The sequence below is a fragment of the Schistocerca serialis genome, chromosome 9 (assembly GCF_023864345.2).
Source record: "Schistocerca serialis cubense isolate TAMUIC-IGC-003099 chromosome 9, iqSchSeri2.2, whole genome shotgun sequence".
In the NCBI taxonomy this organism is placed as follows: domain Eukaryota; kingdom Metazoa; phylum Arthropoda; class Insecta; order Orthoptera; family Acrididae; genus Schistocerca; species Schistocerca serialis.
This window is the reverse complement of record NC_064646.1, coordinates 195,173,984-195,750,699: the sequence shown is the minus strand read 5'-3', so window position 1 is coordinate 195,750,699 and position 576,716 is coordinate 195,173,984.

The window sequence follows — 576,716 nt, the reverse complement described above, 5'->3', positions numbered from 1 at the left end:
GAAAAGATCATGAACGTATATGGATGAAATGAGATATGCTTTACTGTAATATACGCACTGTGAAATGTGCTGTAGGCTGTACGACCATTTTTTGTATGGACTGTAGTTTTGTTACATAGGAATGTTAAAAGTAATAAGGCGGTAGTGAGCAGTTCTGTGTATTTGTACTGAGGCAATAAATTTGAAACTACTAAAAAATTTCAACATGGTAATATTCCATTTGTCAGACAAGTCTGACAATCGAATAATATGACAAAATTATTGTCAATTATGTGAACTAGACAAACCAGAAATATTAACACTGTTCTGGTACATGCTAGAGCTGCTCTTCAAACGGAATAGATGGGTTTCAGACGAAAATGGAAGTAAGACTTCGAGATAACTATCGCATATGTGTGTAGTTTTACCAGAACTGCGGCGTTTTCGAGAGTGAACCAACTCATAGTGACATCGTAAAATTTAAATAATTTTTAACGGTAACCCAAACACCAGTGGCAACGTAGCACTAGAGCGAGGCAACACTTTTACATAGGGAAGCCGTCATTTAACTCGAATTATATCACAATGGGTAACTCCTCTTTTTATTCATTCGCGTAGGGAGATCATACTACACTACCACGATTTTAGGACACTTCAAAGCCGCGAACATTCCCTATAGAGTTAAGAAACGACTGAGAGTGTTTCAGACTAGTAAGCCGACAAGTTGTACCTGAATTTGTGTTCAGTACCACAATATGCAGTGTGATTTGGCGAGATTTTAGCTTAAATTTATCAAGTCTTAATCGTACATTCAACAGTTCAAAGAAATTGTGAAAGTTCATCGAAATGAATAAGATAAAAGATATGACTTCAAGCGTTGTACACCAGTATCGCTGACGTGTGTTTAGTGTCCCAGAATACACTGAAATGTCTATGGCTTATGGGGAGTTTCGCCAGACAATGGGACGATGCTCGGTTATTGGGCTCCAGTTTACCAGAAAGCGATTGCAATAGTTGCGCTTGGCTGACTGGGATTGAATGGCTCAGACGACCCTGTATGCAGGTGGACTGGTCCAAGTACCTGCTCCATATATCTGTCACTAAGAAGGTGCCACACGTGACTGTTTTGAACTACTGTTTGAGAAGAGGAAGCTGGAAGAATGGCTGAGAGAAGAAGGAAAAAAATAAATAAATTTCTGTATGTACGCATCCATTACCGCTTTCTTTGGGTTCTTATAATTTTTGTTCATATATTTCATGACACATGAAAAGTAAATGCACTTCATAGACATCAACATCTGTGCTCCGCAGAACATCATACTGTGTGTGGCGGAGGTTCTATAGTGTGCCAGTATCACTTCCTGCACTAACTATTGAATTCGTGGATGATAGGCAGGAAGAAGAGGTTGTTGGTACTGCCTGCCTTTAGTTGCATCTAAAAGCCGGTTATAGGACGTGATATACACTCCTGGAAATGGAAAAAAGAACACATTGACACCGGTGTGTCAGACCCACCATACTTGCTCCGGACACTGCGAGAGGGCTGTACAAGCAATGATCACACGCACGGCACAGCGGACACACCAGGAACCGCGGTGTTGGCCGTCGAATGGCGCTAGCTGCGCAGCATTTGTGCACCGCCGCCGTCAGTGTCAGCCAGTTTGCCGTGGCATACGGAGCTCCATCGCAGTCTTTAACACTGGTAGCATGCCGCGACAGCGTGGACGTGAACCGTATGTGCAGTTGACGGACTTTGAGCGAGGGCGTATAGTGGGCATGCGGGAAGCCGGGTGGACGTACCGCCGAATTGCTCAACACGTGGGGCGTGAGGTCTCCACAGTACACCCATGTTGTCGCCAGTGGTCGGCGGAAGGTGCACGTGCCCGTCGACCTGGGACCGGACCGCAGCGACGCACGGATGCACGCCAATACCGTAGGATCCTACGCAGTGCCGTAGGGGACCGCACCGCCACTTCCCAGCAAATTAGGGACACTGTTGCTCCTGGGGTATCGGCGAGGACCATTCGCAACCGTCTCCATGAAGCTGGGCTACGGTCCCGCACACCGTTAGGCCGTCTTCCGCTCACGCCCCAACATCGTGCAGCCCGCCTCCAGTGGTGTCGCGACAGGCGTGAATGGAGGGACGAATGGAGACGTGTCGTCTTCAGCGATGAGAGTCGCTTCTGCCTTGGTGCCAATGATGGTCGTATGCGTGTTTGGCGCCGTGCAGGTGAGCGCCACAATCAGGACTGCATACGACCGAGGCACACAGGGCCAACACCCGGCATCATGGTGTGGGGAGCGATCTCCTACACTGGCCGTACACCACTGGTGATCGTCGAGGGGACACTGAATAGTGCACGGTACATCCAAACCGTCATCGAACCCATCGTTCTACCATTCCTAGACCGGCAAGGGAACTTGCTGTTCCAACAGGACAATGCACGTCCGCATGTATCCCGTGCCACCCAACGTGCTCTAGAAGGTGTAAGTCAACTACCCTGGCCAGCAAGATCTCCGGATCTGTCCCCCATTGAGCATGTTTGGGACTGGATGAAGCGTCGTCTCACGCGGTCTGCACGTCCAGCACGAACGCTGGTCCAACTGAGGCGCCAGGTGGAAATGGCATGGCAAGCCGTTCCACAGGACTACATCCAGCATCTCTACGATCGTCTCCATGGGAGAATAGCAGCCTGCATTGCTGCGAAAGGTGGATATACACTGTACTAGTGCCGACATTGTGCATGCTCTGTTGCCTGTGTCTATGTGCCTGTGGTTCTGTCAGCGTGGTCATGCGATGTATCTGACCCCAGGAATGTGTCAATAAAGTTTCCCCTTCCTGGGACAATGAATTCACGGTGTTCTTATTTCAATTTCCAGGAGTGTATTTAATGACTCGCTTAGTGTTGTAGTCTCTGGAAATTTCGTGAGTATGGCTCAATCCTTCGCCTGTTGTTTGTCCAGTGATTCTGTAACACTCACTTCTTGACTAAAGAAGCTTGTACCGAATCGTTTAATTCTTCCACGGATGATTTTACACTTTTATGGACACGTCACTGTTGTCAAATCTGAGCATGCGATCTTGTATATGTTCATACGAGGTGTGATCAATTAGTAACGGTTTTTTTTTATTTTCCCCGTCCTTACACGTCCGCTTTTCTATAGCATTTTTTATTCTTTTTCGTACTGTTTTGTTCATACTGATGTTTGTTTTCGTTTTCAGCTGTTTGGAATATTTAGTTTATTGTTGACAGTCGAAAGAGTTATGCCTGTTTTCCAGTGCTAGATGAAATTTTACTTTCGAAAATTGTGGATCAAACAGTTCACATTAAATTTTGCTTGAAAAAAAAGGAATAAACTGCAGCACAATCGTCTAAATGCTTAATGTGGTTTTTGGAGAATCTGTGAGTAGGACAAGAGATACAAGCTGTATAACTGTTTGAAAGAGGGCAGAGATGACGTAGCAGACGATGACCGCCTGGACGCCATAGTAAATCGATTTCTGACGACATTGTGTAAGAAGTAAAGAAATGGTTCTGGAAAATCACAGGATCATCATCAGAGAGTTTGATGATAATGTCGCCATATCCTTTGGCTCATGTGAAGCAATTCTTTCTGAAATTTTGGGTACAGAAGTGCGGCAGCAAGTTTGTTCTGAAACTGTGGAATTTCTACCAAGTACCACGTCGCGTGGTCATCGCTCAGGAATTGCTGAATTAAGTCGACAACGAAGCCCCCGAGCTTCTAAAGACAGTTGTAACAGGTGACGAAACATGGATATGAAGTCAAAACCAAGGTCCAGTTGTCCTAGAGGAAACTGCCTTAAGAGCCATGACTGAAAAAATTCAAGGAGTTTCGTCACATGCGAAGGTTCTTCTCACTCTTTTTTTCGATTAAAATGGGATAGTGCATCATGAAATCCTCCCTTATGATCTTACGGTCAGTAACGAATAATACATGGAAGTTATAGGGCTTTTACATGAAAATATATCTAAGAAAACAGTCAGAATTGTGGCAAACGCACTGGTGGAAACTGCATCCCAATAATGCCCCCAATCACACCTCAATGCTTGTTCGTGACTTTTTGGCAAGAAACAAATCGTTGTGTGGCCTCAGCCGCCGCATTCGCCGGACTTGATTCCCTACAACTCCTCTCAGTTCCCGAGGCTGGGGAGAATCATGAAAGAACAACGTTTTGCCATCATTGATAAGATAAAGAAAAAATCACTGAAGAAGGTGAACACCGTAACTAAAAGTGAGTTCCAGAAGTGCTTCCAAGAATGGGAAAAGCACTATGTGAATTATATTGAGGGGGAGGGGGGGCGGGGAATTACTGAATGAAGTCGACAACGATACAACGGAACATCTAAGGAAGGTTGTAACAGGTGAAGAAACATGTGTATGAAGTCGAAATCACGGCACAGTTGTCGCAGTGGATTTTTTGTCTTTTAATTCAGTTAGTATATTTTCACTTTATGTAATTACTGTTGTTTTATTTACCTGTTTAGTCCCTCATCTGCAAAGATTCTTTAAGAAAAATTAAAATTCTCTTTATCATTAGATTACCCCTCGTACATTAATTTATCGAGTTGGTAGAATTTTATATATATTTTGAATGAAGAAACATCCAACACTGGAGTAATATTTAATAACGTTTGTTCTTTACAAAGCGGTTTTTCGCTGTTACGCCATCGTCAGGTACAAAAGTACATACTTGGCGTTGTGAACTTCTTGTCGGTTCAAAGATTTTAAAATAGTGCAACTACAGACTATCTCAATTGGATTCTAAGATGATTGTGGTAAAAATGCGATGTAAGATATTTAGGTTAGATAGAATATGTAACTTTTAAATACGGATCTAGATGACAGATTACAACAAGTGACTCCTAAGGAAAAATAAATGCACTATATACAATAAATTTTTTATGAGTTGTTGAAAGTGGATGACTGAACAATATTACCTTTTCTCGCAAAGTCCATTACTACAAATATGTACACTACAACAAGAGGGACTAAACACGTAAATAAAACAGCAGTAATTATATAAAGTGAAACTACAGTAACTCAAATAAAAGACTAAAGAGGGACAAGATACACTGTAGTGGCACTATTTTGAAATATTTGATCCCACAAACATTTCACAGCCACACGTAATTACCTTTGTACAGATAGATGGTGTAAAAGCCAAGAAAGAATTTGTAAAATAATAAATATTGTAAGATATTGCACTAGCCTCTATGTATTTTCATTCATGATTATTTATCACATCAGGATCGTCTAATTAGTTCAAATATTCACACTATCGGTTTAGCGTAATATTGCTATTATAGATGTGATAGTCAATACACAAACAGTTTCGTAATTATGTGTAAACTCTAGTTATATACGTACTGAACATCATGCAAACGATATAAGATGTGTCAATAAAGCACGCATCATAGATGTCATACCGTCATACACTATGTTATCAAAAGTATGCGGACACCACAAAAAAGTACGTTTTTCATATCAGGTGCAGTGTGCTGCCACCTACAGCCAGATACTCCATATCAACGACTCCGGTAGTCATAACACATCGTGAGAGAGCAGAATGGGGCGCTCCGCGGAACTCACGGATTTCGAACATTGCCAGGTAATTGGGTGTCACTTGGGTCATACGTCCATACGGGAAATTTCCACACTCCTAAACATCCCTAGGTCCACTATTTCCGACGTGATAGTGAAGTGGAGACTTGAAGGGACACGTACAGCACAAAAGCGTACAGGCCGATCTCATCTGTTGACTGAGACTGCCGACTATTGAAGAGGGCCGTAATATGTAATAGGCAGATCTATCCACCCCATTGAACTGGAATTACAAACTGCATCAGGATCCGTTCCAGGTACTATGACAGTTAGGTGGGAGATGTGAAAACTTGGATTTCATGGTCGAGCTGCTGCTTATAAGCCACACATCACGCCGGTTAATGCCATACCACGCCTCGCTTGGTGTAAGGAGCGTAAATATTGGACTGTTGAAGAGGGGAAAAACGTTGTATGGAGTGATGAATCACGGCACACAATGTGGCGATCTGATGGCAGGGTGTGAGTGTGGCGAATGCCCGGTGAACGTCTTCTGCCAGCGTGTTTAGTGTCAACAGTAAAATTCGGAGGCGGTGTGGTAATGTTTTTCATGGAGGGGACTTGCACCCCTTGCTGCTTTGCGTGGCACTATCACAGCACAGGCCTATAATGATGTTTTAAGCACCTTCTTGCTTCCCAATGTTGAAGAACAATTCGGGAATGACGATTGCATCTTTCAACACCATCGAGCACCTGTTCATAATGCACAGCCTCTGGCGGAGTGGTTACACGACAATAATAACCATGTAATGGACTGGCCTGCACAGAGTCCTAAACTGAATCGAACAGAACACTTTTGAGATGTTTTGGAACGCCGGCATCGTAAGGAGCCTCACCGACCGACATCGATACCTCTCCTCAGCTCAGCACCCCGTGAAGAATGGGCTGCCAGTCCCCAAGAAACCTTCCAGGACCTGAAACGTTCTGGCAGATTGATTCGGGACCGTTGCCTTCCGCTGGTTAGTGCTCTACCATCTGAGCTACCCAAGCACGACTGACGACCCGTCCCCACAGCTTCAATTCTGCCAGTACCTCGTATCCTACCTTCAAATTTTCACAGAAGCTCTTGTGCGAACCTTGCAGAACTAGCACTGCTGGAAGAAAGGATATTGCTGAGACCTGGCTTAGGGGATGTTTCCAGAATGAGATTGTCACTCTGCAGCTGAGTGTGCGGTGATATGAAAATTCCCGCGAGATTAAAACTGTGTGCCGGATATATATATATATATATATATATATATATATATATATATATATATATATATATATATGGCCATTAAAAATGCTACACCAAGCAAGAAGAAATGCAGATGATAAACGGGTATTCATTGGACAAATATACTGCACCAGAACAGACGTGTAATTACATTTTCATACTATTTGGGTGCATAGATACTGACAAATCAGTACTCAGAACAACCACCTCTGACCGTAATAACGGCCTTGATACACCTGGGCATTGACTCAAACAGAGCTTGGATGGCGTGTACAGGTACAGCTGCCCATGCAGTTTCAACACGATACCACACTTCATCAAGAACAGCGACTGGCATATTGTGACGAGCCAACTGCTCATCCACCATTGACCAGACGTTTCAATTGGTGAGAAATCTGTAGAATGTGCTGGTCAGTGCAGCAGTCGAGCATTTTATGTATCCAGAAAGGCCCGTACAGGACCTGCAACATGCGATCGTGCATTATTCTGCTGAAATGTAGGGTTTCTTAGGGATCGAGTGAAGGGCAGAGCCAGGGGTCGTAACACATCTGAAATGAAACGTCCACTGTTCAGAGTGCCGTCAATGCGAACAAGAAGTGACCCAGACGTGTAACCAATGGCACCCCATATCATCACGCCGGGTGATACGCCAGTACGACGATGACGAATACACACTTTCAGTGTGCGTTCACCGCGATGTCGCCAAACACGGATGCGACCATCATGATGCTGTAAACAGAACCTGGATTCATCCCAAAAGATGGCGTTTTGCCATTCGTGCACCCAGGTTCGTTACGTATTGCCCTCCTGAACCCACCGATTCTATATTCTGCTAACAGTCAATGGATCTCGACCAAAGCGAGCAGCAATGTCGCGATACGATAAACCGCAATCGCGATAGGCTACAATCCGACCTTCATCACAGTCGGAAAGGTGATGGTACGCATTTCTCCTCCTTACATGAGGCATCACAACAACGTTTCACCAGGCAACGCCGATCAACTACTGTTTGTGTATGAGAAATCGGTTGGAAACTTTCCTCATGTCAGCACACGGTAGATGTCGCCACCGGCGTCAACCTTGTGTGAATGCTCTGAAAAGCTAATCATTTGCATATCACAGCATCTTCTTCCTGTCGGTTAAATTTCGCGTCTGTATCAACCACCTTTCGCCACCTTTCAGCCGTCTAGTTTCTATACTCATTTAATCCGTCTAGTTTTCAAACTCATTTTATTTGGCTACCAGTTTCGGTGATTTACTACGCCATCTTCAGGCCCTGACCGAGGCGTAGGAAGATTTCATAACGGTTCTGGTCAAGACAGGAGCCAGCATTCAAATACTGCTATCTATAGATTTCTGCTTGCTTAAGCGATCACTTCACTGTTACACAGTCGGCCGAAAGGTGTTTGATTTGACAACCAGTATCGAACAACTGAGTCCTGCAGCCATCTATGAAAAGATAGAAATACAGAGAATGGGCAAAACTTGTCAACACGTGACTGTGTATGCTGGTGGTGGCTTAATCATGGAGAGGGCTGTGTGGAAAGGACAGTGCTCTTCTGTCCTACTGAACCGATCATGGAATGGAATTGGTTATGCTGGCTTACTTGGAGAACATTTCCTGCCAGTCATGGCCTTGATGTTCAGAAACAACGAAAGAATTTTTATGGATGAGAAAGCGCCATATCATCGGGCCACAACTGTTAGCTACTAGTGGACAACGGGGGTGAATGTTTTAGCCACCCAGATCGACCGACACGAATCCCACTTAACATTTACGGGACCTGATCTAGAGGTCAGTTCGTGAACAAACTTTGGCACTGGCTGAACTTTCCCAATTATAGACGGCTTAAGAGGCAGCATGGTTCAATATATCTGCTGGGGACTTCCAACAACTTGTTAAGTCCATGTTACATCGAGTCACTGCACTACGCTGGGCAAAAGGAGATCAGACACGATATTAGTAGGTCTTCAGAAGTGGCACGCCACTCTCTCACTTTAACAACATCGTTAATCAGATTTATATTTTAGAACATAATCTCAGTTTTCCCTGGCACTACATTAGCTATTGTTGTTAATGACTTTATCTACACCAGGATATTGTGAGCAGAACGTTCTTGTAACAGCATGCGTAACCTTTAGTGAGCTTCTTGCAACTCAGCCCGTAGCCACATCCTCGGCGCTGGCCTATAAACGGCTCAAGCGCCAGCTTAACGGGGTGCTGCACTCGGCGGTACGTGCGCAGTTCGTGGCGCGTAGCGCAAGAAGTACCGAGCTGGACCACAATTGCGCGCGACCCAGTAGTACGGAAACATTCCCACATGACTCTGATGACACGAGACAAGGTTGCAACAGTATTCAGGGTCGCCCACGAAATCTTGGGTGCACTCACCCCACAAGTTAGAGAAAGTCCTGAGGCGCAAAATTATGAGTACGAGGGTTGTCCAGAAAGTAAGCTCCGATCGGTCGCGAAATGGACACCACAGTGAAAACCCAATGAAGCTTTGCACAGATATGTAGAGTACTGACTCTAGTAAGACCGTAGATCGCATCAAGACACTCTGTTCAGTTGTGAGTGCACTGTCAGCGAGTAAAGGTGCCTAGAACAATTATATCTCCCGCCATGTAGGAGAGCCCGCTGAGAGGCTTCGCCTTAATGAATGCAGCCCGCCTAACACAATTGCCACGCACTTCCTTCTTGATGGCAATTCTCAGCTGCACTCATCAGGGGCAGAGAAGACGCTCCTGCAGACTTTTAGAGGGGAAGTGTTCGATCACCCACAACACAGCCCTAATTGACTCGTCCTGAGTATCATCTCTGTTCACATGAAATGCTGGATGTGAAGACAACACCTGGGCGCAGGATACGCGCTATAGACCAGCATAGAGAATTATCAGAAAGCATGGGTGGCTACCTCCTATGACGATAGTGTTGGAAATTTAGTATTACACTCCGACAAATGTCTAAGTTGGAGCGGCGACTATGTAGAGAAGTACCTGGAAAGTGTAGCTAATAAAATGTTTCTGATTTTCACTATGGATTCCATTTAGCGACCGATAGGAACTTACTTTCTGGACAACCCTCGTATTTCAACTTAGAACATTTTCTCTCAACTCAAAATTTTCAGGTTTACAAAGAGAACCACATTTCAGTACATCCCAAGTCATGAATTTCTATATATGATAGGGTACTATCCGAGTCATGGTCACTAGTACACTAACAGTAGTTTCGCTGTGGATACCTGGAAGTTTCAATAGCAGAGCACATGCGAAGCTTTGGAGCCAATTGCCGCAGCTATGGAGATTCAGAAAGGCTTCCCTAAAGTCCTACTGGTCACAGAACACCCAAGAAAGGTTTAAACAGGAGATTATGTTAGAGAAGGATTGCAAAGCGTCTGCGTGCCGCAGTCTGAGAAAGTTTCCGAGACGTTTGTCAACAGGAACTGTTACCTGGACCAACTGTGTAGTGATCAGCAGATAATACAACACTGATACATGAACCTGCCATTGAGGTATCAGGAACTACTTACTGGCAAATGTAATGACACAATACAGTAATTCAAAAGCGCTCGCCATGGGAGGTGGCGTAATAGTTAGCACACTGGACTCGCTTTCGGGAGGACGACGGTTCAAACCCGCCTCTAGCCATCCTGATTTAGGTTTTCTGTGATTTCCCTAAACTCCTTCAGGCGAATACTGGGATGGTTCCTTTGAGGGGGCACGGCCGAGTTCTTTTCCCATCCTTCCCAAATCCGACGGGACCGATGACCTCTCTGTTTTGTCCCTTCCCCCAAATCAACCAACCAAGGAACCATCAAAAGCGCTCTACGAGAGTTAGACTTTTTCAAGGAAGCACAGAACTCGAGCAACCGAAAGAGATAAAATGAACGAAATTCGCAAGGTGCATCAGGTGGAAAAATGACAGGCAAATCACAAATAGAAAGAAGTGTCAATAAATCATTATCAAGCCCATAGATTCAATAATGAGCCGGAGTGGAATGATAGAAGCAAACGGGAGATTTATGGTTGTAATTTTCAAGAAAACAGAAATAGCAACAACACGGAAACGCAAAATTCTAACTCGTTCTTGCAGCCGATCTCCAACTCAGTCCAACGAAGGAATAATGACAGGATTGGTAGGTAAAGTCCTCGAAATGATCACAGAATCAAGTAGTGGAAATCAGACCCCCTAACTCCCCAAACAGAGACCGCAGCAGAAGTCATGTAAACAAAGTCAAATTGCATTGTAAAAGCGATTAATTCAGGGGAGAGTTTGTATAGCTTCCGTCCCAATGTATGCTTTCCCTGTCAAACACCATTCCTTATCTGATTTATGTCTGCCATTTTTGTGCGAGATTTATCAGCTAATTGTAGTTACTAAAGGTTTAATAAAACTTCTCATAATTTTGTAAAATTAAATATATCACTTTCTCATTCCTACACCCTCTACTAATAACTGATTTTACTTTATTGTGGTAGTACATGAGTAGCTTCACCCAGACGTATATTTATGAAACAATCTAGCGATGGCTTGCAGTTTCCTGTGGCTTTTGTCACCTCAGTTATAACTCCTCCAGAAAAAAAATAAACGTGAACGTTTTTGTAGAGCATTTAATGCAGTTAAATGTTTCATCGGAATATGTTTCTGCTAGAGGCCGCAGTTTTCGACTTATTCGGGAAATACATGCAAAAGTGTCCTCCAAATGCACCCCCACTCTCACATGCAGCCCACTCTGTTCAGAATTTCTGGTATGTTTATCACAAGCTCCCTCCTACTATCGTACAAAAATTTGTCACTCCACGGACTATTTCCCACATTCGAGCATTTTTGGCCTTAACTGACTGACTCAGTCAAGCTCTTAAAAATTATAAAGTTATCGCTTGTGTAAATTTTACATAATAATTCTGTGAATTTTAACAGGATAAAACAAAGAATTACACCGTAGTATTCCTAAGGCCTTCTGACAACGAAACTACTGAGCATATAAGAGTTAAATTTAGATCGAAATGCGAACGTAATTAGTATTAGTGTAACGCTTATAAAAGTTGCTTTTTCATTGCCCTCACGGATACCTTTAAATTAATAAAGTTAATAATTAAGACGACAATGCTGGTGGTATAACAGCCCAATCACTATCGACCAAAAAAGGTCGAGTATCAGAAATAGTTCGCGTTGTCGGAAGGTTTTTGTACAGTGGTAGTAGAGAGTACCCCAAACCGCGTAATAAAAGTACTGAGTGGTTAGGGATGAGTGTGGGGGTGTATGTGCGTTTGAAAGTCACTTTAGTAGATATTTCTTGAATAATTCGAAAACCATGGCCTACAGCAAAAACATATCCCAGTAAAAAATATTAACTTCATTAAATTTTCTACAAACAAAGTCCTGTCCATTTTTTCTGTGGGACTAATAGTCTGCGCGTAGCGAGTGAGAGAATACGAAAATCACGCACGTGGTCAGTGAGAGCGAGAGTCTACACTATGGGTTGCAAATAGCGATATCGGTAGGGGTAGATGAATCAGTGTATATTTTACATTCATACACGTGAAACCTTGTGGTAGGTTTTACAATTACATTTACAACGATTTCGATTACTTCTCACAAATGTTCAGTTTGCCTTGTATCGGACGCACGAGTCCACCAGAATGACTGTCAGCCCCGTCGCATACATTTGCTGCTGTGCGTAGAGTCACAGCATTGGCTGCTGCTGCTATGCGCTACTGTAATAAATCCAAAGTTGTAGTTAGGGGAGACACGTAGATGGAGTTTTTCAGAAACTCCAGCAAAGAAATCACATAACGTTAAATCAGGCGGCCGTAGATGCCAATAACGCAATTCGAGATCCTTACGCTCGTTTATGGTAAACCCAATCAAATTCCTTATCATAAATCATTTCGCTGAGGAATGGGATACAATTTCGATTCTACGTAGAGTAAGCGATAGAAGTTTCTCCTCTTCCAGAAGCAGTGTATCGTAGGTCGCTAGAAGACCGGAGTGTTTTCATGACTGGAAAAACCTGTAGATGATTTTCGTTTTCAAGAGTACGCGAAATACAATTGGCCAGTGTCGCTGATGTCATGAAGTATCAGAGGACCAAAAATCCTGCTAGATCTTTAGATCCACGAGCCACAGAATTTAGTAGATACCGGCGCTCAGGTTAATGGTATGCTTCCTGACTACGGGAAGACATTCCAAGCAGCTCTGTACTGTCTTCTAACGGATAAAATACGACTGGATTTATGTGTTCATTGTTAAAAGAACATCGCGTGTCGTAACAGAGAGACTTCTACAGAGGCAGTGGGAACTTCTGCCGTACCAAAATAGAGTGTAATAGGACCATTTGCCGGCCGAAGTGGCCGTGCGGTTAAAGGCGCTGCAGTCTGGAACCGCAAGACCGCTACGGTCGCAGGTTCGAATCCTGCCTCGGGCATGGATGTTTGTGATGTCCTTAGGTTAGTTAGGTTTAACTAGTTCTAAGTTCTAGGGGACTAATGACCTCAGCAGTTGAGTCCCATAGTGCTCAGAGCCATTTGAACCATTTTTAGGACCATTAGGTTTCACACTGCGTAAAAATGACTTAGCTGATAACGTCGGAAATTCCATGAAGCTTATGCGGATGATGCTGGTATACACAGAGAAGTCTAAATCCTGGAATATTGTAGTGAAATGAAATAATTCCTGCAGAGGACCTATGCTTGGCGTAGGAATTAGCAGTTAACTCTCAGTATAAACAAATATAAAGAATAGTGCATAATTAGGCAGAAAGAATCATTAATGCAAGTTTACACGATTATACAACGATCACTGGAAGCAGACACATCCACAAAATAAGCTCTAAGACAATTACAACAAATTTCCATGAAGGAATTATCCGAACGAGACGGAAATCGATAGATGTGATGTACATTTACAGATAAACAAATGATTACCAATTCAGAATAATTGGAAGATACATTCTAGAGAAGGAGTTTCACGAAATAAACAAGTCATTAAAGCGTTGCTTCAAAAAATATATGTGAGTTCCTAAGGGACCAAACTGCTAAGAAAATATTCAAATGTGTGTGAAATCTTATGGTACTTAACTGCTAAGGTCATCAGTCTCTAAGCTTACACACTACTTAACCTAAATTATCCTAAGGACAAACACACAGGGAGGACTCGAACCTCCGCCTGGATCAGCCACACAATCCATGACAGCAGCGCCTAAGACCGCTCGGCTAATCAAGCGAGGCTCAAACTGCTAAGATCATCGGTCCCTAGACTTACACATTACTTAAACAAACTTATTCTAAGAACAACACACACACCCATGCCCGAGGGAGGACTCGAACCTCCGGCAGGAGGGGCCGCGCAATCCGTGACATGGACCCACAAACCGCACGGCCACTCCGCGCGGTAGCGTTGCTTCACCTCTGTCCCTTACGCAAACAGTTATTCGACTTGGAATTCACTGTAAGATTTGTTGGATGTATTCTTCAGAGGTTTCCTGCCAAATTCTGTCCAAATTCTGGCGCATTAGATCGTTGGAATCCCGAGCTGATTGGAGGGCCCTAGCCATAACCCCCAAACGTTCTCAGTTGCGGAGAGATCCGCCGACCTTGCTGACCAATGTACAGTTTTGGAAGCACGAAGACAGCCAACAGAAACTCTCGCCGTTTGTAGGCGTGCCTTATATTGCTGTAATGTAGGCACAGGTTGGCTTGCGATGAAGGGCACTGGAACAGGGACTCAGATATCATCGACGTAACGCTGTACTGTAGGGGTGTCACGGTAGACAACAACTATGAAATGAAATAGCGCTCCAGACGAACACTCATGGTTGTCGGGTCGCACAGCGGACGACTTTCAGCTTAGTATCCACCACTGTCGGGGGCGTCTCTAGAAATGTCTTCGACTTGCAATCTCATTGACTTGAGCAGAGTTGTCTTCAGTGAAGAGTCCCGATTAGAACTGAGGAAATGCTCGGAAAAACGGGCTAACCGACAGTATTAAGATATGGAGACAACGGTGTTTTGTAAATAAGGCTAAAAATATACGGAATTTTTTTATTCTCATTTTGTTAAGTGATATCCATACAGTATGGACCAGTTAATATTTCTGATTTGTCGTATCCTTAATATTGAAACGTAACATGGAAAATAATAATTAATAAAGAAGAATAACAAAATGTGAAAGTTTTTTTATACTTTATCAAATACCCACAACCACTAATTACCATTTAATGCAAAAAGTTCTGTAAAAGGTGAAATTGTGTGTGGTTCATTTAGATCGAGCCAATGGCCACTATCGTAGTCTGATGTCGCAAAACAATGCATCCATTGATGAATGCAATGACCATAACAGAATTATTAGTTTTCGAATATTCTGAGTACGTTTTCATATTTTCGTAGGTAGCACTAACCCGTTAAACATGGAAGTTCGCTTTTGCGTCTAGTTATTCCTTTTTCTGTCCGTTTTTCTCAGGTGTAATCTGCATCTTAAGGTGTCACTACATACACTCCTGGAAATGGAAAAAAGAACACATTGACACCGGTGTGTCAGACCCACCATACTTGCTCCGGACACTGCGAGAGGGCTGTAAAAGCAATGATCACACGCACGGCACAGCGGACACACCAGGAACCGCGGTGTTGGCCGTCGAATGGCGCTAGCTGCGCGGCATTTGTGCACCGCCGCCGTCAGTGTCAGCCAGTTTGCCGTGGCATACGGAGCTCCATCGCAGTCTTTAACACTGGTAGCATGCCGCGACAGCGTGGGCGTGAACCGTATGTGCAGTTGACGGACTTTGAGCGAGGGCGTATAGTGGGTATGCGGGAGGCCGGGTGGACGTACCGCCGAATTGCTCAACACGTGGGGCGTGAGGTCTCCACAGTACATCGATGTCGCCAGTGGTCGGCGGAAGGTGCACGTGCCCGTCGACCTGGGACCGGACCGCAGCGACGCACGGATGCACGCCAAGACCGTAGGATCCTACGCAGTGCCGTAGGGGACCGCACCGCCACTTCCCAGCAAATTAGGGACACTGTTGCTCCTGGGGTATCGGCGAGGACCATTCGCAACCGTCTCCATGAAGCTGGGCTACGGTCCCGCACACCGTTAGGCCGTCCTCCGCTCACGCCCCAACATCGTGCAGCCCGCCTCCAGTGGTGTCGCGACAGGCGTGAATGGAGGGGCAAATGGAGACGTGTCGTCTTCAGCGATGAGAGTCGCTTCTGCCTTGGTGCCAATGATGGTCGTATGCGTGTTTGGCACCGTGCAGGTGAGCGCCACAATCAGGACTGCATACGACCGAGGCACACAGGGCCAACACCCGGCATCATGGCGTGGGAAGCGATCTCCTACGCTGGCCGTACACCACTGGTGATCGTCGACGGGACGCTGAATAGTGCACGGTACATCCAAACCGTCATCGAACCCATCGTTCTACCATTCCTAGACCGGCAAGGGAACTTGCTGTTCCAACAGGACAATGCACGTCCGCATGTATCCCGTGCCACCCAACGTGCTCTAGAAGGTGTAAGTCAACTACCCTGGCCAGCAAGATCTCCGGATCTGTCCCCCATTGAGCATGTTTGGGACTGGATGAAGCGTCGTCTCACGCGGTCTGCACGTCCAGCACGAACGCTGGTCCAACTGAGGCGCCAGGTGGAAATGGCATGGCAAGCCGTTCCACAGGACTACATCCAGCATCTCTACGATCGTCTCCATGGGAGAATAGCAGCCTGCATTGCTGCGAAAGGTGGATATACACTGTACTAGTGCCGACATTGTGCATGCTCTGTTGCCTGTGTCTATGTGCCTGGGGTTCTGTCAGTGTGATCATGTGATGTATCTGACCCCAGGAATGTGTCAATAAAGTTTCCCCTTCCTGGGACAATGAATTCACGGTGTTCTTATTTCAATGTCCAGGAGTGTATTTTTGCAAAGCCTGTATTGAAAAACTGGTAAAATATTTTACAGTACATGCCAAGGCTAAGAGGTTCCTTGCTGCTGTCTTTGCACTCATGTTGATGAAGACTGTACATCTTGCTAATGTTTGGATCTGTACACAAATACGTCAAGTTTGAATTTTTTTCTGTAGTAGCGACTTGAGTGCATTTATACGTGCCAATTCAAATTCCTAGTCCTCCTCGTTGCATTTATTTGGGCGACTGTTACGTCTTCCTCGTTTGTCCATCTTAGATAAAACGTTTAGTTTTTAATGTCTTGTCGCATATAAATCTATCATTGCGAATGTCCGTGTTTTCTTTTTTTATTTCACATGAGATAGAGTCCATTGTTTATATTGACGAATGCTAGACAAGCTTTCTTACAAGTCTGAACGTCTACTTCAGCCTTATAGATGTTTGTGTTTCCCGCCTACTCCTTTCTAATGATCACTTCATAGGATTCCTGTTTACACATACAGATACATAAGAATTTGAATTTCATTGTTACTTACATTCCAGAAATCACGGAAAAACTTTCCTCGTGTACCTGCAGGTGCAAGTACTCACATTTACACGATCAGAACCTTGTCATTTTGCTCTTTTCACTGCACTCTTATGATTACTGTACTCTTATTCACTAAAGTGATTAGTATTACGTATTACACAAGGATTATATGTCGTGTTTAGACTTTCCTTAATTGTAATGTAATCTGCCTCTGCTCTCTAAACCTTTCAAATTACTATTAATGGCTGTGTTCTGACACAAAGCATTAACAGCCTGAAGTGTTGCAATTTCTGCCAGGGCAGAATGATGGAGTTGAGCTGTCGAGTGATTTACGAACAGTAAGTATAGTGCAAACATTTTAATCTGGTTGATTTTTCAATGGGATTGCAGTGTGCAGGGCGAGAGTGTGCCGCAATGGCGAGGAGTAATGCTGGTAAAGCTTGTTTTGTAACAAGTGTCTACCCTCAAAGTGGATAACCAGCTTTCTTACCTGAGAAGGAGTTGTGAGTAGCACTTCACACGCACACACACATACACACACACACACACACACACGCACACACACACACACACCTACACACATTTTAAATATCATTCATTTTTCATCATTTTAAAAATAAAAGTGTTCCAAGAAAGGTCTTTAATTCTACAGCTTTGTTAGGTGCTAAAGTTGGTGATAATATGGGGTGGAGGGTTTGGGCCAGAGACGCTGTCTAGGGAAGGGGTGGACGCCGTGGGTACTAGCGAACGTGTAATTGCGCTCAGAAGTAATGGTCTAAGAAAGATTAGGAACCACTGCCGTAGACACTTCAAAAGGCTAGACGTGGTTCAAAATAGAGTGTGTGTGACAACCACTGACGGCAACGCACGATGTGCAACGTCCCAAACTGGTAATGAGTTCTTGTGGTAGGCAAGGGCGTTCCATTCCTCTACCAGCGCGGTTCACAGCTGCTGGATGGTCGTTAGTGCATGACGATGTACTGCAACACGTCTCTTCAACGCATCCTATACTTTCTCGATGGGATGTAAGTTGCGGAAAGGGCAGGCCAGTCCATTCAGCGTCTCGTTCCAAGAGCTCCTCCAACCGTGCTGTTCGATGGGGTCGCGCTTTTTCACCCGTAAGAATGAAGTTAGGGCATAACTGCACATCAGGAAGGAGTACAATGTTAACATTACGTTGACCGATGAGAGGACCGTGTCCGAAAGTTTGGAGGTCAGTAAGTCCAAGTAAAATTATCCATCCTCACCTCTTTCGACGTGGACTATCAAAACGGCAGTGGTCGAAAATCCTGGTGTGAGGTAGGAAACACGTAATTTACCCAGACACAATGTCGAACATGTTCGTTTTGGTGGTCCAGATGTTACTGTGTACGGATACATGATGTTGCATGAGTGTACCAACATAGAAATCTTTAAACTCGGCACACTCACTAGCAACGTTATAGTGACACTGTACTCGTTCCCCATATGTGTCTATTGACTATTGAGAGGTGCATGATCATAGGTGACGATGTGGGTGGGGGGGGGGGGGGGGGCTGCATCGAACGGCGCAGGTGAAGGAAGAAGGAACTCTTGGAGCAGGAGGACATTCGGCGACTTGCTGACCTGCCTGTTCTCCCGACTTAAGTCCCATTTTGCACGTGTGGGATGCTGGACGTGCTCTTATATAGTGAGAAGTTCACGTAATGCACCCAGGAAACTGTCGAACATCTTCGTTTTGTTGGTCCATATACTATGGTGTATTGCATGGGTGTAGTAACTCCAAGATCTCTGAACTCGGCACACCCGTCGGTCAACGTTAGTGTGGCGCTTTACTCGTTCCCCATTCAGGGGTGCATTTGGCCCTCAATTCGTTATTATGGGTAACAATGAGAAGCCGCATGGAAAAATGCAGATGAAGAAGCTCTTGGGACGAGAGGATGTTCGGTGATTGGCCTGGCCTACCCGTTCACTCGACTTAAATCCCATCGAGCATGTTTGGTATGCGTTGGGGAGACGCACTGCAGTACATCCCCATGCTCCTACGACCATCCAGCAGTTGTCAACCGCGTTGGTGGAGGACTGGAAAACCCAACACAAGAACTTCTTACGAACCATGTGGACAGCAAGGGGATGCGATGTAGAGCATGCATTGCATCCCATGATTATCACCCACCCTTTACATAACAAAATCCTATACATCAGCAAGCCCAGGGGACCACTATAAAACGTTGCTTCAGTGTAATTATTACACATTTATTTCAAAAATTGTTCAAATGGCTCTCAGCACTATGGGACTTAACATCTGAGGACATTAGTCCCCTAGAACTTAGAACTACTTAAACCTAACTAACCTAAGGACATCACACACATCCATGGCCGAGGCAGGATTCGAACATGCGACCGTAGCAGCAGCGCCGTTCCGGACTGAAGCGCCTAGAACCGCTCGGCCGTAGTGGCCGGCTGCACATTTATTTCCTTTGTACTCTGTACAATATTGCAGCAATCCTCTCCGCGCTTGGTGCAAGTTTCATCGAGCTATGTCACGTATCACTGCCATATCATGCGAAAATTACTTTCTTCTTTATGTTTTGCACACCATTGTGTTTCTTTAACCTTAAATTGGGTTATCAAACTTTCATCATCTGCGCGGGTGTGGATGATGTAGGTTCAGTTGCATGCAGTAAGGTCGTGAAACATTTTGTTTTGCCCACCCTATACAACAGACAGCGATAATCATTGTAAATTGTAGCTGTAGTCCTGATTGATGCGACTCTGCAGAGAAGTGCAAACGTGATGGCACAATAGCTCACCGTGTGTCCAAACAACTAATGAGGCTGACAGTGAGACTTTTCCGTCTTTGAGAGTCACGTGGATGGTATATCAGCCAATGGACTTGATCGCCAATCCAGCAGTTGCGCTATCACATAACTACGAAGGACGAATCAGGTGCAATTCAACTCAGAAAGTTTTCAAAGCTCTCGTCGAATTAATAGTATTACATCGCGCACTTCATGAGCAATCACTACAGGTTATCGAAGGAGTTACATGCAATGAATATGAAAAGAACAGTAATTTAAAAATGTTGATGTAAGAGAGGAGCTGTGTCGAATTTAAAGATTTACAAGTTAGTACACATAAGCAACATTAAGCACCCTTGTAGCGTAACATGTGGGCTACAAAAAACGAACATGTTCGACAATGTTCCTGGGTGCATTACTTTATCCCACCTCGCACCATATGACGCTGTGTACAGGATTGTCGAACGTTATCGTTTTGGTTGCCCAGACGGAATAAATACTAAAGTCCACTGTCGCGAACTGAAGTGGTTCCTTTCGTAACAGTTCATTTTCTTTTCAGATTATAAGTGTCGTATAGTTTCAAACAAAAGGATCCACTCCAAAGGAGAGAAAATGGGGGAACTAAAGACCAGTTTCTGCTGGGTTGATCCGTCACCCGTGCTCGAGTGGGAGGAAGCGTGAGAGCACCGTAGGCCGTGAAAGACCACCCAGGGCCGGATATAAGGCCTTCCCAGTTAGTCTGAGAAACAGGTTCCAGGTACTGTCTGTGGCTGACAATGTCCCGCAGCCAGATGCAGTAGCTTGTCAGGTTTCAGAGAAAACCTCTCTGTCAGCAAGATCCGAACAGTCACAGAGGGTGGGATTATTGGTAGCTGGGAGATTCAATGTTAGCGACGTAGGGACATGGCTGCCAAGGAGGGGAATAAATCTATAGCATACGCCGTCTACATACCAGGTGAAGTCATTTCAGACGTGGAACGGGTCCTTCCGGATGTCATGAAGAGCGCAGAGTGCAGCCATTTGCAGGTGGTGGCTCATGTCGGTATCAATGACGTGTATCTTTTTGAACCGGAAGAGAGTCTCTCAGGTTTCTGGCGGCTGTCTCAAGTGGTAAGGACTGCCAGTCTTGTTTGCGACGTGAAAGCAGAACTCACCATTTGCAGCATAGTCGACAGGATCGACTGTGATTCAAATGGTTCTGAGCACTATGGGACTTAACATCTGTGGTCATCAGTCCCCTAGAACTTAGAACTACTTAAACGTAACTAACCTAAGGACATCGCACACATCCATGCCCGAGGCAGGATGCGAACCTGCGACCGTAGCGGTCACGCGGTTCCAGACTGAAGCGCCTAGAACCGCACGGCCACACCGGCCGGCATCGACTGTGGACCTCTAGTACAGAGCCGAGCGCGGGGTCTGAGTCAGAGGCTAGACTTGACTCATAGAGTGGTGGAGTTTCAGGTTTTGCTAAATAGGCCAGGAATCTAATACACGCTGGAAGCAGCTACACCGTTATCACGTTCTGTGTGGCGTGAACTGGGTAGTTTTTTAAGTCAGAGCGCTTCGGGGAAACATAGAAAGGATGCAGGTAGGACAAAGGAAGAACGTAGATATAGGAGCTATCAGTATAACAGCTGGATGAAACTTCCCGGCAGATTAAATCTGTGTGCCGGACCGAGACTCGAACTCGGGACCTTTGTCTTTCGCGGGCAAGTGCTCTACCATCTGAGCTACCCAAGCACGACTCACGCTCCGTCCTCACATCTTTACTTCCACCAGTAGTAAATGGTACAGCACTTGCCCTCGAAAGGCAAAGGTCCCAAGTTCGAGACTCGGTCCGGCACACAGGAATCTGGCAGGAAGTTTCATATCAGCGCACACTCCGCTGCAGAGTGAAAATCTCATTCTGATAACAGATGTAAACTGTAGCAGCTGTGTGAGGAAAGTACTGGAGCTCCAACTGCTAATAGAAAGCACTGATTCTCAAATCTTTATAGGCAGTGAAACGTTGCTAAAGCCGGAGGTAAGTTCAGCCGAAATTTTTGAAAAGGGCCTAACTGTGTTAAGAAACGATAGATTAAATACAGTTCGCAATGTAGTGTTTGTTGCTGTTAGAAGTAGTTTACCTCGTAGCGAATGTGAAGTAGATATTTCCTATGAGTTAGTACAGGCAGAGGTCAATCTTGGCAACCAGAAAAAAATAATAACTGGATCATTTTACTGATGCCCCAGTTCCAATGATACAACTGCTGAAAGATTCAAAGAAAACTTGAATCTGATTTCAAACAAGTACTCGACTCATAGAATTATAGTTGTAGTGACTTCAGTTTACCCTCAATATGTTGGCGAAAATACATGTTGAAATCTGGAAGTACGCATAAAAAATCGTTCGAAATTATGCTAAACGCGTTCTATGAAAATTATTTCGAGCAGTTAGTTCATGAGCCCAATAGAACAGTAAACGGTTGTGAAAAAGCACTTTACTTCTCAGTAAAAAATCCGGATGTAATAACGAGCATCAAAACGGATAAAAGGATGAGTGAACACAGGGTTGCCTTAGCGAGACTCAATACCGTAATTCCCAAAGCCTTCAAAAATAAACGAAAAATATATAACTATTCAAAAAAGTAGATAAAAGTTTGCTTCACACGTTCCCTGAAGACAATCTCCACTCCTTCCGAATTAACAGTGTAGACCAGATCCGGCTTGAATTCGGAAGAAATACTATCGACAGCAGTTAACATAAGTGTTCAGAACACTGTTGAAGAAACAACGAAAAAAACATGCCAGATTTAAACGAACGAAACCCCACACAAGTTTCGAGAAAACAGAAGAGCGAAATTTAGCGCGGACTTCAGTGCGAGATACTTACGATAGTTTCCACAATGAAACTTCGTCTCGAAACCTGCAGAAAGTTCAAAGAGAGTCTGGTCGTAGGTAAAATATGTAATGAAGTCGAAATAAATACTCGAATTCGAATCAAGAAGAGATGCGACGAGGCTATTGTTATCTTTGTTGCGTCTGACATACCACAGGGCTGTGCACCTCTGACTTGAGAATACGCTAGGGAGTTTCTTGAAAATGAGGGATTGGGATTGTGTGCATGTTTTTAGTGCGTAAGCTTGTGTCTGGTGTTTTTTGTGAGCGTTATTGGCCCCTGAAGTGGCATGTAAGGGTTAACTTTGGGCGTTTGTGTGAAGCTTCTGGTGTTCCGTGACCTGCATTTTGAATGAGGATATGGGGTGAAGTTTGTGTTGTTCCGTAAAATTTTGTTGATCAGTCCTGAATAAGTGTGTAAATGGCGGGTTGGCCTAAAACGTCTCTTATGTTGGTGTTGCGGACGTATCTGCCAGCACCTGAGATGACACGGAAAACTTTGGTCTAGAGACGTTGCAGTCGGGTTAGTGATACGTTAGACGCCATAGACCATACCTGCGAGCCATATGAGACTACAGGAAGTATGGGCTGGCGCCCGAGGAGACGGTTGTAGTGAATGGTTAATCCGTCACCTTTCAGCTGGGGATATAACCTACAGAACAGTGCGCAGCCTTTGTTTGCTGCGGTGGTGAAATTTCTGTTCCACGTCAGGCGTCGATCTATTTCAAAGATAAGGTATGTTACTGAATTTCTCCATGTAAGTTCTCAGCCGTCAATGATGAGTTGACGATCAGGAACCTTGACTTTAGGAGTGAAATAGATTGCCTGGCTGTTGGTGGGGTTGGCTTTTATTTGCACGGGTTACACCATTGTGTTTTCTTAGGTGATGCTGTAGGTGACGATGTATGTGGAGGAGGCTGCAACTGCTTGTGTATATGGTGGTTTCATCCGCATAGACAGCAATCTCTCTGCCTACCTGCATCGGAATGTCATTCATGTATATGGTATGGAGAACGGGACCTAAAACCGAACCTTGCGGGACCCCTTCCGCAATCTGCCATGTCAGGCTGGACTAGTCGCCTTTCCTTACGAAGAACAGTTGGCCTGTGAGGAATGACTCAGTGATCCCGATTATGTGAACTGGGCATCCTGCCTGGTCTAACTTACGGATTAGTCCATCATGCCAGACGCGGTCAAATGCTTTTTCTATGTGGAAGAACATTGCTCCTATTGGGTCTCTCCTTGCCCTGGATAGACAAATATGTTCTTCCAAGCGAGCGGAATGTTGGATTGTGGAATGCTCAGGGCGGAACCCAAACTGTTCAGGCATAATGGCATTGTTTTCGGTCAGGAGTTGACGGAGGGGTGAAAGGATTATGAAATTTATGATTTTACTGAGACCAGTTAGGAGAGAGATGGGCCTGTAGCTTTCGGGAAGGTGCAGATTTTTATTAGGTTTTCCACGTTGAGGAGAAGTATGTGAAATTCAGGAAGGCGTCATAAACCCTTGCTAGGTAGAATATGGCGGAAGGCGGAAGGTGCCTTAGGAGTGGGGTAGGGATTCGGTCGGAGCAGGTGGCCTTGTGATTACCCTGACGTGAGTCCGGAATTGTGACTCCAACGATTTTGCCATTATTTCCACCTTTTCTTGCTCGTCGTACGCAAGACTGTTCTCGCCGTGGAATGGCCTGCTTTCTCTAGTGGGAGCTTTCCGCTGACGGGTAATTTTCCAGATTTTGCGTCTGGATAAGTCTGTTTCGGCGGGTCTTAGTTTCTCCTCCCAGCAGCAGCTTCTGTTTTCTAGTCATTTATATCTCACGTGGTCTTCTAGACTCCGCAGCGGACGGGGGCTTTGGGTTTACCCAACGTGTGTATGGAGAAGCGGTTGTCGATGTCAAACCGACACTGAAAAGGGGCGCTGGTTGTTCATTCTTTGGCACCGTCAGGTTTCGCTGAACAGCGCTAGCCCTATCACAGTCTACGTGCGGGTAGCTGGGTAGTACCACGGGCCTTGGGGTATATATTTCCCTATTCTCTGGGGAACAGGGAAAATGCCTTGCGGTAGTTTCTGACCGGGACGCTTTGGTGGCAGATCAGACGGCTAACAACGAAAATAGCCCGACCGCGCTGTCAGTAGACCGGCAGCTGTTACGCCACAAAGGAACCACTTCTAGGGCTTACCACGACAAATTTGCCGCGCACACGCACAGCATGAGCTTTCGTGGCACTACAACTCTGCTGCGCTGTGTACACACAACACACGCGAAAACTTTTGCTTCGCTACGGCAAGCGTATCGCGCACGAACAGCGACCGCCAACACAGCATCCGCCCGCCACATGACTTCGCTCTCGAATTAACAGCTGCCAACATGAGTAACTGAGAAGTAGATATCCTACGAGTAGCGAATCATCTTAAATCACTTAATAAAAGCAAGTCTTCCGGTCCGGATTAGATACCAATTAGGTTCCTTTCAGAGTCCTCGCTCTCGAATTAACAGCTGCCAACATGAGTAAGTCACAAGTAGATATCCTCTGTGTAGCGAATTATCTTAAATCACTTAATAAGAGTAAGTCTTCCGGTCCGGACTGTATACCAGTTAGGTTCCTTTCAGAGTATGCTGAGGCAATAGCCGCATATTTAAGGAAGATTTACAATCGCTCGCTCGACGAAAGATCCGTCTCCAAAGACCGGAAAATTGCACAGGTCTCATCAATATTCAAGAAAGGCAGAAATAATCCACTAAATTACAGGGCCGTATCATTAACGTCGATATGTAGGAGGGTTTTGGAACATGTGTTGTGTTCTAACATTATAAATTACCTCTAGGAGAACGGTCTGTAGACAGTCAACACAGATTTAGAAAACATCGTTCTTGTGAAACACAACTAGCTCTTTACACACACGAAATGTTGAGTGCTATTGACAAAGGATTTCAAATTGATTCCGTATTCCTCGGGTTTCTAGAATGCTTTTGACACCTTACCTCACAGGCGGTCTGTAATCAAATTGCGTACTTATGGAATATCGTCTCCGTTATGAGACTGAATTCGTGATTTCCTGTCAGAGACGACTTAATTCGAAGTAACTGCTGGGCAGTCATCGAGTAAAACAGAAGCGATTTCTGCAGTTCCCCAAGGAAAGGTTATAGGTCCTCCGCTGTTCCTTATCTATATAAACGATTTAGGAGACAATCTGAACGGCCGTCTTAGGTTGTCTTCAGATGATGCTGTCGCTTATCGTTTAGTAGAGTCATCAGGAGATCATAACAAAATGCAAAGCGACTTGTATAAGATATTTGTATAGCACGAAAATTGAGAATTGAGCGTAAATCATGAAAAGTGTGAGCTCGTCCACATGAGTGCTGAAAGGAATCTGTAAACTTCGGTTACAGGACAAATCAGTCAAATATAACGGCCGTTAATTCAACCAAATACCTAGGGATTACCAATACACAGAGCTTAAACTGAAAAGAAAACATATAAAATGTTATGGGGAGAGTGAACCAAAGATTGGGTTTTATTGACAGAACATTTACAGTCACCTCCAAATGTCAGACACTCTTACCGGTACCAAACTTTGTATATCAATAGATTATCAACCAAAACTCCGATTTATTTCGGAGTATGTACTGTCGTCCATTATAATTGGCGTAAATGGTAACGAAAAGTAACACCAGAAGTATGAAGCCCATGAACAGCATAGGTCTGAGTAGCTAACACACGTTGCTTCCGTGGGGAAGTTTGTATGGCGTGAGATCCGAGGACTGTATTACGCGTGAGAGTGTTTGTGGGGACTGGTCCCGGCGGAGTTTCGAGTCCTCCCTCGGACACGGGTGTGTGTGTTTGTCCTTGGGCTAATTTAGGTTAAGTAGTGTGTAAGCTTAGGGACTGACGACCTTAGCAGTTAAGTCCCATAAGATTTCACACACATTTGAACATTTTTTTGGTTATGTGGGACAATGCGTTATGACACGCAAAAGGGCTGTTTTGACTTGGCAGTTTGCTTTCTCTTCGTTTCTCAGAAAGTAGTAAACCTATAGGATACGTATAAGCCGGCCGTGGTGGTCTCGCGGTTCTAAGCGCTCAGTCCGGAACCGCGCGACTGCTACGGTCGCAGGTTCGAATCCTGCCTCGGGCATGGATATGTGTGATGTCCTTAGGTTAGTTAGGCTTAAGTAGTTCTAAGTTCTAGGGGACTGATGACCGCAGATGTTAAGTCCCATAGTGCTCAGAGCCATATGAAACCTTTGATGCGTATGAAGTTTCGCAGAATATACAACAGAGGAGAAAAATAAAGAAACGACTCCATCACACATGCAAAGTAACAGTAATAATGATAAAAGAAACAAAATAATTAGGTCAGTAATAAGTATGCAACAAATAATTGCTGGTGTTATTGATTACATTGTTCTGTATCAGCTCTGACCAGTGTATTTCATTCCAACTTGCATGGCTTCAAGTTCTGAAGTTGACACAAGGGCGTCTGTAGAACATGTGAATCGTCCACTTTTCCTGTATCTTTTCATCGTAGTATGTATCACCTGAAGAATGAGTAGCTTTGAGAGATGAAATAATGAAGGTAGCAGAGTGTAGGGAAGCAGCTTACTCACGCCGTAATAAATTCACATCCGTCTTTCCATTGTGTGCCAGCCAGTCTGCTGTAACTAGCTCTGACGTCATAAATGTTGCGCAATACTTTACAAATAAAGTAAATAACCTGAAACGTTTCTAGCATGTCAGGAGTAATACTAAATCAACATGTGTTGAATGTCAGTTCAATAACTTTAACCATTTTCGAAATTTGGATGTTTTTCTGTAAAAATCATTGGCGCAACAGAAAAGAGCTAGAGACTTAAAAAATTTTATTTAGATTCCTTTTTCATAATAATTTAATAGAAACAGTATTCTGGATCCCAAAAAAATTAAATTTTTGTTGAAATTAATGATTTTCTGGTTTTTGTCTTAAAAATTAAGGAAGCGAGATAGATTAAGTAGGCTAATAAATAAGACTAGGATGTTTAAATTTAAGTAGAATGGAGATCCGCTAAAATCATAAACATGTGAGAAGTTTCAATTAAACAACTATAAAACTATAGCGATAACGTATCTCCAAAGGGCAAGTTCAGAGCTCGTCTACTGCGTGTAGTGTAATTAAATTAATTCTCTCGCCCAAAATATTTGACTTAGCCACGTCAGACTTTTATTATGATTACCTGTGTGCTGAATGCACATTTAAATTGAGAGCTTCATCAGCCATCAGCAAAGGAAGCGATGATTTATTCAATAACTTAAAGTGGTGCATTACTAGCCCAGCGGCTAGTCGGGAGAGCCGATTTGATCAGGCGTTCCCTTAGCCGTCCGCACCGCGGCTTTATATATAAGAACGCTGCACGAGGAAGAAAGGCCGCAGTTCTCTCCAGACGCTGAATATCACACCACCTGTGTCGGGAGTCGCGTCGCGTCGGTATCATTGCTATAAACAGCCTTGGATGCCATATTAAGTTACTCGGGTTACGCGTAACCATGAAATCATTTTCAAGTAAAGTGTTAATTCTGGGATGACTTTAATGCTCTATCCTCAGTTTTCGTATGTCGTATTTTCACGTGCCGTCGCAAGACATACGTTCTACCATTATTTAGCGTGGCGTTTGATGAACATTATCATCAAATTATGGCGAGGATTCACTTAAACCTTTAATTTGAACAGTTATAGTTGCATCAGCGCATTAGACTCTGAACTGCTCTGGTATTTGGATTGTGTGGATTCTATTTTTTTTTTATCTGTGACTTTCAGACTATAGCGAACGTTTTTTCACGATCGTTTTTGGTTATGAATCCCAGACAATCTCCTAATTCCTCAGAGCTATAAGCTGTAGCTATAAGTGCATTTCTCAGATGAAGTGGGAACTAGGAAATCTAATTACAGGCTTCACGTTTTGCTAATTACTTTCTGGTTGCCAAGATTGTAGTTAGAGAGCCAGTATTGAGAACAGCAAAAGACAGCATAAATAATAGGAACATTTATATAGCAATTAATTCCACCTGCCACGCCACATATAGTTAATCGGCCCGGAAATGTATCTCTTCTACATAACATTCTACATATATTTACAGCATATAAAATCCACCAGCCGCCCCACAATTGTTGCATCGGCCGAGAAATGCATCTCTTCTACATAACATTCTATATATATTAACAGCATATAATATCCACCAGCCGCCCCACAATTGGTGCATCGGCTGGGACAGGAAACTGAATGAAAGTGAAAGTGATTTTTAAAAATTCGAGTTCGGGAGTGAAATGCGACACGCAACTGAGTGACTGAACAGTGATAGTGTTACGTGTGCATGTGGACGACGTAATTGGATTAACAATGCATCTGGATTGATGGAGCTGGCACTTGGTCTAGCAGCGCTGCCGGCATCGCAAGAAGCCAGTTTCGCCTCACCGCAGTCGTCCGCCGAAGCAACCGGAGCCGCGCCTGCAGTTGCGTGCCACGCAAACACACAACAGCCGTCGGAGTGCCGTCTGCAGTTCAATGCGCTGCGTCGCATTAGTAATCCTGGTACGCCGTGCCAGCAACGCCATACGTCGTGCAGAAGGAACTAAGTTAAGTGAAAAGCCTTTAAAAATTTTACTAACCTGCACTAAAAGCCTGTCAGAAATGGAACCGCCAGAAGAAACTGAGGTTAAACTTAAATCAGAACCTATGTCTGTTGAGGGAACTGTAAATCCAGACAACGGTTCAAGTGTAAATATGCATGAAAATAGTAATGTTAAAGTGAAACATGAAGTATTGTCTCCTGACAGTAGTGTGGGAAGGGGCAATGATTCAATAATAGAGACCCCTGTAGTAAAGCAGAAATCAGAAATTGTTAATTTATTGGATGATAGTTTATCTGATGAGTTAAAAACGAAACAGCCATCAGAGGTGGTAGAGTTTAAACAGGAGAAGTTAGATATGACTGATCAAACAGAAGTTTCGTTTAGTTTTGATGATTCTGGTGTTGGAGCTAGTTTTTCGTCACCTCAGTGTGATAAGAAACCAGCTAGTGAGCAACCCAAAGGTACTGGGGCTATTGATTTAAATGTTATATTACAAGCAATAGCTACCAGTAATGCTGAATTAAAATCTGATATAATTGAGGTAAATAACAGGATTGTGGCCAGTCAAACTAATTTTAATTAACGATTGGAGGAAATGGACAATACCTTCAAGGCTGGTTGCAATGAGTTGAAAGAGAATCTGGACAGTTTGAATTATAAAACTGATTACAATCATGAGGATATTAAGAAAAAGGTTGCTCAACAATTTTCTGAAATGTATAAAACAGTAAAATGCGAAGTTGATGATGTTCGCAAAGACTTCCAAATGGAAGATGCGAAGCTGGAGCACAAGTTAACAGAAAAGATCGAGGCGGAATCTGAACTGTGCTCAGATGGGTTTAAAGACGTTAATATAAAAGTAAACATATGTCAAGCAGAGGTAGATGCAATCAAAACTGATACTACTCATATTGTGCAAAGAGTAGATAATGTTGAAATGAGAGTAGAAAATATTAGTACTAACATTGCTAACATTGAGAGTAAAGTAGCTTCAGTAACTTCTGGTAATGGTAGTATGCAACAAGTTGTAGCTGCAAACGCCGCTTTTATCGGGTGTCGGCAGTTCTTGCGGTTTGATTCAGATAAAAATATCCACCCGCTAGATTTCTGGAACGATTTTGAAGATGTGATTCCACCAACTTGGTCTGAACGAGAGAAAATCTCATTTATTAGAAGCGATTTAGCAGGTGACGCCATGTGTTGGTCGGCTGATGTTATGTTGAAGTGTAAAACATTAATGGAATTTAAAACAGCTTTCATTAATGAGTATTGGTCTAGCAATAAGCATAATGAAGTGTTGAGAGAATTTTGGAGTGGAAAACGCTTCAATGCAGGCAAGGAATGTATAAAAGAGTTTGCTAGGTCATGGATCTCACGTTTGTCACATTTGGGAGAAAAGCTAAAACCTGAAATGATAGGTCTTGAAGCCAAACTGCCATGGTATTGGCAGACTAGAATTATATCTGCCCCTAGAGACAATCTTGATCGTCTCATTGAGTATTTGGAACGTGTAGACCGTGTTGCTGCCAATGAGGAGCAAGCACGTAATAACAGAAATGCTAATAACACTAGTAGTAATTTTAAGAACGAGCAGAATGGCAATGTAAACATCAGAACAGTAGGTGTTCGCCATCCTAAGAGAGGTAGGAATTGGAGAAATAATTATCAGAACCAGCAATGGCATCCAAATGATAATAATTTTGTTCCAAACAAAATTATGCAGGTAAACAACAGTGCAGAAAGCAATGCTGTGCCAGTTAACTATAATGAAAATAAAGGAAACAGTAGTAGGCCGAGGCAGGAAAACTAGTTTCCGTCTATGAGGACACTGGCGCTTACCAGGCGGTTACTTTTCCTAAGCCGGTAGTTATGGTAATTGGTAAGACAGATCAAAATACTCAAACTGAACATGTGGATGAAGGGTCAGTAGCATCTAAGGATACAGCAGAAATATTAGATCACTCACAGTATTTGATAGATACCGTGTTGGAGACGCTTTCTAAGCGGGAAGAGAAAGAGAAGGCGCAGCAGTGTAACGGTAGGGAAGAGCTACAAAATACTGAATTGTCAGGTGAAGAAGCAGAAGAAATTCATGCTTATATTTACGATGAGGATGATGTGCTCTTATCTAAAGTGCCTGTGCAGGATGTTGATACTGTACTAATAGATTTAGGACAGGAGGTAAGTGAGAATGTAGAGGGTAGCCTGTTGGGGGTCGATGAACCCAGTAGCTGTGACCAGTTGTCACTTGAGAAGGAACCCGACAATAATAATGAAAGTGGTTTAGCTGTAACTAGTGTTATGCCCGGTCTGGAGGCGCAGAATCGCTCAGACTACAGTAATTTGGGTCATGTTCAGGAAACTAAATGTAATGAAGCCGTGCTGTGTTTCGATTTGAAATTAATGGACCGACTGGAAAAGGCAGCTGAAAATGTAATTCAGGAAAACCCTACACACTTTGACCTAAATGTAATGAAGACAGATGTCGATCACTTTAGTTGGAGACTAATACAAAAGGAACTATTGGATGAGTTTGAGGAACCACCTGTACAACCTAGAATAAGCCACCCTATAATAATAGTGAATATGTTGGGTATCAATGTACGTTGTCTCTTAGACAGTGGAAGTGAAGTGAGTGCAATATCTCAGTCCTTCTTTGATGCGTTACCTGGTAAAGACAAGCTTACAGTAATGAGGGTATCAGACCTAAGAATAATTGTTGCTACTGGCAAGGTGTCAAAAACGGTAAAGCAAGAAGCTTTGCTGCCCTTTAACATTAATGGTAATTTAATTGATCATCCACACTTAATTGTAAATGATCTCAGTATTGAGGTTTTAATTGGCATAGATTTCTTGTCGAAATATCAGAGTGTTGTTGACTTTGAAAGAAGCCAGTTAAAAATGGTCTTGCCGATAACCGGAGTAATTACAGTGCCTTTTATTGATAAACATCTAGTAACTAATGATGAAACTTGGGAGCTGCCTATACGAGTTCTGAAAAATAGGAGATATTGGGACGAAGATGTTAATCTTAGTAAATACCAAGGACTTTTCAGGATCATAGGCAAGGCACATGACAATGCATATAGGCTAGAGTACCCTAAGAGTAAAAAGATATTAGGTCCCAGGAACGTGATCGACTTAAAGAAGTTCATAGGTAGTGAATGAATTCTGTACGGAAGAGGTTGTTCTGTAACCTCTACACAGTGTGGCAGCTATGCAGTCCCAGCTGTGTGAGATCTTCTTTCCTTTTCAGGTCTCACTCACACTTCATCTTTTCTATCCACCTAAAATTTCGACCTCTTCTTTCCAACACATTAAATTTTCCGTTATGGTTATCAAGCCAATAATAAACTAATGAATGCTGTAGGAAGGAGGTTTTTCTGTAACCTCTACACAGTGTGGCAGCTGTGCAGTCCCAGCTGTGTGAGATGTTCTTTCCATTTCAGGTCTCACTCATTCTTTATCTTTACCTACTTACACCTAAGTTTCGGCTTCTTCTTTGCAATACAAAAAAACTTTCTGCCATGGCTATCAAGCGATGAGTTCTATAACCATTCTATCCACCGATTAGTGAAGAAAATACCTAATGTGACATAAACAATAGAGAAGTATGATGTAATTATGATACAAATGTATTTGAGTAACAAGTATGTACAGAACACTGGTAATATTGTAAGTATAAAGTGTTGTTTTATTGGAAATGGTCCAACAATAATATTTAAAAAAGATATACAAGTTCGTTTATAAGCAGGAGCTGTAGTGGCAGTGAAACGTATTGTATGCTGTAGAGCTAAGAGATTGCTTAGTGTTAAGAAAAAAAATGCATCTAAATTGTAAGAATAAGCTCACTTTGTGTAGCAAGGAATGGCACGGTAATAGAATTGAACAGTGTTTGTTGTTGAGACGTGAAGGACACATCTTTGAAATGTTTATAAGGTTGGAGCCGGCCGATATTTGGTGTAGTGTGTGACAGGACACACCTACACGTATTGCGGTTATAAGTTGGAGGCGTGAATGCGACCATAGGTACCCTTATGTTAGATGAGACGGAGCAGCTCATGGTGTCCTATAGGTTTAAGGAATTTAGCATTATGCTCGTCCATAATTACTTGATGCACTTTAGTGGTAGGTAGAGAGAGACTACCTGTGGTTTCAGCGTCCAATCGTGTGGAAAAGGATTACCACGTGAGCAAACTGATCAGCTGCAATACACTATAGATATGAAATAAATGTGCTATCCTATGTGTTAAATGTTAAAAGAGTGAGTGTTAAATAAGTACATACACTAGCAACATAATTGAGTAACATAATGACAGACGTGAAACATTATGTATAGCTCGGCATAAATACACTTCGATGAAGTAAGTATATTATTGCAGATGTGGAACTGACACAACAGCAGAGGACCAATAAGTGGATTTAGTAATCAACTAAGTGTAGTGTGTTTTGAACACTCAGAACTGTAATGTTACCACAAGTTACTCACATGTACAAAGACGCTGAGAAGACAACTACTAATCAAATATACTCATACTATCTCTAAGAATAAGGTAATCAAAGATGAGTCAGTTAAGTAAATAAAATACAGATTGGTCAGGAATGTACCGAGCATTGGTTCAGTGTTCCGGTCCAGAAATAATAAATTGAAATTGAATAGGATTTATGATTGCATGCCTTCAGCATAAATTTTCTCTAGTACGTGACTAATGGCATTTTGAGCCATTTGTTTACCGATTTTATGACAGTTAAGTAACCGTGAGAGTAAAATTGAAAAAGTTCTGTTAACTTTGTTCCAGCAACATATTGAAAGATAAAATGTATATATCCCCATTTCATTGTGACCCACCCTTAGATATTAAGTGACCAGAGTCTGAGGCACTTCTTGTGTTTGTTCTACAGGACAAGCCAGATAATGGCAGCCTGGTAGCTGCGTGAAAGCGTGGAGTGACTTGGAAACAACTCACAGTAACCCCTCCCCTTTCCCCATGTAATTTAGAGTGTACGTGAAGCACGCACACCATAGCAACTTCCCCTCTTCTACCCTTGTGAATGGAAGTGTAGAACGCCAGCCAAAGCGGCTACAACCACGTGTGTAAAAATTTTCTGTCATGATTGTGAAATTGTCTTTCAGGTTTACAAAAGACTGCTTAGACATAATCATCTGTTTATATATCATGAATAACTGTGTTATTTTCTTTGAAATTGTGTATGTAAAAATGTATTTAATTGATTTTAGATTTTCATAATTTTACATATTTTATGTGTTTGTTTGTCTAAGGCAATATGTATGCCAAAGTGTTTCATTGATTTTGCTTAAATTTTGAGGGATAATATTGCTTAAGAGGCTGTGAACAAGCTAGCAGTTTAAATAATTGAAGTAGGTAATCAGTTTTATTTTAATATTTTTATATGTTTACATTTAAATTTTTATTTTCCTAGGGAGTTTAGCTGTACCCTTGCTTCCCTTTTTGTAATAAAATTTTTTTTCGTTCATTAACATTAAAAAAAATTTAAGTAGAGGGTGTGTAGGGAATCAGCCTACTCACGCCGTAATAAATTCACATCCGTCTTTCCATTGTGTGCCAGCCAGTCTGCTGTAACTAGCTCTGACGTCATAAATGTTGCGCAATACTTTAAAAATCAAGTAAATAACCTGAAACGTTTCTAGCATGTCAGGAGTAATACTAAATCAATATGTGTTAAATGTCAGTTCAATAACTTTAACCATTTTCGAAATTTGGATGTTTTTCTGTAAAAATCATGGACGCAACAGAAAAGAGCTAGAGACTTAAAAATTTTTATTTAGATTCCTTTTTCATAATAATGTAATACAAACAGTATTCTGGATCCCACAAATTAAAATTTTTGTTGAAATTAATGATTTTCTGGTTTTTGTCTTAAAAATTAAGGAAGCAAGATAGATTAAGTAGGCTAATAAATAAGGCTAGGATGTTTAAATTTAAGTAGAATAGAGATCCGCTAAAATCATAAACATGTGAGAAGTTTCAATTAAACAACTATAAAACTATAGCGATAACGTATCTCCAAAGGGCAGGTTCAGAGCTCGTCTACTGTGTGTAGTGTAATTAAATTAATTCTCTCGCCCAAAATATTTGACTTAGCTACGTCAGACTTTTATTATGATTACTTACCGGTGTGCTGAATGCACATTTAAATTGAGAGCTTCATCGGCCATCAGTAAAGGAAGCGAAGATTTATTCAATAACTGAAAGTGGTGCATTACTATCCCAGCGGCTAGTCGGGAGAGCCGATTTGATCAGGCGTTCCATTAGCTGTCCACACCGCGGCTTTATATATAAGAGCGCTGCGCGAGGAAGATAGGCTGCAGTTCTCTCCAGACGCTGAATATCACACCACCTGTGTCGGGAGTCGCGTCGCGTCGGTATCATTGCTATAAACAGCCTCGGATGCCGTATTAAGTTACTCGGGTTACGCGTAACCATGAAATCATTTTCAAGTGAAGTGTTAATTCTGGGATGACTTTAATGATCTATCTTCAGTTTTCGTATGTCGTATTTTCACGTGCCGTTGCGGGACAAACATTCTACCATTATTTAGCGTGGCGTTTGATGAACATTATCATCAAATTATGGCGAGGATTCACTTAAACCTGTAATTTGAACAGTTATAGTTGCATCAGCGCATTAGACTCTGAACTGCTCTGGTATTTGGATTGTGTGGATTCTATTTTTTTTATTTTATCTGTGACTTTCAGAATATAGCGAACGTTTTTTCACGATCGTTTTTGATTATGAATCCCAGACAATCTCCTAATCCCTCAGAGCTATAAGCTGTAGCTATAAGTGTATTTCTCAGATGAAGTGGGAACTAGGAATTCTAATTACAGGCTTCACGTTTTGCTAATCACTTTCTGGTTGCCAAAATTGTAGTTAAAGAGCCAGTGTTGAGAACGGCAAAAGACAGCATAAATAATAGGAACATTTATATAAAAATTAATTCCACCCGCCGCCCCACATACGGTTAAACGGCCGGGAAATGCATCTTTTCTACGTTACAAACCAAACATTATGTAACTACATTCATTCCACCCGCCGCCCCACAAGAAGATCAAGTAGGTAAAAAGACGAGGGCGAATAGAAATCCTTGGGCAACAGAAGAGATATTGAATGTAATTGATGAAAGGAGAAAATATAAAAATGCAGTAAATGAAGCGGGCAAAAAGGAATACAAACGTCTCAAAAATGAGATTGACAGGAAGTGCAAAATGGCTAAGCAGGGATGGCTAGAGGACAAATGTAAGGATGTAGAGGCGTATATCACTAGAGGTAAGATAGATAGTGCCAACCGGAAAATTAAAGAGACCGTTGGAGAAAAGAGGACCACTTGCATTAATATCAAGAGCTCAGATGGAAACCCAGTTCGAAGCATAGAAGGGAAAGCAGAAAGGCGGAAGGAGTATATAGAGGGTCTATACAAGGGCAATGCTCTCGAGGACAGTATTATAGAAATGGAAGAGAATGTAGATGGAGATGAAATAGGAGATATGATACTGCGTGAAATGTTTGACAGATCACTGAAAGACCTAAGTCGAAGCAAGGCACCGGGAGTAAACGACAACCTATTAGAACTACTGACAGCCTTGGGAGAGCCAGGCCTAACAAAACTCTACCATCTGGTGAGCAAGATGTATGAAACTAGCGAAATACCCTCAGACTTCAAGAAGAATATAATAATTCCAGTTCCAAATAAAGCAGGTGTTGACAGATGTGAAAATTACCGAACTACCAGTTTAATAAGCCACGGCTACAAAATATTAACACGAATTCCTTACAGACGAATGGAAAAATTTGTAGAAGCCAACCTCGGGGAAGATCAGTTTGGATTCCGTAGAAATGTTGGAACACCTGAGGCAATACTGACCCTACGACTTATCTTAGAAAACAGATTAAGGAAAGGCAAACCGACGTTTCTCGCATTTGTAGACTTAGAGAAAGCTTTTGACAATGTTGACTGGAATACTCCCTTTCAAATTTTGCCGGTGGCAGGGGTAAAATACAGGGAGCGAAAGGCTATTTACAGTTTGTATAGAAACCAGATGGCAGTTATAAGAGTTGAGGGGCATGAAAGGGAAGCAGTGGTTGGGAAGAGAGTGATACAGGGTTGCAGTCTATCCCCGATGTTATTCAATCTGTATGCTGAGCAAGCAGTAAAGGAAACAAAAGAAAAATTCGGAGTAGGAATTAAAATCCATGGAGAAGAAATAAAAACTTTGAGGTTCACCGAGGACATTGTAGTTCTGTCAGAGACAGCAAAGGACCTGGAAGAGCAGCTGAACGGAATCGACAGTGTCTTAAAAGGAGGATATAAGATAATCATCAACAAAAGCAAAAAGACGATAATGGACTGTAGTCGAATAAAATGGGGTGATGCTGCGGGAATCAGATTAGGAAATGAGTCACTTAAGGTAGTAAATCAGTTTTGCTATTTGTGGAGCAAAATAACTGATGATGGTCGAAGTAGAGATGATATAGAATGTAGACTGACAGTGGCAAGGAAAGTGTTTCTGAAGAAGAGAAATTTGTTAACATCGAGAATAGATTTAAGAGTCAGGAAGTCGTTCCTGAAAGTATTTGTATGGAGTGTAGCCATGTATGGAAGTGAAACGTGGACGGTCAATAGTTTAGTCAAGAAGACAATAGAAGCTTTCGAAATGTGGTGCTACAGAAGAATGCTGAAGATTAGATGGGTAGATTAGGAGGTATAACTGGAGTGAAGAGAAACTTCTGGCCCATCTTGACTAGAAGAAGGGATCTGTTGGTAGGGCATATTCTGAGGCATCAAGGGATCACCAATTTTGTATTGGAGGGCAGCGTGGAGGGTAAAAATCGTAGAGGGAGACCGAGAGATGAATACACTAAGCAGATTCAGAAGGATGTATGTTGCAGTAAGTACTGGGAGTTGAAGAACCTTGCGCAGGGTAGAGTAGCATGGAGAGCTGCATCAAACCAATCTCTGGACTGAAGACCACAACGACATGTGTCACCTACAGTGGTTGGACAAAAATATGGAAACACCAAGAGAAACGCTCACGTGAACTTAATTGCAGATTCTAACCAAGCCTGCATGTTGCCCTGTTGTATTTGACCACGAACGACACTGTGCAGTGCCGTCAAAGCGTTGCTAGTGTCAGCTGGGTCATAACAGTATTCTGTGGAGTTGTTAGTGCGTTATGTCGAGTCTGAGTGAATTCTAAAGTGGACAAATTGTCGGTGCTCGTATGGTCGGTGCTCGCGTAACCAAGCAAGCCGAAGTGTTTGGTGTTTCTAGAGGCGCCGTACACAGGGAAAGCGGAAAACATCATCCGATAAGTCACAAAACGGGCGAAAATGTGCGTTGAGCGCTCGTGTAAGACGGTTACTGAAGAGATTGTGACAAAACGTACAGGGACGACGACAGCTAAGGTCACTGCAGAACTGAATGTCGTACTTGCGAACCCTGTAACCAATAAAACAACACGAACGGTGCTCTACAGGCAAGGGGTTGAAGGGCGAGTTGCAATTCCAAAACCCCTCATCAGTGTTGCAAACGCCCGTAAGAGGAAAGCGTTGTCCCGTGGCGATATGACTTGGAATACTGAGCAATGGAAGAAGGTAATTTGGTTTGGACGAGTCTTGGTTCTCACTGTCTCAATCTTCTAGCAGAGTTTAGATCCCAGGAGTGAAACATGGTGGGGGTTCAGTGATGATTTGGGAAGCCATATCGTGGTATTCCAGGGACCAACGCTTGCTCTTCAAACAGCATTACTGCAAAGATTATGTGATTAGGTCCATCCCATTGTACCACGTTTGTTTCCTAATGGTGCTGCTGTATCATAGGATGACGGTGCCGCTTCTCACGCAGCATACGTCGTACGTTACTCGTTTTATGAGTACGAGGGTGAATTGTCACACCTTCCCTGGTTACCACACTCACCAGATCTCATTAATACTGAGATTTTCAGCATCGTTATCTGAACATACCACTGATTTGCAGGAAAGATGGTACAGGATTCCCCTGACAATCGTACAGGGCTTGTACTCATCCAACTGGAAGTTGTTTCGAATGTCAACGTGTTTCCTACACCGTTATAGACATAGTAAAGTGCTGTGTTTTTGACGTTTACGTTTTTCTGTCCACATCCCGTATGCCCCTAGTCGTATGCGACCCATCTGTACACAAACGCCATTCACTTATCTTTGCTGCGACAAATCTCGATAATTTGGTACTCATGTTACATTGCAATTTTTTCATTTGTTCGAACGTGAAGACCTATCATTGCATTGCAATAATCCATAGCAAAGCATTAAACCTCAATGAAATGAATACCCTTAGCTGCATACTGGCGTTGATATACGTCAGCGGGGCCGGCCGGTGTGGCCGTGCGGTTAAAGGCGCTTCAGTCTGGAACCGCGTGACCGCTACGGTCGCAGGTTCGAATCCTGCCTCGGGCATGGATGTGTGTGATGTCCTTAGGTTAGTTAGGTTTAATTAGTTCTAAGTTCTAGGCGACTTATGACCTCAGCAGTTGAGTCGCATAGTGCTCAGAGCCATTTGAACCATACGTCAGCGGGGACAGTTGAAAATGTGTACCCCGACCGGGACTCGAACTCGTGATCTCCTGCTTATGTGGCAGACGTTCTATCCCTCTGATCCATCGAGGAAACAGAGGATACTGCAACTGCAGTGACGTATCTCTGGCTCGCCTCCCGTGAGACTCACATTCACAACTTATTTTCCCGCACTATATTCATAGTGTCCCTGCCCATTATGCTCGTTACTCGCGGCTTTACTGCCGATGCTCGTAAGAGTTCGGGCACTGTTTGAGCATCTGCACAGAAGAAGATGGTCCAATGGCCGGTGAACCTTAACTATATATACTGTATATGAAGATGGTAACAGTTGTTTCGGACATGTCCGAAAGAACATATACCATCTTCATATATATATAAGCATTAAATCTGTCAGAACCGTTCACTACAGTCTGTTTTGAAACATCTGCAGGTTTGCTAAGGGGGAAAATATGGAGTTTTTGCGAAGGCAGTATAAGCAGAGAGATTGAAAACAGCACTCGTAGTATTGGAGCACATTCTCTGAACGTTTTGTGTATTGTGTTTGGGGCTTTTAAAACAAAGTATAATAGCCCACTTTGTGTTGTCTTGTATTATCCTATTCACTACACGAGGTTTTGCCACATGCGAAGGATTCTTTTCTTCGAAATGGAAGCCATGAACTTTCAGCTCACTACTCGTAACCGTATCTGTACGTCTATTGTCGACAGCCCACATTATTGTATTGGAGCGTATACTCCCCTATTCCATTAGCGAATTGTGCGCGGCAGGAATGGCTGCATCTATGACATCAGGTTCCACTGGCTTTCTCTTTGTGTTCAATTCGCAACACGCATATGGGGGGGAAGTAATATGGGCCCGGCTCTTCTTCTAACGTACTCTCTGTGAATTTAAACAGCAACCTCCACGTGATGCACAACATATCTCTTGTATCGTCTGCTGCTGGAGTTTTGTTGAACATCTCCGTAACTACCGCCACCTATTAAACGGACCACTGTCGGAACGTGCCGCTCTTCTTTTAATTTTCCCCATCTCCTTCATTAATCCAACGTAGTAATGGCTCACGATGACAACAAATACTCAAGAACTGGACTTAATAGGGTTTTCTGAGCCACTTCTTTCGTGAATGACTTACTTTTACTTACGGTTCTACCAAGGAATCTCAGCTTGACAGGTGGAGTACTCATTACACCATACACACAGCCATCTTTTGACCTAAAAATGTATACTGTAAGCTCTAAAACAGAGACTTCTCGTATCAAAACCAGTCAAGTGACTGAAGGCATATTTTTCAGTATGGATGAATCATCTCTACACACAAAACAACGGGTGGTCACAAACGTTTTTCTTTCGTAGTTTCTTCCCTGCTGATTTAATATCTAAGTCTGCTAAATTTTACAAATTTGATTCTTAATGAACCCCCTTTTTTTGGTAATATAGGTTTTGATTTGTCCTTTTTTGTTGCAGCTTTACATAATTTTACTCTTTTTTATAAAACAGTACTCTTCTTACATTCAAAAATGTTATGAAGAAAGCAGTTAAATGAAAATAAGGTGACGTGGTAACTGCTTTTCTTTAAAGCAATAAAACAAGAATTTCAACATGAAGTAGATAATGAGATATCAAGAAGATAACTGGAAAACTGAGGAGAATACAAAATAGGATCTCTCCCACCAAAAAATTTGTATTTCGCTTAGAACTTGATCACAATAAAATGAAAATGATCCACAAAATAAATGAGTATGTGAACAGAACTATTTTTAAGATAGACACTGTTCACAATTACTGGGTAATGATTCCATTATGTAGCACAAGGTATGAAAGTCAGTGTTTCAGTTCATCACTCGGAGCATGTTACGCTGCACAATAATGACAAAATACACGCACACAGGACACAGGCTTCAGTTCACACCCATTACGGTTTTAATCCCCCGAATATGGAAATCAGTGCAAAAGACTGTAGTCACCAACATACAAATGAAATACCATGACTTCAAGGAATACACAATATTAGCATTCGTTTCGTCTATCGATATGGCCACATCGATGTGTAATATAACAACACAAGATTCCATACCAAACTGTTGTGACGTGCAGATCATTGCTCGTTCTTCAACGTGGCCAGTAGACAATCCACTGCCTGCAGACTTGAGTCTTTCTGCTGCGCGACCATGAAATTGTTGAAACAGGATATTGTTTCCTTTAATAGTGATATACTTCTACGATAAATTAGTAACTTGATCTGATTTTCGCAAATTTTGTGACTCAGAAGTTTTTGATAAGAGACACATTAAGTCCGCAACTGTTGCTCTTTATTCAGTGAATGAACAACAAGACGAAGTTTTGTTACATAGTTTTAAAGTTCTTGTGTCGGTCGTCACACTTAGCCTATTCTTTTCCTCCGTCCTGCTTTCGCTCCCTGCCCTTTCGCCGTTGCTCCCTGTGTTCGGTCCTGACAATACACTGGCAGTGACCCAACAGTCAAAGGAAGATAAAAAGAAGACAAGGGGGAACAACAACAGCAGTGGCAGCAGGGGCAGTGAATCCTCTGTAAGACCACGGACATCACAGACAGCAGCCCGCGACAGGAACAGTAGCTCCGATGTCCGGCTACGAGGCCTCGGTAAAAGGAAGGAAACGGTGGGGAACTCGCAAATCAAACGTCCGCGGAAATGAAGCAAAAAGTGTTTAAAGGAAACGGATGGCGTGGCACGCGGTCCTTTCTGCACGACGCCGTGCTGACTGAGCACCCAATTAAGCAACAGCACGATTGATCTCGGTCCAACGAAAGCTGTTCGCTTTATGTGTCAACACTACAGCATCTCCAGTTAACCAATAAGATTTCCTGGGCCTGCTTAATTCCGTTCTCATCGTGTAGTGATTATTAGAATTTGATTAGCTGCAAGACACAATGTAGATTATTTATAAATATACAGGGCTATACACGAGGAAATGCAAACATTTTAATATTTTATTCTGAAATTAAAGTATAGAAAAAACTTCATATAAAAATAGGTTCGCATCATTATCTAGTTGCGGCTAATAAAAGATTTTGACTGAAATGTAGCAACTTCGCAATTATGAAGCTATCACAAAACTGTACGATGTTAAAGTAGAGCACAGTTTCCTTTTGTTTTGTTGTTGTTGATCTGGTGAGTCTAATGAAACATGTCCCAGACGCATATCTGCAGCAGTTTTACAGAACGTCCAGAGAAGCAAAGAAATACTTTTGTGAAATTTTTAATTTATTAACTAGTTGGCCCAATTTGTTTTTAAATTCCTGACAATTGCACAAAGTTATCAACAGGGGTTCTAGAGAATTCAATTTTGAGAAAATGATGGTAATAACGTTAACTGACATGTATGAATGTGTCAGATAATATGCTTTAATTAATTACATAGCACACGTGAATTCATGGTTAAGCGGAAAAAAACAAAGCTCAGCGTTAGGGAAGCTGTACAGTGTACATAGAATTTCACGATACATTCACAATAAATGTTCTAAAATGTCTCCACTGAGTTCAATGCATTTAGCTGCAATGTATGAACAGATTTTTTAGCTCATTTGAGTTTCATATGGCTGTTCTTAATTTCATCTATTGCATTCATAATGCGAGCAAGTAATGTCTCACCTGTACTGCCTTTGCCCTCATAGACTATGTCTTTCATCCACCCCCATACACAAAAATCCATTGGTGTTAAATCGGGCGATCTGGGTGGTTTCTACATTCTTAATGGAAAGTAAACAAATTTACTTATATAATAATCCTTGCATCTCTGGATGTTCTGGAAAACTACTGCAGATACACGTCTGGGACATGTTTTATTAGATTCACCAGACCAAGAAAGACAAAATAAATGGAGATCTTGTTTTACGTTAATCTCATACAGCTTTTCGATGGCTGCATGTTAGCGAAGTTGCTAAATTTCAGTAAAAAATATTTTATTAGCCGTAACTCCGTAACCAAACATTCGCGGACCAATGTTTATATGAACTTTCTTCTATAGTTTTGCTTATTGAATGACATATTAAAGTATTTGCGTGTCTTCGTGAATCACCCTTTATTTATGCTGATTTCAGCTCGCTTAGCCGTTTCAAGGGGTACTGAATCTTGCGATATTACTGACTTCAAGTGAAATGGCTGGCGAGAGTTGTAAACATGCAGAAACCATAACGTCACAACCCTAGAGGCAGGTCCTGAGGTGTTCATCATCGCATGGCAATCCGCATCATCCACCTTCCCAAATTAGCGAAGTATCAAAACGACAAAGTCACTCAAAGAGCTGTATTTTAGAGGGCATTAAAATTAAATCGCTAAGCAGCCCCAGAGCAAGCATCTGCTCTTCTGAAAATTGTTCAAATGGCTCTGAGCGCTATGGGACTTAACATCTGAGATCATCAGTGCCCTAGATCTTACATCTACTGAAGCGTAACAAACCTAAGGACATCACACACATCCATGCCCGAGGCAGAATTCGAACCTACGACCGCAGCGTCGCGCGGTTCCGGACTGAAGTGCCTAGAACCGCTCGGCCACAGCGGCCGGCTGTAAACTGTTTTTACAATTTTTGCAACATCTTCGAAAGTATTTATCCATAAAATTGGATAAAGACTTAAACTTGTAGCGTTTCCTCATGTAAAATAAGTCAGCACTCAGACGCACGTACACACACATGCGCACAGGCACACACACTAACACACGCACACACACAAACACACACACACACTCACACACACACACACACACACACACACACACACACACACTAACACACGCACACACACAAACACACACACACTCACACACACACACACACACACACACACACACACACCCCTGTGAAATTGGTGCCTAAAACATTATAATGAGACAGAAAGTAAGTGCCCAGTGCTAGTAACGTGACTAAGTAGTTACAAAAAGCATGCTAAACACATCGCTGACATCTCAAATTAGGACTAAAGGAGTGATGCAGTAAAATTAACTTCACCAGGTTATAATTGCAGAAATCACATTATAGCAAAATATTGTCCTAAGCAGGTGAAAACACAAACAAATAGGCAGTCAGCCACTGAAAGAATGTAATTAATTCCATTTTGTAGGACTACTCTAGGAATAAGCACAATGTATCTACAAAATAAATATTTTCAGTCTAAGTTGTTCTGTGATGTTCGTCAAGTGTCACGGTGGTATCCCCTCATCACAAACAGATAAACCGTGCGTTTCAGGCTGAGGATATGTAATCGTTGTTTGGTAGAACGTAGCACTTCAGTTTGGCAAGCACTAGTTCAGGGAGATACAACATCACACTGTACGCGAGAAACGTAATGATATTATCAGGGGCCTGATATTGATTTTTATTTACATTTGAACTATGTATGGTAGTAGTAAATGAACCTTCGAGGAAGGCTTCAATATTTGCAAACTGGAAATATAGTTTACCCTCGTACTACTTATTACAATCTACAGAAGGACTCACGAAGTAGTTGGGCTATAATATTTTATTTCTTTATTGCAACGAAAAGCTCATATTAACATTGAATCAATAACAAAGAACTATTACATATAATCAAACAATAAAAAATCTGTACCTTGTGCGCGCCACCACAGAGTAATGCTATCCTTCACTGTGCGTCTACGGATGTTCCGCTGGCGACTCCCACACAGCCCCCCTCCGACAGAGCGGAGCTCCGGAAATGTAGCGGTATTTATATTTCACCCGACTCCCAGCTCTTGTGTGTACTGAAGGTATTGGTTGAACTTCTTCAGCTTCTGTTGCTGGTAGTGAAGGTACCGCTTCCTCTTGTGGTGGTGAGGCGGTGTCATCCTGGTCCAGTGGTGTGGTTCAAATAGTTCAAATGGCTCTGAGCACTATAGGACTTAACTTCTGAGGTCATCAGTCCGCTAGAACTTAGAACTACTTAAACCTAACTAATCTAAGGACATCACACACATCCATGCCCGAGGCAGGATTCGAAACTGCGACCGTAGCGGTCACGCGGTTCCAAACTGAAGCGCTTAGAACCGCACGGCCGCACCGGCCGGCAGTGGTGTGGAAGCTGGCGCTTGGTGGAGGAGGAGATTAGTGTTTAACGAGGTCATTAGAGACGGAGCGCAAGCTCTGGTGAGAGAAGGATGGGGAAGGAATTCGGCCGTGCCCTTTCAAAGGAACCATCCCGGCATTTGCCTGAAGCGATTTAGGGAAATCACGGAAAACCTAAATCAGGATGGCCGGAGACGGGATTGAACCGTCGTCCTCCCGAATGCGAGTCCAGTGTGCTAACCACTGCGCCACCTCGCTCGGTGTGGCGCTTGGTGCCTGACCTCTGTGTCCTCTTCAGTCGGTAACATATGTGCATATCTGTGCCGTTCCAATGATACCACTTAACTCTTTCCATTTAGATCTATCTGCATGGTATGTTCATCCTGTGAGAGCACTCTGTAAGGTCCAGAATATGAAGGCTGCAGCGGTAACTTGACAGCGTCCGTCCGTATCATCACATGTGTACATGAGCGTAGATCTTTGTGCACGAACGTATTTATCGCTCCATGGCTCGAGACTGGAGATGGGCGAAGTCTGTCCATATGCTCGCGTACCATTTGCAATGTAAACGGCAATTCGGTCTGTCGTGCCCCTTCTTTATCGGTGAAGAATTCTGCAGGCAGTCGTAAGGGTTCACCATAAACCAATTCTGCGGTGGATGCCCCTAAATCCGTTTTCAATGCTGTGCGTAGGCCCAACAAAACTAGTGGTAACGCTGACGACCACGATTGTGCATGGCACATAATACAGCTTTTAATGGTCTATGCCAGCGTTCCACCATCCCATTGCTTGCTGGGTGGTACGCTGTGGTGCGATGATGTTGGAACCCGCAGAGGTTGGCCAATTCTGAGAACAACGTCGATTCAAACTGACCCCCTGGTTTGTGGTGACATGTAAAGGACAGCCGAAACGTGTGATCCAAGATGAAAGAAGTACGCGTGCACCGTTTCTGCTGAAATATCCGATAACGTAATCGCCTCTGCCCATCTGGTGAAGCGGTACACCGCAGTGAGGAGATAACGGTACCCTTCCGACGGCAAAAGTGGTTCCACGATGTCCAGGTGCACATGTGTGAAACGTTGTGTGGTAAGTGGGAAGTTTCCTACCCTCTGAGCACGTCTGGTCCCACATTGGCCCTCTGACAGTTCAGGCACGTTTTTGCCCAATTACGGCAGTCTCTATTTATACCGGACCACACGAATCTGTCTGTCAATAGTTTGACGCTGGCGTTTATTCCCGGATGAGCCAGTCCATGGATGATATCAAATAATTGTCGTCGCAATCTCTCAGATACGAACGGTCTCGGTTTTCCTTGCGATACGTCACACCAATCCCGGAAGTGTTCACCCGTAGGTTGTATTTGTTGCAAGCGTAACCCGGACTTACTATCACTATAGAATTTAGTAAGTTGCTGGTCTGTTTCCTGTGCTGCAGCTATTTCCCTGTAGTCAATAGTATGAGAGATTGTTTCCATCCTAGACAGGAAATCTGCCTCGACTTTCTCAGCTCCTTTTATGTGCTGCAGGTCTGTCGTAAACTGGGCGATAAACTCGAGTTGTCTAAATTGTCGTGGTGAGCAACCATCCTTGTTCTTACTGAAGGCGAAGGTAACTGGCTTGTGGTCTGTGAAAACACCGAATGTCTTGCCTTCTACTTGCGGTGGGAAATGTCTGATGGCTTCATAAATTGCCAGTAGCTCCCTATATAGGCACTCCATTTTACTTGTGATGATGTAATCTTGCGGGAGAAGAAACCTAGGGACTGCCAATTGTTTCCCACCTTCTGGTGTAGAGCTCCACCTATTGCCTGCTGGCTCGCATCCACAACAATTGCCAGTCGAACTTGAGGACCCGGAGGTTCCAACATTATTGCCTGACGTAGACAGGTTTTGATCTTGTCGAATGCCATCTGCATCTCTGATATCCACTGTAAAGGTCGTTTGCCTACTGCATCCTTGCCGACTAGTGCTGAAGTCAAAGGTACTTGAATGGCCGCCGCATTAGGCAGATGTTGTCTGTAGAAGTTAACTGCTCCAAGAAACCGGCGTAGTTGGCGATAGTCTATGTAGCGAGTCATCTCTTAGATAAGGTCGAATTGTACTGCAGTGGGCTGATACCGGCTGCTGTCACTGAGGAGTCCAAGAATGGCACCTGATGTCGTCGAAGTAAACACTTTGATTCATTGACCGAAATGCCATATGCCTCAATATGTTGGTAAACAGTCCTTAGATGTAGTTCGTGCAATTCCTCGGACAACGAAAAAACCAAGATGTCGTCGAGGTACGCGAAGCAACATGGTAAACCTTTGGGGACTTCGTCAATGAAACGCTGCCAAGTTTATGCCGCATGTTTTAACCCGAACGGCGTACGGAGGTATTCGAATAAACCGAATGGTGTCGTGACAGCCGTCTTCGGTATATCAGTAGGTGCGACCGATATCTGGTGATACGCTTTTTAGCTATCAATGACACTAAAAATGGTCGCGCCTGCAAGTGCGTGCGTAAAATCCCTGATATGTTGTATCGGATAACGATCGGGGATGGTACGAGTTATTTAGTGCCCTGTAATATCCGCGTGGTCTCCAAGTCCCATCTTTCTTCTTTACGAGGTGAAGTGGCGATGACCACGGACTGTCGGATCTACGGACGATTCCTGAGCGTAATAATTCTTCGAACGCTGCCTTCGCTGCAGCAAAACGATCCGGAGCTAACCGGCATGGGCGTTGAGACATTGGTCGACCGGGTGTAGTCCTGATGGGATTTACCGTATTGTGCTTTATTGTCTGCCCACCATACATGGATTCGCAGTTTGCTACTTGTCCGCAATCAGACGTGGACATAGGGCTTCGTCCTAGGGTGCCTCTAATGCACTGTGTCCCCCGTCGAATGCTCACTGAGCTAATAGATACCTCAAGTGCATAATGAAACAAGAAATCTGCACCCAATATTGCGTCTGACACATCGGCAATTACGAAAGACCATGGTAAACTTTCATGGAACCCGAGGTCTACCTCTATCTGACGTTTTCCATAAGTCGCTATCGACGTCTGGTTTGCTGCTGTGAGTTTCGACTGAGATGGAGGGAGCTTTACATCACAGTTTCTAACAGACAATGCACTAACGTCCGAACATGAGTCGACTAGATAAGCACGGCCGGACTTAACGTCTGTAACAAACAGCCGATGGGACAGTGAAGGTAAAGATGAAAGGTTACTCACCCGTAGCTGCCCCTCGTCGATCTCACCTCGTAACAGTAGGCGCTGGTGCTCGAACTAGCGACGGGCGGTGCCTAACGCCGGCCGCTGTCGTCATTTGGGTGATTGCAGGGTGACGTGCAGCACGTCGCCTCGCTACCGAATCGTCGATGGTACCAGCAGATACGCTCCTTAGACACGATGTCATCTTCCTTGCTCTTCTTGTTTGTGCCGGTCTTGCCTCCGAGCAACGTCGATATCTGCTGCTTCAATCCGTCAACTTGTTTTCGTAGGTCAACCAGTTGTTGAGAAACGTCCGGCTGTTGGCGTCGTTGTATCGCAGCCGTTTCCTGTGAGTCTGTACTGTTGTGTCCCAAAATCACCGTCGACGTATGCGCTGCGTCTAACGAGGTGTAGACGTCGCCTATTGAGATCAACGACGAGATATCTTGTGCGTCTGAGAGCGCAACAGCCGTTCTAACTGCCTCTGGCAACTGCACACGCCATACATGTTGCAGTGTCTTATCTGGCAACTCGGTGTCGTTGACTAAACTTCGCAGGTGCCGTCAAAATTTCGAAGGTGACTTATCTCCTCGGTTTTCACCGCGCGATACTTGCTGGATACGTTGTTCCACCGGCCGACGTAGTCGCTCAATGAGTAACTGCTTAAAACGCGTATACTTTTGCGTGGCGGGCGGCTGAAGTATTATATCTGCGCTGATCGTTGCTGTTTTATTGTCAAGCGCACTACCGGCGATCATGAATTCTGTCTCTTTGTTTACAATGCCATGATGCTGGAAAGTCAGATCAAGTACTGCAAGCCACAGTTCAGGTTTATCAGGTATGAACTTCGGCGGGCGTAATTTCACCTTGCTACTGTTCTCTGTCGAAGGGCCGTTACTTGATGGCGCAGAAAAATTCAACACAGCGTTTTCTTGTTCTTCAATGTCGCGTCGCAATTCCTCAATGTTCTTTAGCAAAACGTCGCGCCGATCCGTGACACTCTGCGTACCGCGCGGACTCGCCGATCTCCTGGTAGACGAAATTGCACTGGGCTGCATTTGTTTGTCTACAACGAAATTCTTTATACGGGGTCACCACTTTAGCCACGTACTACTTATTATAATCTTCAGAAATACTCACGAAGTAGTTAGGCTATAATATTATATTTTTAAATTTGCAACGAAAAGCTCATATTAACATTGAATCAATAACAAAGAACTATTATATATAATCAAAGAATAAAATATCTGTCCTTTGTGTGCGCCCCACAGAATAATGCTATCCTTCACTTTACGTCTACGGATGTTCTGCTGGGGACTCCTAAAATAGTGTCAAGGTTCTCTAAAGTGAATACATGCTATATTTGCTTTATTTTACTACTGAATAACATCAAAATCTAACAAAAAACAGGAGGTAAAAAGACATTATCAGACAACATATCCAAAAGCCAAACAAACCGGCAGAAAACGATTTTAGGATGCACAGAAGAAAGTGTTCTTAAAGGATTTTTTTTGTTTCGATGTGTAACTTCAAGAATATACCGCACTTCCAAAACACAGAGAGAGAACTTCATCTTTGTTTACATATATCAAAACACTACTAAAGTTGGTACTGGGAGAAGACATAGGCGTAACATTGCCCAATGATAATGGTCCAACAAGACAGAGATGTAATGTGATATATAAAAAATAATATCGTGGTCACCAAGTAAAGTTGTGTCATTATTATCGAGTACAAACCACATTAAGGTTGATTACAGTAGCCTGCATGCTTTCAGATGACTGAAAACTAATGTGTGAAACTACCTCAATTTTTTTACTGATTCCTAAGCTGTTTTCACTTCTTTCCTATCACGTGCAGTTTTGTTGCAACATGACTTGAAGGGTATAGTGTTGTGCCAGCAGGATGTGAGTATTGTTGGAGGGATATTTATCAATACGTCGGCCCTGTATATCTTCAGGCTGTGACACCTGTTGAACGCAATTGTTATTGTGTGAGTTTGAAAGTGTTGTTTATCTCACAGGGTTACATAACCAGTGTGTGACTATTCTGTATATTTAAAACAGATTAATAAATCAGTTTTAGTTACTACAATGTTAACAAGCAAGTGTGTGAACAACTTAAATGTTTTCTGTTACTTTTGTGGAAATTATGCAGTATCTAAGCAGAAAATGATTTAACAGTCTTTGTGAAAAAGGTTATCACGCTTATTTTAGAGCGAAATTTAGTGACCAGGACAAGGTATGGGCAGAAAAGACAGTTCGCCGCTTTTATGCTGAGAGGGACTCAGACAAAAGGAAAGATAACATGCATTCTATTTGCGATTCCAGTCGTGTGGCGTGAGATTAAAAATCACCCTAGTGACAGTTACATCAGTTTAGTTAATATTCAGGGCTGCAATTCGAAAAAAAAGAAACAAATTGTGTATCCGAGCGCCATTACACCAGTTGCACATGGAGATGATATGATTGTTCCTTTTCCTCCAGTTGTTTTGGAGAAGGTGACAGAACATGATAACGAAAATAAAGCTGCTGCAAATACCGAAGATAATAGTGATATCTACCATCTGAATGCGAACTTATTCGACAACTGTTCTCTCGAGAGAACTTGGCGATATTGCGAGATTTGAATTCGTCTATGGAACCTGCGGAATTACATTGCTCCTGGTTAAAAAGTAAGAGTCTTCTGGAAACAGAAACACATTACTCATGGTATAGACTGAGAAAACGTACTAGTTCCTTTATTCTTGTGGAACGAATCCTTGGTCTGCTGCAATAACAACGATTTAAAGCATTTCTGTGGCATTGACTATGATCTTTTCCAGTGGAAGCTTTGTCTAGACATCAAGAGGAACCTGAAAGGCGTGTAACTGCATAATAGGAACATTTATGGGTCTATTCTTGTGGCCCATTTAGTTGAAACAAAAAAGACGTACAAGAACATGCAGATATTCTTAACAAGTATACATTCTGAGGAACAAAAATGGCTTATCTGCAGTGCCTTCAATGTTCTCGGAATACTATTCGGCCAACAAGATGGATTCACAATAATACCTTGCCATCTATATGAATGGGGCAGTAGGGTAAGGCAAAGACATTGGAGGGTAGATGTTTGTCCAGAGCCGAGAAACTTGGTGCCTGGAATTAAAAACATCCCCCATGAACTGTTTGTAGAACCAAAAAAATATTGCTTTCACCACTAAACATAAAATTGGCCTTGATGAAGCAATTTGTAAAAACTCTACCACAAAGTGAGCCCTGTTTCAAGTATATTTCCAAGAAATTCCCCTTAATCACGCAAGACAACTTGAAAACTAGAATTTTTGTTGATTCTCAAATAAGGAAATTGATGAAGGATGAAGATTTAGGTAATACAATGAAGAAGAAACTAAAATACATATGGGCCGCCTTTCGATCAGTAACTGCGAACCTTTCAGGGGATAACAATGATCCTAATTACAAGGCCGTTGTTCGAAAAATATCGAAAAATTTCCATATGATGAGTTGCAACACGAGTGTAAAACTCCACCGTCGATACTCACGTGTCGAACGTTGCTGTTGTTGTGGCCTTCATTCCAAAGACTGATTTGATGCAGCTCTCCATTCTACTTTATCCTGTGCAACACTCTTCATCTCCGACTAACTACTACAACCTACAGCTTTCTGAATCTGCTTACTGTATTCATATTTTGGTCTCCCTCTACCATTTTTATCCTCCCAATATCCCTGCAACAGTAAACTGGTGATTCTTTGATGTTTAAGAATGCGTCCAACCAACCGATCCCTTCTTCTAGTCATGTTGTACCACAAATTCCTCTTCTCCACAATTCTATTCACTACCTCCTCATTAGTTGCACGATCTACCCATCTACTCTTCAGCATTTTTCTGTAGCTCTACATTTCAACCCCCCATGAACCATGGACCTTGCTGTTGGTGGGGAGGCTTGCGTGCCTCAGCGATACAGATAGCCGTACCGTAGGTGCAACCACAACCGAGGGGTATCTGTTGTGAGGCCAGAGAAACGTGTGGTTCCTGAAGAGGGGCAGCAGCCTTTTCAGTAGTTGCAAGGGCAACAGTCTGGATGATTGACTGATCTGGCCTTGTAACAATAACCAAAACGGCCTTGCTGTGCTGGTACTGCGAACGGCTGAAAGCAAGGGGAAACTACAGCCGTAATTTTTCCCGAGGGCATGCAGCTTTACTGTATGATTAAATGATGATGGCGTCCTCTTGGGTAAAATATTCCGGAGGTAAAATAGTCCCCCATTCGGATCTCCGGGCGGGGACTACTCAAGAGGATGTCGTTATCAGGAGAAAGAAAACTGGCGTTCTACGGATCGGAGCGTGGAATGTCAGATCCCTTAATCGGGCAGGTAGGTTAGAAAATTTAAAAAGGGAAATGGATAGGTTGAAGTTAGATATAGTGGGAATTAGTGAAGTTCGGTGGCAGGAGGAACAAGACTTCTGGTCAAGTGAGTACAGGGTTATAAACACAAAATCAAATAGGGGTAATGCAGGAGTAGGTTTAATAATGAATAGGAAAATAGGAATGTGGGTAAGCTACTACAAACAGCATAGTGAACGCATTATTGTGGCCAAGATAGATACGAAGCCCACACCTACTACAGTAGTACAAGTTTATATGCCTACTAGCTCTGCAGACGACGAATAAATTGAAGAAATGTATGATGAAATAAAAGAAATTATTAAGATTGTGAAGGGAGACGAAAATTTAATAGTCATGGGTGACTGGAATTCGAGTGTAGGAAAAAGGGAGAGAAGGAAACATAGTAGGTGAATATGGATTGGGGCTAAGAAATGAAAGAGGAAGCCGCCTGGTACAATTTTGCACAGAGCACAACATAATCATAACTAACACTTGGTTTAAGAATCATTAAAGAAAGTTGTATACATGGAAGAACCCTGGAGGTACTAAAAGGTGTCAGATAGATTATATAATGGTAAGACAGAGATTTAGGAACCAGGTTTTAAATTGTAAGACATTTCCAGGGGCAGATGTGGACTCTGACCACAATCTATTGGTTACGACCTGTAGATTGAAACTGAAGAAACTGCAAAAAGGTGGGAATTTAAGGAGATGGGACCTGGATAAACTGAAAGAACCAGAGGTTGTACAGAGTTTCAGGGAGAGCATAAGGGAACAATTGACAGGAATGGGGGAAAGAAATACAGTAGAAGAAGAATGGGTAGCTTTGAGGGACGAAGTAGCGAAGGCAGCAGAGGATCAAGTAGGTAAAAAGATGAGGGCTAGTAGAAATCCTTGGGTAAGAGAAGATATATTAAATTTAATTGATGAAAGGAGAAAATATAAAAATGCAGTAAATGAAGCAGGCAAAAAGGAATACAAACGTCTCAAAAATGAGATCGACAGGAAGTGCAAAATGGCGAAGCAGGGATGGCTAGAGGACAAATGTAAGGATGTAGAGGCCTATCTCACTAGGGTTAAGATAGATACTGCCTACAGGAAAATTAAAGAGACCCTTGGAGATAAGAGAACGACTTGTATGAATATCAAGAGCTCAGATGGAAACCCAGTTCTAAGCAAAGAAGGGAAAGCAGAAAGGTGGAAGGAGTATATAGAGGGTCTATACAAGGGCGATGTACTTCAGGACAATATTATAGAAATGGAAGAGGATGTAGATGAAGATGAAATGGGAGATATGATACTGCGTGAAGAGTTTGACAGAGCACTGAAAGACCTGAGTCGAAACAAGGCCCCCGGAGTAGACAACATTCCATTGGAACTATTGACGGCCTTGGGAGAGCCAGTCCTGACAAAACTCTACCATCTGGTGAGTTAGATGTATGAAACAGGCGAAATACCCTCAGACTTCAAGAAGAATGTAATAATTCCAATCCCAAAGAAAGCAGGTGTTGACAGATGTGAAAATTACCGAACTATCAGTTTAATAAGTCACAGCTGCAAAATACTAACACGAATTCTTTACAGACGAATGGAAAAACTAGTAAAAGCCAACCTCGGGGAAGATCAGTTTGGATTCCGTAGAAACACTGGGACACGTGAGGCAATACTTACCGTACAACTTATCTTAGAAGAAAGATTAAGGAAAGGCAAACCTACGTTTCTAGCGTTTGTAGACTTAGAGAAAGCTTTTGACAATGTTGACTGAAATACTCTCTTTCAAATTCTAAAGGTAGCAGCGGTAAAATATAGGGAGCGAAAGGCTATTTACAATTTGTACAGAAACCAGATGGCAGTTATAAGAGTCGGGGTACATGAAAGGGAAGCAGTGGTTGGGAAGGGAGTAAGACAGGGTTGCAGCCTCTCCCCAATGTTGTTCAATCTGTATATTGAGCAAGCAGTAAAGGAAACAAAAGAAAAATTCGGAGTAGGTGTTAAAATCCATGGAGAAGAAATAAAAACTTTGAGGTTCGCCGATGACATTGTAATTCTGTCAGAGACAGCAAAGGACTTGGAAGAGCATTTGAATGGAATGGACAGTGTCTTGAAAGGAGGATATGAGATGAACATCAACAAAAGCAAAAAGACGATAATGGAATGTAGTCTAATTAAGTCGGGTGATGCTGCGGGAATTAGATTAGGAAGTAGTAAAGGAGTTTTGCTATTTGGGGAGCAAAATAACTGAAGATGGTCGAAGTAGAGAGGATATAAAATGTAGGCTGGCAATGGCAAAGAAAGCGTTTCTGAAGAAGAGCAATTTTTTAACATCTAGTATTGATTTAAGTGTCAGGAAGTCATTTCTGAAAGTATTTGTACGGAGTGTAGCCATGTATGGAAGTGAAACATGGACGATAAATAGTTTGGACAAGAAGAGAATAGAAGCTTTCGAAATGTGGTGCTACAGAAGAATGCTGAAGATTAGATGGGTAGATCACATAACTAATGAGGAAGTATTGAATAGGATTGGGGAGAAGAGAAGTTTGTGGCACAACTTGACCAGAAGAAGGGATCGGTTCGTAGGACATATTCTGAGGCATCAAGGGATCACCAATTTAGTATTGGAGGGCAGCGTGGAGGGTAAAAATCGTAGAGGGAGACCAAGAGATGAGTACACTAAGCAGTTTCAGAAGGATGTAGGCTGCAGTAGGTACTGGGAGATGAAAAAGCTTGCACAGGATAGAGTAGCATGGAGAGCTGCATCAAACCAGTCTCAGGACTGAAGACCACAACAACATCTACATGTCAAAAGCTTCACTTCTCATCTTGCTCACCAGATGGTCAAGTTTTTCCAGGGCTGGCTCTCCCAAGGCTATCAGCAGTTCTAATGGAATGTTGTCTAGTCAAACGTTCAAATGTGTGTGCAATCATATGGGACTTAACTGCTAAGGTCATCAGTCCGTAAGCGCACACACTACTTAACCTTAATTATCCTAAAGACAAACACACACACCCGTGCCCGAGAGAGATTGTCTAGTCCTGGGACCTAGTTTCGACTTAGGTCTTTCAGTGCTCTGTCAAATTCTTCACGCACTATCATATCTCCCATGTCATCTTCCTCTACGTCATCTTCCATTTCCACAACGTTGCAGTCAATTACATCTTCTATAGACACTCTACATACTCCTTCCACCTTACTGCTTTCCTTTCTTCGCTAAGGACTGGTTTTCAGTCTGTGCTCTTGATATTCATACAGGTGGTTCTCTTTTCTCCAAAGGTCTCTTTGATTTTCCTGTAGGCAGCATCTGTCTTACCCCTTGTGATATACGTTTTCACATCCTTACACCTGTCCTCCAGCCATTCCTGCTTAACTATTTTGGACTTCGTGTCGATCTCATTTTTTAGACGTTTGATTACCCTTTCATCTGCTTCATTTATTGCATTTTTATATTTTCTCCTTTCTTCGATTAAACTGAATATCTCTCCTGTTACCAAAGGATTTCTAGCAGTCCTCCTCTTTGCACCTACCAAGTCCGCTGCTGCTTCACTATTTCATCTCTCGAAGCTACCCATTCTTCTTCTACTATATTCCTTTCGCCTGTTCTTGTCAATCGTTCCCTAATTCTCCCTCTGAAATTCTGTACACCCTCTGGTTATTTCAGTTTATCTAGGTCCAATCTCCTTAAATTCCAGTCTTTTTGCAGTTTCTTCAGTTTTAATTTGCTGTTCATAACAAATAAATTGTGGACGTAGTCCACATCTGCCCCTGGAAATATCTTACACTTAAAACCTGGTTCCTAAATCGCTGTCTTACCATTACATAATCAATCTGAAACCTTCCCTTGTATCCAGCCCTCATCCACGTATACAACCCTCTTTTATGATTCTTAAAGTAATTGTTAGCTATGATTTAATTGTGCTCTGTGCAAAATTCTACCAGGCGGCTACCTCTTCCATTCCTTTCCCCTATCCGTATTCACCTGCTACTTTTCCTTCTCTTCCATTTCCTGCTATCGAATTCCAGTTCCCCATGACTATTAAACTTTCTCCCTTAACTATCTGAATAACTTCTTTTATCTCATCATACGTTTTCTCAATTTCTTCCTCATCTGCGAAGCTGCTTGGCATATAAATTTGTACTACTGTGGTGATTATGGCCTTCGTCTTCATCTTGGCTACAATAACATGTTCACTATGCTGTTTATAGTAGCTTATCCGCGTTCCTATATTTTTTTATTCATTAGTAGATATGCTCCTGCATTACCTCTGTTTCATTTTGATATATAACCCTGTATTCACCTTACCAGAAGTCCTGTTCCCCCTGCTACCAAACTTCATTAATTCCCACTACATTTAACGTTAATCTATGCATTTCCCTTTCTAAATTTCCTAACCTAGCTGCCCGATTAAGGGATCTGACATTCCACGTTCCGATCCGCAGAACGCCAGTTTTGTTCTTCTGATAAAGGCTTTCTCCTGTGTAGTCCCCACCAGGAGAGCCAAATGGTGGACAATTTTACCTCCGGAATATTTTATACAAGACACTACCGTCATCATTCAACCATACAGTGGTGCTGCGTGCCCTAGAGAAAAATTACCGCTGCAGGTTCTCTCTGCGTTCAGCTGTTCAAACTGCCAGCCCAGCAATGACGTTTTGGTACATGTTACATGGGCAGATCAGTCAAGTATCCAGACTGCTGCCCCTGCAACTACCGAAAATGTTGCTGACCCTTTTCAAGGACCAAACGTTTGTCTGGCCTCTCAACAGGTATCCTTCAGTTGTGGTTACATTTATAGTGTATCTCTGAGGAACGCAAGCCTCCCCACCAACAGCAAAGTTCAACTACAATGGATGTTTAAGAGGGACAGTCATCATATAGAAGGATAATCAAGGACGTTAACACTGTTGACTTCTTGTTTCTATACACGTCAGAAATGAAATAAATTACTAAAGTACTGAACTGTATTTTTAAACGTATTTTATTTTTTAAATATATTTTGTTTAAAAATTCACCCTGTGTGAAATGATGTTTGGCTCAGAGGTTAAATCAGTGTAAAACGCTGATACCAGAACAACAACTTTCATCAAACCATCTGACAAAAAGGTTTAAATTGTAGACTAGTGCAATGATAATGCAGAACTATAAGTACAGATCTGATCACAAAAGAAAATTCTAACTAGGCACCAAAATAAAACTGTACTCTTCTTCAAAATATATAAGTCCTTGAGTGTGCCCCTTTGTAATTTAGCTAGTAAATAACCTTTAAAAAATTCACATGGTTTACATATTGGAAATACTGATAAAAGTTGTAGGATATGGGACACTTGTTAACAACCGACGTTGGACTGTTTTAATACACTTTGCTCGTTATGTTTTCCACATTGAAGTTATTTGCCAAACATATTAAAATACACCCATATCACTTACTGGTACCACTGAAATAATGCCACGAAACCGAAATTGTGGTCAATCAAAACCAAGTTTTACCAGCGGTCTGCTGTTTTCAGTCATCATGACCAGCAGCTGCTGTGGATGCCTTCAATTTTTCAGTCTTCTAAATGGTTTGATGCGGTTCGCCACGAATCACCCTCCTGTACCAAACTCTTATCTCAGTGTAGCACTTTCAAACTACGTCCTCAATTATTTGCTGGATATATTCCAATATTTGACTCCCTCTATAATTTTCACCCTCTACAGCACCCGCTGGTGCCATGAAAGATGTCCTATCATCCTCTCCCCTTATCTTGTCAGTGCTTTTGAGGTAAATTCCTTTCCTTGCCGATTTTGCGGAGACCCTCCTTATTCCTTACCTGATTTTCAACATTCTTTAAAGCACCTCATCTCAAATGCTTCTGTTCTGTTCCGGTTTTCTCACAGTCAATGTAACACTGTCATACAATTCTGTGCGCCAAATGTTCATTCTCAGAAGTTTCTTCCTCAAACAAAGGCCTATGTTGTATAGTATTAGACATCTCTTGATCAGGAATGCCCGGTTATCCAGTGCTAGTCAGATTTTTATGTCTTCCTTGCTTAATCAGTTTTGGGTTATTTTGCTGCCTAGGTAGTAGAATTCCGTAACTTCATCTAATCCGTGACCAGAGTTAAGTTTCTCGCTGTTTTCAATTCTGCTGCCTCTTCGATTTTTTTCTCAGTTCACATTCTGTAGTCATTAGCTTGTTCATTCCATTCAGTATATCACATAATTATTCTTCACTTTCACTCAGGATAGCCATGTCATCAGCGTACCTTATCACTGATATCCTTTTACCTTGAATTTTAATCCCACTCTTGAACCTTTCTTTTATACCCGTCACTGCCTCTTCGATGTACAGATTGAACAGCGCGTGCGAAAGATTGCATCCCCGTCTTACATCCCTTTTAAACCGAGATTTTCATTCTTAGTCTTTCAGTCTTACTGTTCCCTCTTTGTTCTTGTTCTTATTCTAGATTACCCATCTTCTCCTGAAAGTTGCCTGCATTTTTATCAGTATTTTGAACATCTTGCATCAATTGAGACTCTTGGACGCCTTTTCTAAGTCAACAAACCCTATTAACGTGTCTTGATTTTTCTTAAGTCTTGTTTCCATTGCAAACCGCACCATCAGAACTGCCTCTCTGGAGCCTTTTCGTTTCCTAAAGCATTAAATTCATCTATATACATAATACATGATTCTGTAACATTACAAAATTTCATATGGGTACTACTGCTGATCTAACTTCTTTTACAACTAAAGTGCACTTGTAGATGAGAATTACCAAAGTAAACAATATTATTACAACGTCTAAATTTATGAAAAACTCATCCATTATCAAATTCGGTCAAAAATTATAGTGAACTATGCTAGGGTATTAACTTCGCCTTGCAGTAAGAAATGCCATCTTCTGCTGTTGCTCTCTGGAAACTTGCAGAAAACTGTACTTCTCATCGCCTCTGCAATATATTGTAAGGATATTGCTTCATTAAAGTAAGCATTACAGCCTTTCATATCTTTTGTAAAACACAGGGTGTCCCAAAAAGAACGACCCGATTTTAACTTGTAATAATGAGAGACAGATGTCCCTAGGTACACATGTAATCGGCATGGTCCTGTGTTCCAGAAAAAAAAAATCGCTACATGTCGCTACGAGCGCTGACATGGAGCGTGCAGCCAGTCTCTCGCAGTATGGCGTCCGCGCAACAGAAGGCGTATTGTGATATTGAATTTAGTCGTACTCAATCAGTGATCGCAGTTCAGTGGGCGTTTCATATTCGATTTCGTGCTAAGCCACCATCTTCAAAGAACATTCGATGGTGGTATAAACAGTTTGAAGAAACAGGGTGCCTCTGTAAAGGCAAAAGTCCTGGCCGGCCAAGCGTTCCTGAAAAAACATTGGAACAAATCCGACGAGCATTTAAGCGGAGCCCCTGCAAGTCTACGCGTCCTGTTAGCCAAAAGCTTGCGTTTCCGCGCATGGCGGTGTGGCGTGTGTTACGGCGTCGTTTAGCCCTCAAACCATACCGATTACAACTGGTACATGCTCTTCGAGATACTGACAAAGTGTAGCGAGTGGACTTTAGCAATGCTATTCTAGAGGACATGCAAGATGACACTTTTATGTCACGGTTAATATTCAGCAATGAGGCAACTTTCCATGTTAGTGGTAAGGTTCACCATCATGATGTGCATATATATGAAACATTTGAACACGAACGTGATTCACCAAAAGTGAATTTTTTTGTGCTGTTTCGCAAAGCAAGGTTTACGGACCCTACTTTCTTGAGGAAGAAACCGTAACAGAACAATCATATCTTGCAATGTTACAGAACTGGTTACTCCCACAACTTGACTCTGACAATTTCATCTATCAGCAAGATGGAGCACCACCGCACTGGCACAACAACGTGCGCAGTTTCCTCAATGCCCGTGTACCTTAATGTTGGATAGGGCGTACAGGACTGCGAACCAGGCTTTATACTCTTGGCCTCCTAGGTCCCCTGACTTAACACCATGTGATTTCTTCCTGTGGGGATATTTTAAACAATGTGTTTACGTTTTTCCCTTACCTCGTGACATTGATGAACTAAAAACCAGAATATAAGCTGCTGTAGCTTCAGTGACAGAAGACACCTTACGCTCAGTTTGGGATGAATTCGGCTGTTGGGCTAGACGTCGTCTGTGCAGCTAGTTCAGGACATATTGAACATTTATGATGGATTTTTATAAACTTCTGTCTTTTCTGAGTAATTTAGTATGCAATTTGTTGGTATTAAGCCCTTCCTCTTAATAAATAATTCTATTTAAAGTGGGGTCATTCTTTTTGAGACACCCTGTATAATAAAGATATGGCCTCATTAAAGTAAGCATTACAGACAGATAGATGGAGAGAAAGATATTAAATTTATACACATACTCAGTAATATCGACAAAATCTGTTCCAAATAATTGTCACTGTCTTCGGTGTGGAAGGACTGGGTTCGATTCCTGATACTTATTCAGATTTTTCTTAACTACCTGCGTCTGGAATGGGATCTCCACTCAGCCACATGGGGCCAAATGCGGAGAATGCAATAGGGACCACAGGCCAACGTATTTACCTCATCCAGAACCTTAAAACTTCTATCACCCTGCACAGATGAACTTAATTTGTGCTGTTTAACAGTAGAAAGTAAATTATGCTTTGATTAAATTACATAATGCACAGTTGTTTTAACTTCGAATTCAGCTTGCATTGCCTGTAATCATTGATGGTTAATGCATTATCTTAAGACCGTTTCATTCACTTCGATCTAAGCAATATGCATGAAGACTTGGTCTCGAGTGCACATATGTTTGCTCAAAGACCGATAAATTCGGTAACAGGTTCAGCATTTATTTCATCTTTCATAAATTGTAACTGTTTTTAGCCACCAGCAGGATATTTCGTTTGTTGTTTGTAGGGTAACCTGAAGTATCAGGTGACTTCTAATACCCTCATAAAGATTTGGAGTTTTAATAAGGTAATTAATTAATGACTTTCTGTGGAACACAGTTTTAGACTACTTACAGCAAACAGGTTTAGTGCATATCATAAATAATGTCTGCAACTAAGTGTAAGCTATTAGGGGTGGTGTCTACAACTGGAGGTAGTGTCAGCTATTCAGGGAAACAGTATTCCCTTTCATTCCATCTGCAAAACATATTGTTGTTGCCTCATTAACGTAAGCGTTATAAAATGACAGACAGCGAAACTCACAGGCAGAGACAGAGGAAACTTACTGTGAAAGAAATTACTGATAAATGAGGGACAGCCGAACAGTTGCGGGATAAAGATTTATTTAAATCCTTGACCACTGTTTCGGTATATATAAGTATACCTTCATCAGAAGCAAAAATACTCTAAAATCACATCCTGCAGTTGAGATGCATAAAACAATCGTTCCAAAGGCGTCCTCAGTGGTTAAGAGATCATCTCCATTTATACAACATAATTATGAAGCTAAGGTCGATGCAAACACGGCATAGCAACAGTACTTCGCCTGTGAAGATATTCAACAGTTGCTGTTTCAGCCATGTTTAAAATCTTCAATAATGAGGTGTTTCCTCCTCCCCCCTCCCTCTCCTCCCTCCCTCTCTCTTTCTATCCATCTCTTTCTCTTTCTCTAATGCTACTCGAGATTTCAGGGATCTTACCGTAGGTGATACAGAACTCTGTTAAGCTCTAGTAGCTGACACCCTCCAGTAGCTGAAGACTCCCAGCAGCTGACACCCACTACACTGTGGAAAAAGTCTTGACTTCGTAAGTCTCAACTTAGTCGGCATTACGATTAGACTAGCTCACATCTGTCCACGCACAGTGCAGCACAGTCCTCCCGTAGCTGTTAGAGATTACTACATAACATCCAATAACTAATATGGACGGCACATACACGTTGTAGCTTCTGGCGATCTAATACTATTTAAAACTAGAAGAACCCGACTTCACTGTAACCTAGTAGTACCATATGGGTCATTTTTGACCCACAGTAGGAAACCACCGCTTTATTCGTATTTGGGTGGTATTTTGAGTGTGACCAAGTTGACAGTACGTTCAGGACGACCCAAAAGTGTATGTAAAAGATAATTTGGTCTCTAACATGAGTAGTACATTGTCAGACATACATTTTCACTAATAAACATTGGTTTACTTTAAATTTTACAAAAGAAATTCCACAGTCTTTTACCAATCATCGTTAAAACGAGGAATTAAAAGCATGTTACAATATATTTCTTTATAAAAAAGTTTAAACGGAGCTAAAACATACTGTTTATATGAATATTAACACTATTATTATTAGACAAATTAGGTAAGTACCCAGTATTTGCGAAAGACTATAAAACACTGCATTTGACTGGAATGCTCTGCATATTTTATTGCTTATTGTGATCAGGGAACTAAAATGTAATAAGTAACAACATTAGTCCATAATTATAAATATTTGAAAACATACAGGAACAAAGAATTGACAGAATTGTCTATATTGGGATGCATTTAACAATTCAGAAATTCGACAAGAGTTTTGCTTGGCAGCTTTTGCACACATACTTGTTGCACTTGAAGCATAAGTTTAATGTTTTTTCGTCTTTTGTTCTTTGTAGGAATTTGACAACCCCTCCTATTTCCCTACTCGCCAGTGCTGCTATCGAATACCTGCAAGAGGAGATTGGCTGTTTCGTAGTTTGTAAGTGCAGCAAGCACAACTGGTACTCTGAGGAAATAGTCTCTATTCTGAGGAAAAAAATCTTCCCAGAGTAACTTATAAACTGAGTGAGCAATGGTCATGGCAAGGTCAAGAACATTGTAAAAGACATGCACAGACCACCTGCCAGCTCGGACACTGTAGGGACTAGCGAACTGGTCATTTATATTGACGCCACCATTAGTTTCATTATTAAATTTCACACTTTCTGGAAGTTTCTTCTCCGCGTTCACATTCACCTGACATCCTCGATCCTTAGTTTCATTATAAAATTTCATACTTTCTGGAAGTTTCTTCTCAGTTTTCTCATTCACCTGACATCCACGATGCATGTTAGAATAAGAACTTGATTTTCTTTTTTCTTTGGTATACTGTGAGAAGATTGTCACATGACTTGTTCCTTTTTTTTTCAGCTCGTACACCAGTTTCACGGAGGTGAAGGAGTTGTCAGTCGTGATTTTACTACCACAGTTGAGGAATGGATGTGTCACCATAATGACATGGTGACCAAGACCCTTGCTTGGATCACGAGATTCTTGTTTGCCCTAGTAAGGGCATCCATTCATGATGTATCACTTGTCAGCATCGTACAGAAGCCGGTATTTTGTCCCATACGTACTACGTTCACTCAGCATTTACTGTATGAATGGGCACCTGTACTTGCAAGGATACAGTTGCTCGTCGACAGTCATGTTCTCGCCTGGCTTGTGGCAAGCAATGCGATTGTCGGATTCCATATTTCTGAAGCAAGGCAAGCTTTATCAGTTACCCTACGTTGACTTCTGTATAATATAGAATGATATCTAAAGTGACTGCCCATTTCTAAAAATCTGTTCCTTGGCACGTAGCTCTGAAAGACAGGTGGTCCTCCAGAAGCCGTTGATGAAATACACTGAGCACCATATGCTACACAATGGCCGAGTAATCTAATGAAAGCATCTTGTTCTTCCAGGCTTAGGCGCCACTCAATATTATCAACTATGGTGTGAGTCATTTCTTCAGTGTACTTTTTTATCAGTTTTAGGATCGTATCACTGACGTATAGCCGCCACGCAGTGAGCGGAGAGTCGTCTACAACATATCGTTTAGCGTGTCCCGTCGGCCTGTGTATCTCACGCAACATGGGAGCTGTGTACAGGCTCAATCCGTATCCACTTGGTGCCAGTGGAACTCTCCACTTCCTCGCCAGGGAGTGGATGCCACGTGGCACTTTCTCTTCCTCATCCACGACGAGCTGCTGCACCACATCTGGCAAGCAATGTAACGCTACCATGTCCACCTCTCGCTGTTCCGTCAACTGCACCGACCGCCAAGCCGTCGCCGCCTTGTGAGTCGTCCATAACACCAGGATCATTGCCCGTGTCAGCGGCAGATTGAAACAGTATCTCAAAATTCTTTGTAACTGGTGAGAGATAGGGAATGACAGCAGAAGACCAGATAGCAGAGAACCTCGGCCTCAGTACGCACACGTTGTCTTGCCTTCAATGACGCGAATTCGCGAAAAGAAACTGCATCCCCACGTCGCTCGAGTCAGAAGTGCCTCATCCCGCTCGGTTTGACCACAGACAAAAATCTTCTGACAGGAAACTTCTTTAAGGGCGAAGCACCTGACTTCTGCTGTGATATAAAAAGAACTGTTAGCAGTGCCCCGGCGGCAGTGTGGGGGACGGGAGGCTTCCCCACTGTACAATATGTTAGTCTGTGACTTCCCAGTGTCACGTCGTAGGTCTGCATGTCACCAGTCTGTAGAAAACAGTAAGCCATGAAGATGTGAAGAATAGCTCGACCTCCAGAATCTTCATCGTAATATTCCCCAACATCTCGTGATTAAGGTTGAGGCTCGCCCAGAAGTATTTAGTGTCTGAAATCTGGTGTTACTGATACCAATTTTGTTAAAATGCATTTTTTTTGTTTTGTCATCAGTCTACTGACTGGTTTGATGCGGCCCGCCACGAATTCCTTTCCTGTGCTAACCTCTTCATCTCAGAGTAGCACTTGCAACCTACGTCCTCAATTACTTGCATGACGTATTCCAATCTCTGTCTTCCTCTACAGTTTTTGCCCTCTACAGCTCCCTCTAGTACCATGGAAGTCATTTCCTCATGTCTTAGCAGATGACCTATCATCCTGTCCCTTCTCCTTATCAGTGTTTTCCACATATTCCTTTCCTCTCCGATTCTGCGTAGAACCTCCTCATTCCTTACCTTATCAGTCCACCTAATTTACAACATTAGTCTATAGCACCCCATCGCAAATTTTTCGATTCTCTTCTGTACCGGTTTTCCCATAGTCCATGTTTCATCACCAAACAATGCTGTACTCCAGACGTACATCCTCAGAAATTTCTTCCTCAAATTAAGGCTAGTATTTGATATTAGTAGTCTTCTCTTGGCCAGAAATGCCTTTTTTGCCATAGCGAGTCTGCTTTTGTGTCCTTCTTGCTCCGTCCGTCATTGGTTATTTTACTGCCTAGCTAGCAGTATTCCTTAACTTCATAGACTTCGTGACCATCAATCCTGATGTTAAGTTTCTTGCTGTTCTCATTTCTACTACTTCACATTACCTTCGTCTTTCTCCGATTTACTCTCAAACCATACTGTGTACTCATTAGACTGTTCATTCCGTTCAGCAGATCATTTAATTCTTCTTCACTTTCACTCAGGATAGCAATGTCATCAGCGAATCGTATCATTGATATCCTTTCACCTTGTATTTTAATTCCACTCCTGAACCTTTCTTTTATTTCCATCATTGCTTCCTCGATGTACAGATTGAAGAGTAGGGGCGAAAGGCTACAGCCTTGTCTTACACCCTTCTTAATACGATCACTTCGTTCTTGATCGTCCATTCTTACTATTCCCTCTTGGTTGTTGTACATATTGTATATGACCCGTCTCTCCCTATAGCTTACCCATACTTTTTTCAGAATCTCGAACAGCTTGCACCATATTATATTGTCGAACGCTTTTTCCAGGTCGACAAATCCTATGAAAGTGTCTTGATTTTTCTTTAGCCTTGCTTCCATTATTAGCCGTAACGTCAGAATTGCCTCTCTCGTCCCTTTACTTTTCCTAATGCCAAACTGATCGTCACCTAGCGCATTCTCAATTTTCTTTTCCATTCTTCTGTATATTATTCTTGTAAGCAGCTTTGATGCATGAGCTGTTAAGCTGATTGTGCGATAATTCTCGCACTTGTCATCTCTTGCCGTCTTCGGAATTGTGTGGATGATGCTTTTCCGAAAGTCAGATGGTATATCGCCAGACTCATATATTCTACACACCAACGTGAATAGTCGTTTTGTTGCCACTTCCCCCAATGATTTTAGATATTCTGATGGAATGTTATCTATCCCTTCTGCCTTATTTGACCGTATGTCCTCCAAAGCTCTTTTAAATTCCGATTCTAATACTGGATCCCCTATCTCTTCTAAATCGACTCCTGTTTCTTCTTCTGTCACATCAGACAAATCTTCACCCTCATAGAAGCTTTCAATGTATTCTTTCCACCTACCTGCTCTCTCCTCTGCATTTAACAGTGAAATTCCCGTTACACTCTTAATGTTACCACCGTTGCTTTTAATGTCACCAAAGGTTGTTTTGACTTTCCTGTATGCTGAGTCTGTCCTTCCGACAATCATATCTTTTTCGATGTCTTCACATTTTTCCTGCAGGCATTTCGTCTTAGCTTCCCTGCACTTCCTATTTATTTCATTCTTCAGCGACTTGTATTTCTGTATTCCTGATTATCCCGGAACATGTTTGTACTTCCTCCTTTCATCAATCAACTGAAGTATTTCTTCAGGTATCCATGGTTTCTTCGCAGCTACCTTCTTTGTACCTATGTCTTCCTTCACAACTTCTGTGGTGGCCCTTTTTAGAGATGTCCATTCCTCTTCAACTGTACTGCCTACTGCGCTATTCCTTATTGCTGTATCTATAGCGTTAGAGAACTTCAAACGTATCTCGACATTCCTTAGTACTTCCGTATCCCACTTCTTTACTTACTGATTCTTCCTGACTAATGTCTTGAACTTCAGCCTACTCTTCATCACTACTATATTGTGATCTGAGTCTATATCTGCTCCTGGGTACGCCTTACAATCCAGTATCCGATTTCGGAATCTCTGTCTGACCATGATGTAATCTAATTCAAATCTTCCCGTATCTCCCGGCGTTTTCCAAGTATACCTCCTCCTCTTGTGATTCTTGAACAGGGTATTCGCTATTACTAGCTGAAACTTGTTACAGAACTCAATTAGTCTTTCTCCTCTTTCATTCCTTGTCCCAAGCCCATATTCTCCTGTAACCTTTTCTTCTACTCCTTCCCCTACAACTGCATTCCAGTCGCCCATGACTATTAGATTTTGGTCCCCCTTTACATTCTGCATTACCCTTTCAATATCCTCATACACTTTCTCTATCTGTTCATCTTCAGCTTGCGACTTCGGCAAGTATACCTGAACTATCGTTGTCGGTGTTAGTCTGCTGTCGATTCTGATTCGAACAACCCGGTCACTGAACTGTTCACAGTAACACACCCTCTGCCCTACCTTCCTATTCATAACGAATCCTACACCTGTTATACCATTTTCGCCTGCTGTTGATATTACCCGATACTCATCTGACCAGAAATCCTCGTCTTCCTTCCACTTCACTTCACTGACCCCTACTATATCTAGATTGAGACTTTGCATTTCCCTTTTCAGATTTTCTAGTTTCCCCTACCACGTTCAAGCTTCTGACATTCCACGCCCTGACTCGTAGAACGTTATCCTTTCGTTGATTATTCAATCTTTTTCTAACGGTAACCTCCCCCTTGGCAGTCCCCTCCCGGAGATCCGAATGCGGGACTATTCCGAAATCTTTTGCCAATGGAGAGATCATCATGACACTTCTTCAAATACAGGCCACATGTCCTGTGGATACACGTTACGTGTCTTTAATGCAGTGGTTTCCATTGCCTTCTGCATCCTCATGTCGTTGATCATTGCTGATTCTTCCGCCTTTAGGGGCAATTTCCCATCCCTAGGACAAGAGAGTGCCCTGAACCTCTATCCGCTCCTCCGCCCTCTTTGACAAGGCATTTGGCAGAATGAGGGAAGTCTTCGTCCGCCAATGCTGGTTATTTATCAAAAATTAAGGCAGTGTCGGGGTTCGAACCCGGAACCGATGACGCTTTGACTATGAATCAAAGACGCTACCCGTTTTTTTTTTTTTTTTTTTTAATATAAAACCTTTATTAAAATAAAACAATGTTACACATTGCAAATACATACTAAGTTATACATACATGAAGTTATTTGAACAAGGCGGTTTGATCATTTCAATTGCGCTGACATTAAGGAAAGACAACAGAAGATTGTGTTACTGACTAAATCACCAGAAAGAATTAAATTAAGCATAAATACTTGAGAATGGCGGAAAGGAGATATATAATAAAGTTGACTAGCCTTCCAACTACACTTACTGGACATTAATTGAATCTAAGTATTTGAAGTGATCAGATTTATATAATCAGTCTTTCACTGCAAAAATGAACAGGGCAATGTGCCAGCCATTGAATATTACATTTATCGGATAGAATCTTATGGTTTTAACCAATCGATAAGGAGATTTCTATAAAAACTGTCTATTTCCAAATTTCTAGTATAATCCAATATGCACCTTTCATGATTTGTGTTTGGGACTATTAGACACACAATCTCAATGTCACATAAGTTCTGTACATTAGCTTATAAATTTCAAAAAACTACTCTCTGAAGTACAGAAAGCACACATCATAAATATACTGTAAAATCTTAAATAGTATCCTTAAGGTAACTACAATACATCACTGTCAACACAGTCTTCTTTTTTATATTAACCAATGCCCATTCTTTCAAATACAATTTTTAGCATATTACCGAACTTTTTCTTGTGATTCGAATAGCTTCTAATTTTGTGGAACTCACACAGCATGTGTACCTTGAACTCTATGATGCTATCGGATCCTAATTTGTTAAGGACGTAGTTAACAAAATTTCCCAGCAACCAGTACACAGCGTTATTTTTTGCTTCTGGGAAATAGCGTGCTTCAGGCCTGTTTATCAATGACAGCGATATATACTCAGGGGATGTTCTTGTAATCAGAGCTATTTGCTCCCGGATCCACTTCCAACTATTCATGTGACCACTGCAAGTATATCGATGAACTACTGTGTCAACTAGATGGCATTGTTGACATAAATTTGTTTCACAGAGTCCGATTGCGTGCAGTCTTTCATTGGTGCTAACTATGTTGTTAACTGTCTTGTACCATGACGTTTTTATATTAGACGTGAGCACATTAGAACTAATGTTTTTCCAAATCTCAGTCCACTCAATGTTTGGAAACTGTCGTTCTATTTTGTTTCTTCCTTCGCTTTTCTTTCGTTCCTGCATTATGGCTCTCGATGTTAAGTGTCGGGACTGCCTGAGTTCGACACTGACATAACTAAACTCAACATAGAAAATCCTCACGTGCTGTAAGCGACTGTTGATATTCTGCACGTCAATCGGGGGAAGCAGGCTTGGAGGTTTAATGATCTCGAAAAGTTGGCTGGTTATGCTTTCTCGCGAGTCTCTTATTAAATTAACTTGCCTTTTGATAAAAAGAGCAGAGGCTTTATCCGTTATATCAGTTAATCCTAGTCCGCCATTTTTAGGCTCTAAAGTGGCTACTTTAGCAGGTACTCTGAACACTTCACCTCTCCACAAAAATTTTGTGATTTTGGACATTATTCTCCTCGCTATCATTCTCGGTATTGGAAACAGCTGGGCAGTATAATAAGCCTTAGCAAGGATGCATGAGTTGATATACTGTGTTCTTTGAACTTGGTTCATATATCGAGTTAAGTTCTCTACAATGGCTCCTTGCACTTTATCTGCTGCAACTTTCCAATTTAAAGCCGTCATTTTCATAGGGCATGCTGTCAGGGTGATCCCAAGTGTTTTATGTTGTCGGACTAATTTTGCCCACTCGACGTTGATATTATCAAAACCTCTGATATTTAACATCTTACTTTTTTTTCCGTTTGCATTGGCTCCAGATGCTCTACAGTACGAATCAATCACTGTTGCTAGCGTGGTTACCTCGTCATTATTCCTTATAATTACCCCTATATCGTCAGCATAGGCTCTTATAACTGTTTTGTTTCCTGATAATGTTAAGCCTTTTAATGTAGCTTGGACATGTCGGAGGAAAGGTTCCAGCGAAATTGCGAAGAGCGACATGGACAGAGGACTTCCTTGAGGAACACCTCGTTGTATTTGCATCGGCCTGGATTGTTGACAATTCACCGCTATTTTAGCATTTATTCCAGTTGCTATGTTCTTAATCAACTGTATAACCCTATCGTTGAAACCTATTTTCTTCAATGTCTGTAGAAGATATTCATGGTTTACTACATCGAACGCCTTATAAAAATCGAAAAACAATAAAGCACACTTTATGTTTGTTACAGAAGTTATTGCAATGATATCCCTGAATTCCGCTAGATTTTGAAAAATGGTTCTGCCTTGCGCACAGTTCTGATGTTGACTAATAATTTTATCTGTAAGGCATGAAATTCTCTTGTTTATTATTCTAGCTATTAATTTATAATCAGAATTCAGCAATGAAATTGGACGAAAGTTATTTAAATCTTTGTTTCCATTATTTTTTGGCACCAGAACAATTTTACTCTCCTTAAACTCAGCCGGAATCATTTTACCCTGAATAACCTCATTTACAATGTCCGTGATTTTCGCACCTACTATTGGCCAGTAACGGACGTAAAATTCTGCTGGCAGACCATCCGGTCCTGGGGATTTTTTTGGTGGCGAGGCGCACAGAGTCTCATACACGTCTTCTTCACTGACAACCTCGAGAAAATTTTCGTTGTCATCTTCTGTCAGCTGTGGGGCTAGGATGTCAAGGAATTCTTCCAAGGAAGCATCACTACTTTGATGTACAGAATATAGCTCGCAATAATAGCGATAGATCTCGTTCATGATATCCTGCTGGGTTCTGAGAATCGTGCCGTGTTTTGTTCGAATTTCTTCAATAAAAGTCCTTCTCCCGTTTTTCGTATGCTTCACTAAATGATATAGGGAAGTAGTTTCATCTGCTGACACCGACTTTGCCTTCGATTTTATTTTCAACCCTTCCATTTGACTTCTCTTGATATTAAGTAACTTGGCTTTGACTTTTTTTATGTCTGCTATCCGAAGTGAGGAACCTGCTGAGACTTGATCATATAGATCTCTCAAAACGGAATAGTAATACTCTATAGTGCATTTCATTTCCCTTGCGCTCTGGGCACTGTATTGAATAAGAACTTTCCTCAACTTTGGCTTTGCCATTTTAACCCACCAGTCAATAGCAGTGGCATATCTACGTAGACCACGGGTGCATACGATGCATATGTGTCAACAATGACCTACATGATATTGTTCGCATAACAGGTAAATTTTTCATACTTCTAGGTGGGCTAGTACGATGGAAGTTTGGTGATAGTGATGAAAAGTCATTGGAGCTTTTGGTTCTGCGACAGTTATGAAGGCGACTAGGGTCTCAGAAAACCGTCGTGAGCCAAAAATGACCCACGTGTTAACTTATAGTGCTAAGATCCAGCAGCTGACACTATCTATCAAGTTTTTTCATTTACTTGCCTCCTTAGTACGTTGTTTTGTTTCAGATTTCTTACTAAAAGTGACATAGGGAAAGAAGAGGGAAAGAAAATTCTCAGGTACGAAAAGCATCAAATTTTGGATGTTGTAGAAGATGGAACGCTTATAACAAGTGCAACTAAACAGTAACAGTGTAAAGTTCCTAGAATGACTCTGACGTATAAAAAATGTGGAAATTATCCAATTCTAAGACATATGGAATCCCCCGGTATAAATTTGAAGCGTGGTTAAGTAAGCAGATCTTGGAGTGTCAAAATAATTGATTCCCTGTTAGTAGAAGTCAGCCAATTGACATCTAGTTGCGCAGATGAAGCTGAATATTACATTCAAAGATGAGAAACCTGGCGTAAAGTAGACAGAATTACTTTTGCAAAGACATCCGGGAATTAGACAATTAATTCCAGAGACAATGATTTCATCAAGATGCAGTGGTACTGAAAACAGTTCGACGAAGGAACAAATTACATATGTTATGACAGAGACGAAGAATCTAGAAGACAAATCAAGACGAAGTAGACGAACCAACTGAACTCATAGAAAATACTGTGTTCACCAAAGCAGAAGGTGAAGATATTGGAGGAGGCAGAGAAGAAGAAGAACAAGATGAGTAGGAGGGGGGGGGGGAGCAGAAGGAGGATTACGAGGAAGAAGAAGAAGAGGAAGTAGAAGAAGAGGAAGATTACAATGAGTAAGATGACGATGATGATAAAGAAGGAGATAAAGAGGATAATTACGATGAGGATGATGACTTTCATGAGTGGAAGATGGTCTCTTGTTGATAAAACTGCACCATCAACATCCCTTGGGCTTCTGGCCTTACAAATAAGCACTAAAATGAGAGATAAGAAGCTACTGTTACCACTTCACCTTTCTTATAAATATAAGCGTAATGACATCAATGTTAATTTTACCAAATGTGGCGATTTCTTCGTATGTATATGGGTGTGTAGGTCTGTGTATCATGTTTGTAAGTATGTATACTTGTGCTGCTAACAATACATAGTAAGATCAAACGAGGCTACATACAGCATATTCACTACAACTTCTTATCACAGGTGACCATTATTATTTTTGATATTGTTAAGATTTTCTGTATTTAAGGGTCCGATAAATAAATGACTTTGGAATGTCTCTATAGGGGTAAAATAAATTAGGAACAGATCGGCTTGAAGCAACTTACTTGTTTCCTTTCAGAAATATCTCAGATGTTATGGAATATCTATTCACATGAATAATAATTTATACTTCATTAGGTTTGCGTGGATAAACACTTTTTGTATGCTACACTTGTAACTGATTCAAAGCTGAGCATTTTCTTAACTGTGATAATCTCGTCACTTGAACGAAAGAAACAGTGAAGTGGCAACCACAGCAGTCTGTCTTCATATCTGGAGGACCCTTTCCAAAATGAATGACATTGACTTTAGTCTGTATATTCAAGACGTTACTTGCAGCCCAGGTTCAAAATGGTTCAAATGGCTCTGAGCACTATGGGACTTAACATCAATGGTCATCAGTCCCCAAGAACTTAGAACTACTTAAACCTAACTAACCTAAGGACAGCACACAACACCCAGTCATCACGAGGAAGAGAAAATCCCTGACCCCGCCGGACATCGAACCCGGGAAGCAGCCCACGTCCTTTTTGCTTTAGCCACCTAATATTAGGGTAATTTAAAAAAGAATCTACCTTCTAGCAAATGGCGGCCTACCACAGTAATGACAAAGTGCTGTACTGTATATTATTAATCTGTGAAAAAAGCGCACAACTATATTTTCACATATGTAGGGAAGTTACCGCTACTGAAATAAGTGGTTTGAATATCTATAACAACAAATATCTACCAGAAGTGCACTACATGATATAGACGCCTCCATCCACGTCTTTCCCATAGGAAGAGTCGAACCAGACTAAAATAATGTGTTTTTGGCACAATACGACCGCGGTATGCAGCCGTCTGGAAATGTCTCCTCACCGTTCTCCAGAAATAACGCGCTTTGTCGGCCCACCAACGCTGTTCTTTTACTGCAGTCGGCGTCCTGTTCCTTTCAACGCAGGTAAAGCTTACCTTATTTCTTTCCGTAGAGCTCGCAAACAAGAGCATAAACTGCTGCCCACCATTTCATCAAAATGTATGAAGTCAATTCGCCGTAGATCGTATCAGAAGTGAGAGTGCCCTGCAGTCTCTCAAAGTTCAATATTCCCCAGGAAGACACTTGTTAACTGCCCCGTTCGGACAAGAATATAAAAAAATGTGGGAGTCTTCAGACAGTTCCCATCGGAGCATTCGCACAATAAATACCAATTTAGTTACCAAATAAGCTATTTGAGTTGTTAGCGATGTTTAAAAAAATTCACATCCTGAGGTTCTTAAAATACAAGTGCAAATACATGTTTCTTAAGAAGTCGTTGTATATGCTTTCATTATGTTGTTATTTGCAGCTCAAGAAGGTCAATGTGTTCTCTTGGAACGAGAAACATTTATTTATGGTTGACATAAGATGTTTAAACGAACTGTTATTCTGTGTGCGATACAGTACACAAAAATATTAATTATCTCACTGTAATGTATATAAACAGCAGGGTCGATAGTTCATGAAAATCTGTGTTTTGTAGTAAAGAGACTGAGAACAATGAAAACAATAGGAACAGATTTTAATAAACATTTTAGTCAGGGTCAACTGTTTTTATGGGAAAGATGAGGAGGCAGATGTATGTACTTTTTAGTGTATTTCTGGTAGATGTTTGTTGGTGATGATAACAAAACCACTTATTTCTGTAGCAGTAGCTTCCCTACATATGCGAAAATATAATTGTGCGTTTTTTTTTCAGAGATTAATAACATGTGGTACAGAGCTTTGCAATTACTATTATAGGTCGCCAATTGCTAGACGGCAAAGACTTTTTCAAATTATCCGGATATTATGTGCCGTAAAGCAAGAATTGGATGAGTTAAAATTAATGTCTTGAAGAAACAGACTCAAGTTAATTTCATTCATTTTGCAAATAGCCGTATAGATATCAAGGCGGGTTCTTGTGGCTTGCGGCTTCACTGCTATTTTTTGTTCAAGAGACTATATTTTCACAGTTAAGAAAGTCGTCAGCTTTGAATCAGTAACAAATATACCAATGCAAAGATGCTCAGCTTTGAATCAGTAACAAGTATACAATGCAAAGAAGTTTCTTCAAGTATAAACTATTATTCATTCCATTCCATTACATCCCTGAGGTATTTCTAAAAGCAAACAATTAATATGCTTCACGCCGATCCGTTCCTAATTTATTTTACGTCCTTACCGACATCCCAAAGTGATTTACCTATTGGGCACCTAAATACGGAAACCCTTATTAATATAAAAAATAATAACAGTCGTCTGTGATGAGAAGTTGTATTGAATATGTTGTATGTAGCCTCATGTGATCTTACTGTGTATTATTAGTAGCACAAGTGTATATACATACACACACGATTCACAGACTTACAAACCCAAACACACACGTAAACATCGCTACATATCCTTTGATATTAGGTAAAACGGTGTAAGAACTCGTAATTTCATTGCCAAAATGTACAATTGAGACACGTGCGAAAGGAGAAATAGACATTTTCTTTTCATTTGTTTCATTGTATCCATCCCTTAAGTCAGCAGCTTATATATTTACTGAGCATGTAATAAAATCTTTAAATAATAAAACATCACCTGTTGGGAACTTCTATGACTTATCAAAGGCATTTATGGTGTCAGTCATTACATTCCATTGAATAAGTTAAGTTTTAATGGCATACTTAGTTCAGCAAATGTCTGGTTTATTTCTTGTATAAGAAACAGAATACGGAAAGTTACCTTGGCCTGTTCATGTAATACAAGAGGGAGCCACATCGTCTGCATGGGCTCCATTGTGTGTGCACTACTGTTCTTTCATTATTTTAAAGATTTTCTATTTTATTTGCATCAGGAGGCACAGTTAGTCCTGTATGCAGATGATACACGCAATATTGTGAAGCCGAGAAAGAAAGCACAAACACAGAAAACAGTAAAAGGTGTTTTTATGAAATTTGCTGAAGTATTTTGCACCTATAGACTAGCTTCAAACACTGAAAAAAAGCAGTTTACACGATTTTGCATTATCAGCAATATGCCATATTTCATTAACCGAGTTTACCGACAAGATACAATAAACAGGGCAGAAAAATGTAGGTTCATTGGTGTGTATATTGAAAAAAAACGTTAACTGGAGCAATCATGTAGTAGGCTTGCTAAAACGTCCAGGTTTCGTTACTTTTTTCACAAGAATAATTGCCAACTTTGGGGTTATGGATCCAGTAAGTTAACATATTATGCATATTTCCATTCACTGACGTTTTACGTGATAATATTCTTGGGCAAAAAGTATTCATTCCGCAAATGGAATTAATTAGAAATACCTGTCACATTTACACATATACATCCTGCAGGTATCTCTTCAAAAATCTTCTAGTGTTAACTTCGCAGTATATTTATTCACTTATGGAATTTGTTATAAACTATCCATCTATGTTTGAGAATACAAGAGGAATCCACAAATACAACACTAGAAGGAAAATTATTTGCATTACCCATTAATGAATCTTACTTTGGCGCAAGTGTGAAATATTTTGTTAGAAAAAAGGCTTTGGATAATCTAGCCATGGAAATGAAATGCATCACAGATAACTGTAATGTTTTCTAGTGTAAAGTGCTTCCTCCTTAACAGCTTTTTTTCTAGCACAGAGGAATACTTGCTTAGAGATAATTAGTCATTTGAAAAGAAAGGAAGCCCTATAGATGGTTGACATGCAGCTATACGAATATTACTTTTTCTTTTATTTAGTTGCGTATATGTGTTAATTGCTTATTTTGCTGACTATGCTCCACATCATAAATGTGTCTATGGAGGAAGTAAAACTAACTAACTAAATCGCCAACAAACTTTCAGCATGTATCGACTGAGTCCCCTGCAATAACCTCAGTGCATTGGATCTTGCTAGCTGTGGTTCACAGGATAATGAGACAAAATCTATAGAAGATGTGTTTCGATTATTGCTTGAAGTTTACAACAGCTGAAGAACATAAAGTGAAAAACTCAGATGGAGAATATTAAGTCCCATATGAGACTATTAAATCTTACTCAGAGAAATGAAGACCTTAGCCATATCCTTGCTATGTTGCTGATTGAATTAAGACTGGGTAAGACAATAAAACTGGGGAAATGTTGACAGGCATGTACTGTTGATATTACGCTTTATATGTCTGACCAGAAATTCTCATCTTGTTTCCTTTCGCTCACTGACAGCCACTATATCTAGATGGAGCCTTTGCATTTGCCTTTTCAGGTTTTATAGCTTTCTTATTTCCCTGAAACTTCTGACATTGCATACATAATGTATCTTTAATTGCCTTCTCCATCATCAAGCCATTGATCATTATTGATTCTTCCACCTTGTTGGATCAGTTTCACCCCAAGAGAAGAGAATGCCCTGAACCTATGTTCCGTCCTGCATACACTTTAAAGAGACCGCTGGCAGAGCGAGGGTAACTTCTTAAGTCAGAAATCTTCCACCATCATTGCTGATGTGGTTTATTCGGAGTTTAGGCAATGACTGGGTGAGAGTCTGAGACCTGGTGCATTTTGAGTAGTAGTGTAAGACGCTGTACCTTGACCACGGGTTCTTGCATAGAAAAACTTTACACTTCCATTAAAAAAAAATCACTGTCAGATTTCGACGGGTACAAATGCACTAAATTTGTAGAAAGCATTAGAAATTCGAAACACCTGCCACTTTAGCCTAACGACAACTTCTTTGTATTAATCGCTTGGTTATATTTTGAGTAGCTTACACTAACTGTCTTGCCCTATATGTGAGAGGAGATACTGTTTGCCTATTCTTCTTGGCAGCTATGGTCTCAGAATATTTCTTTAAACAATTCACTCAAAGTAATACTTCATCCGCCGGCCGAAGTGGCCGTGCGGTTAAAGGCGCTGCAGTCTGGAACCGCAAGACCGCTACGGTCGCAGGTTCGAAACCTGCCTCGGGCATGGATGTTTGTGATGTCCTTAGGTTAGTTCGGTTTAACTGGTTCTAAGTTCTAGGGGACTAATGACCTCAGCAGTTGAGTACCATAGTGCTCAGAGCCATTTGAACCAATACTTCATCAGAAAATCAAGTACAATTTCTTACTTTGCATTCATCAGCTTTTATAAAACCTTTCACGTACTAGGTTTCCCTCATATTTCTTTTCAGCCACCAGTAATATTACGGTAAATTGTGAAACTCATATACTTAGATTTCTTTATTTCAGCCACACGCACATTTGACTTATATAAGTTCTTTGCTATAATAGGCTTTGACAATGACCCCATATATAGAGCTATTATTGATCATACTTGAATCGTGTGGACATTTCTCCATAAAATATCAGTTTTATAGAAAATAGTAGTTTTGTTTTCTGTAACTCAGTTCCTAAATATTATTATCGTTCTTAACTAAATCGCACTATTTTGATTCGGACTTTAGATTAGGCAAATAATCTCTGTTTTACAACTTGTTCGTCAACTTTCCACGAATTACAGATACAGAATACAACGTTTCATCTCAGTCTCGAAAAAGAAATGCTGTAGATTTCGAAATCGCAGGCGTCGTACAGTTTACTAAATCGTGGTATGGAATAGTTCATCAATTCCTCAATGCAACACTTACGACGCTAGGATACGTGATTTCGTCAAGGACGTGCATAGCCTTCCAGGAATAGCGTTCTACGGCACATTTTCGGTTCCCACTGCTGCTGGACTTCTGGTTGTTAGGCAACAGACAGCGTAGTTAGCGCATCTACAAGCCAACATTCCAGAACCCAGCAATTCCTGCGCGGGAGACAGAGAAACTTCCGTCTCCAAGGGCCTCCCCTCTAGCGCCGTAAGCACATACTACACGCCATTCATTCCCTCCCCTCCCTCTCTCCGTCCCTCTCTTTCTCACCGCTTCTGTCGCTTTCTCCGTTCGCCTCCCGCAGTCCTCAGTTTCCGTCTCCCTCGGTCCGCAGTACGTCCCGAGTTAACATCACATTAAGGAGACAAAACGCCCGCCCCGAGCAGTGGCTTCTACCACACAAGCCAGCGCAAGCCGAGCCTTGCCTGCCTGGCGCCAGTGTTACGGGGAGGGGGGCTGGCGACGGCCGCGCTCACCGAAGCAGCGACTCCCCCCACTCCTCCCTCCTGGCTCCCCCTCTCTCAGCAGACGTTTATTTACCCCTGGATCTCGAGCAGCAGGACTGCCACCGACGGGGCTGCCGCACACAGTGTCGTGCAAGGCGTAGGGGGAGGTGCGGTAGGGGTACGGCTCTGAGGCTCGTATTTCAGCCGCAAGGTGCGGCAAACGCGGTTCGCCATCCAGCCGGCTCTTCTGGAGCGAATTGTAAACAAGCAGCGGCGCCGCCGCCACCACAGAGTCGCTCGCTTGTCGGCTGCAAACCGCGCCCGCACAGTGCCGTGGTCTGTGACGTCACATCGGGGCGGCATTACTGCGCATTACGGAGCCATTACGGCGGGCTGTCATATCCCACCGCGAATATTTCCTCACTCGTCGCAGCCATCGGGAACCCGCATCCCAGTTTACGACGGGGGAAATTGTCGCTGTTAAACGGACGTTAGCGTCTACCCGCCGTCTGGGCCCGGTGTGGATTACATTCGACGTTCGTTGTCGCTTCGCCAGTCACCTCTTCGAATGGACGTGTTCGTAGACAGCTCTGAGATAATGTCAACCGGCAGGAAAACTGCGGCGTCGACGAGAATTTGTCGTAACGAATCAAAATTACATCCGGCATCATGCTCAACCATTCTCGCTGTGGGGAATTCAGGAGAGTAACTCTTGTTGAATTCTCGACTATAGCGGTGCAATTTTATGCTTCTTTCTTCCCCGCAGTCTATTGTAGGTGGAAGAATCAGATGTACTACCTACAGCAGTTTAATTTATTCCTCTACGAACCGCTATACACATATCAAAAAAAGTTTTGCATCACCTCGGTTCCGAGAGTTCCGGAACCTGTACAGAAAACTGGTATAGATATGAACATAAACTTTATTTACCCCCTTTTTATTGCACTTGAAAACCACACATTGCATGCTGTAACACCATACAGCGAGACCTACAGAGATGGTGGTCAAATTTTCTGTACACACCGACACCTCTAATACTCAGTAGTACGTCCTCTTGCATTGGTGCATGAATGTATTCGTCGTGGCATACTATCCACAAGTTCTTCAGGGCACTGTTAGTCCAGATTGTCCCACTCCTCAACGGCGATTCAGGTTACGCCGTCCATAAACAGCCCCTTTCAAACTATCCCAGGCTTCTTCGATAGGGTTCATTTCTGGAAAACATGCTGGCCACTCTACTGGCAATCACGTATCGCACAGCCGTTACGGGGCCTTCCATGACCAACAGCGGCGTACGTCGGCCCCACATAATGCCTCCCCAAAACAGCAGAGAATCTCCACCTTGCTGCACTCGTTGGACAGTGTGTCTAAGGCGTTCAGCCTGACTGGGTTGCCTCCAAACAAGCCTGCGACGATTGTCTGGTTGATGGCATATGCGACGCTCATCGGTGAAGAGAACGTGATGCCAATCCTGAGCAGTCCATTCGGCATGTTGTTGGGCCCATCTGTACCGCGCTGTATCGCGTCGTGGTTGCAAAGATGGTACTCGCCATGGACGTCGGGAGTGAAGTTGGGCTTCATGCAGCCTATTGCTACACGAAAAGCATTATTCAACATGGTGGCGTTCCTGTCAGGTTTCCTCCGAGCCATAACCCGTAGGTAGTGATCATGCACTGTAGTAGTAGCCCTTGGGCGGCCTGAGCGAGGCATGTCATCGACAGTTCCTGTCTCTCTGTATCTCTTCCATGTCTCCCATGTCCGATCGCTTTGGTTTACTCCGAGACGCCTGGACACTTCCCCTGTTGAGAGCCCTTCGGTGGTGCAAAGTAACAACGCGGATGTGATCGAACCGCGGTATTCACCGTGTAGGCATGCTTGGACAACAGACAACACGAGCCGTTTACCTCCTTCCTGGTAGAATGGCTGGAACTGATCGACTGTCGGACCCCTTCCGTCTAATAGGCGCTGCTCATGCATGGTTGTTTACATCTTGGGGCTATTTTAGTGAAAACTCTGAATAGTCAAAGGGACCGTGCCTTTGATACAATAGCCACAGTCAACATCTATCTTCAGGAGTTCTGGGAACCGGGTTGATGCAAAACTTTTTCGATGTGTGTACAAGACAATGACACACACACTTACGTATATATAAACAATAGGCCTAAACATTCGACCGCTGCCCATCGCGATGCTGAATGCCGCCTGGCAATTTGCGGGCACAGGACGCGGTAGCGAATGTATCTGGCGGGTCAGACAAGGGGATCACCCTAGCAAAGATACGGGCTGAAAGTGTGAAAATCCATTGAAATAAGCGACTTTCAGAAAGGGCAGTTTATTATTCCGCAGAGTCTGTGAGCGAGCATACCAAAAGCGGCGAAGCTGGTCGTATATTGACGTGCTACTGTTGAGAGCATCAACGGAAACAGGTAGAACGACAATGAGTCTACCACTAAGTATTAAACGCTTGGACATCCATAACTCTTCACAGAACATGGCGTTCGGAAGCCTTTCTGCTCTTTAAAAATCGGTAGATGGTGATCTGCGGCATCTCCGCCGAAAGTGCATAGTGTTGGTGCACGCACAAGTATTTCGGAGCACATCGTTCATTGCACATTGTTGAACATTGCGCTCCGCAGCAGACCACCTCCTACGTATTAACATGTTGACCCAACGACGTCGTCAGTTACGTTTCCAGTGGGCACGGAACCACCGGGATTCGACTGTCGATCAATAGAAACGTGTCAGCTCTTCGGGGAAAATCAAATTTTGGTTACAGTAGGTCGATAGTCGTCTCCACAAGAGCTGTCATGAGGTGAACGTCGCCTCGAAACGTGCACCGCGCCACGAACGCCGGCTGGTGGGAGCTATGGGAGATATTCTCCTAGGTTTGCATTTGACCTGTGGTAGCAGTGGAAGGCACGTTGACAGCTGCTTGATGTCTTCCTCGATTGGGATGTCATCTTCCAGCGGTATAATTGTCTATGTATCGGAGCCAGAACCGTGCTACAGTGGTTTGAGGAGCATTATAGCGAACGATGTCAAAGTTAGCGTAAGGAGGGCTATGCGTGAAGCGTTCATTGAATTCGAAAGTAAAATTCTATGTACCGACTTGACAGAAAATCCTAGGAAGTTCTGGTCTTACGTTAAATCAGTAAGTGGCTCGAAACAGCATATCCAGACACTACGGGATGATGATGGCATTGAAACAGAGGATGACACGCGTAAAGCTGAAATACTAAACACCATTTTCCAAAGCTGTTTCACAGAGGAAGACCGCACTGCAGTTCCTTCTCTAAATCCTCGCACAAACGAAAAAATGGCTGACATCGAAATAAGTGTCCAAGGAATAGAAAAGCAACTGGAATCACTCAATAGAGGAAAGTCCACTGGACCTGACGGGATACCAATTCGATTCTACACAGAGTACGCGAAAGAACTCGCCCCCCTTCTAACAGCCGTGTACCGCAAGTCTCTAGAGGAACGGAGGGTTCCAAATGATTGGAAAGGAGCACAGATAGTCCCAGTCTTCAAGAAGGGTCGTCGAGCAGATGCGCAAAACTATAGACCTATATCTCTGACGTCGATCTCTTGTAGAATTTTAGAACATGTTTTTTGCTCGCTTATCATGTCATTTCTGGAAACCCAGAATCTACTATGTAGGAATCAAAGTGGATTCCGGAAACAGCGATCGTGTGAGACCCAACTCGCTTTATTTGTTCATGAGACCCAGAAAATATTAGATACAGGCTCCCAGGTAGATGCTATTTTTCTTGACTTCCGGAAGGCGTTCGATACAGTTCCGCACTTTCGCCTGATAAACAAAGTAAGAGCCTACGGAATATCAGACCAGCTGTGTGGCTGGATTGAAGAGTTTTTAGCAAACAGAACACAGCATGTTGTTATCAATGGAGAGACGTCTACAGACGTTAAAGTAACCTCTGGCGTGCCACAGGGGAGTGTTATGGGACCATTGCTTTTCACAATATATGTAAATGACCTAGTAGATAGTGTCGGAAGTTCCATGCGGCTTTTCGCGGATGATGCTGTAGTATACAGAGAAGTTGCAGCATTAGAAAATTGTAGCGAAATGCAGGAAGATCTGCAGCGGATAGGCACTTGGTGCAGGGAGTGGCAACTGACCCTTAACATAGACAAATGTAATGTATTGCGAATACATAGAAAGAAGGATCCTTTCTTGTATGATTATATGATAGCGGAACAAACACTGGTAGCAGTTACTTCTGTAAAATATCTGGGAGTATGCGTGCGGAACGATTTGAAGTGGAATGATCATATAAAATTAATTGTTGGTAAGGCGGGTACCAGGTTGAGATTCATTGGGAGAGTGCTTAGAAAATGTAGTCCATCAACAAAGGAGGTGGCTTACAAAACACTCGTTCGACCTATACTTGAGTATTGCTCATCAGTGTGGGATCCGTACCAGATCGGTCTGACGGAGGAGATAGAGAAGATCCAAAGAAGAGCGGCGCGTTTCGTCACAGGGTTATGTGGTAACCGTGATAGCGTTACGGAGATGTTTAATAAACTCAAGTGGCAGACTCTGCAAGAGAGGCGCTCTGCATCGCGGTGTAGCTTGCTCGCCAGGTTTCGAGAGGGTGCGTTTCTGGATGAGGTATCGAATATATTGCTTCCCCCTACTTATACCTCCCGAGGAGATCACGAATGTAAAATTAGAGAGATGAGAGCGCGCACGGAGGCTTTCAGACAGTCGTTCTTCCCGCGAACCATACGCGACAGTGGCACGTAAAGTGCCCTCCGCCACACACCGTTGGGAGTATCAATGTAGATGTAGATGTAGATGTTCCGGCGTCCAAATTCGCCTGACGTTAATCCTATAGAACCCATTTGTGTCGCTATCGGGTGCCATCATGTGTATACATATCAGCTGGCAGAATTAGATGACCTGTGCGGAGAAATCTAATGCCACGTACCTCTACAAGCCTAACCACAAACTGTCGGATCCCTGATACGCAGAATCAGTGATGTATTTCGTTCCAAGATGTTAAGTAGGTGGTCATAATGTTTTAGCTCAGCATTGTATGGGCTATATATATATATATATATATATATATATATATATATATATATATATATACAGGGTGTTACAAAAAGGTACGGCCCAACTTTCAGGAAACATTCCTCACACACAAATAAAGAAAAGATGTCATGTGGACATGTGTCCGGAAACGCTTAATTTCCATGTTAGAGCTCATTTTAGTTTCGTCCACCTACGCTCAATGGAGCACGTTATCATGATTTCATACGGGATACTCTACCTGTGCTGCTAGAACACGTGCCTTTACAAGTACGACACAACATGTGGTTCATGCACGATGGAGCTCCTGCACATTTCAGTCGAAGTGTTCGTACGCTTCTCGACAACAGATTCGGTGACCGATGGATTGGTAGAGGCGGACCAATTCCATGGCCTCCACGCTCTCCTGACCTCAACCCTCTTGACTTTCATTAATGGGAGCTTTTGAGAGCTCTTGTCTACGCAACCCCGGTACCAAATGTGGAGACTCTTCGTGCACGTATTGTGGACGGCTGTGATAGAATACGCCATTCTTCAGGGCTGCATCAGCGCATCACGGATTCCATGCGTCGGAGAGTGGATGCTTGTATCCTCGTTACCGGAGGACATTTTGAACATTTTCTGTAACAAAGTGTTTGAAGTCACGCTGGTACGTTCTGTTGCTGTGTGTTTCCATTCCATGATTAATGTGATTTGAAGAGAAGTAATAAAATGAGCTCTAACATGGAAAGTAAGCGTTTCCGGACACATGTCCACATAACATATTTCCTTTCTTTGTGTGTGAGGAACGTTTCCTGAAAGTTTGGCCCTACCTTTTTGCAACACCCTATATATATATATATATATATATATATATATATATATATATATATATGTGTGTGTGTGTGTGTGTGTGTGTGTGTGTGTGTGGTTCAGCAGCTGTAGAATGTTTCAACAAAGATAATTAATCAGTCGTCAGCTGCACAAAAACCTGTATCTGAATCACGTAACCAGTTTCTGTACTTTGAACTGTCATCTTCAGACGTGAGATAACCTCAGATCATTGGTAGGCCAACGTCAAAATAAGAATCGAACGGTGGCAAGAAATATACAGAGTGCAGAAAAATGCTTCTCACAAAATTTCGTCTTGCGCATATATCCGGCAGTAAATTGCAGTTAAAGATTGACATTCTGGCAACACTGTAATCACATGTATGGTAGCTACCTCTGTCAGCATATGGGAGTAATGTTGTGCAGTTAGTGCAACATTTTGTGTTATGATGCAGGCAATCGAGCTTTCGATTCTGGCTGGAGGCGTATTTATTTTTATTTGCTAAATGTTGTCTGCGTGGCATGGTATCTGGTGTGTTAATCGTCATACAGCTATTCCAGTGCGTCTTCTATAAAAAATTTGCACATAAGTACCACGAACACAGAAATGGAAGTACAATCGTTTTCATTGGTCAGTTTTTAAAGAAGCCTTTTGCACCCCTTGGACGCAAATTGTTTCGCACCACTGCATTTGCAAGATTCTAAACCTGCTTTCTGTGTATCTTCTTTTACTGGTCTTCTTGTGGAACCAGCAACTCCTCCAGATGTTGGCATCTGGCCTGCCACCTGTTTTCCCGGTGTTTCGTTTCATTTTGTGCTGCTGTATCCCGTCGGATGTCCCGGAGTTGTTATACCGGATAAGCATTACAGTTTTTCCACGGGTGTGGCTCTCAGACAACCTGTGATGATACCACATGTTTCGTCCAGAGCAACATCAACTTTCTTAGTATGTGTGGCTCTGCACCATACTGGACAAGCGTACTCAGCTGCAGAGTAGCATAGGGCTAATGCGGGTGCCCGCGCTGTATTTGGCTGTGCTCCCCATGTTGTTCCCGTCAGCTTCCCAACAACATTGTTCCTGACAGCCATGTTTTGCTTTGTTTTTAAGCAGACATGAGAGAAGCCTTTACGAAGGGTGTGTACCGACTACTAATACTACACATCCGGGCGTCCCATGGGCGTCTAGGTATTACCTACATGGCTAATTCTCTCAAATCAGAAGCAAACATGAGTGCAAAGAAACGGTGTTCATGGTTCTCTTGTATCTGTCGAGGTGGCCATGTTGTGAACAGTCTAGAGCTGTATGACCCAGCGGTTTGCGCAATGTTTGAACATGCTCGGGAGTTGCTTCTTTAGCATCTGCGCTGAGAACAACATTTCTTTTGTAGACGTCATGCGGTCACTGATAAGGAAATTATTATTGACACCTGTTGCTAATGTCTTACATCTGAGCAGACGTACTGTATGTAATTAAATGGCTAGTAGATGTTGAGCTATTTAACTATGCAGTTATCTTTAGCATTTGTAGTTACCCCGTCCTACGACAGATAATTTGTTTCAACTGTCTATTTCTATCTTGACTCACCACGTTTTTGCTATGTTCAAAGTTACAAAACACTGTGCTATGTAAATTCCGATTACTTGTGACTTAAGAAGCCATGTATACTACAGTATTACTGGACATGGTAGAATGAAACTGGCGAACGTAAAACGAATACACCTTGACCCAGAATCGAATCTCGATCCCTTGCATGTTAACCCAAATTGCTGTCCACGGCACCAACTACACAGCCCTCCCCAGCTATGCTGACAGACGTAGTTACCGTACATGTGATTACAATGCTGCCAAATTGTCAATCGTTAACAATCATTCTCTGTCGTAAGTTTGCGCAGGACGAAATTTTGTGACAGACATTTTTGTATTGATAGTTTGTGAGGAATCACGCTGCGAAGTCCAACTTGTGACATTACAGCCTTTATCACTGCGATATTTAACATGTAAAAGTTTTTTTTTCTGTATTCGCGTCAGTATGTGCGAACTTTTAACATATACCAATGAATGTTGTAACCAGATATCTTTGCCGCGCTCCTGAAAAGCGCAAAATATCACGATAGCTATAAACTGTGATACGCTGCTATCGATCAGTAAAAAAAAAAAAAAACGATGCACCTATGTTTCAAAATAACAATTGCCAATTTTTACTTTTGCAGGGAGCCGCGCCGCTCTCTAGCTGTTCTTCTGTGAATGTGTTGCGAGTCGGACGCAAAAGTATTGTGCTCCATACTGATATAATCATTTTATTGTAAATTTAAGACTTTAAGTGATTAAAAATATATGTAGCCACAAATAAGCGAGAATGTGTATCATGAAAATTCGCTCCACCGCCACAATGGGTGGCCATGTTAATGTAAGTTTCCGTTTCATAATATAATACTTGAAGCCTTGAAGTTTATTTAATTTCAAAGAAAATCTCTCAACCTTATTTTCATTAATTATACTTGTGATAATCTTTTCTGTTTCAAAGATTTATACAGCTTATGATCCAGCGTGTGTTCTGTCGGAACAGGAGGCTGTCGTGACGACATCGTTATAGAATTTATTCCAAGTTCTTTCAGTTCCGTTTATATGTTCGTACAAATCCAATCAGTTGGTCCCTTAGGTTTCTTTCATGTAACTTCTGTCTGTTTTTTCCGCGCGATCTTCCTCCGAAAAATAAATTTCTGTTCATTTTTCAGTAATTTTCGATATCGCGAATGAGAAAAGACAGCCGCCTCCTGCTCCGAACGGAACACCACGACTTTTCTAACGTCGGAGAGTACCGCACGAATTTTCCGCTAAAAGGTAATAGAATTTGTTAAAGCTGGATCAATTACACATGTTGCTGCTGTTCTCCGACAAATCTGGTGTGATTAATAGTAATTTATTCTGTCACGACAAAAAGAACCAATTTTATTTTTACCAAAGCAACAAAGCTTTCAATTAAAATACTAAAAAAAAAAAAAAAAAAAAAAAATCATACCAGAACTGGCGCCCGAACAGGGACTTGACTAAAATATTGAAAGTGTCACGGTACTAATATATGATTGTCTTATTTCATGTATCGCTCTTAGGAACCCAATGCTGCATAAAATTACAGATGAGCAATAAATATACGCAATATTGAAGGACGCGGTATTTACACAAATATCTTGGGATTTAATAAGACGCAGATTTGCAGTTTTTAAGACAACGCCGAGTGAGTACCAAATTTTCGTTTGCCATAGTTCTGTCTAAAGAGTAGCTCATTTGACCTTCAAATTCGACCTCACTCTATCCTTTCTGTAGCTTAACGTAAGAAACCACTTTTTTTTCTACGTAAATATTTGAACATTTTCTGTAACCTTTTGCTTGACTATTTGTTTTAAACTGTAGTTAGTATTCTCGTGTAAGTTCAAGATGGATGCCATTTCAGTCTTTTCTGTGTAACAGCGTTGGCAATCAATTGTTTCAACGGCGTTGACTCCATCTTGTCTTTTTGCTACAGACGTGTGTCAGTTATTACCCACGTAACATTTGACATTTGACGAACGCGCCGCGACTTTAACTTGCGCGGCAAGAATAATTGACAATCAGAATTTCAGTTGGCAGTACCCATTTTAAGTTGGCAATAGTTGAATTTCATTATGGCGGACGGACAATCGAGCGTGAACTCTGCAGACGAAAGCGACGACACTGTTAACAAACATTACCGACTCCGCTCACGCGGAACGACGTCCGGGACAGACGACAGACAAGAGGTAGCTAACGTGGACGACACTCAGCAGGAAACACCCACCTCCCCGATAACGGTATCAATTGATATTGTCAAAATGTTACAGGAATTGATACTAGACAGACAGGAGAGGGAACAGCGCGAACGTGATCGCGAACAACGTGAGAAAGACAGAGACAAGTTTTTATCAGAGTTGAAAACGGATATGACAACACAGATTGACTCAGTTAGGAATGACGTAAATATCACCATTGATGCGAAAGTAGGTACCCGCACTACGCAAGTAGGCTCTCTCACAGCACAAATAGATTCGGTTAAGGGTGACGTCACGGCGCAAGTAACCACTTTGACAATACAGATAAGCACTCTGAATAACAAAATTGATAACATTGGTCAGAATCTCACAACTCAAATCGAAGCGTGTCGCAAAGAAACCGATTCGGTAAAACTTGCGTATAAAACAGTTGCACGGCAGGTAGACGAGTTAGCGACAGCGGTAGCCACTGTAGAATCAAAAGTAAGTGCAATGGCGAATGACATTTCGGACCGAACTATTGAGGAAAGAGTTAACAGTAGTGTTGCTTCGCACACTAAAGCACTTACCGCACATTACAAAGAATGGATTGATGTACAAGAGAAGCTTGTTGAGGAGAAGGTTACACGTGACTTGAAAGATGTTGTTAAATCCGCAACCTTAGACATATTATCTGCACCCGGCAGTTCAGGAGACACTCTTTGTACTGAACTAGGCCAAATTAGACGAGTGTTTACCCGGGATTTGCCGGAATGGCGGAAGCAAGTAACAGATGAGATATCCGACCTGAAACAGCAAATTCAAACACTACAGTATGATAACCAGAGTGACGGGAAACACTCACTACCTTCTGAGCCAGATGAACATCAACACCAGACAACACAACAACACACCACAGTACATTCCGCGACCGAAAAATGAATTTAACGATTCACATAATAACAACACTGAACAATTGACACTCACAACCCTCATGAAAGAGGAGAGTGTATTGAAACACAGAGTTTTTCAACCATTCCAACCGGAAAAGCGAAATATTCATCCAGTCGTTTTCCTAAAGAACTTTTCAGGAGTCTTTCCAGCTGCCTGGAATGACAAACAGAGAATACAATTCATTACCGGATACATACAAGGAGAAAGTGCTATATGGGGAACCGAGATGGTTGATAACTGCAAAACATTTAGCGAGTTTGAGAAGAACTTTTTAAGCAAATTTTGGACCGCAGGTGTTCAGCAACGCCTACGCAAAGAGGTCTACAACGCCGAACCTTTCCATTCGAACAGTGGCGGACTTCGCCGGTACTTTGAAAGTACTTGAGAAAGATACAATATTGGGACACTCCCATAACAACAAAAGATGTTATTATGATTCTTAAGTCAAAACTACCCATTTCCATACGTGAAAAATTAGTGAACGTGTCAGAGGAAGATCAGGACGCATTTTTATCCGTCCTTGATTCACTCGATCTTATATACGAAGACGCGCGTGCGAATGCTAACCGTAAGAACAACAACGCAGGCACGTATTCGAATGGAAACGGTAGTAATGGAAATGGTTCACACGAAACACAATACGGGAACAAACAGTACAATAACCGCAATAGAGGCCGAAACAATGGTTACCGTAATGGTAAACACAAAAACAAGCATTACGGCAACCAACGGTACTATCCAATATACAACACGCAACAACAGTATTACGGGAATGCCCCATACCAATCAAACAATAACGGTAGTAACTTCTACCAGAATGGGAACAAATACAAGGGTAAACGTTGCAACAATCAAAATTGCGGAGGTCAGCTACCTCCACCACAACCCTATGGGCAGCCACAACACCAGCAACAACAGCAATACACGCCTCAGCAACAACCATTCATGCAACAACAACAGTACACGCCACCACAACAGGACTTTAGATACAATAACAATAAACCAAGAAAACAATACAATCCACCGGTATATTTTACGCAGGCAAGTAATGTACCGATTTTTCAGCCTGGTAACCGAGTGCAGTACCAACAAGGGTTTGATACAAATCAACACACACAATGGGTAAAAAACCAGCGAGTATGGTCAAGTGATGTGACAGAAGAATCAAATCAGTCGCATCACAAGAAAGCGGAAAACTAAAGGCAGCACCTTTTCGCCTCCTTGGGGATGCTGCGGGTCATAATGGGGGCAAACTCGACCTTGAACGACTTAACGTAATACGTTATGATCGCGACACTGACTTGAGAGACGATTTGTTGCAGGAAAATATTGAGACAGACTTGAATGACGTATGGGAAGACGAAGTACAATGAATGACTAAAATTTACATAGCCAATACACCAATAGATGCTATTGTTGATACTGGTGCAAACGTAAATGCTTTATCACTATGTATGTTTAAGAAAGTTTCTGCAGGGATGAAAATTTTAACGTTACCAGTACAAGGTTGTTCAGTAACAGGAGCGGTAGGATCTTTATCACAGCGAGTCAATTTGCAAGCTCAGGTACCGATAAGGATTAATTCTACTTCTTTCATGTGTGTATTTCTAGTAGTTAAGAATTTGTCAGTGTCATGCTTATTAGGAATGGAGTTCCTGAGGAAGAATAAGGCAGTGATTGATATAGAAAAGGGTATCTGTACAATCCGAGTCGGTGAACAGGAGGTAACGCTGCAATTGTTGCGCGGCAAGGTCAAAAGTGACAACACTGAGCACAAAGTTAAGGTACGCAGACTGGTACAGCGAATGTTTTTGAACCAAGCACACATGACAAGACAGGGTAACAGTTGGACGGATTTTGATACTGATGACGGACTTCCGACTAGAGAAGAGATTTTGAATAAAGTAAGCGAATCAAGTGAACTTGATTACATACAAAGGCAAGATTTACTGCACTTACTTATGAGGTATCTTCATGTCTTTTCTTCGAAACCTGGAGTAATATGTGACTACGAATATGACATGAAGGTCGCTCCCCATTCTACTTTTTGCAAGACAACGTACTCTGTCCCGTATGCAAGGCGCGAGGCTGTGAAAAATGAAATACGTAAAATGCTTAAGTGGGAGATCATTGAATCGTCAGACTCACCTTACAGTAGTCCGTTATTGCCAGTTTTGAAGCAGGATGGTAGTGTACGTATAGTTTTGGATGCAAGAAACATAAATAAAATAATTATTCCAGTAAGAACTCGACCTGAGGCTATGGATGAACAATTACAAAGGTTTCATGGAGTAAAATTCCTCACATCGGTAGACTTGAGATCGAGCTACTGGCAGGTCAAGATGACATCACAGTCTCAAAAATATACAGCGCTTATATTTGCAGGTAGATCATACCAATTCAAAGTACTTCCATTTGGTTTGAATGTGAATTCAGGCGTATTCATAGCTGCACTTGATCATGTATTAGGACCTGAACTGTTGGATCGAGTAACAGTGTATGTTGATGACTTACTGATTGCTACGAAATCTTGGGAATAACATTTAGACATAATAAGCAAAGTTTTCCAGAGGTTTGTTGACTATGGAGTCACAGCTAATCTACGTAAGTCTAAATTTGGTAAAAGCGAGATTAAATATTTAGGACATCATGTATCATCACAGGGGATTACCCCAGATCCAGACAAACTAGCAGCTATTAAAAACTTTCCTGTGCCCTCTTCTAAACGCCAGTTGAAAGGCTTCCTCGGAATGACTTCCTTTTTCAGAAAGTTTATTTCGGACCAGTCGATGAACAGTCAAGCATTGCATGATCTTCTAAAGAAAAATACTCACTGGCATTGGACGCCAGAGTGTCAGGCAGATTTTGATCGCATTAAACAAGCACTTCTTAACAGCAATATTTTGTTCCATCCAGACATGGATAAAGAATTCTGTATTTCGTCAGATGCTTCATTTCAGGGGCTTGGTTCTTGTTTGTTTCAAATAGAAGTAATTGATGGAAAAGAAGAGATAAGAGTTATCAGCTTTGCAAGTAGGGTTCTGACAGAATGTGAGAGGTCATACTCGGTGACAGAGTTGGAGGCTCTGGCCATTGTATGGTCCTTTAAGAGGCTCAATTACTACATCCATGGTCGGAAAATTAAGGTCTTTTCTGATCACCAAGCTCTTAGTTTCTTGCTCTCGTGTAAACTTCTTCATCCTCGTCTTACACGATGGAGTCTCTTCTTGCAAGAGCATGATTTCGAAATAGTATACATCAAGGGTAAAAACAACATTATCGCGGATGCTTTGTCACGCATGCCGCAAGGACTTCCCGAGTCCAGCGAACTTATCGAGCAGATGTCTAACTACCGAATTCTTCTAATGAAAGACCCACTACATAGAAAGTATTTCCTTCAGCTCTGCAAGCAGATGCGTATACTCCAAGAAACAGATCCCAAATGGCGTAAGGTCAAACAACTTCTAAAAAAACCCGATCACCACTTGTCCAAATTTTATAAACTACACAACGATGTTTTATTCCATCGAACTTCTCTCTTCTCTGGTAGATGGTGTGTGTGTATACCACACGCATACGTTGAACACCTTATCTGGTACACACATCTTTCTTGGGGTCATTATGGACCTGAAAAATGCAAACAAAAGATTTCTGCGTATTGCTATGTACCAAACTTGCACCATCGAATCCACAAGTTGTTAAGTACATGTCTTATCTGCCAGAAGGCAAAACCCTTCAACCATTCGAACCTAATTCCTCTGAATCCAATTATTACTGAGAGACCAAATCAAGTTCTGGCCCTTGATCTCGCCGGCCCCCTGCCGCAAGGGAGGGGAGGGGTGAAATACCTAGTCGCATTGATGGATCTTTTCACAAAACATGTGAGACTTTATGCAGTGAAATCATCCAGTGCACTTCCGATCATCCGTCGAATCGAACAAGACTATTTTCCTCGATTTGGCAAGCCGGAGGCCATTCTATCAGATAATGCATCGAATTTCACTGGCAGACAATGGAGCAATTTTCTTGCCAGACATGGCATCAAACAAATACTTATATCTCGTTTCAGACCGCAATCTAATCCCACCGAACGTATCTTCAAAGAGTTCAATAGATTCATTCGAACCTACATACCTAATCGACAAAACCCGTTGGAGTGACTTTGTATCTTCATTCGAGCAGATTGTCAACAATCTTCCACACCTCTCAACTGGATTTACACCTGCGGAATTAATGACGAGTCATCGGGAAAGAAATGAATGGTTAGATCAAAAATGGCTCTGAGCACTATGGGACTCAACTGCTGAGGTCATTAGTCCCCTAGAACTTAGAACTAGTTAAACCTAACTAACCTAAGGACATCACAAACATCATTGCCCGAGGCAGGATTCGAACCTGTGACCGTAGCGGTCTTGCGGTTCCAGACTGCAGCGCCTTTAACCGCACGGCCACTTCGGCCGGCGGGTTAGATCCCATACCTAAAATTGTAGAACCAGAATTAGATTTAGATGCAAAACTTGGGCAAGCATTGGTATCCTTAGCTGTACAGGCGAATCTACGCAAGAAGTCTTATGACAAGAAAGTATCTAAGGTTGGTTGGTTGGTTTCGGGGAAGGAGACCAGACAGCGTGGTCATCGGTCTCATCGGATTAGGGAAGGATTGGGAAGGAAGTCGGCCGTGCCCTTTCAGAGGAACCATCCCGGCATTTGCCTGGAGTGATTTAGAGAAATCACGGAAAACCTAAATCAGGATGGCCGGACGCGGGATTGAACCGTCGTCCTCCCGAATGCGAGTCCAGTGTCTAACCACTGCGCCACCCCGCTCGGTGAAAGTATCTAAGGCTCTTACATATGATATTAATGAAAAGGTGCTTTTACGGACACATTTTAAGCCATCGAAGTTGTTGAAAAGAAATTGGAAATGGAGGCTATTGTACGACGCACCATTTGTAGTAATTAGAAAACCACATACAGGATGTTATCTAATAGCGGATCCAGCATCTGGCAGAATTAAAGGATTGTATCACCACCAGGATCTCAAGAAGTATAACGAGGCAAAGTAACAAGCAAAGGAACATTAGCCTAAGGTTTAACCCGTGAAACACTTCGGTATTCAAACACACCAATACGAGTGCTCACACTTTGGCGAAAAACTATGGAGGTAATTGAAGATTTGATTTATTATGGTGTACGAAAAAGAAAGCACATTCCATTTGAGAGGACAGATTCTCAGTTAGTTTTAAGTTAGTCATAGGTGTAAGCAGTCCAAGTTGGCTGTTGGCATTGAGAAATGCCGTTATTGGTGAAAGGAGATACGGAAGGAAGTAGCAGATTGCCACCTTCCAACTCCAATGAATATATATGTATGTGAAATATTAGGTTAAGCCATTTCTTTTTCAGCCCTCAAGATGGAATGTTAGTCTTTAAGTGTACAGAGTACAGCCTATTGCGTGTAAACTGTGCGTTATTGTAACACCGCCATGAACTATACCTTCTGTTAGCGCGATCTTCAGAATTAAGCAGATTTGTGTAGCCAAGTGTTTGAACTGTCAAAAGCAGTAAATGACAGAGAGAGAGAGTATCACGTAGTATTTGATAGTTTTCAGGAGATTCAATCTCAGACTCAAAGTATCATCTACGAACAGTAAGCCTCATAAAGATTTAATAGCTAAGCAACAAAGCATTTCCTTTATTCTGTTTTACAACAGCTGTTAGGTCATGTAGTCGAGAGTGCCACTACATGGAAACATATACGTCGTACTAACAAGCTTGAAGTATTCCTTATGGTAAACGTTTCTTCTTTAAACATGTAAGATGCACTAAAGTAATTAGCTATTTCACAGCCAAGCCCGACAATCGCCCAGAAGGAAGCGTGAGAAACTAGAAAGCTGTCACCAGATATGACTCACATTATAATAATAAAACTAAGATCTGATATTAGATTAAAGAATAGCCACTTGAAGGCACACGTGACGCATGTCATGCATCTAACGTCACAAAAATATCCTAGTGTAGTTGTGCTAGAGTTTGTATATGTATATAGTGTATTTATGTTCATATTTGATCCTCTCCTCTTCCACTTCCCCATTCTATCCCATTAAAAAAAAGTGAGGATTAGAATTTGACAGGCTCATCTGAGTGCTCTTTAGACGGTTGAAGTGGAAACGAAATTTGTGGGAGAGATCCGTTTGCGAAAGTTTTGTTCTAATTGCGTATCGCGAGTAGCAATGTTGAGAGATTATAATACATTCCGCGAGTAGTACTTGCAGCCAGTAACTTTATGAAGTATGAATCTTCCGGAGAGAAATGCGTGAGTATGCTCGACCAGTAAAGACAGAATTTGTTCAATCTGTGCTCTATATAAACAGTGACACTAACTTTTGAAGAGAAACGAAATAACAAGCTGCTTAAAAGATTTGTTTTAAAAAAAAATTTACCTTTGTAAAAGAAGGGAGAGAGAATAACCGAAATAATCGTGCCTTGATGCACAAGTAGTGGTATTCAATACGCTAATCCGGCGTGGCGTGACTGAAAAGGTTAACAGAATTTTGTGACTGTAAGCAAAATTAAGAAATGTATGTATGTATGTATGTATGTATGTAATTTATGGACATTGTTTAATCTTTTTAATGTATTTACCTGTGAGTAACTTGAACTGTGAACTTTGAAATCACAATGTGAGATGGGAGATGTGAATTTGCAGACACTCTAAGACGTTCTAAACAAAATGCGAGAGATAAAGTGTACAAAATACGTGTGCAGTGACATGTGTACACGCAAGTGCAGGTAGTGACAGCGATCACAGCAAAGCATTTTGCAAACTATATGTAAAACGTTGGCTTCACTTACCTGTGTGTCAGCAGCATGGCAGGTCACAGGGACTGTCGTGTGAAATCCTCGAAACAGACGGTGGTATTTTCTACCCAAGTTTTCGATACGCCGATCGACGATGGAGAAAGGACACTAGACGTGTGTTTTCCGCGTGTTCTCATTTTAGCAGAGCGCGAGTGACACACGTTAAACTTCATACGAGCATACACGAGCGCGTGTTGCACTGGACTAGTAACCTGCAACAGCGCGGAGCTGCTGCTTGCAATTGGACTCAACAATTAACATTTGAAACACAACCGACGCGCGCGCTGTGGAGGCGTGTCATTGACCTTAGAATGTTTTCCGTCTCACAACTACGCAAGAGACATTGCTAAAGCTATCACAGTGAAACTTAATTATGAACTTCATTTATTCTGTAAAAAGAGAAGTCTTAGCTTCAAATTAATTTCCATTATATCAGTCACGTCGGATATTTTGCGATAGATAGTTAAATAAAGACAAGGCATTACTGAGCACTGAAACATTAACTGGAAGGGAAGGTTATCAATCCTGTCCAGAATCCTATAAAACCTTTACCTGTAAATCTACATTATAGCACGAACCTAACACAGGTTTCTTTCTGTTTATTTGCATGTAAACGACATGACGCTTGATGCGAGACACTACAGAGGCAACACGAGCGAACACAAAAAAGATGCTACCCAGGGTCGTGACCTCTCGGACGACGCCGCTCACCGAACGAGAATAGACGTTGCAGACTCCGGTTAAGTGAGCGCGTGACAAATAAAAGTGTACAGTGTAGTGTCAAGTGAAACGTCCTGATTAATAACGACATTCTAAAAAAATCTAACAAAACGGATAAAAAACATTACGAGACCAAACAGGTCACAGGCAATTTTAGAGGACTGTTTAAGTAATTATTTCAATGTATCTGTGTATGTTTGTCTACTGACATGTTTTGTTTTCTATATAGAGTATTATTCATTTATCTTTGTGTGTGTTAGACTTAAGATTGTTTTTTGTCATATTTTGTTTCACAGTAACAGCAATTAAGATAACAGTGCAAGGACACCTTACAATGAACTGAGAGAAGTGCCAAAGTGCACAAAAGACACTGAAAGACTATTTGTTTTCATAACTGTACTGGAAGCATAAAATAACTAGATGACAAACTCATTCCAATTGTACGTTAGAACGAAAGTAAACAGATGATAAAACACAGTAATGTCTTGAAACTACATGTGAGTCCTGATGATCCTTCCGGAATCATCATGCCTCACATGGGAGGCATTGCATTGTGACATTACAGCCTTTATCACTGCGATTTTTAACATGTAAAAGTTTTTTTTTCTGTATTCGCGTCAGTATGTGCGAACTTTTAACATATACCAATGAATGTTGTAACCAGATATCTTTGCCGCGCTCCTGAAAAGCGCAAAATATCACGATAGCTATAAACTGTGATACGCTGCTATCGATCAGTAAAAAAAAAAAAACGATGCACCTATGTTTCAAAATAACAATTGCCAATTTTTACTTTTGCAGGGAGCCGCGCCGCTCTCTAGCTGTTCTTCTGTGAATGTGTTGCGAGTCGGACGCAAAAGTATTGTGCTCCATACTGATATAATCATTTTATTGTAAATTTAAGACTTTAAGTGATTAAAAATATATGTAGCCACAAATAAGCGAGAATGTGTATCATGAAAATTCGCTCCACCGCCACAACGGGTGGCCATGTTAATGTAAGTTTCCGTTTCATAATATAATACTTGAAGCCTTGAAGTTTATTTAATTTCAAAGAAAATCTCTCAACCTTATTTTCATTAATTATACTTGTGATAATCTTTTCTGTTTCAAAGATTTATGCAGCTTATGATCCAGCGTGTGTTCTGTCGGAACAGGAGGCTGTCGTGACGACATCGTTATAGAATTTATTCCAAGTTCTTTCAGTTCCGTTTATATGTTCGTACAAATCCAATCAGTTGGTCCCTTAGGTTTCTTTCATGTAACTTCTGTCTGTTTTCTCCGAGCGATCTTCCTCCGAAAAAAAAATTTCTGTTCATTTTTCAGTAATTTTCGATATCGCGAATGAGAAAAGACAGCCGCCTCCTGCTCCGAACGGAACACCACGACTTTTCTCACGTCGGAGAATGCCGCACGAATTTTCCGCTAAAAGGTAATAGAATTTCTTAAAGCTGGATCAATTACACATGTTGCTGCTGTTCTCCGACAAATCTGGTGTGATTAATAGTAATTTATTCTGTCACGACAAAAAGAACCAATTTTATTTTTACCAAAGCAACAAAGCTTTCAATTAAAATACTAAAAAAAAAAAAACATACCAGAAAGTACATGTTGCGTAGAAACGATAAAATGAAATTAAGTAAAATTCTGTAAGCAAGCAAACTTCGAATGTGTGATCTGATACCCCAAGAGTGGAAACTGAGGTAGGTCATTGTAAATCACTTAACAGAGAAGCTGTGCAGTCAGAAAAGTGTATTTCTGGCAATGTGGCTCTATTGATTGATTCCGTGAGGAAGATATATTGTGGTTTTGAAGCTTAACTGTCTCGCATTTGTTTTAACAAACCTTTTTTATTTCTTCTGTTCGAAATTTGTACGTCTGTTTGTAACACATTTGTTTCACATATGTACATGTGACTGCAGAGACTAAGCAGACAAAGGTTTTTTGTGTAGCTAACGACCTGACTTTTATCCTATGTTATCCATCGTTTTCAGGTGAATACCCAACTGGGAATCCCTCAGCCTCGCTACCAGGTTGCTGGGATACTTCGCTGTAATGGACAAACTCTTGCAACAGCCCACTCTGCTCTTACCAGTTGCAAAAAGAAAAGGACACAAAAATGATGTCAGTATCTCGATACAGGTTGTTGTGGTACCACACAGTTGTATAAGGTACGTTCAGAAAGAAACGAGCAGGAGGCTGTAAAATGTTAACCGCTGAAACGATCGCAATTGTATTGCGGAAGAAGGTATGGTCGCAACTAGAGAAGCACAGGAATACACCCATGTGGGACAGATCGAGTATACACAAACACTTCAGCAGTCCACTGCACTCAGTAGTATTGTAAAGGAGAGCAGATGGATGTAGACTCTCATACGTAGTGGTGGTCCAGCCTGTTAACCACTGGAGACTAAGTCGTTTTGACTCGGCTTCGAAATGAAGACACCTTGTGTCGTCTTCAGCGACCACTTGTGATAAGAACTCATTCCATCTCAGCAAAACGCTGCAGAAATGCAAGTGCAAGTCTCATTCGACATGTTTACTGTGACGGTGGAAGACCGTCAGGCACCCACTGGGCGCACGTTTGAGAAATTTCATTCGGGCCTTAATGATGGAGTGAAATTCTCCAACGCTCAATCCGACCACTTGAGGCCATGGTTGCTACCGTAACTCGCCGGTCTTCACTAATGGATGCATCCACTTGCTGGACAATGGCATCGGTAACGCAGCGTGGCGCTCCGCATCACCGGTCGACCACATCCGTCCTGCCCAGAATCGCTAGTAGCACGCCTCGGTCCTTGCTACGGGCTTGCAGCGCTTTCCCTATGCCTGTGATAATCTTCGATGCATTTCTGTTCCCTACACTCCACAAATGTGCTCTTCCTTTGAAGCCACCATTTCACTGTTTTCACAGCTACTGAATACAGCGGATGGTCTATACGTGCGCGTTAACTCGCTCTGTCGCCAGGTGGATGCGCGCACATGTCTCTCCAGCGGGAAACTCAGTGCTCTAATGTGGACCGCATATGTAAGAAATAGAATCACAATGCTTTCAGCGGCTTTCATTTAACAGCCTCCGGTTTCTTTTGTTTTTGACTTGTTTTATAATATCAAATGAAACAGTGGCTGTGGTAGATAAAATGTGAAATTAATTCGTCTAATGTATTTCTCAGCTTCTCATCTTTCGAATTCTTAGTAAGTCATTAGGCGATATGTTTAAAAAAGAGAGAAATTGAGGGAGGTGAAATACTAGGAAACTAAACTACAAGTAAAGAATGTTATTTCTTTAGATAATTATATTCAGTTGAATACATTACAAAGCTGCTCGTCAGTTGAACAGGCGAGGATAACTGCTGACTGTGTGAACCTATCGGCTGCTTAAAAAGACCATCTACTCACTGAGGTCTACTGTGGTCTGTAATTATTGTTGTGGCTGTTCCCTCTTGTAATGATTTGCGGTTCCTGGCCGGCTGAGGAGAGGCTGCTGCACTATGTGATCAAAAGTATCCGGACACCTGGCTGTAAATGACTTACAAGTTCGTCGCACCCTCCATCGGTAATGCTGGAATTCAATATGGTGTTGGCCCACCCTTAGCGTTGATGACAACTCCCTCACTCGCAGACATACGGTCAATCACGTGCTGGAAGTTTTCTTGACGTATGGCAGCCCTTCTTCACGGAGTGCTGCGCTGAGGAGAGGTATCGATGTCGGTTGGTGATGTCTGGCACAAAGTCGGCGTTCAAAAACATGCCAAAGGTCTTCTGTAGGATTCAGATCAGGACTGTGTGCAGGCCAGTCCATTACAAGGATGTTATTCCGCACAGGCCGTGCATTATGAACAGGTGCTCGATCGTGTTGGAAGATGCAGTCGCCATCCCCGAATCGCTCTTCGACAGTGGAAGCAAGCAGGTGCTTAAAACATCAATGTAGGTCTGTGCAGATGATGTTGACCGGGCATTCGCCATACCCACACTCTGCCATCGAATCGCCACATTGTGTACCGTGATTCGTCACTCCACACACCGTTTTTCCATTGTTCAATCGTCCAACGTTTAAGCTCTTTACACCAAGCCAGGCGTCGTTTGGGATTTACCGTCATGATGTGTGGTTATGAGCAGCCGCTCCACCATGAAATCTAAGTTTTCTCACCTCCCGCCTAACTGTCATCGTACTTTCAATGGATCCTGATGCAGTTTTGAATTCCTGTGTGATGTCTGCCTATTACACATTAAGCCCCTCTTCAACTGTCGGCGGTCTCTGTCAGTCAACAGACGAGGCCGACCTGTACGCTTTTGTGCTGTACATGTCCCTTCACGTTTCCACTTCATTATCACATCGGAAACAGTGGACCTAGGGATGTTTAGGAGTGAGGAAATCTCGCATACAGATGTATGACGCTGTGACACCCAGTCACCTGGCCAAGTTTGAAGTCCGTGAGTTTCGCGGAGCGCCATATTCTGCTCTCTCACGATTTCTGAGGTCACTGATATGGAGTACCTGGCTGTATGTGGCAGCAAAATGAACCTAATATGTAAAACGTATGTTTTTGGGGGTATACGGATACTTTTGATCACATGGTGTATGATAGGTGAGTGGCTAGTTCCCTCTCACTACAACACAAAATGCACACGTGGCAAAAACATACTTTATTACAGGAACCAATTGAGTACTTTTCTTCAACGGAGTCGAGTCTGAAGTTCTGTGGTTAACAGAAAGCAAATAACATGTACTAATTCTTAAACTCGTCTGTGTCCATATCACAACTATATACAATCACTAACGTTCCGTCACAGCTAGCTAAGGTGCCAGGAGACGTCTATCACTGCAATGCGAATTGAGTCCCGATGCGGCGCACTGAAGTATAGAGATTAAGACAGTTCGGTCGGCGGCGGCGGCGTATATGCACGCTGCCCAGGGGGTGTTATTGACGCGTAGCCTGGGGGCGTGTCTTGGTCTTCTCTTGTCACAAGCGCGCTTAGTTCAACGCCTGCTGTACAATGTTTTCTAGTGCTGACCGGTGTGCTGGCCAAGGCGTACACCATTACAATAATCGTATGTCAGCGAAAGTTGATAGATATGGTAATGCGTTAATGTGAAACCGATTTACGCTGGAAAGCGCGTAAGTTTGAATTTTTTGCCACCAGATGCAATTCTGGGGGTGTGAATGCGAGTAAAACGTATAAAAATGTTTCCATATGTGATGGATCACGAACAAGACTTGGGCAGAGAAGGTCAGCAAGTGAGAAAGGCATAATATTCGGCCGGAGTGGCCGTGCGGTTATAGGCGCTACAGTCTGGAACCGCGTGACCGCTACGGTCGCAGGTTCGAATCCTGCCTCGGACATGGATGTGTGTGATGTCCCTAGGTTAGTTAGGTTTAAGTAGTTCTAAGTTCTAGGGGACTGATGACCACAGTAGTTAAGTCCCATAGTGCTCAGAGCCATTTGAACCATAATATTAATAACAAAAATCAACGTTATGCCTTTTTCAAAATTTGTTCAATATGAGCACCGGAGAAGTCGACGAGATGCTGCATTCCAAAAACGACGTGATCAACAGTTGCTCGCAACAGATCCAGCGGAATCTGAGCATTGTGTTCTTGTATACTAGCCTTCAGATCAGGTAGAGACCGGGCATGTCCCTGGTAAACACGTTCTTTGAGACAGCCCAAAAGCCCAAAATCACATCGATTCAGATCATGTGATCTTACAGGTATCCATCTGAAAAACCTCTGACGATGACACATTCGTGGAAGGTGGCATTAAGACGAATCGTACCACCAAAATGTCAAAATTTGATGTTTTTACTATTAGCAGATTAAGAAAATGTGTATATTTATGCATAACTTGCTTTTGTTTTTCTGAAATACTCGAGTATTTACTATTTTAAATAAATGTTTGAATATAATTGTGCACTGACATATCTGAGAATTTAGTTTTATATTATTGGTGGAGAGTAACGTTATGATGATTTGTCAATTACAAAACCGGAGTGCATTAATCATGTGCGGAGGAGGATAGGCACGAGACTGCGTAGACTATAAAAGCAGCTGCGAAGTACTAAGTGATCACATGATCTAACTCTAAGGCGTCGACTGATCGATAAACAAACCGATCAGATAACACAATGTTACGGTATGGCTATTAGAAGTAACATGGATAATTTAGAAGATATGAAGAGAGCTGTTTGGGGGGTTTCTATCCACAAGATGTCTACAGATGCTGAACCAATCAACAAGCTGTGTTCCACATCCTGTCCAAATACCTGAAGTCAAAAGAGTAAGATAACTTACACACTTTCTCACTCAAAATTACAATACCAAATGCTGTTGTGCTTGCAATGATACCTGTATTTCACGATCTTGTCCATACAGAGCTGTTGAAGAAATGTCTGAAGAGCAAAACACAAACTACCAATGAATCTTTTTACGATGTTGTATGGTCAAGTATACCAAAACATGTTTTTGTTGGAAGAACAGTCTTCGAACTTGGTCTTTCTCACTCTTCTGTTACTTTTAATGATGGCTATTCCGGGAGACTACAGATTCTAGAGTGTCTTTGAGTTCATGAAGTTTAAAATATTACTAAAAGTCTGGTGGGCTTGAACCAAATTCCGACCATGAAGGCAGCGGTTGCAGCAAACATGTCAAAAGGAACCAGATCGAAAGGCAAGAGGGCAGATGGAAGAACAAGAAGGAGATGAGGACTAACAGCCAGGTGGATACTAACATATTTTATATGTTGGTTATATATTAATTTTTTTTACTCAAAACGCGATTTTTTCAAAATAATATAGTTCAGTATAAACACCTCTTTTCCTCGGAAACGTGTAAATCTACACATACGAAATACGTACCACACAACTTGCATGATACTGTGATGTTGTAGATCTACTTTAGTATCATTTAATCTAGTAGTTAAAATTCAGAAAATTAAAATTCTGAAACTTTACATACAAAATTATGTGTTTAGGGAAAAAAATCATAACTTTTGCAACTAACTGTCGTTTTAAAGTGATTGTAGAGCAACACGTTCACAAAACATGAGAGAACATGTGGTAAAAGTCTATGTAGTCAACAGTTGCTGAGAAGATAGGGCATTTATATAGCCAATTTATCATTCTCAAGATAGGATAGCATGACTCTGTGGAATTGCGTAGATCTTTCACTGGGCAAGTGACATGAGGTGTTGGCCCTATCTAGTATGAAAATGGTTTTTTTCCACACAGGAGAGCTCGTCCAAAGTAGTAACCAAATGCTGTGCAAGGACATTTCTGTAACGCGCAGAAGTCACGGTATACCTGGTAGGCCCACTGCGTGTATTCTCTTCAAAAAAGAGCGGACCGAGAATAAAGATGCTTGTGAATCCACACCACACAATCATATACGGCGTGTGCAATGGCTCTGCGTGCACAACACGCGGTTCAACAGTATCCCAAATTCGGCAATTAAGTGTATTCACTGCGTCCTGTAAAATGTGCCTCGTCACTCCGTAGAATACTGCCCAACGTCATAATATCAATTCGATCCGTGCCTGAAACCGAAGAACAAATTCAGAACATTGCTGGGGATCCTAAGGTTTCAGTTTCTGCACCATCAGATCTTGTACGGTGAGTAGCGTAAAATACACCGCAAAGCTTTCCGTACTGTAGACAATGGGATGGACAATTCTTGCGACACTACACGTGCTCTAGAAGTACCTGGAGCAAGTGCTGCTTGGTCAACTACAGCTACAGCAACCTCGTCAATAACTTCTATCGGGATAGGACACCTCCCTCTTCCAAGTGCCACACCAAGCTCACCCTTGTTTTCGAATTTCACTATCATCTTCTTTAAACCACTTAATGACGTCAGTCCTTGTCCCAGGCTTTTCAGTCGGCGATTCTCTCCAAGTGCAACTAGTGCCGTTCACATAAAACACCTTAATAACAGCACGCGGTCTCTCTTGTCGGAGGCCATACTGTTCATTCACGTTATGGCTTGTCAAATGACAGAGTGGATGACATGCCGTCATAAAAACAGTGTACAACGCCAGATCTGTACCTGCTTTGTTTTTCATTAACGCATTAGCATATCTACCAAATTTCTCCACTATATGATAGTTTCAGTCCACTCAGGACCTCTGTGAGTAGCTGCACTTTAATTATATCCACCCAGTACCCACACTGTGATGGGTGGAACTGTAGGCCACAGTTGACTATGTAATCATATAAAGTTGTTAACGGTTTAGTATCAGATATAGGGTTAAAAACACTCTCAGTAATAAACTGTGACAGGGACCTTTCCCAGTGTGAAGACTAGTAAGGTATTGCGAAACCACGGTTGGAGGTAAGCCAGACGGACACTAGAAGCAGGAGAGATGACTCCGGCCTGCAGACGCTATGTGCGAGTAACGAACAGGTAGATGACGGTCATGGATGCAAGTCCACATAAAACAACGAGAATGAAAGAATTACTTAACCAAGGTGCTGCAAGGCAAGTGCTGCCAACAAGTAAAGAACAAGAACAATTGAACGCAGCCTCTGACAGTAACTATTTAATGCTTTATCAGTTTTCTTTGGTGATCACCGGAGACAGCTTTGAGTTCCTATGGTTATGGTCGCTGGTGGCTCATACCATTTAACACTATAGTACCTTTTCTGTTATTGCGTCAGAGAAAAGGTAAAGTGTGTAATAAAGCAGTCAGCTACTATCTCCTGACCAAATATCATTTTCCAGAAACTGAACTCCAAGGTCAATAAACGGACAGAAACAAAATAAATAAGAAAATACTTTGAAAAGGCTTCATAAGGGAAACTGCCATTACCTTGTCGTCGGGTCTGGTAGTCTAGTGATAAATGACGTGCCTCGAATTCGGAGGGTCGCGCGATTGAATCCCGGCGTATGTATTCCTTTAACCTAGTCTTTACCTCTCAATGATGCGAAGATTTTCCAGGAACACGTGGCTCGTATTTCCACGTTAAACTATAGATGCCCCTTACGCAGTGGGACTACTGATCAATTGAAATGCTAACTATGATGTATCATGTAATAAGATTGATATGCATTAATGTGACAGGACGAGAGAGAGAGAGAAGAATACTCTTTATTACTCTATGGTGTAGTGCGCTTAGATGATTATTTTAGATAGTAAGTTTTTGTTCTTGCAAAGACTTAATTCCATGAGAGAGGAGTCTGTTCTTTATTGTGTAGTACAAGTCGACGCCACTGCGAAATTTTGATGGAAATTTGTGTATACATCTGTACATAAGATAGAGAATCGCTAATTCCATTGTGATAAGAATGTCATTGGCACTAAGGTCAATAAAACTTCGTTCATTTCAAAAAGGTAAGTGTTATTTCCACAAACGACGTATACTCAAGTGTGATCTATTAATGAATACCAGCTCGAGAACAATTCCGACGGGAGAATTCAGTTCTAATTAAATAATTTGATGCTTTCTTCGGAAAAGAAGTGATTTCACGGATCATTTTTGTTTTTGCCACCAATGTTTCTAAGAACTGAAGGCAAATCTGATTACTATGCAACAGAGCCCCGACGAACATTTCTCCGCAGCTTTGATTAACACTTTCAGCTTCAATACAGCATCTGCAGTAGCTGGAGCAGATGGCCATAACAACAGAAGCGTATAGTGTGAAAGCAGTTTCATCCATCACCATGTGTCCCACCAACGGTGTATGTATTCACTACAAGAGAACACACACACTCATACATATAAAGCCACAACTCAGGGTGGTGTGGAAAACATCTCACTATAAAAGGCTCAGTATAGGCAAAATACAAATAACAGTGAATGAAGATAGCTGAGTGATTTTATAAAACACCAAGTTGTTGAGGTACATTTATATATTATTCACATTTTGTTGTGAATAGCCAGCACAAGCTATTTTCATTCTTCTGCAACTAGTTCAGCCATTACCTCGTGACGTGGCGAAACTGCTAAAATTTTGTATGGTGATTACCGCACGACTGCCACTATAATGTGTAATGCACAATTACTTCTCGTTGTGTGTATATGTGAACCCCACCTACGGTGCGACACCGTGACTTTACGATGTCGTAAATACAGTGATTGGTGGAATGGCACCTCGAACCTCTGAGGACTGCATCAAGAGAGGAATGGTGGATATCACTGAAATAATTGGTTTACGGTTACGCTGGGTCTTTTCATCTCCGGTTTAATGTGAGTATCAAAACCGTTCAAAATAACAGTTTTCTGAAATAACCGATTTCGGTTTTTATTGCTATTACTTCCAGGCAATTAATAAATATAGACTCCAAAAGTGTATAAAAATTATTAATAAGCTGAAGGAGTAGCAGATCACGATCAATATGCGACTGAGACTGCGACAGAAATAGATCTGACTGTCTCCAGCAAGAAGGGGAAGGAAAGGGTGGGGCCGCAGCGATAGTGTAATGACCTAGATTTATGACTTTCTTGCATCGTCACTTTTGCATTATATTAGTTTTTCGGCCGAAAGAATTCCCAAATTAAGGGCTCCTTCTATGATGTCGCTAGTTGTGCCTCCTCCAATTTTTAATCTTTTAAAGCACATGGAGTATTGTGCTTCATATTACCGCACTTCGTAAAATACTTTCAAACTTTTGACGGTGCCACTCTGCAGTCCAACTGATGCACCGTCTAATAGGCACGACACATGACGACAGGGACGTCATTGTCTCTGAAATGCATAACCGATTTATACCAAGTGTTTATTGCTATTTTCTAACTCTATGCGTTGTTATTGAAATACTGAATATCGCTTTTCCCAATTCCTATTATAATCTAATTCTTCAAAACGAAGAAAATTTTATGAAAAAATACCTCTCATTTTAAAGAAAGTTTTATTAAAAAGGAAAAATTTTAGCTCTGCTGCTAATGGCAAATTGATATACCGTTTCTTTTTCTGTCTGGTTATTAGTAAAAAGTGAACAAAACATTGTATAACCGAGACCAGACAAATAGCGAAAAACACAATTTTTCATAACTGATATAGTGGATCGGTTTTAACGGGTCGATTTTCCCCATCGCTACATAAAGTTTGCTTATACTCTGTCAGTGTTGGAGGCTGCACAGACCGATATGGTAGTATTAGAATAGCAATAGTTCAATGTACTATCCATACAGGAGGTTTAAATGGTGCACGCCATTAACTGACATGAGAATATACTACTTGTAGACGGCATACATAGTAATATCAACTCGACGAGTATAACTGTCCTCAATTTTCTTTTTTCTAATATATTTATCGGTAAAAATCTCACTATGATATCTTTAAGTCACATGAAACATTAAGAGCCGGGTGCACCACCGTTCAGATATAACTAACTGCATAATTTAGCACAGTAATGAATAGTTTCACATAATATGTAAGATCTTACATAATTATTACGATCGTTTTCAAAGAAACTTTAAATCTCGTCTTCATTTCTCGTACGCATCTCCTGTTCAGGTAACTATATCTCAGTAATAATTAGTAATATAGGCAAAATTCATGTTTTGAAATATTGTTGCTCTTCATTAGTGTTGATTATTCAATTCCACTATTTCAGTCATAGGAATGCAGACTATCAGAATTCCTTTGATATTCTCTGTGGAAGCCTAATAATTATTGTACAGTATTTTAGGAACATGGCATGAGAATGAGCTTGATGCTTGAAACTAACTGATCACAAAGGAGTAACGAGTTGTACATAAGGGGTTTCACACAGCAGAGACAGAATCTGTCGTGTAATAACTGCATGTAAGTGTGGTACGAGAACTGAGATACGACGCATCACAAATTTATCCCACAATTGTCTACTGACTTTCGACGGCTGTTTAAATATCTACTACGGATCCCTACACCATTAATTTCCTAACAGGATAGGGCATGGTCTCCACATTAAGCGAGGACCGCTTTCTGTTTGTCATTTGGTAAAAGAAGGTAGAACTACCTTTCCCAACTTAATGTGTACTGTTCTTCCACAAATAAATTTCAAGAACTATTTCAAGTCTTAGCGATGAATTTAATTTGTCACTCACTAAAGCTCCCTTGCCGTGATAAAACTACCTCATCCACAAGTTACAACAGTGTCCATTTAACGACATGATTGCTACATTCTAGTTACGCAGAGGAGACGTCATTAAGATGAAGGTCTGGAAGCTCGTCTGTAACCATAAATAATGTAACATTAATCGTTTCCTATTCCACTACCCGTCCACACCCACTGTCCTGTTTTGACGAAATGGCGGCTGGATTAAGCGTGACAGCAAAGACGTGTTATTCTTAAGAGACTGAAGGTAGGAATAAATTCAAAGAATTTCACATCTGGTCTCGTATATTTTAATGAAACGCTGTATGGGTACATCGCACTAAATTTAGTGATGAAAACCTTCCTCAAGAAATTAATACCATTTCTTGACATTACGTTCCTGTACACTTATTTTAGTGAAACCAACGTAGACTACAGTAAATATTCGTGTATGTCATTTTTCATTTACCTCAGTAATTGTGTTAACAGTATATTTGTATGTTTACCGTAATGTTCGTCCGCTGTCGATGTATATCGGCCTTTCTGACTGTTATCTTGTATGGCAACATAGCAATCGTAATGAGGGAGAAGTATGTATGTAAAAACTTTCCTGCTACCATTGTTGCATTTTTGTACACCTGGGAAAAGACTAATGTGATTTCGAATCTACAATTATGGTAAGAAATAAAATGAAACTCACTTTACTAAGGAAAGCTGAGCGTAAGACAAAAAAGTAGAAACATGAATCCAAGTCAATTAACTCATTCTGTCTTGATGATAGAAGGTCTGTACGTTTTCCGGTCCTAAACAGAGAAGATGGTTCCCTTTTCACGGAACAAAATAGCCCTCCTGCTACGTGAAACGGCATATTATATGTCTTTCAGGTAATATGTTCGGTTATAAGACTGAATTAATGGACTAGTTTCCAAGCTATGCAGAATCGGTTGAAAAGTTAGCTGCGTGATGTACAGAGCGACGAATATGAAGTATCATAGGTACTCGCAATATCCTTTAGCTGTAATTATGATGTTTTCTTGCAGACACATTCAGATTGGAGCGTTCACAAAGTCGGTTAGAGGTCCATGATTAAGGAATTTATTGCTAGCGCACTCGAGCAGATGTAATTTCGATGGATTGCTCACGCGCTGCGTGCGATATGTAAGCTATAAGAGAATCTCAGACCAAAGAGCAGTGTTGGCTGCAGTAGAAACTGTGTGGCAGTAGCAGTAAGTAGCAGTAGTAGTAGCAGTCTGGTGTATGGAGTTGGCTGCGCCGGTCGTGGGGAGCGATGGCAGTGCCTGAGCGATGTAGTATAAGGTGAAAGCCGCCTCGCGCATATGTACTATTATTATATCAAGTCCCATGTAAATGTTTTTTAAGAAAAATCTCTTAATAATAATCTTTTTTTAAAAATTAACTTTTGCCAATCATTCGTCTCAATTTAAAGAATTTGCTAATTCCTCCTATCCATGGTCATCCCGATTATTGTAAAGAAAAATCAGTTGTTTCTTTTTATACATGATAAATCTATCGGCCAAAATTGTACAGGGCTGTACCAGAAAAATGTATAGGAGCAGATATATATATGCGTTATCTGGTGACTTCATTGGGGTAAGATTTTTCAATTTATTCAGCACGATCTTTCAGGGTCGTGACGCAGCACTGCTGACGTCCGAAATTTGTCAGTTAGATTCACAGTCACATAATTATTGAAAGGTTATATATGAGTCACATTTTTTATTGGGAGGTCACGCTGAATGTGAATGATATACATAAATATTTTTTTATTGTTGGGAGGTTACAAGTTTCAAATAAATGTCGTAGTACCTCCTTAACGTTAGTGTAGGAAATAAACGTATACTGAGGTGTACGTTGCTTGATTGGTTAGCTGATTTGGGGGAGGGTACCAAACACATTATTATGAAAAAGCAACTATTATGAAATTCAGTCCTATGAATGTATCCCCAAGATCTCCTTCTGACATTAAGAACATTAAATATACACCCAAAAATTAAAGTTTATCTGCATTTGATGGCATTTCTGATACAGTACTTAAGATATAAAGAGCCCTGTCTTCAGTGGAATATGTACTACATCACTAACTGGGGACATTTTTCCTGGAAGATTGAAATATGCCGTTGTTGAACCACTTTATAAGGAAGGCGTTAGGAGAAACTTCAACAACTATAGACCTCTTCCACTACTAACCATTTTCAAAATTTGTGAGAAGGTGATGTATTCTGGACTAGTATCATAACTGAGCAACAATAACATCCGTTCTAAAATACAGTCTGGATTTCAGAAGAGTAGCCTTATGAAAACATTTACACGCTGACTCAACAGAATTTACAAATATTACACGACAAAACAGTGCTGGGTGGTATTTTAAGTGACCTATCTAAGGAACAGCAGAGAAGCTGAGGTTGTATGGAATCGATAGTAGACTTTAAGCAAACAATGGATAATGTCGTATCCAACCAAAAGATTTAATTAGTAACTCAACCAGTATAACCAGGGGAGATTCTTCTGGCTGTGGAGAAATCACTTACAGGATCCCCAAGGCCCGGTATTGTTCCCCACATACGAAAATTGTATTCCGCCTCTCAAACAACAAACCAAACTCGTTCTTTTTGCGTATGAGACTAGTACCATAATCAGTTCAAGGTAGCATACAGCAACAGAAGAAACGGTAAACAATATTCTTAAAAGTGTGGTTGACTGGTTTTCTGAGAATAGTCTCTCATTTTAAAAAGGCACAATATCTTCAGTTCTAAACATCTTAATATACTACACCAATGACAAGTGCAACACATAGTGAGGAAATAATAAATAGAGTGGAAATTTCTAAATTATTGGGTGTACATATGTGATGAGAAATTAAACTGGAATTCCTAAAATTGAAATTCCTAAATCAACTTAGTTCAGACAGATTTGCTCTTAGAATCTTGGCAAATCTTGTTGAGGGACAAATCGGCAAGTTGTCACATTATGCACATTTTCGTTGAATAATGTCATATGGAATAATGCTCTGGGATAACTCCTATTTAAGAAGGAAAGTGTACATTGTTCAGAAGCGCACTGTAAGAATAATAGGCGGTGCTCACCCACTATCATGTTGCAGACATCCGTTTAAGGAGCTAGGCATTTTGACTAATGATTCACAGTATATTTATTGCCTCATGAAGTTTGTTGTCGTTAATCCAGAGCAGTTCAGAAGCAACAATGATGTAAACAATTACAACAAGAAAAGGAAAAATTACATTCATTGCCCCACATTAAGGTTTTTTAGCACAAAAACCAAAATAGTTGAGTCGCAGTGTGAATGTAAAATGACTCATTCCATATCATTACGATTTATCGTGCAAATCATCCGTGGCACGAAAAAGTAATGAACTAAATAACCATGTCTTATGCAGTGATGTTTTCGGTGTATGAGGTGCTACATCTTTATGATGTTTTTATTGCAATGTATAAGAACACGTTGCATTGCTAATTAAGCATCGATCTTTGCACAGCGCTATAGTTGGAAATAACCTCTAATTTCGGTGGTCTTGTGGTCGCATTGTGCAGAAATTCACACATATTTAACATCACATTCAGTTTTCTGTGTTCAGTACGTAACGAAATTAGGGAACTATAATCGGTTCATCATAAGAAAAAACCTAATGTAAACATTGCACTATGTATTCTTCCACGTTTGCTGGAACCTCATGGAATTTCCGTTTCACGTGTGACTGCAGCCAAGCTGTCTCGAGTACCGTCAAGTACGATAATAAGGGTACGTTTTGTGCTGTGCGTTACGCGCACATCGACTTAGCGATAATACGGGACAACAGCTTTACCGGCGCATTTAACATGGACAGCACTGGCCGGACAGCAGGTACAGCTAGTGACGCGTCCAGCTGCAGTTCACACTTAGGAAGAGACGAGCAGAAGAGCAATACAGCTTCGAATGTCATTTAAGTTTTAATCAGAATCAAATAATATACTGCAAATCTCCCACATTACGCTCCTTAGACGACTAGACGAAAACCGAACCCGGTATCATTTTTAGCTAACGTACTATTGTAATTAAAAACAAGAATGATCAAAATTATTGACTTAACCACAGGGTAATTTTTCTGCATAAGCTGTGTGTAACGTAACAGAGCATTGAAAGATTTCACCGTCTAGTGAAATATTGAAGCCACTGTATTACTTACAGTCAGTCGTCCAGTAATCTCTTAGCTCCTTCCTTATCCGAATCCGAGACACACATTTCATTTCTGGAAGTGTCACCTGCTACGTTTCTAACTAGCCTATCAATAACAGAATCCACTAAGCCAACCACGCGCAGCGTTTTCTCTTCTTCTTTTATGTCGAGCCGCTCTATATCCCGCCAGTGTTCAGCAGTGATGTGTGAAAAATCTGCATGCGTTAGTTAGGTAATGATGATGAGTTTTATAATTACAATATGTAGCTATTTCAAATTGAACGAGGAAAAAAAATTATGTCGTTGAGATCTCAACCAACGCACGAAAAACTGCAAGTCGTTCACATTCCTACACGCTACCGACTACGCTACTCATCTGTTGTGGGACATTGTATCCTCTGCAATATATATAGCGCTGGATAACTTCAAAGCCGATTATCTCACAAAATTTATGAAAAACATTAAGAATAGCCTATTTTTCAGCACTTTCTAACCGTGTTCCACTCGCGTGTTTCATTACGGAACAGAGAGCAGCCTCAGCTATTTTTATACTGCGCATTAACACAGCGACAATCAGAGCACAACGTTGAAAAGGCTGCGACCGTACACGAATTTTTAAATAAAAACTACGTAGCTAAAGTGTGATTAAGAAAAACGTTGATGGCTGTTAATACATTTGAATATCTTAAAATTTCAATTAACGTAACTTAGTAATAAGATATCCAATACATAAGTAGGGCCTACTTCCAAGAGCGTAACACCACCAGTGTACGTGTGCTAAGGCTTCTGACCAATCACCGCGTTTGTGTTTGTTTACATCAGGTTTATTCTTATGATGAACGGATTATGCATAAACAAATAGTTACAAATATGACGTCTAGTCAATATACCTACAGCGTTTTACATATCGTCAACAGACCTATAGCAGCAATTTTATTGACTACTTGTAAAAAAGCTTTGAAAGCATTTACGTCTGTTTGGTAATTTCGCTGTGTACTGTATACATAAAATTGAGTCTGATGTTTAATATGTATGAGTTTCCGCCAAAGGGGAGCACAAGAAAACCGTAAGTAGAATTTCTTTCCAAATTTCCCCGTAAATTCTGTATGAATTTCGATCATTAATTATGAAATGCGGGTGTTTTATACGTTACAGTAAAGACGACACAACAGTGGAGCACCTGACACACCGAAAACATTACGAATAAGTATCATAGCACATAGGAAACGCACGTGAAGATGGGAATTTTTATCCTAAATGCCTCGTGCAAAATATATGGTAAATAAAAGGTTGCTTCACAAACCACATCACTGTTTTTACAATCGGAGGTTCTCACCAGCCAACTATTTCCAAGGGATCGAATTAAAATATTGTTACTGTAACACAATAAAACTAAATGATTTTAACGTGTTTCACTTTGTTACACAAATAAGACACGCACCTTTGACTTTGTTCCATGTATCAGAGGGATCTGTGGAGAATAACTAATTAAGCGTCTGTTGATGGAGAGTGGTGAATGATGGAGAAAAGAGCAGGCGGATATACGCCTCCGTGCCATATCTGCTTTGAAACTACCGACAGGACGGCGCCACACGTCATCCTTAACCTCTGGCAACGTTTCAGCACGTTCCGGCAGCGTCATGCTCAGGACCATCAGTCAGCGTATCCCCTGGGGGACACACCGGTGACGTCTCTGGAGACGTCGGCCCCTTTCCTCGGCCAAAGAAGCGCAGCCGACTGCCAGCCTGACGACATTAGGACCCCACGCTGTGGCCATCATTCACCAAGCAGCAGGGGGCGGCACATCCGATAAGTGAGTCCCGTACGACTAGCGACTATGACAAGGGGCCAGGTCCACAATGTCTTCTGACATACCTCAGGAGACAAGGAGGTGAACAATAAGCGCACTTAGCCGTCAAAATTGCTCTACAAATAACAAATTCATTGTGAAAGACTGAAAACATTTTTTTGGTAATATGCACAGTGAAAGTCCCTGCAACTGCCTTACTTGTGAGCTTATAGGTAAAATATTTATATGTTAACAAACCAGTAGTAGATACTGTTGGCGTAATATTGATTCTTATGTGTGTAACCTGGTCGAACTTTGCTTGTGGGCGAGTTGTTTGAAATGGGGAATTTCATGAACAACGTGTCGGGGTCGCTTAGGCTTACCATTCTCGTCTGTGGAGCGTTTCGAACAACAGGCATTAGGCAACGTGGAACCAAAACCATCTCGCTATTTGGATAACATATTTATTGTATGGCCATACAACAAGTAAGAGCGACATAAATTCCACGATAATGTGAACTACATTTATCCGATAAGCGGTTTCACCACGGAGACTGAGTTCACCCTCTCGTTCTTATATTCATTGATGTACAGAATCCCTGATAACACTCCAGGAAAGAGGGTATGTAGAGAGCCAATAGGTATTCAGAAGCCGCTTTGCACCACCACATAGCCCAGAAGCAAGCCGCTCTGAACACATTGTTTCCGCCTGCAATCCGCGTCAGTAGCACTTACGGCTTGAGGCCAGAGCTAGATTTCCTTAGCGGAACATTGATGACTAACGGCTGTGATGGCCTATCCATAAATAGGGCTTTCGGACGAATCGTAGATAATAATAATATCAACTAAAAGAACGAGGAACTTACCGCGCATACTGTAAGGTTACTGTTTTTTTACTAGAATAAAGGACAGTTCACGCGGAATCCTTCGAAAGAGCGATATAAGTGCTATATTTTCCAATCAATATAAGATAAAAGGCTTCTTCCGAATAACAACGGACATGCCTGTCCCAATCCATACTACGGTACTCTTTCAGGTGTAACGTCGTTTTGCCAAAGTATAAGAGGATATATCGGCGAAACTGGATCGACAGTTAAAAAACCCGACTGCCACACACTATCAAACTACTGCGATGAAAACTTTTAATTCAAAACTATGTGACTTTTAAATTCGGATTACATTGTCACCCATGTATTCTGACACAAAACAGCCTTTTCTATCCTACTTTTGAACACAAAATTAAATGTGTAAATTACTTTCGATGTGCGTAGTGCCCCTTACTCTAAACTGAACTGACCGTCTGTAAATGAAACTAAATACAAATAATGGCTATCAACAGTACACAGAATACCTTCCTAGTCAAGCAGTCACAAAACTGTTGCGTATTGAAACTGTGCCCTGTTACAAAATGCAGCCCCTGAATTATGTAAAAAATTTGAAAATGTATACTATTTCCGAACTTCAGCTCACAAAGTTTGTTTACACCCTACAATTGATTGCTACCCACAACGGAGCACTTAGCTCTGTTCTGTCGGGTTAGCTGCGTAATAAGAGTTGTGGAACTACGTGTTCCTAAAATAAATCACTGCGCTAGTAGTTGCTTTATCATTTACTTAAAGTGTCTTTGCGAAATGAAAATTTGTTACCTTTCCAAAACTGCAGCTAACTGTCCATGCCATAGTGCCACTAGTGACACTGCAGTAATATTGGGACTTCCATTCAAACATCGAAGATGCACTTAGTGAAATATTTCCTAACGAATGGAAAGGTTGCTTTAAACTGAAATTATATTATGATCCCTATAATGACACCGAAGTTAATCGTAGTAACATGAAACTATGATTTTCCTTTGCGTTATCGTAAACAATGTACACCGATTCTGACAAACAGTGTTAAAGTCAAGAAGTTAACTCCACGATTTCCTTATAAAATACTTTTAGCTGAAAATGAAGGGAGACGAATAGTTAGAATTTTGAACACGTAGCTGATTCTGACACAGTGTTTAAGTTAAGAAGTTTACTCTTCGATTTCCTTATAAAATACTGTTAGCTGAAAATGGAGACGAATAGTTAGAATTCTGAACACGTAGCTTATAATTTGCCCTGGATACTAAACCACTCGTGTTGGTTAACAAACACTTCCAGCAAATAAGAATGTTTTAGTTACCTTCTTCCAGATGTGCCGCTTTCAATAAAACCATCTGAAAATCATGATCTAACATCAGTGATTCCAGAAAGCATTTCAAATAAAATTCATTCTCTATTCAGCGCAACTCAAAGCTCCTCAATGGCCGCTCACTCAACACTCTCTCTCGCAACGGACTCTCTCTGGCATCGTCTACTCTTAACATAAACTCTGGTATCCAGAGAGTAGCCTATTACACATGTGTTCAGGCATCCAAGGACCCTCATAAAGGCAAGCATTCCAAACAGAACTGTCATTTCTCCTGATACATAATGTTTCAGCTATTGAAACAAAATGTAAAATGGACAGTAGCGGAGTAGAAAGCTAAATGAGATCAGATTATGGATTTTAATGACATTCGAGGGATAGACAATCAACTAAAGAGTACGATTTCTATAGTGAGGTCACAGCTGGTGGCTTCCGTTTTCCTGGCTATCCGCAACCAGTGTTAGCGAGGAGAATATATTACTAGAAAACACCCGAAACGGCATCATCATAATAATAATTTGAATTCCTATCAGTAACACCAGGAAGATTTTTCACCTTATAAGTATACTTCTTCGAAGAAAGGGGAGAAATATCTTTTCATGAGTAACAAGACTCTGACTGTCGACACTGTCGGGCCATTCATGTACAGCGGTAGATCCTGTAAAATATTCCAGCAGAGAAATAGAAACGTTTAACAGAGAAGAATCCTGAGGGGGAATAAAACACTGCCTAACGGCTGAGAAATTTCAACAACAATAGTAACATCGCCGAAAGCCTGCAGACTTATGTATAATTGTGGTATTCATATTGTTACGGATAACTGCTTATAACTAGCGTGTAATACAAACGTAACAAAAGGCAGTGAGTTAAAACGGTACCTTCTAGCAGTGTTTGCACCTTTGTTGCGAGCAATGTGTAGTCTATAGACGAAGGATGGCAATTGCAGGGCAGAATCTGGGCCTCATTTTGCGTGGTAGAATATGCGGAGAGCTGCAGATACATTTGATTATCTATCTTGATTACAGAAAAGTAGAGGCTACAGCACTCAGTATGCAGTTGTCATGTGATGTGGACCGGCTAACTGTTTCGGCAGCTGTCCTATCACGGCTATATGCTAAGCATTATCCAAGACGCAGTGCGAATAAAGTTTACCTTTATTTACAGCACAGACTTAAAATGACGTGGCCTTGCGGTAAGACCAGCCTGACATCTGAATTGTAACAAAGTCATTAATTCTGGGCGTTACTGTGAGAGATACGGCTCCATTCCAGCAGAATTATGGCGAGCACGCAGGAGCAAGGGTGCTGGTATGCGATTTCATAATCGAGTCTGTTTACCTGCCACAAGGCAGGCTAGGCTGAGCCACGCAGCCTTGGCTACGTCGGAGAAACTGAGCCGAGGTGAGTATACATGCCATTGGACGATGAAGCTCTCGATATTATGTGTTTGTACCTAGAGACAATGTAAGGGCACAACAGAAGTGCGATTAACCGATGTTAACACCCTCTGATCGTAGCACAGTTATGCGCAGCCTGACAGCACTCTTCCTCACGACAGGGCCAAAGAAGTCGGTATCCCGGTATGCGAGCAGCCGACGCCGGTCTGTGCAGCCGTCTCAGCCGGACCATCCAATTCCGTTAAGTCCACGAGTGTGGACTTGGAGTAGTACAACGGACAACCTATCTCCATGCTCTGTAACAGCTGCCGAACTTCTGCCTCGGCGCACAACAGTTTGCGGACATGGCAGTACCACCACCAACAACCCGCACCTGGGACAGCTTCTTTTCCTGTGGTGGTGGACCCCTACGAGAATCTGGGTGGACGTTCGCATGACTGGCACTCCTCTCTCTCGGCAGCACAGTGCAAGTGGGACATGCACTGCCGAGTGAGCAAACGTTACCACCAAAGCGGGACACGGACGTGAAAGAAATTATATGTGTATTTTACTCAATGGTTTTACTTTCGTAGTTAATGAATCTCGTGTCTACAGGTAGGAGTAATAGAAAGTTAGTTGAGACCCACTCAGGAGAGAGTGCTCAGAGCTCCGTAACTGATAGCGTTTTATTAAATTCCGTTACGTTAGTTAACTGTCTCCTGAGGCGTGTTCTGTTTCCGTAGCTGCATCGATCACTTCATTTGGGAGAAAAACCACTCTATTTGTGGGTTCTCGCACTTTCCCTGAAAAAAAGCTGGCAATATCAGAGAATATGGGTTTTGTAAAGGAAAATAGATCAATAAGTCGTTTTCCTGTAATTGCACGCCGTACTTCCATTGTCACATCCTGTAAAGACTGTTGCGATAACTGATAATGTTCTTCATAATTTACGACGTCGATTTTTGTGAGTTCTCATACCGCAAAAATTACTCGCACGCTTCATCAGAAAAAAAAATTGTTCACTACCGGCGTTGACATAATGCACAGACTGCAATACCAAGTTGCATTACAGACGTTAAGCAACACTGTCAGAAACTACCAGTTGATACACTACTGTTACTTTGTAAGGTTGAAGCCTAAAATTTCTTCTCAGTTCTCTGGGCAAAAGCTATTGATACAGTGGTGGAAACGCTAGACAATGCGACGATGCTCTTGAACTTCTCTCCGAGACTGCTCCTAATTCATATAGTTTGTTTTTCGGCTAAGACAGATCCTCCACCCTCTATGCCGCCTAACCAACTGGTCGGAGTGTCACGCACTGGTGGCGACCTACCTATTACTTGCGAGTAATGACTAAAAGAGCTTATGAATTTTATTTTGTATTATTATCTAAGGCCCTGCTTTCTAATCTAACCTAAACGTAATGCTTGTCTTGTTGATACGCTCATGTATCGTGTATCATAGCAAACGTGTTCGGATTTCGCATGACGAATATCTGTGGAAGGATGCAATCGGGCGAGATATGGGAGAGATATGAAAAGTAGCCGACCTGGCAGAGAGTAACAATTTTTTCATATGTAGTTTTATTTTTAGCAGTTTAATTAAGGTACTAAAATTGTTTGTGCAATATTTATACTATGAGTAGGTTCCTGCATTACCTGCTCATATAGCGTAGCGGGCAGCATGAAAGCTTTCGACGCAGGAAATAGAGCCGGACGTATGTCGAACCCGTGCTGTCTAGTCTAGCCTGCTCCACCCGGGCTAGACTAAGTGTGGTGTTTACGTGGTTTCCCATGTTCGTTTAACCAAATGCTGGACTGGTCACCACTTTCCGCCTTAGACAACACGTTACACAAAAAGTCAAAATACTGTCAGACACAGAACGAAGCGTACGGTGGTTGCAAAAAAGGTCGCACGCGTCTTCCCTGTCAGGTCAGTGAGTGCCACAGCAGAACGAAGGATTTCCGGCCATGATGGTAAATTTAATAATTATAAATAAAAGCAGAGTACAGGGGAGCCATTATCTAAGAAATGATAGAGTCAAAAAAAGGATGGAAAGAAAGTGGATTTTATCAAAGCTTCAACCCTTGGTTGGTTTCACGTTCTCTTGCAACACACTCGCTCAAAAGTGGAAATAGATGTGAGGATGCCACGTCTAGTTGGGATGTAAGAAGTTACACACTGACAGAAATAATTCGTTAACACCAAGAAGGAGTTGTGTGACATGAACGAAATTTGGTAGGCGTCTTTCTACATTTAAAATCTTATGTTTATTCTAATCTCAGGCTAGTCTCATAAAAATAGCGCTAGTAATGCCACTATGAAGATGCAAATATTGTTTGCCTGAAGTACACGCTGTAACGGTCGTGATTCTTAGTTAATTTTGAGGCCGGACATTATGAGTTGGTGTTAATCAAGAGTGCCATTAAAGCAAAAAAGATGCCACTGTCAACATGTCACTGAGTTAGAACGAAGTCGTGTAACAAGAAACTGGATGTTCCTTCTTCTGCAATAAGACTAGGCGGGAATGTAGCCACTGTACATGATTGCTGGCAGCGGTGGTCATCGGAATGGACGGTCGTAACGAGACAGGTCTCCGGGCGACCACGTGGCTCTAAGGAGAGGGAAGACCATCGTGTTCGGCGTATGACTCCAGCACATCGTACTCCATCTGCAGCAGCAGTCTGAGCAGTCTTTGGCATTACAGTGAAACGAAGAAGTATTACAAATCTGTTACCTCAAAGACAGCTCATGGCCAAACTCCCTGTAGAGTGCATTCCACTGACCCAAAACCACCGCCACTTCAGTGCTGTCAAGTGAGAGCTCATTGGAAAGCAGGGCGGAGAATCTGTTATTTTTTCTGATGAAAGCTGATCCTACTTCGGTGGCAGTGATGGCCGTATTTTGATTAGAAGGAGGACAGTTGAGCGCCTGTAACCAACCTGTTCGCTTTCTAGACACGCATGGAGCTTTGGTATGAGGTGCGATTTTGTATGATTCGTATGACAGTTGGAGTACTCTGATTTTTACTCCACGCACCCACACTGCAAATTTGTGCGTCATTCTGGTCATTCGACATGATATGTTGCTTTCCAGTGATAGCCTGCAAGGGGGTGTTTTCCAACAAGATAACGCTCGCCCACATATCGCTGTTGAAACCCAACCTGCTCTACAGAGTGTCGACATGTTGCCTTCGCCTCCTCGAGCACCAGATCTTTCTCCAATCGAGCACTTATGAGACATTATCGAATGACGACTCCAGCGCCATCGACATTAACCGTCCCTGTAATGACCGACCAAGTGCAACAGGCATACCGCAAACTGACTTTCGGCACCTGCACACCATAATTCATGCACGTTTGCATGCTTACATTCAACACTATGGCAGTTAAATGGGTTATTAATGTTAGAGTATCTCACACCTGTAATGTCTTATATCGCTCTTACATTAAAGTGTGGTATTGCAATGCTAATCACTGAAATATGTTACTGAGACAAATATATTCCCAAAATTTCGTATATCTACAGTAATAATTTCTTACTGTAGTTTTTTTTTACCGTCAATGTATAATGGAAGTCCAGCGGTCTTCCTTTGCCATGTCACCACATACTTTGGCAGGTACATATAGTGTGACAAAGTTGTCGATCGCAGTGCTGTCTATGTCAACTGAGACGGCAGGTAAATATTTCTTTTTAAACCACTGAGATCTAGCCGTCAGATCTATCTCATATATTTCCGCTTTAGAGGGTCAATTCTCTTTTGCATTATCATTCTTTACCCGTTTGCGTAGGTGGCACGTTTCTCGGACGGAAGTGCGTCATTTTATGTTCGATATTTACAGCGATATCTGTGTACCTGTGTTCTTGCTTGACCCCATTCCTTGCCAGTGTGTTGAACGACGCAGCACTCAGACTATATCGAAGTACATTTCTTTGCCAATGACTGGGCAAATCTATATTTCAGGAATGGAGTGAATACTTTCATTAGAGGGTAATTTTTCTCCATTTTCGGATTGTGTAATTAAATGAACTTCCCTGGTTTGGGACTTGCTGTAGGTTCAACTAAGATATCTCTTTTGAGCATGTCGTGGGCCTCGTAGTGGTTACCGGTGGTACGGATTACTTTCATTGTTATTTCCTGGAAGGGCGAGTAAGGGTGGTTGTGAGATTCCGTTCTACTCGTAAAGCACTTTTTTTGCAGGAGGGGTGACATATCCCCGTCGTCACTACTACTAGTCAGTGTGGAGATGCTGTTAAATTTAATCGTGTGTAATGTGGGTCCATGCCTATGCATTATGGTGGTAGATGTAGTTTGTTTGTGTGCATTCCAATCATATCAAATATACCTCATGACTAAATAATTCGTGTGGAGAAGCCCAACGCTTATATAATCCGAATATAATCCGAATCCTTAATACATTTACAAGAAAGTTAAATTAATTTCTCATGAGTAAAATTATCTATTATAGACCATACTTCTGAAAGATTGAAATGAAATAAAGTTATCCATTGCATGTTCATAAACAGGGCTTTATTAGGTGCAGATCATGATAAGTGGGCCATAAAATGAAACCGGGAATTTGCAAATTGCAGGATTTAAAGTAGCAGTTAGTTTCATGGCGAGACTGCACATTAGATGCGCTTGTTATCGCGACTCAATGGCAAAATTATATAGAGGATAGTAGAGGGAATAATTTACATAGCTCTTCCAGCCACGTTCTATCCCCATTTTATTACTGTAGGATCCTCTTAACAAAATTTAAGAGACTTTAAACATGATTCGTGAAAGAATTACAAGAGGTTTACTTTTCTATGTGTCATGACGAACGAACCGGGATGGGAGAAACACACCACGTATATTTCACTGGAAGGGGAAAATCTCCGTGCCGGTCATAACAACAAATTTAACCTACTGCCACCGCCCGCGAAAGAGAACGGCGATTTTGTTCTCGTTTCTTAGGACCACTATTACTGTTATTATTCAGATTGGGGCAAATAAAAGTGGTCTGGACGAGTGGATAGGATTGGAAATGAATGTAAACACATAACCACAAACCATGACGCGAATAACACGTGTACGCCCGCGAAGTGATCCACATCGTTTCAGAGTGTAGTTCGGGCTGTGTCAGGCAAAAATCATGCCGGACCACTCACGCACACCAGAAAATGTAGGTGTAGTTCATCAGAAAATCTTTCAGTTCTACCAAATCCACCCGACGCCTGTCGCAAGAGACCGGCATATCACATCGATCAAGCGGACGAATATTCCAGCTGGTCGCAGCCCTAGTAGGCCACCCAGATGTCAGTGGCGTTTGCGTAGAGCTGTCAGTGCTAACAGACAGGCAACACAGCGTGAAATAGCCGTAGAAATCGATGAAGGTCTTAGGACGAGCGTATCCGTAAGGACAATGAAGCGAAATTTTGCGATAACGGGCTATGGTAGGAGACGGCCGACTCGAGTGCCTTTAGTAAGAGCTCCACATCGTCCATAGTACCTCTCCTGGGCTCGTGACCATATCGGTTGGGCCCTAAATGAGCGGAAAATCGTGACCCGCTCAAATGAGTCCTGATTTCAGTTGGTAGGCGCTGATGTTTAGGGTTCGAGTACAGCACAGACACCACGAAGCCATGCACCATTGTCGTCAACAAGGCACTGCGCGAGCTGGCGATGGTTCCATATTGGTGTGGGCCGCGTTTACATGGAATGGACTGGGTCCTCTGGTCCATGTTAATCGATCATTGACTGGAAATGATTATGTTCACCTACTTGGAGACCATTTGCAGTCACTCATGGTCTTTATGTTACAAAGATTAGAATTTTTATGGATGACATTGTGCCATTTCAGGACATTGTGCAAAAATTCAAGTGAATCATTTCGTCAATCACATCGCCCGATTTTAATCCCGTCGATCATTTGTGAGACATAATCGAGAGATCAGTTCGTGCAAAATATCTTGCATTGGTAATCTTTTTTTCAATTATCGGCTGCTATAGACGCAGTATGACATAATATTTCTGCAGGAGACTACCAACGGTTTGTGGAGTCCATGCTCCGTCGAGTTAGTGCACTCCGGCGGGCAAAAGAGGCCCGACAAGATAGAAGGTGGTATCCTATGAAATTTGGCACCTTGGTGTATATAAGTGGAGACGAGATGAACAGGGAATCATTCTAGTCAGCCGGCCGGAGTGGCCAAGCGGTTATAGGCGCTACAGTCTGGAACCGCGCGACCGATACGGTTGCAGGTTCGAATCCTGCCTCGGACATGGATGTGTGTGTTGTTCTTAGGTTAGTTAGGTTTAAGTAGTTATAAATTCTAGGGGACTGATGACCTCAGAAGTTAAGTCCCGTAGTGCTCAGAGCCATTCATTCTAGTCACAATACGAGCAGCTGATGGAAAATATAGTGACATAAGCGACAGCGCCTTTGGAAAAGGAAGGCTTGTTATGACTTGGTGCCTGGGAACAAGTCTCTCGGGCACGGCAAAGCTGGTCGGTTGTTCATTTTCCAGCTACGTGTGTGCTACTGCCGTGGACAACTATGGAAAGTGGGTAACGGACGTTGAAACCATGCGTATGGACCTCCATGACTCATTACAGAATATGTAGGATGGGGGCTTGTCCGTTCTGTAAAGCCAGATAGTTGGCAACTTGTGGCAGATATGACACAATAAAATGCTGGTTTAAATACGTATGTTTTGGAGTACACCTCTGTGTGCACATTGTCGAACAAATGGCACCACTCACCAAACGATCCCCACTTAACCAAACAACATAGCAAACTACATTTTGAATTGGCACTGGGTCATCGAGACTAGACCACTGGTCGATGAAAATTTGTTTCCTCGCTGGATGATTCACATTCTGTGCTACACCGCGTCAAGCTGTCTCGATTCGCCATTCCAGGTGAACGGCACACGACGGTGCGAGGCAGAATTACTCTTTGGGCGGAATCACCTGTGCTTCCATCGAATCTGTAATACGAGGCCTGTTCAGAAAGTAAGCTCCGATTGATTGCCAAATTGAAACCACAGTGAACATCAGAAATGTTTTACTTGTAACAATTAGCTACACCTTTCAGCTACTTCTCTACGTAGTCGCCGTTCTGACTTAGACTTTTGTCATAGCGTTGTACCAGCTTTTCAATAGCCTCATCATAGAAGGCAGCCGCCAGTGCTTTCCGCCAATTCTCCACGCTGGCCTACACCTCGTTGTCTGTGTCAAAATGTTGTCTTCAAAGACAGCGGTTCATGTGACCAGAGATGAAACTCAGGGGGAGACAATTGCGGACTGTATTGTGGGTAATCTCACATTTCCATTTGAAAACGATGCAGGAGCATCTTAATTGCCCCTGCAGAATGCGGCTGAGAATTGTCTTGAAGAAGAAACAGCACGATAGTTATGTAATGTTAGCTGCATAGCTTCAGGCGAAATTTCTCACCAGGCCCTCGTACTTGGTGGCAGACACTATTTTCTAGACATCTTTACGCACTCACTGCGAGCTCAGAAATGAGAAGAGCGACGTGATGCTAACTGGGGTTATACTAGAGACACTACCCAACACATCTGTGCAAAACTTTATCGGATTTTCATAGTCGTTTCCATTTCGCGACCGATCGGAGCTTACTTTCTGAACGCCCCTCGTATTAATCGACGGTAACGCGGCTGCTACGGAATAAATGAATATTATTGAGGGCGAGCTGCATCCGATCATGCTTCTTGTCTTTCCTGATGGCCATGGAATCTTCCGGCAGGATAACTATTCGTGTCTCAAGTGAGGACCAGTAGTTTCGGAAGCATGACAGCGAACTCGATTTGATGCGTTACCCAGCAAATTCGCCTGATGTGAACCCAAAGGAACTCATCCGGAAGGCTGTCAGGCAGCAGCTTCACATGTCTTAAAACCTGCCAAGCGGTTGACAAATGCAAGTCTGCTAGGGCAGTGTTATGCTAAGGGGACACTTACTAGGGCATCAATGGGATCTGTGGTGTTAGCTCGAGATATCGTGACAGCCGTGAACATTAGTCCGAATAGACCACATGCTTTCATGCTTGGTGTTTTGAGGAGCTTGATAGTGAACTCATCTTTATGTCTTGACCATCAAATTTGGTTGACCTGTGCTCGAAGGAAATATCTGTGGAGGTATTGGACGCCAGCTCCGTGGCTGCAATCCACCGGTCCGTTATATGCGAAAACTGCGTGACCTGTGGGCGATCAGGGCGACGTATCTTCAGAAACTAGTCAAGCACATATCGAAACCATGCCACGCGCGATCGCTGCTGCAATTGGTACCGAAGGTGGACCAACACGCTTTTAAGAAGTTGTTCATAACGCTTTGGAACAGTGGAGCACATGTCCAGGCGTGGTAATGACCAGGGACCTCCTTTTTTTTTTCTCACACAGTGAACGATCTTGATGGTCAATCGTCTCTGTCAATTACATGTAAAACATATAGGACAAAACACAAAAATATCGAGAATAATATCACCGCTCAAAGATTTACGGATACTAGGAAAATTACCACCGTAGTGCCTGGGAGAAGGTTCATCGAATCAATCTCACACAAAGTTTTTACGTTCCACTCTCTAACAGCGTGCGGGATAAACGACCACTTAAAACATTCCGTGGGAGTTCTGATTTCTTTTACTTTATTGCAGTGATCATTTCTCTCTAGATAGTTAAGCGTCAACGAAATAGTTTCACATTCGGAGGACAAAGTTGGAGACTAAAATTTCGTTAAAAGATCTCGCTGCAAAGATACACGCCTTTCTTTAGTGATTACCACTCGAACTCGTATAACAACCGTGACATTCTCACCCCTAATTCACTATTTCACGATAATACAAAACGAGCTCCCTTCATTGAACTTTCTCGGTGCCCTCCGGCAGTTACATCTGATAAGGATCCCTTACTGCATAGCACTACTCTAGCAGAGCATGGACGAGCGTTGAGCAAGCAATCTCTTCAGTAGACCTGTTGCATCCTCTGTGTGTTCTGCCAATAATACGCAGTCTCTGGTTTCCATACCCACAACATTATCTAGGGGCTCGTTCCAATTTAAGTTGTTCGTAATTGTAATTCGTAGGTATTTAGTTTAATTGACAGTCTTTAGGTTTGTATGATTTAACATATAAGCGAAATTTAACGTAATCGTTTTAGTACTCTTGTGGAAGACCTCAGACTACTCATTATTGGGAGTTAATTGCGACTTTTCGCAGTATGCAGTTATATTGACTAAAGCATTTTTCAATCGGTTTCGATTTTCTGATGACTTTACTAGACGGTAAATTACAATATCATCTCCAAACAATCTAAGACAGTTTTTGGAATTCCAACATACACCCTGCCACATACAGCGAAATACAGACGCAACTATAGACGTAAAAATGAACAGTCGATTTGTTTATACACTTGCCAAAATTCGAAACTTTTTGACGCTATTCCTAATGACTTGGAGACTTTTCCTCGGTATTTCCCTCGCACAAAGAGAAGCCTTAGCGTCGATTGTGATCAGCGCTGACAAAGAATGAATACTAAAATATTCAGTTAATATAGAATCCAATCTCATTTCATACAGAAGATAAAGTTACAAATCCAATCACAATACTCAGGGGTCGATAGTATGCACATTTATTAAATCGGTACACTTAATGTGCTAATTCTGAGTTCATAAATAATTTTGTTCCGTCTTCTGGCCCAACAGATGTGCTGCTGAAGTACAGGACAAATGAAACGTAAAGTCAAATTAATTTTAATACCCGCCAGTAATATAGTGTTAAGGAAGTCCCAGTAGTGGGTTTGTTTTGGATAGGCTTCGCAGCCACGTTTTCAAGGAGGGAGACCTGTTTTGTTTTTGCAGGACATACACGTGGTTCTCTTTCAGAATGGAGTGAGTTAATGAGTATTTCGCTCTCATTTAAGTAATGGCTGGAAGAGTCAGCCTTCAGGAATTGTGAAACGAACCCTGTCGTCCAGGGACTTGTGCCACAAAGAGCGCACATTCGCCACAAGATGGGGAAATTCGCCGGCCGGAGTGGCCGAGCGGTTCTAGGCGCTTCAGTCTGGAACCGCGCGACCACTACGGTCACAGGTTCGAATCCTGCCTCGCGCATGGATGTCTGTCATGTCTTTAGGCTAGTTAGGTTTAAGTAGTTCTAAGTTCTAGGGGACTGATGACCTCCGATGTTAAGTCCCATAGTGCTCAGAGCCATTTGAATTTGGGGAAATTCACAAGCGTCTGTTGCCCTGAATGAGGCCCAAGCACTGTAGTGTGCGAGTCAAGCAGACGAGAACCTAAGTCACAGGGTAACCCTGTAGAAGCTGTTTGTATCCAGGGAGACGTAACAGTGTAAAATCTGGTGAACCTATGATCGGCCATAAAGAGAAACATTTACAAAAGCTGTTTCATTCTGCACCAATTCAGGGAATGAAGCCATGGTAATATTAATCTACCATCCTTCATAAATTTTCGTGGTGATCTCAATAAAACTTGAATATTGATCATATATATATATATATATATATATATATATATATATATATATATATATATATATATAATAGTTTACGACTTAGTGTTAAAGTGAAATTAACAAGTTTTGTAACAAAGACCTGAATGATAAAATCTGAAAGCTCTGGTCGGTCTTATCGATCGACATTTCATATAGAAGCGCTTCATTAAATGACAAATGTTATAAATATCATCTCTGTCACTTTATTTGTTTGAAAGATATAGTAAATTTAAACTATCAGTATTTTCAGTTAAGCATCGGATCATCATTTCCTCCACACAAAACGCTTTGAACGATGTCAGCATGACACTTTATTGAATCACAAGTTAATAGAATATTTGTTGTAAAGCTTAGTGCAGAATAGCTAATTTTGTTTTTTATTTATTTATCTGAAAGCACATTGGTGCAAGGGTACTGGCCTTTGCATTCAAAGCTATGAAGGAATTGTATTGGTTTTATGTAAAAGAATTTAACATATTTTATGTAATGGATATTATTGTTACTTTATTTAGAACGTGAAATTGGTCAAGCTTTGATTATTTAAATATGTTGAAATGTGAAATAATCTAGAATAAGATGTAGCCAATCAGACCGACTGCTTCAGGAAAGGGAACTGCTCTAGTCAGTTGAGCGAGGATGTTCGGCACACGGGAAATGAAGCCGGGGACGGGCAGAGATACAGTTCTGGTGGAGATGCGAAAGTGGAAAAAAAGTGGTTGAAATGGCTCTGAGCGCTATGGGACTTAACATCTGAGGTCATCAGTCTCCTAGTACTTAGAACAAACCTAAGGACATCACTCACATCCATGCCCGAGACATTATTCTAAACAAATCGCAACTGTGTGACCTACATCATTTATGGGTAGATAATTAAGCTCCCGATATTATTATTGTTGTTGTTGTTATATTAACGTTGTATTGTTTCATGCAACTGCGCAAATTTGTCATCAGCCAGACTGTTTAACCAAAGGATCACAACTGTGTATTTTAGGGCGTGTAATGCGAACCTGCGGTTCAACCCCTACACGAGTCTGAGCCAAGACAATTCGACGAAGAGGAAGCGCATGTGAGCCCGAACATCTTTTGGATGTTAGCTCGTAATGGCCAATGTAAGAGTCAGGGAGCGATCAGCAAAATTACCCGTGAACGCATTCTGCTCTGCTTGCCGAGTAACCTCCAAACACCGATGGTACTTATTTAAGATTTGCGGCACATACCAGCCTTTGCATTCATCCCCTCAACGTTTTTTCGTACACTTTTACTATTTACAGCTCCCGAGGGTCTGTAAGAACCTTTTATTCTCATCTAATATCACAATAAAATATACGTGACTGATTTTGTTTTTGGTAACTGTATAAAAGTCCGTCTCCGTAGTTGAATCGTCAGCCCGGCTGCCATGCAGGGAATCCGTGCTCGAATTCCTTGATGGCAGGACAGGGACGGGGTGCATTTCACCTCTTGATGCCAACGGAGGAGTTGGTTGCTCGAGTAATAGCGGCACCGGCTCTGCTAAGCCGGCAACAACGGCCAGGCGGGCTCTGTGTTGATCCCAGCCGCGTTCACCCGACGCCGTTTGCTGATGGATGACACGGCGGTCGGTCGGTCCGGGTTAGTCTGTGGATATAATGACGATCCTTGTTAGCATTAAATATTATTAAATTCATCATTTGAGATTTACGCTTACACATTCTGAATTTGTCAAATTAAACTGTTCAGACAGCGTAATTTGTTTTCACACACCAGCAATAAAATACTTAATTTCATACTTTACAGCAGTTAAGCTTCACAATTAGCAGATGTGTAATTGTTGTGATCAGTTTTGCATAGTCTTCCGTAAGCAACCAGACATAGAACGTGTTGGTACAAGTTATAACACGAAGACAGAAACTTAAAAAGATTAAATCGATACACTCTTGCATCGCATGATTTTATTTTACAAGGTGAGCAATTAAGAGTGGACCGGGGAACAGAGTTCCAGGGTCAAAGAAACACAGCAGATGAAAGTAAATACAGTACTAAGCTGACTATAGCAGATGTTGAAAGGACCACCACTCATCTCTTGCCAATTTTAGCCGCTGGTGAGCATACTAAAGGTGGATCGAAGCTGGACAGCTGGAGCTGCTGCAGTCTAATTCAAAATATTCTGCTGCAGTTTTTGAAGACTACAGGGGTTGTTGCGATACACCGTAGACTTGAGGGATCCCCACACAAAGTAATCTCACACTGACAGATCAGGTGATCTGGGTGGTCAGCTAGGGCTGCGACCAGACTGCAGGTGCACGTGGAATATTCGTCCGCATGATCGATGAGATATGCCGCTATCTTGCGACAGACTTCGGGTTGATTTGGTAGAACAGAAGGATTTTCTGGTGTACTGCAGCTACATTTTCTGGTGTGCTTGCGTGGTTCGGAATGATGTTTGACTTCTTCCTCCCTGATCGATCGTTAAGTGAAGACTGTTGGCCACCGCGTCTGCCGTGGTGAGAGGAAATGCCTGAAATTTGGTATTCTCGACACGATCTTGACACTGTGGATTTCGGAAAATTGGATTCCCCAACGATATCCTAAACTGAATGTCCCACGTAACTAGCTCTTACTGTCATCCACGTTCAAAGTCGGTTAATTACCGTCGTGCGGCCATAATCAGGTCGGAGACCTTTTCACATGAATCACCCCAGTACAAATGACACATCAGGCAATGCACTGCCCTTTTATATCTTGTGTACGCGATACTGCTGCCATCTGTATGTGTCCTGTCCCATGACTTTTGTCACCTCTGTGTGCTTTCCTAACCGCGTTAATTGCTTGCAAAGCCATCAGGCGACACATAGTTTCGCAGTTGTCTGTGGCCATAATACCCGGCCTGAAGAGTGTGTTTTGTTCGCTGGCGCTTAGGATGTTTAAATGACGCACCAAACACTAGTTATCTCAAAAACTGTCTTATTCTTCTGCTCACAACAATGTGTAGGCTGAATGAGATTTTCGCTCTGCAGCGGAGTGTGCGCTGATACGAAACTTCCTGGCAGATTAAAACTGTGTGCCCGACCGAGACTCGGGACCTTTGCCTTTCGCGGGCAAGTGCTCTACCATCTGAGCTACCGAAGCACGACTCACGCCCGGTGAAGTTTGGAAGGTAGGAGACGAGATACTGGCAGAAGTAAAGCTCTGAGGACCGGGCGTGAGTCGTGATTCGGTAGCTCAGATGGTATTGCCGGCACGGTGGCTCAGCGTGTTAGGTCAGAGGGTTTAGCTACCTTCTGTAATAAAAAAACTGAGTGATTGGATCAACGAACAATCTGAACGGGTGTCATCGGACGTCCGCCACAAACAAATTCAACGAACAATAAAGAACAAAATGGGATCAACAAAAAAAGAGGGTTAGCTGTCCTCTATAATAAAAAAAAAAAAAAAACCCTTGAGTGAACAGATCAACGACGAACTTATATGGGTGTAATGGGACGTCCGCCCCGAGCAAATGCAACGAACAATAACGAATAAAATGAGACAATAAAGAAAATAAAATAAAATGATGGTACAGCACTTGCCCGCGAAAGGCAAAGGTCCCGAGTTCGAGTCTCGGTCGGGCACACAGCTATAATCTGCCAGATCTGCCAGGAAGTTTCAATGTGTAGGCTATTGGACTTCGTTTCAGTTAAGATACGAGGTCGGATTGCATATTATAATATCTGTTTGTGCAAAGTAAAAGCCGCAAAACTCAGCTGTCAGACTCTATTCTCACCGTGTAAAAGTTGTACAGCAGCCTGTCAACAGGCTGTGTAGCAATCTACTCCAGTTTCATTCTCAGCCAGCCTCTTTTCCTCTTTGTCACAACTGCCCATAGCAGATTCAATCACAAGGCAAAACACGCTACAAACATCTCTGAACATAAAGCATTTGGTCAACAACTCTGAAAGGAAACTCTTGACTTATGTATGAAGCTGATTCGGCACATACATGAATGATATGACAAATGAAAGTACCTTATTAATTTTACTACTGAAATAGAACTGAAGGAAATTAATGATTAATGTTAAAGTACAAAGCGTACTGTCCATTGCGATTCTACTTAAATTCATGGAGTCTTATCGAGGAATTATTTTTCCTTTATTAGAGATCTTTTACAGCTCTGTATATTCATTATATTAGACATTGTGTCACTGGCGCGAGGCCACATACCAGTGCTTGTTTCACGAGTTATTCTGTCTTTTGTCATTCTGGCGATCAGCTAGTGAGTAGTACGAATTTTTGCTATTACTGTCATTGTTCTTATTTTGAAAAGAAAAGAATGAATTGTCAATTCAGAACTTGAGCTTGAATACGTTTATGGTATAGAAGACGCAACAGCAAGCCATTATTAAACTAATTTATGGTTAATAAGATACGTCAAGTGGTGCAGAGACAGCTGACGCCGCGAGAGATGGATTGTGTAGTTATTCTCGGCTTTCTACAAAATTAAATCAAACGGACCCGCTGAATTATATTTAAATATGAAGTAACGACAATATTTCTGATTGTTGGTCGTCCTTCTAGATTGATAAAAGAGAATTTGTCTTAATGCTACTTCCAATTGTATTTTACTATCTAGCATATAGAGATATTATACAGGGTCTTTCACAAATCGAGCTACACGCTTCTAGAGGTTGTCGAGGGGACTTAGTAGATCGAGTAATACTTAGGAGACCAGAACCGGAAACGTCAACCAACGACGTCCCAGACAGTCAAAGTTACAGGCGCCGGCGCCTATGAATATATGTGTGCACGGCGTGATTCCGTTATGACTTTACAAACTCTCTAGGATGATGAAGGAGGATATTTTTATCAATTTGAGGTAAAGATACCTGTACCGTAAAAGAACGAGTCGAAATTTATATGCGGAAACAGTCCTGATAACTCTGACAGTAGAATACATGTAATGCCACTGATGTTTCTAAGATTGTAGTTTAGGCAATGTTCAGAGATGATTGTGTGGACCAATATAGGCAAAAAATTTTCAGTAAGCATCGGCTCTAAAATTCCTACCTTAAGAGCTGTAAGCCCTTGTTCAATAGAGGAGATGTGTTTCACAACTAGCGAACATGAACAATTGCTCGTAGCTCTATAGATATGCATTTTAGAGCCTACGTTTACCAGACATTTTTTCCTGTTTAGGTATATACTACAACTTCTGAACGTTGCTTATAACTTTCGACTTTTCCGTTTCCTCCTCCATCATCCTTGACAGTTTCTAACATGATGACGGAATCGCCCTGTATATACACACATTTACAGCCATCGCGTGGTTTCCTAAGTAAAACTTGATCTACTAAGTCGCCTCTACGACTTCTAGAAGGGTGTAACATGAGTAGTGGAACTACCTGTATATTTTATCTAATTACGACACCTCACAAGCCAAAACAGAGACCGAATTTGTTCTGGCGTAACCACAAGCGCCGAAACGATGATGAGAAACGCAAGACCAGTGAAAGCGGTGAAACAACGAAGTCGAATGGTGCGCTGATCAGGAGCGCGCCACGACAGGAGCGACACCTGCAAGAACTGAATGTAAGCACCGCTCCTGCACGCCTCTGCCGGACATTTAGTGCTCATATCGGCTCAGTATATGGACATTAGTGGACAGGATTCGCCGAGCAGTATTAGTGACGTGTGTCAGGAACATTTCATAGCCCAGAATATTACTGTTTGCTTGTCGCCCATCGATTGGGACTTCTCCTTGTAGATCTCCAAGTTAAGTATTGTCAAATCTGCTTTATAGAAATAAAACTATGAATGTTATTTGCTTAACTGTTGTACAGCATTCCGAGAACGCCACATACCTTAGGCACCCTATACGAGACGAGTGGACGAGACCCAACAGAAATAATCAAGGTAAAGGTACTTGACGCAATCGAGTCTATTGTCTTTAGTTATAGTGATCATGTTTCCATGTTAAACTGGAAGTCTACTCACCTGCAATCACTTCACAGCACTGATCTCAGCGAGATGATGCCTGACAGCTCCCAGTCTGCTCTGATACAGTTCTCAGCCAAATTTTTTACGGAAGAAATTTTGTAATGGTCAGAGTCAGTAAAAAAACCTCTCGTTCAAATTTTTGTTGTGAATTGTGTATTCCAAGGAAACATGATAGCGTACGTAAATGCAGTCATGAACCATCACTGTATTCCTAAGATTAGTTAATTAAATGACCTTTTAGCAAGTTTTTCAAGCTACAATGTCGTTTCAGAAGATGTCCCTTACTACTATGTGACGCAGCAAACGGCAGCCATCTGTATTTGCCAGACTAATCCACGCAGGCTAGCTGTTACGAGCTTGGTTACCACGTAATTTTGGATGAAGTCAGTATTTTAATCAGTTCATGGAAACCCCAAATTACACTTTCTTCATGAACTGACGATGAATGTAACAAATTACATTAACTTCTATTTTGGGGAACGTGAATTTTTATGTACTGCATGTATTAAAGCATATTACACGAAAAGAATTTCGTTTTTTGCCTAATGATACCTGTTTTACGATTTATTAACATACTGGTTATTATTCTCTGTTGAATTATTTAGAGGCAGATATAGGTTGTTTCTACAGCGACTTGTGCTTGTCGTACGCTTTAGATTCGTTGATCTATCGATTTTACCTAGAAGCAGTGTTTTAGAGATGAGTGTGCCGGCCAGCGGTGGCCGTGCGGTTCTAGGCGCTTCATTCCGGAACCACGGGACTGCTACCGTCGCAAGTTCGAATCCTGCCTCGGGCATGGATGTGTGTGATGCCCTTAGGTTAGTTAGGTTTAAGTAGTTCTACGTTCTAGGGGACTGATGACCTAAGATGTTAAGTCCCATAGTGCTCAGAGCCATTTTTTTTAGAGATGAGTGACGCTGGCGGATTGGTATAAAGCGGATCTCCGTATTTTGTACGATGGCCAGCCATTTCAGACTGGGTACCTCCCGTGTCACTGAACTTACCGAAAGAGTGTTTTCTAAATGACATTGTTTGTGAAAAGGTACACTTATTTTGGATTCTCCCACCTCCCACCTTCCTTCCCCAAAGTTATATTTTGCAATCTGTCCATAACAGTAAATCTCAGATCTTGACGATATCAGCTAAAGGAAATCGTTTTATTTTTTTTTGTATGTTTTCACACATTATTTACAACATCTGGGATCTTGTACACTCGTCTTCCATGTGACTGTAAGTTAAGAACTGGACAAGTGTATTTAAACTGTGTTTCTTCCCCCCCTCCATACGATACTGGAAAGGGAAGAGACCGTACATTGCTACGTGCCTCTGCAATGGTTCACAGAAAACGTGTGTAGATGTAAATGTAGATATTTTTATTTTAAGGTTTTAAGTTACTATCAGGTTCCGCCATAATGCAGTTGTAGTAATGAGATAAATACAATGGGTGTGGATACAAACCATCGTCACCTGTTCACTATGTAGGTTCCGCGTCGTCCCTAGTTAGAGTATTTCTTTTTTCTTTTTCTTCACAGACTTAACCCTATCAGAAGGGAAAACCTGTTGAAAATGTTATTTGTGTCTTATTCAACTCATGGTAAGGGCATGTACAATGATTCTACGATTGTGCTAATCCACAGACATGCCATAGGTGACGTCCTACTACAAACGTTTTATTAATAAATTTTGGTTTTATATAAGTTTTATTGTTGATTAAAAAGTTTGCTTATTTCTTCGTAAAATGCGATTTTCATTTGAACTATTGACTTCCAAGCTTCGTTTAAAAATACTTTTGAGCCCTGCTGCGGCTCGCGTTGGTGCTGTTTGTAGGTTTCCGTCCGCTGTTGCAGGCCAGACGATATTGTTTAGCTGGCATGGTTGCGGTCGTTTGTCTTCTTCTCACGTTGACTGCCGCCACTCGGTTACGTAGGCGTTGCCTGTCCGCTAGTGGCAGCAGCGGCGGTTATCAATATGTAGTAACTGTTCCCCTATCTTTGGGGCTACGTCGTTGTTTTTCCGTGTAGTGTGAGCGTGCCAGGTCGGTTGGTGGCTCAGGAGGAGCCAGGTCCGTGCAGTGCGCGAACACGCCGGGACGCTGGGGGCACGCGTGGACTGCCAGATGGAAGGGCTGTGGTCACGACAGTGCACGACCTTGTCGTAAACTGGATCCAGCAAGCCTTAAGATGAGTGCACTTCAATCCAAGTAGAGAAACTTCCACCCTTGTGATATCTCACGATTCTCCAGCGACTTGTGTTCATGTTGCCGCTCGTAGTGTCGCCGAGGCGATGAGAAGGGCTGAGTCCTCTACTCCGGTGGTAGTGGTTCCTTTCTTGTTCCGGGAGCTCTAAACATAGTATTCTGGCGAGGTAGTGCAGACTGCCGGTTCCGGCTTTGGCGTATTGTTCTATCGTTGCATTTGGTTTATCGGGCGTCAGTTAGCTTCAGCAAGATTATCATAAGTCATTCGTTAGGCTGCCACTAGTCTCAGTTACCATCTTGTGAAGTGAATGCAACTCTTGACAGCCTGTCTCATCGCTCGCGAAAGTTTTTGTTGCCGGACCTTCTCAGAAGTCGATTCCTGGAGCACCATCTGGATCTGTTGCCTGTTTCTTTAATTAACTTTTGTTATTGTATTTGCTGTTTTACAGCAGGTTTGAAATTTTTCTATATTATTGCAGTTCCTGGCGTGTAAGGCCTTCTGCCCAGATCACAGTGTCTTGCTTTTAAAATATTATCTGATGCATCTGTATTTAATGGTGATTTGCTAAATTGTAACTCACTGAAAACACTATTATTTACACTGTTGTTTATTCCTTCATTAATAACGTGTGATATTTTTTATTTATTGTTGAGTCTGGAATTACTGGTTTAAAATAAATGTCTGTAATTGCAAAAGGCAACCAATAGTAACTGATTACAGACCCGTCCACAATCGTAACTGAATCCTGCCTTCCCTTGAGTACCAGCAGGTTTCAACTTTCATGCTTCAAAATTATGTCACTGTTTATGTCGTTTTAGGTGAAACAAAAACTCAAGAGTCATTCATTAATAATCTTACTTTTCTTAAAACATTATATTTTCCAACATGTATTTCACTCGGAGTATATAATAAAATTTTCTTGTAAATCATCTTTGTAAACTTCACTATTGATCACATACAGTATACAATAAAACTTTCAACCGTAATGAAATGTGGTAGCCTATTTTGAAAGCTGCCATTAATTTGAAATGTAAAACTAGCAGATCGGTACACGAGCATTGGCTGACTCCTTTGGAATCCCACGGCATTTTATGCATTTAAAATAGTATGTTTCTTTCAGTTTTAACAATGTACGGTAATTCAATATCGGTGACAGAGCTGAGTGGAGCGACTTCTTCTCCTGTAGTCTGGTTGTCGGCTGGTAGTTCTCCATTTCAGATCATTCACAATGATATGAGACCATTGTCTCATCCATCCTCATGGGTTGACTCGAAACAGAAAACGTAAACGAATTTACGTAGTTTAAATTACTTCTTTGAACACAAAGTATTCGATACATTGTTTAAAAAGAACAAAAAGTCCCCTAAAGTCGCTCACCGCTTCGGAACATGTGCTCCTGAAAGTTTGACACATAGCGATATACACCGAAGGTATCGTTTACCTCCTTTTTACTTTAGTGCTGTCAAGTAACTAATCACCTGTAGACAAAAATACACTGGTGTGCAAAACTCAATGAAGCATCCCTGCCACTGCAGGTATGTAACTCGATGGGACTCCGACAGTACATAGGAAGAGCTGCTACATTACGGTTCTGAAGCTAAGTGTAAGGTATATGCAATGAGACAAACAGAAATGACACTTTTATACAAAGACAATCTATGACGGCATCACATCATCTTAAAAGACGCGGACAAGGGACGGGGGGAGGGGGCGTGGCTGCCAACAACAGCTCGATGACCGTTGGTGCACTTGGATTCGTTGCAATAAGTCTCAGCACCGGTTCCCACGTGTCCTCAATGGGATCTAAGCCAGGAACGGGTTGGCTAGTCAGTTTGCCGAATATCCTCTCCCTCCAAGAACTCCTGCATCAGCGAATTGTCATCCACAAAAATGAAGTTGGGGCCAAATGCACCACTGAAAATACAAAAATTGGGGAGTACAGTATCACAATATCGTTGGCCCGTGAGTGTGCTGTGATCGTGGATTTGGAGATCAGTACGCTTATGCAACATTATGGCTCCCCACACCAGGTGGACCACCAAAATGTTTATGGGAGCATTACGTATTCCCACCTATCGTCTTAACAGGATACGTCGAGATTCACTACTTAGAGTTATTCTGTTCTAATCCGTGAAGCGCACACGACCCCACGCCTCGTTAGTCCATTCCCTCTATTCTTGGAACCGTGCGAAACACTGACGCCGACTTTCGGGTACCAATGGAACTAACGTGCTGCTCGTCGTGCCACTGTGGAGCGTGATAATGCGTCCCTTGCAGTCCTGTTAAATGTTGTTGGCCGGCCGATGTGGCCGATCGGTTCTTGGCGCTTCAGGATGGAACCGCGTGACCGCTACGGTCGCAAGTTCGAATCCTGCTTCGGGCATGGGTGTGTCTGATGTCCTTAGGTTGGTTAGGTTTAAGTAGTTCTAAGTTCTAGGGGAGTGTTAAGTCCCACAGTGCTCAGAGCCATTTGAACCATTTGAAATGTTGTTGCAAATGCACCCGCTGTTTGACGTGGAATCCTTCTCGCCCGTTGCACAATGTACCGCACATCTCATGCTGTATTTGACCGTGGTCGACCACCTTCTCCCCTTGGGGTAGCAATGCTTGTCCTTAGCAACGCTGCCCATGCGTGTGTAACAATGTTATTAGCAATACCAAACTATTAGGCCGCTCTTGTCACACTTGGCCTTTCTTGCAGTTCTCGTAAGAAGACACCAAGGCATTGTCTCCGTGCCACGTTTTAATGAAAAACACCATCACAATGCACCATAATTGCTAGCTGATTGACACAGACTTTTCATATTGCTTCAATGGCCTCATGTTGAGTGGCCAGCCCCATTTTCTGCTACAGTCAAAGTTGCCCCATGCCATATGCCGACCATCTTTCTGTGGACGACAGGGAGACCCGTCTTTCATCCATTTCCACCGAGTAGTTAATAAATTACGGTACGCTCGTCCTCAAGTTTGACAGAGCAGTGAATTTGGACTAGTAGGGCAACACCCTAGCCGACCAGAAAAAGCATCATTCCACAGAAACATTAGAGGAAAGTGGAATGGTATTAGCACTACATTCGGAAAGCGTTCATTGACATACGTGCTACAACACTACTAGGAAACGCGTACGAAAGGTGGAGTCGTGTCGACATAATTTCTATTATCAACGACCCTTGTGTGACACACAACAAACACTGCGCGTACAGCACTTCAAGCGTCCAAAACTCGTCGGAAGCTTGTGAGTCCGAACTCTGTCGTTGCTAACAATTTGCCGCACGAGCAGCGGGGATTCCGGACAGCAGTCCACGGCGAGCAGCCGCATTGCGGAAGAGCTGGGGGTGAGGGCGAGGCTGAGTCTGAGGGAGGAGGGCTGCAGATCGCCGCCCGACAGCGCAGCCCAGAGCGCCGCCTATTGTTCCGGGCTGGCAGCCGCAGCCGACACTGAGAACTGCCTCCACGCCACGGTATGCCGGCTTCCGAGGAGCGCAGCACCGGCTGCCGCCAGCACTTGCTTACCACGGAACTGGAACCTGCTACGCGATAAGTGCTCTGCTTGTATAGGTCACTTTATATAACTACATTCGCTGTTTCAGTGAGTGGTTTATCTTTCCGATCTCAGGCCATACACCTCTTGCATGGTATTCTAGGATCTCGTTTTCCCTGTGATTTCGTTCAGTACTTTGTGTAGTGACGAGCGTCACACAACCTCCATCCCTCAGAACCAGTGATCAGCCGTGGGGCTGGGAGTGCAGAAAGCTAGTGAGGAACTGCTTAGACTGGATTCCAGACGTCGGTCAGCGGTAGTCCGATATGCACCGAGGCGGCGCACTGAGCCGACAAACCACGGAGCGGCGCTGTTAGGTTGTTACAACAGGGAGCGAAGGACAACGCTATGGCCAGATGCGTCTGCAGAGTGGAATGTTCGCTGCCTGATAAAAGGTATCCAGGCATCCTTACGTAATGTGGAACTGATCGCTAGGTGTCACAAGAGGCGGACTCACAAGTGCAAAAAAGAATGCGGCGATAATTGCGATAACAGTAGAGAAGCAGTAACAACTCGGTCTGTGTCTTGAAACGTGGACTGCTGATAGAAGTCATGTCAGGAATGGATCCGTAAGGAACGCTTCAACCCTTCCAAAGCCGCTGCGTCGAATTTGGTTTTTGTTGTATTCTCCAACAGTTTATTGAACGTAACGTCTACTACAATACAGTAGCTGGCTGTACAATAGATGTAGACGTCCGTCGATCTAGCCGGAGATGTGGTTCCTCTCGATCGCCTGGTACTTCGATCGACGGTGCAGTACAGCGGCTTCGGTGATATCTTCTCGGAGACTCTGCTATAGCGGTTGCCATTAGCAGCGGACGAAGACTGGTCTGCCTTCGACCGGCCGGGCCTACATAGTGAGCTGGAGCCAATATAAACCCGGCGTAGGAATCCGTGGCCGGATATGTCGCGGCGACCTCTGCAAGGAGAGGTTCATCTACATCTACATTGATACTCCGCAAGCCACCCAACGGTGTGTGGCGGAGGGCAAACTTTACAGAAGCTCTCCTGCGAACCTTGCAGAACTAGCACTCCTAAAAGAAAGGATATAGCGGAGACATGGCTTAGCCACAGCCTGGTTCCTATTAATCGACTGGAATCTTCGGCGTGTTTACCTGATGTCTTCGCCTGTTTGGCTGTTGGTCTGTTTCCCTCATAACGCGACTGTTATGCGGTGCCGCCTCCCATGTAGGGGAACCCGATGGCAGACAGTACAGTTATGTGAACCTTCCTGGCAGCTTAAAACTGTGTGCCCGACCGAGACTCGAACTCGGGACCTTTGCCTTTCGCGGGCAAGTGCTCTACCATCTGAGCTACCGAAGCACGACTCACGCCCAGTACCCACAGCTTTACTTCTGCCAGTGTCTCGTCTCCTACCTTCCAAACTTTACAGAAGCTCTCCTGCGAACCTTGTAGAACTAGCACTCCTGAAAGAAAGGATATAGCGGAGACATGGCTTAGCCACAGCCTGGGGGATGTTTCCGGAATGAGATTTTCACTCTGCAGCGGAGTGTGCGCTGATATGAAACTTCCTGGCAGATTAAAACTGTGTGCCCGACCGAGACTCGAGTTCGAGTCTCGGTCGGGCACACAGTTTTAATCTGCCAGGAAGTTTCACGAGTTCGAGTCTCGGTCGGGCACACAGTTTTAATCTGCCAGGAAGTTTCATATCAGCGCACACTCCGCTGCAGAGTGAAAATCTCATTCTGGAGTACAGTTATGTGATTGCGAGCTGGAAATGCCCTGGAAAAATAACCAACCAAAACTAGAAACAGATGGAACGTGTAGCATCGTGGAGGGTGGTTCTACAAAAACGCATGAAATCAGTGGAAGGAGTCACTCCTGAGCTCCACTATGAGTAAGCGGGAGGCAGTTAAGAAGAATGGATTATACTGGTCAAGCAGCTCCACATAATCCACACAGTTCTGTACCCCATGCTAAGCGACGCTTTAGGTGGTGTAGAGAGTGACCCGATTGCGCTGGATAGTGGATGGCTGGAACGAGTGATCTCTAGTGATAATTTGTGCCATACCCTGTGATAGCTACATCATATGGTATTAACAACAAATAACTACAAAGGACTAAGAGGAGAGGTGGAGAGGATCCAACGATGAGCTGTGTTTTTCGTTTAGCCGGGGCGATAGTGTTACTGAGATGCTCAACAAAGAACGCTGGTAGGCGTTCTGCATCACGGAATCGTTTCCTATTGATATTTAGAGAGAGTACTTTTCGGAAAGTGTCCTCGCATACATGTCGCGTAATGACGACGACGAGAAGGCTTACCGCCAATCGTTCTTCTCACGTCCGTTCCGGAGTGGATCAGAGTAGGGGGGGGGGGGGGGAGGGAGGGGGAGGCGGGCGAGGGGGAATCAGTGGCACTAGAAGTACCCTCTGCCAAACTCTATGAAACATGATAAACGTTGAAACTTCGTTGCAGATTAAAACTGTGTGCCGGACCGAGACTTGAACTCGGGACCTTTGCCTTTCGCGGGCAAGTGCTCTACCATCTGAGCTACCCAAGCACGACTCACGCCCCGTCCTCACAGCTTTACTTCTGCCAGTACCACGTCTCCTACCTTCCAAACTTCACAGAGTATGATAAACGTTCTCCATCATGTTTCTTAATGAGGTTTTAAGGTTTATGTCCGCATGTTTTCCCCCAGCCCAACATTTTACTCGTTGACTGCCCTACAGACATTATGATTTTAAATATAAACGTTGGAACCTCTGTACTCTTCACCATGTTGTTTACCATGTTTACATGCATCTGATGGTGTGGCTGTAGGCTACGAAGCCAGTAGTGCCTTAGTAAAATTGGTTCAAAATACAATTGTTTGCCCAGTTATTCTATAAAATATACCACCACAGCCGTGGACGCTATGACCACAGAGTCGTGTGTTCTACAAGTCCGTTTGGAGAGCGTCATCAAGATCGTGAGCTGCTGTCATTCCTCTGGCTAATGAAGCTGTCGCAAATAACCGTTTGCATTCGGATTATTGCACACAAGACTACAATTCCTTGATTGCCCTTGTAACCACGCCACTTTTATGATTGTTCGTTGACCTTGTGAAAGTTGAAGAACGTATGTCTAGCTGCCACTATATGCATGTGAGTACCAAAATATTCAAGTAAACTGGATTTGATCGTAACATATGGGAGGATAAGTTGTTGTAGGAGATGGTGTATCTCAGGTCCTGTGTACGGTAACAAAAAAGCTTGTTCGTGCTTCTTAACGGAGATCATGTGAACCAGGAAGCGCTGCTCCATCCTGCCGACATAGTTAGGCCGTGGTTCGACCTTGCGGACGAATGACTGGTAGTATGGGTCTGCCGTGCGCAACGCCTTGACCATGGTGTCGATTCTGAGGAGACGGTTGGATACCTCCGGTGTTGAGTAGGAAACTTTGGCTACTCTCTCTGCCATGGCAGAATTAGCTCTTAGTATATCCTGGAGCATCAGGAAAATCTTTGTTATCGTATCCATCTTTGTAGTCATATCCACTGTCTCTGCCATTCTGAAAAACAACAACAATCATGGCACAGAGTGAGAGCACACGCAGTTCCTTAAGGGGACTACACCCTGGCTATCTAACCCATGTTAATTTAGACAAGTATTTGACCAATTTCCGAAAAAACTATTTGATGCAGGGCCTTAATATTTTTACTGTATGTTACGTGATGCTAACGGAGTCAACTGCACTAAAATCTACTATATCCATCTTATAGTTTTCAAGAAATACTGAAAGGTGGCTACACTGAGTCACAGCGCCGGAGGTCGCGCCAAAGAGTTTTATTCTGCCGCCTCCACTGGCAGTGCTTGTTCAGAAGTTGTGGTGGTTAGTGCTCTGCTGAGAGGATGTTGATAGCTGTATTATTTGAGGCCATGTCGTGTGCAGTTGTTTTGATGGGCTAGACAGGAGATGTTGTTCGAATGGAGATGTTGTAATGATCAAAGTGTATTTTTAGTCAATGTATATGAAGGTAAATAAACTTTTTTTTATTTTTTTAAATTTCCTAACGAGTTTTGTATATTTTGTAAATGATTACGCGACCGATGAAAAAGGCAAAAATGATGAATAGGGAGAATGACGAAATTGGTAACATGGCGAACTCGCCAACACAGGAGAACAGTATGATGATTAACGAAGTAGAAAACAATTAAATAAGCCGGGAAAATAGTCCGGAACCAGTTCAAAATTTTTTACAATAAAAAAATTTTCAGAATACGAGATTAACGGCAGAAGATTCTGGAATAGTGTCGAACACAGATAGCTTTACAGCTTTGACGGAAGAAGTTGATTTTGCGGGAAATGTTAGGGGCGAAAGGAATTTCGAACAAGTTAACATGGAGCAGTTGATGAGTGCAATATTAAGTTTGGGATCATTGGCAACATGGTTAGAAACTGATATGGGAACAATGGAAACACGGTTAGACTCACTGGGATCACAGTTAGGATCTGAATTAAAAACAGTGGCAACACGGCTAGACTCACAAATAGGAACAATTAAAACAGAGATGGAAACAATGGAAACACGGTTAGACTCACGAATAGGGACATGTTTCAAAAAGATGAAGAATGAATTAAAGAAAGAAATTAAAGAAGAAGTACAACCGATTTTGAATTCTCACAATAATAGATTAATTGCAATAGAAATTAGACAAAAGGAACAGGATAGGGAAGAGGAAGAAAGAGATCGCGTGATAGTACAAACATTTTCAGAGTTAAATTTACAACGTGCACACGTTAAGGAAGAAATATTTGAAAGAATCGAGGAATCCATACGAAATGACAGCATAAATAACCTAACACAACAATATGAACTGTTAACTACTAAATGTGTTAATACTGAAACCCGAGTCGAGACACTTACGGAAGACGTAAATAAACAGAAAGAACAAAAAGGTGACTTATCGGAAAGAGTTGAGGAATCTCAGATAAACTGAGAAGTCTTAGTTTAAATGGGGACAGAGATTCGGATGATATAGCTCCATTGCAATTTGCAGAAACCGGAGAGTACCAGAACATAAATAAACATGTTGAAAAGCAGGGAAAATTTAATGATCCCGTTAAGAGGGAATTTGAGGCGTTACGAAAGCAACTCAAACAAATTGAAAGCGAAATCGTAGGAAGAGACAGCAGAAGAAATTTAGAATCACAGATAGCAGAGGGCTTTGAAGAAAATAATTTATTTCATTTACGAGATGCAAGAAGAGAGCGCCAGGCGCGCGAACTTGACAATTATCGACATTCGGACTGGGACAGACGCGGTAGGTCTTTGTCGCCACGAGGCGAAAACTTTGACTATAAACACTTTTTAACTGTTCGGAAATTTAAGATCTTTCGCAATTCTAAGAATGACATACATCCACGTTTATGGTTAGATCAATTTATGTACGCACTTCCACCAAATTGGCCACTATGTCACAAGCTGGAATTTATGTGTGGATATTTAGAAAACGAACCGGCGACGCGCATGCGCGCACTTATTAGAGATTGTAATAATTTAAATGATTTTTATCATGCATTTCTATGGGCATATTGGTCCGAAAACACGCAAGAGAGAGTCAAACAAAGTCTTATTATGCAGCGTAATTTTAAACAGTCTGAGTTCCGCACGCCAGCAGAATACTTTGAAGACATGATTCGAAAGAATCAGTTCCTTTCCAACCCTCATAGCCCGACTGAATTAATTCGCATTTGTTTAATTAAGCTGCCACAATCGAAAAGACACATTGCTTTAGCTGGAAGATGTAAAAGTCCTCAGGGGATTCACTATGCTAAGTGAATATGTGCTGTAGCGTGCACAGGGCCCCGAGCTGTAGTGGTGCTATTTCCCTTTTAGTTTTCTGCACCGCTGCCTACTCTTCTACTATTCTTTGTATCGATCAAAACAACTCTTCAACTATCAATCTATCTAGAGAGTCGGTAAAGAATAACCGGATATGACTATTTTACCCAAAAGTGATTTCGGAAATTACCATTTGGACTTACTGTATCTTCAGCAGCATTCATTCGTAGTTTAAACGAAATTTTACCTGTTTATCTTTGTGACAATATTACTTCATATGTTGACGATATTCTTATTGCTAAACGTTCTTGGAGTGAGCACAACAAAATTTTGGATTCATTATTACGTATTTTTGCAAGAGTTGGCATTACAGTGAACTTGGAAAAATCTGAATTTGGTCGTTCTCAGCCGAAATTTCTTCGTCATACTATTTCTACAGAAGGTATTGTTCCTGATCCAGAGAAACTAGATGCTATTCGTAATTATGCTGTTCGTACTACAAAACGTGATATTCGTAGTTTCCTTGGTGTCTGTAATTTTCTTAGACGCTCTGGACAATTTGGCCACACTTCGTTTTTTCGAACTATCTGGAAAGTTCTTTTTAAACGAAAATCGGTTGACAACTCTTTTAGATAGTTTTCATTCCTCATGAGTGGGTTAATAAATTGATTTGGTATACACATTTCAGTTATGCACACTTTGGTCCTAGAAAATGCTTTCATAAATTACGAGAAAATTGCTACTTCAGTAATATGGAAAAACGTATTCGATCTGTTCTTGCCAAATGCAAATTATGTCAAAAGGCTAAGCCGCCAACTATTTCTCACAGAGCACCGTTGTTTCCTATCATTCCAGCGAGATTAAAGGAGATGGCTGCAGTCGATTTGTTCGGTCCAGTGGTTCGTTCTACTAATGGTTTTGCGTACATTTTGGTAGCAGTGGAATTGACATCAAAATATGTGTGTTTTACACCTTCACGCAAAGCAACAGCTCGTTCAGTATCTAACGCCTTCATCAAACATTTTCTTAATGAAGTGGGTCATGTTGATTAGGTTATATCAGATAATGGATCACAGTTTCGCTCTAAAATTTGGCTTCGTACTCTACGGCGTCGTAAGATTAAACCAATTTTCATTTCACTTTTTCACCCTCAATCTGATGCTTCAGAGAGATGGATGAAGGAAATCAATAAATTGTGTCGACTTTATTGTCATCAGAATCACAGAACGTGATATCAGTATCTTCATATTTTTCAAAACATTCTGAATGAACTCCCTAATGATTCAACTTCTTTACCGCCTATATTGATATTAAAAAATAAAGCACCGACAAATCGCATTTCTGAAATCGTTCCTTTTCCGCCTTCACGGAAACTGCGGCATTCTGAAGTTGTGAACCTGGCTCTGCAAAATATAGCATCTGCGGCTGCTAGAAGAGAGAAATCAGCTAAACGTCCTGGTCGTTTAAAAACCTTGTCGGTTGGTCAAAAGGTGTTAATTAAGTCTCATCGTTTGTCTCACAAAGGAAAAGGCTTGTGTCGCAAATTTTTTCTGCTTTATAACGGTCCATATAGAGTTCGCAAAATTATTCATGATAACACTGTCGAAGTAGAAACTCTTAAATCTCGGCGCTCTAAGGGAATACATCATATATGGAACGTTAAACTTCTTGCGCAAAGACATACTTTTGAGAAACTAACAGCTACATGTAAACATGCAGAGAATACAAGGATACCGCGCCGTGTTCTGGCGGCGGCACATACTCAAAGCAACAGTCAAGTCTGCGCGCCGCACAAGGCAGTCGTTGACCGCAAACAATTACTTCCTACGTCACGCGTACCTACAGCTGATCGAGCGCTCAGTGTGAATGCACTGACAGCGGTAAACAAATACACAGTCTAATTTCTTCGAATATTGATAAATTATGTTATTAACATTCAGTATTTTCCAGGATACGCTTGTATAAAATATTTAAGACCTTCAGGTAAATTCTGTGTGTGTCCGACGTTAAGAGGACTTGCTATCGAGAAAATTTTCAGGAAGAATGTAATTTCGAAGAAGAAACTAATAAACTAAAAAGGTAACTATTAATTGAGTTTATGTTTCAGGTAACATATTTCCACTTAGGTACGTACTTTAGACGTAATTTGCTGCTCGCGATTACGTGATTCATACTTTGTGCTAAATTTCATGTTCTATGAATTTACTTGTGAAGCGACGTGCTTGCGTACATTAACTGATTTTGACAATGATTGATTAATGAACAGGGTTGTTATTTGTGTATATTATGCATTGCATGGCTGCTATGCTTTTTCACTGATGTCACATTTTTTTATTATGTGCCTGTTGTGCTTATTTATTTAAATTATAATTGTCACCTGATTAATTGTGCTGACTGTGGTTATGTATGTCAGTTATACTTTGTGATTTATCTGCTTGCGCCTTCATGTTTACTTATTAAGATTACGTATGAACATTTATTTGCTTACGCTGATATGATGCTAATGACCTGTTTATTATGTAAGATATATATTTGCTGCTTTGCGAATGGATTGCATATTTACACATTTTTGTTTTGTTGTCATCACTACTCTTTAATTTGGTGTACAGAAATGCTGATATACTGTGTACGAACGTGGAGTTTAGGTCACATTATGGTATTAATTATAGATTGTTCGCTTGGCAGAGCCTCGTTGTAGGAATTGTGCTGCATCCACTTGTTGATATTCTGTTCTCTACTGGTATATTTACTCGTTGTTGCATGTTTTGCTTACGCTCAGTGCCTTGTATTTTAAGATAAGACAATTAACTGCTATAATTCTACGAACGACGTTGGTACAAAAAACTTCATTGAAGTCACATGAGCTGGAGGTTTTATGAAAGCTGTATAAATTCATGCTAATAGAAAGGAAGCTAACGACATGAAATACCAACACTAGCTTTAGACCATTGACAGTTATTACACCGCTTTCTTCGTGAGCAATTGAAATAGCAAGTGACACTTGACACAAGAAATACTCCACATGTTTGCTTCTGTTTTGCCATGATTCTTAAAGTGGTGTACACACTGTGAATTATTTCTATCATTCACACTCTGTACTCGTACTTACTTACTGAGAGTTATTCAAACTAAAGGCTGTTAGAGGTCATGTATGCATTTCTTTTATTTAATGAAGGACAAGGTAACCAAAATGTATTTTATAATTCATAATGAGTAGAAGATTTGGGTCAGATGGATTACACAGAGGTTGTGTGTGGACATTGCGTCTTCCGATTGTATGGGATGATGAATTGAAGTTTGCACTAGGATTTTATCTGTACTTGTTCGAGGAGACTAACTAGAGGAAAGAGTTCTTATTGAAGTGAAATGATATTGGCGATAAGGTTTATATGTGTCGACGTATTGAAGAGGTATTATTGAGGTATTGAGATTGTGTGAAGTTGATGATTATTGGAGTTTTGGTGGATAAGAGGTAAAGTAAGCGAGGAGCATATTTTTGTTTGTTTGTTTATATGGAACAAGGAGGATGAAGATGGCAGACTAGAACACTCAAGTGGAAGGAAGATTGTCTACACACACACTTTGTTAAATCAATAAGCAGTATATACTTTTTTTTTGGAGAGAGGAAGTATTTGCATATCTTGGCACACTGACAGTTGTTCAGCAACTGTACATTTTGATCTGGATTGGCAAACATTGGTTTTGACATGATGACTATGACGTTGACTTAACTATTATTGACTGTTATACACTGTTGCCACTACTACTTGATACACATGTTGAACATCAAATTTTGACGGAATTGCATTTACTCAGTTAACACTATTCAATTACACAGTAGTACTTAAATGTGGATGAAAGATGAGTGAGTGTGTTTTGTGTGTTTTCCCCTCCTAATCCCAAATAATTGGTACCGACCTATCTCCTAACTATTATATTACTTGTTTGTTGTGGCTTGCACTGACACCCATAAATGTTATAGGTTTACTGTTATTTGTGTATTGTAATAGTTAATATGACAATTATCTGATATCATTTGTGTGTTTATTGTAATTTGTATGTTTAGTGTAAGAGCATTGATAATAATTTTGTAAAAGCAATTGTGTGTGCGTTCAAACTGTTGTTCGTGCTTACACGTATTAACATTGGTGGGTTCCACTTGGAAATGTTTAATTACTGCTGATGAACTGTCTAATTAGTGATAGTGAATATTATGGATTGTTACCTGCACTTGTTCGAAATGATGGGTGCCACTTACAAATGTTTAATTTATGCTAATGAACTCTGATGAACTGTCTAATTAGTGATAGTGAATATTATGGACTGGTACCTGCACCTGCTCAACATTGCTGGGTGCCACTGTTGGAAATGCTCAACCAGTGATGAGATGTCACTTGTTACTGTCTGCTCCTGTCAACATTACTGGGTGCCACTGATGGAACTGCTTCTACTGACATGTCACTTGTTGGTGTCTGCATCTGTTCAACATTGCTGGGTGCCACTGTTGGAACTGCTTCTACTGAGATGATGTCACTTGTTGGAGTCTGCACCTACTGAACATTGCTGGGTGCCACTGATGGAACTGTTTCTACTCACATAATGTCACTTGTTGCTGTCTGCACCTGCTCAACATTGCTGGGTGCCACTGATGGAACTGCTTCTACTGAAATAATGTCACTTGTTGGTGTCTGCACCTGCTCAACATTGTTGGGTGCCACTGATGGAACTGCTTCTACTGAAATAATGTCACTTGTTGGTGTCTGCACCTGCTCAACATTGCTGGGTGCCACTGATGGAACTGCTTCTACTGACATGTCACTTGTTGGTGTCTGCACCTGTTCAACATTGCTGGGTGCCACTGTTGGAACTGCTTCTGCTGAAATAATGTCACTTGTTGGTGTCTGCACCTGCTCAACATTGCTGGGTGCCACTGATGGAACTGCTTCTACTGACATGTCACTTGTTGGTGTCTGCACCTGTTCAACATCGCTGGGTGCCAAAGTTGGAACTGCTTCTACTGAAATAATGTCACTTGTTGATGTCTGCACCTGCTCAACATTGCTGGGCGCCACTGATGGAGCTGCTTCTACTGACATAATGTCACTTGTTGGTGTTTGCACCTGTTCAACATTGCTGGGTGCCACTGTTGGAGCTGTTTAAATACTGCTGATGAAATGTTATGAGACTGCTATTTGCACCTGTTGACCATTGCCAGGTGCTACTGCTGAAACTGTGAACTACTCTGAGGATTGCTACTTGTTTATTGAACTATTGAAAGGATTTTATGTGAATATTTGTATAAACTGATTTTTTTGTGTATTTACTGTTTATGAAATGTTATGAGACTCTTACCTACACCTATTCGTCATTGCTGGTGCCATTGATTGAATTATACTTGTGTAAAGTATTATGTAAAATCACATGTATGAAAGCATTTGTATTCCTTACTGTATTTTATATATTAGGTTATTGAAGGGTCAATGAAAAGCCAAAATTTATCTAGTTATGTGATATTTACTTATTAATATTATCTTTTATTTTTGTCTGTATTTTTTTTGACGAATTTGGTGGTATTTTCACCACCAATGCTGGCAAAAATACCATCAAATTCTAGCCCGTGGAGGAAGGGCATATAAAAGGGGGCTACACTGAGTCACAGCGCCAGAGATCGCGCCAAAGAGTTTTATTCCGCCGCCTCCACTGGCAGTGCTTGTTCAGAAGTTGTGGTGGTTAGTGCTTTGCTGAGAGAATGTTGATAGCTGTATTATTTGAGGCCATGTCGTGTGCAGTTGTTTTGATAGGCTAGACAGAATATGTTGTTCGAATGGAGATGTTGTATGATCAGAGTGTATTTTTAGTCAATATATATGAAGGTAAATAAACTACTTTTCTTCTAAATGTGGCTGTCAGGAAATCCGACGCAGAGACGTACGACGTGTTGTCGCTCTGGTGACGTATCAACATGCATCAACAATCACACATTGACGCTCGCTTGCCAATCCACTCATCCTTCCGACCATTACCTGCCATTGTAGCTTGGCTTGTTAATGTTCCCTCTAGCATCGCGTCAGTGTGTTCTAGCCATTTTGCTACGTTATGTTTTATTATTTCGTTGGCACTCTCCAATGTTCAGTGTGTCTCACAAACGTCTTTTGAGTGGTTTGCAGTCCGCTTATTTAGCTGCATGGCCAGCGCGTCTGACTCCGTACAGATTATCCAGGTTCGATTCCCAAACGGGTCGGAGATTGCCTCGGCTTCGGGACTGTGTGTTGTGTTGTCCTCCTCATTATTTCATCATCATCAACACGAATGTCACTCAGTGTGGCGTCAACAGAAAAGCATCTCGACGGGCGAACTTCTCCAAGCTTGGACTCGCGGCTATCAATGCCAAATGATCATTCATTTTCTTTGAGTCGCCTGTATATGCGTTTCCTCTTTCTTACATCTTTTTTCACGACCCTGAGTCGGCAGCTAAAACCGGTTTAACCATTATCTTACATAGTTTTATTGTTGTTTCTTTCGGTGTGCAGTCGTCTAATTTTCCATGTACTGTAGCATAATCATTTGTCATTTCAGTAATTAGGTTCAAGCTGCTACCATATGTCGTAAAGTAAGAATTTAAAATGAGAGCCCCATTCGCCATCTAGCACTGGTCTCTTACGTACTGGGACAAATTTAAAAACGATAATCTGAGTCATTCTGTGAGAAACTTTAAAGCTGTAGTCACCGCATATCTGGACGTCACAATTTATTGCTATAGCAGATCGTTCTGACTCTCAGTTTAAATTATTTGGTCGTCAGTGAACATGATGGTCATTACCAAGTTATCTGGTCCTATTTCAGTGCCTCTGTTGACCTTGGTTTTCATTGCCTCACAACGTTGTCAATACACATACTAAAAATGTGGACGCTTTTCTATAGCGTTGTCTCACAAGTCTGTTGTGGTTCCAGTATTCTGTCTATCCGTGTGTATTATGACTTTTCTTTCCTATTACTGGCTTTTAATAACATGTATTAAGTTATTGGTTAACCATTTTCTTTGTGAATGAAAAATGAAATACCCAACTACTGGTACAAATTATTTTCACCCTTAGACCTTGCATTGGTTTGTGGACTAGCAACGTACTCGTAGACATAGCTAACATTTTACGTGGTCTAGATGGCAAGAGCTCAGTCAGCCTGGGTATTGTGTTGATACTGATTTTTGTTAAATATTTACCATACCTTGGACGTCAAATGTATCATAATAAAATAGAACATATCATATTTTGTGTAACTTTTGGAGAACAGTCACACAATACTAAATGAGAAAAATATTTACGTATATGAACCAGTAATGTATTCAAATGACAAACAATATACTGTAGTGTATAGACATTGTAAGGAAGTAGCTAGACTAACTCTATGTCACTTTCAAGTTTCCAAAAATAAAATATGGTCTTATCCAGAATTTCCGCTAGTATGTCTTACTTCTGCTGAGAAGAGGTAAGTTCATGAGCTCCCTGTTTTTTGTAATCCTTAGTTAATAATAATTCATATTTTGGTGAAACCTGTCTGCAAGTCATTTGTAGGATATTTTAGTTGGTCACAATAATTCTTATGTCAGCTTCTTTATGTTTCAGAGGAACAGGTATCACGATTGTGTATTCATTGTTTGAGAGAAGAACGGCCGAGTGCTATATCACGTTGTGTTTTCCAAATATTGTCTACATACAAAATCGTACCAGCAATTCTTATCTTGGAGTCCGATTCAATAGTTGTAACCACATTACCGCGGGCATAAAAGCTTTCAAGAAGATGTGCAATAGCCGTCATGGTCTGATACACTCCGCGATATCATTGTATTAGTAAGAAGCAACAATACACAACGATGTATGTATGTGGCATACTTTATTCTGATAACTGGATCGTGTCATTGCAGCTGCAACGTAGCTTTTCCTTACCGGCAAAATAAAATTTGGAAAAAATATTTAGATATTACAAAATAGTATGCAGTTCATTAAATAATGGTTTGCCTGGAGAAAAGTACGTCAGTGCGATGGTGTTTGGCTCGGGAAACGTCACGTTACTACTGGTGAAGCGCAACTGCATGAATTGTATGTACAGGCTTCACAAATATTTTTTTTTGTTACATGTGCTATGCTTAATACAACGACTGAGGAAACGAAAATACAAAAGCAAATCTAGAGAGAAAGAGGAAAACCGCAATCTTGTACTATGTCTCCTGAGATAATCATGATCATGCACTGTAGTGATAATTATTTTATGAATAGTTGTCGATGTACACCAAAGAATAAGCAGACGCATTGTGTTGCTATATATTCCACGGACATTCGAGATTATATGACTGATTATTCTTTCCTTTTTGTCTTCTTCTGTTCTTACACTCGATGAGAAAAGAACGATTGTTTGAGGTTCATCTTGCTGTAACAGTGTATGTAAGTAGTAAACGAAACTAAAATATAGTTGTTCATGACTTAAAATGTGTGGACGGTACGTAATTAATTGCAAACCTAAACTTTGCTTGTCCTAATTAGACGTGGCCTTAACGGAACATTGACCATTGTTAGACGCCATACTAGAAAATAATCAGTTATTCTCTTTCAGCTCATCTTCCAGACGTGCCGCCGGTTCGGGTACAAAACTTTCTTTCAGATTCCACGAGCTATGGGGCTTCTAAGAATAATTTAATATATTTCACTTTCAGATTTTCCCCAGGTTACGAGATAACATCCCAGGCAGAAACGCCTAGAAACAGGATTCTATTTCAAGTATAAGATTTCATCTGCAAAAGATTATGCTTGTTATCTTATATTGGTATTCGACACGAAAGAACGATATGGAGTTTGCGGGTTTTATTGCTTCACATTGAACTGACCTACGAAATATAAACTGCTGCTTTAAGCACATGAGCTTTAACTACGCTTTTGACATATGTATTGAGGAATATCTGTGATGATTCAAGAGAGAGACAAATCATTTATCATCCCGTGACCACCCTGAGTACTGAGCTAGTTTGCTGATTCTAATCCGCGTCGGGCTAAATTAAATTTCATTACACTGTTCGTAGTATTATTAGAGTTATTTCTCTTTTGTTTTGATATCACTTTATTAAAAGCTATCAAAGCATATACAAATTAAATTAAATTACATTACACTGGCACCCACCGTGGGGCTAAATTAAATTACATTAAACTGGTGCCGTTAGTAAGTGTTAACTGAATTTTCAAAGATAATCTGTATCACTACAGAGTTGGTTTTCGTGAACACAAGAATTGTTTATGTTTTGCATTTAAACAGCTCGGTTCCAATACGCCAACAGCTGACTGCACTGAACATTTACTCGTGGGGCCGAAATCGAAACTAGAAACCTGAGACCTAATTTCATTGTTGTCATTGATTAAATGTATCTATAAAAGCGTATAGGGAATCGTAATTAATGAATAAAACCTTTACGTTACATGTATTATATTCACAAAATGACTAAGAATCTGGATGAGTGATCGCAGACCCACGCTGTTCCTTACATCCAAGATGGACTGTGAGGTAAGGAATGGAATGCATACGACCATGTTTCTAATTGATGCTAGTCTGTAGTACCTAGGCGCATGAAATTAATAACAAACTTTCCACGTAGTTGCCTTCTATCATTTCGATTGTAACTATTAGTGTAGAAAATGTTGTTTATTTATTGTCTGATTTTTGCATGTGACGCTGTTTACACCAGTTAGCACCATGGTTAGACCGAGTACAAGACGTAACCGTTTGGAACTCGACTATTATGAACTCGAAAATTATGAAATCGACGACCAGGTGAAGAACATTACTGGATCGCTGACAGGAGTGACTGGACTGTAATTAGTGATACTGAACGAACTACGACCCCACCTGACAGTGTAGAATCGCAGACGGATATTTGTTAACAGAATTTGCAATCGCTGCGGGCACAAGAGGCTGTCGGACCCGCGATTGAAACCAGCTGCGAGAGAGCAGCCGAAAGTGAACGAACTCTGGCAGAGCTAGCAAATCCAAGCGATATGCTTGCGTTACTGTTCCAGAAATTGGAAATAATGGAACAACAGAGAAAAAAAGAGAGCGAGGAAGATATTCAACGGCAAAATGAGTTTTTAGGAAAGGTAGAGGCTAACATAATCGCTAAAGTGGACGAGATGTTAGTCAAAGACAAACAAACGTTAGTATAGGAGCTCAATCGTGCTATAGATGACAGGGATATTAGAAAACATTAATAACGAAATAGATAAGATAGAATCAGATGTATCTCAAGTAAACAAAAGTTTGAAAGATTTACCAGACAAAGTAAATAATTTGGCTGGAGAAGTATCCGAGATCAAAGAGGTATAGGAATCTTTCGATTCCAAAGTCAAACAACTAACCATGGGCACCAAGGAGATTTCTTTAAACGTAGAACAAAAAGTAGAAGCTGAACCGATGTTAGTAATGCTTGACTATGTTGGACATAAGAGACATGAAGGAACAGCGTAAACCACGAACCTTTAAGGCCTGAAATTATCGGAGAAACATTGTTTAACTGTGATAATAGAGTCATGAACCATGCCGCAGTTAGTCCAAGGTGGAGTTTCATTTAATGTACAGGAGGGTGGACATAATGTGTCAAATCTGGACACGCACGGAAATTCACCAGCAAATAACGTGACTGTTAGTCCATACGCAGTGAAAGCATGTAGAAATAATCCGATAGGTGTCCGCGATGATTTACCGACTCTTGCAACACTGAAACATGGAGCGTCATTGTTGAAACACAGACAATTTCAGATTTTTTCCGAAGAAAAGAAATGTATTCATCCAGTAATATTCATAAAGTGTTTTAAGAATGTGTTACCTGCATCTTGGCAGGAAAGGCAAAAGATGCAGTTTGTTATCTCATATATTACTGGAGATGCCGCATTATGGGCGTTAGAGGTGGCAGAGAACTGTTATAGTTTTAGCTGGTTGGAGCACAATTTTTTGTGAAGGTTTTGGACAGTTAGTATTCAAGAAAGACTACGGAAAGGGATATATAACCCTGAGATGTACGCTTACAAGCTAGGAACGCTCAGAAAATATTTAGAGAAGTATATCAACAAAACTAGGTGATACAATATCCACAGTCAACATCTATCTTCACGAGTTCTGGGAGCCGGAGTGATACAAAACTTTTTTTTATGTGTGTATGTTCTCGTACAGAGAAAGTAACTGCATGGTATAAAGTTTAGAACCGCGGTATGTAAGAGATGATGCGAACGTAAGCACGAATTCCACACATGCAACTGAGACCTGACTTAAATTTTAAATAGTTAAAAGTGTGGTTCGGTCAGATGTGATTAACAACACACATGTAACTGCCTGAGGATCGGTAGTCTAGATGGCCGAAGGTCTGTTTTCGGCACGAGAGGTTAAGGGAAGTCTATGACATGAAATTTATGCAAATAATATTAAATCCTAATGGGGACTAAATGTTAATGTCATGACTTGTAAAACTGAAAGATGTAACGTCAACGACAAAGACAATATATGTAGCAACATCGTGAATAATGTTTCCATAGGAACAATACGTAAAGCAATTTAATTTGCAAAATCATCAGCGGATTCTACGAAAGTAAAATAAAAGGGGGGAAGTGTAGGAAACGCATAGAGAAGTGAAAGACTGTGTCAATGTGCACATTTGTCAGTTAAAAGTTTAAGGAGAAAATGACTCTGAAATCTGAGTATGAAGGTTGGCATAGTAATTTATTCATGTAAAAATTTGATATTTAGTATATTAATATTACGGCTATGGAGCAATGAGGACTTCACGGAATAATATGAGTATTGATATCATGTGTGTTACAGCTAGCGAACACTGTGAACACTATAGTGAGTGTGGACAAAGGTAAATCTACGATTGGGCACCAACCATAGTCACAGGTAAATAAACCCGGTGAATGTTATGCAAATGCGTACACACGTGTAGTGAACAACGGTACAGAGTTGGAATTTTATGTAAAGTGTCTACATGAGTTTACAGAACACTCTAAGACTGCGAAACTTTGCTAGTCGTGAACCAATAGACAGTGTAATTCTCAAAGGAATTAAACAGAGAATACATCATGTTCCGAAAACTAGACTAAAGGTTGCTCGGAAAATTAAATACATTACATAACACTAAAATAACATTCATGTGCGAATGTCGGATGAATGTACCACTGAAACAAATAAATAAATAAAGGTCGTGTGACTAGGGCCTCGCCGGCCGCGGTGACTGTGCGGTTCTGGCGCTGCAGTCCGAAACCGCGGGACCGCTACGGTCGCAGGTTCGAATCCTGCCTCGGGCATGGGTGTGTGTGATGTCCTTAGGTTAGTTAGGTTTAAGTAGTTCTAAGTTCTAGGGGACTTATGACCTAAGATGATGAGTCCCATAGTGCTCAGAGCCATTTGAACCATTTGAGCTAGGGCCTCCCGTAGGGTAGACCGTTCGCTGGGTGCAAGTCTTTCGATTTGACGCTACTGCGGTGACTTCCACGTCGATGAGGATGAGACGACGATGATTGGGACAACACAACATCCACTCCCTAAGAGGAGAAAATTTCCGGCCCAGCCGGGAAACGAACCCGGGCCCATAGGATTTACATTCTGTAGTGCTGCCCACACAGCTACCGGGAGCCGACAAGGTACCACTAAATAATGATCTTCCCCCACTAACCAGTAACATCTGTTACGTAAATCGTTAAAATTAAAGTGCTAGCCTGGGTTACTTCCGGTTCAGGCGCCTGCCACGGGCACGATGCTGAGGCGGCGAGAGAGCAGAGGCGAATCAGCTGATTGCAGAGCCAACGGCCACCGCCTAACAATCGCCTGTCTGGTATGGGGCGAGGGGGGCGGGGGTAACAGGGAGCTCTGCCACTTGCAGTATCGTCCCACCGAAGTATTCGTCACGGCGTCATAACGGCTGAAAATCAGCGTTCGACGACGTGTCTTACGTGTAATGAGTGCACGTATGTTGTGGTAAGAAGCTTCAGTAGTATCATTCGAAGTGTGTGTTCCACTATAAGTGAAAAATGCTCAACTTATAAGCTACAAGAAGATTTTTTTTGTTTCCATTCATGTGATCAAAATTTCGCTGTTTTCTCATGCTGTACTCTTCGATGTGGCTCACTTGGCGAACGATCGATCAACACGTCCTTGAGTAGAAGTAAAATCTAAACTTGGGTTTCGGGAGACACTGTATGAATGTGGCCATACAGTCCGAAGACCCTTGGCTAGTTTTTAACTCCCGGTTTCCCCATGCCCGCGAACCTAACTAGGGGAGTTAACTCAAGTTATTTTGCGGTGAGACTTGTTTATACCTTTCTGGACTGAAACAATCTGGCACACGGGTAGGCAAGTATTGTAGTTACCCTCCCTTAGAATTAGTCAAAGCACAAATATTAATTACTATTGTGTGCAAATGATATTTGAAAAGGTCATTTAAGAAATATACATATGCAATGTCATGGAATTTGAAACCATAATCGAACAGTACCGTTGTCTGACTGGTACGCATAAATAATTTTGTTCCAGCCATCACAAAGGGCAATTGTACTGTATCTCCTGAGGTGGAGCTGGAGATGTACAACAAAGAATAAGCAGATGCGTTGTGTTGCAATATATTCCATGGACATTCGTGATTCTGTGACTGAACTTCCTTTTTTTTGGTCTTCTTCAGTTCTTGGACTCGAAGAGACAAAAACGATTGTCTGAGGTTCATCTTGCTGTAACAGTCTATGTAAGTTGGTAAACCTAAACTTTGCTTGTCCTGAGTAGACATGGCCTTAACGGAATATTAACCATTTTTAGGAGCCATACTAGAAAATAATTTGTAGTTTTCTTCCAGCTCATCTTCGAGACGACCCGCCAGTTAGGACACTAAACTTTCTTTCAGATTCCACGAGATATGCGGCCGCTACGAATAATTTAATATATTTCACTTTCAGATTTTCCCAAGGCTATGAGATAACGTTCCAGGCAGAATGGCCTGGTCCCAGGATTCTATTTCTAGTATATCATCTGCAAAAGGTTATGCTTGTTATCTTATATTGATATTCGACACGAAACCACGATCTGGAGTTGCGGGTTTTATTACTTCACATTGAATTGACCTACGAAATATTAACTGGTGCTATAAGCACATGAGTTTTAGCTATACTTTTGACATATATATATATATATATATATATATATATACTTTTGACATATATATATATATATATATATATATATATATATATATATATATGTGTGTGTGTCAAAAGTATAGCCATTTTTAGGAGCCATACTAGAAAATAATTAGTAGTTTTCTTCCAGCTCATCTTCGAGACGACCCACCAGTTAGGACACTAAACTTTCTTTCAGATTCCACGAGATATGCGGCCGCTACGAATAATTTAATATATTTCACTTTCAGATTTATATATATATATGTCAAAAGTATAGCTAAAACTAATATATATATATATATATATATATATATATATATATATATAAATTATTTATAATCCCGTAACCAACCTGAGTACTGAGCTAGATTGCCGTCGGGCTAAATTAAATTACATTAAACTGTTCATAGTATTATTAGAGTTAGCCTATTTCTCTTTTGTTTTGACGCCACTTTATTACAAGCTATCAAAGAATATATAAATTAAATTAAATTAAATTGCATACAATCAGTACACATGGAAAACATCAGATATCAAAATAACATAGTGCAGCCGTTGCAAAAATCAGCACAAACAGCAGGTGAGAGCGTCCTCGATCGATCACTGACATTTTAATGTGACGAATCTTGAGATTCTACTGTGGACGTATGATATTCACAACCCATCGGGAATTTTCACATTTCTATTTAGAGTACAAAAAAAGTTCGTAATTACACTAACTGCTGTTTACCAAGGATAGTGGCACTAAGATGGCCGCTTTTGGAACTCGCGTAGTTTGCATATCGGCGTGACTTTGCTTTGTTTTGTAATGTGGCGTGCTTTCGCTGGAAATTTCTATGAGAAATTCCATTATTGGTAACAGTACTGCTCACAAGCAGGCAAACTTTTGTAAAGCAGTTGACACTAAAATTTCAAGTATTCAGTCTTCTTATGATGAATATCGGGAAAATGTAAGAAAGTAGAGACTGTACAGTAAATTCCATTCCAAGAAATCTCGAAAACAGCAACATGGCAGAGTTCAATATCGAAATTATGGACACAGCCACCATTAAGACTGATGTACAAACGCATGCGCCCCATCTGAAAAAATACAACAAGCACCCATTCATGAAGTTGTGTCAGAGATTAGAAAATATGATGGAGAATAATTTTAATCGTATCTCACAAGATCTTGACGCGAAACTGAATGATCGCGACAAGAGACAAACAGAACAGATAAAGGTAACAATGGATGGGACAGCAAATCAATAGGCAGAACAGATTAAGTAAAGTCTCACAGAAATAAACTCTGAAATACGAGGTGTGATTGGAAAGTTTTAAGAATGGGCCGGGTTCGATTCCCGGTGGGGTCAGGGATTTTCTCTGCCTCGTGATGGCTGGGTGTTGTGTGCTGTCCTTAGGTTAGTTACGTTTAAGTAGTTCTAAGTTCTAGGGGACTTATGACCACAATAGTTGAGTCCCATAGTGCTCAGAGCCATTTGAACCATTTAAGAATGGGCTTGTAATTGTACAATGGTGGTACTTACATGCTACTGTCATGCATCTCCTCCAGAATAGTCCCCTTCTGACGGAACACGCCGACTCCAACGGTGTTTCCACTTTTGGAAACATTTCTGGAAATTTTTTTCCTGAAGTGTGTTAAGGTCGCTCTCTGTGTTTGCCTGGATGTCTTCAATCGAGTCAAATCGCTTCCCTTTCAGTGATTATTTCAGTTTAGGAAACAGGCTGAAGTCCGCAGGGGCAAAATCAGTGAACTATGGTGGTTGTGGAAGCACAGGAATTTCGAATTTGGTCAAACATTCAACGATGGAGAAGGCGCGGTAAGCCAGAGCATTGTCATGGTGTAGCACCCAACTCCTGTCTTTCTACAATGCAGGCCGTTTCTTCCAAATCTTCTCGTGCAAACGCTCAAAAAATGGTTCAAATGGCTCTGAGCACTATGGGACATAACTTCTGAGGTCATCAGTCCCCTAGAACTTAGAACTACTTAAACCTAACTAACCTAAGGACATCACACACAATCATGCCCGAGGCAGGATTCGAACCTGTGACCGTAGCGGTCGCGCGGTTCCAGACTGTAGCGCCTAGAACCGCTCGGCCACTCCGGCAGGCCACAAAGGGTCAAGCACACGGTTGTAGTATTCCTGGTTAATTGTCTGTTCTCCAGGGGTAAATTCATGATGCACAGTACTGATAGAATCGAAAAAAACCACCAACATTGTCTTCACCTTCGACCGACTTTGTGTTGTTTTTTCGGTGGTGGTGAACCTGAAGTCTTCCACTGCGAAGACTGCTCTTTGGTTTCAGGATAATGTCCATATACCCACGATTCGTCACCTGTAATTACCCTATTTAACAAATCTGGGACATTTTTAGTCCGACTAATCAGTTCTTGGCACACTTCAAGTTGGTATTGTCTCTGGTCACTTGATTACACTTTCGGAATGAATTTTGTGGACCCTAGATGCTTATTTAGATCTTCAGTTATGATTGACTGAACTGCATAGAAACTTAAATTAAGTTCATCCGCCATATCCCTAATTGTACATCTACGATCAGAGCGCACTAGGTCGCGAACTTTCACAACATTTTCATTCGTTTTTGAGGTGGGAGGACTGCCGGAACGTGGTTCATTTTCAAATGATTCGTGGACATTTTTAAATCTGTTCAACCAGACAAAAATATTTGATTGGCTCATACAATTATCTCCAAAAGCTGTTTTTAATAGTTTGTAAGTCTCAGAAGCTGATTTCCCAGTCTTAAAACAAAATTTCACACAAATTCATTGCTCCGTTTTTAACTCCATTTTCATGCAGACAGAATCTGGCAACAAGACCTAACAGATCCGCACTCAAACAGCTGCCGCCACGAACTGAATAAAGGAAATGCCGTTTCTTGTCAGAGGGTGTTCAAGGACAAGGCAACGACTCGCTCCCCACCCTCCGTTTACCTGCCAGCCAAACCAGTAAGCAGTAGCGGATTCATTCTTACAACTTTCCAATCACACCCCGTAAATGAGCTAAAGAAGGCTGATGAAGGTATACCCAGAACAATCAAGTAATTGTCTGATGAGGTCAATGCAATGAAAACATCTGTACAACTCACATACCAGTTTTGAAATTTAGCACCGGAACAAGAGAGGAATATTAATGAAGGTTTTGATGGACAGCGCCAAGTACTCGAAAATGATTTTTCGTATTTCTTGTACAACCAGGAAACATGCATAACGAATGACTCGGTAGTGAATTACGCGTGGCTGCGGCAAGCTGCAAACCATTAACTCGTCATGAATGCAACGCATCGAACGATGCCGTAAACAGGGAGTTAAGGAAATTTAGACAAGAACTGAAACATGAAATACCACACTGGCACGAGGATTGTCGACAGGTTACTGGTTTTCAATATCTAATCTCATGTAATTAAGAGTTAATACCTTTGTAACCAAGTTAATATCTATGTAACCAAATAGACTATGACGGTCTTCGTGAAACATTGGATTCGGTGACCCTTTTTGAGCAGGTCGAGCACGCTTGTGCTTATACGGTGGATTCCGTTTGTGTTTTGTTTGATCTTTATTTAGGCTCGCTAATCTAGCTGTTATGAAACCATTTGGTATGTTTGGGGATCGAACAAGGATGTTTTACCAGGATTGTACATAACGTAAATAGACGTAAAGATGTATTACTTACATTCACTACAATTTCAAAATAAAGAAAAGAAAACGTGGAAACATAATCAGTAAGTATGAGGCCTATGGCTACATACTGAAGTCAAGAAATGACTGTACAGATGGTAAACTATTGATGTAAATAACAATGTTTAACCGATAAATGCAGAGTATTCCGGAAAATTTTAAAAATTACCGTAAATAAACATGTAAATTTTCGATCCAATGGGGAGTTAAATTACACAGACAGCACGAATAGTACCAAAATCTCATAAAACACTAGTTTTTCAGGAATATAAGAGCAATGTGTCGCAATATGCATGACTGTACAAACGAAGTGTTTGTGTTAGCACACATAGGATAGTTGTGGCCGCTCATGTGACTGATAAACACAAAAGTGTAAAATATAGTGAAGTGATGGCTTACCTCATGGCTTCACGAACAGTGGGCCGATGAGCAAATCTGATTTCAAATGCTGTTAAGAATGGACTCTTGAAGTAAAATGAAGCACTTCGCTGGCATAAACATCGTGCTCACATATGGCCCGTATCGTGCACGATACGGGCACCAGCGACTCTCAACTGTCAGTTTAAAAATTAGGTATATAAACAGTGCATTACGATCTAACTGGGAAATGTCATAAAACCGTCCACACAAGGAGACTGTGCCAAGCGCTTTTTTCTGCTTATTACTGAGTACAGCCGGCCGCGGTGGCCTAGCGGTTCTAGGCGCGCAGTCCGGAACCGCGCGACTGCTACGGTCGCCGGTTCGAATCCTGCCTCGGGCATGGATGTGTGTGATGTCCTTAGGTTAGTTAGGTTTAAGTAGTTCTAAGTTCTAGGGGACTGATGACCACAGTAGTTAAGTCCCATAGTGCTCAGAGCCATTTGAACCATTTTGAACTGAGTACATGGACACTAATAAATAAAAAATGGGACTCCCTGGCCTAACTAACAGATAGTAAAAATAAATAAGAAAGGGCAGTGAATTTCAGTATGTATATTAACGTCCACCAATCGAAATACCATGCTCAGTAACTAACACGTATCGAAAACAATCCTGTTGGAGGAACATTCGCAACTGAGCATTATACCAGAGGCTGAAAATACCGCTTCACTTGTAAATTCAAATTCATAGCACATGCTACTGGCTACCAGCCAAATGATTTTGATGTTCTTCATCAGCAAATGCAACCGAATGCCGCTTCCAACAATCTGTACGGGATTACCACGTCATCTACTAATAATAAGAGCTCTAAATTTTTTTTTTTTTGCAGGATCCCATATGTAGGTGTTACATCTGACAGGATCAGCAAATGACAGAAACGATGGGCTATACCCGCCTTCTACACCCCGCATAAGGTCGGGCCACTATTAAAACACCACGAAACCAGATAAGACAATCGCTACGCACAATCGGGCATCTATCGCATCAAGTGCAGTGACTGCCCTTCGGCAAACATAGGCCAAACTGTGCGCTCCTTTAACATACGGTTCTGAGAGTATCAGTTTCTTAGAAATTCCAGATCCGCTCTCACCAACCACCTGAAAGGTGATAACAATTGTAACCACCCCACAGAAATTATATAAATTAAAATATGAACCAAGTGTAACCTCCCCACAGAAATAGTAATTAAATGAATTTTAATATTGTATCCTCTGAACAAAATTGGTTCCCATTCATAATCTCTGTGCAGAAATGCATTCACATTTAATGTACCCACAAAATTCTTTTACCATTTAATGTTAAGTTCGAAACAGAAAATTTTCTAAACCCAAAAATAATAAAAAATTCAGCAACCTGGTAAATTTTATGACGACAGCAGCGCTGCGCCTCGGCCCTGTACTCTGAATAAAAAAAGCAAAAATTCTTACCTCAATAAAAACTGCGAATATATCTGCTCTTACATAAAAAATTTTCGGCACAGCTCCGTGCAATGCTGGCCTATGCTTTGTGATTCATGAAAGGAAAGATAATCCATTGAATAAAATCTTTAAATTGAAATGAATGCTTTTTTTAAAAAAAAGTTACTTTATATTATAAAAATTATTATTGGGGCATTTTTTAAAAGAAATTGGATGACAATTAACATACATACTAGATATGCGCAAGGCTGCTTCTTTACCTTCTACAATAATACTCATCCTCCAGAGTCCCGACCAGAGCAGACTGCAGACAACCGCAGGCACGCGCAGACTCCTGCCGACTACCGCCGACTCACGCAGACTACAGAAGACTAATGCCGACTAGCGACAAGCAACAACTGACTTCATACTACTCTCTGGTCAGAGACTCTCCTAAGTCTTGCCTGTTGCAGGCAGCGCATACATCGCATACCTCTTACATAAACCTCCACTGATCGCATACCTCTTACATAAACCTCCACTAGGGGGGGGGGGGGGGGGGGGGGGGCAAAAATTTGGCAGCGATGGTGTGTCAATTGGACTTGCCATGAGCTACAAATTTTTCTTAATTAACTAAGTTTACAGTCACAGAATATATACATAAATATAAGTGCAGAACATGAAATAAAATGTAGTGCACATGCACTGAGTACAGAACATATCAAGCAAAGGCAAAATGTATACGCAACGAGTACAAAACATATTAACAAATGACAAAAGTGCACATGCACTGTAGTACAGAACATATCAGGATATCACAAAATGTTTACTGAATGAGTACAAATCATATTAACAAATGACATAAGTGCACACGCACTGTAGTTTAGAATATATCAGCAAATCACAAAATGTATACGCAATGAAAACAAATCATATTAACAAATGACATAAAGTGCACACGCACTGTAGTTCAGAATATATCAGCAAATCACAAAATGTATACGCAATGAGTACAAATCATATGAACAAATGACATAAAGTGCACATGCACTGTAGTTTTTTTTTACTATTTTACAAGAACTAGGATAGGAAAGGGAAGGATTGCATCATGGTTGTAGCACATTAGGTTGCACGCAGCTGCACTGAAGGTCCATATCTTTCTACAGAAGCACAACACCAAGTGAGACAATCTGAAGTTCTTTTCCCTGAAGTATTAATCAGTGTAGCCAAGACACTGAAATGTCGTAGTAATATTCCATGTTATCATTTGGGTACTACATAAGGTACACCAAACAGTGGGACCATAATAACATCTCCATCGCTCAAGGTGGTGGACAGCATGTCGTGTCAACACCACGTTCTTGTAAGGTACACTAACGTAGAATTAGTGCAAAAACCAAATATAGTGCTCCATGAGCATGAGGATAGACAGGACAAACGGATATTGCAGTAATTTCTGGTAATTAGATCAGAAGGTGAAGGATATTAAGCCTTATGCCAGTGATCATTGATAATTACACTAGTCTATCAACTGATTTGAGTAATTCGTGGCACTCATCGCCTAGTTACTGAACATTTCTGTACCATGTATGAAGTATTACAGAAAAAATGTTCATCAGTCATCTTTTTACAGAGAACATTGGCACTCATTGACCAGTTACAAACCATCAGAAGTCATCATTCAAAACAGGAGCTAATGAGTGTTGCATCAAGCTACTGGTATTCATATATATAGCATAAAACTGACATAATACAAATTTAAAATATAAGAAACAGTGGCATTCGTTGCCAGCGAGTATTGAGTATACAAAACATTTTTCATCATTCAACTGAAATATGACATATTTAAAAATAATTATTGGCACTCAGTAGCCAGTTACAAATCTTCAGTATTCATCATTCAAAACAGGAGTTAATGAGTGTAGAGCATGCACGCATTATTACAAAATATCATTCACTATTACTCAGAACTCATCATTCAAGTGACATAAGACATAATTAAAATGTAACACTCTCTAACTATTACTCAAAGTCTGTGATTAGAAAACATCATTCAGTATTACTCGTAACTCTTTTAAATTGGTGGCATTATTTGGGACTGGTAATACATATATTTTGTGCTAGCAATGCATTGCGTTGGGATCGATAATTAATTGCTGGAGCATATTAGTATTTGCATTTGACTTATTGCTGCAAATGAAGATGTGTAACGTCATTCGTCATGAGTCAGCTGTAGCAAGGTTATGAAACAAATAGAGGCTATGTGATCACATTCATGAATGACACAGGTTTAATGACCAACTGCTTATAGCACATTAATTTCATGAATAATTTCTCCTGCAAAATATACAAAATGGATTATTAAACTGAAAGAAGAAACGCATATTATGCTGAAAAGTAGTGAACTTCGAATTAACAGGTAATGAAATGTGTATAACATATATATATTCTCTAGCTGTCCTTTCCAAAACCTTCAGTCATCATACCATGCGACATAAGACACACTGTCAAGACGAATTGCAACAAATACTTAAATAACCACATAGCATAAATACATAAACTTCAACATTATCCTCATCTGCAAAGACAAACTTCATTATCATTACTGTCATCACCTGCAAAGAAAAACTTCATTATCCATATCACTATAATTCCATTATTATCATCACCTGTAAAGAAAACTTCATTATCCATATTAGCATATTCTGCATCATTATTCATCACCATTCATTATCATCTGCAAAAAAGTCACTTCACTAGTCATTATACAACTATTCATAGTATAGAGTTCCTTATTTCTAGCGTATTTCATCACTAAAACTAAGATGTGTAGTTCTGTCTGACAGCCAGCATCAATCGCCTCGTATTCTGAAAGAAAAAATTAGTTAAGACTGCTATCATACGATGTGTATAGTATATTCTTGTTAATGCTTGTTAATTCTGATCCATTTACTCCTCGTGACGAGGTATTGCATCTTCTTTCGTTCATTGCGAAGGAGAAATTCCCATAATTTATTTCTTTTACACGTTATTTCTTTCTGAAAATTATGAACAATGATTAATATCTTGCATTTCAATCATATACTCATTAAATAAAAACTGGTTTCTAGTGATGTAATTAAGCATACAGCATAGCATGATAGAAAACCTAATATGTCAAAAACATAGACAGTGTGCAGGTGCAAAAATGTACACAGAATATCTCAATGCAGCAGCAAAAAAAAAAAAAAAAAAAAAAAAAAATGTAAAAGTAGTCTTGATGTTGAGATATCATAAGGCGAAATGTCAAAGTCAACTGGTGTTTGTTATGTCTTAAATATTTCATAGTGCATACAAATAAAATAGGAAAACAATCACACATACATGAAGAATGAAAAATGTGCACCGTCTGATGTGTAACGACAAGAAAAGCGACCTGCTAACCTTACGTTGCTGGGCACTTGCCAAGAAAAAATACGATAATCATAAGTATGTGTTCATGTGAATATAATTGCATAAGTGGTCACAAAAAAATCTGGAAATGGAATTACAGTGTGATAAATCATAAAGCATGTTCATTCAATAAAGGGTTTGATGTTGGAGATATGGAGATTACCTTTGGTTTTTCTGGTTCTCAGAGTTTCGACGTGTACTACATTGGGGTGAGGAATGCTGCGAATTCGATATGGACCTGCATATAGAAGCTCAAATTTACTACATCTATTTTTTCCACTATTAGATAAATAATGTGTGCGTACTAATATCTTCTGTCCAATGTGAAAGTCACGGCGTGTACTAACCTGTTCATGCTGTCTTCTCCGGCGCTCTGAGGCACGTTTGATGTTGTTCAGCGCAATGTTAGTTATTTCATGGTGTCGTAGTCGACGAGATGTAGGAAAGGATACTAATTCTTTAATTTTGTTACGTGGTTCAACATTTTTCGGTATAACAGACGGAGATAGCATAGTAGATTCATTTGGTATGGAATTAATTACATCCTGGAATGAGAGTATGTGTGTGTCCCAATCAATGTGTTTTTTATGGCAGTATATTCTACACAGTTTACCAATTTCTTTCATTAATCGTTCACAAGGGTTCGAAGAAGCACGGTACCTGGATATATAGATCGGAGAAATGTTTCTAGCTCGTAACATACATGTCCATATAGCAGATCGAAACTGTGATCCATTGTCGGAAATTACTTTCAATACATGCCCTACATGAAATAGAAAATGTTTTACAAATGCTTTCGAAACAGTTTTAGCAGTAGCTTTGCGTAACGGAGTGAAGGTAACAAATTTTGAAGTGAGTTCAACAGCGACAAAGATGTAGCAAAAACATCTATTAGTTCTGGGAATCGGACCAAAAATGTCTACAGCGGCCATGTGTCTCAATTTAACAGGTACAATGGGATGTAATGGAGGAATATGTGAAGTCGTATCTGACTTAGCTTTCTGGCAGATTTTACAAGACGCTAAAACTCGTCGAATACTTTTCTCCATGCTGGTAAAATAGCAGCTCTGTCTCAGTATAAGAAAACATTTTCTGCTTCCGTAATGTGCGTAACTTGAATGAGTATACCAGATTAATTTGTTAACAAGCTCGTCAGGAATGCATAATGACCAATTGTTGCTGTCAGGATGAGAGCGGCGAAACAGAATGTCATTGCGTACAGTGTAATGGTTTCTAATGGTAACATTATTCCTATCTTGCCAAAGGTGTTTAATTTCTTTCCACACGTTGCCTTTACTCTGCTCTTGTGCTATGTCTTGTAATGACGACGAAATGAAATTTTCAAATGCAACTTGTTGAATGTACATGACGCTGAAATTTGCTTTGCAGAAGTTGGTTGCGATGTCTTGCTGATTGTTGCTGGGAGAACGGGATAGTGCGTCGGCTACAATATTTTGTGTACCGGGAATGTGAACAATTGTAAAATTAAATTCCTGTAAATAAATTTTCCATCTACTTAATCTGTTGTGTGTGAATTTTGCGGAAAGTAAAAACTGTATCGCTCTATGATCTGTGTAAACGGTCGTATGTCTTCCATAAAGAAAATGCCGAAATCTCGTGAATGCCCATACAACACATAATGTTTCAAGTTCTGGAACAGAATAATTGCGTTCAGCAGGTGACATAATGCGACTCGCAAAGGCGAAGTTTTTAATTACTGTACAACCATCTTCTTCAATTTCCTGAAAAATGTGTACGCCTAAAGCGGTGTTAGAACTGTCGGTGGCAATGGATAAATTTCTAGTAAGATTTGGATGTGACAAAAGTGGTGCATTCAACAAAGCTCCTTTCAGGTTCACAAATTCAGAATGTGCTTGCCTATCCCAGGACCAAATAGTGTTTTTACCTGTCAATTGACATAATCTAGGGGTGTCTAAAGCAGAGTAATGAATAAATTTACGGAAAAAGTTAATTAAACCCAAAAAGCTGCGTAGTCGTTTCTTCGTCGTAGGAACAGTAATATCACGTAAAGCTTGAAGTTTTTCCGGGTCAGGCGCAATGCCTTCTGCTGAAATTACATGTCCAAGAAATTTTATAGAAGTTTTGCCAAAGTGCGATTTACTGAGATTAACTGTGTGTCCTTGTGCAAGAAAAGTTCGTAACAGTTGTTCAAGAATCAGATTATGTTCAGACCAGTTAGCTTCTGCAATAAGAATGTCGTCTACATACGCTGTGATTCTGTCCTAAAGTTCTGTCGGAAGTATTGTATTCAAACCGCGAATAAATGCTGCTGAAGAAATAGTTAAACCGAACGGTAATTTACAAAATTGATAACAGTCACCAAAACAAAGAAAAGCCGTGTATTTTCTGCAGTCCGGATGGAGCTGAATTTGCCAAAATCCCGATTTAAATCTAATGTGGAATAAATAGCAGTACCATGAAATTTCTGTAGAAGTTCTTCTAGTGTCTGTGGGCGATCTGTTTCATTAATAATAATGTCATTGATGTGCCGCGAATCAAGTACGAGGCGAAGTGAACCATCCTTTTTCTTAACAATATGGAGCTGGTTTATGTACGGACTAACTGCCGGTTCAATAATTCCTTGGTCAAGCATAGCTTGCAATTCTTTCTTAACTTGCTCTCTGTGAATATATGGAATGGGATAAGGTTTGGCTTTAAATGTGTCGTGCTGTTTAACTTAAAATTCATACATAAAACCGGACATAGTACCAGGCACATTGTCAAAAACTGGAGCTTGCTGTAAAAGAATTTTGCGTAGTTGCGTGCGTTCGTCGTCTGTATTTGCACTGCTCTGTTTAACTTTATCAGAAATCATTTGTATAACGTCATAATCGCCTTCGTCTGGATTATTATAGTTGTGTACGTACGTATCTGTTAACAATGTGGAATGACAGTCTATCTTACGTAATGCGGAAATGACCTCTGTACGATTAATTGATTGCTCTTCTGTAGATAAAGAGTGCTGAAATTCTAAAGCCAGTTGTACATTTTCATCCTTTAACATTAAATAGGAATTTTGAAAGTCAATAATTGCGTCGTGTTGTACCAGAAAATTCATACCTAAAATAACGTCTGTCGTCAATAAGGGAACAATCCCAAAAACTGAGTGAAATGTATGAACTGCAATACAAAATGATAAATGCGTCTGTAATTTAACATCTACTCCTTTACTAGATACTGCTCCTTTTACTTTAGTTTTGCCTAATGGTAACGTAGGATACGTATTCTCTTTATTACATTCGTTGAAAGTTTCCTCATTTATGACTGACATAGGAGATCCAGAATCGATTACTGCTGAAATTTTGGATGATCCAATCTTTACTTCGATGACAGGGTGTGAAATGGTTTTTCGAATAACTGGTCTTTCCTGCAAAAGAGTGTCTCGGATGTCGTCAAAAGTAATAACATTTTCGTGAACAAGATTCTCTGTGTCAAAAGTATTGCTTGCGTTACTGGAAGATGCAACCTGTACTGTATCTAGTCAAATTCCATCTGACGTGATATTATTTTCGGGCGGATGCTGTGGCATTTCCACTATTTGAACTTTCTGTTATTTCTTCCTGACGTATTACGTTCGGGATGATATCCACTGTCTGGTTCATTCATGATAATATGTTGTTGCGGATGATTTTGCTGCTGATAAGACCGACTGTTATTAAACGTACGCTGAAAATTATGCTCATTACTTTTACGTCTGTCATGATAGTCATTGCTATATCGCGCATTGCGGTAGGAATTGAAATAGTGTGTTTTCTGTACGTACTGATTCCCTTGTTGCTGTGCATTACTATTTGTTGGAGCTGACGCCATACGTGTAGGCGGCGAAACATTAAAGCTTGGTTGACCTTGTACATTATATTGTTGGTTAGGTATGCTAACCGGTTGGCTCTCATGCTGTTGTTGTGAAAAACCTCTATTGTTACCAAAATGCGTTCGCTGTTGCTGATAATCTTGACGATACTGATAATTAAAATTTTGTCTGTTATTAATGTTCTCATGGTTGTCATTTCTGGAGTGTCTAATGAAAACTGTCACTTTCGGTATAACTTGTCATATCAGGTTTTCTTTACTTATTCTTAATTATAGATAGATCGATAGTTGAAGAGCTGTTCTGACAGATATAAAGGATAGTAGAAGAGAAGGCAGCAGTGCAGAAAACTAAAGATGAAACAGCACTACTACGGCTCGGGGCCCTGTGCACGCTACGGCACATGTTCATCTAAGCGTAATGAATCCCCTGAGGTCAATTATGCGCTGCAAATAAACTTTAGCTTCTGCGTTACAGGCAATGCCGGTGAAAATTCGAAAGAAAATTGTTGTATCCAGGCCAATTATAGTTTCTGCATTACAGGCAATGCTGATGAAAGTACAAAAATAAATCGACGTATCCAGTTCAAAGCGTATACCTGTGCTCTGTCATTATTAACCACTTTAAATTTTCTCACTGATAGAAAATGTTTGTAGTCAAAATTATCGTCCCTGTACGTCTGAACAGGTTCAGGATTGTATGAAAATCTATTTGTCTGTGATTGTTCGGAATTTCTGTCACGTACTCTATGTAAATTTCCTAAATTATACTGGCTGTGTGAGTGTGACAAATGTTCGGAATGTGCCGTATGCTGTGCCGTGTTATTGACTGAAACAATTTTGATCTCTGTCACTTCTTGCTGTAAAGTTGACAATTTTCTACGTAATGTATTATTGGACGAATCTATCTCACTGATCGTCTGCTGTAAATTTTGGAATTCAGGGGTTTGATTAAACGAAATCGGTGAAGTATCGTCTGATTTGATGTCATTATTACTTTCAATAACGTCAATACGACTGGCCAATTCATCATATTTTTCAGTCGGTATTTTTACCTGATCATCGTTTTTAGTGTCACAAGCATTAATTTGTTTTTGTATTTTACGTGTGCTTTCGTTCAATTTTTTAACGTCTACTTTGATGACATCGTAGTCTTGTATTAGTTCTAATTGTTCTAGTCTGTCAGTCACTGTCTGAAAGTCTACTGTGTGTGTATCTGTTTTTGATTTAAGATCGGAAATTTCATCACGCAATTCGGTGTTCAACTGTTTGATAGTATTAATTTCGTCTGATAGTGTAGCAATATTGTTGTCTACGTATATTTTTGCTTTTGTAAACAATTTACGTTTATCTTCCTGTCTCTGTGCAGTAATTGTTCCCATGACTTGTCGTTTTACTTTATTTTGTTCCTGTATGAATTTACGGTAATGCGTTTCACTGTTTTGTAGGTGGTGACTAAAACGTTCATCAATTTGACTGTTCTGTTGGTCAAATTTCGCGGCTACTTTTGCATCTAGTGTGCGTGAAAGTTCTGCTGACATTAATTTAAACTTGTCGTGTAGCTTTGTTGCTTTTTCTGAGCATAGTTTAGCGACTGCACTAATTTCGTCTCTGAGTGATTGTGTTGCAGCTGTTTGCGTATGCCTTAATTCTTGAGCAACAGATCTAATTTCTTCACTACTTTTCCTAGCACATTCCTTAATTTCCTCACGTAATTGTTCTTTAGTATCATGACGTTGCGCGGCAACGGCTGTAATCTGTTCACTAAGTTGTTTGTTCTGTTCACTAAGTTGTTTGAAATTTTCATTAAGGTTGTCTTGTTTTTCATTCAACTGCTTGTAACTGTTGTCTAGTTTTTCATTAAGTTGTTTGTGATTGTTGTCTTGTCTTTCATTCTGTTGTTTGGAATTTTCATTAAGTAGTTGTTTAACATTTTCACCAAATTGTTGTTTGAGATTCTCGTTAAGTTGTATCATTAATGCTATGACTCGATCCATGCCAAAATTAGCTACTGTATTCTCTGTGCTGTGTGATGGTGTATGTGCATTTGTCACGTTTTCTGTAACCATTTGGTCATTCTGTACTTCCTGAAAGGGTTTGCCAAACGGATGTGCACTGTTAGTCACTACCTCGGAATCAAATAAATCTGTCGTACTTTGAGTACACTGTTCATTTTCGTTAAAAAAAATTATCTGTTGACAATTCAAATTTTGCAAATCGGGTGTGTTAAAATGGGCAGCATTCATTGTAACAGAACGTCCCGCGTCATCAATTGTCATTAAATTAACAGAGGACACAATTGAATTTATTTGTTCATCATTAGGATCAAAATCATTACTAGTGGTCGGTACGCACTGATTGTCTACAATTTGGGGATTATCATCATTACACTGAGTGTCGCAAGAATTATCGGTCAAATTATTAGAGTCGGCTGTTTCATTCATTGCACATCGCGATGTACTGTTAACAGTTTTTCGCGGCATTTTTTACAAATAGAAATTAAACACAAATGAAACAAGGACAATGCAAAATGCAACAAACACAATTACAACAAAGGGCAACAAATTGCCGATGATCTGTGAAAGAAAGAGTGACAAATTAGTAAATGCGTTGCGCCAGATGCAAACGACATTTAAATGAATAAGAGCAGATATATGACTACTTCTCAGAAGATTCACAAAGAAATACGATCCTGGCTGGATGTCGCCAAGTGTAACCTCCCCACAGAAATAACATAAATTAAAATATGAACCAAGTGTAACCTCCCCACAGAAATAATTATTAAATGAATATCAAATACTGTACCCTATGAACAAAATTGGTTCCCATTCATAATCTCTGTGCAGAAATGCATTCACATTTAATGTAACCACAAAATTCTTTTCTCATTTAATGTTAGGTTCGTAACAGAAAGATTTCTAAACCCAAAAATAATAAAAAAATTCAGTAACCTGGTAAATTTTATGACGACGGCAGCGCTGCGCCACGGCCCTGTACTCTGAATAAAAAAAGCAAAAATTCTTACCTCAATAAAAACCGCGAATATATCTGCTCTTACCTAAAAAATTTTCGGCACAGCTCCGTGCAATGCTGGCCCATGCTTTGTGATTCATGAAAGGAAAGATAATCCATTCAATAAAATCTTTAAATTGAAATGAATGCTTTTTTTTAAAAAAATTACTTTATATCATAAAAATTATTGTTGGGGCATTTTTTTTAAAGAAATTGGATGACAATTAACATACATACTAGATATGCGCAAGGCTGCTTCTTTACCTTCTACAATAATACTCATCCTCCAGAGTCCCGACCAGAGCAGACTGCAGACAACCGCAGGCACGCGCAGACTCCTCCCGACTACCGCTGACTACTGAAGACTAATGCCGACTAGCGACAAGCAACAACTAACTTCATACTACTCTCTGGTCAGAGACTCTCCTAAGTCTTGCCTGTTGCAGGCAGCGCATACATCGCATACCTCTTACACAATTCGATTTCAAATATAAACACAAATCGCAGCTTTCTCCATATTCAACTTAAGGACCCAGCTCTAAACATTTTAGAAGAAATAGAAATCATCCGCAGGATTAGCCGTGATCCGTCAGGCATTTTGAACAATCAGACTGCGCTTAAGCACACAGTCCTTCTGAATAACATTTCTTTATTGAAGCAGCGTCCTGCCTCATTTCCTTCTCTTTCTGGTTTCTGATTACTGTATGCCACACGTGTAAATTTCTTAATTGGATCAGTGCTTTTTGACATCATTTTTGTGGCCTTCAGTAGGCTCAACGAGTGTACGGCATATGCCCGTTTCCTATAGTGAGGTCCGCAAGGTTCACCCAGTTCATTTTACATAGCTGTAAAATTGTCATCTTTTATTAGAAGTTAGCATGTTTTTCGTTTCATCCTGTGACTATGGCGCATTATTGTGCTGCGTCATTATCTGTGCCCTCAATATTTTAAAATTTGCTTGTCTTTTATGATGTAAAATGCGTCTCAGGTCTCATCTCATTTAAGTCTCGATTAGCTGTCGACTGTTAGTTAGCAGGTTTTAAACTGACCCCACGTTTAAGGTGCCCTTTTAACCCTCCAGCAGGCGCGTCATCTTTCATGACGCCACTAGTCGCGATGTATCTCGTGGATACATGCGACGATTATTGTGGTTTTTTGTTTCTTTACAGGTTCTTTTTCTTTTGTTTTTAATTGCAGGTACTTTTATTGTTTCAGATTTTACAAATACAGAAGTGAACATCAGGCTCATTAAACTTTCAAATTAACAAAAATATTTGACATTTTGTAATGGAGAAGTGCATGAAATTCTTTTAAAAATTGATTTTATTATAGATACAAATAAATTATTGAACTAATCAAAGCATGTCTCTTTTTACCGATTGCCCTCTACAGAAAGACATTGTTCACAAATTATTTTTGCGTGCTTTTGCAAACAAAGATGTGTACCGCATTTTTCACATGTGTACATGCTGAGACAAGTCCTAACTGTCTCCCTGTAGCATGACTGGCACCTTTTTCTTTTCTTGTTTTCTGATTCCAAGGATTGTTCAGCGTTTTGCTCTTTTCCTTTAGGTTTGTACTTTACTAGCATTGACTTTATATCATCAGGTAGAGTCGTAATAAGAGCTCTTCTTTTGCGATGATCTTGCAGTAGAGTCAGAGCCAAAGTTTTGAGGTACTCGCGCCGATTTGAGTATTTATTCTTGTTGCCCAAGAAAATTACTCTTGAGTTGATGCCTGCAATGTTCAACAGGTGGAAAAAAATCACCATAGGCCATCTTCTTGTTGACCTAGCTACATTGTAGGTTGCACAGTGTTTGTCAACTACATCAACTCCAGATTTGGTGTCATTATAGTGTAGAATAATTGCCGGTTTATTCTCTAAACCTTCCGAAACCTCACTTGACGATACATGCATACTCGAAAGGAGGACTACAGTTTTTCGGGACATACGACACAAGGGTTTCATTCTTGCTGTAGCCAAATACGCTATCATATTGCTGTCTACTTTTTGGTGCTACGAAATTCGATGGCAGTTCCTTCTTCTTTTTTTCTAATTGTGCCTACAAACGACAGTCTCCTTTTCTGCAGTTCTCTTACTAATTCCAAACTAATGAACCAGTTATCTGTCGTAATGTTTCTACCCGTCCCATATATTGGTTCGGCAAGTCTCAGAACTACTTCTTTGGCGCAGTTGTTATTCTGAAAGGGTCCTTCTGGTTCTAATCCACAATATATTTCCATGTTGTAAGTATAATAAAGCTCAGCATCACATAGGCAGAAAATTTTAATGCCATATTTAGGTGGTTTGGATGGTATGAACTGGCGAAATCCACACCGGCCTCGAAATGCTGGTAGCTGTTCATCAACTGTAACGTTCTGACCGAGGGAGTAGTGTGTCTTGCAGTTATTCAAACACATGGTGAACATTTCCCTCACGGCTGCTAATTAGTCTGTCTTGCGCCGCTCTTGTCTTGTGGCTCCATCATCAAAACCAACACATCTTATTAGGAACAGGAAACCTTTTTCGGATATGGTCATTCTAAAAATATTCAGACCAAGGTCATCTGCTGTCCAGAAGTCGTGAACATTCTGTCGCCCACCACGGAACACACCAGCAAGGTATAACAAGCCAAGAAAGGCTTCTATTTCGATTGCGTCTGTGTCCTTGCAGTCACTGTTTCCTTTTAGATCAGCTATACGCCTGTTAGTGTTGACCACAATTAGATCTAGGATATCATTTCTGATGAATAGGCTCCAGCAATCAATTTCAGTTACCATTTTCTTTGCGTCTCCAACTGCACCAGGCAGTTTGGTTAGTTTATTATGAGGCCGTGTCTTTGTTGCTTTCCACGGCACTTTCCTCCATTTAGTTCCATCCTTACCTAAAATAAAAAAATAAGTAAATTGCACCATTATTAGATATTGTTATTATTACATCTGAAAGCATATTTATTGTCTTCTCTACTCACCAAAATAGTAATGTTCATCATTCCTGCGCTTCCTTATTTTCCTCTTCATCTAATTCATGATCTGTGTCTGAGTCTACAGATCGTGTTTCGAGTATATCTTCGGTTTCTGAATCAGTTTCTGGAAGATCATCTTCATCTTCAATGGATACCTCGTCGTCGAGAAGAAGGCGATGTACTTCTTCCAAATCCTTAGGATTTTCTAGATCATATTGTTTACTCATTTTGAAAGAGGGTACACGTAGCTACAACGAAACGTTGCTTCATTTAGAAGACAACAACGGAACTACCTACTTGCGTACGCTGCAAACTATGCAACAGCTGCAGTCATTAGCGGCGACAAAGCGTTACCCGAGTAGGCGCGCTGTATCTGAGAGAGACAGGCAGTACACGTTCCCACACCTGACTCATTTATGACCTTGTCAGTATCGAGATAAGACTGAAATTCCTGTGAAGCAATAAGAAAGGTATGACACAAGATGTCGTTGGCCAGCAAACCGTTACCACTGTTCATTGCGGTAATATTAGAGAAAAAATAGGTCATATATGTCACAGATACATGCGCGACTGTCGGAGGGTTAAGTACTATTGCTGCTAGCTATTAATTGGCGTATTACTTTCTGACAGTGTGGACTGTAAGGTTTCACTACTTTCCCTTTTGGTAAGCCACGAGAGTTTGCAAATAGGAGTGGCACGTGTGTATATTCTTTTAACTGTTGACTGTGGCGCGTTGTTCCACGTTGCCACTTATGCATCCTCACTAAATTAAAAACTTGTGTGCCTCTTGTAACGTCTTGAGTCAATACGCAATTGCATTTTATTGCAGTAAGCTATTTTGTAGTACGGGCTCGCAGGTTTGGAGCCGTTGGCGGTGGCAATATACAGCCATTGGTACCTTAGCGTGGCTCACTCGCACCTGTCGCTAGCCTAGCCGTGGCATGCGATACCTGTGTTAGTTCGAGCGACAGAATATTCAAGCCCCTAAGAATCTAAATAAACAGTATTAAATATTATTCTATTTTGCTAAAAGTCAACATACAGCCCTTTGTTGTTAAAAGGAAGTTTGTTTTTTGTTTTAAAATCTCATCTATCTAGCTGAGATACTTTCAGATTTCGAGACAATTACCTAAAACACCAAAAACCGACACTTATAAGAATAAAGTCATTTAGGATTTTGTCTTTTAGTATCATTTGGAATTATTACTGAAGTTCACTAAATGGCAGAACAATTTATTTAGATTTTCTATAATTAAAAACGTTCACTATTTTTCGTTTTTGTAACATAGGATTCAGAAAAAATTAATATTTATTTAATACCTATTTGTTTCGTAGTGTGGATAAATGAGAGTGAGTGAGAGTGTATATGTGGGACATACGTAAGGATTCAACATTATCTGATGTTAAACATTACGTAACTTATGTCATGGGAAAGTGTGAAGAAAGCAGTTGCAATGAAAGCTGTAATTTCCCTACCTTGCTGATGACGTATGTCCAAGGGTACTTAGTTTTGTAAGAAGGCAGCCAGAATAGCCATTCGCAGAGTAATGATTTTATAAAGTCATTTCAAGATTAGTCTTCATTTCGTTTAGTTTTATTGAACATTTTATTAAGACCTGTATGACAAAGTGGACACTGATTGGCGTAGGACAGTTTTGGCGCGAGATATAACTCGAAAGATTTGATTGGCCAGTAATTTTGAACAACCAATCAGAGTTAAGCATTTCCCACGCTCTATCAAGTAGTTATAGGCTCTGAAGGGAACGGCAGGAAATCACTCGTTGGATTGGTATTGGAGGTACAGGTCGTGTTGGACATGTCTGCCTACGTTACGAGTAAAATGATGAAGTTACTGGTATTTTGCGTCCGGGTAGTACTGCCGTAAAGCAGATGCATTTACGGACACATTGTGAAAATTTGAGCTTTGTGAAGTGTTTAGTTGGAAAGATAAATGCGTATGAATTTTCGGCCTTTGTATAATTCCGCATGGCCTGTTTCATATTCATTTATGGAATAGTTAGAAAGCAGTTTCTTTATTAGAAATCGATCAGAAAAAAGGACCGAATGTGAAACTCATACATTGTAGCAGAGCATCGACTGTAGATCACGTAATAATTCGGGTCGGACTTAAGTATATTTCTGGCTGTCTTGTGTGCATACTGGGTTGTATGAACTGTGAGCTGAGGACATTGATATTACTCGTTTAAATACATATGGGCTGATGGCTAATTCTTTAATTTGGAACCTAAAGAACTAAAGAACTTGTTGCGAAATTTTGACATTTTTCCTGAAGAATGAGGCAATCGCCCTCCACCCGAAAATCGTTATAAGATATTACAGGATAGCTTACTACCAGAGTTTACGCGGACTTAGCAAACGTAAGTATTGACGATATTTTTCTTCAATGCTGCTTCTAACATCGTCTGAACAGTATCAACGTATGCAGAGAATCGGGCTGGTGACCAGACGCCGTACTGAGGTAGGTGGAACTTTTTGTAGAGCACAGTACGACGAAAGACAGTGGTCAAACAATTACGCACCGCAACGCAACTTTTAGCCCGCCACGCCGCATACTCATGAAAAGGGAAAGTTTCATTGCGTTTCACGGTTTATATATCATGGCTTCCTCTCAGTTTTACTACAGTTTTGTACTGACCTGTTCAACATGCTCTTTACTTGCATAATGCACTTTTAACTTCTTTCGTGTATTTTTTTTTTTTTTTAGTATTCCTTCATTTTAAATGTAAACCACTAATTCAAACTGTGAACGGCGTGGCTAACGGCCCCGCGTTCTTCTCCTCGTCAACAGACGGCAGCACTTTTGCCACTCTGGTTTATCAGTTTTCTTCCTCCTTCGCATCCGCTACTCCCTGTTCTGCGCTCGTAGGTAGCACACCGCGCCTTGTACACTTCCGTCGCGGCGCTCGGGGGTCACAGCACCAAGTGTAAGTGTCCTGGTATTATTTGTATATTTCTCTACCCAGGCAGTCTTCCGTAGTACTGTCTGGCATCACTTTCGCACTGACATAGGTTTCACAGCACCTAGCCCAACTGGCTGTTTTGAAATTTTTAAAACTTTTTAATTATATTTTTGATTTTTATGTGTATTGCTGTGCGTAAAAGTTATCTCCTGTCTGTTGCTATTTTCAGTACGACACCTGAAGATGGCCTTATAAGAGACCGAAACCGGTCGTGTGATAAGAAAAGAACTTTTCAGCTGAAGCGGTATTTTGAACCTCTGGTAATACTTTTCGAATAAATAAAAGGAAACACTTTGTAAAAAATCGATGTAATGACACTATTGTTCTTTGTGTATGATGAGACAAACTATGAACTGTACAGAACTGATACTTCCTTACAACTGTTGCATGTACTCAACCCAAATGAGCGACTGACTGACCTGGGCTTAGAAAATTAACCGAGCCTTTGCGATGGTGGCGAAACGCGGCTGCGCGGCAGTGACAGCGGTAGCAGACTGCCGATCAAACTTCCTCTCTAACGTCACGGCATGCCACCTAATTGCGGCACTCGTTGCTCAGCAACCTTGCAGCTTTTCAACTCCAGACCGCAATAACATGAAAAATTTTATAGAACAATAAATATATATAAATTACACGAAAACAATTTACGACAACATACTTGTATTAATGCTCAAGTGTGTAGTAAAACTTTGATTGTAAAAATTAAAAAAAAGAGAAGACAAAAGAAAAAAGTGACTGTGTTGAATAAATGTTGGACCATAATAAGATGTGGATATTAAAATACGTCAAAGTGAATCGGTATGTCAAATATGTCGAATGGACGTAAACAAAACACTGTACGATTTTTTCAAACCAAATTTTGGAATCCTCATTTATTTCCAATCAACTAATGATGTATAGGCCTACATACTGTATATCGATTTTACGTAAAATTTTACACATCACTTATTCGGGAACTTTATAATTTTAAATTATTCCAACCAAGGGAGTCTGAACGTTCAGATCGGGGTTTTCGGTCCGTTTTCCTGCGATCCTGCGTCCGAATATGTGAAGAAAAAACAGAAATTTTGTCGGATCGTAGCTAATACAATTCCGGATTTCGTAAGTGACACAATCAACATACAAAACATGAAGTACAAAAAGATATTTCTTTCGATTTGTAAGACAAAGTGGTACCGCAACAAAATAATTGTATTCCTAGGCCCATCCCTGTTGGTTAACTTAAACTAAATTTAGGAAATGAGGTATGTGCGAACCGTAACTTGGAGCAATCAGGGGGCTGGGAAACGTATCATACTAAAATAAACACGTCACAATTGTGTAACGTTTGAAGAAAAGTCAAACAATCTGAACTGAAATGTATCTGAAGGACAAAGAATACACTGTAGTGCTCAGTCATTGTAACAAAGTAGCTGTACGAAACTCCGTGACACTGTAAAATTTGCTAAAACAAAATATGTTCTTATCCAGAATTTCCTCTGGTATGACCTAGTTCTGCTGTTTCCGCCGTAGAGAGAAGAGGTACGTTCATGAGCTCTCTGTGTTTTGTAATCTTCAGCTAATAATAATTCATTTTTTGGTAAAACGTGTATCAAAATCATTCGTAGAATACTTTAGTTGACCACATTAATAGGTATGTCAGCTTCTTTATGTTTCAGTGGAACAGTTATCATTATTGGGTTCTCATTGTTTGATAGCAGGACGGCCGAATGCTATATCACATCGTTTTGGTAAAAAAAAATAAATATTGTTTACATACAAAGTCTAGCTTGCAGCTCTTTTGTCGGAGTCCGAATTAATATTTGAAAACACATTTATTGCTTGGTATGACCGCAGTCGTAAAAGTTTTCGAACAATAAAGATTTGCAATATTTGACATGGTCTGATACATTTCGCAATGTCATTGTATTGGTAAGAAGCAAAAAATACACGGAGATGTATGTATGTTATGTGTATTATTCTGACAGGTGCATTATGCTATCGCACTGGTGACGTACTTTTCCTGAGGCCAACCATTCTTGAATGCACTGCACACGATTTTGTCATATCTATTTTTTTTCAAATTTTACTGTGCTAGTAAGGAAGAATTACGTTAAACACGCTTATTTATTTATACCTATGTGGTCCTCACGTGATCTGGTACCAAATTTTCATGCAGAAAATTAAACGAAAACAATCTTCAGTATGGTACTTAGCTCCACTGATACTAAGTACAAGATAAATATTTTTTAGGTGCTCTAACATTTCTGCAAGCTGAGTATCATAATGGATATATCAGGCTGTAGGAGGATAATACCGAAGACGGTATTATCAACAGCTCACTGAGTTTGAGCGATATCGTGTAATATGGCTGCAAGAAGCTGTTTGTTCCTTCTGCGACCCTACGGAAGAACTAGGCAGGAATGTAGCCACTGTAAATGTTTACTGCCAGCTGCTGATCATAGAAGGTACAATCGTTAGTCGTGTTCGGAGCAGGGCTATGGCGGATCATACTGCCTCTTGTAATAGGACACCCTATTCTAACACTACCTTTTTTATAGAAATAACCGATGCCATTTACGCTATCGATTCTTCAAAAGGTGAACATTATCTCAGTTGTTTAACTAAAAGAATTTCATATTATTTTGTATAGGATGTATTGTATTTCATACTAAAATGTATAAAAAGAAATTAGTTTGTTACATTCTGTATGTACAGTTAAAATTACTCTTCCTTTAAAATATTTGAAATTGTGAAATTTCTGGTATACTTAAAATTCCTATTATTAATTGCACAATTTGTCGATAATTATAAAATTTATTTCTGGACTCATTTACAAAATAATGACATATTTTAGCGAAGATTCTTGTTTTGTCAAGAAATTTCGTAAACTCTTTTGCTTTGTGAACTCTCTGGAATATTGTGAGTACCGCAGAATGTAAGGAGTAGTGGAGAAGCCTCTGATGGAGACAGACGTATTTATATGATCGGCACTAACAATGTAATTTAGAATACTTAGTGGAAATTGCAGAAACGGCGTGATATTTAATAATGCGACAATGAATAAAATTCAAGAAATATACGTACCAGGAACCCACAACGTTCAATCAAAAATTCAGCTGCAAGAATGTAGCCCTAGACGCAAGACTTGGAGCCAATAACAAGAGATAATGAAGACAAGTAAAATGTTTTTCTTTTGTATATCTTACGCCTCTCAAAGCTTTTGAAAATAATGAAGAGTTTAAGAGAAAATTAGTGGTGAGGTATTGGAGGATAAGATTACACTCTGCAGTAGCAATACGAGCAGCAGTTGTCACCACAGTGACGAACTGTTACAAACCGGTTACTTCGAAGATAGCTCCAAGCCAGACGCCACGTAGCGTGGATTCCACCGATCCAAAACCACCACTGTTTCCTATTTCAGTGGTTTCACGCGAGAGTTAATTGGAGGACAGAGTTCTGTTGTGTTTTCTGATGAAAACCTGTTCTGTCTCGGTGCTAGTGATGGCCGTTTATTGGTTAGAAGCAAGTCAAGTGACCGCGTGAAACTAACCTTCTGCAGCTTAGACAAACAGGAGTGAGTTATGATATGCGGCGCCATTTCGTATGACAGCTGGAGCACCCTCGTAGTTGTTCTACGCAACCTTTCCATCAATTTGTACGTCAGTCTGACGGCTCGACCTCTAGTGCAGCCATTCATGAAACACGTTGCAGGGGTTGTTTTCTAACAAGATAAAGGTCGCCCACAGACCACTGTTGTAACCCAACATGCTCTACATACAGTTTACATGTTGTCTTGGCCGGCCGGAGTGGGCGTGCGGCTCTAGGCGCTCCAGTCTGGAACCGCGCAACCGCTACGGTCGCAGGTTCGAATCCTGCCTCGGGCATGGATGTGTGTCATGTCCTTAGGTTAGTTAGGTTTAAGTAGTTCTAAGTTCTAGGCGACTGATGGCCTCAGAAGTTAAGTCCCATAGAGTTCAGAGCCATTTGAACCATTTTATGTTGTATTGGCCTGTTAGATCACCAAAACCGATTTCTGTCCACAGGAGTAACGTTTCGTAGAGTCTGTTCTTTGGGTCTTTCCTGGAAGCCCAGTGTTAGATTCCGATAAACAACAGCAGGTTTACTGTAACCCTTGGACGTTCTCATTGACCATGAAACAAAGAAATTGCATCGGCATTCAACACAAAATTCACAATGCCGATTTCTGTCCATAGGAGTAACGTTTCGTAGAGTCTGTTTTTTGGGTCTTTCCTGGAAGCCCAGTGTTAGATTCCGATAAACAACAGCAGGTTTACTGTAACCCTTGGACGTTCTCATTGACCATGAAACAAAGAAATTGCATCGGCATTCAACACAAAATTCACAATGCCGATTTCTCTCCATAGGAGTAACGTTTCGAAGAGTCTGTTTTTTGGGCCTTTCCAGTCTTGCTCGTATGGTATGGGAAATCATTGGATGACGACAGCGTCATCCACAAACCCAGCGTCATCCACAAACCAACATCCCTGTTCTGACCGACCAAATGACACAGGCATGGAACCCCATTCCACCAACTGACATCAGGCAATTACGTTTGCCTGTACGCATTCAACATTTTGGCCGTTACACTTGTTATTAATGTACCGTAATTCCACATCTGCAATGACTTTTCTCTTTCATTAACCTGTGGTGTAGCAGGGTTAATATGGTACATAGGCAAATATATTCCAGAAATTCCTTTACTCTATATTAACTATTTCTTTATATTGAGATTCTTCTTCCGTCACTGTACAGTAAGGGAAATTACTTCACAGTCAGGTTCCTACTGAAAAGGATTTCGAGAAAGCGGCAGAGCAATGGTATGAGACACAAAGGACTTCGCTCTGAAAGTCATGATGTTCAAAGAAGCGCGTTAAGATTGAGGTGAGATATGAGCGTCAGCGTACGTTAATAAGACAATAAGAGGAGACAGCGTGTATGGAAATCTCTGCAATTGTCTGCACGCAGCCATGATAGCTGTTCATAAGATGGTGAAATATGATCAAAGTTCCTTTTACAGGTGAAAAGGGAAGAGCTTTTTATATATTTTTAGGGCATCAAGAGCTGCTGACGGGGCCTTGCAGTTACGTTTCCCGTCAAATTTTGACTGTCATCTCTTCTTACTCCTACACTCTTTACTGAGGGAGAGAAGATGATATTTTTCCGTTTAGGATTAAAGATGGTAGGAATTCCGGTACTTCGGGCTAATGAGTTTGGACGCCCAACCTTCACTGCTAGCATTTTGGATGCGATGAGCTGTAACGTTATGTTCTGTGCCCATTTTAATAGTGGTCTTAGATCGATATTGAAATTCTCGATAGCTGTTTTTAGGTTTATTGGCATTTCGATACAACTGAAGTTCGTCAGCATACATGTGATATTTGCAATAGGACAAAACTGACGACGTATCATTGGCATACAACGGAAAGAGTACAGGATCTAATACCGAGCCTGATACCACCTGTCTCCATTGTCGCTTCGTGGTGCCACACACGACGCGTGGCTCGTGAGACATCAGGTATGATTGGCACCATTTCACTGTACTTGCCGAGAGATTTAGGCTGCTGAATTTGACAAGTAAAATCTTTTCGACAGTGTCAAAGGCTTTTCTGAAGTCACAGAAGCACGTGATAGTCACCTCTTGTCCATCCATGGAAGCTTCATGTCATCTGTTACCTTTATCACGGTAGATGTTGTGTTGCGATGTATGTAGAAACATGACTGGTGTTTGAATAGTAGACTATTTGTAGTTAAGTAATTTGTCGGTTAGTCATGGGCTATACATCCTAAGACCTTAGTTAGTGCAGGAATAATGCAAATAGGTCGATAATCAGAATGTGCTCTACCTTGAAATAATGATGAAGCATACAGCTTCAAACTGGATTTGACCTTATTTGCAACTCGTGACACACCATGTGGCTGCGATCGGGTCCACTACAGCATGTTTCATCACTTCAGAGAGAGAAGAAAGGAAATCTTTTGTATCCTTTTTGGCTTGATTTGAGCGTTAGGACACTTTACCCCCTCGTAGAGAGATGCAATATTAATTTTGCGTTAAAAATCTGTGACGGGACATACATGCCCAAGTAGTTACTATATTTCTGCCCCCACTTTCTGCATGTGAAGGACCTTCGAGCAGATGGTCAACCGTCTCCATTTATGGATATGAAAATCCTGACAGCTCTTTAATTTGTTTCTGGAGGCATCGCTCCACATTTTGTAAGCTGGCCCTCCTGGAAGCGGCTGTACAGCAGGTATGCGCAGGTATCAACTAACAGAAAAATTTTTAGACATCGAGAATGGCTACTGTTCTACCTGGGGAAACGATAGTTGTTAGCTCCATAACTAGGGCAGTAGAGAACCTCTCCCATCTTTACACGATCTTCCCGCAGCACTGTTTCAAATATCGAGTTGACAGTGCCTCTCTGATCAGTTTCAATAAGAGGCGTTTATCAAGATAGATTTTATAATTGACTCTCTTTGCCATCGACATTAATAGTACGGTATTATCACTTGAAAGTCCTGTCCAGCGTACTTGTGGACGAGCTCTCCGTCTCCCATTTCTCGTCCAACCTACCAGCGTGTAGACCGATTCAGCTACACCAGTCAAAAGGCTGAAGGAACAGTCGGAGAAGAAGCGCGCTCTCAACAAAGAAGATTATGTGGGCCCCTTTTAACCGTTCACGTTCTGTTTTTAACTCTCGAGAGTTAGTAGTAAGGAACACTGTACACAACTTGAATGAATCAGTGAGGTTACTAGGGCTAAGAGTCCTAAATATTGTAAAATATTTTAGCCATTGTTCATAGGTAACAGACCGCACTTCTACGCATTTTATTTACAGAGTCTTCTTGTGGTTTCGGGTTGGTTATGAGAGCATGGAGTTGCACCCTTAGTCTAGTGATTGCACCTTTGATTAATAACGCAAATGTCATCAGACTCGGGCTCGAAACTCGCCACCGTTTAAATTTAGATTAATAATCAGCATTAGCGGTCGAAGACTTCCGGCATAAGAAGTCACCCCTCATTCTGTCAACGGCCTTGTCAAAGAAGATGGAGGAGCGGACAGAGGTTCAGGACACTATCTTGCCTTTGGGGTGAGAAACTAAGGGGCGGGAGAATCACCAGCGATCATCGGCATGAGGCTCCATGAAGCAATAGAAACCACTGCATTAAAGACACCTGATGCGTGTCGACAGGATATGTGGCCTGCAATTGAAAGATTGTCAGGATGATCTCTCCATTGGCAAAAGATTTCGGAATAGTCCTCCACTCCAATCTCTGGTAACGGACTGCCAAGAGGAAGGTAAACATGAGAAAAAGATTGAATAACCAGCGAAAGGATAACGTTCTATGAGTCGGGGCATGAAACATCAGAACCTTGAACGTGGAAGGGAAGCTAGAAAATCTGAAAAGGGAAACATAATCTAGATATAGTAGGGCCCAGTGAAGTGAAATGGATATCTTGCCATATGAGTATAGGATAATATCAACAGCAGCAGAAAATGGTATAACGGGAGTAGGAGTCGTTACGAATAGGAAAGTAGGTCAGAGAGAATAATACTGTGAACAGTTCAGCGATAGGTTCCTTCTTATCAGAATCGACAGCGAATAACACTGACAACGGTAATTTAGGTATACATGCCGACGTCGCAAGGTGAAGATGAAAAGATAGAGAAAGTGTATGAGACTATTGAATGGGTAATCCAATACATGAAAGGAGATGAAAATCTAATGGGGGACTGGAAAGTAGTTGTAGGGGAAGGAGCAGAAGAAAAGGTTAAAGGGGAAAATAAGTTTCGGACAAGGTATGAGAGAGAAGAAAGACTAACTGAGTTCTGTAATAAATTTCAGCTGGTAATAGCGAATACACTGTTCAAGAATCACAAGAGGAGATGGTATAGTCCGCAGCTCGTGGTCGTGCGGTAGCGTCCTCGCTTTCCACGCCCGGGTTCCCGGGTTCGATTCCCGGCGGGGTCAGGGATTTTCTCTGCCTCGTGATGACTGGGTGTTGTGTGATGTCCTTAGGTTAGTTAGGTTTAAGTAGTTCTAAGGTCTAGGGGACTGATGACCATAGATGTTAAGTCCCTTAGTGCTCAGAGCCATTTTTGAGAAGGTACACTTGGAAAAAGCCCAGTGATACGGGAGGATTTCAGTTGGTCATGGTCAGACGGACATTCCGAAATCAAATACTGCATTACAAGGTGTACCCATGAGCAGATATAGGTTCAGATCACAATGTAGTAGTGATGAAGGCTGAAGTTTAAGATATTAGTCAAGACGCCTCAATATGCAAAGAAGTGGGATACGAAATTACTAAGGAATTATGAGATACGCTTGAAGTACTCTGAGGCTATAGACACAGCAGTAAAGTTGAACAGGAATGCACATCTCTAAAAGGGCAATCACAGAAGTTGCGAAGAAAAACGCAGATACAAATGATGTAACTGGAAAGAAATCATGGCTAACAGAAAAATTACTTCAGCTTATCGATGAAAGATGGAAGTACAAAAATGTTCAGGGAGATTCAGAAGTACAGAAATACAAGTCGATGAGGATTGACGTAAATAGGAAGGGCAGAGAAGCTGAGGCGAAATGGATGCATGAAAAATTGAAAAAGAAATGATTGCCGGAAGGACTTACTCAGCGTACGGGAGAGTCAAAACAAGCTTCTGTGAACTTAAAAGCAATGGGAGCAACATTAAGAGTGTAAGGTGAATTCCACAGCTAAATGCAGCGGAGAGAGTGGATAGGTGGAAAGAGTACATTGAAGGCCCCCACGAGGGGGAAGATTTGTCTGAAGTGATAGAACAACAAACAGGAGTCGGTTTATAACACATAGGAGTTTCAGTATTACAATCAGAATTTAAGAGAGCTTTCGACGAATTAAGATCAAACAAGGCGGAAGTGATAGTTTACATCCATCAGTATTTCTAAAATTACTGGGAGAAGTGGCATCAAAACTATTCACATTGGTGTGTAGATGTATGAATCTGACGACACAACATCTGACTTTCTGAAAAGTATCATTCACACAATTCCAAAGACTGCAAGAGCTGACGAGTGCGAGAATTATCGCACTATCAGCTTAACTGCTCATGCATCCAAGTTGTCGACAAAATTAGTATACAGAAGAATGGAAAAGAAAATTGAGGATGTGCTAGATGATAGGAAAAGTAAAGGCACCAGAGAGGCAAATCTGACCTTGCGGTTAATAATGGAAGCGAAACTAAAGAAAAATCAAGACACTTTAATAGGATGCGTCTATCTGGAAAAAGTGTTCGAAATGTAAAATGGTGCAATATGTTTGAAATACTGAGAAAAATAGGGATAAGCTATAGGGAGAGGCGGGTAATATACAATGTGTACAAGAGCCAAGAGGAAATTATAAGACTTTACGTCCAAGAACGAAGTGCTCGGATTAAAAAGAGTGTGAGACAGGACTATAGTGTTACCCCCCCCTCCCCCCCCCCCCCCCCACTGTTCAGTCTGTACACCGAAGAAGAAATGATGAAAATTAAAAAAAAAAGGTTCAGGAGTGGAATTAAAATTCTGGGTGAAAGGATATCAGTCATACGAATCGCTTATTACTTTGCTATCGTGAGTGAAATTTAAGTTGTATTACTTGATCTGTTGAATGGAAAGAACAATTTAGTATGTACAGAATACGGATTGAGATTAAATCGAAGAAAAACGAAAGTAATGAGAAGTAGAAGAAATGAAAATGAGAACAATGAGAACTTGACATCAGGATTGATGACCATGAAGTATATGGAAATAAGGAAAACTGAAACCCAGGCAGCCAAATAAATAATGACGGACGGAGCCAGGAGGACATGAAAAGCAGACTAGCAGTCGTAAAAAGAGTATTCCTGTCCAAGAGAAGTCTACTACATACATAGGCCTTAATTTGAGGAAGACATATCTGAGAATGTACGTTTGGAGCACAGCATTGTATGGATGTGAAACATGGACTGTGGGAAAACCGGAACAAAAGAGAATCGAAGCATTTGAGATGTGATGCTGCAGACGAATGTTGAAAATTTAGTGGAATGAGAAAGTAAGGAATGAGGAGGTTTTTCGCAGAATCGGAGAGGAAAGGAATATGTGGAAAACACCGACAGGGAGAAGGGGAGGGTGATAGGACATCTGTTCAGACGTCAGGGAATGTCTTCCGTGACACTAGAGAGAGCTGTAGAGGGCAAAATATATCCAACAAATGTTTGAGGACGTAGGTTACAAGTGCTATCCTGAGATGAAACGGTTGGTACTTGAGAGGAATTCGTGGCGGACCGCATCAAACTAGCCAGAAGGCCGGTGAATAAAAAATTAAGAAAAAGTGCGTGGCATGTGAGTCTGCAATACCTGTCTATATAGAAATAATGGACGTATTGCACCATGACAGAATTAGGTTGGCCAGCGGTGCCTCTGCACTTTGGTTGGTGAGCCACTACTTAACATGTGGTGACAACTCCTCATAGTGTGAAAAGCTTTTAAGACGGGTGCCGCATATCCGACTGTTGCTGCTCTACCAATGAAATACATGTTTATTCAGTGACAGTGAGTAACGAGGACTAAGATTCATGTGGACTGCCTTTTAGATACATGTATGCCTGATTTTAAAGATCTCAACCCTTGCACCTATATAGGCCCAGAATTACTTCAGATTTTTCAAATTATAGGAAAGGTTTGCACTACGGATTTTTGGTTTATAACATTATAGCCAGGCTTCACGTTTTTAAAACAGCCTATACTACTATGATTCAAAGCAAGGGGACTTCCTATTCATGTCCTCACAATTCTCATTCCCAGGTGATCCACTGTATTCGTCACAGAGCTCTGTGCAGACCTGAAGGTAAGCGAGCAGATGAGCCTTCAGAGTAAAAATCTTCTCGTTTTTCCCTATCCCCTTACTACACTATTAGCACTTCAATAAATGTACACAGTAGAGGAAGAGAAACAAACATTTTATGGTAATCTCCTCCTGCTTCTTGAGGAGTAAGGTATACCAAGGCATGTGGGAGTCTGAGGACGGGAGCATGCGGACCAAGCAACGGAGACCTGAAGGGGACGCACTGTCAATTGTGAGAGGAGGAGTGCTGATCAGTGAGCGTCGACAGACTGCGTCCGGCGAAGTCAGCTATCCAGCAGTGGCGTAACTCTTACGCAATGAAGTAACCCTGAACCGCCTCCGAAAATGGAACTGCTCCTATGACATGATTTCAAACTTCGGTGAGACGATCCGGTAGTCTGTGATGCTTGTGGAGCGCAAATGACCTTAGACGAATTTTAAGTGAGTGCATTATCTACTGTAGATTGCGATCTATTCTTTATTTTAGCTAATGAAGAAACAGGGAAAACTTATAAAGTGTTGTTGGCTACTCATCAGCTTAGGGTATTAGGATGGAGAAGTTAGTGTATCGAAGAATGGTTGACTCGTTCTTTTCATTCCAGTGATCAGCCAGCCACAGCTTCTGCTTGACAGTTATGCTTTCCAATACTCCTGAATCGTTGCGGGATCGATAGCTCGAGCCACGTCTCCAGGAACAGAATCTTTGGCGTGAAAGTGGCGTGGCACGTTTTCCGCGAGTGCTGTTGAGACCGTTAACACGTTAGAGTCAGTGAGTGAAGGAGCACAGACAGCGAGGTATGCGAGGCAGTGGACCAGCTGTTTGTTCTACCGCCCGTGTGACTTCCAAGTTGGTCTCGCTGAACACCTTCCGGACACGAGGGCCGTGAGTCGGAAACGGTGGCGGTGGTGACCAATCTGGTGGGACGTCGTCACCCACACAACTTCAGGAGGCGGCTCTGAGTTTCCCCACCGTTTGCCATTCCACGGTGGTTCGTTGTATCGCCGAGACCACGTGACATTTGTAAACAGAGATCTTCCTCCCCGCTCTGAGCATGACAATTGGGCTGGCTCGCAGTGTGCTGCTCGTATCAAAACACAATAGCTTCCAGTTGGTAATTGTCATACAGTTATAATTTGATTGTATGTCTTTTTATGGTCAGTGTCATTAATAGGAACAGCTGAAGCATTTTTCTTCCCTAGTACTTTTGAAACCTCCCCTTAGAAAAATTTATGAATTACTGTGCTGGTAAACCCCTAACGTTATTTGATTTTCAAACAGCTGAGCAAAACTGAACGTACTCAGACATTTCTCTCTTTACTTATAGTGATCAGCACTAAACTAACACGCAATATTTTCAGCGCAACGCAAACAGACTTTCAATAATCTTTACAAAAGAATGGCCCTGACTAACAAAAACCTATACCTTTCATGAATCACTTACCTAACAAAAATCTTAGTTACTCGAACTACTGCAATACAGCGAGCGCCAATACTGCCAGCTAAATAAAAGATTGTAACTACTGAAGGCACTAACTACTGCTAGGCAAACAAAAGATTTTGTTAGAGAATAAACAATGTATTTGCCTTAATAGTGTTCAAAAGTCATAATATATATATCAGTTCATGACATCCAGTCTTACAAATTTCGCTTTTAGGACGGACACACGGCCAGATCGTCCGCTCTCAAAACTCTGCCATCTCTCTTCCCACATCCACCACTGCTGGCGGCTCACCTCCAACTGCGCAACGCTACGCGCTCTTCACATCCAACTGCCCAACACTACAATAGCAAATATTCCAACAATGCCTATCAGCCACAGACTGCACACAGCACAGCAAGTGATTTTCATACAGAGCGCTGCGTGTCGTTACCAACATAAAAACCTAAACAGTCTACTTACACTTTGTCTGCTAAATTGGCAAGTCGTTAGTTATTTAGAGCCCAGTAGCTCACGCGCCTCACCGGGGCAAATCGTGTTGCTTGTATTTTGATGGGTTATTCTTCCAATCCAAGCTTATGTTTACGGATGTTAGGTTCATCAGCCAAACGATCGCGTCTTCCTTCCATCTATGGTTTTAGTTCCGCGCTACGGTCAAGTATTTACCGTCTCCACCTTGTGGCGTCATTTGAAGCAGCGTCTCGGATGGCCGCTGAACTTCTTTACTATGTGGTGTAAGTGCTTTGGCCAGTTTCCTCACCTTTTAGCGACTTTTCACAAATATTTTGTCTACGCTGCCAGCGTGTAATCTGATGACTTCAGTTTTAATTATTTTACTTAAAAATTATTTCTCCGTTCATTGGGCTACTGTGACATGTTTGTGTCGTGGGGTGTGTTCTCACTAGGTCCTTAGAAAAGGAAAGTGGCGAGCAGTTTCTCCGGCTTACTCTAAGTAAATTCGGGTCCATTCGACTTTACCACGTTGGCCGGCGTGGGGTGGTTTCACATGAAGCAGCTTTAATCGTTTTTGATTTCATATCATGAACTGCTCTTTAGATAAACCTGAATTATTTGTTGTATTTTAGTCAAACTCTTTCGAAAGAGGGTTGTGGCCTACCTATTTGAAGACAGTTTTCGTACAATCTTCGGCAAGATTGTTCTATAAGTTCAACTAATGAAACATTATCTTGCTTCACGTATTAAAATTTGCTTTAAATATTTCAACGATAGTAACTAGTGTAACACCAGATTTCTATATTTTTGGTAAAGGAATAAGATTTGCTTTAAATTTGAATTTTTATTCTTCATATTCCCATGAAAAACGTTTGAGGGGTTGAGAGCAAATATTTGAATTAACACTGTAACCTTTGGTTATCTGGTCGCACATTTTTGATAACATTGTTGATCGATTATCAATAACAGTTCTCAAATAGTCTTATCTAATTGAACAGTTTTGAATAAATACTGTACGTCAAGGTCCTGTTCGTCTAACTGATAAAGTTATTTTGCTGTCAAGTATTAATAAAAATCTTGATACAAAGAATGTTCAGCTCTTATTTGGCCTAGTCCTTCCACTCCCAGGCTACCGTACACAAGTAGTGTTTGTCAACTTCATCCTTTTTCTATTGTTCAAAATATTCAAATGTTTGTGAGTTCCTAAGGGACCAAACTTCTGAGGGCATCGGTCCCAAGACTTACATTTTAATTAAACTAACTTATTCTAAGAACAGCACACACCCCATTCCCGAGGGAGGATTCGAACCCCCGGCGGGAGGGTCCACGCAGTTCGAGACATGACGTCTCAAACCAAGCGGCCACTCCTCGCGGCCTTTTTATTGTAGTTTTAGATGTGACACCATACACAATTTTCAGGTGTCTGTGTGTGTGTGTGTGTGTATTTCACGAACGTCTTAAGGAGTTTTATAATTTTTAATTACCGCTGAAAATTTTTGAAATCTTCTACTTTTAATGCACACCCACCCCACAAAAATTTAGTATGGGCACCAGACGCCTTTCTGTTGTGCTTCCAAAACACATCATTGTCATCATTACCATCGTCGTCGTCATCATCATCAACCACAACAACATCACGGTACTGATAGACTGAAACAAACGATAAATCGTCACCGCCGAACGGAAGCGAAGTAATACCGAGAAATATTAAGCTGAATATAAATTTAAATTACACCTTCACTTTACTTCGTGACAGCACAGTCGTACACACGCGTATGCATACGGTGAGCAGGCTGATAACACAGTATTCATAGTCACATTAATAATAGTTAGTTCATACGCCATTAATTTTGCTGAGTCACTACAGTGCTACCACGGTGGAAATTTCTAACTCAGGTATTGTATGCTACAATGAAACTGGATTACTGGAAGCATCGCAGACCGTAGGTACGCTAGAGTTATTATCATGGTTCATTACAATTACACGACGAATGGTAGCAGCAAACAGAAATAATACTGCGACATTGTGATAGTGTAAGCTCGACACACATGTTGGAAGTCAGTGGAGTATACTGGCTTATCTTCTTTTTTACTCTAGTACAGTTCGTACTATTTTAGACAGCTCTGCGACATATATAAATACTGTAGAGACTACCTTCAGACATTGCCAGTATGTTTTCCATCATCTACCATGCAGTTCTATACCCACCTAGCAATATCACATACTGTTACCGGCTTTTTCTGATATACTTCAGTGAACTACGTCATTCTAAAAAGATCGCTTTGTGGGTCGCGTGGTTGATTCAGATTACGGCATTTCAGTAACGAATAATGGTCTACTTTGATACTCACGCAAATACAGCGTTTTACGTGTTACAATTTTAGGCTTCTGTCATGCTTGACATTCTATCAGAAATCTAATTGCTTCAATGTCATGCAACGGCTGTCTACGAATAATATGACACACTAGTGCAATGCTGTCGCGTTGAAGCTTCACTCAGACTATCAAGCTTCAGGAAGCGTCGGCAGGCGGTAATGCTAGCTCCAAAATGATCACTGCATCACGTACCGAAATGACAATCAATAAAACGAATTGCAGCAGTAGATGTGGATTGCAGTATGTACACATAACCTATTCATGTAAAGTAATTTACCACAAGGAAGTTTCGACAGGTGGGGAAAAAAACACGAGATGTAATGTAAAATGTGAACCAGCCATCTGAAGAAACCGGTAACGGCTCTGTTTAAATAAAGAAATAGCACTGAAAAAAGTGGCTGGAGGCTGTAATTTTCTGTGTAAGAGTCAACCCATACTTTGTACACAGCTACGGGCTCAATATATCAGTTTTTGACAAAATAGGTTTTACCATTCTTGCCACATTCCAGCTTGTTTTCAGCCTCCGTTAAATAAATATCAAATTAGTCCATAGTCATATTCAACAGCTCGGCACGTGATGATTTCTGCGACTTTCTTCCTGTGTCCTTTCACGACCACCACGAACAAAAGCGAGACTCATCGCCGGACTCTGCGCAGTGCCACATAATGTTCCATGAGACGCTGGTTCCACACTAACCTTTGTTGTATGCGGCACTGTGTTACTGGTAAACGAAGCGCGGAAACTCGAGAGCTCAAAGCGGCCTCCAACAACACGTTCCTAACTCTTAACAATCGGATTTCGGCTGCTGTCATCCGTCCGTTCGTCCAAATTAGTAGACCAAACCGACAATCTTCTCCTGGCGAAGTCTTTTCGAATTGACCTGCGCTTAACCTCCTTTCCATTCTGTTACCCTCCGTCCATCTCGTCACCACTGGATATACAATCATTGCACTACTAACTGTGTGTACTACCTGTCGATATGATACACGCATGTCCCTCATGCTAGTGATTCAACATTTCTCAGAATCCGAAAGACGTCATCTAGCTGCATTTGCACGTCTTTTGGGCGTGCTGAGTTGTGAGCTCTGCCTGTATATCACCAGTAACGCCGGATAAATTGAAAAACCATCATGTACGCACCCTATTCTCCACCTGCAGGACTGGCTTCTTACCATGCCGAAAATATAGAAAATGTTCGCATAAGGCTTAATTTTGAACATGTTCCGCATACATTGAAGCAGTAGTGTATCAGTTTGGAGGTGTTAGTTTGAGGTGTTCATAGAGAACTACTTTCGACTTCCCTCGGTGTATAGGTATGTACTCTGGAAGAACCAAACTAAATTCCTGTTCACTTTCGACGACTGCCGCTTTGTCATCAGTAAACTGTATCGTGTTGATGTGCTGACCGTGATAATCCATTAAAATTTTGAATGTTTTAAATGCCGCTCGGTAGCAGTTTTCAATCCAATCTGACTAGTTGAGGCTCTTCTTATTTTTATCCACTGCATAGTAAATTTTAAAGAAACATGCAACAATTATGCTCGCCAATTTTTGTTTGGTTTGTTAGATATGTAGAGTTTTATTTTACTGGTGCGTCCTGTCACCGGTTTACAATGCACCTTTTGGCGGCGGAAGTAAGTTAGTCGTTTAGGTCAGCGACAATTGACGATATTATGTCCACTGACTGTCATCGTCGTTACTAATTTTACCACAAAGGTAGCAAGAAAAGTTATCAAGTTGACTTTGTGGTGCGTTGCTGTATTTAAAACCGATCTTGAATTAACTACATTGCCTGAAAGAGAAAGAGAGAGAGAGAGAGGGTGAGAAGCACCCTGACGGGAAGGAGAAAATGAGATGAAACTTCACGAACTGAGAGGGTATGTCATGTTATTTGAATGATTACAAAATAGAGTCAAATTTACAAAGAACTTGGCAGTCGGAACTCACTTAGTAAGCCGTTGCACACTCTGGCTGGGACGCATGCACTGATTGAAGAAAAAAAAAACAAAGTATCATAAAACCGTTGCGTCCATTCACGAGGCAAGTCCACCCACAATTGTAATTGGACCCTGAAATCCTGAGAACTGACATTGGTACAGAGTTAATGTCCGTGCTTGCCCCACATATGTTCTATTGGGGACATATCTTGTGACCTTGCTGGCTACGGGAATACCTCAATATCGCGAAGACATTTCTTAGAAACACGTGCCATTTGCGGACGAGCTTTGCCCTGTTGAAAAATGTCCCACAGTCCAGTTGCAGGAGACGTAAACATGAGGACGCAGACTGCCCGTGATGTAGCTCTGTGGCATCAGAGTTGCCTCAATCGCCTCCAGCCGCGACCTGAGGTCATACGCACTGGCTTCCCACAACTTGACGCCAGAAGTAGCGCCGCTGAGCTTCTAGAAGACGCTGTAAGAATGAGTCCTCTTCACAGGTCACCTTCAAGCTCGCCAACGATAGTCATTCAGGGTAGTACAGAACCGCATCGTTATCTGAACACAATGCGACGCCGTTCATCAGCAGCACATACTTTCCAGTCGCGACACCATGTGACATGGAACTGGCTGCTGCTAATCTGCGACCAATGGTACGGTATGACACAGAATGTAACGGGGGACCCATTAGCTGTTCTCTGCTGGGAGGCACAGATGTGAAGGAGTTACGATGTAAATGGTGCGCGATAAGGCGATCGTTCCTTGATGTGGTCAAATGTGGTCAAACGGAATCTTGACGACGAGAATGCTTACTCTTACGTTCTCATGCAGTGCGAATTGAGCGGCTGTGATATCCGAATATCCCGCAGATCTGGATAGAGATGATCAATGGCACCCACTGATGTCGACATGAGTGGGTGTTGTCCACAGTTATTGATCCGTGCTATCGTCTCCACCTGTAATCACAGGAGAATGGTCTGAAGACGATCGACATGAGCCGAAACCAGTCACCACTTACGAATAAAAGTGTTGTAATGCGACCAAGATTGTCCTATAAAGCATTTTATTCCAGTTCAATGTGACCGATGCTATGCCCAGTATGTTTACAAAGGTTATCAAAAGTAGAAGTTGTGCTAGGGTAAGAAATGATAAGTCCAACTTATGTAAGGAAACTGTAAATGCTAAAGAAGGCGGACAGATTGAAGAGAATGTAATGGGGAAGACAGAAGTGCCACTTAGGAGCTACACATTGCGCAATTCGACAACTGGTGATCTTTAACTCTTCTCAGTCTAATTGGGGAGGTATTTCTTTCTTCGGCTGCAGAACTCAATGAGGCTACCTCCGAGACGATCACCGCAGTCAAGGAGATGAGGAATAATTTCCATAATGACTTCAGCGCAAGTAAACATTCCAATCAATGTAAGTATAACTTGAACTCACTGTCACTAACCCGTTAGTTTACACCAACTACAGTCAAAATTTCATAGATACTTCTGTAAGTCACCGAAGGCCAATGTTCAATAGTAGTAGACTTGTTTTGGCCAATAATGTCCTCTTCGATAATTCTGTCCTACTTTCGTCGTTCATCACGTGTTATATTGCTTCGAAGACAACGGAATGCCATCTCTTCGTCTACACTGTGGTCTTCAGTTCGGATGCTAGAGTTATCGCCCATACCATTTCTGCTACTTCTTATTACTTCCGTCTATCTATGCCTTACACTCAATACAAACTACATTCACAATACGTTGATCATTCCATTCAACAGATCATGCACTTCCTCCACACTTTCACTGAAGACAACAATGTCAAAAGCAAATCTTGTCATTGTTATTCTCTTTTTCAATCCATCCAAAGAACTATTTCAATTAAAAATTGTGTCCCTTATTGAAATGTTTTCATTGGTGGGGCCAGGAATTCAAGGAAGGGTCAAGCGCCAGATTCAACATCACATGTGGTTGACCACATCTAGTTTTATTTCGTGGGAAAAAATATAATTTATCGTAACAACGGGTTTGGAGAGAGAGAGAGGTGAGAGAAAAGCAACCAATAAGCACATGCCCCAGAAGGGCTTAAAATTTGCTTTGAAATTCATCCTATCTTTTAAAAAAAATTGCAACAGTGTCGAATAACTGAAGATTACATCATATTTGATGGTCCTGTGGTGATGCAATAATGCCTCGACGAACCTTCTATTAGTGCCAGCGCCGTGGTAGGGCCTGGCCTACATTCGCAAGTTGGCGGACATTTCCCCGATAATCGTGTAATTTGTGAAAAAGACGAGTTTCCTGGTCTTTTATCTTCTCCGCGACGTATCTTTCTCGAGTCAGCTCGTGTAGTTCTCTCGTCCTGGCCCGCCTTGGGGCGCCAAGGTTCCACTTGAAACACCTGTTTTGTAGTGGTTCGAAACTGCGTATGTTAGAGTCACATGTAGTTCCCAAGACGTCGAGCCGTACAGCGGGGAGGGATGTACTGTTGCTCTCTAACGTTTTAATTTAGTTGAGGGCTTTCGATTCCTGCTCGTGAAAAACGGCGTGGGTGCCCGGATCATCTTCATAGTATTCAATTTTGTGTGTCGTATCTGTGAGTTAAAAGTCATCCCTTTATCCAGTATCACTCCCAGGTATATCGTCGTCGTAGTCCAGGGAATTGGCTGTCCATTGGTGGCAAGTCCTCAGTTCCGGCCGTTTCTTCGTAAACAGTATGGTTGCAGTTTTCGTAGGATTTACTGCTCTTTGCCCACTGTTCGTTGACGACAAGTTGTCGCTGCATCCTGTTGACAAGTTGTTCGATGTTTCTTCCGGAGGCTAAGAAGGCTTTGTCATCGATGTACAGACTGGCGGTGACGTGTTGAATGGTGGAAATGTCGTTAATATACAAATTAAACAGACATGGTGATATCATCGCTCCCTGTGAGATGCCAGCTGAAAACGTTTCCAGTGATGATTTCTTCCCATCTAGAACCCTGTGTTGCAGAAAACTATCAATTAGCCTGATGTAACAGTCGATTAGATGGGTTTGATCGACTAGTTTGACAATAAGCTTGTCGCGCCACTTCCGATCATATCCCATTTGAATATCTAGGAAAACTCCAACTGTGGGGTTCCGTCTATTATGGTTGAGATGTGTGGACTCTGTGATCCTAAGTAGCTGAAGCTCCGCCGATAACCCTAGCTGGTAGCCAAACTGTTCGTGGCGGATGATGTTATTTTCTTTCGGATAGTCTTTGAGACGCTGTAGCAGCACCCGTTCCAATATTTTGACGAGTGTGGGAAACAGATTAATCGGGCGGTAGCTGTCGGGCAACTTTGTGTTTTTTCCTCTTTTGGGAATGGGGATCGTCTTCACCGTCTACCAGTCTTCAGAGAAGTAGCCGTTGAGTAAGGAACTGTTGATAATTCGTGTTAAGAAAACGATGGCCTTTCTCGGAAGATGCTCAAGATCGGCTTTGGTCACATAGTCCTTGCCAGGCGCCGAGTAGTTCGTCTTCCCGATGAGTTTTGTAACTTCAGTGGGAGTGCTAAGAACTGGCTTCGGTTACGTGACGAGTTCGCGGAAGTCGGCGATTCGCTGTCGGAATGCGTCCTCTGCATCCTGTGAGGGCGAAGCTGTCATGTGATGTTCATATACGTCGGCTTAGAATTCAGCATGGCCAAGAGAGTCGTATATGAGGCCATCGGGGCCGCGTATTTTTCTCTTTGGTGGTCTCGATTGGTATAGTGCACGGACAAATTGCCACTCTTCCCTAGTCTGGAAAAACATTTCGTCCATCTTTGTTTGTCAGAGGTCTTGCCACCATTCTTCAGCTCGGTAGCGTAGCCCCTAGGACCAATGATGCATCAGCCATCTATCTTCTGGATGTCTGCACCGTTGCCATTGTTTTGTGTGAGTATTCCGGTGATGCTAGATTTCGGTGGGATGAGGAGGGAAAGTTTCAAATTGATGTTCGTGACGAAGGATATCAGTCGCTGCGGGTCTTCTTGCCCGTTTTATTTTAGCTGTCAAAATTGCCTGTCAATTTCCGGAATTGTAGAGACTGCTTGGGTCGGTTGGACGTTATTATTAAGGTATGTCGTCGCAAAGAGATCTCAGGTAACAGCTCTGGAGCTTGGAGGTGGTACTGGGAGGCCGCCACCCTCGAGAAGTCAGAGAACTGGTAGATAATCAGAGGACAGGTCCTGGATGGTCGTGAGCGGTAGATTTGTAGCGATATTTGCGGCCAACCGTGGTCCTGACCGCTTTAGCTCAGAGCCTCAACTTCCTCCAGTAGCTGTCCAAACGAAACTCGCACGTTGCGAAAATTCCGCCCTCTGGCCGCTGCGCCGTGGCAGGCAACCGGACGACCTGAGCAGAAACCAAGCAGAGGAAGTCGCCCGGAAGATAAATCGATGCGGGCCGACACGGCCCTCTTAGGTTGTCATGTCGCTACTCATGTAACGAAGTTGCTACGTTTCTGGACTGTTTTGTCACTATTACTACACGTTTGATGTGTAATTGACCACGATTCTTGCTCTGTTTATGGTGTATGCTTTCATATCGAGGTTAGACAGAAAAATCGTGTGATCTTGGTCCACTGTGTTTTTAAATTTTGTTTCTGCCCTTCTGTATATTATTTTGGCCAGGACTTGCTGGTGAGAGTTATCGTCTGATAATTTTCACGTCTAGTTTTGGGAATGAAATGAAATGAAATATCGTGAGACTAGGGGCCTCCCGCCGGGTAGACCGTTCACCTCGTGCAAGTCTTTTGAGTTGACGGCAGGAACGGTGACGCGCCAGGTGGCACGATTATGTGAATCGACTGGGATCTTGCTAGCGATTAATTGTTACCGTCTCATTTCCTCGGGGTTGGAGTCACTAGGTGGCGAGGCGGTTGGGAAAGGAGCCGCCAAGTGATAATACCAGAAAGCGTGTTTGCTGCGCTGTTGCGAGTAGCAATAGACTGTAGGGAGGTGCTGGGTTCGCCCGCCAAGTGAAAACGTGATGTTGTGCTGCCGTAAGACGTTGAGCGTCGCCGTATGTCCTGATGTGCAGAACCGAAATTGTATGAAATCATACGATACGTGAATTTTAGAAAAGTAACACAAAGGTGAATTGACACTAGCACGGGCACTTTTGGTTATGGTCAGCAGTAGATACCACCAAGCGGTGTATTTTTGAGGTACTCTTGAATTAACCAGCTAGAAGGTTCAGACTGGCATTAATCTATTTAGCTTAAACCACAAGTTGAAATGATAACGTGCAAATATTATCAGAACATGTTGTGAAAATTTAAGGTACTCTGGAATGAAGCAGGAAGAAAGTTCATAGTGACATTCCTTTAAATCATTGGAACCGCATATTGAAATCATAATATGTAAATATCATCAAAAGTTCGCTATTAGGATAATCTGGTCCTCCATGGTAACGAGCAGCGCAAAAAGTGACAAGATACTGCTACAGATGCATTTCTGAGAGCAGCTGATCCAGGAACCTAAAACCAAAAACATATAAATTTCTCCAGACCCTAAATCCCGAAGCCCTCGACGTAAAATTAATCAACTGCCAGAGGTGACTGCCGTAAAATAACCAACAACAACATTATTTCACATTACTAAAACATCTATTAACGAATGTTTACTGTTACATATATAAGACACCACTATAACTGACTGTGATTTACTTAACTTACTTATTCTTTAATTGATGAGACGATGCTTCCGGTAGAATTTCGTAATCGTGTCTCTAAATGAGAATATTTCCAAACATGCCACGCGTCCAGTTGGTAAAGAACCAGTCCTTGACTCGTAATACTGAGACCTTCGTCTTGCAAACTCCCTGTTCGAACAGAGCAGATCGAAGAATCAAGCACAAGACATCATATGACGAGTGCTCGGTACGGCACTCAACTACAGCGCGTCACTTGTAACGTCGTTACCAGAGCTTCAGAAACCGTGAAACAGCCCGGCAATACCCTTCCGGACAGTGTTCTGAGAACAAGTGACAACAAGATGCTCATCAGCACAACTCGTATCAGCTTCCGACCAAAACCAAAAGTATCCATGTTAGTGACAATTCACCCTCTTATTTAAAATCTACCTACGATTTCATACAGTTTCGGTTCTGTACCACCGGAACATACGGTGATGCTCAAAATATCACTTAGCGAACTGAAGAGATTCCCTAGATCGACCATTACCTGCCACAGCGGCAGACATGCTTTGTGCTGCTGTCATTCGGCTGCTCTTTAGCCAACTGCCCCGTCGTCTCGCTCCTCCGTCCCTGAGCAAAAAGGCACTAGACACAAATCGATAGCAAAACCCCAGTCGATTCGCAGAATCGTGCCAACTGGCTCAGTGATAATGTTTTTTTTTTTTTTTTATTCTGGATATTTGAAAGAAAGCCGTAATAGTATTATTGTCGGTAGCTTAATTTATCATCAAATCGATCGACACAATGTGTTTGGTGGAGTTTTATATATGTGCGGCGAAAATGATGTTAGTGTAATGTATTGGCTACAGGCAGTCCTGTTTGTGATACAGCTTAACATGGTTCTCTAGGCAGTACTGTATAAAAAATAATGGTTAGAGCAGCTATTAGGAAAGCAGCCACCCTGGGATGCCTTCTAGATCGTTGTCAACGTCCAACCGTTCTCAACGGCTAACGTGGAATTCACCTGGTCGGCTGGACATGGCATCGAGCACGGACGCCCCTCCTCCCCGCCACCGGACTCGGTCCTGATTCACAGCTCGTGGCCTCGGAGGGGGCGGTCGCAGCAGAGGACTACTAAAAGCCGAGACCCGTGCCGACTTACTTCTGCACTTTATGTACAACGAGGAGCGAGCGCCGAGAGGGGGAGAAAGAGCGCGGAGCACTGCGAAAAGGAAAGGCGGAAGAGAAGGGAAAAATATGTTCCCGAGTCGGCGGGCCGCGCCGGCTTCTAGACGTGCTGAAAAGTTTTTTATAGTGCCGCCTCCGTTCCTGCTCGCCCTCAAGGCTAGAGCGAGGATAATTCCACCTAGAGAGGGGGGAGGGTCGGCTACTTACGCTCCGCGCCAGCAAGGTTTGTGTCTGAGCGCACACCTGCTGGCTGCCCGAGTCTTAAAACAGCAGCCGACGCCACCGCCGCCGCCGCCGTCTGCACACAGGAGCTCTCGGAGACCTGGCTGCGCTTATAGAAGTTGCAAGGGTTACAGGTGCACCATCACGAGGATTTTAGCGACTCCACATCACAGACAGAGCACAACAGTTATGGGATATTGCGCTGTACGCTGTACGGCCACTCACGTTTCTCAGAACGGTTGTGAAAACATGTAATCTCCGTTCACACATGTCACACAGCCGCAGTTCACAACGGACCAGGAAGCAGACAGGAAGATTTGACTTAGGTTCACTAGTATGAGAATTATTGTGGAGAAAAAAGAAATACTGTGGCCGAGTGGGTCTAGGCTCTTCAGTCCGGAACCGCGCAGCTGTTATTGTCGCAGGTTCGAATCCTGCCTCGGCATGGGTGTGTGTGACGTCCTTAGGTTAGTTAGGTTTAAGTAGTTCTAACTCTAGGGGACTGATGACCCCAGATGTTAAGTCCCATAGTGCTTCAGCCATTTGAGTTTTAAAGCAAAAGAAAAATAAATAGAGTGAGAGATATCTAACTTATAGCACTTACCAGGTCTTGTTTATTATAGCCTATTCAGTAAGTTAAGAATTATTTAAACAATGACATAATCAAGTGCTAGATGTTTCTTTCTACATGCGATTTAAAGTAGGAAATTATAAGAACAATAAGTAAGCTACACTTAAATTTTTCCAGACCTGAAGGTGGTAGAAATTGCGAATCAGGTTTCCTAATTTGTACCAGTGGCAGCGTAAATTTTACCTTCGTTATATATGACGTCCCTGAACCCAACAAGAGGCACGTTCAGTAACAATTGCAACAAATTTTTCTTGTGATAGCAGGTTTGTTTTATTCAGAATTCAACTACACCATATTATCCCCTAATATTTTGGCTACAAAATCTTATTTTTCAAGATAATCTCCCTTCAGTACAGGGCCCTTTCGCCACTTCTCTAGAACGGCCTGTATGCCCTCAAGGTACCAGTCTGCTGGTTGACTTCAGAGCCATTGCGTTGCTGGATCAATAACCTCCCCATCGTCCACGTACTGCTTCCCGTGAAGTCCATCCTACCTTGGGCCAAACAGATGCAAGTCAGAAAGTGGGCGTAGCGTGGATGAGGAAGCGGTTTTATGAACTCTTCTCGGATGCGCAGACTTGTGTAAGGCCTTGCCTATAACGTAGAAGTTCAATTGCAATATGTTGATCACCTCGAATGAGAGTGTCTATACGTTCCAGTGCTACAGGAGTCATAGTTGTATGCTGCCGGCATATATCGGACAGGTTTGCGCGACCTTGTTGCGATGATGACTGTCACCTTGCCCAACGACTCACCGTGCTTTTATTCACTGCTAGATCCCCATAGACATTCTACAAGCGCCTATGAATATCTGCGATGCTCTGGTTTTCTGTCAAAAGAAACTCAATGACAGCTCTCTGCTTTGAATACACCTCCGTTACAAATACCACTTTGAAGACTACGTAGAGTGCCACCGCCTATCGCAACTTGCCAGCCCGGCTGCCCGCGCGGTCCAATGCGCTGCTTCCCGAACGGGAAGGCGTGCCTGTCCCCGGCATGAATCCACCCGGCCGATTTGTGTCGAGGTCCGCTGTGCAGGCCAGCCTGTGGATGGTTTTTAAGGCGCTTTTCCATCTACCTCGGCGAATGCAGGCTGGTTCCCCCTATGCCGCATTATTCCGTCGGCAATTGCTGTGCATACACCTTTGCACGTACGCGTACACCTTAATTACTCTATCACGCAAACATTTGGGATTACACTCCCTGGAATGAGACGTTTCCATGGGGGTCCACAGGGGGCCGAACCGCACAGTAACCCTGGGCTCCGTGTGGGGCGGCGGTGGGGTGGGTTTGCTGCATTGGTCTGTTTGGCTTGTTGTGGGGTTGTGAACCACTGAGGGCTACGGCGGGACGAAGCCTCTCCGTCGTTTCTAGGTCCCCGGTTTAATACAATAAAATCGTAACTTCATGAAACTATAGGAGCTAGAGAGGGAATATTACACGAGGTACCACAACAAATTCCTTGTTTTTCAATAACCAGATCTTGGAGGGATGTAACATAAAATGCCAGAGGCTCCTAAAACCGTCGGACAAAAACACTGACAGAGGCACCAGAGTGGCGATAGTCGTATATAGCGATAACACTGTAACCTACGAAAACTGAGGTGATATAACTGCTGTCATTGAGTGGGGGATAAAGTGAGGGCACCTATCCTCATGAAGAGCTGATAGCAGGCCCAAGACATGATTTTACATCAAACGCCACCCTCCCTGCACTCAGTCTCCGAAGGATAGTGCACAAATAGAGCCAATGTGATGGTGAATACCCTTAGACAACACGCCATGTCCGGGACTGGCATGCGCCAAGTGGAAAACTGAATAAAATTCTTAAGCTTTGCGTTCCGGCTTATTGCAGAGTAGGAGATTGCTAGTAGTGTCAGAGAGGCAGCCGAAGGAGCAGCGGAGCAGCGCTAAGCAGAGTTATGTGCGGTAGCTGTAGTGCACATGATGGGATCCTCGTCGCTTAGCTATGGACTTCCGTGTGTCACTTTGTGGACTCAGTCAGTACTGACAGATTCACTTGAAATAGACGGAACGGCGCTAGCTTGTGATCATCTCTTGTTAAGACCTAGTCTTTCCATAGGTTAAGTTCCTTTATAGCAAGTGTATCAGGAGTTAATGCTGTTTTCTGAACAACTCAGAAGTTTTAAGCCACAGTGTTCGCCATTTCAGAAATTATTCCAAGCATTGTCTATTGTAATAAGGAAGTTCGACCAACATTGTAAAGTCAGGACTCTTTCTCACTTAGGCCAATCGACTATTACCCTTCTTCGCCCAGTCCCAACACTCACGTCTGGAATACGACAATGTGTACTTGAAAAGCTTGAGGAGATGTCCCATATTTTATTTCTAACATATTTTAGTTCTAACGCAGGAATTGCAATGTAACTTCTTCACTCCTTTCCCGCCCCTGCTTTTTTTATGCCTCCATATTTACATTTCATCCGTTTAATCATTTTTCCCAGTCGACCTCCCTCGAATTATCCGCTATACGATTCGTATGTTTTACGAATTAGTTTCTGCGGTGATTTTCCAGCAGTCTCCAACACAATTCTCTTTCACAGTAGCATCTGCAGCTCTACATTTCTTCTCCCTTCCTTCTATTAGCTTATCTTTACATAATCGCCTCGTCAGCTCACAGGCTCTGTGGTTAGCTTGGATTCCTTGGAAATTTTATTACTTCCCTCAGATTCCGCGATACTTTTTTGATGGGCACATTCATCCCACTTTTTGATTGCCATGGCTTAATCTCCATTGATATTATGAGGCAATACGTTCCGTTCTGTACCGTGTAACGCATGTTCTCTTGCGTCCGTTATGCTTAAACTGAACTTCTTCTCTTCAAATGTAAGACTATGCTCTCCCAGTCCGTTCACGAATTCGTTAAAGAAACGTTTTAGACTGGCAAAAAACTTTGATATCGCAGACAGAATTTTTTTAAATTTTCAGCACGACTGTTAATTGTTGGCCTGGGCTCATTTCGTATTTTGCACTTAAACGAAGTTAAATCCTGCTCCACTTTCCGAAACAGTTTTCTGTTGCCACACTGCAATGCAAAATAATTATTTAACTAATGACTTATGATACAGAACGCATTAGAAAATTCACCACATCATTCTAAACAATACAGGGTGGTCCACTGATCGTGACCGGGCCAAATATCTTACGAGAAAACTATAAAGAACGAAACTTGTCTAGCTTGAAGAGGGAAACCAGATGGCGCTATGATTGGCCCGCTAGATGGCGCTGCCATACGTTGAACGGATATGAATTTTTTTTTTTAATAGGAACCCCCATTTTTTATTACATATTCGTGTAGTACGTGAAGAAATAGGAATGTTTTGGTTGGACCACTTTTTTCGCTTTGTGATAGACGGCGCTGCAATAGTCACAAACATATGGCTCACAATTTTAGACGAACAATTGGTTCAAAAATGGTTCAAAGTGCTCTGAGCACTATGGAACTTATCTTCAGAGGTCATCGGTCCCCTAGAACTTAGAACTACTTAAACCTAACTAACCTAAGGACACCATACACATCTATGCCCGAGGCAGGATTTGAACCTGCGACGAAGCGGTCGCGCGGTTCCAGACTGTAGCGCCTAGAAGCGCTCTGCCCCGGCTGGCGAACAGTTGGCAACAGGTAGGTTTTTTGAATTAAAATACATAAAGTAGGTACGTTTCAACATTTTATTTCGGTTGTTCCAATGTGATACATGTACCTTTGTGAACTTATCATTTCTGAGAACGCACGCTGTTACAGCGTGTTACCTGTAAATACCACATTAATGTAATAAATGCTCAAAATGATGTCCGTCTACCTCAATGCATTTGGCAATACGTGTAACGACATTCCTCTCAACAGCGAGTAGTTCGCCTTCCGTAATGTTCGCACATGCATTGACAATGCGCTGAGGCATGCTGACTGGCGTTGCCGGTGGATCACGATAGCAAATATCCGTCAACTTTCCCCACAGAAAGAAATCCGGGGATGTCAGATCCGGTGAACGTGCGGGCCATGGTATTGTGCTTCGACGACCAAACCACCTGTCATGAAATATGCTATTCAATACCGCTATGTGCAGGACTTATGTCATGTTGGAAGTACATCGCCATTCTGTCATGCAGTGAAACATCTTGTAGTAACATCGGTAGAACATTACGTAGGAAATCACCGTACATCGCACCATTTACATTGCCATCGATAAAATGTTGGCCAATTATCCTTCCTTCCATAATGCCGTACCATACATTAACCAGCCAAAGTCGCTGATGTTCCACTTGTCGCAGATATCGTGGGTTTTCCGTTGCCCAATAGCACATATTATGCCGGTTTACGTTACCGCTGTTGGTGAATGACGCTTCGTCGCTAAAGAGAACGCGTGCAAAAAATCTGTCATCGTCCCGTAATTTCTCCTGTGCCCGGTTGGGGATACCACGTACTTATACGTTTGTGACTATTACAGCGCCATCTATCACAAAGCGAAAAAAGTGGTCCAACTATCTTTACGTACTACACGAATATGTAATAAAAATGGGGGATCCTATTTAAAAAAAAAAACGCAGTTGATATCCGTTTGACCTATAACAGCGCCATCTAGCGGGCCAACCATAGCGCCATCTGATTTCCCCCTTCAAGCTAGACGAGTTACGTTCTTTGTAGTTATTTCGTTTTATGATTATTACGTGAGATATTTGACCAAGTCACTATCAATGGACCACCCTGTATATTGCACCAACGAGACTGAATCCAGTTTTGAAACTCACTATACCAGTCAGCGTTTTAAATGGTCCTTGTACAATATCAGAAAATTATTGTGGTACATTATAAGCAGCCTCGCAATTTTGTCTTCATCAGATTTCCACAAACGTACAACAATGAATATTGATTCATGGCTGCTTGAAAACAGGGTTATTTTAAGAATATGCAAAAATAAATATAATATTACACTATGTGACCAAAAATAGTCGGACACCCCCAAAAACATACGTTTATCATATTAGGTGCACTGTGCTGCCACCTACTGCCAGGTACTTCGTATCAGCTGCCCCAGTAGTCATTAGACATCGTGAGAGAGCAGAATGGGGCGCTCCGAGGAACTCACTGACTTCGAACTTGCTGATGTCATTCGGCGCCACTTGTGTCATACGTCTGTACGCGAGATTTTCACGTTCCTAAACATCCCTAGGTCCACTGTTTCCGAAGTGATATGGAAGTGGGAACGTGATGGGACACGTACAGGACAAAAGCGTACAGGCCGACCTCATCTGTTGACTGGCAGAGACCACCGACAGTTGAAGAGGCTCGTAATGTGTACTACACAGACAAACATCCAGATCATTACACAGGAATTACAAACTGCATCAGGATCCACTGTAAGTACTGCGACAGTTAGGCGGGAGGTGAGAAAACTTACAATGGGAGCCCGCCAATTGTGAAATTCAGATTCGATTCATACTGCGCATAATAAAAGCTCGTGGCCAGAGGTGTAATGTGGCAAAGCACCAAGATGCACTTCTCAGCCGTTGTCGAGAAAATCGACAGTTAAAAGAAACCGTTGCCGTGAAATACTCTCTACGATTAATACTTTCCTGCAGCGTCGTGGCACAGCGGTAAGCGCTTGGATTTGTAATACGAAGGTTGCCGGATCGAATCTCGCACCTTGCAACGTTTCTTTATTATTTTTTTTGTAATTCATATATATATATATATATATATATATATATATATATATATATAATTCCCGCAATCAGTTGCAACAATTATGCATATAATAAGTTGTTGAAAGTCGTTTGTCGTGGAAAAATAATACTTGAAATAAGACACCAAGTGGATACTATATATATATATATATATATATATATATATATATATATATATGTATATATATGTGTGTGTGTGTGTGTGTGTGTGTGTGTGTGTGTGTGTGTGTGTGTATACATTTGAATTGCAAAAAACAAATAATAAAAAAAAAGTTGCATGGCGCGAGTTTCGATCCGGCGACCTTCGGATTACGAACCCGAGCGCTTACCGCTGCGCCACGACGCTGTAGAAAATTAGTAATCGTAGAGAGTATTTCACGGCAACGGCTTCTTTTCACTGTCGATTTTCTCGACAGCGGCTGAGAAGTGCATCTTGGTGCTTTGCCACATTACACCTCTGGCCATGAGCTTTTATTATGCGCAGTATGAATCGAATCTGAATTTCACAATTGGCGGCCTCCCCTTGTTAGATTTAATAATCAGGCGGCTGCTCATATGCCACATATCACACCGGTAAATGCCAAACATCGCCTGGCTTGGTGTAAGGAGCGTAAACATTGGACGATTGAACAGTGGAAAAACGTTGTGTGGTGTGGTGAATCAGGATATAAAAAGCGCCGATCCGAAGGCAAGGTGGGGTTATGACGAATGCCCAGTGAACGTCATCTGCCAAAGTGTGTAGTGCCAACAGTAAAATGCGGAGACAGTGGTGTTATGGTGTGGTCGTGTTTTTCATGGAGGGGGGTTGCACACCACACAGCAGAGGCCTACATTGATGTTTTAAGCACCTTCTTGCTTTCCACTGCTCAAGAGAAATTCGGGGATGGCGACTGCATGTTTCAACACGATCGAGCACCTGTTCATAATGCACGGCCTGTGTCGGAGCGGTTACACAACAATAACATCCCTGTAATAGACTAGCCTTCACAGAGTAGAGACCTGAATCCTATAGAACACCTTTGAGATGTTTTGGAACGTCGACTTCCTGCCAGGCCTCACCTACCGACATCGTTACTTCTCCTCAGTGCAGCACTTCGTGAAGAATGGGCTGCCATTCCCCAGGAAACCTTCCAGCACCTGACTGAAAGTATGCCTGCGAGAGTGGAAACTGTCATCAAGGCTAAGGGTGGGCCAACACCATACTGAATTCCCGCATTACCGATGGAGCGCACCACGAACTTTTAAGTTATTTTCAGTCAGGTGTCCGGATACTTTTGTTCACATAGTGTATGTTGCACTTAACTATAACAAAAGTCAACGCGGTCTTCAGACGATCTTTTACTCGAAAGACAGAACTCGTAGCTGACAAGAGCTCCGAATTACATAACAATGGTGCAAATTAGGAGCCGATACAAATTATGCACTCCTTGATTTGTGACTTAGAACATCCGAAGGCTTATGTGGGTAAGATGGCATATAAAATAAGAGACATGTTTTTATGTTGTGTGCGAATACCTAAGGGACCAAACTGCTGAGGTCATCGGTTCCTAGACTTACACACTACTTAAACTAACTTATGCTAAGAACAACACACCCACCTATGGCCGAGGGAGGACTCGAACCGCCGGCGAGAGGGGCCGCGCAATCGACAACATGGCGCCTCAAACCGCACGGCCACTCCGCGCGGCAGATACGTTTTTAAACTAAGTATGGTTTTAAAACACTGAAAACTGGCCGTTGCGTACGCAGTTTCCTATATTTAATTGACAATACTCAATATTCAGTTATTTAGCGTAGTAGTTTACGCAGGTCTCCTGTAAACATTTTGTTTTGTACCTAGTTTTCAATTGTAAACACGCTAGTCTATTATTGAGTCAGTTTGTGATGTGTTCATTAAGTATTCTTTGAGTTTCTGCTGAGCTGTACAATCAGGTAACATCCTACTCCTGTGCAAATTCTGGGTCGCGTGTATATGGCGACACTCTCGCGTGTTTTGACGATTTAGCGTGATGTCTTATTTAGCAGTCTGATAGAGCGGTCACCCTTGTGTGGTTCTAAAGCGTGGTGTTATGTAATATGATGGTGTGCAGTACGCACATATCTGTATTATGAATTTGTTATTTGTTCACGGAGATCATGCATTTCATGTGTAATTATTTTCTTAGCTAGCGTCTCATTTCATTAAATTGTCATGGCTTAGCATCGCGTGTCCCATGTGGAGATCTGTTCTTTGCGCCTTTGCAAATAGAGTGGGTTCAGATACGTTCCACAGAATTTGTTTCCAGTTCATCCGAATGGTAGAACATTTAATTTCGTCACGATCCATGTAAATGGAGATATGTCAGTATCTTGTGAACTGTACTGATTTTGCTTTGTTTGGTGTTTTCACGTGTTGGAACTCTGTTCAAATGGTTCAAATGGCTCTGAGCACTATGGGACTTAACTGTTGTGGTCATCAGTCCCCTTAGAACTACTTAAAACTAACTAACCTAAGGACATCACACACATCCATGCCCGAGGCAGGATTCGAACCTGCGACCGTAGCGGTCACGCGGTTCCAGACTGTAGCGCCTAGACCGCACGGCCACTCCGGCCGGCTGGAACTCTGTGTGCCGCGTGCTTTCTCAGCATTAATGGTACTTGTGCTATTGTGGTTTAGCTATCTTCGGAGACAATTATATGGCTTTGTACAGAAACGTCATTTCAAATCAGTTTCAACTTGCCAATCACTTTCCTCTTAGGCGATTGTATGCCGCCTCGCACTCAGCAGTCTGCATATGATCTCTTGACGCTAAAACGTGCTACTTACCTCCTACACTCGGTAGAATTTTTGAGTATTTCTCACTGCAATTAATATCCGAACCAAATTACACTTCACGTTTCTAAGAATGACTATTCACCAGTAATGGTAGGTGTTGTAGACGACGAAGCTAGCAGAGTGGCAGACTTCAATTCCATAAACGTGCAGTTAATTGATGTCTTATGTGGGACATGAAGTGTGATTATTTGATGTCCAGTGAATGTGAGATTTAAAATAGACTGTGTCCACAGGTTCGTCTCACTGGTTGCTGCTATACGCCATGTTGCCTTACACATTTTTAACCCATGGCAACATGTTTGTTACGATTGCTGGGGTTCGCGGAAAATCTTTTCTTTGGCTGTGGCGATTGCAAATTATTGTGCATAGTGTTTCCTACTTGGGTTATATTCTTTGCAGACATATCGCTGTACTAGTTTGAGTCACGGGTATAATCATTGTCTATGAGAGAGCATATCTTTCAATTCAGGTCACTACCAGGAACCATACAATAGGGCACTGGAAATTTTTGGTCGCCGTACTACGCATGCTTGCGAAGTACCCCCAACTGATCGCTATCCATAAAACGACATTACGGTATCTTTCGCTTGGATGAATATTTATTTAGGTGCATTTAAAATGGGTCAGCGGACTGAAAATGCCACGGATTGTGAAATACTTGCTGTTACTCGGCCTGAAGATGACCGAAATTTATCGACACGTTTGTGAAGTGTAGGGAGAGAACGATATCAGTGCTAAGAATGTAGGAAATGGGGCAGTTCATTTAAAGATGGTCGCACAAATGTATACCATGAGACATGAAGAGGGTGACCACCCATCATTACTTATAACCTGGTGCAAAAGTGGATAAAAGATCGAGAAGACAGACTTCATTTTCATCATTATCTCATGCCTCTCCTCACTTTTCAAAATGTATTCTGAATGTTGCAATAGCATGTCTGCAGGATCTTAAGTTGTGTACACAATGCATTCGAAAATTGCTGCTATTAAATTTTTGTTTTTCAGTTCATTTTGAAACGGCATTTACTTTAAACACACGTAATTATCTTAGAAATCGGCAAGTTGTTTAAATATTCTTAATCTGAGACAAAGACAGTATTATTTTTAATTATGAGATGTTGACGTAGAACTTTCATAGAATGTGTAAGTAAGCCTTCACTTCGTTCCACATGCAGCAACAGAAGCACAAAAAGAGTAGAGAAATCTTTTAATAATAATACCATTTGGCAAGAAAATACATGAGAAAAATTTGAATGGCCCTATTGACGTGAAAATATGCACCAGAAATATTGTTTTTCTTCGTTCAGTCCCAATCACACTTGGTTTCTAAGATTCAGTAATTTGTTTGTATGATGAAATAGTGATCAGACGTACCAGCTTAGAGGTGTGACGAATGTCTGCTGTGTATAAGGTGCTGAAGTCGTTTTTGACATTTCTTCGGGCTGGAATCTCACTGACGAATAGAATTGTCTTTAGTGATGAAAACCGCTTCAAACTGAGCCCCGATGATCAGCGAAGATGTTACTGGAGACTCCAATGACAGCGGAGGAATATTGACGTGACTGTCGTCCACCAAATGGCCCGACAAAATGAGGTAATCGTCTCGGTTGTCATTTCATTTTGTAATAGGATCTCTTCGGTTGCTATCTGCGGTAAATTTAGAGAAGAGCGGTACATGACGACATTCTACTCTCGGTTTTCTTGCTGTTCATGGTAACAATTCCTGGGGATACGTTTCAGCAAGATAATGCCCGTCATCACATGGCGAGAATCTTCATGATTCATGCCTGCCGAATACTAACCTGGCCTACAAAATCGCTCGATCCCTTCACAACAGAGTTTTGGGACATTATGAACAGAACTCTCTTACCAGCTCGGGATTTCGAGGATCCAACGCATCAATTGGGCAGAATTTGACACGGTATCTATCAGGAGCGTATCCAAGAACTGCATCAATCAATCTGAAGCCAAATAGCTGCTTGCAGAAGAGCCAGGGGTGTACCAACGCGTTGCTGACTTGCACACTTTGTGAATCTTACTCTCTTGAACAAATCATCCATTTGTTTCAAATTGTAGTCATTTGTTCATCTGTACATGTAAATCACATTTACAGATGGCGGTCCCATTGAGAAAAGTTTTTCGTCGTGCGTCTTTTTATTTGCCTTAAAGTGTATTTCGGCACCTTAGAAAATGACCGTCCTCATGTATTCGTTTTTTAGGTCGTTTCATTAGGTTTTTCTTAGCACAGTACAGCGTAAGTTCTCAGCTACAGGCAATTTTTTTCATATGCTGAGTAGGCGTTATTGGTTTCGTCCGTTCTTGGCATTTCTCCAGAAAGGGTGGTAACAGACTAAATGGTCATGCAAGCTAGCTTTCCCTACAACCCTTCGACCTCTAAACAGTCGTACCAGTAATGACGTAGCAGCCCATTTTAACAGTTTCCATCCAGAAACCAGGTGCTACGAAAGTTAAGATATGATCTTGAAGCTAAAAATGTTTCTTGCGTACTGATATGACGTAAAGATTTCAGTTACCAAAGCACATGATTCTCTGAACAAAACTCGAGCGTTTCTCTCTCCAGTATCAATCCACACCAACCACACTCAGGAAGTGAAGTGAAGTGTGTATTTCTGGCAACCGGCAAAGGAATGTCTCCTTAAGCACTGATAAGATGATTGAGTTAATTTGTTCCTTACACAAGATGTTTCGGAATGTATTTTCCATTTTCAAGTACTTTTAGGTGAATCCTATGAATTCATTGCTGACGCCTGTCACCAATGACAATCGACAACTTTGCAATGTTGTCGGTGGTGACATATGGAGGCAATAATTTCACGGAAATAATCTAAATACTCTACCTAAACATCCTTGAAGATAGACTACATCTTCTGAAACATGCAGTGCCAGAACTAAATTAGCTCATGGTTAAACACCGAACATTTCCTATCTGCTTATCCACGTTGCGCGGTTGTCACCATTCCATCTACGGAAATGGAGAAGTGTATAAAGTTCTCGTTATTATCGAAAATAAGTTGGTTAAATTTGTTTCACTGCAGAGTAAAATATTTTTATTGAAGTTAGCATTTTCCTTGATTTTTCATCTCCTGTTCAGATATTCAAGTGTAGTACGCTATCAGTAGGAAGCATTAATTTCACAGTTCAAAGTTTATACCAGTGAAATACACATTAATAGAGTATTTTTTAACTGCTCCTACGAACGGGCTGGAATATTGAGGCCATACCTTGCACTGACCGGCGAGGACTTACTGCAACTCGCACGACGATAGCGTTCTCAGCAGCAAGTACAGACGGCGTACCATCGTCCGCCTTTCCCTTCAAATCTGAGCCAGTCTTCAAAATTGCGAACCCACATTTTGATTTCCTGTAACGAGGAAACTTGATGGGGGGGTCTACTATTGGTGACTAGCGCGCATGGTGTAGCTGTCGTACTATAGCAGTGTGGTATAAAACACAAATGGTAACGGCATCCCTACACTGCACGGTATTACCGAAATGATATAGCAGTATAGCTACGCACCCTCTGGTATTCCGAGTTAAAAAATTTTACAACTAATTATCATCTCTTCATATGAGTTTTATTTCATTTCAGAATATAAAAAAATGGAAATGTCGTGTGGCTAGGGCCTCCCGTCGGGTAGACCGTTCGCCTGGTGCAGGTCTTTCGATTTAACGCCACTTCGGCGGCCTGCGCGTCGATATCGCAAGATCCAATACGACTACAGGTAACAGTTATAGACCCCTGCGAATCGGCAACCTGTTTGACATTAACGCTACACACTCACTCGGAAGTTCCAGGCGCGTTCAGAAGGTGATAATACTACGACACATTTTAGCTTCGAGATCGAGTTACCAGACGCGCTGCTACCCAGTAAATGGACGGATATGCGACAATTCTCCCGGGAGTGTAGAAAAGAAGCGATGATACGTCCTTGCATAATACTGATGGTAATAATGTGGCCTAAATAACACAATCTTTCAGCGCTGACAAGAGCGCTGTTTATATTAGTTGAAGATATTGGCAACATACAGCCCTTATCTATGGACAGTTTTTATTGGAAGCTCCAGTACATACTCATATGTAATGGTTTACATAACATCTTACTGTCCCCAAGCTTTGACTATCTGCATGGCATGTATATGTGTGTCTACAACATTTTATTTTCATTTTGTGCAAGAGACTTGGCATCAGATGGATCTGGATCTTGTGGAAGTAATGAAGATAAGAAGTGGGTAAAGGTGCGAATATATTTTCGTCTCCTACAGTATGGAAACTATAGGAACGTTGTTTTCGTTGCGCAATATATTAAGATTGCGGATTTCTTTTAGCAATTGTACGTTTCAGTAAAGCCCTTAAACGTTCTTCAGATATCAGTTGTATTCTCAAAGCTAGTTCCCAAAACCCTTCTTGCGACCACTATTTGAATACTGGGGTCTGCCTATGGCCACTTAGCATATAGGACAGAGAAATGAAATCTAGTGGTAGCTTCTTTGACAGGAAACCGGAACGTCACGGGTGTCGGTTCAAAGCAGCCACTGGGTACATTTTGAACAAAATAATTAGAATGGAGGCCTAAGACTTCCAGCATAAGAAGTCATGGCCTTGTCAATGAGGGCGGAGGAGTGGACAAAAGTTCAGTGAACTCTGTTTCCCTTGGGATGAGAAACTGTCCCTAAAAGTCGACAGGCTCAGCAATGATCAACTGCATGAGCGTGCAGAAACAAATCGAAATCACTTAATTGAAGACACATAACGTGTATACACAGGACATCCGACACGTAACTGAGAGAAAATCATGTTGATCTCTCCACTGACAAAAGATTCCTGGCTAGGCCCCCATTCGGATCTCTGGGACTACCAAGGTAGGGGACAGTGGGAGGTGCAAATGGCTCTAAGCACTATGTGACTTAACATTTGAGGTCATCAGTCCCCTAGACTTACAACAACTTAAACCTGACTAACCTAAGGACACCACACACATACATGCCAGAGGCAGGATTCGAACCTGCGATGGTAGCAGCCGCATGGTTCTGGACTGAAGGACAGTGGGAGGGGGAGTGACAATGAGAAAAAGAAATTTATAACCAACGAGAGGATAACATTGCACGAGACGATGGGTTGAATGTCACAAATTTGAATGACGTTGGGAAGCAAGGAAACCTGAAAAAGGTAGTGCAAAGGCTCAACCTAGATATAGTAGGGGGTCAGTGAAGCGAAACGAAAAGGCAACATAGATTTCTGGTCAGACCAGTATAGGGTAATATCAACAGCAGCAGAAAATGTTATAACGGGAGTTGGATTCCTTATGAAGAATAAGTAGATAGAACAGAGAATGTTACTGTGAACATTTCACTGACAGAGTTCTTCCCATCAGAATCGACAACAAACCGACACCGACAACAATGGTTCAGATATATATGTCGACGCCGTTAGCAGAGATGAAGAGCTAGATAAAGTATATGAGGATAGTGAACGGGTAATTCGGTACGTAAAGGTAGTTAAAAATCTAATTGTCATGGGCGACAGGAATGCGGTAATAGGGGAAGAAGCAGAAGGAAGGATTTCGGGAGAATATCGTCTTGGTAGTCGGAATGAGAGAAGAGAATGACTAATTTGTTTTGCAATTAACTTCTTCTAATAACAACGAATATCCCATTCAAGAATCACAACAGGAGGAGGCTACCTTGCAAACGGCTGGGAGATGCCTTATGATATCAGTGCGATTAAATCTTGCTCAGGCAGATCCTGAAATTACATACTTGATTGTAAGGCGTAACCAGGAGCCGATATCTACATCTACATCTACATCTATACTCCGCGAGCCACCTTACGGTGTGTGGCGGAGGGTACTTATTGTACCACTATCTGATCCCCCCTTCCCTGTTCCATTCACGAATTGTGCGTGGGAAGAACGACTGCTTGTAAGTCTCCGTATTTGCTCTAATTTCTCGGATCTTTTCGTTGTGATCATTACGCGAGATATATGTGGGCGGTAGTAATATGTTGCCCATCTCTTCCCGGAATGTGCTCTCTCGTAATTTCGATAATAAACCTCTCCGTATTGCGAAACGCCTTTCTTGAAGTGTCCGCTACTGGAGCTTGTTCAGTATCTCCGTAACGCTCTCGCACTGACTAAATGTCCCCATGACGAATCGCGCTGCTTTTCGCTGGATCACGTCTATCTCTTCTATTAATCCAACCTGGTAAGGGTCCCATACTGATGAACAATAATCAAGAATCGGACGAACAAGCGTTTTGTAAGCTACTTCTTTCGTCGATGAGTCACATTTTCTTAGAATTCTTCCTATGAATCTCAACCTGGCGCCTGCTTTTCCCACTATTTGTTTTATGTGATCATTCCACTTCAGATCGCTCCGGATAGTAACTCCTAAGTATTTTACGGTCGTTACCGCTTCCAATGATTTAGCACCTATGGCATAGTCGTACTGGAATGGATTTCTGCCCCTATGTATGCGCATTATATTACATTTATCTACGTTTAGGGAAAGCTGCCAGCTGTCGCACCATGCATTAATCCTCTGCAGGTCCTCCTGGAGTACGTACGAGTCTTCTGATGTTGCTACTTTCTTGTAGACAACCGTGTCATCTGCAAATAACCTCACGGAGCTACCGATGTTGTCAACTAAGTCATTTATGTATATTGTAAACAATAAAGGTCCTATCACGCTTCCCTGCGGTACTCCCGAAATTACCTCTACATCTGCAGATTTTGAACCGTTAAGAATGACATGTTGTGTTCTTTCTTCTAGGAAATCCTGAATCCAATCACAAACCTGGTCCGATATTCCGTAAGCTCGTATTTTTTTCACTAAACGTAAGTGCGGAACCGTATCAAATGCCTTCATGAAGTCCAGGAATACGGCATCAATCTGCTCGCCAGTGTCTACGGCACTGTGAATTTCTTGGGCAAATAGGGCGAGCTGAGTTTCACATGATCTCTGTTTGCGGAATCCATGTTGGTTATGATGAAGGAGATTTGTATTATCTAAGAACGTCATAATACGAGAACACAAAACATGTTCCATTATTCTACAACAGATTGACGTAAGCGAAATAGGCCTATAATTATTCGCATCTGATTTATGACCCTTCTTGAAAATGGGAACGACCTGCGCTTTCTTCCAGTCGCTGGGTACTTTACGTTCTTCCAGCGATCTACGATAAATTGCTGATAGAAAGGGGGCAAGTTCTTTAGCATAATCACTGTAGAATCTTAAGGGTATCTCGTCTGGTCCGGATGCTTTTCCGCTACTAAGTGATAGCAGTTGTTTTTCAATTCCGATATCGTTTATTTCAATATTTTCCATTTTGGCGTCCGTGCGACGGCTGAAGTCAGGGACCGTGTTACGATTTTCCGCAGTGAAACAGTTTCGGAACACTGAATTCAGTATTTCTGCCTTTCTTCGGTCGTCCTCTGTTTCGGTGCCATCGTGGTCAACGAGTGACTGAATATAGACTCAGATCACAATTAGTAATAATAAAAAGTAGACTGCAATTCAAGAGCCTGGTGGGGAACTACCAGTGTGCAAAGAAGTGGGGTACAAAAGTACTAAGGAGTGAAGAGATATGCTTGAAAATCCCTTGGGCTATAGATACTGCGATAATGAATAGCTCAGTTGTTACTTTAGTTGGAGAGTATGGAAATCTCTAAAACTGGTAGTCACTAAAGTCAGAGGCAAGAGCGTAGGTACAAGAGGGACAACAGAAAAGAAAGCAGGGACAATAGGAAGAGTACTTCAGGTACCTACGAAAGGAAGTACAAAAATGCTCAGACAAATTGAGGAATACAGAAATATAAGTCAGGAATGAGATAATTATGAAATTCAGGGAAGCCAAATTTGCAAGGAAAATGAGAAAATATCGAAAAGGAAACGACATCGTGAGCACTGACTCAGCATATAGAAAAACCAAAACAGCCTTCGATGAAATTACAACCAAGGATCATGAGAGTTTCAATGTTAAATGCAGTGGAGAGAGCGGATTGTGGAAATAGTACACTGAAGGCCTCTAAGAGGGAGAAGACTTATCTGATGACGTGATACAAGAAGAAACAAGGGTCGATTAGGAAGATATGGGGGATCCAGAATTACAATGAGAAACTGAAAGAGCTTTGGAAGACTTAAAATCAAATAAGGCAGAAGGGATGCATAGCATTCCATAGGAATTTCCGGAATAATTGGTGCCGGTGGCAACAAAATAACTATTCACATCGGTGTGAAGCTTGTGTGACACTAACGATATTCTAGAACACTTTAGGAAAAACTCCATCCACGCAGCTTCGAAGTTATGTACGTTTAGAGCAAAGCATTGTGCGGTAGTGAAATATGAACAGTGAGGAAACCAGAACAGAACAGAATCGAAGCATTTGGGACGTGGTGCTAAAGAAGAATGTATTAAATTATGTTGGCTGGTAAGGAAAGGAAAGAGGATGTTCTCCGTAGCATCGGTGAGGAAAGGAAAGGAAAGGAATACTTGTAAAAGACTGACAAGAAGGAGGGACAGGATGATAGAACATCTGTTAAGACTTCAGGGCCGGCCGCGGTGGTCTCGTGGTTCTAGGCGCGCAGTCCGGAACCGCGCGACTGCTACGGTCGCAGGTTCGAATCCTGCCTCGGGCATGGATGTGTGTGATGTCCGTAGGTTAGTTAGGTTTAAGTAGTTCTAAGTTCTAGGGGACTGATGACCACAGCTGTTAAGTCCCATAGTGCTCAGAGCCAGCCAGAGCCAAAACTTCAGGGACTGACTTCCACGGTGCTAGAGAAAACTGTATACTCTAAAAACCGTAGAGGAAGACAGAGGTTGAAATAAATTCAGCATTTAGGGCGTACATTGCAAGTGCTACTCTGAAATGAAAAGTTTTGTCCAGGTGAGGAATTCGTAGCGCGACGTACCAATCCCGCAAGAAAACCGATTGCTTGAAAAAAAGAATTGTTTCACAGTCTGCTTTACTCAGCACGAAAACAAGAGGAGGGATGGTTTCTTCTTCGCGTATTTTGCCGCAACACCATGGTGGCGAAGTCAGAGAGTTTCGAGCTTGCACGAAGGCTCACCAACAATTGCTCCTTCCTCACACCATTGGCAGCTTGGACATGAAAGTTGGCAACTGACACTGGTACGCAAAGTACCCTCTATCACACACCATTAGATGACTCACGGGGTATAGACGAAGATTTTAACGTTCTTCAGATTTCATGAAGTTTCTTAAAGGTTTTCACTGTCCTAGAATTTCTTGAAATGATCTCCTAGAATGGTGAAAATTCTGTAACCTTTTCATCCTGTGCCGTGATATCGCAGCACCGGAGAGGTTCTGGTCCGCTCAGCAGGTTGTTTGCGCCGAATCTGCAGGCAGTTTTCCCGCTGCGGGTGAGAGGGCACTGTTGTAGTTCGTTAGTCGTTCTGGAACCCCATAGGATCCCTTTGTGCGTAGCGATCGTCAAAAATACAGACAATGTTGAAAAAACAGCAATCTATCGCGAAATACGTCGATTCATTACAGCAGATCTAGATTTAAACTATTACATAGGCATGTTCAGTACATATAAGAACAGGTGACATTTGTACAAAATGTCACGTAATAAACAAAATTTGTCGCTATAGAGCGTACAGGAGTTTAATATGTGAGATCATGTTAGACTCCTGTATGTTCCACAGGAATCAATATCTATTACATGACGATTTGGACTAAATGCACTGAAAGTGTCTAGATCTGCTGTAATAAGTACACGGATTTTTAGTTGTTACGCTCGCTCGCGTTTGTGTGTGTGTGTGTGTGTGTGTGTGTGTGTGACCATTGATTCCAGCCACTTCACTCCACTCCTGTAATTAGGAAAGTAATGTTTCAGAGAGAAGTCGAACCCCCTCGACTGACCCAATTTTAAGAAACTGGAAGTACTCATCGTTATGCTTCAGAGTTTTCGGTCTGAAAGTGTATGATTTTGCTTGATTGTTTTAATGAGAATAGTAAATATCATACGTTATTAGTTTCTTATGTACAAGCTTGAAGGCTACTTAACTTACACAATATCCGGTGAAAAGCATAAACAGAAAAGACGTCTGGAAAAAATGAAGTAGAAGAAGTATATAAAGACAACTTCCTTCTGCACAGGGCTACGATCAATGAATGACAATGAGTGAAAGTGAGACAAGCAGCGAGAAAATCATATTATTTACTTTTTTTCGCTATTGACACTGAATATCTGTCTGCCGCAGCGTAATAATTCGTTTTAACTGGAGAATTTCTAGGAATTTTCCAGCAAAGAATTTTAAAACTTTAGTGATATTGTGAGCATTTTTACAGTGAAGTAATATCAACGCGTCTGTACAATAGTGTCAGTCAGTCGTTTAATGCTAATATTTCCAATTGCAGTGCTCACTCCAGGCCAGCTCTCGACACACGTACAGAATGCAATTACCGCATCTGTGAGAGACGTAGGTCAATCTATTTACACCAGAGCTCGCTGCAGTCGCACAGGATGCTCTTTGTGGAATTGCCAGACGTAATGGAACCGCACATGATCAGATAAATGGACATTTGCAGAGGAGTGCTAACCTATCGCATGTGACTACTAGACACAACTCGTATCGCCACTGCGCCACCACATTTTCTTGATTGTCTGGTACGAAACGGAAGAAAATTTGAAGAAAAAAAACTGTTTATTTTACGTGAATTATTTAATAAACTGCATACATTTATTTTACGGTAAGAACATACTGACGAACAGAATTATTGCTAGCTTAACCCTAATAGTAAGGGCAGAACTTGCGAATTATTCGGCAGGGTAGAGATTGTCAACTCGTGGAATGAAAAAAACTTTCATTGCAGATTTCTTTGTTTATGGATTATTCCATTAGTTATTGGTAGAATCAACACAAGTCATTAGGTAACCATATCCAATCCAACTGTACCGAGCGTTGTGCACAAAACATTTCTTTACCAAGTATGCAAGTGATGAGTTAAAATTATTAATATTGCTATTATTCTTTGGTTTCAAAATTTGTCACTTTGCTATATTTATGATCTTCTCTACGATTTCAGCACCGAAATATTTAATCCCCATTCGGGCCATAGGATCCTTTACGAAAATAGGGATAACATACTACTCTTCCCTTACTGGTACCCAACAAGCATTCTTGCGTTTAGTGACTGTGGTGTGCAGATTTCGGGCGGGGTGAATGTAATTCCACAGCTTTCTGCTTGAAGTGTATTCACCAGGCTAAATGGAAGCGACTTTGATAAACTCTCATTATCCCATTAGAAGATTATAGAAGCCACTAGCTACGACCCACGGTATTAAAAGCGGATATACAGTTATTTATAAATACATGTTAATGGTGAAGCTCACTACCCACACGAGTGTGCCGTCACGAAGGTTCTTTGGAGGTAATGGAGCGCGAGCGCCTTGCGACCAGGCAAACCACACGACATCGGAAAAACAACAATTTTCGACTTGGCGGAGAAGGTGAGTACATGTTGCCCACAACTCACTCAGTTATTTAAGGGAAAAAATTTTACGCGACCAAGTAACGAATTACAAAAAGTGTCAGGAAAGGGAAAAAAATTATTTCACTCCTGTCTGCGACATGCGTAGCACTGTCTTAGATGGTATATACCATAATCAAATATACTCCCACTACAGCCTATAAGCTCTCTTCCAAGTAAAGGCGTGAAGTGTGTCTGTCGTACAGTACTTAAATGACACCGTCGTTTTGATAGTTCATGTTCCCAGAAGCTGTAAGACACACCTGACGCTCAGCGACTAAAATGCAATGGATTTGTATGGGTTAAGCCCTTTTGAGGGTTGTATATGTATTGTATTCATTATGTTGAGCCGTATTATGCCGGACATATTAAACAATGAAAGCATTTTCACAAATACGAGAAAGTTAAAAAGTTAAAGTGTAAATCAAAGTGGAAATAGCTTCTTCTAAGAGTAATTACTGTTATATTCAACTCAATAACTAACTTGTACTGCACACTTTTAAAAGTAGCCTGTGTGTTAATTCAGGGGATAAACTAATTATATTCCGAATGTCTTCTAAATCAATCTACCCGTGAGCCAGCACCACAGCACAGCTACACGCTATAAGAGGAAAAATGCTTCAAATGGCTCTGAGCACTATGGGACTTAATATCTGAGGTCATCAGTCCCCTAGAACTTAGAACTAATTAAACCTAACTAACCTAAGGACATCACACACAGGATTCGAACCTGCGACCGTAATGGTCGTGCGGTTCCAGACTGAAGCGCTTAGAACCGCTCGGCGACCCCGGCCGGCTATAAGAGGAAACTCAACTAATGATCAAAGTGTCTATTTCATTTACGAACTTACTCGCTTATATCATACATTCACATCTTATGTATACATAATCCAATGACTTTTAGCTGCGCAAAATTTTTGAAACTATGTGCTATTTTAGTGTTTCAACTTATTTGCGAAGGAGATCACGTTACTAAGTTTGTTTGGTGCTTAATGAAATTTACATTCAGCATATCTTAAAAATTTCAGGGCTTGTTTGTCACTCCTTATAACAGTAATTTATATTTTCTCTCTTTCTCTCTCTCTCTCTCTCTCTCTCTCTCTCTCTCTCACACACACACACACACACACACCTCTCCGAATGTGAGATGCTTCGATTAAAACGCCAATCTAACTTCACAAAGGTACAAAGAGCTCTCCTAAACAAGGCTGATCTAAGAACTGAACACAAAATATGTAGAATATCTGATGCGAGAAATAGGTCTTCTAGTAAGTGCAAGAGACCAGTAGAAGTTATGCAAATAAATGCATTTAGTACAGTCTTATTGCCCAATGTTTTTCCTGTCCGCCCCCAGTAGCTGATTGGTCAGCATGACAGAAGGTCATTCCTAAGGCCATGGGTTCGAATCCTGGCTTGGTCGGAGATTTTCTCCTCTCAGGGACTGGGTGTTGTGTTGTCCTAATCATCTTCATTTCATCCCCATCGACGCGCAAGTCACAGAAGTGGCGTCAAATCGAAAGACTTGCACCCGGTGAACGTTCTACGCGACGGGAGGCCCTAGTCACACGACATTTACAAATGGTTCAAATGGCTCTGAGCACTATGCGACTTAACTTCTGAGGTCATCAGTCGCCTAGAACTTAGAACTAATTAAACCTAACTAACCTAAGGACATCACACACATCCATGCCCGAGGCAGGATTCGAACCTGCGACCGTAGCGGTCGCTCGGCTCCAGACTGTAGCGCCTAGAACCGCACGGCCACTCCGGCCGGCCGACATTTACATTCATATTTATCTTTTCCTAAGCATAAGTAGGAGATAGAGGTTAATAGGTGGAATTCCATTTCTCTGGTACTTTGTCACAATTCACCTTTCAAGTCAATGATTTTGTCCAACTGAAAATGTAACACTCTTCGTTTGTTTAATTTTCTGAGCTATCTGTTTACTTCTTCTCATAAATGTAGAGCATTTCATACGCAAAAATCTAATTAATATTTAAAACAGGCACTGGCGCTAAATTTGAGAACGAAAAGTTATCTGTAAGTTGCACAGAAACTAGAGTGCGGCTAGCAGAGTCGAAGGATTGTAAAGCTAAGTAGTTGTTGATAAGGGAGACGGTGTTGTAGCCTATCGCCAATGGCACTGAATCGATACACTGAGCAATCAATGAAGGCAAACAAAGAGAAAGCTTTAAAGGGAGTTAAACTTCCAACAGAAGAAATTAAAGCAAATTTGACGATGTAATTCGGTCAGGGAGGCAAAATTCTTGGAAGAACAGTTGAACGAAATACATAATGTTTTGAAAAGTCGTTGTAAAAAGTTAATAGTAAAACAAGAGTCATGATGTATTTGCTAATTACATCAGGTAACTCTGAATGAACGTGATCAGAAACGAGACACTCTAAGTAGTTGTCTTTTGATCTCTGGGCAGCAATATAACTGATTATGTAGAAAAACTGTAGACTGGCAATAGCAAGGAAAGCAATTCTGAAAAACACGAATTTGTTAACATTTAAAGTGTTAAGGAAGACTTTCTTGATGATGTTTGTACGGAATCAAATAGAAATTTTCGACGTGTGGTGCAGTAGGAGAGCGGTGAAGGTTAGATGGTTAGACAAATAACTATCGAAGAGGTCCGGAACTAAACGTGGGGAAATATTTATGGCACAACTTGACTGTAATAAAGGTGCTGTTTATAGGACACTTCCTGGGGTATCAAACAATGGCTAATTCTCTAGAAGGGGGAAGGCTAAAGGGTAAATTTGGCAAGGCCTTGCGGTGGGGTGGGGTCAGTCGTCTTCGTAGCTCCCTCTCAATCATCGAATGTCCACCTACCTCGATATTCCTTCCTTACTACATCCCTTCACTCTGTAGTAGCAGATATGTGCTAGGTAGTGTAAAGCAGTATTTAGGAAACCACTATCTAATACCTACCACACAGAGGCCGCGTAACTCGAGTTGAAGGTCAGTTACTGGAAGTTCATATCTGAAAAATCGGGCGTTTGGAGGATGCAGTCCACTTACCGAAAGCACTTAAAATTTAGATTGAATCTGCTTTTTATTCATACAGAAACACATAAATGGCTATCAAACCCGTATTTGATATGGTAAACTTTATCCTTCAAAATTCACTGTCTGTACAACACATTTTCACTCGAAAAGCAGCTAGAAGTTTTGCCAGTCCGACCCAACTAATTTTCACGATCTAACAGTAACGCATCCACCACTCTTCGCGAGTTAAACATTCGTCCGTTTCAGTTCTTTTCTTAGAAAGAAGTTGTAACGCCGGAAATGCATATCCTCCTATTTCCATCTATTGTACTATAATTTGTTTTCCTTATTTTAGTTACCTGAATATATGACATTTCTGTGTCTATACATATTGTAATTGTTTTACTATTTGTATATATATATTTATGCATTTATGTCGATGTATAATTGGTTTGTTGTGTAAAGATTATTTGTATTTTTACGCTGGGTCTTGCCTAGGGAAAACTGCTATCGAACGATTACATCGATAGGTCGTGTGAAGAATCAAAGTGTGTAGGATCTTTGGTAGTGTTAACTCTGCCGCGTGGAGCGCGGGCAGAGCAGCAGAAGGGGTCTGGCGGGAGTAGCGAGTGGAGCAGGTGTTGTGTGACGCTCCCGCGAGTTGCCGCGCTTTCGGGGTTTGGCAGCATGTAATTGCGCTCGACTCGCGATGATAGTTTCTGACATGGTGTCGCGGACGGGAAGCATTAGCTGGCGCACATCAAGAGCCCGTTTCGCCTGGTGACCGTGTCGAGAAGAAGGCGCGCCAACATCCAGCTTCTGCAACAGCGACGGCCGACAATGAGTGACTGTCGCCGCCTCCTCGATCGACGGCTTCAAACCTTCAATCAACCAACAAGGAAGACTAAAAGCACGTAAAGTTTCAGAACTGTATGGTAGACCTCAGCTTTTCAAATTGTTCCATTTGTCTCGCAAAATTACAGCAACTTAGCATGAACCTTTGTTGCTCATTGTCCCAATTGCATTGCCAAGCAGGGTCCCTTCCTTTTCCGAAATGAGCCCGAGGGTCGTTGAAATTCAAACGCCAGCATCATTCGATTTCACTGCTTTAATTTCAAAGTTCAGCTGGCTACAATATTTAAATTGCACAAGCACAAATTAAGAGTGCGAGTTTTGTTACCGTATTTTAGTTACCTGTGACTGCAGCTCAGCTTGGTACGTACTAAATTTTACTATTGTTAATAGTTAAGAATCATTTAATTCAAGTTCAAAGTAAAATCTCTTGTTTCTAAATTGCGTAGAGTCAAGTTGCTTTTGAAATGATTGTTGAGGTAGTCCAAGACTAAGCGTATTTTACTGGATTTCGATGTGTCAGAAAGAAAGCTCACTATTAACTTCAGTCACTAAATTAACTTTCGATTTTCCGGTTTTATTAATTCTTTTGCTAAATTAAGTCAGAGTATAGCGAAATTTATTACTTCTGACAAACTTTCAGTTTTCACACTACACGTGTCAACCTTCAGTTGCCACGCTTCTAGTGTTAATTATATGTGTAATAACCTTTCTTTTTCAGTTACTATAGTAATTGTCCTTAGGACTGGCGACCGTGATTTCCCCCAAATCTCAAATATCTAATTACCGCTAGTTAATTGTTAACGTAACGGTCGCACATTTACTTTCTTTATTAACTTTACCCCTTTTCAAAACTAATTTCCACCAGTTTCATTAGCACATTTCCTTTCATTTAGATGTAACCCTTTCCTCCCTCTTTACCGACAGGTTAACTTCGGTGACGATTGCTTTTCCAAAACTCCCATTAGGTACACGCGGTTTCATTTTTCACTGTCATTAAGGTCGGTAAGTGAGGGGGGAGGTTACACGTGGCGACCGTGACAGGACAATCTTCAGATTTGAGGTTGTTCTGGACACGAATTTTGCATTGTGCAAATCTCGTAACAAAGTACTGGTTACGTACAGGCCGTTACGTCAGCGAGAATAAGTAGTGGGAGTAATCCTAATTACATTTGAGATTTGTCATTTATATTGAAAATTATTAAAATGAGTGAAGGCAACAATTACCAAAATTTGGTAGACTTGGATACGGAACAATCGGTCGAACAGTGGGAAACGCGCACGGCGGTTCCCATTGTTCAGGGGCAGGCGGCTAGCATGAAAGACGCGACCGCCGAAACGCAACAAAGAGCAGAAATGGAATTCCAAACTTTACAAAATGTTTCGGAATCGGAAGCGAAAATCAAATCTGTACCCCTTGATGATGAATACGGGGGAACATGTATAGAGGAACCAGCTACGGAAGTAAAACCGGTAGTCTCCGGGAATTTAACTGATTTATTGAATGTTTTGATTAATGAAATCAAGAGTCAATCGGCAGAAATTATAGCTCTGTCTGCCAAGCAAGAAGCTCAGTCTGAAAAGATTGAACGAAAGCTAGACAATCAGAACAAAGCTATTAATGTTGTTAACAACAATGTTGGAGTTGTTAATACAAAAGTTGATAAAATCAAAGAAGATATTGTTGTAATTAATACCGAAATCGGTAATCTTAAACAGGAAATGATAGGCGTTCAGGCGGAAATTGCGAGCATAAATACTCGTTTTGATTCCGAAATTAGCAGAATCGAGAAAAGTGTAGGAGAAGCAGTTGCTCCGATCATCGAGAATAAGGTGACGGAACAAATTCAATTAGTGAAAAAAGAGGATCAACAGAAGGTGGAAACTTTAAAGGCTTTAGTGTCCGAAGTAGACACTAAAGTGAGGGAGCAGGCTAATACCTGCGAAGAGAAAAAGAGGGAAGTGGAAACGCTTGCGACAACCACTTGCCAAGTAATTACGAGAGTGTCGGAATTAGAAAAGAAACTTGACGAAAAACAGAGCTATGTGCCAATCTGTGCACATAGTTCGGAATTGTTGACGAAAGAGGAGCGGTTCGACCCCTTGAAAAAAGGCGGTATACACGCGACGGATTTCATTAAAAATTGTGAGAGAGTTTTACCCAGATCATGGACTAATGAGAGAAAAATTAATGCGGTTATTGATGTGCTGACTGGTGATGCCAAGCGTTGGGGCTTAAACCTCAACATTACGAACCTGACTTTTGACGAGTTTAAAAATTTGTTTCTGGCTGAATACTGGTCAGAGCAAAAACAGCAAAGTGTCTGGCGCGAATTTGTCGTATCGAGGCCTTTCGATGCGAATTCGCGCGGTTCGATGAGGGAGTTTTGTGTGGGCTGGATCCGCAAGCTGGAATATTTGCGTGATCGCCGCACGGAATCCGAAATAGTCTGGGAACTCTACAAGAAGCTTCCAGATGATACAAAACGCTACGTAGGAAGCAATTACAGGACAATCAATGATTTCCTGGAAAGAGTTGAGGACGAGGACAATTGGCGCAATAATCGCGACAGTGGTAGAGGCCGTGGTAACAACAACGGGTACCACCCCAACCATAACAACGATAACCACGGGAATAATGCATACCGCAGCAATAACAATAATGGTTCGGACCGTAATAACAATCGGTACAATGCAAATAATAACAGGAATGACAGAAACCAGTATCATACTAACGTGATACGGGCTTCACAGAATAGTAATAACGCCAGAGGGTGTGATCAGCCGCCTCAGCAGCATCCGGGGAGCGTATCTACTGGGACGAGACAGGGAAACCATTAGCCGCGCCGGTGAGGGGCCGAGCGGGCGTGGAGAAATTTTGGCGGCCCAATAACAAGAGAAAACCCAGGTGTCGTCGTTATGAAAATTCCGTATGGAATAATCAACGGCGGGAGAGTGTGCCAGTGTTAAGAGAAAAGAGTGCGCCCATAAGTAGTAGATCAGCTGTATACACGGCAGTAGAAAATACATTCGCTGTCAGTGAGAACAATTTAAGTAGTGTTCCGGAAATCGATCATATAGTGGCAGCTGTAATACCCACAGCGGAACTGGAGATTGAGTTTAAGAATGATTCGCAATTGTTGAGAGAAGATCAGATGTCGGATAAAACGTCCGTCATTGAGCGAGGGGATGCAGAGAGGGATGAGGTCTGGTTAAGGCAGTTTGGTCGCTTATACGACGAACTAAGAGATTATAGGGGTCTGTATGGGAGAAGTGTTTATGGGGAGCGCGTGCAGGATTTGCCACGTCTCGTCCCGCAAGAAGATAGTGTTTGTGAAATGATAGAAAGTTCTGGCCTTAATCGGCAGACTTTACTAGAAATAGTTGATGTTAAGGGGGAGCACGAGCAAGATTCGTCGTGTCTCGTCCCACAAGAGTTGGATGTTGAAGTAGTAACGGAAAGTTCTGGCCCTAACCGGCAGACCTTACCGAAAGTTTCAGTGGTAGAAGTAGCCGACCCATCCGACGCAAACCTCCAGTTTAAACATTGCGAAAGTATTAAGGAGAAAGATTGCGAAAATTTTAGTGATAGCCGGACACAATTGGTAGAAAAGCACATAGATTTCAGCGTGTATGAGGTTAGAGCTGACGTTGTGCGGTCAGACGGTAGCAGTGTGGGTTGCGCAGATCCAGAGGAAGTAATTTCAGATGCGACTGGGCACATTTCTCCAGGTAGATTGGCGGATGAGATTAATCTGACCAAAGTGGAATCAACGAAGGTGACGATTAGTGAATTGATAGCAAAGCAACACTCACTAGTTGACGAGTTACAGGAAAAGGTTTCGGTATTGGAGGCGAAGCTACAGACTAAGCCTCAGGACAAACGTGTTAAAATTAAAACTGTATGTAAACAGAGGCTGAAAAAGCCGCCAGATAAATCGGATTTAGGATCAAAGCCGAATGGTTTTTTCTGGAATGACCTGGATATAGACGAGGATTTACTGTGGGAAAATAAAGAAACAGTCGAGGACAAGTGTAGACAGATAGTAGTGTCTGTTAATATGCACGACCTACAACTAAACGTGTTGATTGACACCGGTGCAGAATTGAGTGCTGCATCTGGGAAAATATTGTAGTTACTGAAAGACAGACCTGGCATCGTAGTTATGCCAGTAACAGGAGTGAAAATTATCGGTGCTACTGGGAAGGCCAGTAAACCGGTCACAAAACAGATTTTTGTCAACTTCGAGATATGTGGGGCACGATTTGAACAAGAGTTTGTCGTCGTGCCAGACTTAACTACGGAAGTAATTATCGGGTTAGATTGGCTATTAAAGTACCGTGCAGTGATTAACTGCGAAAGCAAAACTTTGACATGTATGTCACTAGATAAAACAATGGTAGTTGGTTTTGACGAGGCAGGAGACGGTGTGCATAGGCAATACCAGCCTATACACATTGTTAACTGGCCGGATGACATTGACGTAGGAATGAGTTTGAACTGCCATAACATGAGGAATTTCGGCATTGACAAAAGTGTAGAAAGTGAATTGGAAGAGATAATCAAATTCCCTCCACGGATTAACATTAGTATTGGTGTGAAAAAAGATCGTTTGCGAGAAGTAATGAAGCTAAAAGCCGATGCTCGCATACGTCGTCATGACGCTAAAGCGCGTTTTGCTAAGTTTGCAATCGGAGACTTAGTACTTGTAAAAGCTCATGACAAATCGAGCGAGATAGACCATGAAAACTCTAAATTTAAGTTTGTTTATAATGGACCATATAAAGTCATTGGTATGCCTCACACAAATGCTTACGGAATATTGTAGACTTGAAATTGTACCAACCTAGGATCGATTAATACCACACAATGGGTAATTTATACAGTATGTAAAATAGAGTGTAAGATTTAACGATTTGCTAGATTGCCATGCTTTTGACTGACCAAGGTCATTAAAGAAGTTGTAATTAATAAGTAATTAATTTTGATTAATCAATTTAATTTTAATCAATTTAATCATGATCTAATCAACTGAAAAATCCAAGCTGCTAGTTTAAGTTTTCAGCTGAGTCACAGTAGATTAAGGAATGTAAATATGATTTTGTAACTAGCTGTAAGATTTCATGAATATGTGTTTTACTAGTCTTAGACGCTGTTTTAAGTTTCAGGCTTGTACATGTGTGATGATGGACAGTGTTGAGTTATCCACTGTGATAGTGTTTATGGACTCCTTGAGATTACTCGGGAGTGAGTTTTTCCGAAAGAATTCAGTGAAACGGACGTTCTGGAAACGCCGTCACAAGGGCGAGTAAGATCAAGCGTGCCGCACACGCGGGCGCAACAATACTGGCGAGGCGAGCCGCTGTCGGCTCTTGTGCCGCTGTTGGCTCTTGGGCCGCTGTCGGCATTCTTTGTACTTGCGAGTACGGGAGGCGGAATTGTTTTTCTTCCTGGACAGCTGAAAGAATTCTACTGTCAATATTTATGTTTTTTTCGATCTGATGTGTGTTATTTTCTTGTTTAGCGTTTAATGGACTCCCATGACGAGAATATTAATTATGAAAGGGTTATGTAAAAATGTGTATTCTATGTAATTAATTATTAATTTGCGTATTTTGATCTACCTGTTTTTATGTCCATGTACTCTGATTAATTTTGTAAATAGTATTCCATTTCATGATAGTGTTACGGATTTTGACGATTTTGGAATAGCTAAACCATTTTCTATATCTTCTATGAATTTTAATATGTTGTCAACCTGTTTTATTTTGTGCAAGATGACAGAGTGGAATAAGATCAGGAGTGTCTCCACTCAATTATTAGGGTCTAAAAATTGATTTATGGTTAATTAGACGAATGCTAAATTTTGTTGATGTTTTGAGCATATGCATATCCGCTGTTTCTTTTTTGGGACATTTTCTGAGTCTGTTTACGTTACACGAACATCCTCAGACAATGTGGGGCACGTGTAACGCCGGAAATGCATATCCTCCTATTTCCATCTATTGTACTATAATTTGTTTTCCTTATTTTAGTTACCTGAATATATGACATTTCTGTGTCTATACATATTGTAATTGTTTTACTATTTGTATATATATATTTATGCATTTATGTCGATGTATAATTGGTTTGTTGTGTAAAGATTATTTGTATTTTTACGCTGGGTCTTGCCTAGGGAAAACTGCTATCGAACGATTACATCGATAGGTCGTGTGAAGAATCAAAGTGTGTAGGATCTTTGGTAGTGTTAACTCTGCCGCGTGGAGCGCGGGCAGAGCAGCAGAAGGGGTCTGGCGGGAGTAGCGAGTGGAGCAGGTGTTGTGTGACGCTCCCGCGAGTTGCCGCGCTTTCGGGGTTTGGCAGCATGTAATTGCGCTCGACTCGCGATGATAGTTTCTGACATGGTGTCGCGGACGGGAAGCATTAGCTGGCGCACATCAAGAGCCCGTTTCGCCTGGTGACCGTGTCGAGAAGAAGGCGCGCCAACATCCAGCTTCTGCAACAGCGACGGCCGACAATGAGTGACTGTCGCCGCCTCCTCGATCGACGGCTTCAAACCTTCAATCAACCAACAAGGAAGACTAAAAGCACGTAAAGTTTCAGAACTGTATGGTAGACCTCAGCTTTTCAAATTGTTCCATTTGTCTCGCAAAATTACAGCAACTTAGCATGAACCTTTGTTGCTCATTGTCCCAATTGCATTGCCAAGCAGGGTCCCTTCCTTTTCCGAAATGAGCCCGAGGGTCGTTGAAATTCAAACGCCAGCATCATTCGATTTCACTGCTTTAATTTCAAAGTTCAGCTGGCTACAATATTTAAATTGCACAAGCACAAATTAAGAGTGCGAGTTTTGTTACCGTATTTTAGTTACCTGTGACTGCAGCTCAGCTTGGTACGTACTAAATTTTACTATTGTTAATAGTTAAGAATCATTTAATTCAAGTTCAAAGTAAAATCTCTTGTTTCTAAATTGCGTAGAGTCAAGTTGCTTTTGAAATGATTGTTGAGGTAGTCCAAGACTAAGCGTATTTTACTGGATTTCGATGTGTCAGAAAGAAAGCTCACTATTAACATCAGTCACTAAATTAACTTTCGATTTTCCGGTTTTATTAATTCTTTTGCTAAATTAAGTCAGAGTATAGCGAAATTTATTACTTCTGACAAACTTTCAGTTTTCACACTACACGCGTCAACCTTCAGTTGCCACGCTTCTAGTGTTAATTATATGTGTAATAACCTTTCTTTTTCAGTTACTATAGTAATTGTCCTTAGGACTGGCGACCGTGATTTCCCCCAAATCTCAAATATCTAATTACCGCTAGTTAATTGTTAACGTAACGGTCGCACATTTACTTTCTTTATTAACTTTACCCCTTTTCAAAACTAATTTCCACCAGTTTCATTAGCACATTTCCTTTCATTTAGATGTAACCCTTTCCTCCCTCTTTACCGACAGGTTAACTTCGGTGACGATTGCTTTTCCAAAACTCCCATTAGGTACACGCGGTTTCATTTTTCACTGTCATTAAGGTCGGTAAGTGAGGGGGGAGGTTACAAAGTGCTCGCCAAAGCATACCATACAGAGCACGAATTATGCCACGCGGGATTGTTAATACGACCAGAAAGTTCACATGCTCATAAATCTCCAACTATTTAATTTAGCAACACCAAACTGTCATTAAAATGTTCGTAAATCCATTCGCTTCAGTCACGACACGTTGTAACCGAAATGAACAGACTAGTTCTTCATTTTACAAACTGTTTTTACGGAGCTATCTAACATGGTAGGCCGGCTAGCAAGCGACTATCTCGAGCTAGTCTACTCTCTGCCCACCTCACTATACTCGCGCGGAAACAGCTTAAATCTGATTGGCTGTTGATCTGAACGACCAATCAGAATGTTCCTTCCAGATCACTCTCGCGGCAAAAGTTGCCTTTTCTAATCACTAGTCTGACAGTAGTTAACGTCATTAAAACTTATATTTCTAGCATATTGTTTAATCAAAATAAGCGAAGTGCAAAATATTCTCTAAATAGGTAAATAAACTTATTCAGCCTCTAACTTTCATTCTGACTGCTTTTATACAAATGCAAGCTCACACTGACATACGTAATCTGAATGATAGTTGCACCATAACTTTCCCACTGTCTATTTGTACAAGGTTTCATGAAAAATAACATATTAAGTTTTAACATATGTCCCACCTACACTCTCTCAATCATTCTCACGCACTCACACAACAAAATATAATCATATAACAATTTTGACCTATTTTTGTATTGCCTAATGTAAAGCAACAAAAGTTTTGAAAAGAAAATTCTAATTAATTCATTTTATGCACTGATAACTTTGCAATGGCTTAAAATGACAATGAAAGTCAATTTGTTGTTGTTTCTAACTGGGTTTTAAACGTAAGCGTCGGTTTTAGGACATTTAGGTAATTTTCATTGCCTCCGGAGCTATAATAAATTAAAATCGGAAATTTTGACAACATCATTCTATTAATAATAAAAGGCTGTGTACTAAATTTGAAGGAAATAGAATAATAATTAATATGAATTATTTAGAGATGAATGTGCCGGCCAGCGGTGGCCGTACGGTTCTAGGCGCTTCAGTCCAGAACCGCGGGATTGCTACGGTCGCAGGTTCGAATCCTGCCTCGGTCATGGATCTGTGTGCTGTCCTTAGGGTAGTTAGGTTTAAGTAGTTCTAAGTTCTAGGGGACTGATGACCTCAGATGTTAAGTCCCATAGTTCTCAGAGCCATTTGAACCATTTTTGAACTCTAAGCAGTTCTCACGGCAAGCAGCGTGAGCTGCGTTGTGAGCAAAGCGAAAAGAAACGTAGCCATCCTGGAGCCACAGTACCAAACGGCTGCGTGACTTACTGCAACGAATGTCATCTCGTAATAACTTGCTACGTTACAGCCTGACGACAATAAGCAGTTACAAGTGGTTGCAGGTTGTAGCAGCTATGAAGATATTAATAGATTTGGAGAGGAGACACTAACGTTTAAAGTGGCATCAAACCAGATTTCAGACTGATTAGCACAACCATAAATTATCATCATTTAACTATAGATTACTATTCATTTATTTCATTTAATGATGATTTCGGCTTGCGCATTCTCAAGTGCAAGTTGAAATGTCTTAAATTATCGATTTGCCTAAATAACCGAATCAAGTTACATACAACTGTAACAACTGATCGGTTAGCAGCGAATACTGCTCTGTTTATATATTTATATAGATTAATTTTTTGAGCACTGCTGTCAATTTATTTTAATATTTAACATCTATTCAGAGAATGTATAAGAATAATTACGTTGACATACACGCACTTACGTAGCGTCTCCGGGTCTGTAACGACAGTACCAGAAACATGACGTGAGGATGAAGGCAATCTGTGAATGGTGATACATTATTAAAACATATTAGATAAATGAATAATAAGCTACAAACTCGCTGTCCATAAACGCAAGTTGCCATGGCCTAATGAATACTGAAATAGCGCTCTTTTTTGTCGCGCGAATATAACAGTAACTCTGCTCTGTGTCCAGTTTTCATTTGACGCAAGACATAAGTTTCCTCATGATCGAGGTGGTACAAAACAGAATAGAACCACTTTGTCTGCGTTGGACGAACTTTGTATATTTGTCGTCTGAATGGTACACTATAGCATTAAACTTATGCCAGATGTCATTCCTCCTCCGAAGGAATACATTTGCAATTGTGCACTTTGCTTCAATTAATTTTCCTCGTAAGCCACCCCCCCCCCCCACTCCCCCACCCGCCACAGTCTCAAATGCCACCTTCGTTGAAGGCCGTCTGATCCTGACAATCGGTCATTTCGACTTCTCGGTGCTAATCTACAACAGGTAACGCGTGCACACATCTTCCGCACAAACAGTAAGTGACGAGTAGCAATACACTCCTGCGTCCTTCAGTGAGAGAGAACGACTCTACGAGTATGAAGCGAGCGCAGCGCCACCGTTGTAGACTTGTCATACTCGCGGAAATATAGCGAGAACGAAGAAAGCCCGTTAGCACTGATGTAGTAGCGGAGCCTTGATTTATAATGTACGAACCCTGAACATTACACTCGTACTTGTTCAGTTTGTGATCTCTGTGTGTAGTCGCTATCCATCGACATCAGCATTGCCACTTTTTTACAGGAAGAATGGTATATGACTCCCCTGAAAACCATACGGAACCTATATCTATCCTCTGCAAGGCGATTGGAAGCTTTTTAGAATGTTAACGGGTTTCCTTGACAGTACTATGCGTGGTAATGCGTTTGATTTGGTGTTTCCATATTTTTATCCAACCCCTGTAGATCGCCGTTACTACTAGGTAGTTCGACGTTGCTTCCCCTCCCCACGTCGCCCACCCCAACGAAAAGAACATTTACAGGGATGCAGAAATCCATTTGCAGTGTTCCCCTTTCTCTGCGTCACCGTGTATTGTAATTCACAGAAAAGGAGAAATACATTGTGAGGAACCGAAAGCACCGATTAACAGGTACATTTCAAAGTCATTAACTAAAAATAAGAGTGATCTGCATTTGTGACTGTTCAAACTTTCCCGGCGGATATGTCGTAAATAGACCTCACGGGTTTGCAGGCGGATGACGTTGTACAAATTCCACAGTAGTTCCTCAGAGCAACTGTCAGAAACCTTCACGTGGTTAAACCCTGTTGACTGCGATGTGTGACTGACGGTATTTCCACGTAGACGCTCCTCTATATAGAACACGCGCGTGAAGAATGACCACGCGCGGAAAGCACACATGCGCAATGATTTGCAGAGCGGCCCTTCTGCATGTTTACTAACAGTGCGGACAGACGTCACTCACTAAAAAAATATTCTAGACCAATGTTATAGCGAGCCTGTTAGCGAAAAAATCTTGACATTCTCGTCGTGATTTAATAGCAGCCAATGCAGGGTTCCAGACTGTACTCAGTTGATATTCCTCAACCCTGTTGATGAGAGTAACAAAATGGTTCAAATGGCTGTGAGTACAATGCGACTTAACATCTGAGGTCATTAGTCCCCTAGACTTACAACTACTTAAACCTGTCTAACCTAAGGACAGTACACACATCCATGCCCGAGGCAGGATTCGAACCTACGACCGTAGCAGCAGCGCGGTTCCGGATTGATGTGCCTACAACTGCTCGGCCACAGCGGCCGGCGATGAGAATAACAAAATGATTCAAATGGGTCTGAACACTATGGGACTTAACATCTAAGGTCATCAGTCACCTAGAACTTAGAACTACTTAAACCTAACTAACCTAAGGACATCACACACATCCATGCCCGAGGCAGGATTCGAACCTGCGACCGTAACGGTCACGCGGTTCCAGACTGAAGCGCCTAGAACCGCACGGCCACATCGGCCGGCGTACTGTGCAAGATGTCTGGCCTATATACGCCGCCCCCAGTGTCAAGGAATCTTGTACACATCACGTTCCTCAGGCCAAGATCATCCTAAACCAACAGGTTCCTCAGTTTTACAGGTCGAAAATCAGACTTACTGTCATATCTTCTGAGGACTCTTCCGATTCTTGAAGACATGGCACCAAAATACGGCAAATATAGGGCGTCTTCGTATCTTCATTCTGCTCCATAGACAGAACTCGCTTGAGCTTGAATGTATTAGGTATCTGTCCCTGAGAATAACCGTTTTATCGGAACTTTGTCTCCAAATGATGTATTTCACACGACAGGCTTTCAGGATCAGATACCACTCGTATGAACTAACGTACGTAATGCACTATCACATTATGCAGGATGATAGCAGCTCCTGGCCTGCAAATAGAGATCTGTATGCGTAGGCTTGCGGTAGACGTCGAGTCCCAACGTTCCATCGTTTCCTTCGTACTAAAACGTCAAGAAAAGGTAAAGTACAATATTTTTTTCACTTCAATTGTGAAATATATACTAGGTCTACAACTTTGCTTCCGCCGTTTTTTCTCGAAGTTCGGGACTTTATTGTGAAAAACTTACAAAAAAATTATGATTCATAGTATTGCCGATCGCTGTCCACTGCATTCTCTCATCTTTTGGATAGCATACGGATCCCGTGGCGGAAGAACTGGGCGTCTTTTTTGGGGATTCATGAATTGATTCAATTTAGCACTTGTTCATATGATCGGAAGCGTTGGTCAGCCAGACTGTATGCCACTGATCGAAAAAGGTGGTAGTCAGAGAGAGCACGTATGGAGAATACGGCGGGAGGGATAGGACTTCTCATTTCAACGTTTCCATGTATATTTTGACGGGTTTTGCGACATGGGGTGGAGCACTGACCTGAAGCAAAATTACTTTTACGTGTCTATCGCTGTGTTGTGGCCGTTTGTGTTTCAGTCCTGTTCTTGAACGCATCAATTGCTTTCGATAATGATGTCCTGTGACTTCGTCTGTTTCTGTAGCTACGGAAACGTTATGTCTTCCACCGCCATGCCGCTCTTTGACATAAAAATGATCGTTCTCATGGCGTTGAAAACATTCTCTGCACGTTCTTCCACTAGTAGTTATCTTACCATTGGTCTTACAGCCGCAGATATCTTCGTGTTAAAACAGAAAGTTAAAACTTCCACCAAACGGCGAGAAATGGGTACGTAAGTTTGTAAGCGTATTGTCATATCGCTGGCTTAGTTGTGGGATATCTTTGCGGGCAGCCGCGTGCGTAGAGTCGAGCGCGGAATACGAAACTGTTATGTTGTGTAGCTCTGCATGTGAGAGGCATTGTTAGTATGAAAGTTGAAGTGTTGTTACAAGTGCTATTACAGTAAAGTGATAAGATAAGCAAATGATTCAGAGGAAAGTGCGTCAAGAAGTCATTTAAAAATGTGCAGTGCTGCTGATAACGTATTTGTGTATCCTCTCGTTACGTGTCGTACCTTACTGTATCAATCATCCGCGCCATGTTTGGTCTCCCAAAATGAACTAATGTGAATCAGTAATTCTATTTACCACACAAGAGAGCATTTAAGTGCCAGTGTCTCGTAGCGAGCGTAAGAACGTGCGCTCGATCATCGCGTTCCGCATAATCAACAATCAACCGCGCCGCGACGGTTACACGCACGCTCAAACAATTGAGGACTGTGAACTGTAAATTTAACTTCGTGAACAGCGTTAAAATTCATTACTAGTGTCAAGGAGGACTGGTACCAAATATCTGTGTATGCATGACGAGCGTAAGAACTTTCGTGCGCTCATTCGCTTCCGCATCATCAACAATCACCCGCGTCGTGTCTGTTACGCGTACGCTCATCCAAGTGATATTGTGGACAGATTATCATCAAGATTGTTAATTTAGATAAACATTTACGATTTAGAGTGTAAACAGTGCAACCTGTGATTTCTGGTCTCAGAATATACACTCCTGGAAATGGAAAAAAGAACACATTGACACCGGTGTGTCAGACCCACCATACTTGCTCCGGACACTGCGAGAGGGCTGTACAAGCAATGATCACACGCACGGCACAGCGGACACACCAGGAACCGCGGTGTTGGCCGTCGAATGGCGCTAGCTGCGCAGCATTTGTGCACCGCCGCCGTCAGTGTCAGCCAGTTTGCCGTGGCATACGGAGCTCCATCGCAGTCTTTAACACTGGTAGCATGCCGCGACAGCGTGGACGTGAACCGTATGCGCAGTTGACGGACTTTGAGCGAGGGCGTATAGTGGGCATGCGGGAGGCCGGGTGGACGTACCGCCGAATTGCTCAACGCGTGGGGCGTGAGGTCTCCACAGTACATCGATGTTGTCGCCAGTGGTCGGCGGAAGGTGCACGTGCCCGTCGACCTGGGACCGGACCGCAGCGACGCACGGATGCACGCCAAGACCGTAGGATCCTACGCAGTGCCGTAGGGGACCGCACCGCCACTTCCCAGCAAATTAGGGACACTGTTGCTCCTGGGATATTGGCGAGGACCATTCGCAACCGTCTCCATGAAGCTGGGCTACGGTCCCGCACACCGTTAGGCCGTCTTCCGCTCACGCCCCAACATCGTGCAGCCCGCCTCCAGTGGTGTCGCGACAGGCGTGAATGGAGGGACGAATGGAGACGTGTCGTCTTCAGCGATGAGAATCGCTTCTGCCTTGGTGCCAATGATGGTCGTATGCGTGTTTGGCGCCGTGCATGTGAGCGCCACAATCAGGACTGCATACGACCGAGGCACACAGGGCCAACATCCGGCATCATGGTGTGGGGAGCGATCTCCTACACTGGCCATACACCACTGGTGATCGTCGAGGGGACACTGAATAGTGCACGGTACATCCAAACCGTCATCGAACCCATCGTTCTACCATTCCTAGACCGGCAAGGGAACTTGGTGTTCCAACAGGACAATGCACGTCCGCATGTATCCCGTGCCACCCAACGTGCTCTAGAAGGTGTAAGTCAACTACCCTGGCCAGCAAGATCTCCGGATCTGTCCCCCATTGAGCGTGTTTGAGACTGGATGAAGCGTCGTCTCACGTGGTCTGCACGTCCAGCACGAACGCTGGTCCAACTGAGGCGCCAGGTGGAAATGGCATGGCAAGCCGTTCCACAGGACTACATCCAGCATCTCTGCGATCGTCTCCATGGGAGAATAGCAGCCTGCATTGCTGCGAAAGGTGGATATACACTGTACTAGTGCCGACATTGTGCATGCTCTGTTGCCTGTGTCTATGTGCCTGTGGTTCTGTCAGTGTGATCATGTGATGTATCTGACCCCAGGAATGTGTCAATAAAGTTTCCCCTTCCTGGGACAATGAATTCACGGTGTTCTTATTTCAATTTCCAGGAGTGTAGTTTTCATACCAGACGTAGAACAGTTTGTGCTTTGACGTTGAGTGGCTCCCCTAACTTGCTTGCATATTACATACATAATATCAGTCAAGCCAACAGCAGTGTGGAGTAGAACAGTACGACCGCCGCGGGATTATCAGGTACGCTGGGTGGACAGGACGCACGGTCGAAACGACAACCAGTATAAGGTACCAACCCACCCAATTGTACTCCCGGGCGTGTTACAAGTTGACGTACTTAATCGAGAATAACCTTATGATGCAATCACAGAAAAAATGGTTCAAACGTCTCTGAGCACTATGGGACTTAACATCTGAGGTCATCAGTCCCCTATAATTTAGAACTACTTAAACTTAACTAACCTAAGGACATCACACACATCCATGCCCGAAGCAGGATTCGAAACTGCGACCGTAGCGGTCGCGCGGGCCCAGACAGAAGCGCCTAGAACCGCTCGGCTACTGCGGCCGGCGATGCAATCACAAATCGACTAATATTTTAATGGTATTATGTTTACAGGTGCCTAAGCTTATTCTATTACACCAATGATGAACCACCTGCACCCGACTTGCCGCTACTGCCGTCTATTGCAAAACGGCGGAAGCAAAGTTGTAGACCTAATATTTGTATGAAGCGAATGTAAATGCTGAAGACGCAGGAAACAGCAGGACTTGAGAGTGGCTGACTGTAGTGCTTTTTCTTCAGAGTCCTCCATAAAATAATTGGCCACCACAGAAAACAGAGGGCTTCCCATGGCGACACCGTTCACTTGTTCAAAATATTGGTCAGTGAAATGCACCTTTTGTAAGGTGATACTTTTTTTTTTTTTTTTTAAGGGAGTTGCTACCTCTGCAAATGTTTCAGCATAGTGGCTCAAGCAAATGAAAAGGTTCCGAGTGACGAACATTGATAATTTGGAAGAAAACAGGTGGATAAAAATTATCCTCTGTCCTACTACGCACGGGAGAATTTCCGTGAAAGCTGAACGCACGAATCGAACTCGGTGCCGCGCGGAGGCGCCCTCCAGGAAGGCACGAGTGGACACTAACGAGTCTGCCGGCAGCGGCCGTGATCCTTCTAATTACGCGGAGCGCCAACGACCCGCCGGCCGCCGTAGCAGCGGCGGGCGCTCTCGCGCTCGCACCCGACGTGACATCCGACGTCGCCGGAGAACGGAATCTCATTACGTCAGCCAAGTTCGCCGGCATCCCCGGCCCGGCGCGGCCAGGTCTTCCTCCTTTTTCATCCTGCTAACGACGCCCCTCCCCAGTATCAATAAATCGCGACGTCGAGAGGTCCGGATGAAAGAGGGACAGTCTCTTCTTTCTTATTAAGGGGGCAGGTTGCTGTTTGTAATGCCGAACCCTTACACTGAGACAAAGGGCGCCACCGAGCAGGGCAGGGGTACGTGCCGTGTATGGAATCCGAGAGCTCGTCAGAAAGCTAAATGCTAACTGAGTCTTCGTTTCCAATCATACTCGCGTTCCATGCCTCTGATTTAAGAACTACGTAGTACAATGAAATCTCGTTTACCCATCTATTACTAATCCAGATCTCCTGCTCATCAGTTTTGAAGAACTATACAACAGTTTTAGTTATAGGATATCTCTTTAGTCACAAAAATAAAAAATTCGGGGTGAAAGGATTTGAGTGATAAGATTCACTGATGGAAATGCTATCCCTAGTGAAACTGAAGAAGAATTACAGACTCTGTTGAATGAAATGAAATGCCTAATGAGCAGAGAATATGTGTTGAGAGTAAACAGGAAAAAGACAAACGTAATGAGAAATAGCAGAAATGACAATATCAACACATTTAACATCAAGATAGGTGATCACAAAGCAGACAAATCTAATTAATTCTGCTACCTTGGATGCAGAATAACGCATGACACACGAAGCAAGGAGGATATAAGAAGCAGGCTAACACAGGCAAAGATGGCATTCCTGGCCAAGAGAAATCTACTTGTGGCTGACTTGCAAGGAGGTCTTAATATGACGAAAAAATGTCCGAGAATGTTCATTTGGAGCACGCCATATTACGATAGAAAGCATGGGCAGTGGAAGAACTAGAAAATGAGAGAATCGAGGCGCTTGAGAAGAATAATGTGGAAAATCTGGTTGACTGTTAACGATTGACGAGGTTGTCCTCACAACCGGTGAAGAAAGGCACACGTGTTAAACACTGATAAAGGAAAAAATGACAGGGCATGTGTTAAAGCATCAAGGAGTAACCTCCATGGTACCAGAGGGATCTGTAGTGGGTAAGAACTAGAGATGAAAGACAGACATTGGAATACATCCTGCGAACATTTGAGGACGCTGGATGCAAGTGACAGGTTTTGGTTGCGGCTCGCATCAAATGTCAGAAAACTGATGACTCGAAAAGAAATGTTTCTAGAGAACTAAATGTATCTGACACTGCCGGTAAACTTTCTCGAGCATCAGCGCATCTCCAAATTTGTTCGGAGTCTTTTGTCATGACTGCTTGATAATGACTCTCGATAACGACTGCGAACTATGTAACATTACTATGGAATTAGTCACACTAGCGCCTTGCGCGCAGTATCCTTTACAAATTACCTGCACGTTGTGAGGTAGCATTCTGAGCTCGATCAAAAGCTGCGCGTGGTGTTGTGTCTGAGAAGTGCGCGAGGCATCTGCTGGCTGTGCCCAGGTGAGAGCTGCGTGTTACGACAGCAACGAGGCCGGCCCTGTTGTGTGCTGACCGGATGTAGGGTCGCTGCGAGAGTTAGCTGCTGCCTCGGACTGCTTGACTTGATTAAGGCGGCTAGCAGATGACAGCTGCACAGTTCGTGACTGGCGGACATCAGAGCACATGACAGGCCATGCTGTCAGGAGGCCAGCAGGTAGCGACCGTCCATCATTGAAAACGTCACTGGCGCCTGAAAAACCCTAGTTCACCCACGGTTAATAGTGCGTGCGGAGGTGAGGCTACCACATGACGAAACGAGACTGCACTATTCACAAAACAAACCTGCGGTGAGATTTTTTCTGGAAATTTGAAACGCGACAGCGTATTTGAAGCATTTATGTTTTTAATGCGAACAACACACCTCTTAAAATGGGAATGGCATGTGAACGTGCATTTTACCTCGTCGCTTATACTCTTTGCCCTGTGCTGAACTTTTGTGACTGTGAGAATGTAAACGGTCAATAAATAACTTTAAACCAAAGAAAAGCTGCATGTATTTACGTAACACAAATACTCAGTCTGACGCAGCACTATTGATTTGAAATTGGTCCTCGTAATAAAACAAAACTTGAGCAATTTGAAAAAATTGTGCCTGTGTTTAATGAATGGCAACGGCCTTGCCGCAGTGGCTACACCGGTTCCCGTGCGATCACCGAAGCTAAGCGCTGTCGGGTGTGGTCGGCACTTGGGCGGGTGACCATCCGGGCCGTCATGCGCTGTTGCCATCTTTCGGGGTGCACTCAGCCTCGTGATGCCTATTGAGGAGCTACTTGACCGAAGAGTAGCGGCTTCGGTCAAGGATACCATCATATCGCCCGGGAGAGCGGTGTGCTGACCCCACGCCCCTCCTATCCGCATCCTCAACTGAGGATGACACGGCGGTCGGATGGTCCCGATGGGCCACTTGTGGCCTGTAGGTGGAGTGGTGGTTTAGTGAATGCTATTCCTCAAATACTAAACTTTTTCCTTTAATCTGCGCAATGGTAAAGTTCTTCATACTGCTCTCTGTTAGTACAGAGGGCAGCAAAAAGATCTGACGGTTTTAAAGTACAAATAACACTAATCTTTAGAGTGATAAAAATGTTTTATTGGTTATTATGGAATGTTGTTGATGGAAACTAAAGAAAATAACATTGGAACAACCGATTTCATCGATTTAAGATTTGAAGATAACGTCCTTCAAAATGCGCCCTTCTGTGATGAATTACTCTTCCAATCTCACACCAAAACTGTCGAAAACCTTCCCTAACAACACAAGAGACAGGATGGCGATGTCTTCAGTTATGGCCTGCTTAAGTTCGTCCAATGTGCGACGCTTGTTTGTGTAGAATCTGGATTTCTATAAACCCCACAAGATAAAATCACAAACGGTTAAATCAGGGGAGCGTGTTGGCCATCCGGTATCCCTTAAACGCGAGATTACTCGTCCAGGAAACTTACTTTTCAAAAGGTCCATCACCTCATTGGCTGTATGGGTAGTTATCCCAACCTTCTAGAACCACATTCCACTGCGCACTAAGCGTTTTCTCCGAAGTTTATGGATAAGGTAGTTTTGTAACTTAAACAGATAATGTTGCGAATTGACCGTAACGGTTTGACCACCATCTTCAAAGAGGCATGGACCAATGTCACATTTTTTCTTTGCACCACACCACACAGTGACCTTAGGATTGTGCAGAGGACGTTCACGCAATTCTTCAGGATTTGTAGCTGACCGATAACGGAACTTCTGTTTGTTTACATAAGCGTCCAGATGAAAATGCGCCTCGTTGCTCATCATGGAAATTTTTTCGTCCGTTATCAAATCAATCATTTGCTCTGAAAACGCTTTTTACTTTACATATTCATTGGACTTTAAGTGCTGAACAATAGCCATTTTGCATGGATGAAAATGCAGATCTAACTGCAAAATTCGTCTTACCGAGCAGTCAGACATATGCAAAGCAGCAGCTTGTTTACGGATCGGCCACCGAGGACTGGCTTCCACAGCTCCTCTTGCTCTATCGATATTCTCTGGCGTCTAGGCTGAGCTTGGGCGGCCTGTCGACTTCCGTTTCAATGCTGAACCGATAGCTCTGAAGCTACTCAACCACAGCACAGTTGCATTACGTGTCTGAGCTTCTCCTCATGGACCTAAATTAAAACGCCTACGAAACTGACGCTGGAAGGCAACAAAGGAATCGCCACTTTTAAACAACGCCGCGACAATAAACGCTCGACGGCTACTAAAAACGGCCACGTGTAGGCTCTGAAACGCGCCCATACACCCCCGCCCCCCAACCCAGCCCACCTACTCGCACAACCACGCGGTGGCGAAAACCGTCACATCATTTTGACGCTCCTTTTACTTAAAATTGTAAAGTTAGCATACAGCTATCGAGCAAGGCTGTTGTTTAGCATACATTTTAATTAAATCGAATATGACTGAGGTCATAACTTCTTGAGCAAAATAGTTAATCAGAAACGACGTGGATCTGGAAACTGGTATTGACTTGTGATGAGTAACAGTATGGTACTAACTTTGAAACTTGTATTTTGACTGATAAGAAATTAATAATTCTCATATTAACACACAATAAACTGATTATACATTCTAGGCGCTGCAGTCTGGAACCGCGAGACCGCTACGGTCGCAGGTTCGAATCCTGCCTCGGGCATGGATGTTTGTGATGCCCTTAGGTTGGTTAGGTTTAACTAGTTCTATGTTCTAGGGGACTAATGACCTCAGCAGTTGAGTCCCATAGTGCTCAGAGCCATTTGAACCATATATCCAGCATACTTCAGATAAAAGACATCATTACACTTGAGAGACCTCCAGCACCTCCATACTTAAAGTTACTCTCTACATCTCTTCTAACTGAAGTTACTCTTACACATTACATCAGTGAATGCTGTTGAGCAGCGACGCTGTTACACAGTCGATCTACATTTCACCATCTCTGTTTCAATACCAAATTTTCTTACACAATTTTACCCTGTCTATATAACCTTCATAGTCTCTGACCACCATTTCATGTTTTATTGATTTAACTTAATTCTGGGTGTAATCAAGTCATCCGTGAGTGCTGATCGTTATATAGTGTCATTTAAATATTCTTAATAGGTATGAGAGAGATACTTGCCTCGGTACCAACATCTTAATTGGCATACAATTCATTTCAATATAGTACTGGATTTTTAGTGTACATTTACTCCTGGTACACTGTCTGGCAAAGGCAAAAACGTCACTGGTCTAGAAAAGTCTTACGTGACCAGAGGACGACGCCCGATTGTCGGATGTACTTTCCCAGTTTCTTTCTCGCTTTTGTTAATATATACCATGACTTTCTGCTCACGGTGACCGCTTCTAAGAACGTGTAGTAGCGCCGCTAAGGCGGCAACGTGATACTGTACACTTGAAGATGCTAGGAGTGGCACAGCACGAGCCCTAAGATTTTCACTTAGGGGGGGGGGGGCAGTCTGTAGTTTCACCGACCACCCTGGAAGCATTGTGAAGAGCAACCGGACGGAGCACAAGGCAAAGTTGCACGAACTGCCTGTAAACATTTAGGCACCTCATGGGAATATTGCAGTTGGCAGAAAGGTATTTCATGTTTCTCAACGCACCTGGCAGTCGCCAATTCTGGTAAGGTTTACCCAGGCCCTGGGATAAAGAGAGTTTGGCACCGTTTGGCTGGCGGTATTAAAATGTCCTGCGGCAGGGCAGGCCATCTGTTTTCCCCTCATTTGTTCATCCGTGTGATATTGCAAAGACGTTATGCAGTGGGTGCCCTTGTATTTTGAGTTACGGTCGTTTGAAGCCTTTACTCGTCTATCGTTATGAATTAGTGTTTAGTTATAACAAGCCCTACCAGGAACAACACGTTTTAGACAAATCTTCAATGTACCGTAGCCTTAAAACGGCATACTTTCTACAACGTGTGAGCTATAATACTAAAATAATTGTAGACGAGTGAGACTTTAGTAATGCTTTGTTAATATTGTTTAACTCTAACAAAATTCCCCCACTGGAGGACAAGTAACTTAGCTTTTGCGAAGAAAGAGGGTAGCGAGCTTTCGAGATGAGATGGAGAAAGGATAGTTGGCATTCTGACGCCGATTGCGATGCTGAGCATTTCATCTGTGGTGAAAGTCCGGATGCTTGCGGAATCCAACCTTCAGCTCTAGTTTTGATTTCCTTCTAGGAGATAGCTTTTAGGATCCGACAGACTTGGAAAGTGCTATACAGACGTACATCACGTTGTACTAACCGCCTCAGGGCTGCCTTGAGTCATGGCATTTCTGCACGCTAATCACTGTTAAGAGTAAAGTGTACCACAGCGCTTGCAGTTCACTTCAATATTCTTTGATTTTGGCTTAGTACAGTTATCCATTCCCTTTCACATGAATTGCATTACAGTAACGCTTGCGATGATTATCAAACTTATTAAGGGATCACGAATTCATGATTTTTTTTTTCGTGTAATGGTAACAGGTCACACCCCCATCTCAACACCTTTGATATTTGTTTTTTCAATCTTGTTACTGCTGGCATAAGTTAGTGTTTCTTATGTATGTGGCACATAATCTGTGAAGGAGGAGAGTGGCACTCAAATTACCTGTTATGCTATTCATTTATCTATCTTTTTATTTTATTTTTTACTGATTCTTAACACCATCTCTAATTAAAAGGCAGTTCCATGTTACTAGTTCACTTTTGTTTAATCATAAAGGTGCATAGAGGCAACCCTCGACCCATTTGTTAGGGTCACCCAATAAGTTATTTCAGTTTCCTTTTCGTACAGTTATAAGAATCACATTAGAGTCAGTCGGAGGGGAAATCATTGAAATTGATTCCTGTCTGTGCACTATCAGCGACCAAGGCCGCATTTGATTAAGTACTTCTTCCACAAATAGCGGATCCTGCCGTAACAATCTCAGAATACGAAAATATTTTATTGACGTCAGTCTACGTAGGAACAAATGGATCATAGTAATAAAATAAGAGAAATCAGACCTCGCACTGAAATATTTCAGTCTCAAGGTGGTTAGACGAGCCCTCGCCAATTAACTGTGAACTACAGAGTGTTTTTGTAGATGTTGGTGTGGACTTCATGTTCCAGCTCACAACTGGGGTTGTACACTGTATACAAAGAAACACCATACCTCCTTCTTGTTTCATCTATAACAAGCGCCGCATGCCATCTAACGAGTGTGTGTGGCGAAACAAGCGCTGTATCATCTGAGAGGTACAGAAGCGAGCGAGTGTGCCGGGACTTACCCCAGTTCACTGCTAGGGGCGGCACGTCACCACACTGTGTCTGTGAATAGCGCGAAAGTATTGCACCATAATTTAAGAATGAAATTAAAAGTTGAAGTTAGTCTTCCAAACTTTGTCAACATGTGCTTTAGTATATTAATGTTTTAACTGTAAAATCTCAGATTGATCAGATGAATATCTTTCCCTAAATACATGTTTTAAGTAAAAAATAAGTAGCACTAAATAATAAAACTAGTAAGCCAAAATTTGGTTATAATATGCACATATTTGTCAAAATTAACTGGTACAAGTCTCAACGTGATTAAAGCAATATTATGGTCAGAATAGACGTTTTTAAGTAAAATTGAAGGGGCTAAATATTAGGTTTAGGAATATGAAAATTAGTATGAAGCTTCAGTTTAACAAAAAAAATAGTAACTACGTGACCCCATGGAGCTACCTCTAATAGTTTTCGAGTAATTTACTGAAAACTAAATTTGGAACAAAAACGTCCTTGTTTGTAGTTGGTTAAGTAGCTGTTATATTAATGCTAGAAAGATCTGATTACAGCACGCGATGAAACCTATTAAATAATAGAGCTATAAGAATTTTCAAGACCTTGATGTTAATAACAATCAAAACAAGGTGTCTTAAAGTTGTAGTTCAGAGGCCATGATCTACTATCAGTTTTGTTCTAAAATTCTTAGACGGCATAGTTTAAATGTACGCGAGCTAAAATATTTTCTGTGATTTTAACCAACTTACCTACATTCATGCAAAAATACGAAGATTCTAAATTGATTCATGACATTGTTATAAAATATTGTGTGTTCGAGAGAGCGGCCGTTTAGAGGCTACTACCGGGCGCATAGAGCGGATGACAGCAGGTATTCCCTTGGCCGACCGCTGCCCCCGTATATAAATACGGCCCGAGAGGCAAGACTTAACTTCACTAAGCACCCAGCTGCCGTACGGTCCACATCATTCAAACGCCGGAGCACGCGCTGCCTCGGATGACGTCAGAGACAGGCTGTTACTAAACGCACGTTTTCAATAAGAATACAAAGTGAACTTGCGAGAACTGTACATCATTCTGGATCATTTAGATTTTTGAAAAGACTTCAGTTCGTACCCAGCTATCATACGATCCACGTCAGTCAAACGCTTGACTACGTGATGCCTCGGATGACGTCACAGCCACACCGCAACTAAACTAAAGCCGGCTCACCGGACCTCGACACAAGTCCACCGGGTGGATTCGTGCCGGGGACCAGGCGCTCCTTCCCAGTCCAGAAAGCCGTGCGTTAGATCGCACGTGTAACCGGGCGGAAATTCTAATGCTTACTTATGATATTTATTATTATTAACCCGCCGCTTCACATGTGGTGGAGGGGATTTCCGTTACCACCAACTGATCTCCCCTCCCCTGTTCCACTCTAAAATGGTGCTTTGGAAGAAGTATTGTTGGTAAACCTCTGGATTGGTTCCAATTTCTCAAATGTTCTCGTCGTGGTCATGTCACGAGATGTACGTGAGAGGAAGGAATGTGTTGTCCGATTCTTCCCCGAAAGTGGTCCCTCGAAATTGCAATAGTAAACTTCAAACGATCCCGTGACGAAACGCTCCGCTCTCTGTTGGACCTTCTCTATCTATTCTTTCAGTCCTACCTGGAAAGGGTCCCAGACTGAAGATCAATACTCAAGAATCGGTCGAACAAGCTCCTTGTAAACCACTTCCTTGGTGGGTGAGTTACTTCTGTGATTCTTCCTATGCATTTCAGTCTTGTATCTGCTTTTCTTACTATGTGTTTTATGTGTTCACTCTGCTTAAGACTGCTCTGATTAGATATTCCTAGATTTTTTACGGTAGATACTGTTTCTAGCAATTTGCGATCAATAGTGCAGTTGTACATTAGTGGCTTCCTTTTCACGTGTATGATCAATGCGTTACTTTTCTTTTACATTCGGGGTCAATTTCCTGATCCTTGACCATTCATTACACCTCTGCACGTCATTTTGCAAATATATACCTCCTCTAACGTTGCAACTTTCTTATGGACGCAGGGTCTGCAGGTCAATCTGTATTTGACAGTTTTAGTGGTAGAGGGTGGCCGGATACCTTCCTTGTTGCCTCCACTTCCTTCCGAGACGAATTTTTCGTCCCCAATATGTCTGCGTCTAGTGTTATCGAGTGTGACAACGAAAAGTGCTAGAACGCTAACGCTTTCGAAATGTTTGCGAATCTTGTAACTGACGGGGTCTTAAGTACCAGCTTGGTGGTCACCCAGCTATATGTCGGAAACCATGTGAGAACCACACCAAGGTTGGTCGGCATATCTGCTCTTGCTGTTAATCCGTCGGGCATCCCCGAGTCCCAAAACGGCGACCTAACGTGCTCGTCTATGTTGGAGGATACGATCTGTGGTGTTGTTCGAAAAGTAGTGTGCACCATACAACAAACCACGCCGGCGTAGCCACGCCTCATACAGCTTTGCTACGCCATCGTAATCGACAGTCTGCAGGCTGCGACGCGGAAATTCGGACAAATGAAACTTATATTTTTTTAAAGTAAATTTATTAAAACAAAATACAAATGAAAATTAAAATCGTTTTTCACGTAAGTAGTGGTATCTTCCAAGAGTAACATTATTCGACCTAACCCCGTTCAGCCGCAATGATCTCCTCCAATCTTGTCCTGAAGCGATCGCACGCACTCTTTAAAACAGGACTGTCCATAGTCGGGAATGCTGCTTCGATAGCGGTGCGTAGAGACCCGATATTAGGCTGCCTCGTCTTATTGGCAACTCTTTCGACTACGCTCCAAACATAGTAGTCGAGGGGGTTCAAATCCGGGCTATTCGGGGGTCAGAACTCCTTTCACCACAGCACGTCAACGTTATCCGAAAGCCAGTTTTGAACTAAATGGCCCATAAGAGATCCTCCTCTGCCAGTCGAAGCATTTTTCGCTCTCTGACGTTCAATACCATCCCCAGTTTCCTCTGCGATTGCTTCGGGTCCTCCGAAATTAGCGACTCAACCTTATCAATGACGGCCGCAGCTCGTGACACGCGTTTCCTCGAATGGGGTTTACTCGCCGCGTTAGCAGAACCTTCCACAGAGGTCTCCAAAGCATTGTATCCGTGGTCCAGAATCGTAAGCAATTGGTCTCGGTTGGAATCGAACTATTTCGGTGGTCGAACGCCCGGCGCGAAGACTTTTGATAATCGCGGCTCTTCGGTGTTACTCCACACTTATCCGTAACATCTTGACCATTTTTAGGTTTTGACTTTACTATATGCTTATGACATTCAAGATACCAATTGTGAACTCCGGCGGAACTACGATATGATACGATGTACCGGGAAATTCAAATTGAAAATTGTCCGGATTCAAGGGCCGCGCACTCTGCACTTACGGCTGAGGAGAGAAACGTACGCCACAGTTCGCTCTCACTATCAAGACGACAGCATCGTTTTATATAGGTTAACAGTGTATTAAATGCGTGAAGCAGATTTTATGTGAAAATCGTGTCCGTTATTCTTCAAGTGAAAAGTCTTGTAAAATTATGCAAGTCGCGTCTGTTCTTTCGGACATGTCTGTGCTTTCGGACGTATCCAAAAGAGCAGACACCACACATATAATGAAGACGATGACGGCCAATAATTGCTTCAGTGCAGATGCACGCCAGGCTCGAAATCTTACGGGGATCGGCGAGGTGCCACGAGTTCAAATGGTTCAAATGGCTCTGAGCACTATGGGACTCAACTGCTGTGGTCATAAGTCCCCTAGAACTTAGAACTACTTAAACCTAACTAACCTAAGGACATCATACACATCCATGCCCGAGGCAGGAGTCGAACCTGCGAACGTAGCGGTCAGGCGGTTCCAAACTGTAGCGCCTAGAACCGCACGGCCACTCCGGCCGGCGTGCCACGAGTAATGAGGCTAATGAACAGGGGCACTACATCAGTAGCCCGTGGTACAAGTTGAAAATTTGGGTCTGACGGGAGGCGTGCTTGTGTGGTCCGTGCAGTTGCTCTCACTACTTTGCCCGGATGGCGTAGTGGTCAACCTATCTGCCAAGTAAGCAGGAGGGTTCGAGGAGATGGGTTCGAATTGTGGTCCGGCGTAAATATTCAACTTTCCCCAATCATATAAATCAATGCCTACCAGAAGCTAATGTCTTTAATTCCTTTGGTTGGTTGATTCGGGGGAAGGGGGTAGGGAGGGATGGAACAAAATAGCGAGGTCATCGGTGCCATCAGATTAAGGATGGATTGGGAAGGTAGTTGACCGTTCCCAAACAACGGAACCAACTGGCCATTTGCCTGATCCGATACAGGGTGATCACGAAAACTTATATCAGGATGGTCAAACGTGGGGTTGAATCATTGTCCTCCTGAATGCGAGTCTAGTAGCTAACCACAGTGACATCTCTTAATATTCAGAGACGATTGTAAGCACTCAGAACATCCCTTTGGATATGTATTGTATAAACTTAAGTAAACTTTCATATATGTATTGTAATAGAGTGAACGAATACTTTACATGATGTAGTTCCACCCCGTCTCCTTCTGGAGGAAATCGAGAACAGGAACGAATTCCATATGACAAACACAAATGTAAACAGCAGACAGTATGTAACACCGAAAATGTAGGATGCATGGCACCTACTACCGATAAATAACTTTTTTCTGAATTGTATGTAAATATTTGTCATTTAAATGCTTTCTTTTAATGAGTAAGGACATTGTTTCACTCTATGTGTAAATTTAGGTAGAAGTCTGTTGACGTTTCATTGTATTTATAGGTGTCTTACTGTGAAAGTTATAAGCTCTGGGAAAAAGACAAAGGAATTGTTATTTGCATCGACTAGCAACGGTAATAGCAGGGCTTGTGCGTGGTAATATCTTTGGCTAGAGAGTTGTTGCGTGGAGCTCCTGGAGAGAGGGAGACGGGTTCCAGCGTTTGCAGTGTGAGGAAGTGTGGTGTTAACGCTCTAGCAGTAGAGAATACCATTTTCGACGGCATCATGTACACGCGCCGGCCAAGTGTCTAGTAGCAGGAGTACGGACAGTGGATGGGCGGCAGAGGCTGTATTAATTACGATTGCCCGTTCCTGTAACTAGCCGTGGCTCCACAAGGTGATACCGTCTTCAACAACATTAACAGTTCCAGCAACACAGTTTCGTCGTCGGCCCCGAGCTTCACAGCAATGTTCAAATTGCTCTGAGCACAATGGGACTTAACATATGAGGTCATCTGTCCCCTAATTAAACCTAACTAACCTAAGGACATCACACACATCCATGCGCGAGACAGGATTCGAACCTGCGACCGTAGCTGTCGCGCGGTTCCAGACTGTATCGCGTAGAACCGCTCGGCCACCCCGATCGGCCTCTAATTACTTTTTATTTTTAGTACATTTTCCATCAGAAAAGTCGGTTGTACACTTTCGTCCTACTTATCGGTATCACTTCTTCGGAAAAGTTAGCCTTATCTAATTAGAAAAACATCCATTGGGCATACACGCGATTCACAGTCATCGCAAGCAGGATAGGACGATTAGTGAGAGGGAGGTTACAAGTATCTGGGCTATCTTTTCCATGGCGCATTAGTTTTAGTGTGAATAAAGGCGCATAGAAATGAACGTTACGCCACTTGCTGAATAAATGAGGTACAGCTCCCTGGTCACCTGCCGACTCATGGTTGCGGAGGTGGCAAAGGCAGAGTGGCCGCGGTCCCAACACGTATAAAAAGCGGGAAACGCGAGCCTTGTCCGCAGTTTAGCGCCGAGGGGAGCGAAGTGGCCGCCCCGAGGACCGCCGCGCGCTGCAAGTGAAACGAGGCTCCGGCCGGCCGCCCGCTGCGGCCGCCGCCGCCGCCGCCAGCGCGCCAGTTTAATCAGGCCGGCGCGGCCCTCGACCCTGATGAGGGTCAGCGCCACTTCATCTGCGAGTGCACCGCGCCGCGCCGGCGGGCCCTCCAGTCTGGCCGGGCCCAGGTGTACAGTGGCGCACAGTGGCGCCGCCCGGGGCGCTGGGCGCGCAGATTAATTCCGGCCGTGACAACAGACTGCCGGCAGGGTGCGGCGTTGGACGGCGACACAGTCTTTGACACTCTGCGGCTCAAGCCGTCGTCAAACGAGACGAATTTCATCTGTCACTACACGGATTTTCTGTGAGATCATTTCCTGACGTTTCACGTTAAGGAAACGCTGAGCCAGTTCGAACACAAATTTTCGTAAAGTTGCCACGTAAAGTCGGACCAGTAACGAAAACTAACGCTCCCTACGTCACAGGGAAAACTTACTAGGCGTTGTAATGTATTTGCCGTGTTTTGTTGAAGGTCATATTTCATGAGATTCATGTTATAACTTCCACTCGGTGAATATACCGGGTGATCAAAAAGTCAGTTTAAATTTGAAAACTTAATAAACCACGGAATAATGTAGATAGAGAGGTAAAACTTGACACACATGCTTGCAATGACATGGGGTTTTATTAGAACCACCCCATGTTGCTAGACGCGTGAAAGATCTCTTTCGCGTGTCGTTTGGTGATGATCGTGTCCTCGGCCGCCACTTTCGTCATGCTTGGCCTCCCAGGTCCCCAGACCTCAGTCTGTGCGATTATAGGCTTTGGGGTTACCTGAAGTCGCAACTGTATCGTGATCGACAGACATCTCTAGGGATGCTGAAAGACAACATCCGACCCCAATGCCTCACCATAACTCTGGACATGCTTTACAGTGCTTTTCACAACATTATTCCTCGACTACAGCTATTGTTGAGGAATGATGGTGGACATATTGAGCATTTCCTGGAAATAACATCATCTTTGCTTTGTCTTACTTTGTTATGCTAATTATTGCTATTCTGATGAGATGAAGCGCCATCTGTCAAACATTTTTTGAACTTTTGTATTTCTTTGCTTCTAATAAAACCCCATGTCGTTCCAAGCATGTGTGTCTATTTGTACTCTGTAAGTAGGCTGTTTAGGGTTTTATATTGGTAACGCCAAGTAGCGCTCTATATGAAAATCACTGGCTGTGCTGTGTGCAGTCTGTGGCTGGTTTGCATTGTTGTTGGCTATTGTAGTGTTGGGCTGTTGGTTGTTAACAGCACATAGCGTTGCGCAGTTGGAGGTGAGCTGCCAGCAGTGGCGGATGTGGGGAAGTGAGATGGCACATTTTTGAGAGCGGATGATCTGGACGTGTGTCCATCAGAAACAGTACATTTCTAAGAATGGATGTCATGAACTGCTGTATACATATTATGATTTTTGAACACTATTGAGGTAAATACATTGTTTGATCTCTATCAAAATCTTTCATTTGCTAACTATGCCTATCAGTAGTTAGTGCCTTCAGTAGTTTCAACCTTTTATTTAGCTGGCAGTAGTGGCGCTCGCTGTATTGCAGTAGTTCGAGTAACGAAGATTTTTGTGAGGTAAGTGATTTGTGAAACGTATAGCTTAATGTTAGTCAGGGCCATTCTTTTGTAGGGATTACTGAAAGTCAGACTGCGTAGCGCCAAAAATATTGTGTGTCAGATTAAGCACAGTCTTGTACAATTTTTCTAAGGGGACATTTCATATGGCGACCCTACCAGGATACCTCACTGGAATCTTCTGATTTTTTCTTGTAGTTTGTGTAATTAGAGTAGCTTTTGTTTATTGCTAGCACGTAATTGTAGAGAGAATCTCCTCTGTAGTTGCAGTGTTTCATTGTTGTACAGTAAAACAGTTGTGGCATGCATGTAGATTTGCACCTAGTAATTTGCAGCTGCACTTGCAATTAACTAGATATTATTTTCAGTGCTATGTTAATGTATTTTCTTATTTTGCTCTTCAAATTGTGCTTTTCTGTGTCGTCGTGTGAAATATTGTGACAATAATGGCATGTGAAAAACGTAATACTAGGCTCCAAAGTAAACTGAGAAATGATAGTGAAGCTGAAAGCAGTGTGTTAGCGCCATTGTGTAATGAATTAACTAATGTTCAAACTAGTAATTTGGTAATTGTGCATAGGGAAATGGAGTGGGTGACAAAAAATGGTGTAGACAATGAAACAAGTAGTGAACAGGGAAGCATTATCGATCGAGCGGTTGCATGGGGGCCTAATTATTTTAAAATGCAAATATTTTTAGTAGCTGTATGTCCGATTACGCAAGTCTCATAAACGGTTGGCCCTGACTAGTATTTGTACGCAATCTGACTGCATAGAATAACAACAAACAATGAAAGAAAATTTTCGTTAACACAATTAATTAATTAAGTCCCCAGCAACTATACACCTACGAAGCCAACAAAGCACAAGTGTAGCTTGTAATATGGGAACACACACCGCGTTTCAAGAATTATACCCTCTTTGCTATTGTTGCTGTTAACAAGGAGATGCGAAACAATCGATATGTACGGGATATACTTCGAGATGTATCGTACACAGAGGAGCAGGCTCAAAAACTCCATACTACGCTCTTTAAAAAACAACAAACCATCATGAATTTTTTGAACAGCATTAACTTTTAATCAATACTATTGGACCAATACATCATTTACAATTAATTTCACATTTTTCTACTATTATAAACAAACGACCAAGTACAGTTCCAAACGTTCAGTAGGGAGACTGTATCTTCGATCACTCAAAACATTTTTATAAACAGATAAGGACCGTTCTGCATCAATTAAGGTAACTGGGCAGTATTTGAATTTGGATGCTATGTTGGCACTAATTGTTCTGGTAAAAGTTCACCAGTCCCATTAATAAAACTATCAATTTGGCACAATGGTTCAAAGCCTATGTTATTGCTTAAAAGGTTTTCAGACTTTTCTTTAAGTTTTCTTGGGAACGCCTCCGGCAATGAGGAGCACACTAGAATGGTTTTATTCATTAACTGAATAGACTCATTCAGCGCAAAACCTTGAATTTCAATACTTGCAGGTATATGGGAAAAACGAGTGCTAATCAGAGAAATGTCTTTTTTAAGACCGGAATCATTGAAAGCTTCCTTGCACTGGCAAACTCCCAAAGCCTCTTCATTATTGAAGTCATCTACTACTTTTCTAATGGCTCAAACGGCTCTGAGCACTATGGGACTTAACTTCTGAGGTCATCAGCCCCCTAGAACTTAAAACTACTTAAACCTAACTAACCTAAGGACATCACACACATCAATGCCCGAGGCAGGATTCGAACCTGCGACCGTAGCGGTCCAGACTGCAGCTCCTTGAACCTCTCGGCCACCTCGGCCGGCGCTTCTAATGGCCTCGAAATGTTCATTGTAAGACAACACAGCTTTGACCCACTTACCCCAAGGAGTTACTACTGGTTCTGGAGTTTCTGACAACCCTACCACAACTAAGCTCACGCTGCTAAATATTGGATTATCGGGCAAAACCTAAGTTATATTATGTGGCAGGTGTCATTAGAGCACAGTTAATAAAGTCATTTCTTGAAATAATGCATGAACTAGGCACTCATCTTTTCGAGGTTCCCACGCTGGTCTCGTTGTGAACTCATGGCTCAATCGTCGAAAATCTAGGTAGTGATGATTCCTAGCTCGGATGCAAAGAGGCCTAGGTGTTATTCCGCGATATTCAGAAGTTTTATAGATGTGTTTCATAAACCATTCTTGAAGATTAAACTTTTGCAAGTTAAGACAATGGCGATGTAAAAAAAGTAATCAGCACTCCGAATTTAAGTTACACTTCTTTTTTATTACTTTTGTTGCAACATCACTTCACAATATAAAACATACTTGAAAATATCTTCCTCACCGTTAAAGTTAACATTTCATAAACTGACTACGGTTTACGTCTTTTCAACATGACAACCAAGACTTGACTCTCTAATAACCGCTTACACGCAGAAAATTCAGAGTTACAAGTACGTCAAAGATCGTAGTGACAAAAGAAAGAATACACATAATAATAACATCATTGCAATATAAACATATCGATGTATGAAAGTACCTCTGCATTTATGAAATCAAAGCTGAATGATGTCACAGAAATATGTTAACTATTTTACAGAAACACGGTAGAATATTCGTGGTATCGAGAGGTTGCGATGAGGTGCCGCAATTGTTACTTAATTCAAGTACCATTAGAAGGTAAAGGCACATTTCGTAGTTTTTCTTTGTAGGTCTCGATACGAGCAGGAGCCTTTAGAAACACTTTCTTTGTGGATGAAATCAGTTTATTTACATTCATAAATGTGGAACGTACTTCTTCAGCAAGGCGATGTACTCCATGAGAAAAGCACGTCTCATGAATCAAGTTGTGATAAAATACTTGGAGGATTTTTACTGCTTTGATCATATAGAGAGCAGCATCTGAAATAAACAGAAACAACCTTTCATCTGCAGGAGATATTGGAAATATTTTTCTAATACCCTCATTCACAAATCTGGCGATTGTGGAATGATTTATTTTTTCGAGTCCTTTGCAGGCCGCTAAATAGGAAGAAGAAGGCTCTTCTTTTAAAACACCAACAACTAAATTTGCAATGTAACGCCGATAAGTGTCTGTAGTTCCGTCAGCTGATATCCAGATACTGCTGTCTTTGAGTTCACTGTGTATTTCATCCAGACGTTTACGTAAATTGTCAGTACATTGTAGTGGTGTCAGACGCTAAATGTATCAGGAATACCAAACGTAGCGGGAAGAGGTAGAAGGCGCTGTATTAAGATTCGTCTGAGCTTTTCAAGTGATTTATTATTTCCAACTACAGTGCTCTCTTTCCTCTTGGTCTGCGTCACAGGGCCCCACAATGTTGAGGAAGCACCCCTGCGGCCCATTCCAACACAATGCTGTGTCGTGCCGGCCATGGACAGCCGCGGAATTGTGACGGCGTCAGGACGCGCCGACAGTTGGCTCAGCGGTCTGCGTCCCTGCTGACTGATCGTCAGCACTGCTCTGTGTGAGCCGCAGGCGGTGAGCTGCTGCTTCCTCTCACCGGCATGGCTGAGATCGTGGCGACGACAAGCGCCCGTGATTGGGCGTCCGAATCTGCGAGCTGTGAAGTGGCAGGCCGTTGGTTGGCTGGCTAAGGACACCGCGTCGGCCTCAACCCGCCGTGGACTGGAACGCTGGCACCCCATCTGCTGCTGTGTATAGCTAGTGGTGTGACACGCCCCGCCGTCCAGGAGAGCTGCCATAGACGGCCATGCTGGCCGAGCGCTTCTGGGCGCTTCAGTCCGGAACCGCGCTGCTGCTACGATCGCAGGTTCGAATCCTGCCTCGGGCATGGATGTGTGTGATGTCCTTAGGTTAGTAAGGTTTAAGTAGTTCTAAGTTCTAGGGGACTGATCACCTCAGATGTTAAGTCCCATAGTGCTCAGAGCCATTTGAACCATTTGAACCAGAGCTGCCACACTTGAATGAATCTTGTTAGAAAATGGCACCTGTTTACATTCGGCTATGCGCCTCTGTTTTGACAAGCAGGCCGCTTCACGTCACATACCCATAATACGGTAGGTTGGCCAGTGGGCCCCTTCTGCATGCGACTTGCAATATGCAAAACAGCTACGCATACTCTTTTAACAATTTGATGGCCCTATGGCCTCTATCCTACTTCGCAACTATTAGTATGCGTAACTCACTGCAATCCGGCCCACACCTGGCTGTAACTTGTGCTCAGAATATCGCACAAAACTAACGTCCCCTATCCTAAACGGTGGTGCCGCTACAACATAATTTTAACACAATGGTGATTCTTGTGGTATATTTTTATTTAAGCAGGAAGTCTTTGAGGATATGGTTTGTAAGTTTCTGAAGAGGAATATTGCTTGCAATGAATACTTCACACAGATCTGCGTTACTTTTGTACAAATCGCTGCTACTGCAACTTGTTGTCAGAAGTTGTTGTTGTGATTCCTTCTTCTGCATTCCTGGGATGTGAAGTCTTGTCTTGACAAGCTGCTCTATCAGAAGCTTTTTTATTTTTGCGCGAAACATTTTTCTCGCAAACTATCCAATATAAAACAATTCCGTCATATGTAAATGTTCCAGGATGGTCAGCTACCCACAAAATGCCATTTCTTTTTTCGGGCGGCATGACGCACAACACGTAACATACTACACACCATAAACACGTTGGACTGTGTACAAGTAAACAGAAAGCTAAAGCGAAACGTGCGATTAAAAGCTTACTTAGTTTAATTGGCTCTAGGCACTATGGGACTTAACATCGGAGGTCATCAGTCCCCTAGACTTAGAACTATTTAAACCTAAGGACATCACACACACCCATACCAGAGGCAGGATTTGAACTTGCGACCGTAGCAGCCGCGCGGTTCCGGACTGAAGCGCCTAGAACCGCTCCGCTACCGCGGTCGGCGCGTAGTTTAATTGTTGGCGACGCGTAAGAAATGACAGCAGACGGGATTAACCGGGAGCGCGGGCGCACGAGCATTGGCTCTGTATGCCTGTTCCTGTTCCTCTTTTGTAATGATTTCGCTACACAGTGGCCGCTCGGTTAGCGATTGCACGCAGTTCTAGGTCGCGGTCGGTCTGTGAGACATCAAAACTAGATCGAGCTACAGACCGCCGGTCTAAATTTTTTAATATTGTAACCATAGAGCGAAAATATGCATCGTCACTAGTTTTTACTTAAAATATGCAATACTTGGTAAGAAGGAGTCAAATATGGGAACGCATATGCAACATGCAAACGTATGTAACCCGGTCTCTATTCATAAACATAGTATGCCTGATGCGGTAATAAAGGTGACAAAACCTGTTTTCAGAGACTTAGCAATACCTGACCTGCTGAATAAGTTTGTTCATGGAAAAACTCAAAACTTGAATGAAAGTGTAAATAGTGTTATATGGTCAAGAATCCCCAAGACTATGTTTCCTGGAATACAACACTTCGTTGTGTATAACACTGTTTCTACTTTCTATGATGGCAACGTTGTAATATGCAAAGTACTCGTATTTCGAAATACGGGAATGAAGATAGGTTTCAACATGGTACGAACAATGCTTTCTGTGGACAAGGAACGTCTTCGGTTTGCTTACAGGCCTGCCAATAGGCTATAAATACAAGCAAGAGTAAACAGGAGGAGGACAAAGAGGAAACTGGACGAGGAGTTGGAAGAAGATGAAGATAATCAATCTTATCGATCTAGAATGCAGTAAAAAGTTAATCGAAACTTTGTCGCTCAGTTCCCAAGTGTTTTATATTTTCATTCACATTACATGTTTCCTCAAGATCTACCAAACCAATTTTCAGGAAATATCTCACAGCCTCTTCTGCGTATCTTAACATAAGGTTTTTTCAAATATGTGGGTATTGTTGAATGTATAGACAAAAAATAGGCAACTGATTTTTAAATTTTTTAAATCTCTATGTTAAGTTGTAGCCATACTCAAATACATAACCAGTAAAAGTTCCAACTTCCTAGCTCAAACACGTTCTGAGAAAACATGCTGTTCATAAGCGCTATTTTATCATTGCATCATTGTAAAGATAGATCTTTCCGGAACCCTTTAAAACAGTGTTAGGGAATGGTAAATGGATAGTTAGATAGAACGCGTTCTGCTGTCTATATACTTCTTCACCTTCGTATTTTCTAAAAGGTTGTGGGACTTCCCTATGAAATTGACAGAAATAATTTCATTAATATTTCAGTTATACGTGAATAAAAGTGTTCTCTCTGTTAGAAGTGAGCTTTTTTCTATTTGGTGCACTTTTATAAGCTGATACCCTTACTGAGTGGCCATGTGACTTTCATTTTCGTTTGAATACGCGTTCATGGATATTGATGTTTTTATTTATCTGTACCACTGAAAGAACAACGTCACTAGCTTATGGTCAAGAGAGGATACGTGCGTTTTAATGGAGCTAACGTATGACTTCCACGTGCGTCAATTTTCGTGAGCAGACTGTAGTGTTTCGGAGCCAATAAAGCCGACAACTGTAACTGGAGAGCGCTGAGAGCGCAACAACACGTTAACCACCTCTCCACGTACCGGCAGCGCAGTGTATCGTGACGTGGGGTATCCCATCTGCATGCACGTCAGTGTTAGCTGCCTCGTTGCGTGTTCCGACAGCTTTAGCACCAGCACACTGAATCTCTCGTGAATACGTCGTTATTGGTAGGATTTGTTGCAAAATGTAAAATTCGTATTTAAAGTAATTCCGTACTCACTTGTTTTCGTATTTTTACTCGGAAGTTGGGGAAAGTACGTGGCTTTAAGGCAATGGCGCGTTGAAGATTTGTCAAAAACGTGTAGCTCCTGGCAGTCTTTGTTTTAACAAAATGTCAATTCATAACGATCCATAGTTAAGGATTCAAACGACTGTGACACAACATGTAAGGACACCCACTGCTTAACTTTAGCGTTTTGTAGTAGGTAGGAGCGCTACGTTATGAAACAGGGGACAGCGGGTTCACTTTCCATTGTATTTGGGTTTCCTTTTATTCACCTTTGCGTTTCTAGAGACTTACGGGACTGCTTCATTAAATTAATAGATGTAACTTCTGCAATATGTGGTGTTATGTAAATACAAGGGCGCTCGTTGTCAGCGGTAAGATGATGTCCATACTGACTGGACTAGTATCTTTCCTCTTAGTCTTATAACACGTTCACGATGCTGAAATTTTTGTTTAAACGCACTACAGACAGAACGACACGAGTAGCTTATAAACAAGGGAGGAATGTGTGTGTTAACAGAGCCTTTGAAGAAATTTTAAGCATTTCCATTATCGTATAGAAGCTGTGTGGTTTATGAGGAAAACAAAGTAGAAAAGTGCTGCCGGAGAGCGGTCAGAGCTCGAAACCACGTTAACCAGCTCATCCCGCATGCCGACGTTGACGTGTCTAGTGACGATGGATTTCCCGACCGCGTCCACGTCAGCGTCAGTTGCCCCGACCCGTGTAACGAAGGCGAGCTGGTCAGCATTAGTCTCGTAGTATGCATTCCTTATAGCGCACTACAAATAGGGCGCCAATGATAATATAAAAGTTGGGTGAGGTCAGTTGTGTAACAATGCTCACGTCTAACTATACAGTTAGGGAGCAGGTGATAAAAGACAATCAGCAATTCTCCTTTCTCTGCGACGTTATGAAAAGAAGAAAATAATATGTATGAACGAAAAGGATGAGCGCTTGGGAGTACACGAGAAGCCTGACACTTCTTTGAAACTAACTTCCAGTGAAGGTCGCATACTCATTTCGATATTAATTGAGGGTGAGGGAGAATTATAAACATCAAGAATTTTCAACGTATGTTGACTGAAATTGTATCTCTACTAATTTGTGGACTTTGAAAAGATTTACTAGTAGTTTTTTTTAAATTTTTGCACTACTGGCCAATGAAAATCGAGAATGCGCTAGGTGACGATCAGTTTGGCTTTAGGAAAAGTAATAATGGAAGCAAGGCTAAAGAAAAATCACGACACTTTCATAGGATTTGTCGACCTGGAAAAAGCGTTCGACAGTATAAAATGGTGCAAGCTCTTCGAGATTCTGAAAAAAGTAGGGGTAAGCTATAGGGAGAGACGGGTCATATACAATATGTACAACAACCAAGAGGGAATAATAAGAGTGGACGATCAAGAACGAAGTGCTCGTAGTAAGAAGGGTGTAAGACACGGCTGTAGCCTTTCGCCCCTACTCTTCAATCTGTACATCGAGGAAGCAATGATGGATATAAAAGAAAGGTTCAGGAGTGGAATTAAAATAGAAGGTGAAAGTATATCAATGATACGATTCGCTGATGACATTGCTATCCTGAGTGAAAGTGAAGAAGAATTAAATGATATGCTGAACGGAATGAACAGTCTAATGAGTACACAGTATGGTTTGAGAGTAAATCGGAGAAAGACGAAGGTAATGAGAAGTAGTAGAAATGAGAACAGCGAGAAACTTAACATCAGGATTGATGGTCACGAAGTCAATGAGGTTAAGGAATTCTGCTACCTAGGCAGTAAAATAACCAATGACGGACGGAGCAAGGAGGACATCGAAAGGAGACTCGCTATGGCAAAAAAGGCATTTCTGGCCAAGAGAAGTCTACTAATATCAAATACCGGCTTAATTTGAGGAAGAAATTTCTGAGGATGTACGTCTGGAGTGCAGCATTGTATGGTAGTGAAACATGGACTGTGGGAAAACCGGAACAGAAGAGAATCGAAGCATTTGAGATGTGGTGCTATAGACGAATGTTGAAAATTAGGTGGACTGATAAGGTAAGGAATGAGGAGGTTCTACGCAGAATCGGAGAGGAAAGGAATATGTGGAAAACACTGATAAGGAGAAGGGACAGGATGATAGGACATCTGCTAAGACATGAGGGAATGACTTCCATGGTACTAGAGGGAGCTGTAGAGGGCAAAAACTGTAGAGGTAGACAGATATTGGAATACGTCAAGCAAATAATTGAGGACGTAGGTTGCAAGTGCTACTCTGAGATGAAGAGGTTAGCACGGGAAAGGAATTCGTGGCGGGCCGCATCAAACCAGTCAGTAGACTGATACACCACGAAGATAACGTGCTACAGACGCGAAATTTAACTGACAGGAAGAGGATGCTGTGCTATGCAAATGATTAGCTTTTCAGAGCATTCACACAACGTTGGCGCCGGTTGCGACACCTACAACATGCTGACATGAGGAAAGTTTCCAACCGATTTCTCATACACAAACAGCAGCTGACCGGCGTTGCCTGGTGAAACGCTGTTGTGATACCTCGTCTAAGGAGGAGACATGCGTACCATCACAGTCTATCCAATCGCGACATTGCTGTTCGCTTTGGTCGAGATCCAATGATTGTTAGCAGAATATGGAATCGGTGGGCTCAGGAGGGTAATATGGAACGTCGTGCTGGATCCCAAAGGCCTCGTATCAGTAGCAGTCGAGATGACAGGCATCTTGTCCGCATGGCTGTAACGGATCGTGCAGCCACGTCTCAATCCTTGAGTCAACAGATTGGGGCGTTTGCAAGACAACAACCATTTGCACGAACAGTTCGACGACGTTTGCAGCAGCATGGACTATCAGCTCAGAGACTGTGGCTGCGATTACCCTTGACGCTGCATCACAGACAGAAGCGCCTGCGATGGTGTACTCAACGACGAACCTGGGTACATGAATGGCAAAACGTCATTTTTTGGGATGAATCCAGGTTCTGTTTACAGCATCATGCTGGTCGTATCCGTGTTTGGCGACATCGCGGTGAACGCACATGCGTGTATTCGTCATCGCCATACTGGTGTATCACCCGGCTTGATGGTATGGGGTGCCATTGGTTACACGTCTCGGTCACCTCTTGTTCGCACTAACGGCACTTTGAACAGTGGACGTTACATTTCAGATGTGTTACGACCCGTGGCTCTACCCTTAATTCGATCCCTGCGAAACCCTACATTTCAGCAGGATAACGCAAGACTGCATGTTGCAGGTCCTGTACGGGCCTTTCTGGATACAGAAAACGTTCGACTGCTGCTCTGTTTGACTCAATGCCCAGGCGTATCAAGGCCGTTATTACGGCCCGATGTGGTTGTTCTGGGTAATGATTTCTCAAGATCTATGCGCCCAAATTGCTTGAAAATGTAATCACATGCCAGTTCTAGTATAATATATTTGTCCAATGAATACCCGTTTATCATCTGCATTTCTTCTTGGTGGAGAAATTTTAATGGCCAGTGGTGTACTTAGCTCTACTTTCGAAAATACACAGTAGTACAATACCAGTTAATTACATTATATCTGTTTGTTATAAAGTGTCTGAATGTTATTTTCTTAAATGAAAACTCGATTTAAACGATGTACGTTTAACTTAGCAACAAAAATATTGGTGAATGGAAAAACATTTCTCAGACGCGGTCCTGGGTTCTTAACAGATGAGGTTGCATTCTTTTTGCTTGTCTGCAATAGTCCTGTTCTGGGACATCTAGAAGCAATGACCAACAGTGGTCTACAAGCACTAAACAGTTGCACCTATCGTTGCGTCTTCGTTCCATTGTCGATACGGTATGTCTCGGCGGAACCGTTCACCACGCTCATAACTCGTTACACAGCAGTTTTCCGGAAAATGTTTCAATGCTATCGGAGAAAGTGCATTTTGAGTTACACGACGCAGCCTAAGCGGTGATACGTGTCCAGCAGGTTGTTCACCAGTCAGCGACACACAACAATTTTGAGAGCTACATAAGCCTCTTCCTCATTGCCCTGATGGGCTGACTCAGAGTTTTGATGCAGTACAAATTTGAGGAATTTCAGGACGAATGAAGACCCCTTCCTTCACTCGCTCAACTTAGCTGTCACTCACTTACGTGAGAGCGTCTTCATCCTTATTCATTCGCTTTACAAAGTTCTTCAGGATAACGAGTTTGATGTGTAAAGGCGGCAGGATAATTTTATTTCGATCTGCCAGAGAGCTGTGCTGGATATCCTTGTGCCCGTGTCGCAGAGTTTTCCTTTGCGGATCCGTGTTTTCTACTGCAGCGTGCAGATGTATCCTACCTGTCTCACTTACATAATAAATAACAGTAATGAGTAATGTGTGTGGACGCCCATCAGTACTGCAATCACCTTCAGGTCGCCTAAGATCTTCCAGTTGTGGTCTTGGTACTTAATTGCTTTCATATTGGCATATTCTTCCTTCATATGGACAGCCTGACCTGCAGGAACTGAAAGCATGCAGTTCCCATCCTGTACCAACACAACTTTGCAAATAAGCTTTGGTGCGTGTATGAATAGACTCCACTAGTCTGGTCCCCGCTCCACGTTCAAAGCTGGCATCAAACCATTTACGCCGCAGCGCCCATTTCGGATATTCTTCTTTCTAAAATACTAAATGAAATATTTCTCTCGTGTCCTGTACATTGATGCATTAGCACGTAGTTTCTGAATATTTCACTCTTTAAGTCTGTAACTCTAGGTCTCTAGTTAAATCATTTATATCACGTTGAATCAGTCGGTGACTCAAACATACAGCTGTGAAATCATGTTCCCGAGATGTTGAAGCAATGGGTATTGGATGGGATGTATTTTCCGCTTAACCTCATCGACATCTATCTCGAGACTGTAATACCCTGGAGGATTAGGTACAGATGATTGATCCCCATCTGCAGCTGACGTGGTGTTGTGGTAAATAATGTTTAGCCTCTTCTGTCTTGAAACGTATTGGCCCCAATACTGTTTTAAACAACCGGCATGTTTCATACCAGCGCACACTGCACGGCAGAGTGAAAATCTTTCTTTCTTTCTTGTATTGAAAGTCTTTTGTGAATAGCACGTACCACGCAGAAACTGCAGATATCTGCACAATGGTCGGATCCATCCAAGTGAGAGGGATGGCAAAGGGCGTTAAACGTCCAGTTTTATAGTTCCATCCAAGTAAATTTACAAAACAGAAATTGCTACTAACTTCAGGGGTTCAGTGTTCACAGTTCACCTTGATCGCCTAACTTAACACTGCAATAATGGTGAGTGCCAAAAATCACATTTCAACATATATAGCAGAACTGGTCAGAATAATTTATGCATTTGCGATGCATTATCGAAATTTAGCTGAGTCTGTTCACAAATTCGGACAGAAAATTTAAAAGGAAATTTTTAGTTTCACTATAGGTGAAATAGGAGCAGACAATTAAATGATAAACGTTATACACTATATGATCAAAAGTATCCTGACACCCGCAAAAACATACGTTTTTTCATATTAGTTGCATTGTGCTGCCACCTACTGCCTGGTATTCCATATCAGCGACCTCACTAGCCCTTAGACGTCTACATCTACACCTACATCCATACTCCTCAAGCCACCTGACGGTGTGCGGCGGAGGGTACCTTGGGTACCTTTATCTGTTCTCCCTTCTATTCCAGTCTCGTATTCTTCGTGGAAAGAAGGATTGCCGGTATGCCTCTGTGTGGGCTCTAATCTCTCTGATTTTATACTCATGGTCTCTTCGCGAGATATACGTAGGAGGGAGCAATATACTGCTTGACTCCTCGTTGGAGGTATGTTCTCGAAACTTCAACAAAAGCCCGTGCCGAGCTACTGAGCGTCTCTCCTGCAGAGTCTACCACTGGAGTTTATCTATCAACTCCGTAACGCTTTCGCGATTACTAAATGATCCTGTAACGAAGCGCGCAGCCCTCAGTGGATCTTCTCTATCTCTTCTATCAACCCTATCTGGTACGGATCCCACACTGCTGAGCAGTATTCAAGCAGTGGGCGAGCAAGCGTACTGTAACCTACTTCCTTTGTTTTCGGATTGCCTTTCCTTAGAATTCTAAGTCTGGCATCTGCTTTACCGACGATCAACTTTATATGATCACTCCATTTTAAATCACTCCTAATGCGTACTCCCAGATAATTTATGGAATTAACTGCCTCCAGTTGCTGACCTGCTATATTGTAGCTAATGATAAGGGATCTTTCATTCTGTGTATACGCAGCACATTACTCTTGTCTCCATTGAGATTCAATTGCCATTCCCTGCACCATGCGTCAATTCGCTGCAGATCCTTCTGCATTTCAGTACAATTTTCCATTGTTGCAATCTCTCGATATACCACAGCATCATCCGAAAAAAGCCTCAGTGAACTTCCGATGTCATTCACAAGGTCATTTATGTATATTGTGAATAGCACACCTGAAATCACTCTTACTTCGGAAGACTTCTCTCCATTGAGAATGACATGCTGCGTTCTGTTATCTAGGAACTCTTCAGTCCAATCACACAATTGGTCTGATAGTCCATATGCTCTTACTTTGTTCATTAAACGACTGTGGGGAACTGTATCGAACGCCTTGCGGAAGTCGAGAAACACGGCATCTACCTGGGAACCCGTGTCTATGGCCCTCTTGACTCACGTGGACGAATAGCGCGAGCTGGGTTTCACATGATCGTCTTTTTCGAAACCCATGCTGATTCCTACAGAGTAGATTTCTAGTCTCCAGAAAAATTATTATACTCGAACATAATACGTGTTCCAAAATTCTACAACTGATAGATGTTAGAGATATAGGTCTATAGTTCTGCACATCTGTTCGACGTCCCTTCTTGAAAACGGGGATGACCTGTGCCCTTTTCCAGTCCTTTGAAGCGCTACGCTCTTCTTGAGACCTACGGTAATCCGCTGCAAGAAGGGGGGCAAGTTTCTTCGCGTACACTGTGTAAAATCGAACTGGTATCCCTTGAGGTCCAGCGGGCTTTCCTCTTTTGAGCGATTTTAATTGTTTCTCTATCCCTCTGTCGTCTATTCCGATATCTACCATTTTGTCATCTGTGCGACAATCTAGAGAAGGAACTACAGTGCAGTCTTCCTCTGTGAAACAGCTTTGGAAAAAGACATTTAGTATTTCGGCCTTTAGTCTGTCATCCTCTGTTTCAGTACCATTTTGGTCACAGAATGTATGGACATTTTGTTTTGATCCTCCTACCGCTTTGACATAAGACCAAAATTTCTTAGGATTTTCTGCCAAGTCAGTACATAGAACTTTACTTTCGAATTCATTGAACGCCTCTCGTATAGCCCTCCTCACACTACATTTCGCTTCGCGTAATTTTTGTTTGTCTGCAAGGCTTTGGCTATGTTTATGTTTGCTGTGAAGTTCCGTTTGCTTCCGCAGCAGTTTTCTAACTCGGTTGTTGTACCACGGTGGCTCTTTTCCATCTCTTACGATCTTGCTTGGCACATACTCATCTAACACATCGTGAGAGAGCAGAATGGGGCGCTCCGCGAAACTCACGAACATTGAACGTGGTCAGGTGATTGGGTTTCACTTGTGTCATATGTATGTACGCGAGATTTCCACACTGCTAAACATCCGTAGGGCCATTGTTTCCGATGTGATAGTGAAGTGGAAACGTAAAGGCAGACATAGAGCAAAAAAGCGTACACGCCGACCTAGTCTCTTGACTGGCAGAGACAGCCGACAATTGAAAAGGATCGTAATGTGTAGTAGGCAGACATCTATCCAGACCATCACACAGGAATTCCAAGCTGCTTCAGGATCCTCTGCAGGTACTATGACAGTTGGGCGCGAGGTGAGAAAACTTGAATATCATGTTCGAGTGGCTGCTCAAAAGCCACACATCACGTCGGCAAATGTCAAACGACGCCTCGCTTGGTGTAAGGACCGCAAACATTGGACGATTGAACAGTGGAGAAACGTTGTGTGGAGTGACGAATCACGGTACACAATGTGGCGATCCATCGGCAGGGTGTGGTTATGGCGAATTCCCGGTGAACGTCATCTGCCAGCGTGTGTAGTGACAACAGTAAAATTCGGAGGCGGTGGTGTTATGGTGTAGTCGTGTTTCGCATGGAGGGGGCTTGCATCCCTTGTTTTTTTGCACGGCACTATCACAGCACGGGCCTACACTGATGTTACAAGTACCTTCTTGCTTCCCACTGTTGAAGAGCAACTCGGAGATGGCAATTGCCTGTTTCAACACGATCGAGCACCTATTCATAATGCACGGCCTGTGGCGGAGTGGTTACACGACAATAACACCCCTGTAATGGACTTGCCTACACAGAGTCCTGACCTGAATCCTATAGAACACGTTTGGGATGTTTCGGAACGCCGACTTCTTGCCAGACCTCACCGACCGACATCGATACCTCTCAGGGCAGGACTCTGTGAAGAATGGGCTGCCATTCCCCGAGGAACCTTCCAGCACCTGATTGAACGTATGCTTGCGAGAGTAGAAGCTGTCATCAAGGCATATTCAATTCCAGCATTACTGATGGAGGGCGCCACGAACTTGTACATCTTTTTCAGCCGGGTGTCTGGATACTTTTGATCACATAGTGTATAGAGTGAACTAAATGAGATTTACATTTGAATTTTAACAAAATGAAGTGTCTCATCCTTAAATATTGTAGAAATACAGTTAAGTACTGCATCTCGCAAATAAGAGTAACGAAGGGTTTTAAATACCATATTCGTATTATTTTTAGCCATAGTGGCTATGTTTGTGAACCGCGAAGGTATGGGATAAACTAGAAACTAGAAATAAATAATCATACTCGTTCTTTGCAGCTTGATACAAATAAGAAATAGCTGTTTTACCTCAGTCACGTTTTCATTATCGACATCTGTTGTCGGGCCGTATCGTACAGTAATTAACCCTGGCTTACTGAACCCTCGTAAATTAACGATTGCCGTAATGTGCTGTGAATACATAGAAAGATGGATCCTTTATCATTTAGCTACAAAACAGCAGGTCAGCAACTGGAAGCAGTTAATTCCATAAATTATCTGGGAGTACGCATTAGGAGTGATTTAAAATGGAATGATCATATAAAGCTGATCGTCGGTAAAGCAGATGCCCGACTGAGATTCATTGGAAGAATCCTAAGGAAATGCAATCCGGAAACAAAGGAAGTAGGTTACAGTACGCTTGTTCGCCCACTGCTTGAATACTGCTCAGCAGTGTGGGATCCGTACCAGATAGGGTTCATAGAAGAGATAGAGAGGATCCAACGGAGAGCAGCGCGCTTCGTTACATAATCATTTAGTAATCGCGAAAGCATTACGGAGATGATAGATAAACTCCAGTGGAAGATTCTGCAGGAGAGACGCTCAGTAGCTCGGTACGGGCTTTTGTTAAAGTTTCGAGAACATACCTTCACCGAAGAGTCAAGCAGTATATTGCTCCCTCCTACGTATATCTCGCGAAGAGACCATGAGGATAAAATCAGAGAGATTAGAGCCCATACAGAAGCATACCGACAATCCTTCTTTCCATGAACAATACGAGACGGGAATAGAAGGGAGAACCGATGGAGGTACACAGGGTACCCTCCGCCACACACCGTCAGGTGGCTTGCGGAGTACGGATGTAGATGTAGATGTAAGGTATAAAACAGGATATTTTGTTTTTAATTTTGTATGTAATACAGCACTGGAGATGTAATAATGGTAATTAACTAATGCATTATCTACAAATTATGACTTTCTTTGCACAAAGTAAGGAGTGGTAAACTTTATTATGATTTAGCAGCAATGTAACATTTTGCCCCCTTTAATGTTCTCCGGTTAATGAAGCAGGAGACCGTGATGTGCTTACCTCCTATATCCCTAACGTTACTCATGTTTGGACGAAGCGAGCGCAGCGCAGCAACCGAACTTCACGGATAACAAGCTGACGGTCAGTTTCGCCGTAGCAATTTCGTTCAGTTCAATCATTCAGTCATTACACCAAACTTCCATCAGGTGCGTATTCTGTTTGTTACAGAATAAATTACAAAACCGTCTTAATCGCTATCGCTTGCTGTGTTAGAACAGCATTCGCAATGATATTTGTCGAAGAAGCAACCGAAACACAAATTCGTAGAGTACCACTCACATTTGACGGAAGCTACTGCTTTGCAGGCGCACGGATTTTTCAGAAGCGATACAGGCAAACGCAGTTAGTTTAAATTGAAAATGATATTTGTTCTAACTTGACTAAATTTGACGCAAACCACGCATATTTGATCATTCCTGAGAAACCAGGCGCATAAATTGATGCAGAATTAAAGAATGTATTCTTTGGCAGTCTTTCCTGGAAGCGATTTCTCTATCTTCCTTTCGAAAAGCCGGAAACGTTTCGAATTTTTTATTGAAAATTTTAACCTGCATGTAAAAAATAAACATTACAGATCTGGGAAAGTGGAGTACATTTGGATGCGATACCTTTTATGGTGTTATTGCATGGTTTCATTTTATCTACAAATATTTGATGGTGAAGTGTCAGCTCATTCTGCCCTTCCCACGAATCAACGATTGAAAAAAACATTTCTTGGCCCCTATATGAAAGAATTGCAGATTTTAAAAACAGATTGTACTGACTTTTGTGAACATCTCTGATTTCACTCATGTTACAACTACATTTTATAATTTATTAGTCAACCCATTCTTTATCAGTCCGATCAAATTACCCGAACAGTTCGTGCATACATAAGAGAATGTAAGGGAATATTTTTCCCGACGCAGTTATACACCGTGTTGTAAAAGAGTGACTGATCTTGTTAACATACATTTTTCTGCACAGGGACGGCTCTCGTTCCTTGTTCTGCGAGGGATATATTGGTCATCGACCGGTGCTGGTACCCGATTTCGTCAGTAATTGCATAATCGAGGACGCAATTAGAGCTGAGTAATTTCGGCTCTTTCTGGAATCCTTCCGCAGTTGTTAATACTTTGTCTGTCGTAGCGAACTTTTTGTTGCGAATTCTTTGTACTGTCCAAATATTTGGAATTTTACGTTGGTGTCTTCGCATGGAAAGCTGCTAGCCAGGTAGTCACAAAACCTCGCTCTGCAACACACCAACGACTCACTAGAATCCGTGGTTAACAGGTCTGGTGGTCCCGTTGTGAGAGTAACGGTGTGTCCGCTTATATCCTGTTCCGCTGATGGATATCCACTTCGGTAATATTTTAGTGACCTGAAGCGGAAGCATAAGTGTGCCCTCAATGGGTCTGACCATGTCTCATGTCTATGTTGCACCTCTCTGGAGGCCTACCTCTCTGTGTATGGCCATGTACCATATCTACTGTCGGACGCAGTAGTCAAAAAACTGTGCGTTTGCTACACAAACAACCTCATTTCCATTGCCAATTGCCATTACTGTTCGAAGCCTCAGTGAAGTGTCAGTACTGTGAATGCCAGATTTTTATTTTCAAGTTCCTCCGCTGTCGACTGCAGCCCACACTCTTTCATTGTACAGAACATTTCTTTTAATATCGTGTCAGATCTGTTGCTGTTGTACTAAAATTTACATACGATACAAAAGTGACACGGCTTCATATAAAATTGACAATAGTCTCGCGTGTTCTTGTCCCCAAGCTGTCATATTTTACCGTATTTCTTCTCGAAATCTCCTTGTCAGCAAACCGCGGGAGTCGTCTGCAGACGTCTTAACCATTTGATGGTTGTTGGTTGTTTTTGGTGAAGGAGGCCAGACATCGTGGTCATCGGTCTCATCGGATTAGGGAAGGAGTGGGAAGGAAGTCGGCCGTGCCCTTTGAAAGGAACCATCCCGGCATTTGCCTGGAGCGATTTAGGGATATCACGGAAAACCTAAATCAGGATGGCCGGAGGTGGGATTGAACCGTCGTCCTCCCGAATGCGAGTCCAGTGTCTAACCACTGCGCCACCTCGCTCGGTAACCATTTGAAGCCACACTACCCAGGAAAAATTAAAATAAATGAGGTATATATTTTACAATGTTTTGAAACTTTGGGAAAACATTCATAGGGGATGTAGTAGCAGGAAATAAAAAAGTTTCCCCATTTAGCTGGTTAGCATTCCCCTTTCCCACTCCTTTCTGTCTTCTTACCTCTTTTCTTTTCAATCTTTAAGTAAAACAGTTCATTCTCGAAAATACGTGTAACGACAAAAAGTATTACTATGTAAATTCTCCCGAATAAAGCTCCTTCACCAGTTTTCGAAACATTCTACCCAAAGATTAAAAATACATTAGCCCATGACTTAGGCTTAATTTTCAACTTCCATTTTAATGAAGTTAAGTCTTTCTTCTTTTTCCACAATTACTTGATTTCAGCACATGTAGAAACATATCTGTAGCATATTAATATTAGTACCAAAATTGGAAGGTTAAAAAAGGCAAAAAGATAACTTCTTTTTAAGACCATCGGTTATTGATTCAGAACAATTCTGCTATACACGTTTTTGTTCAGTATTATGTTCCCTAGTCTTTAAGTTGGAATCAAAATGGTCTTTCATGAGAATTAAGATTTATTGTGGAGGTTTACGATAATGACGGAAACTGAAGAAATGTATTAAAATTTGTGACATGGCCGGGACTAAGACCCCGATCTTGCATACGAGGGAGAAATGTTGACGGTCACACCACCGCGGCACTATGCTCAGCACAGTGCCGCGGTGGTATAATGGTCAGCATTTCTCCCTCGTATGCAACGAGAGTCAGGTTCGAGTCCCGGGTGTAACATATGTTTCAGTTCACTTCTTCAATGTCCATCATTATACTTGATGAAGCTGAGGCCTAAATGTCTCGGGGAAAATTTAATTATATTGTGGAGGTAATCAACAGTTGCTTTCTTCACAAGGTATTTACGGTCAGCATTTGTGCAACATCTATGCCACTAAAAAACTACATCATCTATTGAACAGATTAAGAAGAACACCCACGTAACTAAAATATCACAATATCTGTGGAACAATGAACAAGAAGGTGTTGTTTATAATTATTCGCTGAAAATCATCTTCGAAATCTTCTGTCCAATCACTGCGATTCACGTTAGTGTAGCTTTGTCCTCGACAGCTTTTACATATTATTTCGCAGCGTAAGTCAGACATCACAGACTTGACTTTTCTACCGCAACCTTGAGCGCAGCCAGTGAAATTAGTGGTAATATCTCGTATGGAGCTGGTGGTCGTTTCATGTGAACTGGAGAGAGCAATGAGTGATTCCCTCCAAACCCACTTTCTGGAGTACAAACTGTTCCTCAACCATAGCTGGAGTCATAGATACACGCGGTGGGAGTGGAGACACGCTGCGTCACTAGTGGGTGGCAAACGAGAAATTGTGACAGCATTCCTTCCTTGATCCATAAGCGCATTAAAACAATGATATCTGATGTCATTTAGGGTGTCATCTCAAGGACTCTTCCCTGTTTTTGTTTACAGAGGATGATCGTTTCCTCCTGCTTTTCCAGTGGACACAGGAGCCACAAAATGTCGGAAATGTCTAGTTTCTGTACAAGCTATGTATACAAACTCTTCTTGCTAAGAAACAGCGAGTGAGATTCAATGCAATCTGTCTCATGATTAAAGAATTTTACTTGTGATATCCGCTTCGTCAATAGCCTTGACGTTCAGTACTTTTTGTGCCCATAGAAGTATCGTACTATTCGTCAAATACAACCGCAACACTTTCTTTCTAATATATCTGAATAATGGATATTAAGGTTTCAAAAATGTCACCAAAAGTTCCGTTTTCAGGCGACACAACAAGGTGGTTGAGAAACCTCCATCTACAACAAAGAACTTCGCTTCATTGTTGTCAATATTCCTTTAAAGTACTTGATTGAAAAGACAGAATGGTGGAGATTTGCTTGTTTTCCTCGTGAATCCACTGCTATCAAACAGAGACATAAGTACACTAGACAATTGCAACCTGAAGTAATCTTTTATATCGTCAGGTGAACGAATCGTGCACAGTATTCCCCGCTTTTCGCGGATGATGCTGTAGTATACAGAAAAGTTGCAGCATTAGAAAATTGTAGCGAAATGCAGGAAGATCTGCAGCGGATAGGCACTTGGTGCAGCGAGTGGCAACTGACCTTTAACATAGACAAATGTAAAATATTGCGAATACATAGAAAGAAGGATCCTTTATTGTATGATTATATGATAGCGGAACAAACACTGGTAGCAGTTACTTCTGTAAAATATCTGGGAGTATGCGTGCGGAACGATTTGAAGTGGAACGATCATATAAAATTAATTGTTGGTAAAGCGGGTACCAGGTTGAGATTCATTGGGAGAGTCCTTAGAAAATGTTGTCCATCAGGAAAGGAGGTGGCTTACAAAACACTCGTTCGACCTATACTTGAGTATTGCTCATCAGTGTGGGATCCGTACCAGATCGGGTTGACGGAGGAGATAGAGAAGATCCAAAGAAGAGCGGCGCGTTTTGTCACAGGGTTATTTGGTAACCGTGATAGCGTTACGGAGATGTTTAATAAACTCAAGTGGCAGACTCTGCAAGAGAGGCGCTCTGCATCACGGTGTAGCTTGCTCGCCAGGTTTCGAGAGGGTGCGTTTCTGGATGAGGTATCGAATATATTGCTTCCCCCTACTTATACCTCCCGAGGAGATCACGAATGTAAAATTAGAGAGATTAGAGCGCGCACGGAGGCTTTCAGACAGTCGTTCTTCCCGCGAACCATACGCGACTGGAACAGGAAAGGGAGGTAATGACAGTGGCACGTAAAGTGCCCTCCGCCACACACCGATGGGTGGCTTGCGGAGTATAAATGTAGATGTAGATGTAGAAATAACTGAGTTATATTACCTTCAAGGGCATCTTTGCTAAGACTAACATCCGACGCACACATTGTCGTAGTTAAGCTTCACAGAAACAAATGTTATCGTGTCAGTTCCTATTCACTGAAGAGCATGTTCACCAACGGACACAACCGGCCTGTGTGGCCGAGCGGTTCTAGGCGCTTCAGTCTGGAACCGCGCTACAGCTACGGTCACTGGTTCGAATCCTGCCTCGGGCATGGATGTGTGTGATGTCCTTAGGTTAGTTAGGTTTAAGTAGTTCTAAGTTCTAGGGGACTGGAGACCTCGGATGTTAAGTCCCATTCTGCTCAGAGCCATTTGAACCGACGCACACAAGTTGCAGCTGTTTACGTCCTCAGAGCCAAATAATCCATACACTGCTGCATATGATTGCGCCTTGTACGCAAATGGTGAGTGTTGTTGCAGCCTTAGGTGTAATGTTTTCCGAATTTTATCATAAATTTCTGTCCTCCCACTTCTCAATTCAACCTGGTAACCTGGTGATCACTGGAGACAGAAAGATATTGCAGGACTGTTCCAGTGCTTCAGCTGTGTGATGGGCTATTGCTTTGATTCTCATCTGTTTAGATTATTACTACGATACAATGCTATGATCCAAACTTACATTCCTAGAAATTTCTTCCTTAAATTAAGGTCTATGTTCGATAGAGGTAGAGTTAATTTGGCCACAAATGCTCTTTTTGCTTGTGCTAGTCAGCTTTTCTACCTAGGTAGCAGAATTCCTTAATTTTATCTACTTTGTGACCAACATTCCTGATGTTAATTTTCCCGTTTTTCTCATTTCTGTTACTTCTCATTACTTACATCCTTCTTCGACTTACTCTGAAACCGTATTTTGTACTCATTACTGTTCGTACCATTCAGGACATCAGGTAATTCTTCTTCACTTTCACTCAGGATAACAATGTCATCAGCAAATCGTACCAGTGATATCCTTTGACCCTGAATTTTAATTCCACTCCAGAACCTTCCTCTTATTTCCATCATTGAACAGTAGAGGCGGAAGACTACACCCCTGTCTCACACACTTTCTAATGCGAGCACTTCGTTTTTGGTCGTCCGCTCTTTTCCCTCTTGGCTCTTCTACATATTGTATATTATCCGTATCTCCCTATAACTTACCCCTACTTTTCTCACAATTTCGAACATCTTGCACCATTTTACATTGTTGAACGCTTTTTTCACGTCGACAAATCCTATGAATGTGTCTTCATTTTTTTTTAGTCTTGCTTCCATTATCAGCCGTAATGTCAGAATTTCCTCTCTGGTGCCTTTACCTTTCCTAAGTCCGCCCCAGTAGCTGAGTGGTCAGCGTGACGGATTGCCGTCCTCTGGGCCCGGCTTCGATTCCCGGCTGGGTCGGAGATTTTCTCCGCTCAGGGACTGGGTGTTGTGTTGTGTTCATCATCATTTCATCCCCATCCGGCGTGCAGGTCGCCCAATGTGGCGCCGAATGTAATAAGACCTGCGATATGGCGGCCGGACCTGCCCCGCGAGGGGCCTCCCGGCCAATGACGCCAAACGCTCATTTCCATACCTTTCCTAAAGAAAAACTGAGCTTCATCTAACACATCCTCAATTTCTTTTTCCATTCTTCTGTAAATTATTGTTGTCAGCAATTTGGATGCACGAGCTGTTAAGCTAACTATGCGATAATTTTCGCACTTTCAGTTCTTGCAGTCCTGGGAATTGTGAGGATGATATTTTTCCGAAAATCAGATGGTTTATGTCGCTACACTCATACATTCTACACACCAACGTGAATAGCTTTTTTATTTGTCACTTCTCCCATTGATTTTAGATATTCTAATCGAATTTTATCTATCCATTCTACCTTATTTGATCTTAAGTCCTCCAAAGCTATCCTAAATGCTGATTCTAATACTAGATCCCCTGTATCTTCTAAATCGACTCCTGTTTCTTCTTCTGTCATATCAGACAAATCTTCCCCCCTCATAAAGGCCTTCCATCTATTCTTTCCACCTATCCTCTCTCTCCTCTGCATTTAACAACAGAATTCGCGTTGCAATATTAATGTTGCTTTTAATTTCACCGAAGGTTATTTTGACTTTCCTATGTGCTGAGCCTGTCCTTCCGACAATCATCTCTTTTTCGATTTCTTTATGTTTCTCATGCAGTCATTTTGTGTTTGCTTCCCTGCACTTCCTGTTTATTTCATTCCTCAGCAACTTCATGATTTTCCCAGAACATTATTGTAGTTCCTCCTTTCATTGATAAACTGAAGTATTTCTTCTTTTACCATGGTTTCTCCGCAGTTGCCTTCTTGGTACCTATCTTTTCTTTTCAAATTCTGTGCTTGTCCTTTTTAGACATGTCCATTCCTCTCCAGCTTTGCTGCCTACTGAGCTGTTCCTTATTGCTGTATCTATGACCTTAGAGAACTTCAAGCGTATTTCGTCATTCCTTAGTAGTTCCGTATTCCACTACTTTGCAGAATGAAGGTGGTTTCTTACGCCGGAAGTCTTTAGCCACCAGTACTAATTATTAACCAAATTTAAGAGGTGGCGGGTTTCGAACCCGTAACCGGTGACCTTTTCATTACTAATAAAAAGTCTTTACTGTGTTAGGCAGAGGGATGGACTATATGTGGATGGAGAGATGGAATTTTGGACGATGGAAACGCCGAGCTGGTTGACTGGAAATTTCCACGTATTACACCACTCGTCTAGGACCGGGGCTGGCACGGTTTTCTGCTTATTCAGCCACGACTGCAGCCTCAGACACGAATCAGAGAGAGGGCCGAAACGACGCGTGCGAGGCAGGTGAGTTAGCCAGCTTCTAGCAGCTCCGGCCCGCCGCGCGACCGAGTGACGTCAGGTGGCGCCAGGGGCCGGCGTCACATTTGGAACTGCCACTCCCACCTCCCTGAAAGTGTCAAGCATCCGTCGTTGCTTCCTTTCGATATTCAAAGCCCGCCCACACGCCCTACTAAATGTCTACCCCTGGTCTCTGTTGAAATTGTTGCTATTTATTCTGCTCATAGCCGCTGCTTTTAATACGGAATCCCAATATATTGATGCACGAGTCAAGACTCTCGTGTTTTCAAGCTGTATTTTGTGTACGCTTTGCAGGTAATGCTCAGCTGTTGCCGACCTGTCGAGCTCCCTTTGTTTCGTATGTCCCTTGTGCTTGGTACAACGGTCTGCAACTGTGCTTACTGTTTGACCTATAAAGATGCTGCCGCATTCTCAAAGGATACCATACACCGACGGCATTTTGTGTACAGAGTAGTGACAACCATCAGTGTTCAGCTATAGGTCAGTGTGCGTCTGTTTCCTGTATACTGAATGACCAAGCAGGCCTCCTGGCTTCGGTGACGGTCTTGGTGTCAACTGTGTTTTTGCAGTTAGAAGGTGAAGTCGGGTGAGTTAACATTAAAGGAAAAAGTCACACATAAATGTACTCACGAAAACCAAGGACTCAAAGATTTTCTCTGTCTCGTGATGACTGGGTGTTGTGTGATGTCCTTGTTCTAGGGGACTGATGACCATAGATGTTAAGTCCCATAGTGCTCAGAGCCATTTGAACCAAAATCAAGGACAGAATTATTTAAGCGGTTGTGTGGCGAAGATTATCATTTAACGGAAAAAGGCCAGTAACAATGAATTTGTGTTTCTCAATGCCCGGCTGCAGGTTTTTCAATTGGATGGCTTCTTGGACGATGTGGGTTTCCCTAACGGACCTCAGTTACTCAGCCGGGGAAAGAGGACATAAGGCTTAACGTGGAATCTTAACCGTGTGTCACTCTTGGCGAAACCTGACACCGTTGAGAGGTGAAGACTAGTTTGAAGAGAGTGTGAAAAAACCTTTCGTCCGGCGGGAATTCGATTCCGCGACCTCTTGACTCCCAGGCACGCGGTTTACCGCTAAACCACTAGGATTGTCCTGAAAGTAATGCACTGCATTTTGTTTTCTCAGCCGAAAACAACGTTACGAATGCGAAACGATGTGTGTGTATTATTTGATGTCTCCTGAGTAAGCGCGCCAAGTTTCTGTCACTTCCGACATAGCGCAGCTACAGGACACTTTCAAAATGTCATCTGTAGGTGATGTACGTTACAAGCAATGTGGCGTCATTGAAATCTCACTGCAGAAATAGAAACTGTGCGGAGTATTCAGAACCGCTTGTGAAAAATCTATGGAGCATCTGCTGTCGGCAGAAGTATAGTTATTTGATGGCCGCTGAACGTGAGGTCATCAGAAGGCGGTTCGGTGGAGCTCCACGATTTGCAGCAGTCGGGGAGACCATTCACGGCTGCCACACCCGATACACCTGATCTTCCCGCCACGGACTTCCACTTGTTTGGGCCATTACAAGATGTCTTTTGTCGAAGACATTTTGAAGATGATTAGGAAGTGATTCACATAGTGAAGTACTGTCACCGCCAGCAGGACAGTGATTGGCACCGTCAGGGCATACACGCCCTTGTTTCGCGCTGAAGGAACGGCATACAACGGGTTGGAGATTACATGGAAAAATGGAATGTGTAGATAAAACACTATTCTCTCGTGTGTGTAATTCCCACTTTTATTGTGTGAAGAATTGTTGAAGAAAACAATGCAGTGTATTACTTTCTGGGGAACCCTCGTACCAGGTGCAATCGAAAGGTTAATTAGAAGACTTGAATTGGAGAAATTCTCGAGTTGAACTGAAGTAAATTCACCGGACCAGGTGCCAATTATAGCATTTGTGTAAATACTCACTGTTGGCATAGACACTGAACCGCTGAATAATTTATAAGCAAAATTACAGTTCTTATAATTAGATTTGCACTCAAACAACACAAAAAACTGTGGTTAATGTGGAATAATTGTATTTTGATTTGTAAATTATATTACTGTGAAAAAGAATGACAAACAAGTACTCTATTTTGATTTCTAATTACATCACTGTAAATAAGAACGACAAATAAGAATCCTATTTCTTTGCGTGAACGAAGTATTCTGTTATTTGAAGATTACTGTATCAATTGGATCGACATCGCCTCTTGATGTCAAGGATCATTGTCGTTAGTTCTGAGCGGCAGTTAATGACAGGCAGCTTGCTCGCTGTAGGCGTACGGTTTCATCATTTTCCGAGCACGACGTATTTGTGAGTTCCTTCGAAAGACATGATTTCCTTCAAACTATGTGGACTGTGGTATATCGACAAATAAATGGGAGCTTACAGTTTCCAAAACTATGTGTTATCGGATGATAACATCGGCACAAGGGATGCAGACAAATCCATCCACATATCTATAGGATACAGTGGTACGCAGGTTTGTGGGATACGAGAAAGAGCTTCACTGGCCATACGAACGAGAGCCGCTTCGTCATTTCTATCGCTATGGACCAACAAAGGCGTCTGAAGTACACAAAAGTGTCTATTAACGGATCGAAATGTGCTACCGAATCTCCCGTAGATCTATCTGAAAACAAAAGATATTAGACACATTCCGAAATGTGGAGGGTACTACCATCCTAACTTTGACCGTTACACAGTTTCAGAAAGGAACACATCGATATTGTCATCACCAGGATGAAAACCAGTTAAGACAGCTGAAAGCGAACAAGAAACCATCTGATATAAATAATTTACTTTTTATTTTTTCAAAGAACAGTATAAAAAATCTAATAGCAGTCGTCCATCAGTTTCAAATTCCTTCAAGGACATTCAACGACTTCGGCTCCCTTCAAGGCTTTCTGTTTCAAAGCGGTGTGAAGCACTTGACTACCACTCCGTATTACCTGCAGGGCTCTTTCGCGGAGAGGGTCAATCGTAATCTGAAATCCGCACTGATTATCTTCCATCATAAGACGCCCAGTAAGTGGGATTCTAGTCTCCCTTGGATTAGATTTGCCTTTAATATCGCCAGCCATGAGGCTTTGAAGGCTCCTCCGGTTTCCTTGGTGTTTGCTTATCCTGTTAATTCCCCGCTTTGGAACTTATGTACAATTCAAGATTTAATCCCTGCGTATATTACCCTTCAGATCGTCAAGGAAAATTGGAATCGTGCCAGGCGCAATATTCTCAGGGCCCACAACAAACAAGCTGACCGTTACAACCGTAATCGACGAGTCTTTAGGGGTGAACCAGGAGACCAGGTGTATGTCCGTAATTTTCCCGGGAGGGAGGTGCGTGTTGGAAACTTCGGTAAGTTCACTCCCCGTTTCCTGGGACGCTGTAGTATTATGCGTATTTTACGCCCAGTTAATCTTCTGGTTAAGGACAACCTCACCGGTAAGCAATACCGTGTCCATCTTAAAGAAATTAAGTTTGGTTGGGGCACTTGTTGGGTTACCCCAGGGTTGGTGTTTGAGGGGGCGGGCGGGGGAGGGGGGGGGGGAGGAAGATTGAGCCGCGTGCGGCTCACGTAGGTGACGTTGGTTGGATGGACTCGTGCAGTAGGGATAGTGGTGTGTCGTTTTCTTCTTCTCTTTACTGGCGCCACTACGTTTGTTAGCGTTATCTGTCCACGACTGGCAGCAGCAGAGTTTATCGATATCTAGTACCGTGGTACTATCTTTGGAAGGATGTCAAGTGTTTTCTGGGTCGGGTGTGTCGGTAGTTCGGCTGGGCGGAGCTGGAGTGAGGTCCGGCAGCGCGCGGACGTGACGAGACCACTGGCTTTCAGTCGCCAAATAATTTGAATTTCTGATCAAGAAGGCCTTCAGCCCTGAGTGCAACTTGTTTAAGAATTTTGTTATTAGACATTTTGTCTAAATAGTGAAATGTGATAATGGTTTCTTATTGTCAACCTCATTTGCAATTGGTTTCAAATAAATTGTACGTGATTTAAAAAATAAAAACTGAGCAACCAACGGTAACCCCGTCCACACCAAATCCTGGCTTCCCTAAGCCCCATGTTTCAAAAAGCTACCCTTGAATGTGTTGATACTCGTGAAAGTGGTGAATGTAAACACCGACAAATTATTTGGTTAATTCTTGCTAAAAGTTGAGGTTAAATGATTTTCATTGTTGTTGACGATGGCATCTCAGAGTCATGGAACCGCAGTGTACTTTATTATGTGAAAGATTACAGAATTCTTCAGGCTGCTCCTTGTTGATTTTGGCTCTTCATACAACATACATCTGGAGTGCACGATCGATTGTAAATTTTGTATGACTAATTTATATGAGTAAAGTTCCGCCTGAAGAAGTGTGTAATTTTTCATACAATGACATACATTAGAATATATAATAGCGCGTTTCGTGTGTGTATGTGTGTTTGTGTGTGTGTGTGTGTGTGTGTGTGTGAAATATTTAGCTCCCCTTGCTGTCAGAAATAAATTTCTGATGGTAGTGCTTTTACTTGATATTAACGCTGTACATGATAATGTAATAATTCACCGCCAGATGCTGTGAGTGAGAGCGTTGTTGAAGCCACAGCCAGTCTGTGAGACTTTTCCAGAAGCCATGTAGGGACAGCTTAAGTTGAAGAGTTTTCTTTGTTCTAGGCATTAGTTGCCGTGGATAAGGTCTGACGGGCAGCGCGCCAACAGAGAACTAAGCGCCTGTCGTTCTTAGACCATAATGTTATAAGGATTTAGAGCGTCGAATGGGTGTTGGTTATACATGTAAGGAAGTGGAATGATTTTGTAGCGTTCCATGACATGTAGTAATGTGAAGAAAAGCCACGTGTAATGTATGTTTATGTGAGACTATGTTTATGTGATACTCGCCGACACCGACGCAACGCTTCGCTAAGTCGTCACCAGCCAAAGTTCTGTTTTCCCTATCATTGAAAAAAGAAACATGTGTCAGTACTTGTTGTATATCCTTCTTTTAATATAATGGAAAAATTTAATTTACATGTGTATTCAGACTGTTATGGAAAGATGTTATCTGTGATAGGATCAGCCGGCGGGTATGGCCGTGCGGTTCAAGGTGCTTCAGTCTGGAACCGCGTGACCGCTAGGCTAGCAGATTCGAATCCTGCCTCGGGCATGGATGTGTGTGATGTCCTTAGGTTAGTTAGGTTTAATTAGTTGTAAGTTCTGATGACCTCAGAAGTTAAGTCGCATAGTGCTCAGAGCCATTTGAACCATATTTTTGATATGATCCTGGACCGAATTCTTAAAAAATATTACTGTCTCTTACTTGCTTAACGTCGGGTATTTAACACATTAATTCACTTGTAACGTAATCACACATTTGAAGCTGTTTTATAAGTGGGAGTTCGATTCTTTAATGAATCGAGGATTTAATGGTATTTTCTAAAGAAATCGTTTCAGAGCTTATATTTGCTTAAAGAACATGTAAATACAATTTACCTACTCAGTAAGATTGAAAAATATTTCAAATTAAGCTATTGGGATAGAATTTGTACTTCACAAAAAGTTAACGAATAGTTTGAATATAATTCAATTCTGGCAGTGCTATTCAACTAACAATTAATCTAAGTTTTTCAGTTTTGCTTAGAAATTCGTAGTTTTGTATGTGTGACAAGCGAATTTTCATTTACGTGTAATTTTGCTATTGGGACGTATATGTGATGAAAGTAAATTTGGAAATCTGTGGTAAGATCTTATGGGACCCTACTGCTGAGGTCATCGGTCCCTAAGCATACACACTGCTTAATCTAACTTAAAGTAGCCTACGCTAAGTACAAAACACACACACACACACACACACACACACACACACACACACACATACACACACATGCCCGAGGGAGGATTCGAATCCCCGACAGGGGGAGCCGCACAAACTGTGGCAAGGCACCCTAGACCACGCGGCGATGAAAATAAGCATACAAATTAACTTCCAAAGTAACTTCAGATATTACTATATTCGTATCCATTCAAATTATTTTTGTAATCATTACTGTTACGGAGTGATTTTATTCTTAATTATTATCTCACCATAAAGTGCAAAATCTGTACTATGGTAGAAAGTCTATTCCCTGAAATAATTTTCTCGTGAATTAGGAAGGGAAGATATTTACATACTTACTTAAATTCTAGGTTGCATGTGAGACCATAATATTACCTTGCTGTAACTCGTAACAACAGCATTGTGTGAACCAAGGAAAAATTAAATGCATTTTCTTTGTATACTGATAGTGAAGTGTTTCTGAGACGACTGCTTAAACAAACCAACAGTAACAAGATTACGGTAAAATTTTGGTAAAACTAACGGTAGAGGTAAGTACTAAATTCAGGTGCGTAAGAAGAATTTAGACAGACTTGTGCAAGTCGAAGTATCTGTAGAACGTTTCAATAATTTCTTGGAATCTATGGTGTCGCGGCAATGAGACCGAATAAAATATTGTCAGGCTTATAACTGATACAAGTAATTATCCAATCGCCTGCTTTTCCTCAGTTAACAAAAAATTCAAGCTTCTTACTGTCCTCTTAGATTGGTTTTTGCTTGTAAATAGTTCCTGAAGTTGGTTGAGATACTTGTTGGTAGTTGTAGATACTCTCGTGGAAGACTGTCCTTATGTTGTTGAGTTGTTGAGACAAGTTTGCAGTAGCAGGCCCATAGAACAACGCATGTCCTAGCAAGTGGGGCTGCTGTATACTCAATGCCTGAGACATTCATTTGGTTTTCAGCATATGAGGACGTCATGGATGAGTAGGACACGATCTTACTTTACATGCGCCGCGAACTTGGTATATTCGTGGATTCCATTGGAGTGCTCAAAGAACACTTCACAAGTGCAGGGTTAACTCTCTGTGTACTATAATACTATTTAACCTGCTGTTTCGTCAACACCGGCGACAGAGATGAAGCAAAAGATGTCTTACATCGCATACATTGCAATCGCAGATACGAAACTTTCGAAAATGTATGAAGTTAAGTCACATATTTTCTAAATTTTCTCACATGGGTTAGCGTATGTTCCTCTGATTACCAAAATCTCAATTATGTAAGCACATATACCACTAGGAACAAACGCTTCTAGAGATACCTTTTAAGTTACAAATGGAATTTTACGTTCATCAAAAAAATAGGACAGTACATTTTTTTTAGTTTCGGAATGGAATGCAAGGGAAGGGATTTATGGTTGCAGATAAAGAAAGTGATCAAAGTGATAACAGTTTCGTACTTCTAGAAGAATACAAAAACTCTCCAGACCACTGAGAAAAACTAAAATGCGTATCTGACAACTCATGTCAAGTTGATCTTTTGAATAAAAGAACGTCACGGAGACAGTTTTGGGAGGCTGACGTCAAACGAGAGAAGGTGGGTCTCTGAGCCGAGCTAGCAATAGATTCCGCACTCAACTAGATCCTCGTCGCACTCGTAATAAAAAGGTACAAGAAGTTGTAATGCATACGGAATATATCTTCCTTGAAACGATCCTTCTGGAAGCGCGAATGCGAGAGATAAAATGAAATTGACGCCATGCATCTTACGACAAACGGACGACTGCGATTCGCTATGTATCGATTTAGATGCAAATGCTTTTGAAAGAATGCCGAGGAATAGAATTCAGCGTGGCGTCCATTTCTCCCCCACCCCCCCCCCCCCCCCCCCCCCTCTGCTTGCAACAAAGGAAATTCAAGGTGGAACATACGAGGAACACGTGTTTCGCTACCTGCTATACCTTTCCTGTCATGCTCGGACCTCTGTCGAATAACTGGCCTATCTGTAACAATCATTTAGGTCTCCAGGACGCTGAATAAAGAGAAAAAAAGAGAAGTTAGACTAGCCTGGAAAGGAACTCTTTATCCAGATAGCAATTTAACAGCGATCTAATAATTTCCAGCATTTAAATTGCTTAGTCAAAACGTAACCTGCGGACTGATTATTTCATTCATATCTCTCCGCGACGAGTTTATTTCAAAACGATTAAAAGTTATGCGAGAGGGTAACAGTTACAAATTAGCTCACTTGTTTTGCTTTTCAACATTCACTCCCACACGGAGTAATTGAGTACGACCCAGCAATTATGTGGATTCACCGTTATGAGTCCATTGATCCACAGTACTGAAGTCAAAGGTTTGTTATTGTAAACCTCTTCGCCGGCCGCGGTGGTCTAGCGGTTCAGGCGCTCAGTCCGGAACCGCGGGACTGCTACGGTCGCAGGTTCGAATCCTGCCTCCAGTCCGGAACCGCGGGACTGCTACGGTCGCAGGTTCGAATCCTGCCTCGGGCACGGATGTGTGTGATGTCCTTAGGTTAGTTAGGTTTAAGTAGTTCTAAGTTCTAGGGGACTGATGACCGCAGATGTTAAGTCCCATAGTGCTCAGAGCCATTTGAACCATTTTTTTGTAAACCTCTTCCACTGTTTCATTCTATCGAACTGATCTCTAGATGTGAATGGAAGACAAATAGTGACATCGCTGATTGCCTGAAATTTGATTATGATCGGCGTTCATATGATCTCACCAGATATGCTGTCCTTGTTCTTTGATAACAAGGCAATGGGTGTATTCGAGCACTCCCACAGAATGTTTCGATCAGGTAGAGCTTCCACACTGGCTAACCTGTTCTCGGAGTGCTTAGAGATTGTCACCCAGGAAACGGTTCCCACTTAGGCCAATCGTTTCTACTCATTCAGAGTATGGCCACACAGACGTGTAAAAATCAGAAGAGTCATTCTTTCTATTCATTTCCATGTAAGCGGTAAAACAGAAAACATCAAGTAGCACGTAAGTCCTTCAAATCACCTGCAAGGGGCACTTTCGTGAGAAAAAAAAATTTGCCTTGGAAACGTTTTGAGTCTATTGAATAGGTTATTGCAGATATATCTGAAAATTTTGAGGCCCTCAGATTTAGAGATACATCGATAAATTTAATTGATTAATATATTTCGAATTGAGTGCATTGCCTAAATAGAGCTAGATCGAAAAAAGTGCAATATTTCCCTATAAACGACAGTCTCATCATCTACATGAATTATATTCAAGTTGCTCTCGTATAAAAAATTAGTGTCTGGATCTTTATGATATCTGGCTACGTTCAAAACAATGCAGCGAGAGTTACCCATCACACAGTGGGATGAAGACAATGATATACAAATACCAATCGGACTCCGTATGTTCTTCTTTATGATCAATACATTCACAAGCAACACGTTCATGACACCGGCTTTTTCTACCGTAGCTCTACACTAGGTCGCAAATTCTTTCTTATTTTTTGAACACTTGTGTGTGCACTGCGTCAGGTATTAATCATGCAATCACATACGTAGTTTCAACTTAATGTTATGGGAAAATATTTCATTTTCTATATTTTCGCCTATTTAATTTTAGAGTATTTTATTCAGACATGCAGTGACAGCAAGTACCATTATAATCCTCATAAGACATTTTCTATGATTTATTTACTGATCAGAAAATTTCACAAGGTAGTTTTTAGTAGCACGCTACCATGGAACTGAATTTGTCTACTCTAGCATAGTGCAATGTATCAGTAGTTATTAGCTGGTTTGCCCATGATGTTCCCTTTTTAATATTTTACAATTTTTGTTTTTACTAAAGTGGAAGTCAACTTATAAAATTGCAGTCACGCATGTCGTTCAACAGAATGTGGCAGGTGACTAGATAAAAATACACTGCTGGAAATGGAAAAAAGAACACATTGACACCGGTGTGTCAGACCCACCATACTGGCTCCGGACACTGCGAGAGGGCTGTACAAGCAATGATCACACGCACGGCACAGCGGACACACCAGGAACCGCGGTGTTGGCCGTTGAATGGCGCTAGCTGCGCAGCATTTGTGCACCGCCGCCGTCAGTGTCAGCCAGTTTGCCGTGGCATACGGAGCTCCATCGCAGTCTTTAACACTGGTAGCATACCGCGACAGCGTGGACGTGAACCGTATGTGCAGTTGACGGACTTTGAGCGAGGGCGTATAGTGGGCATGCGGGAGGCCGGGTGGACGTACCGCCGAATTGCTCAACACGTGGGGCGTGAGGTCTCCACAGTACATCGATGTTGTCGCCAGTGGTCGGCGGAAGGTGCACGTGCCCGTCGACCTGGGACCGAACCGCAGCGACGCACGGATGCACGCCAAGACCGTAGGATCCTACGCAGTGCCGTAGGGGACCGCACCGCCACTTCCCAGCAAATTAGGGACACTGTTGCTCCTGGGGTATCGGCGAGGACCATTCGCAACCGTCTCCATGAAGCTGGGCTACGGTCCCGCACACTGTTAGGCCGTCTTCCGCTAACGCCCCAACATCGTGCAGCCCGCCTCCAGTGGTGTCGCGACAGGCGTGAATGGAGGGACGAATGGAGACGTGTCGTCTTCAGCGATGAGAGTCGCTTCTGCCTTGGTGCCAATGATGGTCGTATGCGTGTTTGGCGCCGTGCAGGTGAGCGCCACAATCAGGACTGCATACGACCGAGGCACACAGGGCCAACACCCGGCATCATGGCGTGGGGAGCGATCTCCTACACTGGCCGTACACCACTGGTGATCGTCGAGGGGGCACTGAATAGTGCACGGTACATCCAAACCGTCATCGAACCCATCGTTCTACCATTCCTAGACCGGCAAGGGAACTTGATGTTCCAACAGGACAATGTACGTCCGCATGTATCACGTGCCACCCAAAGTGCTCTAGAAGGTGTAAGTCAACTACCCTGGCCAGCAAGATCTCCGGATCTGTCCCCCATTGAGCATGTTTGGGACTGGATGAAGCGTCGTCTCACGCGGTCTGCACGTCCAGCACGAACGCTGGTCCAACTGAGGCGCCAGGTGGAAATGGCATGGCAAGCCGGTCCACAGGACTACATCCAGCAACTCTACGATCGTCTCCATGGGAGAATAGCAGCCTGCATTGCTGCGAAAGGTGGATATACACTGTACTAGTGCCGACATTGTGCATGCTCTGTTGCCTGTGTCTACGTGCCTGTGGTTCTGTCAGTGTGATCATGTGATGTATCTGACCCAAGGAATGTGTCAATAAAGTTTCCCCTTCCTGGGACAATGAATTCACGGTGTTCTTATTTCAATTTCCAGGAGTGTATGTAATGAAGGTGTGTAAGAAAACCGGTATTCAGTAGTAAAAATTCGCTTAAACTTATTTGGTACGTTAGTATGGGTGAGACGAAGAATTGTGAAAGTTCACTTAAATCATAACTATTAGCGTGAACTTAAATTTTATCCAATATTTACATTTTCGTAAACGCGGCATTAATGGCACGTAACGTGTATCCACAAGACATGTGGCCTGTAATTGGCAAAAGATTCCGTATTACTCCCACATTCGGATCTCCGGGAGGACACTGCAAAAGGGGAGGTTACCGTGAAAAAAAAAGATTGAATAACCAACGAAACGATAACGTTCTACGAGTCGGGGCGTGGAATGTCAGAAGCTTTAACGTGGTAGGGAAACTAGAAAATGTAAAAAGGGAAATGCAAAGGCTCAATCTAGATATAGTAGGGGTCAGTGAAGTGAAGTGGAAAGAAGACAAGGATTTCTGGTCAGATGAGTATAGGGTAGTACCAACAGCAGCAGAAAATGTTATAACGGGAGCAGGATTCGTTATGAATAGGGAGGTAGGGCTGGGAGTATGTTACTGTGAACAGTTCAGTGACAGGGTTGTTCTTATCAGAATCGACATCAAACGAACAACCACAACGTTAGTTATGCCGACGTCGCAAGCTGAGGATGAAGAGATAGAGAAAGTGTATCAGGGTATTGGAAGGGTAATACATGAAAATCTAATAATCATAGGGGACTGGAATGCAGCGGCATGGGAATGAATAGCAAAAAGGTTAGCGGAACATATGGGCTTGGGACAAGAACTGAGAGAGGAGAAAGACTAATTGGGTTCGGTAACAAGTTTCAGCTAGTAACAGGGAATACACTGTTCAATAATCACAAGAGGAGGAGGTATACTTGGAAAAGGCAGAGTGATACGGGAAGATTTCAGTTAGATCACATCATGGTCAGACAGAGATTTCGAAATTGGATACCGGATTGTAAGGTGTACCCAGGATCAGATGTAGACTCAGATCACAATATAGTAGTGATGAAGATTAGGCTGAAGTTTAAGACATTGGTCAGGAAGAATTAAAACACAAAGAAGTGTGATACGGAAGTACCAAGGAATGGCGAGATAAGGTTGAATTTCTTTGAGGCTATAGGTACAGGGATAAGGAGTAGCTCAGTAGGCAGTACAGTTGAAGAGGAATGGACATCTCTAAAAAGGGCCATCACAGAAGTTGGGAAAAAAAACATAAGTACAAAGAAGGTAAAGGCGAAGAAACCATGGGCAGGAAAAGAAATACTTCAATTGATCGATGAAAGGAGAACGTACAACAATGTTCCGAGAAACTCAGAAATACAGAAATACAAGTCGTTGAGGAATGAAATGAATGCGAAGTGCAGGGAAGGTAAGATTAAATGGCTGCAGGAAAAATGTGAAGACATCGAAAACGAAATGATAGTCGGACGGACAGACTCAGCATACAGGACAGTCAAAACAACCTTTGGTGACATTAAAAGCAACGGTGGTAACATTAAGAGTGCAACGGGAATTCGACAGCTAAATGCAGAGGAGAGAGCAGATAGGTGGAAAGAATACATTGAAAGCCTCTATGAGGGTGAAGATTTGTCTGATGTGATAGAAGAAGAAACAGGAGTCGATTTAGAAGAGATAGGGGATCCAGTATTAGAATCGGAATTTAAAAGAGCTTTGGAGGACTTACGGTCAAATAAGGCAGAAGGGATAGATAACATTCCATCACAATCTCTAAAATCATTTGAGGAAGTGGCAACAAAACGACTATTCACGTTGGAGTGTAGGATGTATGAGTCTGGCGACATACCATCTAACTTTCGTAAAAGCATCATCCACACAATTCCAAAGACGGCAAGAGCTGACAAGTGCAAGAATTATCGCACTATCAGCTTAATAGCTCATGCATCCAAGTTGTTTACAGGAATAATATACAGAACAATGGAAAAGAATATTGAGGATGCGCTAAATGACGATCAGTTTGTCTTTAGGAAAGGTAAAGGCACGAGAGAGGCAATTCTGACGTTGCGGTTAATAATGGAAGCAAAAATAAAGGAAATCAAGACGCTTTCATACGATTTGTCGTCCTGGAAAAAGCGTTTGACAATGTAAAATGGTGCAAGTCGTTAGAAATTCTGAAAAAAGTAAGGGTAAGCTACAGGGAGGGACGGATCATATACAATACGTACAGCAGCCAAGAGGCAATAATAAGAGTGGACCACCTAGAATGAAATGCTCGGATTAATAAGGGTGTAAGACAAGGATGTGGCCTGTTCAATCTGTACATCTTGGAAGCAATGACGTAAATAAAAGAAAGGTTCGGGAGTGGAATTAAATTTCAAGGTGAAATGATATCAATGATACGATTCGCTAATGACATTGCTATCTTGAGTGAAAGTGAAGAAGAATTACATGATCTGCTGAATGGAATGAACAGTCTAATGAGTATAGAGTATGACTTGAGAGCAAATCGAAGAAAGTAGAAGGTTACCAGTTGTAGTAGAAGTCAGAACAGCGAGAAACTTAACATCAGTATTGATGGTCACGAAGTACATGAAGTTAAAGAATTCTGATACCTAGTCAGTCAAATAACCAATGACGAACGGAGCAAGGCCGACTAGCAAGAGCAAAAAGGGTATTCCAGGCCAAGAGAAGTCTATTAATATCAAATATCGGCCTTAATTTGAGGAAGAAATTTGTGAGAAAATACGTCTGTAGTACAGCATTGTATGGTAGTGAAACATGGACTGTGAGAAAACTGGAAGAGAAGAGAATCAGATTATTTGAGATGTGGTGCTACAGACGAATGTTGAAAATTAGATGGACTGATAGGGCAAGGAATGAGGACGTCCTGCGCATAATCGGAGTGGGACGAGTCTGTGGAAAACACCGATAAGGAGAAGGGACAGGATGATAGGACATCTCTTAAGACATCAGGGACTGATTTCCATAGTACTACAAGGAGCTGTAGAGGCAAAAACTATAGAGGGAGCCAGATATTGGAATACATCCAGCAAATAATTGAGGACGTAGGTTGCAAGTGCTACTCTGAGATGAAGAGGTTAGCACAGGAGAGGAATTCGTGCGGGCCGCATCAAACCAGTCAGAAGACTGATGACCAAAAAAAAAAAAAATTCCTTATCCACCTTATCATAGCATACGTCAACGTTTTCTGGATCTCTGTTTCTCCTAAATCCTATAAATCCATTGAAATACTGGAAAGATATCGGTACAACAAGTGAGATGATGTTCGTACGGCCATCGTAGCTGCTAGAAGTTATTCGGAAATTGATGTTGAAAATTTCTGCCATATCCTCACACAACGTTCTAAACTGACTTAAAGTTTGTCCTTAGGTGACATTTGCCTTAACAGAAAAAAGGGGATTGTTCAGTTGTTACCTTACTCACTCTTAGTGCATTTATTTTGTTATATACTTTATTTAAAATTTCACCCTGGAAGCGAAAAGGCTTGTAATAAACTGATATGACTAAATTATCAGCGATTTTCTAATTTATCCTTCAGTTTTTCATTTTACCTTGCGAGTGCTACTGTCGCAGGTTCGAATCCTGCCTCGGACATGGATGTGTGTGATGTCCTTAGGTTAGTTAGGTTTAAGTAGTTCTAAGTTCTAGGGGACTGATGACCACAGAAGTTAAGTCCCATAGTGCTCAGAGCCATTTGAACCATTTTTTACCTTGCGCAAAATTTGTGCATTGCTTTATAAAATCTTGCTGCTGTTGCAAACTTTCTCTGGATATTTTTTAGGTGGTACACACCGATTTCGGTCATATGTTCTGTGTGAGATGCGATTTATTGAGAACTAATGGAATCACTCGCGAGACGGATAACGGTGTATTCGCTTCTCGTACTTTGCGGTTGCAGGAGTGCACAATCGTTACTGCAGTCGATTTGATGGCGTCCTCAGTCCATCTAACGACCAGATTGTGTGGGTCCTCTTAGGTCTCCTAGTAACTCCAAATCCATCATCAGAGGAGAGTGTCTGCATTCAACGCGCTTTCCTGTGGCTGACAAGTAGCTGTCCTCTACCATCTTGCGCTTTCGCCGGAAGAAGACGACTCTTTACAGCTTACAGAATAGTAACATTCTCACCAATGTGTTTCCTCTACTGTGGTTGTTTCATACCTTCCAAGTGCAACATTGCTCTTTTACGTAAAAAGCAGAGACATCTGTTCTAATAGTACATGTAAACCATCGGTGTTGAAGAGTTTCTGTTCACTAATGAATATCAGTTGTTTGAATCAGTCTGTCACGGACCCAGATAACCAGCAGTGGACAGCGACAAATGGTGAAGTAACCAAGAAGTAATCTATATCTTTTTAATGAGACAGCTCTGATAGTGAACTTCTATAGGCACTACGTCAGAAACTTAAGAAGTGTCTCACTTGAAAAGGAAAGGCTTGTATAACTCCTTCATTGACCTCTCATTGCCTGGAGTTTAGGCTGAAATCACAGGTAAAATGGACCCATAAGAACTACAGCCGCCAAGACTTGAAAAAAAAATATGTAATCAGTAAGGGACAAAGATGTTTTGTGAATTTAGTTGACGAACATCGTCAAGATTATTCATCTTCCTAAATATTAATACATGATATGGAGATACGAGGCGTGTTTTTTTTAAGTAAGTACCGTTTTGAACTTAAAATAAGACGTGCAAAGATATGTCAATAATTTTATTTTTACATTATAGCCTGTAGCTTAATCTACTTTTCTACATAATTTCCTTCAATATTGAGGCACTCGTCATCACGTCGTACCAATTTTTGAATACCCTCCTCATAGAAGTCTGCCGCCTTACTTGTTAACCACTGCATCACCGCTGGTTTGACTTCGTCATCGTCTTGAAGACGCTGACAGCCCAGGTGTTTGTTCAAGTGCAGGAACAGATGGTAGCCACTGGGCGCAAGATCGGGGCTGTACGGAGGATGATACAGAGTTTCCCGTCGAAAAGATGTCATGAGGTCTTTGGTCTGATTCTCCACATGCGGACCGGCATTGTCTTGCAGCTAAACGATGCCCTTGCTCAACTTCCATGGAGTGTTGCTTTGATTCTGGTGTGAGGCAGGCCACCCACGTTTCAGTGCCCGTAACAATTAGGCTTAAGAAATCATCACCGTCGTTGTGGTACCGCTCAAGGAAAGTCAATACACTGTCTAAACGTTTGGCTTTGTGCACATCCGTCAACATTTTGGGTACCCAACGTAAGCACAATTTTTGGTAATTCAAGTGCTCGGTCACAATGCCATAAAAAACACTACGAGAAACATTATGAAAGTTATCCTGCAAGGAGGAAATCGGAAAGCGTCTGTTTTCTATCACCTTATTGTCCACTTCATGCACCAAACTTTCATTAAAGACCGAAGGACGCCCACTCCGTTGTTCATCATGCACATTTGTGCGGCCAGCTTTAAATGGTCACACCCACTTTCTTCCCATTCCATCACTCATAATGTTTTCTCCGTAAACTGCACAGATCTCAAGATGAATATCGATCGCTTTTAGGCCTTTAGCGCTAAGAAATCTTATAAGAACCCGTATTTCACAGTCGGCGGGACTCAACGATTATCGGAGGCATCTTAAACACTCAGTACACAATGTAAACAAGGAAGAATCAGACTGTAATGGCGTCAGTGCGTAGATTAAGGTACAGGCTTTCATGTAAACGTAAAATTATTGAGATATCTTAGCACGTCTTTTTTTTTATTTCAAAACGGTACTTACTTAAAGAACAGGCCTCGTATGTGGCATCAGAAGACCCACAAAAGTCAGTAATGGACCCAGTACTTCTCTCTTAATACGTTAGTGATACGTGTGCTATTGTCCCCCATTGCAAATATAGCTTATACAGTGACGATCTCCTAAAGAGGAGGTCCAGTAAACCTGTGCACAGCAACCCGCAAGTAAGTGCTAAGTCACTTCCATTATTGTCAGAGTTGGAGCAGAACTTAGGTTTGAAATTTACGCAATCTAAAACACAAACAACCTTAGTAGCTCACAAAAACTTATTATCCCTCAGTTCGGGGAATCTCTTCCACACTTTATCATTAATGGCACAGGAATAAGCTTTTCTTTTTCCCTTTGGAACTTCGAGATAATTCTGGACCACCACTTAGACTGGACTGAACACACAACTGTAGTCTGTAAGAATGTGTCCGCATCACTTCACTCACTACAGCTTAACAAAGAAGTATTCCATTTGGAGCTTAAAAAGAAACTCGCGAAGTCAGTAATATTCCCGATACGTGATTAAGATGATTCTATTCTATTCTCCAAAGAATTTCGTATGAGAGCTCACGGCACCTGTCGATGAACGCTTGCATACTTCATGATGCACACTATTTCTACCATAAAGATACTGCCAAAGGACAGCTGTCACGCCTACGGCTCCGTGTCCTTCCGCTTTCGGAACATCTTTCACTTCTGATAATACTGAGACTTGAGACACATTCAAGGATACGTCAACTCAATAAAGACAAGGCAATAATTACCAATCAATCACAAACTCTGGCTTGTAATTTCCAACAGATTTTGTTTCACAACTACATGATGACAGCAAACTGCTGTTACCCAAGGATAATACACATAAATACCCTAGAATAAGAAACATTACAAAACAGACAAAATGCCTACGGACGTCAAAGTCTACCCCAAACAATAAATTATTTTAAAAGCCTTTTCACATAAATCTTAAGAACCACACAAACAATAAATGTTTTACCGAGAAAAACTTCCACAGAAGCAGGGCACCTTTTAAGATATAACAGCAGAAACAACTCACAGTTTCTTTTTGTGAAAAAGAAATTAAAAACCCAGTACAATGAAAGGTATCTTTCAGATATTGCAAAATTTCAGTGACAAGTAATGGCACATCAGGGATGTGCGGAAAGTACAACTCGGATCGAGCCTGAGTGAAAGCTGAAAGAAACGGTAAAGAAGGAAAGACGGATGCCTCGTCGTCACCAGGAACAAATAATAAAATACTCAACTCAAATTCGCCGAGGAACTGGAGTCTACTGATAAACACAGCGACCGCGGTATCGGTTACAATTCAAACTGGCCGCCGCCAAGGGATGACGCACACTACTGATTAAACCACTGAAACAACAACTCAAAACCACACAGCAAATTGTCACTATCCAGACTAGCACAATCCTTAGAATAATTAGAAAAATTCCAAAACAGCAATACGGTCACAGGGGACCCCCAAGATTTCTTATTTTTCGACTTCGAGAGATTGCAGGGCACTCTCACTTCTGATTAGGTGTAGGGAATACGATCTACTGCAATTAGACTTCCTACATTATGATGAAATGGTGGGCAGTAGTTTACGGTCTTGTTTGCGTGCTCTAGGGAAGGAAATACGGTAAGCTTTACCTGCGTTCAAAGGAAGAGGGTAAAAGATTCTGTAAATATCGGTGGGACAGGGAAACTGACGTCCAGACTCTGTTTCAAAAGATGTTTGTAAGAGCATGAAGCTTTTTTTACGAGTTCTTTACAAACTTTGAAATGGACGCAACAGGGGAGATGACAAGCTGTTTATGGAGGGCTGTGCTTCCACCCTGTATTGTGTTAACAAAAGACACGGCAAACGTGTGGGAAAGAGGCCGGGAAGCTGAATTTTTTTCAGTTTTCTGCCAATTAACTTTAAGTCTCTGATTGGTCAAATCGGTTAGCAGTGCAAAGACCATTCTCTGAGCTTAGAATGCCGGGCGCCAGCTCGTGATTGGCTTGTGTGAAAGTTGGGGAAGTCAAGAAAGAGAAATGTGCTTTTGAAACCGAGCTGAGGAAGAAGTGGTGAGAAACTCTTGTACAAGTTTCGTGTACTGGCGCTTCGCTAGTACAGAACTGCAGGTCTCTCTCTACCTAAACGGCGACACTTGTATCCTTTGCTAGTGTGCGACTTAGAGCCTGTGCCAGTCACCTTCTGAACCGTCAGAGGTACTGCTTATATCATCACAGTCACAACGAGTGATGCGTGGGTGTACTTATTTGTCTTGAGTCGGCTGTATAAACATTTGACGTATTCCGACACGCACAGTCGTGGTACGGAGTCAAATTGGTTTGGCAGACCAGCAAACGGGTACACCTGCGCACTGGAATCCATCAGGGTTTCAGAGGCTCATAGGGAAGCACCTGCGCTCTGAATTAACCGAACGCGATACCCCGTACTTGCATTTTTCGGGAACGCGCAATTAATAACAGATTGCCGCCGTCCATGACTTCAGTAGCCGAACGCATCGTGGTGTGCCACCTCGACCAGCAGGATGGTAAAGTATTCGCTGCTGCGACGTAGGGCTATAATATATATTTCTCAGCACCCTGTTCTTTCGAACCATATTTTTCTTTTTTCTGTATGGTAGAATATTGATGCTTGATGGTGGTGTAGTTTGATGCCATAACCTGGATTGACGTGTATGAAGTCAGATAGAGCGAGTAGTGTTCTGGTTAGTATCGTGTGTCGATCCCCAGGAGATCACTTTGTCCGCCATAGATCCCATGTTACTAAGACGTTTGTTAAATAAAAATGATTGTGTGATGTTCCTTTAATAATTTTGTTGTCTTGTCACGTTTAAGATCAATAAATCAATTGTCAATTAGACTACAGCTTCTCAGTTTCTCCCTGAGTTCTGATTAACAGTTCCTTCCCATTTTATTATGGCAGTCTAGATCTGAAACATAATGAGTAGCGTTTTGACTTGGTGTCCACTGCGTGGATCTTTTACTTCATTAACAATAATCTTCCTTCAACTTAATCCACACTGAAACAGTATATCAGACGCAAAACATTATCACGCAGTGAAGAGTAGACAATCTGTTTCTCACAAACAGCTTACTTTATTCCTGCTCCTCTGCTATCATCTCCATACCATCACCTGCTCATCCCGCACATCCCTGATACTGGCTATGTTCCCAACAAAGTCAATGGAAAGAACTTCCACTTGCTCCAAATTTGATGTCGGCGTGGTACAAGTAGCCAATCTCCAGTCCTCCGCAAATCCACCATACCACACAGGTAACCAAGGTTCAATAAGCTGTGCGCCAGTGGTCAACACGAAACGGATAACATTGGCGGCCAAACAGTGGGAGAGCCGTTAACGTTTGATTCTGTAGCACGTTCGATTGCCGGCTGATACATTCCAAAGCCACTTTCACATGTTCACCTCACTTAGCAGCACAGATGGGTCCATCGTCCTCTCACTAAACACAGTACACACTCGCCGACCGCACGCACGTCTCCGCCCGCGGCCCCATTGCCCACGTGACAGAAAGACAGAAAGAGGCAGAGCATGCGCAAAGAGCGACCGCCGACTGCCAGACAGCACACCGGAGCCCCAACCAACTGACCAAAACCAGCCCTCTCCCCACAGCGTCCTGCGCTTAAAAACGCCGAAAAGCGACCAAAGAGGAAAACCGCGGCCACGTGATACAGAGTCGATTGCAGAGATCTTAAATGAATACAGAGAAGCGACTGGTGCCAACGGCACCACGTACCAAATACTAAACACGATTTCAAATATGACAAACGAATCTTATTCGTTCATAATGTAACTTATTATTATTATTATTATTAACAGTGCTAGTTACTATTATTGTTATTATTACCTATTACAGTGCATGTTTTTGCAACACATTTGATGTTCGTTATTTACAGCTATACGTACTAGAAATAGTAAAATCCGTGGTTATCAACAATTACTTAAAGGAAGACGCGCACAGTAGCTTCGTGTAAGCTGAACAATTGAAGGGATCGCCAGAGCCCGCTAAGAGCTACATTAGAATGTATAGTAAATTGTGGAACTACATTGATCTCTCGTAAAATATTTATGATTACTTTCCTCTTAGGTCAAACTGATAAGGGGAGGCCACAATGTGTGGAACGCGGATTTACCTCAAACTTCGTACACTCGTAGTGCTCCATGAGGACAACAAAATGTGTAAGCAATAGCGCGTACTTCTCAAGCGTTATTGAGAAAATCGCAAGATAATTTCGGTCGTCAAATATATACCTGTGCGTGGTCATTTTTTCCAATGAAGCGGCGGCGCACGAGTGGCTGCCGGTACGGTACCTCAGCGTGTTTAGTCAAAGGGCAAGCTGCCCTCTGTACTAAAAAAACTGAGTTAATGGATCAACAACGAACTGAAACGTGTGTCTTGCGACGTCCGCCTCGAGCAGTTACAACGAAGGTAAACGAACAAAATGGTTTAAAAAAGAAAGAAAAGAGTGGTTAGAGTTCAAGCCCCGTAATCGTTGGGTCACTGGATCGAGTCCCGTTCGTCAGTTTTTTTTTTCATTTTCAGAACAGTCATATTCTTTACTATTTATGTTACAATTGATGTGATGGGAATAATACGTGTAATCGGATGAACTTTTATTAAATTTACAATGTTATTTGACAGTCTACAAATTTTTATTGTCACAAATAATATAATTTACTATCGACTAGTAACTGACCAAACGCATAAAGTGATACTGAAAATATACGTTTGTCCGTGATTCGAGAAATCCCTCATACCTGGAAGGAGCCCGTAGCGACTTGTTACCTCCAAGTTTATGAGCGGCGCAGACGGCTTTGGAAAGGTGTACAATTAACCGTCGCTTTCGACGTTACAAGTTGCAGGATGGTATTTTTCGTAGAAACATGGAAAACATCAAGTTGAACGGCACCAGCTGCATTGAATAAATGCTATGTTTCCGTGTACGGAAGGTCTTTTGAGGTTTTCCGTGAGGGAACAAACCTCGTTAACATTTTCAAAAACCTCTCTTTCAGACGATAATTCGGAAGCAGACCATGCATAACGCAGCATTTCCTTAAATATAGGCGCTACTAATTGGTCATGCAGTATCGACTGTATTTTAATAGTGTCTTCACGAGAAGCAATTTCTCGTTCTCTTTCGATTAAATACGAACAATTTTGAAGACACTGACAAGCATACATTTTCAGTGTCACTTTATGCATTTGGTCGTTTACTAGTCTATAGCAAATTATATTATTTGTGACAATAAAAATTTGTAGACTGCCAAATAACATTGTAAATTTAATAAAAGTTCATCCGATTACACGTATTTTTTCCATTACATCAATTGTAATATAAATAGTAAAGAAAATGAGTGTTGAAAATAAAAATTAAAAGCTGACGAACGGGACTCGATCCAGCGACCCAATGGCTACGAGGCTTGAACGCTAAGCAGTCGGCTACCGCAGGTTGATGATAAAAATGGCCACGCACAGGTATATATTGGACGACCGAAATTATCTTGCGTTTTTCTCAATAACGCTTGAGAAGTACGCGCTACTGCTAACACATTTTGTTGTCGTCATACAGTACTACGATTGTACGAAGTTTGCAGTAAATCCGCGTTCCAAACGTCGTGGCCTCCCCTTGCGAGTCCATCACATGATTGGATGATTAAGCAACGTTAACTGTATCCTTATGGGCTGGGTAGTATGCATCACATAACCTTCGGTCTAGAGAATACGACTGAATATCATCTTGAAAGAGCCGTCTATCTGTGCCCCTCTTTCCAAAGCTGTAAAATTGCTGGAGAATATTTGCAAAACACCGGAACGCTATTGACTGATCTATATTTGTGCCAATAACAGAAAGCAGTTTGAGAGAATGTGTCACCTTTATCATCACACTCTTTTAGACATTTCAGTGTAGGTAGGAGAGTAAGTTCCCAGTGCCTATGGTAATAGATATTTCAGAACTAGGCCTTCCACCACTGTAACTCGTGTATTACTGTCATGCAGCAAACTCCAGCATTGTGTGGAGGATAGTCCTATACCAATCGTCAACGGCTCGTGGTCTCGCGGTAGCGTTCGCGATCGTGGAGTCTCGGGCTTAATTCCCGGCGGCGTAAGGGATTTTCACCTGCCTCAAGATAGCTGGGGAATTGTAGTTTTCCTCATCATTTCATCATCATTCACGAAAGTGGCAAAATTGTACTGAATAAAGGTTGGGAATTAATACGGGCGCTGATAACCGCGTAGTTGAGCGCCCCACAAACCAAGCAGAATTCTGAAAAATATCTATTTACTTGCGTTAAGCTATTGTTTTGAAAAATGATTAGGTTTAATAGGTATTGTTGGCAGTGTGAAGTGATTTCTTATCGTGAACTGATTCCAAAACTGCTAGGATAAATGTACCGACAAACTCAAACGCTACACTGACAAAGAAGTTTCAAATTAAACGTAAACTGGTGTGAGAAGTTCTAATATTACACTTGAAGGTTTGAAGGTAGCGGTTGTGAAGGCAATAGTTATCGTTATTTAGCATAAAACATACAAGAGTGAGGGATTTTATCCGCATCTACGGGTTGCGGAAGCTAAATCCCTATCATCTGCCTCTCTGTGCTCAATCCATCATCCGAAAAAAAACAACAATAACAGCCATGAAATGAAGCCAAATAATCATATCGAAATCCTCCCTTACTTTAAAATCGGCAACACCTTTTGCTCCTTCATATTATCGCCCATTCATCAAAGTGCTGCTTTCCTGCAGTGGTTCCACCGATCGCATCCGCTTCACATCACGCCAGCTGCCTTCCCGTACACTGACTAGTTATGTAAACAAGTTAGAGAGGTATAGTTGCAAGAAACACACGCGGTGTATGATAAAATATGCAAAACTGCTATGAAGAAACAACTTGGATCTTGAAGCCTTTGTCTTAGGAGAGTCTTTGTTTTGTATTATGCAGGTCAAATTCATTGTATCACCAACTGGGTTATTAGTCTTTAACTTTGATTGCGACTTATTAGCGCCCTCTTTTTTCGTGCTAAAAACTACACCCATGCCTATAAATGTTCCTTCTAATTCTAGAATAGAGCTTAGTTTGCACATTTCTCTTAGAATCTGTAAACACTGCGTTCTGCTTAGTTTTAGGCCTTGTACTTGATCTGGTTCCTTTATTGTGCATATCGATGTGGACCACCCAGCGACACTGCCTAAGGTCAGCCCCGGAACTTCAATGGTTTGAGGAGACCAAAATGTAGTTTCATTGTCAGGTTAGATGTTTTTCATAGTGTTCAGTTCAGCCCGTAGGTCAAGAGAAATTATATGCTGTGTGTCGTTGAAAATATTAAAAATTTTACATTAATGTTGGTCTGTGGGCTCTAAGATTTCAAGTATAGCTCGGAAATTGTGGTAAGACCCAAAAACTTTATACCTCATTGGTTGGTTAATGTGTTGCTACAAGCCTTATGTTGTCCAAGAAGGTCCAAATGTTCTACAGTATTTAGCCAGACTATGCATAAAGTAAACAAAAACGCCTTCGTGACCGTCTTAACACTGAGAAACATAATACATGAAGCGGATTTTGTACACTGCACTTACGTTTGAAGTTCAAGATGATTTTATAATCTAGGGCAGCCACCGCTTAAGTAATTATATATAAGTAACAGACGTTTGTATGCACTTGATAAGACTATTAAAATATAAAACTGAGTGAAGAGTCCAATAGTCCACAGTATTTCTTTCTAATAGTTACAATTTCTATATACAAACAGCAATTATACTGTATGAGATGGTCAAAGAATTATGTACATGTGAAGTTTTATATATTCAGAAGATTTTAGAATTTTCAATTACAGTTAGAGAGGGCCACAACATTTATTAATTCAGCGGAATAGCTTTAAATTGGTATTTCTCAAACCTCCATGATTTTCTGGAAATAATGTGTTACAGGACATTGTCGTGATGTAGTGTTTCCTTTCCTCGGGGTTCTGCCGTGAAAATACAAAATAGAAAATCTGATTGGGTTTTAAATTTTGATGGAATAAGTTACGGATAAGGCGGACTTCGGATTACTGATTGAGATAGTGCTGTAATTTGACCGTGAATGCCAGACCGGGTCAGCAACACTACAAAAAGCGACTGTAAGGAAATAGCATCAGAAATAAGTTGAAATTTACCTTATAATTCTGTTAAAAACGTAGTATTTATTATAGTATAATCTTCGTGGCTGCGTCTGGAATACTTCTTAATTTTCTTGTAGGATGTCCTTTTTCTCATTGTTTGCTGGTCCTCCTGCTCTCCGTCTGATGAAAATTTCTTTAAGTTGTCACTGTCAGGATTAATTTATAAATTTGGTGATAACCATTTCGAATCACTACTGAAATAACTTTGTTTCGTAATATAGTTTTAATTTCCACTTAAAAACATATTTCACACAGCGCCGAAAAATACACGTCTTGAACGTATGAAGACAAGAGAGTAACCAATTAGTTGTTAAAAACAAACACCTTCGCAAAAGTAAACAAAAAAGATCAAAATTATTTATAAAAATCGGTCGCTGGCGCAGCGGTCTTCTGCATGCGTGGTCGTATATCATATCTTTGTATTGACGGAGGCGCGGTAGTCAAAGTACCGTTACAATGCCTCCTCTACTGACACGCTCCTCAAGCGAGCGTGGCAGTATAGAAAATTTACATATATATGAGAAAACAAGAATTTTACGTACTACAAAAAATATTTCCGAGCACAATGCTCTTTGCATATCAGTCTTTGTATACAGCAGTCACTTTGGTGTGTATCTTCATTAGGAGTCGTAGAATTAATGTCTTTGAACTGCGGCGTATTATCGTTGCTTATCACAGCGTTTGAATTCAGTATAAATTATTCGTGTTTACAATCGAATTTATTCGAAGAATAAATGATTCTATTATATTGCTCCAATGTCTTTAAACGTAGTATCGGCTTCTGAGTGTGTGTGTACTGCCTGGGTCTCTTGCATGTGACTTGAAGAAAATCCAAAGTTTGTTAATTGTGTCAACACGAAATTGTGATCTACAGCAGTCGAATTTTGGTGGCGTCCACTGGGGTATAAATGCTCAATGAGGGCACATGAAACACCTCACTGCCTACGACAGGTGATGAGCTTTTCCTTTACACCAACCTGGAGACCTGCCGGCTTCCACTACACCATACATTTCAAGGAAGGCATATTGACACTACGTAAATATTTCTTGACCGGTGTTCCATCACGTTGGTTTCTACTTTGCACTTTCAGTTCCATTTATATGAATCATCTGCTACATGCACAAGTCCTTTGCAGTTCATTAACATCTCCTTAAAATACATTTCTTGATATAATAAGTACTTGAATATACAAATATTTACAATTAATCATTACTTGAGATATTTACATTGTTGTCATATTGCATATATACAGAATTAAATGAAAAATATAGTAAATTTTTTTTTACGTTACATTCAATATCATTGTGCTGACATGTGAATTACATTACATTCAGATTGAAATATACGTTTTATTTATTATATTTGCTTGCTCATTCTTTCTCCTTTCCTTTTTTTTTGTTCCTTTCCCTTCTGTTACACTTACAACATTTTAAAATAATGGTGGCAACTCGCTAGAACATTCAACTTAAAATTCATCTTGCATCCTGGAATAAAATTTACGCGTATTTCAAGTTTCAAGACAGCCCTCTGTAGGAGGATAGGTTCATGGGATGGTTGCTAACTACTTCATAGATACTAGTAAAGTCATCTCCTACAGTGGACTACACAAAATGAAATATGATAGACAAAATACATGTTTACTTAATATAATATAAAATTTCCTATACTTAATACCGTTTCTGAGTGTGGTGTCACCACTATTGCTGTTTCTTAAGAGTGGTACCCCTCTATTACCGTTTCTAAGAGTGGTGCCCCTCCAAATATCTTAGGATCCTACAAGTAGGTACATCAGTGTGGTAAGTGTATATATTCCTAGTTCAAGTCAATCATGTTCCTACAAAGTTTGTGTAGTTCACCTCCTTCCTTTCATGAGTATCAAGCCATATAAATAAATGTTTTACTTAATAAATAAATAAATAAATCTTCTTAGTTCTTTTCAGATAATTGCTGCTACGTTCCATGCTGTATATCCACTCTGTACCCACCTTGTGGTACCTGCAAAATTCTATTCATGAATAAATATGTGTGTATGTCTCTCTATACTGTCAGATAATCACAAATTATATAATGTCAAATATTTCATCAACAGGTATAAATTATTCTAAGGGAGGGATGAGAGTGTGAGCCGCAACAGAGGACTGACGTTTAGTTTTCTCCTTATTCTCCTTTTTCTTTTAATGGTGCATTAGTTCAGTACAGTAGATGAGCTTTAATTATACCATTAAATGACTGCTAAATATGTTCTCTAAAATAATTCTTCCAATCTGAAGTGTCAAGCCCCTATAACTCCAAAACTTTCATTACAAGTTCCCATTAGATTAGTGTTAAAGTGTTACAGATTTAAATCTTCTGGTATATTTTCAACAGTGGCTGCTGTAAATCATTCTTTCCACATAAATCTATGCTTTCACCTTTAGTTATAAGAATATATAAGACATCACATAAGTTATTATCTCAGGCATACCAATCTTTCAGTAAATAATACTGCTTCCACTACTTTCATTCTGCATTCCTTGAGTACATGTGATATAGCATTCAAATCTAGTTTCTCTCCTCTCAACATATTCTCAATTACTCAAAACATTCTCACCTATCCATTATTCATTCTTCACAAAATAATATATACTTATTCCTCAGCATTATATATATATATATATATATATATATTCCTCTTATTCACCATCAGTTGCTTTTTTACTTCAACAATAATAACAATACTCTTTTCTCATCTTATATTCCATTTACCTCTCTCCATATTACTATTTTTCCTCTTATGAAACTAAAATTACATTCACTCATCTCATTCAGTCACTCACATCACCCATATCAACATTACTATTATCACATGCCTCCTAAAGAAAATAATTCTGTTCAGTTCTCTGCATCCTCTAATGTGTATATCCCTCAATAGCAACTCCTCTTATAACCAAATATCTAATTAGCTATTGGATGGTTCACATGTCTAAAATATATATATATATTTCTCTTTGCTTTTTAGACGTACCTGCATTCATTAGATTGTCAATATCTGTAAAACTTCAGTGTAGGCTCATCACAACTGTATATCGTATTAATTATCTACTTCTCAGTAGCTAACATTTTACTGTTGTATTTTTTCAAATGTCTGTATGGATGTAGATTACATTAGATTAAATTAATACTAGTTCCATGGATCAAGAATACGATATTTTGTAATGATGTGGAACGAGTCAAATTTTCCAATACATGACATAATTAAGTTAATTTAACAACATAATTAAGTTAATTTAACAACATAATTAAGTTAATATAACAACTTTTTTATTTTATTTTATTTTTAACTTTTTTATAATTTTTTGTTTGGTTTTTTTTTCTTAATTTATATCTAAAAATTCCTCTATGGAATAGAAGGGGTTGTCATTCAGAAATTCTATTAATTTCTTCTTAAATACCTGTTGGTTATCTGTCAGACTTATGATACTATATGGTAAGAGACCAAAGACTTTAGTGGCAGTATAATTCACCTCTTTCTGTGACAAAGTTAGATTTAATCTTGAATAGTGAAGATCATTGTTTCTACTAGTATTGTAGTTATGCACACTGCTATTACTTTTGAATTGGGTTTGGTTGTTAATAACAAATTTCATAGGAGAGTATGTATACTGAGAAGCTACTGTGAACATCCCTAGATCCTTAAATAAATGTCTGCAGGATGATATTGCATGGGCTCCAGCTATTATTCTGATTACACACTTTTGTGCAATAAATACTTTATTCCTCAGTGATGAATTACCCCAAAATATGATGCTATATGCAAGCAATGAGTGAAAATAGGCGTAGTTAGCTAATTTACTAAGATATTTATCACCAGAATTTGCAATGACCTTTATTGCATAAGTAGCTGAACTCAAACGTTTCAGCAGATCATCAATGTGTTTCTTCCTATTTAATCTCTCATCAAAGGACACACCTAAAAATTTTGAGTATTCTACCTTAGCTATATGCTTCTGATTAGGGTCTTAATTTATTAATGGCGTCATACCATTTACTGTACAGAACCGTATGTACTGTGTCTTATCAAAATTCAGTGAGAGTCCGTTTACATGGGCCACGGTCGGCGAGCAGCATCTGCAGTTACATGTTTACGAGTGTGGCTGTAGTGCACTGTTGTGGTTTGGTCTAGCTGTCGCAGAGTCCGCATGTAGCGCTTCCTGCTATTGTTATTCTGCATTCGTCTCCGCACGCAGACCAGCTGTAGTACACCATGTTAACAGACGTCTGTGATAGTGTAGTGTTGTAGGAACTGTGACCATTCGAACTCTGAAAAGGCGGAGATGAACGTCATCTATGGCGAGTGTCGACGAAATGTAGCTGAAGCCTGCAGGGTGTATGCAGAACGGTACGTGGACAGAGAGCATCCAACGCACCGCACATTGCAAAACATCTACCGCCAACTGTATGCAACAGGTATGGTCGTAGCACGCAAACGGGTCCGTAACAGGCCCGTCACAGGAGAAGCAGGTACAGTTGGTGTGTTAGCTGCTGTTGCCATTAACCCAAACATGAGTACACGGGACATTGCGAGAGCCGGTGGACTGAGTCAAAGTTGTGTCTTGCGCATACTGCATCGTCACCGCTTTCACCCGTTTCATGCGTCGCTACATCAGCAATTACATGTTGATGACTTTAATCATCGAGTGCAATTCTGTCAATGGGCACTAACACAGAATTCGTTGCAGTTCTACCTGTTTACCGATGAAGCGGGTTTCACAAACCACAGGGCATTACTGCATTACTGGTCCGTGGACAATCCTCGCTGGCTCAGACAGGTAGAGCGACAGCGACCATGGGCTGTAAATGTATCGTGCGTAATCATTGGCGACCACCTCATTGGTCCTCACTTCATTGCAGGGGCCCAAACAGCTGCAACATACAACGCGTTTCTATAGAATGATCTGTCAACGTTGCTCGAAAATGTCCCACTGGAAACGCGTCGACGTATATGGTATCAGCGTGATGGTGCACCTGCACATTCCTCAATTAACATTAGGCTGACCCTTGACAGGATGTTCGACGGTCGTTTCATAGGACGTGGAGGACGCACAAATTGGCCAGCCCGTTCTGCTGATCTTACACCGCTGGACTTCTTTCTGTGGGATACGTTAAAGGAGAATGTGTACCGTGATGTGCCTACAACCCCAGAGGGTATGAAACAACGTATTGTGGCAGCCTGCGGCGACATGACATCGGATGTACTGCGGCGTGTACGACATTCATTACGCCAGAGATTGGAACTGTGTGCAGCAAATGATGGCCACCACATTGAACATCTATTCGCCTGACATGTCGCGACACACTCTATTCCACTCCGTAATTGAAAACGGAAACCACGTGTATACGTGTACCTCACCCCTCATGGTAATGTACATGTGCGTCAGTGAAAAAGACCAATAAAAAGGTGTTAGCATGTGGACGTAATGTGCTGTTCCAGTCTCTTCTGTACCTAAGGTCCATCACCGTTCCCTTTGCATCCCTACGTAAGTCGGTGCTCTCCGATACATACGATCGAACAGCGGAGGAGTGGTACTCAAGCGTCAACTTTAGGATACAATATCTCCGGATGTAATTAACATTTTACAATGCAACAAACGGCACTGATTACGTATTTGTTTGTATGTTCAGATGTGCTAACAAAACTAACGGGGTTCTATTTTTAAAAAAACGTAGGTTTGTGTTAAAAAACATACTTTCGAGCATTTTTTTATGGTTTGTATTAACCAATTACACTAGCCCCTCTCCTCACTTTCGGTCTGTGGAATCGATTTGTCAGTATTTGACGTGGTTTACGAAATATATCCAGCGGTAATGTTAGGTGACTCACCTTGTAAATTAAGAACAACAAAGGACCCAAGACCGACCCTTGTGGAATCCCATTCTTGATAGTTCCCCAGTTTGAGGAATGTGCTGATCTTTGCATATTATGAGAACTGCTTATTTCAACTTTCTGCACTCTTCCAGTTAGGTATGAATTGAACCATTTGTGCACTGTCCCACTCATGCCACAATACTTGAGCTTGTCTAGCAGAATTTCATGATTTACACAATCAAAAGCCTTTGAGAGATCACAAAAAATCCAAATGGGTGGTGTTCGGTTATTCAGATCATTCAAAATTCGATTGGTGAAAGCATATATGGCATTTTCTGTTGAAAAACCTTTCTGGAAACCAAACTGAAATTTTGTTAGTACTTCATTTATAAAGATGTGTGAAGCTACTCTTGAATACATTAGTTTCTCAAAAATTTTGAATAAAGCTGTTAGAAGGGAGATTGGATGGTAATTGTTGACATCAGATCCATCCCCTTTTTTATGCAAAGGTATAACAATAGCATATTTCAGTCTATCAGGGAAAGTGCCCTGTTCTAGAGAGCTGTTACACAGGTGGCTGAGAATCTTATTTATCTTTTGAGAAGAAGCTTTTAGTATTTTGCTGGAAATGCCATCAATTCCATGTGAGTTTTTGCTTTTAAGCAAGTTTATTATTTTCCTAATTTCAGAGGGAGAAGTGGGTGAGATTTCAGTTGTATCAAATTGCATAGGTATGCCCTCTTCCATTAACAGCCTAGCATCTTCTAATGAACACCTGGATCCTACTATATCCGCAACATTTAGACAATGACCATTAAAAATATTTTCAACTTCAGACTTTTTGTTCGTAAAGTTTTCATTCAATTTGATGGTAATACTATCTTCCTGTGCTCTTGGTTGACCTGTCTCTCTTTTAATAATATTCCAGATTGTTTTGATTTTATTATCAGAGTTGCTGATTTCAGACATGATACACATACTTCTGGATTTTTTAATAACTTTTCTTAATATATCACAGTCGTTTTTATAATATTTGATAGTTTCTGGGTCACTACTCTTTCTTGCTGTCAGATACATTTCCTTTTCCGGTTACAAGATGTTTTTATACCCTTAGCAAGCTATGGTTTGTTACATGGTTTCTTACGAGTACATTTAACTATTTTCTTGTGCAAGCAGTTTTCAAATGCATTTACAAAAGTGTCATGAAATAAATTATATTTTAAATTGGCATCAGGTTCACATCACACAGTAGACCTCTGGGATTATGCGTTAATGGATATTCTAATGAGTAACAGCCAGGGTGTGGAATACTTGCAATTTGGTATGGTCCAGAGTATAAGACTTGCCATTTACTGTTTAAATGTTTCAGTTTTGTGGGTTTAGGATATGTTCTTAGTAAAACTAATTCATCAACTTGAAATGTTTGTGCTTTCCTGACGCCTCTGTCAATTTCTCGTTTCTTAAAAAGTCAATTCCTAATACACAATGCATAACTAATTTGTCTACTACCAGAAAACTGTAATTGAGTGGTATATTTGAAAATGTGAAGTTAATGAGAGCTTGACATTTCACGTTCTTTGATTTGTTATCGGTGGCACTTATAATGTGAAAATCCTGTACTGTCAATATTTGTATGTTCATTATTCGTTTGAGTTCATTATACAAAGACATTGAAGTGACACTTGCTGCTGCTCCGGTATCTAACATTACTTCCACTTCATAACTACCAACCATAACTCGTGTTATAGCCTGAATAATCTTCTTTGTTTTACTGGTACTATTAAAATCTACATCCTGATATATTTTTTTTTTCTATTTTCTTACTGTCATCATATCAGAGAAAAAAATTGTCGCTTCTGTTGCGCTCTGCTCCCTATCGACCGTAACTCGAGCGCTTAGCTCGGTCGTCGTTCGTTTTCCGGCAAATTCGGTTGTTGCTGCGGGTTGGGTTCATTGCCCAACTCATTAATGTTTACATTTCTGTCGCACGTCACCCAAGTATCAGCTGTTTGGTTATTGACACTACCTCGCGTCGCATTGGGAGTTCCGTTAGGTAGGAATTGAGGGTTGCTGTATTGCATGTGTCGTAGCGGTGGTCCATTGTGATTTCCCCATGCATTATTTCGCCCATGACTCTAACTGGTATTGTCATTAGTGTTATTACTGCAATACATGTTTAGATGTTGTTGTATGTTGTTTTGTCTGAAAATATCCTGGATGGTACCTGTTATCTCTATAATTTGGGTTCCTTCTTCTGTTGTTGTTATTTTGAATATAACTGTTATTGTTCTTATTGTAACTACTGATCGGATAACCATTATAGTAATTATTACCGTTTCCTTGTCAATGCTGGGAGCTCTTTCTCCTAATATTGACTAGACTTGTCCCAGTGTAGTGCGAATAGTTTTTTTGAGTGTTTTGTTGTGGTGTCGGAGGCGGATTCCAATGGCCTCTGTCATTTCTGTTGTTGTGCATACTCGAATTGCTTGGATGGATCGGATACAATTGATTGAAATTCCTGATCTCATCTTTGTAAACAACATCTATCTCATCAACATAACTGAAAAAATTCTTTATGTTGTCCTCGGACACTCCTATTAATATATCACGGTAAGGAAATGGTAAGTGGCTTTTAAGTGTATAATTACGTCTGGTAAATCTGCTGGTTTTGTCCAATATAATGTTTTGTCTAGGTAGCGTTCAAAGTATTGACGTAAAGTCTCTTTCTTGGGCTTGTAAATTTCTCGATTGTATATTTCTCGTTTAAAACTTTGCTGTTCTGTGATCGACCAGAATTACTCAAGAAACGCTTGTTCAAACTGTTCAAATGTTAAACATCGTCTATTCATTGCTGCTCCCCTCTTAGCTGCTCTTCCACGTAACAAATTTGTAACATATCGAATTTTATCAAATTCTAACCAATGTCTCGGGAAAATACCGTCAAAAGAGCGGATGAAAACAATCGGATGCACTTTGCCTTTCTCATCACATGAAAATGTCTGAAAGTGTCCATGTCGTACTAATGTTTCATCAGCTACTCCCGATGGTATTATGGGTCCTGCATTTTGTGTCAAACCGTGCATAGTATGTAGTGATGTCTGATAGTAATTTTGATCTTGTGGTAGCATTGAAAATGGTTCATTGGGATTTGTATCTCGCATTGGTAATTCTATTTTCGGATGTGTGCTGGCCCTAGCATTATTCGGATTCTCATTTGTGTTTTGGTTGCCTGTTATGGGTTTTGGTATCACTGACAAACTTGGTATTACATTTTCTTTACGTTTACGTAGCACTTTCTGATTATTATCTGTTTCTCCCTTTACTTGTTCCTTTGTCTTATCTAAAATTATTTGTGTCATTGTCTCAAACTTCTCATATAAATAATCATCACATAATTTGAATTCATGTACAAGTTTCTCTGTCATTCTTTAAAGATGCTACATCTGCTCTGTCTTCAAGTTTTTCTATCTTTTCCTCTAAGGATTTCTGCTCCAATGTTGCATCATTTAATCTGTCTGAAAGGTCTGTAATCGTCAGGCCTAAGTGTTCTTGGTTTGTTTTTACGGAATTGTGTGACTGTCGTAATTCGTCAACTTGGGTACTGGTTTTCTGTTGTTCAAAAACTACTGTTAACAATTTCTCATTACATCGTCGTAAGTCAGTTTTTGTCTCGTCACTGAATTCCACAAATACCTTTTCTTGTCTGGTAACCTTGTCTGATAAGTCAGTAAATTTCCTTCCAAGACTACAGGTGGTTTCTGTCAAGTCGGCAATTTGTCTCGATTGTTTTTCAAAATTTTGTTTTATGTCCCGTGTCAGTTCATCGAATTTAGTGTCAAAATTCCCAATGTCACGTTTTAAATTGTCATTTTTCTCGTCTAAAGCGTCAGATCTTTTGTCTAAGGTGTCAGATTTTCTGTTTTGGTCACTAAGTAACTTCAGAATCTGGTTTACCATGTCAGAGTCCTGTGTCTTAGTTTCCTCATTTTTTCGTGTCTGATTGATGTATGGTTCTGAAGTTGACGTTGTTAATGTCGCATTTTGTCGCGTAGTACTCACTCTCCATTCGCCTGTATATCTGTTTAAATACAGGGGTTGTTGTCCTAATCAATCCGGTAAAATTATGTCTTGAACATCCTCACAATTAAGTTCAATATTCATTTGACTGTCGGACATGTTTTGCAATGTGTCACTTTCACTAAGCTCGTCCGCGGAAGCAATTTCTAGGCGTCTGGCGTCTATCTTGCGATTTTCGCAATTAATTGCAAATAAAATTTTCCAATGGCAAAAAAAATTGAAAATATGATATGTTGAAATCTGAAATTTATCTTATGGAAATGGATATTTCTATATGATTTTCAATTAGAAATTGAATTTAAGTGGTACTGAATTTTCCCTCCCACAAATAAATGACTGTCAATATGCTCTGCACTTATCGTTTTCAATAATAGTAAATCAATTTCAACTACAATTTGGAAAAATAATTTCGAAATAAATGGATCAGAATAAAGGAAGTACAGATGCCTGCTTGAAGGTGGAAAAAATGTAAATTTCTGTACACACCAATTTTTTCTGTTCTTCAGTCTTATATTGCAAATGTAGCGTCAGATATACAGTTTTCTATCCAAAATTTTTCTTTTACGTCTGTGCAAATTATTTTATGGAACGTTATCCAATTTTTTTAACAAATTAATTTCCGCAGCTTAAAAATGAAAATTAACACGAATTAATAACAGTGCAAACAATATTGTTGTAAATTTCATGCATGTAACGTTACAATTGAAATGAATGAGAATTAGTCTAAATTCATTTTCTGATGCTATTAAGCGACTAAAATTAGATAAAATTTATAATAAATGCACATGTATCAAATCCGGAGATTTTAAGTCCTGTCACCAGGACGCCAATTGTAGCATTTCCTTTCCTCGTGGTTCTGTCGTGAAAATACAAAATAGAAAATCTGATTGGGTTTTGAATTTTGATGGAATAAGTTACGGATAAGACGGACTTCGGATTACTGATTGAGATAGTGCTGTAATTTGACCGTGAATGGCAGACTGGGTCGGCAACACTACAAAAAGCTACTGTAAGGAAATAGCATCAGAAATAAGTAGAAATTTACCTTATAATTCTGTTAGAAACGTAGTATTTATTATAATATAGTCTTCGTGGCTGCGTCTGGAATACTTCTTAATTTTCTTGTAGGATGTCCTTTTTCTCATTGTTTGCTGGTCCTCCTGCTCTCCGTCTGATGAAAATTTCTTTAAGTTGTCACTGTCAGGATTAATTTATAAATTTGGCGATAACCATTTCGAATCACTACTGAAATAACTTCGTTTCGTAATATAGTTTTAATTTCCACTTAAAAGCATATTTAACACAGCGCCGAAGAATACAAGTCTTGAACGTATGAAGACAAGAGAGTAATCAATTAGTTCTTAAAAACAAACACCTACGCAAAAGTAAAAAAAAAAGATCAAAATTATTTATAAAAAATCTGTCGCTGGCGCAGCAGTCTTCTGGATGCGCGATCGTAAATCATATCTTTGTATTAACGGAGGCGCGGTAGTCAAAGTACCGTTACAGTGACTGGGTGATGCACGTTGGCTGCCGGACACCCTGTAAGATGATACCATTTTTAATGGCGGTATTTGATGACCAATACATATATACTCAGGTGGAGCTGTTGATGAAAACATGTTTATCACACGGAAATTGTTATGTGTACGTTGAAGATATAAGCACTTTCGTGATGGATAATATGCAGTTTGTTGGATTCTGTCGGATAATGTACATTTTGATGTAAGTCATTTTGGACGTAACGCATTCTGATAGTTTTTAGTAACACAGAAGTGGTCAAAATACGTTTCATTGTTTAAAAATACACATCTTAATATTCAATAAAATATTTTAACCCTAGTATTCAATGGACCAAGAGAAACTAAACTGCTAATTACGTTATGAAAGACCTAAAATTGACTCCTATACCCGTCATCAGGTACGCTCTTTTCCAGTATTCAGTAACACATTGAAAGCACATTTAGGAATCTGTGTCATTATCTTTGATTGTCATGTACATGTCTTATTCTTTATATCACCCATTTACATAACCTGGGTCCGAAGGGCCCTGTGGTGAATGTTGGGGTGTCATTAAATTAAACCGGGTTATAATCAGTTAAATTCTGTTGGAATTCGGAGGATACGTTATTGGCAGACATACGCATTTTAGTGACTCCAGAAAATACATTATTACAACTTGCAACTGTGTTCAGTTATCAGCGTTCTGCTGTGTTGCGTAAGAGAGCGAAATATTGCAGCAGATGGTTGTGAGTGTATGAAGCAGCATTGTAGTGTTGTAGGACTTTTCTATACAGTAGGTTTTTTGATACTCGATACTCATTAGAAAGAAAGGTGAGGGTCATTTGTAACACTACACAATAACATGAACAGCAGTCCACAGATGAAGACAGTACTTTGCCTATTTGTTCATATAATTCTTTTTCACGCAGATTGTCGGAATCTACATCCAAAAAACGAGCAAGATAGCAGTTAGCACACGTTTTTCAAGCCCAAATTTTGAGTCAGTCGTTTCAATCAGGGTTTGTGTACGAAGAAAAATAAACTGCATTGATGTGACTAGAGAACAAATATTCCTCTTCTGGCGAATTTTGATTCATACTGGAGCAGATAAAGGCTGGGAACTTCCAATCAGGGTACCTTTTTGGAAAGTTTTCCAGTCCATCACACATACTTGCAATACCTGTCAGTCGGTTTGCGACCACAAGAAGGTTCATTAGATCAGATGACAGAAGACGAGAAGTTAGGCTACCAACAGATAAATTTTGTACTGTGTCCTCCACATGGAAAATATTTATAGGACAGTGCAGGAAAGTAATTATGCCTAAAATTAACGTTACGGTGGATTAACAACTAGTTCTATTTAGGGACCGTTGTGAATTTGTGCATTATATGTCAAATAAGTCTGGAGAGTATGGAATGAAAATATTTTGAATATGTGAATCTGAAACTGGTTGTGACATTGATGGGACTGTGCATACAGGAAAACAACCAGGTGAGCCAGCCCATAAAAATTTTGGCCTTGTCACTGTGAAGACCCTTGCAGGTATTATCTCAAGTACAGCCAGGAATGTTGATGTAGATAATTACTTGAAAAGTGTACCACTGGCTTAACATGTCTCGAATAAAAACCTGACTGTCATGGAAACAATGAGAATGAATAAAAGAGACACGTAAATTGAAGTCTATTTGCATTAACGAAAGAAATAACACTGGTTTTTTTTTACTGGAGAAAAAAAGCGCATTTTCTTCACAAAGTACCGCGCATCATGACAACTTTGAACCAGAACAATATCCAAAACAATAGCCTGAGATTTTGAAATTCTATAACCAAACGAAATAAGTTGTGGGTTTCATGGGTCAGATACCCGATGGCTCTCTGGTGCAACATAATGGACGCATGCTCTCTAAATTTCTTAATTCCTTAGACAACCAATATCCCACATATCACGAAGAGCTTTTTCCCGAAAGGAGACTTATTATCAAGGAACTTTGAATGGATTTGATCCCATCGTTCATGATCAGAAGATTTTCTAGTCCGTTTCTACAGAAATCCATATACCTGCATCTGCAGAAGTTCATTACTATCCCCCAAATACAAAACAGCAGATACAACATATGGTAATCAGAGGAGATGGTATTCCCTGTGTACTGCCTCAAAGGACAGACAAACAAAGACAGTGCACGAACATGTATACCAGGATCATAGCAGTGTGGTGTGTAACAACTGTAATACGAGTAATAATGGATTGCGTTTTTGTTTACTGATTTCCCTTTTGTCAGCACCAATCATCAATTTGTGAACAGTTTGTGATAAATATTACTTGTGTCTCATGTTTCAGTTTTCATAGTTCAATTTACTCAAAGGAAATAAGTGATGATTAAAAACATACGCTTTTTAACTTAATGTCACTTGTATTACACCGCTACACCTTAAAACAAAATGTTCGTGCAGGCTAATATCCGCAAAACACTTGTTTTAATTGAAAATCTCATAGTATACATAACCGCTCCAATGGACCCAGCGTATGTAAATGTGCGAACGATACAGGTCATGCATAGAAGGCTGAACTCCGGAAGTAGAAATAAAGACGAAAATGTTCTTTTCCAATAATAGTGTTTACAACATTGTTTAAAGAACAGATTCCTCCTGTAAAGGCTCACTAATAGTGTCTTGTGGAGTACTTTCGTCACATGGAAGACTGATATACTTGGTGAAAAAATTAAGTATTTCATCCCGTCTACAATTTTTTCGAGATCTCAGTAGTTCGGTCTGTGGAATCGATTCGTCAGTATTTGATGTGGTTTACGAAATATATCCAGCGGTAATGTTAGGTGACTCACCCTGTATGAGAAAAGTAATGCGACTGACATTTTATCTATCAAAGATTTTAGTTCTTTCAAGCAACAATATGTTCCCTTCGAAGTAATTCTCTTTGGCAGCTATACTTTTGAGGACAAACATTCCGTGTTGGTAGTGGCCACCTGACATGGGGAGTTGTAATGATGCAGCATCCACTTGTCTCCTCGATTCGCCCTTTTTCTGAGCTTTTCAAGGACATCTTAGCACAACACTTTGTTGACAATTTGTCCTGGAGAAACAACCGCACAAGAGCACGCACACACTAGACGTTTTCGTCGATTTTTTAAGATGATCTGACTGAGCGAGGTTTACATTCAATGTGTCCTCGACCTTCCAAATCTGATTTCTGCTAGCGAAAGACGTGCCCTCTTGGTAAGAAATATTCTCCATAGGTGTGTTTCACTTTTTCAAAGGGCCTACCATGGATTCCCCACGTTAACACGAAACTGGATGGCATCACATTACTCTATATTCCACTCCTCCAATCTGGTCACAAGCTACAAAAACACAGCTTCACTGATGGCACCCATAAAAATCACGTGACGGCTGTACGGAGCTAAAAGTCGGTCTGAGCATCTGGAAGAGGTGATGACACCGGTCAAGTAGAAAAACATGGTATTGCCACATCGCTCGTGGTGTAGTCAGTCTCGTTACTTTTCTCACACACCTCGTATGTTACTGTCTGCTGTGGTTTCACAGGCCGGCCGGAGTGGCCGTGCGGTTCTAGGCGCTACAGTCTGCAACCGCGTGACCGCTACGGTCGCAGGTTCGAATCTTGCCTCGGGCATGGATGTGTGTGATGTCCTTAGGTTAGTTAAGTCTAAGTAGTTCTATGTTCTAAGGGACTGATGACCTCAGAAGTTCAGTCCCATAGTGCTCAGAGCCATTTTTTTGGTTTCACAGGCTCTTTCATTCTCGGTCCGTTTTCCTTCTAGGAGAAGACACTCGACTAGCCTGTTAGATGTACAGTGACTTTTGCTCGTTGTAAGGACCTCCTTGCGCAACACATGATTCCATCTTTGGAAGAACGGAGCTGCGTCCATACCACTATTTTCATGCGAGGTGGGGTGACTCCACATGTCGCTTGCCAGGTGAAAGAACACTTTCAGTTTAAGTATAAACACCCGGTATTCTTCCTTCGTGGCTAGCTGTCTCACATTTGTATCTGCTCTTTGATATTATGATATTGACGCTAGGACAGAATTGACGTCCGAGCTGGTCCCAAAGACATTCTATCAGGTACAGAACTGGAGCTCTTGCCAGACACTGTGTGAGGGTGCTGGTGTGTAGTATCTGCAAGTGGGTGTTCTTTTGAGGGCGACAATGCCCAGTGGCGCAGAGAGTCGTAAGCAGAGGCAGTTGTTGAGAGGCTGTGGAAGGTGTAGACTGCGTGAGCCAAAGGCGGTTGCCTAGCGAAGGATTTATCTCTGTGATAAAGGAAATAAATTAAATTTTACCAGTTCTTAATGCGTTTCCATCAGTTAGCACCACACCATTGCATTTGACAATGAACGAAGTCTCGATATACACGCTCAACTACAACAAGAGGATTGTAAGATAATAATCATTTATTAACCCATATAACCTCCAAGGAGACGGGAGCTTATAACTGGAATACCTCATCATGAAGACAGTTCATAGAGACCAGAGCCACGTGTGGGGGAGTTTTGTCTTGTTGAAAAATGGCAATAAGATACTGTTGCCTGAGAGATAACCACGTGAGGACGATGGAACTCCGTGACGCACCACTGTGCAGAGGTCGCTCAATCAACGACGACCTGAAGTCATACAACTTGGGTTTTGGCACCACGATGGTATGTGTAGCACTGGTGCGCCTTCCCAAAACACTGGAGCCCGTTGACAGTGATCATTGTGTTGCGAATCTGAAATTCGCAGCACACGCTTCTCCGCGACAACCCAACCAGCCACGTCAACACTGCTCTCATGCTCCCAGTTTGGGCAGAGGGAGTGGTTGGCGGCATTTACTGTTTCTATAGTGCCATCAGAATATAGTTGGTGTGGAAGTCTGGCATCTGCACTGTTTGCAACTGTCAAAATCTCTTGGAGAACAGCCACAAGGCTGCAGTGGACCAGTCTAGAATCCTAAGGTGCGCTGCAGGTAGTCAGGCCTAGGGTGGTGGCCGAGGTTGTCAGCTGAAGCAGGCTGGGCATCGAGTCAGCTAGACCGGAAGTTGTGATTTTTACTGCTGTAGCCTCCCCCATAAACCACGAAAGCTAGTAGCTGACAACTGACAGGACTGCACAGCCTTTGGTACGGAGTGCAGCCTGCACTTGCTTTGAGAGTGTGTGGCGGGTCCAAGTTGTGGCTCCTCGTTGCTGTTGGAGCAGCTTGTAATCGGATGGTGGCCAGCAAGTGAATCGGAAGTTCAGATGGAACGTGTTGTGCAAGGACCCAAGGTACCTGCGCAGTCAATGCAAAGTGTGGCCAAGCAGTTATGGATATGTCCTATCCGGAGGGTAGGTGTGTCTCTACCCTACGGCCAGAGAAGAGGACAACCACAATTATATTGTCGTGGTATAGTGAACTTTACGAGTGCGCTTTTGTGATGAGCAGCTGACAGTTGACACTGAGATAACTGTGTGTTGGATACTGGTACAGTGAAGATATCCAGTGGCTGGTGTATGTGTTTACAATAGCAGGTGTTCGCAACAAGTTTCGATATTACGTTATGTGCCCTTGGGGCGCTATAGTGTGTTTTTTAGTACTGTGTGTTATCTTCAAGCTGAGGCCGCATCCTACAGTTGTAAAAGAGAGATATCTGTATTCTGTTGTAGTAATGTTGACGATGTTTCCAATAGTTCTACAAAGATATAAGTCTTCTGAATTTTGGGTCGCAGTTGCCGTCAATAGCCTACGTAACAATGACTAGGTAACAATGTATGAGTATGTGGTAATTGATTTGGTTCCGTAAGTTTCATTGTGTTAATTTTAAAAACCAGGCTGTACGGACTCAGTGGCCTGCCGTTATTCGCTATGCCATCGCTGGGAACCCGAGCGCTATTTGCGATTTATTTGTTACACAAATTTCATATATATTTTACATGTGTGTTTTAGAATCTAGATGAAGTGAGCAAAGGTTTGTGATGTACGGCGAGCTCAGGTCAGTTACCATACATTGGCTAATCCACGTTTTTCATCCCCTTTCTTTGTTTTGGACTTGTCCTTGGTCTCTCTAATGAATAACTGCTTGCGCGTTTTGGTTTTATAATGCTGTCTTTTCTTATTATAAAGTCTATTAATCTCCCTATTTTCTAAGTCTTTCTTAATGTTCTTATTGTTTGTGTTGACTTTGGCCTCTGAGGAAATAAATATTGGGCGCTTTTGTTTTGATAAATTTGGGCTGTACGGAAAATAAATATTTCAGAAATGATTATCTTCTTAATTTTCAGCACCTTACCGCCCTCAGAACCAAGCTATTTGCCATTTCAGTTTTGTCATTATATGGCTTCCGTTTTTCATACGCACTAACTCTGGGTGGATTAATTGCCTAGCCTTCTGTTAATGTCATTGTGTGAGGATACCTAATTCGTTAATGCATGCATTGACAAAATGAACCCAGAGCTGCATAGCCCGGAGACCAAACACCACCACATCCAAATCATGCACTATTCCTTTCGTCAGTAGGTCATGTTCCTCGGTCATAGCATTTCTTGTAATGCAGCCGTTCGCGTTGTGTTGTTAATAGCAGTCTACGCATGGGATGGCTTTTCCTTAGTCCAGTGCTGCCAGGTGACACAAAATATTGCAGGGGTCCACTGCTTGCTCTCGGATGGCACATGCAGATGCGACATTATCGGAATATGCTTGGTTCACAATACGGCAGTCCTCCCTCCTGGCGGTCACATCCTAATACGCCACACGTCTGGATACTGCATGATTCTTCCAGCCAGCCAAATTACGAGCCGAACTGAGGCCCAATGTTTCTGAAAAGGAAAGTTCACAACAACGGTAAATTACCTATTATGGGTGTCACACTAAGACATGGACTATTAACGTGAAAAAATTCCAAAAACTTATCGTTATTTAATGGGTACTGGCAATATAGGTGTTCTGACGAGACAGGGCCAAATGGATCAAGGAACACTGTAAAGAGGAAGGTGTAAATACTAAAACTGTGGTTAAAAGTTAAATCGAGGGGTGCAGCACATGTTGGAAAGGCATGGACTGTAGATGGACCAAGGAATTTCTGTGCTGGATTCCAGGAGAAACAGAACAAATAGGATTTAGTGCACAGAGTATTAGAAAGTGGACTTGTGACACTAGAAAGTATGCTGAGAAGATTGTTGCCATATAGCTTATAACTACCCTACACAATAGTATTACAGATAATAATCGACAAAAATTGTAGCAAGTAACTTGACTGACTTAACACTGTTTTACAACATTAAAAGCGTTGTACATTTAAGAGCCAAAGAAACTGGTACAACTGCATAATATAGTGTAGGGCCCCCGCGAGGACGCAGAAGTGCCGAAACAGACCCCACTGAAGTAATGCTCGAGGGCACTGACACCATAAATCCTCCAGGGCTGTCAATAAATCAAAAATGGTTGAAATGGCTCTGAGCACTATGGGACTTAAAATCTGAGGTCATCAGTCCCCTAGAACTTAGAACTACTTAAACCTAACTAACCTAAGGACATCACACGCATCCATGCCCGAGGCAGGATTCGAACCTGCGACCGTAGCGGTCGCGCGGTTCCAGACTGTAGCGCCTAGAACCGCTCTGCCACCAAGGCCGGCTGTCCATAAATCCGTAAGAGTACGAGTGGGTGGAGATCTCTTCTGAACAGCACATTGCATGGCATTCCAGATAGGCTAAATAATGTCCATGGGTGAGGAGTTCGGTGACCAGCGGAAGTATTTAAACTCAGAAGAGTGTTCCTGGAGCCAATCTGGACGTGTGGGGTGTCGCCTTGTCATGATGGCATTGCCCGAGTTCGCCGGAATGCACAATGAACATGAACGGACGCAGGCGATCAGACAGAATGTTTACTTACGTGTTACCTGTCAGAGTCGTATCTAGACTTATCAGCTGTCCCATATCATTCCAACTGCACACGCCCCACATCATTACAGAGCCTCCACCAGCTTGAACACTCCCCTGATGACATGCAGGGTCCATGGATTCATGAGGTTCTTTCCATACCCGTCCATCTCCTCGATACAATTTGAAACGAGACTCATCCGACCAGGAAACATGTTTCAAGTCATCAATAGTCCAACGTCGGTGTTGATGGGCCCAGGAGAGACGTAAAGCTTTGTGTCGTGCATTCCACAAAGGTACATGAGTGGGGCTTCGGCTCCAAAAGTCGATATCGATGGTGTTTCGTTGAATGGTTCGCGCACTGACACTTGTTGATCACTGAGTACTGAAATCTGCAGCAATTTGGGGAAGGGTTGCACTTCTGTCACGTCGAACGATTCTCTTCAGTCGTCGTTGGTCCCGTTCTTGCAGGATCTTTCTCCGGCCGCAGCGATGTCGGAGATTTGATGTTTTACCAGATTCCTGATATTCTTGGTACACTCCAAAAATGGTCGTACGAGGGAAATCCCCACTTCCTCGCTACCTCGGAGATGTTGTGTCCCATCGTTCATGCGCCGACTATAACGCCACGTTCAGTCACTTAAATCTTGACAACCTAACAACAGGACCAAACGCTTGTTATCTTACACAGGCGCTGCCGACCGTAGCGCCGTATTCTGCCTGTTTACATACCTCTGCATTTGAATACGCATCCCTACACCAGTTTCTTTGGCTCTTCAGTGTATACAAAGTAAATCACTAGTTATATTTTGTTTGGCTGCAGTACTCCAGCGGCTGGGATCACTTTTCCAACTTTCTAATATGACGATAGCAGCTTTTCAATTGATTACGACTGAAACAAATTTTCCATTTTTCCTTGACGATATATTGTATTGACTTCTATTCAGAAACATGTAGGAACAAGTATTTAATCACAGACAGACTAATGACAAAAAAAATCTTCATTCTCAAAAACTTTTGACTGAAAGCCGTCAACAGTCTCTGACCCCTCTAACCACAGAAAGCCAACTTCACGTACTACAGATAACTGCCTCTATCGGATGCTGATAACGCTGTCTCATACCCGTACACGGTGTCTCAGTGCCCCTCAGAGTGATCACTCGACATCTGCCGCAGTGCGCGCCCATTATACGCTTTACTGGGCGTGATAACACCACTAAACCACGAACAACACTAATGCACTCCGGTGGCCGCTGTACCTGCCATATTGAGTTACAAACACCCAAGATGATACGTACTACTAAGATCTACATTGACAAGTGATTATGTGTGCTGGGTGCTTCATTCTCTTAATCAGGCAGTGTATGCGTATGTACGTCATGTTATTTATGACAGCTGCATCCATAAATTACCTGGACATTGTCTGTTTGTAACGGTTTTCTCTCGAAAATAATATAAAGTTTTGTAGTTTGTTTATTGATGTAGCCTTGTTTTTGACACGGAACTCATTAATGCGACTTGCAGCATTCTAGAAAGTGTACTGGGCGCTGAGTAGAGAGCAGCTTAAACACCAACAGAGTCTGTTGTCAGATATCCGGATTAAACGTATAATACAAAGTATTTTATTCTGTCGAATCAGTGGGTGATTGTAAAATACTTTGCATGTGATCACCATAAACAGATTGATCGATCGATGGCTCTCTGTTTATCAATCGTCCCATACGTGGTCGTATTTGCAGAATTCGTGATTTCTGTAAAGGAGTGTGATTTATCACCGCATTTATTCGTTATTACTATTTATTATTCCTTTTTATAATGAGGAGAACATTGACATGTTTTTTTGGAAGAATATGAACACTGCAGGAAGCATCATAGTGATACCATTTACGTTGAGTGTAATTAAAAATAAATATTACCATAAACTTCGTAAAGTAAAAATAATTGAATGAAACGAACTATTGTATTAATACAATTTTAGTGGACCTCTTTTCAAAATAGGGAGAATATTTATTTCCATTTGAAATTGAAATATTTATCTACAGTGTAACTTTATCTTTGAAGTCGTGATAGCACCGAAATGGCGTGCAAGTACGGTTTGTTATCTGTCGTACATGAAGTTGGTTTTCTATGGCTCGAGTGGTCAGAGACATTTAATTCAGACTGTTCAGGGTGTCATCAATAGTTTTTGAAAATGAAAGTTTTTGTGATTATTGTGTTTGTGAAGAAATAATTTTTCTGACATGTTTCTGAATGTAAGTCAACACAGTACATCGTCAACGAAAAATTTGCTTTAGTCGTAATTAATTGAAAATCCCGAATCGTCTTATTACAAAGTTAGGATTCGTCATTTCATCCCCAGAAGTACTACAGCTAAACAACAGATAAGTATTCATTTATTTTACGTATAAATGTCACTCAAAGACCTAGTTTTAAGTTGCAAATAGTGCCACTTCACTAAAGTTGCATGCTATAAATTTTGTCTGTATTACCATTGTGTGGGATAGTTACAGGCTATATGGAAACAATCTGCACCGCATAGTTTGTAGAGTCACGTGCTCACCTTCTATTACTCCGTGCACTCAATCCTTTTTGTTCTGCTTTTCCTGACATCCAGCACAGAAATTCCTCGGTCCGTCTACTGTCTACGCAGTTGCAACATGTTCTGCACCTTTCTATTTAACTTTTACCTTGAGTAATAATCATTGCACCTTCCTATGTACAGTGCTCCCTTATTCATTTGACCCTGTCTCGCAAAATATGTCCAATACCTATTGATATGCCTAGCTTAAGCCGCAGGACAGGACAGATAGAATAAATTGTGGAAAGGGGCAAAAAGAAGGGGCTGTCAGTTACACTCGAGCATACAACTTTATTATTTGATCAAAAATTACAAGAGCCCAACAAAATTTTTTAAACACACAGCTTTAATCTTCGGGACTTAATTAACGCCTCTTCAGTTTAAAAACGGCTGAAGGGCAATAATTTAAAACGCAAGCATAATCATAAATTTAAAAGGCAAGCACAGTTCTTTGGTTAGGCTGAAGTAAACAAGGTAAATTCAAATCGGCTGAAGGTCGAAGACTTCAAAATTCTAAAATTTTTTTAAATGCCAAAGGGCTTACGTGAAACAGTACCTTAAACTAGGCTGCATGACTTAAGAGTAAAACAACTCTAATTTAAAACACAAAACCGGCTAGAAGCCATACAAGTACCAACAACAAGAACAAATAAAAAAATAATGCAGTACACAAAATGGCGCCGACATGTTCGAAGGTCGGCCTGTAATTCAAAACTAACGCTTGCTTAGGTGACACAGGCAGTCGGGCCAACCATTCACGATCCGATGACAACCCAACCGACCGACAGTCAGCTGACCCATCGACAAGGTAACTTGCACTACACCCGACCAGGGCACAAGAGTAAGTTCAACGGAACAACGTAGAAGATATTGGCGCCCACAACCAACCATACACGGAGGTGTCAAACTACACACCGTGCTGGACAGCAACAACACGATGAGGAAACTACACCGACTGAAATTTACGTCAACGGCCAGGGCAGGTAACCGGAACGTTAGCGGCCACACGGCAGAAGATTCCGCTGGTGCACTTCAATTCAAATAACCAAATACAGTGAAACTCCATCAGAGGATGGCTAGAATTTTCCAAATTGAAAACCACGTTGTTGCTCGCGGGGATACCCCAACAGCCGACGTGAACTCCAAACGACACAATGTGAACAGTCTTGACTTGCTGGTAGGTTAAATCAAAACTCAACTTTCGTGTCCAGGGTCGGTAGCCACGGATCTCTTTGCAGTGGGAACAGCGCCACACACTCAGCAACCGCGTAGAGACCGCCAGCGGGCCACGGCCAAACTACGCACCACCGGAATTCCTCACAGCTCCACGACTACCGACTGTCTCCTCAGAGCCAGTCCGCCTACAACATTTAAAATTACTTGTCAATCAAAATCGCACAAACTACACACAGTTCCACGAACACTTGCACAAAGAATCAAACAATGCTAACGGCAGTGACTGTACAAAAAGAGGGACGAATCACTAGTCGGCACACAGAGCCAAGCCATAAGCGATCGCCGGCCAAATACACGTCGTCCGGGAAGACGACCGACTGACGACCAACCACAATCGTCGCCACTCCAATTAATGTGTGTCGGCAACCGACGGGCGAGTCATGGCGGTCCGGACCGGACCTCACTGCTGCCGCGCCCCGACTGAACTTGTCCTGCGTGCCAACTCAAACTGTGCCAGGTCCGAACTAACTGCTGGCACGTTCCAACTGACTGGTCGACACACGACGATCCGGGAAGTCATAGCAGTCCAGCAAAGATAATACAGCAGGACTTATATCGATAAGCGCTGCTGCTGCCGCTAACATAAGTAGGTGGTAGTACGGCAAAAACTGGATGTTAAATAAGAGATGGCACGAACACGAGCCACGCACCGCTCACCTATATTGCCAGTGCCCATCAAACAACCATAACATTTTGGAAGTTCTTCACATTAATTGTCCACGTCTTTGTGTTACTGTCCAGAACTGGTAATTCACCATTATTGGAGACTTTCCTTTTCAGAAACATCAGAAGCATTATTTGGTTCAAATGGCTCTGAGCACTATGGGTCTTAACATCTATGGTCATCAGTCCCCTAGAACTTAGAACTACTTAAACCTAACTAACCTAAGGACATCACACAACACCCAGTCATCACGAGGCAGAGAAAATCCCTGACCCCGCCGGGAATCGAACCCGGGAACCCGGGCGTGGGAAGCGAGAACGCTACCACACGACCACGAGCTGCGGATGAAGCATTATTTGGAAACCCCTATTTAGTTTAGTAAAAACACTCCAGGCCATTTTGATCTTCTGTACATCTGTTTAGTAATCAGGAAAACTTATCACCTCATTCTCGTGCTATAGAATCTCCTTGCCTATACCTAGTTCACTTCTGAATTTCTCTCCTTTTGAAGTCTATTGCGGAAGTGTACACCTTCAGCATAATTACACAAACTGAATCAGGTCCTCGTCGTCAAGAATGTTGACTGCAGAACTTACTGAAACTGAGTCACCAAAAGTTTCGAGTTTCTTTGGAATTGTACTAATTTCCCCATGCTATGCTTTCGTTAACGACGTGTGTGTAAGCAATTCACTTGCAAGCCTCTGGTCCTCCATTGGTACACTTAAGTGAGGGCTCACTGTCCTTCTCTAACTTCCACTTCACGATGATGAGACGGAATACAGCCTCTGGCTGGTCGAGACATGCGTCTACTTGCTGCAGTGTCTTTAGGCTACCTGAGGCATCCGCTGTCAACGGATGATCAGCAGTACCCTGCATGGACAAAAGACCTCGAAAGTCCTGTTCCGCATACACAACGTTTATATTGGACTAACTGACCTTTCCGGTCTGCAAAATGCCATTAGATGACCCTCGGAGTGGCAAATGAGTTACAGAACTCGACATTTTAAATTGACTATTCTGACATATCCACTCCTAAAGGTACCTTGTCCTTCGCCTGTTGAAAATCTAATGTTCTCTGTGCAGTTGATGGTAATTTTTGTGAAGATCAACAATGTAGGAAAACCAGATAAAGCCTAGCATATTATAATTTCTCACCCATAGCTGTGATGTCGTCTTTGTCTTGTAACCAGGACATCTTTGGTCCCGAGTTTGAACTCAGGCATTGTTTCAAATTTGGATAAAGTTTCTCAGCAATGGCAACTGAAGACTTAATGCAGCCACCATCGTTATGCAAACTGCCTTGTGAGAATGGGCGGAGAAGCAGATAGATACAGAGAACCTTTGGCCTAGGTTGGGAAAATGCCACTAGAAGGCGGAATATTCAGTAATTGTCAACGACTTGGGTATGCAGAAGGCAATGGAAATCAATGCATTAAGGACAGATAATCTGTTTCCATAGGACATTTGTCCTTTAACTGAAAAAAGTGTCATGACGATCTGTCCATCGGTATCATATTATGGATACAATACGTTAATAACGATATTTTTGGGTGAGCTATACGTTTCTTTCGTCCCATCTTCATTGCTGTTGCAGAAAATCCAGTGTGGTGGGACTAGATTTTTATTCCGCCACGAAAGTACATCATCGAGGCGTAGATGCTGCGAGGTTGTGCCATAGTTATCACCATCAGGTAGAGAAAGTTAATGGTGAGCTCCTGACATGTGTGCAGCGAAATAGCTGAGTTACGCAAGAGGCGAGTGAAGTTACTGGCCTTCGCGAGAGTTTGGTTGTCCGATCGTTTACGTGTTCCTTTCATTCAAACCTAGCGGAGAAGCCTGGCGTTGCCCAGATATTCATGGTTGTCCGGCAAACCCTCAACCACGCAGAGTTTGGCCTTGTGCTAAATATTTAAGACGTCATATCTCCTGAACTATGTGACGTACGATGATATAATTTTGCATTTGCGTTCAGTGGTATGTAACCAAACCCAGAGACTGCAACGTCTGAGCGATTCGCATAAATCATTACTGTAATCGAACCTTTTGAAATTTTTCATAGTAGGCAAAATATTTCTGTTTAACCACGAAATTGCACTTATTATCTAATATGAAAGCTGTGTTTGCACTTTAAATGTTTGACACGTGCAGAATAGTATTTTACACCACTGGAGAAGACTTGATTCGCAGACTTACGACGTTCAGATAATTTCTGGCACTGGCACCATTTCACGGCTACTGCGCTTCTAGCGGGCTCACCCCAACATCTGCGGCTATAACAGCGAGAAACGGCTCCCTTCTGCCAGTGAAACCGAAAGCTTTTACCGCTCATTTGAGCATCGGAATTTATTCTGTTCGTTTCCTACTGACTGACAGGAACTTTAAATATCTGTGACCATGTGCAACCCCACTGAACGTCAATTTAACTTTAAGGTTGCTAAGTTATTACTTACCGCTTAATAAAGCGATATGTGGGTAACGGAACTAGATTTATACTTATTTCGACGCACATCGAAAGGAAACACGCTGTAGAATCGCTACACTTCCTACCTTGCAGTTTCATCTGCACCGCAGCGTTCGGTTGTAGACTGGTTCTTATCTTACCATACGAGAGTCCCCTCTCTAAGAAATATTATTTCTACCAAGATGTGCGGTCGCCAGCTCTGGAAGAGGAATTTAACTTAGCTGTTTCTGAAATTACTTTACTCCAGTATATAATGAATTTAACTATAATGAAATTGATTAGAATTTTCTTACTTGATATTCTGTGAGACTACGACATAACACATTGGCTACCAACTTTAAATACGACTATTATTAAGAATTTGGGTGCATGAAAAATGTGAAGAACCCAAAAAAGAAATTATTGTTGGAAGGACTGACTGAGAATGTACAGCAGGAAAGTCAAAACAATCTTCGTAAAATCAAAAGCAATAATGGTAACACCAAGAGTGCAATGAGAATGCAGAGGACAAAGCAGATAAAATACATTGAAGGCCTCTGTGAGTGGACGACTTATCTGATGACGTGATAGCAGAAGAAATGTAAGTCGATATTGAAGAGATAGGGGATCCAGTTTTACCATCTGAATGTATAAGAGCTTTGGAAGACTTATGATCGAATAAGGCAGAACGATAAATTCCGTCATATTTTCTAAGAGCACTGAGTAAACTTGCAACAAAGTGACTATTCACTTTCGCGTGTAGAATGAATCTGGGGATATACCATCTGACTTTCGGAAAAACATTATCCACACAATTCCGTAAACAGCAATAGCTGACAAAGGCGAGAATTATGGCACAATCAGCCTAATAGCCCAAGCATCCAAATTACTTACAAGAAGAATGTACGCAAGAATGAAAAAGAAAATTGAGAATGTGTTAGATGACGATCAGTTTGGGATTAGGAAAGGTAAGGACACCAGAGAGGCAGTTCTGAATTGCGGCTGTAATGGAAGCAGGACTAAAGAAAAATTAAGACACGTTCACAGGATTTGCTGAGCTGGAGATAGTGGTCGACAACGTGTAATGGTGCAAGATGTTCGGAATTCTGAGAATAGTAGCGGTAACCTACAAGGAACGACTGGTAACATACCATATGTACAAGAGCCAAGGAGAATAATAAGAGTGGAAGACCAAGAACGAAATGCTCGGATTAAAAAGATTGTAACCCAGGGTCGTAGCATTTCGCCCCTAGTGTTCATCCTGTACATTGAAGGACCAATGACGAAAATGAAAGAAAAGTGTAAGAGTGGAATTAAAATTCAAGGTGAAACGATATGAGTGATGAGATACGATGATAACATTGGTGTTTTCAGTGAAAGTGAAGAAGGATGACAGGATGTCCTGAATGGGATGAACTGCCTAATGAGTACAGACTATGGATTCAGAGTAAATCGAAGAAACACGGAAGTAATGAGAAGTAGCAGAAATGAGATGGTCACAAAGTAGATGAAGGTAACGAATTCTGCTGCTAGGTACCAAAATAACCCTTGACTGACGGAGCAAGGAGGACATCAGAAGCAGCGTAGTACTTGAAAAAGGGCATTCTTGGCCCAGAGAAATCTACTACCATCAACAAAATGGAAATGAAGTCCCATGCTTCTTTACAGAGCATAGGGGAACAATGCGGGAGACCCGCACCGCTTTACTAGGCAAGGTCCTAGTGGAGGTTTGCCATTGCCTTCTTCCGACCGTAATGAGGATGAATGAAGATGATAAAGACGACACGACAACACCCAGTCATCTCGAGGCAGGAATCGAACCCGGGACCCGGTGTTCGGGAAGCGAGAACGCTACCGCGAGACCACGAGCAGCGGACACTATTATCAAACACAGGTGTGAATCTGAGGAAGAAATTTCTGAGATTGTTCTTTCGGAGCACTGCACTGTAGTCAGACACGTACTGTAGGAAAACCAGAACGGAAGAGAATCGAAGCGTTTGAAATATGGTGCTGCAGGAGAATGTTGAAAATTAGGTGGACTTTTAACAGACATCAGTGAATGGCTTCCATGATACTAGAGGGAGCTGTAGAGGGTAAAAACTGTAAAGGAAGACAGAGATTTGGAATACATCCAGCGTATGTTGCAAGTGCTACTCTGAGATGAAGAAGTAGGCACAGGTGTTTAATTCATGGCGGGCCGCATAAAACGAATCATAAGTCTGATTGCCCAAAAAATAGAAAAAAGAGAAAGTATTAAAAATTGCAGTGGGAGTGTCGGCGCTAACTTGTTCGTGTTTTGTGTGATTTTACTTCGTTAGTAACTGACTGCTTCTAGGCAAAGCTTTCAGGGCGAGGGATTGGGATTCTTCGTCGGCATAAAATTTCAGTGACTAGAAGTCTGTTTATACTAAGTTGAAATCCATGGAACGGTATAGTGTTTGTTCTGATTGTTCGTAACACTAAAATAAATTTTTGTTATTATATTGTTTAGTTTGAGCTTTAGTGTTTTTAAAGCTTCCTGGATATTAAACTATCTTTCTATTCGCACCTGTAAAGCATTCTATTAAAAACGACCTCTGATACAAGTATTGGCATACCTTTGAATGATGCCTGTGTTAAATTGTATGCTTCAATCCTAGGGGATTAAAATAAATCTTTACCTTAAGTAATATTTCAATTAGTGAAACTTTTAAATACTTTTTTGGGTATTACTCAATCAGATTTTCTATTGGTACCTTTTCCGTAGTAAAAGTATTTGATTTGTTATAGAAAGCTCAATAACCATCTATATTTACTTAACTGAATATGCAAATATACTCAATTTATCAATGTGTGTCTTGTGTAGACTGTTTCTGTTAAATAAAGCTGTGAAGTTTTTTTCCGTTAAGAGTGAACTTACTGCCTCACCATCCACTTACACCCACATAATTTAACATTTCACACTCTTCCGATGTGTGGAAGGGAACTGCCAAAGTGGAGCTACCCACTAGGAAAAACAAATTCTAACATTTTACGAACAGCAGAGTGGGATGTGAGGAGGATGGACGCGCAACGGAAACTAAAAATATCAGAAAAGTTAAATGCAAAGGCTCACTCCCGGTGTAATGGAGGTGAGTGAAGTAAAATGGAAAGATGATATGGGTTTCTGGACAGACAAATATAGAGTGATATCAACAACAGCTGAAAATGATATATGCCGTAGGGTTCGTTACGAATAGGAAGATACGACAAAGAGTGAGTTACTGTGAACAGTTTAGCGATTCGTTTATTCTCTTTAGATTCGGCAGCAAGCCAACATCGACAACAGTATTCCGAGCATTGCGGCCGATGTCGCAAGCAGAAGATGAAGAGACAGAGAAAGTTGATGAGGGTGTTAAACGGATGATTCCGTATGGAGATGGAGATGTAAATCTAATAATCATAGGCAGCTAGAATGCGGTTGTAGGGGGAGGAACAGAAGAACAAGTTACTGCTGAATGTTGGCTTGGTAGCAAGAATGACAGAGGAGAAAGACTAATTGAGTTCAGCAATAAATTTCAGCTAGTAATAGCATATACACTGTTCGAAAATCACAAGAGGAAGGGAAGTACTTGGAAAAGGCCTGGAGATACGCGTAGATTCCAGTTGCCTTACAACAAGATCAGACAGAGATTCCGAAATCAAATATAGGCTTGTAGTGTCTACCCAGGAGCAGATACTAACTCGGATCACAATTTCATAATGACCAGACTGAATTTTAAGAGAATGCTGACGAAATATCAATACGGAAAGAAATGGGATACCGAAGTACGGAGGAAGGATGGCGTACGTTTGAAATTCGCGTAGGCTGCAGATACTGCGTTAGTGAATACCATAATAGGCAGGCCAATTTAATAGGAATTGGCATTTCTAAAAAGGGCAGTTTGAACAGGCGAACATAGGTACAAAAACGCTAACTGCGAAGTTGCCTTGGGTAACACGAACCGAAAGGAAGTAATGAGACAGGAAGACCAAGAAAGGAGTGGGCGTTGATTCCCACACATTTAGCGGTCGAAAGGGACAGTTCGCAATGCGGTGACTAACATGATGACCTTCTTGACAAATTTCGATACTGCCACCCCATGGGCGTTTCAACCGCACTCTAAGAATATCGTGAGGTGGCTTCCCCACTGAACGTGAAGTGACCCGTTTGGAGTGTAGTGCGACCGCAGTCTTTGCTCCGTTACACAGGGTGGAAATTTGAACGGAATCGGAAGGGGATTAGGAGGGTTTTCCTGACTAAGATAATGATGGAAGCTGAAGAAATAAGTTAAAACTCGTGGCAAGGCCGGGACTCGAACCCGGGTCTTCTTGCTTACTAGGGAGAAATGCTAAACATTACAGCACCCTAGCACCATGGTCAACAGTGCTGCACGAAATACGTGAGTCGAAGCCCTCCATAACACAAACTTCACATCTTCAGCTTATTTGGCCCCCTCCAGGGTCATTATTGTTCGAGAGGGATCGAGTCGGGTAGTTCGTGTAGTAAAACTCAGCACAGTGCAGCAGTGGTGTAATGGTTAGCAATTATGCCTGGAATGCAAGAATACCTGGGTTCGAGTCCCGGTAATTGCATTGATTTTAGTTCATTTCTTTAGTCTCCATTATTATCGTAGAAAAATATCAGACTTAAAATCTTCGGAAAAAATTTAATATTAAGATATATGAGGTTTCCGTAACCCTGAGGCGCTAGAGCAGCCCCGAGGGTTCGTTCATTGTGGGCTCTTACCCTCGATGTCCTTAGAGAAGGGATGAATCGTCCGGTGGGGTGTCAGTAGTGTCAAAGGTTGTTAAGAGCGTGGTTCTGCTACTCAGCACACTGCGAACGTCCGCAGTTCGTGGTCTAGCGACTAGCGTTGCTGCCTCTGGATGACAGGTTCTCGGGTTCGATTGCCGGCCGGATGGGGGATTTTCTCTGCCTGGGGACTGGTGTTTGTACTGTCCTCATCATTACATCATCATTATTCGTAACAGTGGCTATACTGGATAGTGAAAAAAGTTGGAACTTTGTACGGGCACTGAGGACCGCCCAATTGAGCGCCCCACAAACCAGACATCATCATCAAACACCGCGAACTGTCGTTTGCGACCGTGAAATGAGTGGCAGTCAGTACCTCAAAGGAAAGTGGTTTATGTCACCCCTAAGGACTTCTGATGTCGAATCTGTGCAGTGGTGTGCGTGAAGCCTTTTCACGGAACACCCATACGAAAACAACGTAATATCAATTCTCGGCGTCACGGTTCTGACCTCTATTGCAGAGGCGTCAAAAGAAGGCGTGAAATGTCTGTAAGAGGCGGGGTTACAATGTCCAGGACAACGATGAGTAGAATTTAGGTGAAATTTGGTGCTAAAATGAGTAACACACATCTCACATAAACATTTGAGCTCCAGTTTTTGGCTTTTCCTTTCGCATGTGTCGTCACCTTACTGTTTGAAGCGCCGCCGAGCCCGAGGGTGACGTTACTGTTGCGCCATAACGGAGTAAGGTGCCAAAATTCAAAATTCTACATCTCAATTGGAGACAATTTAGGCATTTCCATAAAGTGATCTTTAATTATGTTGCATGGTGTATGTCTGTTTGGGCTGTACTGTATTACAGCTAGTCTCTTAAGAAATCTGTAATAATTGTTGGGAAACCAAACAGCATATGCTGTGGGTACAGAGAGTTGTTCAACAGATTCTAAACCGTATTAGGCCACACTAACCTTCGGAGGAGGAATGTATTCTTTTTTTGACTGTCACATGCAGCATGTCACTTCTACGCGGTGGGATATAAACTGAGCGCCAAGGAAACTGGTCTAGGCATTCGCATTCAAATATAGAGGTATGTAAACAGGCAGAATACGGCGGTGCAGTTGGCTACGCCTATATAAGACAACAAGTGCCTCGCGCAGTTTTTAGATCTGTTACTGGAGTTAAAATGGCAGGTTATCAAGATTTAAGTAAATTTGAACGTGGTGTCTCCGAGGTAGCGATGAAGTGCAGATTTTCGCATACGATCAATTCACGAGTGTACCGTGAATATCAGAAATCCGGTAAAACATCAAATCTCCGACGTCGCTGCGCCCGGAAAGAGATCTTGCAAGAATGGGAGTGTGTGTGTGAATTTCTAAGGGACCAAACTGCTGAGGTCATCGGTCCCTAGACTTACGTACTACTTAAACTAACTTATGCTAATAACAACACACACACACACACCCATACCCGAGGGAGGACTCGAACCTCCGGCGGAAGCTCCCGCGCAATTAGTGACATGGCGCCTCTAACCGCGCGGCTTAAAACTGGGACCAACGACGACTGAAGAGAATCGTTCAACGTGACAGAAGTGCAACCTTTCCTCAAATTGCAGCAGATTTCATTGCTGGGCCATCAACAAGCGCCAGCGTGCGGACCATTCAACGAAACGTCATCGACATTTGTGTGCCCTTGATGACTGCACGACACAAAGCCTTACGCCTCGCCTGGGCCCGTCAACGCCGACATTGGACTGCTGATGACTGGAAACATGTTGCCTGGTCGGACAAGTCTTGTTTCAAATTGTATCGAGGGGACGGTCGTATACGGGTATCGAGAGAACCTAATGCATCCGCGGATGCTGCATGTCAGCATGGGGTTTTTCAAGCTGGTGGAGACTCTATAATGATTTGGGGCATGCGCAGTTGAAGTGATATGGGACCTCTGATACGTCTAGATACGACTCTGACGGGTGACACGTACGTAAGCATACTGTCTGATCACATCCATTCGTGTCCATTGTGCAGTCCTACGGACTTGGGTAATTCCAGAAGTACAATGCGACTGCACACATCCAGAATTACTATAAATGCTACAGAGTGGCTCGAGGAACACACTTCTGAGATTGAACACCTCTGCTGGACACCGATCTCCCCAGACATGAACGTTATTGAGGATATCTGGGATGCCTGGGAACATACTGTTCAGAAGAAATCTCCACCCCCTCGTACGCCTACGGATTTGTGGGCAGCCCTGTAGGATTCATGGTGTCAAATATCTTCATCACTACTTCAGACATTCGTCTAATCCATGCCACGTCATGTTGCTGGACTTTTGCGGGCTCGCGGAGACCCTACGCGATATTAGGCACGTGTGCCAGTTTCTTTGGCTCTTCAGTGTAAATAGAGCACTTACAGTTAAGTAGGTTAAAACTGAAATTTATGGTACAAAACCCTGTTCATATAAGCTAGAAATATTATTTTTAACGTAGTACGTTGTACGTGACTAGGCAAGGATGTGTTTTGAAGTTACATTCCTATAAGCACGAAATAATGTGATAGTGAGACCCTGCAAGTAAGAATGTGTACATGTTATGTCGCTTTTTTAATGAGAATGTAATACTGTTACAAAATACCAAGATTATACGGATCGATTCCACCTGTCAACTTGCCTCAGTTGATCGAAGTGGGTAGATAATTGTAGACAGCCATATACAATCTACTACAGTATTTCGTCATTTGGTTCAGTCCAATGAGTTAACACTTCATCACTTAACAAAGTAGCCTGAAAATAGATATTACGATGTCTTTCAAAAAGTAGGATAAATAACATGTTTTCTGTATGCGTGGGCCTGAAGATGTATTGTATCACCAAAACGAGTCGCAAATAAAAAAAAATAATGCGCACAGCTGAAGTTACTACCATCGCTGCACATAAATACCCATCAGAAGACGGATGTACAGAAAGCTTCAAGATTCGTCTTGTTGAAGGCTAGATTTCGCAGTTTATTCCATAATCTTTTAACACTTTCCCACGGAGTTGGATTGTATTGCAATTGTATTCTTTGAGAATTAAATGATCCAGCAGTACTCCATTTTGCCTCATCGTGCTGAACTGATTGTTCGTTTCAGGGATGATTCACAGCAACAGTCTTCTGCGGACAGTCAACAACAAAAAATAAAAGAGAAAAAGTCAATTGTACGACAAGAAGCATAAACCAGACTGAAACATGATGGTGTAGAGAGGATTTCGCGTATAGTGAGATGTCAGCGGTGGCGGCCTGGTGTGTCCTGCAGGCGTTGCCACGTGGCGGGCACGTGACCGGAAAGAGAAAGGCTGGTACTGCACCGCGCTGACAACTGTTTCGCTGTAGGGCCGCTCCGAGGGACAACCGCAGCCGCCGCGCCGCGCCGCGCCGCACACAAAGGGCAATTTTTGCGAAATAAACGGCTGCCGACTGTGGGCGCGGCATTTGCATGCAAATACGGATCAGCGCGAGCACAGGTGGCGGCAGGCCGACTGCGGCCCAAATTTGGTGCTCGAGCCCGTATCCTGTGGAAAGGGGCGCGAGCCGTCTCTGTCCACCGAGTAGACAGTCTGCCAAACAAGGCGTGGATGTGATCTGTGTCGTGGTTCATGACTCCATCTCTGGTCGGACGTCACTGAATTTTTAATTTTATCTTTGACTAAAGGGAAAAAAGGATAATTTGCAAGGGGAATTAAAATTTTGGGAGGAGAAACTAAGACTCCGTGGTTTGACGATTACATTGTAATTCTGGCAGAGGCGACAAAGGATTTGGAAGATCAACTGAACGGAATGCATAGTGTCCTGATATTGTAAAATTAGTGTCTCTGTTTATTTCATTTTTCAGTAAATCTCAGCTGCTTTGAACCCTGCCGAAGTATAATTGCAATCATTCATTTCTTTCCGATTTCATTATCTCACAGTTCATCAAGAATAGGCCATTCATTATCTCATTAGTACATGTCAGACATTACTGGCCAACACTAAAGGCGAAAGTATGCTCTGCATGAAGTTTCACTACCAAGAAATATAGCTCGATGAAACTTCGACCATATGGTAAGTGTAGGAGAATTGGACCACTTTTTTACCTCTGCATAAAATTTGTGTGTTCTGTCTTTGACTTATGGCAGCACAGTCGTTTAGAGCGTCATATAAACTTAAACACAGTAGATTATTGAGGCACTGCCACTTAAAATACAAGAGAAATTTTAAAATAAAATTATACGCGAGTGGTCCATCTCAGCCACAGGTGTATCGGTGACACAGACCAATGTACTAAGACAGGCGGACCATAAAAACATATGGAATTGAACTATTAAATATGTTCAAATGGCTCTGAGCACTATGGGACTTAACATCTGTGGTCATCAGTCCCCTAGAACTTAGAACTACTTAAAGCTAACTAACCTAAGGACATCACACACATCCATGCCCGAGGCAGGATTCGAACCTGCGACCGTAGCAGTCGCGCGGTTCCGGACTGCGCGCCTAGAACCGCTAGACCAACGCGGCCGGCACTAAATATGTCAAATGAAAACAATTTTATCAGTTTATTATAAATCTTGAATCAATATTGGCTTTTCTAAGGACTTGTTGGTGTTGTACAAGCGTTAACCTACTTTCTCTCACCACAGTAATTACACTTACCAAATGCTGAACAACATTCAAGGGACAATCGTGAACAGGAAACACAGACAATCAAACCGCCATTTTCATTATTTTCGTAATAAATTTCACCATATACAACACATTAATTTTCATCCAATTCCCAATTCATCAAAGTTATTTTCGTAATCTTCTACGATGTCATCGATGTTGTAACTTTATTCATCTGATGAACACAGTGAGCCACATGCTGTATTTTTATTTTTTTTTAACTTTTTCCGGTTGTTTTCCTCTTCACTAGTATATGACTTTCGTGATACTTTTTGTGCCTTCACCTGTTTCCTTTCCTGTTTCGAATCCATCTTTTCCTGTGTAGTTTCAATATTTTCAGCAGAGTTTAGCATTTAGGACACAGTTGCTGCTCTTAAAATTCATGGTTTTACCAACTGAAGGAGCAGTTGGTATTTCTTCCAGAACGCTTGTCTGTGTTCGCTTAGGAGTAGTCAGTTTTGGAGTGGTAACTTGATAGTTTTGGACCTAGTAGAAGTTGTGTAAGTGAAAGAATCGCCGACTTGATCAGATAACTTTGCTCTTTTGACGTGCTTTTGATGAACGGGCTTTCTGATTAACTTTTAAGCGGTTGATTGGCCTGTGTGTGAGATCCTGCTTTTCCATTTGTTAGCACAATTGTATCTTCAAAGAAATAAGCATACTCTGGGTCTGCGACCATACGCAATGGGATTGTTCCACCACATACCTTGAATCTAAATTTAAAAGTGGTCATCTCACCCACGTTAAAACACTTAGTCCATCTCTCCCAAAGAACTCTGGGCTGTCTCTCCCAATAGTCTGCAAGGAATTAACCATCCCGACTTCTGTCTACAGTTACAGAACGCGGTGGCCAATTTGGGTTCGTTTCATGCCTACACATCTACCAAATTCGCAGTTAAAAAGCATTGCCTTAATACTAAACATTGCCTTAATACTAAAGTTACGTAACTACACGACAATACTTTGCGTTTTATCAAAACACAGAATGTGGTTTTTCTTCAGAACTAACACGAAATTAACAGCAAAACTTTCGCAAGACATTTATTCATAAAAGAGCTCCCCCATAGGCAGCTGGAGCTGTTCTCCAGCAGCACATTTGTGAAATACGACTGTGGTCCGTCTCATCCAGTTGCCCAGCTCTCCCGCACTTACCATACATCGACAGAACTGCCACGGTATAGTAGAGAAAATAACTGAAAGAAATACGTAATGAGACTAACAGAAGTGACACTTTTGCTCAAAGGCAATAATTACCCTGAAGTTTCTGCAATTTATGTGTGTGTATGTGGGGGGGGGGGGGTGTTCGCGTTATTTGTGTTGTTTGTGTGTTGTCTTTATCATCCCCATCGCTGCGCAAGTCAGCGAAGCGGCGTCAAATAAAAAGACTTGCCCTAGGTGGCCGAACTCCCCAGAAAGAGACTCGGTCAAATGCGACATACATTTTTATGTAGATTTTCTTGACATTAAAAGGCGGGACGAGGACAACACCCCTGAAATGTCACTGCCTAAACTTTGAAATGTCGTAACACCAGACACCAAGCTTCGCTTAAAAACAGTCATAATAGTGTTCGATAAGACAGTTGCATGTTTCAGAACAAGGTGTGACTATACGATAGTAAATTTGTAGGTTCCATGTGCATTGCATCAAATTTGCCAGGAGATAAAATATTCTATGTACCTTTTAGTTATGCTGCTTCAGAAAGCGTTCAAAAAAATGGTTCAAATGGCTCTGAGCACTAAGCGACTTAACTTCTGAGGTCATCAGTCGCCTAGAACTTAGAACTGATTAAACCTAACTAACCTAAGAACATCACACACATCCATGCCCGAGGCAGGAATCGAACCTGCGACCGTAGCGGTCGCTCGGCTTCAGACTGTAGCGCCTAGAACCGTACGATCACTCCGGGCGGCTCAAGAAGTGTTCTGTCTCACAAATGTCTCATGTACTGATGAAAAGAATAGATTTAACGTGGATACTGTTATGGAAATAATTATAAATAGGACCTCGTGGTGCTTAAATATTCATAGAGTTTCTCTGGATAGCGTCCCAAACAGGTGAGTACAATCATCATATGTTGATATTTATGAAATTCTATTAGGAAATATCAACGCCTGAATGACATATTTCCTTCTGTAAAATATTAGGAGAATGAATTTTCAAAAACTAGCTAGGGAGAGACTTTGAGACCAATCGAGAGTGAGAAATAAGTGACGTACATAAGTAATAATTATCTATCCTAATTAAAGACCTCGTTATATTGTGATGTGTTTGCAAGTGACGACAATAAAACGATTCAATATACAGGGTGTTACAAAAAGGTATGGTCAAACTTTCAGGAAACATTCCTCAAACACAAAGAAAGAAAATATGGCATGTGGACATGTGTCCGGAAACGCTCACTTTCCATGTTAGAGTTCATTTTATTGCTTCTCTTCAAATCACATTAATCATGGAATGGAAACACACAGCAACAGAATGTACCAGCGTGACTTCAAACACTTTGTGTTCAAAATGTCCTCCGTTAGCGAGGATACATGCATCCACCCTCCGTCGCATGAAATCCCTGATGCGCTGATGCAGCTCTGGAGAATGGCGTATTGTATCACAGCCGTCCACAATACGATCCCGAAAAGTCTCTACATTTGGTAACGGAGTTACGTAGACAAGAGCTTTCAAATGCCCCCAAAAATGAAAGTCAAGAGGGTTGAGGTCAGGAGGGAGTGGAGGCCATGGAATTGGTCCGCCTCTACCAATCCATCGGTCACTGAATCTGTTGTTGAGAAGCGTACGAACACTTCGACTGAAACGTATGAAATCATGATAACGTGCTCCATTGAGCGTAGGTGGAAGAACATGGGGCCCAATCAAGACATCACCAACAATGCCTGCCCAAACGTTCACAGAAAATCTGTGTTGATGACGTGATTGCACAGTTGCGTGCGGATTCTCGTCAGCCCACACATGTTGATTGTGAAAATTTACAATTTCATCACGTTGGAATGAAGCCTCATCCGTAAAGAGAACATTTGCACTGAAATGAGGATTGACACATTGTTGGATGAACCATTCGCAGAAGTGTACCCGTGGAGGCCAATCAGCTGCTGATACTGCCTGCACACGCAGTACATTGTACGGAAACAATTGGTTCTCCCGTAGCACTCTCCATACAGTGACGTGGTCAACGTTGCCTTGTACAGCACCAACGTCTCTGACGCTGACATTAGGGTTATCGTCAACTGCACGAAGAATTGCCTCGTCCATTGCAGGTGTCCTTGTCGTTCTAGGTCTTCCCCAGTCGCGAGTCATAGGCTGGAATGTCCCGTGCTCCCTAAGACGCCGATCAATTGCTTCGAACGTCTTCCTGTCGGGACGCCATCGTTCTGGAAATCTGTCTCGATACAAACGTACCGCGCCACGGCTATTGTCCCGTGCTAATCCATACATCAAATGCGCATCTGCCAATTCCGCATTTGTAAACATGGCACTGAACTGCAAAACCACGTTCGTGATGAAGGTAGGTAGGTGGTTAGTGTTTAACGTTCCGTCGACAACGAGGTCATTAGAGACGGAGCCCAAGCTCGGGTTAGGGAAGGATTGGGAAGGAAATCGCCCGTGCCCTTTCAAAGGAACCATCCCGACATTTGCCTGAAACGATTTAGGGAAATCCCAGAAAACCTAAATCAGGATGGTTGGAGACGGGACTGAACCGTCGTCCTCCCGAATACGAGTCCAGTGTGCTAACCATTGCGCCACCTCGCTCGGTGGCGTTCGTGATGAACACTAACCTGTTGATGCTACGTACTGATGTGCTTGATGCTAGTACTGTAGAGCAATGAGTCGCATGTCAACACAAGCACCGAAGTCAACATTACCTTCCTTCAATTGGGACAACTGGCGGTGAATCGAGGAAGTACAGTACATACTGACGAAACTAAAATGAGCTCTAACATGGAAATTAAGCGTTTCCGGACACATGTCCACATGACATCTTTTCTTTATTTGTGTGTGAGGAATGTTTCCTGAAAGTTTGGCCGTACCTTTTTGTAACACTCTGTATACTCGATTGTAATCCAAGATATTTTTTTATTAGTGAGTGTTCCATGAAGAAAGTACATGTTCTATGTTGCCGTAGCAGAAAACAAGTATTTTAACACAATTCTGCTTTATAGGTATATTATTTCCACAAAAATGTCGATTCATTTCAGCTTCTAATTGGTGCCTCAGTTTGGTTTTGGAACTCTGGTCATCATTAGGCATTAATTACATTGTTGTATGGCTCTGAGTACTATGGGACTTAACATCTATGGTCATCAGTCCCATAGAACTTAGAACTACTTAAACCTAACTAACCTAAGGACATCACCCAACACCCAGTCACCACGAGGCAGAGAAAATCCCTGACCCCTCCGGGGATCGAATCCGGGAATCCGGGCGCGGGAAGCGAGAACGCTACCGCACGACCATCAGCTGCGGACTTACATTGCTGTAGGTGTAGCACGTGACTAAATGTGTAACGGCAGATTAGGTGTGTGCCCGAAACAGACACTGGTCAAAAGCAGTTACCGTAGTGAGACTGCACGAGTCTATCTATCATCCCGCCAGATCGCTTGCAAGTGGAACCGATGAGAGCGACAAGAGGCTGAATGCAGAATAGCTGCAGTACGCCTGCGCCGAATAATAACCCGAAGCCGATTTAATTAAATCGGAATGCGAGGAAAGAGGGCATCTCTTTCACAGTAATGAGTAGATCGCACTGCTGCCGCAGCAGCAGGGAGCGGATACCTGCTGGCGGAGAAACTCCTCTCGGGCGCTCAGCAGACGTGGCGGACGCACGTCGTACGTTCCGGAGTGCCCTGACAGGTTCCGCTGGGCACAGCGCGGACTGCAGAAGTCGTCGGTTATCGGCGCTGCGCGTCGTGCGGCTGCGTTGCGTGGGTGGAGGGGGTGGAGAAGAAGACGTGCGCCCAATACCCCGCGCGCCCACGGCGGGCGCCCACCGGCTAGGACGGGTGCGCCGCGGCCCGAATACTGATAAGAGTTAATTCAATTTGCAGTTGTCCGCGGACGCAGCTCTTTAAATTCCGCTGCCTTTCCCGGCCAGCGTTCAACCGACCACCTCGCATCCGTAAAGTTTCGGACGGCCGTCGGCGAGCTGTGTTACGCTGGATCACAGCCACGCATAAAAATTTTGTTTCCTCCCTTACTTTTCACTGTGCGGAATTGACGTATAAGGTACACACAACGACAAGTCACCTTACTAGTTGCCTTTACGACACATGGCAAAGTGAGAAGGATTTAAGTGATTAGGGACGTAGACCGTGCGACTTCCTCCTTGACATTAGAGAGCGGTTGAGAGCAAAGCATATTGATCCCAGCCGCGGTATGCATCGATTCGGGACACAGACATTATCCTACGGACTTAACCGCATGTGGCTGAGACAGATACCCACATGCACATATGGAAAGAAGGTTTCCCAGAACACAGTATTTTCTTCTGTAGGCAACACGTTAACAACAGACATTCACTATAGTTAGACTACACAGAAACAGACACACATATACACATAGCAAGAACAGGTAAAGATCAATGGGCACAATTAAATGCATGCATATATATATATATATTTTTTTTTTTTTCTTTTTTTTTTTTTTTTTTTTTTGTCATCATTCTACTGACTGGTTTGATGCGGCCCGCCACGAATTCTGTTCTTGTGCTAACCTCTTCATCTCACTTGTCAGAGTAGCACTTGCTACCTACGTCCTCAATTATTTGCTTGACGTATTCCAATCTCTGTCTTCCTCTACAGTTTTTGCCCTCTACAGCTCCCTCTAGTACCATGGAAGTCATTCCCTCATGTCTTACCAGATGTCCTATCATCCCGTCCCTTCTCCTTATCAGTGTTTTCCACATATTCCGTTCCTCTCCGATTCTGCGTAGAACCTCCTCATTCCTTACCTTATCAGTCCACCTAATTTTCAACATTCGTTCATAGCATCACATCTCAAATGCTTCGGTGCCATCTGTTCCGGTTCTCCCACAGTCCATGTTTCACTACCGTACAATGCTGTACTCCAGACGTACATCCTCAGAAATTTCTTCCTCAAATTAAGGCCGGTATTTGATATTAGTAGACTTCTCTTGGCCAGAAATGCCTTTTCTGCCATAGCGAGTCTGCTTTTGATGTCCTCCTTGCTCCGTGCGTCATTGTTTATTTTACTGCATAGGTAGCAGAATTCCTTAACTTCGTTGACTTCGTGACCATCAATCCTGATGTTAAGTTTCTCGCTGTTCTCATTTATACTACTTCTCATTACCTTCGTCTTTCTCCGATTTACTGTCAAGTCATACTGTGTACTCATTAGACTGTTCACTCATTTCAGCAGATCATTTAATACTTCTTCACTTTCACTCAGGATAGCAATGTCATCAGCGAATCGTATCATTGATATCCTTTCACCTTGTATTTTAATTCCACTCCTGAACCTTTCTTTTATTTCCATCGTTGCTTCCTCGATGTACAGATTGAAGAGTAGGCGCGAAAGGCTACAGCCTTGTCTTACACCCTTCCTCATAAGAGCACTTCGTTCTTGATCGTCCACTCTTATTGTTCCCTCTTGGTTGTTGTACATATTGTATATGACCCGTCTCTCCCTATAGCTTACCCCTACTTTTTTCAGAATGTCAAACAGCTTGCACCATTTTATATTGTCGAACGCTTTTTCCAGGTCGACAAATCCTATGAAAGTGTCTTGATTTTTCTGTACTTCCATTATTGGCCTTAACGTCAGAATTGCCTCTCTCGTCCCTTTACTTTTCCTAAAGCCAAACTGATTGTCACCTAGCGCACTCTCAATTTTCTTTTCCATTCTTCTGTGTATTATTCTTGTAAGCAGCTTCGATGCATGAGCTGTTAAGCTGATTGTGCGATAATACTCGCACTTGTCAGCTCTTGCTGTCTTCGGAATTGTGTGGATGATGCTTTTCCGAAAGTCAGCTAGACTCATATATTCTACACACCAACGTGAATAGTTGTTTTGTTGCCACTTCCCCAAAAGATTTTAGAGATTCTGATGGAATGTTATCTATCCCTTCTGCCTTATTTGATCGTAAGTTCTACAAAGCTCTTTTAAATTCCGATTCTAATACTGGATCCCCTATCTCTTCTAAATCGACTCCTGTTTCTTCTTCTATCACATCAGACAAATCTTCACCCTCATAGAGGCTTTCAATGTATTCTTTCCACCTATCTGCTCTCTCCTCTGCATTTGACGGTGAAATTCCCGTTGCACTCTTAATGTTACCACCGTTGCTTTTAATGTCACCAAAGGTTGTTTTGACTCTCCCGTATGCTGAGTCTGTCCTTCCGACAGTCATATCTTTTTCGATGTCTTCACATTTTTCCTGCAGCCATTTCGTCTTAGCTTCCCTGCACTTCCTATTTATTTCATTCGTCAGCGGCTTGTATTTCTGTATTCCTGATTTTCCCGGAACATGTTTGTACTTCCTCTTAAATATTTCTTCTGTTACCCATGGTTTCTTTGCAGCTACCTTCTTGGTACCTATGTTTTTCTTCCCAACTTCTGTGATGGCCCTTTTTAGAGATGTCCATTCCTCTTCAACTGTAGTGACTACTGCGCTATTCCCTATTGCTGTATCTATTGCATTAGAGAACTTCACACGTATCTCGTCATTCCTTAGTACTTCCGTATCCCACTTCTTTGCGTATTGATTCTTCCTGACTAATGTCTTGAACTTCAGCCTACTCTTCATCACTACTATACTGTGATCTGAGTCTATATCTGCTCCTGGGTACGCCTTACAATCCAGTATCTGATTTAGGAATCTCTGTCTGACCATGATGTAATCTAATTGAAATCTTCCCGTACTTCCCGGCCTTTTCCAAATATACCTCCTCCTCTTGTGATTCTTGAACAGGGTATTCGCTATTACTAGCTGAAACTTGTTACAGAACTCAATTAGTCTTTCTCCTCTTTCATTCCTTGTCCCACGCCCATATTCTCCTGGTACCTTTTCTTCTATTCCTTCCCCTACAACTGCATTCCAGTCGCCCATGACTATTAGATTTTCGTCCCCCTTTACATACTGCATTACCCTTTCAATATCCTCATATACTTTCTCTATCTGTTCATCTTCAGCTTAAGACGTCGGCATGTATACCTGAACTATCGTTGTCGGTGTTGGTCTGCTGTCGATTCTGATTAGAACAACCCGGTCACTGAACTGTTCACAGTAACACACCCTCTGCCCTACCTTCCTATTCATAACGAATCCTACACCTGTTATACCATTTTCTGCTGCTGTTGATATTACCCGATACTCATCTGACCAGAAATCCTTGTCTTCCTTCCACTTCACTTCACTGACCCCTACTGTATCTAGATTGAGCCTTTGCATTTCCCTTTTCAGATTTTCTAGTTTCCCTACCACGTTCAAGATTATGACATTCCACGCCCCGACTCGTAGAACGTTATCCTTTCGTTGATTATTCAATCTTTTGCTCATGGTAACCTCCCCCTTGGCAGTCCCCTCCCGGAGATCCGAATGGGGGACTATTTCGGAATCTTTTGCCAATGGAGAGATCATCATGACACTTCTTCAAATACAGGCCACATGTCCTGTGGATACACGTTACGTCAATACTCTACCCTCTGCTACACTCGCTCTTGTGCATTCTAATGGAGAATATTGCGCTCCTGAGTGGGAAAATAGCAACCACACAACGAAGATAAATGTGCAGCTTAATGAAGTCGCCAGTATTACCACTGCCACTGTCAGATCTACTCCCAGTGTTTGGCTCCCATATTGCTCCACAAGATCGAAGAGGAAAACAGTTAAGATGAACTTGCTCTTAAAGATATCATAAGAACTCTCACTTGTATGATGTTCACTTGTATGACGTTCTACAAGGCCACCAACAACTCGTCTGAAATCACGCAAAACATACTCGGTTGATTTAGAAAATATCGATTCTTTTGACGTGACTTCCAAATGACGCTCACTTGGTACAAAATCCAACAAAGGAGGTCGAGAGATTCGAAATACCACGCCAAATCAGGTCGAGGCTGAACCGCATTAGGACTGATTAAGGAAGTGAGTTTTCCGTCCATCTCCTGACTGCGATTGTGTAGCGGAGGAGCAAACAATAGACCATGTTGTTTAGGAACTTCCACTTGGATCTTTTGACGGTGATATGAGAACTTTACATCAAGTGATCCTAAGATCTCTTGATTGGTTGTCACAGTTGGACATTTTCATTTGACTTTAGATACTTTTGTGTACTTGTAAAACCGTACGATAAGTAAATAATAATGCATTAACAGACAGTATTACAAAAAAAACACGGCAGATTACCTGCGGACACGACGCAACAGCCATGCCTATATGCAACGTAAAAATAGTCTCCAGAGGGTGGGCAGCTACACCCACACTGGAGCCACAACAGTTACACACAAGATGATGAGAACGAGGAGGAAGATTAAATGTAGCAGTAAGTAAGACACCTAGAGCTATGAATCAGACGTAGCATACTAAAATGCACTGACAAAACGTACATATCAGGTAAATAATAGTTAAAGATAACGAATAATATACCAAATGTAGTTTAAAGTACAGGAAATGTAGCCAAGTGAGCACCCAATGACGTACATGGATGAATGTAGACTGTAAACTATTTTGTTGTGAATGGCGGTCAACAGCTCAAAGAAACCATTCCAAGGTATTCACCGCCAGTCACAGTCAGTATTGTCGCTAACAAATCTCTCTTCACTTCTATCACATTTTTCTTAAAAAATTAATTTTTTTATATTTCAACCTCAAATTATTCTAATTTTAAAAAAGTATTGTTATATGTCAAATGTGACAGATAAAAACAACACAAAAATCTACACAAAAGTTGACAACCGAAAACTGTAATATGTACGACCTGCTATAAGTATATCAGGTAAGAGGTCTTTAAATCTGAAACCAACAAATGAATAAATAAATGAAATTAAGTAAACATAAATGATGTCCTTATGGACTCATGGGGGTAAACTTGGCTGAACCGATTCTGCCCAGCTACATTCATCGGTGCTAACAACGTTCTTATTTGCAGATGCTGAAGCAATGAATGAAACTTTCACCAAAAAACATGTTAATCACCCACTTTTCTGAGCACGATGGACGCTTTGGAGTGTTGCTTATGGCGTAGAACTGCTATAAGGTGGCCAGGTGATCCTCCACAGATGGTCAAAAGTATCTGATCAAAGTTATCCGGATGTGGATATTAATATGGAGCGGGTACGTCCTTCAGGTTTTAGAATGTGACGATCAACTATTGACAAAGTTTTTTACACTACAAGTTACAGAAAAGAGACGAGGGTTTATTTAGGAAACCTATCTTACTTTTGTGGATTTTGGAAAAGTATTCGATAACGTGAATAGAGAAATGTTATGGAATATCAGGGATAACGAATTTATGCATCTCACCTCTTAAATGCTATAAAGAGTCTATCCATAAACATAAAGCCAATAAACACCAATACAGAGGTACGACAAGGTGATGAGGGCGTTCTGAAATGTAAGGCCTCTGAAGTTTTTATGCAAAAACTCTTACAGTTTTTTAAATGAAACAAGCATTATTAACTTTGTACATCTTTATTCTTCGTGTTAACATATTTGCAACCCGCTGCCGCTAGAGGGGTCAGAACTGTAGCGTGTAACGTGACGATGTGTAAAATAACTGTCTGTGGGTAAGAAACAGTGTGCTGTAATGAAGTTTGGTATCGAAGTGTTCGTCCACACGTGGAGCACCGTGTCCTTCAGAACCACAATGCCAGGCCACACATGAGCGCTGCTACTTCTACAAAATCCCACGCCTTGGGTTTACTATCATCTGTCATCCTCTGTACGTCCCGACTTTGTACAGTGGCGAAGTCAACAAACTCGTCTCTCGTTGGCAGCCGTGTGTTTGTCGCCGGGAAGACTACATTGAGAAATAAATATGTAGAAATGAAGAATAACTAATGTTAATGACTTTTGTTTTATTTAAAAAGCTTTAAAAATTTTCAGAACTGGAGACACTTCTTTTCACCAAGCTGTAGCAGTTGAAGTTATTAGTATATGGAAAATGTCAAACATAAGAGACTTTTTGATGCTGATGGTATGGTAAATGCAATTTTATATGCTGATGAGGTAGCTCTGATTGCAGAGAATGAAGACGACCATCAGATGAGAGCCTGCACATTGCAGCAGATAGCCTGGGATTACAACCTAGCACGGTCTGTAGATAAACGGAAGTAATAGCGTTTCCCGGAACACAACCAGTACGACTGAAATATTCTTGAACAATAGTATATTGGAACAAGTAGAACATTCTAAATATCTGGGCTACGACATCACTTACGAATTTGACTTCGATGTGGACCAAAAAATTAAATAAATTTACTTCCATAAGAATCATCGTTAAAAGTTTGCATAACAAAGCCAGAAAAGAAACCCCTACCTGCGGAAGCGGAGCTTGTGCGAAAATAAAACACAAAGAAAGTAGACTACAGACTAAGGGAACGAGATTTCTAGGAAGACTGGAAGGGTGTACAAGAGCAGATCAAACAAGAAATGATGATATCAGGAAATATATAGAAATATGTAGCCTACACGAAAAACTAAAGAAAAATCTGAGAAAATGGAAAGAAGATGTTGACTGTATGGGTAGAGAAAGATTCCAGGTAAACGTTCTCAATTATAAACGAACTGGCGGAAGAAATGCGGTAAGACCATACTAGAGATGATGTACCGTATCAAGCAGTTTGCCTAAGACATGAAGTTAAGGAAAGTGAAGAGTTAGCTTGCACTCTATTGGGGACATTTTCTATGAGATGTTTGAATGGCTCTGAGCACTATGGGACTTAACTTCTGGGGTCATCAGTCCCCTAGAACTTAGAACTACTTAAACCTAACTAACCTGAGGACATCACACACATCCATGCCCGAGGCAGGATTCGCACCTGTGACCGTAGTGGTCGCGCGGCTCCAGACTGTAGCGCCTAGAACCGCTCGGCCACTCAGGCTGGGCAGGTGTTTGAATACCAGTGGCCGAACGGCACGCAGTTCTGCCTCAACAGCCACAACCAGAGAATGTAGCGATGCTCGACGTTTTAACTGATTCCAATGATCCATTGGGTTCAGGTCTGGACACTGGACAAGTCAGCAGATTTCAAAAGTGTTATTGTCCACAAACCATTGTCTCACAATAGCTGTTTTATTACAACGCGTATTGTCATCGTCTACGAATATTTCTCCTATCGTTCGTATTACACAATGCTGTAAAATGTGTTCATATGGTTCCACATTTAGCCTTGTAATAAGGTCCGCTTCTGGGGGTGGCGCCGCTGTGGCAATGGCAGCTTTGGTGTCTCCCCTTGTGGGAAACCGGAAAGGTTGCCTGATCACGTGCATTTAAGGGGCGCTATCAGCTCGGCAGTTGGTCAGTCGGAGTGAGGCTAGGTCAGTCTCGCGTCACCAGTTGCTGGTCTGTCTCTCGTTCGCATTTGTGCGGCAGTTAGTGTCTGTCTGTCGTCGGAGTGCGAGTATGTCTGTCGTTTGGATCAAACTTTAAGCCAGAAATTGAGAGTCTTGCCACTCCGCCAGTAACAGAACTCAGCTAGTGGTCGCCCGGTCGGGGCTGAGTTACTGCATCTGAGTCTGCGCGTTAGGCCGCCAGCCTGCTCGATTTGCTCGGGCAACGGTCATTGGCAGTCGGATCGGTCGGTTGGTCGGTCGCGCATTGAGACACGAGATGACTTGTCCGCCTTGAGCGTCGTCACATGTGAGGTCCCCACGTGAGTCCAGTGGGCCGCGCCGTATAGAAAGGGGTAGTGGCTTCGCGGTCGACACGAGAGCAACAGGAGTGAAACCACGACATCGGGCTGGCCGGGGCGAGCTGCGACGCCGTGAGACGGAAGATCGGCGCGCCTTCCTGCGTCCGTTGAAGTGAAGCGGCTGGCAGCGGACGGTTCGGGAGAGTGTTGGGGGTGCTGTGCCAGGTCTTCGGCAGATATCGTAGTTTATTAGAATTTAAGTGATTCGAGATATGTTGTTTCATTTACTTGTTAAATTCTACTTGTTTTCTTGGTGAGGCCACCAGCCGCTTTGTTTTGGGATCGTCCCACCATTCTCCTCCGTTTGGCCACCCGCGGGAATGTGGTTATTTGTGAATTGCGTGGTCCGTTTTTCCCTTGTGGAGTTGGGGAGGGTTAGAGCAATCTGCGGTTCGGGTTGTTCAGCAATCCCTCTGTCAATCTGCCATACGTTAATAGCTGCCTCTGTCACGTTTGTCGGATTCGGTGCTAACGAATTTATAAAATTAAGATGTAAAGGCCGAATTCCTGATATATGTTTTTATCTTGCCTATCATCTTGCGAAGCGGTATATTTGTAATGTAGAGCATGTTGTACATTTCATGTAAGTCTGAATTTCATGGGTTTTATTTAAATACTCATTTTCATAAAGTTGCCACCCTTCCACCGTAAGAGTCCTTTTAAAAACAAGTTGCACTTTCGGTGGCAAATAATTTCTTAGTGTGAGTGTTTGTACCATTTCCTTCCCTCTTACGGGGTGTATAGTTAATGTGTTTGTGTGAGTTATTAAAATTTTTTGTTTAAAGTAATCTGGTGTGTTGCAGATTTGCACCAGTGTAGTCTTTCAGAGGTTGCTGTGAGCGGTCGTGACTACGGCCGTGTTGAAAGGGAGCGGCAAGCTTCTCAGCCTGAAGGCTCATACTGTCAACATTGTTCTTTCTGCCTCTAAATAAAATTGTAACTTTATATTTCGAGGGTGCTTTCCGGCTTATAGATTTTAAGTCTACTTTTGAAAAGACTTTTATGAATAAAATACCCATTTGTTAAAGGTAATTTCATTTTCATCAGTTACTCTCTGGCAACTACTTCCACGCTTAAATGTGTTAGTGTTCTTGATGAATCGCTAGTAAATAAAGTAAATTCTTTAAGAAAAGATTTTGAAAGTAAATTCACGGATCACGCAGTAAGGCGAACGCACAGTAACTGCAAAAAACACCCCATTGCCGTTGCACCACATCCTTCGTGGTTTACTGTTGAAGCTTCACATGATGGCAGGAATCGTTCTCCTCGAAATCGCAAAACCCAGCCCTTCCATCGGATTGCCTAAGGTTATAACGCGACTGACCACTGAAAATCACTAGCTTCCAGTCATCCACTATCCATTGGCGTCACATTTTATACCACGCCAAACGTCGCTTAGCGCCGGCTACAGAAAGGGGACGCTTTTGAGGAGCTCCTCGGCAGCTGCACCATATTCTTTGTAATTCCTTATGCGTAGTCATTATACTATCCGCACTGTCGGTGCCACACTGAAACTCACGAGTAATTCCTTCCGCTAGTTTCATGCAAGTTTTTACAGCCACCCTCGCCGATGCTGCACGGTCCCTCCCTGTCAGTACAAGATGTCTGCGTCATCTTGGTTTAGACGTGGTTGTTCCTTCACATTTCCACTTCGCAATCACATTACCAACAGTAACTCAGGTATATCCTGTGACTAGTCCAGTTCGAAGTGACTTCTCCACTGACAATATTTTCATTCCCTTTTTATACTGGCGCTTCTGCCTTTCGTGCCAATTAGTGGTCAGTTCCATGTTACTAACAAGGGAACATCCCCATCGCACCCCCCTCAGATTTAGTTATAAGTTGGCACAGTGGATAGGCCTTGAAAAACTGAATAGAGATCAATGTAGAAAACAGGAAGAAGTTGTGTGGAACTATCAAAAAATAAGCAAAATATACAAACTGGGTCGTCCATACCTAAGATAGGCAATATTAAGGGCAATGTGGACCGAGGAGCGCCGTGGTCCCGTGATTAGCGTGAACAACTGCGGAACGAGAGGTCTTTAGTTCGAATCTGCCCTCGGCTGAAAATTTTGCTTTCTTTATTTTCGCAAAGTTATGATCTGTCCGTTCGTTCATTGACGTCTCTGTTCACTGTAATAAGTTTAGTGTCTGTGTTTAGCGACAGCACCGCAAAACCGTGCGATTAGTTGACGAAAGGACGTGTCTCTCCAATGGGAACCGAAAACATTTGATCGCAAGGTCATAGGTCAACCGATTCCTCCACAGGAAAACACGTCTGATATATTCTATACGACACTGGTGACAGCATGTACGTCACATGACAGGAATATGTTGTCGACCCACCTAACTAGTACACTTGGCGAATGGGTAAAAAGATTCTTCTACCTTGCCCGATTTAGGTTTTCTTGTGGATGTAATAATCACTCCAAAAAAGTGATGAAAACATAAGGGTTTGTCACATAAACTGAAAATAAAAAGTTAAAATTTTCGGTCGAGGGAAGACTTGAACCAAAGACCTCTGGTTCCGCAACTGTTCACGCTAACCACGGGACCACGCCTCTCCTCGTCTCACACTTCCCTTAATATTGCCTATATTGCACATGGACGACCCAGTTTGTATATTTTGCTTATTTTTTCATAGTTCCACACAACTTCTTCCTGTTTTCTCGATAGATCTGTGTTCAGTTTTTCAAGGCCTATCCACTGTGCCAACTTAGAACTAAATCTGAGGAGGGTGCGATGGGGAGGCTCCCTTGTAAGCAGTGACAGGATACTTTTGATTAGATAGGGTAAATCATGATAGGAAAGTTGTGTACTTGTACCAATCGGTTGCATGGACTCATCGCTATAACATGGTTCAAAAATGGTTCAAATGGCTCTGAGTACTATGGGACTCAACTTCTGAGGTCATTAGTCCCCTAGGACTTAGATTAGGTTAAACATAACTAACCTAAGGGCATCACACACATCCATGCGCGAGGCAGGATTCGAACCTGCGACCGTAGCGGTCTCGCGGTTCCAGACTGCAGCGCCTAGAACCGCACGGCCACCAATAACATGGGTCGACGTAAAGACGCCACAGATGGTCAGGAACGAGATATCGAGTTTCGGGCGTGGCCATGACAGCATCATGAATTACGTTGCCCGCTTTGTTGGTTGATAGACGTATACTGTTCAACGAGTCCCCAAAGTATGTTGTTCCTCCTTTGCTGCTAGAAGATCCTTAACGACAGAGACTGGGACTGGAGCGTCACGAGCTTTCAGTAAAAGACGGTCCCAAAAGCAACTGGAGCTGCCGCTCTTAGTGAATGCAGATCCGTCTTCCCAGTCCCCCTAGCGAACGCTGCGAGGTTAACTGCACGCAGTGTTGTACCGCCGCTCAGTAGGTCGCATAAGGCCTCTGGTCACAGAGGCACATAAGACTGAACAGTCGGTAACTTAGCGCGTTTAAAATTGTTCGTAGAGATGCGATTTTCCCTCATGTGAAATTATCCAGAGTATCGAATGCAGTGGCAGCGGATCAAGCCGATTGACCCGCAGTGTGTAAAAGGAGTATTTTACCTCCGATAAGCCGCTGAAGTGCTGTATGTGTATGCTTTCCGTACCAAAAGTTGGGTCCACTCAATAAGTGTACGGCAAACATTGATTAAGATCTTTTTTCGAAATTTCCGTTGTTGATATGTAGCCGTCACTGCTACTACATCATGCTGAGAATGCTTTGGATATCCTAAGGTTGACTACAACCACATCCACTGGGCTGCACGCACAGTTCCTGATGTGACGAACCCTCAGACATCCTATCGAAGCGCAACTGGCATGCCGAATCGTTCTATAGTAACCCCATGATCTGGAAAATTTAGCAGGAAAGCTTCTGTAAAGTTTGGAAGGTATGAGACGAGATACTGGCAGAAGTAAAGCTGTGAGGACAGGGCCAGCATCGTGCTTCGGTAGCTCAGATGGTAGGGCACTTGCCCTCGAAAGGAAAAGGTCCCGAGTTCGAGTCTCGGTCGGGCACACAGTTTTAATCTGCCGGGAAGTTTCATATTAGCGCACATTCCGCTGCAGATCGAAAATCTCATTCTGGAAACATCCCCCAGGCTCCGGCTATGCCATGTCTCCGCAGTATCCTTTCTTTCAGGAGTGCTAGTTCTGCAAGTTTAGCAGGAGATCTTCTGTAGAGTTTGGAAGGTAGGAGACGAGATACTGGCAGAAGTATAGCTGTGAGGACTGGGCGTGTGTCGTGCCTCGGTAGTTCAGATGGTAGAGCACTTGCCCTCGAAAAGAAAAGGTCCCGAGTTCGAGGCTCGGTCGGGCACACAGTTTTAATCTGCCAGGAAGTTTCTTGTCAGCGCACACTCCGCTGCAGTGTGAAAATCTCATGCCGGAAACATCCCCCAGGCTGTGGCTAAGCCATGTCTCCGCGGTATCCTTTTTTCAATAGTGCCAGTTCTGCAAGTTTAGCAGGAGAGCTTCTGTAAAATTTGGAAAGTAGGAGACGAGATACTGGCAGAAGTAAAGCTGTGAGGACCGGCCGTGAGTCGTGCTTCGGTAGCTCAGATGGTAGAGCACTTGCCCGCGAAAGGAAGAGGTCCCGAGTTCGAGTCTCGGTCGCGCACGCAGTTTTAATCTGCCAGGAAGTTTCATACCAGCGCACACTCCGCTGCAGAGTGAAAATCTCATTCTGGAAACATCCCCTAGGCTGTGGCTAAGCAATGTCCCCGCAGTATCCTTTCTTTCAGGAGTGCTAGTTCTGCAAGTTTATGAGGAGAGCTTCTGTAAAGTTTGAAAGGTAGGAGACGAGATACTGGCATTAGTAAAGCTGTGAGGACCGGGCGTGAGTCCTGCTTCTTTAGCTCAGATGGTAGAGCACTTGCCCGCAAAAGGCAAAGTTCCCGAGATCGAGTCTCGGTCGGGCACACAGTTTTAATCTGCCGGGACGTTTCATATCAGCGCACACTCCGCTGCTGAGTTAAAATCTCGTTCCATTGCTTTACTAATAAAAAGCTAAAAGAAATTTTTAGAAGAAATAAAAATATAAAGTTGCAGTTCAGTGAACTGTGCCCCCAAGTCGGATGTAAAGTTACGTCGTCTAGCGTGAGCAGGCGGGAAGTACTTCTTGTTAAATTCTTCCTCTGAGTTCATGGCTTACATTGAGGCAAACAGTCAAGATTTTAAAGACATTCTTGTGCTTTAAAACAGATGGATGTACTTCGGAATAAATTGATTCCGAAATATTTCACTAGATAAAGAAGTTGTAATCAATAACCATACAATAACCATACTGAAAATGTTACCCTTTTCCGCATGTCGGTCATGTAATACGAGCGTTATCCGGTAAGTAAGGAAGACAGACAGACACGGAAAGTAGTTTTGATACGTTGTAATTTTGTATTACTCTACGTTTGAAACTGCCCTCTATTTTCTAAGGATACCACGAATTGTAATAGATATGAACAGCAAATAATTTACTATTTACGTGCACACACTACTCCAAATCTGTCTGCTCAACATTACGATGGGACTTCAAAAAGTAAATTGCCCTTTGTTATAGCAGGCCAAGTAACTTTTATCGAATACTGCACTTCAAAATGTTATAGATACCTGACACTATTTTCAACAGTCACAATGTCTCTGTAAATAAGCGATCAGGACGTCTTACCAGTCAATTCCCTGACAGAAATCCCCTCCTTGGTCACGGAGACGTTCGAGAGTCCGTGTGATAACATTTCAACTGCTGCGAATCAGGTATTCGATTGCCTGGACGCTGCCGCCTGTGGTCGATATCGAAGGCCCTCCTTCCTGATCAGAACCACCTACATCTCTTCGACCTTGCTCAAATTGAGGTCACCATTTCAAAATGGCTGTAGACGATGTTGAGAACTTCTATTTGGGATTACCTTATCAGTTACCACTCCATTTCGTTCACCAACTGTGATCCACTTGTTGGCGGTATTACAGAAGAAATGTGGCTGCAGGAAACCTGGGGTATAAGTACACTCTTCAGACAATGAGCCACTCTTTTTACGCAATGGTCTTACGGTAGGAGGACATCTGCAACGTACTTTTTGAAGTCGCCTTGTAAATAACTCCTAGATGATTTTAAGCTGAATGCTTTGTGATAAACGGATATCTAGCTTTTACTGTCATAAACAATTTACATCTCTTAACAACAATATCAGCCCGCACTCAGTAACTGTCCAAATGAACTGTTGCCAGTATAAAGGCATGCATTATATCAGCTTCCAATATCGTATTTATTTAATGTTTGTTGTAGATGACAGCTAATGTATGAATTTTCCCTCATACTCTGAAGAGTATCTCTTTAAGAGCTGCCGGCCGGCGGTTCTAGGCGCTTCAGTGCGGAACCGCGAGACCGCTACGGTCGCAGGTTCGAATCCTGCATCGGGCAGTTAGGTTAGTTAGTTAGGTTTAAGTAGTTCTAAGTTCTAGGGGACTGATGACCTCAGCAGTTGAGTCTCATAGTGCTCAGAGGCATTTGAACCATTTTCTTTAAGAGCTCGTATGAGTACAATTCTTTGTCGATAACTTCCGCCAATTCTCTGTTACTTGAACCCGGTTTCTCTGGAATTTTTACCCACGACGATGCCTTTTTTGCAATAAAAAATTTTCTGCGTAGATTAATTCCATAACGTGATCTCAGGGGACGTAGGTAGGGTGCCAACTGACAATACAGCGGAGTGCAACGACGGGAGGTGGAGGAGATGTACATTCCTGGCTCTTGGCATTACTACACATCCAGAATGAGATTGTCACTCTGAAGCGTAGTGTGCGCTTATATGAAACTTCCTGGCAGATTAAAACTGTGTGCCGGTCCGATACTCGAACTCGGGACCTTTGCCTTTCGTGGGAAAGTGCTCTACCAACTGAGCTACCCAAGCACGACTCACGCCCCCTCCTCACAGCTTTACTTCTGCCAAGCAAAGTTCCCGAATTCGAGTATCGGACCGGCACACAGATTTAATTTGCCAGGAAGTTTCATTACTACACATCCTCGCCCAATCGCGTTACAGTTCACTGCTGCAAGACAACAAACTGCACTGGAGTCAAAGATTAGCGGCTGAGTCCGTGTCACGTCGATAAAGGGGTAAAGGCTGAAACTGAGTGCAAGATGTAGAAACATCTGCATACATTTTAATGTCCCTCAAGTGTAGGAGGAATGGTCCATTAACTTAGTCACATGAAGCGATGATAAAAAGATTGCAGATGTTACAGAGGTGTTACAATGTCATTAAAAAAAAACAGAGCATAACAATTGATTTACGTTTAATTAGTCAACACACTAATGTATTACCGCAAGACAGGTAGTTGCAGTGTACTAACATAGTAACATTTTTTTCTCTTGTTACAACTACACGTCTGATCATAAATCCTTATTGCTTTCCATTTCACTGCAATGACGCTCAATGTATATAGAGTAAGGCTCTGCGTTTCCGTTTTCAGATTTTCTAGAGTTTACTTTCGATTCGAGGCGTAAAAGGGTCTTTCACAAACAATTCACTTACGGTAACAATGTCACTATCTAAAATTGCCTTATCGGCATAAGGTAAATTGCGTTACTTATTTGTTTGAATTCAAATACTGATCATCAGCATATAGAAGCACATCGTCTGTTACTACTGACTTCATTGTGTTGCAATTTTCATGATTCTCCTACAGCACCGGGTGGGTGACCTATAGCCTCAGCACGTCAGTGCGGTATGCCATCGATCATAAAAGCGAGGAAATGAGTTGAGGAACACTACTAGAACATTAGGGCGCTTGAAGGTCCGACATTTAGCGTATTTGGAACATCTTCCAGCCAACTTTGACAGATCTCCTTTACCTGTGAGCGGCGAATCAGAATGGGCCCCTTACTGTCTACCGGCCGCAGTGGCCGAGCGGTTCTAGGGGCTTCCGTCTGGAACCGCGCTACCGCTGCGGTCCCAGGTTCGAATCCTGCCTCGGGCATGGATGTGTGTGATGTCCATAGGTTAGTTAGGTTTAAGTAGCTGTAAGTTCCAGGGGACTAATGACTTCAGATGTTAAGTCCCATAGTGCTCAGAGCCATTTCAACCCTTACTCTCTTTAATTCCGAATGACGGTGAGTCCCTGCCCCCTAAAGGCGTAATGGCGTGGTGGGTTGGTAGTGTTTCTTAATTCTCACGAATCTGACAAGGTGAACCAAAATCCGAGCATTCGGCCGCCACAGCGTGAGTCATTTGATACTGACGGTGCATAATGTCTGCAGTAAAATTTCGTCCCGTGCAAATATTTGGTGGAAAAGTCAATTCAACAAGGTCATAAACACATGTCCGTCTAGTAGTTTCATTCATTATCGTGTAGATGTTTTCCCGAGTTAGTGCAGTGGGTAGAGTTTCGCGCTAAAATACTCGCCGACCGGAGTGGCTGAGCGGTTCTAGGATCTACAGTCTGGATGTGTGTGATGTCCTTAGGTTAGTTAGGTTTAAGTAGTTCTAAGTTGTAAGGGACTGATGACCTCAGCTGTTAGGTCTGATAGTGCTCAGAGCCATTTGAACCATTTTTTAAATACTCGAACTCAAGAGTTCTATTCTAGTTCCAGGTGTAACTTTTTTTTTTTTAATTGCGAAGTGCCCAATTATTCTATAGCATACATTGTTTGTTAAATGGTAGATATCCTACAATAGCATATTTTTCTAAGTTGCAAATAAATAAAATTATTGGCCAAACATTTCAGTAATAGAAGGTTCAGTAGTGGAGGCATACATATTGCACTGACTGAGAACTGCCAGTTTTCCTCTTCTTTCTGCATAAGTTAAGCAAATGCCTACTAGGTCCTCTTGCTTCAAACTGTTGACCTTAATGTGATCTTTTTACTTGCTCCTGTCCGCCTATTTTTGTCATGAATGGCGTAGTCTTTCCTAAGAAGTTATACGAGTTTATTCTTTGATTTTATGATGATTGATTATTATTTTGCTTTGAATTGGTTCCTGGCTCTTGATAGCGGTAACTTCTGTTTTCCTTGAAGATACTAGTGGATTAAATAATTTAGCTGTTTAGGATAAACCATAACCATCTCTTTTGCGCTGTCAGCAATCGGGAGTTGATCATCAGCAGAAAGTAATGTCATACAATAATTCCTTTCATAGAAGTTATAAGTATAAAAATTTAATTCACTTGTCCATTGACTCAGCATGTCGTCGGTATAAATACTGTAAAGAATCAGAGAGAAACTACATGTTTGTCCTACTCCTACATTTGTGATCGTCTTCGATTTTCCATTTCATGTTATGTCGATTTCTAATTCGTGGTACACGCTTTCTAGTACCCTTTTATGTGCAAGACCTGCCTTTCCTAAGCTCCGTTTGCTCTTCTTAAGGATATTTTCAACGATTACTGCAAGTCTCAGTGTTACTATTTTCCAATGTATTTTATACTCCGTGGTAAGCTGAGAGATGCCCCTTTAGTTTCCAGAATTAATTCCGTTTCCTATCTTGCAAACAGGTGTTACCGTTGCAATTTTCCGTTCCTCTGGAATGTTTTTATTTTTCCAGTATCTGTTAATAAAGTTGAGAAATCTGGATTTCAAAGTGGGTTCAAAATGGTTCAAATGGCTCTGAGCACTATGGGACTTAACAGCTATGGTCATCAGTCCCCTAGAACTTAGAACTACTTAAACCTAACTAACCTAAGGACAGCACACAATACCCAGTCATCACGAGGCAGAGAATAGCACTGACCCCGCCGGGAATCGAACCCGGGAACCCGGGCGTGGGAAGCGAGAACGCTACAGCACGACCACGAGCTGCGGACTTTCAAAGTGGGGTGTGCGTGTTTAATCACCTCTGTATTAATGGCTTCACTGCCCGGTATTATCCTATTTTACGTTTTTACAGGCTGCTTTATCTAATTCCATTATTTCTATTCTATCAACTGTTTTCTTCTTCCCTCTCTGTATCATTTCCGTCCAGTTATTTATTTTTCCACTTAGGAAGCGAATCTATTTCAGCTAGTTTTAATATTTCAAACATACTATCAGTGACAACATATCTTTCATTTCACTGTCATTTCTATGAAAATATTAAATAAAAGCATGTGTTTTGTGTAAGACCTGCTGTAATTGCTGCACAAAGAATAAGAAGCCGAATACCATATTATGTACTGTTAAATAAGGAAAGAATTCAAGTATTCTAATGCAAAGTGCAATCCCTTGCACCATATTGGTAGAACAGCTACACAGTCTTAAATGAAGAAATTTGCCGGACACTGTCATTACTGTGTTGTCCAGCAGCCTTACTTTAATGTCCATTTTCTACCGAAAATATACACAGGAAGGAATTTTTGTCACAGTCGTCTTTATTGTGTGAAGCCCGAAACCGCGAATTGTTACTAATCAAAGTAATCATTACTATGAATATGATTCCGAAACACCGTATGCTAATACTGAAAGAGGAGGTAGAATAATATTCAATTTTAACCTGAGTTCCTCCTGTTCTGGGACTCGCTAACACCTTAAAACTCGTTGCGAACTGTGGGCAACGCTCGTACCGGACGAGGCAAAGCAAACGAAATATCAAAGCATGCTTTACAGTAAACGAACTGTCAAATTCATGTCGGAGCGTATTCTACACGTTTATAATTACCATATGTCACGTAATCGTTACGAATTAGACAATGATAGTTTATTACATATACAATGTTGACGTTAAATCAGACTAGACGTACGTACGAAAGTGAAATTAAAATTTATTATTATTCACATGGACAACCACCACATGTGCAATTAGTCTCACCTATATTGTCTTCGATGGTTACTTGATAACGGCAGTAGAGCCGAACATGTATCGTAAAGAATATTAATGTTATTGCAACTAGTCTGGACCTTAAGTTTTCAAAACATAGTACTTCACGTGTTAAAAGCTTGCAGAGTAAGAGATCGATATGGCCAAAACTGATGCTGATGATAATCTCGAAAAGTCAGTAAAATGTAGCATTGCGCGTGAAAGGTTTATTTCCTGATGTTAGCTAATGTAATGCTTCTTGTAGATATAGCGATTGACGCCTTGTTGTTAGGCAACCAACCTTTCTCTCCGATGTGCGAAGTTGCCTTCCATTCAGTGGTTGCACGTTCACTGGCACTGTGCCTTCGAATAACTGCAATAGTCGGTAATGCTCTGCATGGGCATTTCAACATCTAAAGGAGACATGTTTTACGTTCCTATCAGGGACGAGACTTACCAACAGCGTCCATAATAGGTAATTCTGTTACACCAACACACAAAATTGTACCTATAATTTGTTTCTTTGGTGGTATAGCTAACATGTATTATGCAGAAGTAACGAAAAAAAGAAACCGTGAAGCCACGGTGACATCTGGTCAAAAAATAAGTCAAAGTATTTTCGATCAATAATGGGTTTTACAAACACCACATCTATGGCCACCACTGCGTTAGTTAACACTAACGGAAAACTGCGGTGAACTACTACCAAAACCTTTTACCTAACACGTACAGCAAAAATGTTGTCCATCTGTTTGTATGGGTCACTAATGCGTTCCCATGCTTTTAGATAGGGAAAGTTTCAAATTCATGTTTAAATGTTTGCATTAAAAATACGTTCATCACCAATTTCACAACATTGATAAATAAAGGCCTTCTCCCGACCTCTCCACTTGTTACAATTTTCAGCGAGGCGGTAATATGACATCTTCTAACGTCGTCTGTTCGGCATCACTGGTCCTCGTTTCGGTCACATATACTATCCTGGAATCCATAAAAGTACTTCCACTGACTGTCTACCATCATATCTACTTGCCACATGTCCCGACCACTCCACGACATTTATATTACAGTTATACTCAAATATACATCTGTCGACACATTTAATTTGTTTCATGCCCCTCCCAATAACTTTCAGCACGCATGCACTCGGACACGTTTGCGTCATCTTGTTGTCGTGATGACAGATGCGTCACCCAAAGACTCACCGTACTTTTGTTCCCTTCCAGCTGTCCGTAGACATTCTGGAAGCGCCTATGAATATCTGCGATGCTCTTGTTTTCCTTAAAAAGAACTAAATGACAGCTCTCTGCTTGGAACGCACCTTCGCAGTAGACACTATTTAAAGCCTATGTTTAGCGCTGACACCTATCGGAAACTCATGAAACTGTAAGGGCTGAAGTGGGAACACTCCACGATGTCCCTCAATAAATTCTGCGTTTTTACAAACGAAATTGGCCGAGAAAAATGATTTATTGCTTACTGAACCCCCTTGTACATACTTCTCTACGGAAAGTATCAGAAGTTCACATTTTATTACTCACAGCATCTGTAATATGTAAAAATAGATTTTGCTCATAAAAGCGTCGTGAGAGTGAACAAAGAAACAGTGAATGTTTTTGAGAAACCTTAAAGCATAATTTAATAATTAGAGTAATTGCGTACGTTACGAGATTTAAACATCAAAGTGATTGTGACATCCTCAGATAAAATTTCAAAGTGTAGCGAATTCGTGTGTGTGTGTGTTTTCTTACGGTTAATCTAGAGTATAAATGGAGATGGGCGAGTCGTAAAAAAGTTTCTCCGTCATTTAGTGCCGCTGTGAAGAGGCCAGATCGCCGCCGACGTTCTGCACAAGGGAGCTCTGGCGCTGACGCAGGCGAACTGGAGGGCCGCGGAGAACGTAAACATTCTGGGGGCGGTGCCGAGTTACTGTGGCGCCAGACTGCGCGCCCCGCTTCTTCGGAGCAGCTGCCGCCAACTTCTGGTAGCAGAAAAAAAGGCGGGGAGGGGGGAAAGACAAATATAAAAAAAGGAACCTTGTCACTGGCCCGGAATTGTAAAACCACAGCCTCACCGCTAGAGCGAGAGGGGTGCCTAGCGGGGAGTAAAAAACTTTTTCTTTCCTCCGCGGTACTGTGTGACTCCTCCTTTTTATTAAAAATGGCAACACATTTCTCTCGGCGCTGCCCCTCGGCGGCGGCTAGAGCCTTCAGAAAATTCAGACATGTGACGCCCCCTAGACCCCTTCCACAGCCCATCCGCCTAGTCCCGCCGTCCGCTCGTGTCGAAGTTTTCGCTGCCGAGGATGGCAAGTTTGTGCCGCCCACGCCGGTAACGCCTCCACGCGGGGAGTCTGTTACAAGTGCCACCCGAGTCGCTGTCGTCTTCAGCTGCCACTACGGCGCGATAAACCGGCTGTAAGGAGAGGCGCCACGGACGACTCGGTAGTCCGGCTTCGGTGTGGAGTTTCTTGTGAGGAAGGGGGCACTGACAGCGCTGCGCCGCTGGAAGGTGCAACGGAGCCCTGTCTGATTGTTTTGGTCCACAATAATGATAAATGAATTTGATTTCTCGGGCAGAAAAAGCTATACTAAAAAGATGATCAGAAGACGTCACAAAAGATCGGAAATAATTATCGCACAGGAACAGTATGTCCTTAGAAGAAGGAAAGGTACACGAGGTGCAACTGGACTGCTGAGAATGATAGATGAGAAATACATTGAAACAGGAAGATAAGTTTATGCTGTTTTCATTGACTTAGGGGAAGACTTTCATAGTACAGTGGAATAAACTAAAGGACGTTATAATGAAGAATGTCGACTGAAGGGATAGAAGGCTGATTGAGAACCTAGATCTGCTACATAAAATACGAGTACAGTTTGGGAATCAGATAACAGAGAAATGTATAATTGTAATGAGAGTGAGGCAAGATCTGTTACCTCTCCCCCGTATTATTTAACATAGATTTGGAGTATATTATTCAGAAGTATTTGCAATGAGAAAGAGTACTCCAGGTTGGTAATAGGAGTAAAGAATGTATTCAATTTGCTGATTATATGGAGTTATTGGCAGAGAACGAAACAAACTATGATTAGAATGTTAAAAGAATTAAATAAAACCTGTGAGGAATTCGGAATGAGGTTTAATAAGATAAAGACAGAAGGCATGGTGATAAGTGCAAGAAAAATAAGAACAACTGTAACGTTAGGACAGTAAGATACAAAACAAATTAGTGTTTATAGATATATGCAAAGCACAATTATGGATGACGTGAGATGTTTTAAGGATGTCAAAACACGTGTAGCAATTGACAAAGAGGCATTTAATAAGAAGAAAAGGCTCTTGTGTGGGTGCACGGACAAGGACATCAGGAACAGACTGGCGAATTGCATTATATGGAGCCTGGCATTATATTGATCTGAGACAGGGATACTGAGGAAAAAAGGAAAAAGAAGAATAGAAACATTTGAGATGCGGATTTAGAAGAGGATGAAAGGAATAAAATGTTTAGTCAAAATGAGAAATGAGGTGGTATTGAGAAGACTGGGGGAGGAGAGAGAAATTTTAAAGGTGATCAGGAATATGAAACACAATTGGCTAGGACGGTAGATAAGAAGAGATTATTTACTGATGGATGCTATGAAAGGAACGGTGGATGGCACAAGAAGAAGAGGACGCAGAAGATACCAGATTGTGAACAGTATTAGGAAAAAATTATAAGAAAACGAAGAGGATAGAAAATAATAAGACTGCATGGGGAGTTTCATGTGATTATCTGCCCTATGGCCGAACACTGATGATGATGATGATGATAGTGCTAGAAATAACGACTATTCTTATAAAAAAAATTTCAGTTAAGTAACATAAAAGTAACAAGGAGACTTTATGGACTGGCCCTTCCCTGTTTTATTCAAAATTATAGGATCTGAAAGCCAGTACCTAGACGTAGACTTCGTAGAGCGTGACGAGAAAAATAATCGCCTTTGACGATTACAATATTTCTGAAAGGAGTTAAGTACATCGAACTTATTGACGTAATAGTCATACATGTCTGGTAATCGTGACGTCACTTTCAATTCTCGTCACCAGCGATTATTTTCTTTTGACTTTTACTTAAATTCTACTTTTATTGTACAACGGAAATTTTAATCAACAAATCAATTAATTAATTCATGGAAATATCTTTCTTTAATTACTGCTCCTACGGCAGTAAATTAAAATTTAGGAGGCGAGAGTGTTGTACTCGAAGGATTGTGTACCTAGGAACACAACGTGTTTCTTGGACGGTGTTTCAGTCTAGTGACCGATTTTAGAATCACGGGAAGGAGAGCACACTAGAAACCGCCACAAGAAATTTCCGGTGTTTTCTAATGGTTTTGTTTGTTGTGAGACTTGAGCCTGCGTTTCTACATCTACATCTAAATCTACACCACGCAGACCTCTTATGATGTGTGGCGGAGCGTACTTTGTGTACCATCATCGTCACTACATTTTCTTATTACAGTCGCGTATGGTTCGTGGGTAGAACGATCGCAGATAAGTCTCTGTGTGGACACGAATCTCTCTAATGTTACCTTGATGGTTATTTCGAGAGACATACCTACGAGGAAGCAGTATATTTGTAGTTTCTTCTAGACACACACGCTCTCAGAACTTTTAACAGTTAACCACGACGTGATGCAGAACACCTCTCTTGCACCTTCTGCCTATGGAGTGAGAAGAGATTTTGGTGAAGCTTTCGCTATCACTAAATGAAACTGTAACGAAACGTACAGTGTACAGCGTTCGTAAATACAACAAGTACCACATATTTACACTAAATATTGTATAATTTGGATCCTATTGTTTATTCTTCAGTAACAGAGTTTTTTTGGTCAGTAAAATTTTGTATGCTTTTAAAACTAATCACATCACATGTCGACGGATAAGTCACCCTTGTCGGTTGCGCGAAATTTTGCTCCTTGAAATGAAATAAGGTCTTCTATCAATCATCAAGTCACATTTATGAATGTACTGAGTTTCTTTAACGTCTTTACAATTGACCTTTCCTTGATAATGGAAATTTTTGTTAGGTACCAATTGCTTATATTTCTAAATGTTTTTAACTTGTAACTGGATTTTGATAATAATTCCTAATTTGATTTAACTTACCGATTGTTATGTAGCGGGGTAATGGTGTAATACAGACTATTATACGAAGGATTAACAAGATCTTTTCGTTTGCAACATTTTTAGATCTGAATAGGATATTTATTGATTCGAAGATGAGCATGATGTTCACTGGAACAGCTTTTCACTTTTGGAATCACCTTACTTTTCTGGAGTAATTTTTATAATTTCAGAAATAGATTGCAGCACACGTAATGTGAATGCCATCATTTCAAAATGAAGTAAGAGTATATAAGAGACAGGGCTGACCAAAGGTGAAAATCTGTAAAGTATCGAACATACAACACTCTCCCTACAGACATCCGCAATGCATTTTGGTTTAATGAAAAAATAAAAAATTTCATCGATGATACTATTCAATCTGTAGAATTAAAAACTTATAATATTTTCGATTTGGAAATCGAAATTACGCATTACGCCAAAAAAGAAATATTAATTCATTGTAAATACTCATATTTTAATGTGATTACTAATTAAAATTAAAACATGTTTTTTAAGGACTGTGTTAAATATTTACCAAATTGATCAGTTAACACTTAGAGGAAGCACTGGATCTTCCTTCATCACCGGAAGAATTTGACTTTGGAACAGTGTGCAACAGTATAGTGAGTCAAAAATGAAACTGCAGAACGCCGTAAGAAGACCGAGTTAACTTTTGGTCGGACCCACAAACTACGAGGAAGCTTTTAATGAGGTTCAATAAAATCTACACGAACAGCTGTTGGGAATAGAGCCATTGATTTAACCTCCGTTAATACTTAAGAATATGGACGTCAATGCTACTGATTGCATTACACTTTATAGCGAAAATAATTGGGAACACGGTTTGAAGCAACACATTTGAACCATGTTCATTGTAATGACACTGCTATTTTTGCCTACAAAGCAGATAATAAACGAAAATAAAGTTTTTCAGACTGTAATAACGTTTGACCAACAGACGAAAATAGTACTTTAACAGTCATGGCACATGTTAGTGAGCATTTGTACTTAAGAAATTTGCGGACAGGGTTTAGATGAATATGAAAGAAATAAACAAAGGAGTGCTTTTGGTAAACTACATAGCGTTTTCGAAACGGAAAAAGAAATTATTCTAAAAAGGAAACCCATCAATGAGTGAGTGCAAACCGTTCAGAAACCCAAGGTTTCCGCGCAGTCATTATGGCTGCTGGGGCGGCAGACGGAGCGACATCCTTGGAAATAAGGTTGTCACTGCACTGACAGTCAGGCTATTGGCTGCCAGTATGGCTGCTGGTGACGGCAGACGGGGTGACATTAGAACCTTGTCGGCTAGCAGGTTCAAGGTCAACATCGATATCGCAATGCAACACCACGAACAGGCAAAGTGTGCCTGCGGCTCTCGTTGTCGTTGTAAACCGAAGATAATGGATCAGCCTGACTTGAGCAGATGTGCAGAATGACTCGCAAACTTAGTGGCATGAGAGAATGTGATGCAGCCATCCGGGAAATTGCTGCTCGTGTGGGACGAAGTGTTTCGGAAGGGCAACGGGTCTGATCAGAATGGTTCACGCAGGGCCGCAGAACACGACGAGATGGGTCTGATCACTTCATCCAGATCACCCCTCTCCCCACCCCACCTCCGACCACTTCTCCTTCGAGAAGATAAACACCTCATCCGAATGGATTTGCAGGACAGATCTGCGTCCTGCTCGGCTCTGGCTCAGCAGTGGAACAGTGTAACACATCCTTCATTATCAGTCTGTCGCCGCTTATTACGGCAAGGGTTAGAACACGTCGTCCCCTTCTTCGCCTACCTTTGACGAATGTGCATAAACTTGCTAGATGGCAGTGGTATATGGAATGACGTCATTGGATACAGGAAAAGCTTCCGATGGTGATTCCAGACGAATCAAGTTTCTGCTTGTTTGAAAATGATGTCCGCGTGGTTCGCCGCAGACGCAGAGAGCGGCACCACAGTGACTGCATCCACACAAGACATACAGTACCAACGTAAGGCCTTATGGAATGAGATTTTCACTCTGCAGCGGAGTGTGCGCTGATATGAAACTTCCTGGCGGATTAAAACTGTGTGTCGGACCGAGACTCCAACACCAGGAAGTTTCATATCAGCGCACACTCCGCTGCAGAGTGAAAATCTCATTCTGGAAACATCCCCCAAGCAGTGGCTAAGCCATGTCTCCGCAATATCCTTTCTTTCAGGAGTGCTTGTTCTGCAAATTTCGCAGGAGAGCTTCTGTAAAGTTTGGAAGATAGGAGACGAAGTACTGGCAGAAGCGAAGCTGCGAGAAGGGGCGTGATCGTGCTTGGGTAGATCAGATGGTAGAGCACTTGGCCACTAAAGGCAAAGGTCCCGAGTTTGAATCTCGGTCCGGCATACAGTTTTAATCTACCAGGAAGTTTCATAAGGTCTTATGGTGTGGGGTGCAATTGGGTACAACCACAAATCACAGTTGGTGCGTGTCGAGGGCACTGTGATCAGTGTGACGTACGTGAATGACGTCTTGCGACCCGTCGCCATACCCTGTCTGAACAACACCCCAGACGCCATTTTTCAGCAAGGAATGCACAATCACATGTTTCTGCACTAACACGTTCCTTGTTGGTGCCACGGGATATCAGCCATTTACGATGACCCGTAAGATCACCAGACTTGTCGCTAATCGAAAATGTGTGGGATATGGTGAAACGATAGGTGATGAATTTTGGAACCAGGCGAATGCAGCGTGGATGGTTATACCGCAGGACGTCATTCGTGCCTTATACGCTTCGATGTCATTACGCATGGAACAAGTTAAAGGGCCCATGGCGGACACTGCGCGTACTAGGCAAAAGGACATGCTCTGAACCGAGATAACTGAAATGCTAATCATGCCTGCAGAACTTACTAATGTACATGTACTGTAAATATGCACATCCTATCCTAGTCGTTCAAGGTGTCCTGTTCCTGCTGAACATTTGTGTAATTGAGGGCGTTGGGGGCAAATACTACTTTGAGGTGATGAGGTGTGCAGATGGGAGGAATTCGTGGCGGGACGCATCAAACCTATTGGAAAGAGAGACGATTGAAGAAAACGAGTATGAGAACATATGTATACCTGGCGACCTGGTGTATGTTTAGAGGTTGGATTTCAAACACTCCACCTTGACCATCACGATAATGAATGAGAAGTCAAAGACGGTAAAGTAAGCAATGTACGAGCGCCCCATATTCGAAGTTACACTGGACTGTTTATTTTTGACATATCAACAGCTGTTAGAGCTAACCATACGGATATCTCACATTTTGAAGCTACACCCTTTTCGGTCAATATACAATGCTCAAGGATCTAAATTGTTCAGAAGTGCAGAATAAAGCAAGTATTGCCATTTCATAATTCGGCTGTAAATTGTTATGATCTTAAATTAGTTCCTCGAGTTGTGGTGCTCGTAAGATGAAGTCAGTCTTTAATTCTTGCGTCCTTCTTAACATCAACTGGTATCACCAAATCTGATATTACTCTTGACCACTGTATTTAATAACTTTATTCTGCTTTACGCCTTTCGATCTTACGCCATTCTCGCAGGCTCAAAATGTATATGAAACATTTGTAAGTAAACTCTAGAATGTTTTACATGTATTGTGATTCTCTGAGGATGGCATAATGCCGAAACGCAAGAGACGGAATGAAATTTATAAATACGTCGTCAAGATTGACCTCAGTTTTCGAGTGCATTAAAATTCGACATATCATCTCATAAAGCGTTCATGCGATTTTCTGTTGAATATTAGTATTTCTTAATCAGTTACACTTATTTCTCTTTCTTTCACAGAGTATGGTAACACCTTATAGTTCATACAACTCCACATCTACATTTAAAGTTATACAACTGTCCTGCAATTCGCAATTACATGATTCGCAGAGGGTTCATCGAAGCAGCTTCAAGCTATTTCTGTACCATTCCGCTCTCGAAAAATGCACGGGGTAAACCAACACTGGAATCTTTCCGTACGAGCTCGTATTTTATTACGATAATAATTTCTCCCTATGTGGGTGGACGCCAACAAAATATTTTCTCATTCAGAGGAGAAAATTGGTGAATGCAATTTCGTGAAAAGATCCTGCTGCAAAGAAAATCGCCTTTGTTTTGATTTGCACCCCAACCCGCTTATTATATCTAAGAAATTTCCTTCCTTATTTCGTGATAGTACAAAACTATCTGTCTTTATTTCAGATTTGGCACTGTCTTCCGTCAATCCTTCCTGATGTGGGTCCCGAACAACACAGTAACGCTCCAGCTAATTTTAATAACCCTGAGGGAGTGTCATTTATTCTGTCTGAACAGTTCGGCCTCATACGTTTGTTGTTCTTTCGATCTGTTATGGCGTTCTCGGTTAAGCACTATGTACTTTAACATCTACCAACTTCTACTGTTCTACAACGTTAATATGCATCTTATCTCTATCGTACAAGATTCCATTTTCATTTTCCACCAAATTTTCATGTCTGTAGCTTCTCAGACATTTACAATCACCACCTCGAGATTTAAATTTTTTTTTCTTTTTTTACTGTCTCAAATTCTTCGAGTAAGTAACGCCATGTTTTCTTACAAGTATGTGTTTTACAATTTTGTTATACGTTTGCCTCATCGACTCTTTGCATTTACTTTTCGTATATCTACCCTTGTGACAGGAGGCTTGAGGTCTTTCGGCCATCCACATATGTAATAAAATGGAACATCTACAGCTGTCTATATGACGTTATTTATTATACAGCTACCAGTTGCGGCTGGCCGGAGTGGCCGAGTGGTTCTAGGCCCTTCAAACTAGAACCGCGAGACCACTACGGTCGCAGGTTCGAATGCTGCCCCGGGCATGGATGTGTGTGATGTCCTTAGGCTAGGTAGGTTTAAGTTGTTCTACTAAGATCTAGGGGACTGATGACCTCAGATTTTAAATACTATTGTGCTCGGAGCCATTTTTTCTGTAGGCCTTAGCTGATGCTGAGGGGCTAACACCACCCGTAATCACGATTCATCAGTGGCCAACACCTACGAACTGGTTTTCGCAGACTACCTTTAACAACTATGTTGCGTCTCCAACCATTAATTCCAACTGGTTGGTAGTTGATGGTTGGGGGGATAACCTCGTTGTGCGAAAACCAGTTCATGGTTGTTGGCCACGCATTAATCGTGTACACGGATGGAGTTAACTCCCTCGGCGCCAGTTAAGGTCTAAAGATGGAGCACTGAAGCACTGAAACTGATAGGCGTATAACAAATGACATCATAAGGACGTCTGTAGGTGTTCCATTTGGTCACTTTTCTTTTACCGCTAAATTTTACTGCGTGATTAAAAAATGAAACTTCACTGTACCTGGTGCTTTTTCACTCATCACGAAGTCGAGTCATGTTTACAAGGACCTTTGTAGTATGATTCTACTTGTCATCATGACGTAGCGTCCCCTCTGGCCTGGACACAGTCACTGATTCGGTTGGAAAGGGTGTCACAGAAGCGTTGTATCCTCTCCTGAGATGGCCTGACCCACAACTGTCGTGACTGTCCCTGATTTCCTGGGTGTCAGCACTGGAACGGAGTAGACGTTCGAGCTGGTTGCACACATTTTGCATCGGGGACGGATCTGGGTATCTAGTTGGACACGGTAGCATCTCAGCATTGCGCAGGCAGTTAAAAGACACGTTACGTGTGTGGACGAGCACTGTCTTTTTGAAAAATAGCATTGCGATACTATCGAATGAGAGGTAACTCATGAGGATACCTGTTGTCCATTATGTACCATTGCGCTGACAGTTGCGATCTGAAGATATTCGCATCAAGGCGCCAGGTATAACATCGCAATGTCTTTCCAAAACATTGGAATAATGGGACTGTTACCCAAATCGCCGCCATACTTCGCCTACGATAATCATCCAGGATAGTGCAGAATGGTCATTAATTACGGAACGCAATGTAATGATTTGCGTCAGCAGTCCACGCTTCCCTATCGTGGTACCACGCCATACGCAGCTGTCTCAATTGTGATGTTAACGGCAGCCTACCCATGGGACGGCCATTCCCTAGGATGGCTGCCGCTAGTCTCCGACTAGTGGTGCGGGGTAACACGAAATTTTGCACGGGCTGGTAAAAACGTTAAACGTAAACAACGCCGACGCATTCTTAGGGCCGTTCTATCTGTTACAGAAAACTGCAACTCTGATCGTTTACATTCTGGTCGATGGTGTGTTACAATGACATCCGTTCATTTCTTCTAGGTTCTGAGGGGTCCACTTGTACGTGGAGCCCGATTTTGTAATATAATTCACGAAAAATGACCTGAAATTATAGTCATATGTGGAAGGGATTGTATTTTTGACACCATTGGACCAAAGATGTTGCCTGACATCTAGAATCGATTGGAAGTAGGGGCGCGAGGAGCGCAGTAACAGTTGCCGTAGCACTCTATTGCGGGTTGGATGTAAGACTTAAAGCTAGACGCTAGCTGTGGTAATTAAGTGATACTGATCGTTAACAATATTGACCATTCTCCATGGCAATTAGAGAAGAGTAATTAATTGATACTGTAACTCAAAGGTACAGCAAGTGGAATACATTTGTAAGGTAATGGAATTTAGTATATTTAGTTTTAAGTATGCAGCAACACAATGTAGATTTCGCTAATTTTTACTGTGTGCGTATGTGTATGTGTATGGAACGAGGGACCTAGAAACGACGGAGAGGCTTCGTCTCCGCCGTAGCCCTCAACAGTGGTTCACAACCCCACAACAGGCTACAGCAATCCACTCTCCCCACCGACGCCCCACGACGAACCCAAGGCTATTGGGCGGTTCGGTTCGGCCGCAGTAGACCTTCCGCCCCCTCCCCCCCCCCTCCAACTAACCCCCCAGGAACATGTCATACGAGACGAGTGTAACGCAAGATGTTTGCGTGGTAGAGTAATAATGGTGTATGCGTACGTGGAGACAGTGTTTACGCAGAAATCGCCGACATAGTGTTTTTTTGTTTTTTTTGGTCATCAGTCTACTAACTGGTTTGATGCGTCCCGCCACGAATTCCTTTCCTGTGCTAACCTCTTCATCTCAGAGTAGCACTTGCAACCTACATCCTCAATTATTTGCTTGACGTATTCCAATCTCTGTCTTCCTCTCCAGTTTTTGCCCTCTACAGCTCCCTCTAGTACCATGGAAGTCATTCATGTCTTAGCAGATGTCCTATCATCCTGTCCCTTCTCCTTATCAGTGTTTTCCACATATTCCTTTCCTCTCCGATTCTGCGGAGAACCTCTTCATTCCTTACCTTATCAGTCCACCTAATTTTCAACATTCGACTATAGCACCACATCTCAAATGATTCGATTCTCTTCTGTTCGGTTTTCCCACAGTCCATGTTTCACTACCATACAATGGTGTACTCCAGACGTACATCCTCAGAAATAGTGTTACTAAGGCGAAGTAAGGGGAACCAGCCAGGATTCGCCGAGGCAGATGGAAAACCGGATTAAAAACCATCCACAAGCTGGCCGGCACACCGAACCTCGACCCTAATCCGCTAGGCGGATTCGAGTCGGGGACCGGCACGCCTTCCCGCTCGGAAAGCAGCGCGTTAGACCGCGCAGCTAGCCTACTTTTACAGTACTTACTCTAGAATGTAGCGACCAAGTTTTTGCCGTGAGACTTAATGTATAGGTTGACCGGGTACAACCAATTTGTAATATTTTGTTTCTTCCTGGTAGATTAAAACTGTGTGCTGGACCGAGACTCGAACTTGGGACCTTTGCCTTTCGCGGGCAAGTGCTCTTTCTCCCAGTGAGAGGTAATTCTGCAACGTATGCAGGAGAGCTTCTGTGAAGTGTGGAGCGTAGGAGACGAGGTAATGGCGGAATTAAAGCTGGGAGGACGGGTCGTTAGTCGTGCTTGGGTAGCTCAGTTGGTCCCGAGTTCGAGTCTCGGTCCGGCACACAGCTTTAATCTGCCAGGAAGTTTCATATCAGCGCATACTCCGCTGCAGAGTTAAAATCTCATTCTGGAATATTTTGTAATCGTGATAAAGAGAAGTTAAATCTTGGAATCTATTTTGACAAATGATGTCAGACTTTTTGTCATGCAACAATCCAGATGTTTTAATTACGACGCTAGGTGAGAATTGTAGAACAGTTGAGAAGTTCAATGCTTTTGAAGTTAATGTAGAATGATTTACATTAGGTTTTGTGAAGGAGAAACTTTATTTTGAATTCAGTTTTCAAACTGAAGCATTTGGTCATAGGATATCCCCTCGTCGTATTCCATGTTGTGTTTATTTAAGTTCAATGAATATTTTTTAAAAGAAATGATTATTCTATCAGAAAAATATTAATGTGCCAGAATCGCAGAAGCATAAATATTTGTAAGAGTTTCAGTGTGGGCAGCACTGCACAGCGCTGAGTCAATATCCAGTATTATCATTTAACATTTGCAAGATTATTCATTTACCAGCTAATCTACTGATATTATTTGTATGAACCAATTTTACAGCCACTGTGCCAAGCCTGAATATTTCCCATGCCTGCTGTGGAGAGAATAGAATACCAAGATTACATTCGTTGCGACTTTAGAGCTAAGGAAAATTTATTTGTTTGTTTATTTCCACAGGGAATTTTGTAAGTTTTTTGTACAGGGTCAAAGAACTTGGTGCTCAAGAGACTGTGTAAATTGCACAGGGATTAATTTAATTATAGGCACTGCATATTAGTTTTCCAGATTAAGTTATTTGCTCAACAACACATCACATAGTCAATTTAGGTAAGAGAAACACGCATTGCATATTCATTGGCAAACAAAAACCAATATCCTCTTAAACGAGTGTTAAAAGGTCCTTTACTTTTTTTGTTAGGCCGAGTATTTTAAAGCCAGATACATCGAAGATTCGTGCCACAAATCTGAATTTGCGACCTGTTATTCATTGTTCTTTTTTTTTTATCTTTCTCATCCGTTGTCTTTCCATAGGCTGTTTCTGTAGTGCTATTAATTAATTTCTTAAAATTTTCTTGTCTTGCACTGAACTATTCTCAACGCCTTTGCGTTGCGCAGCGATTTCTCCCTACGTGAACTTTCATTACGGTTCACTTTTCCCAAAAATTTATATATCTCATTTTCTCGTACGCTTCTTTTTCTTTATTGGTTTGAATTTCAGTAGTATAACACGCAGGACATCATAAAAACCTTATTCTGAAACAGTATTGCAGTAACATCACTTACATTGACGTATCACTCACACAGTCATATGTAATTTACGAATTTGGTGGTTCTGGATTAACTCGTAAGCACGCTATCGATGTATTTAACTAAATGGAGCTGATGGCCGTGCGGCCCACGTTTCAACGAAGTGGCGTACTGGAAAAGCAATTACGGTGAAACGAAGGAGTGTAGTTTTTGCGTGCCACCGCTGGAATTTGTTTACCGTATTTAGTAAGCAGTGTAATGCTAAGTTCAATCAACATACCTCATTGAATTTCATGAAAAGCGGTATTCGTAGAAAGCATACCTGTCTCAAAGTATTCGTTAATTAAGTGACCTATTTACGCAGATTTCCTATGAATTTGAATGCGTTGGGCAATTATTCTTGTACAGCCGAACCAGCGTTTATCAGCAGTTGTAATGAACGTGGGTGGCGATTTAATGGAAACGGATGCTTCGGTAGGTAAGCTTTATGGGAATGTATACAGTTATATGTGTTGATTGTAGCAAAAAGCAGTAGTCCAACTTGCGGAACATATACTGCGCACACAGAATAAATAAAACTGGTTGTATGACCATCGTTCCGGAAACACTATACTCCTACGTCATAACTGTTTTTCCTAAGATCCTTCATTAAAAACAGAAAAGGAATTGGACGTATTAGCATACTATGCGAGGTTCTGCCTTCAAAAGAATCCTAATGCGCTTTTGGTTATGAATGGATAAGTTGTATTTCTTAGAGTAACCACCAGCGTTTCTTGTTTCATTGCGGCAAAGGTTGATACTGTCTTTCGACTCCCGATAATATTTGTGTCGATAGAGAACTCACTTCTTTGCCTTACTTACACGAATCATTAAATGTTCAAGTGATTATTACAGCTTGAGAAGCACGTAACTTCTATTATTGTTCCTTACGTACTCTGTATCCAGTAAAGTGCTGTGGACGTGCAATTGGCAGATGCCCAGGCTAACTCACTGTGTGCTACTCAACGTTTATGCCGGAAAAGACATCCACAACGAGGATTCTCCTTCAAGTGGGCGTTTTAAGGTAATGATCATCGTCTTATGGAGCATGGCACGTTTAAGACTATTACTAGCGGCTGAGGCAGGCCTAGATATTCCAGGACACCGCAGCTGGAGAATATAATTCGTGCAGTAGACTACACCCCGAGTGTAACAGTAAGACAAGAAGCTGTTGCAAGTAATGCTGAACACGGTAACCTGTTGTATCCATATCGTTTACAGCGAGTGCAGGCGCAATCAGTAGCTATATATCCTCCACTTGGACACTTTTGCGAGAGATTCATTCATCAATGTATCAACCTTTTTTACTACAACGGCGCTATTCGCCCATAATGCGTCGTTTCAATAAGGCAAAAATGTAAATTTTCACAATCAACACTTATTCAGTGGGCTGTGCGAAACTGTGGAAGCATATTATCATCAACTACTTCCTGTCAATGTTTGGATGGTCGTTTCGGTGAACATCTGTTAATGCCCTGTATTCTTCCACAAGGTATCTTCTTGGCTACGGGAGTTCCCAACTTTAAACAGACAGTTCACAGAGGAATGTGCCATTTGAAGACGAGCATTGTTTTGTTGAAAAGTGGCATCACAATACTGTCGCATAACAGGTAATACATGAGGATACAGGATGTCCGTGACATACTCTTGTGCTGTCAGAGTTCCCTCAAGCACTACCATCTGTGACCTGAAGATATACGCATGGATTCCCACACAATGACAGCAGAAACAATAAGGATGAATGGAACGTTCCTCCAGATCGTCACCCTTGTTGAGGCTTGCGAAATCGCGATTCATCACTATACATAATGCGAGTGTCATGAAGGCGTTGGGATGTCTTTGAAGTGAAACACGGCGATCCTCCCTTGTGGTCAGACTTCATAGACCAGAACGTTTAAAACATTAGTTCCGACCCTCAGGATCCAGTACAGCCCAACATCGGGCCACTGTTACATGCGAATGCCACATGAATTTCGACACTGCAATAGAGGCGTGGAAGTTTGAACTCGGTAGGAAAACTATAAAATCTGAAAACGGAAGTGCTAAGGCTCAGATTTGGTATGATGGGTCTCTGTGAATTGAAATGGTATAAAGACAAGGACTTCTGGTCCGATGAGTGTAGACAATATCAACAGCAGCAGAAGATAATACAACAAGGTTAGGAGTCCTTATGAATAGGGAGGTAGGGCAGAGAGCGAGTTACTGTGAACTGATCAGAGACAGGGTTATTCTCATGAGAATCGACAGCTAAGCAACACGGACATCGATAGACCACGTATACATGCCGATGACGCCAGATGACGATGAAGAGATAGAAAAAGTGTATGAAGATATTTAATGCGAAATTTAATCCGTAAAAGGGATGAAATCTGATAGCCGTGGGAGACTGAAATGCGGCTGTAGTTGAACGGCACAAGTAAGGATTGTGGCGGAATATGGACTTGGTAATAAGAACGAGAGAGAAGAAAGACTAATTGAGTTCTGCAATAAATACCAGATATAGACAACACTTTGTTCAACAATCACAAAAGGAGGAGAATTTGAAAAGGTCAGGAGACACAGGAAGATATCAATTAGATTACATCATGATCAGGCAGAGCTTCCGTGATCCGATAATGGATTGTAAGACGTACCCACGAGTAGATACAGACTCGGATCGGAATTTAGTAGTGATGAAGAGTAGACAAACTAATTATGAAGAATAAGTTCACGAAGAAGTGGGATACAGACGTACTAAGGAGTGAAGAACTACGCCTGCAGGTCTCTGAGGCTATAGATGCTGCGATAAGGAATACCTCAGAAGGCAATATCATTGAAGAGGAACTGACGTCTGTAAAAAGCGCAATCACGGAAACTGGAAAAAATCATAGGTACAAAGAAGGAGGCTGCGAAGAAACCACGGGAAAGAAATGAAATACATGATATGATTTCTGAAAGAACGAGGTACCAAAATATTCAGGGAAATTCAGGTCTCTTAGAAATGAAATAAGTAGGAATTGCAGGGAAGCTAAGGCGAAATGGTTGCATGAAAAATATGACTAAGTCGAAAGAGGACAGACTCAGTATGTAGAAAAGTCAAAAGAACGTTCGGTGAAATTAAGAGCAAGGGTGGTAACATTAAGAATGCAATCAGAATTCCACTGCTAAATGCAGGGGAGAGATCAGATAGGTGCAAAGAGTACATTGAAGATTTCTATGAGAGAGAAGAGTTGAAGTGATAGAAGAAGAAACAGAAGTCGATATAGAAGAGATAGGGGATCCAGTACTTGAGTTAAAACTTAAAAGAGCTTTGGTGGACTTAATATCGAAAAAGGCAGAAGAAATAGACAACATTCGAACAGTATTTTGAAAATCATTTGGGTGTGTACAACAGAATGGCTGTTCACGTTGATGTGTAGAATGTATACGAACTGACTTTCGGAAAAACCTCACTCACAAACATCAGAAGATTGCAAGAACGTGAAGTGCAAGATTTATCGCACAAGCAGATTAATAGCTCATATATAACGTTGCTCACAAGAATAATATACATATGAATGGAAAAGAAAATTGAGCATCTGCACTTTTAGGAAAGGTAGGGGCTCAAGAAAGACAACATTGACGTTGCAATTGAAAGTGGATGCGAGACTGAAGGAAAAATCAAGACACTTTTACAGGATTTGTCGACCTACAAAAAGCGTTCAACAATGTCCTACGGTGTAATATGTTCGAAATTCTGAGTAAAAGGGGGGTGAATTATAGGGAAATATGGGTAATATACAACATGTAAAAGCACCAAGAGGGAACAATAAGAGTGGAAGACCAAGAACAAAGTGATCGGATTAAAAAGTCTGTCAGACAGGGTTGTAGTGTTCCTCCCCTAGTTTTCAGTCCATACATCGAAGAAGCAATGACGCCTATAACAGAAATATTCAACAGTAGAATTCAAATTCAAGGAGAAAGGATATCAGTGATAAGATTTGCTGATGACATTTCTTTCCTCAGTGAAACTGAAGAAGAAGTACAGGATCTGCTAAACGGAATGAACAGTCTAATGAGCACAGTATATGGACTCAGATCAAACCGAAGAAAAACAAAAGTGAAGAAAAGTAGTGGAAATGAGAACAGCGAGAATCTTAACATCACGTTTGGTGATCACGAAGTTAAGGAGTTCTGCTACCTAGGAAGCACAATGACCGATGACGGATGGAGCAAGGAGGCTATAAAAAGAAGACAAGCAGTGGAAAAAAGGCATTCCTGGTGAAGAGTGGCACTACGAAACAATTTTGAAAATTATTTGGACTGATAACGGAAGGAACGAGGACGTTCTTTGGAGAATCGGTGAGGAAAGGAATATATGGAAGAAAAAGATACAGGATGGATGACATCCGTTAAGGCATCATGGGATAACTCCCATGGTACTAGAGAATCCTGTAGGGATTGAGAACTGTATAGGAATACAGAGATTGGAATACATCTAGAAAGTAATTGAGGACACAAGCCGTAAGTGCTACTTTGAGATGAAGAGGCTGGCACAGAAGAGGATTTCGTGGCTGACATCGTTAAACCAGCCAGAAGACTGACAAAGAAAGAAACTCTCACATGAGAACAATTAAAATCTATTTCCTACACAGCGATAGCTCAATATCTGATACTGTTCACACTCCAGTTGTACTATACCAGGCCTAGTAACAACGCAAATGTATTGTAGTGGATGTCCTGTAATAGAGAATTGGAACTCCAATCATATACATACGTAAGGAACCTCCTGGCAGATTAAAACTGTGTGCCGGACCGAGAGTCGAACTCGGGACCTTTGCCTTTCGCGGCCACGTGCTCTACCAACTGAGGTACCCAAGCACGACTCACAGCTTACATCCTCCAGTACCTCGTCTCCTACCTTCCAAACTACACAGAAGCTCTCCTGCGAAACTTGCAGAATTAGCACTCCTGGAAGGAAGGATATTGCGAAGACATGGCTTTGCCACAGCCTGGGGGATGTTTCCAGAATGAAATTTCACTTGCTCGTGAAAGGCAAAGATCCCGACTTCGAGTCTGGGTACGGCACACACTTTTAATTTTTCAGGAAGTTTCATATCAGCGCACACTCCGCTGCTGGGTGAAAATTTCATTCTGGATATACATACTTGCCGATGATATGTTGAGACGTGTAAGTAAGTCAAAGAACGGTACAAAGTTACATTGACATTCAACTATGTCTACTGGCTCCTTCATTCTTCTTGTTAGGCAGTGTAAGCATCGTTATAGCACTGAGAAAAATGTGCTTCATGCACGATGGAACTCATCCTCATTTCAGTGTTAAGGTCTGTTATATTCTAAAACATGTAGAGTGGGGTTGTAAGAGGCTGAGATATCTCTGGTATTCATATACTGTGGATCAAAAGCCGCTAGAAATCTATTTGCAGAGGCATTAGGAAGCTCTAGCCAATCGAGCTCCAGTACATGTTGTATATAGTATTCATTGCCACGCAGTAGAACACTCTCAAAGCGTGTACGTAATACTAAAGGGTACACAAAACCCACCGAGATTGAATGCAGTGGTAACTTGATGCATATATCAATGCTAACGTACGCCAATCTGAACATGTAAAACTACATTTGTATATTACGGATTGAGAAACTTCTTTGTTTCTAAAACTAAATGGTCACTGGAATATACTCTTTCAGATTCTAATGGCAGAAAAGATAAAACAAAAATGGCTAACGCTGATCTACAACTTCTGCAGAAACTAAATTACAGTTGTACAAGTCAAAGGACCAGAAAAGAGACAACTGGATGATAAATGAGAGAGATACGTTTGCAGCATATTTTTACTATCTTATTCAAACTGTATGGTGACGAAATGGTAAAAGAAATCAAGCACAAATATAGAAAGGGATTTAATGATCATGGAGAAGAAATAAAATCTGTGAGGATTGTGGCATAATACGTAATTATGTGAAAAACGACAAATATGTTAGGAGATCAGTTGAACAACATTTCCAATATCATCAAGACAAATAGAATGAGTGTAACATTATGTACTCGGTGTAATTCAGTGAACACTGTGGGAATTACATCCGAATTTAGGGAGGAAAATAACTGCCACAAAAGAGCACTTGCAATTGCAGGAAAAGCTTTTTAAAAATAAAAAACATAATTATGTCAGTAGCTTATGTATGGGATTTTTGGAACAAAGGGAATTTTTTATAGAAACCGCTGATTTTAGTTTTCCCTATTCAATCAATTATAAATTTACAATTTATTTAATAAATTTGCAATTTATTTAAAAAATAAAAATTAATAAATCTCTCTCTCTGTAAGTAGCTTCTCCAAGATTGTGTTTATCTATATCTCCAATTTAAAGATAAACAAAAGTTGTACTAGGAAGCTGAGCTATTTCAAGACTTGGAAAATTGTTACAAAAGAAAATGTGGAAGTGGTTATATTAATTTAGAAAATTATTGTAAAGAAAAAGATTATTCAAATCTAACTAGACAAAATCTATTACAATTTATTGATTATTATAATTTGAAAGAAAATAATAAGGGAGAACTAAGATACAAAACTGCATGAATTTGTAAAACTGAAATTCAAAGAATTAATAAAGAAAAATTAATTGATCTGATTCTGAATTCTGTAGACAGTATTAACGATAACAATAACGAACTAAATAAGAAATCTTCAGAAGATCTATGTAAAATCTGAACAAAAAATTATTCTATACTTTTTAAACAAAAATTAATTGGTATTATCAAAATATCTTGGAGTAATATTAGTAATTTTGATAATTACTACTATTTGCAAAAGATTGTAGTTGATAAATATCAATATACTAAACAGAAAACCTAAAAGAAAAGTTACTTGGTTCCAATGTCCTAGATGATGATAAATTTTTAAATCACCTGAATGAATGAACTGAAAATCAATTTTTTAATCAAGAATAATCAATACAAAAATAATAACACTGACAATTTATTGAATAATAAGAACTATTTAATCAAAATAAAGAATAAGTATTACCTAAAGTTTATAATATTTCAACACAAAGAAGAGTAATTAAAGCTGATATGAAATTTTATTGCAATTTTTAAAGGAAAGACGAAATACAAAAATTTAATTTTACAACAGGTAATGAAGTTTTAGTTACAACAACTAATTTGGAAGATTACTATCAAAACTTAAAAAAACTATTAACTGAATTGGAAGAAATCCTAAGGAAAAAATGGATGGTCTTTATTTTGTATAAATAGTTTACAATTAAGTGTTAATAGACACAAACTAAATTCTGGTTCTTCTTAAACTGATTTACCAAAAGAAATCAAAGACAAAAATCTGTAATTAGTATTAAAAATCAAGCTCACAAATTTCAAAGTTCAAAAGTTTATTTTATTTGTAAAGAACAATTTATTAAAGGTGAAAAAGTAAGAGATCGTTGTCATTTGATAGTAAGTCTCGAGGAGCTGCACACGAAAATTGTAATATTAATTATTAAAATCCTAATATTATTCCAGTTTATATTAATATTTTAACAAATTATGATGTTCCTTTGCTTATTTAAGAATTGGCAATAGATGATCAAGATACTCACACTATTCCAATTAATGAAGAAAGATACATTCTTTTAGTAAAGTAGTTGAAGATAGACTACCATTAAGATTTCGAGTATGTTTAAATTTATGGCATCAAATAGTGCTAAATTAAAATTCCAATCTTAAGAAAGAAGAATTTAGAAAATAGCAAAATATTTCGATGGTGACAAATTAAATTTAACAATTAAAAAAGGAGTTCACCTGCATGACTATACAGATACAGAGGAAAAATTGAAATATGCCAAACTACCTCACAAAAAATATTTTTCTTGAAGTCTTGATAAATGTGATGTAAAAGCTGAAGTCTATCAACATTCAAACCCAAATTTAAAATATCAGTTTTTAAAATTTATATTAATATACAAGATTATATAGTAAATCTCATTTTTAATGAGAGCAGATATGTTTGAAAACTTAAATATACAAGAATTAAATCTTACAAACTCGATCGTGCTTTGTATATTCCTCCACCTGTATTAGCTTGAGGTTCTATGTAACAAATGACAAAAACTGAGTTATATTCATTAAATGATTATTATATGATTTTATTATATATTATAATCGCAGGGAAAGTTATCTGCACTGTATATAGGGGGGACAAGAACCTCCCATTTAAATTTCTAAATTTCGGCAGGAGTACCACTACTGTATTTGCCATATGAGGCTTAGCATTGTCATGGAGCAAAATGACCCCATGGATGAGATCGCCTGGTCATTTTTAGTTGGTCACATAGCAAGGGTAGTCAAGGTTGCATTAGATTAGATCAGTACTTGTTCCATAGGTCATGGATACAAAACTTCATAATGATGTGGAATGTGTCAGGTTAAAAAAAGGTGTCTATACAAGACATTACATTAGACAAAATATTACATGAGACTCAATAATTTTTTTTGGAAGTTGGGAAATTACCCAATTACTATATCCAAAAATTCATCTAATGAGTAGAAGGAGTTTCCATTAAGAAATTCTTTCAATTTCCTTTTAACTGCTATATGGCTATCTGTCAGACTTTTGATGCTATTAGGTAAGTGCCCAAAGACTTTTGTGGCAGAATAATTTACCTCCTTCTGAGCCAAAGTTAGATTTAACCTTGAGTAGTGAAGATCATCCTTTCTCCTAGTGTTGTAGCCATGTACACTGCTATTACTTTTGAATTCGTTCGGATTGTTAATAACAAATTTCATAAGTGATTATATATATTATGAGGCTACAGTGAAGATTTCTAGCTCTTCAAATAAGTGTCTGCAGGATGATCTCGGATGAGCTCCAGCAATTATTCTGATTACACACTTTTGTGCAATGAACACTCTCTTACTTAATGATGAGTTACCCCAGAATATGATGCCATGCGAAAGCAGAGTATGAAAATAGGCATGGTAAGATAATTTACTCAGACGTATATCACCAAAATTTGCAATGACCCTAATAGCATAAGTAGCTGAACTCAAACATTTCAGCAGATCCTCAGTGTCTTTTTTCCAGTTCAACCCCTCATCAATGCATGCACCTAGAAATTTTGAATATTCTACCTTAGCTTCCAATTTCTGATCGAAGTCTATATTTATTAATGGGGGTCATTCCATTTACTGTGTGGAACTGTAGATACTGTGTTTTGTCAAAGTTTAATGAGAGCCCATTTGCAGAGAACCACTTAATGATTTTCTGAAAAACATTGTTTACAATTTCACCAGTTAATTCTTGTCTGTCAGATGTGATTGCTATACTTGTATCATCGGCAAAAAGTACCAGCTTTGCATCTTCGTGAATATAGAATGGCAAGTCATTAATACATATGAAGAACAGCAGAGGACCCAAGACTGAACCTTGCGGCACCCCATTCTTGATTGTTCCCCAGTTTGAGATATCACCAGTTTTTTTGCATATTATTTGAACTGTTTATTTCAACTTTCTGCACTCTTCCAGTTAGGTATGATTTAAACCATTTGAGTACTGTCCCATTTATACCACAATACTTGAGCTTATCTTGAAGTATTCCATGATTTACACAATGAAAAGCCTTTGATAGAACACAAAAAATTCCAACAGGTGATTTCCAGTTACTCAGAGCATTTAATGTCTAATGCTGGGCATTCGCTGTTGTCCCAAGCTGTAGGAAGTGCATCGGAATGAATGAATTTTTGGTCCACTTAAAAAGGTTCTGAGGGGCAAACAATTCACCTTGGACAACGACATCCAGCTGTACATGCGGTACTGGTTAACATCGCAGCCCAAGGAATTTTATGAAAAGGCCATTCACTGCCTTGTGTCACACTGGGAAAAATGTCTCAACAGCCAGGGGCAGTATTTCTAACACACAGGTACTGGCTTCTGTAATTGTGCCTCTGGCTCATTTCTTTTTGAATGCCCTTTATGTGTAACATTTTGATCCAGAAAAACAATCAAATTGCCTAGCATGTTTAGATGCAGATAATGTACACGACTGGACAAAATTGGTATTTCTACCATACAAAAAGGTCAGGTGGTTAGATCCAGAAAAAATGCAGAAAAAGTAATAATAAAAACAGATGATTATAAATATGGTTATATTTTAGAACTCAATTTAAAATATCCAAAAAAACTTACATGACTTACAAACAGATTTACCATTTGAACAAGAAAGAGGACATAAGTTAGAAGCAACTTTAAATAATAAAGATAAATATATTTTGCATTAAAGAAATCTTAAACAAATTTTCAAGCTTGAAATACAGGTAATGAAAATTCATTGAATGTTATCACTTAAACAATCAGACTGGTTGCAGAAATACAGAAATACTTCGATTTTAAAGCCAAAATGAGAAAAGTACTGCCAATTAATTTGAAAAATATATTTATGATGTATTTTAAAACCAAATTATGGAAATACCACAGCTTTTTCGGAAAATATAGTAGCAGTTTATATGAAAAAAAGCAATCATAAAACACGATAAAGTAATTTAAATTCCAAGGAGTATTCTAGTTATTTCGAAAATAAACATGTACAATTTTCATTGTAAAATATTGAAACCGAAATATGTTGAAAATATTGATTTATGTTTATGTTCTTTTACCTACAGTAAGATATGACATTATAGTTAAATAGATTTGACACAAGTGATAGTGCGAGAGATAATATTTGTAAGATTCCACGAGCAAAATTAAGGATATCTGTATAAAAAGATCAGTAGGAATACATTACACAAATACAGACATTTTATGTAAAGAAAATGAACAAGGAACTTATTTATTGTCGCATGTTTTTCCTCAATGAAATTTTACACCTACTTTTCTTATATTAAATATAAATTATTATAATTCTGACTACTACATAATTCAAACACAATTTCAGAATGTTTAAAAATAAATGAATATTGTCATACACAGATATCCATATTGTTGAGAATTATGTTCCTAATTCAGTAAATTTATTACAAAGATTTTGTTGATGAAATTATTAATATTTTGAATAATTATAAGTTTTAACAATTGTATGAAGGTATAAAGAATCTTACATTGTTTCTTACAAAATAAAACAATTTTCAATTGCTTTTCCACTATTCGAAATTAATACAACATTTTTTACGATTTTGATATTCATCTAACAAAATAAACTATGAAAACTGTTTGTCTCAAATAATTCATATTTAGTATACTCTAACAATTCTGACTTAAGGTTGTTCTTATTAACTTTATTTTAATATCAAACTATACTCATCGTCTTTAATGAAACAATGACTGATGAATATTGTATTCAATATGAAACATGTTTAGATTTTCTATAACTAACTCTACATACACAAAAAATTTATATAGTAATTTATTTTTACATGACAATATTTACTCATCTACTTAATTTAACCTTAAATTCTCTCATAAAATCTATATATAATTTTGATTACAAAAGATTTCAAACTAATCAACTTAATATGGGAATTCTCTACTAAAATCTTCTGACAATTTTTGGTCGATTAAAATTAAATACCAATCTAATTCATCCTGACATTCTTCAATACAATTATCTTCCAATTTTTAGTCCACTACAAAATTCAACCAGTTAACTTTATTTTGAAATTCTCTAATATAAACTTCTATTAATCCTTCAGATAACTCAGTTATATACTTGTATTGTTCTTCATTAAACTGATTTACCCATTATTATAATCAACTATGATAGAACTATACGTTTCATTTTTTGAGAGTAATACAAATAATCAATGATTTAATTTCTATAATATAACTGAAAAAGTCATACAAATTATAATCTTTCAAAATTATAATCAATCAGAGAAATAAGGTTTTCCTTTTTTAAAGACTAGAATAACTTTATATTAGACTGTCCATTTAAATATAAAAACTTTTATAATAGATTTCATTTTTATTAAAACAATTTTTAACAGAACAATTAAACTGTAACTTTTAACATACACTTTCTTATCTTTCTTTTCAAAACTTTTTAAACAAGATAACTATTTGGAAAATTGTTTTCAGTAAATCTCGTTCCCAAAACTTTCCTTTTTTTCATCAGCATTTACATCTTTTAACCATCAACCATCAATAGCAATGAATAACACTTTCAAAATCAATAATTTCTGTTTATCAATTTGTTGTGTTTCTTTTTCGAAAATTCCTTTAAGTGTACTTATTTTTATTTTATTACCATCTTTACCCTTAGCATTACTATGTAACAAATTTGCTACCTAATTTTTTTCAGTAAGTTTTTTCATTTACTTGTTTACATCATTAGGTTTCATTTTTATTGTGGAATGTTGTGTGTTATTATATTCATCAACACGATTTTTAACTAAATCTATCCACTGTCCTATTAAGGCTTTCAACAGCAGTTCTTTTAAATGATTATTATTATATTCTTTTATTAATTCTTCAAAACATTTATTACAAAGTTCTATACCATTAACTGTTTGTAAATTCCTTGGTTTGCTTCTGTTGAATATTTTTTCAAAAGAATCAATTGTAATTTTCACCTGTTTTGTCTGAACTTTAACTGACACAGTGAAGAAAATGTTGAGAAAATGTCAATTATGGTTAATAAATATTAATATCCTTTATTTACTTTTGATATTGCTTTCAATTTTCCAGAATCGATATCTACTTAGCCGTAAGTCAACAATACCAAGAGAAATAACTTTTTTGTTTTAAAATTGTTTCTCATTGTTTTATATGATTCATTAACAATTTCTTCAAACCAGCTACAAATTTTTTTATAAAACTTGCAATTTTAGTTTTACAAAATGAAAAAAGCCTTTCAGTTGTTTGTTTTCAAATTTTTGTTATTTATCTATGAAGATTATACACTTCAGTAAACAACAGTAATGACTATAGTTCTCCATTTATATAGGATAAAAATTTAATAAGATTTAAATTATTTCACCAAACATAATTAACCATACATCAAATGGAACAGTTTTAACAGAATATTTTAATCTTATAGTTAGAAAATTTGTTTTCTGCACTATATGAATTAGGTTAGTGTCACCTTGTCTGAAAATAATTAAAAAATTTAAATTATTGCTAGTGAATTGTTTTGCTATTTTTGAGCTTAATAAGAACAATCTACTACTTTGTAAATTTCCTTTACTTTATGTCTACAGTCATAAACGTTTTGTCAACAGATTACCAGTTTTGGTCTATAATACCTTATGTCCGATTTGGCCTTCAGATTTACAATACACAGAAACTGTGAATAAAGCATAAACTGAAAAGGAAGTATAACAAGTTGGATGGCTCTGAAGTATACAGGATTGGCTTCAGTAACTGTGACAAATATTATATCTGTAAAATGGGTTGCTCTTTTAACTTAAAGTTTAAAAAACAATCATAGCCATGGAGCAAAACTGTTCACGGACTTCATTTTTCTGAAATAGGTAATTCTATAGGGAGCATTGAGAATTGTAGGTGTATTCCCCACACAGTGAAAGAAGGCCATGCTCTTAATTTGTTTGAGGAAATTGAAATTTATAAATCGAAAAAGAGAGAACCAACAAAAATTCTTAATAGGCAGAGCGATTTCATGCCAAATACCTACTTTGCTTTGTTTGACAAGGTTTTACTTTAATCACTGAACGCCTCTGTTATACATAGTTTGTTGATTCTTCACCTAGTATAGAGTGCTTTATATATTTACTTCATTTTCGTACATTGTGTGCATAACTCTAGTATTTTCTTGTTCCTTCTCTGTTTGTATAATATGCTGCATATTATAATCTTGTTCATGCACTGGTAAGAAGTTTTGTCATTGTTTTCTTGCAACGGCTTGCTGCAGGATATGAGGTGTCCTCTGGCACTCACCTCCTTCTAATCCCTTCTTGCCTATGTGTAATTCTGGCAGGAGCTCTATCAGAGAGCGTCGTTTATGTGCAGCAGTATGTTTTCTTTCATTGTGTCTTCTTTAGCTGTTTTTTATAGAATTTATATTATTCTGTGCACTATGAAACCTTTTTATGATTCATGTCATTATCTGTAATATTGGCACTGTCAATTACTGTCTCTTTACTCCTCCTCTTTCCAACAATCTAATTTTTGACATGTTTTATTTCATCGCTTTTTATTGTTGTAATGCCTCTTGGACCTCATAAGCCCATTAACACACTTTACTGATTGTATCCCCCCCATTACTGTACATTGTTAAATCAAACATCTGTATGCTTACAGTAGTGACATAATGTGAACTTACAACACAAACATCTTGTGGCTACTGTACAGAACGTTGTTTTCAACAGTAGCACTGGTGATAAGGAGACTCTTGCATAAGCTGTAACTACTATATGTATTTGATGATGCTGGTGCCACTATGGCTACAGCACATTAGCATATCGTTTTTATAAAACAGGTATGCCTCTTTACTCTTAATCTGCAATGTATATGTAAGTCATTAGCACTTTTCATTGTGGTCTAGTCTATTGTTTTAAGCTGTAGACTACTTGCTAATGTACTTATGTTTTCCCTTATTCTGGTGCAGATCTGAATATCTGTCATTTACATACATAACTTTATTAATATAAATGAGTAGGTTATTCAGTTGAGTGATAATTCATCTGTTCTGGCTAAAATATTTACCAAACCAATAAGAGAAACTTATAACACAGAAACGATAGAAATTCCTGTTAGTCAATATAGTTTCAAAATTTTGGAAAAATTTACTCACTCAAATAAACCTAATGTACACGTTAGAGAACATAAAAATTTAAATAGAGATATTGTTGAAAGTGATGTTACATTATTTATGGATAAAGAATATTGTATTGGCCAAGTTTTAGGATATAATAATCAAAATATTGAAGGTAATGGAATATATATTGTTATGGATGTTCCTAAAATTATTCCATTGGAATTAATAAATTAAAACATTGATTTTGTTGATGGAATGTTTGTTAAACATACTCTTCATTTTCATTGATAAACTAATATTATTTCTGCATTCAAACCAAATGTGGTATTTGAATGACCAATAATTTATGAATCAAATTGGCAAGTAAATATTCCAGTTTCTGATACTATTCAGAATTTGGAAATAACTATAATTAATGAAAATGGTAATTTGATTTACTTCAGGGGTGCCTGCGTAACAGTAAATTTAAAAAAAAGCATACTGGGCTCTATTATTTCAGAAGTGTTCTAATTACTCACATATCTGTGAACTGATACCTTCTGCTAGTACCTTAGTTAAAAGCCTGTAACGGGGCTCCTGGTCGAATGCTTTCTGGAACTATAGAAAAATTGTATCTGACCAATTGCCCTTCATCCATAGTTCACAGAATATCATGCGACAAAAAGGCAAGCTGAAATTCGCACGGGCCTGATTTCCAAAACCATGCTGATTTGTGGACATAAACCTCTCAGTCTCAAAAAAGTTTATTATATTGGAAATGAGAGCATGTACAGCAGCAAACAGAAGGCTATTGGCCTGCTATTTTGCAGGTCAATTCATCTACCCTCTTGTATACTGGAGTCACCTACACTGTCCTCCAGACGCTTGGGACTTTGTATTGGGCGAGAGATTCATGATAAATGCAAATTAGGTAAGAGGCCAATACTGTGGAATACTCTTCGTAAAATCGAACTAGGATCTCAATCGGACTTGGTGATTTATTTACTTTCTAATCTTTCAGTTGTATCTCTACGCCACTGATTCTATTTACAGTGTCGTCCGTACGCGAGTCTTTCCAATAGACGAATCATAGAATGTTTGTACGATTCTCGTGGGAAAATCATCTACTGAATGTGAAATTTCAAACTTCGGCTTTATTTTTGCTATCATCAACTGTCACACCAGACTGGTCAACAAGAAACTGAACAGAAGCCATAGTATCGCTTATTGATTTTACATAAGCCCAGAATTTTTTTGAGTTTTCTGCCACATCTACACCCTCCTAGAATAATTTGAGTGCGAGAACGTCCCTGCAGGGCAGTAAATTCGGGAACTTTATCACGAATACGTCGACAGTTTACTGATAAAATTAAAACAGGGGAAGTGTCTTCATTCTGAACCCCATTTGACTTCCCGTGTTGCATATCGACTGGCGAGTGTTCGTCAGAACACATAAAATTCCTGCCTAGCCTAAAAATCCCTCACGTACACTGGGCAAGTACCCTGCTATACAACTAGCTGCTTCCATTGTGTGGTGCACCGTTGACCTATAGAGTAGGTCCTACAAATCCTCACACGATAACGCAGGTCCAGAAATTTGCAGCCAAGAACATCACAAACTCGACGAGGCCATTGATAGATTAGATTAGATTAGTACTTGTTCCATAGATCATGAATACGACAGTTTGTAATGATGTGGAACGTGTCAGGCTAATAAAAGGTGTCTGTACAAGTTATTACATTGCACAAAATATAACATTATACTTAATATTATCAATTTTTTTTCGTTGGGTGGGGTAATTACTCACTGTATCCAAAAGTTAATCTAGTCAGTAGAAGGAGATGTTTTCGATATACTAAGTGGGCTCCATACCAAAGGACCCTGATCAACTCTGGGAACGATGCTGCAGACTGAGAGCTCTTCTTGCACCCTGCGCACTAGACCAGCAGTCTTTAACACCTCCGGCAACCACCTTTACCAATTCAGGATTGCCCCAGAGCCCATGCAACGTTAGCCTCAACTTGCAGACGAGTGCACCCTCCACACTCGATAGCCACTGGCAAGGCTGCCTCCACATCTCGAATGAGGCTCTCGGTAGACATACCGAGTGCGCATTGGCTAAGGGGTGCCATAAAGCGCCTAACATTAGTGCTCCCAATAGCTGGTAAGCTCTTCTCCCACCCCCACCCCCACCCTCTGTGTTTCCGCTCGGATCCTGCTCAAGGAGTGGCCACCTGTCCACTCACGGAGTGAATGGACGACGGCAGAAGGCCAGCCTGCACATTGATCCTCCGCCTCATGCGACGCGAACGCGTTACCAACCGCCACTCACCCTGCTGGGAAGGCGGATCCAACGTGTCGTGTGCGCTAGGCGGCGTCACGGAAGCAGATCCCGTGGGCAAAACAAGCGACACCTGAGGTGATCCACATGAAGCGCCAGATTCACCGCCACTGCTGCACCTCGAGACAACAGCCTGAAGCACATTCAGCTGTTTGTGAACTGTGGCCAGATCCTGCTGCGTCTGCATACAGCGTGTATACTTCGTACCTATCATAATACGACTAACTGGTGAAGTAGACGATAAAAGCGGACAGTATTCTAGATATGCAAACTGCTACTCTCCTGATGTGTCAACAATGGACGCTGATGCGTTAATGTGCTATGTAGCTGGCTGTTCAGAAAACCACTACTGCGCTACAGACTAAATGAATTTATACTTGCAAAACGAGAGATTAAATCTCTTAAACAGAAAACCAAGCACGGAATTTAATAAAATACTAAGAGAAAAGCTCATAAAAACATAAAAACTTAAGTAACCGGTCTGTACACAAGTACGTTCTTGTCTATCAACTGAGAGCAGGAACCTGACTCGCTTTATTTCTATGTAATGCTGAAAATGTAGCATGTGTCCTGTCGCTGCAATATAAATAATGATGCATGAATTGAAACAAATGACATGTGACTTAGCATATTAAGGAAGGATTTGCATTTCTCTTACCTGATGAGACAATATTTTAATTGTGATTACAGTCACGCTGCAGAAAAATGATGTTCAAATTCCCAATCGTGGACTGCTTCTCACAGCTATAACACAGGAATGAATTACCAGGTGTCCAGCAATCCATGAATAACAACTTTACACAAGTTCATTCTGGTCACAAAAATCAGAAAAGGGATAGTCCTATGATGCGTACTATTGATGTAACGATCGGCACTGATGGGTTAATTGAAACAATTTTCCTTGTGGCGGTCGGACATGGGTGGGGAATGGGTAATAGAGAGAACCCACCTCATATGAAATCTGATAGTACAGTCGAAAATAAAAACGTGTCTTTGCTCCTACTAAAGCACTTCAATTTAAAGTTAAAAATATTACTTTCAAATGGTAACATTTCATATCACTTACATCAATTTTTGAATCCGTAAGTAACACACTTCCTATTAATGATCAGCTGCAGCTGTGCTCTTATTGGCACATAAATTTCACTTTTACTCTGAAGTTTGCCGTTGCTGTATTACTTTCTCAAATTAAACTATGATGCTCTAACTGTTCACGATAGCCGTAGAATTGTCCAAGTACAGTACAGCTCACCCATGGATAATACTGACTAAATATGATGATATTAATCGGTCCACTAATGTAGTTCTTGTTGTTGTTGTGCTGGTGTTCAGTTCGAAGATTGGTTTGATGCAGTTCCCCATGCTGCTCTATTCTGTCCAAGTCTCTTCTCCTCCGAATAAATGTTGTAACCTATACCCTCCTGAATCACTGTTTTCAGCTCTTGGTCTTCCTCTAAGATTTTTACCACCCCCGATTTCCCTCCAGTACTATACTGATGATCCCCTGATGTCTGAGAATGTGGCCTAACAACCAATCCCTTCTTTTAGTCAGGTTGTGGCACAGATATCTCCCCCCCCCCATTTTATTCAGTCCCTTCTGATTAGTGATTTACCCTTCTAGTCTTTAGCATTCTTCTATAGGACCACATTTCAAAAATTTCTATTCTTTTGTTGTCTAAACTGTTTATCATCCATGTTTCACTTCCATACATGGCAATGATACATAAAAATACTTTCAGAAAAGACTTCCTGACACTTAATTCTATGCTCGATGTCAGCAAATATCTTTTCTTCAGAAACATATTTCTTACCATTGCCAGTCTACATTTTATATCATCTCTGCTTCGTCCATGATAAGTTACTTTACTGCCCAAATAGCAAATCTCATCTATTACATTAAGTGTCTCGTTTCCTAATCTAATTCCCTCAGCGTCAGTTGATTTAATTCGACTATATTCCATTATTTCGTTTTGCTTTTGTTGATGTTCGTTTTATATTCTCCTGTCAAGACCCTGTCCATTCCGTTGAAAAGTTCCTTATAAGTCCTTTGCTGACTCAGACAGAATTACTGTGTCATAGGCAAACCACAAAGCTTTTATTTCTTCTCTCTAAAAGTTAATCCGTGCTGCAAATTTTTCTTTGGTTTCCTTTACTGCTTGCTGAATGTACTGACCGAATAACATCAGGTATAGGCTACAAATCTGTCTCTCTCCCTTCTCAACCGCTGCTTGCCTCTCATATCCCTCGACTGTTACATCTGCTGTCTGTGTTTCTGTACAAGTTGTAAATCGCCTTTCGCTCCCTATGTTTTACCGCTACTACTTTGAGAATATCAACGCGAGTATTCCAGTCAATACTATCAACAGCTTTCTCTTAGTCTACAGACGCCATAAACTTAAGTTTGCTTTTCCTTAACCTGTGTTCTAAGAGAAGTCGTAGGTTCACTGTAGCCTCCCGTGTTCCTACATTTCTCCGAAATCAGAACTGATCCTCCTCTTCCGGAGGTAGGCTTCCTCCAGTTTGCCATTCTTCTGTAATGAATTCTTGTTAGTATTTCGCACCCATGATTTACTAAGTTGATAGTTCAGTAATATTCAACGCCTGTCAATACCTGCTTTCTTTGGAATGGAATGATTACGTTCTCTTTGAAGCCTGCGGTTATTCCATCTATCTCGTACATCCTGCACACGAAATAGAAGAGTTTTGTCATGGCTGGTTTTTCCAAAGCTATCAGTAGTTCCCACAGAGTGTCGTCTGGTCCTGCGGCGTTGTTTCGACTTAGGTCTTTCATTGCTCTGTCAAATTCTTCTACGCAGTATCACGTCTCCCATCTCATCTTCATCTAGTCCTTTTGTGTTTTTTTTTTTTTAAGTGGCTGCAGGTTCATTTCCCATGTGTATATCCTCTGCATAGTACTTCCTCCTTTCACCTTTCCCATCTTAGCCTAGTACTGGTAGCTCTTGACGTCCATGCACCTGCTTCTCTTTTTTCCAAACGCCTCTTTAATTTTCCTGTGGACGGTATCTACCTTTGCCCTAATGAAATATGTTTCTAAATCTTACATGTGTCCTCTAGCCATTCCTGCTTAGACATTCAGGACTTCCTTTGTCTTTCGGCTGTTTCATTTACCGTATTGTTATATTTTCTCCTTTTATCAATTAAATTCAATCTCTCCTGTGTTATCGAAGGATTTCTTCTTGGTCTTGGCTTTTTCATACCTGGAAGCTACCCATTCGTCTTCCGTTGCATTTCTTTTACTTGTTCTTGTCAACTGTTGCCTAATGCTCCTTCTGAAACTCTCAACAACCTCCTATTGTCTCAACTTATCCAAATCCTATCTCCTTAATTTCCTACTTTTTTGCAATTTCATTAGTTTTAAGATACAGTTCATAGCCAACAAATTGTGGTCAGTCGACATATCCCACTGGAAACATCGTAAAATTTAAAACCTTTTTATTCAATCTCTGACTTAAATACATTTACTCAGTCTGTTCAACATCTGCGGAGCTACTTGGCATATAAACTTGTACAACTATGGTGCGTTGGAAATTCATGTCTATCTTGGCTACAATAATGCGTTGACTATACTGTTGATAGTAGCTTAAACGCATTCCTATTTTTTTGCTTATTATTAAATCTACTCCTGCAATACCCCTATTGGATTTTGTGTTTATAACCTTGTGTTCTCCTGACCAGAACTCCTGTTCCATCAGCCACCGAACATCGCAATTTCCACTACATCCAACTGCTACGTATCATTTCCCTTTTTAAATTTTTTAACCTACCTGCCCAATTAAGTGATCTAACAATCCACTCTCCAATCGCTAGAGCAATAGTTTTGTTTCTCCTGATAACGACATATTTCTGAGTACTCCCCGTTCGGAGATCCGAATAGGGGACTATTTTACCTGTGGTATATTTAACCCAAGAGGATGCCATCATCATTTAACCATATAGTAGAACTGCATGCCCTCGGGTAGCTTCCCTTTGCTTTCAGCCGTGCGCACTACTAGCACAGCAAGGCCGTTTTGGTTGGTGTTACTTGGCCATATCAGTCTATCATCCAGACTGTTGCCCCTCCAACTACTGAAAAGGCTGCTGCGCCTCTTCAGGAACTACACGTTTTTCTATCGTGACACAAAAAATTGAAACACCTACAGCCGTCCTTATGATTTGATTTTATTTTGTCGCTACCAGTTTCAACGCTTCATTGCGTCATCCTCTGACTTTTTTGATACGGTACAGGTTGATACGACCCCCTGCATAACCCATCACTTACCAGCATTACAGGATTCGCAGGTAAACTGAAACTCTCCACGACTAAACATATTAGTCACTCACTGTGTCCCTACTCTGAGACGGAAACTTCTCCATGTTCGTATTTTGTCAATATCTTCACACTATCAATAAATTTTTTGTGCGACTGAATACGACCGTTCCACCCAAAAATTATACGACTGCCATAGCATGACGAAAGGCACGTGAACGATTACCCATTGGGCATTTTTGAATGAAACACAAAAGTGTCTCTTGCCTTAAAATGCGCGCTCAGATTCAAACGTTTCTGAGGATCACCGTTACGCTTGGATACTATTGACTACGATTTACCGCTATCTGTAGTAGTACCCCTTACAACCTACGCTCCTCGGACATTGTTCCCCTACTCTTGCATTCCTGCAAAGAGTGCCGCTGTTAGAAAATCATCCCTTTAATTTTTCCTCGCTCCAGGTATTTGCTAATGATTGTTCCATGTTTCTGTTTCTCTGTCTTTTAAGACGAATCTTCATCTCCTTAGCTCCCTACGACAAATATCCTAATTAACTGGACTGCACAGCATAACGCACAGCGCCAGAACTTAAGAGACAGGGATTAACGATTGTTTGTCTGGTAAGTTGGCCAAACTAAGATTGCTTTTTAGGCAGTTTCACATGCCGATGCTAGATCGGTCCTCAATCTCTGCCTCAGACAACACGACACACAAACAATTAAAATACGATAACACACGGAACAAATGTTAAACGATTCATAAACAGATCTCGAGCATTAATCCCATTTCTTAGTTCAACTGACGATCCAATAATTGTTAGAGCTTCCTGCCACAAAGTTAAATGAGAGTAAAAATTCGCCTAATTATGACAGCAGGCCTTGTATGACTGAATAAACACTACGAAAAGAGATACACTAAATACTGTAGCGTTTATGCAGTTTTTTTTTGACATCAGTGACTTACGCTTGTCGAATTAATCAGATCAGCCAGAACGTTATGAGCATCTACCTAATGGCACGAAGGTCCACTTCTGGCACGGATAACAGTGGCGATGAGTCGGGACATGGAAGCAAACAGGGTCTCGTAGGTCGGTGGAGGGAGTTGACACCACATCCGTGCACAGAAGCCTTCTAATGAGTGGTGGTCCTAGGTATACATTCTTGGTGTTCACAAATTTTTAAATTCGGATAAAAATCAGAGTGCAAAATTAATAACATCTGCTGCATGACAGTTATTATTATCAAAATATTTATACAACTTCAGTGGCTGCTAATAATAATAATAATAATAATAATAATGATAACAGTAATAATATACGAGACTTGTCTGGAAAAGGAAGAATTGTTTTGTGGAATTTTGTTGTTTTGTACATAATTAAGTACAGCTTATGGCATGAACATAATAATGTTTAAGCTTTCGCTACTCTCCGTTGCACATTTGTTTGTACGTGGGAGCTTTTGTCCTTTTTTTTATTTTTTCGGACGAATGCCGAATCTGAATATCCGTTCCCAAAGGCATTGCCTCGTCTCACAGAGCTAACGAGAGAGCTCCAGCACAGCGAAGAGTGCACGCTACCTGTTCTTCGCCACTCTGCACCCAGTACAGAGTTTTTAAAATCGCTTTTCTATTAAACCTGTCAGCGGGACTACATTTTGCTATATACAGTTCTGCCTTGAACTGGGACTAGGAATCGCAATTGTATCTGACCACTTAATAGTCCACAATCATTGTCCAACAAAAAGTGATAAAATATTAAAATCCAGCCAAGGCCTACAACAAAGACTTACCGTTGAGGACAATTTCGATGTACACAGGGCATTACAAGGAGGAAAAGAGAATGAAAATGACACCACTGCACAATTTAAAAACACACTGTTTGTCACATTAAAGGAACGATACAAAAAATGAAAACACACACACCACGTGTGCATGCAGAGAGTGAGAAAGAGAGAGCAGTTGGGTAAACAAACTAAGGAACAAGTTCAGTAGACTCTCAAGAACAAGAAGCAAGAAAAACTGTCGAAATGAACTAGGGTCAAACATTGTGATGCCGAAGTTCAACGGTTTAACTTGCTACTGCATATCATTAAGAGAATACAGTGTGTGCAGTCTTACTGTGCTGATCTCTGCAAGAGAGGAATGTTAGCAAGGACGAGGCAAACGGCAGGATATCTATAAAATACTGTCGCGAGAAATTAAAAAGTCAAATGATGGAAGTGCTTTTACTCGCTTGACATCAACTTTCAAAAATTGATCTTGTTTGCTTGTTGCAAATGAAAAGCCATCCATCAGCTTAATGAAGTCGCTGTAAAGCATTAGACACTAAGGTAATCATTACAATAGGCAGGCACAAGTTTTCAGACCATATATCCTACTCAACAATTATCGTGTAAAACGTTTTGAATTTTACACTTCTCAGTAAAACATGGGCAACTGATGGAAGCACTAATATGCTGAAAGATGTTTAGGCAGCGAAGTTTTGTGTTTTATTCAATCTGGTGGAGCCCACTTCCTATATTTCTGTAGGAGTAAATTTAGAAGCTAGCGATACATATTAATTACATTCTATGAAGTCGTCAACTGTCTTAGGGCCTACTGTATAAAATTTTAAAATGGAGAAATAGTAGGTCATTTGTACTGTGAGGGCAGAGAGAAGAAAAGAAGCAAGTCAGAGGACTAATAAGAACCACTGTGGTAGCTGTGCCAGTAGATATAATCACTCCCAATACAAGTAGCATCGCGCACCACGTTCGTTATCACAAGGTTCCTCAGCAATGTGTTTAGGTATCATTATCTTAATCATACGTTCCTTCTTTCCTTACTCCATCCTGTTCTACTTGCTCCGTTTCTTCTCATCAACAACAGTCAGCTTGCTGCTTGAGGTGACAGCAGAGCCCGTAACTCCTTAGGCAGATGAGTACCAAGTCTGGAAGCGCTGTTGACAATGTGGACCTTGCTGTTGGTCCAACGCTCCAAGTTCTGTCCGCAGCGAAGTGGCGGCAAGTTGGCGGCCCTGCTGTTGACGTTGCGCTGGAGTACCAGCCGCACTTGCCAACATTCCGGCGAGGGATGAATTTCCAGCTCCCTAAATTCATCACTAAGAGGCGTGTACTGGTCAGTATCCTGCTTTAACTGCTACCATACCTTCCCACCACCACCACCTTTTTTCCGTTTCATCTTCAGTTTTTATCTTTCCCAGTGATGTGGTTCAGTAACATCTAATGTACCTCCATCGCCTTCGTTGGTTGTTTCTCACGTTTCATGTGTGTAAGCTGTTCCTCATTCAAAGAAAATCATTTTTGTGTAACATCAAGAACTGTTTATAAAGCCGTCTATTTGCTAACAGTTTGTCCAAACGATAATCAACATTAAATTACATGTGTCACATATTTCAGTATCACAGCACACGCAAAAGAACCACCTAACCCATTTCGAAACTAATGACATTTGTTCAACTGTTTGCCAGAAATTATTTGAATGTTTAGTGAACGGCGTTAATACGTACTAAATATCAAGTGTATATTGGTCACGTTACTGGAAGTGATTTTAAATTTGGACAAGTTTTATGAAATCTTACTTGTAGGGGAGAGTCCGGTAGCATCGGACTGCGGATTGTATCGTACAAGAGATTTTTCTAAACACTAGCGCCAGTGACAGCATGTGTTGTGTCACTGCATTGTGAATTATGGAGAAACGTGACAGCTCACATCCTTTTGTTTCAACACGATACACTGAGGTAGGTCACGGAATACCGATACGCACATACACAGACGACGATATCATCGCGTACACAGAGTATAAAAGCGTAGTGCATGGGCGGAGCTGTCATTTATTCTCAGATGATCGATGTGAAAATGTTTCCTACGTGATTATGGCTGCACGACGGGAATTAATAAATTCTGAAAACTTGGAATGGTAGTTGGAGATAGACGCATGGGACATTCCATTTTCGAAATCGTTAGGGTTCGTGCACAAAATTCTGCACCAGTAACACTTTCGCAGCTAGGAACGGTTTTAGGAGCAGCATCGCTCAGTATTTCTGCAGGAAACTTCCAGCGACTTGTCGAGTTAATGACACATCGAGTTACTGCACTACGCCGGGATAAAGTAGGTCCGACACGATATTAGGAGGAATCCCTTGACGTTTGTTACCTCAATGTAGTTCGGAGTCGTAACATGTTATCTGTTGTTAGTGAATTGATCGGTGCCCGAACCTAACTCTGGAATGTGTTGTTATGTTTACAAGTAAGTATATAAATTACATTTTATACTGTCTCTAGATACATCTGATGCCATTCTCTATATTGTAAGCTGTGGCTATTTCTATTCCAACTAATAACTATGAGAATTGTTAACTAACACAGTGGCACATTCGCATTGTATCTGACAATGCTTGTTCGTGTTGTACTGTCTGATGCTTCATGGGCGAGCTCTGGCACCTAATTTATTTCATCCTTTGTACGAAACAAATGCCTTATTCATTAGATAATGAAACTATGTTACGGATGATACATTGCTTTGTAAATACTCTTATGAATTGGGTGGCTTGTCATCAATCAGTAAAGAAGCCAGATTACTACTTCTCAGCACCTCATAAATTCGGGCTCTAGATAGAAGTTTTATATCGATATGAAGTTGCCACAGCGTTGTATTAACATCGGTTGCTTATTTACTGTGTATAGATGCAACAGTCTTGCATATTTTGAACGTAAGGTAACCGCTGATGCCGACAATGCTTAGTAATGTGATCGGCTAACAAAGGGCAGAACGCCTGAGACTTCGTTAAGTTACGGACGAGTTTGGCTGCCATAGGCGTATTGTTTCGCGTATTTTTAGGATTAATTTGTGACACACAGTATGAACAACAAATATTTACACTGATATCCCAAAACATTTCGACCACCACCCACAGCGACGATGTACGCCGCCTAACGGCGTTATGGGCACGTGACACAGTAATAAATGTATCTAGGCGGAACAGACACGGACAGTGGACACATTAGCGAAAATATGGGCTGCGAATGGGGAAATCCATTAAGCGACTTTGACAAAGGGCAGATTATTATTATACAGAGCCTGCGAATGAGTATCTCGAAAACGGCGAAGATGGTCGAATGTTCACGTGCTGCTGTCGTGAGCATCTACCGAAAGAGGTGGAAAGACAGTGAAACCACGGCTCCTCACAGAAAGTGGGGTTTGGAGGCATGTCTACACTGTAAGGTAGGATAGATGGTGATCTTTGACATCTGCAGTAAAGCACAATGCTGGTGCAAGCACAAGTGTTTTTGAACACCGTTGATCGTGTCATTTCAGTGAATACGTAACATAATTTTGTAGTTGCTAATTCCGTAAACTGTGAAGCATAAGATGGTGTCATTTGCAATTTAGATTGAATAATGCGGAGTTCGACCGAGCAGTTGGTCAGAAAATGATGACGGGCATTGTTAGTAATAACTCAGTGTTCTAGATATTGCAATAAATTAAAAAACATGTCAGTAAATAGAAAAGGAAATGCAGAGTGGTTACATTAAATTATGGGATTCAGCTGACAGTCTATAAACGGAGATTAGCAACACATTTCATCAAAAAATCGTAAACTCTGGTACGTTCAGACCAAACATGATAGGATAAAAACTGAAATTCAATATTTTTAAGACACAGCTTGTCGAACAACACGAACAAACAAAACCGATGGCTTAAAAGCTCAAGATTAAATTCTTGACGAAGATAGTGAAATTGAATATGCAAAGAATGCTTACTACCGTGACAAAGAGTGGATCATTAAATTAATTGACGGCTTTTAGGTGCTGTGTAGTGAGATGCGCAACAAAGTATACAAAATTAGCCTTGAAGTCATGAGTGCGTCGTACGGTCAAAGTGGAGAAAGAGATCAGTGCCGGGTTACGCGTAATCCATCTTAATAATATGAACGTCCCACGAGTAATCATTGCGCACTAAATTTCCAAGAATACAAAGTCAGACAAGATATCCATGCCATAGCTTTTATTGAACCATTCAAACGTGTAATTCCGAAACATTGTAGAGTACACACTAAAATGGATACTAGCATCAGCCACATGAAATGAGAAGCGCATATCTGGTGTATCAGTGCACCCGAAAATTATTTCACGTACAAAGATTATGAAGCAGCACTCTTATTTAGTCTCGAGAAAAGGAATAGGACCTCATGTTACTATGTGAGAGTATATACAGAGATACTGGAATGTCAATGCCTACCTCGACACTCCGGATAATTAATTTTAATTCTAACACACAGAAGTAACGACTCACGGTATATTAAAAGTTGGCTCTCACTCCACATTTTAATACGTGGGTGATGTGTTTGACGATCGAATAGAAATTCTCGAAGCAGGGCGAGAACAACGAGAAACAAACAATGCCGATGGGCAAAAGAAATTGTAATGATGGGCCACAGCGAGAATTATTTCAGAATTATAGAGGACCGAACAGATTTGATCGAAGAGAAGATGTGATGCAAGGAGGGAACAAATATGGCGCACTGAACGTGCTTAAACCACGTCGTCAATCAAATCGACCACCCTGTGCAGGAGACAGAAAACAGGATCGCTCGCCAGGAGGTGCTAGGAGGCGCGATTGCAATCCAGAAGACCGTGTGCAACTAAACTAAATAAAATTTCAGAAATGGCCCTCTCTGAAACCAATGTTACTGGAAGTGGGTGAGATATCACGATGAACGTTATTAAATGCAAACGTGTCACATCCGTGGAAGAAAATTAATACAGGGAGGAGGAGAAGGATGCTTAGGAAATTTTAATGTACTTTGTAGAAGAGATGTGGAATAAGTGTTGATGCTTTAAAGGATTCGGCAAGTGAGACTAGTGCTACCTCGGAAAATTTATTATCACAGCTAAATAGCACAATTGCACTTCCAACATTTCTTGTTAATAGCGTACATATCGTTAGCGCTGTAGGTAACTGAATCAATCTCAGCAAAGGTCGGTGCTATCATAGATCAGAATTCAGGGAGAAGGGCACAAGCAGAGCATTTCCAATTTTGGATCTCTTAATATCGGTTTACTTCGCCGACACAGATTGGTTGACAGAGATGCAGCGTAAGATAGATTTTAAAGAGAGAAGTCTGTGTACAAAATCATAAAATATGAGAAAAATTACATTGTAAGACCACAGTGTGAGTCAGTATGAGTTCAAGGCATTTTCGAGGAGAAGGCTGAGAAGCTCAGTTTTAAATAATTCAAAAGATACTGATCGGAAAGAGAATAACGATGAAGGTGCTCTGTATAGTATTCAAAACAAGATTCAAAGGTTAGTGGATCTGAAGCAGAATGGGAAGAACTGGTAGCTAAGTGAACTGCTTGCTTACTGTGTTTACGACGCTTTTAAGATTACTGTTTTTTAATTTGTGTTTTACACACACATTAAGAAATTAGCTGACTTAGCTAACCTAGAGAACACTGAACACACCATCACAGTAGACAATGCACATAAAATCGATCACAAGTAGCTATAAAGAAACCCCCAGTGCAGTTTATGAAGAGATGTTAATGTTTGGTTTGCGTGACGCTCAACTGCGTGGTCATCAGCGCCCGTACAATGTTCTAATCTTTACACAGTCTAGTCTAGCCACTTGCACGAATCATGATGAAATGATGTGGACAACACAAACACCCCGTCTTCGGGCGCAGAAAAATCCCCAACATGGCTGGGAATCGAACGCAGGGCCCCTTAATTCAAAGGTAACAACGCTAGCTACTAGCACACGAGCTGCGGACTTTTATGAAAAGAGAAAAACGTGGAAACAGTGTAATCATGAAGCTCCATAATAATAATGTCATGATTATGAAAGCTGACTGAGAGAAGTCTGTAGCTATTATGAGCAAAGATTAGTACATCACTGACAACGACTGTCCTTTCTGGAAGCAACATAACTGGGCATAAACAGGATCAAACAAGTAAGGTTTCAGATCAAAGCTAGACAAATGGTTCATAAATGACATATCGTGTCACCAGGACAACAAGTAAAGATATGCACTTTAATGAATCCCCACCGCTCCACAAACCTCATGACCCAGGAAGACCTACTGCTAATTCAAAAACCCACATCCCTTCCAAATCTCTCATTTATTGAATAACATACTGAAACAGTACCGTACTTTTACAAGTCATACTCGGTAAAGGAACACAAATGATTTAGCAACTAAAATTAAAGCTACAGAAGTTCCTACAGGTGCTGTTTACTTTTGTGATGTAACTAAAGTATTTACCAATTTACCATCTTTAGAAACAATCCAGATCATTTTTAAAAGCTTAGTAAAACATGAAAAAATATCAGTCTCCGAACTATCAGAAGTCAGTGACATACTGCAGCTAGTTCTATCACGTAATTACTTTTAAAGTCAAAGTTTACTGACAGAAAGAGGGTTTTGCCATAGGCAATGATGCGTCAAGTTTTCTGGCGGATGTATTTCTCAATGATCGGGAAAATAATTGTTTTAAAGACAGCAGTAGGCTCAAAACTAAAATAGTATATTACTGGAGGTATGCTGATGATACATTTCAGCTATATGACAGCACAGCGGAGGAGACTGAAGAACTACTCTCAGGATGTCAGCAACTGCAGTTGCAGTTCCTGTAGAAAGTGAACAACTGCTCAGAATGACGTCAAATTTGAACAGGATATTACTGACGTCGGGAGAAACGTCAAATTTAAAAAAAATTACGAAAATTTTACCAATACATGGCACTGTAAACGTATTTATATAACTGCAGTCAGTTACAAATTATAGATGAACCGCAATACGACGGCTATGCTTTGAGTTACACATCACACCATCTGTGCTGTTCAATGTGCATGACTGCACACGTTCGACAGTCGAAAGTTGTGGCAATGTTAGGTACGTCCATCCACCATGGCAAGGTCGTACCAATTCGGATGAGATAAATCGGTTTGTAATTGTTTCGAGGCCAAAAACCGCATAAAAAGCGAAGTGTCATAGGATTTTAATTTTCCTAAGCCCAAAAACCACGTAAAAGAAAAATCACTACGGTTTTTGTCATGAGATTGGCGCAAGACATGGTTAATATTCTGTCCACTGTTTCATGCCACAAGTTGAAGTCGAGAAACGGAATGTTCCACAACAAATCGGAGTGTTTCGGGAGTCATGTTCAGAATGCGTTGCACGAAGCGGGCCTTCAATTCAGCTACGTTTGTAATTGGAGAACTGTCCACGTTTGTAATTGGAACACTGAGCAAAACATCTTTCAGATAACCTCGCAGCCAAAGGTGACACGGACGAAGATCAGGTGATCTGGACGGCTAGACTATAGGGATAGGACGGCTATAATTCTAGTATTTCCGGAATGCCGTATCACTGGTTGTCCAAAGTGCGAAGGACCGCCATCTTGCATAAAAATGATCTTAGCCCCACATTGACGCTGTTGAAGGATGGAATGAAGCTGGTACACAGAGGAGCTACGGTGCGTCTTTAGGACCCGCAGGACTCATCTCCTCGGAAAAATACGACCCTACGATAAACGAGGACGTTAACTCGGACCACACTGTTGCAGAATGAAGTGGTACCGGTTGAAAATGGGCTTTGTCTTTCCAAATAATGTTTCATGGCCATTAATTGTCCACTTTCATGCGAGCAAGAAATTGCAGAGCGAACGTTTGTCCTTCTGGCAGGTCCGAGCGGGGTGGTGCAGTAGTTAGGACACTGGACTCACATTCGGGAGGACGATGGCTCAATCCCGCGTCCTACCACCCTCATGTGGATTTTCCCTGATTTCCCTAAATCGTTTCAGGGAAATGTCGGAATGGTCCTCTTAATAGGGCACGGCCGATTTCCTTCCCCGTCCTTTCCAAATACGAGCTTGTACTCCGTCTGTAATGACATCGTTGTTGACGGACGTTAAACACTAATCTCTTTCTCTTCTTGATAGCCAGTCAGCACGAAGTAACTCATGACCATGGCTGATCTTTTACGGATAGCAATGCAGGATGTTTCGTACGATTTTATGCACCATGCTCGCGGGCATATCCGGCATTCGGGCAATTCCCCGTGCAGTGCATGTCTGCACATCACTGCTCCAGCCCTCCTGTGGCCACATCTTTGGCTGACGTCGGTCCAACTGCTTTCCTTCCTCGGCACACTGTACAGCAAAAGAACCTGTCATCTCCAGTTCAGTATCATTTTCTCCAGGCCCTTTACAGACATCAGACCAATCCCTTTTTTTTGGTACTGTAGAGAGTACGGCACATTTTCAGGGCTACTAGCACACAGTCACCGTTTCTGTAAAACAGCATTACCAGCAGACCGCGATCTTTCATAGAACAGCATGTTGGAGTCCCGGACGGAAACTGAGGAACATAAAAACCTGTTCTCCAGGTGTTTAATAAAAATGTCTGTTAAGAAGCCAGAAACCGAACTCCCCATACTCAGCCCATCCTTTTGTAGGTATATTTCTTCACTGAAAGCAAAGTAATTGTGTTTTAGGGTTAGAGACAGCAAGTCAATAAATCCCTATATATGTCCCTAGAAACTTTATTCTGTCCAGTTAAATTTCTAGTAATGATTCCAAACGTAACGAGTTCAGTTTCGTACCACTGTGCTGTCTAGTTCCGTCAGCAGACGCTGAACAATCGTGTGTGTAGTGAACTGTGAACACGAGTGGACTGTTGACAGCATATTACAGTCTGCTGTACTTATTTGTTACCTGAGACCTGAAGAAAGTAAAAAGGTTTAAATGCACTCGTTTATCGCTAGTTTCTGTCTTACTGTGAATGCATGTATTGCCACTTGCAAGCAGCAGTTGTCTGACTGGGAATCAAATATATGATAAAATCGGTGAACTATAATTTACATTAAATAGTTACTAGAAGAAAACGACTATATTCAAACAGTTTACGCAATTTGTGGACCCGATTAGACAGAGATTTCGAAATCAGGTATCTGTCTGAAAGGCGTTCCCAGCAGCAGATACAGACTCATAGCGCAACTTATCAATGATATCCAGAAAATTGCAGTTGTGCGGAAGAATCTATGTGGAAAGAAGTGGGATATTTGAAGTTCTTTGAGATACTGAGACAGTGAATATCATAATCGGATATTCAGATGACGATAAATGAACATCTCTAAAAAGGGAAACTACGAAAGTTAAACACACATATATAAGTAGTAGGAAGGTAATAATAAAGAAACCTTCGCAACAGTGGAAATAAGTCGACTGACTGATGGAAGAAGAACGCATAAAAATACGCAGGAGGCAGACAGGAATTCTTCAATATAAGTCATTTAGAAATGAAATAAACAGAAAGTGCAAGGAAGCTAAGGTTAAACGTTTATAAGAAAAATGTGGAGAAATCGAAAAGAAGTGGTCGTTGCTAGGACAAATTCAAAATTAGGAAAAGAGACAACAAACTTCACTGATATTAAAAACAAAGGCGTTAGTCTTAACGGCGCAGGAGGGGTTCTGCTGCAGGACGAAGCGAAGAAAGTGGTTTGAAGAAAAGAGTATTATGAAGGTCTCTCTTTGCTTGAGGAACTAATGAAAGATAGAAGAAGAAATGGGTGTCGATATAAAAGACATAGGGGCTTCAGTAGTAAAGTAAAACGTATCTATGGAAAACTTGCGATCAAATGCGTCGAAGGTATCCGTAACATTCCTTCGGGGTTTCTTACAATCGTTGGGGGAAATGGCAACAAGCTGGTGTGTAGAATCTATGGGGCGAGGGACATACCATCAGACTCTTGGAAAATTATCATCCATAGAATGGAAAGGGCAGATGGGTGCGAGTTTTACACACTGTGGCGTCTCCGCACTCCAACCGCGTGCTGATATTGTCGACGCCGTAGAGCTGCTACTGCCACGGGTCTCGCAGTGGAGCTGAGACACGATGCGCGATGACGTAGGTCCCCGTTGGTGAAAGGGAGATAGAAATGCGAACTCGTACGATGGATGCTTCTCCTGATTTGAGATTGAATGATTCATTGCCCGGATATGCAGTTGTTGTTACATCTTATCTCATCCTCATCGTACACACCACCAATTGCGAGGAAACATTGTAATTATCAGTCTTCTCGTACGTTGTTGGCTCGTTGCTGTGGATTTGTAGAACCTGTATGAAGCGAGATTCACAGATACTCTTTGATCACGTCTGAGTGAACCTACGCCGTAATGTTAAAAAAAATGTTCAAAAGTTCTCTTATCAATTAATGAAGTAGGTATTTTGATATTCACATTAAATTGTCCCTGCTGAACAGTCGTTGGTTAACTATCATTGATTAAATCACTTAATAATGTAGTCAACGCTTGATATTTCACTTGGAACGAACAGTTTATTGTTCCTTGGCCACTAGATACTTTATAACTTTCGCACCACACGCACACACAGTTGGTTGGTAAAGTCAGTTCTATTAAAATTAAGTTTCTTGACAATTACAACAACTTGACTCTTCAGCGTAATTGTATTATCTTCGTGAAGTCGTGTAATTGTGTCCTACTTGAGACTAATTGTCCTTTGATATACTATCCACTCTTCTTTTAATTCCAATTATTTGAAAATCAAGTCCAATATTCACTATTTTCGTCAATAAAGTTCAATTAACCCGCTATGCACGGTTAATTGCGTCTATCAGTTCCTGTCTCTGCTTAGAAAACCAGTTTCCAAAGTTCGTGAATCACTTCACGCAAGAAACACTTCTGAACGCAAAACAATCTCGTCGCGTTCCGTACTCTCAATAACTAAGACAAGAATTGTTCTCACACGTCCTTACAGGACGAGCGCCAGCAAGTGACTTCTTCTGTGAAAGAGTATTGTAGGCGCGTTGAATTTCTTCGTTGCGCTTACAACTCTCTTCCACATAAAAGTTATCTCTGACTAACATCACCTTGGACTTGGCTTTCAAGATATTAATTGCAATTATCACTTGGATATTTGTCCATTAATTAAATCTGAGTTTTCTTCCTCCTCTTTTCATAACAAAAACTATCAGTGATGTATAATGTTGTTGTTATGAAAACTTCTTGGTGTTAGCTTATCGGAAAAGATGTATTTGCCAAGATAACTCTTCCTTACTTCATATTACGGTATTCTGTCTTAATTGACTTCAAGGGGGTCGTTGGGGTGTTGTAACACTCAGCTCAAAAGCTCGTGTATCTGAAGGTCAATTTGGCTTTAGGAGAGATAAATTCACTCGAAATGCTGTTACTACCTTAGACCTGATAATGAAAATTCGACTTAAGAAAAATAAAGAAGCGTCGTAGGATTTGTCCATCTACAAAAGGCTTTCGACAATGTCAATCTGTGCAAGATGTATGAAATTCTGAGAGAAGTAGCTGTAAATTACAGGTAAATACTGGTTTAGGAAGCAAGAGGTACGAATAAGAATGGAAAATCGATGGAGAAGAGCTCTAAAAAAAAAAAAAAATTATAATGCACGGATGCGCTCTTTCGCCATTAGTGTTCAGTCAATACGTAGAAGAAACAGCGATGACATTTAAAAGTTCGGGAGTGGGATAAACCTTCAGAGTGAAAGGATATCAACAATAAGAGTACATTGACTACATTGCTATCATCAGTGTAGGTGAGAAACAGTTGCAAGACCACTTCAGTTGAATGAATAGTCTAATGAGGAAAGAAGACGCATGAGAATAAACAGAGTAATGACGGAAGTAATGAAAAGTGGCAGGAATAATATTACCAATAAACGTAACATAAAACTTGTTGAACAGATTGCAGCTATTATGAAAAAAGATCACTCCATCACTAAGACACTGACTTTTCTTTCTGAAAATAACATAACGGAGCATAAGCAAGATCAAACGGTAAAATTTCAGATCAAAAGTAGACAAATGGTTAAAAAAATGACATTTTCTGTTCAGAGAACTACAGGGAAGGATATACAGGACAATGAACTCTACCACCCCACAGAACTCATGACCCAGTAAGATCTATTGTTAATTGCCTTCTTTTACTTATAAATATTATCAAAGCGAATATATTATGCATTGTTGTTCATCGTAATCTAAATCTACTCTGGATTGTTTCGGCTGTTGGTCTGAACCTTAGAGTGTCGCGGCTAACAATCCAAAATATTTGGCCCCCAAAACGATCGTGGCTGGAACGCCGCTCAGACAAGCACCGATGTTACCTCAATCATCGTCCACAACACTTGCATACTGCAAGATAGCGACCACCCTTTTATGGCTTCGGTTCACCGCACCACGGAAAATCTAGCATTACGTCATTTAACGAGTTTGTAGTTTCACCAGTCTAATTTACGACAACGACTCCTGTCTCCATTGCACTAATCAAAATTAAGATATATGTAATAGTTGTCGAGCTATGGCTGAAACTACGCAATTTTGTAAGTAATTAATAAAAGCACATAATAACATATACTGTACAATTCTTAAGACCTAAGAGTTGAATACTGAGTGCATACTGCATTGCTGGATGTGTTTTGGTTTTGTATCAGACTTTGTGTCTATTTTCAATTCGAATCCAATTAAACTGTTTCTCACGCGCTGATTAATTCTGTTAAAAATTTAGAGTATTTCAATCGAAGTGAATCACAGAGAGCTACCGTCTTCGTGCCAAATCTCCTTTGTACATCAAGTAATACAAAAATTATTAAAGGTTTGCTGAATGACGGTTACAAAAAAATTCTCGGTACTGTATCTTCTTATATATATTTAATACAATTTATATCTGCATACTGACAGAATAGTGTTTCTCCTCTCTTTCATTTGATGTATTGTTCTTCATCGGAACTTCTACAGTTTGAGGTGTAGGTGTGTCAGTGCGACCAGTATATACAGAAGACACAGTGCCGGCTGGCGACAGAATTGACGTCACGTCCACTCGTTGAATTTTCTTGGGTGCACATGGCAAGTCCACCAATTATAGATCAGCCGCCGGACCGGAGACACCACAGTCCTGCACAGGGAACTGTTGCTGGCCGGTAGATGTCAGGCCCACCTCAGGCCAGAGACGCATCCACGCCTCGTCGTTGCAAATCAAGCGCTGCTCGCGACGAAAACCCGTCCTTTATGCTTGAATATAGCCCGTCGTGCCACAAGAGATACACTAAATTCACGAAGTGAGCCTTCCTTACACCATATAAATACTGACAAGAGGCACACATGAGACTGTGCCGTTAAAAACCGTAAATATAAATTGTCTACACAATCATGACTGATGTTTTGATCGAGAGCTAATCACACTAAACAGCCAAAGAAACTGGTACCCTTGCCCCCTTGCCTACTTCCGTGTAGGACCCCCCCCCCCGAGCACGCAGAAGTGCCGCAACACGAAGTGGCAGGGACTCGACTAATGTCTGAAGTAGTGCTGGAGGGAGGTGACACCATGAATCCCGCAGGGCTGTCCATAAATCCGCAAGAGTGCGAGGGGATGTAGATCTCTTTTCAACAGCACGTTGCAAGATGTCCCAGATGTGCTCGATAATGTTCATGTCTGGGACGTTTGGTGCTAGCCGGAGTGTTTAAACTCAGAAGAGTATCCCTGGAGCCACGCTACAGGAATTTGGGAAGTGTGGGGTGGCGCACTGCCCTGCTGGAATTGCCCAAGTCCGTCGGAATGCACAGTGGACATGAATGGATACAGATGATCAGGCAGGATGCTTACTTACATGTCGCCTGTCAGAGCCGTATCTAGACGTACCACTGCAACTGCACACGCCTCACACCATTAAGGAGCCTCCATGTTTCCAGCAATCAACAGGCCAATGCCGGTGTTGATGGACCCAGATGAGGCTTAAGGCTTTGTGTCGCGCAGTCATCAAGGGTGCACGAGTGGGCCTCCGGCTCCGAAAGCCGAGTATTTTTCGCTGAGTGGTTCACACGCTCACACTTGTTGATGTCCCAGCATTGAAAGCTGCAGCAATTTGCTGCAGGGCTTCGCTTCCGTCACGTTGAACGAATCTCTTCACACGTCGTTGGTCTCGTTGCTGCAGGATCTTTTTCTGGTCGCAGAGATGTCGGAGATTTGATGTTTACCGGATTCCTGATATTCACGGTACAGGAAAATCCCCACTTCATCGCTAACTCGGAGACACTGTGTCCCACCGCTCGTGCGGCGACTGTAACACCATGTTGAAACTCAAATCTTGGTAATCTGCCACTGTAGCAGCAGTAACCGATCTAGCATCTGCGCCAGACATTTGTTGTCTTATATAGGCGTTGGCGACCGCAGCGACGTATTCTGCCTGCATACATATCTCTGTATTTGATTACGCATGCCTATACCAGTTTCCTTGGTACTTCAGTGTGTATGACTATTGGGTGGAGGAGATATAGGGGCCCACGCCTGCACACAGCCTTAAATAGGGTCTTTATGGCTCTGTACTACATACTAATGTTACCATTTACTAAGTACAGCGTTAAATTAGCTATCCTCAGAACATAATTTGATGCTATGATCTTCTGACAGATTTTATTACAGCTAACCTTTGAATTTTTTAAAATATATTTCTTTAATTTCAATTAGGTGCAGCCTCTGGGTGCAACGCTTTAACTCGTGCTGGTGTGTTTATGTGATACAAGCGACAGCAGGTATTTTCCACTATGCCTTATGCTTGGAGTTTTAAAATTAAAAAAAAAAAAAGAAATCCCTTCGTGTTAACGTTACCATTCCAGTTGCTAGTCGTAATTACACCCTTTTAGATGTTATACGCTGAGTATATTATTATCAAATTACATGTGAACGCATGGAGAACATGACCATGCAGCGCCACCTACCGAGGGCGCTTCGCTGCTAGTTGACTTGTTTAGCGTCATTATACGCTCTGCTTCAAGACTGCTTGTGTCGCAGTTATAGTCATATGTTATTGGACACTTTCTTTGAGTTGTCAAGGCTGTAGGCCTGGTTGATTAGGAAGGAGTTGAAGTTTGTGGTACGTAACTCATATGACCCGATCTCATTTTCTGTAATATTGACACGTGTTGAGTGTGCTGCTCAGTTACGTTTTGTACTTTTCCGTAACAGATGTCTGAAGATGGGTGTAGTCCCGAAACGCATAACATGTTCTAATAAAAGAGTCAATTGAACATCTCATGACTTGATTGCGATTGTACAGCATTGGTTGTCAATTATTAATGACATACGCTATCTGATCAGAAGTATCCAGGCGTTAATACAGTGTGTGTCCAGTCTTCCCTTTTATGATGGCTTGAACACCGCTTGGGACATCTTCAGTGAGGTGTCTGAATGTCTCAGGAGGAATGGCAGCCCGTTCTTCCCGCGGAGCCGACACAGGGACACGAAGCGAAGCCGACGTCATGTCGTGACTGGTGGCAGGCCAGTTCATTTCATGAGTGTTATTGACTTACAAGTGGTGCTTCATGACAGCATCGCCTCCGAACTGTTGCTCAACTGTTAGCAGTACACGATTCTGTAAAATTTACTCACGTCCCCGCCATATTCATCATTTTCTTAAGAGAAATAAAGAGGACACATCCTAACCACGAGAAACATCTCAGTATCGTAACACTGCCTCTTCCGTACTTCACTGTTTGCACAGCACATGACGGCAGTCTAGTGCCTTCCGCCGCGGAAGTCGAACACGCGGCAAAACAAATGGACGCGGTCAGCCCATAGAGGGCTCCGCCTCCGCGGCGGGTATTCCGCGCAGCGGTTCTCGCGCAGCGAGGACGCCACCGCTAAGCCTCGTGCAGACAGCGGCCAATAGCCGCTCCCTCCGGTTTCGTATATAGGGACCCGCTCTGCTCTAGTCCAGTCCTGCCCTGTCTTCCCTCTTCCTCTCCCGCCCCACGTGTCTCCTGCCTCTTCATGAACCCACTGATGCCCCTCCTCTCTTCATCCCGCCGCTTCCCCAGCTGCCCCATGCTCTCCCCTCCTTTTCCATCCCCTCTGACGTTTTCCCTCGGCAGGTCCCACCTGGCAGTGTTATTCTTCGTCGTGTGTGCTCCAAGTGGGTTTTAAGTGTGTTGCTCCGGAGTGTTTTTACTACTGTGGCCGACTTTTACCCTGTGCCTGCGCATTCCGTGTCTTCTCTGTGTTTTAAGAATCGCCAACTGTGTTTTTAACTTTCTGGTGACTTTTTTAACTGTCCCCCATGAACGTCTCCATGTCAGTGTATATTTTACCTACATTTTCTCCCCTTACTCTGTTTTATGTTCCCCTTTTTTATCTCCTTACGTATGTATCATTTTATTCTTGTTTTAGTTGTAGGGTCACTCGGCTGAAGAGCGCCGGATTGTGCCGCTGACAGCCCTCCCCTGCCCATATGGGGCAGGGGAATGAAATCACAATAAAGAAAAAAAAATAACCTAGTCCAGCCAGTCTGGTACTCGCTCTGGATTTAGTTTCTCTCTCGGCGGTACTGCATTCTGGTCGTTGCTCGTTGTTGACATTTGCCTGGCTCTGGTTCCGAGTGGATTTACGTTTGGTGTTTGGTGTTGTGATTTCCACAAGCCTCTGTTGTTTATCTCTTCCTTGTTGTGTCGGTCATAGTCGGTCGTGGTCGGTTGTTGTCAGTTGCCGTTGGTCTGTCGTCCGACTCGTCCTGTGTTTACCCGGTGGTGCGTGCTCCACCGCCGGCGGCATCCCCGCCTGGCGGCTCCGATCCGCAGCCCAAGGCGTTCCCATTTTTGGTTGTGGTTACTACAGGGAGGTAATGTTCTCCATGTATTCGCCAAACACAACCAGTTACATCGGATTGCCACCGAGTGAACTGTGATTAATTACTCCAGTTACTTGTTTCCAGTCAGCCCTGACCATGTGGCATCGCACTTCGCACCACATCGAGAGTCAGTACTGCCTACAGAAATGTGTGACTTATAGGGAGCTTATAAATACCCTATTCATTTTAGCTGCTTACGAGGACATCCCTGACCATTGTACCCCATTCTTTTTAACCACCTACGTACAGTAACCGTACTGGTAGGACTGTGTAACGGAACATCCTCCTTTAGCATTACTTTTCCTCAACAGTAGTTGTCGACACCAGTATTAGTTTTCGAATTTGTACGGGTCAGAATTGTCTCAGTTGCTTTTCTGAAAACTTTTATATAATTTCATACACAGTATGTTATATTTAAAGCTAAAATTCAAGAGAAGAATTACTTTATAAAATGTTTTAGTGTGGATTTATAATCGATAAATACTAGTTCCGAATGTACAATTTGAAATTACGAACTAATGGCACACTTAAAATTTACATTATTTACTAAATACTGTACTTGTTACTATGTTAATTTCGGGATTCAAATGTTCAAAGATGTGTGAATTCCTAAGGGACCAAACTGCTGTCGTCATCGGTCCGTAGACTTACACACTACTTAAACTAAGTTGTGCTAAGGACAACACACACACACGCACACATGCCAGAAGGAGGACTCCAACCTCCGGCGGGAGTTTCTGGATTCATTTAGGAAATAATAATCGAAAATAATAATGTAACAGAAACTAGTAGAAATTCACTTGTAAAGAAAAGTTGGAAACCCTTTGGAATACGGCTATTTTCGCAGAGTCTTGGAGTTGTAAGCACGCCTCTGATGTGATCGAAGGTATTTTTTTTATTTGAGCGATTAATGTAATTTCGGCTTTGTTAATGTGAAAAATCACAAGACTGTAGGAAAAATTAAAATGTGAGAAAACAGATTTACGTAAAAACAAAAATTATGCAACGACAATCTTCAAATTTATTTAGATCAATCCAGACGTGAGGACCTAAAATATGAATTTTTCAGCTTCAAAAATCAGGCCCCAACTCTACATGACAAGCTAAGTAAACTAGAACGTTTATTGTAATGTTCGCTCCTCTCAAATCTTCATAAAATAGACGGAATTAGGAACGACAGGGGAGAGTACATCTGCCAGCAGCACTTTGAAACTAGCGAGTGATTCCTTGCGTAGATTTCAAGCGATTTTTCACTGGTGAGCTCCGCAATGCTCGGTGGTCCCTGTCCGTCAGTACGTGAGGTCTCCCTGGTCTCGGTTTATTCCTCTGCGTTTCCAGTTCACACTCCGGCGCGCAGGCCGCCCAATGTGGTGTCGAATGTAATAAGACCCGCACCAATGCAGCCGGACCTGCCCCGTAAGGGGCCTCCCGCCAATGATGCCAAATGCTCATTTCCATTTTCCACACCAGCAGTCGACTTGGCAGTTTCAGAATGGCTTCTGGATCTGATGGATGTGTTACTCAGGTGACATCCGACGATTTGTCCACGTTCGAAGTTACTTTGCTATCCTGGCCGACCCTACGCGCTATTGGCTGCTACTCTACTGACAACACGGTACTCCTTTTATATTGGCGGGCCCGCGACTCGTGATTGCTTGTAACATAGTGGTGTCCGGACACTTTTGATCGTGTAATGTAGAAAGGTTGTGCTGTCAGAACGTATAGTGTACCTAATGAAAAGTGTACATGAAATATTTTGGGAAAATCTTAAGTAGTTTGGTATGTGTAAACACGAACATATAAATTAATCCCGTAGGAAATAAGCTATGTAGTGATTTTTCATTTTTATAATATTGTTCTACCAAGAACCGACGGAAGAATGAGTTATCATTCATATAATATTGTGCAATTATGTAGAGAATCTAGTATAATAACATATTTTGTTCACTCCTTCTGAGAACTAGAGATGCTGTAAGGACTAGCTGGCTTCTCCGAGCCCACAATTTGTCAGATTCTAAAATTAATTAAATGTTACTGAGCAGTGGCAGTATCAATTTAAATGAGGAGAACAATAACGCTGATTGACCGACGTTTATCTCAGGCGAAATAAATTATCTGTCCTGCGTTCTGCAGGTGCTAGGTTGGCTAAATCCCCTAAATGTCAAACCGTTAAGACGTGGTTTACATACAGGAAGGATGTGGCTCTAGTTGCTCTGAAAATTTTTCTCAACTGTTCAGTAGTGTATTTTAGTGAGGAGTAATGCGATGGCGGACAGTATAAGGTGCAAATAGTCACTGATGTCCGATTTAAAAATTTTCCTTGTTACTACTGGTCGTATCAGCACTTAGCTTCCTGTACAGCCTTTTCTTAGAGATATCAGCTCACTAAGAAGTGAGGGACTGTGAAATTTTTGGATGGAAACCTTATCGTGGAATGAAGTAAATTGGTTGTTGGTAACCTGATATTTATTGTGGGTTAACATTTGTTCCAAGAATTGTGCATTACGAAAGATTGCCTGTATTTTAGTAGGTACTTGGTGATACTTTCTTCCTACATTTCCACATGAATGAAGTATTAAGGTTATTGAAAGGTATGATAGGAAGAAATTTAGGGTCACAGTACATTCAGTTCTTAACAATTTTTCTTGGATAACTCTTGAAACGTCCCCTTAGAAAAATAAGTGAATTACTGTGCTGGTAAACCCCTTACGTTATTTGATTTTCAAACAGCTGAGCAAAACGTATCGTACTCAGACATTTCTCTCTTTACTTATTCTGATCATCACTAAACTGACACACAATATTCTTAGCGCAACGCAAGCTGACTTTTAATAATCCCTACAAAAGAATGGCCCTGACTAACAATAACCTATACCTTTCATGAATCACTTACCTCACAAAAATCTTCGTTACCCGAACTACTGCAATACAGCGAGCGCCAATACTGCCAGCTAAATAAAAGACACTAACTACTGATAGGCATAGTTAGCTAATGAAAGATTTTGATAGAGAACAAACAATGTATTTATCTTAATAGTGTTCCAAAGTCAATATATATATATATCAGTTCATGACATCCAGTCTTACAAATTTACTCTCTCTGATGGCCACACGTCCAGATCAAAACTCCGCCATCTCTCTCCCCACATCCACCAATGCTGGCGGGCCACCTCCAACTGCGCAACGCTACGCGCTGTTAACAGCCAACTGCCCAATACTACAATAGCGACTATTTCAACAATGCCCACCAGCCACAGACTGCACACAGCACAGCCAGTGATTTTCATACAAAGCGCTAGGTGACGTTACTAACATAAAAACCTAAACAGCCTACTTACACTCTTACTGTCCGTTTCCATTAAATTGGCTTACTGAGGTAAGTTATCAAATACAAACAAAGAAAACCGCACCGCTCGAAATCGAATTTTCCTCTGCTTGACAGAGTTGGACGATCAACACATCGTAGGTGTTAAGCACGTGAAGAGGAGAGGGTAGTTTTAGGTTATTTCTCAATTTATTTGATAGTGCTTTTAAAGTTATTAGGCCTCTATAGATATCGAACGTATGACGTACATATAGCAGATTAAGAATAATTTGTCCTTAGGAACACTTTCTTGCACCATATTCAGTCTCTACTAAGTACCGAAATATCCATACTCAGTGAAACCTGTTGAATGGAATTAGAAGTCTGCTGATCGCAGAACGTAGGTTGTCAGTAAATCAAAGAAAGGTTATCAAAGATAGCCTTCTCTAATGATTACATTGGCGTATTCTGTGAAACTGAGGAAGGATTAAGTCCTTTGAATGGAACACTCTGGTGTACTGTGTACAGAATTTGAATTACGAGTAAGAAGACGAGTTGTAAGAATTTTGTCTTGCAGGGAATATGGTGCATGATCGACAAAGGAAGGAGGATACTGATGCAGAATGGCACAGGCAGAAAGAGCATTCCCTGGAGAGTGAGGAGACCGCAAAATATTGGAATCTAAGATTTTGACATATGGTTTTAGGAAAGTATGATAAAACTGACTTGCAGGATGCAGCCTTCTGCCGAATCTGTCAGGAAAGTAATATGTGGAAAATATTAAATAGAGGAATGGGGTAGGATGTGTGTTAATACATCAGGAAAAAGCTTCTGATGTACAACAGGGAGATATTTTAGAGAAAATCGGAGCTTTAAGATGTACAAGTAATTTAGGACGTTGTCTGTAGACATATTGATACAAGGAAGGAAACGAGGGCAGGTCCCTTCAAAGTAATCGAATGAGTGATGACCCAAAGAACCTCATTTCCCTCTTTCTGATATTCATCAATAGGAACCAGCAGCCGACCGACAAAGTTTACCTCAACATAACATTGTTTTGCTTTGTTTTACTTGCTGTATATTCTCATGCACCTATATATCACCTTTCAGGTGTCATTAATCGTCATAGTTAATAATTGTGGGGATACAACTGCACTGAATTAGAGGTCCTCGTAACTTCGGCCAACGACTAGAAACAGTAATTTAGCTAATACCACTCCCAGCAACTTAGCTTCTCTCTTCGTCAAATATGATTTTATGAAATTCTGCAGATCCTCACGTTTAAGACATTTTGAAATCAATCCCTAAAATCATCTGCTCCCAACTCTATAACCCTCGAGCAAGTGCGGCGATTTTCGTAACACAAGCAGACGCGCGGCGCACTTTGTACATATATAGTTAAAAGCTGTCGTTATGCTACGAAGGGAAACATGTATGACCTAAATCACAGTTTAATTTTAGTTTATTTGAACAACAATGCCAGAAACATATATTACATCCCTAACTGGGTAATCTGGGGTAAGATCTTACACGATCAAACTGCTGAGGTCATCCATCCCTAAGCTTACACACTACTTAATCTTACTTACATTAACTTACCCTAAGGACAACACACACAGCTATTTTGGTAAACATTTTTGGAATGCAGTGATCAATAAATTGTTATATTTAGATTAAAGTTCAGTCTTGATCACGTTATGTCTGTTTTAATGAGTAACCGGTTTCGGTTTTTTCTATAAAACCATCATCAGACCCATTGGTCCCTTGGGTTGGTAGGTGGAGCTCTCCTTGCTGCTGTGCAGTCAAATGATCATTTGACTGCACAGCAGCAAGGAGAGCTCCACCTACCAACCCAAGGGACCAATGGGTCTGATGATGGTTTTATAGAAAAAACCGAAACCGGTTACTCATTAAAACAGACATAACGTGATCAAGACTGAACTTTAATCTAAACACACAGCTATGCCCAAGGGAGGACTTGAACCTCCGACTGGGGGAGCTGCACGGACCGTGACAAGGCGCCTCAGACCGAGAGGCTACCCCGTGTGGCCATCACTAATTTACTATTTGATTAAACAAATAAGAAACTTGTATTGCTGCAGCTGAGATAACAATTTATTCCAATACTTTTTTAAGCACGTACTGAACAAAAACAGCATTTCATTGGAATGTAAAAGGACAAAGGCTTTTTATACTGAAGAAGTATCAGTTATCACAAAGTTCCTTCCATCTGCACAGTTAACTGTCTTGCGTATATACGGGTAATGCTTTACACTTATCACATCTGTGGTTTACCTGTAACTTTCCCAATGGTTCCAAAACCGCACATAGATGAAAGTAATATAACTGCCTTGTTGCCGACCTTGGTGGCGGAGCGGTTCTAGGCGCTACGGTCACAGGTTCGAATCCTGCCTCGGGCATGGATGTTTGTGATGCCCTTAGGTTAGTTAGGTTTAAGTAGTTCTAAGTTCTAGACTGATGGCCTCAGAAGTTAAGTCCCATAGTGCTCCGAGCCATTTGAACTGCCTTGTTTTGTTTCGGCACATACGAAACTTGTGTCATAACTATCTGAAAACCAAATAAAGAGGAGTCGACAGCCCTATATTTCTCAGATAAAAATTCTTGTGGGATCTTGCATTTGTTATTTCTCAACGTGCCGATGCACGTTAGTTGCTTTTTCTAAAGGTAGTTGGCTACGGAATAGCTAGCTAGTGTACCAATTATCCATTGCAATGTTTCTTTCTGAGCCTTCAGTGTTTGTAACTAGCATTCCTACAATATTACAGGGAGAATTAGAAATATCGTATGGCCCTTTATGTTGTTTTTCACAATATATTCCACTATTACTAGTGAAAAATGTTTTAGCATTTGATAAACCAAAAATCTTTATCCCGTACTTCGCTGGTTTGTTCAGGATATACTAAACAAAAGAGCAATGACCCCGGAAAGCTTGCAGCGTTTCGTTTACTGTCACAAATTGTCCTACGCTATGAGCGTTCTAGCAGTTCACCACAAAGGCATCCATTATTTGCCTTATTACAGCCAGTTTATCAGTTACTCTACTCTCTTGCCTTATACTCTTGTCGTCGGAACGGATACATCGTAAAGGGAACAGAAGTCTTCTGTAGCTCATCACACCTCTCGTAAACTCCATACCAGTACAATCTGCTGCCCACAGTTCAATGACATTTGTGTGGTTTGCTTTCTTAGTCGCAATCAAATACAGCAGTGCCAACAATGCCATTATTTCACACATTGTAGTTTCCTTAGCGTCCCTTTCTCTGGAATATTGTACACTATCTTCCTTATTGAATAAATATGTTCGTTCATGTTACAATTTCATCAATCATTTCCTGGCTAAGTATTGTCCATAACGCCTCTGTTGCCTCTCAGGCAACACGTGTAGGCCCAGGGAATATTTTCACAATATTTCTTCTTTTTGTTTTCCAAGTAGCATTAGGACATATTTTGTTCCGTTTTCACGTATTGTACCTCCAAATAAAAATACCACCAGTGGAGACTGGCTCTTGAGTCATTATCCGAATCGTGGACTTGATCAGAATCTGATTCGTGGTCACTTCGTGTGATAAATTCATCTTCTTCTTCAGAGTCGTCATCATTTTCTTTGTCTGGTACAGAGTTGAACTCTGGGTTCTCGTTTAACCAGTCAAGTTCGTTGTCTGTCAGCTCTGATCTCGCACAGTGATATTCCCGCCTGTTTCTTGTTACCTTTTGATTCGATTAAAAATGAACGAAATAAAAGTGAAGGAAATGTGGTAGCTGAAACAATAATGCAGGAATAGGTAGGGGCTTGTATTGTAAAGCCACAATGGAACTGTGCATTACAATGTTATTGGCGATTGGCGCACTTTATACACAGGTGCGTCCGCTCGAGGATTAAGTAACAGAGCGTGAGTGAAATTCTTCCTTACGCGTTTCCTAACCCACAGCTTTCTCTCGGCTTCCTGTAGCCTTGTTGACTCTAAAACAGTCCAGGCAAACGGCAGTTTTATCAGTAATGTCAAAAGTTTATTTTTTCCTAAAGAGACAAGTATGTAATAGTTGCATCCAGTGTGTGTGCGAATTCCTAAGCGACCAAACTCCTAAGGTCATCAGTCCCTAGACTTACACATTAGTTAAATTAACTTATGCTAAGAACAACACACACACACACACACACACACACACACACACACACACACACACACACACACACACACACATGCCCGATGGAGGACTTGAACCTCTGACGAGAGGGTCTGTGCAATCTGTGACATGATGCCTCAAACCGCGCGGATGTTGCATCCATTTCATAACATTATGTCACATCTGATATCTGCAAAAATAATTTTTTTCAATGACATCTGTGTTCCGATAATAATGGAATAACTTTTCATCATCTTACAGCCGGCCGGGGTGGCCGAGCGGTTCTAAGCGCTATAGTCTGGAACCGCGCGACCGCTAAGGTCGCACGTTCAAATCCTGCTTCGGGCATGGATGTGTGTGATGTCCTTAGGTTAGGTTTAAGTAGTTCTATGTTCTAGGGGACTGATGACCTCAGCAGTTAAGTCCATAGTGCTCAGAGCCATTTGAACCATCATCTTACAAATAACAACACATCTCTATACGCAGAAATGTAACATGTTTATATTATAAAATTCTTTGACTTCTTTGAATTGCGCTTACAAATGTCCTGTGAGACGAAAAGTGTGCGTGCATATATAAATATGTCTACTCTTGCTGTGCCACCACTGAGAACACTCTACGTAATTTTTCAATTTTGTGTTAGTTTTGAAAAATTGCAATGACGGTGATCCACCTTGTGATATACCTATGTATTCTTAATAGCATCAGTAGTAACTGAAAATCAAAAATGATGTAAACTTACCAAGTATCTGAATATGGGGTCCCAGGGACCTAAATGCGTCTTGTATAGAAACAAGAATCACGACTTATGACTGGAAGATGTTTGTTTCCATTTTACGTAAATTAATTTATTCTACAGTACAAAATTGCAATTAACACACAAATGGTTAAAGGTTAGTAGAAAGTCTCGCATTGAAATTAGTTTTTAACATTTTTGTAGAAATCAAAACTGAATATTGGTTGCAGAGGAAGCAACACTTTCATTGACCCTTCTCTCCCTTTTGGAGCACCATTAGAAAACTTTAATGTACTGCAAAATTTTCTGATGATAACCCAGAAGGTCAATAAAAGTATTGGTTGCCCTGCAACCAAGACTGTTTTTCCCTTTCAAACACTACCCACAGATGCTGCTACAGGTACGCCATGGAGTGGGAAGAGCTGTTTTCGGTAACTGTTTTCGGAACTCTATGCCGTTTCTTAAAATCATCATTATGTGATATTATTAACTTTCCTCGCTTTTCTATGTTTTCTAGTAAACTTCCGCCGTGAAATTGGTGGTATTTTCAACAATCGGCCTGTATTACGCCGATCCAAATTTCAAAGAGAAAAAAACCGGGACACTTGCGTTTATACTTTCCACCTAACTTCATTACCACACTTACATTAACCTTCCTTATCAGTTATGGTATTATTTTAAAATTGATAACAGAGGTATGACGATGCTTCGCCTGAAAAACCCATAGCAAAAATGTATCTTCTTTTTGTGACTTGGAAAGGAACATATAAGCACATTATCCAGAAATAAAATTATTTTCTTCAGAAATAAAAAAAAGTCTGATACATATTTTTCTATTGTGATAATTGCTTGCATATATTTTTGCAATGTGTGGTCACTCACTAGGTGACTGAGGACAATTTGTTAGCCCTAAAAACTGTGTTATATTAATAATCAGTAACCAGAAACCAATGGTACATTTCATACTAAAATTTAAGATTTCTTCTGATTGTACATTGTTAGGGCAAGCGTGCATACATGCCAAACAATATTCTATAAGCACTGCAAACACAGCCAACCAGTGGTAATAAATGGTGGTATTTCGTTAATCTTAACAATGGCTTCAATGGATTTAATCCCGTCTTCTTCAGAAGGACAAGAAACGTGCATATAGTGCGACAACATCAGTTACAATCACAACGTCGTGGACCGATATTAGGTGTCATACAGAAACTGCTGCGAATGATAAGTGTAGGCATGTCACGGACAATGTGATACGAGAGTAATCCCAAAAGCAAGGTATCCTATTTTTCTTATAAGTGCAGAACTCTGTTTTTGTGGCAGTTGGTTACACTGTTATGAAGACTGCTTCAAGCGCTGTGTGTAAACGTACGCATGTCGCGCTGAGGCGCTCAGTCTTGGCTTGGCAGCTGTTGATTATGGATCTCCCGTTGGATGTTACCACGAAGTGCGAATTGCGCGCAGATATTCGGTTTCTGAACGCAAAGGACACTGCGCCGATTCAAATCCATCGTCAACTGACAGAAGTGTATGGTGAGTCATGCAAGGATGTCAAAAATGTTCGTAAGTGGTGTAGAGAGTTTGCTGCTGGTCGGACCGAAATACACGACCAACAAAGGAGCGGGAGACGGTCAGTTTCTGAGGAGACAGTGTTGAAGGTTGAGCAAATCATGCGCGAGGATTGGCGGATCACCCTCGATGATCTCTGCACGTTGGTTCCTGAGGTTTCCCGAAGCCCCGGTCACAGGATTTTAACGGAAACATTGAACTACCAGAAGGTGTGTGCAAGATGGGCGCCACGCATGCTGACTGAGGACCACATGCGGCAACGAGTTGATGCTTCCCGTGCATTTCTTCACCACCTTGCAGCCGAACAGGACAACTTTCAGGACTCAATTGTCACAGGTGACGAAACCTGGGCATACCGCTTGACACCTGATGTTGTTGTTGTTGTTTTTTTTTGGGGAAGGAGACTAGACAGCGAGGTCATCGGTCTCATCGGATTAGAGAAGGACGGGGAAGGAAGTCAGCCGTGCCCTTTGAAAGGAACCATCCGGGCATTTGCCTGGAGCGATTTAGGGAAATCACGGAAAACCTAAATCAGGATGGCCGGACGCGGGATTGAACCGTCGTTCTCCCGAATGCGAGGCCAGTGTCTAACCACTGTGCCACCTCGCTCGGTGCTTTACACATGAGATCAAGCAACAATCACGCCAGTTCATAATTTTCTGAACAACATGGCAGCGAGCTGGTATGACATGGGAATACAAAAATTGCCAATCGTCTACAAAAATGCATCGACAGAAATAGTGATCATGTCGAAAAATAGCTAAATGTTCAAGCTGTAAACTCGTGTAAACCATTGTAGAAATAAACAGGTCTATGTACTTACAAAAAAATAGGAGACCTTAGTTTTGGCATTACCCTCATATATAACAACTTAGGAAAAGTAATACTTCCAAATTTTACATTAGCAAATACTCGGTGGGCAAAGCGATCTAACGTCTTCATATGTAATGTGTCGGCGACGACCTGTACACCATATGTAATAGTTAAGGCCCCTAAAATCGGGGCCTTGTCACGTCAATAAAATTAATCGCATAAAACATCAGACCATGTTAAGAGCTACATGCCGACTGAGGGAGAGTGGAGAACGTGGATACCAGGAAAACAAATTCTGAGGGGCATGTACGCTAGGGGCCTAAACAGCGAACTACTGTAAGAACACTGAAATTACTAACAGAATTACTGAAATTCGCCATGCGAATAAACGAATATAGGATAAAATGTTGAGAAAGACAAATACAAAATAAAGTATATTAGCATACACTAAGACCCTTATAGGTCCATCAGCACATTATTTTTGTACGCTAACTGTCTGTCCATAAGTAAGCTCTTACACAAGCATACTGGCAGTAAATAGATTAATATGATCTACATTACATCGCTTTACTAACTGACTGTTTGCTAATGTGAAGTTCGTACAAATGGCTCTAAGCGTTATTGGAGTGAGGTGTCTAAGTACTACTTTTCCTATGTTGTTACATATCATACTTTTTGTGACATGCCTACATTCGTTGTAGTAGTTTCTGGATGACACGTAATATTGGACATGATGTTTTGATTGTAATTTACGTTGTTTCACCGTGTGCGGGTTTCTTGTCGTTCTGAAGAAGACGGGTATAAATCCTTTGAAGGCATGGTTAAGGTTAATTGAATACCACCATTTATTGCAACAGGTTGCCGGTCTTATTCATCTGTTCTACAACCGTTGCTGAAGTGCAGCCGTGTTCAAAATATTGACTGCTAACGTACACCGCATCGATCACATTCTTCACAAAATTGACTTCCATACAGTTGCAGCCCCGTTAGGAGAAATGGTTTAAGTTATGTTCCCTTATACCCCCTTTGGTTTTTGTTTTACTTGTATCGAGGGACATAAAGCTGAAGATCGTCAGGTTAGAGGCGGGGGTAGGCATTATGCGCTTTTCCTTTCAATATATCTTTTACTCTTTCTTTCGGCATAAGACGAGCTAAAGCAAATGCAGTAGTCCTATAGGGTGCATTGTGAAAACGTATATTTCTACATGTTCTGCTTCTGTTTAAATAAATGAGAATTACTACCGCACGCATTTGGTTTCTCGATTAAAAACATGATAATTATGTGTCCCGAATTATTTTCTCGGGACACTAGGACATTTATGTGAAAACCGTGACTGTCCCGGCAAAACTGGGACATCTGGTCAGCCTGGCCAGTATTTTGAATCAAACGTGTACAACTACGCAGCTTGGCTTTCGCTACAGTGCTGACTCCGTTTACCGATTCGTGCTAGGGGACTCCAGCGTTAGCCAAAGTTCTGACAAATGGTCCTTCCTGTCTCTGCCATCTTCCATGCACTGTGTCACAGTTTCAATGATAATAAATATCAAAACCCTATTCGTTATCAGCAAAGACGCGGTGCACGTACCATATTACGGAGTTGCATTGTGTCTACACAATGAGCGGACTTCGCTAGATACGGACAGAAGCTTCTCCCACTGGCTGGGCGTAAATATTGTGCGAAGCTGCACCGCTGTATACTCAACGTCTGTCCGTTATCAACAGGAGCGACCTAGTGGCAAACAGTGTGGGTGCGCAGGGTCTCTCATAGGCGGTATTCACGCTCTCTGCGTCTTACCGCGTGTTAGCCGCAACCGTGTGGGCCGGAACACGGCAGAAAGCGCGAGCACCGCTCCTTGTTTGTTTCGATTCTTGGCGCGTAATCCGCTTATCCGAGTTAATTCTTACCGCTTCAGAGAGCCGGTGGGAAAAATTTACGCCCCAGTACAAGAAACAAAACAAACAAAATCTGCAAACGGGCTGCCTCGGAGAGGCGGGATAAAAAATATAAAATCGAGAAGAGGAGGGGATAAAAAACAAAAAGGAAGGCTGCTGTATAGGAGCAGCCCGATCCCGGCATGGGAGAGTTCGATAAATCAGCGCCCGTGTTACGTGAAACCGGTGACCGCAAGGGAGCTTCGACGAAAGTAATATATGCTAACAGTGTGAGTGGGCAGCTGCATAAATGGCGGGCAAAGGAATGGGGGCATTTACTATTCTGTTGAGTCCTAATGATTAACCAACGATTATGTAGGACATTTGTTGCGCATTCAGGTTAAGAAACTATTGTAGTAGTGACATTACGTAAAGCTAGCACAACGTTGTGCAGTTGCGCAGGTTACCTTGAAGTGGTTCTTCTCTGCTATCGTTTTTTCATCCTACAAAAAATTCACTTATTATTGCAGCAGGATCATGTTGCATCCATTTCAACAACGTTGTCTGTTCGCCTGCATTTAAGGTCAAAATTAAAAATGATTTAATCTCTATTTCCACACCCACATATTAAGTTGATGCTTAAGTTAGCAACTTTTTTTTTTTTTTTTTTTTTTTTTTTTTTTTTTTTTTTTTTGCATCTTGGTATTTCGTTAGCTATGGATTTATTTACCGATTGTCATTTTTATATGTAGTTCACTATTGATACTTGAATATGAATTGTCGTTCTATCATTTTGTAGCGTTGCTCTTGAGGGGCGAAAAGAAAAACAATTGTAATTTTATATTTATTTTTTCTAAAAAAATTTCGAAAAAGTGAATATTTTGGTGGACCACTTGGCAACAGAATCAGGGATTGATTACACTATTATAATAACATATGTTGAGCATTAAATACCTGAATAAGAGCAGCAGATTGATTTGTTTAAGATCGTTCGGAAGAAACTTTATCTTTTCTGTGCATTTTTATAGTCGCGATGCAGTCATACCCGGAACAACACTAAGGGACCAGAAGATTTATAGACTTTAAAAGAAATGCAACCCTACACAATTAAAAAAATAATAGATTCAGAAATAATAGGAAAACGATAATGTTCCTTCTGCCTCATGCTGCATTCGGCCCATCAGCGTGATCGTAGTTTCGGGTGATGAACTAACACAAAAGAATTATCATTCAAGTAAATGAGGAGATGGAAATCATCAAGGTTAATTTACTAAAATAAGCACACTTATCTTTATCTCACGTTTTTTTAATGCTACGTACCTTTTCATATTAAATGACAATAGATGACCATTGTGGTTAAATACTTTATACATAACAGTCAAAATGTCCTCTTGTTGCTGTCTGTTCGTAATCAGTTACAAGAAACTAAATGTTTTCTGATTGGAAAAATAAAAATTAGCATATTTATTGAATATTTTCACATAAAATATAAAATTCCTTTCATGGAATACAAACAGTAAAAGGTGAGGCGTCCAATGCCTCATTTGTCTTAAAACAACAGAATTCTTTTTTGTATCATTAATCCCTGCATGTGCATAGAGATTTACAGACACCGCGCAAGAAGGGCAAAGATAAAGAATAACAGATTCTGTCATTGCTATGCGATGGTTCATTTCTTTTACTTTACAATTGTTCGATAACTTTAGGCCATCAGGCGTTTACTATTGAGCGTATATTAATTATGTGAGGCGAAAATTACTAATATTACAATTTGGAAATAGCGTGTGGAACTGTGGACGCTAGAGGATAGAGTGCCAAGTGGAGAAATCGGAATATTTCGGACATTTGCGCCGTGTATGTGGATAATGCCACTGGACAGAACAGGGCAAGAAAATGGTTTCTCCTTTTAAGGAGGCTCATTTGACATTAGCGACTTTCCACCTAGAGGAAGGCTTTCGGGGTTTGATGTAGATCGTTTTAATCCAGAATCACCCACGTTAGTGTACTATAAAAGTGGACAATGTGATGAACTGTGTGATTATTCCAGCATCGCACTTCCCTGGTTCGATTCCCGGCGGGGTCAGGGATTTTCTCTGCCTCGTGATGACTGGGTGTTGTGTGATGTCCTTAGGTTAGTTAGGTTTAAGTAGTTCTAAGTTCTAGGGGACTGATGACCATAGATGTTAAGTCCCGTAGTGCTCAGAGCCATTTCAACCATTTTTTGAACCACCATCGCACTACATCTGCATGCAACGGAGAAGGTTCAAAAATCCGGTGTATGGGTACCGCAAGGTGACCATACGTGCATCTCTGCTTGCTCGTCACCAGTTGACTCGTGAACAACACCGACAATTCCTATCCTGCATCGTTACTGGTAACGAGAACCGGTATCTTTATGCTACCATAAGGAAGAGAAGGGCGCCCAAACAAAGCAGCATATGCTCATTAGAGAGGTTGCGTGCATCCACAAAACGTTATGCACCTGGTGACACAGCGGCGGTATGGTGCGCTATGAACTGCTTCACCGGGGCATAACCATCACTGGTGACATTTGTTGTCAACACCTGAGACTTGTTGCAGATGAAATCCAGGAAGAGTGACCAGGAAGACTGCTTGAAGTAATGCTACTCCACGATGACGCCCGCCCACATACTGCTGGACTCACAAAACACATTACACAGGAAGTATTCCACACCTACCTAATTCACCTGATTTTGTGCCCTCACATTTTCACCTTCCCCGCTCTCTAACGAAGAATCTTCAAGGAACTTCCTATGAAAATGCATTGCGAACATGGCTTGACAAGTTCTCCGCCTCAAAACCACGTGATTTCAAACATTCACCGGAGGTGGACTGTTGTTAGTAATGGAGGAGAGCATATACTTGGTGATTTAAATGTGTTATGTAGCGTTTATTAAATTTACGGAAATATGCTATGAACTTATGCACCAATCTAACAGCTGAACAAACAATAATTTATTAGAATGAGATTTTCACTCTGCAGCGGAGTGTGCGCTGATATGAAACTTCCTGGCAGATTAAAACTGTGTGCCCGACCGAGACTCGAACTCGGGACCTTTGCCTTTCGCGGGCAAGTGCTCTACCAACTGAGCTACCGTAGCACGACTCACGCCCGGTACTCACAGCTTTACTTCTGCCAGTACCTCGTCTCCTCGCACTTGCCCGCGAAAGGCAAAGGTCCCGAGTTCGAGTCTCGGGCGGGCACACAGTTTTAATCTGCCAGGAAGTTTCAATAATTTATTAAATATACATCTACATCTACATTTACTGGTACCCTGCAAGCCACCGTATGCTGCGTGGCGGAGGGTCTCTTATACCACTACTAGCCTTTTCCTTTCCCTTCCCCGTTGGTAAACAGAGCGAGGGAAAATCGGCTATCAGTATGTCTCCGTACAATCCCCATTTTCCATCTTCGCGGTCCTTACGCAAAATGTACTTTGGCCGCAGTAGAATAGATCTGCAGTTAACGTCAAATACCGTTTCTCCAAATTTTCTAAGCAGTTTTTTTTCCGAAAATAACGCCGTCTTCCCTCCTGGAACTGCCACTTCAGTTCACGAAGCCTCTCTGTAACACGGAATGATCGAATCTACTGGTAACAAATCTGACAGCAGGCCAGTGAATTGCTCCGGTGTCTTCCTTTAATACGACCTGGTGGGGATACCAAAGACTCGAGCACTACTCAAGAATGGTTCGCACTTCTACACGAGGTCTCCTTTAAAGAAGCACCACACATTCCTTAAATTCTCTCAAGAAACCGAAGGTGAAGAGGAGATTAGTGTTTAACGTCCCGTCGACAGCGAGGTCATTAGAAACGGAGCATGTCCTCGGATTAGGGAAGGATGGAGAAGGAAAACGGCCGTGCCCTCAGGAAGGAACCATCCTGGAAATTGCCTTAAGCGAATCAGGGAAATCGCGGAAAACCTATATCAGGATGACCGGACGCGGTTTTGAACAATTGTCCTCCCGAATGCGAGTCCAGTACGCTAACCATTGCGCTACCACACTCGTCAGTAAACCTGGGTCGACCTCTCACCTTCCTTATTACCTCCCTTATGTTCTCGTTCCACCTCATATCACTTTGTTACGTTATGCCTAGATGTTTAATGGACGTGAACGTGTCAAGCAGTACAGTACTGATATTGCATTCGAACATTATGGGGATGTTGTCCCTGCCAATCCGCATTAACGTACATTTTTCCACATTTTAGAACAAACTGCTATTCACCACTACAACTAGAAATTGGCTGAGCTAAAATGTTTGAGATTTTAATCCAGGTACTCATACTAAGAATTGTATCAAATCGTTCGGTACGAATGCTGCTATCCGCAGCCCCGAAACAGTGAAACATCGCCAAGGCAAATTTATCAATAACTTTGAGGCTTGTATTTGATAATGATGCGTTTCTATGCATAGCAAGGTTTTTTTTTTTGTTTTTCTTTTTTTTTCTCAATGCATTGCTATGACTGTAGTAACTGGATGTCGGGCACCCGTTGAAATTTAGACCCACAGCTCACTCCTGATATTCCCAGCAACTTTTCGCTAAAGTAGAAGGGATGTCGTAGCAAACAAAGCTGCTTGATTGGTCAGTTGTTAACACAATTCCACACTGTAGGTAAGGCATTTCAGGAGACATGTCACAGCGACCATACTATTCAATAACCCACACGTGCCTCTTGGGTTGTACTAAATAATTAGTGCCTCGAAAAACTGCAGCACTGGCTTCGAACGATTTGGCGAATCTGCCTTTCCCGAACTGGAGACAGGCGTGGTCCCCAAGCCATAAACTCCGGGCATACTGAAGTGACCACCGTCAGACCGGATAGTTGCGTCATAATTGAAGACGCGAGTGTCCGCAGTACACTTACCATGAAGGTATAGAAAAGGCACATTACAGTTTCTTTCTACTGTACTCCGTGTTCTGTAACGTTGCTTTCCAAGGTATTTAACTCTGTAAACTAATGCCTGGATCACACAAGCTACGCACCACGGGTTTATCCGCCGTTAAACAGGTATCCACAAAGAAATGACCGGTTATTATTTATTCAAATCTTCTATTATTCTCTTCCCTCCTTCTGCCTCTCTCTGTCCATCTCCTCTTCTCCTCCTCTCTCTATCTACTGATTCCTCTTCCTTGTCTGTGACCATATCCACCTATCCCCTCTTCATCTGTACACCTCCTCATACCCCTATTCTCTCCACGTCATATCACCGCAATAGGAGGCTTGTGGTTCCTACCAGCATAATATTTCTTTCCAGATCGTAATTAACATGTGTAGCAAATTTGACTGAAATCGTTCCATGTGTTTAAGATGAGCTTTTCAGCCGCAGTTTTGCCCATGTACACATATTTAGAATATCTATCACATGTATTTACACACATATCCACATGTATCTCTAGCGAATTTCACCCTGCAGTTGCATATTCCATGCAGCTCAATATTTATAAAATCGTATATCCCGAACTATGTGTCGTACAATGCTCTATTTCCGCAGTATGTTTAGTGGTATATGTGACTCCTGTCTGCGAAGTGTGTTGTGAACAATGTTAAGAGTGAAGAAGTAATAGACTAAAACGTCGTACATGATGCTGCAGTTTGTCAGGAACCTCAGTACTTGACATCAAATCTCCTGACTTATTAGTCGTAAAACGGTATATATTTTTAGTTACATTCAGCCACAGTAGTGGATTCCGTCTGCCAAATGTGTTGCGATTAGAGTTAATAATAAAGAAGCAATAAATTAAACGTCATATATGATGCGCAGTTTGTCATGAATCTCAGTGTTTATTACATCATATCTCGTGAACTACGTATCGCGCAATAATACTTGTGAATATTGCTTGGAAAATGCGTCTCGAACACTGTTGTTAGTAAACAATGTAATAAAGTTAAACAGTCATGCTTCGTGCAGCAGTTTTACTGCTAGAACAGCGAAAATATAGTAAGCGGTGAACTTATTTCCTTTCATCGCTTTTCGGCGGTTGTCAGTGAGAAATTCTTCGTAAAGCTTTGGAATTATGTGAACATTTAGCCGCTTGTTCCAACATAATTATTCCGACTGCAAAGAACACTTTGTCTTGATGTTTGTACCAATTTCACACAAACGTTTTCACGTTCTCGTTGTCCTGGAACCTTTTCCCATGTAATGCCTCCTTCAGTGCACCATACAAATGGAAATCATTAGGTGCTAAACCAGATTGTAAGGGGGGATGAGGCAGTACTTCCGAGCCCATTTTGTCGCGGGTTTCACGGGTTAGTTGGGCAATATGAGGACGTGCGTTGTCTTGCTAGATAATCACACCTCTCATCTGAGATCTACGACGTCTCTCTCTCTTGGTTGGCTTCACCTTGTGTAAAAGAAAATCTGAGGAGTACTGGTTGTTCATTGTACGCTGCTATTCGAGATAATCCCAAGCAACTGGACCTTCAGCATCCCAAAACACAATCAACATGACTTTTCCTTCCGCAACATTTTGAATTTTTTCTTGACAGGCGAGTTGGTGTGCTTCTACTCCATGCTTTGTCATTTTGATTCTGGCTCATAATAGTGAACCCAAACTTCATCACTAGTTAAAATTTTGTTCAGTAAATGCTGACCTTCTCATTCATACCGTTCCTTTAGTCAAGTTAGTGCAGGCACAGTTCATAACAGTATCTGTAACAAGCTGAAGTACCGAAAAACATGTGCAAGGTGAGTCCCAAAGGAGTTGACGCGGCTACACAAGGAAAGGAGGTAAAGAGTGTGCACAGGGCTAAAGGAACGGTATGAATGAGAAGGTCAGCATTTCCTGAACAAAATTTTAACTAGTGATGAAGTTCCTAAAGAGACAAATTGTTCTAGGGAAAAAACTGTTAGTAGGGCGAGTTTGTTACTTTTATGGCTTTAAGCTGGCATCACTGGGATGAGCCCTGATCAGCTGATAGCTCAACATTATTTTGTTTATAAGCTCAAAATACATTTTAAGATGGCTAGTCCGCTTGAAACGTTCACATTAGTTGAACAACGCTCTGTTATTCAGTAAGTACTCTCATTCCCAAATACTGGATGTATATTACTGTTGAGACTCACAAATAATGCGATACGAATAACCTTCTGAATAAAATCTGTGAAGAAATGTTTTTTATGCATCTGGTTGCTTATTATTTCATTACATACAACTGAAGTTCCTGAGGTTGGATAAAATACTAAACGTATCATTATTATTATGTAATTTTTACTACTACCATATTTTACATGGTTTTTGTGAAAAATGCAGACTGATCGGCAGACTCCGTGTTCAGCTCAAATATACTTAGTAAGCTGAACATCGAATATCAACAAACAAAACTAAAGGGTTATTGTAGGTCGACAACTTTCTTGACGGTATCCTGAACCGATTGTTTGACACAAGAAGAACAATGTTAGCCCTGTGTAATTATCATTTCAGAGAATAAATTTACCTTACCGGTGGAAATTTTCTTTAATTAAATTTCTCGAATTTTAATTACAGATGGAAGGTATATTATTTCGTGGAGCTGACAAACAACTTGCAAAGAAGGTGCAGTATCATCATGTATTATCGAGAATGGTAACCTACCCTGTCAGACATATCGTCTTCATCGTGTGCGTGTGCCGCGTGCGCGTGCCGCGTGCGCGTGCGCGTGCGTGTGGGCGTGCGTGTGTGCGTGTGTGTGTGCGTGTGCGTGCGTGTGCGTGGATATACGAGGGTCATTTGATAATTAAAGAGACAAATTGTTCTAGGGAAAAAACTGTTAGTAGGGCAAATTTGTTACTTTTATGGCTTTAAGCTGGCATCACTGGGATGAGCCCTGATCAGCTGATAGCTCAACATTATTTTGTTTATAAGCTCAAAATACATTTTAAGATGGCTAGTCCGCTTGAAACGTTCACATTAGTTGAACAACGCTCTGTTATTCGTTTTTTAGTTGCTGAAGGCGAGAAACCAGTGAATATATGCTGTAGAATGTCTCAAGTTCATCATAAAGGTTGTATGAATTGTGAAAATATTTACACGTGGCTAGAGCAGTTCAAAAATTGTCGTGACTCAGTGACTGACGAACACCGTTCTGGCCGACCAGTTGCAGTTTCAACTCCCTCACTTTAAATTCGAGCTGATGACATTATTCGTGCCGACCGCCGTGTGACTGTGGAAATGATAGTTGATAAGGTTCGAGTTAGTGCAGGCACAGTTCATAACATTATCTGTAACAAGCTGAAGTGCCGAAAAACATGTGCAAGGTGAGTCCCAAAGGAGTTGACGCGGGTACACAAGGAAACGAGATTGAGAGTGTGCACAGGGCTAAAGGAACGGTATGAATGAGAAGGTCAGCATTTCCTGAACAAAATTTTAACTAGTGATGAAGTTTGGGTTCACTATTATGAGCCAGAATCAAAAAGACAAAGCATGGAGTAGAAGCACACCAACTCGCCTATCAAGAAAAAATTCAAAATGTTGCGGAAGGAAAAGTCATGTTGATTGTGTTTTCAGATGCTGAAGGTCCAGTTGCTTGGGATTATCTCGAATAGCAGCGTACAATGAACAACCAGTACTCCTCAGATTTTCTTTTAAACAAGGTGAAGCCAACCATGAGAGAGAGACGTCGTAGATCTCAGATGAGAGGTGTGATTATCTAGCAAGACAACGCACGTCCTCATATTGCCCAACTAACCCGTGAAACCCGCGACGAAATGGGCTCGGAAGTACTGCCTCATCCCCCCTTACAATCTGGTTTAGCACCTAATGATTCCCATTTGTATGGTGCACTGAAGGAGGCATTACATGGGAAAAGGTTCCAGGAAAACGAGAACGTGAAAACGTTTGTGTGAAATTGGTACAAACATCAAGACAAAGTGTTCTTTGCAGTCGGAATAATTAGGTTGGAACAAGCGGCTAAATGTTCAAGGGGATTATGTTGAAAAGTAGAAAAGTGCTATTTTGTAAAAATAAACTCTTTTTTTCTCCAGACCAATTTTTCTCTTTAATTATTGAATGACCCTCGTATATGCATGTATGTGTTTCCTTTGGTGCAGACTGAAGACTTTGAAGAAATAAGCAAAGAGAAAATGAAGGGAAGAGAAATATCTAGGAAACATACATAAGTAAAGCTCGTGAAGTCACAACGAAAGCTACACAGTATTCGCCTATCTACCAGTAACAGCCACGTCTCTCCCCTCAAAGCGAATATCTAAATCAAGCAGTGAATAGTCAGTGCTGTATAGGACTTCATTACCATGGAGATTGGCCAGTAAAAGCACACAAATCACATTTTCTAGCATTGCGTGTCCGTCTCTCGCCATTCCTAGTCCAGTTGTTTATACTTTAATCAGCGCATGTTCCGTTCAGCAATAGTTTACTGAGAATGTAACAGTTTGTGTACGGCGAGAAGAAATCGCCCACTTTCAGCAGCTGTGAAATTGCTACCAGATCAATGGACATGGTTTCGGAGGTTCGTAACGATGGAAATTCTCGTTGTGGACAATTACATTTAAAGGCATTTACCGACAGATAATGTGCCAATTTCAAATACTGGACCTTTTTTAGTGCAAACTGGGACTGAAAAATGCCATCCGCAATCAGTCCTTTGATTTATGCAATAATTTTGATGTGAAGCGCTTTTCCGATAGCGCCAGAATAGCACTGTGCGTCGGATCAGATCGAGTGGCTCATTATACGCGTTATTTAGAGGTGGTCACGCGCATAAGCTGGACAGGCGAGTCAGATTATCAGGGACACCGCGATTCACAACCGGTGACGTACGATAGGGGAAGAAGATGATAGACCTCTTTCTTGGCACAGTTCACAACTACTCGAATAAATTTAGTTCACTGATATCCAAATATACCGCTGTGTATATATCACGTTTTTCGCTTAAAGTGACGGTTGCTTTTAGTTTATGTACCTTTGTAAGGGGATCGGAAATACCTTCCTTACGATCGCCTACCTTCTTCTTCTTCTCTCGCTCCTTCCTCTTCTGTGATTTTCTTGTTCTCGTTTACCTTGTCAATGGTTAGCCTCTCGACCCGATTGTCTAACCACCTCTTTCGCGGTCGTTTGGGACCACGCTTTCTTTGACAAGGATTAAGTCCCTCGACCATTCCAATCTCAGTGTAGTCACCTCTGAAGTGGCCTTCCGGTATCTCGTTTTCCTTGTCGAGTATCAGGTCCCTTGACCATTCCGATCTCAGTCTAACGATCCCCTCCATGATCTTTCCGGGACCTCGGTTTCCATGGCAAGGATAAGGACCTCGACAATTCCGATGCCATGAAGCGAAAACTGAAACACCTGCAGTCGTCTCTTTTCCATTTAATTTGTGTAGGAAACCAGTTTCGGTGTTCCGTTACACCTTACTGAGGCCCCTTGACAAACGTATATTTGGAGGAATCCAACCTCAAGTGCTGTTACAACAGAAGTCAATATTAAATAACCCGTGTCCTTAGATTTCTGGTTTACACGAGACTATCCCTTCGTTCATCAGCCGTCGTCAGATGATGAACGATGGGATGGTGTCGCGTAAAGCAGAGATCTGCGGTCCAGGTTATTTATATTGGCTCCCAATTGGTTCCCGTTGTTACTGCACGCGAGATTAGATTCCTCCCAATTTACGTCGGTCAACAGGTATTAAAATGATATAACGGAACATCGAAACTGGTTGCGTAAATAAATTAAACGCAAAAGAAACGGCTGCATTTGTTTTCATTTTTATTTCATGTTGAACAGCCGAAGTCTTCTAGCAATCTGTCACAAGGATGCACATTCAAATATTCCCATCTCAATCTAGCCATCGATTCCGTGGTCTTCTGGGATCTCTTCTTTGTTGTTTGTAGTTAAATCCTTTTTGTGTTACTTCTGCTATTCCGTCTATATGCTTTAGCTATTTCACTCTCTGTTGTTTTATTAATACAGTAATTGAAAGAATTGTCACTTCAGTTCCAACATCCTCATTTCTTACCTGATCCCTCAAACTGCAATCTGTTGTTCTCCATATAAATTTCATTTTCTCTGTTGTCTACGACTTTGGGCCGTAGGTCAAAATCGGTGTAGCTGTTACCATATAAAAGTTTGTTTGTCATTGTTTCATTCCTTTGTTGACCAGTTTTCTTCGTATTACACCATACACCATATGATGCATATTTCATTTTCAATCTGATGTCTTATATCACCATCTGAAAACTAAAATGGGAAAGCTGTTCTGAAGTACAACCATTCAGCATTATTTCGGAATGTCGTGATCTTTCCCCTTAAAAAGCTTGATCTAAGTGTTCGTGTCGATAATAATAACTTGTAGTCCTTGTACATCTCGTCTAGACAATTTAGTCTTTGCAGATCATCGTCACACTCTTGTAAAATTATTATATCATAATAGAAAATCATGGTGTTCATCTAGTTATCTGGCCCTTCTTTAGTGCCACGGTGGTCTTTGGTTATCCATTATCTTACAATGTCTCAATATGGATGGTACAAAGTGTGCGCCATAAGCAACAACCTGTTAATTGTTACGGTTTCAGTCTTCTCTCTACCAATAATTATTATGATTTTTGTTCATGGGTAAAGGGTGATTATAATTTGTGTTTTGCGCTTCTGGTACCCTCCTGTTTCCCAAATATTTAATAAAATGTGTTGCATGACACAGTTGAATGCTTGTCCCTAGTGTATTAAACGAATGTGTTCCCATATTAAAGTACTCCTTTTTATGATTTCTAATATGACATTACGTAACCTTAAATCAACTCTGCATTTCTAGTAGTCAACGATTGTTGGTTACTTGTGCGCATATATCATTACAATTATGTCGAATTAGTCTACGGTAGTTATTACGATATTTCCTAGAAAGAGTTAATACTTCAGCTGTTCTCTAGGAGTATAGTATTATTTCGTATACGAGGACATGCTGAAATCAAATACCTCCGAATAATTTTTGTGAAAAGTCTTAAAGCTTTTTCAATAAAGCAGACGTTATTAACATTCTACAACTTTATTCTTCATGTCTACGTATTTGAAGCTCTCTGCCACTAGAGGAATACAAATTCTAGCGTGGAATGTGGCAGCGTGTAACGTAACAAAGACACTGTGTGAGAAACAGTGCGCTGTAATCGAGTTTTGAATAGTAAGAGTTCAACACATAGAGGAGCCTCTCTTTTCTCATGACAAAAGCCAGACCAGATATGAGAGCTGCGACATCCGCAACAATCTGACACCTTGCGTTCACTGTTATCGATCAGCCTCCATACTGTCCTGACTTTGCCCCATTCGATATCCATCTGTTTCCCACACTTAAAAAATACTTTGGAGGACATAATTTTTACAGTGATGAAGCAGCGCAACGTTATTCCTACGTCAACAAAGTCGAACATTCAACAGTGGCAGTATCAACAAACAGGTCTCGCACTGTGAGAAACGTGTTCCACATCAGTGTAACTCTTTGAGAAATAAATGTATAGACCTAAAGAATAAAGATGTTAACAGCGTTTTTTTATTAAAAAAGCTTTAATGGTTTACATATAGGAGATTCGGAGGCATTAGTTCTCAGCGTGCCCTCATACTTCCCCAATTATATTTTTTGTTAACCTTAAGAGAATGCTGTAGATGAAGGCGGGGTAATTTCCACCTACAAACATCAAAGATGGAAGGTCAGCACGTCTGACTGCAACGCAGAGTATCCTGATTCAATTCCTTGTACTGCTAAGGGATTTAGCTTTAGCTGGGCGACTGGAAGTGAACTCACCCTCTTGGGGCATGTTGAGAAAATACTGGAATCAAAAGTAGTGACTCCAGTGTTTAAAAATCCGCCAACGGTTTTGAGAGCGATGAACTGTCTCCATGCCGCTCCATATGGCCTGAAGAAGACGTGATGTGGCACAGGATGGAACAGCAGTCGGCGGGCATTACGTGATACTCTAGACCTGGTCGAGGAGCTACGTTTTCATGTCAATAAATTACTGGCCAAAACCATCACTCATAGATGTAGTTGGTACACTGCAGTCTGCATATGCGGGTATGCCCATTTAGAATATACGATGGTCATTGCAAAAGCCATAGCAACTACTTTTGGTCTCGAGAAACGGATTAAAAAATTGTGAAGTCTGCAAATGGAACATTATCACATATGTAAACATTGCAAGTGGAGAGAGGGATGAACACAACATCGCCTTAAAGATATAGCACGGAAAAGACGATGAAAAAAAGTTTGTCGTTGCCAACGTGTTTTACTGCCAATAGAGACAGTACAGAGTAGTACATTACGAACTACGCCCATCCCAAGGTATCAGGAGTCTCCCCAATAATCCACAGTAAAGTGACGTGACGCTAGATGGCAGTGAGAACGAAGCGTGAAGAGAGACAACAGTTTGTTCTGAGTAGCCATTCGGGACGTATGTTACACGATTTGAACAGCGCTCTAACGTAAAGATTGCAGTTCAGCCTGGAAGGAAGGCGCCATAATGCCATGAGGAGCTTGTGGAAGCGGTAGGACGTGCTGCTCTCTCGTACCGAACGGCTGCTCGGTGGACATATGTATTCAGGGGTAGCACAGTCGCAACAGCCGACATGCAACAATGCGGGAGGTCTGTCAGCGTGCGTACAAACTTTGCTCCTATCACATTACCCATTGCTCGTAGAGCGACAGAAGATTGACCCTGCAGGAATTAGAGCATTTTACTGGTACTGAAAAGACAACAATCTAGAGGACTTTGCGCGACGAGCTACACATGCGTAAAGTTTTTGCAAAGTGGGTGCTACATACTAAGCGGAAAAGTGAACATGTTGCGAAACTTTCGGTGTTCATCAGCTTGTTAGGAGGAGAAAGGGGACAATATGCTTGCGAGTATCGTCGCCAAAGATGAACTTTCGGCCTAGGCCTATGAACCAGAACTGATACTCTAGTCCGCGGAATGTCGTCATCCAGGTTCACCACGCGGGCAGAAATTTCGTCGCAATCCCTCTCCTGTCAAGTTAATGGCCATCATACCCTATGACATTAGAGGACGGATTTTGAGCCATTTCGTCCCACATGGACACACTGTTAATGCACTGTAGTTCTGTCGCACTTTCCTGCAACGACACCTACGACGGGCTATTCCGGAGAAATGCTATGAACGTCTACACGATGCTTTAATTCTTCAGGATAACGCGAGTACCCATACAGCAGCTTGTGTGAGGAATCTGCTCGCGCGTTGGGGATGGGAAGTACTCGAGCATCCAGCATATTGGCCAGACATATCACCTTGCGATTATGACCCCATAACAAAACTGAAAGAATCGCTGCGTGGAACACGCTTTCGAACGTGTGAAGACATTGGTATAGCAGTGAGATGTGAGATCCGGCGATTCGCTAATGGTGAGGCCATAAGCACTCCGCGTCGTCCGCAGCGTTGGCAGTGTGTGGTGGCTTCGTTGGGAGACTGTTTCGAGGGACTCTTAAGATGTCACAGGTCCGTGTTCCTGCCTTGTACTGTTGCGTACTATTGGAACTGACAGTAATACATCAGTATGGGAATTGTGAGGCCGTCTTTATGCAAAAGAATTTGTTATTTGTTTCCTTATGTATTCCCCAAACTAGTTTCGGCCACAAATATCGCCGTTATCAGTGGGTACTTTAAATCTAAAACAGGCAGAAAATAGCGTATTTATACAAACACAGTAAGACATTGCTACATTTTTACTATTCGTTTTTTGAAATATAGTTTTCTATGGATACTTTCATACTACCTTATTTATTGTATATTTTGGCCTGTTTTTAAGAATTATTGTCGCTGTTTGTGGCATATTTCCTGTGCTTTTTCTGTCCCCGTTTTTTTCTCAGCGTATACCATGTCATCTGCAACGGTGTGAGTGGCTGTTGCTAAACAAATACTAAAACTATACACTTGTGAGTTGCGGTAGTGCTGTGGATGCAGTTTTGGTGTGTTACTTATTCGTGTACTCATGTTCGTTCAGTGTCCTTGGTTAGTTCACTCAGAGCGTTGCAAAGAGTTGTGTGTCCGTTTACTACATTTTTCCCTTCCACAACACTTTGCAACAACCCACTCTTTAATGCTCTGAGAGAACTGACCCAGGACACACAACAGAAAGCACACACACACACAAAACAACCACTTCCCCGTCACACACAGAGACATAAATAAGGAACAGAAGTCGTCGTAGCTCCCGCTAGACAGTTTTAATAGCCTCCTCGCAACATGAGATACATCTGTCGCGGCACAAGCGAACAGGAAGATGGCGTAATGTTCTGGATCATAAGTAAAGTGCGAAAGTTTGGTTTTTCTGTGTATAAAATCATCTACATGCTGTCGAACGAACGTGAGTTCACGAATAACTGAGCAACAGCCTAGTACACACCAAAACTGTATCCACAACACTACCGCAACCCGAAGTGTATAACGCTGACATACGTAAGTTCACCGTTTCACTAACAATCCCTTACACCGTTGCAGATGCACGCTGAGAAAAAACGGCGACAGAGAAAAATCACAGAAATTATGTCGCAAACAGCGACAATAATTCTTAAAAACAGGCCATAAGATTCAGCAAATTATGAGGTCCCATACTCCCAGGAGCGTAGGGGACGATGCGGGAGAACCGCACCGCCGTACTAGGCAAGGGCCTAGTGGAGGTGGCTTGCAATTGCCTTCCTCCGAACGTAAAGGGGATGAATGATGATAATGAAGACGACACAATAATACTCAGTCATCACGAGGCAGAAAAACTCCCTGACCTCGCCGGGAATCTAAACCGGGACCCCGTGAGCGGGCAGTGAGAACGGTACCGCAGGACCACTAGCTGCGGACATTCAACAAATCAGGTAGTATGAAAGTATCAATAGATAACTGTATTTCAAAAAACGAATAGTAAAAATGTAAGAATGTATTACTGTGTTTGTATAACTACGCCGTTTTCTGATGTTTTATGTTAAAAGACCCCACTGATGATGGTCATATTTATCACCCAAACTAATGTCGGGAATAAATAAGTAAACAAATAAAAAAATCTTCTGTATCGAGGTAAACTCACAATTCCCACAATTTTGTTTCTGTATACAAACGCGGACCAAATGGAAGCTTTCGTAGATGAATTTATTGATAATAAAATGTTTTTGCTACGAAAACCTTCTTTTTCGTCTAATTTCTCGTGCTACGTCCTTATGGTGGAGTGTGGCTTCATCCATCTCCCAACATGTAATATTTACACATAACTAACCTTCCACTTGCATATTGCAGAATTTTTTAAATCGTTACCATTTTCGAGACAAAAAATAGTTGCCATGACTTTTGCAAAGGCCCTCATACTTATCTACACAATTTTAAATATTCTTGGGAAAGTTAGGTTGACTCTATATGAAGATTCGGTGTAATACGGAAATTGAAAGTTGCAAGAAACTTATACACAGGAAGTCCCAAAAAACGCCGACAAAACTTTAGGGAAAGGTTCCTTATACAGAGATAAGTAAAAAAGTCTAGTGATGCACTTGTTTATCTTCGATATTATGAAACACATCTCTTCTGCTGCAAGGTCTTTACTTTCATTACTTTGGGAGGATGAAGTATTGATAAAAAAAAATTATAGTAAACATGCATTCTAAAATGCATTCTTTAAGAGCTATGACCACCTGTCGAAATAGAAAATATTTAGTGATTTTACTGTTAGTATTGTACGACATCGTGGTCTCCTGACCTTCATTGCTTACACATTCCGCCCTCACAATCATATTTCGCACATCAAGACGCTTCATTGGAACCCAAACTCGATACGACAAAGACAATGTTGTATGTATTCATAAAAACGATATGCAAATAACAAGTAAGTGCACCGTGGTTGAAAAACTCAAGGCTGGCATACACACATACATTCCAGGCACGACGGTCACAGGAGCATTTAGTTCAAGAGAGGTAGACCACACACCGGGAGGCCAGTCCCTTCAGAGGACAACCCAGCCTATGTCGGCCGGTGACCGCCCATGTAGTGGAAGGCGTGAGCCTGAGTGAAAGGGCGAAACAACCCCGTGTTCAGCTTAAAAGCAAATTTAACTACATTGAGTGGGAGCGGCCACCCAATGCATTCTTTATGCATAGCACGCAGTTTCAGAGATTTTCACAGGGAGACAGCAAACGCCAAATGCCAATGCTACAGGTTTCCGGATTGGTCGCCTTAAACGGAACGTCATTCTCCCGTTGTAGGAGAGCAATGCTGATTGGAAGACGATATTTCTGACGCCTTGAGCTGAAGGAATAATGGAAGAGACCGAAAGATATACCCCTTCACGTCTGGCGTTGAGAGGCGCCGTTCCATTGTCGCTCTTGGAGCGAGGAACAAGTCTCTCCTCAGTACTTCACTGGGAAGCACCTCTGTCGAGAGTAAATCGAAGTGCTACTCTATACTAAGTCCTAGCAATTAAGAGATGTTCACTGTTTTGGCTGACACACTTATTGTGCGGTGTGAATGGACAGAGTTATAGTTAAACGCCTGCGAGCGAATTTTGAGTGGCATCGCGGTGGACTGGTTATCTGACCAGTGTACCACGCCAATAGTTAGACTAGGGGCGAATAGGAATCCTTGACTTCCTCAAGGCATAGGGAAAGTTTGATTGGCGAAGGTCAATCCTACCCTTGAGAGGTAACTTCACATTCTGAAAAGAACCAGGATATAACTTGTTCAATTCATAACTAAAAGTGCCATTGTGATTTCTCAGAATTTTTGCAAAATAAGTAATAACTTTCGTTAGTTTCATGTTTTTCTTACACTATCCAGCACTACCCCAGTACCCAAGTATCCCACTAGTTACATAAGAAATTTTGTGAATTTTTGTGTCATTTCCTTACAGTGGACGACTCCAGAAGATATTTATTGCTGAAAGTTTTTCAGGCATTTCTCTTTAGAACGTTAGGAGCGTCTGTCTGACCTCTGTAGTAGTGAGGGGGTGGAAATTGCATCTTGCAGGAGCCACAGGGTAAAGGGTACATCTCAGATTAATCCGTTGCGCAGAACAGAAGAATAACAGATCAACCCCACACCTCAGAAAATGGTGACCCTGACAGGATAGGTGAAATAGGTAAGCTAGCAGGATAGGAAAGTGTCAGGATAGTTAGGTATGGCAGGTTGCAGCAGTAGCACTTTGAAGAGCTTTCTTTCATGTATTAAATAGCTATTTGCAAAGATTAGGATCAGAATAGATACAGGTAGTGAAGAAAGCAGAATTGTAGGGAAAAGGGCGTGTGGTATAGTGTTGGAAAATTTTGCACTTTTTTATTATTTTGTGTAGCTGTTAGGGCATAGAATTTTCAGGTGATGGGCACAGACGCAGAGTGCCGTAGAGACGCAGTATGACGCAGCATCATATAAATTAGAATTAAGAAATAACATTTTTCTCCCTTTGCAAGTGCACAGATAGAGATCGGAGACTGTAGCAGAGCAGACAGAACATTAGCCGAGAAGTCACGACGTTGTTGTTGTTGTTGGTTCAATCAACTGGTAAGTGGTCGTACAGTTTTGTAGATAGGATTGTGGTGTGTTGAAAGAATTTCCATGTTAACGAGAGCACAAGCCAAAAGGTTACGTGAGAGACAGCAAGTAGACAAGATGGGGGAGAATCAACCAGATAGACAGCAAGTAAACGAGCTTATTGAGAATAGAACAGAAGGTGAACCTGAAAATAGGACAGACGGTGAATCAGAGAATAGGACAGTCGGGGAGCTGCAGAATCAGCAGGCTCAGTTAGACTGGGATAAAATTGGGACAGATCAGACAGATGGGAATCGAAGGGATGAGAACATCGAATTTCCAGAATATGAAATTCCAGGTAGGGCAAATTCTGAGCCGAAAATAGACAGACCACGTAGGAAATGGCAAAGATTAGAAGCGAAACGAGCACAGGAAACGCGTTTGTTTGCTGCATATTCAGGGACAGAATACGCGTCAATACAGTCAATGAACCGGCAGTTAGCTAACGTTCAAAGAAAAGTAGACAGTGATGAAGAGGGGAAACATTTAGAATACGTCGAACCTAAATATGCCCCAACAGAAGACAGAAAATTTTGCGGGGTTACGAGCGCCACCAAAAGGTTCCGTAACAGACGCAACAGTACCCGCAAACACAAGACATACACTACAGAGAGGGCAGAATACGGAGTTGTTTGCGCCACATAATGGTTCAATGACAAACGCAACTAGTCCTCAACACAGACAGCACGGGTTACTGCAGTTATCGAACCTAGAAACACCACAGCATAGCCCAGTAAACGACGTAACTGACCGAGTAGAAAGCAATAGATCGAGAATACATAGCTCAGCAGAAGGTAGTGTTACAGGACAGGACGCGATCATGGAGATGTTACAAAAAATGAACGCTAGTATGAAGAGACAGAATACACAGATAACAAAACAGTATCAGGAATTGAAACAGGATAATCAGGAATTGAAACAGGACAATCAGGCTATTAAGACAGAGATCCAACAGGATAAAATCCAGATGGAAGAAGGGATCGCCAGAATTGATAAGGTCACTCAGATAAACAAAGACGCGAAAGAATCTAGAGAAAGTATTCAGGTACTAACACAAGGTCAGCAGTAATTACGCACTGACGTGGACAAGATCCAATTGGACATCGTAAACGTTGACAAAAAGGTGGGACGTTTTACGAAAAAAGCCACTCGTACAGCAATACAAATTTCGGAAGAACAAGCAATTCAAAGCAAGGTCGCAAAGGTTGCACTGAAAAAGTATGATCAGCGGATTAATAAAATAGAACTTAAAAACAAAGATCAGTTTGAAAAGCTTCGAACAGAGTTGATACAAACTATCGAAGAAAAGATCGAGACCGATTACACCTGTAGCGAAACAACTGACGTGTCAAGCATTAATTTAGTTCACGAACACGTGCCGTCCAAGAAAGTTCAAGTAGAACCATAGCTAGACGTAACACTCGCGCAGAAATCGAAACAGAAAACCCCGATTAAAGCAATATATTACATGCCACAGGACCAGGCACAGTACCCAGAAAAACGGAATACATACATTCAGCCGATACCAAACGAAAGACAGGCAACTGAACCAGTAAATCCAGTGACACAATATAATAGCAGCACAGGTACTACACCACGAACGGCGAGAGTAGAAACACAAGAACAACACTTTTGTTCACCAATGATACGACATGACGCGGATATGAGTCAGGAAATTGAGAATAGGCAGACAGGCAGTAGATTACCAGAGAATAAACACGACGACACAAGCAATGACAAATTATTTGAGTCCATGAATCAGCCACAAACCGGATTTATGAGTAGATATGATACAGACCACTTCCTTACAGTTAGAAAATTTCAACATTTCAAGGAAGAAGGCGGTTGCTTGCATGCACGCACATTCATCGACCAGTTTCAGGTAGGCTTACCAAACCACTGGAGCGTAGCTCACAAACTTGACTTCATTTGTGCACACATGTCAGGGACAGTAGCAGAGGTGATGCAAAAGATCGCGGCTACCTGTACGTCTTACCTACATTTCAGAACAGCATTTCTCAAAGATATTGTTCCAAGGAGGCGCAAAACAAAATTAAATGCGAGTTACTTCAGATGACACCATATGAGAACTCAGGAGAGAAAAGCATGGTAAAATTCTTTGATACAATGGACAAGAGGAATCAATGCCCAGACAAACCATACAGTAACGGAGAGCTGAAACGTCTGTGTAGAATGAAATTAACGATGAAGTATCAACAGGCAACAGTAGGAAAAAATGAAAATACCGAAGAATTCAAAGAGGTTTTAAGGGAACTTGAATTCATGTTTAAAGAAGACGAGTTGAAAGAAAAAAGAAAATAAAGGGAACAGCAAAAGGATAAGACTAGGAACGAATATTCCAATAACAATATTAATCGTAATCCTAACACCAATAATTTCAGGCAATTTAACAGACAAGGACAGTGGTACAATGGAGACAATTGGCATAGAAACGATAACAAGAATAATTGGTACCGAAATAGGAACGGTAATGGACACTCATACAATGGCGGATATGGATTTAGGAATCAAAATTCCGACGGACAAGGGTACTTTGAAAGAGGTCACGATGTTAGAAACAGCAACTGGCGAGACCAGAGCACGAATAATTACCGAGGAAATTATGGTCCATAGAGAAAAGAACAACACAGCAAAGAAAAACCAGAAGTAAAAATTAGGCCACCAAACACTGCAAAAGGTAAACATTGAAGTGAAAAATTGCGGAAGAGATTAGACAAAATAACGTCCACTCTATCTTATACTAACCACTAAATCAAAAAATAAATTAAGAATCATCAAAATAACTCATTAATTAAAAGAAAAAAGAGACACAATACACACAAATAATATCTTGTAGTATCAAGTACACTACAACACGCACACAAACAATAAATGGTAGACAACATTTAAAGAATTGATGAAGTGGTATGACATAATTAGAATAAAGAAAAGATATCATATACATACAATAATTTTTGCCACTATCAGAAAATTTTTGCATTATATAAAATCAGATTTTTTTTTGTAAATAACAAATACATATAAAACAAAAATTGTGAAGATTTCTACGCGTCAGAGGGACATCGCCACCAACACCAATTTGCAGCTCCCTTAACACCAGATGCTTCGAGATAGCGACGGAGAGGGTACAGACATGTTGAGAAAGCACTTAGGGCAATAACAGTAACATGAAGACCAACGCCATACTGGAAATGCAGGTTGCAACCAGGTTGGACTTCAGGAGGACAACGTGCAGCATGGACAATTCATATGTCACGACACTGCTACACAACAGAAGAGTGTGGGGAGAATCACAATATGACGAGACGACGATGAAGGTACAAAAAATTACTAAGATCTACAAACTCATTAAGTAACAGTTGGAAAGGCAGTCAGATCCTACAAATACTATATCACTCCTACACTAAAATTCACATATTCCTAGCCCAAGAAGAACAGAAGAATGCAAGAAAGAAGAGAAGAACAGAAGATGCAACATGAAGAAGGGCAGAAGACAGCAAGATACCTTTCTCTCCTATCCTACAAAGCAAATTGCTACAAACGTCTTTCCATGAACTTTGAGGCATAGCAACTACTACAACCACCTCTCCAAAAATGAACCTTGAATCGTCAAACAAATACAAGCGAATGGCAAACGGAATATTAAGTAGTACCAACCAACATTATCTAGAAATAGATTCAGCAAAATGAACAGTATTCTCCCTACCACATCAGCAAATTGCCATACAGAAGCAGGTGTGAAGTACCAAGACGTCACAGCACAATATTGGGTGACAATCGTCGGTAGTCAACTACAATCATCGAACTGCCACACCGTCCCAGGTGTGACAGCAAAGGAGTACCAAGACACCACTGTTTATGCAGTAAACCACAGTCATCATCATCGGTTAAAAGTACCACTCCATGATGACAATGTCAACAAGTAAGACCGGGCATCACATGCTAGAGTGCTTCTCTCATGATTTGTGACACCCATACAAATGAATCGACGCCTTCCAGCATTTCAGTGGGGATCATTGAGCACAGATCTGACGCAGCAAAAAATAAAGAAAAAAAAGAGGAATGAAAATCATACAACACAAATGTAGAGTTAAGAAAATGATATATTTGTGAAAGTATCTTTTTCCGTTCTTGTAAAAGTGATTATTTTTATTATGTATGTAAAGTCAACCATTTATAGATAACTTAAACATTTTGTAAAGAAACATAGTTAGTATAGTTATATAATCTCACAAACTCATGGAAAGTCTATTTATTTCTTTTGTGTAAAATTAGAAAAGGATTTGTGCAGGATTTTTCTTCTTTAAGTAACATTCAAAAACACCTTTTTGGGGTAGTAATATTAATACTGAGGATAGAATTAAGGGGAAACGCTTCTTCAGTCTAACAAAAAAAAAAAAAAAAAAAAAAAACAATGACAAATAAAGAAAAAGATAATGCCTAAATAAATAAAACAAAGTAACATAACAGAGCTTTTGCAAACATTTACACAAGCTTAGCTAAAGAAGAGATATAATCACACTAAAACATGATACACTGCATACTTAAGAGTTTAGAAAAATTAATATTGTAAAAACAAAGTTTTGGAAATGAAAAAGAAAAACAGAGACACATACTGGCAACGACAAAGAATAACGACTTTGGTAAAGCCTATATTTGCCTAACAACAAAACATAAATTGTAGAATTAAAATATAGAAACAATAGCTATAAAGAAATTATTAGTAAAAATTGTTAAGAGTGGCTGAGAAAAGTTTATTGGAAAATCTAAAAGAACAATTTTTGCCTGACTTTGTCAATGTTTTCCTCGGCATTGACAAACCCGAGACAAAAATTTTGTCAGAAGGAGGGAGATATATAAGACGTCATGGTCTCCAGACCTTCATTGCTTACACATTCTGCCCTCACAATCATATTTCGCACATCAAGACGCTTCATTCGAACCCAAACTCAATAAGACAAAGACAGTGTTGTATGAATTCATGTAAACGATATGGAAGCAACAAGTAAGTGCACCGTGGTTGAAATATTCTAGGCTGGTGTACACACATACATTCCAGACACGACAGTCACAGGAGCTTTTAGTTCGAGAGAAGTAGACCACACACCGCGAGGTCAGTCCCTTCAGAGGACGACCCAGCCTATGTCGGCCAGTAACCACCCATGTGGCAGACAGCGTGGGCCTGAGTGAAAGGGGGGGAACAACCCCGTGTTCGGCTTAAAACAAATTCCACTACATTGTGTGGGAGCGGCCAGCCTACACATTCTTTACACATAGCATGCAGTTTCAGAGATTTTCACAGGGAGTCAGCAAACGCCAAACGCCAATGCTACAGATTTCCGGATTGGTCACCTTAAACGAAACGTCATTCTCCCGTTTTAGAAGAGCAATGCTGATTGGCAGACGATATTTCTGACGCCTTGAGCTGAAGGTATAATGGAAGAGACCGAAAGATATACCCCTTCACGTCTGACATTGAGAGGCGCCGTTCCGTTGTCGCTCTTGGAGCGAGGAACAAGTCTCTCCTCAGTACTTCACTGGGAAGCAGCTCTGTCGAGAGCGAATCGAAGTACTACTCTATATTGAGTCCTTGCGATTAAAAGTTGTTCACTGTTTTGGCCGACACACTTATTGTGCGGTGTGAATGGACGGAGTTATAGTTAAACGCCTGCGAGCGAATTTTGGGTGGCATCGCGGTGGACTGGTTATCTGACCGGTGTACCACGCCAGTAGACTAGGGGCGAATAGGAATCCTTGACTTCATCAAGGCATAGGGAAATTTTGACTGGCGAAGGTAATCCAGATAGAACGAGAGTTATCTTATTTGTTAGCAGCGAGCGGCACAGACAGCAGTCATCGCAGCTTACGGTATTTTGCGCTACAGCTATTGCGATCCCCATATTTCCTCCACAACAGTACACTTCACTGCATTTCACACGCGACAGCCTCGACCGTACCTAGCAACTTTCTAAAGGATAATTATTCAAGTTGAGTAGGCGCGCCTCTCAGCCATTCTGCCAAGTCAACAACCATCTTAAACTTTGTATAGAAATTTCATTAACGAATCCTATCCTTGAGAGGTAACTTCACATTCCGAAAAGAACCAGGATATAACTTGATCAATTCATAACTAAAAGTGCCATTGTGATTTCTCAGAATTTTTCCAAAATAAATAAAAACTTTCGTTGGTTTCATGTTTTTCTTACAATAACTAGCACTACCCCAGTACCCAAGTATACCACTAGTTACGTAAGAAATTTTGTGAATTTTTGTGTCATTTCCTTACAGCTGACAACTCCAGAAGATATTTATTGCTGAAAGTTTTTCAGGCATTTCTCTTTAGAACGTTAGGAGCGTCTGTCTGACTTCTGTGGTAGTGTAGGGGTGGAAATGCATCTTGCAGGAGCCACAGGGTAAAGGGTACATTTCAGATTAATCCGTTGCCCAGAATAAAAGAATAACAGATCAACCCCACACCTCAGAGTATGTGCATAGACACTGAGGCTTGACAATTTTGGCCAAAATTGGTAACGGCAGACAAAATTACGAACGAGACGCTGTTGATAAAAGTCAGTGGAAGTAACAACACATACTACAATAACGAGGACTCTTAAATTAATTATAAAAATAATGTACCACAATTAGAAAATCTGTGTACAGTCTCTCGTTACACGAAAGAATATTCAAACATGGTTCGATGGTTGTATCGAAAGCTGTAGCAGAATTTACTCTTGTGAATACAGGCATTACAATACAAAATTACTTCGGCGCAAGTAACAAATGGCTCAAATGGCTCTGAACACTATGGGACTCAACTTCTGAGGTCATTAGTCCCCTAGAACGTAGAACTACTTAAACCTAACTAACCTAAGGACATCACACACATCCATGCCCGAGGCAGGATTTGAACCTGCGACCGTAGCGGTCTCGCGGTTCCAGACTGCAGCGCCTAAAACCGCACGGCCACACAGGTAACTGATGTATCGATTGAGCTTTCAATATTTAATCCAGTACAGGTATTTACGAGGTGTTCAAAAAGTATTAGGAATTTTCTAATGTATCGATTCATGCGATTTTTCATTGTTGTGTTTGCTAAACATGTCTGAAACCTATCTGCAGACTGGTAGTCATATTGGATATTTAGTTTGTCGTCAGCTGCCAAGCAGGAGGTTACGCGTATGCGCCTACTGGAGATGATTATCGATTCGTTTCAAAAATGGATCAGAGAATTTGTATTTAAATTTTGCTATAAAAATGGAATAAATTGTGAAAAAGTTTTAGACTGTGTTAACTATTTCTTTCGGTGAGTTTGCTACTAGTAAAACAAGTGTCTATGGGTGGTATAAGCGTTTCAAAGACGGCCATGAACAAGTTGAAAATAACGAACGTTCTCGACGCCCCAGCACGTCAACCGATGAAAACATGGAAACAGTTAAGGATATGGTTATGGACTATCACCGTATCACAATCATATAAGAAATGTTTTAGAATGTTTTGTGTATGACATTCGTGCAAAAACAGCGGCAAATGGAACTTGCTCAGCGATCGCTAAATGACGTCAGTAACGATAGAGACTACTGAAACGTATCATGATACATGACGAAACATCGGTTACGCGTTTGATGTGGAAACTAAGCTCATTAGTCGTGGTGGAGGCATTCTGGATCGCGAAGATCGAAAAGTGCCCGGTAAATGCGGTCGAACGTGAAGCTTCTACTCACTGTTTTCTACGATTTTAATATCATAAGTTCCTGCCAAAACGTCAAACGATCTATAGGGAGTGCTACATACAAGCTCAACGCTTTTTGTGGGAAACGAACCGAAAACAATGCCCGGATTAGAGGTGAAACAATTCATGACTTTTTCAAAATGATAACACACTTGCTCACATATAATTGCTTGTTCGTAAATTTTAAGCGACAAACGACATAGAAAGAATGCTCCAGCATCCATATTTGCCAGATACGGTCCCGTGTGATGCTTTACGTTTCCAAAACTAACGAGACTCTTGAAGGCCGTCGTTTTACACGCCAAGATGAGATTAAAAGCACATCGCTGGAACAGATAAGTTCTATCCCTAAGATCGAGTTCCAGAAGTGTTTCGGTGAGTGGAAGAAGTGTTTGCATAAGTGCGTAACATTTAATGTCGATTACTTTGAAGGAGGTAACATTAATGTACACGAATAAATAAATTTTTCTTAAAAAAATTAAAGGTCTTCCATCTTTTGCCACACACCTCGTACATTTTCGTAATATGATAATACTGACTGTACAGGAAAACTCACGGCTTGAAAGAGATTAGTATTTTGATTCTTTCAGAAAAAATGGTTCAAATGGCTCTGAGCACTATGGGACTTAATATCTGAGGTCACCGGTCCCCTAGAACTTTGAACTACTTAAACCTAAGTAACCTAAAGACATCACACACATCTATGATCGAGGCAGTATTGGAACCTGCGATCGTAGCGGCCACACGGTTCCGGACTGAAGCCCCTAGAACCGCTCGGCAACACCGGCCGGCACTTTGATTCGTCATGAGGCACACAGACATCTAGGAGGCGCTGAATTGAGATAATTAGCTTCATTTATTTATTGTAATATTTACCCCGCTACGTCTCTTATCTAAACTCTTTCAGGTCCTCTGTTACATCTGTAGAGTTGTTTATGTGTTGTAAGCACCGGAAAAACATGCCCATGCCATAAAGGAGTGTTGTAGATGACGTCGGTCTGCTGGCCAGGCTGCCACGTTCCCCATCATCGCAGTGAGATGGTGTGTACGTACTAGTCGGTTGTGTGGGATCAGCGCAGTTCACTTGGATTTATTCTTGTCTATGAGATGCCGCGGTACCCAGCGAGATCTCGTCTGCTAGAAGTGCATTGTATTGAGCACCGTACCAACTAGGTTGCCAGTGGAGATAATGAATGTTTTGGTGCTGTTAGCCTCACATAAAAAACCAACTCTTGAACACGGCTAATGTGACCTTTGCTCGCCTCACGCCCGTGGTATGCCTTAATCAAATATTTGGTTCCGGAACGACATTTGTTTTGATGGTATTATACTGTTTCCATAAACGTCGACTAGTTGGCAGCTAGGGGCGTTTCCTTTACTCACAGAAACGTTATTACACTTCATTAGACGCCTGAAATTGTATTTCGAAACGTAACAACGTAGATACCTCTATCCACCAGTAGCATTTGAAAGCTTTGATATTCTTCTATCTGAATTCAATTCGCTAGGGTATTTATAGACATTTCAGAGCATTTTTCATCTCATTTATTGAACCACCTACGTATATTTTCCACGGAATGTTGGAGTAAAATCTCCTGAAGTTAATGGACAATAATTTTGTTAAATAGTTCCAGCAGTCCATCCTCAGCTTCCTTTAGCAGTCAATTCTCAATATTTTCACGAGTCTCCGCTTTCACTTCGCTTGCTGCATGCAAACTCCGACTATAATGTCTTGAATACATTCCTTAAATATGGGCTGTCTCTGAAGATACAAAAGGCACGTTGAAGTCTTCACGCTTAACAACAGTGCGCAATACGTTGCTAAAATTCAGCTGTGAATGAAAGAACAATTGTGGATACCAAACTCAGCGACACCTTTAACACTTACTGGAAGAAATGTAAAACATTAGCTATAAATCATGTTTCGCAGAACACTGCCTGAAAAGTCACTGACATAATTCTTAAGAAAACTTAGGCACATTAATAAGTCGAGAAATATCTTGTGCGGAAATGAGGTGTTTTCCGAGATCATGACACTGCACGACATAAGAAAATGAGGTTTTATTTTTATAGTGTGATGTACTTGTGAAGAACTACGGCCAATTACGACACAGGTCAGTTGAAATCTGTCGTGCGTATTCATAGCCACGCTGGCAAGAGTACCAGCTGCGCACAGGCCAGAAGCGGACAGACATTGTAAGCCTTTCGTAATAACGCAGTGCTAGCGAACCACTCTGCTAATAAATGATGAGAGACTATCAGCGTCGACAAGAATACGTCTGTACGAATACGTTCGAACAGATTCAGAAGTAACTTACTGAAAATGGTGATTAATCGTTAGAAGAAAGTGTTCAAATGCCGACCGACGTTTCGCCAGCTTCGGTTATCTAATAGACAATAGAGAGGCAATCTCATGGGGTGAAATTGTCAGGTAAACTGAGAAGAATATATCGTCGAAATAATGAACAAAAAATGCTGGAAAAGTCTCATTATCATTGTCAGAAAATTGACAACTATTGCTCTTAAGGGCTCTTATACTTTTCCACGCTTTATCCAGACGTTGGTAAGACGTACTCGCACAGCTGGCCGTTGACAGCTTATAGGTGGAGTGACAGCATCACAGTTAGTCTTCGTAGTCCGTTATGTCAGCCACTGATGCATCGTGTGTACAGATGGTGTTAACCCTTTCAGCATCAGCGGAAGCCTGAAGATGATGCACTGAAGCGCGGAAACCGGTAACCATATAGTAAATTACATCATAAGGACGGTTGCAGATCTTACAAGTCCTTAGATAAGGTCGTTGACATCGTTCGGGATCCCGAAAATAAATTCCTTGGTTCATCTCTCATCCATTCAACAAGCTATATATCATGCCAGTTTCAGGCCAACTTCAATACTGCCATAAATACGTCTTCCAGCCCGTTCAGTTGTGTGGCCTTTTTGTTTTTTCTCGCTTTATTTCTTCGCTGTTCACGACATGTAATTCTCTATGGTGTACTAAAAAACCATGTTCCTTTATTTGTATTTTCTTCACTTTAGAATACTCGGTGATGGCTAACTGATTCTCAGACTATATTTTGCCCACTTAGTCTTCGCGAACTCTAGTTTACTGAAAGAGGAGGGGAGACATGCAACACACTTCAACTGGCTAAAATGATCACGGTCCTAAATCACAAACAGGATATTTTTTTTAAGGTAGAAGACCTTGGATTACACAAAAATGACAAATTTTTGTAAATAAATACTATACCACAATTCATATCCATGTGAGGAGGTAGACGCAGATTATTACCCGTAATGCCGAATACAGTACAATAGAAAACTAGAAGCTTATTAAAATTCTCCGAGACTGACAGCAATACACAAAGATAAACAGCGAAATTAGCTCGGCAGAAGATCAAGGGAATGCAATAAAGCTGAAAATATTTACGACGACACCATTGGAATAAGACAAGTATAACTCGGAAAATACTCCAGTTCTTCGGTGGAAGTAGATAATAAAGCTCAGATGCTCGGCAAACTGTGTTTCCTACAGAACTTAATTACTATCAGTTTTGAGAGACCTTAGACCTACCATGTTTCGCCGTCCTACTGCTCTCTTATGTCTCGGGTATTCCGAATGGTATGCACCTGCTTGAGGCTTACCTATTATCTTGAAAGGTCCTTGAGAAAGTGCATAAACTTATTAGATCTCTTTTTAGTTTAGACTAACACATGCTCACTAATGTTAAAACCAAGGATGGGGGAGAGGGAACGGAGGAAGATTTTGCGTCATGCCTTTTTTCCTGTCTGAAGCTCTTTTATCATAAATTTCATCTAGTAATTGTCCCTTAGCCACTGTTTCATTGCGGATATAGTTCTCTTCCATATCAGCATCTTGCACACTATTCTAGAATTCAGTATCTTATTGTAAGTATACATTACCTATCATTACTCTAATAGGCAGTTTCCAAGCTTTATTTTTACTGTCCACCAAGTTTCCAACGAAAGGTTTTGTTATCACTTGAGAATCTGGTAAAGTTAATACGAAGGGGGCTCTGATCAAAGTCAATCTTTCCTTGACATATTGTTAAAAGATCTATAGCAGTTAACATTTCTACACTTAAACTGAGAATGATTAAACAAGGATGATACCAAAGTAGATTCGTCCAGCTACAAGTACATTTACGCTCATATTCACCGGGTCATCAGCCTCTACATTCTTAGGTTCCTTCTCCTATTTTTCCACCAGTTTTAAATCAAAGCACTTGACGACTTCCTCCATTATCGTTTGCAACACATGAACTAAATTACTCTCTACCTCTTAGGAACTGCGTCCTGCACAACATTGTTATCTATAATATTGGCGTCTTCTTTAACAATTTGGGGCAAGTCAATAAAGCTAATAGGTTCCCTGACCTCATAATTATTGCTGCCCTCTTAATCTAACAGCTCACCTCTTCAAAACCTCGCAAAGCTGACTCTACTTCCTCTACCGAAACTTAAGCCTTCACATTGCCACTATTGTCGAAGATATAAGCCTTTACTACATCTTCGTCCTTATCTCATTCGCACCAGTTAATTTATTCTTCACTATTATCTACAGCGTTTACTGTTTCCTTCTTGGCCCATTTTTCTCATGTGTCCAAAATGCTGTCAACTATGTAATGGGAGTGGTTTCGCATATCTGATTGCTGGAATGAACCTATCGGTGGCATAATGCTCTCCCTCTGTGCCTGTGCATTTTGCATATCATTTGTCAAATTATCTCAATATTTACTGACGTAAATAAAACTATTTGACGATAAAGCTTTGTTTTTCTGTCCGTTCCATTTTAATTTTTAATAACTTGTTAATCCACTAACGAACATCTTCCACTATCAGTTAACAGCCTGCTCATTAGAATTATTGTTTTATCTTCTTTTATACTCTCCACACATTTTATTATTTAGAGTTGTTGAACTCTTATACAACCATTAGTTATCATGACAACATTCTTTCGAATATTATTTAATTTGTTTCAGCATGATAAATTTTATTATGTAATTTTGCAAAGAGTGGAGACTTCTAGCAATCGCGCACCTCTTTATATCTTAAACAGCAACATCACGAAACACACAGTAGTTTTATGGCTCAATCACTGGCAAACACTCTCCCGCCGCCTCCAGCCACTTATACGGGTGACTGTCTCTGACAGATGCAAACACTAGGTTCTGCCGATATAGTGAAGTGTGAAATGATGGCGAGAAGAAGCCGTATCTGATACCACGCGCTAAAATCCTGAGAGCGGAGAATAACAATCGTGGTGTCTGTAGCTGTCGAATGCATTTATTGCACGTGCTTCCAAAGAGCCGTGTTTCTGCCTCCTGCGGTCCTCCATTACAGTGACGTCTCTTTCATCAGATCCTGAGAATATAGGACATCTGTCTGATACGAAGGCCCTGCGGGGCAGCGGAAGCGAAGAGTAGTTGCGAACAAAGGGCTCAACTACTCGGGCTGGGCGACGGTGGGCGGCCAGTCTCGTTAAGCCGGTAATCGATGAGAGAGGTGATGGGGAAGAGAGAGAGAGAGGGAGAGAGAGAGAGAGAGAGAGAGAGAGATGGGTTGGGGGACTGGGTGGACCACTGACCGGTGGCGAACACGATTGCATTCCTTAACACATCGTAACGGGATCACTGGTAACTACCACCAGCTCGCCATCACCTCGCCACACACGAGCTACATTTTTTCTCGATTCTCTCTCTGTTACGCCCCCTCCCCAGCGCACAGAGACACGCGCGCACACACGGACAGCGGACGGGAATTGGCTCTCTCGGCCAGAGAGCGCACGGATAAAACATAGTGGCAATTACACACCGCCGTCGGCGAGGGACGTTACCCTGCTCAGCGGCCATGCAGTTCCCGCATAGAGATTTCGTGCTCCTCCATCGCCACACGGCAACCCCCGATCTCTAATGCTGTATCATCTCTCCCCCCTATCCTCCCCTTTCCACCCCACTCCGTCACTCGCGTCGCACATACGCAGATAGCTATGTCCCAGCTGAGCTTTAGCGACAATCCACTGCCTCATTTCTGGTAGCCATCGGTAACTTGCATGTCGTCGTATTATCAGATTAACGGTGCAGAAATCCCTAAGTGGCAAATAGCTCGTACTAGTCACTCCTGAATGCCACCATTACTTAGCGCTTAAGCTCCAATTTCAACGATGATAGGTAGCGAGCCGTTGATGCACCGTAGCTAATCTTCACAGATAATTTGAAATGGCAATACATTAGATCGATTTTATAATACTACATTCCTAACCGTAATTACTGCCAAATCTGTGATGTTCACTTGGAGCTGTCGAGCCATAATTTTGAGTGCGTATGTCAAAGGTTATTTCGGATGTCACAGTATATTTGTGGCAAATCGTTCACGACAAGTATTGTCAGACACTAGTATGAAGATGAAACTCCGCCGTTCTGGCTTCAGCCCGACCGACTAACTGAACCATTATCGACATTTTGGTGTAAAATGGAGGGGTTGCTTTAGCACACACGCTTTTTCGGCCTTTGTCGGGTTTGGAGACCTCTGAGCCGTTATGTCTCATTTAAGTAACTCCTCAGTTGACGTCACGAGATTGGAAGGTTCCTGTTCCACTCCTTCCACAAGGGAAAAATCCGTCAATACCGGGAACTGAACGCAAGGCCCTCCACATGGCGTGACATGCTGCCTACTCATCTACGGAAAAGGACAGTAATTAGTTTAGAACGACATTTACTGAACAGAGTATGCAGTAAACGTCCCCCTCACTATGTACTCAGCAAATACTTCGGTAGCAGTCAACACAGTCATCGTCACGAAAGCTGCAATTTTTCTTCGTTATTGTTTTTATCATCATTCATATTCTGCTTATCACTATGCATAACAGGAGGTGCTTTTTATTGTTCCATATATTAAGGATTCTTCCAGCCCCAGGGATGGATGTCACATGGGAAGAACAACTGGATATACATCTCCCTGAGATAGCTACAGAACACAAGATTTTTCGTAGTCTCTTCCTTGAAAGAGCTTCAATTTTCTTTGCAGGTCCTCGGAAGAATGTCTGCTGGTTGCGATTTCTGAAGATTGCTGTTACACTCTTGTTAGTCCAACAAGAGGATGACCTTTTGCACCGACCCTTCTCTCGATTCTCCCGTAAGTAGAACCTGATGCGGATCCATATTGCACTTTCAATCTGCAACAGAGTCTGCGCTGATTTGGTTGATCAAAATGGTTTACCAGCATGGGACCTTTCCCTTTCACAGGAAGGAGCCCATCCGAGTGAGCTACCCGAGCATGAACCTTGTAATTCACTGCACTTCCTGGCGCGCCATACGACCCTGCAGACTCTAGGCAAAACCTTGCGTTGACGTCAGCAGGCTGAATGGAGCTCCACAGCCACTGCACGACCCTCAGAAGGACCTCAAACAAAACGATACCAGAAAACCCACTTAATCCTTTTAACAATCAGAACCTACACAACCTCACAGCTTTACTTCCACCAGCATCTCTTCCATTTCTCTGTAATATACACTCCTGGAAATGGAAAAAAGAACACATTGACACCGGTGTGTCAGACCCACCATACTTGCTCCGGATACTGCGAGAGGGCTGTACAAGCAATGATCACACGCACGGCACAGCGGACACACCAGGAACCGCGGTGTTGGCCGTCGAATGGCGCTAGCTGCGCAGCATTTGTGCACCGCCGCCGTCAGTGTCAGCCAGTTTGCCGTGGCATACGGAGCTCCATCGCAGTCTTTAACACTGGTAGCATGCCGCGACAGCGTGGACGTGAACCGCATGTGCAGTTGACGGACTTTGAGCGAGGGCGTATAGTGGGCATGCGGGAGGCCGGGTGGACGTACCGCCGAATTGCTCAACACGTGGGGCGTGAGGTCTCCACAGTACATCGATGTTGTCGCCAGTGGTCGGCGGAAGGTGCACGTGCCCGTCGACCTGGGACCGGACCGCAGCGACGCACGGATGCACGCCAAGACCGTAGGATCCTACGCAATGCCGTAGGGGACCGCACCGCCACTTCCCAGCAAATTAGGGACACTGTTGCTCCTGAGGTATCGGCGAGGACCATTCGCAACCGTCTCCATGAAGCTGGGCTACGGTCCCGCACACCGTTAGGCCGTCTTCCGCTCACGCCCCAACATCGTGCAGCCCGCCTCCAGTGGTGTTGCGACAGGCGTGAATGGAGGGACGAATGGAGACGTGTCGTCTTCAGCGATGAGAGTCGCTTCTGCCTTGGTGCCAATGATGGTCGTATGCGTGTTTGGCGCCGTGCAGGTGAGCGCCACAATCAGGACTGCATACGACCGAGGCACACAGGGCCAACACCCGGCATCATGGTGTGGGGAGCGATCTCCTACACTGGCCGTACACCACTGGTGATCGTCGAGGGGACACTGAATAGTGCACGGTACATCCAAACCGTCATCGAACCCATCGTTCTACCATTCCTAGACCGGCAAGGGAACTTGCTGTTCCAACAGGACAATGCACGTCCGCATGTATCCCGTGCCACCCAACGTGCTCTAGAAGGTGTAAGTCAACTACCCTGGCCAGCAAGATCTCCGGATCTGTCCCCCATTGAGCATGTTTGGGACTGGATGAAGCGTCGTCTCACGCGGTCTGCACGTCCAGCACGAACGCTGGTCCAACTGAGGCGCCAGGTGGAAATGGCATGGCAAGCCGTTCCACAGGACTACATCCAGCATCTCTACGATCGTCTCCATGGGAGAATAGCAGCCTGCATTGCTGCGAAAGGTGGATATTCACTGTACTAGTGCCGACATTGTGCATGCTCTGTTGCCTGTGTCTATGTGCCTGTGGTTCTGTCAGTGTGATCATGTGATGTATCTGACCCCAGGAATGTGTCAATAAAGTTTCCCCTTCCTGGGACAATGAATTCACGGTGTTCTTATTTCAATTTCCAGTAGTGTATTAGGTGTAATAGGCATAAATGCAGGTATTTTTGAGTGTGGTACTTTAATATGTACTCATATCAGTATATTAGTTATTTTTTCTCTGCGTCGGAAAGTCTTCCCACAAACCCATCACATGATATACTGTCTGATTTTTCAGCACGATCGTCACTGCTCACCTAAGTGGACTACACCTGTCAGAAGAGACTACCCGTTCCGCGTCCACACGCCCACACTTCAGCATGTGACCTGTTTCCAAGGGGAAAATGAGAGCTAACAGCTTGCTCTTGCCATATGTACTTGAAGGTACTAAGCAACCTGGAAACATACTATTCTTAATAACTGTAATTAATAGACAGGAGATGACGTAAACACTAGTATAATGTTGTTCATTACACCGTCCTCAGTCACCGATAGATATATCTGAATTTGTACCTGTTACACCCTGTATTTTATTCTAGAAGTGCTAGATCTGCAGGATATGCAGGAGCACTTCAGAGTAATTTGGAAGATAAGAAATGAGGTACGGACGGAATTAAATCAGTGAGAGAGGATCTTGAGTCGCGCTTGTTGGTCAAGCACTTGTCCGCAAAATGCGAGGTCCGACGTTCGACACACGACTTTGATGTCCCAGTAGGTTTCTGATATGTATCCTATACATATGAGTAGTACCAAAGATGGGGTATGTAAGTGCATTGTATTAGATATGTTTTACAAGTAATGCAGTTTTCACAGCATACTCCAGAAATATCGTAGCCTTCTATCTGCTTTACCCATAACAGATCATTTGTTGTCATTCTATATTATTTCTCTACACAAAGGTACTCCAAAATGTCTGTATGATGTGACTGACTGCAGTTCACGCCTTATTCAAAGAAAACATTTACACTTAGTGGAGTAACAGACTTCACATTTCTCTACGTAAGAGATAGTTTCCAGTTTTTAGGTCAAGCTGATGTTTGATCAAGAAATAACTAGAAATCAAGAATTCTTACTAGTTACAATTTCCGCACAGACATCTACGAAAAACCTGTGGATCAATGTGCATCAAAGGTCCTGTTTCGCCATACTGGTGCACATCAGTCGCCCACCAGTCTGCAAGTGTGACATGTCAGAATGGTCATCCGATAGATTTCCCGTTCACATTCTCCTCGGCTATTTCCAGCCTGGGAACTCCCGGCCGCTGACGCCATACGATTATTTCCATTTCTCCTCGACTACACACCTTCTCCATATTCATTGACTATAAAGACTTATGTAGATGTTTAAGCTCAATTCACTCAGTGCTCTAACTCTAGCAGTATGCCTAAATCATCTATTTCTTCTACACAATCGTCCTCCTCTATCACGCTTTGTGTACCTTAGAGGCTTCCAAGTTCAGCTATCATTTATCAGCGTTTTTGTTTAACATCGAGTAGCTTCACCTTTGTATCTCGTAGGATAACGCATCTCTTTTTAATGACTTCGTAGTCGTATTTAATCTTCCTGTAGACGATTTCATTTTTTTCCATAACCTCTTTCTCAGTTGATCTCTTTCATCCATTCCGAATTGTCTAGTTCAATTTCACACCATAACATTATATGTTTCTGGCATAGTTAGTAACTCACTATATATAGAGTGAGTCACTAACTATTGCCACCAAGAATAGCTCTGAAAGGACAGGAACTGAAAAGTTTGTGGGACAAAAGTTGCATGGGACAATGGGGGCCATAATATGATGTTGCTTTTTTGTTGCTAGGTGAGGTCGCGTCAGAGATGTGAAGGTAATTATTTTTTTTTTAATGGGATGCTGCCACTAGTGTACTTTACATACGTACGACTAGAATTTCAAAGCATAACTCCATTGTGGAGTCTATCAAATGCATTTCGCGCTGAAGTCCACGCTATGTTTCAAGCTTCGGTTACAAATGTCCACCCAGTCCCCCAACCCACCTCTCTCTCTCTCTCTGCTTTTGTTAGTAACTAAAACGTATTCCGCTGAAAATGCAACAAAAAAAGCGACACATTTTCGCCTGGCTTGTTAATAATTTGTACCTTTCAGAGTAGCATCATGGGTAGTGATTTTTGAGTAAAACCTACACATTTCTCTTGTTACGATATCAAAACATGCTTCCTTTGTCAAAACACAGAGGAGTTTAGGCTGTATCCTCTCACTAACTTCCTCTGCAGACGCAACTGGGATAAAATTTTCAAACAGTGATTTATTAAATGACCAATCGAGGAAAAGAAAGGTCAACAAATTATAAAAATACGTCCATGGTACAAAAACAATTTTGTGATGCCTTCAGTTATGTTGTTCCAAACCTCAAGGCATTTCTCACTTCACCAGCTATCAATGACCCTTAAAACTTACATTCTTTCATCTAAAATGTCTATAGTTAGTGGAATAATAAGGGAGATAATTAAGTTTTTCATAATAAGCATGCTTTCCTCTTTGCATGTTATTTTTTACCAAAATCTCTTTTTGATATCTAAGACTGTTTATGGAAACGAGGAATGTTGCAGACATTCCTCTCTGCCGTTATCGCTGTTGCACGCGATCGCTGATGAGTGTGCTACATGAGATAAATTTTCTCCAGACTGATGATAGAAACCTCCACCCATGTCTAAAGAAAAATTCTGTATACTAGCTAAATTTCATATGCAGCAACATATTATAAAATATGCACCAAACGCAGAATGACAGCGACCCCTATATCTCACTGCAAACTTTTTCGAATTTCGCACATTGTCTTACTTACATGCAGTTGCCACAAGGACAATGACAATTATCGAAATAACGGGCACAACGTCATGAAGCTAATTTATAAAGCTATAAGTAACGCAAAATGAAATCTTTTTACTGAACAGTTTCTGTAAAATCGTTTGAAAAAGTCTGCAGTGCGTGCGCCTCGATTCTGTTTTCCCGAGCAGCCGAAATGGGGCAAATACTGTCGGCCTCCCTTTCCAAACATAACATGCTAGTAAACTTCTCTTGCCCAAGAATGCCCTTTTCGCCAGTGCTAGTATGCTTTGGATGGTCTCCTCGCTCCGTCCGTCATAGGTTATTTTGCTGCCTAGGTAGTGGAGTTCCTTAATTTCATCTACTTCTTGACCATCAATCGTGATGTTAAGTTTCTCGATGTTCTCATTTCTGCTACGTCTCATTTATTTCATCTTTCTTAGATTTACTCTCAGTCCATATTCTATACTCATTAGACTGTTTATACCTTTCAGCAGATCATTTGATTCTTCTTCACTTTCACTCAGGATACAATGTCATGAGCAAATCGTATCATTGATAGTCCTTCACCTTGAATTTAAATTCCATTCCTGAACCTTTCTTTAATTCCCTTCATTGCTTCTTCTTGTACAGATTGAATAGAAGGGGTGAAGGACTACGTCCCTGTCTTACACCATTTTTAATCCGAGCACTTCGTTCTTGGTAGTACTTTCTTATTATCCCCACTTGATTGTACATACTGTTCATTAAAAGTCTCTCCCTATAGCTTACCCCCCCTTTTTCTCAAGATTTCTAACATCTTGCACCGTTTTACATTGTCGAACGCTTTGTCAGGTCGACAAATCATATGACGTGTCTTGATTTTTCTTTTGTCTACCTTCCATTAACAATAGCAACATCAGGATTGGCTTTATCTTTCCTAAGGACAAATTGATCGTCATCTAACTATTCTTCAATTTTCTTTTCCATTCTTCTGTAAATTACACTTGTCAGCAACTTGGATGACTGACTGTTAAGCTAATGGGGTGTTATCCATCCGTTCTGCCTTATGTGATCTTAACTCCTCCAAAGCTCTCTTACATTCTGATTCTAATACTGGTTCCCTCTTACTTCTAAATCGACTTCTGTTCTTCTTCTATCACATCAGACAAATATCGCCCCCCCCCCCCCCCCCCCCCCTCTGACAGAGGCCTTCAATGTATTCTTTCCACCTATCCGTTCTCTCCTCTGAATTTAACAGACAGTGGAATTCCCGTAGAACTCTTAATGGTACCACCTTTGTTTTTAATTTCATCGACTTCCCTATATGCTGAGTCAGTCATCCGTTGATCATTTCTTTTTCGATTTCTCCACATTTTTTGTGCAGCCATTTCGTCTTAGCTTCTCTGCTTTTTCTATCTATTTCATTTCTCAGCGACTTGTATATCTGTATTCCTGAATTTCCCTGAACATTTCTGTACTCTCTTCTTTCATCGATCAGCTGAAGTATTTATTCTGTCACCCATGGTTTCCTCGCAGTAATCGTCTTGTGCCGATGTTTTTCTTTTCAGCGTCTGTGATTGCCCTCTTTAGAGATATCCATTCCTCCCCAACTGTACTGCTCACTGAGCTATTCCTTATAGCTGTAGCCATAGCCTTACAGAGCTTCGAAAACATCTTGTCATTCCTTACTACTACCGTACCCCACTTCTTTGTGTATTGATCCTTCCTAATAAGTCTCTTAAAGTTCAGCCTAATCTTCGTCACTACTGCATTGTGATCTGAGAGTATTTCTTCTCCTGTGTACGCCTTACAATCTAGTGTCTGATTCCCCAATCTCTGTCTGGTGATGCTGTAATCTAACTGAAACCTTACCGCATCACCCGGCCTTTTCCAAGTATACCTCCTCCTATCGTATTTCTAGAGCAGAGTATTCGCTATTACTAGTTGAAATTTATTACTAAACGCCATTGACCAATCTCCTGTCACATTCCTTGTCCCAAGCCCGTATTCTCCTGTAATCTTTCCTTCTTCTGCTTCCTATACAACAGCATTGCAGCTCCCACGCTTATTAGATTTTCCTCTACGTACTGTACTACCATTTCTACACTCTCACATACCATCTCTATTTCTTCATCTACGGCTTGCGGCGTCGGTATGTATACCAGAACTATCGTTGTCGGTCTTGGTTTGCTGTCGATTCTAATGAAAACAACTCTGTCAGTGAACTGTTCACAGTAACACACTCTTTGCCCTACTTTCCTATTCATAACGCATCCTACTCCCGTTATATTATTTTCTTCAGCTGTTGATTTAACCCTATACTCATCTGACCAGAAATCCTCGTCTTCTTTCCACGAAACTTCACTGACCCCCTACTATATCTAGGTTGAGCCTTTGCATTTCCCTTTTCAGATTTTCTAGTTTCTCTACCACTTTCAAGCTTCTGTCATTCCATGCCCCGACTCGTAGCACATTTTTTCGATGGTTATTCCATCTTTTTCTCATGGTAACCTTCTCCTTGACAGTCCTCTGCAATTCCGAATGGGCGCCTAATTCAGAATCTTTTGCCAGTGTTAAAGAAATTGGAGGAAATGGATAGGGAGTAAGATAGGAAGCAAGTCGAGCATGCAGCCGCACAAGATGGAAGATCAGTCGAACTTGAAGCCGCTCGAGATCGAAACTTAGTCAAACCCCAAGCTGAACGGGATAGAAAATTAGCTGAAAGAGACAGGAAAGTCTTTGCTGATTTGTAACAGATATACAATATGTTAGCTAAAGTAAACCGAAAACGTGAAAGGCTGCCTGATTCCGTAAACCAACTGAAGGTTGAAGTTATATCAGATATATATTTTTGAGCATCGCAAACTAAATCAGAAATACAGTACAATTTCTCACTCAGAAAATGGAAACTATGGAAGTAGAAAATAAGAAACAGATTGACGAATATTTAGTGAAGCAATCCCACAAGTGTTAGGGCGGCTTGTGCGAATGGACAGAGACTGAAAATACCAAAATTAATAAGCGTGTGTTTTCCGATATAAGGTCAGTAGTGCAAAGATTGAAGAAATCCGGATTTAATACTGATGAAATTATTGGAGGATTTAAAGTCAAGTTTAAACCAATCAATAGCAAAGGTGTTTTAGAGATTTCCAAATGGTAATGCGAAGTAGACTTTAAGTTGGAAACAGAAAATCCGATTGAAAATAAGAACGAGAACAGCGCGTTTCTGTATCGATTTAAAACAGATGAAACTTATTTCCTGGGTTTAAATCAGACATAAAATGTGAGAACGGTATGAGAATGAAAAAAACATGTTAAGCATGTATTCTGATCCATTCGACGAAATGCGAAACAATGTTCTGTCGCTTTTGTTATTAAAACTCGAACAGAGCATACTGAAAAACAGACATTTTCAAACTTATTCGTCCGAAAAGGACATTCCACTTATCGTAATATTCACTAAAACTCTATCAGCATTTTTCCTAGGTCGGAAAATGGTGAGTTTATATCATAAAATACGATTTATTGTATCCTATGTAACCGGAGTTGCTCCTTTATGGGCCAACGACGCAGCAGAACATTGTGGTAGTACGAAGAATTTGAAAACATATTTATAGTTAATTTTGGTCGAGTTAGCGAGAAAAATTATATCAAGAGGTATATAGTTCTGAATACCACAATTCGAAAATATGTAGCTTAAGAAGATATTTCAAATGCTATATTAACAAAACTAGATATTGGGATGAACCAGTCCTTCACAGAGTTCTCCGAATTCTTAAAGCAAAATTAAAAATTAACATTAGAGGAAAACTGATTTATTTGTCGGACACGGATATAGGACATTCTTTTGTCAATGCTAGATTCATTAGACTTGATTCAAGAAGACAGGAAACAACGGTAATGGAAATAATTATTCTAATGCACTATAGGAATTTAATAGGAGTATCAATATTAATCAGAATCGTAATAGGAACGGATAAGGATATGGTAATGGAAATTTAGGGTATCCTACAGACACACATGTACGTTTTAATCAGAATTTTCGTCTTATGACGATCAGAACAACAATTATGGTTGCAGCACAAAGCTAACGGGTGAAGAAGAACTGATGAGAATTTTAATTCCAATAACTACAACAATAATAGGAATTTTAAGAGTCACTGGCTTAATAGTAACTGAGGTTCCTGGTAGCCATCTACTGCTGCAATAGCAACTGTGCAGAATTTGCAGATGCGGAACGAAATAAATGGTAATGCTAACAATTCACAACTTGTACATGGTCCAGCCCTGTCCTGGACACAACCATATCATAGTGTTATAATTGTTGAAGCCACTGATGGACCTTCCACTTCGTCAACTCAGCCCGACCAACCTTAGCCTTCCGAAGCTGTTTGAATAGATGGGTGGAGGTACTGTTGCAATTAAGTGTTAATGCTACAGTACATGAACGGAATTAAATTCAGGATGTGTTAAACAGTAATCAGAGGGAATGTATATCTGGCGACATTAAGATAACACAAGGGATGATTAAAGCGTTGATGAAAGAGGCACCTGCAGACGTAATTATAGATACTGGAGCTACAACACCCATGATGAACTTGAGTTTCTGCAAACAGATTTGTATGAACAGCAGAATTCCGGTTTTTTTGGTCCGGTATAGAACTGTAATTTACTGTAGCTCTAGGGGAACAGTCAGAGATTATAAAATTTTAGATACAAACAGATGTAATTATCCAGAAGAACGAACTTAAAGGAACCTTGTCGGTCGTAAATAATTTGCCAATATCCTTTATTTGGGGATGGGATTTCCTGTGCGAGAGGAAAACAATAATGGACCTCGAGGCAAGAGTTTTGTATTTAGAAAGCAACGGTGATAATGCCAAGCTGGACGTTCTGAAAACACCAGAGTTACATAGTAAATATTGTCAGCGTATTAGTAGCAGATGTGTTCCTCCCAAGTTGCTGCATATGGCAGCCGATTTTTGTTCGAACAAGTAAACTTGAGAACAGCGAGTATAAATAAGTAATATTATGAGGATTAAAGTAGCTGAATCTGAACATATGATAAATGACCAGTAAGGGGAACTGTACTGGCTTCTGTTTAGGTACATTTAAGTTTTTGACGACAAACTTGACATCATAAAAGACCGCGCTTGTCATGCGGACGTTTATTATCGTAAAACATTATTCTGCCCCTTGGCCATAAAAAGAATCGGTAACCAAATAAATCTTCAAAATGTGAGACTCACATACATTACCACACTGGCAATTTCCTATAATATCATTGGTGTCACTAAAGCCAGCAGTTTAGAACAGCAATATGACAGCGAGCGCAAAGGAAATGTAAACTGCTGTTTATTTGCTGATAAAATACTCGTAAAAAATGGGAATAAACTGATACAACTATGTTACCTTTAGACTTTTGACTTAATGCTCAATGTATGCGTCGTGTTTAGGTGTAATGTTTCGTACAGGATACTGAAAATACAAGGAAAGAAACATGTCTCATTGCAGTCATAAATAGAAACATCTTATGTTTTTGCTCTTTTACTGTATGTCAGCCTAAATCATTACAATACGGTTTGTTTCATTCGAAATACCGGCAATCTATAAATAGTTTATGTCTATTTTATGGGGTTTAATAATATAGTACTAACACATTCAGATTGATGATATACTTTTAATCAGTTTCTTCGAATAGTATGCTCTTTATGAAAGTGCTCCTATAACCAGAACGTGCTTATGCCGTTGATGACAAGTGCCTTCATTCATTGGAGTGTTCTTACTAAACCTACAGTCTTCTTTAAATGTGTATATATGTAAACTGATGCTCTTCTAGTAACACGATTCTACATTGTTTGTGTTAAAATCGACTAGTATGCAAATATTTGTTCAACTCGAGATATTCTTTAAGTCTCCTCGTGAACCCTGGAAGGCCATTTTGTCTCAGAAAATAGTGTTAGTTCCCCATAAAAATTCCTGATGCCGCCATCTGACCTCACCAAACGCCAGGCTTCAGTAAAAGCTAGGTATTTGCCACTCTAGTAATGGCAGATCATAGAACAAAGAAATTCTGGATATAGTAGTCCGTCGTTGACCGTAGCTAACACAGCGGAAGTATTCACGTAATTCTGGCCACGTGGAACATACACAAAATCATTGTAGCCGTACATATGCGCCCAGAAAACCTAGAACTGTTACAAAAACTTTATGCTGTAAAATTTTTTGCTTCCGTGGATTTATAATCTTCTTTCTCGTAGATTATGTTTGATAAGGACTCTAGGAAGTAAATTGCTTTGATCTTCTCTGGAAGAAGGTATCAAGGTTTTGTCTTTCGGATTGAATGTGAGTAGAGGAATATTTATTGTAGCGCATGGGAAGCATTAGAATCAGAACTGCTACATACAGCTACCCTCTGTGCGGAGGATTCAGTAATATCCACAGAAAAGTTGCGATGAGCACGCAGAGCTGCTTAACAGGGTGTTTAAAAATTCGCATCATAAGGTGTTACTGCGAATCTAGTGAACTGAAAGTTTAGTAAGTAACAGATTAAATTTCTGGACCATATCATGTCACTTTTGGAGAGAAAACCTGAACCGAAGAAACTATACGCAATTAGAAATTATCCACATCCCACTAATGAAAAGCAAAGTCGTTTCCTGGTTTCATGTCGTTTTTTAGAAAATTCGTGCCTAATCAGTATTAAACAATGATAGTTTATTACCACTGTTGAGGAAGAACGCACCATGGCTTTGGACGCTCTTGCGTTCAGAGGATTATAAACAAATTAAGACTGGTCTATTAAATTCTAACTGTATCATCGAAATATGAATGAGGATTTTCATTCGGCTGCAGCCGCATCATTCAGTGGTTTGGATGCATTTCAATTTCAGGTCGTACCAGTGGACGAACAACAGGAAATTAGAGTTATCGGTTTCGCCAGCCGAGCTCTTCCGGACTACGAGAGAAGGTATACAGTAACAGAATTAGGAGTGCTTGCCGTAAACTGGCAATTGGAAAAATTTAATTACTTTATATACAGAAAGCACATAAAATTATATTGTGATCACCAATTTGTAAGTTTTCAGTTATCTTGTAGATTGCTTCACTCCAGAGTTTCCCGTTGGCGTGAGTGTTATAGAATTGAGATATAGAAAGAGACCATGTGAAGGGAAAAGGCAACATAGTGGCAGATGCTCTATACCGGCTTCCGTAAGGTTTAACAAACTTCCACGAGATTGTTGAACAATCGTCTAGCTTTAAAGTAACGCCAATAAAAAAACTCTCCATTTAGGCAACAGTACATGACTATGTGTATAAATATGGCAGGACTCCTAAATGGAGCAACTGTTAATACAAGGTAGTGATAAGGATGTATCGAAAAAGTTTAAACTATATTCTGACGTATTGTTTTAGAAAGGTGATGACATTGTAAAGACGTTGAAAGTGTATATTCTCTCCCAGTTTCTGTTAAACTTTATATGCTTTATTCACTACGTCTGGAGACATTTGGGGGAGGAGAAATGTGCATCCAAGATACTTAGTCACTGTTATTACACAAATTTAAGAAGAAAAGTTAATACATTGTTTAGAATTTGTTTAATATGCCAAAAGGTTAAGTCTGTAAAGAGATGTAGCAAAATTAATCTGCATCCAATTATTACAACTAAACCACTTCAAATGCTGACTTGCGATATAAGAGGGCACCTACCCTCTGCAAGGGATGGAATAAGGTATATCTAGCAGCATGTGGTCTATTTACTAAGTGTCGAAAAATGCATCCCACACTGAGGAGCCAAAGAAACTGGTACACTTGCCTAATATCGTGTAGGGCCCTCGCAAGCATGCGGAAGTGCCGCAACACGACGTGGCATAGGCTCGAATAATGTCTGAAGAAGAGCTGGAAGAAACTGACGCCACGAATCGTGCAGGGCTGTCCATAAATCCGTAAGAGTACGAGGGGGTGGAGGTCTCGTCTGAACAGCACATTGTAAGGCATCAGAGATTTTATCAATAATTTTCATATCTGGGAGTCTGGTGGCGAGCGGAAGTGTTTAAATTCACAAGAGTTTTCCTGGAGCCACTCTGTCGCTGTTGTAGACGTGTGTGGTGTAACATTGCCCTGTTGGAATTGCCCACGTCCGTCGGAATGCCGGCAGAAGCGATGTCGGAGATTCCATGTTTCACCGGATTCCTGACATTCATGGTACCTTCGTGAAATGGCCGTACAAGAAAATCCCGACTTCACAGCTACTTTGGAGATTCTGTGTCCCATCGCTCGTGTGCTGACTATAAGACCATGTTCAAACTCACTTAAATCTTGATAATCTGCCCTCGTAGCAACAGTAATCGGTCTAACAACTGCTCCAGACACTTGCATTCTTATATAGGCGTTACCAACCGCAGCGCCGTATTCTACCTGCTTACACATCTCTGTATTTGAATACGCATGCCTATACCAGTTTCTTTGGTGCTTCAGTGTATAAGAGTAGCAACTACCATCTCTAACATTAGAAGATTTGTTAGAGAGTCCGCTGTTGGAGAAACCCCTATGCAAATCTGTCTGCCAATACTTCATATTTCTGTGGGGAATAAGTGGAAAGAATTTGTAAGGGAACAGAACATTAAGCATACCTTAATATCTAGATTTCATCCCGAATCCAGTCCCATGGTACGTATCTTTAGTGAGTTCAATACGTTCTTCAGATCATATGCTGCCAAGAAACAAACATAATGGTTTGACTAAGTATCCGTTTTTGAGGGAATTTTTAATCATTTGCTCACTCTTCCGTCAAGCACACGCCGCCTCAAGTGATGCTAGATGAGGTACAAGAGACAAATGAACGGATCCACTTACGAAGGTAGCTGACTTGGTCGCTAATAAAGAACAGCAACTACGATGAGTCCTACAAGAGTTTCTGTTTAGCGCCCAAAAGCGGAAACTACGGTATTAATACAGAAACAAAATAAAAAAGGGGAAGCTATGTCACCTGGGTCTCATTACCATTTTTGACATGCATCAAGAAGGGAGTTATTTATTCATATAGTCTGAAGCGAGAAGAATAAAGGAATTCCATCCTCACAAAGACGTTAAAAATATTATGAATAATAAGTTTTTTATGTATCATGTTTGTTAGCTTTTAATGAGTATGAAAATTTCTTGATTACTCATGTCCACAGCTATAACGTGAATAATTTCAGAAAACATATTTATGTCATTAGTACTTACGTACGAAATACAAACAAATCTGGTGACTGCAGTTTAAAGAACTATGAGAATAATTTCCCACTGATGTGATAAAGAATAAAATTCGATGAACAATTTTAATGACTGATGATCTTTCACCTCTTGATTATATGATTTTGTCTCAGTGAGATTTCAGCTCATATTTGAAACAATTCATGATTCTGTCTTATGGAGCCTTTAGCTATTGTTTAGAACCAGTGATGAGTTTGTCTTGGTGAGCATTCAGCTCTTAACTGACGCAAGTTATGATTTTCTCTTGGTGAGCCTTTAGTTCTTGCTTGAAATAATTCAAGGTTTTTGCACTGATGAGCCTTTAGATCTTATGAGAAATATTTTATGAGTTTTCCTTAAAGGATTCAATTTAAACGTCCTATCAATCCGGAAATGTAGTTGAAATATCCTTTGTATAAATGAAAAGCGTTTGCTGCGCAAGAGAATATTAAAGATGTGTCCTACGTAAATCTGTACAGTGACACGTCATGTCCGAGCATAGGCTGAGGATAGGCTTTTTTTACACCTGACTCGTATTTTGCTAACGAAATTTTCCGGTTATTAATTTCGAGGCTAGTGGCTTGGTAGCAGTATTTGATGTGAATACTAACGTCCGCTAAAATCTCGGTAAATGAGTACAGTTCTGTAAGTGTTTGAGTGTATTTAACCAACTGTAACTGAAACTTTGTGATTTTCAAATTGAGTATAAATAACTTAGATCTGAGCTTTTAAAATGTCAACCTGCAGAGAGACTCCAATAATTTGCTCCGTTACATTACTTGCGATACGAACTGTACCAACAAATCTCACAATAATTCTCTAGTCACTGACTCGCAGAAGCGTGCGAGCAGAATGTAGAAGCAAAATCGAACTCTCGGTGACACAAACTGTGAAACGAACTGTAATTACAGCACCCACAAAGACGTACGAAACGATGCGATTATAAAGCACTTACAAAATGAATCTGCGAATGATAATCTATCGTGAATCTGATATAAATACGACTTGACTGAAGTGCACATCCGGAATGATGGGCTACTAGCCCGTCAACCTGTGTGCATTCCAGGTATTCCAAGTAATTACACCATTCTAATTATCTTGTACAATTGTTCCATGTCTCAGAGCTGGTGTGCTGGAAGCTGTCCAATACAGACGGCTGTACTCACAACTATGCAGCTTGCAGCTTGCTCACTGGGGGAGGGGGGACAGGAGTTCCTCGAGAAAGGGTCCTACTGGCTCTCGGTTCATATAACCGCCAGCCACAGACCTAGCAGGTATGCTAGCTGGAACTCAATATTAGTTCCTCGGGAAAGGATCCCAGTGGGTTTCGGTTCAGATAACTGCCAGCCACATACCTAGTAGGTCCCCACCCGGCATTCAATCTTGCAGACACAAGAAAAAGACAACAAAGAGCAAGAAAAAACAAACGAAAACATTAAAATTATATATTCGATGTATATAAAAATGGCAAACTGATGATTATGCTGCGATTTTAAAGATGTTGAGACAATTAATGAGCAAATTCTTAGCCTGAATAGGGCTTAAAATGAAATATTTTAGACATTTTCCGTATATATGTAACTGATTCATTTAATGAGCAAACATGAATAAGCTCGCGTAGTTTTAGCCACTCAATATCTAAGCTATGAGCAACAGTGTAGGATATCACATAGAACAGTTAAATATTAATGGCTGAACAACTGGTTTCAGCTCCTATGGTTTTACTTTTAAATGTAACTTGATTTTTAAATGTAATTTTAACAATGAAATATCATTTAACGAGAGAGAAAGAAAGGTGAAATATTTGTTGTGGTTCTTTACTGATTACTTAGGCCAATGAAGCAACGTTTCACTGCCCCCAGTCTCTTATACGGCCTTAAGTCGCAACTTGAGGCGTGGCGCCTTATGTTGCTCGTGTCTAGAGCAGGTGTATCGGGAGAATGACTTATGCGTGCACAGTGACAGATGATCTGAAGCGGGTTCAGTCGAGTACGTAGTTTTAATCTTCATCTGCTAGAGGACAGTAGCGGACAGAACTAAACAGAAAGAACAATAATGTAGTTAAGAATTTTGACCATCAGAGTTCAGCAGTGCACAGAGATATTCAAGAAGTAGGTCAAGAGAATATATTTGTGAATTGTTCTGTTTATTTCTTGAAGGATTTTTTGTTTATTTGTGTTTGTGCAGTTTTTTATATTATTTTAGTACTGTAAATGATGCGTTAATGCGTTCTAAAGTAAATATGTAGATCATTGTTATACTGCTGAACGCTGTATGACCTAGTGTGAGAAAGATTTAAGACAGTTGGAATGCAGACGACGGGGAATTTTGTATCGTAATATGTTAATAAAGTTTATAGTAAAGGGGAAGCTAATTCGAGCGCAAATGAAAACAGCTAATAACGTAAAGTGAAAACAAAATAACAGAAGATTAACTATTTATTTCGGGAAAAAGTACAGTTGGAAAGAGTGTTACTTGTCGATTGGTTAGTCATGAAAAGCGCGGACTAACGCGGGAGAATAAGGTTTTTCTATTGGATTTAAAGAAAACTGATCAATGAGAGCGGAGTATTCTCCGCGCGTCTTTTCTCTTGGAGATGTAGAACGCTGACAGCAGTGTAAGTGGGTCGAAGCCCAGTCTTTCAATGGTACGGTCGTGTGTAGTATGAGCTCCGAAGGAAATTATAATTTCCCGTTTTAGTTGTGCTACATGTTTCAAAAGTGTTTTAAAGTGAAGGCATATTTCTTCGGCCGGCCGGAGTGGCCGAGCGGTTAAAGGCGCTACAGTCTGGAACTGCACGACCGCTACGGTCGCAGGTTCGAATCCTGCCTCGGACATGGATGTGTGTGATGTCCTTAGGTTTAAGTAGTTCTAAGTTCTAGGGGACTTATGACCACAGCAGTTGAGTCCCATAGTGCTCAGAGCCATTTGAACCATATTTATTCGTGTGTGTCTTTTAGAAAGTAAGGATTTTTAATTTTGTGTACGAGAAAAGACAGTAATTCCGCGTGACTAAAAACTTGAGTGCATTACACACCGGTCACCTTAATAGTATGGCGAACATTTTCGTTTAAGAACAATCCGTGCTTAGTAGCTGTTCAGATTTCGGGAAACATGTTACTATAAACTTGCTAACGTGAATGAACGCGTGTGTGCGTGACTGTGCTGAGATTAGCACGGGCCTGGAAGTAAACGTGTACATTGGTTCAAATGGCTCTGACCACTATGGGACTTATCATCTGAGGTCATCAGTCCCCTAGAACTTAGAACTACTTAAGCCTAACTAACCTAAGGATATCACATACATGCATGCCCAAGGCAGGATTCGAACCTGCGACCTTAGCAGTGGCGCGGTTCCGGACTGAAGCGCCTAGAACTGCTTGGCCACCACGGCCGGCTAAAAACGTGTACATTATCACGGTTCAGAAAATACCGAAGCTCTGCTACTACTTCCACATTTCATTCAAAATTAAGGCCTTTTCCCGATTCTTAGAATAGTTACGTTGTTAGCAGCCTCGTGCGACTTGCAGTACGGGAGGTTTCTGCTCGACTTTCCTACTGCAGCGATCTGCTGCAACGAGTTCACAGGTAGGTACAGGTAAAGGACTAACGTAACCGCGCCGCCGCAAACTTAAGACTTTTTAATAAAAAAATAATTAGTTCGTACACTATAACAAATATTTAACATATAATATTAATGTTAGAATAACTACACTCCTGGAAATGGAAAAAAGAACACATTGACACCGGTATGTCAGACCCACCATACTTGCTCCGGACACTGCGAGAGGGCTGTACAAGCAATGATCACACGCACGGCACAGCGGACACACCAGGAACCGCGGTGTTGGCCGTCGAATGGCGCTAGCTGCGCAGCATTTGTGCACCGCCGCCGTCAGTGTCAGCCAGTTTGCCGTGGCATACGGAGCTCCATCGCAGTCTTTAACACTGGTAGCATGCCGCGACAGCGTGGACGTGAACCGTATGTGCAGTTGACGGACTTTGAGCGAGGGCGTATAGTGGGAATGCGGGAGGCCGGGTGGACGTACCGCCGAATTGCTCAACACGTGGGGCGTGAGGTCTCCACAGTACATCGATGTTGTCGCCAGTGGTCGGCGGAAGGTGCACGTGCCCGTCGACCTGGGACCGGACCGCAGCGACGCACGGATGCACGCCAAGACCGTAGGATCCTACGCAGTGCCGTAGGGGACCGCACCGCCACTTCCCAGCAAATTAGGGACACTGTTGCTCCTGGGGTATCGGCGAGGACCATTCGCAACCGTCTCCATGAAGCTGGGCTACGGTCCCGCACACCGTTAGGCCGTCTTCCGCTCACGCCCCAACATCGTGCAGCCCGCCTCCAGTGGTGTCGCGACAGGCGTGAATGGAGGGACGAATGGAGACGTGTCGTCTTCAGCGATGAGAGTCGCTTCTGCCTTGGTGCCAATGATGGTCGTATGCGTGTTTGGTGCCGTGCAGGTGAGCGCCACAATCAGGACTGCATACGACCGAGGCACACAGGGCCAACACCCGGCATCATGGTGTGGGGAGCGATCTCTTACACTGGCCGTACACCACTGGTGATCGTCGAGGGGACACTGAATAGTGCACGGTACATCCAAACCGTCATCGAACCCATCGTTCTACCATTCCTAGACCGGCAAGGGAACTTGCTGTTCCAACAGGACAATGCACGTCCGCATGTATCCCGTGCCACCCAACGTGCTCTATAAGGTGTAAGTCAACTACCCTGGCCAGCAAGATCTCCGGATCTGTCCCCCATTGAGCATGTTTGGGACTGGATGAAGCGTCGTCTCACGCGGTCTGCACGTCCAGCACGAACGCTGGTCCAACTGAGGCGCCAGGTGGAAATGGCATGGCAAGCCGTTCCACAGGACTACATCCAGCATCTCTACGATCGTCTCCATGGGAGAATAGCAGCCTGCATTGCTGCGAAAGGTGGATATACACTGTACTAGTGCCGACATTGTGCATGCTCTGTTGCCTGTGTCTATGTGCCTGTGGTTCTGTCAGTGTGATCATGTGATGTATCTGACCCCAGGGATGTGTCAATAAAGTTTCCCCTTCCTGGGACAATGAATTCACGGTGTTCTTATTTCAATTTCCAGGAGTGTAGATTCCCAAGAACGTATAGGCTACAGAAGCTCAAGATGTGTCATTTTTTGTTTCCCTTGAAACAGAACCAGCGATGGCGAGGCATGACAGAATCTCTGACCAGAGAGTTATTTATCGTTGCTTGACCGCGTGAGTGTTCAGTTGTGGGTTGGACTCAGTCGGCAGTTGCGTGTAGCGAGTCGGCAGGAACAGTAGTTGTGTGTGAGGAGTCGGCAACACTAGTAGCGAGTGGACGGTTGTACTGAGCGGGAGTCGACATGGGTCTCTGGTCACGGTTCTGGACGAGGTATATTGTTATCGAAGGTAATGAAGCAGCATTGCGCTCAGCTAATAACACATGTTAATTGTAATTAATTTGTTCAAGAATTGCCCCAATAATAATTTTCTTTTAAAGTAACTGTTTTAAACAAAAAGATTCATTTGAAACTACTGCAGACAGAGTGCAACTCACAACTGAACACTCGCGCGGTCAAGCGCAGACTAGCAACGATAAATAACTCTCTGGTCAGAGATTCTGTCATGCCTCGCCATCGCTGGTACTGTTTCACCCTTTTCTTATAAATAGCAATGTAACCCTGTGTTTCTCTCCCTGTTCTTGATCCTTGTGTGCTTGTTTGTCACTCTGGGGATCATTGATGTCTATTATTGTACTAGAGCAGCTCTCATCTGAGGAAATATATTGAAGAGGGAGAAAATAATGGATTTTATTTGATAAATCTTCAATCAGCGAAAACCTGGGAATATAATTCGGCAGATAATTAATATTTTCAAGACTTCATGGAAGTGATTTAATTCAAAAGGAGAAATAATAAATATCAAGCAATTTTGTGGACATTTATGGGCAATGACTTTATCAGCTGAAACTGTCCAATAATACTAACTGGCAAATTTACGCTGCGTAGTGTAGGAGTAGTTAACTTGTCTCATTAGACTACTGACTCTCGCGTTCTTATATCTCTGGCTAGCATTGTTCCTGACAATACCGAAACGTGAAAAATAAACTAAAACTCTTTTTACATCTGCTCAATAGCTAGAAGTGACAATATGTATCGGGTATCAATGATTTTATCATGGCATTGACTCTCAAACATTGATATGGCTAAATTATCGGTTACTATTTGTGTAGTTCCCCGTGCAAGATTAGTCGAAATTTTGAACGTCTGATTTACTAAGATCAATAATTAACATAACCTTACCGTAATTTCGCAACATTCAGCGCCGGGGGAAATGCCGCATGCACCAGCATCTTAATCAACGTAACAAGTGTCCACAACCTGTTGAATTTATGGTTTCCTGACAATCTGCAACAAGAAACAATCAGAGATGGTCGCAAACAGCCGTTGACAGGAGTAATCTGAGCGTACGCCTTTTACATCAGCGAACACGTCGTGGTCTACAGAGACATCTAAAGTGACTGATGTATCGTTGACAGTACTACCGTCTACCATCCCATCCATAACTGCCACACACGCAGAAGTTGACGAAAGTATTGCTAAGCAGTGTATTCAACAGGTGCACCGCTTTCACTGTTAGAATACAAATATTGGCGAGTTACCTTTCAGAAGATACGACGTAATAATGATCCACTTCCACATTTACATAGATACCCCGACAGCCACCGTACGGCGCTTGGCGGAGGGCACCCTGCACCATTACTAGCCATTTTCTTTCCTGCTCCACAACAGAGCGTGCAGCCTGTCTGCGAATCTCCCTACCGTCACTCAACTTCGGCACCTTACCTTTCACCTCAGCATTATCAGCAAACAACAGCAGATTGCTCCCAGCATATTTGCTGTCCGCCAAATCATTTATGTAAATAGAAAACAACAACATTCCAATCAAACTTCCCTCGTCTCCGATGAACACTCGTCGTCGAGGACAACATACTGTGTTCTATTACTTATGAAGTCTTCGAGCCACTAACGTATCTGCATACTTGTTTCACATGCTCGTATCTTCGTTAACAGCCTGCAATGGGGCACTGTGTCAAATGCTTTCCGGAAATCTGGAAATATGGACCCTGCACGTTGCCCTTCACCCATGGTTCACAGTATATCAGGTGAGAAAGGGGCAAGCTGAGTTTCACGAAAGCGATGCTTTCTAAAACCATGCTGATTCATGGACATGAGCTTCTCAGTCTCAATAAAATTTATTATATGCGAACTAAGAATACGTTCAAGGATTTCGCACAAATCGAAGTTAGAGATATTGGTCTGTAACTCTGCGGGTCCGTTCTGTTACCCTTCTTATATGCAGGAGTCACCTGCACTTTTCTTCCAGTCGCTTGAGACTTTGTACTGGGCGAGAGATTCACGATAAATGCAGGCTACAAAACGGACTATTACCGTGGAGTACTCTTTGTGAAACCGAATTGAAATTCCATGAGGATCTGGTGATTTGCATGCTTTCAAACCTTTCAGATTTTTCTCTACGCCAGGGAAGCTTATTACTATGTCGACCATACGCTAGTCTGTTCGATGATCAAATGAAGGAATGTTTGTGCTTCTGCGTGAACGAATTCGTGAACGCGAAATTTAAAACTTCGGCTTTCGTTTTGCTGTCTTCAACTGCCACATCTGACTGGTCAACAAGGGACTGCATGGAAGCCTTAGACCCACTTATCGATTTTACATGAGACCAGAACTTTCTCGGGTTCTCTGCCAGATCTTTCGCTACGGTGTGACGGTGGTAGCTGTTGCATGCTTCGAAAATAGATCTTTTCACAGACGCACGAGTCTCTGCTAACTTTCGCTTGTCGTTAATTGTGCGTTCACTTTTGAACCGAGAGTGCAACAGCGTCTGGTTCCTCAACATCCTCCTAATTTAGTTATTAAACTGTGGTGGGTCTTTTCCATCCTTTATCCACATACTGCGCACATAACTCATCAGACTACGATTTAGAGTCTACTTAAACTTTGTCCATTATTCCTCTATATCCATCGTACTGGAAGTACTTGACGTCAGTTTACCGTCAAAAGGGGTTGCTAACAACTGCTTATCTGCTATTTCTAGCAGAAAGACTCTCTTAGTCTTCTTGACTGACTTACTAATCTTCAAAAAAGTGTTGAAATGTGTGTGAATTCCTAAGGGACCAAACTGTTGAGGTCATCGGCCCCTAGACTTACACACTACTTAAACTAACTTACGCTAAGGACAACACACACACACACACACACACACACACACACACACACACACACCAATACCCGAGGGAGGACGTAGCAGTCCGTGACGTAGCGCCCCAGCCCTCGAGGCCACTCCGCGCGACTATTAACCTTCGTAACCATAGTTGCTATAATGAAAGCATGATCCCTAATCACTGTTTCTGTACTGCCGTTGTCGATAAGTTCCGGCCTGCGTCCTGATTGCGTGTGGGCTGCCAAGCTAGGTGCTAAGACAATTTTTGAAAAATGTGTTCAAAAGTGTTTCGCATGACTGTCTGACTGCACCCCCTGCAATGAATCCGTAGACATCCCAGTCTATGAGTGGGTGAAAGTCGCTCCCCACTAGTATTGCGTGATCTGGCTATTTACGCGCTACTGACTGTAAACTTCCGTTGAATGACTCTAGAAGTCGCAGTGGAATCGGTTAGCCGCTAAAAACATCCAACAATTAACTTGGTTTCACCTACACTGATTATACGCGACCATACAACTTCATTGTCACACTCAACTTCGGCTTCATCAGAGACAATAGTTTTGGCAACTGCAACGAACACTCACCCTCCTGCAGCCTGTCTTTCTGATATACGTTCGCTAAATGTCTCAGAGGTTTCTGCTTCCCGTTTGAGCCAGCTCTCGGTCCCAAGAATAACTTGAACGTGAGCACTTTCCTGGAGGGCAGTAAAATCGAGAACTTTGTTAAGAATACTTCGGCAATTTAGTGCTAAAATTTTGACAGTCGAAGTGCCTTTGCCCTCTGAACGCAGCCAAATTTCCCTTGCTGCGTATCGACTGGCGAGAGTTGATCAGAGTACCTGAAACTACCACCTAACCTAAAAATCCCTCGTGTGCACGCCAAAGTACTCTCCTGTCTGAATAGCTTCCTCCTTTGTGTAGAATACACATGACCTATGAAGGGGAGTCCTACAAGTCCCCATCCGATACCGCACGTCTAAAAATCTGCAGTCAAGACTGTCACAGAGTCGACCAAGCCTCTAATTGAGACCCTTCACTCGGCTCTAAGCCTGAGGTCCCCATTCAACTCTGGGATCAATGCACCAATTTGCGAACTCTGCTTGCACCCTGCGAACGAGGCCATCAGTCATCACCCCCTCCGCAAGCTGCTTGTGTGAACTGATTGCCTCAGAACCCATGCCACAGACGTCGTCGGTGCTTACGCGAGCCACAACTTGCAGATGACTGCTCGCTGCACGTTCGATAGCGTGTCATGCACTTGCAGGAGATCAACTCGACGCTGAACAACAGCGTGTGTAGTCAGCTGTTATGCAGACCAAGCAATCGTATCCGTTCCCATTAATTTCTGATAGCTGAGTCGATATTGCGTGCCACAGTGCGGTTAATTTCATAAAAACCACTCGGGATCCTGTAAATTACAAGAGTATTTCAGGAGAGAAAAATGAACCTGCAAAATATGTGGATACTGTCACCGATGTTATCGATAAGATGCCAAATGAAAAATTCGCTGCCGTTTTAGAAGGGCATTGCCGGAAATATGCTGGCTGCAGGCAACATTTTACACCAACGATTTCCGCATATTGCACAGTATCAGCCTACTGGCAATAGTCGTTATTGCTTTAGAAATTCTGATTTTCTTTTTGAACTTTATTTCTTTAGATTACGTTGAATGAATGTCTGAACCTTGGAATGGGCACTGAATTGGAATTATCGTGCAGCGTGTTGTAACTACAAGTGGTGTACTTACTCTGTGTTATTGTTAGCAGAACTTGACACGAATTAATTTGGCAATGCAACTCCCAATACCAATAATGAAATACAGACACTGCAAAATACATTCAGTCCCTTAGGCACAGAATCCTCTGGCCCTATTCAAAACTGACAACTCTGATCCGTACGCACATAACAGTAAATTAAATTTTTTATCTCTAGAGCAGCAACGGAGTAACGCGATATGCTCTGGTCTCACATGAAAAATAAAAATGTGTTAGCTACAGGCTCAGCAGTGTAGAATTCTGGCCTTAATACTTGAAATGCACATGAAATTCTATTAGCTGATAAACGAGAACATTTAAGAAAATCCATCTGCTTTAAAAATATATGACCTGGACAGGGAGGCGGTACTGATTATAGTGAATTACTTACTACCAAAATTATATTGCCAGTGAATTTGGCTTTTCAAAAACATCTGACAGTTGAAGTTACGTTACTCACAATTGATTCACAAACAATGAGATTTAAGCACCAAGTATTATCTAACATCATTAAACCAGTATAAATGCAAATCATCAAATTATGTATAGGTTTCTTAACAAATCTTAGAAGCATTACAAAAATGAAATATCTAACTAGCCTTTTTATCAAAAGAGTTTACGTCCATTCTGGGGTTACTCAAGAATATCAAATTATCAGCCACACTAATGCGCAAGTAAAATGGTTCAAATGGCTCTGAGCACTATGGGACTCAACAAAAAAAAAATGGTTCAAATGGCTCTGAGCACTATGGGACTCAACTGCTGAGGTCATTAGTCCCCTAGAACTTAGAACTAGTTAAACCTAACTAACCTAAGGACATCACAAACATCCATGCCCGAGGCAGGATTCGAACCTGCGACCGTAGCGGTCTTGCGGTTCCAGACTGCAGCGCCTTTAACCGCACGGCCACTTCGGCCGGCATGGGACTCAACATCTTAGGTCATAAGTCCCCTAGAACTTAGAACTACTTAAACCTAACTAACCTAAGGACATCACACACACCCATGCCCGAGGCAGGATTCGAACCTGCGACCGTAGCAGTCCCGCGGTTCCGGACTGCAGCGCCAGAACCGCTAGACCACCGCGGCCGGCAATGCGCTAGTAAAAACAGAAATCATAACTATTTAACATTTTTACCTTGCTTGCATGAAGACTTCTGCTTCCAAGCTCAACAATACTGACATACCTACACTATTCTAGCAGTTGGTGGCTTCACACAGCACGCCACAGAAACTACCTTCTCCATCGTCTTTCCCTCACAGACAGCTACCTACGACTTAGTGCCAAGCGCTCTCTTACTCCGACACTATAATAATCTCAGACCAGAAGCAGTATCTCTGGGTCTAAGGTGTTATACAAATATGCCCAGTATACTCCATTCAAAATACTTCATGAGCTTAACCTCGTAGTCAAAAAGATGATTATCTATGAAGTACAGACAAGTCCCCAATGCAATATTCGAGGCTAAGAGGAAAGAGAAATTACACTCGTATCCGCATGGACGACGGTTCAAACTCGCGTCCGACCATCCTGATTTAGGTTCTCCGTCATTTTCTTAAATACCTTAAGGCAAATGCCGGGATGGTTCCTTAGAAATGGCACGGCCACTATCCTGCTCCATCCCTTCCCTAACCCGAGCTTGTGCTCCTTTCTAAAGACCTCGTTGTCGACGGGAGGTTAAACACTAATCTCATCCTCCTCCAGGAAAGAGAAATACGGACTATCGTCTCTCACACTCTAACTTTCATCTACAACGCGAAGAGATGTCGTAGTAATCTTTTGTTAGTTTGTTGGAAAACGGGAAAAGGTCTACTGTAAATGATTGTTTAATAACTGTTTGTTCTGCTAGGGCATGGAGACATCGTGCTAGAGAATGAGACATGGCGAAATTGGAAGAAGCTCTGCAGTAACTGAAACATATGCGTGACACTGTAGCACGTCCAGCAGGAGACAACACCGTTTTCTCGGAAGCACATTACCTTTTTACTGTGATTTCAGCTAACATGTAGTGCTGAAAAAGCAAATTTATTTTCTACAGTAGACTGGCCAGATATAAAAGCTGCCCCGTCAAGTAGAAAAGAGTTTACGTGCAAAAGGACGCATACGGTAGCAAACCTTGTGGACCCACGGTATTAGGGAAGGACTCTTACTGCAAACGAGGGAAGTCAACAAACATGTAGCAACGCTGAGCAATATGCTTCAGTTTCATTCCGCTATTCTAGTAGCATGTCCATCGGATTTTCGAGCAGTAGTTGCTTGCTTTTTGAAAGATTCTCTGCTGCTAATCACTGTCTCAGTCGAACTGGTGGCTACGACAGTGCACTGAGAAATCTTTGTTCCCTTTGGCATCCTGAATTTGAAAGTATTATCAGAATCTTCTGTGGCAGAACGCTACTGACCATATTCGCGCAAAAGACCGAAACTCGTTGGCCTCAACACCGACGGAAAAGCCAGTTTCAGTGCAGTACTCAGGTACAGTTCTGATCGAGCACATATACATGATTTTTCACATAATTGCTTTCTTTCATCTGAATAAGCTTGAAAACTAAATCAGTGAATTTATTTCACTTTATCAGGTAATCTGTTAGTTTAAGCTTTCAGGGAGTGTTGTATTTTGTTTGACACAGTTACGTCTTCTAGTCCATGTACAGAAGCGTTTCTTGGAATATTGATAATAAGCAGTTTAAATAAACTGTTAGTTTTAATATAATTACTTTACACAAGAACCGTACAAAATGGTTCAAATGGCTCTGAGCACTTTGGGACTTAACTTCTAAGGTCATCAGTCCCCTAGAACTTAGAACTACTTACAACTACCTAACCTAAGGAAATCACACACATCCATGCCCGAGGCAAGATTCGAACCTGCTACCGTAGCGGTCGCGCGGTCGCAGACTGTAGCGCCTAGAACCGCTCGGCCACCGCGGCCGGCATAACCATACTTTCTAAACCTGAAATGTAGAATGTAATCTCCAGAAACAATTTTTTGTTATGATATTATGCTACTCCAGGCCAGCCAATTTTACCATTATACCCGTTGTTATTCAGTTTTAAGTGAGCTTTTTGTTTTAAAAGATTTTTACTAAATCGGCTTAAGCTACCAGCGAATCTATTCACCATACTTAGTACTACCGGGCCTAAAACAACTAAGTAGGACCGCTCGATCTTTGGATGGATTAAGTTGAAACCTGGTCGGCAGGTACTCAGAGAGCTCACAGGATAAGGTTAAGATTGTGGATGGGGCTGTAAACAGTTACTGCGAGTTGCATAATCAAACACACAACTTTATTTGTCCAAGAACCACTTATTTACACATTGCTTTAAAAGATCACAACTAAACAAGATGGCTGAAGACCTAGTTAAAGAAAACTTGAAAAGCTTTCTGGGCTGAAGGCCCAAAACCACACCAAAAACAAGAACTGCTGAAGGCCTGGCTTAGAAATCAAAAGCCATTAAAAATAGACGGTAATTTAATTTAAAAGTAAAACATCCAATTGAAAACAATTAGCGGCTGAAGGTCTACACTATACGTCTGAACGGCAACTATAATTAAAACACATTAATAAACAATATTTCTAACCAAGAAATTTCTTTTTAAACTTACAACAGAACGCACAAAAGCATAATTAAAGAAATATTAACTTATTGCACGGCTGAAGGCCGCAAACAAATTAGAAACAACGGCTGACGGCCCGAACAACAATTCAGACAAACAATTAAAAATAAACCCCTTCCTTCTTATAAAAAATTTCCTTTAAAGAATCCACGCAGTTGAAGGCCATAATAAAAGGGGTTAATGTATATCCTCAGCTGAATGTCACACATAACACATCGAACAAGTAACGGGTTGGGGCCTGCATTAAAAACAATTTCAGAGAGAATCAATTTTAAGGAAAAAAATTTTATAAATAACACAGTCTTCAAAATTTTAATTTAACATAGTTGAAAGTCTTTATGTAAAATTTAAAATATAACTGAATTAATACACGACAGTAGGCCTTGCACAATACTTCAACTAAAATGATAATCACAATCTAAAACAAACAGAACAAGTGGTGCTCAGAAGTGTTCCAAGGGTCGGCCTGAGAACGTAGCTCAACCGCAAGGTGAGGTGAGATAGGCAGCCAAGAGCTGAAGTTAAATAATTGGATGGCAACCCAAACTAGGGACGGCCCAGGAGCCGAACAACAATTTAACCAGTTCCCTTCCGTCCGACCAACGACACAACGATGGAAAATATCGGCCGAGAATGTGGATACGAACAGCACTACATCTTCAGAAATTGGTGTCTAAATACAGCCAAGGGAACAATAACCATTCTAAGCAAAATAAGAACCAAAGAATTTAAAGGCTGTCGAACTATACGCCGTGCTAGACAGCATCAACACGACGAGGAAAGTCATACTGCTGGAAAACTATGCTAACGACCAGGCAGGTAAGTGGGGGCATTAACGGCCACAGAGCAGAAAATACCGCTGGTGCACTTCACTGTAAATAACAGTCAATTTAATAATTAATCACAATATAGGAAGATGGCCTCAAGATTTTGCCAACTGTAACGCATCATACGTTGCTGCTATCCCGAACCACACAGGGAGCAACAAACTGCAAATGAATGAAGAGATGTCACAATAGTTGAGGTTTCATAACAGGTTAACTGATCACTCAATTTCAGCGTCCAGGTTCGGTGAGCAACGAACTTCGTCGCTCTCGCAGCTAGCGCCTCACGATCCGACAGAGCGTGCATGCCACCAGCAGTCCCAGCCTGGCCTCGCGCTACGGAAACTTCCTCGCTGCTCCGTCCCAACCAACTGACTACAAAACACCCCACCACCACCCGGAAATACTAGTGGTCACACCAAAGATAGTACGACAGTACAAGTATCGATAGGCGCTGCTGCTGACACTCAAGGAGGCAAGCCAACAACTTCGTTACGCCAGTAAGTAAGGAAGAAACAAGAACCACTCGATGTGACAAAATGCCAAAGAACAAACAGCATGAACGCGAGCCACACACAGCTCAACCTCCAACCCTCAAACACCAACCCGGGGGTAACTCAACAATTGGGCTAACCAAATTTAAATAGGCTAAGGTGGATCTGGTACTGCTTACCGGTGCAGTCATCCTTAACCAGAAGGTTAACCGAGCCTAAAACACGCCCAATGGTACAAGGGCCCGAAAAACGGGGAGTGAATTTACTAAGATTTCCGACACACATCTGTCTGGGAAAATTACGGACATAGACCTGATTTCCTGGCCTTCTCCTAAAGGCTCGCCTATTACGATTGTAACGCTCAGCTTGCTTTTTATGGGCCCTGAGAATATTGTGTCTGGCACGGTTCCAGTTCTGCTTGACTACCTGAGGGGTAATATCCGCCGGAATTAGATCTAGAATTCCCCTGAAGTTCGAAAGAGGGAAATTAACAGGATAGGCAAGGATCAAGGAGGTCAGAGTAGCTTTCAAAGCCGCATGATTGGCGATATTGAAAGCAAAGCTAAGGAAGACTAGAATCCCACTTACTACGCGTCTTTTGATGGAAAATAATCAATGCGGATTTAAGATTTCGATTGACCCTCTCCACGAAAGAGCCCTGCGGATAATATGGTGTAGTAGTCACATGCTTGACACCGTTTTGAAAACAGATCGCCTTGAAGGGAGACTTGAGGAAGGCCGACGCGTTATGACTAACGATTTGTTTGGGGGGGAGGGGGTCCAAAAAGACTGAAAACCTTCGTTAAATGCGAAATAGTGGTAGCAGCAGTTACGTTGCGACTCGGAAGGAGCCAGGTAAATCTCGTAAACGCATCAATAGTAACCAATACGTACCCATGACCTCTCTTAATACGAGGTAAGGACCCCACATAATCGATATAGAGTTGGCGTATAGGACAGGATTCATGCTCAGAACTCAACAGACCCTATAGAAGAGCGTTCTTAGGTTTGGTCACATTACACAGTCGACAACGAGAAACCATCTCTCTCACATCACGGTCAATGAAAGGCCAAGTCAAATGCTCCTTAGTTTTTTGCAACGTCTTGTAAGTTCCTAAGTGCCCACTGTGGTGTCACCGCAAGACACCACACTTGCTAGGTGGTAGCCTTTAAATCGACCGCGGTCCGTTAGTATACGTCGGACCCGCGTGTCGGCACTATCAGTGATTGCAGACCGAGCGCCGCCACACGGCAGGTCTAGAGAGACTTCTAGCACTCGCCCCAGTTGTACAACCGACTTTGCTAGCGATGGGTCACTGACAAACTACGCTCTCATTTGCCGAGACGATAGTTAGCATAGCCTTCAGCTACGTCATTTGCTACGACCTAGCAAGGCGCCATGTTCAGGTACTATTGATATTGTAAATAATTTACAGTCAAGAGCGACGTTCACCATTTATGGATTAAACTTAAATATTCCACCAGCTACGCCGTTTTTCTAAATTCTAATTTCCTTGACCTGTTCCATGACCTCACGCCAGCCTGCGTGAGCTAAAACGCGTGCCTTTCGGCTTCCTCTAATAGTACGGTGTTGGCTCTCCTGCCAACCCACAACACCCACCAACCAACGAAACATGAAAGTAACGAAAAACCATGCGCACCAGAGCTACCGGTAGACAGATCTTGAATTGTTTAGCAGGTCCCACCCTTTTACACAAAATGCCTTTCTTGATAATGTACTCATCCAACACTTCCCCAGCCAACAGGCGTTGCTTAACGGGTGCCCAAGTAGGGTCCTGATCCTGATGCTAAGCAGCATCATCAAATAAATGAGGAAGATACGATGTGTTTCGGACAGAAGATGCCTTTGATCGGTATCGGTGACACCGTGGATGGTATCCATCATTAACCTTTTTGAGTTACAGAGAGCTGTGGTCATTGGAACGGTCGTCGCCCAGTGGTCTGAATACCGGTCGTGTTCTATGTGGCTCAAGCTGTGGCGTATATACTTAACTAAGAGAACTCCGCGGGAGAGGGAGTCAGAAGACTTGTCATGCTACAAAATGGTTCAAATGGCCCTGAGCACTATGGGACTCAAATGCTGAGGTCATTAGTCCCCTAGAACTTAGAACTAGTTAAACCTAACTAACCTAAGGACATCACAAACATCCATGCCCGAGGCAGGATTCGAACCTGCGACCGTAGCGGTCTTGCGGTTCCAGACTGCAGCGCCTTTAACCGCACGGCTACTTCGGCCGGCGTCATGCTACACATAAGTACTGTATTCATATCTTTATTTTCGTGTCCCTTCACGAGACAAATTCTGATAGTTGTGTTTCATTTTGTAACTGTTTTCATTGAGCAAAGATAGACGAATGAGGAACTGCAGTAATTTTGATATGGTGAGCGCATGTATTACATTCACTTCTGGTTGTAAAGTTTTTCTTGGCCAAGGTACCACGTTAAATTAAATTAAACATTTCATTATAAAGGTTTTTTGACATAATGTTTTAAACGAATTATTTCGTGTAATTTTTAAAAGTTTATTTTTAAGGGTATCTGTGGATTTTGCTGGGTCGTATATTACAATAAAATTATGCTTAGAACTGTTGTATTACGCCTGCCTCCTCAACCCCAGCCCTTCCACTGAAAGCTCTGTTATAGTAAATTCTGAACCTGAAATGTAGAATGTAATCTCTAGAATCAATTTTTTATGATGATATTATGCTACTTCAGTCCAGCCAATTTTACCATTTATACCCGTTATTAATCAATTTTTTGTAAACCTTTTGTTTTAAAAGAATCTCACTGAACCTGTTTAAGCCACCGGCGAGTCTATTCGCGACATTTACGACCACCGGGCCTAGAGCAACTAAGTAGGACCGCTCGATTTTTGGTTGGATTAAGCTTTAACCGCGTATTCTTTGGCCATTTTGGTAGTGTAAGCTCATCACTGATTTTCCCGATCGTTGTCGTTTAATTGATTTTGCACTTAAACATGCGTGTAATATTTGCAATGCAACAGAACTGATGACACGCCATTAACGTACAACGAGGAGAGCATCAGACTTCATGTCCTGGTGGATGCCTGGAAATGTCTGCCTCCATTGGTGCCAGGCAAGGCGCATTTTTGACGAGACGTCTGTACGCGGACGAAATACTGTTACCTTTAGCAAGTAAAATATCGGAGTCGACAGTCGCAAAGGTTTTACTCAAATCTAAACACCGCATGCTAGGGGTCTAGCTTCAGGTCTTCTGCCACATTTTGTGCTACGATGTTCGATGTTTACGTCTAATTATTTGTAGTTAAGTGATCAGTAAGCTGGTTGTGGACTGCAAGTTTTAAGACCTTCCACAGTGCCAGAAAAATAGAAGTGAGGTGAAGAAAAGGGTTGTAGTAAAGGACTGGTCGAATATGTTTGTTATCGTAGGCCTGTAACGTACGTTGTAATTAGGACTTTGATCTCATCGTGTACAGAAGATGCAGACCTCATACTCATTATGAATTTTGTTAACGTAAGAGGTCAACTTGCCGCTTACCGCTTATACATTTTAATCGTAGGAGCACTTTTTTCTGGGATAATATGAACGTATATTCGACTGCAGTTAGATTTCTCAAACAATAGCTCTCCATCAACATTTGGCTTGTTACTGTTGATAATCGTCTTCTACGAGCTGTGCTTCTGTCGGGACGTTGGTTGAGGTAGCTTATTGATATTTTTTTCCACTCTGCGTTTACTGAACTGCTGAACACAGAACGATTGACTATGTACAGGTGCCTTAAGCTTTCACAAAGACGGATCCCGGCATATTTTGGAGTTGATGTTTGAGCTCAAGTATCTGGCATGTAACTTGCCAAGCAAGGTTAGTGTCTTCAGCAGTATCGTCTGATTCTTCAGTCATAGTGAATTAAAGAGGATCTGCCTTTTTCCAAGAACACAATTATTGTTTTACTTTACCAACCTAACATGTTCCACCACAGTTGTGGTAACATCAGTGTTCTTTTTCCCCTGCATTACGATATACATATTTTATGTATCACAGATCTAAGTTAATACACCATGTCAACAAACAAAACGGTACTACAGTAAACAAAGCTATACTAGAGCATCATGTAAATTGATGTTTCGTTAAGAAAACAACGTTCAAAAATAAAACATTCCGGTAAGGTGGTGGCATATGCCTGCTCTTTTAAGCCTACATTCCTGTATCCGACTTTTATAGACCTCTGTCTGATTATTATTTGTTAGCCAATCGTGTTTTTGTTGTTGTTTGTGACTTGTGACTGAGAACGTCATTTGTGGGGTTTTCTTATGAAGAATTATTTGAAGTAGTTCCTCATTTACTCAATATGGTGTGCATTTAACTCACTAGTGAAATTCTGACTCTTCGTATGTTGTTGCGGCTTCAATACAGGTTTCATTACACAGTTTACGTTTCTGATGCGCTCTTGACAGTCGTTAGCTTGAATCTTTTGTTTTTTATTGATGACCGCAAAATTTGAATATGTTCCGTTGTGTTTTCGCTTTGCGAGCTCGCGCGCTTTTGTGTGTGTGTGTGTGTGTGTGTGTGTGTGTGTGTTTTTGTGTGTGTTTGTGTGTGTGTGTGTGTGTGTGTGTTTGTGTGTGTGTGTGTGTGTGTGTATACGCGTGCGAGAGAGAGACAGAGAGAGATTAGTTCGATTAGTGTCGAACAATAATTTGTTGCAGAGTATTGTTTGGTCACTGATGATTCCGTAAACAGATACGTGATTCCCGTAACCGGCTTTCCCCTAACAAATATCAATATTTCCTTGCGAACAGGCGCGAAACCTATGACCCTTTCTAGAGTGGTCGACCGACCACGCTATGTGACTGCTACATTCTCCATGTCCTTACGTCGTGTCGCTTCACTCTGCAGTTTAAATTTAACGTAGCCTCACCCATTAAGATTAAACACGAAAGGAAATTGTTATCTTCCGTTTTCAGACTCAGAGAGATTTCTCAAAACGCTATACGTTGTCGTTGGTCACCAACGCTAAAGGCTTTGGAACATATGAGTACTGTATGGTTTGGAACTTGGCAAACAGACATATGACCAATGGCTAACGTTTGGCGGGCATGACGAATAGGCTTGTGTGAACAAGCTGCTAAACTGCGTTGAATGTACTCTGCTTCTTGAACGATCACGCCAGGGCGATCTGTGAATTTCCCATTTTATAAGCAACCAGTGTCTTGATACACATGATGCCAGCGTCGAATGCTTTGAGTTGTAGGAGAGGCAGTGCCGTTCAGTCAACGAAATTCACGTCGCACATTTGTAACAGATTTATACCTGTTGAACCGAAGAATGTAACACGTCTTTTATTGGTGTGCCGTCGTCATATAAGGTCGACGTTACGAATGAGCAAGCTACGTACACTAGGGAAGAAACTACCAGAGTATTGAGAACCGATAAAACTCCCGAGGATATTAAGGCTGTGGACCGACCAGGAGTCGAAAACGGAAGCATTTCTGCTGTCAAAGTCGTTGAACCGTGAATTTACTTCCAAAACCTTTTCTTATAAATTTACTTTATTTACTAGCGATTCATCAAGAGCATTAACAAATTTGATCACACTATGTGAGCGTGGAAGTAGGTGCCAGTGGGTAACTGATGAAAACAAATTAGATTTCTTTCAACAAATTGAAATTTTATTCCTAAAAGCCCTTTTTTAATTTTTTGAAACAGAATCAAAATTATAATCAGAAAGCACCCTCTAAATATCAAGTTACAATTTATTCAGAGGCAGAAAGAAACAAGTTTTGACTGTATGAGCTTTCGGGCTGAGTACCTTGCCGCTCCCTTTTGACACGGCCGTAGTCACGACCGCTCACAACAACCTCTGAAAGACTACACTGGTGCAAATCTGCAACACACCAGATTACTTTAAACTAAAAATTCAAACAACTCACACAAGCACATTGCACCCCCTAGGAGTGATGGAAATAGTACAAAACACTAACACTAAAAAAATTAACTTGCCACCGAAAGTGCATCTTGATTTTAAAAAGAAAAACTCTTACGGTGGAAGGGTGGCAACTTTATATACTGAAATGGCCATTTAAATAAAAAACCCATGAACTGTAGTCTTACATAAAACATACAAACATGCTCTACACCTATACCGCCTCTCAAAATGATAGGCAAGATAAAACCATATTTCAGGTATTCGGCCGTTACACTTCAAGCAAAGAATTCGTTAACACTGAATCCGACAAACATGACAGAGGCAGCTATTGACGTACGTCAGACCGACAGACAGACAGACAGACAGACGCTAAGTGCCTAGCAAATGCGGACGAGAGACAGACGAGCAAGCTGGGGACGAGAGACTGACCAAGAAACAAGTAGAATTTAACAAGTAAATGAAACAACATATCGCGAGTCACTTAACTTCTAATAAACTACGATGCCTGGCGAAGACCTGGCGCAGCACGCCCAAAACGCTCTCCCGAACCGTCCGCTGCCAGCCACTTCAACGGACGCAGGAAGGCTCGCCGATCTCCCGTCTCACGGCCTCGCACCTCACGCCGGCCAGACCGATGTCGTGGGTTGGCTCCTGTTGCATTAGTGTCGGCCGTGAAGCCACTATCCCTCGCTATACGCGCGGCCCACTGGATTGACGTGGCGACCTCACATGCGCCGACGCTCAAGACGGACAAGTCATCTTGTGTCCCAGTGCGCGACCGACCAACCGATCGATCCAACCGCCAATGGCCGTTGCCTGAACAAACTCGAGCAGACTAGCGGCCTAACCCATACTAGCACTCCGGACCAAAGACAGACACTAGCTGCCCCACACTGACTTGGCTGACCAACTGTCCAGATTTGTCGCCTAGCGAGCTCATAGCGCCCCTTAAATGCACGTGAGCAGGCTACCTTTCCCCTTTCCCACCAGAGGGAGACACCAAAGCTGCGATATCCACAGCGGCGCCACCGCCAGAAACGGAGGGCGACTGCTTCACACTACGCCCTGCGGCGCGCTCTTCAAAACACCAAATTTTACCACGGCTCAGTCGTGAGTCGTTCTTGGATAGTTCATTCGGTGGAACACTTGCCCGCGAGAAGCAAAGGTCCCAGTCTCGAATCCCGGTCCGGCACACATTTTTAATATGCCACGAAGTTTCGAAAGAGCACTCTATGGCAGAGGGAAAATTCACTGTGGAAACACGAATTGGTGATTTACAGCCGGTCTCATGATAAACTCCTAGGTGTTAGTGCTTCAATTAAATGTTATTTAGCCGTGGCGCGTTCGATATTTCGCGTCACGCTCTCGGGGTCGTTAACTTTGTCCAGAGAAGAAAAAATGGTTGAAATGGCTCTGAGCACTATGGGACTTAACTTCTGAGGTCATCAGTCCCCTAGAACTTAGAACTACTTAAACCTAACTAACATAAAGACATCACACACATCCATGCCCCAGGCAGGATTCGAAGCTGCAACCGTAGCAGTCGCGCGGTTCCGGACTGCAGCGCCTAGAACCGCTCCACCACACCAGCTGGCTCCAGAGAAGAGTGCGTGAGGGTTTGCAGGAGAGAATCGGGAGGGCAGTGACTGGCGTGGTGCACGGAGGGAGGGGAAGTGGTTTAAATGGGACAGTAAAGTCGAATGGGTCAGTTTCCGTGTGGGGCTCTACTACAGATCCACAGATTCGTTGACCGGTGTTGGCCCGCATACGCGGGGCGTGCTTCTTTTGGATTGAGTTGGGTCCATCGGGTCAGTAGCAGGTCATCCACCGTTGGTCTGAGGATTTCTTCCGTTGACGTCGTTCTGGACTTTTCTTCGTCTCCGACGTCACCTTTCTTCATTACGCCGGGTGAGCAACTTTGAGAAAAATCTTCCTTGTAAATCCTCATGTACGGCGATAATCCGTCTGACACGGTTTCGTTGTGCGCGTGTGTGTATTCCTTCACAAGTGGTCATTTGCCGCTCTATCACTACGTCCTATTTTCCGTTTACCGACTGAGGTGGCGCAGCGGTTAGCACACTGGACTCTCTTTTGAAAGGACGATGGTTCAATTCCATATTGATTTAGGTTTTCCGTCATTTCCCTAAATCGCTTCAGGCAAATGCCGGGATGGTTTCTTTGAGAGGGCACGGCCGCTTTCCTTCCCCATCCTTCCCTAATCCTATGAGACCGATGACCTCACTGTTTGTCTCTTCCACCAAATCAATTCACTCTATCTCCCATTAATTTTGAAACTGTTGATTGTGTGTTACCTAGAGTCTGAGAGTGACAACATTAACGGTCGAATTGCAATCACTGCTCTATCTTCCTAACCTGATGTCGTATTGCTGTATACTTACAAAGTGTTAGCCTCAGAGTTTCCTTTTTTTAATAGAGGAACAGTTGATACGTAGATTTAGTATTTTGGCCGACTGTGTGATCTGAGGTGGTGTTTCCTGCGTTCCTTAAGCTTTGTAAGGTCTTGCTGGCAGTCATATTTTGGTTCGTTTCCGTAAATATGGTTTTGCCTTAATCGCGAGTTACGTGTGGATACTTGAGTTCTGTTCACTCTTGCCAGATACCAAGTTTGTAACTGTATGGTGGTCGTGCAAGCCGCCTTACGCAGATTAGTACAGAGTAGTTAACAGATGCTTTAACCCTTTGAGTGAACTGTTTTCCTGTGTTTCTTTGCTGGCTGGCCAGCGCTTATGTTGCCATTCTACAGCGTAAACCTAGGACAGACTTAATAACGGTTTGTGGCTTGTAGTGCAATTCTCAGCTGTTGAAAACGCGAAACGAGCTGCTCCTTCCCCAGGCTTAAGTTAATTATTATTGCCGTGATCTCACCTTTTGGGTGCATGTGCCACCCGCCTTAAGCTGGCCTTTCTCTAATGAGTTACTACGTTTTGAAATAATTATAATTCTATCTGGCCTTTATCATGCGCGAGTGTTATGTTATTTGTGTCATCGCGGGGTCCCGTAATGTTTAAAGCCGAAGCCATGTCGTTGTAAATACCTTCGACACATTTAATTAGGTGGGAAATAATTGTTTGGTTCTGGACTGGAGCTTAAGAAAATTTGGCGACCTTCTGGCTTTCATCGCTTGTTGTCACCTAAAGCTAACTGGGCCTCGGGACGGGTCCCACAATAGGTGTAAGTATTCCTGTATGGTATTTATGTATTGGTATTTATGTTTTAGAGAGGCGGAGCATGGATATTTGGAGTGACTATAAAACGTCCCGAAATTTTGGGCGACTTCGGGGCATGTTATTAGCCACTGAGTGGCTTACTCACAAGCATAGTTTAGTTTGGTACATATTTTTCCTGCTCTCGTTATGTGCTTCACTAAATTCACTAATTTGTTTTCACCAGTTACATTTTCAGTGATTTTCTTTAAGCAAATTTCAAGAACACTAGTTGTTCACGCAAGTTTTAACCATTTGAATAATTTTCTTTTGATAATAGTTTTAAATCAAAGCATTGTTTTTGTGATTTCATGTGAAGCACACTTTCTTCATTCTACATTCTATATCCGTATTCTGCCACTCCTTGCAATCATTGTGGAGGAAAGCCTAGTGTTTCAACACATTTTATTGATGTGTGCTCAATAAATGTATTTTCAAACTTTTTTGTGCCAAGAATGGTGTTCAATATCCCTTTGCTCCAGTGCTTCCAATCTAAAGGCAACCACGCACGACAAGCCGTGTATCATTTGAGGAGCGCCGGAACAAAACCCGATATATCAACTTTTGCTGTATTCGCGTTGTAAGTAGGCTGTTTAGGTTTTTACGTTGGTAACGCCACGTAGCGCTCTATATGAAAATCATTGACTGTGCTGTGTGGAGTCTGTGGCTGGTTTGCATTGTTGGAATTTGCTATTGTATTAACAGCAAATGAGGATTTATCGGATTTTGTTCTGGCGCTCCTCATTTAGAATCTCGAAAACATTAATGAAATTAACAAAAATTGTCTTCTGGTAACATTTATAATTGTAATGGTAAAGCCGGCCGCGGTGGTCTAGCGGTTCTAGGCGCGCAGTCCGGAACCGCGCGACTGCTATGGTCGCAGGTTCGAATCCTGCCTCGGGCATGGATGTGTGTGATGTCCTTAGGTTAGTTAGGTTTAAGTAGTTCTAAGTTCTAGGGGACTGATGACCACAGTAGTTAAGTCCCATAGTGCTCAGAGCCATTTGAACCATATAATGGTAAACTTTATTACAAAACTGCTTCTATTACTGTTTGTATACAGAAAATATGTATTACTAACAAATGTTGGATGTTTTGTAAGTTCTTAATGTTCTTCCTCTCGTGCTTGTCTTTCATCGTCATTTCCTACTTCATTCTTTTTTTTTAAATCCTGTTCAGCGAAGATAAAACTGAAGGACGGAACGAAAACGAAGTCGCAATGCTGCGAAAACTGATATTTTCTTTTCGCTCACGTTTTACAATTTTTTGCTTGCATTGCGTTAAGAAGAGAAACATCAGTTGTTAATTAATGATTTATTGATAAAATAAATGTAAGTAACTCAGTACACACCTTCTGATATAGCCTTCATTAAAAAAAATTGTCCGATTTCGCTGAACAATAATATTTCACCTGATCGAAATTCAACATTCGGAAGAAGCAGCTCGCTGCTTCCAAGACCGGGATTCAATGATCCCAACATTGCTCTAGTCTGCCTAACAAAACAAACTTGTCCTCGGAGCCTTCCGCGGTAGAACGTCTGAATAAAATCTTCTCGGTTTTCAATCCGCGTCAATTCGAATAAAATTCTTGAGCATTCGATGGCTATTTCCGCCTTCGTCGTCAGCAGTAAAGTCACTTATTGTTGGTACTGTTTGTCTTACCTTTATTGTGATCTCATTCCACAGCCCCATATGGACAGGGGAGGGCTTGCAGCGGAAAAATCCGCTGCTCTTCAGCCGAGTGACATTACTGTTAAATAAAAAGAGTACACCTGAGGTTAAAAGAATACAGTTGGCTACTCGTGTGACGCATAAAATACATTGCAGTCATACGCACTAGTTACAAAATGGCCACAGCATAAAAACAAATCAGAACGAGAGACACTTAAAAAATTACATACGAAGAATAAAAACTGTCGAGAGGGATCTGCCGATGGAGAGGAGGGAAAAAGAGGGGACAGGAAGGTGCAATGGGGGAGGGGTATCTAGAAGGGGTGAGAGGAAAAGAAAAAAAGATAGTCAGGGGGCGCACCACGGGGCAGGAGACGGGTGGGACAGAAGATGGAAGGCAAGTCAGGATGGGGTGCAGAGACACAGAAGGAGGGCATGGAGGGGGTTATAGAAAGGAGGAAAACCGCCCAGGGGAAGGGAATTCTGAGGAGCAGGAGGGGGGGAAGGTGGGGTTATATTTGGTAGAAGGGTTAGAGGTGAGGGCGAAGCTAATCATCTGGGAGGGGTAGGTGCTGGAAGTTGTGTTGGGAAAGGCAGTGGAGGGTGTGATGACCAGGGGGTTGGGGACTCAGTCTGCAGGTGATATACAGTGTGCAGATGCGGTCATGGAAAAGAAGAAGATGTGGTAAGCAGATGAGATCGTAGAGGATCCATGTGGGGATGGAGGCTGATACGGAAGACGAGGTGGCGTGCATGGCACTGAAGGATTTGGATGGCTTTATAGATTCTGGGAGGGGCAGAAATCCAAGTAACACTGGCTTTACAAATGATGGGGCGGATCAAGGATTTGCAGGTGTGCAGGATGGTGGGAGGATGCACGTCTGGACGAATAGGAGATTGAGGAGGCACAGCTTATTGTGGGCTTTATGGTGGATTGTAAGAAGATGGGGAGTCCAGGTGAGGTGACAGTCAAGGGTGAGGCCAAGGTGAGGTGATGGTCAAGGGTGAGACCAAGGTATTTCAGGGTACGAGGGAGGCAGAGAGGAAGACCATAAATGTAAAAATCTTGGAGCTAGAAGGAGTGGGTGGTACGACCTATGATGATTGCCTGGGTCTTGGAAGGGTTGATGCGAAGGAGCCACTGGTTCCACCAGGCAGTGGGTTTGAGGGTACCTTGGAGCTGTTGAAGGATAGGATAAAGGGCTAGGAAGGTGGTGTCATCAGCAGATTGGAGGAGGTGAACAGGCAGTGCGTGCTTATCTGCAGTATACAGGAGATAGAGGAGAGGGGAAAGGACAGAGCATTGGGGCAGACTGGCAGTGGGATACAAACTACAGGATCTGGTATTGTGGATAGTGACGTAGGAGGGACGATGGGAGAGGAATGAAGCAACGAGACGGACGAAACTGATGGGTGGAGCGTATGTCTGGAATTCAAAGAGGAGCCCAGGATGCCAGACACGGTCGTAGGCGTTCTGGAAGTCAAGGGAACGAAGATAGCGGAGCGATGGGAGTTAAGTTGGAGGGAAAAAAGATTGGTAAGTTTAACTAGGACTGGCAAGATTTTCCAGTTATACAGCCACGATTGTGGCCTCTGGTACCAATCAGAGAACCGAATCGACGCGTGCGAGGTAGGCGAGTTGGACAGCTCATAGGAGCTCCGGCCCTCCGCGGGACCGAGTGACGTGAGGTGACGCAGAGGTCCGGCGCCACGTTTGACACTGCCGCTCCCACCTTCCTACAAGCATCCGTCGTCAGAAGCTCTACCGCCCCCCTCCCCCTGCCTACCAAAACGACATATCCGGTATGTACCCCCGATCTCCGTTAATATTGTTGTTATTCGTTATGATCTCAGTTGCCACTTTTATAATGGAATCCGAGAATGTCGACGCATGAGCCGAGACTCTCGTGTTTGCCAACTTCATATTAAGGCAGTTTTGCGGTGCAACAAAGGGTGCTTCACAAGTTGTCCATAGCTTAGCATTGCCTGGAAAACAGACAAAAGAGTACACTTTGGAAATACGAGAGTATAGCTCAAGAGACAAACATAGATTCCGTTATGGAAGAAGCATCTGAGATAGAATGAACAACGACAATTTTACTAGTGACCAGCCTTATACACTTAGTAGAACATGGCAAAATAAGAGTGGACGATCAAGAACGAAGTGCTCGTATTAAAAGGGGTGTAAGACAAGGCTGTAGCCTTTCGCCCCTACTCTACAATCTGTACATCGAGGAAGCAATGATGGAAATAAAAGAAAGGTTCAGGAGTGGAATTAAAATACAAGGTGAAAGGATATCAATGATACGATTCGCTGATGACATTGGTATCCTGAGTGAAAATGAAGAAGAATTAAATGATCTGCTGGACGGAATGAACAGCCTAATGAGTACACAGTACGGTTTGAGAGTAAATCGGAGTAAGACGAAGGTAATGAGAAGTAGTAGAAATAAGAACAGCGAGATAGTTAACATCAGGATTGATGGTCACGAAGTCAATAAAGTTAAGGAATTCTGCTACCTAGGCAGTAAAATAACCAATGACGGACGGAGCAAGGAGGACATCAAAAGCAGGCTCGCTATGGCAAAAAAGGCATTTCTGGCCAAAAGAAGTCTACTAATATCAAATACCGACCTTAATTTGAGGAAGAAATTTCTGAGGATGTACGTCTGGAGTACAGCATTGTACGGTAATGAAACATGGACTGTGGGAAAACCGGAACAGAAGAGAATCGAAGCATGTGAGATGTGGTGCTATAGACGAATGTTGAAAATTAGGTGGACTGACAAGGTAAGGAATGAGGAGGTTCTACGCAGAATCGGAGAGGAAAGGAATATGTGGAAAACACTGATAAGGAGAAGGGACAGGATGATAGGACATCTGCTAAGACATGAAGGAATGACTTCCGTGGTACTAGAGGGAGCTGTAGAGGGCAAAAACTGTAGAGGAAGACAGAGATTGGAATACGTCAAGCAAATAATTGAGGACGTAGGTTGCAAGTGCTACTCTGACATGAAGAGGTTAGCACAGGAAAGGAATTCGTGGCGGGCCGCATCCAACCAGTCAGTAGGCTGATGACCAAAAAAAAAAAAAAAGAACATGGGAGTGGGCTTTGGGCGTCGAAAGGAAGCAAATACGGATACTTGGATACTTAACGCTGGTAGGGAGACGGAAGCGGCAGAGTCGAGCGTGGAGCTTGTCACTCGTGCTATTTGACGTCACACGGTCCCGCGGATGGTCGGAGCAGCTATGAGCTGCCTAACTCACCTTCCGCGCACGCGTCGTTTCGGCCCTTCCTGATTGCTGCCAGAGGCCGCAAGCGTGGTTATATAAGCGGAAAACCATGCCAGCACCGCTTGTAAATTGTTTTATTCCTGACGAGGATGACGAAATAGCCATCTGAGGCGGGCGGCTTCTGTGAGGGCACGCGCGCGATCCTGCTGGTGCCACTTGTGCACGCGATCCACTGATTCTGGCCCTCGTCCTATCTGAAGTTAGAATGCATGAAAAGCGGAAGGCTAATGCTCAATCCACATCTAGCGGGAGTTGCGAAGTAAAATGGAAGGAAGACAAGAATTTCTGATCGGAGGAGTACAGGGTAATATCAACAACAGAAAACGGTATAACGAAAGTAGGAAGTGTGTGCAGAGAGGGAGTGAATGATATTGACACACACAGTGGTTACGGTTACTACAAGCCAAACACAAGTTGGGAAACGGGACCAAATTTCTAGTAGTTTACTGTCGAGTTGAGATTTTCACGAATGTTTTATTCGTATCTTATAGAAACCAGCAGTAGGGCAATAAACAGCATTTTAAACACGCCGCTAACGGCAATCAAGTAATTGATAGCAATACAACAATTTAAAATTTAAAAAAACACAGAAGCCAGCAGTACGGCAACAAACAACCTTTTAAAACACGCCGCTAACGGCAATCAAGTAATTTACAGCAATACAACAGCTTACAAAAATTAAAGAACATTAGTAAACAGGCAACTAAAGTAAATACAGAACTTTGTTAATAAAGTACGGTGAGTAGTGAAGCTACCAACACCGCCATTAAAAAAAATTAAACAGGTCTCGGCAAACACATGATTAACGGCAATAAAAGGAATTTACAAACTTGGAGGAATTTAAAAAAATTTTAAACAAAAGTGTCCTGGAATATCATTAGAACATAACAGATACGAGGGACCCGTGTAATTCGGCCGCAAATCACCCACTCAGGGATGCTCAGGCTAGACAGAATACTGACCAATTTAAATACTCCCGTGAACACAATTGCCACTCTCAGGCTGGTCACTGCACCGACTTTTAGCCAGCGAAAACTTATTATAAGATAGCTTAACTTGCTGACAGAATTAGAGCTAACCTCGTGCAAGGAAACATTACACCCCACAGTCCTGAAACAGCGACCACATGATCAGCCAACAAAAAGCATGAATTTGCTCATAACCCACGACAGAATAGCGAAACAATTAAACTGCCAAAACTACACCTCCCATCGGACAGTAACGAGAGGAAGAGGAAAGATCACTGTCTTCAATTACAGCGGTGCCCTGGACAGGAAATGCAGTCGCCGAAGGCCACAAGGCAGAAGAGACGCTGATTACACAAAATGATTACCTAATGATTAAACCTTCCACGAACTTAACTTGCAATTATGCTCGAACAGGCAGTACACGGCCTCCGATGGCACGGATCCACACATCCGATTAAGTCGCATAGTGCTCAGAGCCTTTTGAACCACACATCCGACCGCGCACGCGTCGCCAGCGTACCCAACACGCCACGATCACGCGACAACACGCTCTGTCACCGGAGTTCACGTCTGCTCTGCAACGTTGACGGGTAGTGACCGCTCTTTCATGTTAGGTGTCTCCTTTTAAACCCCAATGTTGGTTCAAATGGTTCAAATGGCTCTGAGCACTATGGGACTCAACATCAGAGGTCATCAGTCTCCTAGAACTAAGAACTACTTAAACCTAATTAACCTAAGGACATCACACATATCCATGCCCGAGGCAGGATTCGAACCTGGGACCGTAGCAGTCACGGGGTGTAGTGTAACGACGCAAGTTTTGTATAAATGATTTTCTTTTGACATATGAACAAGTGCAGACTTCGTCACCTAAGTCAGTTACAACACACTTCAAAATTATTTAAATTATTTTTAAATTGTCTCTGAATGGTTCTTGAACGAAACTGTAAAACATCATCATTTGAGTCGTATGCGCAGAATTACGTCACAGTCCAATTTGTTTGTGCAAACTTTTTCAATTGAGATGTCGTTTTGTTTCTTCTCAGAAATTATATTAATGCAAGTTATCTGATTTAACAAACATTAGAACCACATTGAATAAACTTTCCAGATTCAAACTCGCGATGAACGTTGTCACAATTAATAATCTTGTCAAATAAATTAGTAATTCATTAACATAATTCTTCATAAATAAATTCTCGGAACACGTATTTGAACTTTAGTAGTATCCACTAGTTTATTATCTTCCTACATATAGATGTGAAGCTGAGCCTTGACAAGATAGGACTGACCATTTACAACATGATTAAACTTTCTATGACACCATTGTTGTAGAAACATTACAAATTCTTATTTTTCTAGTTTTTAGAAGCACGACGCAACAACTCGGTTTCACGATCTTCTGTTGCTCTTTGGCTGTCGACCCGCGACGTATAGTGGCCAGCAATTTTCTTTCTTGTCCCGGCAGTGAAGATGCTGTCTCCGTTCGTTGCGCCGCCCTCTCCGTAGATGAAACATAAAAAATTAAATACAAAACTTTAGACAATTCACAACTAATACAAATATTACAAAAATACATAAAATAACACTAAATTAACTTATATTCACTTGCAAACTGGGCTGACACTGGTGGATGGGTGACGCTTCAATTTCGCGTCCCACTACAGCGGTTCAGGACTGAAGTGCCTAGAACCGCACGGCCACCGCGGCCGGCTGCAATGTTGAAACGGAGGATTTAAAGAAGCTTGTTAACGTCCCACCAGGGCAAAATGAACAGCAACTATTCGTGGGGCAAATTTGTATAGAACCAACACGAGGGGAGCTCTTCCGTCAACTCGACCCGCTCGTTACACACAACCGACATACATCACGTGTCGACTCGGTACAACCGACCACGCCTGCTTCGCGCTGGAGAGCCACCCTGCCCTCCTGTGTCCACCACACTCTCTCCGCGCTCATCGCCCCTACTTCCGCGCCACCACACGAGGTTACAACCTGTCAAAGATATCACTTCCTCCATATCAGTTTCCCGGAAGCAAAAACCAATGCAATCTAAACACAAGATGTAGCACGAGTCGATATACGGCTCAGATACAGGTCAGTTATACGTTTGTTCCCATCAGAATAGGCAGCAAACAGACATCGACAACAACAGCTCACGGAAGATGAAGAGACAGAGAAGATATTGAACGGTTAATTTACTGCGTAATGGGAGATGAAAATGTAGTAGTGCCGTTGTAAGGGAAGGAGTAGAAAATAAGGTTACGGGAGAATATGGGCTTAGTACTAGGAATGGTAGGAGAGATAGTCGAGTTGTGCAATTAAGTTTCAGCTACTAATAGCGAATACTCCGTTCAAGAATCACAAGAAGAGGAGGTATACTTGAAAAACGCCGGGAGATACGGGAACATTTCGAATAGATTGCATCACGCTCAGGCAGAGATTCCGAAATCAGATAACAATTTAAGGTTTACACAGGGGCAGATATGGACTCAGATAACAATTTAGTAGTGATGAAGAGTGGGATGAAGTTTAATAGACTGGTCAGGAAGAATCAATGCGCAAAAGAGTGGAATACAAAACTACTAAGGAATGAAGAGAAACACTTGAAGGGTTCTAAGGCTATAGATATTATTGACCCAAAAGGTGGAAGATTCAGCAATGAACAAGGGCATGAGGATACAGAAGGCGATGGAATCCATTTCATTAAAGACACGTAACGTGTATCCACACGACATGTAGTCTGAAATTGTAAGAGTGTCATAATGACCTCTCCATTGGCAAAAGATTCCGAAACAGACCCCCACTCGGACCTCCGGGATAGGACTGCTAAGGGCTAGGTGACCGTGAGAGAAAGATTGAATAACCAACAAAAGGACGACATTCTGCCAGTCGAGGCGTGGAATGTCAGAATTTTGAATGTAGTAGGGAAGATAGAAAATCTTAAAAGGAAAATGGAAATGCTCAATCTACATATAGTAGGTGTTGGATAAGTGAAATGAAATGAAAAGAAGATAACGATCTCTGGTCATATGAGTATAGGGCAACATCAACAACCGCAGAAAATGGCATAACGGGAGTGGGATTCGTTATGAATAGGAAGGTAGGGAAGAGAGTATGTTACTGTGAATAGTTCAGTCATACGGCTGTTCTTATGTGAATTGACAGCAAGCCAACACCGACAACGTAGTTCAGGTACACATGTCGACGTCGCAGGCTGAAGATAAAGAGACAGAGAAAAGAGTATATGAGGATATTGAAATGGTAATACAGTACGTAAAGGGAGACGAAAATGTAATAGCTATGGAGGACTGGTATGCAGATGTAGGGGAAGAAGCAGAATAGAGGGTTACTGGAGAATATGGGCAAGGGACAAGGAATAAGAGAGAAGAAGGACTGATTCTTCGATTTGCCCTCAACCCATATTCTGTTCTCATTAGGCTGCTCATTCCATTCAGCAGATCCAGAAATTCTTCTTCACTTTCACTAAGGATAGCAGTAACATTAGTGAGTCTTATCACTGATTTTAATTCCATCCGTGAACCTTTCTTTTATTTCTTTCATTGCTTCTACAGTGTACAGATGGAATAGTAGAGGCGTAAAACAATGTTCCTGTCTTAAAAAGGGTCTAAGTATCGCGCACACAATGCATGGGCGAAATTGTCATTTGTTGTCAGGTGGTTCATGTGAAAAGGTTTCTGCCGTGATTGTCACCGCACTACGGGAATTAACAGACTTTGAACGCAGATTGGCAGCTGGAGCTAGGAGCATCGGACATCCCATTTCGGAAATATTTAGGGAATCCAATATTCAGAGATCCATACAGCTGAGAATACGAAATTTCAGGCATTACCTCTCACTATGGACAACACAGTGGCCGGTGGCCTTTAGTTAACGACCGACAGCAGTGGCGTTTCCGTAGAGTTTCAGAACTAACAGACAAGCAAAAATGCGTGAAATACCAGCAGAAGTAAATGTATCCGTTAGGACAGGACGGCGAAATTTGGTGTTAAAGGTCTACAGCAGCAGACGACCGTCGCGAGTTCCTTTGCTAACAGCACGGCACGGCATCGAATGCAGCGTCTGTCCTCTGCTTGTGAGCATATCGGCTAGAGTAGACCGTAGGGTTCCGATGTAGGTATCAGCTGATATTAAGGTTCGAGTGTAGTGCAGACCATACGAGTCCATGGACCCAGTTTTATAACAAGGCACTCTTAAAGGTGGTGGTGGCTCCATAAATGTACAGGCTGTGTTTCCATGGAAAGGACTGGGCTCTTTGGTCCAACTGAACCGATCATGGACTGGAAATGGATATGTTTGGCTGCTTAATGCCCATTCAGGGTCGTTAGTGGATTTCATCATGAAAGAAGGTTGTATACATGGAAGAACCCTTGAGATTCTAAAAGGTTTCAGATAGATTATATAATGGTAAGACAGAGATTTGGGAACCAGATTTTAAATTGTAAGACATTTCCAGGGACAGATGTGGACTCTGACCACAATCTATTGGTTATGAACTGTAGATTAAAACTGAAGAAACTGCAAAAAGGTGGGAATTTAAGGAGATGGGACCTGGATAAACTGAAATAACCAGAGGTTGCACAGAGTTTCAGGGAGAGCATAAGGGAACAATTGACAGGAATGGGGGAAAGAAATACAGTAGAAGAAGAATGGGTAGCTTTGAGGAATGAAATAGTGAAGGCAGCAGAGGATTAAGTAGGTAAAAAGACGAGGGCTAGTAGAAATCCTTGGGTAACAGAAGAGATACTGAATTTACTTGATGAAAGGAGAAAATACAAAAATGCAGTAAGTGAAGCAGACAAAAAGGGATACAAACGTCTCAAAAATGAGATCGACAGGAAGTGCAAAATGGCTAAGCAGGGATGGCTAGAGGACAAATGTAAGGATGTAGTAAGATATATACTGCCTACAGGAAAATTAAAGAGACCTTTGGAGAAAAGAGAACCACTTGCATGAATATCAAGAGCTCAGTTGGAAACCCAGTTCTAAGCAAAGAAGGGAAAGCAGAAAGGTGGGAGGGTCTATACAGGGGCGATGTTCTTGAAGACAATATTATGGAAATGGAAGAGGAGGTAGATGAAGATGAAATGGGAGATATGATACTGCATGAAGAGTTTGACAGAGCACTGAAAGACTTAAGTCGAAACAAGGCCCCGGGAGTAGACAACATTCCATTAGAACTACTGACAGCCTTGGGGGAGCCAGGCCTAACAAAACTCTACCATCTGGTGAGTAAGATGTATGAAACAGGCGAAATACCCTCAGACTTCAAGAAGAATATAATAATTCCAATCCCAAAGAAAGCAGGTGTTGACAGATGTGAAAATTACCAAACTATCAGTTTAATAAGTCACAGCTGCAAAATACTAACACGAATTCTTTACAGACGAATGGAAAAACTGGTAGAAGCAGGCCTCGGGGAAGATCAGTTTGGATTTCGTAGAAATGTTGGAACACGTGAGTCAATACTAACTCTACGACTTACCTTAGAAGCTAGATTAAGGAAAGGCAAACCTACATTTCTAGCATTTGTAGACTTAGAGAAAGCGTTTGATAATGTTGACTGGAATACTCTCTTTCAAATTCTGAAGGTGGCAGGAGTAAAATACAGGGAGCGATAGGCTATTTATAATTTGTACAGAAATCAGATGGCTGTTATAAATGTCGAGGGGCATCAAAGGGAAGCAGTGGTTGGGAAGGGAGTGAGACATGGTTGTAGCCTCTCCCCGATGCTATTCAATCTGTATATTGAGCAAGCAGTAAAGGAAACAAAAGAAGAGTTCGGAGTAGGTATTAAAATCCATGGAGAAGAAATAAAAACTTTGAGGTTTGCCGATGACATTGTAATTCTGTCAGAGACAGCAAAGGACTTGGAAGAGCAGTTGAACAGAATGGACAGTATCTTGAAAGGAGGATATAAGATGACCATCAACAAAAGCAAAACGAGGATAATGGAATGTAGTCGATTTAAGTCGGGTGATGCTGAGGGAATTAGATTAGGAAATGAGACACTTAAAGTAGTAAAGGAGTTTTGCTATTTGGGGAGCAAAATAACTGATGATGGTCGAAATAGAGAGGATATAAAATGTAGACGCAATGGCAAGGAAAGCGTTTCTGAAGAAGAGAAATTTGTTAACATCGAATATAGATTTAAGTGTCAGGAAGGCGTTTCTGAATGTATTTGTATGGAGTGTAGCCATGTACGGAAGTGAAGCATGGACGATAAATACTTTAGACAAGAAGAGAATAGAAGCTTTCGAAATGTGGTGCTACAGAAGAATGCTGAAGATTAGATGGGTAGATCACATAACTAATGAGGAGGTATTGAACAGAATTGGGGAGAAGAGGAGTTTGTGGCACAACTTGACTAGAAGTAGGGATCGGTTGGTAGGGCATGTTCTGAGGCATCAAGGGATCACCAATTTGGTACTGGAGGGCATCGTGGAGGGTAAAAATCGTAGAGGGAGACCAAGAGATGAATACGCTAAGCAGATTCAGATGGATGTAGGCTGCAGTAGGTAGTGGGTGATGAAGAAACTTGCACAGGATTGAGTAGCATGGAGAGCTGCATCAAACCAGTCTCAGGACTGAAGACCACAACAACAACAACAGTGGATTTCATGATCCAAACAACGATGAAATTTTTCTGGATGATAGTGCGCCATGTCACCCTCCCATAGTTGTTCGCAGTTGGTCTGAAGAACATTCTCGACAGTTCGAGTGAGTGACTTGGCCACCCAATTGTCCCAACACGAATCCCATCGAACATTTGTGGGACTTAATCGAGAGGTCAGTTTGTGCACAAAATCCTGCTGCGGCATCATTTTCACAATTAAGTACGGTTACAGTGGCAGCGTGACTCAATATTCTTCAGGGGACTTCCAAAGAATGTTTGAGTCCATACCACGTCGAGTCGCTACACTACGCCGGGCAAAAGGAGGTCTGACACGATATTAGGAGGTATCCCATGACTTGTGTCACCTCAGTGTATGAAACTAAGTAATTTCTTGGACAGTTCGTTCTCGGTTCACAGTCGTAGTTGATGACTGTTTTATGTATGAGACTGTGAAAATCATGTCTCCCATTACTGTACTACGTTACACTCCATAATGGTCGCCCAGGTTGGGAAGGAGGAAAGTGTCACAAAGTGGAATTTCATACGAAGTGACGCGCACACGAGCCACTGTGAGAGAACGACTGAAATACACTTCACATCTAGGGGTCACGATGTCATTTCCTATCAAACGAAGATTTTTTAATTAAAATAAACTTATGATATATACGCGTACTTGCGAATATGGACAATCATAAGCTGTATAATGGAAAAACGACAGTGAAAACTTGTGCCGGACTGGGTCTCGAACTCGAATTTCCCACTTATCACGAATTTTCATCCTACCATTAGGTTAACTGAGCACACTTCAAAGCCAGACCCAAACGTCCATATTTAGTGAAGTATTATGTATTCATCTATGTTCACATCGATTATGTATATTCCCATACAGGGGAGACATACATATAGGTTAGAAGGAACATTGCAGCGTGCTTCTGAACAACACTGACAAATGCAATATCGTATTTATCCACCAACACCGATCTAGCAACCTTTAGCTAAAGTGTCTCGCCTGTACAGGAATACGGGTAATGAATCTACGAGTGCAGGTTGTAGACGCATGGTTGACGACATATAGAAATTTGAGTCTCGTCGTGAAGCTTGCTTGAATAGCCTAATGGTAAGTTGACTGACTGCTCCCGATATGTGGCAACCCCTAGTTCGAGTCTCGATCCGACACAAATTTTTAGTGTCGTCATGACATTATACAACTGGTGGTTGTTCATATCCGCCACTTGCGAATACATGTCCAAAGAAACATTGCAACGTACTTCTGAATAACAAAGGTACTGGAAATATAGTAAAATAAACTACTTCTACTGTTCTGAAAACTGTTCACCTTGCTTGTTGAAATCTTCCAAATGTTGCACATTTACTAAAGAAGCACTCCTTGGCCTTTCAGCGTTATGCAGTAAGTTATCCCGAGTCTTAGAAAAATACCTCAGTTTGAATGCACTGTACCATGAATAGTTTCAGAAAAGACACCTTGACAATCGCAGGCTGGTAAAAGTCTAATGCCTACCTAATCCAGGTTCTGGTCTGGAGCCAAGTTCAGGCCTTCAAACAGCAATCCACATCTTACACCTGGCGCTAAAAAGTGAATATTTTTTGCTTTAACTTGCATTCAGGGTGTCTTCATGTTCCTGACTCTGCTTTGACGAATCCTTAGGAGGTGAAAATAATACCTACACTGATTGTACGAAAGGGGTTTGCTCCAGTGTTGGGCAAACAGGTGCGAAACAGCTGACGTTACGTGTGCCCATGTTTATTGCATTTGGTTTCATGAATACGTAATGAGGCAACAGGGTAGCTCAGGGATGGGCAGGCGTGGCAGACAGAGAACGGGATATAGGTCATGCGGTACAAAACCTCGTAGGACTACGCATTAATCAGGTTTCAGCAACGATTCGGATTAGGTATCAAATACATGTCACGCTAAAAATAAATCAAAGAAACAGGGCAAGCACATCCAAAAGCGTTTAATCGCCTCTTCCCAAAAAGATAGCGCGGTTTTCAACATATTCACTCCTCCCTCCATGAGATTGTCCTCCCACACATAGTTAATCCTAACTAAAAAATAACACTGTTACAGCGAGAGATGAGGCCGGCTATTCCTCTCTAAAGCAATATGAATGTATTATCGAGAGAATACTGCGATTGAGAAGATTGCCACTATTTCGTAAGGTGTCCGATGGTAACTTTTATCCGTGACCAGAATCTGGGATATTTGCGTAATTGAAGAACAGTGGCTGTAATTAACTGCTATAATCAATCAGATCAATGATTAGGTCCCAATTTTGTCATGGTGACATACTTCTTACAGCCATTTTCGTAGACAATGTACGGATTGCCACGTCTGCTTCCACAGTATGTCTTCCATCATCACGTCGGCTACTTCAACATAGCACAATGCTCACCTACCAATCCATTCCACAGCGTTTTTTGATGTCCTTCTACGCTAATTTTGATACCCCTCCCCCTTTTCGAAAGCTACCTGTCTGATTAAATTTTAATATTCTTTTGATTTTGTACACAGCTTCATTTTAAGCAGTTCTAATTCCCGCTCCTTGTGTTCTACTAAGTCGTATATTTTGACGTGAAGACTGAGCACAAAAGGGAGGGAGGTTTGAAAAATAATGAAGGTTAGTGCTGAATGTCCCATCGAAGATATAGTCTCTAAATGAAGGTAACATACAAACAAAGGAAAGCCGACGTAAAGCTGAGGCTCAGCGCATATCTCAAGCCTCCTCACGCCGACTTATATTTGCCGGTTACTAGTTATCATCACCCTACAAGACATATTGGTGTACTGCGTACTCTGATTCACAGAGCTCGTATCGTGACTGATTCCGATAAGCTGCCAGGTGAGCTTCAGCTGCATAGGACAGTTTTCCAACAGATTGACGAAGACAAAGAAATAGCGCATTGCAGGGAAAGAAGTTCATTAGAAGAAATAAAATGAAGAACTGAAGCACCCGCTATCACGACTTGATTCCCGTACTTCGGTCGTATTTCCTCAAGTATCAAAAGTATCCGCAACAGAAGAACATTCGGAGTGTCTTCCATCCCCAGCACTCTGTTCCTACCAAAGTCGATCTCAGCCTTAGGAAACACTGCGTAGCCTATACGACATCCCTTGTGAATGTGGAACGTGGTATATTAGCCGGATATATCGTACTGTTGAAGACAGATGTGGTGAATACCACCGTCACACAGGTCTTGGTCACAAGGGTAGCTCTGCAATAACGTTAGTAGGAGATACCGCTGGATTTACGATAGAAGGAAGACTAGAATCAAACTTGTTGACAGTGAGGTCATTAGAGAAACATGCTCGGATCACGAAAGGATGGGAAGGAAATCAGCCGCGCCCTTTTTAAATGATCCATCACTGCACTTGCCTAGAGCGATTTAGAGAAATCGCGGGAAACCAAATTCAGGGTGGCCGCCCGAGGATTTGAACCGTCGTCCTCCCGAATGCAAGTCCACTGTGATAACCACCGTGCCTTATGAGAAGACACAGTTTATATCCTAAGTCTCTTCGTTCTTTAATTTTGTGATAAAGGAGGCAATACACAATCACACGGCGAATAACCTTACGAATATGACCAAAAGTAGGGTCAGCACTGACCGCTTACGTAGAAATCTTTATTTCCCTTGCAAATGGAGTTCAGTCACTGCCTGCTCATCATCTTCTCTGTATATAAAACAGGAAAGAATACTCGCACTGCACTATAACATACTATATCTGCCAACCATACCAGTATGAACACACAGAAGAGATCGTTTTCATCAACGTAACTAATATTAAAGTCCTGTGGATTAATGAATACCAGCACTAGCACTGCAGTAACCGCTCATATCAATGAAGAGTACTTGTCAGACCGAAAGTACTGGAGCGACTTGGTTAGCTGCTTACAGGGACCTGCGCAGCTATACTCGGTGCCAACATCGGACACAACATCGCCATCTTTAATGATTGACCCGTGGTAAAAATTGCTGTTTTGAAGAGAGCGCCGCAGCGCGTAGTGTGAAGCAGTCGCCCTCCGTTTCTAGCGGTGGCGCCGCTGTGGCAATCGTAGCTTTGGTGTCTCCCTCTGGTGGTAAACGGGAAAGGTTGCCTGTTCACGTGCATTTAAGCGGTGCTATGAGCTCGCCAGTGACAGGCGATCGTTGTAGGTAAAAGCATCAATTCCTTCCGCCTCCTCGATTTCTATATCAACATCTATGTCCGTCCTATCGCCCTCATCCACACCTTTAAGTACCTTGGCGTCACCCTCGACCGTCTCCTCTCCTGGACCCCCCCACCTCCGGACAATCCAAGCCAAGGCACGCTCCCGACTCCATCTCCTCAATCTCCTTTCCGGCCGTACATGGGGTCTGGACCCCTCCACCATCCTCCATACCCATAAATCCCTCATTCGCCCTATCCTTTGCTACACCCACCCTGCCTGGATCTCCGCTCCCCCTACCTTTCACAAATCCCTTCAGATCCTAGAACGCCATGCTCTTCGCCTCGCCTATCACATCCGTCTCCCCTCCCCCACACAGATCCTGTACAACCTTGTTCCGTTCCCCCACCTCCTCCTTTTCCTCGAACGGATATGGATCCTCTACACCTCCCGTAAACTGGATCGCCCTCACCCGCTCATCTCTCACATCCTCTCCCGCCCCCATCTGCTGCCGTGCCTTTATTTCCACGTCCCACCAGCTCTCCATCTCTCCACTCTCCATACCCTCTCCCAAGGTGGCTTCCGCTAGCTCCTCCTCCCTGATGATGCCCTCCTCCCCTCCATCTACACCTCCTACCATCTTCGATCCTCCCTCCTCTTCCTGTGTTTGTTCCTCTGGACTCTGTCTCTCCCTTCTCTCCCCTTCCCTCCCTCCTCCCTTTCTACCCACTCCTCCCCCGGGCTTCCCCTACCCCCATACCTCCTCCTACCCTCTACTCTGCCATTGGCATCTTTGCTCTCCCCTCTCCCTCCCCCGCCCCCTTCTTCGCCTCTCAGGAAGTCGCCAGACTCGCACACGTTAAGTGGACATTCGCGAGCCGGAGATCATTGCTATCAGTTTCTCGTGTGTGTGCCCTCGTGTTTGTGGTTTAGTGTTCTTCGCCGTCAGCTCCTTCGTTCACCTGTACCGTCTACGTCGTCAGTGTTTGTGCGCAGTGCCAACAGTTTTTTAGTGTGTTTTTCGTCGAGTGTGAATGGCTTCGTGTTTTTTGTTTCTGTGTCTACTGTTTTTTGTCCGCCACTTTGTTCATTATCTTATGTGCCTTTTTTGTATTTTCGTTGTTAAACCTGTGGCTAAAGATTAGCGTAGTATGCTGCTGCCAGCCCACCTTACGTAACGGTGTATAAATAAACTCGCCAGTGAGTCAGTCTGGGTCAGTCTCTCGTCCCCAGCTTGCTAGTCTGTCTCTTGTCCGCATTTTTTAGGCAGTTAGTGTCCGTCTGTCGTTCGGAGTGCTAGTATGTCTGTCGTTCGGATCAACCTTTAAAGCCGGCAAAATGAGAGTCTGTCCACTCCGCCAGTATGAGAACTCAGCGAGTGGTCGCCTGGTCGGGGCTTAGTTCCTGCATCTGAGTCCGCGCGTTAGGCCGCCAGTCTGCTCCAGTTTGCGCAGGCAATGGTCATTGGCGGTTGTATCGATCGCTTTGTCGGTCGCGCAGTGAGACACAAGATGACTTCTCCGCCTCGAGCGTCGGCGCATGTGGGGTCGCCACGTCAATCCAGTGGGCCGCGCGTATAGCGACGGGTAGTGGCTTCACGGTCGACACGAGAGCAACAAGAGTCAACCCACGACATCAATATGGCCGGTGCGAGCTGCGACGCCGTGAGGCAGGAGATCGGCGCGCTTTCCTGCGTCTGTTGAAGCGGCTGGCAGCAGACGGTTCGGGTCAGCGATTTGGGGGGGCTGCACCAGGGCGTCTCGAGAAATCGCAGTTAATTGGAAGTGATTGGTGATACGTTGTTTGATTTACTCTTGTTAAATTCTACTTATTTTCTTGGTGAGATCACCAGCAGTTTTGCTTTGGGGCCGTTCCACCATTCTTCTCCGTTTGTCCACCCGCGGGAAGGTGGTTGTTTATAAATTGAGTGGCCCATTTTTCCCTTGTGGAATAGGGGTGGGTTAGAGCAACCTGCGGTTCGAGTTGTTCGGTAATCTCCCTATCAATCTACCGTACCTTAGTAGCTGCCTCTGTCATGTTTGTCGGATTTGGTGTGTTAACGAAATTATTGCTTGGAGTGTAACGGCCTAATACCTGAAATATGTTTTGATCATTGGAAACATTGATATTATTGCCTATGAGGAGGTATCTGTGTACTGTAGAGCATCTTAACTATTGTTTGGCCAACCTTGTAGAATTTTATATAAGATTGCATTTCGTGGGCTTTTATTTAAATGATCATTTTAGTTATAAAGTTGCCACCCTTTCACTGTAAGACTTTTCTTAGAAGTTGAAATCAAGTTGCACCTTCGGTGGCAAGGTTAATATTTTAATTATTAGTGTTTAGTACCATTTCCATCCCTCCTACGGGGGAGGAGGGCTGCATAGTTTGTGTGCTTGTGTAAATTGTTAGAACTCTTAGTTTAAAGGTATCTGGTGTGTTGCAGATTTGCACCAGTGTAGTCTTTCAGAGGCTGTTGTGAGCGGTCGTAACTACAACCGTGTCAAAAGGGAGCGGCAAGGTTCTCTGCCCGAAAGCTCATACAGTCAAAACTTGTTTCTTTCTGCCTCTGAATAAATCGTAACTTTGATATTTAGAGGGTGCTTTCTGATTATAATTTTAATTGTTTCTTTTAAAAAATGCTTTTAGGCACTATTAAAGTGAATAAAATTCCCATTTGTTAAAAGGAATTTGGTTATGATTTCATCAGTTACTCCCTGGCAATTACTTGCATTCTTACATAGTGTGATTAAATGTGTTAATGTTCTTGATGAATCCCTAGTAAATAAAATAAATTCTTAAGAATATTCTTTGAAAATAAATCACGGTTCAATGATCATTATTATAAAATCATTCATTTTGAAAGTAGAAGACATAACGAAATATAGACCTAGTCAGTGCACATTTCAAGAACGTTAAACATAAAACTATGTAGGATTAATGGCAAAATAAAGAAACTGACAGTGCTGACGCTCTCTGGCGTGTGATTAAGGAACTATGTCCCATGTACTAGCTGCAGTGTGAACCATACTAACACGTAGTACTGCAACCATTATGTTAACGTAACAGTGAAATTCCAGCGAAACCAAAAGAACGCACATAGTACTGCAACCATTATGTTAACGTAAGAATGATATAATTCCAGCAAAACCAAAAGAGCTGGGTTACTCTACCATGCCCTTTGACATTAATTTCTATACTCATAGATATCCAAATGCCTTTTTAATTGTTGATTTTTAAAACACAACGTAGGTGTAAAATAACACGGCTACTTTTAAAAAACTATATTACAAATTCGTTATTATTCAAATTAAGTAGAGCGTAAATGTCAGTTTGGTGATATTTCCACTACCACACGACATTCACACATATCTGACATTTCAAGACGCAAAGTGTCTTGATTGATCAATAACAGCTGCAGACACCATACATTTATACTTCTGATATTTACTGACTTTTTTCATCTTGCACTTGAAAATGTCTCTAAGCTAAAGCCGCGATAGTGACACAAATAAATAATAATAATAACTTGCAGTAAAATGTGTTACGGCGTTAAGTCAAGTGCCGGCATGCCAGTCGGAAACGATGGAGACGAGATAGCTGTGACAAGAGGTCAGCCAATAGCACGCTGACCGACCCCTCTCCAGGACGACAACGTGACAGCAGCAGAACCTATGCGAAGAGAACTCGAGCATCAAGCCCGGCTGGTTGCGGTCCAGTGTACACTAGCAACTTGAGTAGAAGCGTCAACTCTAACCACTTGCTTCTAGTATCTATGTAGCACGGACATGAGAATTGTTCTACTGAAGAAACTTGGTTATTTCGTATGTCACCCGTTGCTTGCGACACGTCTGTGTAACCCAAAGTTTTGTAATTGGTCATTTTGTAATAAAACTCAGTAACACGATTTACTTGAATGTTGTCTAGCGATCCGAGAAATCAGGTTTCCTAGACACCCCATATTGACGACTAGGACGGATCTAACAAAATGGAACAATGAATTTCTTTAAGAAGTATATTGTAGCTGTGGTCACCAATCAAGAAAATCCTCATCTTAAGAAATAGGGATTCAGGGCTGCAATTAAGTGCAGCTAGTAACCTCAATCTTGTTACACGTAGATATACGCGCGCCCGGGTTCCCAGGTTCGATTCCCGGCGGGGTCAGGGATTTTCTCTGCCTCGTAATGACTGGGTGCTGTGTGATGTCCTTAGGTTAGTTAGGTTTAAGTAGTTCTAAGTTCTAGGGGACTGATGACCATAGATGTTAAGTCCCATAGTGCTCAGAGCCATTTGAACCATTTTTGAACGTAGATATACGGAAAAACCACAGCTCCCCACAGGTCCACCACGTCATAGCGGAGGATCTACCTAGCTACAAATTATGGTTTGGCTGCCTGCCACAGTGACGCTCAACAGCTGTATCGGTAATGTGGCGCACAAGCTGGGGCCAAATCTAGGCATCTGGTAGAGTGTACACACTACCGACATCCATCTGGAACCAACTCAGTGGTGTAAGTGCGCCTTTTGGGCGAAGTCTATATAATGAGACCGTCGCAGTGCGGACATCAGCATTAGCTAACTGCAATAACCAGCAGCCACGAACTGACGAGGACGAAAACTTGACTCAACGAAATTTTGTGGAATTCGCAAGACTTGATCCAGCGGAAGACTGGAGAGCCACAGAGGAACTTTCACCAGTAGCGAGCGGACGGATCCTAGTGACAGACAGATTTGGTTTGCCCATTTACACGCTAGATGGCAGAAGCTGACTTTTCTGCAGTCGTGCAGAAACACGTGGGCATGTTGGTACCCACGCTACTTTCCGCTAGACATTATCAGAGATATTCTTTGTTAAATAAACAACTATTGTTCCCGCCGCTACGCAGATAATCTTCATAAGAAGGTCGGATCGTCCTCTGGTAAGTTTAACGAAATTATTATAATGGTGATAAAATGTGTGTGAATTAAGAATAAAACAGCGTACACTTCTTAACGGAACTTCCATATATTTGAAAACCAAAAGTCTTTTTAAAATTATCGTGTGGGCCTCATCCCCAGCCCAGACATTGCGCTTTGGTCCAAAGCCGAACAGAGAATCAGTTCTACGGACACACATATTTAAGCTATCTGAGTTTTCAAGACTTTTTGGTAGAATGTCATCTTCAAATAAATCAAAATGGGTCGATTAGACTGTGAAAAAACTATTGATGATGTATTAGTTGGAGAATTCAACAGCAGGGAAAAGCAGGGCGCTTTCCTGTCCCTATGAGGTCATTAGAATAATGTCTAGCCGCCCTTAAAAAGAAGGGAATACACAACAGTAGGGCCTTCTTGGGGCGGCTGCAAAATCATTTTCGTTGATGAAAGGGAAAGATGAGCTAATCGAACTTCTTAACCATTTGCACAACTGTTTTTAGCAGCTAATCAAAACAGAATTTTTAAAATTGGTTTATGATTTACAAGAACATTTTGTGTTGCACATCAGTTTAACAAGAACAAGGAAACTGCAGGCAACACTTTTTCGGGCTTCATAAAACGACATTACAAATTTTCTGAGCCCGCTTGGTATTGTCTCCAATTGGATAGATCGATTGTGATCATCGCGGGACAACACGCGTTGCAGCATGAGCCTAGGTTGCGTGGCGGTGGCGCTACGAGACATAATGACTCAGTGTACCCGGTGGCTAGCGGTTTCTCCAGTGTCCACCAACAGTCGGATACGTGAAGGCAGTGACTTTAGACTCATTTTCTGAGTGTCACCACATACTTAGCGGTGGCGCGGTTATATCGCATGCCTGCAAGTTGCGAAGTGGCGATTTTGACTTGAGTCGTCACAAGCCTGTCAGGTATGGTGCTCTGGATCTGCAGATTACTGCCTTCAGAGGGTTAACCTGGTCTACCTACAATATAGATCCCAGTATCCAGCATTATTTGGTTGTTTATGTAATACGACTAAAGCGTAGTGGAGCGAGGCAAGTTCAGGTAAGTCAGAGGTGTACCCAGTATTCCGTGCAGCGATTTAACACCATTTACAGTCTGCTGCATATTGGCCGATGATGACTGGAACAGGTTTCGGAACCAAACTAACGGTGTTGTAGATGTCACTCGGCGGCACTGATAAAGGTTAAAATTGCGACTGATCGATGTATCGTCGTATTAATAGTGTGTAACTTAAGGTTAATTCTTTATCCGAGCCAGATTTCACTAGATACAAGTGGCTTAAGTTTGTTTAAAAATGGTCACGTTGGCTTTTTTTAAAAATCATTAATCATTTTATCGTGGCTTCCTTGGCAAGTTGTTATAAGGATCTGCACAGTAGCCTTCATGCTACCCGTTGCGCTGCCTGTTGTAATGATGAAAGGCGAAAAGATAATTAAAACAGTGCGTTACTTGATTGGCTGAAGTTGTACTGGTTTTAATATATATATCTACCTACATCTGCATCTACATCCATACTCCGCAAGCCACCTGACGGTGTGCGGCGGAGGGTACCTTGAGTACCTCTATCGGTTCTCCCTTCTATTCCAGTCTCGTATTGTTCGTGGAATGGGGGATTGTCGGTATGCCTCTGTGTGGCCTCTAATCTCTCTGATTTTATCCTCGTGGTCTCTTCGCGAGATATACGTAGGAGGGAGTAATATACTGCTTCACTCCTGGGTGAAGGTATGTTCTCTAAACTACTAAGCTAGTAAGCGTCTCTCCTGCAGAGTCTTCCACTGGAGTTTATCTATCATCTCCGTATCGCTTTCGCGATTACTAAATGATCCTGTAACGAAGCGCGCTGCTCTCCGTTGGATCTTCTGTATCTCTTCTGTCAACCCTATCTGGTACGGAGCCCACACTGGTGAGCGGTATTCAAGCAGTGGGCGAACAAGCGTACTGTAACATATTTCCTCTGTTTTCGGATTGAATTTCCTTAGGATTCTTCCGATGAATCTCAGTCTGGCATCTGATTTACCGACGATCAACTTTATATGATCATTCCATTTTAAATCACTCCTAATGCGCACTCCCAGATAATTTATGGAATTAACTGCTTCCAGTTGCTGACCTGCTATATTGTAGCTAAATGATAAGGGATCTTTCTTTCTATGTATTCGCAGCACATTACACTTGTCAACATTGAGAGTCACTTGCCATTCCCTGCACCATCCGTCAATTCGCTGCAGATCATCCTGCATTTCAGTACAATTTTCCATTGTTACAACCTCTCGATATACCACAGCATCATCTGCAAAAAGCCTCAGTGCGTTTAGCATTTCTGCTACAGAACTAGAATGTTTTTAATACACTATTGTTCTAAACTATTGGTTTAACGGCCTATGGTCGATCACATGCTGATTAGAGGAGATACGAGCACATTAAAATGAAATCACCTTTCTGCTAGGGTAATCACTCTGCTCTGATTTCCACTGATTAATTTAGTGCCTGGATTGTTTTTCACAATGTTCGCTTGCATTAATAAGTTGTGTCTTGTGACTATTTTACAATGTAAAATTCTTTCTCTTGTATTTGTATTCTCGAAGTATATCAACACTGGTGTCGAAAATTAAAGCAACAAACGGAATTTTGGAAGGTTGCTTTTGTTTTGGCACAGAACAGTATAAACAGGTGATCGTGAAGTAGAAACAATGTAAAGAATACAGAACGTAAACAACTGCAACATGATAACGCCAGACAAAAACGTTCTTCATTTTACCCAACTTAACCGATTTGTACACACATCCCGACAACTGGTTAATGTGTTCAGTGTGGGGTGTGACCATCTCTGGCACTAATACGGGCCTGACAACGACGGTACATAATGTGAATAACGTCACTAGTCTCGTCTTGAGGCAATAACTCCAATTATTCCAGCAGAGCTGCTCGCAGTCTTGGGTAGTTCTTGGTGGATGCTGACGTGATGCAACCCATCTCGCTAGTGCACCCCAGACGTGCTCTATGGGATTCAAATCAGGAGAGCAAGCAGGCCATGCCATACGTGCAATATATTTCTTTTCCAAGAAAACAGCAACGACCCGTGCTGTATAAGGTCGAGCATTTTTGTCCATCAGTAATAGATCGTGGCCCACAGCACCTCGCAGTAACCGCAAATGAGATCAAAAGATCTCGTCACGATACCTGACAGTAGTTAAAACCTTGCCGATTCGTTTGTACAATTTTATGAAGGTGGGTTAGAGCGGTTAACATAATCCCTACCCAAACTATTAGGGATCCCCCCAGATATCGGTCTCTTTCCACAGTGTTTGGGTCTCAAAATCGCGTTCCACGGTACCTCCAGATGCGAATCCATCGACAATCACTCTCCAGACTAAATCGGGGCTCATCTGTGAACACAACATTGGCCCACTATTCGACCGTTCTGGTGGCATATTGATGACTCCACTCTACACATGCCCTACTGTGACGATGCGTCAGAGGAAGACACACCGGTGACCTCCGACGATACAGGCCACTCTGCCGGAGCCTTCTGCATGCCGCTTGGCTCGATACAACATGTCCAGTGGATGCTGCGGCTGACATGCCAGTTACCGTGCAGTACTAAGGCAGCACTGTCGTACCATTACACACAAATAACGGTCTGCTCTTCTGAAGTCGGCCCTTCCCTGGTCTCTATAAACTGTCACCACATCCGAGAAACAGCAGAACGATTCACATTAAGCCACTGGGCCAAAATCGGTTTGCGACTGTCCTGCTTCCTTTCTTTCTATGGCCCTCCACCGCAGAGGGTCTGGCATGTATCTTCTCTGTGCCATACTGCACCGCCTGTGACTGTGTGTGGATGTGGCGCTACCCAGAGAACATTACCTCGTTTCATAGGTGCCCCGACATCGTTGGCACAGTTTTCCGTTGACCGGAGTGGCATCTTACGTCCGGATCACGATCGTACGGACGTCAAGTTGACAGTTTGTATGGTTATATCGTGAATTAAACACAGGACGGGGAAATAACTGTTTGCTCCTTCAATTTTGGACACCAGTGTATTTTAAAAGTTGTGTCCAGGAACGGAGGCAAAGACAGAAATGGAATTCAAACTGATATGACGGAAGTCTCAAAACTCTTAAATTAAACATTGTGAAAGAATTCAAATTAGCGTCATTTATTGAGTTCAAGTTTTCAAGACAGCTTGGTCGTTATTACTTGTGAAATTTACTAAAGTAAAAATTGAAATAAAGGTTTGAGAATTTTTTTAATTGAAGTTTTCTCTTGCTTGGTACCTTCTGCTCACCCAAATCCTCGTTAGAAGTTTTATTTTCTCTACGTTGTGTCCAACCTACCTAACCTCTTAAGATCACAAGGCTTCAATAGAGAGGAAGGACATGGTTTTTATGCTAAGTTGGAGGACCTATTGGCTAATGTCTTGTTTCCACTAAGCCAAATACACAGTCGCATCGCTCACTTGACCACTCGAAAAGTTTTATCTATTAAGAGCAGAAAACAGGTCAGTAAGTTCGCTTCTGGTCAACGTAGACGAAACAGCATAACAATGCTTCGTATCAGTGCTGCATGGGATCATTTTGTCTACCCTCTCTTTGTATTTCCGATAATTTTTATGGAACCGCAACTCACAAAAGAGTCTTCAAAGCGCATGAAAGTCGCTGGATATCAGTTACTGAGTTTTTGAAAAGTATGAGATCTTTGCGGAAATGTAAAACTATCAGAATTATATCCAGTTCTACTCACCCTGGATAGGCACAGTAGTCATACAGATCCGCAAGTTGTCCTGTTTGCTTAGTTAGCCCCCACACAGTACGCATAAGCCCCAGTCACTCTACCATACAATGGTCAAGTCTTTCAAAGGCGCATTCAAAGCAGAATCTAAGATCTGGATGAGTAAATACGGGAGGATGAGACTGAAGATAGACGATGAGGATATCTGTGGAAGGACTTCCCCTGTTTTCTCCAAAATATGCAGGATGGAGCTGGAAAAAGCAGGGTTACAATCAGCCTGCCACTATGGCCGAGCGGTTATAGGTGTTTCAGTCCGGAACCGCGCTGCTGCTACGGTCGCAGGTTCGATTCCTGCCTCGGGCATGGATGTGTGTGATGTCCTTAGGTTAGTTAGGTTTAAGTAATTCTAAGTATAGGGGACTGACGACCTCAGATGTTAACTCCCATCGTCCTTAGAGCCATCGGAACCATTTTGAACCAGGATTTCAATCCACCACCATCACTAAAAAGGAAAATTTCCACAGACTTGGATTTCCTCTCATCATCGAATACCAGGACTGAGCCAGGAGAGACACCTCAGCAGTTGATTAAGCTTATGAGTTTCCCACAGAGAGGTAACTGGCTAACAAACCTATAGGCTTGATCCTTCCAAAGCCTTTCGTTGTAACTGTACCTTTTATCTCCAAAGACTTCATCAATGCCACTGAGAATATCTTCCCTAAGACTGATGATTTAAAGAGGAAGTTCATTAAAAGGAAGAGAAGAAAAGAAAGAAGTGTGATATTGACATCGACACAATTAAAACGGCTGCTTTTAAAAAGAGAAGGGAAAGAACTGACATTCTGAGGTGTTGGGTATTCTTCCGGATATCAGCGCCGTTCATGAACGATATTTCGACAACGTGACTCGTATCTTCATCGGGTCGAAATATCGTGTAGGAACGACCCTAATATCAGCAGAATGCCCGACATCTCAAGATGTCAACAGATCGCCGTGGAAGTCAGACGAATTACGAGAGAAAAACGTCCTCCAGATACAGATACAAGTGAGTGATTCTAAAGGAGCAAGTAAGTAAGATAGTTCACAGAAGCTACCAATTCGAAAGCTCGAATTGGTTAACGATGGTGAAGGTAGAAAAAGAATAGAGAGTAGGCCTGAGACAGTGTGCCACATTTGCCGAGAGACTTTCGGAAGACTGGTTGCAGTGCTGCTCCTGCAGTGGGTAGGATCAAGTTGCGTGTACAGACAATAACCTATTTTCTATGTAAATATTTCAGAAAATGAATCATGAATTGCTGTTTTGAAGTTAGTATTACTGTGCCATATAATTTTTTGTGTTGCTTTGTTTCCCATACAATGAGTCTAGCGTTGAGAACAGTCATTTTAAGTACATTTTAAATATATTTTTAAATTTTGATGACAATATCAAAGACACTTTACTAGAAATTCATTTTTGTGAGATTGTATTATTAATTACATACATTTCACCGTGAAACTGTTTTATTTTGAATGCTTAATTCGCTTCTTATACGCTGAGGTGACAAAAGTCATGGGACAGCGATGTGTACATATACAGATTGCGTTAGTATCACATACATAAGGTATTAAGGGTAATATATTGACGGAGATGTCTTTTCTACAAGTGAATAATGAGAAAGTGTGTCCGACGTGATTACGGCCGCACGACGGAAATTAAGACGTTGAATAGGGAATGGTAGTTGAAGCTAGACTCATGGGGCATTCCTTTTCGGAGATCGTTAGGGAATTCAGTAACCCACAGTGTCAAGAGTGTGCCGAGAATACGACATTTCAGGCATTACGTTTCACGAAGGACAGCTCAGTGGTCGTCAGCCTAATTTAACGACGGAGAGCAGCGGCGTTTGCGTAGAAAGTCAGTTCCCCATTTAGTAGGTGGATGGTTCTCATACTAACAGTGATTCATTCCAGATGTTAAGTGATATGTGTACCAAGTTTGGTTGAAATCAGTCCAGTGGTTTAGGCGGAGATGAGGAATATACATACGTATATATGCCATCCTTTTTATAATTTGTATGGATTTACTCTGAAACATGTCCCTACATGAGCCAATGTTTCGTGAAAGTAGTAACCAGCGCCACCTGTTACTAACAAGGGAAACTACTTCAAATTTTATATTATTTGTCCCAATTTATGATTGTTTATTTTACTGATACATTTTTCAGTATTCCTTTAATGAACCGAATAAATGTAAATAATAGAATGTGTAGTATAAAAAAATTCATTGATAAACTTTTTTGTCAACATTTTAGAGAGAGCGAGAGCTGCACAACGTAAATGAAAGACAGTTTTATTAATGCACAAAGATCAACGGTGAGCGGTCGCGAATCACTGAGCGGCAGTGAGAGTGTTAGGCGGAGATTTTAAATGGCGGTGGACAGCATGTGAGCATTGACTTTTGCAAAGGGACACACTTCATAATAAGCGAAATCAGTATTTACAAAGTTATGAATAAGGTTGCGAGTTCTTTTTTATCAATACACCAGCACAAACGTTATGGGGACCTCGACTATCCCCTGAACTGATCTACAGTAAAGTACCTAATTTTTTGTAATGTTAATTCCATTTAGGTATTTCGGTTTCCTTACAGAAGTGATTAACTTTTAAATAATGACTGTATTCTGAAGTCAAATCAACCTTCGTTGGAATCAAAAGCAACGGTGGAACCATTTATGACTGCAGTGGGAATTCCACTCTAAAATGCAGTTGAGATGGCAGGTGAGTGGAAAGAGTGCTCTGAAAGCCTCTACGAGAGGCAAGAATTGTCTGATGACGTGTTATATGAGAGACAGTGGATCCAGTATTACAATCAGAATTTAACATAACTTTGCAAAACTTAAGATCAAATAAGGCAGAAAGAATAGATAACATTTCATCAGAATATCTAAAATCATTTCGGGAACTGGCAACTAAACGAATATTCCAATTGGTGTGTAGAAGTCATGAGATTGATTACATACCATCAGATTTTCGGAGAAACATAAACCACCCAGTTCCGAAGATAACAAGGGCACAGAAGTGCGAGAACTATCACACAACCAGCTTAACAGTTGATGCATCCAAGTTGCTGACAAGAAAAATATACAAAAGAATACAAAAGAAACTTGAGGATCTGTTAAATGACGATCAGTTTGGTTTAAGGAAAGAAATCGGAGAGACAGTTTTGGCTTGGGCTTGATAGTGGACGCAGAAGTGGAAAATAACGAAGACATATTCATAGAATATGTCGATCTGAAAAAAACGTTCGACAGCGTAAAATGATGCAAGGTGTCAAATATTCTGAGAAAAACAGAAGTAAGCTATAGAGAAAGATGGCTAATGTAGAATATTTGCAAAAACCAAGATGGGATAATAGTACTGGAAGACCACCAACGAAGTATTCGCATTAAAATGGGTGTAAGACGAAGTGTTTGAAAAGAACAGGCTGTAAGACAAAGGACAAGTCTTTCTCCACTGCTGTTCGATCTATATATTGAAGAAGCAATGAGGGGAAAAAAAGTGGTATTATAATTAACAGTGAAAACATTTCAACGACAAGATTCGTTGATGACTTTGCTACGCTCAGTGGAGATGAAGCAGCATAGGTACAAGAGCAGTTGAATGAAGTGTATAGTCAATAACTGGAGAAGATGGATTGAGAGTAAACCGAAGAAAGACGAAAGTAATAAAAAGTACCAGAAATGAGAATACTGAGAAACCCAATATCGAGACTGATAGTCACAAAGCAGATAAAGAGTTCTGCTTCCTTGGAAGCAAAATAAACCATGATGGACGAAGTAAAGAGGACATGAAAAGCAGACTAACGCTGGCAAAAAAGGAACTCCTGGGGAATTCGTGGAGGGTCACATCAAAACCAGTCTGAAGAGAGATTAAGAAAATAGTAATCACCTAACACAGTCGTTTCCATGTACTTCATTCTGTACAAACATATCTTCATTATTATAATGATTGTGAACTTCCCTTTTTTCACGTTATTGCAGTTTGGTTGTGGTTTTCGTAATATTGCCACGATTTGTATATCACTGTAACGATGAAGCCTCTTCGGACATCTGCTACCATTCTTGGTACAGAAAGGTAATAAACTTGATCTGGTTGCCACCATTCTTGGCACAGAAAAGTAATATACTTGTTTTGTCTACCAATACATTTTTTAAAAAATTATTATCTTATTGCCATCAATAGACATGTCCTTCTCCATTCCGAAACTGCATCGTTGCCTAAACAGCTATATGTGGTGTTAGGTATGGAGTAAGGAGTAACAAGGTACTTTGTGCTGATTTCGACGTGTGAAATGGTGCTACCACAAATCGCGTAATGAGATGACAATGAAAAAAGTTTTGTTATGTAACGTATTGTGCAAATGAAGTATCACGAAACCTAATTGAAACTGTTCCTCTCACATCCGTCAATATTGAATCGTATTTCTCATTTAAAGATTTTATTTTAAAACCCACGTTAAAAGAAATTGCTTTCTACTACGTGTGTGCCATCTAAGCTGTAAGAGGATTTTGGGTGTCCGATTTGCCTCCAGTGCACATTCCTTTGTAGGAAAGGCAGAACATTATAAAACACGACGGCCGCATTACACTTTGTGACCGTAGTGGACAAGATGGTAATTAATTTTGTAGTGAACCTTGAATTTACACATCAATTAATTTAAATGCTGGCAGACCTTATGAAATTTGAATTGGTCATGACAATGTTGTCTGCGTCTGGCGCAGGGACGATGGAGGCGCAAGGCAAAGTGAAGTAGTGGGAACAGAATAGCTAGTTATGGAACATGAAGTAATAAATAATGATGAGATTTCCTGGATAACCAAAACTGTGTGCCAGACCAGGACTCGAAACACGGACCTTTGCCTTTTTCGTAAAAGTGCTCTACTGACTGAACTATCCAAACACAGTTCAAAACGCGCCCTCACAGCCTTACTTACGCCACTACATTTTTCCTGCGTACATTGTGGGACTAGTACTCCCGGGAGAAAGGATATTGTGATGACGTGGCTAAAGCCACAGTCTGGGATTGTTTCCAGACTGAATTTGCACTCCGTAGCGGAACGTGAGCTGATTTGAAAATTCGTAGCAGATAAAAATTGCGTGTCTGACCAGGACACGAACTCGGAGTCTTTACCTTTTGCAGGTTTGTGCTGCAAGGACTGAGCCATCCAAGCACGCCTCACGAACCATCATCACAGCTTTATTTCTGCCCGTACCTCATCTCCTCCGTTCCGTGTTTCACAAAAGAACTAATGATGCAGAACATGATGGTTTTCATGTAACAGAAAGTTATAATGTGCTACATTACGAAGTAGGTCGTCTTATAGACGCAAAAAAAGAAACATGTAACTGACCATCTAGATCAATGGGAAATGAAAATTTCACTAATGGACCAAAGCTGTGAGGCAAACGTCGAAACAGAAACGGGAACGAACAGAAAACCAGTGACGTGAGAAAGTATTATCAGCAATGAGCACTAAACTAGATGTGCAATGCTCCGAAATGCAGTCATCGAAGCGAGTGTTAAACAGTAAAATAGACGCACATACGTTTGAAATAATTAATTAATTTTATATCTTTCTTCAATAATGAGATGTACGTTTTATATGACGAGTTAGGTATACTCAATGAAAATATGAAAAATATGGGGGAGGGGGGGGGGGGGGGAGGGGTGACCTAATTCAAACCGATCATGAAGTAAAATATGAAGGTGAGCGACTTAAAGCAAACAAATCCAAGATTTGTGCAGCTTTTGGTCACTTACTAAGCAAGCGTCAGGGACTGACTGAGTTATTTGATGCATTTTATATTCCTCTCATTGGGGGGCGTATATGAAGAATACTAATCGTTCTGTCTTATTCTGGCTTGAGGAGTCAAGTTTGAAGTATTTTTTTACGTTATAAACCTTCTTTAGTCACTGTTACAGTCCGGCCCTGTGAAACCAGGTGCATTGTGTAGACACTTTTAAAAGCTAATTTCTTAATGTTTATTTGCGCGACGCATTTTTGTATCTTTCACCTTTAAAATATTGTTCGAAGAATCTACTGCATGCACACTTTTAATTCTGATCCCTGAAATGACCTTCCTCCCGAACGAAGACATAAAATTCGACTCTTTTTTTATGTAGGAGCGGCGCCTTCTGTCGAAGTTGGCGTCGAAAAAAGATGTGAAGAGAGACATTTGTTTGGGATGACTCCAGCTACACCTTGCAAAAGCCTGACGACTCTTAGAAGAGACACCTATATATACATACGGTGAACCAGAACACCAACGACAAACATACAGAGATTGTTCAGCGATATCTTTTGAATATTTTGGTACAAGGGACCCACGATCTCTGGCGACTTGTTAGAAGACATTAATGCAGTTATGATTTATGAAGTACCTTCTTTTCTGCGCAAATACCGTCCCAACAGTGGTAAATATTGTAATATGCAACCACCCCCTAACGATCAGTCCGCAACTTATGGTCTAGCGGCTAACGTTCAGCCTCTGGATCACGGAGCCTCGGGTTCGATTCCCTACGGGGTTGGGGGCTTTCTCTGCCCGGTTTCTGGGTGTTTGTGTTGTCCTCATTATTTCATCATCATCACCATCATTCGTGACCATGGCTAGATTAGCCGCCGTAAAAAAAAAAATTAAAAAATTGGACTGTGTAAATATTGGGACTTTGGGCGGTTGCTGATAACCGCGCAGTTGAGCGCCCCACAGACCAAACATCATCATCATCATCATCATCATCATCATCACCAAAACGAGTAAAACATCCTGTTCCTCGTACAAGCCTATGTACAGACTGTGATGCGGTAGTCGTCACTGCCGGAACAGTTCAGCATAGGCGTCGTTGAGCCGCTCTTCCAATGCTTTCTGTGAAACCATGCAAGAAGTGTTTATCGGTCTCCTATTGACCAGTAAACGTATCCATAATGTTGTGTATCACTGTTTACGTACAACTAACACTGCCAGAAAAAACAAATCCGAGACGAGCAGAGCAGTATCGAATCCATTTTTGACCATAAGGAGTAAAATGGGCAATATGTGTTTTAAGCAGAAAGTACCTTGTGTGAATGGAAGACGTTTGCTTCCTCACAAGACATACCGTCGACATTGGCACTGTTGTGGTCTGTTTTCAGTGCAGTACACTTACAACTGTAACTGCGACAAGAAACCAAGCTAAGTGCAATAAGTCCGCAACGTGCCGCCGGAGACAGCGGGTTCCTGACCCTTACTCAGAACATATCCCAGAATATCCTCTGAAAGTCTGTCGATGGACTTCTGGTCAACCCTATATACAGGACACCCAGATATATCCAGAACGAATAAATATATCAAGATGTGGTTTTCATCAACTCACCGCGGACAATATAGCGAGTTTCCTAACGTTCGCAAGTATTATGTTGGTGTGGAAGTTCGTAGTGCTTCTCCATAAATTTAATAACCACAACAGAAACACATAACAGAGAATTTAATCTTCAACAATGAATCCACGCTTCAACAATATTTTCTCCTTCACTATTTACAACAGTTTGCCAACGCTGGGGTAACTTATCGACTCCGCGATTGTAGAAATCACTTGGCGAAGAACTTGTCGAGACGTGTGATGTTTCAAGCTTCCCCGGCGTACTGATTGTTCCATACGAACACGTGAGAACTGCCGGATGTCAGTTACGTCCTGCCACGATATTTCGGCTCAGAGTCTTCTGGCGATCTTCAGGTTAGTACCACTGTAGTAGTAAGGCGAATACGCGCTGAACTCAACTATTTAAAGCCATACTGAGGTGACATTGCGCATGCGCTACTCAGCGTGCGCTCTTATAACACCTCCGTGCTCCATGGTGAAAGCTTGGCGTATCGATATCAGGTCGATTTTCATCTTTATGCAGATAACTACGTCGACTACGAAGTTTCTCTGTAACAGGATTCCAAGCAGAGTATAGCTGATAACCACTATCTCGTTTAATGAGAGTCTAGTTGTCAGAGAACCTTATTTCCACATATTCGTTGATAATCGAGCTCCAAAAGTCTGATGTATGGCCCAAAATTTTTGTGTCGTTGTAATTCATGGAATGGTCTGTGGAAATACAATGTTCGGCGATTGCGGAGTTGGTGGGTTGGAGAAGGCGAGTATGTCGTTGGTGTTCCACAATGCGTTCCTGCACATTTCATGTTGTTTGCCCTATATATAATTTGCCGCATTCAAACGGAATTTTGTAAACACCTGATTTACGCAGACCCAGGTCATCTTTAACGGATCCAACCAGTGATGAAATTTTGGAAGGAGGGCGAAAGATGACTCTCACTTGGTACTTTGTCAATATTCTGCCTATCTGTGAAGAAATATTCCCAACAAATGGTAGATAAGCAGTCGACCTGAAGGCCTCTCCCTCTTCCTTGTTCCGTCCTTTGTAGGTCTGCATTACTCTGTTCACTTGCCTAGTTGAAATGCCATTCTTCAGAAATACTTTATGCGGGTGTTCCAGTTTCGCTTGAAGACTGTCGGCGTCAGAGATGGTATGGGCACGGTGGATCAAGGTTTTGAGAAAGCCCATTGTCTGTGCAGTCGAGACATGTTTGGAGCGCACTTTTCTTCTGGATAGGAAGTTCTTTGAAGGTTTTTCAATAGACAGCGGAAAAGGTGAAGATCTGAGGGCTTACGATCAGGTGAATAAGATGGATGTAAAATGGTTTGCCAACCCAATTCCTGCATAGTGTTTTTTGTTAGTCTAGCAGAATGTAGGCGGCCGTTATCGTAGAGTATCATCACTTCACGCAGTCTTCCTGTTTCTTGAATTGCCTCTGCAGGACGTCTCCGTTGTTGACAATAAATGTCAGCAGTGACGGCTACACCTCGGGGAAGCAGTTCGTAGTACACCACAACGCCGTTATTCCACCAGATGCATAACATTATTTTTTCAGGATGCGTGTAGGTCTTTGTACGACGAGCTGCTGCTTCATCTCTATTGTTTTCCTTATGTTACCTAAAGATGCCATTTGTTGTCCCCAGCAATGATACAGAATGGGAATGGTCGATGTTCTTCACGGCGCAATTGATGACGAGCAAACGCGGCTACTCTTATTGGTAACCCGCTGACTTTTGCGATTTTTGGCTTGGAGCAGGAGGTACTCGTACACCCAATTTTTTAACCTTGCCCATTGCCTGAAAATGATACATGATGGCAAAAGGATCCTGGTTCATCACATTTGCTAGTTCCAGTGGATCATTCCTGATTGACGCGTTTAAGCGGTCTTCATCAAACCCCATAGGATTTCCTGAACGTTGAGAGTCACTAATGACAAAACGATCCTCCTTAAATTGAGAAAAGTATTTTCTTGTCGTGCTCTGTTCAGTGGCATTAATTCCGTACACGGCTCAAATGTTTCTGGATGCCTTCGGTGCTATCATTCCTCTACTGAATCCAAACGAAATAATATTTCGGAAATATTCCGATTTCTCCACTTGGCACTCGTTTCTGTTTCCAACAGTTCCTGTCGCTATCTCCAAATGACAAAACGACAATACGTAAACTCAAACAGCAACAGTGAACTACAAATAAAAAATGACAATCGATGAATACACCTATAGCAACAGGAATACCAACACGCCACGTAAAAGCACTACGAACTACGCACGAACCCAGTAATTCTTATCGTTTATAGTCGCTAAATTAAAACACCAACTGTGTTTTTCTCTACTGGAAATGGATATTTTTTGTGTGGAATTTGAAATAATCTTCTAATAGAACTGCAGGGACTTCACATGTATGGGACCTGATCAAATGGTTCCAAGATAACAACCCCTGCAAACCACCGTCCCGCCGTTGAGAGAAGTGGTTCCACAAACGTCTGCCCCATTATACCAAAGGTAATGCGTAACTCAGGTGTGGTTCTTGAGCTTACCTGTTCCCTTCAAGCATCTATAGCTTCATGTCAATGACTTCCAAAATCTGATGCAGTTCTCCAAATATTATGTAGAAGTCCGAAGTGATGCGACTTACCTATGCAAAATTTTATTTAAGGAAGAACGATCTTTCACATGCCATGGGCAGTCAGTCTTCGCAATATGCATTAAAAATCAGTTGAAAATCCACGCTGACACAAAGAAGTGGATAAACAAATGCTCTTAGCCTATTAAAGTTTGGTACGTGCTCTTCAAGACCCTCAGCGTTGGCCTCTGCTATATTGATGGATATCTAAAGACACTCAAGTATCTCGAGTTCCTAAAATGTATTGCTGCCGCAGTTATTGGAAGACACCCGACTGCACGTAAGGCAATCAATAAGGTATCAACATGACGGATATTCCGCGCATGTAATGTCAAATCCTCTTAAGAGAACGTTTGGAGAGCATTGGAACGGTCGTTCAGGGAAAGCAAAATTGTGTGCCCATTCACTAAACTTCATAGTTATATAATTTTATCTGCGACGAAAATTAAAACAAGACGTCTATTAGGAAACACCGACGACTCGCGAAGGCATTAAATGCCTTATAACGTGTGCTTGTGCTACTGTTAAGTGAAATTCACCGTGCAGTATTGTTTCTCCAGAATAAGTTTATAGCGCGTACCAATGCTCAAGGTCAAGATTCTGAGCACTTGGTATGACAACCGTGATAATAAACACACGAACCATACATGAGGTAACTGTTTGCTTACATGTGGTATCATGTAGGATAGAAGTATGTGGAGTTTCTTTCCGTAAAAGCTGTACGGTTTTCTGTCGCTCTGTTATCTTGATACTATTTGATCAAGTCCCACACATGTTATGTAGCTGAACTTCTCTCAAGAGCTTCTTTCAAATCCCTCAAGAAAACGTACATGTTTCCATTAGAGAAAATGAAGTCAGCGTCGTAATTTCGCAACTGCAAACGATAAAAATTCGCCATTTTTTCGGCTATAACTTGGTGAAAACCTCCCACAATATGATTCTATTGATTCTGAATGTACACTTATGTCCAGAAAAAAACTGAACACCTTGAAAGACTAGAGATAGGAAGTTCATGTTCACAGACCATGCATAATAGTATGATCTGAGCCGGCCGCAGTGTCCGAGCGGTTCTAGGCGCTTCAGTCCGGATCCGCGCTGCTGCTACGGTCGCAAGTTCGAATCCTGCCTCGGGCATGGATGTGTGTGATTTCCTTAGGTTAAGTTAGGTTTACGTAGTTCTAAATCCGACCTCAGATGTTAAGTCTCCCAGTGATTAGAGCCATTTGAACCATTTTTGAGTACATTCTGAAGAAATGATCAGCATTTCAGTCAGCTCGGTTCAGCATGTATCTTATTGCCTACCAGACACAGGGTCCACCATGTGCCCTGTTAACTTTTTCCATGCATGGTGGCATCGCTGGGTATAAGGCGCGAGTGACGTCCTGTGGTACAACCATCCATGCTGCCTTCACCTAGTTCCTAAATCCTCTGTGGAGGTTGGCATTGAATCACCGCACCATCCGTCGTTTCACCATATCCCACACATTTTCGTTTGGCGACAAGTCTGGTGATTGGGCGGGCAAGGGCAAAAGGCTGGCGTGCTGTGACAGGAAGAAGGCACGTGTTCATACAGCAACATGTGGTCGTGCATTGTCTTGCTGAAAAATAGCGTCTGGAATGTTGTGCAGAAAGGGTATGGCTATGGATTGCAGGATGTTATTCACGTAGGTCAGACTGGTCACAGTGCCCTTTATTTGGACCATCTGTGATTTGAGGTTGTACCCAACAGCACCCCCACAACATAAGGCCTCGATTTGGTGCTGTATGTCTTGTGCGAATGCCGTCACCGTGATGCCGCTCCCCCTGATTGCTGCGAACCGAGATGTGGCCATCATTTTCAAATAAACGGAACCTGGATTGGTACGAAAACACTATTTGAAGCCATTCCTGTCCCCTTTGTCGTCTTTCCATACACCACTGCCATCTAGCATGTTAGTGTACATTCTTCAAATGTAGTCAGAGAAGTGGACGACTCATGGTGTAGTAAACGATGTGCTATGCTATAGTTGAGGAGGTCGCAGGTCTTTCCTGCAGTGCCATTCGGATGAGGTGTAGATCTTCTCAGGGGGTGGGCTGGTGTGTCATGACCCATCTCGCCTTGTTCTACGGCCTTCCGTGAACCATTCCGCACGCAGCCGTTGCACTGCAGAAACACTTCGTCCTGCACGAGAAGCAATTTCCCGGACGGATGCATTATATTCTCTCATGCCAGTCATGCGCCTTCCTTCAATCTCACTGATTCGATTGCAGGGTTTGACCATGCATCTAAGAGGCATCTAGCCCGTCTCTGAAGTCACACTGATCCCTTACCTACTTTTTTTAGCCACAACGAGAGCCTCAGTTTAATATATGAATAGATGGTGTTGGGCCGTAATATCGATGTTGGCCCTGAAACCGCAGGCCGTTATGTTTCAAATGCTAATAATTTCTACAAAACATACTAATGTATTTGTCCTGTGGATGACTTTAAAGATGTTCTTTTTTTCTGAACATGAGTGTATTTGGGGCTGGCCTGTCTTAACTGCTTCGCCCAGCATATATGCATTGTGCCCCAAAAATGTTGCGCCAAACTTCGAGCGGTTATCAAAGATGTCTCGAGAAATACATCGAGGTTACCAACCTGCGGCCAGAATCGTCATCCAGCGCGCTATAGAGCGTCGATGTTACAGGCGCCGGTGCCTGCCACTGCACCACCCCTTTGGCACCAACTGTGACTTTGCACGCTGACCGACCGTGGGCGGAACGTTTCGAATGTTTTGTTTTTTTTCCAGTGATCGTGACTGACTGGCACGATCGCCAGTGGAAAAGAAGGCGGCAGCTGCTGTGTAAACAGCTCTCAACTCCTATGATCTGATAATGTGTTGCCTAGGAGGTTGATGGACACAGGTTTCCATTCTCAGTTTATTTTTTTTCCTTTATACCGATAAATATCGCAGGCTTTGGAGGATTCCAGGTAAAAAATAAACTGCAGATGGAAACCCGAAACCGTCACCCACCAAGGTAACAGATTATCGCATTCATAAGAGACAAGGCCGTTCTATGCCGCAGATAGGTCCATCTTCTCCACTCGCGATCGTGGCAATCAACTGCCATCACTGAATAACAAACAACATTGCGAGACGTTCCGGCTTCGTTTCGTCAGCGCGCGAGCACAAATTCACGTTTGCTGCTGCAGAGGTGGCCTGGTAGCGGGCGCTGGTCCCTATAACCTCGACGTTCTGTAGTGTCATTGGATCCTGTCTCAATTAGCTCCTCAAGACTCGTTCACAACTCTTTGGAGTATCTCACATTTTTGGGACACCATGTGTATGGAAGACTATGACAACGGAAGCTGCCAGTTTGACGTGAACGTAAATACAGTCAGTACTTCCGTAGAAAGACGATACTTTTTCGACACAACTTCCCAAATAACTGGTGTATTTTCTACTTCATTGTCACCCTGCTACAAATATGAGCAAGAAATTTCTGCAAGCTTCATTTGAGAATGAACCGAAAGAGCTCCAGAAGTAGGTTATTGGAATAAATCATTATAGCACAAACCTCTAGTCATATTTCAAGTTCACTTCGCATGAAGGAATCAAGTGGGATCATAGTAGATGGAAACACTGGCCACGTAAAAGCACTTCTTCCTTCTATCCCGCAAACAGCGTTGTCATTCCTTCCTGCGCTATCCGATTTCTAACTCTAATGGATTTGTCAGAGTAGTTCAGTGGCGTGGTCTACGCAGAATCATCACAGGAACCCCGCGTCATCTTATATAACGGCAACATGTCACGGCGCAAGGCGACCTGACGCAGCAGTCATACGAATCCGGTGAGAGTAGAAAGATACCAGGAACGGAGGTAGCCTTTCATACGCAGTATTAGCCTCTCACCTCACGGAGAAAGTATTATACAAGAGTGGCGAAAGCCTTTGCAGAGCAACGTTGAACTGACCATGTTCCATGAGCGTGAAGGGATTTGCATCTTCACAGATTTACCAGTGAGAAAGAAGACAGAAAGAGTGACAATACCATCATAGACGGACTTAAATTTCGTGTGTAACAAGAGGAAAGTCAGTTTCGGATGCCTGCATGTAACTTTCATTATTACAATGAAATTATGTTGTATGTAACTACGTTTCGACTACTCACAATGCTGAAATGAAGTGTGTTAGGAAACGCACCACACTGGTTGACATGTCATAACTGCTAATTTTGCTGACACTTCAAGAACGCCAAGAAGGATATAAAGACTGAATGCAATACATAGCCTCCCGCCTACAAGGTGAGCCAAAATATTTAGTGTCTCAAAAGGGACCCGCAACTAAAAAATGTTTGAGAATCGCTGGTATAGATGAAAGTAACTAGACCAGGAAACTGTGGAAAATGCTAGATGAGCATCGGCTTTTTATGCAAGAATAAGTAAATGACCCTCAATAAATAGATCCAGAGTCACCACTTATTCCATATTGCGCAGTCGAAGGCTATCTTTCGACCATGAATGCTAGGAAGTTCCAATGTTTCTTCAGACTGAGTTCCATTACCAAGTCCAATATCAGGATTCCTGCTCTGTTACCTTTTGCCTTCCTGCAATCAAATTTATCTTCCTTCTATTATTCTATATTATTCTGTAAGCGGTTTGCAAGCGTGACATGTCAGACCTATTACCCGATAGATTTAACATTCATCAGGACGCACCTTCTTTGGTAAAATGATGGTACGCGTTTTGGAAATCTGTTGTCATGTCATCACCTTTGTGGCCTTATGACAGCGTAATATCGACTCCATCTGACGAATCTTAGCGCAGTTAATTCTGTGGTCTGTCAGTTTCTGACCGCAGAACTGGAGCCTATATTTTTTTTCTGCTAACTTTGTCCTCCAATTGTGTCTCACATAGAGTTAGTCCATCTCTTTTGTGTAGCCTCGATTGCTTTTTGAAACCTGTCTACCATTTCCTCTGCTTCGTAGTTACGTTTAATCCACTCGTACATCTCTTCCAGTTTTCCTAGAATTACGTCCTTCGCTATATGTTTACATGTTTCTCTCATCCATTCTGAATTAGGCCGTTTACACTTCCTGTTAATTTCATTACTAAAAAACGTGTACTGCTGTCTTTCAGCATCATTCTAAAGAGTATTGCAGTTTTTATCTCTGCGATTTTTTCTCCTCTGCTTTTGTTTTATAAACGTTTTTAATTTCATGGCGATGAGAGAATTTACGATGTCATTTCCTAAATATTGTACTGTGAAGAAATGTACTTTATTCTCTCATTATTTTACATCCAATTAGCCGTGTTTATTGCTTTGTTTTTACTTAAGACAGGTTTAGAAACTGTAAGGCTTCATCTGCTAGCTTCTATCACGACAGGGAGGAGACGTTGGTATTAATTGTGGATTTTTTGCCTTTTTGCTGCACGTAGTGGTTGGTTGCTTCCGCACTGGAGGGGTTTTGTCATATTTGTGTATGCATATATTGAGAGTAATATTCGTACCTTTGTTATGGCCAGAAACGTGTTTATTGAGTATTGAGCAAAATCTGTGTGAAGTTTGTCAGTGTTTAATCAAGATATTGCTAAACTAACAGACTATGGACTTACTAGGTTTTTTATTTTACTTTACCCCGCTTAGGGTTAGTTGACCAAAACCTCCTGATCATTCAATTTCTGTGTATAAATATATGGTATTAAGTGTTGCAGTTTTTTCATGCTTTTCACTCTGCATGGATCGAAGATTTTGCTTTTGAAATATTTTAACGTGTTGCTGATCACGCCGTTGCCGCAGCAAGAAGGCGTGTCTGTTGCGTACAGGAGCATTACAGAACAATTTTTAAGAGAAGTTGGAAAATTATTTTAAAACTCACTGTCAGATAGCTAAGAACTGTTTTCTTTACAATTCGTAGAAGGTGTGGTTGTTCGTAGGAAGTGTTATTGGTTGTCTGTTGCTATTTCTTTTTCGTTGTCAATTACAATTCCATTACGGTCAGAGATGCAACGTCACTCACGTGTTTCTGTACGCCTCACAAAAGTAATTAACAACCGAGTTTCCTCTGTCGACCTGCCAGCCAGGGTTTCCTTTCGTTAGACGATTTCTTAGTTAGAGATGCATCGTATTGCTACTGCATTTGCAAAATTGTATCCAATATACTTAGTCAGTAAGGCACAGCAGTTTCGTTGCTTGAGCGCTGCATTACGTTAATTCAAAAACTTGTATTTCAGCAGTTTTCTGATTCATTATTTATTTTGTAGCAGTGAAGATAACAGTTTTGTGTTAAGAAAGTTGTTTTGCGTTTTTGTGCCGTTTTATTTCTTGTTACCAAGACAATTGAAACTAGAGCACAGGCAGGAATGAACAAGACAGTAGCAGTAGCTTGAAATTTGAGACGTGGTGTGGAAAATTCTTCTCTGGATAATGAAGTCAGGGGACATTCGAACAATACTGTGAATAATCAGAGTATAGGCTATTATCAGTCGATCATATGTGATGAAATGCAGGGAACTACATCGAATTCAGGCCATCAGAATACCGTAACGCAATCCGATTTTGTTGCGAGACATTCAGGAATAGCTTCTACTGCCCAGAGCAAAATAATTTTGTCTTCCCCTGTTTCACTTATAATGTAACACAACTGATATTAGCTTAACGTCCTGAGATTAAAAAATCTAGTGACGAAATAAAGGACAAGATCAACGAACCTAGTAGCAAATAGAAAGAGAACTTCAAATTTATTCGTGAAGAGATCAACGAATCTACACTGCAGTGCCAAAGACACTGGTATAGGCACGCTTATTCAAATACAAAGATATGTAAACAGGCTGAATACGGCGCTGCGGTCGGCAACTCCTGTATAAGACAAGTGTCTGGCGCAGTTGTTACATCCGTTACTCCTGCTACAAGGGCAGTTTATCAAGATTTAAGTGACTTTAAATATGCTGTTATAGTCAGCACACCAGCGATGGGACAAAGAATCTCCGAGGTAGCGATGAAGTGGGTATTTTCCTGTATGAGCATTTCACGAGTGAAATATCAGGAATACTAGGAATCCGTTAAAACATGAAATCTCTGGCATCGCTGCTGCCGGAATAAGATCCTGCAAGAACAGGACCAACGACAACTGAAGAAAATCGTTCACTGTGACAGAAGTGAAACGCTTCCGCAGATTGCTACAGATTTCAATGCTGGGCCATCAACAAATGTCAGCGTGCGAACCATTCAACGAAACTTTATCAGTATGTGATTTCGGAGCCGAAGGTCCACTGATATACCCTTGATAACTGCACGACACAAGGCCTGGGCCCGTCAACACCAACACAGGACAGTTGATGACTGGAAACATGTTGCCTGGTCCGACGAGTCTCGTTTAAAATTGTATCGAGTGGATGGACGTTTACGGTATGGAGACAACCTCATGAATCCATGGACTCTGCATGTCAGCAGGGGACGGTTGAAGCCGCTGGAGGCTCTGTAATGGTGTGGGGCGTGTGCAAGTGGAGTGATATTGGATCCCTGATACGTCTAGGTATGACTCTGACAGGTAACGATTAACCATCCTGTCCCATCAACTGCATCCATTCATGTCCATTGTGCATTCCGACAGACTTGGCGAAATTCCAGCAGGACAATGCGACACCCCACACGTCCAGAATTACTGCAGAGAGACTCCAGGAACACTCCTCTAAGTTTAAACACTTCCATTGGCCACCGAACTCCCTGTTTATTGAGCATATCTGGGATGCCTAGCAACGTGCTGTTTAAAAGATATCTGCACCCACTCGTACTCTTATGGATTTATGGACAGCCCTGCAGGATCCATGGTATCAGTACTACTTCAGACATTATTCGAGTCCAAGCCACGTCGTGTTGCGGCGCTTATGAGTGCTCGCGGTAGCAGTTTCTCAGGCTCTTCAGTGTAGTAGCAAATAGGAACAAAATTTCAAGCTACAGGAAGAAAACTCCAAATTGTTTCGGGATGAGATTGATGACAATTTAAATAGTATATTCGAGGAAATGTCAGAACGATAGAAAATTCAGGTTTGTGAGGAACGCAATTCAGATATTAACAATCTTGAGTCCAGACTTAATCGTGTACAGTCTGTTGATATTGTTGAGATGTGACAACAGTCGTCACAACAGGAACTGCAAAGAGAGGAATTAGCAGAAAAGTTCGAATAATTACAGTTACAGACTGACACCGACGTTTGAAAGACGCAAAATCAATTGATGACTGTTGCAATACGAGTCGGAGAATTATCAGAGAGAGTGACGGGAATGAACTTTGATTCAGATAATAGGTCAGACGATACTCAGCCGGTTCCGTTCACTGATACCGAAGAATTTGTCTCTGAAACGTTCGAAGTAAGGGCAGATGATGAGTACTCAGCTAAACAAACGTGACGCAAGGAAGATAATGGAACAGTTTGCCATTATCGAAGAAAATTTCGGTTGCGGTAACGACAGCAGTAGGTTCAAACATTATCGAGTTGTAAATCACAATGAACGTACTAATTTTGGAAATGCTGATCACTTCTCTAGTGAACGTGATATGTTTGCAGGACGCAATGACTGAAATGCGACTTACTCATCCTTTCAGAAAGACGATGGCTGTGATTACAAACATTTGCTCACAGTAAGGAAATTAAAACATTTTCGCAACGCTGGCAGTGAAATTCACCCAAGGGAGTGGTTACAATAATTTGGCTATTCTTTACCTATAGCTTGGCTAATTGGTCACTGACTGGAATTCATTTGCAGTTAGCTCGAAGGAGAAACTGCAACATTAATGAGATCGGTTGCACGTGAATGTCACACGTACGGTGATTTTTATCACGCATTCTTGCCCACGTACTGGTCCGAAACAACGTAAGATCGCGTGAAACATATGATTATCGTGATGCAAAATTTGAACAATCAAGTTTTTCAACTTCTGTGCAGTAATTATAAAACATGATGCTCATGAACAGATATTTAAATAATCCGTACAGTCCGTCGGAATTAATCCGCATTTATCTGACTAAATAACCTATCACTTTACGCCACATAGTTTTGGCAGGACGTTGTACGGATGACTTGGAAGCTTTTCAAGTTCTTTTGGAAGAACTTGAATTTGACAATAATGATAAAACACAAAGAGACAATAATGATCAGTATTGGAAAAATTACCGTCAGCAGCGTAACCAAAAACGTAGGTTGAATTCGCGTGAATAATACGAAGAGAAACGCGAAGGAAACAGGCATCATATGAGACATCAGCCCTACAGACAGATTACAGATGCTCGAGAAGCGATTCCCGTGACCGTAGGAATTATCAGTACAGGAACACAGACGGCGGATCGCGGATCGCGTGAACACAGATGTTATGGCAATGAAGGCAATTTTAGACGCAACGGTAATAATAGAGTAAATCGAAATTGGCGTGACCGCACCAACTTCAATTCTGGAAGTGGTGCTCAGGTTGTAGAAATCAGGCAATAGAGCTAACGGCACACTAATATTAATTACATTTACGCAAGACGAAATAATTGTGATAATAGATCAAACCTATATTGGTGTGATCATAGAAATTCAAATTCTGAGCGTGATGTAGCTGTAGAAATCAGACTGCCCAACCGACGCAACAACTCCGGGCTACACTAAACGACACAATAATGACCAGCAACCGCGCATGCAAATGAAACGTTTGCAATAGCCGGCAGTCTGTGCACGAACCATAATAATCTTGTAGGTTTTGATGACATTAGGGACATATCGTTACAAGAAAATGACGACTGTGAAAATACACTTCGACATCCTCTTGTAAAAACATCCTTAGGAAACGTTTCACTTTCTGCTATACTTGATTCTGGTAGCCCAGTTAATGTGATTAGTGAGACAGTGTTAAGTAAATGTGCTCAATCATCTGTTTGTCCAATTTTGTCTCTATTCAGAACCAAACTGAAGGGGGTGATTCAAGGAAAGAGTGTAGATGTGTGTAATCTAACTTCGTTAGTTTTCATTTGTAAAGGACACAAGTTTTCAGCATATTTGAGATAGTTCCTCTTCTTTCAACAAAAGAAATTTTAGGTGTGTAGTTTCTACGTGAACAGAAAGCGACGTTAAACTTTTTTGATGCTGAAGTAATGTTGCAAGTAAATCAGGTACCTGTAATGCTTATATTTCAAGGTTGGTTAAGGAAGCTGAAGATGGGAACAGTTTGCATTTTCTCTTTCCGCTCGAGGCACAACACTCACTGAATTTGTCTGTCGATTGCATGATCGATGTAACAACACTTCATTGTGAAGCTGAACAATCTATTACCACAGAAAATTAATTAAAAAGCAAGTACTCAGGGATGAAGTACGTTCTGATTAAGACACACATGAATTATTAGAACCTTTACAGTCACATTCTGAAGTTTTTTCTCACAAGGCAGGAATTAGACTAAATTACAAATTCAATGTTAAGAAACATAACAAATTTTTGTACCAGCTTATGCTTGAGCCGTGCGTGGCTCGTGTTCCCGCCGTCATGTATCTCACACCCTGTTTTTAACGTACTTCCATCTCACTATGTTGCTTTAAATTACTACTGTCACTGAGTTGCTGCTGTGCCTGACCGTGAGCGGCGTTAGCAGCGCGTATCGATATACACCCTCTGGTAGTATCTTTGCTCGACTGCTATTGCTTCCCGCTCGTTGTCTGTTGTTAGGGAGTTGGTGACGGTTCGGGTTGCGAGTCCGGGCTGCCAGTCTGTTGGAACGCGGCTGCCGGTCGCACAGTTTCAATGCGGCATTAGTGCAGTCGGGTTGGAGCAGTGAGGTCTGCGTCGACATGGCTCGCCCGACCATTGACGCCACGCATCACTTGAGCCGGGCCACGGTCTTGGTGAATCGTTGGTCGGTCGTTTTTGTTCGCCGATCGTTCATTAGTCGGCTGTGTGTGTGTGTGTGTGTGTGTGTGTGTGTGTGTGTGTGTGCGTGCGTGCATCGACCCCCATTTGGATTCGTGTGCCGGCCGCAGTGGCCGAGTGGTTCTAGGCGCTTCAGTCTGAAACCGCGCGACCGCTACGGTCGCAGGTTCGAATCCTGCCTCGGGCATGGATGTGTGTGATGTCCTTGTATGTGTGTATGTGTGGAAGTAGGTTACAGTACGCTTGTTCGCCCACTGCTTGAATACTGCTCAGCAGTGTGGGATCCGTACCAGATAGGGTTGATAGAAGATATAGAGAAGATCCAACGGAGAGCAGCGCGCTTCGTTACAGGACCATTTAGTAATCGCGAAAGCGTTACGGAGATGATAGATAAACTACAGTGGAAGACTCTGCAGGAGAGACGCTCAGTAGCTCGGTACGGGCTTTTGTCAATGTTTCGAGAACATACCTTCACCGAAGAGTCAAGCAGTATATTGCTCCCTCCTACGTATATCTCGGGAAGAGACCATGAAGATAAAATCAGAGAGATTAGAGCCCACACAGAGGCATATCGACAATCCTCCATTCCACGAACAATACGAGACTGGAATAGAAGGGAGAACCGATAGAGGTACTCAAGGTACCCTCCGCCACACACCGTCAGGTGGCTTGCGGAGTATGGATGTAGATGTAGATGTAGATATAGATGTAGGTTAGTTAGGTTTAAGTAGTTCTAAGTTCTAGGGGACTGATGACCTCAGATGTTAAGTCCCATAGTGCTCAGAGCCATTTGAACCATTTGTATTCGTGTATGGTGCGTTACCGTTGTGTATCGTTCAGGTCTTTGTGCAAGTGTTTGTCAGGTTGTATGTGTGTAGTTCGCGTTATTTCCCTTGACGAGTTATTTTAAATGTTGTCGGCGTACTGCCTCTGAGAGCACGGTCGTCTTATCTGGCGACGTGTAACTGGTTCTCTGAGCGCTTCTGGGCCCCTTCAATTACCATCTTGTGGTACTTGGGTCGGCCCTTTCCTGGTGCAGGGATGTCGTTTTGCCAGTGGGCGTGTTTCCTCTGCATAGTTGGGTCCGAGCCAGTATTTCCGCCGTCGTGTGTCTGGAAGTGAGTGGGAAGCGTACCAGCAGTGCAGTCGCGACGGGGCAGCAGTCGCGACAGACCAGCAGGCAGCCGGTCGGTTGCTGTGGACCGGGGATGATATGTCGCGCAGTGCAGTCGCTGGGTCCGCTGCCGGTCCCTGCGCAGTGTCGTAGCGTGTCTGGAGCTCTCCGAACGCTACGAGCTTCGCGGTTTGCCAACCCAGGACGTCAAAGTTGAGTGTGGTTTTAAGTACCCAACCCTCGTCCATTCATGTTGTGGTTCGTTTCGGTAGTTCGCTGTTGGGGAGGTTTTCCTGTGACAAACGTTGAGTGTTTGTACATATTTGATTGTGGATAATTAAATTTTCTCTTTGAGTTCTCATGTACTTTTTGATGGGAAGCAAGTCGTTGTGTCGGCCGGTTCGTGGCTGTCCCCTGGTTGGGTTCCGACGGATCAAGTGTAGCTGGGCTGTCTCGTCTAAGCGAACGAGGGCAGACCGACCTCCCTGGAGGCTTCTGAGTGCCACCGGTGTTTAATTATCAGTTATCAGCTACTTTAAATTTGAGGCTTATGGTTATTTGTTTATATTTTCTTAAAAATTTTGCTAAATTAACTTTTAAGTTTATCTTTCACGCTTAAATATTGCGGCCTTCTGCCTTTAAAGATTATGGTACTATATTTTAAAATTTGGAATCTTAATCGTGGCCATTGGTATTGCAGCTTGCATATGTATGTTCTACCTGCTTAGCCTTAAGGCTTTCCACGTAGCCGTGATACGCTGTTTATTTGATTTACTTCTTTAATTGCATTTTTAATCTTGTTGATTCTTAACATTTTTTGTTGTTAAACATCCTGGCCTTCTGCCTTTAAAAGTCTGTGGCAATATATTCTGACATTTTGGAAATTTAATTGTGGCCCTCAGCCATTTGTATTGCACTTTGCATATGTTTGTTGGTTTTTTGAAATTATTTTATTGCTGTCTTAATAGAATTTTAATATTGTTGAGATTTCTTGTTTGGACACCTTCAGCCGTGAAAGAGTTGCATTCGGTAAAGGTCCAGCTATGTGCCGCTTTGGTTGTAAAGGTTATTAAATTACAATAAATGACAATTAGCGGAAACTGACCTCAACCTTTTGCCCTTTCCACAATCCTATTACCTGTTCTGTCCAGTGGGTTTAGCGGGCGTATAAACGTTATTCCATTGACATACAGAGATAAGGTTAAGCAGGATATACAGTCGATGCTAAATCAGGGAATTATTGAGCATGCTGTGACTACATACAACAGTCCGTTAAATGTTGTTAAAAAGAAAGACGATTGTGTTAGACTTGTTCTCAATTCCAGATAGATCAGCACTATAATACAACCTGAAACAGATCGACCACAAACACTAGACAAATTTTTACAGAAATTTCAGAGTGTAGAGGTGATATGTTCTCTTGATTTACGATATAATTTTTGGCGAATCGAATTGTATCCCGAATGTAGAAAATATGCAGCCTTTCTCTGTTTTGGAAACTGCTATCAATTTCGAAAATTATCATTTGGTCTCAATGTTTCATCCGCTGCATTTATCCGAGGCCTGAATACTATCTTACCTAAGCATTTAAAAGACAGGATCACCACCTATGTTGACGACATTTTGGTTACGGAAAATTCGTGGACGGGACACATTGAGGTACTGAGCGGACTATTAGAGACATTTCTTGAGTAACGCATTACAGCCAATTTAGAAAAATCAGTATTTGGTAATAACAAATTAAATCTCTTGGCTACATTGTCTCTACGAAAGGTATATCACTCGATACAGAAAAAGTGAAATCAATCTAAGAAATGCCTGTATCAATCAACAAATTGCAACTTTGAGGATTCTTAGGTCTTGTGAATTTTTATCGACGTTTCGTCAGCTTAGAGCGCTTATCTAGGCTTACACTACGTCAAATCACTGGTACGAATATAGTTAAGGACTGGAACGATGTCATCGAGACCGATCACGATGATATGAAAACTGCGTTGCTCAATGCACCCATATTATCGTAATTTATCTCTTGACTGTTGCCTTTCGACGAATAGTTCAAAATCTGGTCTCGGTGTACACTTGTTTCAAGAAATGGTAGCCGGCCGAAGTGGCCGTGCGGTTAAAGGCGCTGCAGTCTGGAACCGCAGGACCGCTACGGTCGCAGGTTCGAATCCTGCCTCGGGCATGGATGTTTGTGATCTCCTTAGGTTAGTTAGGTTTAACTAGTTCTAAGTTCTAGGGGACTAATGACCTCAGCAGTTGAGTCCCATAGTGCTCAGAGCCATTTGAACCATTTGAACAAGAAATGGTACAAAATGCAATTCTTACACAGAAACGTAAAGCTTTTGCCAGTCGAGTCTTAACCTAAGCCGAAGGTAACTATTCTGTCACTGAGCTCGAAGCATTAGCCATAGTTTGGGCATTTGATAAATTTTGTTACTTTCTACAAGGTAAACACACTAACGTATACACCGATCATCGGGCACTTCAGTTTCTTATGACAGCTAAACTGAATCATGCCCATTTCAGACTTGAGCTTTGTTTCTTCAGAAATTCAGTTTCGCTGTGATTTACAATCCGGGTTCGGAAAACATTACTACTGATGTACTTTCACGTACACATGTTGCTTTAGCACAAAGTAATGAAGATTACAAGGAAAATAATTTACGTTTGTTATAGATGCAAAGAGTAACTGCTGAAAACTTTATTTCATGCCCATATTGTGGTATTGTTCGTGAACACGAGAAAGATACGATTTGGAAAGAGATAAAGTAGAAATGGTAAAAGATTCAAGTAGTGTAATAAGATAGTTTCACATTATATGTAACAGCTGTGGTCTAGGGGCGTCGGCACGGTAGCTCAGCGTGTTCGGTCAGAGGGTTAGCAGCCCTCTCTAATAAAAAAACTGAGTTAATCGATCAACAACGAACTTAAACGGATGTCTTACGACGTCCGCCCCGAGCACATTAAACGAACAAAAGCGAACAAAATGAGATTAAAAAAAAAAGGGGGTAGCGTCTTTGATTCATAATCAAAAAGTGTTCGGTCTTAGCATAAGAAGTCACCCTCATTCTGCCAACGGCCTTGCCAAAGAGGGCGGAAGAGCGGACAGAGGTTCAGTGCACTCACTTGTCCTAAGTGTGGGAAACTGCCCCTAAGGACGGAAAAATCAGCAATGATCAACGGTAAGAAGATGCAGAAGGCAATGGAAGCAACTGCATTAAAGACACGTAATATCTATCCACAAATCATGTGGCATGTAATTGAAGAAGTGTCATGATCTCTCAATTGCAAAAGATTCCGGGAGGGTACTGGCAAGGGGGAGGTTACCGTGATCAATGGAAGGGTAACGTTCTACGAGTCGGGCCATGGCATATCAGAAGCTTGAACGTGATAGGGAAACTAGAAAATCTGAAAAGGGAAATTCAAAGGCTCAATCTAGATATAGTAGGGGGTCAGTGAAGTGAAGTGGAATGAACACAAGGATTTCTTGTCAGATGAGTATAGGGTAATATCAACAGCAGCAGAAAATGGTGTAACAGGAGTAGGATTCTTTATGAATAGGAAGCTAGGGCAGAGAGTGAGTTTCAAAAATGGTTCAAATGGCTCTGAGCACTATGCGACTTAACATCTTAGGTCACCAGTTCCCTAGACTTAGAACTATTTAAACCTAACTAACTCATGGACAGCACACACATCCATGCCCGAGGCAAGATTCGAACCTGCAACCGTAGTAGCAGCGCGATACCGGACTGGAACGCCTAGAACCGCTCGGCCACAACGGCCAGCAGTGTGTTTCTGTGAGCAATTCAGTGACAGGGTTCTTCTTATCAGAATCTACCGCAAAACCAACACCTACAACGATAGTTCAGGTATTCATGACGAGGACGCAAACTGAAGATGAAGAAATAGAGTAAGTGTATGAGGATATTGAAAGGGTAATACAGTATGCAAAGGAGGATGAATCTCTAATAGTCATGGGGGACTGGACTGCAGTTGTAGGGGAAGGAGTAGAAGAAAAGCTTACAGGAGAATATAGGCTTGGGACAAAGAATGAGAGAGGAGAAAGATTAATTGAGTTCTGTAACAAGTTGCTGATTCTTCTCGCCTGTCTGGTTTGTGAATATCAGACAGCAGATAAATGATAATTATTATTAATAATAGTAGTGATCAGATTATACAACCTTTGCACGCTTGACAATGGCGCGGGATTAGCCGAGCGGTCTAAGGCGCTGCGGTCATGGACTGTGCGGCTGGTCCCGGCGGAGGTTCGAGTCCTCCCTCGGGCATAGGTGTGTGTGTTTGTCCTTAGGATAATTTAGGTTAAGTAGTGTGTAACCTTAGGGACTGATGACCTTAGCGGTTAAGTCCCATAAGATTTCACACATTTTTTAGGCTTTTTGCGTAAGGTCCGTTCATCGTAAGTTTGACCGTGTGTGATTCTTTATCGCACTTCGTACATTGAATAATTCCAAAGCTTTGGTTTGCACTGGACATTTTGTAGACGGAACCTTTAGCCTTGCTAAGACACTGTTAAAATGGAACAATAGCCTGCAACATAAATGAAACATAAGATTAAAGAATATCGCTGTATTCATAAAATATTATACTAAGTTGACTAACACAGACACATTAATTCTGTTGCTGTGTGCAACTATGAGTACGCCTTGTGAGATTGCGTCTCAATACATATAATAATAGCGGTGTGCCAAATAATTATCTGCAGCGATCGCAGATATGCGTTCGATCAGGACGACTTCCAGAACAAAAAAGATGCCGTCTTCTCGACAAGACCACTGAACTGCTCAATTATTCTAATGTTTCAGCTGTTGCAGGCCACAATCGATACAACCGCTTATACCAATTAATATCTCATGTAATTTTTTTATTTATATTCTGAACTTATACCTAGGTTTTTGCTATATATCCACTCCCATCCTACAAATGTACCTTTAAAATTTTCAGCTAGTAATAGCGAATACCCTGTTCAAGAATCACGAGAGGAGGAGGTATACTTGGAAAAGGCCGGGTGATAGAGATTCCGAAATCAGGTACTGGATTGTAAGGCATACCTAGGAGCAGACATAGAATCAGACCACAATATAGTAGTGATGAAGTGTAGGCTGAAGTTGAAGACATTAGTCAGGAAGAATCAAATACGCAAAGAAGTGGGATACGGAACTAGTAAGGAATGACGACGTACCGATGAAGTTCTCTAAGGCTATAGATACAGCAATAAGGAATAGCTAAGTAGGCAGTACAGTTAAAGAGGAACGGACATCTCTAAATAGGGCCTTCACAGAAGTTGGGAAGGAAAACATGAGAACATAGGTACAAAGAAAGTAACTGCGAAGGAACCATGGATAACGGTAGAAATACTTCAATTGATCGATGAAAAGAGGAAGTACAAAAATGTTTCGGGAAACTCAGGAAAGCATAAATACAAGTCGTTGAGGAATGAAATAAATAGGAAGTGCAGGGAAGCTAAGACGAAATGGCTGCAGGAAAAATGTGAAGAGATCAAAAAAGAAATGATTGTCGGAAGGACAGGCTTAGCATACAGGAAAGCCAAAACAACCTTCGGTGACATTCAAAACAAGGGAGGTAAAATTAAGAGTGCAACGGGAACTCCACTGTTAAATGGAGAGAGCGGATAGGTGGGAAGAATACATGGAAAGCCTCTATGACTGGGAAGATTTGTCTGATGTGATAGAAGAAGGAACAGGAATCGATTTAGATCCAGTGTATGAATCAGAATTTAAAAGAGATTTGGAGGACTTAAGGTCAAATAAAGCAGAAGGAATAGATAATGTTCCATCAGAATTTCTAAAATCATTGGGGGAAGTGGCAACAAAACGACTATTCACCTTGGTGTGTAGAATGTATGAGTCTGGCGACATACTATCTGACTATCGGAAAAGCACCATCCACACAATTCCGAAGACGGCAAGAGCTGACAAGTGCGAAAACTATCGTACAATCAGCTTAACAGTTCATGCATCCAAGTTGCTTACAAGAATAATATCCAGAAGAATGGAAAAGAAAATCTGAGGTTGGTTTTAGGAAAAGTAAAGGCACGAGAGAGGCAATTCTGACGTTGTGGTTAATAATGGAAGCAAGACTAAAGAAAAATGAAGACACGTTCATAGGATCTGTCGACCTGGAAAAAGCGTTCGACAATGTAAAATGGTGCAAGATGTTCGAAATTGTGAAAAAGGTACGGATAAGCTAAGGGAGAGACGGGTCATACAATATGTAGAACAGTCAAGAGGGAATAATAAGAGAGGACGACCAAGAACGAAGTGCTCGTATTAAAAAGGGTGTAAGACAAGGATGTAGGGTTTAGCCCCTATTGTTCGATCTGTACATCGAGGAAACAATGATGGAAATAAAAGAGAGGTTCAGTAGTGGAAATAAATTCAAGGTGAAGGGATGTCAGTGATACGATTCGTTGATGACATTGTTATCCTGAGTGAAAGTGAAGAAGAATTACATGATCTGCTGAACGGAATGAAAATTCTAATTAGCACACAGAATGTACTGAGAGTAAATCGAAGAAAGACGAAAGTAATGAGAAGTACTAGAAATTAGAACAGCGAGAAACTTAACATCAGGATTGGTGTTCACGAAGGAGATGAAGTTAAGGAATTCTGCTACCCAGGCAGTAAAATAACCAATGACGGGCGGAGCAAGGAGGACATCAAAAGTAGACTTGCTATGGCAAAAAGGGCATTCCCGGCCAAGAGAACCCTACTCATACCAAATATCACCCTCAACTTGGGGAAGAAATTTCGGAGAATGTATGTCTGGAGAACAGCATTATATGGTAGTGAAACATGGACTGTGGGAATACCGGAACAGAAGAGGATCGAAGCATTTGAGATGTGTTGCGACAGATGAATGTTGAAAATTAGGTGGACTGATAAGGTAAGGAATGAGGAGGTTCTACGCAGATTCGGAGAGGAAAGGAATATTTGGAAAACACTGATAAGGAGAAGGGACAGGATGGTATACTTCAACAATACTGAAAAGCGAATTCGTACCGTCGTAGAAAAATAGAAACCGTGCCAAAATGCAAAACCATCTACCATTACGCACAGATCACCACTATTTCTGATAATTCCTGTGAAACTAAGAGAATCAGTCGCTGTTGACATTTTCGGTCCTGTTACGAGGTGTAAACAGGGCCATTCATTTGATTTTGTAGCTGTTGAGCTTACCTCTAAATTTGTGTCATTCTTAAATTCACGGGAAGCTACTGCAAAATCAGTTTCTATAGCAGAAGTAGGGCATTTCTGATAATGGCCCACAATTTACTCCTGATATATGGCTAAAAACTTTGAGACGTAGGAGAATTAGACCAATATTTATATCATGTTTTATGCCATATTGTAACCCCTCAGAACGTATTATGAAAGAATTAGGTAAAATTTGAAGGTTTTATCATCAACACAGAAATTTTGATTCACACATACCTGATTTTCAAAATATCATTAATGAACTACGGAGTGATTCTAAAGTCCTTGTACTAAAGAATAAACCACCACCAGATCGCATGAAACAGTCAGTAGCCTTCCCGACACAACGACATGTTAGAGACGGTGAAATAATTAATTTAACATTGGAAAACAATAAAGCTTAAGAATAAAGTAATAAACTACAGGATCCACGAATGAACATCAACAGTTTACAGCTAGTTAAGAAAGTGTTGCCCAAATCGCATCGTTCATCTCGTAAAGGAAAGTAGTAGCAAGTTTGGTACGAAGGTCTTTTCGCATACGGCGAATCGCAAATACAAATACTGTGGAACTTAAAACCATACGCACTCCTAAACCAACAAGTCTTCATCATGTATCGAACATCAAAGTGTACAAAGAATAGTACCCTAGTGGGTTAATTGTCCATTGGCAAATGTACGCAGTGGCGAGCATAGGTGCCCCAGCTGTTGCAGTGCATTTTCTTTCTTAAGCTTTCAGCACTGTTTCATACTCTTCAACTAATCTGTGTATCTGTTAATGAATCTCTTACTGCCAATCCACTAAACGCGGAACTATAAAGAGTAGTCCAAAAACGGCTCTGAGCACTATGGGACCTAACTTCTGAGGTCATCAGTCCCATAAAACTTAGAAGTACTTAAACCTAACTAACCTATGGACATCACACACTCCCATGCTCGAGGCAGGATTCGGACCTGCGACCGTAGCGATCTCGCGGTTCCAGACTGTAGCGCCTAGAACCGCTCGGCCGCGCCGGCCGGCTAAAGAATAGTGACGATCTATGATTTGTGTTATGTGAAGAAAAGTACTTTGAATTTCTGACACGCTGATAATACTGTGGAAAGAGACTATTTTTGCATCTATATTTGCACTGTGGCAATATGGAATGGTAATCCCTTTGTAAGCAATTTGAAATCAGCTGGTATTATTCTGAGTTTACTGGTGAAGTATCTGATAGAAATGTAATACTATTATATTATTTCTTGAATTTTGAATTTTTCTTTTGAGATAGCACAGTAGACTTGGTTTCGAGGTTCTAAGATATTAATTCTTTCTTCAGGAAGATAGGTTGCACATATAATGTGTCTTATGATAATTTGTCATCTACATTTTGCTTTACCTTTACTAGAAAGAATATTGTTTTATTTTTGAGGAAAGTGAGTGAGATGACTCTTTCTGTAGGTACATATTTTGTGAAATACGTCTCGATATGTAGAGATATAACTGCTGATTTTATTTTGTATAAGAAATTGAACTGGGGAAGGTATTTCTTATGGGCAGTAGTTTAAATAGGAACGTATTTTGGAAGAGTGATAATTTCAGAGTTTTATGCATACACATGATGAATATACGGAATTCTGTGCGATATAGATATGGGATATGATGAGGAATTATGATTTAGGATTACCACATGACGCTTATGACGTTATTATGGGTTATTATGGTGCAATTATTGTATATTATAGTGAAATTATGGTATATTATGTGAAGTGGATAATGATTCGTAGAATATTACGCTGAAGGTGAATGAAGTATGAATTATATACGATTTAGTGAGGAAGCATTTTTTCCAGCCGTTTATGGAAAAAGACTTGGTAAGGAGTGTATACTCTTCAAAAGAAATGTAAGTGACGTGCACTTAAGTGGTGTTTATGAAATGGGTGGAGCCCTGAGCTATATCCAAATGGCTAAAAGAGCCACAAGCAAATGGAAATGCTATCTTACATTAAAATCAAAATTAGATGATTCATATCTCTGTGAATATCTTAGAAGACAAATAAGAAATGTATTTTACGAGGGCAGTTCAATAAGTAATGTAACACATTTTTTTTCTCGGCCAATTTTGGTTGAAAAAAACGGAAATTTCTTGTGGAATATTTTCAAACATTCCCGCTTCGTCTCGTATAGTTTCATTGACTTCCAACAGGTGGCAGCGCTGTACGGAGCTGTTAAAATGGCGTCTGTAACGGATGTGCGTTGCAAACAAAGGGCAGTGATCGAGTTTCTTTTGGCGGAAAACCAGGGCATCTCAGATATTCATAGGCGCATGCAGAATGTCTACGGTGATCTGGCAGTGGACAAAAGCACGGTGAGTAGTTGGGCAAAGCGTGTGTCATCATTGCCGCAAGGTCAAACAAGACTGTCTGATCTCCCGCGTGCGGGCCGGCCGTGCACAGCTGTGACTCCTGCAATGGCGGAGCGTGCGAACACACTCGTTCCAGATGATCGACGGATCACCATCAAACAACTCAGTGCTCAACTTGACATCTCTGTTGGTAGTGCTGTCACAATTGTTCACCAGTTGGGATATTCAAAGGTTTGTTCCCGCTGGGTCCCTCGTTGTCTAACCGAACACCATAAAGAGCAAAGGAGAACCATCTGTGTGGAATTGCTTGCTCGTCATGTGGCTGAGGGTGACAATTTCTTGTCAAAGATTGTTACAGGCGATGAAACATGGGTTCATCACTTCGAACCTGAAACAAAACGGCAATCAATGGAGTGGCGCCACACCCACTCCCCTACCAAGAAAAAGTTTAAAGCCATACCCTCAGCCGGTAAAGTCATGGTTGCAGTCTTCTGGCGCTGAAGGGGTTATTCTGTTCGATGTCCTTCCCCATGGTCAAACGATCAACTCTGAAGTGTATTGTGCTACTCTTCAGAAATTGAAGAAACGACTTCAGCATGTGCGTAGGCACAAAAATCTGAACGAACTTCTCCTTCTTCATGACAACGCAAGACCTCACACAAGTCTTCGCACCCGAGAGGAGCTCACAAAACTTCAGTGGACTGTTCTTCCTCATGCACCCTACAGCCCCGATCTCGCACCGTCGGATTTCCATATGTTTGGCCCAATGAAGGACGCAATCCGTGGGAGGCACTACGCGGATGATAAAGAAGTTATTGATGCAGTACGACGTTGGCTCCGACATCGACCAGTGGAATGCTACCTTGCAGGCATACAGGCCCTCATTTCAAGGTGGCGTAAGGCCGTAGCATTGAATGGAGATTACGTCGAAAAATAGTGTTGTGTAGCTAAAAGATTGGGGAATAACCTGGTGTATTTCAATGCTGAATAAAACAACCCCTGTTTCAGAAAAAAAAAGTGTTGCATTACTTATTGAACTGCCCTCGTATATCATGTAATAGCTGTAGAGCGGGGCTAAAAAGCAAGTACCAAAAACTAATATCCCATCTCGAATCGAATTTCATAAATTTGCTTATTTCACACAGATACTGGTATTAACGGAACGTTTAGATTTGTGCGACAGTAAAACAATATAAGACCACGAAAGTCATGTTCAGAAAAAAGACGACATTAAATTTTAATATTGTCTTTTTGAGTACCCTCGACAACCTCCCTTATCACGCTACTTGGGCTACTGAAAACGGGCGCGAAAATCCTATGCACATATAACGTCGTCATCACACGGAACTCGAGACATTTATTTGAAGTTACCAACAACGGTTTTATATTTAACTAACATATGATTAATTATCAGTAACCTACATTAATATGTCTGGATGCAAAAACTACGTTGGCCTTGAAAAGGCACACGTTTCCCACGCAAAAAACGTACTGGGATTTGCTTGCTAGGTGTGTTATGGGACAGACGTCTTTTGCAATTTCAGTGTGTGTCAAAGTTCTGCGCAATGTTAGCGCCTTTGCTCGAACTATAATGTATATGATATGTAAGTAGAGTCTGAAGCAACAATAAACCGTGAAGATTACTGAAACGGACAGCCTTTTCGTAAGTTGCTTGTATTAATTTTGCAAAATTCGTTGGGTAAAATGTCTAGTGTCTTGCTACGTCGAACGTGGAGACACAAAGTAGTCGTTTTCGATTTCAGTGAGATTTTGGGCTTAACCTACGGTGCTGAACTTATGTCAGGCGTGACGACACACGCAAATCAACCGAAATTTCGAGGGCAGATACCAATACTTAAGTTTATTTGCTAACATGTATGCAGAACATGTTAGTGAAATGGAGCTTGCCCGTAAATGTTGAAGTTCAGGTACCTGGAGATGACCTCAAAAATTGGAAGAGGTCTCAAAACAAAAGCTAATTTATCTTTCACCCTTTTCTAAGGTTCATCTTATAGATTTTAAAGGTTCATTTCGTACGCTCCAGTGTCAGAAATCTCGATAAGTCATTTAACATTGCCATTCATCGAAATTTATGAAGTTATGTATAAGATCCAAGGGTATCAAATATTCGATAACTTTGAGACTATTAGCGAATAAGCGAATACTTCATCGGATGACGCCTTTCAAACAGAGATTAAAATATATTTTGCCTTAGTCTTCTGGACTGTTTTCTAGAACTAGGCAGCAGAACTTAGGCAAAATAATTCTTCCCCAGATGTACTAATGATGGTTGTGCTTTGTCCGAGATTTGTAGCAGATATATTTCCCTCGCTGTGTCGAACTTCAGTCGTAAGACACATATTTGTATAGTTATGAAAGCCTAAATGCATTTGGTTCAGTTTTCGTACTCTTTTCTTGTATATTTGTTGTACTCCAATTATTTTATAATAATTGTCAACCTACTGGTTGATCAAAAAGTCAGTATAAATTTGAAAACTTAATAAACCACGTAATGATGTAGACAGAGAGGTGAAAAATTGACAAACATGCTATGAATGACAGGGGGTTTTATTAGTACAAAAGAAACTAAGTTCACAAAATGTCCGACGGATGGCGCTGGTCAGCGAAATGTCAGTGACTGTGCATGACAATCGTGTATAAAAGGAGCTGTATTGAGAGAGAGAGAATTCGAGGGTTGGATTCCCTCATTTCCGCATCGAGGACTCGCACTGCCTGGGCTACTCTCAGGGTGTATCTTCGACGTGGAAGAGCCCCAACCGTGCTTGTCGCGTTGTTGCCCGTCTGCGCGCCGCCACTGCTGCCTGCCGCCGCCGCCGCCGCCGCCGTCGTCTGTTCGCCGCCGCCCGGTGCTTGCCGCCGCCGCCGCCGCCGCCGTCGCTTGGTCGCCGTCTGTCGGTGCTCGCCGCTTCCTCTTCTGCCGCCGCCACCTGTTCGCCTCTTCTTCAGCCGCCGCCGCCGCCGCCGCTGTCGCCGTCTCTCGGTCCTCGCCGCTGCCGCCGTCTCTCGGTGTTCGCTGCCGCCTGCGATCATGGACGCCCCAACTACCACCATCATTTACACCTCTCCTTCACCTGCCCCCACTGTAACGTCATGGAGTGCTTCCTCTGGGATTCACCCGTCTCATGCACCTTCCCTACTCACAGTCTCCTCCCCATCTATCTCCTCTCCATCGATGTATCCCCACCTGTACATCACTCCTGCTCCTACCCCTGCTGCTGCCCCTGCTGCTTCTCCCGCTCCTGCCTCTGTCCCTGCTCCCAACCCCCCTCCCCCTCCTGTCGCCCGCCGAGACGACTTTCCCCCTCTCCCCCCTGCGACTACCGCTGCTTCCCCTGCCAGAGTCTCCGCCCGCCACGCCACAGTCGCCGCCACTGAGCGCCCTACCCTCTCATCCGGCGCTACTGCCTCACAGGAGGGCCCTGCCTCCCACCACCTCCCCATCCATCCAGTCCCTCATCCCTCATCCCAAGCAATACCCGCCAAAAAATCTTCCAAATGGCCCAGTGGCGACCTCTCCTCTACTCCTTCCTCCAAAAAGCCAATGCCCGCCCCACCTCCCACTGACCCCGCTATGGATACCACCCCACCTCCCTCCTCTCCAGCCCCCTCCCTGTATACGTTTGTCCTAGCCAACCCTGATCCAAAATTCCTGGATGCCCCCACCCTCACCCTTGAAATTCGGAAGTACATCCCCAGTGCACCCATCACCCAAGTTATCCCTCGCAGAGACTCTGTCCTCATCAAGTCTCCCTCTCCATCCTTCCATACTGCTCTCCTCCGGCGCCTTCCCCGCATCACCTTTGGACCCACGCATCCCTCACCCCATTCCTTACATCCTCCTCTCCTCGTCAACCCCAACCGCCTCGTCGTCCGCCGACCCTCACTGCAGTCATCACAAAACTCAGCCCTGTGGTCACGGAGGCTGAGGTGTTGGCAGAACTGAATGCCCACCCCTCCCTGGAAGTCCGCTCTGCCCACCGTATTTACAACTCCTCTGGCCCTACTTTCCTCATGCGTATCTTCACAGAGTCCGCCTCCTCCATCGACCACCTCCTCACGCAGGGAGCCCTGATTTTCAACTGCCGCCACCCTGTTGACCCGTCCCGTTCCCCTCCTCAATCCTACCACTGCCGTCGTCTGTTCGCCGCCGCCCGGTGCTTGCCGCCGCCGTAGGGCTCCCTGCGTTGTCTTCTGTACAATGACCATCTCACCCACAACTGCAAGAACCCACCCACCTGCCCCCATTGTAAAGCCTCCCACTTCCTCAAACAGTGTCCCAACCTCGCCTCCCCCCACCCCCCATCCTGCAAAACCTGCAATGAACCTCACCCCACCTATTCCTCCAAATACAAAGCCAAGCCCCCTCCCACCAACCCTGAACTCACTATCCCCGTTCGCCCCATTGACCCACCTATCCACCCAAACAATTCCCTCCGCCCTCCCCCTACAGCAGAAGACATCATCCGGTTCCTCACCATCATCCTGCAGAACATCCACCCCTTCCAGCGCCACCACACACTCCAGCAGATTTCCCTCGCTGCCCGCTCTGTTTTCCACTTAAACACCTACGCCACATACTCCCACAACCAGGCCCACTTTACCTTCACCCGCCTAGACACCCTCGTTTAAGCCCCTCTCTCCCCACACCCTTCCCACACCCAACCCCATGGCTCGTCAACAGTATCGTCTCCTCTACCTCAACATTCGCTCCCTCCCTGCAAACAAATACCTCTTCCTGCATACCCTCTCCCAGCACCAGGTCGACTCCTTCATCCTTAATGAAACCTTCCTCCAACCCCACCATGTGGTCCGCATCTCCGCTTATCTCCTTCACCGCACTGACAATCCCCTTCCCCTAGCTCGAGGCGGGGTCGCTATCGGCCACCTCAGGCATCTCCCTGTCTGGCCACAACCCCTCCTCAATGACCCAACCGAACACCTTCTCCTCAGCCTCTTTTTTCCCTCCCTCACCGTCACCTGTGCCACTATCTATATTCGCCCCGCAGCTCCTCTCCCCTTTGACTTCATTTCCCATGTTGACCGTACCTTCTCCACCTATGTGATCGCCACTGACCTCAACATCCACAGCCGTGACCCTGCCACCCTTCGGCGGTGGCATCAGTTCCTTGCCACCCTCCATGGTGACCTTGTTCCTCTCCCACAGCCCACCCGTCCTGAAAGTAACTCCACCCCTGATGTTATCCTCGCTTCCCCCAACCTCCTTGGTCCCATTGCCGTTGATGTCCTCGATCCCGTCGGTAGTGACCATCTCCCTGTCCTTCTCACCATCTCCTCTACCCGTCCTGCCACTGCAGCCACCCGCCCACCTGCCCCTCCAAAATCTGTCCATGACTACCACCGTGCCAATTGGGATGCCTACCGGGAATCCATTGCCTTACAGGTCGAACGCCGCCCCCTCACTTTCCACCACCCCGATGACATCACCAATGCCTCTTCCTTCCTTCAGAAGACCATCACTGACGCTGTGGAGGCTCATGTCCCTACCAAACTCATCCACCCTCACCGCCCTACACTTCCTCCACAGGCCGTCCTTCTTCTGCGTGAATCCCGCAGGCTCTACCGCTTCTTCCTCTGCACTCATGACTGGGATACTCTCACCCGCCACCGGCAATTACAGCGGCATATCCGGAACCTCCTTACAGCAAAGAAACGCCGGGACTGGCGTCAGACATGCACACGCCTCAACTCCACCCTCCCTGCCAACTCCTCCAAGTACTGGTCAGCCTTCCACCGCCTTACTGGTAGCCATCCCACCCTGCATTACCCCATCCTCCATGACGATCAACCCTTTCCTGACAATCTCAGTAAGGCTAACCATTTTGCTTCCCACCTGTCCGAGGTCTTCTCCATTCCTGACGATCCCCATTTTGATTACTCCCTCTTCCCCACTGTCCTTGACCGCACTGACACCTCTGTCCCCCCACTCGCCCCTAGCTTCCAGTACTTGGATCGGCTACCCCCCTCCGTCATCAACACTCCCATCACCATGCAAGACATCACACTCGTCCTCCGCTCCAAACGAAACACCGCCCCTGGTCATGATGGCGTCACCTACCGTCACCTCAAGGAATCCCCTCCATCCTTCCTGTCTGTCCTTGCTACCCTGTACAATGTCCTCCTCTCCACTGGATTTTACCCTGACCTGTGGAAGACTTCCCGTGTCCTGCTGTTCCCTAAGCCTAACAAACCCCCCTCTGCTACCTCTTCCTATCGTCCCATCTGCCTCACCTCCGTGTTCAGTAAGGTCTTTGAGGCCATCCTCTCTCGCCGTATCCACCACCACCTTAACCAGCACCGCCTCCTTCCTCTTACCCAATGTGGCTTCCGGCCTTCCTTCTCTGCTGACGACCAGCTCCTTAACCTTACCCATCTTTTTTCCCTCCAACTTAACTCCCGTCGCTCTGCTATCTTTGTTTCCCTTGATCTCCAGAACGCCTATGACCGTGTCTGGCATCCCGGGCTCCTTTTCAAACTCCAGACCTATGCTCTCCCCATCAACTTCGTCCGTCTCGTTGCTTCCTTCCTCTCCCATCGTCCCTCCTATGTGACTATCCACAATTCCAACTCCCGTACTTTCTACCCCTCTGCCAGCGTGCCCCAAGGTTCTGTCCTTTCCCCTCTCCTCTATCTCCTGTACACTGCTGATATGCCCAAACCTCCCCCTCCTGTTCATCTTCTCCAGTTCGCTGATGACACCGCCTTCCTAGCCCTTTATCCTACCCTTCAACGGTCCCAACGTACCCTCCAAACCCACCTTGACCAATTCACCACTTGGTGCAACCAGTGGTTCCTCCGTGTTAATCCCTCCAAGACCCAGGCGATCATCATAGGCCGCACCACCTGCTCCTTCCGCCTCCATGATTTCTACCTCACCATTTACGGCCGTCCTCTCCACATCACTCCTACCCTCAAATACCTTGGCCTCACACTCGACCACCACCTCACCTGGCCTCCCCATCTCCTTACCATCCAAAACAAGGCTCACAACCGCCTCTGCCTCCTGAGACTCCTGTCCGGCCGGACGTGGGGTCTGCATCCTTCCACCATCCTTCACATCTACAAATCCATGATCCGCCCCATCCTTTGTTATGCCAGCATCGCTTGGATTTCCGCCCCTCCCCGGTTCTATAAAGCCCTCCAAATCCTCGAACGCCATGCACTCCGCCTCGCCTTCCGCATCCGCCTTCCATTCCCCACGCGCATCCTCTATGACCTCATCCCCTTCCCCCACCTTCTCCTTTTCCTTGAACACATCCACACACTATATATTGTCCACCGCCTTGATCCCCCTCACCCCCTGGTGTCTCCCTTCCTCTCCACTCCCAACCAGTTGCCGCGCCCTTACCGTTGTGTCCCTCCCTCTCTCCATCTGCACACCCTCCATCTCCTATCCCAACGCAACTTCCACCGTCTACCACTCCCGGATGATGAGCTTCGCCCTGACATCTACCCTTCCTACCAACTCTAACCCCCTCTTCCTGCCTCCTCCTCAGGGCTCCCTCTCCTCCCCCTCCCTCCTTCTGAGCGGATTTCCCCTCCTACTCGCCGTCCATCTCTTGTGCCTTCTTTCAGTGTCTCTGCGCTCCCTCCTGCCCTGTCTTCCCTTTTCCTCTCCCGCCCCATGTGTCTCCTGCCTCTTCGTGAACCCACGGTTGCCCCTCCTCTCTTCATCCCGCCGCTTCCCCAGCTGCCCCATGCTCTCCCCTCCTTTTCCATCCTCTCTGACCTTTCCCTCGGCAGGTCCCGCCTGGTAGTTTTATTCTTCGTCGTGTGTGCTCCAAGTGGGTTTTAAGTGTGTTGTTTCGGAGTGTTTTTAATACTGTGGCCAACTTTTAACCTGTGCACGCGCATCCAGTGTCTTCTGTGTTTTAAGAATCGCCAACTGTGTTTTTTAACTTTCTGGTGACTTTTTTAACTGTCCCCAATGAACTTCTACATGTCAGTGTATTTTTACCTCCATTTTCTCCCCTTACTCTGTTTTATGTTCCCCTTTTCTTACCTTCTTATGTATGTATTATTTTATTCTTGTTTTAGTTGTCATTCACTCGGCTGAAGAGCGGCGGATTGTGCTGCTGACAGCCCTCCCCTGCCCGTATGGGGCAGGGGCATGAAATCGCAATAAAGAAAGAAAAAAAAAAAGAGAGAGAGAATCAGATGCGCCAGCAGTCGCAGCATGTTGACGTTACCTGAAAAGGAGCTTTTAGTGAAGCTGCATTATCAGAATGTGGAATGTGCTAGTTCAGCGTTACGATCCTATCGTCATTAGAAGGGGATTCGAACTGGTAAATGTCCGTTGACAAATGCAGCTGTGGCGAGAATGATTTCAAAGTTCGAAACCACGAGTTGTTTAGACGATAGACCCCGTAGTGGCCGACCGAGCGCAAGGCTGAGAAAATCCAGGAAGAAATGGAGACTGTAGCGGGTTCGTCTATGCACTGGGAAGTCAGAGCTCGTGCAGTCGCACGTCGCACCGGCATTCCATACCCTACTGTTTGGTTGGCACTTAGGCGTACCCTCCGACGCTATCCGTACAATATCCATCGGCATCATGAACTGTTACCAGGCGATTTAGTGAAACAGAGGGCATTTGCGGTGTGAGCTTCTCAAAAGATGGCGAAAGATGACGACTGGTTGAGTAACGTGTTGTGGACCGACGAAGTTGATTTCACGCTCCGAGGGTCTGTCAACGCCCACAACTGCAGAATTTGTGCTACCGAAAATCCTAGAACTGTCGTGGAAACTCCACTGGACGACGAGAAAGTCACGATATGATTTGGATTTACCACATCTACCGTTATCGGGCCTTTTTTCTTCGAGGAAATGCGTGATTCTGGTTTTGTAACTGCTACCGTGACTGGTGAGAGGTACGCCGATATGTTACAGAATCGCATCATCCCCAGCCTAGCTGATAAACACCTGCTCGAACGTACGATGTTTATGCAGGATGGCGCTCCACCCCACATTGCTATACGCGTGAAAGATCTTTTGCACTCATCGTTTGGTGGCTATCGTGTGCCCAGGCGCCACTTTCGTCATGCTTGGCCTCCCAGGTCCCCAGACCTCAGTCCGTGCGATTATTGGCTTTTGGGTTACCTGAAGTCGCAAGTGCATCGTGATCGACCGACATCTGTAGGGATGCTGAAAGACGACATCCGACGCCAATGCCTCACCATAACTCCGGACATGCTTTACAGTCCTGTTCACAACATTAT